A 475,952-nucleotide genomic window follows, 5' to 3' on the forward strand; every position below is an offset into this window, starting at 1 on the left:
ACATCAATACTAAATATTGATGATTGGCGGTAGAATATCAGATGACTCTGCCCGCTAGCCTAGCCCAAACAAATGAATTCACTTTTAGTACCATAATAAAAAAAATAGTTTTTTTAATTAAAAAATTATAATTATTGATTTCATCATTTAATTAAAATACAGAAGAAACGTACACACGTCAATGTTATGTTAAAATAGCTTTTTTTTAAATTGACTTGTCTGTTAAAGGACATAATTAAATAATCCAACTATGTATCTTATTACGAATGTATTATTTTTATCAATACTCATGGTACGTATTCTGAAGTAATTTCAGTATTCATATTTATACAATACATAATTAATTTTGATACGTGAATTAAAAGATTATTTTTATGAAAATTTAACATTCAATAATTCAATACCCCTATCCGATCAAGGACGTATTACGATCACGAATTGTTAATTTTATTTACTATTTTCTAATATTATTCTGTTAGGAATATTACGTATAAGTAAAAAGGAGTAGATTTTGGGTATAACATGACTACTATCATTTACTGTATATAAAACTGTAAATTAATAATAATTATTGAAAAATTACAGCAATATGAAATGAACTGCTTAAATCAATACGGAAACTTGAATAATATTGATTGGTTAAAAAAATTACTGAAACCTCAAAATAAATTTAAGGCAAAATTATTCGTTTTGAATGAATTAAGAAACGGTAAGGGATTCTATGTTACACCGGGAGATGAAATTACACCTAATACTGACAGAGAAGATGATGTCATAGATATTACTGACGCCATAGACAAATCGAAATTTTTTCGTAACAACGATGAATTATCTGTGAATGAAAATGAAGATGTCAAAACCTCCGCAGAGGTACAAACAACAGAAGTAAAAGATGCTTCTGATGATGATAACGTTAGTAAAGATCTTTTACGAGGGTCACGTGATAGAAAAAGATGTGTAAGAGCTTGCAAAGAGGTCTACTGGAGCTTGTGTGATGAATACGAATGTGGCAGATCATTGCGTAGGAAAGTTAGGCGACGCTGTCTAAGGGCATGCAGAAAAAGATTTTAAACACACTTGTTTTTATGAAAATATTAAGTCTTCTTTATAATTATGTATATATTTTTATAAAGTTGAAGTCATGTATATTTGTACTATAAGTATGTGATTTTAACGTTAAATTCTGAAAACAGAACGAATTCATTAAGATGAAGCATGATCCTTAAATAATATTTATATTCATAGTCTACTAACTATACCCGCCAGCTTCCCTGGGCAGAAATCACAGCAAAACTAAATTTATGAACTTTATTTTGTAATTATTTTTTGAGTATAAATTATAAAGGAAAAAAATCAAGAAACATATGAGTTTTAATTAAATTCTTAAAAGTTATTTCATTTGATAACCGTTGTTTTTTTTTCGAACTGTGTATTGCTGTTGGCCTATTGGCCTCTACAGCGTCACCGGGTGGGGTAGGCGAGCTAAACTACTCAAGCCTAATGTTGGGAGCCCACTGAAGGGCTCAGAATACGAGCATCCTAAGGGTGCCTCCTGTGAGGCCGGACATCGGCTTAGGATGCCGTCGTCGACTGCAGGGAGGAATGACGTGTGCATTCATCGTCGACCTCGTCGAAGAGGGACCTGGACCCGCCGGCGGGGTCGGTGTGTGTTATATGTACCGTTTTGAGTCGAGCTGTCGGCAGTGAGTCTGTCGACAGGATCGTGTAGGACGTGCTTAGGATGCCTACGGATCGGATACGTTGATAATCGTCATCTACTTCATCTTCTTGGATGATGTTCTCGATAGAGTTCAGATTGGTCATTCGTCAAGATCACAACTTCTTTTTGTTGAAACCGGAAACAAATATGATTCATGAGAATGTTTTCCTTGGTGAAATTGGATGTTCGTTTGATTGTACCTTATTTTTTAAAGCTCAAGGTTTAAATTTCTGTACTCTGCAGAAATTTCCATCACGCCGACACGATCTCTTTTATCCGGTTTCATCAAATATCGATGTTATTACATTTACAACCTTGTCCATACTTGCAAATATACGTCAAAGCATACAGAACATATTGGGACGTATGTCTCGGACTTCTAGTGTTCCAAGATGGAAGTATAAATTTTGTCCAGTATCAGCAGCTACTTTATCATTCGATATCGTATCTCGTAATTTGGATTGGCTGTATCGAATGTTGTTTAATCGTTAGTTTGATGAAACAGTTGACGACACATCAGAATATGACTAGATGGATACGAAAAAAAATCATACAACTCAGTCTCATTGATGTCACAGAGCCTGTCATGAGATTAGTTTGATACAGTCCGAGATGATATCTTCTGCACGCAGAAACAGAATTGGATAATCGGAATAAACGTCATACGATTGGTGTCTTCAGCGACACCTTGCTCGGTTTTGTCTCGCTTAGTTAATAATACAACCATACACACACACTTTAGATAATAATACAACCACCCATACACTTTAGATTATAAAACAACCACAACAACAACAGCCTGTAAATTTGCCATTGCTGGGCTAAGACCTCATCGCACGCTGTTTCGTTGCGGGTCGGTGGAATACACATGTGGCAGAATTTCTATGAAACCAGACACTTGCAGGTTTCCTCACGATGTTTTCCTTCACTGCCAAGCACGAGATGAATCATAAATACCAATTAAGCACATGAATATTCAATGGTGCTTGCCTGGGTTTGAACCCGCAGTCATCGGTGAAGATGCACGCTTTCTAACCACTCAGCTATCTCGGCTCATGGCTCGGATAACAATACATCGTTTTGTATTTCTGTATCGACAATTACACTTGCGGAGGAGCCAGGAAAACCCAGGAGACATGGGAGCATTAAAGCACCTTTTATACTCACACAATAGCGTTCTATCGACTTTGAAATCATCTATTGTTTCACATTCCACCCGAAGAAGTGAAGTAGTCACCATTGTCCATAACTGATACAACAACAACAGCTGGTAAATTTTCCACTGCTGGGCTAAGGCATCCTCTCCCTTTCGAGGAGAAGGTTTGGGCCATATTCCACGCTTTTCCAATGCGGGTTGGTGGTAGAATTTCTATGAAATTAGACACATGCAGGTTTCATCACGATGTTATCCTTCACCGCCGAGCACGAGATGAATTATAAACACTCATACATACATACATATGTTCATATATGATTTTAAACAACGGCTTACGAATGATTGCGTCATTTTGAAACAGATAATACAGAAGAAGAAATATTTGAAACATATAATTCCAAAATATACATGGTCATCACTGTCTATAGATATTGACGCCTTAAGGGAAATTCAAATTCTCTGCATCACCAATGTGCCGCCAATGTTGGGAACTAATACTTGATGATCTTTGTACATACTTTTTACCCCACAGGGCCAAATTGGCCCTGAGCCTACGGGTCAAATGGAAATGACGCGGTAGCTTAGATTTGACTTTGAGATGAGGCTTGCGGGTAGGATCAGCTCGGCAACTTTGAGGCCCGTACCCGGCTTGACCATTGGTCAATCCGGAAGACAATTCTCTCTCATACATACTCATCCTTCAAACCAACAACGATACTAAATTTTGCTGACTGGCGGTAGAATATCTGATGAGTCTACCCAGACGTTGGCACAAATCCCAACCAAATAAACGAATTCACTTTTAGTACTATAATAAAAAATTTATAATTATAGTTTTCTTAATTAAAAAAATTAATTAGTCATTTCGTCATAAAATAAAGAGAAGAAACGCACACGAGTCAATAATACTTGATTTTTAAGCACTTGATTTTTTTTTAATAGACTTGTCTGTCAAAGGACATAATTAAATAATCCAACGATGTCTCTTATCACGAATTTATTATTTTTATCAATACTCATGGTACGTATTTTGAAGTAGTTTTAGTATTAATATAGATATATCATATTTCATTTTATTTTGACACGAAAATAGAAGAAGAATATTGTAGATTGCTAACATTTAATTATTTAATTAAAAAAAATAATTAACTGTATCCAGTCGTGAACATATTACGATTACGAATTGTTTTTTTCTTAATATTATTCCTTACTGCCGGGAATATTACATTCCGATTACAAAAAGTAAAATTTCCAATGTCAAAATACCACAATTCCACTGCCTCGGATTATATTAATTGACTAGTTAAACCTGTGACTTTTCCCGCACGGATTTTTAAAACACTGGCTTCAAATTCACGATTTATTACCTATAATATTATGTTCTCCTTAATCCTATATATAAAATCTATAAATTTAATATAAAATCTCCTCTTAGCCAGTGGCGTAGCTAGGTGAGGAAGGGCCCCGGTGCATAGAAAAGGAATCAGGCCCTCGCCCCCTCCTTCTCATCCCTCTTTAACTAATAATTACCCTTTAAAATTATAGATACAAAATAAGAAATCTTGTGCGTAGGGTCGTGATTTTATAGCTACAGAAGCTTAAGGTTTAGTTAAGAGGGCCCCCTGAACTCCGGGGCCCTGGTGTACTGCACCTCCTGGCCCTACGATTGTTACGCCATTACTCTTAGCGGATTCACCAATAGGGTAAATCCGGGTATCAGGTAGAGTCCTTACTAGAAACCTACCTGCTACCCTGCCAAATTTCAAGTAGGTGTTACAGTTTCTGAGATTTCGTGATTAATCAGTGAGTGGTATTTCGGTTTCATATATATTAATGAGATTATGTTACTATGTATTTGATAGTACGCTAGAAATACATATTAGAAAAGGATCTATGTGGAATAATCGACATATAGTGTAAACAGTAAGTAACCTAGACTAGGAACTCAATCGTGGTAATTACAACATCAATGTAGATGCCTAGTCTGCCCTGAGATTGGCCAACTGTGGCCAACACCAATCTGTCTGAGCAACATTACATCAGCATGACCAACTAAGTATATGTTAAGTAATATAACTATATCTAAAACTGTAAATTGCAGATACATGACTTGAACTGTTCAAATCAATATGTAAATTTGAATAATATTGATTGGTTAAAAAAGCTACTGAAACCTCAAAATAAAGTTACGGCAAAATTATTCGTTTTGAATGAATTAAGAAACGGTAAGGGTCTCCATGTTACACCAGAAGATGAAATTACACTTAACAATGATAGAAAAGATGGTGATATCATAGATATTACTGACGCCATAGACAAATCGATTTTTTTTCGTAACAACGATGAATTATCTGTGAATGAAAGTGAAGAAGTCAAAAGCTCCGCAGAGGTACAAACAACAGAAATAAAAGATTCTTCTGATGATGATAGTGTAAATAAAGATCATTTGCGAAGGTCACGTGAAAGAGAAAAATGTATCAGAGCCTGCAAGGATGTGTACTGGGACTTGTGTGATTACTTCGTATGTGACAGTACGCTGCGTAAGAGGATTAGAAAAGGCTGCCAAAGGGCGTGCAGAAAAAGATTTTAAAACACACTTGTACTTATGAAAATATTAAATCGTCTATAGGCATGCCGAAGAAGGTCTTAAACGCAAATTGTGTTTATGAAAATATTTAATCTTTCCTTAAATATTTTCTTTAATATGAAGTTGAAATCACGTACATGTGTATTACATAAATAAATTTGTAATGTATACTGTAGACCCAGCAAATTATTAACAATATTTAATATGGTTTACAATATTTATTTTTACAGTATTCTTTTCTTTATCCATTATTTTCCGTATTTAAAGGCAGATTAACAATTCCCATGTGTTAATAATATTCTATTTCTACTTTTATTTATAAAAATGTCAAACCAAAAAGTATTCATTACATTCATATAATTCTGTATCTGAATATAGCTCAACAGCTAGAAGTTATATAAAATTTAATGATTATTTATAAATATTATATTTTAAATACTTTATAGGCTAGACAATACTTTTGTAAGTACTTATATTTAACCTATATTTTTGTACCTAAAATTTGGAAAAAGAAACGAATTCATCCACATGATGCATGATCTTCTTCGAGCAATACGTATAGCTATAGTGTTTTTCAACCACACATTACAAACACAATAAAAACAACATTTGTCATCGAAATTTGGTTAGGTATAGCCTTAAATTTACATAAATTTATTAATTGTGGGTAATGTGTTTTATTATTGACAGTTTTGGGCAATTTAAATAACAATTCTGACGACCTCCGTGGTCGAGTGGTGTGTACACCAGTTTTCAAGGGTATGCCACTCCGACGTCCCGGGTTCGATTCCCGGCCGAGTCGGTGTAGATTATCATTTAGTTTTCTATGTTATCTTGGGTCTGGGTGTTTGTGGTACCGTCGTTACTTCTGATCTTCCATAACATAAGTGCTTTAGCTACTGACATTGGGATCAGAGTAATGTATGTGATGGTATCTCATATTTATAAAAAAAAAAATTCAACATTATTCTAACATATGTGTAAACATTTTTCCTTACAAAATGAGATTTTGTCGTTTCTCACTTAACTTGATCTTACAGACCTATTTTTTCAATATTTACAACGTTTAAAAAATTTAAAAATAGAATATGTTTAAATGGAGAAAAACGTTAACGGTTTTTGTCTAAAATTAATAGAAATTGACTGGTGATAAACATATTTCAGTTTACAAGGAGGAGGGTTGATAATTATTATAAAAATTGATTACGTAATCCTTGAATATCCATTATATAAAGTTTTTGTAAAACTTTTTTCTGAAATGCGGAAGATTTTGGTCTTAACTCAGAAATAAACGATGTTTATTAGGTTATCTTATGTACATTAACATTATTGAATAATATATATTCGAGAATCAATTTATTCCCACCATAACGAGTATCTGTCAAAGTTCATGATGCCAGAATTGCCAGATTAAAAATATAATAAATCTATGATATTTTTCTTAAAGTTAAAACACGAATATAAATACAGTACTATGGGTACAAAATATTTTAAAATTATTTTTTGGTAAGGTAGCATTACGCCTGACATAAATGCGTGAGCAATGTTCCGAGTAGATAAAGTAATTCTAGAAAGCATTGCATTGTTGTGGTTCGCGGGTCAAAAATAACCAAGAACAACTCACATTCCTAATCACATGGTCTATATAGTCTATACATTTCTATCAGAGTTATAAGCCGATTTATTACAGTCCACTTTTTAATGTATTATTTCTAGAGTAGTCAGTTTTCCGGTCATGGCACAGCCCCCAAGAGTAATTACAAAATATGACATATGTATTTTTTAATTTATGAAGTAACATCAATAAACACTTTAAGACTCAATTTTCAATAACCTTTTATATTTCTATTACAAAAATAAAATGTTAAAATAAAGTCGTGATACTATTTCAATTGCATTAACACAATGAATACAAAAATGGCTATTAATTACGTATTATAATAAGTCATCAAATGTAATGATAGTCTCTTATTTAGGAGGAGTTTTGATATTGCTCCACAAATCACTGCTACTAAAAATAAAAACAAATTAAGCACATGAAAATTCAATAGAGTTTGCTCGAGTTTACACTCATTGAAATCACCGTTTTCACGGGTAACTTTAATAAAGTAAAAAGTAAGTAAAGTAACAGTCTGTAAATTTATTAGTGAGTGGTATTTTACTTCTATATATATAGTACCTACCACTAATTGCATATGTTTGTGGTGAATGAATGGTCAGTGAGCCAGACTTAAGGGTCAGTATTGGTTTCTTAAAATCACGTGGATCATTTGCCAGTTTCCTCACTAACGATAAATAGCCCATCCCAACAACAACAACAGCCCGTAAATTTCCACTGCTGGGATAAGGCCTCCTCTTCCATTAAGGAGAGGGTTTGGAACATATTCCACCACGCTGTTCCAATGCGGGTTGGTGGAATGCACATGTGGCAGAATTTCGCTGAAATTAGACACATGCAGGTTTCCTCACGATGTTTTCCTTCACCGCCGAGCACGAGATGAATTTATAAACACAAATTAAGCACATATGTATAGTGGTGCTTGCCTGGGTTTGAACCCGCAATCATCGGTTAAGATGCGCGCGTTTTAACCACTGGGCCATCTCAGCTCACTTTAACAGTAAGTTTACATTAAAAAAGGTAAGTTTAATGATTTTTTTATATGTAATTAGTATTTCAAAACATTATCTACCTAGCATGTATCCTGTTGTCTTGAATTCATTGGATCGTATACTTTTATACATTACAAAACTTGCCTTTAGCTCTTGTAGTGTGTGTAAAACAATCATATACCTAAAATAAATAACGTTTTTAAAATATGAATTTAAAAAACTATAAAAAACTTCGAATGATCGTAAAATTACAATTATAATGTTACCAGATGCAAATAAATTATAATTGAAATTCAGATAGAACGCGTCATTTTAATTCAATTGTTTTTTTTTTAATAATTCATACATATGTCGTTAATCTGCTCAACGTTTCTGATATTTTGTTTATATTTTCAGAAATTAGGTTTTGCTGAAATTTATCTACAACCAAGAGATGATTTAAATGTAAATGCTCTTGAAACGAATGGTTATTTATATTTATTGATTCGTCATGTAAGTATTAATAAATTGCTTTTTTGTTTTATTTTTGTTACAACTTACAGCATTAGTCTACACTATTGTTATGAAAGTGACTTTGTGTGCTTGTCTAATACTTTTGAATAATCTTGAACCTCAAAAAAGGGCCTTGGATTCTATTATTAAAACCTAAATATCCATCTCTACAGTTCGAAGCCGCGAGCTAAAACTATTTTGATCTGAAATAGATCAACTTAGTTTGACAGCTTATTATTAACTATAGAGCCTATTATATATATCTACTTTCAAATTAATTAATTATGTAACGATCAAAAGCCTAGAACTAATACGCTTGTCAATTTTAAGGCAGAATAATATACAGCTAGTATAAATTTAATTATATTTCATAGACTGATTTTCTTGCCGATTATCTCTTTAGAATTTACAATCCGAACTGGTTGATAGCTTTTCATATAATGTTTAATGTAATCCTGTAAAGTAAAGATGTAAAAGCGCTTTTTGTAAAACATACTTGAATAACGTACATTTTGATATAATTGGTTTAATTAATACGCACGTAATTTGCAGAAAAACCGTCTAAGAACGAAATCAATGGACATACAAGATGTACCAAATATTCCTTTGCTCATGAAAAAACAAAACGATGAAAAAACAGATGACTTGTCTATGGCTGATCTAAATTTGAGCAGTCAACAAAGGAAGATTTTAAGGAAACGTTGGACCTCTTCCTGTGAAAAGAAAGCGTCGAAACTTTGTACAAAAGCTTGTAAGACTACATTCAAAATTGTTTGCGACTCTTACAGATGCAGCAAACGTATGAAGAAAAGTTTTAAACGTGAATGCAAAACAAATTGTAAAGCTAAGTTCGTATCTTCGAAAACTGATACGGAGAGTGAGTAGCGTAAATAAAAATAATAAAAAAAAGGTTTTATTTCTTCTCGTGTATGCAAACAAATCTCTAAGTATAAAATAAAGTCGTTTCCCTTTGTCTGACCCTACCCTACATATTTTGAGGCCTTTTTTTTAATATTTAGAGTCATTCTTAATGAAACAGCAACACCAGTTGTTAAGTGCTAAGTTTATGTAACTTCTCGTACTGTATCCGGTCCATCTTATATGTATCATATCCTTATAATCCGATTTGAAATCTGTATCATATCCAATTGGATTATAAGATCTATCGAGAGCACTCTTGTTTGCAATATGCTAGGGTAAGACGTCCTACGGAGTTGGTAATGGCCATAGTCGGACGAGAAAGTCGTCACGCTGACTATAATGTAATGCTGAAAGTTTACAGCGGCTAGATCGACTCTATAAAACGAACCTAAATATAATTTCTAGATTTTAACTCTAAGATGATAATTGATCGGTGTTGCTATACTAATTAAAAAAAAAAAAACAAACCGAAACATTAAAATTTGTCTTTATTCATATAATACATTAATAAAATACAATTTGTATAATTGTGATAATAACTTGGTAATGCGATAAACACTTATAACATTTCATACAATATAATTTAAAAAAAACATGATCACATGGATACCAGTTTTACATAATATATTAATCATAAAACATTTTATGAAGAAAAATATAAACTGTCGAACAGACGACTTTGACCATACAACTTAGAATTAAAAAGTTTAAACTTATCTTGTATCTAAATGGAATATTTCTTTGATACGAGAGGCACAATTCTTTACTAGAACACATTTATAGTAAATATCTACGTGTGCATGTTTACGAATAATAGTTAAAAAATGGATTTCTTTGACTGTATGTCATCAAAAATGCCCACATAATTTTTTTTTACCACTACAAACTAATATAATTATAATATATTTTGAAAAAGATTTTAATTCTAATTTTAAATATTTTTTTTTCTTCTATTCTTATTTAATTTCGTTTTTCATTCAGGCAACTTAAAATAGTTTGCGATTGGAAGACGTTCTACCAACGTAAATATTGGTAAATTAAATTTGTATTTTGTTAATAAATATATTATTCATAATGGAATGTTATTTCCTGTCTTAATAAGGGTATATACCTAGATTAAAAATATATATTACACGGTAATACTTTTCGGACGGAACGTTGGTAAGATAACAATTTTATTCTTTATATTTTTTATCTGTACTATTTAATTTCATAATTCGAATTGTGACGCATATTCTAAATCTAAGTAAACACATTATTTTTCACAACCCAAAACAATAATTCCGCATATTAAAGAAAACAATAATTATAAGAAATTTTAAAATTTATAAGGCACATATTTCGTTTCGTAAGCAAATAATTTATATTTCTTTTCTGGCACTTACGTGATTCAAAAATCTCAATGACTAAAACTAATTTCATTATATATTTAAACTTACATTAACCCCAATGATATTGTACCTACTTCATAATATATTCATCGAAAGTTATCAATATTTTTAATCTATAATCTTCCCCCACTTGGACTTCTAGAACTGCTCTTTATAGATGTGATTGATATATTACCGGAACTACTGCTTAATCCTGGAGGCGGAGAGCGAGGTAATGAAAAATTCTTATCAGATAAATTCTCTTGGCTCAGTGACTTTTGCGTTGCAAACACCGGTATTTTAGACGAAACGAATCCTCCCAACTGTTTCTTATCTAACGTTTTAACGGGTATATTGCTAGGTTTCGCTGAAATGACAGGCTTGTCACTGGAAGCCGGTTGGTCGCTTTGTGATCGAAGCTGCATTTGGTCCAATTGGGAAAGCCGTCTGTTCTCCAAATCGGTACTAGTCACGATCGTACCCTTTGGTGATTCGTAAGTAGCTGTACGGAATTTGATGTGACTGTTCCTCGGTAAATCGAAGTCGGAATGTCGTTTCTTTGGTTCATTTGTTGTCTGACTCGTTCGTTTCCTCATGTCGGCTTGGTGTTTCGCTGAATGATATCGTTCGTTCGATATGAAATCATTCAGCAATTCCATATCAAGTTCGTAAGAGAGGACCGGTTCTTCGTACTTTTTAACAGCTGCCGGTGCTCTCTGTCTACTTGATATTTTATCTTTATTTATTTCAGATCTTTCGTTGTTCTTTTCTGTTCTTGGCGTCACCACTTGAATTTCTGTAACGTGATCTTTTTGGGATTCCGAGTCCTTTGATTCGATTTTACAAATATTTTGATCAGTGGTAATCAGTGTTGGGTTTATGGAATATCTTGTTTTTGTCACCTCAACTGTATCTTGATTAGCGGTGTTCTTGTCTTCTAAATCCTGAATTATCCTTATACCCATACGAGACAGTTCTTCGGATGATTTTTGTGCCATGAAATTGGGATCGTTCTGTAGTTTTTCCATCAACGCTTTCGCTTCTTCTTCATTCATATCAGCCGTGTTCAATATTATTGTTTCAGTTCTAGTATACGATGGTTCGGTTGTTGTAAAATGTATGTTCGGATTCTGTCTTCTGATATCTTCAAGCACTTTCTTGTCAAAGTCTTTCACATTACCCTCTTCCAGCTCTAACTCATCAACGGTACCACCTTTCATGATGCCAAAGGTTAATTGTTCAACTTGCAACGGAGCTTCGATCTTGGAGCTTACGTATTTAGTGGATACTTTTTCTACGTTCTGAGTAATAACTTTATTTCCGTAATCGTCTTCAGACACATTTACGGTGACGGTTTTCTGAACCGGTTCTTGTTTCATCGTCAGCGATACGTTGGCCGGTTCCATGTACAATGTTCTCGTTTCTTTTTGCTCGGTTCGACTCTTTGTGCCTTCAACGAGATCTGGAACCAGTCTCAAACTCGATTCACCGATCTCAATAGATTTCGTATACGAATTAGTTTTAGTATCCGAAGATACATTCTTATCATCAGTAGATATTGTAACAATATTACTGCTTTGAATTTCAGCTCGATTCTTAGACTCAGACCAATCAGATGAGGTTGTTTCTTGAGGCTTTTTGTTGTGTTTTAAGCTATTGTTGTTCGAGCCCACTCTGATGTTGCTGACGAAATCTTCGTAGTCACGGTTCTTGGGTGCGGCCGTTGATGTTTTTAAATCAAAGTTTACGATATCCGGTTGATGCATTGTTGATTTAAAGGAATCCGTTAGCGCCGGTGTTTCTTTACTAGTCGACGCTTCGTACTTTTGTGCTGTTTGATCAACATGAACGTTGAAAATTGGGTTCTTTGCTAGGAGTTTCTTCATCATTTCCGATTTCGGTCTTTCCAAGCTGTTGACATATGAACTACGGGATACTTTCATATCATCTGGAATGTTCGTATCATAGGTCATTGTGAGTTTTTCCTCGTATTTGATTGGTTTAGCTTCGGTCACTGTTTGTGATGTGTGCGATTCTTGGCTGCTTTCTAATGAACTGGAATTGTTACCGTCGGATGTTGATTTAGCAAATTCGGATACGAGTTTCAAGTGGACTTTTAAATTTTCATCCATTATTCTACGCGCGAGATGGTCAGATGTTTCCTGATCATCGCTTTCTTTAGTTGAATCTAAATTAGTTTGAGATTTACGCGTAACTATTTCCTGCGATCCATGTTTATTTGAATCCATAGAACTATTCGAACCCTTAACGATAGCGTCTTCCAAGTTACCAAATTCTGATCCTTTCTTTAGACGATTTCTTTGGAATGTATTTAGTCCTTCCATGGCGGAAGATTTGGCGATGTTCAGACTGAGTCGGGGTTCTTTTTGTTTCAATACAACTCCTTTATCTGAATCTATCATATCTGGTAACACGTCATCAGAACCAGAATCAAAGAACGTTGTCTCAACTACAGACATCGCTTTCCTTTTCTTAGGAGACAACGTACTCTCTTGGATTTCAGCATCGTCTGCGGATATATCCAAGCTCTGAGCCCTTTCTAAAGTACCAGTAGACGGTTTACTAGTTTTAGCTCTCAATTCGAATCTAGATAGATCACCAAGAGAAGCAGCTTTACGTTCACTCTCGTCTAAAATTGATGCATCATCTGAAGTAGAATGTCCCGTGTCGTTCAAAGGAGAACTGTGAATAGTTATATCACTGTTGTTTAATTCTATTGTAGTAGATCCTTTATCACTTTTGTCACTATTGTTCAAAGATACCACCGAATGAACATCTTGGTTCGATGAAAGATTAGATTTGGAATCTTCAAAGTAATTGTTAAGCGAATCGCTTTCCCTCTTAAAAGGTTTTCCAACGATATCATCAATGTCGTCTTGACTAAAGTTTATAGATTCATCGAGGCGTGACTTTGTTTTATTTACTTTTGGAGTCGAAGTGTTATATGACGTCACTGATTTGTTTGACGTAAAGGAGTCGTGTAAGAGACTTGAATGATGCTTCTCATTCTTCAAGAAGTCATGTAAGTTTTTCATTTGCTCCAGTATGCTGTCGTCACTTTTGTTCTTCTCTGGTTCTGGAGGCGAAGGCGCTTTGCCTTTAGATTTCTTCGGTTTTGGAGCTTCTTCTTTCTTGTGCTCAACTCTTTCTTTCTCTTGTACAAGATCCGCTGAACTCTTTCTGTTACTCCTTGCTGCTTTTGCTGCATCGAACATGTGCTGAGGTAGCTCTTGGGGTATGCCGTTTTCGTCTCTCTTGATTCCACTAGAATTAAGATCAGTTCTAGTGAACGATGACGACAGAGACGATGTTTCGGAGGTCTTTGACGTTTCATGGCTGACATTCACTTCGGATTCAGATGTTTTCACTCTAGCGTTCGGTATCGGTGGCGCGATTTTCTCCCTCCTCTTTGCGACGACCGGTTTCTTTTGTTCGATTTCATTTTCATGTTTGATTTGCGCAACGGGCGCTGCTCTTTGCGGCTCAGGCTTGTCAGGTTCGTCGACTGAATGTTTCTCAGGTACAACGGCGCCATTTTCGATGCTTTTCTGTTTCAATACGCCGTCATCGGGTACATTTGGTGGGAGTACTCGAATGCCGAACTTCATGCCTCGTTTGGGGTCATATTCTCTCTTCTGTACTTCCGCGTGCTCATAATGAGTGATACCATTCTCAGGTTGAATTATTTGAATATCGCTCCCAGTCGAATTCCTATTCTTGTTTCTCTCTGGCTTGTTGAAACTCGCCGGCGTGTCGGAATGCCGCGCCTTGTTCGCGAGTTTGGAATTCTTTTCGTTTTCTCGCTCTAAAGTAGTAGGCGGATCTTTTTTCTCTTTCTTATTTCTTTCCAGCGTGGTGGTTATGATTTTTTCCGTGATTATCTTTTTGATACCTCCCTTGGTATGTTTAGTTTCAAGAGTTGAATTGTTCGAATGTGATGTGATAGGTGACTGCGGGGGATGTAAGAGTTTCCCTTCTTTTTCAAGCTGTAAAGAAAAAAAAATAGTTTTAATGCATTACATTTAAAATGTAAGATTCTGTTCTTGTTTCTTTTATGTTATAGGTTGGCGTACGAGCATATGGGCCACCTGTTAGTAAGTGTGACCTCACCCATAGACAATGGCAATGTAATAAATATTAACCATTCCTTACATCTTCAATGCGCCACCAACCTTGGGAACCAAGATGTTATAACCCTTGTGCCTGTTGTTACACTGGCTCAATTGCCCTTAAAATCAGAACACAACAATACAAAGTAATGTTGTTTGGCGGTATAATATCTGATGAGTGGGTGGTACCACTAATTGTGTGTAGGTGGTACTATCAAGTAAGTTTGTTTGAATTTTCCGTTACACTATTTCATCGTATACTAAATATGCATAACACAAAGACTTATGATGTTACAGGTAAAAAATAATTAAAATATTTTACATATTAATCATTAATTTATATGCTGGTATCGTGCAGTCACAACCAAATAAAAATTTTATTCTATTGTCTAATCACTTGTGACTTTCTTCAATTGAATTCAAAACAATAACCACGCTACATTCCATAGCGTAGGCGAATTGATTGTATTCGAAACATTTGAATCATATAAAACGTCGTATCTACAAATACATGCCAGGTCATAAACAACCTAAACATACCTACATTAAGTATCAAGTTATTGTGAATTAAATTAAATCTTACACTGTTTCAAAGTTGATTCAATACGCAACAAATTTTAATAGATCTATCATTTATTGAGAAGTATAAGCTATTACAGATCAATTTGTACTGGTGATTGGGTTTATGATTTTATATAATTTGTATGGGAAATTATAAGCTGTTTGGTGTAACGCATACTTTTGTTCACTGATCGTCTATTGTTTTATTCATTTGCAAGGCATCGACGTCGTGACAAGACCTGAGTCCTGAATACAATTATTATATAAGTCGTAATAGGAGCGGCTTGCATAGTAAAAAGTTAATGTCTTAGGACCTCAAAAGCGCAATGATTAATACCATGGCATTGTATGAAAGTCTTGAGTTTGATATACCCTTGAGATATAATAAAACCTTTTTAGCACAAGCTTTACGATTTATATAACTTTCAACTTTCAAAATATATATCTGATTTTGTAATAAAACAAACAAACCAACAGCCAGTAAATTTCCCACTGCTGGGCTTAGGCCTCCTCTCCCTTTGAGGAGGCCTAAGACCAGCAGCAGGTTTGGAACACATTCCACCACTCTGTTCCAATGCGGGTTTATGGAATATACACGTGGCAGTATTTTTATGAAATTAGACACATGCAGGTTTCCTCACGTTTTCCTTACCCACCGAGCACGAAATGAATTATAAACACAAATTAAGCACACGAGTATTCAGTGGTACTTGCTTGCGTTTGACCATTGGGCCATCTCGGTACTATTATTTTAAACTATGGCAGATTCTGATTTACTATTAAGTAACGTTTAAATTTTGGCAAAAATATGAATCATGAATGCAGAAAACATTGTGTGTATTGATTCTTACCGTGTTAACGTCGCCCGTGGAACCAGCCCTCTTCATCAAGGGGTGGTGGACTCTCCAGCCTTCCCCACTGATCCGTCCGCCCTCCACGATCTCTAACTCCACAGGGTAAGGAGACGCAAGGGACAGGATAGCGACAGCGTCCTCTAGTGGCGTGCCAGTAAACTCTATTTTAATACTTTTGATTTTGTCTCCTGGAAATTAGAAAAAAAAATATTAATATTTTAACCTAAATACCTTTTTACGTATTATATTTTTTGATTATTAAGTAGATCAAATTTCTTCATATAGTTTTATTGTAACAGTAGAGAAAGAATACATCGGACAAAAAACTATGCTAAAGTTGAAACAAATAAAGACATCAGATATTCTACCGCTAAACAACAATACACAGTATTGTTGTGTTCCGGTTTGAAGGTTGAGTGAGCCAGTGTAATAGGCACAAGGGACATAGCATCTTAGGTCCCAAGGTTGGTGGCGCATTGACGATGTAAGGAATAGTTAATATTTCTTACAGCGTCGTTGTCAATGGGTGATGGTGACCACTTACAATCAAGTGGCTCATATGCTCGCCCAACCTATTCCATAAAATAAAAAAAATAAAATAAGACATCATGTAAAGCTGAAATTTGGTGCGTATCAGTCTGTACACCAACTAGATTTATACTCCGCTATTTATTCGACATCAAAATTCCAAAGATATTTCTATACTTGCCTCTTCATCGTCACATCACATTACATAACATCAAAACGTATTCGTGTATTTCCATACAAGACACATATTTAAATAATAAATAAATAAATAAGAGACAACATCACATACATTACTCTGATCCCAATGTAAGTAGCTGAAGCACTGTGGAATGGAAATCAGAAGTAACGACGGTGCCACAAACACCCAGACCCAAGTCAACATACAAAACTAATGGTAATCTATATCGACTTGGCAGGGAATCGAACCCGGGACCTCAGAGTGGCGTACCCATGAAAACCGGTGTACACACCACTCGACCATGGAGGTCGTCAATATTTAAAATATACTATGTGTTTCCATTTGAAAATCAATATTTCTTGGTGGTTACAAAATCAAATTTTCAAAATTCAAAATATATGTGATATATTATATTAAAATGATCCTTATTATAAATTAAGAGCTTATTGTAGTTAAGATTATTGTCATTTTAATAATTTAATTATAATTATTATAATTTCATACCGGGTTGTAGCTTCGCGGCAGCTGCGGGGCCGCTCCTCAGGACCGAGTGGACACACACTCCGTCACGAGCGCCACCCCCACACGTCAGACCCAGACCTGTGAAGTCTCGCGCCCATAGCTTAACGCGGCGCACACGAGCACGCTGAAAATTAAAAAAAAAAAATTGGTTGCCTGTAAACTCGGTATACGGGCGAAAGTTTTACGTGACAACGACTTTGAGTGGTAAAATAATTCTAATTGTCTGTCTCTCTCGCTCTTAGGCGGGCTAACCATGCCAGAGTGGAAGGGACGCGTGCCTCTCACTCGCTCTCGTTGTGAGCGCATAACGTGAGCGGAGAGTAACGTAGTTTCTTGAAGTGTCACCCGGCAAACCAATTTATAAGACGTTGTCACGTCAATAATACGTTAATTTATGGTAACTTACAGATATTAACATATTTTACGTTAAAATAGTGCTAGTAATTATCTATGGCAATATATTAACACGTGCGCTGAGCGAATATTTGTTTTTTTCCATTCCTGCGATACCGGGCGTTTAAGATCTTGTATGAAAACTATCATAATACCTTTACTTATTAGACCCCCTAACGTTTAAGTAACTAAAACTCGATGTCATGTGATCGAATTTTATTTCTTCAGTGCGATACGTGGTCAAGGTAAGTATACATAGCATTCTATTTTCAATAGGCAATACATATACATAACTTTCATACAATATATCAAACAGATGTTACAGACAAATCTATGTCTTTATAGCCGCATTGCAAGGGAGATACGAGGCATGAAAGACTTCGCTCCGCATTGAACGTGTTAATACATCTTTAGTATCTTGCAATCACAGGAGCTAAATAAGAGAATAGCCAAACAAACATTTGACATTCAATTGATGTATTCGTACATAAATACGTATACTGATTGGGGTTATAAAAGGAAGATGAAATCAAGTTTATAATGAAAATAATTACATATTACATAATTGGATTCATAAACGTAACGTTGGATTCAAACCAATATTATTAATTAACATAATTAATACATAGGCTACATATATACATATACATAGTATAAATGTATAAATGTAATAATAAATAAACTCAACAAATATAAAATAATTTTGATTTTATTTTGCTGTCTGTACTCTTAGTCACACGCACACTAAGATATATTGTAAGCGTCACACACACTAACAAACGATTGTAATGTTACGGAGGGGCCTTCGAGAGTGAACACATCTATAATTATATAATAAGTATGATTTGGATATTATCCATTGTGTGATAATATCACTCAGCATACATTAGAAAGTCATATTACTACAATCAGTCAATGGACTGCATACCCACTCTGTTATACTATGTTATATATCTCCATATGTCTCAGCATATATCATATTACAAAACATTGTACAGTAAAGTAACAGCCTGTAAATTACCCACTGCTGGGCTAAGGCCTCCTCTTCCATTAAGGAGAGGGTTTGGAACATATTCCACCACGCTGTTCCATTCCATTGGTGGAATGCACATGTGGCAGAATTTCGATGAAATTAGACACATGCAGGTTTCCTCACGATGTTTTCCTTCACCGCCGAGCACGAGATGAATTATAAACACAAATTAAGCACATATATATTTAGTGATGCTTGTTTGAACCCGCAATCATCGATTAAGATGCACGCCTTCTAATCACTGGGCCATCTCAGCTCTTATTGTACAATACTAGATTGCGTGTTATAATATGTTAATTTATTGGATAAATAAAAATACATCTGAGAATGAATTTCGTAAAATGTAGTACTAAATTTTCGAAGCTGCGTTCAAAAAAAAATTCCTGTTATTACATTCTAGTTGGTAGGATTTTGTGCAAGCCCATCTGGGTATGTACAGTCGGGGTAAGAAAAGGTTCGTCACCTTAAGACCTATTTTCGTGTGCTCAGTATGAGCGATAATCTGCTTTACCGAAAAAAGATGACACTGACAGACTTATTTTGACAATACAGTAGAATTTGTAATGACTAATTACGCCATTAAAAAGGTTACATGTTGCTTTAAAACTAGACGTAGTCCAAAGATGTGACACTATTTTGAACCAAGTTATCATATTATATAAGTTTAATTTTATATGCAATTGTCATAGTGCTTTAGTATCAAAAGGTCTTAACAGTTTACGACTTGATAAAGGAATGAATTTGAAAACTGACGAAGGTTTTCTTACTCGGCCTTTACCTACCCACTCATCAGATATTCTACCGCCAAATAGCAGTACATACTTAGTATTTAGATTAGGGTTATGTAGTAACTACATGAACAATGGATATAAAAACTTCATGCATGGAAAATACGTAAATAAAATCTTTATGCATAATTCAAATAGTTTCAATAACACGATATAAAAATTTAAATTAATATAAATACACATGACGTAATTGTTCTCTTATTATTTGTGTATTTATACAGTTAAATATAAAACAATAACAGTTTGTGATCTCATTTATTCTGCAGATGCAAAAAATAAGGAAGTTATTAAAGAGCTAACTTATATAAAGTATTAATGTAAATAGACGTAGCAATGTTATAAAAAATATTTAATAAAATTTTATACAAAACTATAAAAATACTAATAATAATATTAATATCATCATATGAATTTGCAGAATCAAGGGAATTTTATGAAGATTGTGACTTCAAACCAGGACCAATATGATTGTTTATTATTTGCTTAATTTGTGTTTACAGTTTAGCTTTCATTAATTATTGAAGGTATCATCGTGAGATGTCAAGTTGCTCAGTAAGTTAAAGACGGAGAGTCTTAAACTTACTGAGCGGTTACTTTGAACGGTTTCCAGGTCCCAGCAGTGGCAGCAGTATTTACCATTTCTAAAGTTAACATTATTATATTAATTCTATATGTTATAGATCATTAATTCTATATCTTTTTACTTCAAAATTCATACAATTTGTTGACACAAAAAAAAAAAAAAAAAAAAAAAAAATTACAGACGAATTGATAACCTCCTCCTTTTGGAAGTCGGTTGAAAATGAAAATTTCAATTAAATTCAATTCTTAGTTTAATGGCTTTTAATTGTGCCGACAATAATTTTCAACTATTTTCGTTTTAATATGACGTATCATTTATAGTGCTGTTGTCATTTTAGTAACAATAAATAAATAATCATAAAAAAATCGTAAAATGGAATATTTTTTACGGAACATACAGATTTCATTATGATGAACAATGTGTTAGATTAATGATTTAATTTGTTTATCATTACTTACGAGATTTATTACGTTATAATGACATCATTCACATGCCTTCTTGGTTACCTACATCCGTGTACACCGTGGTTTAATCCTTCGTTAATATTTGAGATATTTTTATACTGTGGCAATCATCAAAATTAAAACAGACTATATAAATTTTCCTGGCACATGCTTAATGTAGTTAATTTATATATTTGCTTATGTATTTATTTTACACACAAGTTTTGCTTACAATTTTTGTATTTCTAACTAGCTTTCGCTGTTGTGGAAGTCAGCCTTCCCAAATTTCAGGTACATTTTTTCTTATTATAAAAATTGTTTCTTAACATTATTTCTTATTATAAAATTTAATGAAATAATAATAATCAAAAACAGAAACAAATAATTATTTACCAATCTAAATAATGAATTAAAATTAGATACCTTTTTCTACTAATAGGGCTACATTTTAGAAGCATGTTTTTTTGTTTTATTGAATATACAATACATGCACTACAAAAACCCCACTGAATTTATCCGTATATGAAATAAACAAAAGGCAGGTACATATCAAAACTTAAAATAAACAAAACAGCGATAAAGAAAGAATAACATCGTTTAGTATAGCGTATACAGGTGTTCCATGTATTGTGTTAATTATTTTATATTTGTAAAATATACATCAAGCTTTTTTTTAATGTTTCCTACATTTATTTCCTGTTTTAAATTCAAATCAAATCAAATTAATTTTATTCAAGTAAACTTCACAATGAAGCGTTTTTGAATCGTCAACAATTAAATACTACCACCGTTTCGGAAAGCAGCTTCTAGCGAGAAGAAACGGCAAGAAACTCGCATAGTTGCTCTTTTTAAATAAACAGATTAACAATGCTGTTGTAAATGTGCAATTTACAGTAATTAGTGTCCTATGATGGAACCCGAGCCTAACTCCAGGCGTTTCTTTCTAAAAAGTACTCTTTTAATGAATAATATGATTTATTTATTAATTTAGTCTTAATTGTATGGTAGACAAAGATATCTTGTCGATATTAATTACTCCAATCCCACATACCTAATTAAATATTGACATTTAAAACCGATGTGTAGTAAAATTAAAAAGAAAAAATCATAGTGTTCATCCGTTTACACAAAGGACGCATTGATACCTTAACGGGTTCTTAGAAATATTTACGACCACTCAGTCCTTGGTTCTATTCGCGCAGACGTAATAAAAAGATAAGATACCGGCCTCATTGTTGTCAAATATATTTCTTGGTAACATAATCAGAATAGAAACTCCATAAGGTTCTTCGCTTTTAATATATATATATATATATATATATATATATATATATATATATATATATATATATATATATATACATGCCATACAAAAACATATATATATATATATACATATATAAACTTGAGCAAATAGTTTTCGATAAATCATACCAAAGTATTCGAATATTAAAATAGCCCTTTTCTACTCAATGTAATGTTTGTCTCCACTAATCTCAGGAACAGCTGGTCCGATTTTGACGGTACTTTCACTGGCAGATAACTGATATAATAGGGAGTAAATTTGACTACAATAATATATTTTTTTGTTATATTCAAAGGCGTACAAGGTCGCAGGCACAGCTAGTTTAATATAGAAATGATTACACTTGATTATTTATAGTCAAAAATCAACCAACAATTCGGAAATTAACACCTCGTATGTAAGCTACAACAATCAAGTAAAAGTTATCATGAATTTTAAAACCAGTTAGCAATTAGCGAATCAAAACAATAGCTAATCGATTCATTTAATTATTATTGCACATCAATATTGTAATTAAATTTGACATATTGATTAACAAAAGTTGTATGAAATGCAACCGGTGGCATTATCATAGACAAACTTTGGGCAGACAACCGATTTTAACGTTCACGTTCAGAGAAAAAATCTTGGAAAAAATTTCGATTCTTTGAATAATTTTATTATAATTCCATATAGATAAACATATTCTACATATATACACATGTTTATATTTATATAAGACAAGAGTCAAAGGCTGTAAACTGTTTTGTCTTTACCTAACTCACGTAAAAGAAAACAAAGTCGCTTCCCGCTATTGTACGCTTAGATCTTTTAAATTACTCAACGGAATTTAATGGGGATTCATCAATAAACTATTGAAAAGCGATTCAAGAGGAATATTTATATTTAATATATCAAATATATGCATATTATAGTAGAAAAAGAATTACAACTTTTGAAATTAGAATTTTGAGTTTTATTTATTTTTTTGTCAATGTAAATGTTCTTTCATCATCCTCCTGTCCCGATCCCAATTTTATTTGGGGTCGGCGCATGTTTTCTTCTTCCATACTTCTCTGTCAGACGTCATCTCACAAGTAACATTCTTTCTAACCATATCGTCTTTCACACAATCCATCCATCGTAACTCGTCGTCCTCTACCTCTATATCCATCCACATCCATGCTCAACAACAAACAACAACAAGCTGTAAATTCCCACTGCTGGGCTAAAGGCCTCCTCTCCCTTTGAGGAGAAGGTTTGGAACATATTCCAACACGCTGTTCCAATGCGGGTTGGTGGAATACACATGTGGCAGAATTTCTATGAAATTTGTCACATGCAGGTTTCCTCACGATGTTTTCCTTCATCGCTGAGCACGAGATGAATTATAAAGACAAATTAAGCACATGAATCAGCGTTGCTTGCCTGGGTTTGAATCGTTGCTTGCATCGGTTAACGTCCATGCTCAAGGCTAAATTTCCTATATAGACCGTTATGCTTCCCGTTTGAAACGGGAAGCTAGTTTATTTAAAAAAAGACTAGGTGTCGTACGCGGTTTCACTCGCGTTTAAGGGGTTGTTTGTTATGTACTAGGCAAAAGTAACCTATGTCCTTTCTAGGAGTTCAAATTTGCTTCATATTAAATTTCATCAAAATCGATACATTGGTTTGGTAGTAAATGAGCGACAGTTACAAAGACAGGTAGAGTTATTTTCACACTTATAATATCAAGTATACATAGATTATATAATAGAAGAAACTTTTACGCAATGCAAAGTAAATTCCTGTTTGTCATAAAAATATTTCAACTCAGCTATAATGACTAAACTATAACGATGTATTAATGATTCGATGACTAACTCGTTATTAATTTGTGTGTCGGTGACTACATTCTTTTAAAAATCGATTAAATAACCACAAGGAATATATAAACGTCAGACGAAACAGATAAGAAAGGATTGTGTAACGATTTATTTTATTTAAATAATAAATAAATAAAGATTTTTGGAAGAATGTTTGCTATGATTTTTTTTTTATGGTATAGGTTGGCGGACGAGCATATGGGCCACCTGATGGTAACTGGTCACCATCACTCATAGACAATGACGCTGTAAGAAATATTAACTATTCCTTACATCGTCAATGTGCCACCAACTTTGGGAAGTAAGATGTTATGTCCCTTGTGCCTGTAGTTACACTGGCTCACTCACCCTTTAAACCGGAACGCAACAATACTGAGTACTGTTATTTGGCGGTACAATAACTGGTGAGTGGGTGGTACCTACCCAGACGTGTTAGCACAAAGCCCTACCACCAAGTAAATGACAGATTTTTAATGACCTATAAATATTCATAAAGATAAAATAAAATATATTATGTATTAGTAAGTTAGCAATATCAAATCAAACAACACTTTTATATATTTTTATCTCTGTTCGTCCGTGTAATCTCGGTTGATCTCAATAATGTGTTATATAAATTGATTTGTTTTTCATTGATATAACTTTACGTCACAAATCTTCTGAATAAGCTAAAGAGTCAAATCAAATCAAAATAAACTATATTCAAGTAGGCTTTTACAAGCACTTTTGAATCGTCATTTTACAATTAAGTGAAGCTACCACCGGTTCGGAAAGTAGATTCTACCGAGAAGAACCGGCAAGAAACTCAGTAGTTACTCTTTTTCAACATTTAAAAAATTCAAAATCATGTTAGTTAAATACAATTATTTAAATGAATATATCCTGCGTTGAAGTCAACAGGTAGTAACTCCACGCTGTTTTATCATCTGTAAAATCTTGTTGAGAGTTTCTTGAGATCTTCAGATCAACCTACATTCAAAACCAGGATTATATTAACGTTAAATATTATTTTAAACGACGATTCTAAAGCATTGAATTCGATACATTTTGATTTGATTAATGGGTAAAATAAAAAATGTAAATATGGATGTAAACATATGTCCATCATATTTACGAATATGGAATTTACTCCTAAATTACTCCTCAAAGAGAGAGGAAGACTTATCTCAGCAGTAGGAAATTAACGTCCCGTTACTGTAGCTGTTACACTAGAACACTAAAATGTCCTCAGAGTTATTTAATGAACAATAGGTCATAGAGCGTGCATCAATGAGTGCAGCACCTCTCTCATTAAATTGTTTTGTAAACAATTTCATACGTACGTAACCATATTCTTGCAAATAAATTTCATTTCATTAAGATTTAAGCATTATTATGCCGACAGTACCAGAAAATTAAGTGTCACTTGTGAATGCACACACATAACTAAACTATTATTTTCTATACATATAGTAAACTTAGAGTGTCTATTTGTAATGTTAAAATAACGACTTTTTCTAAATGCATATGTATGTATACACGGTACATATACCGTATGCTTGTCTGTCTGTTTGTTCCAGATAACCTCTAAAACGGTTCAAACTGATAAGACTTTTTACCATGGTAATTAGCTGAGTTAATTGTAATTTAGGAGTAACGTAGGCTACCATTTTTTTTTTGTTAAATTCAATCGCGCAAGTAGTGGACCCAGGTAGTTGAAAATATAACGAAGCATATAATTATGTACATAGCATTTTGTATCATTTTTTATACATAATACACTTACCTATTATTTCCAAAAGCTATCAAGTAAATAAAAGAATATCAATTAACGAAAACGTCAATAAATCAAGAAACATCGACTGCACCGTTTGAAAGGTTTCAAACGCATCTCTAAACATATCGATAAGACAGCCAACCCTTTCGTCTGCATGCCTTCCATTTTAACTTAGAATCATGCGTTTACATTCACTCGAGCTGGCATTTCACAATATCCCGGCATAATTTCATCGCAACGAGATATATAGCAAAAACACCTAACGTCATTCCGATCACATGCCAGAGCAACACGTAGCGAATTGATCGCGACTGGCATTCTAGTATAATGTGACATTGACGTCTGACAGCCGTAATATTACAGCACTATTATTTAAAGCTTATTCATTTCTTGCATGGTTGAAGTTATACTGAATTATAGTTGTGTTCGAATTTAATGAGATCGCTAGTGCTTTGTGCAAGACGAGTAGATACCAAGTCATCATATAACCTTCAGTTCGTAAGATGAGCGAGGCAGTGACTTAGTTAACTCAGATGGCCTAATGAATCTAACAAAACAGTATGGCACAAATATGATGCCGGTAGAAAAAAAGCAAAAGGTACATAAAAGCATAAAAATGATATTTGTTTTTTTTTAATTTGTTGCCGAATAATTTACTCAAACTGTTTGTAAACGTAACATTCGAAGTAACATTCCGTCTAATTAACGTTACATTTTTTTTTTAATATTTGACAGAACTATTAAGACAGATTTGTATTAATTACGAACAAATACGTCTAGTCTAAAATTACAAGCAATTACCATCAAATTTATATTCATTACTTAACAAATAAGTCTATATTGAAATTATAAATAGTTAAAAAAAAAAAAAAAAAAGTAACAGCCTGTAAATTCCCACTGCTGGGCTAAAGGCCTCCTCTCCCTTTGAGGAGAAGGTTTGGAACATATTCCACCACGCTGTTCCAATGCGGGTTGGTGGAATACACGTGTGGCAGAATTTCTATGAAATTTGTCACATGCAGGTTTCCTCACGATGTTTTCCTTCACCGCTGAGCACGAGATGAATTATAAAGACAAATTAAGCACATGAATCAGCGGTGCTCGCCTGGGTTTGAACCCGCAATCATCGGTTAAGATACACGCGTTCTAACCTCTGGGCCATCTCAGCTCATAAACAATAAATAGTTACCATTTCGATATTTTAAATTAAAAGTGCAATTATTAATATGTTTTAAATTAATTACTATAAAATAGAATTACTAAAATATAGCAAAGGTATTGCAACATACATCCTAATATTGAGTTTTTAAATAAATATAAAAAACCTTATTACTAAAAATTATATAAAACCTCATTGGTTGTTTAATTACCTGTAAATGCGAGTCGTCTTTACACTGGTCCGGTTTGGTGAATTCTGCGTGTAAGGCGTGTGTCTTGCCACCGAGAGGAAGGGTCGGGGCTTCGTGCTGCCAATTCTTCTCCTCCTGTCTGAACCCAGGGTTATCGAAGGCGAACTCATCTTTGACTGACTCAGGGTCTGTTGTGAAGACTAGATGCTTGCCTGTTGACAACAAAAAGGGGTAGAATTATTTGTCTGGTTATATAATTAAGACTGCAGATTTTTTTTTAAATTATAGTCCTATTAATCTTAGGCCGTACGTCGAGACTGTCAATACTAACATTAGTGGTGTATTTGAACCCGTAATTATCGGTTAACATGCGTCCGTTCTAATCACTCCTACTCGGCCTCCAATAACTCTCATTTTAAAGTAAAACCCTGTATTTTGCTACACATATACATACGTTACAAATTTAACTTAAAACTTATAATTACTATTAATTTATGACAAGCGTTGAATTGCTTATGTGATAAAACATATTCGTTGTAAAGTAGAAACAGATTTGTTACACCAGCCTTAAGCAACAGGACTTGCGTAGGGGTTCCATACCCTCCACACCGTACCAAGAATGGCAGAAAATGTCATGTAATATATATGCGTACCCCCTTATGTATTTAATGTAATAATCCAGTTATCAGAATGTGCCGCCTTTATAATGAAATAACTAATAATAATAATCATGAAATTGATATTTTTAATACAAAACAAGCGACCTTTGTAAAAATTGTAAATAAATGTTTATTTTAAAAATGCAATTTGTAAATTTAAAAAATTGTAATTATTAACGATTACATTTCTTTTGTCTTTTTTGTAAATTCAAACCAAAATTGTTAATTATACCATTTATTTATTTTCTTCTTGTAAATTTAATTCGTGTAACTTCATTGAATATCAATTTTAATATTTTATTTTTGTCTTTTTTTGTTTAGTCCATGTAATTTAATTTTATTATGTTCTTGATATATCTACTGTTGTTATTTTTTAGTACTAATACATAGCTATCCCCTGTATTGGAATTTGTTAACTGTAATAATTGGCAATCCCGTCATGTTGTGCATGCACCCTTAGGGTTGTAATCTGTTCGATACTATTAATGTTTAAGAAATATTCTCTTTGTGATTGTAACCTGTTGTGTTTGCCTAAATAAATAAATGAATAAAAATAAATGTATTTTTTTTAAAAATATGAAATACATCATCTGTGAAAATTTGAAGTCTATCATAGTTCATGATATAACAGACGGATGGACCTTCCGTCTTAGTAATAGGGTCCGTTCCCTTTGGGTGTGGAGCCCTAAGAAAAAACGACTTCTCATCGGAACGTGATGATTTACGTAAACTCACATATAAGCGCATATCAACACGTTACACAAGAGATTATATTTGGATTGCCGAGTTAGAAAACGAATGTGATTTCCTTCGCACGACAGCCGACCAGCTGAGACCGTTTACAAGTAACTATTTATCTATTTAATGCTATATGAAGCTGAAGATATAATTTGGGATGGGCTATTTATAGTTAGTGAGGAAACTGGCAAATGATCCACGTGATTTTAAGAGACCAATACTGACCCTTAAGTCTGGCTCACTGACCATTCATTCACCACAAATATATATATATATATAATTTTAATAATATATATAATATATATAATTTTCTTGATTTATTAGTGAGTGGTATATATATATATGTATATATATATATATATGTATATATATATATATATATATATATATATATATATATATATATATATATATATATATATATATGTAGAAGTAAAATACCACTCACTAATAAATCAAGAAAATTTCATCCCCAAACTTAAAATTTGGCTGGATCCTTATAGGGTGTAGAAATCACCTATAATTTTACGAGACTCGATCCCAAAAAGGGTAGAATGAGGTTTGGAATGTTATTTAAATTTTGGGTAAAGCTGTTGGTTCAGTTTGTATATAATACCAGCGTACTTTGATTGACATAAAAACTAATTTTCTATTACTATATAAGAAACAAAATAATATATCATATAAAGTATGTTATTATCTAATAGTATGAACAGATATGTGTTGTTGGAATAAACAAGCAACATCTGTGTCAAGTCACACAACTTCCTTTAAAAAAAAAGGCGGGTGATTCGTAGTTGACACATTGAGATGGCGATTATAATTATTACGGTGTAATGTGATTATTGATGGTTATTTGTGTTAGACTAAATGTTCTTTTGTGGTAGATTGATTGTTATTTTAAATTAAAGATAATTATTTTAGAGGTTAGCCTACTTCCTACTTCTGGTTTTAAAAGTATATATTAAAATGAGATCTTAAGTCTAAGCGATTATTCAATGTATTATTTCTATCTTCGCATCGCATCGCATACCCGTTAGTGGAATAGCCTTAAACGGCAATCGCTAAGTGAAAGCTGATCAATGGTTTAACGATATACGTCGGTAATTAAGAAAAAAAACCGCAAATATTTATAAAGTAAACTCAGTAGTTAAAATTTAGAAAGTAAGACGGTTTTAATTGAGTTTTATTACATTCATACTTGATTTTACTAAAGACTACGCGTTGAACTTGTAATTTTACTATGTAGTTATGTGAGGGGAATGGGGGGGTGTTATGTCTTTAATATTAGTTAGGATAATAATTAATCGTATTACATTTGTATTTTTATCTTAAACTAGCAGTGCCTACGACTCCGTGCGCGTTTGAACTTAACATATTATTGTTGCAGTCTAATTTACTCCTTATTACATCAGCTATCTGCCAGTGAAAATCCCTTCAAAATCGGTCCAGTCGTTCCAGAGATTAGCCAGCACAAACAGTCAGAGACAAAAATTGTAAAAACGTTATTTTGGTATAAGTACCGTCTTTACAGTTTTTAATGATAAATAAATGAATAAATATGAGACAACATCACATACATTACTCTGATCACAATTTAAGTAGCTAAAGCACTTGTGTTATGGAAAATCAGAAGTAACGACGGTACCACAAACACCAAGACCCAAGACAACATAGAAGACTAATGATAATCTACATCGACTCGGCCGGGAATCGAATCCGAGACCTCAGAGTGGCGTACCCATGAAAAGCGGTGTACACACCTGATCCAAGTAACTGACTCTTATACAATCTAATTAATAGTCAAAACGCTCTATATTCCATACTTATACCGAAAACTTAATACCTTTTCGAAATTAGATACTAATATACATACCTACATATTAAGTGTGTTTAGTTATAATATCAATTAAATTAAATTATACATATCTTAATATAATTTCTAACGTAAGTCTGGTATCGCAACATAAGGCCTAGTTTTCACTCAGTGAAAAGATTAAGCCTAGTTCACACGTATTGTAGTTAGTAACGAAGCTTGCATAGATTGCGTTCATGTTATGAAGTTATTTTGTAATTAAATGGAATGTGAAATTATAAATATCTGCCATCGAGGTAATAGCACTTCTTTGATTATTAAAAAAAAATATTACCAACGGGTTACAGGTTTAAAACTTTATGTATGTATGTATTTAATATAGTATATATGTTAATTTATATTATATATATTTATTGTTATTTGTGTATTGTGTATTATTTTATTATGTATTTATACCGCATATAAGTAAAAAGTTACTGTACCCTTCCCATATAAGTATATCAACATTATGATCCTTTACCCAGAGGTTGCCTGAAAGAGATCGCTGCTTAGCGATAAGGACGCCTGTTGCACCTCATGCAATTACTAATATGTAACGAAAATGTTATTTTTTAGTTTTAGATTTGGGTGCAATAAAGAATAAATAAATAAATAATTCTACTGGTAATCAACCAGTAATTTAAAAATAGATTTACTTTTTTTATGATATTCAAATTCTAAATTTAAATCTGACATCAAGATTTATTTTAACAATATATACACACCCGCCCATAACAATAAATGCACATCTAACACTGTCCAGTGTTTCTCTACTATATTGTCAATTTTTTACACCTATAAACCTACCTCTTGAATCAATCTATCTATTGAAAGAAAACTCTCCAAAATCCGTTGCGTAGTTTTAAAGATCTGAGCATACATAGGGACAGACAGCGGTAAGCGACTTTGTTTTATACTATGTAATGATTATTAAAGTACGTTCTTAAAAAATAATTTGAATACTAAATTCAAATTAACGTTGAGAGCAAGAACTCCATAGTGGGGGCCTCTTTTTAATGGAGGCTCTAGGTATCTAGCTACCTACCCTTCCCTTAAAAGCCCTGCCTGCTAAGCTTTGAATATCTGAAGAAACAAGCACATATCTTTAATTCTTCTCTAAGTATTGAATAAAACAATATTAACGTACTGCTGGGCTAAGGCCTCCTCTCCCTTTTGAGAAGGTTTGGAACATATTCCACCACGCTGTTCCACTCGGGTTGCCACACACATGTGGCAGAATTTCTATGAAATTAGACACATGCTCTCCTTACGATGTTTTCTTTACCGCCGACCACAAGATGAATTATAAACACAAATTAAGCACATATATAATTATAGTGGTGCTTGCATGGATTTGAACCCGAAATCATCGGTTAAGCGCGCGTTCCAACGTACACTTAGTTTAAAAGAAACGTCAAACGTACGAAGGTTAACAAGAAGAAAAACTGGTGTCGTGAAAGTGGCACACTTGCGTTAGATCTCTATTGAAAGCAACAGTCGATGTAGGCAGGGGGACGATGATGAAATGACACGTGTCATTTGTTACGTTCATATGTATCACACTTTTTAAGTAAATCTATTATACACGCTATATTTAGATGATATTTCAACACGTTATAATTAAAACTTTATCATAAAGTCATAATATCATGAAATATATAGTAAATACTTTACCAACTGATAATGTATTTACTATATATTTTATGTATAATAAGTCTATGTTCAGATACAATTTCAATATTAATCAATATGTCTGTCCCTATGTATGCTTTCGTGTTTAAAATTACGCAACGGATATTGATGCGGTTTTTTTAATAGATAGTGTTGTTCGAGAGGCAGGTTTGATCAACATCATAATAGAGACAAAATAGTAAAGAAACACTTATAGTTTTAGGAGTTTCTAATATGATGTCATAAGAAAACAAATTCTGTAGTATATTTTGTATCACTATTGCACCCGTGGATAGCCGGTCGGGTCGCTAGTAAAACATATCTAAAAATGAACCAATACAAATTCATTTCAATCTTCCACGATCGTCCCCTGGACTATTTCAAACGTGTGAATTAACTCCGTACACTGTCATTGGTAAGCGAAACGTTTAGAAAACTATCACCATTAACGATTCAACGTTATTTATAATTAGTGATTTGTTTGCATACTAACACCTGCACTTTGCAATTATTATTATTTCCAAGCTGTGCCCGCGACTTTGCGCATTTGAATTTAATAAAATTGATTGTTGTAGCCTAAGTTACTTCTTATTGCTTCAGCGGTTTGCCAGTTAAAATCCCATCAAAATCGGTCCAGCCTTTCTAGAGATTAGACAGATAGTCAAAAATCGAAAAAAATGTTATTTTGATATAAGTACCGTATATCATATTGTGTGCATTTGGTAAAAGAGGTTATTTTAATATAACAAACAGACGCTCCAATTTTATTATATATATGTATAGATCAGCTGTACTTAGACGTCAATTAATTTGAATGTCGGTTAACTATTTAAACAAAGGATGTTTAAATCAAATAAAAATTCAAGCTTGTCTCGAGTATCTAATGTCTCAAAGTCTGACTTAACGAAAGAGGTTTTAATAAAAAAAAAAAAATATATTGCCATTAAAATGAATTGACGTCTATGATACAGCTGTCAATTAATTACTTTCTTTTTCATTTATGCGGTATATATATTTTTAGATCCAGAAGTAGGAAGTAGGCTAACCTCTAACAATTATCTTTAATTTACAATAACAATCAACCTACCACAAAGGAAAACCATTTCGTAAACAACACAAATAACCATATAATCCATATTACACAGTAATTATCATAAAGGCGATCCGAATGTGTCAGCCGCAAATCTCCCGCCATTTTTTTTTAAACGGAAGTTGTGTGACTTGACGCTGATGTTGCTTGTTTATTCCAACAATATAATCTATACTTCTATACTAATTATTATAAATGTGAAAGAAACTCTGTCTGTCTGTTAGTTGCTCTTTCACAACCAAACCGCTGAAACGAATTTGATGAAATTTGGTGTGAAGCATATGAACTCCAAAGAAGGACATAGGCTACCTATTTTGCTTGACTGAATATGCATTATGTAATATTTAGGTAATGTTTTATCGATTTATTTTTAAACGCGATAAAATTATTTACCAATTATAATGGCGAGCTCCATAACCAACCATGGTCGCCATTGATTTTCTATGCTTCTATTATTACAATATTATTGATAGCGAACACCGTCGAGTAATTATTATATATTTTTTAATTTTGTTAGTCTAATATATGTTGTCGCTACGGTTTTTGAAGTGGGCAACATTATAAAAAAAAAAACACTGGCAGGAATTTGAACACGCTCTCGGGAATACGCGGGAACCGGGAAATTTATGAAAACTGTAATTTTCATTACTGTATCTCTTTATATATTATTTGATTAATTTGAATAAAGAAGAACGTTATTAATTAATATCAAGACTTATCTTTCAACAATTAATAAACAAAAATAACTTTAGTTTAAGCGAAATATCACTTACAACTATAACGCGTATTAACATGAAATTTGACAGGCGGGTTCCCTACAGGGTGTAGACTGTAGACATACGCTATGAACGGATTACGAAACTTCACCCCTAAGGGGGTAAAACAGGAAAATAAATGTTTTATTGATTTCGCTCGGGTAAAGCTGTAGGTTCAGCAAGTATAAGGCTAAATCTTATCTTAAGTATGGTGATAGAAAAATATTGAAAATGTCACATGAAATGACTCACTTGCGATATTTCTCGGTACAAATATCACAATGCTGAGCTGATACTACCTCTCTTATAGAAGAAACAGTAAAGAGTTAAGTAAAACGACATAAGAACCAATAAGCAAACATTAAATTCAATTTTAAACTTATTAAATTATGATTCAAAATTGCTTGTATGTATATCAATACAATATTTCTTTTGATTGCCCGAATGACGTCACAATGGCTGTTCGAAATGACATTGCGATGCGTTTAAAATATAAATTGCAATGTTACTTTGAACGTCTAACTAATTTGCAAATAAATGAAGCGGTTATATTGTGTTGTTATTACAATTCAATTTTGTTAGGGAGTGCATTTTTTGTGCTGAGATTTTTACTTGGATTATTTTCATGTATTGGTTTGGGGGTAGGACCGACTCCAATGCAGTGAAGGCTAGTTAGTGCGCCATTACTTTCTCTACTCCCTGTAGTGTGACGTAATTCTACGTATTCCTATTAGGCGGTAAAAGGGGTGACTATTTACGATAATTTTAACTGCTATAATGCATTTTATGAATTTATTTAAAAAAACTATTTTCAATTAAAATCTATAAATATATTATTGCAATATTTTTTTCCACAAAAATGCCTAAAAAATAAAAATAAAAACATTATGAAACGTTTCCCACAAGATTAAACAATCAAAAAATATATGTATATATAATAGTAAACGATAAATCGAAGCCACATCTTCATCCAATAAAATAATATATTCGCAAAAACTGGTTTTAAGTGGGTATATTAAAATAATACATCACACCCTTAAAACCGATTTCGTCAACTGACACGACTCAGGAGTCAACGACCGCGTAGGCGTTTAAACCGTACGACAGCTTAAATATGAATTAAATTAAACATATAAAGATATTAAGAATCACTATATACGAATAATATATTTGCACAACAGATTATACATGTATAAATTGAAAGTAATGTAACAATAACAATAATAAATTCCCACAGCTGGGCTATTTACTCTCCTCCTCCTCTCCTTTCGAGGAGAAGGTTTGGACCATATTCCACCACGCTGTTTCAATCCTGGTGGAATACACACGTGGCAGGAATTCTATGATATTAGACACGTGCAGTATACCTCCCGATGTTTTCCTTCACCGCTGAGCACGAGATGAATTATAAACACAAAAGCAGGTCTGAACCCTCAATCATCGTTTAAGATACACGCGTTCTAACCACTGAGCTATCTCAGCAATGTAACCAAGGAGTACGAATATCGAATCTGTCAGTATTAAATGTGATTAAAATTCAAAAACCATGTTCCGTGTAATTGTTTAAACAATTAAGTCTAATATGTAAATTAAACGATCTAATTATGAAGTAAAAAATGCATAATATTAAAATTAATAACATTATTTGCCATGTTATATGTTCCTGTGTTTAGCGAGCATACAATTGTAATCACAGTCTTGTTTAAATTCAAATTAACTCAGACATATATACCGAAATCATATTCTTTTTTTAATTATGATGGAACAAACGCCAGTGATTCAGCCAGTGAGTAAATAAAGGCACCATCCACACGTCGGCACTTTGAAAGATGAAGTTATACAGACATTTTTAACTTTGCCGTTTAGTAAATTCAAATCGTTTGTAAAAAAATACATTGGTAGAAAAAGCATATTATTCGATACAAGATTTTATAGACGATAAAAAGGCGTGAAGTTAATGCCTGTTGACTTCCAAGCAGGATACATTTATTTAAATACATAATTGTATTTAACTACTTTGTATTTTTTAAATGTTAAAAAATAGTAACTACTGAATTTCTTGCCGGTTCTCCTCTGTAGAATCTACTTTCCGAACCGTTATTAGCTTCACTTAATTGTTAAATGATTTAGAAGTGCTTTTAAAAGCCCACTTGAATAAAGTTAATTTTGATTTGATTCGATTTACGCCATCAATACACTGCATTATATGGAATGTATAATATGTTATACTATTGGTTTACCTTTCACATAAAGACTTACGTTTGAATGTATAATATCTATTCAAACTCTTTCAATTGAATGTCAGTATTCCGTTTCATCGAATTTTCTGAGTTCATTTATATTTGCACACAAAGGCACTAACTACTACTTGAACCTACCGACTTTACCCGCGTTAAACTTTTACTACGAGGGGTGAATTAAAAAAGTAACCCATGCCTGGAAGTCAATCTATTTCCACATCAAATTTCATCTAAATCGGCTCAGCTTGAAGAAATAACAGTCATTTTCGCATTTATAATATTAATACAGATCTAAATAAGACCTTACTAGTCTTATTTAAAAGTAAAAAAAATGTGTTTATTTACTACGCCATATTACAGCCTCTTAAGTTATCTGTATTTCTATATTATATCATGTACTATACTTAGAAACCTTCTTCGTGAATCTATTAAAAAAAAACGCGTCAAAATCCGTTGTGTAATTTTAAAAATCTAAGAATACACAGAGAGAGACGAACGACGGTAAGCGACTTTGTTTCATATTATGTAATTATAAGGCTATAATATAAAACTTGTTGGATATAGAAATAGTATTAATTTAAAAAGCTAAATGACAATATTAACAACATAATATATAATTCTTAATGTTTAACGTTCATAAATAGGATTAACAGATAATGATACAATACTTATTCACGTTACGTCTAATGAGATTAGCAATACTATTGATTGCTGTGTCGTTTTCAAAAGAATTTAACGAAACAATCGTTTACATCGAATAACTTAAGTTGCCAGAGTAAAAATTATATATATATATATATATATATATATATATATATATATATTAATTAATCTGGCAACAATTTTTACAAAAAAAATATTTTGTAAATTTGTGTAATATTATTGTTTCAATGCAACATTATTTTGTATAAATTTGTTATGTTCGTAAAATAATGTAAATACAATATTTAGTATAATTGTAGAATTATTTTAATTCTATATTATTACGTTCTTTAATGTACTTGAGAAGTATTTCGAAGACGAAGAAACGTCTTCGGATTTATATTTGAATTGAGAAAAAAAAAAATGTTCGAATTTTAAAAATTGAATCATTTCGGTCATAAGAAATTGTAACCGCTTTTCAAGTCAAAAATAATCTTAACCGGAAAAGAGTTCAGGCTGTAACATATTAATATATTAAGCCAGAGACACGTATATATTATTACAATTGAATTGTAATTACTGACGTCCTTAATTATCTTATTATTACAGAAATGTTGAAATTAAATAATTATTAAGGATGGCGTGAAGGCTGTTTATTCCGGGTGAATACAATAATTCATATATTTCCAAATTGCTTGACTTATTTTTGAATTATATACCGGCGAGTTTAATTAAATTTTAATTCTTTACCTTATTAAAATCGGCGAAACAAAGATAAACAAACCTTATATCTGTATTTGATTATTTATATGTTACTTACAAGTTTTTGTGACAACCGATATTTAAAACGCCATTTTTCCGTAATGTCAAAAATATCGACCAATCACAACACGTCAATTCAAGGTCAAAGCTGTTTATTGGTCTTTACTATTACGATTGGAATAGTTTCTTCGATTTTTGAAAATTTGAACTAATACTGCCAAATAATATCTGCACAAAATTTAGCTAGTGTCTATACCGTTGGGTCCGTTTAGTGAAGCGTTTATATTGTCATTGCACAATCATTACAATTTCAGCGAGCTTGCAATCCGTATTCGCACCATGAAATTACATAATATTGGTCGAGAAATGGTATAATGACTTTAGCGTATCCCTCGTGCGTTTCAATGGTCTTGTGCTTTTCCAATACAATCCGATTCCTATTGAGGGCATGACGGCACACAATAGAGACCCATTAAGCTGCCATTTTTATATATACCAAGCTTCCCCGTGCCCTGGCCTAGTTGTGACCGGGGTGTGTCAAGACGCAGCCATTTATAGTACGACACAACTTAGACGTAGCATCGGCAAATTCAATAAAATCGATTCCTGCCGATTTACACAACGCCATTCGACGCTATTCGTCGCTAAAGATTCTCGCTTCAGTTCAACCTGAGAAATCAAGTGTATGTAAATCGACGTGTCAAATTGACGAATATATTAGGTCATATGATATTACAAGTTATTACGTTTGTATAAAGATCATAGTCACATAAATATTGATAATTTGGGATAGTGAACTTTATTCGTATGTGATCGGTTTTACGAATTTTGCCGATGCTACATCTAAGTTGTGTCGTACTACATGTATATAGTTAGCATTTCATAAATACCTACTTATTTATTTAAAAGGGTTTGGTCATCAAATGATAGATAAATATATTCGTTAAAAATATTGAATGATCGTTTTTAGTGATTATAGTTATGATTATGACTTTTTATTTTCAAATTCAGAATTTTTAGACGGTTAATATTGAATCGTTCTTTTTTTAAATAAACGAGCGTTTTATTGGCAATAGCTATGGTAAGGCAACGAAACTTGTTCTATTTTTAATCTGCAATGCGCGGTATTAACCAACTAAGCAGTTTAGTAAGATTTGTGCTCATTCAGCTATCATAACCGGTTGTATTGCATATCTCACGGTCGCCATCTTGTTTGACAAGGAATGCAGATAATAACACTCGTGAAAATAATTTATTATATATTGACCTTCAACCGATGTGAAATGATTTAAAGTATTATGCCATGTGCTCTCTAATCCATTTTTTTTTTATTTTAATTATGCATCTATGGTAACTGTTCTACTAAATATATTTGATAAAAAAATCAGTGTCGAAATAAGATAATACAAAGTAATTGATTTAGCAAAGAACTAAATATGTTATTTTTTTATGGAATAGATTGGCGGACGAGAATATGGGCCACCTGATGGTAACTGGTCACCATCACCCATAGACAACGACGCTGTAAGAAATATTAACTATTCATTACATCGTCAATGCGCCACCAACCTTGGGAACTAAGATGCTATGAACCTTGTGCCTGTAGTTACACTGGCTCACTCATATATACCTATAAACCGGAACACAACAATACGACGTATAGTTGTTTAGCGGTAGAATATCTGATGAGTGGGTGGTACCTACCCAGGCGTTAAATTACTAGAATTAACGCTAATAAACTTTATTGTAAACAACAAGCACAAAATGCAAACATGTAAAGGCTATAAGAGGAAATAATATTATATAAATGGCTATTTAGCCATCCCTTCCAGACAACCCAACTAATTAAAAAGCAACAAATCAAAACAATATAAAATAAAACTTTATGGACATCTTAAATCAAGTTGTCTAGAGTTATAATTAGCTTTTCTCTAATTCACACAATGTACAATTACATTTTGATGTCAATTGAGGTCCCATATTCATGACCTTTCACACATAACGTAGAATTGCTTTAAGATTAGAGAAATCTCTGCTTAGTTTATTCTATTTGTATCGTTTAGTCCGGTAAGGAGGACGTTCAACATCTTTAACTGAACTTTCTTTACATTTCACAGTTATTTAGCCGTTTTATTTATGTCTAAGTGTTGTATCATGTTTACGACAAACCGCCGTTGTGTTATGACAGATAAATAATAATTCTTAAATAACAGTTGGACTCATTTCGTTATGGCTTAAGTGTTATTGATTTAAGAAAAAAAAAACATTTTTTTCTGTTTTAATAATTCAATAATTTAATTTTATACATAAATTTTATAACTTTTATTTTTGAAGAATAATTAAAATAAAAATACTTCGTAAGTTTTTAGTCTGTGGAATAACTTTAACGTGGGTTTTTTTTCTTAGGAAAATGTAACCTTCATGGAATACGGGCGATTAAGGCAGGAGACATTTTGGTGACATTTCCTTCTAGCAAATAATATCATTTCATTCAGGGATTTGACTTTATAAAAATACAAATCTTTTTAAAGGTGTGGCTTACTTTTTTCTTTATTTAACTCCTTTATACAGCTAGTAGTAAAGTAAAGTAAAAGAGAGATATATATATAGTAGACATCTAAGCCACTTTTGAATTGTCATTTTAAGAGATTAAATTAAACGTAATATTATTTACCGTTTGGAATGTAACAACCGGAAATAGATCCAGATATAGATCGGCGATTAAATTTTATAGGTAGATTAATTATGTACAATTACATTTTATATATATACTGTAAATATTAGCTGAGATGGCCCAGTGGTTAGAACGCGTGCATCTTAACCGATGATTGCGGGTTCAAACACAGGGAAGCACCGTTGATTCATGTGCTTAATATGTCTTTATAATTCATCTCGTGCTCAGCGGTGAAGGAAAACATCGTGAGGAAACCTGCATGTGACAAATTTCAGAGAAATTCTACCACATGTGTATTCCACAAACCCGCATTGGAACAGCGTGCCGGAATAACACCAAACCTTCTTCTCAAAGGGAGAGGAGGCCTTTAGCCCAGCAGTGGGAATTTACAGGCTGTTGTTGTTGTTGTTGATCGTTTACATCCATCTCTCTTACATCCCTCCTCATACACTCCATCCGTGACTACTACGTTCCTCTTCCCCTTTATGCTGAAACCAACTGAAAATTACATAGCATAGGCAAATGAAATCCAACAATTCATTACACACACACGCACACATACACACACAGTTATAAATGTACTATCGTCATTATCAATAGTTACGTACAAATTAGTGTGAATATTATCTGTGTTGAGTAATTACGTTGAGCGAATAAGGACGTTTGTTAATATATATTCTTAAAAAGTATTTACTCACCAAGTTCGTTCGCATCTATTTAGCAATAGTTGTGCTATGTAAGATTTCACTTCGAATCTCATTGGATAAAATTTTCTTAGGTGAGTTTCGATTTTATTACAATATTCCTACACTTTTAATATGATATGATATATTTAACTTATTTTAAATAATGCTTATGTATACATAGATAAAACATCGTGAGGGAACCTGCATGTGTCTAATTTCATCGAAATTCGGCCACATGTACATTCAACCAACATGCATTGGAACAGCGTGGTGGAATATGTTCCAAACCCTCTCCTTAGTGGGAGAGGAGGCCTTAACCCAGCAGAAATTTACAGGCTGTTACTTTACTATACATAGAGGTTTGTTTTTCAAATTATACTATATAATAAAAGTAAAATATTTAAATTGTGAATTCTAGTATTTTATGCTAGAAAATAATATAAAATTATTCAAGTTTAAAAACAAGTCTACAAATAAACTTACAGATAACAATCGTTATGCTAATTTTAGTACCGTGTTAAATTTAAAAAAAATACGTAAAAGAATTTTAAAACGAATGACTAGTTTAAATATGGTATTATTTTTTCCGGTAAAATAGCGAACTATATCTAGGTAGGAAAATGTGGTTGATAGGAAGCCTTGTCTGTCTTGTCTGCATATCAGGCAGAGAAGACTAAATGGTGACAGTGAATTCAAATCATGGCCGTATTTAGGAGAGGGCAACCGGAGCAACTGCCCTGGGGCCTCCACATTAGTGGGGGCCACAGTTGCTGAAAACTGTTAACAAATATAAATATAATAATGTTATTATTTAATATTTTAAAAATTACCGATACAAGTAAATAAATCATAGCTTACTGATTGAAATAAAAAAAGTAATTAATTCATGATAATATAATTATTAGGTTGTTCACGCTTCTATTTGTCTAGGGCCCCCACTGCTTTGTGGCCCGGGGGCCTCCAGACTTTTAAATCCGGCTTGATTCAAATACAATTATATTATGGGAATGAAACCTATTGTCACGACCGTCCCAAAAAGGAATGTATTCATCCAGGGTTATTGTATGTGAGTTCCTTTATTATAACATAAATATTCTACAACAGATTTGAAAAATACGAAGTATTGCTTGAATCCGGATAACACTGGCTTAAATAATAACATATTTCATCGAAATTCTGCCACATGTGTATTCCACCAACCCGAATTGGAACAGCGTGGTGGAATATGTTCCAAACCTTTTCCTCAAAGGCAGAGGAGGCCTTTAGCCCAGCAGTGGGAATTTACAGGTTGTTGTTGTGTTGTAATTTCTGATGTCAGAATCCACGCATATCATAAAAATGACAACATTTATACCTGATTCTAAACCCTGGATTGACTCCAGGCGAACAAGGAGTTCCTTAGCCTGAATTCAACGATCAAAATCATACACAAGAAATCTATATTATAACATTATAAATGTGAAAGTAACTGTCTGTCTGTCGATCTTACACTACCAAACCGATAAGCCGAATTTGATGTTATTTGGTACGATGCAAACTCCAAGAAAGGACATAGGTTACTTTTTTGCCTGACACATGAAAAGTCCTAAAACGCAAACGAAACCGCGAGTATTGTACATAAAAGTAGTTTTTTAAAACCTCTTTTGTTCTATATAGTATTAATCAATGATATTCTAATAAACAGATATGTTATATCCATACTAAACAACAGAAAGTGTGCAGCGCCGGGGACCGTTTATTTTAGTTTATTTTTACATTTCGTTACAAGTAAAAAGGATAGCTTGAGAAAAACAATAAGTAAAAGGGATAACTAGATGTTTTAATTACGCAAAACGTATTACTACGTAAAACGAAGGCAAACGTCCCGATTAGGACGTTTTTTAGTCTTCACTTTTTGCGCGTTAATAACATATCTGTTTATTAAAACATCATTGGTATTTATATATATTTTTTTAAAAACATTAATTGCGACGTTACAATTCGTTATGGCAACATTTACAACTAAGTCGCGTCGACCTTGACACTTCACGCTTACTTGAAGTACGGTATAAACAATTCAATCAGCGTTTAATTACGTTGATTATGCAATGACTTAACGTTAGATTCAATTTTTTATCCTAAGTAATGCAATGCCGTGGAAACCACAACGGACGTAAACCAGAACCTCGAAAATGTAGTTCGAATTCTCAGGGAAGAAGGCACGAGATATTGTGGCATGCAGCGTAAGGGCAGGAAGTCGAACCTTTCGGAAGAGACTTTGGGGCTCATGAAGAAACGACGTGAAAACCCACCTGTCACTTCGTCAGAGAAACGGCAATTAAACCAAGAGATCAGCAGGCGCGTACGACACGACCTCCGGTGCTCCAATACTCTTGCAATAAAAAGAGCTATTGAGCAGAATCGGGGGTCTAAGGTGTTCGTACAATCTCTTGGAAGGAGCCACCTGACGAAGTTGACCACAGCAAGTGGAGAAGTCGTTTCTTCTAAGCCGGCAGTACTTTCGGAAGTAGAGGAATTCTACGGCCGGTTATACGCATCGCATGCATCTCGACCTGATCCCGAAAATGAGGATCCTAGAGCTACATTAACACGCCATTTCTCCGAAGACCTGCCTGAAGTCAGTATTGGCGAAATCGAGACTGCTCTTGGACAGCTTAAAAATGGAAAAGCCCCTGGAGAGGACGGCGTTACCACAGAGCTATTAAAAGCGGGAGGTAAACCGGTACTTAGGGAACTTCAGACGCTTTTTAACTCTGTCCTCTTCGAAGGGAGAACTCCGGAGGCGTGGAGTAGGAGTGTGGTCGTCCTGTTCTTCAAAAAGGGAGACAAAACCCTGCTGAAGAACTATCGTCCCATATCCCTACTGAGCCATGTCTATAAGCTGTTTTCAAGAGTGATCACGAACCGTCTTGCGCGAAGATTCGACGAATTCCAACCCCCGGAGCAGGCCGGGTTTCGGACCGGATACGGCACCATAGACCACATCCATACAGTGCGGCAGATTATACAGAAGTCCCATGAGTATAATCGGCCCCTGTGTCTTGCATTCGTGGACTATGAGAAGGCCTTTGACTCGGTTGAAATCTGGGCTGTTCTGGAGTCCCTGCAGCGTTGCCAAGTTGATTGGCGATACATCCAAGTGATGAGATGTCTCTACGAAGCTGCCACCATGTCCGTCCGAGTACAAAATCAGCAAACAAATCCCATACCATTGCATCGAGGAGTGAGACAAGGGGACGTTATTTCCCCCAAATTGTTCACTAATGCAATGGAGGATATGTTCAAGACGCTGAACTGGAAAGGACGTGGCATTAACATCAATGGCGAATACATCTCTCACTTGAGATTCGCAGACGACATCGTCATCGTGGCAGAAACGCTGCAGGACCTACAACAAATGCTGAACGAGCTGGCTGATTCTTCTATGCGTATCGGCCTACGGATGAACTTGGATAAAACCAAGGTCATGTTCAATGAACATGTTCTACCGGAACCGACTACGATACACGATACCGTTCTCGAAGTTGTTCAAAAATATGTCTACCTCGGGCAGACTCTGCGATTAGGTAGAAACAACCTTGAGGACGAGGTGAATAGAAGAATTCAGCTGGGTTGGGCAGCATTTGGGAAGTTACGTCGAATCCTAACATCGTCGATCCCACAGTGCCTTAAGACGAAAGTCTTCAATCAGTGCGTCCTACCCGTCATGACATACGGAGCCGAAACGTGGACACTCACGACAAGGCTGGTCCACCAACTTAAAGTCGCTCAGCGTGCTATGGAAAGGGCTATGCTCGGCGTTTCTTTGAGGGATCGCATCAGAAATGAGGTTATCCGTCAAAGAACCAAAGTCATCGACATAGCCCACCGGATTAGTAAGCTGAAGTGGCAGTGGGCTGGTCATATTTGTCGTAGAACCGACAACCGTTGGGGAAAACGTGTTCTAGAGTGGAGACCGCGTCTCGGCAAACGTAGTGTAGGACGTCCTCAGGCACGGTGGAGTGACGATATACGCAAGGCGGCAGGCAGGAGCTGGATGCGAGTAGCCGGAGAAAGACCACAGTGGCGTGCACTGGGAGAGGCCTATGTCCAACAGTGGACAAAAATAGGCTGTTGATGATGATGATGATGATGAAGTAATGCAAATTAACGTTATAATCTTCATTGTAAATCTTGGGATATAACTTGCCTTGACATGCCTTTACTATCAGAAATTTGTAACATTTTCGAGAGTTATATCGTTCGATTTTCAAAGTTTATATTTCCACCTCACCCCACTAATATTGTAAATGATCATAAAGCATTCAAGCGCTTCAAGCACTCGCAAGGAAGCGGTAAACGCACAATTCAAATCTCCCAAGGATCAGACAAATCCGCTGAATTCAAATTCAAGCATTTTCAGCTCTGTTGATTGATATTCAAAGTAACGAATGAATTCGCTGAGCGAACATATGCCGTATCTATACTGGGACTCAGTTCACTTACAATTTGACAGTCTATCGCAATCGAATACAAACAAAATCGTTTCCGTTCATCTGTTTTCCTACTCTACAAACACATTGATCCAATAAGCGGTTTGGTCAAATCAGTATATTATCAAGATCGTATCGTAACCGACAGGTTCCGTACTATAAGGAACCCTAATAAGATGACTTCGTTGTCCGTATATGTATGTCCGTCGATCTAGACCCTCTTTCTCAAAAAAATTCAGAGGTATATAGTTAATTTAATACCGAAATAGAGGTCAGCAATTCTTGGTGACTGTGAATCAATCCAACTTCTAAATTTGAGCTATATATTATTTACTTTTTTGCATGATGGAGCCAATGGTGCATTGTCATTCGCGTAACCGACAACTTTTACGTTATCATTAAACTAAGTTAATTTTTTAATCGTCGAAATAAATGAGTACAGTTGATAACTGATGTTAGTTTTTGCGCGGAATGATCGAAGTTTTATATTATACATTACATAATTTATTGGAATCGATCCCCTATTCCTTACATCAGCATATGAGTTGAGATGGCCCAGTGGTTAGAACGCGTGCATCTTAACCGATGATTGCGGGTTCAAACCCAGGCGAGCACCGCTGATTCATGTGCTTAATTTGTCTTTATAATTCATCTCGTGCTCTGCGGTGAAGGAAAACATCGTGAGGAAACCTGCATGTGACAAATTTCATAGAAATTCTGCCACATGTGTATTCCACCAACCCGCATTGGAACAGCGTGGTGGAATATGTTCCAAACCTTCTCCTCAAAGGGAGAGGAGGCCTTTAGCCCAGCAGTGGGAATTTACAGGCTGTTGTTGTATTCCTTACATATCTACCTACCTACCGTATCTTTTAATTATGTTTTATAAAACAAGTACATTCATATACCTTTTGTCTGCGTCCTCGTATTTCTTAGAACCTTCAATGTTATTGAATTGAAACTAACTAATAGTGACTGTGGGTAGATATAGTCGCACATGGACTGGTTTTTATATGTTGTGTATATTGATAGACAATCATCGTGGCGTAGCTATGGTAATACAGCCAATGCAGTGGCATGGAGGCTGATCCAAGGAGGCTCGACACAGGTGTTACTTTGTAAAAAAATCAGCCTGTAAAAAGTGTCATCAATTTCGGCACATACGATACAATACAGTTTCAGGTGTCTCCTGAACCAACTTTTCGTATAACCCTCAGTCTTCATTCGTTATCACAATAAGCAAAGAGGTTCCATCAGACTTTTCTTTGTATTTACGTCTACTAGGCTAGTTACGTCATCCTAGTAGTACAAAATCACATCGCACACCAAAATCATTGGCAATCTTTACATATAACTGACATTCAAATTTGGATTCATAATCCTTATTTCTTGTTATACCTCCTAGTGTAAAATGTAGTCAAATACACAACTTTATGTTATATGTTGCGACGGTCCTAGCAAAACCGGATAATAGGAATGCTAATCATAATAGTAGAAAATCAAATCGCACACCAAAATCATTGACAATCGTTACATATAAGTGACATTCAAATTTGGATTCATAATCTTAATTCCCTGTTATACCTCCGAGTATAAAATGCAGTTAAATACACAACTTTATGTTATAATCTGTGGACCAAACTCGCAAAACCGGATAATAGGAATACTAATCATAATAGTAGAAAATCAAATCGCACACCAAAATCATTGACAATCGTTACATATAAGTGACATTCAAATTTGGATTCATAATCTTAATTCCCTGTTATACCTCCGAGTATAAAATGCAGTTAAATACACAACTTTATGTTATAATCTGTGGACCAAACTCGCAAAACCGGATAATAGGAATACTAATCATAATTATTAAGCACAATGATCGTGAATTAGATTACAACTGTAAAATTATATTCTGTTACGAATTTAGTTGCGATAAAAAAAAAAAAAACTTGTCTATTACCGGTATACATTATCGCGTACACATAATTATAAAGAAATATTAAATTTCTTGTTTTCAACCGACTTCCAAAAGGAGGAGGTTATCAATTCGTCTGTATTTTTTTTTTTTTTTTTTTTTTTTTTTTTTTTTTATGTTTGTTACCTCATAACTTTTAACTGGGTGGACCGATTTTGATAATTTTTTTTTTGTTTGAAAGGTAGTGCTTCCCGTGGGGTCCCATTTTTTTTTAATTTTTTTCCGATGATGGTATCCATATGAAAACGACATAAGTCTTAAATTTGCATTATGTATATGCGCGACAAATCGGTGAATAACTGAAAATCACGTTAACCAATTTTGATAATTCTTTTTTTATTATAAAATATATACTTCAAGGGTAATTTGGTGAAAGTTTGGTAAGGTTCTGAGCACAGGATCCATGACAAAGTAACGGAACGGAAGGGAACGGAACAATTCTGAGGAGCACGTTAGCGATACTCATTCGAATCTTTTATTTATAGGTTATTTGGATATTTGAGTCACCTTCCGTGATGTGGTTATGTTTATGTAATTATCATAGTCGAATATTATAATCAACTAGCTACCCACCCCGGCTTCGCACGGGTGCAATACTGATACTAAATATACTACAGAATTTGTTTATTTACGACATCACATCGCAAACTTCTAAAATTATGAGTGTTTCTTTACTATATTGTTCATGTATTATATACACAAAACTTCCCCTTGAATCACACTATCTTTTAAAAAAAACCGCATCGAAATCCGTTGCGTAGATTTAAAGATATAGGGACAGAGAAAGCGACTTTGTTTTATACTATGTAGTGATGGAACTCCTATACGGCTCGCAGTTAGGGTGCGATATGGGGCAGAATTTCTTACTATCTTTAATCAAATTTTGTGTATGTGATGTGATGTCATATGATGTCCGAAATATAGTTGGTCTTTTTCAAAGATTTTTTGCTGAGTTCGCTTATAGCTCTTTCGAGGGATCCTTGTAGTTTACGCCGCGTGACATATTCAATCCGCATTTTCGAAAGTCTATTTTTGCTTTATTCGAAAGTTTATTTTGAAATTGTCCCCGGAGTATTTTCTGATTCATATAAACGGCACGCTTAATCTATCCATATTAGGAAAAAAATGTAAGTCTACATCAGCTTCACTTAAAATCAAAAAATAAATAAAATTTTAACAAAAAGAAAAACCGACTTCCAACAAAACACTATTTTAAAACAAATAAAAATAAACTAAAAAGTAATAAAAATAATTGCATATTTAACATATTTTTGAGAGTCCTCCTAGGTAAAATGAAATGAAAAATATTAGACTACTTAAAAGTCGATTTACGATTATATAACGTAGTTATAATTATTGCTATATTTGGAGTCGGTGTCAGCCAACCCTATACTATATCTATCAAAAAACAATACGAGAATACTTTAAGAAATATGTTTCTTACAAATTACCTTTTATACGATATCATACTGGGTCAATCAAGAGGCTCGTATCGCTTCTTTCTTTTGATTGTTGAAGCGTGTGCCCGTGGCTGACACCGGCTCCAAATATAACAATAACTATAACTACGTTATATAATCGTAAATCGACTTTTAAGTAGTCTAATATTTTTCATTTCATTTTACCTAGGAGGACTCTCAAAAATATGTTAAATATGCAATTATTTTTATTACTTTTTAGTTTATTTTTATTTGTTTTAAAATAGTGTTTTGTTGGAAGTCGGTTTTTCTTTTTGTTAAAATTTTATTTATTAACTGATAAAAAGTATTTATCTATGGATCTGTCGTCATGTCTATTGTTTCATACCAGTCTACGTGAGCGTATGTTTGCATTGTTAACAGTCGTTTTATTTCGTAAATTTATCACATTACTTTGATGTTTTGTCATTTCGCGGTATTTGATAAGAACATTCACAATAACTTTATAACTATACATACTTATAGGTCAACCTCCTTTTTTTTCGAGTCGGTTGAAGCACTAAACCTTCTCCTGAATGTAACAAATAATTTTCTGAATACCGCATCCAAATTGATTCAGCCAAACGCGAGATAATCGCGGACAAACATACCTACATACCTACATACAAACAATCGAACTGAGAACCTCCTTTTTTTGAAGTCGGTTGAAAAGATGGTTCTTATATGTAATATTGGCTGAATATTTTAGGCATGAGTCAAAAAGCAACTTACAAAATCCTTCCTACTAATATTACAAAGGTGGCCCATATGCTCGTCCGCCAACCTATACCATTAAAAAAAGATCTATTTTCGTGTGCTCAGTATAATCAACAATCTGCTTTACCGATCGAGAATGACATATTGCGTCGCAATTTAGCAAAGAGTATAATGTAAGTTTAATTTTATATGCAGTTGTCTGTTTAGTGCTTTAGTTTCAAAAGGTACTAAGAGTTTACGACTCGATAAAGGAATTAATTTGAAAACTGACGTTTCTTACTCTGGCCGCACAAAGGAGATGACAGTATCTTATCTAGATTGAGCAAGATACGCCACAGATAAATAATCAGTGTATAGTACGACACTTAAATGTAGCATCGGTAAATTCAATAAAACAGATTCCTGCCTATTTACACGACCAATAGAAATAGCTCCCTATCGCGCCATTCGACGCTATTCGTCGCTATAGATTCACGAGTCAGATCAACCTGAGAAAGCATGTGCATGTAAATCGACGAATATATTAGGTCATATGATATTGTCGGGGCGTCACGGTAGAATGCGTAAGCGATCCCGTGATGCCCCCCGTAGAGACGGAGTGGGCACCGCTGGTTTTTTAGTGGGTATTTCATAAATTTTGACGATTTGGGATAGCGTACCTAATTCGGATGTGATCGGTTTTACGAATTTCGCCGATGCTACATCTAAGTTGTGTCGTACAGACCTGAATAAACAATTAAACGTGTAACACTTGCGTACAATGGAAACAAATCCGTTGTTATTGTTCACGACACGCGAAGTCTATGAATTTTCATTACTATCCGATGAATGGGTGCTGACTTACACAGTCCAGTGATCTTATGACGTTCTTGTTGATTTAATTTGCGTTTCGTTGTTGTTTTAGGGTTTCGTACGAAAAGGAACCCTAAAAAGGATCACTTTGTTGTCTGTGTGATGCCCGTCCGTCAAAGACTCTTTCCCTCAACGTGGAGGTGTAAAGTTGAAATGATTATCGAATACAGAGGTCTGAAAGGGAATCGGAAATCTTTAAGGTCAACGGGACCTAGAATCATGGAATTTGGAAATAAGCAATACGTATAGAAAATTTGTGGTTAAGTGTGTATTTGTATGTCTGGCGGTACGGAACCACGAGTGCGCAAATGCGAATCGCACTTGCTCTGCTTTTTCTCACTTAACCTGTTTTTACAGCTTGACGAATGGATGGGTACGAAGATCTATTAACTACCCGATGGCGCTTCAAAGGATCTCAATGTTTTCAGCATGACAATTTCGTCTACTGCCAAAAACATTTTTTTTGCCAGACACATGACAACCAATCCCTAAAACGGAAGGGGGGACAACTATTATGTAATATGTGTATTAGTATGTGGCAGCTGAATATGTGTTCCAAACCTTCAACTTAGTGGTGGTGGAGGCCTTAGCCCGGCTGTGGGAAATTTACAGGCTGTTACTGTTGTACTGCACTGTTGCACAAAACCCTATCACCAAATAGGCTTTGAAGTTTAACTGTCAGTGAAGATAATTCCGTTTAGTAATTTATCAACAGCTTGCTAAACATGTCCTAATAGGCACAGCAATAAGGATACGTTAGTCGTTACATTTGTAAGCAGTTCGAAATAAAAAACAAATTCTAAAATGTTCTCGATTTAAAAACAGTTATGAATACGCATTTCATAGTCAATTTAACGTGTAGCTTCCACCGGATCGGACTGTGGATTCTAGTTATTAGAACCGGCAAGAATCGTTTCTGCATCTCTTTTTCGTAATTTCTGATAGGTCTTTATATCCAAATACTTCAAACCATTTTCATAATTTAAACAATATAATATAACCCAGTATACCTATCAATTTTGTTCAGCTGACTTAAATTTCGTTTTATATTTGACATATGTCAACAATGTATAGATTATGCAGGTCTTACCAACGCACTGAAATCTGAAGTTCTGCTCAGATAAAATAAAAAAATAAAAAACTTCTTTATAATTTTATTTTATCATGAATACACACACACATATATACGAATTTATATTGTACACAGAAACATCTTTTATTACATCTGTTGTGTGCTAGTTTTTTTTTTTTTTTAATTATTTACTCTTGCATAAAAGAAGGTCGTTGTGTGAACTTGTTTTCGTTGAGACTAAACTAAATTAACGAATGTTCTTTCCTCATTCATTTTATTTCAAGTCGTATCTAAAACAATGATTGTTTAATTACAGTCCGACATTGACAAATTGTCGGTTTCAAAGCCGTTGCCATTAAGTGATTTGCTCTTGAGAATCGAACTGACAGCTTTTTTTTTTAATTTACGTGCATGTGTCTTAAGTATAACCACTAACTGTTTTGTAAAAAATATATATATATTTGTATAAACTGTAACCTCAAAATGTTATTTGGTTTACAGTCTTTCAAAAGTCAAAGTTATAAAAGATAAATTTAATTTAGTTAGTATTACTGTATATTTCTTTATTCTTGGATAATTTGACCACGGCGGCTATTATCAATAAAGAATGTCTAAATAATGACACCGATAGCCGAGAAGTTATGTGGAAGGTGACTATCATGGTATGACCATGTTATGCGAAGGAATGAGGAGCATATTGTGAGGAAGGTCTTGAGCATGGATATGGATGGATATAGAGGTGGAGGACAACCAAAGAAATGATGGATGGATTGTGTGAAAGAAGATATGGCTAGAAATAATGTTACTTGTGAGATGACGTCCGACAGAGAAGTATGGAAGGAGAAGACATGCTGCGCCGACCCCAAATAAAATTGGGATGCCCTTATCGCCCCTTGTAGTTCAAAGCGTTAACAATAAATTTGAAATTGAAATTCGAATTATGGAATTCGAATTCTATTATGGAATAAAATTATAATTAATAAGTATCTAAATAATAAAACATTACGGCTATGAATAATGCTGTTGTCTTCTTTCCAATGTCAAATCACTAATGACAGAAAGAGAACAACAGTGTTTAATTAAACACCCGCTAAAAACATTTGTGATAAAACCTCGTGTTACATCAAAAGTTATTTAAAAATGTTTAATTAACATTTTAAATAAAATCCATTGCGCAACACATAGTTTTCCAATTCGTCATTTGTTTAACCAGGTGTTCGTAACTATTCAACCTTTAAGTGTTATACAATAAGGACTAGAATCGTTTAACAAATGTTACATATTTGAAATATTTACTATTATTTATGCCTTGATAACAAGATAGATATGATAATTTGTTTCGCGAAGAGAACGCTCTGCGTAGGTGTTTGGAATTATAAAGAAACGGTGTTCAAGGCATGGCAGTTCTATTATTAATGATCTTGAGGTCTGCGCATATATTAAGGATCCCGTTTTACATAATATATACCCTACTATGTACATAAGTTGACGGACAATCCTAAGAACTGTTGGCATATAGACAGATTATAAATTATAGGATGGGTGAACAGTTTTCGAAACATTTCAAGATATTTTAATACAGTACATAGTATAAAACAAAGTCACTTTTTCTGTCCCTATATCCCTTTGTATGCTTAAATCTAAACAACGGATTTTGATGCGGTTTTTTTAATAGATAGAGTGATCCGAGAAGAAGGTTTTGATATATATAACATTGACAAATTCTTAAAGAAATACTTATAATTTTAGAAGTTTCTTCTGTAATGTCATGTCATATGTGCGAACCTGGGGCAAGTCGCTAGTACAGGTTTTTTCTTTTTTTTTTTTTATGGCATAGGTGGCAAACGAGCAGGAGGCTCACCTGATGGAAAGTGACTACCACCGCCCATGGACATCTGCAACACCAGGGGGCTTGCAGGTGCGTTGCCGGCCTTTAAGAAAGGAGTACGCTCTTTTCTTGAAGGTTCCCATGTCGTATCGGTTCGGAAAAACCGCCGGCGAAAGCTGGTTCCACAAAGTAGTTGTGCGAGGCAGAAAATGTCTGAGAAATCGCGCTGTTGTGGATTTTCGGACATCAAGGTATAAGAGAAGCGGTAAGTTACATCAGCTAAGTACGGGGAATTGAATGATTAATCATTTCATTATTTTATTGGTTTAGTCATTATCAAAAAACCACATTCAACATCACGTTATTTTTTCCTATTCGTTGTAGAACACTCATGAGTTTAAATCCTGGATCGGACCAATGACACCTCATTGGGTACTTCTGTCAATAAATTCTCAAACTCGAAGTTGACTTTGTATACAATCCTGATTATCAAAAAGTTATTTAAAACGTTCGTCCTGCACTTGAAATGTTTCCTATGGAGACGAACTTGTCGGCACTTTGGACCATTTTTTATGCTAAAGGTTGGCGGACCAGCATATTGGCCGTAAGAAACATTAATCATTCCTATCATCTCCAATGCGCCACCAACCTTGGAAACCAAGATGTCATTTGTGCCTGTAGTCACACTGACTCACCCTTCAAACCGAAACACAACAATACTAACTACTGTTGTTTGGCGGTAGAATATCTGATGAGTGAATGGTTCCTACCTAGACAGGCTTGCACAAAGCCCTGCATCATATTTGTGCATTTGATCAATTCCTTGAAAACATTCGTCGTGGTCGTAATCGTTCTATTTCTGTCTTTGTCATCTTTAACTAAATTACAGGTGATAAAAAGAGACAAAGCTACGTTACCTCTCAAAACACACCAGTGTAATAATTGCTACACTACGTATGAGTAAACGCCATTTGCCTTGTGGTCACGTTTCTAACATCCTCAAACAATATCCAAGATCACAGATGATGTCATACAATTCTTATGGCGTACGTTACGATACTATATCCAGACATCAATGCATATTAATATGATAATCTTAAAGAAATGACTACGTAATTATAGCTTTGCCATTATCATTAGTCATGACGTACGATCAGTCTTTGAATAAAGAATTTGAAATAAAAATATAATATAAAATAAATTTATTTGATTCGATTGAAGCATTATGTATTTATTGATACTCAAAGTAATAAATACCACCAGTAGCATCTAATCAAATAAATACCTCAGAAAAAACAGAAGAAACAGCATAAGCCTCACCGTTTTTTTGTAATATTTGATAATTATTTACAATTTATCACACACATTTAACATTTAAGCTATCTATGTATTCAATATTTATAGTTTTGAAACACGAAGGTTCTTTCTTTTTTATGTATTAATGAAATAGCATGTAATAACAGTATGTTTCCAAATATGACTGTCTGGTGGCAGTAGCGCAAATCACAATAAATTTTCAGCAAACATTTATTTTTTCCAAGTAATTTTATATTGAATATATTATAACACCATTATTATCTTACATATAAAATAAATATAAACGACATAAAAGTGTAAAGTTAGTATAAATTAATAATATAATTGAAATAAATGTTTGTTATATGTTGTCGTTTTATAAGATTCATCTCAAGTTTAATCAAGGGCAATGAGGAAACCTGCCTTCATGAGATATTTTTTACGTCATCCAAATCGAGGAGCAATCGTTGTTCCAAATAATCAATTGAGCGCAATATTTCGAGCAGCAAATGCACGACTAACGTGATTTTGAAACATTATAAATTATTAAAACAATATAATTTAATTATCACTGATGGATCTAGTTTCAATCTTAAATAATCTATTCTAATATTATAAATGTGAAAGTAACTCTGTATGTCTGTTTGTCGCTGTTTTACGACCAAACCAATGTAACGAATTTTATGAAATTTACTACTAATACAGGCTACTTTTTTGCCTAACACGTGACGACCAAGCCGAGATGGTTCAGTGGTAAGAACTCGTGCATCTTAACCGATGACTTCGAGTTCAAGCCCAGGCAAGCACCACTATATATATATATATATGTGTGCTTAATTGTGTTTATAATTCATCTCGTGCTCGGCGGTGAAGGAAAACATCGTGAGGAAACCTGCATGTGTCTAATTTCATCGAAATTATGCCACATGTGCATTCCACCAACCCGCATTGGAACAGCGTGGTGGAACATATTCCAAACCCTCTCCTTAATGGGAGAGGAGGCCTTAGCCCAGCAGTGGGAAATTTACAGGCTGGTACTTTTTTTTTACGTAACGACCAAACCTCTAAAACGCAAGCGAAGCCGCAGGAGACAACTAGTTAAAAACAAACGCATCTGTATGTATGAATGCAACAGTAAAAGTGGCATTGACCTTAAAAATCAGGCTTTCTCAACCAAACGCGATAATAAAACGCAGAATGTTAAGTAAACGACAGGTAAACATTATAAAGTGTAGGCACCAACACACGACCTTGCGGCACTCCGTGACCAATCGCGCATGCGGGCCGCGTAGTAAAAACTTAAGTTCTGCCAATCACTAACAAACTCGAACCTTCGTTTATTTGATAAGTATTTACTGTTTTTTTATAACCATTTGACTCGTCACTGACGGTAATATCAAAGGTAATGTAATTGCCAATGAATTTCCAAGTTATTAAGAGACTACATAGAATATAAATTAATAGTAAAATAGTATTTTATTTACATAGTAGAAAATATACAATTACTAGTAATCGTCTACGGCTTCGCTGGCGTTTTATAGTGTTGATAGTGTTGGTTGTCGTGTGTCAATCAAATAAGTAGCCTATGTCCTTTCTTAGAGTCCAAGTTTGTTTCACACCAAATTTCATCAAATTCGGTTCAGCGGTTTGGTAGTGAAAGATCGACAGACAGACAGAATTACTTTGACATTTATAATAGTTATTTTTTTCAATGTGACTCGTTTTATCAAACGCTTTGCTCAATACTTTTAGTACGTGGTATTCGGATTCATTGTTGTTACATCTTAAATCTTCAAACGTGTTATATCTTGTAATACATATTTCTTAATTAATAACATTACATTAATATTTATGAACAAATTTAAAACAATCGTATAGAATTCTATATAAAGCATCAATCTTTAGATTTTCATAATGCACTATTTATAACGAAATAAGCTTTGAGAACAGAAATTTGAATATAAACATGATAAATTAGAATACAAATCACGACAGCACGAAATGGTGTTCAGATAATCTTCGTAGGACAAGGCATTGTATTTAAATTTCTTATCTATCTTTACATAGAGACGTTAGAGGCATTCCCTTCTAACAGACGATATGATTAAACTAAAATGAAATACATTTGTTTTGAAAGGTTCGAGCAAAAGATGAATTAATAATTTAAGTTACAAAAGGTTTTCAAAACATTTTTTTCATTACGCCTTAAACGAATACAGTATACTTAGATTGTATATGTTTTAGTCATTTGTAAGTACTATATGTGCCTTCTAAATTTTAGTTTGATATAAAACTCATTTAAAAATCAGTTGAAAGCTTAATTTATCTTATAATCTCCCTTGAACGTAAACAATATATTGATTCGTATGTTATGTTGTTTATAACCATATATAAACAAAAATAGGATGAAAATTTCTGAAACAAATGCTACCTCGTCTATTGTAAATGAAGGGACTGCTACATTTCTAACCCAAATAATTAGAAATTATGCTAGCAATGTTGCCATAATTTCATATGGTCCCAATTAATACAGTAGCCTAACAATGGCCACTTTTTTTATCAGTAAATACTCTTTTTTAAATCCTTAATGTTATTTAGTAACAGCCTGTACATTTCCATTGCTGAGATAAGGCCTCCTCTTCCATTAAGAGGGTTTGGAAAATATTCCACCACGCTGTTCCAATGCGTGTTGGGTGAATGCACATGTGGCAGAATTTCGATGTAATTAGACAGATGCAGGTTTCCTCACGATGTTTTCCTTCACCGCTGAGCACGAGATGAATTATAAACACAAATTATGCACATATATATAGTGGTGCTTGCCTGGGTTTGAACCCGAAAACATCGGTTAAGATGCACGCGTTGTAACCACTACTACTAATGTTCTTTATAAAGAAAACAACGTCTATTAAAGTATAACCTCTTTGAATGTCACTAAGTGGCTCTAAAGCGTTTCTCTTAGAAATTGTTATCGTATTATTTAAATATTGGTACAGGTGTAAGATCCACATGTGTTTTACTAACAAAGTAATTGTTCCATTGTACAACTTGATTGATGGTTTAGTAAACATCACTGATCACACATGCTATTCACTACTAGTCATGAATGTGGAGGGCATTTATGACTGCCTTTATTAAATTGTAGATCATTTATTTAAAACTTTGGTTTTACAAGCACTTTTGAGTCGTCAATTAACAATTAAGTGAAACTACCGGTTCGGAGAGTATATTCTACCGAGAAGAACCGGCAAGAGACTCAGTAGTCACTCTTTTTCAACTTTTAAGAAATACAAAGTCATGTCAGTTAATACAATTATTTAAATTAATATATCCTGCCTGGAAGTCAACAGGTATTAATTCATAAAGTTATATATAATTTATAAAGAAACAATATATTAATCTATTCTATTAGGCTAGTTTACCGTATTTTTTTTTTTTAAATATTGATTTTTAATATCAAAAGGGTCTATAAAACGTGTGTAGGTATATAAACATATTAATATTTTGCTCACGTCATAGCAACCTATGACAAAGCATATTACCAAGAATACAACAATGACTTCTGTGATAGTCTTGCATTGATTTTTAAGTAGCGACGGGCAAAGGAGAAAATTATAAGTCATAATATTATTATTTTTTTTATTGTAAATTACGGAAATATTTTAAATATATTTCAGCATCTTCTAATCTTAATTATATATGTTAAATCAAAATTAATTCGGTGATTAAAACGTTTATCAAATCTAAATATACTAAATACAACTATTAAAAGTACTTTTTAATGGTCAGTGTCATTTTCACACAGTTTTAAAGTTACCATAAGTTCTAAATATACTTAATATCGAAAGTAATCGGAAATTCAGTAATTTTTTTCTACACTATTAATTTAAATATATATTAAATTATTATTAATATACATATATGGCAACATAATTGCTCTCGATTAATCCAAGACAAACCACTATGTAAAACTAATATGCACTTAATAAAATATATGTACCAATCAAAGTGATGCTTGCACAACATATATTAAAAAATCTTGTATTTTATGATCAAAATATTTACTATCACGTTTCAAAACGTCAATTATTTTTCACAATTACGTAATACATCAACTTTTACCGCACCAGTAAATCTTGATACTCGTATAGTGTGTCGTAACTCAATTATCAAAATATTGCCGTGGTTTTTAAAACCACTCCTGCTAATTACACGTTGTAAATGAATAGTTACCGGTAATGTCGTTATTTTGTTACGTTTTCACTTCTTTTTTTAATGTTCGGCCTTCAATGGACAAGTTACGATGGGAGACTTTCTCCGTACTTTCTAGTATGGACCAAAGTAAACGAGCATAAATGGACTGTTCTATGAAAAATCATGTTACTTATATTTTTAACGACGCGCCCCGGCTTCGCGGATACAATGCTGACACTAAATACACTACAGAATCACTTACAAAGTTAAGAGTTTTTTATTCTATAGTACATTGTTTTGATCTATCTCGTAGGGTTGAGCCAGAGTTTGCCATGTAAGCGCAAAAATATGTATATATGATAATGTGAATATTACTGAAGAATCGAGATGGCCCAGTGGTTAGAACGTGTGCATCTTAACCGATGATTGCGGGTTCAAACCCAGGCAAGCACCGCTGATTCATGTGCTTAATTTGTCTTTATAATTCATCTCGTACTCAGCGGCGAAGGAAACCATCGTGAGGAACCCTGCATGTGACAAATTTCATAGAAATTTTGCCACGTGTGTATACCACCAACCCGCATTGGAACAGCGTGGTTGAATATGTTCCAAACCTTCTCCGCAAAGAGAGAGGAGGCCTTTAGCCCAGCAGTGGGAATTTACAGGCTGTTGTTGTTGAATATTAATATAGATTTACAAGGTACCGAAAACGCCCTTCGCAATTATGGGTACAAATCTCAAGAATACACCAAACGTACTAAAGTAAAAAAAAGCCCTTTATTCCCCCTTATTCTACACGTGCCAATCAGGCTATAATATATTCAGTAATATAACATTTAATTTTGAAATAATTGCGTAACTTACGCACAGTTGAAATACGATTTGTTACACTTAAAACGTAGTACGAGCACGTATTTGCTATATTCGTATTTAGCAAACGATTTTAAACCGTGACGTGAATAAATTTAGCCAAAAGTTAAGTAACAGTATAAAATGTATGTTTGTATACAATTCACATAGAATTTAAGTAAGTCTTTATATGGTCACAGGAAATGAGGTCACAATTTAATGGAACAAAGTAAATGTTTGTTATGTACATCTCGTGTAAAATGGACCTTTTATGTGTACGGATTAATTGAGAACGTATTGGATAATTGCCGTTAGTTCATGTACACATTCGTTAATAAATCTGTATATTATTTTTAAATAACCGGTTATTACAGTTTGATCTGGTTTAATGTCTTCCGAAATTGGCAACACTTTTATCACTTGAAAATTAATAACTTGGATTGGCCAAAAATTAAATAAATAATGCATTCATACGCGAGACTTTGGATACTATATCTATTCCATTTAATAAATGTAAATATATAATAGTTAATAAATATGAGACAACATCACATACATTACTCTGATCCCAATGTAAGTAGCTAAAGCACTTGTGTTATGGAAAATCGGAAGTAAAAACACCCAGACCCAGGATGTATGTTATCTTAAAACTAATAATAATCTATATTGACTCAGCCGGGAATCGATCCCGGGACCTCGGAGTAGCGTACCCATAAAAACCGGTGTACACACCACTCGTCCACGGAGGTCTTCAATGTGGTATTACGATAGCGGCTATATATACCGTGAGGAAACCTGCACATGTTAAGAAATTCAGGCAAGTATATCTCCAATAACCTGTAGTGAACGAGGTAATAACCTCCAAACGTCAACCTTATCATTCCCAATAGTGGGATACAAACAGGTTTTTGTTACCGATGCTGAATCTTTTGTAGTAGTTCTTTGACCTCATTCGCGAACGAAATATCGTAACAGTTAAATTTTTTGTTACTCTTTAATATAATGTTATTGGTTAATCATTTTATTTTGATTGTAGTTACAAAATTAGATTGATTAGTATTGATTGGTTTTATCATATAAATAAGCAAAAAGTTTATATTCGCGCGAGACAGATTATTAATCTAACGGTAAATATTTAAAATTTTACAGTGACATAATCTTTAAAAATAATTTCGTGCAAGTATAGTCCCGATAGAAACCTATCCACAATTATAAGTCGTTAAAAAATAATGATTATTTATTAATCGACAACATATATCGGAAAAATTCGAATAATCGATATTTCGATATTCAATCCATAAAATTAAATGACATGACAGTACAGGCGGCCATGTTTGGCGTTTACGGATGCGTTCAGTGTTTTCCAAAAATAATTTCGGGAAGGGTATGATAAACTCTATGGAAACATATCCAAAATTAATTATTAATAAATGTAGAAGCGTATTTGTTTAGTTTTATTTATTTTACCCGAACGCAGCCGGTATATCTGGTATTAATAAATCTTGACGGTTCCGTTAAAATTATCATTTTAAAATGAGAACATGTTCTTTAGTCTGAGAGATGTCACTAAAACATCAATGTTGTCATTCAAAAATTAAATGATGTATAGTAAGACACAAATTAGATGTAGCATCGGAAAATGCAAAGGAATGAAAATAAAACCGATTACTGCCGATTTACACAACCAATAGAAATAGCTCCCTATCGCGCCATTCGACGCTATTCGTCGCTATAGATTCACGCGTCAGAGAAAGCAAGTGCATGTAAATCGACGCGTCAAATTGACGTATATATTAGGTCATATGATATTACAAGTTATTACGTTTGTGCAAAGATCATATTCGCGTGAGATATAAATATTGATAATTTGGGATAGCGTACTTAATTCGGATGTGATCGGTTTTACGAATTTTGCCGATGCGACATCTAAGTTGTGTCGTATTATACATATTTCTTGAACGTGAGTATTTATGTAATGTGCACTAACGATAATTCTTGAATACTTTTGAATATGAGGCAATGTAATGTTTGTCACGTTTGTATGTACAAAACATAATACCTAGACTCGTATTAACCTACAAACTCGTTCAGATAATATTTACGCTCTAAATATTTTGTATCAGTTTTCTTTCTGTATATCATCATAGAACAGGTACTAGTTTGAAAGTGGGAACGGAATGCCAGACACTTTCAATCTTAGACAAGTTCTAAGCATTTATGTGATATACTTAGTAGAGTTATTCGGGTTTGATTGAACTAGCGTCACTACAAGTGAAAGGGACAAAACATCATCCCATAGTTAGTGGAGCATTGGCCATATGAAAAGGTAACATTTTTACAGCACCGATGTCTATGGATATATTAACCCATCGTGTATAATAACAGCAAGGTTGTATCGTGTCGAAGAGCAAAATCAAATCAGTGCAAATTAAAAATAATTAAGTGCAAACAAAAATAAGATAACAGCATAGCAATGTATAATTATGCTGTTACCATATTATCCGAGAAGTATTTGTTAGCAATTTGTTATATTGATTTTTTGTTTTAGTCACCAGCAGTATTATGCTACTGCATAGCTCCATAATACTATTTTAATTTTTTTGATTTGTTTAAATCGATATGAATCCGAAACAAATATTTGTCAGCAAAAGTTGCTAGAATGCCTATATTGCCTATGACTCTAACCGTCTGGCCACGGGAAATTCACCGTGAATAATCTAATAAAAACATTATGAAAGTTAAAATAAATACAGAATGAAATTGAATATGATTCATTTTCTTCCATCGTGTAATATGCCTTCTTATAATAGTGAATGAATAGGGTTCACTTGTGGTTGTGGATAATGTCCATTGTATTTGCTCCGTGAAACGCTAATCTCTATTAAAAGGAAGTCCGAAATAGGAAATAGTTACCTAGATCAGGGTAATTCTACAAACATTATGAAAGTTAAAATAAATACTACTGATCTGAGAGTTAAACGCTTAAGAATTTCAAGACATTTTCTTCCATCGTCTGAATAAGCCTTCTTCTAGTGAATGAAATAGGTTTCCCCAGTACTTGCGAACAATTTGTCACTTATACTTCCTCCGTGAAACGCTAATCCCTATTAAGAGGAAGTCCGAAGTCAGAAGGGGGGGTAATTCTACAAGCATTATGAAAGTTAAAATAAATGCTACAGATCTGAGAGTAGCATGCGAAAAAATTTCAATACGATTCATTTTCTTCGATCGTCTGAATAAGCCTTCTTGTAACAGTGCTTGCATAGGTTTCACCAGTATTTGCGGACAATTTGTCCAATGTATTTCCTCCGCGGAAGGCTAGTCTCTATTGAGATGAGTTCACGTCCGAAATAGTTCAGGGGATTAATTCTACAAACATATAACAGTTATAAGACGTTTCCAACTCGATTTCGATCCTATTCCTCACTAAAACAAAACTCACCTTGTAACTGATGAAATTTATGACCAATTCTACTCGTTTTATTCTTATTAGGATTTGATCTCCATTATATTCTGATGCAAATTCGTCTAAACAGCACTTTGGCAGTCGAATTTGGGCCACAGATAAACATATCCATTGAATATTAACATCAATGGTATACAAACTTCTTGCTAAAACATTGTTTAAAAGAACGTTGATTATACCATTATGATAATTACAAAATAAATACACGTTAATTTAAACAATCGTTGTAATTATGTACAGAGAGATATTTCATACTTAATACTATGGATTGAATGACGTCATTTCGTAACCTTAACACAATCTTAGCGTATCTGATAAACGTATAATTAATGTAAACAGCGCATCATCATGGTCAAACAAAAGTTAAAAAATAGGTATCGTGAGAACAGCAAATGGAAGGCAGTTGTTTTGGCTATATATGTATGTATGTTCTAAGCATTGCTGGATCAAAAGAATAGGAATGGGTTCTAAATATAAAATAAAAACATTGCCAGTAAAAAAAATAAAAATCTCACGATTTTTTGTACAATTATATGCAATATATCCTCTTTTGATGGAATGAGTAAGTCTATCGTATCACTAAAACGGTAAGCTGGTCACCGTTGGAATGCGGTTTCCGAACTACACACTCATTTAAAAAACATCTTTAATAAAATACCTATTACCTGGCTGTTTGTCGCTTCCCTTGAATTAAACATGTTATTTTAGGAAAAAATTAAAAAAGTGGACTACGTGCCATAATCAACCTCTTTACATCTCATATTTAAATTTGTCCAACCTGATTATGTTACTATAAATAAATTTAGCATTAATATTTCCTGGTATTATCCAGTAAGAAAAGATCTAAAGAATCTTCTAAAAAGATTCGCCGTCTTCTCCTAAAGATGATTTAAGCTCATTTATTAACATGTTTCCTTAGTACTCAAAATTATGAGTTATAATTTCAGGCGAGTCCTCATGACCTAATTAATTAATTACCGATGAATTAAGAAGGATAGGTGGTTTTTCGTATAGCCTATTCAAATGGAAGCAGGAAAAAAGTTAAACAAACCTTGCTTTATTAATTAATATAGGTATATAAATTAAGTAAGATATAGGTACCTTGCTCATAGTTTTTGTAATTGTAATGCATTCTGCCTGAATCGGAAACTTGATATAATTAAAAGTAAAGTAAAGTAACAAAATGTAAAATTCCCACTGCTGGGCTAATGGCCTCCTCTCCCATTAAGGAGCGGGCTTGGAACATATTCCACTACGCTGTTCCAATGCGGCTTGGTGGAATGCAGATGTAGCAGAATTTTTGAGATATTAGCGTAGACACACTAAGGCTTATTTACGAAATACATCCTTCAAACTTTTTAGCAACTACGTGATAAGAGAATATTGTATAGGTCAAATTAATACTTATTTTTAAGACTATTATGGTATTCTTAAAATGTCGTAAAGGAAGTAATCCATAAATTAATAGAAAATATTTAAAGTATTTTTCAATAATAAATAATACAGTTTTTCTCATTTAAATCTTTATAATATTATAAATGTGAAAGTAACTCTGTCTGTCTGTCTGTTGCTCTTTCACGATGAAACCAACGAACCGAATTTGATGAAATTTGATGTGACGCAAACTTGAAGAGTCAAGATGGCCCAGTGGTGAGAACGCGTGGATCTTAAACGATGATTGCGGGTTTGCACCCAGGCAAGCACCGCTGATTCATGTGCTTAATTTGTCTTTATAATTCATCTCGTGCTCAGCGGTGAAGGAAAACATCGTGAGGAAACCCTCATGTGACAAATTTCATAGAATTTCGCATTGGAACAGCGTGGAATATGTTCCAAAAACCTCCTTCTAAGAGAGAGGAGGCCTTTAGCCCAGCAGTGGGAATTTACAGCCTGTTGTTGTTGTTGTTGTTGTTTGTTGCCTAACACATGACAACCGGCTCCCTGTAACGCGAGCGCACCCGGTGGTGACAACTAGTAGTTATATTATATATGATCTATACTTTTAATAAATCTGTAGGGAAGTCAATTCTGTACATTAAATATTTTTACAAAATAACTATCAGGGGGTGATCAGGGGTCGATACTGATGGCAAAAATGCAATCAGTAAAATTTTTGTCTGTCTGTCTGTCTGTCCATATAACCGTTATAGAAACAAAAACTACTCGACGGATTTTAACGAAACTTGGTACAATTATTTTTCATACTCCTGAGCAGGTTATAGTATACTTTTCATCACGCTACAGTCAATAGGAGCAGAGCAGTGAAGGGAAATGGAGAAGTTAGTTCACATTTTAAGCTTCCGTCGCATGTACAATCTTAATGGTTAAAGCTACATAGAAATTGTGTATTACGGAAATGTTATCTTTAAAATTATTTAAAAAATATCCCATGACAGCCTTTGTCTATATTTTATGGTTAAATCACAATAACACGTGTCACTCCCAATAGCTTAGTAGTTCGAAGCTTTTTGATTATATTTGTCTATTCCTGCGTTTATAATACTCTCAATCATCCCAAATTAAAAAAGTTAACAGTATTAACTATTCCATAAAAAAGAAGTATAGAAATCGGTATAGAAACATCAAAGTTATACATGAAATACGCTAATAATAAAGCTATCGCCCGTGAATACTGAATCTATACTACGAGTACTATATAAATCTCTAGAGACTGCCTGTACACTTATTTTGTTATAATTCGTCATAAGTATTCTTTTTTGATTGACTGACATAATTTTTACCATTTTTGACATTTTTGTCTGCTAATCGAGAACAGATGCACCGATCTTTATAAAAATTGGTATACAGGAAAAACATGGGCTTGCACAAATGATAGGATATTACGTTATCGATGATAGGACGTTATCGATGAATAGTTTCTGAGTTTATACTCAGAAACTATTTGATCGATCATTAAGATTAAATGAATAAAGAGATTATGCTATCCCCATTGATGTAACTCGTCACCAGGTAGCGCTGAGATATAAATATATCTGCACCGTTCAACCGATATTATTTCGCATGTATTTTTTTACGGAGAAAGTGATTATTTCAACCCTATCATTAAAAATAACCAACAGATGGCCCTTACGAGAATCACGTTGCATTTCTATGCCGAGCAACCGATAAGTATAAAATATGAAACAAAAAATGCAAACATTGATCATCATTGAATCAAATAATTTATATAAATAGAAAATACCATGCCATTGAAGAAAAAAAAAGAACATCAACAATATATTATGCGCAGCGTCATCCAAAAGAGCTACGGAAACAACACACCAACAAGAAATACGTTTATAAACAAATAGAATCCGAATTTCTACTTTGAGAGTTGCCAAAACAGTTAGTCAACGTAATGATCAAATTCAGATCTTCGAAAAAGCATCTTCATTAAGAGATACTGAAAAACCTGACGAGCGAGCAAAACGACTGGATGATCAACGATTAAAATAGACTAAGTCAAAAACTAGAACCAATCTCGATAAATCCCGATGTGATCATTGGTTCAATGAATATAGTATGCCCATATTGTCACGCTATGATGTTTAAAATAAACTGCTTAGTGCTACTCCACTGGCAAAATGTATTTACCACAACTGGTTGAACCACCAGAACTTCTTCTTATCTACGTTACGGGAAATACTGAGGAGTCTGAATTTTTCCTTCTGCATATTAGAAATTACTTATTATTGCCGTAGCTCCTGAAGTCACAGTTGTAGTTGTTCGTATAGAAATTACAAAACGAGGTATTGTTATCACTAAGCGATACAAAAACAACCAAAGTGTCGCTGAAACACATCAATCGTATGACAATTATTACGATTATCCAATTATGTTTATGCAAGCAGAAGATGGATATCATCTGGGACTGTATGAAAATATTCTCACTAGGCTCTGTGACATCGAAGAGTTAGTTGTATGGATTTTTTTTGCGTATCGTAGAATGATTAAAGATAATCAATCTAACCATATTCTGAAGTGTCGTCAACTGTTTTAACAATTCATTGTTGACATGTACGCTATGGACAAGAACGAACGATTAAACTACTTTCGATACAAACAATCAAAACTCTGAGCCAAAGAGTACATTTATTTACGAGATACAATATCGAATGATAAAGTAGCTGCTGATATTGGACAAAGATCTTCGTATAGTGGAAGTCCAAGACATATGCACGAATACGCTCAGGATGCTTTGACGTACGTTCGCAAGTATTGACAAGGTTGTAAATGTAATAACATCGATATTCGACAGAATCGGATAAAAGGAAGTGTTGGTTTGAAGCAAACTTTTACAGACTATAGAAATTTAATTAAAAATTTCATCGTACCTATAGAACATCGTATAAGTTTATGGGTGTTATGACCAATCTGTAGCCTCGTGAACACCATTGAAGGAGATGAAATAGATGACGAATATTAAATATATGTTTTTTTAAGAATTTGATTAGATCTCGCATGTTTTTACCTCTTTATTTGTTTTTTTTTTTTATTATTTGTACATTGTTGATGATCAGTAATTAAGTACAAAATTAAAAAAATATTTTTTTGCGCCTAATGCCCAGCGAAGCGGGCGGGTATAGCTAGTATCAAATAAAACTATACTCAGAATAATCCGAAACTAGAAACAATCATATAGTCAGTCAACGTGTTAACATATTTCTATCCTATCTTTGAACCTTCCCACATCGATATGTTACATATTATATACATATATAGTCATATAAATCAAGTTGCGTGTATGCAATCACATGATACGGAAATAGAGATACAGATGCTTTCAAATCATTCTAGATCACTCGGTCGAGCCTAGGTAATCCAATGTTTACTGAATACGAAGAAAGCAAGTTTATTATAGAAGACACAAATGACTCGCCATTATTTGTCTCTGGATTGTAGAAATTAAAGATTTCTCTATTGCAATTTATACTTGAAACTGGTTTTAAATAACTTGTGGCCATTATATTAGAATGCAAAACTAAGGCATCATTTTAACATTAAATCTGACGGTATTTTTATTTTTCATTTCTTCATTAGGTTATGGGGAAATCGATTTTTAAAAATAGAATTTGAGTATGCTGAAATGTTGTTTTATAATTTTGTTCAAAGAGGTTTAATATCTTTTCTCTTGCTTCTGCAAACTGTAAGTGCGATTTCGTGAAATGGGACGGAAATATGTAACAGGAAGCAGAGAAAGCGCGCGTTATTTGATTTGACCAATGAGCGCGTAGCTAGAATTGGCTGTCAGATAATAGCATGTTTTTCCAAGAGGATCTAATGTTGCTTATTACCTTTTTATTACGACAAGGATTAAGTAAGTGTACTTAACTCTTTTTCTTGAATATCTTTTTTCATAGTTTCGATGCTATCCAAATAAAATACTTTGAAAAACAGAAAGCAATCATTCAAACACTAAATAAAACTTAGACTCCTGTGTTAATTTCTAATACAATTAATATTAAAATAATTCTGATAAGATTAAAAAAATAATTGTAAAACAAGTTTGCTTAATTTGAAATGGTGATTGAAATTAAAAAAATATCGTTTAGCAAAGATGTAAACAGGATAAAAGTCTTAGTCATTAAAAAAAATCAACGATATAATCGTAATCTCGTAATATAAACGGGTGTTCGTCCGCAGGTGGGGCCCGGCCGGTGGAACGGCATTCTTTAGCTGACCCACATAGCTATAACGCGCATTGGCCCTTTATGGCAAGACCTTTTTTTTCAATACATGTAAACAAATACTACTTTCAATGGAACAAATTGCTGAAAAACGAAATTTAAATTTAAAAAAAAAACTATTCTATTTTTAAAACGCATTAATTGACAAACGATTAAACAAAGTATTCATAAAATGTTTTAAATGTAATTCAACGTTAATAACTTGAAAACACCGGTTCTTGTTACCACCTAAGTTAAACAACGAGCTTGAATAAAACAACGTGACGTTTGTACAGTAACCATTTTTTTTTATTGCAGAATCTGACTTGGCTGTACGTTAACTGACTTAAGTCAAAAATGACAAGAAGAAAACACGTAACATTTTTTTACTGTGGAATCGAATTATTTGGCAGAACGTTTAAAGACCTTTGTCATCTTTTAATAGTAAAGACAAAAGCAAACAAGCAAAAGAATTCTATTGTGAACATGTTTCGAATTATTTACTATCAACATTTTAATAGATATGTATTTATAGTGGTCAGGTAAAATTTATGCATAATTTACAGAACACGTCTACCAGTGACCTTTGACAGAATCAACTAGTACCCGCCATTAATGTTCAACGATAAGAACTTGTTTTTTGAAAGTAGGGTTGCCACTTTAAAAATATAAAATACTGGCAACCCAGGGAGGGTTCGCACGGGTGCAATACTGGTGATAAATAAGCTACAGAATTTGTTTATAAACGACATCACTTTAGAAAAGCTTCTATAAGGTCAGTGTTTCTTTACTATATAGTCCATGTATTATACACAATGATCTTCCTCTAGAATCACAGTATCTATTAAATTGGGTTATTTAAAAAAAAATCGAAAAAGCTAAATCTAATTTTTTTTTTTTTATTTCTGACATATGCCATTGACAACCCTATAGAAAGCTTACTTTTATGGAGGATGTAAAAGTTTTCAACGATTTAATAACCTGTTTGTGAGACGTGGAAACGAAATAACCTTTTTTTTATAATTTGTATGCAAAATACAAATCGTACGAAGTTTTTGGATCTTCTTCAAAATAATATTACTTGTTTCAAACTGTGGGATATATTTATCAGGCACTTACAAGAAAATAAAATGTTGTATGTAAATGTTTTATGCTATAGGTAGGCAGACGGACAATAAGGGCCACCTCATATTAAGTGATCACCACCGCCCATAGATAATGGTGCTGTATTACCATTCCTTACTGGATGTAAAGATGTAAGGTGCCATCAACCTTAGGAACCAAGATGCTAAGTCCCCAAATTTAAAGTGAATTACACATATACTGCTACATATTTTTATTATATATTATTTATTATAGATAATGTATGTATTACTTTAAAATAAAAAAAAATGTCAGTGTGGGCCACGTCTCCCAAGGAGACGACAAGAGTGATTTCCAGCGAAGATCTGCTGGTGTTTAGTATAAAATATAAAACGCCAAAATGTTTACTATAGAATGTAAAAAATCACGGGCATCTGCGAGCCCGTGGATGTAGTAAATTAAATTTAAAAAAAAATTAAAGCGAAACGCTTCTTCTGTAAATACATATATATCAAATACATTCATACACATAGCCTTCAAAAGGTGTTACATCTTTTGTAATAAGTTTCATAAATATGGCTTGGTATTTTGCAGTTAGGCATTACAACAAAGACGTTTGTTCATTTAGTAGGTACATACACGTATTTTATCTTTTTTTAATGAGAATCTTTCTAAATATACATTTAAAAGTTGTATTTATATGTGAAGGATAACACTAAGTTTAAATAAGTATAGACTAGCAATCCATTTGGCATTACAGTATAGTTACCTTGATAAAATTAAATTAAATTAAAAAAAAAACAAATCCCGGGTTAAGACCATATACATTTTGATGTTGTAATAGTCTATGAATAATAACAATAAAAGTACACCATTCTTACTAGCAATTTATATGGAATTTAATAATACATCATAATAGAACTTTGTACTGCAATTATGTATATTATTATATACATATATTAATTTATTTTTATATTACTACGTTAAGAAGACACACTACTTACATGTTTCTTTTGTTTTTTTTTTATTTATTATTATTATCTGTGTGTTGATCGTGTGTAATGACACACGATCAACACGTGTAAAATTAATATTTAGCCGTATTTAAACTTTCATTATCACCTAGCTAATGACCGTCATGCCTTGGAATGCCATTTAAGTAAGCTACTAGTGACCGCCCTTGCTTCGCACGGGGACATAAGTTTTTTTTTATTTATATTTGTTTGTAGCTTTTTCCGACATGTTTAACAATTGTCGTTCTATTTCAACTTATTTACACAAAAACATTCCTTATTAATCCCTCTGTATAACTGAAAACCGCATGAAAATCCGTTGAGTAGTATTGGAGTTTATCGCGAACATACAGACAGAGAGACACGGCTGATGGACTTTGTTTTATACTATGTAGTATATCTAATAGTACGTGCGTTCGTTGTACGTTGTATAGTCTATTACAATCACAGGAGTTAAAAAAGTAAACAAATTTGACTTTGACAATTCGAATATACGTCTTGTCATTGGTAGAAGGAAGGTGTGAATAGTCCCATTGAGTGTTATATTTTAGTATATATAGTTTAGAGTACTAACAATTATTTTATTGTAACTTATTATTAACCCTTAATGTTTGTGTTGTTCTAGGTTAAGGATTAACAAGGAAATTACTACTACTATGCTAGTCTTCAAAATTTAATTGAGTTTGTTTCCTCAACTGTTCCGATCAATCTCTTTCGTGTCTTCTCCATCCTACGTGACATTGGCGAAATAATCTGTGCCCTGTTGGCACAACTAAAAGCCATTAAACCAAGAATTGAATTTAATAGAATTGGTAGAAGGAAGATATTGGTGATATCTTGAATATAGATAATCTATGGTATTGACTATGGATCCGTGACAAAATGGCTTTGAATATAGTCATAATTTTTTATAAATAAATCACTTAATAAATAAAGAAGAGCTATTAGTGAATTGTATGGAATATTAAAATTTATATTTTGTCTGTATAATTTTAAGTCTTTTCTTTGTGTTTACTATAAAAAAAAAACTTATTAAATCCGATGAAAGATAATGGAAAGTACAATATGGCTAATATACACTGATTTAATTTTTAATGATTGTCTGTGAGCAATATATTGTTTTGATACGGTATATCTTATCACGCCTTACACTCCAGACAATTAGCGCAGGACGATATAAGTTTCAGACTTCTAACGTCACCACACTTACATATTATATACATGTATGTATATATTTATTCATTATTCATTAAATTCATCCCATTATTAATTTAGAACCATTGTATCTGTAAGAAATATCTAATACTAACGACCGGCTTGGCGCGGGTACTTGATATGTATCGTTATATTAGAACTAAATTACATAAAATCACTATAAACTGTAGCCGAAATGTTTCTGCCTTATTATTATAGCTGTAAAGTTTAATCCAAATCCGTTCAGTAGTTTTTTCGCGAAAGAGTAACAACAAGCATTTATAATATTAATAGAATATTTAGAAAGATGCTTCGTTACACTAGATATCCACGATTCGTATTATTTTGTTGAATATAATTCCGCAGACATTTTTAACTTTGCCGTCTCGTAAATTCTAAACGTTTAAAAAAATACATGGGTAAAAAAGGCGTATTATTCGATACAAGATTTTAAAGATGATAAAAAGGCATGGAATGAATACCTGTTGGTTTCCAGGCAGGATACATTACACACATATAATATTGTATTTAACTTATATGATTGTTTTTTTTACATGTTGAAAAAGTAACTACTGAGTTTCTTGAACCAGTGGTAGCTTCACTTAATTGTTAAATGACGATTCAAAAGTGCTTGTAAAACCACTCTTGAATAAAGTTTATTTTGATTTTGATTTTGAAATATTATATAAGAACTATGGCAACATTAATTCCTAATAATGACTCATGTCCACGATATAAAACCTCCATAATATACACACAATAACAATAAGAAGTTATAATTTAAAAAAAGAACCACTCTACCGCCAAGCTATTATCAATACCTGGGCGTTGACGTCACCGTCCTTCGAATGCCAAAGGTTTTTTACTCACCGAAAATAATTAGGCTCTTTGTTTTTGTTTCTGGCAACATTGTTGATACATTCCTTTGAAATTGTAGCTTTTGTTTTTTTTTTTTGGTTATCTTTAAGCAAAGGTATAGGTTTAAGTTTATAAATATAGATGGTAACATTTATTTATATACTTTTTATGAAATTCAAATGTTTTTAATATAAAATATGTTTTTAAATAAGGAAAATAAACGATAATTATTTTACGTAAAGGCAAAGCGCTTCCTGCATAAATACCCGTTGTTAGAACAGCCTGTAAATTTCCTACTGCTGGGATAAGGCCTCCTCTTAAGGAGAGGGTTTGGAACATATTCTACCACGCTGTTCCAATGCGGGTTGGTGGAATGCACATGTGACAGAATTTCGATGAAATTAGACACATGCAGGTTTCCTCATGATGTTTTCACTCATGAGCACGAGTTGAATTATAAACACAAATTAAGCACTTATTATTGGTGCTTGTCTGGGTTTGAACCCGCAATCATTGGTTAAGATGCACGCGTTCCAACAACTGGGCTATCTCAGCCCGATTTAGTTATTTAAAACTATTGCATAATATCGTACACATAGCAATTTGTTTGTAAACATAGTGAAATTTATAATTATATCCCAGGGAATAGTTATAGAGAAGAGTTTTTAACAACACATAGCATGTTTGGAGAAAGATTAATTAAACAATCGTGTCTTCCTTTTCCAAATATCGATTCAATGATGTTAAATAAAGATAATTAATAACTATACTTAACAGATTAAAAACTCACTTTGTCGATTCCTCAACTTCCGACTCGGTGGTGTTGGCACATCACTAATTGACATAATACTGAATTAAAACGATTATAATAAAATTACGTAATACAAGTGTTTGACGCGAATCCTATCACAGACTGAAAATATTACCATAGATTATACTTATCGGGTTCATAAGTGATATGTTATCGATATAAGATTTTCGATAAAATTTTTATCGATATCAGCGGTATCTAAACAAATTTCATGTGTTAGTAAACAATTCATAAATAGATTGTATTTATACACATAAGTGTTTACATAGGACGATATGCCGGTTAAGTACTGGTCTTATTATTGGACTTTCAATGAGCTCCTAATCTTGTACTCCGCTAGATATTTGACTCATAAATGGTCACCACCGCGAGGAAATGGTTACTGGAGGTAATATTATTTTTGTAGCATAATACAGCTGGGCCACGTACATTAACACTAAAAATTTAATCATTTCTTAAATAGCCAAAGCCATCTTGGAAACTAAGATATTATGTTGTTACACAGACCTCCTCTTCCAAACGATACTCAACAATACTAATCTAAGTATAACATATATAACAGATATAAAATAACGTAACTAACGTACGTAACGTAACTAATAAGTTTCAAGTTTAACTTAAAGTCACAGAAAAAGTTATTTTGTCATGCTGTATGTATAGTAGGTACGACACATCTTAGATATAGCGTCGGCAAAGTTCGTAAAACCGATCACATCCGAATTAAGTACGCTATCTCACCAATACTTATTTTTTATGTGAATATAATATTTACATAAACGTAATGACTTGTATATAGTGTTCAGGTGAGTCACACGCATGGTGGTCACGAGTCACGACCCTCTGTAATGAGGAAACGACTAGGAAGAAGAATAACTTGTAATATCATATGATCTAATATATTCGTCAATTTGACATTTTGATTCACGTGCACTTGCTTTCTAGGGTTAAACTGACGCGAGAATCTATAGCGACGAATAGCGTCGAATGTCGCGATAGGGAGCTATTTCTATTGGTTGTATAAATCAGCAGTAATCGGTTTTATAAAATTAGCCCATGCTACATCTAAGTTGTGTCGTATTATACCTTTTACACCAATTCCTATATGCACTATACCTGTACACCATCTGGTACAGATGTTTTACAGCCAGTTATAATAACTGTCAATCAACTTTTTTTTTAGGTACAAGTTGGATTGCGACTCGTATATATTCAGCCAATATTTTTGTGTCATATAAATTTCGTTCCAAATATGTCAATAAATATCTTTCAACTAACTGACAACGTCTAGTAACCAATAAAGTCTGTTCCGACCGCAGAAGCCAAACAAACAACATATGAATTTGAATTTCGAACATGAATCGAAGTGACACGATGTCATTATAATTCTAAATAATTAAATTAAATAATCTATGATATTAATTATTGCTTTGCGAAAAGATGACGTTTTAAATGTCAACGTCTTTTTCTCCATCGCACTTGACATTGGCGAAATAATCTGTGCCCTCTTGTCACAAATAAATGACATATTAAAAAAAAAAGTGGATATAGGTAATTTAGTGGAATAGTGTTGTATTACAATTTACAAGTAAATACATTATAGTCAAGAACCGTTAGAAGAGCACAATACAGATAAGTTATTAGCAACTCGCATGGCATACACAAATCTCAGCTTTAGTTATCTTAATTCCTTTTCCTATTGGAATAGAATAAAGATATATTTGTGCATCATATGTCCTACGCAGTTGAAAAATTTGATTTTCCTTCACGAAAGCCGTCGTGAAACATCTCATGCTATAAAACGTAATTCTTCATTCAAAATAACTATAACAATTTTATTATCTAATTAATAAGCAGAATTATAGCGTATTATAAAATTAAAATATATTTTTGCAAAATAGTTATATTTTAAAAACAAGGTCAAGAAACTAGTTTAACGCTGACAGCATTCCATTTTAATACAATGTGATAAACAATTCTATAGATGTGAATTATATTAGCAACAAATGTAACTTCATAGGCAAACTAGTTTGAGCGCGCGTTTTTACCCGCTTTTGAATTTCCGGGACTGTTCCTGACCACTGAAAAACTTGGGCTAACAATGGAAAATCTTTCCAAATCCGTCTAATAAATCCAGGCATAACGGCGAATATCTATGCCTTTAAAATGGGGCACATTTATTACAAAACGAATATAATCTATAAATTTCAAATCTAAATTTATCAGTTTAAAACACTGTTAAATAAAAAAAAATCTGTATGCTCACATGCCAGTGAGATCATTGCATTTACGGCTGCAAATTTAAAAAAAGGACACGTTTTTTTTTGAAAGCCTGCATATTATGTTGAGTCATGAAACAATCGAATTATTAAAAAAAAATGAAACGTCAAATTTATTGTGAGCGAAATATAAAAATTGTATTTTTCAAAAAAAGAACAATTAGTTACGACTAACATTTCCCGGGCTTTTATTGGCGACAGATTACAAAACACAAGTGTCATGCCGGCAATACAGTCGAGTGCAAATTAACAGCGTTTACATAACAAAAGAAAGATGATCGCGGATATTCGAAAGTGAAAACATTGTGCACTATTAACGACGCCATATTTACATCGGATAAGCATTTCCTGTCATTGATCGATTGGAATGCATTTATCATGCTATGTTGATGTTTCTTGAAAGATAATTTAACTTTTTTTTTCTATTTTATGCTCTTGATACTACCGTATCAGCCTACGATCATTCCGCTTTTAATTATAATTATAACAAAAAATAAATTAATTAACAGCATCCTTGAATAATAATGTATAAAAATGTCACCTGAAGCAGATGCAAGAGATGAATTAAAACCGCAAATGAAAAGTCCGTAAATTCGTTCTTTCGGGTTCGATCCCACAGTCTTAGATTAAAACTCACGTCTTCTACCCACTGGGCAATAACGACTATTGAAGATTAAATCTATATTACTATTATAAATGTGAAAGTAACCGTCTGTCTGTCGCTCTTTCACGACCAACCGCTGAACCGATTTTGATGAAATTTGGAATGAAGCAAACTTGAATTGCAAGAAAAGACATTTTTTCCTAACACATGACAACCAAACGTCCTAAAACGCGATCGAAGCCGCGGGCTATTACTAGTTTAAGCATAAATGACAAAAACGAGAACATTAATATTGATAATAGATGCATTTATTGCTTTTATATGTTAGCCATTTAGATATGATAATTAGATTTCCGTTACACGTATTAATGTATCCAATTAACCTTAATATAATGAAAAAAAAAACATTCAACAGGTCACACACTGCATTCGTAACATATTACTCAATCGGTAAAAACTCATAATAAATTTACAATACAAATCAGTATACTTACACGTAATGCGTTATAAAAAATAATGAACTTGCCTTATAATGGGGCTGAACTATAAACATTAAAAAAAGTGATTTCTTTCTTTACATAACAAACGAATAAATAACATGAGTATACATATATTTTTGATTAAGTAGTAAAATAACAATTTGTTTATTATATACAATAGAAGTGTTATACTTATGTCTTCCAGTGAAAGTTCCATCAAAATTGATCCAGTATTTTCAAGAGATAAGCCGGAAAAAATAGACAGATACACAAATACAAATTTTTAACAAATGTTATTTTGGTATATTTACCGTGTATACGTTAAGATTTAGTAAAAAGCGATTATTTCAATATAACAAACATGACACTCCAATTTCATTATATGTATGGATAATCTACTAGCTAGTAGGCTACTCTATGGTAAGTTCAACTTGTTCCATTGACAAGGGACACTAAAAAGTGTAAAGCGCTTCTTGCGACAACAACATTATACGACGTAATGAATTTCTTGTTGATACAAGATAGTTATTTTGTATTAATTTTTTATCTGTGCTGGCTGGCTGTTTTGAATAATCCATTTTATTCATACCTTATACTAAGTACTATTCGAGATTAAAAAGTATCAATAACTATAAACAAATATCTTGTTAAGTATCTTATCGTTATTAATTCTCTCTAAATTATTTACTCTATATATATTTTACTAGTTAAATAATGTAGTCTTTTTTAGTGATATTATTTACGAAGCAAGCTCTACCACCAAGACTGAAACACTCGTATGAAGACGTGAGCGAAAACTAGTTACACATATGAGATTTGTTATAACTTTTTCCTTTCAATTTGTTAAATAGTCGAGATGGCCAAGTGGTTAGAACGAATGCATCTTAATGATGAATGATCTTAATGAAGGAAAACACCTCGAGGAAACCTGCATATCTCTAATTTCATAGAAATTCTGCCACTGTATTCCATCAACCGGCATTGGAACAGCGTTGTGGAATATGTTCCAAACATTTTCCTCAAAGGGAAGAGGAGGCCTTATCCCAGCAGTGAGAAATTTACAGGCTGTTGTTGCTGTTATGTTAAATGCACTTCGGTATTGTGTCGATTGAATCGAAATTATTTTGATATGAAATAAAAACATCTTCAGGTATACGAAAACATTTTAAAGAAGAGCCTCTTAATATAAGAGCAACAAACGTTGAAAAAAATTGAAAGATTACGCAATCGAATATTATAAAAATAATTTAAACATTTTATTTCCTTGTCACGTTAAATTGCATGCATGTTTTATATAATTGCGTAATGGGTAAAAAGTTAATCTCGTTGTATGCGAAGCTTCACGATTTCTCTTCGAAACAAAAAATTTAACTGAACGTACTCGTATATTATATTGAAGATTAATTTTATTACAGATCGTACTACGACACAAATTAGATGTAGCATCGGCAAAATTCGTAAAACCGATCACATCCGAATTAAGTACACTATCCCAAATTATCAATATCAAAATCAAAATCAAAGTATACTTTATTAAAGTGGGCTTTTACAAGCACTTTTGAATCGTCATTTAACAATTAAGTGAAGCTACCACCGGTTCGGAAAGTATATTCTACCGAGAAGAACCGGCAAGAAACTCAGTAGTTACTCTTTTTCACACATTTCTTTTACATTTAAAAAAATACAGTCATGTTAGTTAATTTTTAAGTTAATACAATTATTAAATTAATATATCCTGCCTGAAAGTCAACAGGTATTAATTCCACGCTTTTTTATCATCTACAAAATCTTGTATCGAATAATACGCCTTTTTCACCAATGTATTTTTTATAAACGATTATAATACATATTATGTGAATATGATCTTTATACAAACGTAATAACTTGTAATATCATACAACCTAATATATTCGTCAATTTGACACGTAGTTTAACATGCACTTGCTTTCTCGAGTTGAACTGACGCGATTATCTATAGCGACGAATATCGTCGAACGGCGCGATAGGGAGCTATTTCTATTGGTTGTGTAAATCTGCATTAATCGGTTTGACAAATTTTGCCGATGCTACATCTAAGTTGTGTCTTACTATAATTTATTATTAATGATCGCGCATTAGTTCAAATTAAACCGAAATTTATTGCTATTAAAAAATTTGGGTTAATATTTGTAAAGATATATTCATTACAATTATAATTAATTACATTGTATGTGTGCCAATTTAGATAATTAAAATATACGATATTACTTGCTACAAAGCCAATATTATTTTCTTTTTACTCTATATTTTTCAAGTATAAATACGGAGGCACGAAATATGGAGCCTAAAAATCGATTATGAATTTTAAAAACACGTTTTCGTATTTGGAATGCGTTCCAAAATCTATCGCTTAGCCCAACAGATACCATACAATCTATTCATAATTAATTTAATTTTACAATATATTTTTAACATATTATATATTAATTTAATCGCGCCAAACACCACTCTTCCTTCCGTTTGCGCAATAATCTTCAAAAGAGTTACGTTTTCACGTATTAATATTATATATATGCAATAGTTTCTCTTAAAATAGTCAAGTCATCATAAAATATTATACTTTCAATTTACACGTTCAATTTCAATATAAATACAGATTAATGGCTGATCACCAATTCACCAACACCAGATTAGTGGTTAGTTTCATCCATAAATGCACTATTAGCCATTCCTTGCACTGTCAAAGTGCTGAATACAATCAATCATTTACGATGTTTCACGACTGTCCACTGGCTCACTAAACCTTCATACTACAAACAATGCAATGTAGATGTATAACATACGTGGTACTGACGAGTATGATGTATATTTTATATTCATTAAAACAACTAACAATAGATACAATATCACATCCAAAATAAAAAAAATTAACATTTCAAAATGATCTAGGCAAAAATAGTAATTACCATGCACAATGTAATTATTAAAAATATATATTAAACTATATATTTTTTAATTATTATTAACATCTTATTAATCTGTGGTGGTATTATCTTATCATAGATCTTAGCACTTATCTTCAAGTTAATATTGGTTAGGCGTAAAACATTAGCGAAGTAGGTTATATACCTACTATGTTAGTGCCTTCGAGGCATTTACCACAGCAAACAATTAAAAAACTATGTATCTAACATAGATAAAACCTATATATGTATATGGAGATGGCCCAGTGGTTAGAACGCGTGCATATTAACCGATGATTGCGGGTTCTAACCCCGGCAAGCACCGCTGATTCATGTGCTTAATTTTTCTTTATAATTCATCTCGTGCTCAGCGGTGAAGGAAAACATCGTGAGGAAACTTTAATGTAACAAATTTCATAGAAATTCTGCCACATGTGTATTCCACCAACCCGCATTGGAACAGCGTGGTGGAATATGTTCCAAACCTTCTCCTCAAAGGGAGAGGAGGCCTTTAGCCCAGCAGTGGGAATTTACAGGCTGTTGTTGTTGTTGTATGTATATAGAGTGCGTCTTAGAGAATGTACTGTCTATTCCAAACGAATTAGGAATTTAAGTATATCATGCGATTTGCTAATAAATCATCTATAATTTACACTACTAAGAGTTTATCATTTATATATATATATATATATATATATATATATATATATATATATATATATATATATATATCTTTATTTATAATACAACACTATTTCAATTAACTACTTATTTCCACTTTCAAAATTCCGATAACAGTATCGTTTGAAACGCCATTTTTTCGCAAAACCGTCAATTTACTTTCAAATATTGTTCATTTGGCTTGTCTCCTGTTAGAATAGAGTATAATCAGCTTTAAAATTCAACTATTAACGTAACATTCATGAATTACAATGTCATATTTACTTAAAAATGTTTTCGATCTGTTAGATATAGCTGAATTTACTCATTGGATAGACCAAGCTCTGAAAATCCTGAGTTGAAATCTGTGCAAGCATCTCTGAGGTTTATAATGTACTTCTGTATATAGAACTTGATGTCGTCCTGACTGACGTGAAGCCTTCTGCCACAACCAGCCAATGCAGGATATATGTGCACAAGTGTGTGCGTCAACACAGGTGTACCTCTCTATTCTACTTTTTCAAAACGAAAGTTTTTTCCTAACAAAAAAATCTATTATATTTTTGAGTCGACCGATATTATTTACGTATAGTACGACACAAATTAGATGTAGCATCGGAAAATGCAATGGAATGAAAATGAAATCGATTACTGCCGATTTACACAACCAATAGAAATAGCTTCCCTATCGCGCCATTCGACGCTATTCGTCGCTATAGATTCGCGTCAGAGAAAGCAAGTGCTTGTAAATCGACGCGTCAAATTGACGAATATATTAGATCATATGATATTACAAGTTATAACGTTTGTGCAAAGATCATATTCGCATGAGAAATAAATATTGATAATTTGGGATAGCGTACTCAATTCGGAGGTGATCGGTTTTACGCATTTTGCCGATGCTACATCTAAGTTGTGTCGTACTATACTAGCTATCCGTCACGACTTCGTACAAATACATTTTATAATACTTAGTCACCATTCCAAATTTCTCCCTTAAAGTAGCTTACGTAATATATCGATAAACAAATGTTCCAAATTTCTGCTTTTACAAACTTTGGTAGTTCGGACTTAAGACATACTATTTTATAAACATTTAACTCACAATACACAAACATCGATATAAATAATAATGAATAAATATTTATTTTTATGCATACAACATAAATAATACTTTTCAATAAGCAAAAGCGATAATTGCACGAGAGAAATCATAGAAAGTTTTGCATTATTATTTGACGCTATCGCAAAGGTGCAAAAATATTATTAACACGTAGTTGTAAACCAGATTTTACATATAATTAATGGCAACGCAAAAACAGCCTTATTGCATTGTGACAAATCTGAAAACGGAACGAAACACGACAGGACGTATCCTTTTATGGAAAATATGCCTTACATATATCTAAATAAGGTTCGAAATTAAATACCTACAGATGTTTTAGGTATGTGGTCTCAACTACGTGTCGAAGTTTTGAATGTAATAGCTGCTTAATCCTTATGCGAGTGGTAAGTTAGTGGTCTATCTTACTGACATCATTGATTTCATATTCGATAGTAGACACAACATTGTTTAGGTAGTAAAGCCTCTAATCAACATTTACAAGACGTATCTACAGTCATTGGCTATTAGTGTTTAAAATATATATTAGGAGGTAAATATATCGTGTGAAATATTTTATGCAAAGAACGTATTGTTAAAGATAAGAATGAAGACAGATAATTAAGCGTTTTTATGCTTATTTAAGATGTTGAATATATTTATTATAAATACTCGGGTGGATAGATTTATATAAATATTCAACTTCTTATCCAAATGACTTTAGCTTATGTCATTGGTCATTAGTGGTCAGTAGTGGACGATATAGAATTCATGAAATGATCGATAATGAACCTTTTAAGATTATTCGGCAATTTTATTCCAATAATAATTTATTGAGTTTTATTTTCCTATGAATTAATACGTACGGACCATAGTATATATGTTTATTAATAATTATTATTACCTACGTTCTATGGAATGTTCAAAACGATTGAAAAAGGTCATTACCTCTTACGACATTAAAGTTTAAGCTACGTGGGTAACATCTCGACGTTTGAGCGTCCACGCCGCGGGCGTTTCGAGCAAAAAGTAGCATAATAATAACATAATAACAGACATCTTACCTTTGCGGGATTTCCAATACAATTTTCTCAAGTAATACGCTGCACCGATTAAAATAAATGCTGCTATAAAAGCACCTATCGCAGCCCCGGCTACGCTGCCCGCGCCAAAACATTCCTCTTGTGCTTGCCCGAAAACACACGGCAAAACGACCGTCACAAGAAATAACTTTAATAGAACACCCATTTTCTTTTTCCTTAAATAACACAGTGGAACATCACTATTATGGCACGAAAGTTTGACGAAAATTAAAAAAAAAAAAACAATCACATTACTAAAATTTAAACTTCGAATTTTGAAAGTTAACGATAAGTTTTAGGGGCGACAGAGGCGTGCGCCGCGTCAGCCCGCGCGGTCGACTATGGCGCATTCGTTACGTAGTGGTTCGGTGGCTTCGTGAATAGACTGTGATTGTGGGACACTCGGAGCGTGTGTGGAAAACATGTTTGGGCTTTGGTATGATGGCCGTTAAAGCGGCAGTACAAGCATAATAATTAATATCTTTATATTCAACTAGTTATAGCTTGTTGTACGTAAAACAGATTTACTATTATTTATTAATTATTTTAAATAAAGATCATTATGATACACAATCATACTGAGTGTTTTACAAATATGAATGTAATTGTGTATATATTTGAATTGATTATTAGAAATTTATGTTCAGCGTTAAATTTAAATTAATTCTTTAACGACCGTTCAAGTTTCTTTTTTAATTAATAACATCGAATCACACCAAACTGGTAGGTCACCTACCACTCCTACCAGTAAGTCATCTTCGTCCAATGGCGTTGGAATAATAATAATAAAATACTTTTATGCAACAAAAATATTTTAGTATGAATATGTACTTTACATTATTTGAGACCGAAAATGTTATATGACTTAAGTACAAATACTGAACAGTACCCCAAATTATACAAACAAATTGACCGGTTATCGTAATCGAATCGAGACGCTATAAATCAGCTGTTTTTCTATTCTACAAACATATCAATCCAGTTGTCTCTCAGTCAGTTTTGCATCGAAATAGGTCGAGATGGCCCAGTGGTTAGAACGCGTGCATCTTAACCGATAATTCCTGGTTCAAACCCAGGCAAGCACCGCTGATTCATGTGCTTAATTTGTGTTTATATTTCATCTCGTGCTCAGCGGTGAAGGAAAACATCGTGAGGAAACCTGCATGCGATAAATTTCATAGAAATTCTGTCACATGTGTATTCCACCAACCCGCATTAGAACAGCGTGGTGGAATATGTTAAAAACCTTCTCCTCAAAAGGGAGAGGAGGCCTTTAGCCCAGTAGTGGGCTGTTGTTGTTTGTTGTTGCATCGAAATAGTATCAGTCCTTATTAGCGATTAAGTTGACGTTAAATTATGTAAGGAATAGTCGATTTTGTTTGGAAATAGACTCAGTCACGTATTATTACCGCTATGAGTGGAAAGAACCGGCCCCCAGAACAATTACACCTTTTGTTAATCTGTTTAAATAGGTTTTCTTTATTTCCTCATCCTTTGTCTACGCTTAGTCTTTTATTTTTATTTAATTCCGACCTTCCGTTATGTCCATGGTCGTTTATTGTCTGTTTGTATTATTTTTTTAAAATACTTTTAGTTTATTTTAGGCCAGTATTATCGGATGAATGGGTTTTTTCATTGAGATTAGATAATATTGAGAGGAACGATATCTTTCCAGCCAAAAGAGAGTTACTTAGTATGTATTCTTATTTACTTTGAATGAACATATATATGAATATATGCCTACGTACTCAGTTATATATTTTTATTTAATTATCATGTACAAATAATGTATATATATATATATTTCATTCATTGTTTTAATATTTAACAAGATTATTTACAATATATATATATATATATATATTTTTAATTCGGAAACAACCTACGGTATGTAATTTTTTTTACTATTATAAATAATATATTTATTTTAGTGTACAGTGTCGTACTGACGAAACGCACACGATCACCTGTATATGCGCGCGCGCAGGTATCTTAAGCACACTCACACAGCCACACATCACTACACATACACATTAACATTTTGTAACTATCCACCATGTTTGTTGTGATACCATCTATATTACGTAACATGCTTTATTTAGTTTATTTATAAACTGCCTGTATGTTCTAGGAACTTTGATATAAGGCTGATTAATAAGGAGGTTGTATATTTTTTCTAGATTCTTACGATCCTCGGAGTTGATATATGCATAAAGTTTTTGCAATTCCTTCCATGGTTTTAAATTAAATTTCCGAGAAACTTCATAAATCTATATTAATTTACGTGTAATTTGTTATTCTCGCTGTACTTGAACACTATTAAGGCCTAGTGGTACTAGATACTAGATAGTAGGTACCATCGGGCTATGTAAGCTTGGTAAGGTACGATGCCCTGTGACGTAGCTCTTCTTATACTTTCCGGTAAGGCAAATGATTGCACTCCACCTGATGGTAAGTGGAAGTGCAGTCATAACCCGAAGATGACTAGTACAGTCAGCAAGATTGAGCTGCACTAGCCGCCCTCGCCATGCAGTCCGCAAGATATCTCTTTGCACGTTTGAATGCCTTCTTTCTTTCTTCTTTCCCAGGTTATAAGATGATCCGATATAGATTGACGAAACATTTGTTTATATAATGTTGTCTCATTTTACAATACTTGGTAGGACTTGGTAGTAGGTAGGTAGTTAGTGGTACTTTATGCAAGCCAATCGGGGTGAGTACCACTCACCTGATATTCCACGACTACGCAACTATACTGAGTTTTGATATTTATTTTGGTTTTGGAGGTTTAGTCAGTATCCTTATAAAATAGTTTTCCCTGTTTTATTCGATGATTCCATAACTGTAAAGTTTGGAATATTTTAAAATATAAGCATTCGCTAAGCAACGGCTTTTAGAAATTCCAACTTTAAGAGGCTAGATTGCATAAATTAGGCTCATAAGCCGACAGGCAAGTTTGAACATTCGTCATCATAATCAACCTCTTATCCATAACCCAATTTTATTTGGGGTTGGCGCAGTATATCCCCTTCGTGAGGGAAGCGCGTAACGCGTTTTTCCAGCGAGAAAAAAAAGTATATCCCCATCCATACCTTTCTGTCTGACATCATCTCACGAGTTTGAAGTTGAACATTACAATCAAAATATTCTTTATCCAAGTGGTCTCATAAAAGCACCTATGCATGGTAATGTACAGTACTTAATCAAATGTAAAGCCATCTGTTCAGAATATATCTACAATCTAGCGAAAAGTACCGACTACAATCTTAGTAGTTCTTATCCACCAAATTACACAAGAATTCCAATTAAATTTATTATTAATCCTGCATATAAATCAATGTGTATATCAATCTTCCAAATTTGTTTTTATCATCTGTGTTACATTTTACTGAGTAATCACTACATAGTATAAAACAAAGTCGCTTCCTCTGTCTGTAAAATTACCTACACAACGGATTTCGATGCAGTTTTTTTTAATCGATATAGTGTTTCGAGAGGAAGGTTTCTGTATATAATACATGGATAATATAGTAAAGAAACACTGATAATTTTAGAGGTTTGTTATGTGATGTCGTAATTTAAAAAAATCTGTCGTATATTTAGTATCAGTATTGCACCCGTGCGAAAGGTCGGGGCTGATCGCTAGTACTAGTAGTAGTAAGTCTTACTGACTATTTTTTTACATTAATAGGACCAATGACAATACTTGTGGGTTATTTCAGAGCATCTTATCAATAGTTTCGATATTACATCGTTACGTATATATGCAACTTTTATTTCTAAGTGCTTTCTATTTTTAAAACTATACATAAACCGATATATCTCACTGACCGATACATTATTCTCATTATATATTATCACTGCATTTCTAATACATTAATATTTTCTCTGTTTATTAATTGTACATAACAAAGGTCGCTTACAAATACAAATCAACCGTGTCAAGGGTATGGTAGCTCAGATGAAATAAAAAATGGACGCCATTTTGATTTTATCCAAAGAAAAAACCCACTTAGCCCTCTTAATTATTAGAATTAGAGTTACTCGTAAAACTATGTTTATCTCAGGATAAAATACAGGGCAGTAAATAGAGCGTTATTTTAGAAATAAAATTTATCTATTTTAATTTTAATGAAATCGGATTTTAGACACAAACGATGCATGATAGAAATCACAATATAATGTATGATGTATGTATGTACCTACTAATTTAATATACTAACTTTACCTGCGTCTTTTTTGGAGGTTGTAGCCCCCGCAAAATATGTAAAACATAAACATCCACCCCTCATTTTACGTTTAGTGGTGAAATATCATAAAATCCATTCTTAGCGAATTTAAACATCATAAAAACAACCTACCTATCAAATTTAAATTTGTAGATGTAATAGTTTCTAAAATGTCTGTGTGTGATTAATCAATGAGTGGTATTTCGCTTTTATAGACATTTATAGATCGACTTCTATAGAAACGGAAGTTTGTGACAATTATTCCATATTTTATTAATTGGTTCATTTATATCAATTAGTTAATATAATACAAGCATAAAAAAAGCCGAGATGGCTCAGTGGTTACAACGCATACCTAAAAAAATCGGCCCTCACAGAAAGTGATCATTTTGAATTGCAGTATCGCTGTGAGTCGCCTGCTTATACCGTTTGACAGGAAAATACCAAGTAGTTTACCTGATCATAGCGGTTAAATTAGTGTGTATGGATGTTGAATTGGCGGTTGATTTGATCAAAATATTTGTACTTTAAATTTAAAAATAGAACACTATTAAAAAAAGAAAAACATAATTTTCAATAATTCAAATTTAGAACGTGTTACAGACAACTAAAACATTGTATATTTTTTTAACAGTACTACTCCAACAACCGTTATTACAAGGTAAGAGTTTATTTTACTTACCTATTTTTTTTATTTATACATATAGAAACTCTTTTCAAAGTATATTAATGTAGAATGAGCTGAAACTTGTACGCTTAATTTTTTATGGAATTGGTTGGCGGACGAGCATATAGGCCACCTGATGGTAAGTGGTCACCATCACCCGAGACAATGAAGCTGTGAGAAATATTAACTATTCCTTACATCGTCAATGTGTCACCAACCTTGGGAACTAAGATATTATGTCCCTTGTGCCTGGAGTTACACTGGCTCACTCACCCTTAAGACCGGAACACAACAATACTGAGTGCTGTTATTTGGCGGTAGAATAACTGATGAGTGGGTGGTACCTACACAGACGGGCTTGCACAAAGCCCTACCACCACAATACAATTATTGCGGGTTCAAACAAACAGGCAAGTAGGTACTACTTAATTTTCATGTGCTTAATTTGTATTTATGTATGTCATCTCATGTTCGATGATGAAGGAAAACATCGTAACGAAAAATAACGTAATGTTAGTGGAAATAAGAGTAAAAGTGTTGTATTATAAATAAAAATATATTAACTATTAGCTGCTAGTAGTGCCAATTAAATTTCAAGCTAAGTTATTTGCAAATAGCGTAAAAAATGTAAGGTTTGTTTGTTTTTTCCTACTTCAATTGGAAGAAGATGTAAATTATGTTTTTTTGCTAACGGCCTATAATTTGAGTACCGTCAACACCACAAAGTTAAGTCTTTTTCTCATAAGGGGATTGGGAGGAGTACGTTAAGTACCATGGTCACATATAAAACAGGACGGTACATATTTTTTTTATCATTATCACATATTCTTTCTAACTTATGAAGTGAACTGAGTTACGATGATAGATAAGAAATACAAACAAAAAAATTTGGGAATACCTAAATTTAATGTTGCCAAAACTTCATTAAAATCCTATTGCAATGCCGTTATAGCGTCTGAACTACTTTTATGAAATATCCACTGAGTTGGCCATAGTGAAGAGAGTTTTTTTTTTTAATACACTTGTAATGTAACACACCTACCAACTGTTGAAACAAAAAAAAAACATTTTATTTTATATATGTTGGTAACACTTCTCAACTATTTAAAGATATTTCCCTTTAATAAAATGCACTCTATTTCTGTTAAAATAAGATTGTTATTGCATTGGAATAATACTCCATAGAAATGACGAGTGTCGGTCGACCGCTGTCACTCGTCAATAGTATAGTTGTTCCGCAGTTCGCTTACTAAAATTTATATAAATTTAGTCCATCTAAGAACATTCAGTGAGATTTATATTTATTATAAAATAGTTTATCTAGTCTATTAAGCTTAGTTTTACTCTATAACAAGCAATAATAATAGAATAATCATGGAAAACGACATCTTAGACTCGCTCAATGATTTGGGGTAAGTCAAACATAAGGTTAATATTTCTAGTAAATGTAACAAGTATTAAAGCTTTTCTGTCATTAATTTCACAGCCATACTTAGGAAAAGGTTTATTATGCTTAAAAAAGCTGAATATAATCAACTGTTATAGGTTATTTTAATAACCAAATGTCAGTGAAGCCTGGTCGCCGGTCTTCCTACTTGAATTATACTTTTAATAAATTAACGGGTAGTATAAGTTATCCAATAAGGAATTTTAGATTTAAAGTTTACAAAATAATTAATTTACTTTGTCATCAACAAACACTGAGTAAATATGGCGTAATCTTGCAAGTCGTGAAATAATATCGGTATTATTATTTTAATGATAAATTCATTATTATAACACGTATTACCATATGGCATACTTAATTTTACATGTTTTATGTATGTTTATAGTATTAAGAATGTAGGAAATCTTAAGATAGTGTAAAAATCAATATATCTCAAGGCAAGAATGTGACATGGCATTATGAAATTTACTTGTGTCAGAAAAAACTCTTCAATTTATGAAAACTTTCTTTCTTTATATAAGATCCAATTTTTAAAAGCTATGTCAGTTTTTTTTTTTTAGTAGTAAATACCTTAAACCACAAATTTGACTGACATATGTAAGTTCTATTTTCATATTTATTATTTTTTCTTTTTTTGAGGAGTTTAAGTAATGGTTCATGTTCTTCTATGAGTTATTTCTGGGAAATGATAAACAGCTCTAATATATCAAGCACAATCAACATGTATTGATTAATATATATATTTATTACATTACAACACAATTTATTACACTTAAGTAAGAAATCTATGCAACATAATTTTTTTTTGATGCATAATAAATACCACAGATTATTAAATTATTTAAAATCTCGACCTATTTATGCTTTAATTAAATGTAACAGTTTATTGTTATTTACTGCTCTTGTGGTGGCTTTATTTAGTTTAAGGGTTTGACTTGTTAGTAGCTGTGATTCGACTGTAATTATCATTTTTATCAGATCAAGATAATGAGAGAAATAATGCTATCAATTCATCAAAATGTACTTTAATTGATATATTAATGTACACACATACAAATATTATAATTCAAAGCCGATTGTGTTTTTCTATCTGTCAGTCTATCCTACACCATTTCATAGTAAAAACAAATGAACAAACAATTATACAAGTTATTTGTTAACTATGTAGTTAACTATAAAAAATATTATAAATTCATATTTTTTATAGTTATTTGCATAAGATTTAATTCACCACCACCAGAATAAAATCACTTGTTACCATTTATTTCCCTATTTCAGCTATGAAGGTCCTCTCTCAGAAGAAATTGCCTTCTCCAAAGCTCTCGATGGGGGAGCTAAGTCCCTTGAATACACTAAGCTGGTTCACATTTTAGCTGAAGAGCTCAAGAAACTATGTAATCTAGAAGAGACTGTCAATATGATGAACAATACGGATGAATCAAGTTCATTCTTACTTGAATTGAGTTCCTTTTTAAAGGAACTTGGTTGTCCATACAAGAAATTGGTAACAGGTTAGAAATTCAATTTGTACCTATAAATTACAGATCTTATCACATTTACATTTTACATGGACATAAAAATTCTAGGTACGAAATGTCACTATTAAGTGCAAATACTTACTAAAACCTTGTCTGAAGCGTGCTGCATCTTCTGATTTAAGTTTTATGTATATTGGTTTAGTAGTCTCATTTAGGCATCATAAATGTTTCACTGTTTGTAAGTATAGGTTAGTGTAGCTTATACCGCAGAGTGCCTTAAGTAGTGACCAATTAAAAATGTACTGACTAGTTGGTAAAGCTGATTTTACGCCTTGACTAGGCAAGTGACAAATTCTTGATAAAATATATATGTATATAGTGTCTTAGGAGTTGTCTGCTTCAATAGTCTCTTTAGCCTGCATATACCTACATAGTCAAAACAACCAAAATCATAATATCAGTATGACCAGTGATTATTTGTTGTTCAGTAATACTTTACTTCATTTGAGAAATTTCATGTTTGATATACTTTGACAAAGTTCCATCACATAACCATAATGATACCACATACATTTTATTCAGTATTTTTTAAGTACTGATGACAAAAACATGATACTTTTTCACAGTTACATTTTTCTAATTTCACAGGTCACATGTCTTCCCGTCTACAGAGTAAAGAGGATAAAATTCTACTCCTAGACTATTTAATATCAGAACTGATGGCAGCTAGAATGATAAGCGTGGATGGTCAGAAAGATAAGCCTAGTTCTGGAATGGAAATTGTTATGGTATTATACCTTTATTTCAATGATTTTGTAATTAAAACATAGTTAATTTAGTCACTGTAATCCTGTGAAAATGATATTTTTGAAAAATACTGTACCCTATTCCGATGGAAGTAGGAAAAAAGATCAATAAACCTTAGATTTGATTAGAATATTGACTTTTACCACCTTGGTAGTTAATCAAAGTAGGTAGGGATAGCAAAACAATGCTTAGTATTCATTTTTTTTTGGTTTTAAGCATTTTTTTTTTAATAATATGCGTGTGTGTGATAGCTGTTCCATTCACTGCATACATTCCCCAGCTCTAGATCATATGAGTGTGACGTTACATGAAGTTCAGAACTTTGCTGAAACTCTTTGGGAGAAATGTTTTAGGAAATAAACCTAATTAATTATTTATGTAATGTATTAAATTGTGTCATTTCATCATACAAGAGAAAGTTTGATATATATTTCAAACTGAAATAAACCAACTTTTATTATTATTCAAGGGGGTAAAATGATTGATAAGGATCATTAAGTTCTTTAAGGATTCATCTCAAATTGCTTTTCATGTGGTCGAGGCTGTGGGTTTGACTAATATTTGTTATAGTTTGATTTTTTTTTTAGCAAGAATCTCCAACTGCCAAGGATTTAAAAGATATATTAATTACGTTGAAATTTAACAAGCCCCCTCCAAATATAACGCCAGAGATATTATTTTCGAAGTTGGAAGCAAAACTAAAGGACACCATACAGAAAGAAGGTTTGTCATTCATATTTAATTATCTGTGTGATTTTTTTATAGTTACTATTAAGTGACCAGCTTTTGAGAAGTCTTGGGTAGAAATCAAGAGTCAAGTTAAATTGGTCATCTAAAAAATTTTTTATTTGGTTTTTGTGAAGAATTTCTTTCCCTAGTTTCAAACTTAGCAGTGCTTGAACTCCCATCACCTATAAAGCACATTAACACTCTATGACTGAACTCTCTCTATGAATAGATTGTATTTGTGTGTGTGCTATAACACTACTTAAGTAAGGGAGCGTTCAAGTGTTAAGTAATACAATTTTTGAAGATTTTTGACCCCCGCTACCCCTCTCTAAACTGTCGTTACGTAACACTCGAGTGACCATTTTTACCCTAAAGTCGCAAAAAGTTATGTCATAGTTATTATCTCTGGTATAGTTTTAATTGACTTTTCGGTAATAATAATACTAAATACAAAAGAGATTATTAGCTCACAACATCTGTGTATTTTGTTTATTTTTTAACAAATTAAAAATGTCGACCAGACTAATACAATCGAGGGATTCCCCGTAAAATGTAAATTAAAAGTGTTGCCAATTTGTGAAAACCTCCCTTCCCTTCCCCTTTATTTAAAAAAAAAAACAATGTTATATGTATATAGTGTTGTAAGAAAGACTCTCCCAACCCCTGAAACGCATCGTAACGTTTTAAAAAACATCCCCTCCCCCAAATTGCGTTACCTAATACTTGACCGCCCCCTAATCGAATGTGTTCTATTTTCCTTTTAGTATGGTTGTTCTGACTGTACAAACAACATCAGTTTTAATATAGATAAAACGAAACTTTGATGCTGTTGATGAATGCTATTAAAAGTAAAAAGTAACAGCCTGTAAATTTCCCACCGCTGGGATAAGGCCTCCTCTTCCATTAAGGAGAGTGTTTGGAACATATTCAACCACGCTGTTCCAATGCGGGTTGGTGGAATGCACATGTGGCACAATTTCGTCGAAATTTTCCTTCCTCACGATGTTTTCCTTCACCGCTGAGCATGAGATGAATTATAAACACAAATTAAGCACTATATATAGTGGTGCTTGCCTGGGTTTGAACCCGCAATCATCGGTTAAGATGCACGCGTTCTAACCACTGGGCCATCTCGGCTCTCGAATGCTTTTATTAATTATTTATATTAAAATTATTTTAGGTGATCAATTAGTAGGTAAGCCGTTATACAATAAGTCAATACCGGAAAAGGATTGGAAACAATTGGAGACATCGTTCAAGGAAATGTACGAAGAGTATAGATTGAGGAGAGAAACTCTAATTACAAGATTAGAATGCACTATACAAAGTTTCGAGGTAATTATGTCTAATATACAGTCACAGTAAGAAAACCTTTTCCTTTATCAAGTCTTAAACACTTATTACCTCTTGAATCTAAACATCAAATCATTGCGACGCAATATGTCATTCTCGATCGGTAAAGCAGATTATCACTTATACTGAGCACACGAAAATAGATCTTAAGGTGACGAGCCTTTTGTTACCCCACATGTACATTTCAATGGCAGGAGTATATGAGATAAACAAATTTTTGATATAAACATTTTATGTAATTTGCTAATAGTTCTGGTATATTATACATGAGGGAGTAGCTTGTACCAGCTTGTTTATAAAAAAGCATGACGTCAGCATTGCAGACTTTACGAATATCAGGGTTTGGCTCTTTATCCATCCTCGGAGGTATGAAATTAAACTCAGGAAATATTATTCTCTGATTTAATCCAACCTCAGTAGGTCTGATCGCTTCGACGGTTCGAACAAGTCTGTCGAATGTCGATACCGGTGCGCGCTCGGCCTTTTTATAACAAAATTGGGTGGGAGCACTATTCATTCAAAATAACACCCATTTATGGATACTAAATATCGTCAAATATCATCATATATCAGATTCTCCCACATTATGTGGGACTTGTTGATACTGAGTGCACCATAATACCAGAAATACCCACTCACTCGAAATTGTTAAAGTGTGTGCTAAAAGATATTACAAAACTAATGATTTCTTAGTTGACCGAGGAAATATGACATTTACATTATTTTATGAAACAATAATTGGAAAATATGACATTACAGAAAAACCCAGAAAAAATGTTGACATTATTATTCATATGTAAAATATATCCTATCACATCAGATATTGGACCGCCAAACAGCTAGACTTAGTATTATTGTCTTACGATTTTGATGGTGAGTCAGTGTATTTACAGGCACAAGGGACATAACATCTTAGTTCCATAGGCTGGTGGCGCATTGGTGATGTTAAGAGAGATAGTTCCTAAAACACCAGTGTCTCTAATGTCCCCAATGTCAATGGCCGGTGGTGACAACTTACCATCAGGTGGCTCATATCCTTTAACATAATGGTCATGGCCATTTTATAAGCCATTTTTATTAGAATATTGTCTATTGTAATAAAACAATATGAAGATTTTAAAACGCTTTATAATTTCAGTGGTCTGATCGTCTCAAAGCGAAGAAAGACAGCATCCAGTCAACGTACAGACCGAAGAGAGAAAATTTAAAAGTTAAACCCGATGTCAAGTTCTCAGACTTCCTAGCGGCGAGGACGGCGCTCTTACAAGTTGAGAAAACGTCGAGTGCGAGCGTTAGGAAGAATACAATGAGTGACGTCAATAAAGTTCTCATAGGAAGAGTAAGTTTTAATATTAATAATCTGTGATACAAAAATCAAAAAAAATTTTTTTTTAAATTATGGCGATGTTGACGGTACTGCAGTACTTATGTCATAGGAAAATTGTGAAGAGTAAGTTATAATAATCTGTGATACAAAAAAAAAGTATTGAAAAATTATGGCGATGTTGACGGTACTATGACAGAACTTATGTCATAGGAAAATTGAAAACCGATTGGCTTAACATAAGAAACTTGATTGCTTATTGGCAAGTGTAAGATTTGAGTTATATTGTCTTTATTCTGATTGGTCAGAATGATTATGTCAGCCAATTATCGCATCCATACATTGATAAACTTTATTAGGTTTTGATGAAATGGTCCTTTACAATCGTCCTAGGTATTTTCCAATGATAGGTCAACCAATCGTCGGATTGCCACTGTGATATACACAAGTGATACTGTGGTGGTATCTCTGTGTTTTTTAGTACATTAAATTCCATAAAGACTCAAAGAGGTTTTCAGCAAAATCATACAGTTACAGTTAGATTATTTTATGACATATTAGTATATAAATCTGTCAAAAATAAATAAATAAATAATAAATATGAGACAACATCACATACATTACTCTGATCCCAATGTAAGTAGCTGAAGCACTTGTGTTATGAAAATCAGAAGTAACGACGGTACCACTAACACCCAGACCCAAGACAACATAGAAAACTAATGGTAATCTACATCGACTCGGCCAGGAATCGAACCTGGGACCTCAGAGTGGCGTACCCATGAAAACTGGTGTACACACCACTCGACCACGGAGGTCGTCTAATAAGACAATTTTATATGATGTAATAAGACAATTTAATACATTACATAAATAATTAATACTAAGCATTGTTTTGCTATCCCTACATACTTTGATTAACTACCAAGGTGATAAAAGTCAATATTCTAATCAAATCTAAGGTTTATTGATCTTTTTTGCAACTTCCATTGAAATAGTGTACAGTGGTTTTCCAAAATATCATTTACACAGGATTACAGTGACTAAATTAACTATGTTTTGATTACAAAATCAATAAAATAAAGGTATAATACCATAACAATTTCCATTCCAGAATTAGGCTTATCTTTCTGACCATCAACACTTATCATTCTAGCTGCCATCAGTTCTGATATTAAATAGTCTAGGAGTAGAATTTTGGTGTGTACACCGGTTTTCATGGGTATGCCACCCATGAAAACCGGTGTACACACCACTCGACCATGGAGGTCGTCTTCATATAAATGTACTTAAATAACATTTTACTTTAAGGTTCCTGATAGAGGAGGTCGTCCCAATGAACAACAACCTCCTCCACCCGAAATGCCTTCCTGGCAACAGCGGTCATCGGCCCCACAGGTAACATTAATTCTTAACAAATGTAACCTCAATATATTAGTTCTTACTAGATGACATTGAACCAATGTCCCATGTCTTGCTGTAATAAGTATCTCATATGGTTGAAAATAATACTTTCTATCCTTTTAATATTACAATTTAATTTAATACATTTTCTTATGAAATTATTAGTCAGAAAAATTAGCTAGATAGTTATCAAGTGAAAAAATGGACGATGTATCCTGGACTATATAGTCCAAAATTTATAAAGAAATTATTCACTAATTGTGATTATAATGAATGTGTTTATAGTTGATGTAGATCAGTGGCAATTGTTTACATTTTGGCTGTCATAGTGTACTCAAGATTTGTAGAATTAGCAAGGGTATGCAAATGATTGTAGCGTAATCTCATTTTTGTATATTATAACTGGACGACATAAGAAATTTTTTTTTATAAAAATAGACACAGTTTCATGGATCTATCGTTAAAAAATACTGCAGCCAGTATCTCTTGCCTTTTCAAATAAAACCTGTTTATGTATGTTTTTTTATGTTATAGGTTAGCGAACAAGCATATGGGCCACCTGATGGTAAGTGGTCACCATCACCCATAGACAATGAAGCTGTAAGAAATATTAACTATTCCTTACACTTTCAATGTGCCACCAACCTTGGGAACTAAGATGTTATGTCCCTTGTGCCTGTAGTTACACTGGCTCACTCACTCTTCAAACCGGAACACAACAATACTGAGTACTGTTATTTGGCGGTAGAATAACTGATGAGTGGTTGGTACCTACGCAGACGGGCTTGCACAAAGCCCTACTAGTAATAAGACTTTATAGGATTTTTTTTTTTTATGAACATAGGCACAGTTTCATGGATCTATCGTTAAAAAATACTGGAGATAGTATCTCTTGCCATTTCAAATAAAACCAGTTAATGTATGTGATTGAATTTCCCAGCGTGGCGGTCGTGGGGGCGGTGGTGGAATGGGCGGGGGGCCCGGTGGAGAGAGGGGTCGTGGGGGCCCCGGTGGAGATAGAGGTCGTGGGGGGGGCCGCGGGGGTGGTCGCGGGGGTGACGGCCAGCAGCGCGGGGGGACGCCCCGAGGCGGTCGGGGAGGGCGGGTTCAAGGAGGATATAACCAATCTGTTGATCAGAGGTGAAAATGATTTAATTCCAGTGTCTCAAAACCACAAATAAACTATTTTGTCAGTGAATTATCACCTATCAGTGGCTGAGATCTTGATGTGATATTAATTATGGTTTGAACCACTGATTTCTAATTTACATTTGCTTATAATAATAAGAGTCGAGATGGCCCAGTGGTTAGAACGCGTGCATCTTAACCGATGATTGCGGGTTCAAACCCAGGCAAGCAGCGCTATATATATGTGTTTAGTTTGTGTTTATAATTCATCTCGTGCTCGGCGGTGAAGGAAAACATCGTGGGGAAATCTATATGTGTCTAATATCATCGAAATTCTGCCACAAGTGCATTCCACTAACCCGCATTGGAACAGCGTGGTGGAAAATGTTCCAAGCCCTCTTCTTAGTGGAAGAGGAGGCCTTATTCCCAGCAGTGGGAAATTTACAGGCTGTTACTTTATTTTACTTTTTTATAAGAATATAGATGTTACTCATGAGACGTTCCTGATGAGCTTGTCTTTTAAATTATCTCTTTCGTTTATTCATGTCGTACAGACCTCATACGAGTCCCGGAATGAATCAGAACCAACGTAACTACCAAACATACGAAGTTCCACCCGGAGGTTACAACCAGGGCTACCAGCAGAACAACTACCAGGATTACGACCAGGGTAACCAGAACCGCGGCTACAACCAGGGGCACGGCTTTAATCAGAACTACAATCAAGGTTATGACAGTAGTGGGGGTTATAACCAAGGTTATGCGAATCAAGGTGAGTTAATTATTGTGTATGGTGGTTGGACTTTGCGCAAGCCTGTTTAGTTATACAATATACAATTATTAAAAAGCATATTATTCGATACAAGATTTTGTAGATGATAAAAAAGCGTGGAGTTAATACCTGTTGACTTCCAAGCAGGATACATTAATTGAAATAATTGTATTTAATTAACATGACGTTGTATTTTTTAAATGTTAAAAAAGAGTAACTACTGAGTTTCTTGCCGGTTCTTCTCGGTAGAATCTACTTTCCGAACCGGTGGTAGCTTCACTTAATTGTAAAATGACGATTCAAAAGTGCTTATAAAAGCCTACTTGAATAAAGTTTATTTTGATTTTACAGATATACTTAGTACTGTTTAGTTATGTAGCAAACATTCTTCAGATGTTCTACTGTCAAACAGCCAAATTTAGTATTGTTGTGTTCCACTTTGGAGAGTTAGCCAGTGTAACTGTACAAGGGAAATAACATTTTAGTAATCAATGTTGGGATGCATCGGCAATGTGAGGAATGATTAATATTTCTTATAGTATCCGTGTCTGCCAGGGTGTCTACAGGTGGTGACCACTTATCAACATGTAACCTTTTTCTTGAGCGCATGCTTATATTGTAAAATAAAAAAAAAAAGATTAAACCAGAATATCATGAAAAAATTATTGCTTATAAAAATGTAAGGAGTGAAATATATTCTTTACAGAGCTGTAGTCTATGGGTGGTATTACCCGCATATTATATAAAAAAAAAGTTTCTCCCCCCCTTTTTTCCGTATTTCTAACAATACATTTGTCCACCAGGAGGGGGTTACAATAAGGGTTACCACAGCAACCAACGCTACCAGAACGAGCACGATGACCGCGACAACCGCAGGGGTGGTTACAGGGGAAGACGCTAACATTTACTCAAATTTTATAACATAAATTCTAAAACTACACATTCAACTAGATTTGAACACAGTGACATACAATTTACATACAATCACAGCGTAAAGAACTACCAGTGGCCCTTTGAAGTCTCGCGAAATTCCGCTTATGAATATTTCCGTAGGGTTGTCACATTAGTTAGTTATTTTTTTTATACTTATCATTTTATTGGTAGTAAAATGTAGGGTACTAGTACCAAATTTGAATGGTAACAATAAGTAAATATGATTTTTTTTCTTAATAACAACAATACGAAAAATTACAAAATATTGAAGCTCAACTAAATAACACAAAGTTTGTATGTGAATTTAGATTTGTACAACCCTGAAAAATAATTTCACCTGTCTAGGGGTGTCCATTGGAACACTGCTGGTAATTCTTCACACTGTGCTGTTAACATAACCGCTAGTAATCTATTAGTAACTGTCGATATTTTATACATTGTATGCGAGTTAAAATTGCGTTTATAATATTTTTTCTAAAGTTTGTTCCTAATGTATTCAAGTAGGATTCATATTACTCAATTTTCTATCGGATTTGAGTGATGAAGCCGTTTTTTTTATCGACAAACTATCGATAGATTTCCAATTTGACTAATAACTTAGTTGTCTGGTTGCTTTACGTATAAATTATAATAAATAAACTCAGTTTAACTTTGTTTGAAACTATCATTAACTGCAGTGGGAAGAAATATGAATACGTTTTGTTAATATGCGATGATTAGGTACTATAACAAATGTTAAAAAGCCTTTATTTTTTCCCTTGTCTCCTCTAAACTTCATATCTCTATGTCATTTGTGTAGTTAAAGTTGTGCAAAGATATCAGTGTGTCAGGATACTGCCTTATATATAGATTTAATGATAACGCGTTGCTTTAAATCAATATTCAATAAACCGATAGACTGCAAATTATTAGGTGTTATTTATTTAAATTAATTGCCTCGTATAGTAACCTAATTAGTCTTGTGGGTAGCTAGTGAGGCCATAGATCTCTTTGGTTCAATAAAAAATTATATTGATTGTCTGTAACACGTGTACAACTAAAATTTGTCATCGGAACAACAATTAAGAAATGACACTTTCAATGCATAGTAAAGGATACTTACATATAAAATATATCACTAAATTTAAATACATAATAATATATAATAACATTTTTGAACCTTGCAATATTGTTCACATAATATTATGTTATATAATTTTCTGTTTTTAAAACAATATTGAAGGTTTTATAATAGTACTATGAAATTTTATAATATTTACCTGTGTTCAATAATTAAATACATATACATATTTGTATAAATTTCATAAACTGTGTGTCAACAGCTAGACTGAATATTCTCATTAACATGTAATGTGTTTTGCGCTTTTTATTTAAATAAATACTTATATTAATTGTGTTATTTTTATTTTAATCTGTAATTTAACTTTTTTTTTTTTATTAACAGGAATAATGTTTATAGTACTTGTTGCAAGTATTCAAATTGGTTGTAAGGTCTTAACGCAATAATTTCAAATCGTCTAGAAAATATGTAGCATATTAGACTAAATATTTTTTACCTGTTATAGCCGAATGTTAAGATTTCATAAATAAAACGATTTTATAAAATTATTTGTATTATTGTAGAGTAGTGTTATCCCAGGACTTTTAATAAATAATGCTTAAAGTTAAAAATAATAGTTTTGTTGTACGACCTATGGTTTTTCTTCTAAACACATCAAATTTCTTTATAATTGTCATATTAAAATAATCATTTTTTCTAAATGACCTTCACTAGCAGAGAAAGCTGACGTAATACGGAGTAGGTAATTAGGTAATAATAGGTAATTTAGGCAACAATATTGTTTTTGCTAAATTCAAAAGCGCATTAAGTCGAAAAGAATAATAAACTGTCGTAGATATGTCCCGGGAATAGATATCTTAGGAAAGGCTTTGTAGCTTATTCTACTAAACCATTGCAATCAGTGCTGATTTTTATCATATTATTTTTTATGACCTACTCTATAAAAATTACGATAAAAGATATAATAATCTAAATCGAATTAGTAGCTTTTGTAACGCCACGCTATATACAAAGCCAAGCCAAGCCAAAGCCAAAGTTATGCCACGACTATTTGCAACGTCGTATCCGGTTATACATTGAGAGGAATTGAATACCCAACCATTCCTTTCCAAATAACATTCGCTGATTTATGCTACTGAGTCTGTTGCCAATGGCAACCGCACTAACAGAAAAAAAAGAGGGATGTCGCTATAGCAACGGGCAAACAATAAAAAATATAAAAGACGAATAATAAAAAACTATGTAGGTATAGCATGGTAGTTGTTATTACCTACCGCTTCACTTTCATATAGCGTAGGGCTCATGTCGAAAAATACGCCAGTGCAGATTTCTCATTGGAATATGGCAACTCTTATATGGTGGCATTTGTATTGAACTTTAACTTTTTTTTTAAATAACGTCTAACAATGGCTTGGGACTGGAATTAATGTATGTTACCTAATTTTGATTAATTTCCAGATAGTATGCAATAAACTCCATAAAAAAACGCCTCTAATGTCGCCGTTTCTTGGACGTCGACTAATTATAAAATTATTATCATATGTAGCTTATTATATATTATATTAGACTATCTGTACAAGTTTACTATAAGATTTTTTTATGATGTTATGCCAAACAGAATAAGTTATTAAAATGGACAGGTAAAATAAAATAGTTTAATATCAGATTTCAACTTGGCTCGTAAAAAAAATATTTACAAACATTTTAATTCATTTACAGGTCCTCTGTACTCCACTTATATACTTCTTCCTCCTGAGCCTTTCTCTTGCTTTGCTGGTCAAAGTATTTCTTTTCGTAACCATTAGAGCGATCTACACCATCCCACCTGTATCCTGGTCGAATATTAAAACGATTTGGTGGAAAATTGCCTTTATAAGTTGGTTTTTCTGAAAAAAAAAGCAAAAGTAATAGTTTAGATACAGACTATATGTTAAATCTGGCTCATTGTAGTTGTCGCCAGATCAAACTACTTCCAAGACAAAAAACAAAGATATTGGGATCAAACTCACTTCGGACCGGGAATAACCCTATTGAGTATATCTATAGAGTAACAAAATGCCCTAAGCATAAAAAGCCTGAAGAAATTTTGCATATAAGCCATTCGGTTGTGTGGGTTTTGCTGTCAGATTATGGGGGATCAGGTTAAAATGGACCACGCTTGTTTTTGTCCATACAATTGGGTTGTCTACTAATAACATGGCCCAAATGTCTAGTCTCTCTTACAGATGGCTATTTAGGCCAAAATCGGTCAGGACCTTTATGTAACAGGCTCGAATAATATGAGGAATAGACTAAGGAAAATATTTGGGGAAATTTTCTACCACAGGTAACACTAGTAATTATGAACTCTTACCGGGTCCCAACTCTCCTCTCTCCCTCTTCTTCTCTCTTATGTACTTCAGCATTGGGTCTCCGGCTCGTTCGACGTCACGCAGCTGACCTTCGAGGTCACGGTCGTCTTTGTACCGAGCGAGAGGCTTCGACGCTTCGTGTATGAAATCTTGGACTGCTGCTTGCTGATCTTCGATTTGTTTGATCCTATATGGTATGAATAAGTAAGATAATGTTAAGGTAACTTTCTAAGTCTTAACCAGAATAAAGGCCATGATCGTATGTTTTTAGTTCATTTAATTGTTAATTAACTTAGTGTATTCGTGTAAGCCGTCTTGACTATCAGATATTCTACCGTCAAACAGCATTTTTTTATGGTATAGGTTGGCGAACGAGCATATGGACCACCTGATGGTAAATGGTCACCATACTTTCCGAACCGGTGGTAGCTTCACTTAATAGTGAAATGACGATTCAAAAGTGGTTGTAAAAGCCTACTTGTATAAAGTTTATTTTGATTGATTGATTACCCATAGACAATGACGCTGTAAGAAATATTAACTATACCTTAAATCGTCAATGCACCACTAACCTTGGGAACTAAGATGTTATGTCCCTTGTGCCTGTAGTTACACTGAATCACTCACCCTTCAAACCGGAACACAACAATACTGAGTACTGTTGTTTGGCGGTAGAATAACTTATAAGTGGGTGGTACCTACCCAGACGGGCTTGCACAAAGCCCTACCACCGAGTGAACTGTACTGTAGTAACTGACAGAAATACCACCCTGTTTATAATCAAAATTTATAATAAAAAATACTAGATTATTTTCCAGCCTGCTATATAGTGGCGAGTATATGGATTACAGAAGTAATGTGTATACATATAATTATAACTATTTTTTTATATCTGTAAGATAATAAGAAATTGGGCTAAATTTGCCGCCCCGCTAAACATGCCGCCCTAGGCTTTAGCCTACTTAGCCTATTGGTAAATCCACCACTGGCTCTGTTACTATTACTTACATATATACAATTTGTACAGATAACAGTAAATAAGTTTATCATACCCTCTACTCCATTTCTTGTATTTCTCGTCCAACTCCTTTTGTCTCTCTGCCTTTTCCCTTTGCATCTGTCTGTCTTGGGAGGTGTCTCTTTTACCTGAAATAATAAGATTTTTATACAAACTATCTAATCCTAAAATACACAATTTTCAGGGTGTGGCGGAATATGCTCCTAACCTTCTCAAATTGAGAGTTCTTAGCCCAGCAGTGGGAAATTTATATATAATATATACAGTGTAAACTCTTTATAACGTTATCCTTTATAACGATAAACTCGTTAAAACCCATATATTGATACACTCTTTATAGCGATATAGCCATTCTCTATTAAGAAATGTGTTAGTAACTATTTATTTTCCTACTAACCCAATCTTATCTAATATTCGAAGCATAGAGTCAGCATTTTTCGCAGCTAATACAATCAGTATTATTTTTAATTAAGATGAAGAAGATAATCAAGTGGACGAAACCAATTGTTACTAAGTTGTTTAATGAAGACGATTCCACCACATACACTAGATATGAATACAATACATAAAAAGTACTGGCATAGCAAAAAACGTCACAAAAAGTATTCGGACTATATGTGTAACAATAATTTATAAGCATATTTTATCTATATCAATTTTGATTCGATCGATTTGGTTTTTGTTCACTCCATATAATGATAACTCTCCATAACGACAGAAAATGCTCAGTCCCTTGAGTTTCGTTATAACGAGTTTACACTGTATATACTTTAATGTAAAATAAAATGTAATAAGCACCTTATTTACAATAGCGGCATAAGAACTATTTTTTTTATTTAATAAATCCTGTACTCACTCTTCCTAGACACAGCTTTAGCATTTCTACCGGACATTTCATCTGTCATGTGTTTAAATACTTCTTCTTCTCTCCTTCTAAACGCTTGATTCTCTTCTTTCAATTGACCAGCATCTTGCAGGCCAGCTTTCTTGCCGTCTAAAGTTTTTTCCATTTTCTTATTCGATGGTGGAGGCTCATCATTTCTGTAATCTCTTCCACTATTCTTGTTTCTTTCTCTTCTTGGGGGCGACAAGTCGGAATCACTCTCATTTGTCCTCTCCGTCCTTCTATCTTGCCTCTGAAATTGGTCTGGCCTTCTATTCTTAGGCGACCCTCTCCTTTTATCAATGTTTTTTCTATCACTATTCTTATATTTCTCATAATTGTCTTCCTTCTTTCTTCTTCTTGGGGAGACATCTGAATCCTGCGATTTTGGTGACTGTCGTCTTGATTTCCGAGGTGGTGACAAATCTGAGTCATAATCGTTACTTCTAGGCTTGAGTGAGTTGTCAGAATTAGACTTTTGTTTGCGTATGTTTCTATTGTCTGGTGAACGAGACCTGTTTTTTGATCTATTGGGTGAAGTTTCTCGACTATTAGATCGCCTTGATATACTTTCTTGTGTATCCTCAAAATCACCCCAACGGGATGGCTTTCTTTCTCTTTTAACCTTACTGCTGCTAGATTTCCTCGGTGGAGATAATTGAGTATCATAATTTCTATTTGCTTTAGAGGATTTTTCTTTAGGTCTCTTTCGTGGGGGCGATACATCTGAGTCATCGTTCTTGTTCATCCAATTTGAGGTATGTTTTCTTCTCTGAGGGCTGCCCTCATCCCTTTGACGGTGCCTATCATTATTTTGTACTGCCTTTTTAGAATTCCTTGGTGGGGAAGGATCTGAGTCATAATTTTTATCTTTTGATTTATCTTTCCTTCGAGGTGGACTGAAATCACTATCACTGTCTCTGTTATTCTTGGAACTTTTCGTCTCATTTTTCTTAGAGTTCTTCCTTGGTGGTGAAGGATCGGAGTCATGTTTATTATCATCTTCAGAGTCGCTGTACATTTTCCCGAACACAATTTCATTTTCTTTCGCTACTTCTTTATTATCACGTTTAACTTCTTCAATTTGTAATTTACTGTTAAAGCCGTCATCCTGTAAACGAAATTTAATCATCATTTTATTAATTATTCTAAAGTGTAACAAGCAATGACACCACTTCTAATTTATGAAAAAAATATTTGAAAACAAATCAGTAGAGGGTTTTTGTTATTCACATTAAGTTGGAAACATCAAGAATGCTACAAAGATGCATTAAATAGCAAATATTTACATTAAATAACAGACCACAAGTGAGAACATTCTGAATTGCAAATAGATTTAAGCAATAGATTTTTATGACTGTTGTATTATCAAAATCAAAATAAACTTTATTCAAGTGGGCTTTTACAAGCATTTTTGAATCATCATTTGACAATTAAGTGAAGCTACCACCGGTTCGGAAAGTAGATTCTACCGAGAAGAACTGGCAAGAAACTCAGTAGATACTCTTTTTCAACATTCAAAAAATACAAAGTCATGTTAGTTAATACAATTATTTAAATTAATATATCCTGCCTGGAAGTCAACAGGTAGGATCTTTATAAGCAATAAAGTATTTTATATCTTTTATAAAAAGAGTTGCCTGCTACTGGCTACTAATACTTATTACAGTGTGTTCTTTAAGTGTCTAAAATATTTATTAATTAGATGAAATGAATTCAAATTGAACCAAGATCAAGCAACAGTTAGATATTATTACATATTTTCAAAGTTATATTTACATTCTAGGTTATGAACAAAAGTGATAACTGTTATAAATTAAAACAAATACCTGATTAATTACTCTCCACTTGGAAGATGTTTTAAAATCTTCCAATTTCCTGATTTCTTCTGGTCTCTCGTCAATGATACCGACTACCTGGGGTGCATCTTCACCCTCGTTCAATATGTCCAGCTCGTCACCACCCAACGGGCGTAACTTTGTGAGATCTATGTCGTCATGGATTATTCTAAATCTGAAAATGAATAATGCATTGGTATGATCACTAACTATTACAAAACAAAGTTTCCCCTCGTCTATCTGTCTGTTTGGATGTAATAATATCAAAAACTAAATAAGCATTTCACAACTGTTATTGTGTCTGGGTTTAGTTATAATGAAAAAGGTTAAGGTGGTATATTATTAAGGATTATAAATTTACTATAATATGATGATTGTTGAATAATTTTAATATGCTTTTAGTGGAAATAGGAAATAGTGTGGCATAAAACGATTAGTAGATGATTTCACTGATAAGAACAAAGGATATTTTATTGGTAATTTCTACTCAATTGAAATTATTACATTAAACATCACACACTAATGTTATAAATATAAACTATTATGTATATGTTGATCCTATAATGTTACAATACCTTTTTTGACTCTTATTAGCGTAAATAAACCTCAGGCAGATATGGGTTATTATATATTCATTTTAAGCATTTTGTAAAATAATTGTGACTGTATTTTTTGTTTAATTTCTTATATTTTTGTTTAGATATGTATTACAAGTCGTTGAAAAGTAATAATACCGTATATGAATAAAACATAAACAAGAAAGTTTACCCTTTTCCTTTGATAGTTTTTTTCTTTTTTTTCTTCTTTTCAGCTGATCGACCAGTTAAATATTTTTGTAAGTAAGCTTTTTGGTTTATTGCCGCAGACATTTCTCGTTTTTTCTTTTATATTGTAAAGATAAAACTAAGGAATAATCACGAAAATAACGCGTTGTGTCAATTCAACGTGACGCAAGAAATTGACTAGCATTTTGACGTTTAAAACGATGTCTCTAAAACAGAGTATAGATATTGTAGTAATATTGAACCTTTTTACTTTATATTATTTTATAACTAATGTCATTATGTCACACTAAGAACTATGTACTATTTTATGTAGAATAAAGCCATTTATACGGTGTTGTCTTATTACAAATTATTCTACATAAAATTTAAATGTATTTACAAAATGGATAAATACTTGAGACCTGATCGTTTGGAAATTGATCCCTCCAATAGTTCCGCAGCGCAACATTGGGGACATTGGAAAAGAACATTTGAGAGCTTTCTTACGGCTTCTGATTTATCTCACGTGTCAGAAAAGGTACTTACATATAAAAAACTTGATTTACTTATAAATCATATATCTTCTAATGTATATACATATATCAGCGAATGTTCGACGTATGAGACAGCAATAGCTACATTGGATAAAATATTTATAAAACCTAAAAACATTACATTAGCAAGACATGCTCTAGCAACGAGAAAACAAGGAATTGAAGAGTCGATAGACAATTACTTACAGGCATTGAAACAATTAGCAAAAGAATGTAATTTTAGAAATGTTGACGCAGAAACAAATAAAAATGATAATATACGTGATGCATTTATATCTGGAATACAATCTAATAAAATAAGACAACGTCTCCTAGAAAATTTAGACATGTCACTAGATGACGCTTACAATCAAGCTTTATCTCTAGAAATAGCAGAAATTAGTTCACAGCAGTTTAATATTAGCGTAAATGCTATTCAAAATAATAAATCTAAGAAGAATAATATTTTAGTGCGTTCAGAATCATCTCAATATGATAGTACAAAAAGTTATTCAAATGAATCTTTTAATAAACGGAAATGCTTTTTCTGCGGTGATCGCATTCATATTCGCAAAAATTGTCCGGCAATAGACGCAATCTGCCAAATGTGTGGTAAGAAAGGCCATTTTGCTAACGTTTGTCGCAGTAAAATATATAATAATGCAGCAACAACTGAACAACACGAATCATCTGCTTGCATAGTTGCTGCATCTCCAAGCTCGTTAAAAAAAGCAACCCTGCCTGCCTACATAAAGGGAATTCGAGCACACGCGTTAATTGATACTGGAAGTTCTGTGAGCTTTATTAATGAATTTTTTTTTAAGCTTTGTGGATTAAAGTGATTGCCTAGTAATCAAACTATTTCTATAGCATCGACTAATTTCACTTCACTAGTTGAAGGAAAAACTATTGTATCAGCAAAAATAGGAAATCACCAATATGAAGGCTTAAATTTATTAATTGTAAAAAACCTTTGTGCTGATTTGATTATAGGTCACGATATACTTGAAGAACATTCATTTTTGGAATTTTCTTTTGGAGGACCTAAAGAGCCGATAATAGTTTGTAACGTAGCAGAAGCATCGGTTCCTGCCGTTCCTTTATTCGCAAATATTTCTTCTGACTGTAAGCCAATAGCAATAAAGTCTCGCCGATTTAGCGAAGATGACAAACAATTTATTACTCAAGAAATTAGAAAGCTTTTAAGTGAAGGTATCATTGAAGAAAGTACTTCGCCCTGGCGAGCTCAGGTTTTAATAACAAAAAATGAAAATCATAAGAAACGTCTTGTCATAGACTATTCACAAACAATAAATAAATATACGCAATTGGATGCTTATCCGCTTCCCAATATAGAAGAAATGATTTCTCAAATATCGAAATATTCTTTCTTCAGCACAATTGATTTACAAAGTGCCTATCACCAAATACCGATACTAACTAAAGAAAAACAATATACAGCTTTCGAAGCAAATGGGAATCTCTATCAATTCCGACGTATTCCCTTTGGAGTTACTAATGGTGTTTCCAGCTTTCAAAGAACCATTGACTGGGTGTTAAAAGAAGAAAAACTCAAAGACACATTTGCGTACTTAGATGACATAACTATTTGTGGTAAGACATTAACCGAACACAATGAAAATTTAGAAACATTTTTAGCTGCAGCTAGAAAGTATGGTCTCACTATTAACAAGGACAAAAGTAAGTTCTGTCAAAAATCTATAAATATTTTAGGATATAATATTAAAGACCAAGTTATAAGACCCGATGCTGATCGCCTTCGACCTCTGACGTCTTTACCACCACCGACAGATTTACCATCGCAACGTCGGATCGTTGGAATGTTTGCACATTACAGTCGGTGGATACCTATTTTTTCTGAAAGAATTCATGCTATATCTCACAATAAAATATTTCCATTTTCTGAAGATTTAGTACAAAGATTTCAATAATTAAAAACAGACATAATTAAATCAGCTGTTTATGCAATTGATTCTAGTCTTCCACTTACTGTCGAGACCGACGCCTCTGACCATTCTATCGCTGCTGTTTTATCTCAAGATGGTCGACCTGTCGCATTCTTTTCTAAAACATTAAATCTAACAGAACAAAATCATGCAGCCATTGAAAAAGAAGCTTATGCCATAGTAGAAGCTTTAAAAAAATGGAAACATTATCTTATTGGTAAACCTTTTCGACTTATAACCGATCAAAGATCCGTATCATTTATGTTCAATAATAAATTGACAAATAAAATTAAAAACGAAAAAATACAGAGATGGCGTTTAGAACTGGCACCATTTAAGTATGATATAATTTATAGACCAGGTAAGCAAAATGACGTTGCAGATGCATTGTCACGTATTTGTTGCTCAGCTCAAGCACAACATACAAAATTGATCTCACTACATGAAGCTTTATGTCACCCTGGAGTTACAAGAATGGCTCACTGGATAAAAATAAAGAATCTACCATATACTATAGAGGAAATTAGAAATATGATAAAATCTTGTCGTGTTTGTTCAGAAATAAAGCCTAATTACGTACGGAATTCTATTCCTAGCCCAAACATAATCAAAGCTACAACTCCATTTGAAAGATTAAGTCTAGACTTTAAAGGACCAATTCCTAGTAATACAAAGAACAAATATATACTAACTATAATTGACGAATTCTCACGTTTCCCATTCGCATTTCCATGTGCCGATGTCTCGTCAAAAACTGTAATTAAATATCTAAACGAAATATTTCTTATATTCGGTATGCCATCTTTCATACATTCTGATCGTGGTACAGCATTTATGTCTTCAGATTTGAAAGAATTTATATATAATCGTGGAATTGCAACGAGTCGAACGACGCCATACAATCCTAGAGGTAATGGTCAAGTAGAACGCCTTAATGCCACTTTATGGAAAGCTGTACAATTAGCATTACGTTCTAAAAACATGCCCATTGAGAATTGGGAATTCGCTCTACCTCAAGCATTAAATTCTATTCGCTCTCTTCTTTGTACTGCTACAAATTGCACGCCACACGAAAGAATGTTTATGCACACAAGAAAATCTGCGAATGGTGTTTCTGTACCTAGTTGGTTGATAAATTCGGAGCATGCTTTAATGCGAAAATTTAATCGCACAAATAAATATCAACCACTAGTTGAAGAGGTAGAATTGCTTCACGTTAATCCTAATTATTCTCACATACGTCTATCGGATGGTTCTACTGGAACTACTGTTTCAAACCGAAACTTAGCACCTTTAGGCCAAAGTCAAAGAGAATTTAATGAATTAATTGAAAATGAAATACCGAGTTATGATGAACAAAATTCACCCAGGGATGATAATACATCAGATTCTAATTACGAATCTACAGAAGAGCAATTACCTGAAGGAAACCGCTCCACATCTGTGGAAGAGGAAACAAGTTCGCGTAGGTCAAACAGAGAGCGTAGACTGCCTACGCGATTACAAGACTATGTTTTAAATTAAAGTGTGGGTGAATGTAGTAATATTGAACTTTTTTACTTTATATTATTTTATAACTAATGTCATTATGTCACACTAAGAACTATGTACTATTTTATGTAGAATAAAGCCATTTATACGGTGTTGTCTTATTACAGATATACTTTTTATTGGTTGAATGTGAGTTGTTTTGCCAATTACTACAATAGGCTATTTGAAAATGCGAAAAATAAATCGTGAATTATTGTAATCAGTGTATATTATGAGTTTAAAAATGGTTATTTACTAACGAAACTTGAAAATAATAATTTATTTATTCAAAAATCAATAAATAAAAATGCATTTTTTCAAACGAAACGCTCCTGATTGGCCGGGCTTATGATGAAGTCACTATCTTGTAAACCTTGCTTTTCTACTATATGTACCACAGATTAAAATACAGCAAAGTGACGTCACCGACCCCATTGCAGCGCCATATTGTCCAAGTATCGTTTTCGCTCGTTACTTAAATATGGAATTTTTAATATGATATTTTCGGCAAATATGTACTAGAAATAAAAAAAATCAACTTTTACTGGGTTCCTTAACCTCTACTAAATAATATAAAATGGATTTTAAAAACCAGTCAAATAGCCTATTTTAAGTTAAGTTTTTAGGAGTAAGTAATATAGATTTAAAATAAACGAACGAACTTTATTGGCACTGAGCCTATTGTTGTAGTACCTAAAACATTTCGGACGGATAAGGACGGCTTTAACAGTAAATTACAAATTGAAGAAGTTAAACGCGATAATAAAGAAGTTGCGAAAGAAAATGAAATTGTATTCGGGAAAATGTACAGTGACTCTGAGGATGATAATAAACATGACTCCGATCCTTCACCACCAAGGAAAAACTCTGAGAAAGATGAGAAGAAAAGTTCCAAGAATAATAAAGACAGTGATAGTGATTTCAGTCCACCTCGAAGAAAAGATAAATCAAAAGATAAAAATTATGACTCTGATCCTTCCCCACCGAGGAATTCTAAAAAGGCAGTACAAAATAGTGATAGGCACCGTCAAAGGGATGAAGGTAGCCCTCGGAGAAGAAAACATACCTCAAATTGGATGAACAAGAATGATGACTCAGATGTATCGCCCCAACGAAAGAGACCTAAAGAAAAATCGTGAGTACTATTGTTTCATTAATAACTTCGAGAAATAGGAAGGATTGGGAAGACAGCATAACAGAGGTGCCCTCTGGTAGTTATATGGGCACCTCTCCAGCCCCTACTACGGTGGTGTATGGTTCTTGACACAGTGTTGGAAGACGCGGTGAGGCAGCAAAATATATCACAAGAATCATCATCAGTACGGAAAAGCGGATGAGAAGTCACAATAAAAGGAACCCAAACATCAAAGGGAAGTGAGTAGTGAGTGAACTCGTGGAAAATCGTGAGTACTATTGTTTCATTAATAACTTCGAGAAATAGTGCAGTGAGATTACCAATAAAGTGCAAATAGTAGTAAAGTTAACTCCGGATTTGTAAAATATTTCAAGATAGTTTAAGTAGTTTAGGACTTAAGAATAATTCGTTAAAAAGTGATACTACGGGGAACCTATGCCGGATTTCCACTAGACATTACATGTAAAAACACTTAGAAAAATTTAAAAAAAAAATTGGACTTAGAAAAATTTTGTCACATTATATAGGGACTTTAAGTATTTCAATTGTTAAGTGTTAGTATAAGATTATATTAAGTTAAAAATTATCTGATTTCATTGTAAAAATATATATTGATTTGGTTAAAATGGAAACATTAAGCAGAATTCAAAAAGACAGAGGTAAAATTAATTTCAAGAAGTCGCCGAAAGAGCGTCTTACAGTATCTTATGTTGAAACTCGTCTTGAGAATTTAGAGACACAATGGATTTTATTTAAAGATAGTCACTTTAAAATGCTATCTGATTTTGATCAAGAAATTTTAGAGTCTTCGGATTATTTTCAGGAAGATACATTTGATGTAACTGAGGAGGCTTATATGGAATATAAATCTATATTGAAAGATGTACTTAAAGACTTGCACATAAAAGATAAACGTAATATTGGTCTACAAATAAATAACGGAATAGGTCAAAGTAATACCGTAAGTGTGCGATTGCCTAAGATTGTAATCCCTACTTTTTCTGGGAATTATACCGAATGGACTTCTTTCCGTGATTTATTTGTTTCCTTAATACATAGTAACGCTTCCTTAGATGATGTACAAAAGTTGCATTATTTAAAGTCACATTTGTCTGGAGAAGCAGAACAACTGCTTCGTCATATACCTATAACTAGTTCAAATTATAATTTATATTGGAATCAGTTAGAAAATCGTTACAATAATAAAAGATATATAGTCAACTGTATTTTAAAGAGGTTTATGAGTCAGAAAAACATTGTGTCAGAATCATCTCAGGCGTTAAGGGAATTATTAGATAATACTAACGAATGTATGAATGCCTTGAAAAATTTAGGGATAAACATAGATAACTGGGATATTTTAAGTTTAAAATTAGATATAGAGTCTAGGAGGCAATGGGAAGCAAAGGTATGTAATTATACACAAGAATTGCCAAATATAGAGATGTATAAAGAATATTTAGAACAGAGATTCAGATCTTTAGAGTTTTGTGATAATAAAGGTTCTAAATTAGCTTATAATAAACAAGCCACTGTAAAGTCACACTATGTTTCATCAATTGTTTGCCCTTTCTGTAATGAAAATCATAAGTTATGTTTTTGTAAAAGGTTTTCTAAGGAAGATTCAGACACGCGACGTAATTTTGTCCAGTCCAAGGGTTTGTGTTTTAACTGCCTAGGATCCAATCATTCTGTTGTTTCCTGTCGCCAATCCACTCGCTGCAAGGTATGTAAAAAACGGCATCATTCTCTTTTACACCCTAAAAACGTCCAATGTAATGTTGCAAACGAGAACTCGGATGCCAAATATGTTGAACCTGCAACTTCTTTGCAAGGTGACTCAAACGTTGTTGCCTGTTTTGCGAATAGTCAAAGCCAAGTACTATTGGCCACTGCCTTAGTCAAGGTCGAGAGTAGAACAGGAGCAACTATGATACTGAGATCCTTGCTCGATCAAGGGTCTCAGGGGTCATTCATTACCGAAGCTGCGGTTCAACTGTATGGACTTACGAAAATCCCACACAAAGGTGTGATTTCAGGATTGGGAAGTGATCATAATGGATTGATAGAATCCAAGTATGTTGTTTATTTAACCATTAAGTCACTTTATTCCAATTTTATTTTGCGCGTTAAGGCTCACGTCATGCGTAATCTTACATCTTTCTTACCTGAAAGAAAGGTTTTTGCTATTGCTTCGCAAATTTTGGGAGCTGGAATCAGAAGATGACATGAATAAGAAAATACTTACTGAAGAAGAAGTAAGATGTGAAGAGATCTTTGCTGCCATGACTGGTGAAACTCCCTTTCCGAGATTCAGATCCTACTTGCAAGTACGGAAATTCAAAGGATATCGCTACTAAACGATTTTTATTATCAGAAAAAAGATTATTAAAAAATTCAAACCTAAAATCACAATATGTAAGTGTAATTAAGGAGTATCTGAATCTCGGACACATGGAGCGTGTGCCAAATGATGAAATTGACAAAAAAGATGCCGTTTATCTTCCTCACCATGCTGTAATTAGAGAGGACAAAACCACAACCAAGGTGAGGGTAGTGTTCGATGCGTCTTGTCCGGGCACTAATGGAAAATCACTGAACAGTGACTTGTTGGTTGGTCCCAATCTTCAATCGGACTTGAGACATATTATTATGTGTTGGAGAACTCATCACATATGTATCGTAGCGGACATTATTAAAATGTATCGCCAAGTTAAGGTTTATCCAGAAGATACAGACTTCCAAAGAATTATATGGCGTAACCCAGATGATCCTGAAAGCAACTTAGAACATTTAAGATTATTAACTGTAACATTCGGCACGGCTTCCGCGCCTTATTTAGCTGTAAAGGCATTACAACAAGTTGCTCTTGACGGTGGTTGTAATATGCCGTATGTTTCACATAGAGTCTTACAGGATTTCTACATGGATGATCTAATGACTGGATGCTGCGGAAGGAAGAAAAATATGCAAAGAAATGAAGATTTTACTAAAGGGAGCGGGTTTTGAAATGCAGAAATGGTGTAGTAATAATGGTGAATTATTAAAACATTTACAAAATGAAAATGTACAAACAAACTGTAATGAGGAATTTTTAGAATTAAAAACAGATGAAATAAGAAAAATACTAGGACTTACCTGGAACCGAAGATCCGACGATTTTGAGTACTCCGTGCAGCTGCCACCGTTGAATCACCCTGTAACTAAAAGAAAAGTAGTGTCAGATATTGCTCGTTTATTCGATCCGTTGGGTTGGATCGCACCAACTATAATTGTTGCTAAAATATTCATCCAAAAATTGTGGATATCTGGAATAAATTGGGATGAACCATTCCACCACAATTGTTAGATGAATGGATTTCATATAGAAATAATTTAAATTTACTTACCGGATTTCAAATTCCTAGATGGATACATACCAGAGATAATGATTCCTTGCTTGAACTTCACGGCTTCAGCGATGCTTCGAATGATGCATATGCGGCAGTTGTATACGCTCGAGTTATTAGTAAGTCAGGTGAAGTAAACGTGTTTCTCATTACGTCAAAAACGCGGGTAGCTCCAGTGAAAAAGGTCACTACTCCGCGTCTGGAGTTGTGCGGTGCTGTCCTGTTAACAAAATTGCTTTGAGAAGTAGCGGAAATTTACAATGTTTCAAAACAGAATGTTCATGCGTGGACTGATTCTACGGTTGTGCTGGCTTGGATAAATAGCCATCCAAGTAGGTGGAAATGTTTCATTGCGAATCGAACATCAGAGATTCTTAGCTATATGAATGGAACACAATGGGCATATGTAAAGTCTGCAGATAACCCAGCAGATTGTGCATCTAGAGGTGTACAAGGTTTTAATTACCCTGAGAATAATTTATGGAAGGTAGGTCCAAAATGGCTGAAAGATAAAGAAATAATTTATAAAAAGGGAGACTATTTACTAGAAACAAATTTAGAAGAAAAGATCAAGACACATCATTTAGTTACTCAGGATACATTTCATTTGTGGGAAAGATTTTCGTCGATAAATAAACTTTTGAAAATAATAGCTATTTGTAGAAGATTTTTTAAGAACTGTTTACATAATAAACCTAGATTATCTTATGGCAAAACTTTTGCTTCTGAAGAACTAACCGAAGCATTAAACATATGTATTCGTCAATGTCAAGGACAACATTTTTATTCTGAATTAGAGAGCTTAGCGAAATCAGGAACTGTAAATAATAAAACCAAACTTACCTCACTGAATCCATTTCTGGATAAAGTTGGAATTCTCCGTGTTGGTGGGCGGTTGCAGTTATCTGATATCGCAGATAATATGAAACATCCGGTTATTATTCCTCGAAAATCACCGTTAACTAATCTGTTAATAGCCGATGCCCACGATAGAACTATGCACGGCGGTCCACAAATAATGATAACTTTTTTAAGAACTAAATATTGGATTATCGATTGTAAAAATCTAACCAAATATTACGTCCGTAAATGTGTAATATGTCTCCGCAACAATGCTCGTACGTCTCATCAATTAATGGGTCAACTACCAGCAGCTAGAGTTAGTGCTTGTCGACCTTTCATTCAGAGCGGTGTTGATTTGCGTAATCACCTATCTAGCTAGGGCCTATCTCGCTACGTACTACAAAAGGTAGAGGTCATCGCTCATATAAAGGCTATATATGTTTGTTTATATGTATGGCTACCCGTGCAATTCATATAGAAGTTGTGAGTGACATGACATCTCAAGGTTTTCTTTCAGCCTTTAAACGATTTGTAGCAAGACGTGGTCATTGCACTGACCTCTGGAGTGACAATGGTACAAACTTTGTCGGTGCATCACGGGAGTTAAAACTCTCTTCACTGATGAAAAGTCCGGTATAGCAGACGAAATAGCTAATTGTCTGGCAACAAATAATACTCGTTGGCACTTTATTCCTCCACACGCTCCTAATTTCGGAGGACTTTGGGAGGCAGGAATAAAGTCAGCCAAGTATCACATGAAAAGAGTAATTGGTGATTCGACACTTACGTTTGAAGAAATTACCACCGTCTTATCTCAAATCGAAGCTTGTCTTAACTCCAGGCCATTATCCAAAGTCAGTTCTAATGCAGAGGATCCCTTTCCACTTACACCTGGACATTTTTTGATAGGCGAACCTTTAGTGCTTGTGCCAGACTCGAATTACGAAACTAGTAACATAAGTAATCTTCGACGATGGCAATTAACTCAGCGTATGGTGCAGCATTTTTGGCGCCGATGGCAACAAGAGTATTTAACTCAATTTTTCCATAGATACAAATGGGCACATCAGATTTCAGAGCCTAAAGTTGGGGATATAGTACTAGTAAAAGAGAATGATTTACCTCCAGCTAAGTGGTTATTTGGTTTAGTCGTGGATAAGCATCCTGGGGTGGACAATATTACTCGCGTAGTTAGTTTGCGTTGTAAAGGTAATATAATTAAAAGACCAACGTCAAAGCTTTGTATTCTGCCAATAACAGAATAAGGAGTTATGTTAGAATAAATTTAGTCATTTAAGTGTTTTCATTGTTTAATTTAGTGCTTTGATTTTGTTTATTGTTTTCGTTACTCATGTTTTATGGACATTCTGTCCATGGTGGGCGGAATGTTAAAGCCTCACATTTTATGTAAATATTCATAAAATAATAAATAAGTTTAAAATAAAATATAATATAAAATGTATGCAATAAAGTAGTATGTCACTAAAACAAGTCACGATTCATCCTGAATCACGCTATCGAAGTTGTGAACTGAATCTTCATATATGTCATGGGCGGTAAGCAACGGCAGCTCATTTCTGAATCGCGCAAGCGTTGTGTTCGCGGGAGAGTACATAAGGGTCGCCCTGTTTACATACTGGGCTCACAAGGATGTCTTCGTCGTTGTTTGGATTTCTATTTTGATAATTTCGATATCTTCGCTCAGCTCAGCTTGTCGAGTGCTCACGAATGCACTGGCGCTCGGGCTTGGTGTAGTATACGGATTTGTCCAATTGCGTCCAATAGCGTTTCGTTCATTCGGATTGACACGCTTCCCCTTCTGGTTTTGGCCCTCGGTCCGTTACCCGCGGCAAGCCCCGAGGACCGAGCTGGCGGGTTGTTAACGTGTGATGATACCACTACTCCGACGCTACTTTCTGTTCGGGTGAACTCCTTCTGTGTTCAATTGCATAAGCGCGTTTACCATGCCTTCGACGATACAGGCACCGCTACCGCAGCGACGTGCGACGCGCCCTCGCCCACTGCGCCGCAGGGCTTATAGTCGATCCGTCGCCGCTGCTGAGGCTGGGCTGGACGCCATAATAGCGACTGGCGAAGCCAATTTCACCGTTCGCGGTCGCAAAAAGGTCCCGGACTCTGCGCAAGGCAGCTCCTCATCGGGTGCTGGTAACGAATCCTTCGCAGTCAGCCCTCTCAAGCTCTCCTCTTCACTTTCAACGGATATGGTCTTCCTGACCGCAAAGCGTAGTGTGACACTAAATTCTTCCACGCCGGAGCCGACGTTGTCGCTGCAGACAACATCGAAACCTGCGCGCAGCTCACACATTCCCACCCCACCGCAAATCGCAGTGGAGCGTTTCTCCTCTCCTCCACGGGGATTAAAGAAACAGACGCCAATGGTACCACCTAGCATGCCACTCCTGTCTCTAGAATCTCCAGTGGAGACGAACTCCGCCACACCCGGACTGACATACGCGGCTGCAGCGGCATCCCCGGCGAGGAACACACCCGCCATGACTACAAAAACCGCAACCACGGCGGCTACCACTGCCACCTATGCTGCTTTGACCGACTCAAACGTGCCGAAGACATCTGGCCGCTATCCGCCGCTTATAGTGGAAGCACTGCCAGATTGGCCAACACACTTCCGGAAGCTAAAGAAGCTGCTCGGACATACACCAAACGGACGCCCGTTCGGGAAAGGCGTCAGGTTTATCCCAAAGTCGGACCAGGAGTTCCGGTTAATTCAACGGTACTTGACCCAGCTGGAGAATACAGTCGGAATCTCCTGGTTCTGCTACTCGCTCCCGGCAGAGAGGAGCATCAAGGTAGCAATCTGCGGCCTACCGGCAAACACCGAGCCAGCACTAGTCGAGGCAGAGCTCCGAGAGCTTGGTTATATCCCGGAGTATGTGCGGACGATTCCTGCGCGACCTGGCAGACCAGGCTGCCTCCTGTTTGCGCAACTGCAACGGACACCAGACCTCATCCCGGGAATATACGAAGTGAATGAACTTCTATGCATGCCCGGGATCACCATCGAAGCATGGCGTGGCCGTAAGGGGGCCCCTTACGGCCAATGCGCAATGCCACCGCTGTCAGCAGTTCCGGCATTCATCACATAACTGCCACAGACCTATTGCCTGTGTGCGCTGTGGAGAGAACCATGCGGCCAGGGACTGTCAGCGCCCCTTGGAGGAAACCCCGACATGCGCCAACTGTGGCGGCGCGCACACGGCAAATAACTCCTCCTGCCCAATATTCCATAAGGAAGCGAAGAACCGCCGAGTTGGAACCGTTGTACGTACCACAGCTGCGCGCGCTCCCTCAGCCCCTATCCCCTTCGCTCATGGCAGCAGCAAACCAGCCACAACAGCAACCGAGCCAAAAGCGCCGTCGTAAGCGCGCTAAGCGTACTCGACAAGATTCATGGCATGGGCCGTGCCTCCTCCAGCGCCCCCAACCTCAAAAGAGACAGTGACGGCAACATCAGTGTCGCCTAACATACCGTCAAAGCGCACCGTGGTCGCTGCCCCTGTTACGGGGACGAAGGCGAAGCGGGTGGCTCCTATGGACCCAAGACTGACCAATATCATCGGCACCCTTAATCAGGTTCTGGTGGCCATCCAGGAGCAGCGTGATCCGATTCCGCTGATCCTTAAATGCATAATGGAGCTCTGTCATGGATGAGCTCCGTATTGCATTCTGGAATGCCGACGGGCTTTCATCACAAAAAGCCCAGCTCTTTAAAACTCTGCTTGCCCAGCGTCGAGTGGACATCGGCCTGATTAGCGAGACTCACCTTAGACCAGTAGACAAGTTGAAGGTTTCCGGATACTACGTCTACCGGGAGGACCACGCCTCGCCGACCGGAACTGCTTATAGGGGTTTAGCAGTCTTGGTCCGTCGAAAGATCATTCACCAACTCCTGCCAGTACAACAACTGCAGTCGTCGTACGCCCTGGGCGTGGAGATATGCATAGATCGCCAGCCCTTCCGCGTGTTCGCCTTCTACAAGCCTCCGAATAACCGACTCGCAGTAGCTGACGTCCACACTCTGTTGAACTCGCCGCTGCCCACGGTAATTGCTGGAGACTTCAACGCGAAACACACGGCGTGGAATTCAAGCACAGTGAGTCCGGATGGCAGACGCCTCCTGGATGATGCAGACCGCCACGGCTATTATGTGTTAGGACCAGAGGTACCGACGCTCTACCCGTACTGCGCAGCCCACATGCCAGACGTCATCAACATTGCGATCACCCGCGGATTGCCCGCCGCACCGTCGATCGATGTAATGGATGACCACCTCATTTCCGACCACCAAACAGTCCTCTTAACATTGAATACCACGCCGATGACAGCAAGACCACCTTCTCCAAAACATCGCCAGGACTGGCGACTCTTCGCCGAATACCTGACTAAGCACTCGCCGTCCTACAGAGTTGAGTCACCAACGGACGTCGACCGACTTGCCTTAGACCTCCAATGTGAATCCAGAGTTGATGCTTCAACCACATGTAGACAACCCCAGCTACCCCCCTACACCAGAGCGATGTTAGAGGAGAAAAGGAAGCTACGCAGGAACTGGCAAAACCAGCGATGTCCAGCGATGAAGACGCTACTGAATGCTCTGGCTCTCAGTATCTCGGAAGCACTGGAAACTGTTGCAAACGAGTCTTGGCAAATTACCATCGAACAAGCTGGCGAAGACTGGAACGGTATCCACCGCCTTTGCCGACGTCTCTCTAGGAAGCTACCCCCGATTAGGCCCCTAATGGCCAGTGACGGTACCCTTCGTTACCGTGCTGAGGACCGAGCTGAGATTTTTGCAGATTTCCTGGAGACGCAGTTCACACCGAACCCGACCACAGATGTACAGCATGTTGAAGCCATCGAGCGACACGTAAAAGCATACCTCGAATCATCGATAGCACCAGTCGAAGACCCCGTCGTGTTTTCTCCTGGACAAATCCAACGGATGATTCGGCGAACAAAACTGCGTAAAGCGCCTGGCCCTGATCGAGTCACCAATGAAGCCCTGTGGCACTTACCCCCGCGAACAATAGCAACTCTAACGCGACTTTTTAATAGCATCCTTCGCATCGGGCACTTTCCATCATCGTGGAAACTCGGTCGAGTTATCCTCGTTCCCAAGCAGGGGAAGAACATAATGCTTCCCGGGAGCTACCGTCCCATCACGCTGCTGTCATCGACTTCGAAAGTCTTCGAGAAACTACTTCTGCTGCACATCACGCCCCACCTCCAACCACGCGACGAACAGTTCGGTTTCCGAGCCGAACACTCCACCACGCTGCAAGTCTCAAGGGTTCTGCACCATCTCGCTGTCACCTATAACAAACGAGAGCACTCCGTTGCAGTATTCCTGGATATGGAGAAAGCGTTCGACCGTGTCTGGCATTCCGGATACAAACTGTCCACATCTGCTACTCCCCGTCGAGTAGTTAAGACTGTGGCCAGCTTCCTCCAAGACAGGCGCTTTCAAGTGGCAGTTGAAGACGTACTGTCTACAGAACGTCCCATCCAAGCCGGAGTGCCCCAGGGAAGCTGCTTGTCACCCATCTGCTACAGCAGATACATGGATGACATTCCAGTTGCCAGGTGCTATCTTAGCACTGTACGTTGACGACGCCGCATTTGTAACCACGTCGTTGAATGCCTCGCACGCGGCGACCAAAATGCAGCGAGCACTAGATGCACTTCCCCCCTGGCTGGAGCGTTGGAGGCTTAAGGTCAACGTTGCAAAGACCCAGGCGCTACATATAGGGCGGTCACTAGCCCCGCGACTAATGGTGTCGCTCCAGGGAGAATCGGTCGAGTGGTCTCCGTTTGCAAAGTATCTAGGCGTGACCATCGACAAGAAGAACTAGAGGCTAGAACCCTCTTGCACCCCCTTCTGGCGTCTCACCTGCCGCTCCGTGTGAAGCTGTGCTTATATAAAACGTACGTCCGCACGCGACTCACCTACGCGGCCCCAGCGTGGTTCGCACTGACCAGCGAAGCAAGCCGCAAGTCTTTGGGGGCCCAACAGTCGCTAGCGCTGCGCACCATCACCGGAGCGCCCCGCTACGTGAGAAACGCAGTGATAGCCAAAGATCTGCATGTGGAGAGCCTAGATGACCACGTTCGCCGCCTGAGTTCTTGTATGTTCGCGAGGGCCGACGGAACGCGATCCCAGCATCTCCAGGGTATTGCGCCATACCATCGGCGACCACCGGACCCAAGAGGATTACCACGCGACCTCACTCGACCATGACCGCTTCGTCGTCGCCGGCTGACGGGCGTTCGCCGGGATCCACCGACGAACTCGACCTCGCTGCGCGACAAATGAAGCCATCACACGGACATACCACAGCGGGATCCGCCACAGGTCGGCGACTGCCAAGGCTCGATCGCCCTGTGGCGTGAACCCCACCCGGATCGAACACCATGGATTGCAATCCACCCAGTGACCCGGCTGTAGTTGCAGTCGGCGTTGCCACCACTGTAGGGGGCCATCGCCCCGACCAGTTACCCCGGGGCCTATGCGGGCCTGCGTGGATATCTATCTCATACTGGGCTTTTTCTTTCAAGTGTGAATAAAGTCAGTTCACCTTGCAACGGTTGTTTTACTGAGTGTAATCCCGTAGTTTAGGTGGCTTTTATTGGATGCGTGTCGAACACCTCTAAAGCAGATAGAGATTATGATACTTTCAAACATATTTAATACTATACAATTAAGTAGTAAGTAAGTCATAAGAGAATTAATAGGTTGGGGAAAAAGTTTCTTCGTATTTTATATGAAAATTCAAAAAGTTTTTTTTATAGTTTATTTACATTTGACTAAAGTATGTAGGTGCCATTTTGTTCCATAACTTTTTGCCATCTTGTTGGTAGTGACATGATCCCATTGCTGTAAAAATTTTGGGGCTTCTGATCGAAAAACTGCGACAGTGGTTTTGGCAGTCCTCTCGTGATGTTAACCTGACACTGCCTAAGGAATTCTGCAGAGACCGAAACAGATGAAAATCTGAAGGTGCAAGGTCAGGACTATACGGCGGATGCATTAATACCTCCCAGCCAAACTCTCGTAATTTTTGTTGAGTGGCTAAAGATGTGTGAGGTCTAGCGTTGTCATGGTGAAAAACCACACCCCTTCTGTTGATCAATTCTGGCCGCTTTCTCTCAATTCCTTGCTTCAATCTCATCAATTGTTCGCAATACAGTTCTGAATCGATGGTCCTGCCGGGCGGTAACAGCTCATAATGAATGATGCCCTTCCAATCCCACCATACACACAGCATTACCTTGTTGCGAGTTAATCCGGGTTTTGCCACAGTCTGTGAAGCTTGACCGGCCTTTGACCACGATCTTTTTCGCACGTTCTTGTCGTATGTGATCCACTTTTCATCACCAGTTATCAGCTTCTTCAAAAATGGTTCGGTTTCATTACGTCGTAATAAAGAATCACAAATGAGTACACGGTTCATTAGGTTTCTTTCAGTGACTTCATGAGGCACCCATATATCGAGCTTTTTTGTGTACCCAGCTTTATTCAAATGAGTCAAAACCGTTTTGTGGTCAATTGCCAGTTCTTCAGTTACATCGTAACTACTAATATGCCGATCTTGCTCCACTTTTTCAAAAATGGCATCAATTATGCGTATACAGGCCCCCTAGTGGATTATATGAATTATTTGAAAATATGTTGGACAATGTTTTATCGAAATTATCTGGATCTAATAAAGAAATTATAGTTTGTGGAGATTTTAATATAAATTTACTGCATAATTCAACCACAAGTATTAGATTCAGATCTTTGTTAAGTTCATATAATCTGGTAAATCTGTTCAAATCAAATCAAATCAAATCAATTTTATTCAAGTAAACTTCATAATGAAGCGTTTTTGAATCGTCAATAATCAAATACTACCACCGTTTCGGAAAGCAGCTTCTAGCGAGAAGAAACGGCAAGAAACTCGCATACTTGCTCTTTTCAAATAAACACATTTACAATGCTGTTATTGACAGTAATTAGCGTCCTATGATGGAACCCGAGCCTAACTCCAGGCGTTTCTTTCTAAAAAGTACTCTTTTAATGAATAGTATGATTTATTTATTAATTTAGTCTTAATAATATTTTTAAATTTTTAAATTCTCGTTCTTAGAGCCAACTAGAATAACAGATTCCACAGCAACTTGCATAGATAATATATTTGCTACCTACATTCCACAACACAAAATTATTATTAATAACTTAAGTTCAGATCATTGTGGACAACAAGCGTTATTTAATTTTCATGTTAAAAAAGTAAGTACTTCTGAAAAGATAATGTTTGTTCCTTTGACCACAAGTCGTATTGAGAAGTTTAGAAGTAATATTATGGCTAATCTCCCTCACCTATCTTTTAGTGACAATCCCAATGTCTTGTATAACAATTTATTCAAATTAATTAGAAACAATTTTAAATCCATATTCACTTCTAAAACAGTTAATACAAAAAACTTTTTAAAATTCAATGATTGGGCGACTATTGGAATTCATAAAAGTAGGCAACGAATGTATGAGCTTTACAATGAAAGGACATACAATCATAGTGCCACTTTTGCCAATTATGTAAGTAACTATTCAAAATTATTTAAAAAAGTGTGCTTTTTGGCAAAATCTTTAACTATAAAAAATAAAATTAAGAATGCACATGACAAGATAAAAATGACCTGGAAAATTATTAATTGTGAAACTGGTAGAGTTGGCAGTTGCAACTCCGAATTGAGCCTGAATTATAATAGTAAAGTAGTAAATAGTCAAAAGGAAGTTGCTACAGTTTTTGAAAAATTTTTTGCTGACATACCAGTTTTCACGACTAAGTTACTTATTTCTTCTCCTGATGTTGCCGAGTCATTGATGAAAGAAAATGTAAGAGCTTGCAAATCTAACTTTAATTTTACCCTTGTAAACCTCAACGACATAATACGCGCCTTTAAGTCATTAGACATCAAGAAAACGGCTGATTTATGGGGTATTTCTCTAAAGGTGATAAATTCGATTATTGATGTGATTGCACCTTATCTTGCTTTAATATTTAATAGTTGTGTCCAACGTGGTATATTTCCTGACCTGATGAAACATAGTAAAGTTATTCCAATATTTAAATCTGGTAGTTCTTCAGACCCCAACAACTATAGGCCAATTTCAATTCTACCTACCCTGAGCAAAATATTTGAGAAAATAATTCTAAACCAATTATTAGAACACTTTAACAAACATAATCTGCTTCATAGTAAACAATTTGGCTTCACGAGGGGTCGCTCGACTACAGACGCTGGTATCGAGCTTATTAAGAATATCTATGAAGCCTGGGAAGAGTCACGGGATGCCTTAGGGATTTTCTGTGACTTATCCAAATCCTTTGATTGTGTTCAACATGAGACTCTGGTCAGGAAACCACTTTATCACTATGGAATTAGAGAATGTGCGCTCGACCTTCTGACTTCCTATCTTAACAATAGAATTCAGAGGGTTGACGTTAAAGGAAAATGGTCTCCTGGGGTCTCAGTTGGTATGGGGGTCCCTCAGGGATCAATTCTTGGACCTTTTCTGTTTCTCACATATATAAATGACTTGCCCTTTCTTGTTGGGAACAAACATGATATAGTATTGTTTGCTGATGACACCTCCTTAGTTTTTAAAATTAATAGAAAACAGGTACAGTACGACGACGTAAACAATGCTATAGCTGATATAGTACATTGGTTTAGCGTAAATAATCTTAAACTAAATAATAATAAAACTAAAATTGTGAAATTTAGTACGCCAAATGTACAAAATGTAAAAGCCGATGTACTCATCAATGGGGAATCGATGGATCCAATTGATTCTGCTGAGTTTCTTGGCCTTACTGTTGATGCCAAGTTGCAATGGGGCCCCCATATTGACAGATTGGCGAGTAGACTGAGTTCTGCGGCATTCGCGGTCAAAAAAATTAGATTATGTACCGATGTTGATACGGCTCGCTTAGTATATTTCAGCTACTTTCATAGTATAATGTCATACGCTATTGTGCTGTGTGGCAATGCAGCCGCTATCCATACCATATTTGTGCTACTGAAGAGGGCTATTCGCGCAATCTACAACCTAGGAGCTAAAGAATCGTTAAGGAATAAATTTAAAGAAATCAAGATATTGACTGTTGCTTCTCAATATATATTCTCTAATGTTATGTTTGTACGAAAAAATATTAATGATTTCATGAGAAAATGTGATACTCATAACATTGGTACAAGGAACAAACACAAACTTGTTACTCCTGTTACTCGACTACATAGAGTCAGTAACGCCTTTGTGGGGCAATGTATACGGTTTTACAACAGGATCCCAGAAAGCGTTCAAAATGCCTCTGTTGCCAAATTAAAAAAAATTATTAAGGAACGCTTGTGTGCAAAAGGTTATTATACAATTAATGAGTTTATGATCGATAGCACACCTTGGGAATGATACGATCGCCTCCTGGCTATTTCATCTCATATTAAATTGTTTATTTATATAATACATAAGACAAACAAAAAAAAAAAAAACCCGCTGAGTTTCTTTCGCCGGTTCTTCTCAGGTCAGGGTATTTTTTTTTCCGAACCGGTGGTAGTGTTTCAATTGACCATCAATAAGAAAGTGTAATTGATCTATATTGAATAAAGATATTTGAGTTTTTTGAGTTTTTGAGTTTTATTTTGTCCGTAGCAGGGCGACCAGAGCGAGATGCATCTTTGATATCAAAATTTCCGGCTTGAAAACGCTTAAACCAAACTTGCGCTACTCTCACAGATACTGCATTAGGTCCATAAACATCACAAATTTTTTTCGCGGCTTGAGTTGCATTTTTACCTTTGTTATAGTAAAATTTTGAAATGTATCGAATTTCTTCTTTAGATTCACTCATTTTAACAACAACAAAAACAAATGAAAATCACACAAATTCCTAATTTGAATTTGGAAGTGCCTTCTTTAAAATTAAAACTTTTTAATGATACCAAAACCAGCCAGATACAAATGGTATAGCCAAAGAGATTTTATTACAAGTTCATACATACTATATGCGAAAAGACTTTTTCCCCAACCTAATATTATTTATTGGCACTACCATTTAAATACTAAGTTACCGTAATATTCTAATGGTGTTATGTCATAAAAAACATTATATTTAATAATATTATATATAATTAAAATTATATTTCAGAATCACAATTAGCTATCGAGACATGGTTTTAATATTTTAATTAATTTTACGACCACACAATGATTACATTGTATTCAAAGATATACCATACAGGGTTACTGGTAGTTACCAATACCGACGTATATCCGTCAGGAGGTGATAGGGGTGACTATTTGCAATAATTTTAAAATCCCCATATGCATCATCCAAAAGTGAACCATTTTTGAGTTATCATGTTTTTTAGCTTTTTTCAAAATTTGTCAAAAATGAAACTTCAAAAATTTATTTAAAAAAAAGTATCATGTAAACTCTATTTTTTTTTGTTTTATACAAACGATTAAACACTGGATATTTGTCAATATTTAAACAATAATTCTCGGTCCAAATTTAAAAATGCGAGACGGAAAACGAATTTATTTCAAAAATTTTTAGACTTTTTTTCCTCAAAAATGCCTTAAAAACTAAAAAAAATCATTATGGAACTTGGCCTGCAGATTATTTTAAAAACAACCGTTTTCTTAGCTTTTCAAAAATGTATAAAAATAAGGAAATTATTTAAAACCAATCGAAATAAAATGACCAGAAAGGACGCTGGTGGAAATTCGTAGTCGAACATGAATGAATTAGTACTAAACTCTTTCGGTCGCTCTTTAAAATTCTCACAAATATTAACTAAAAATAAAAACCATTGAAAAAAAACTTACTTACTAAACTGACATCCCTAATACAAATTTAAAATAAAATTTAGAAACATAAACAGTTCAAGAGCTAAGTTATAAAATATTCATTTTGTAATATAGCCTAAATAAAGCCGACACCGCAAAGTCAATAAATCTTTCTTGGGGCAAGGTATCGTTTCTATAATAAAATTCCACAGACATTTTTAACTTTGCCATCTCGTAAATTCAAATCGTTTTTAAAAAATACATTGGTGAAAAAGGCGTATTATTCGATACAAGATTTTGTAGATGATAAAAAAGCGTGGAATTAATACCTGTTGACTTCCAGGCAGGATATATTAATTTAATAATTGTATTAACTAACATGACTGTATTTTTTTAAATGTTGAAAAAGAGTAACTACTGAGTTTCTTGCCGGTTCTTCTCGGTAGAATCTACTTTCCGAACCGGTGGTAGCTTCACTTAATTGTTAAATGACGATTCAAAAGTGCTTGTAAAAGCCTACTTGAATAAAGTATACTTACTTTTATTTTGATTTTGAAAGAAACAATAAGCGAATCCGGGAAACTCTCTATAACAGAGCACAGCACACACAGCATGTTCTACAATTAATAATGCAGGATTCTATCCTTACTATTATCCTCACGAAGAAGTCTCTGAAAGGAAAGTTATTTTTTATAAATTTGTGCTTAGTGCTTAATACTGGTGCAACAATAATAAGTACTACCGCTTGGTAGAATATCTAATCAGTGGGTAGTACAGATGGTTTTGCACAAATCCCTATCACCAAGTTAGCAACCACCACTACAACCAGTTATGGTTATGGTTATACATGGTTGTTATGTTAAGTTAGTAATGTTAGTATGTTATGTATGTTATAAGTTAGTAATGTTGTTATGTTAAGTTAGTAATGTTCGATTTTTCTGCCCCTATGTCCCTTTGTACACTTAAATTTTTAAAACTACGCAACGGATTTTAATGCTGTTTTTTTAATAGATAGTGTGATTCGAGGAAGGTTTGTGCATATAATACATGAACAATATAGTAAAGAAACACTTATCATTTATAAGGTTGCAATGTGATGTCGTAAATAAACAAATTCTGTAATATATTTAGCATCAGTATTGCACCCGTACGAAGCCAGGGCGGGTCGCCAGTTATAGTAATAAAATAAAATATATTTTATAATTAATAAATATATATTATAGATTTAATGAATAAATAAACTTTTTTATTAAATGAACATCAATAAAATTTAAGTAATAACCTAAGTCAAGTTTCATGTTAAACAATTTCAATGTTAAATAGTTCAACTTAGATTAGTTTAAAATTTTATTTAACATTGTATGTAAAGTGAACTTGATTTTCAACCGACTTCCAAAAGGAGGAGGTTATCAATTCGTCTGTATTTTTTTTTTATGTTTGTTACCTCATAACTTTTTACTGGGTGGACCGATTTTGATAATTTTTTTTTTGTTTGAAAGGTAGTGCTACCCGTGGGGTCCCATTTTTTTTTCTGATGATGGTATCCGTATGAAAACGACATAAGTCTTAAATTTGCATTATGTATATGCGCGACAAATAGGTGAATAACTCAAAATCACGTTAACCAATTTTGATGATTCTTTTTTTATTATAAAGGATATACTTTAAGGGTAGATTGGTGAAAGTTTGGTAAGAACAATTCTGAGGAGCACGTTAGCAATACTCGGTCGATTCTTTTATTTATGGGTTACTTGGATATTTGAATCACCTTCCGGAACGTGGTTATGTTCATGTAATTGTCATAATCGAATATTATAATCAACTAGCGACCCGCCCCGACTTCTCACGGGTGCGATACTGATACTAAATATACTAAAGAATTTGTTTATTTACGACATAACATTGCAAACTTCTAAAATTGTCAGTGTTTCTTTACTATATTATTCATTTATTATATACACAAACCTTCCCCTTGAATCACACTATCTATTAAAAAAAACCGCATCAAAATCCGTTGCGTAGTTTTAAAGATATAGGGACAGAGAAAGCGACTTTGTTTTATACTATGCATTGACGGAACTCCTAAACGGCTTACAGTTAGGATGCGATTTGGGGTAGAATTTCTTTCTGTCTTTAATCAAATTTTGTGTATATGATGTGATGTCATATGATGTACGTCATAGCATACGAATAGCTGTTTTGCAAAGTTTTTTTACTGAGGTCGATTACAGCTCATTCGAGGGTGGTACCTTGTAGTTTATGCCGCATGACGTATTAAAGCCGTATTTTCGAAAGTCTATTTTTGCTTTATTCGAAAGTTTCCTTTGAAATTGTCCCTGAAGTAGTTTCTGATTCATATAAACGGCACGCTTAATCTATCCATATTAAGAAAAAAATGTTAGTCTACATCAGCTTCACTTAAAATCAAAAAATAAATAAAATTTTAACAAAAAGAAAAACCGACTTCAAACAAAACAGTATTTTAAAACAAATTAAAAAGCACTAAAAATAATAAAAATAATTGGATATTTAACATATTTTTGAGAGTCCTCCTAGGTAAAATGAAATGAAAAATATTAGACTACTTAAAAGTCGATTTACGATTATATAACGTAGTTATAGTTATTGTTATATTTGGAGCCGGTGTCAGCCAACCCTATACTATACCTAGACTCTCAAAAATATCCAATTATTTTTATTATTTTTTAGTGCTTTTTAATTTGTTTTAAAATACTGTTTTGTTTGAAGTCGGTTTTTCTTTTTGTTAAAATTTTATTTATATTATTTGGCTGACACCGGCTCCAAATATAACAATAACTATAACTACGTTATATAATCGTAAATCGACTTTTAAGTAGTCTAATATTTTTCATTTCATTTTACCTAGGAGGACTCTCAAAAATATGTTAAATATCCAATTATTTTTATTATTTTTTAGTGCTTTTTAATTTGTTTTAAAATACTGTTTTGTTTGAAGTCGGTTTTTCTTTTTGTTAAAATTTTATTTATAGAAGTATTTTTTTTTTGTTTATACAATAATTTAATCCTTTGATAATTTTATTACTTTTAAATTGAAAGTAAATAAGAGTCATAGATATTTTGAAATACTATTTATTGGCAAGAATATTTGACATCACATGGTCATTCGGTCCGGAGAAGTACGATAATAAGTGCGGTGATCATTTAACGTTGGTTGTCGTCGTCGTCTTGCTGTCTCTGCGAAAATAATAATAATACTCTATAAAACATATCGCAATTTTCGTCGAATTTTTAGTAACGTTACAAGTTTAATTAATAATTCTCATAGTACAACTCCGTGTCGGTAGATGGCGTTGAATAAATAAACAGTTTTCTGAACCGCGCAGGTTTTATATATTTGAATAATTATAAATTTGGAACTCTCTTTTTAGTATTTTAAAATCACAAATATTACAAATTTGCTATTCGCTTAAAACAATTGACTGACGTTTTATAAATAAATTATTTATGTATTGTACTGATCCGTCATACAATATTAATGGTCTAAAAACTTGCTCAAATATTTATTCTGTAGTTCGAAAAAGTTTGACCATTATACATGCAAACTAAAATAGACTTTATGCCCTTGTAATGGAGTCTAATTTGTTGTATCTATAGTGAAGGCAGTTATATATATTTTGTTATATATTATATAATTGTGTATGGAAAAAAGAAAGTTTATTTTTCTTACCAAAGATGCAGAGTTTCTGTATCCTTGCTTGTATGTCAAATCGGCCTTTAAATAATATCACAGTTTAGTAAAGGGTTTTATAAACTTGAAAACAATTTTTTTAAGGTATCACATGTCTGGCGATCCAATCAATTCAGCCATTTATACAATTTGAATACGGAACATTATAATTTATCTGATATTTACCTTCTCGCCATAGTAAGCCTGAAAAAATGAAATGCACATTAAAATATATATTACACATTTATATCGAGAATTTTTGATATAAAGCTTAATAGAAGAAAGAAAGATTATGCGTAGTACAGACGACTTTACGTGCTTTCCAAGATGTGTACAATCGTTACGTTTCTAATACTGGGATGCTACTAAGAGCGATTTTGACAGAAATAATTAAACTACGTTTTACCAGAATTTTATGGTTATATATATTTAAAATATATATTTTTTTAATATTATTCATTTTAAATTATTTCCTTACCTTGTCACCATAATACTGGGCCTGAAAATTAGAGAATGGCAATTAAAAAATATATTTTTTAATTGTAGAGAAAAGGGTTTAAAAATATTAAAGGGAGTATGTAACAGTAGTTTTCAATACAACTTAAAATTTAGTATATTTACCTTGTCACCATAGTAAGCCTGAAAAATTAAAAAATATATTAAAATATCAGCTTTATATAAATATATCGAGAATTTTTTGATTTAAAGTTTAATACAGACATGCAGGATGCTGCATATATGCATATTGATTGATGAATCAATATGCATATATCAATTGATTAGAAACAGCGAAGAGTTGCTTGACCATTTTAGCAAAGAATGAATCAATGAAAAATAAAACCAAAAAAATGTATTATGAGTCACATAAATTATTTAACAAATTAGATTACCTTGTCACCGTAGTAGGCATTCTAAAAAAGATAATTAGAAATCACATAAAATATAGGTAAAAATATGGCATGTACACATACGACATATTTAAGATATAAACTGCGTAAGCACACATTTATTTCTACGTCTCAACACTCATAATCCGATGGTGTAGCAAATGCTCACGACCGAAAAGAGATCACGTTAATAACGGCTCTACGTGCTATCCGAAGTATGGGGTCATTGTCAATTACTTAACGGGATGCTACTGAGATTGAATTAACGGATACACTTAGTTTCATTTGAAGTTGATATAAAGTATTTGCTACTTAAATACTAGCTTATGTTATTATTTAATAATATAGAAATGTTTTAGAAAATGTCGTTACCTCATTTCCATAATACTGAGCATTAAAATAAAGGATTTCGATTAAATAGATATGTATTTATGTACATATGTGGAGAATGTTTAAAATTAGTATTTTTATATAGTTGGTCACAGCTTACCTTGTCGTAGTAGTAGGGTGTCTAAACAAAATATTTCAGAATCACATATACGTTAAAAATGTTAATTATTTAATGTTTTTATCTAACCTAGCTTATATTAGAGTATATAAACACACATTTTTAATAATTTTTTAAATTGCAACGCTGAAATTATAATGTAATAGATATATTTTCAACTTCGTAGCTTCGGGATGCTATTGAGGATGTTTTTTCAGAAAAACTTAGTAACCTTTATACGCCCTAGGCGTATATATTATATATTTATATCAGTTTGTAATTTTATGTAAGTAATTTTTAATAAAAAAGTATAATTGTGATTGGTGCCGAAATACTGGTTCAATTCAATTATTCTATATCTTAATATTATTTAAAAAATATGATTAAAGTATTTTTGGGTACCTTTTCACCATAATACTGGGCCTGAAAATTAAAAAAGGTTATTATATATTGTAGGAAGTGTATAAGTAATATTTAATAATAAAAAAGTTTCAGCTAGTACATTCTACATATTATAATTTTTGAAGATATTTTAATATAGGCAGTTTTTTTTTTGCAAATTCATAAGAGTTTCATAATAAAGAATTATTGTTATAATATATTTACCTTGTCACCATAATAGGCCTGAAAATTAAAGAAATAGTATATCAATATTTGACATTTATCAGATTCATACGAATAAGTATATGTATATGTCACTAGTTTTTACTAATTACTCATTGTATTCAATTAGTTTTTGTTTACCTTGTCGCCGTAGTAGTAGGGCGCCTATGAAAAAAGATCGGTATTACATACAAAGGTATAATGTATACTATATCATGGAACACAAATAGACAATCGAAGAAAGTCGCGTTTTTAGCACCGGGATGCTACTGAGAGCGTTTTGACAGAAAAATTTAATTGCGTTTTATTGGAATTTTATGACTATAATTTTTTTTTAATATTTCTTAAATTATTTCGGTACCTTGTCACCATAATACTGGGCCTGAAAATTATAGAAAAGGATATGATATATCACAAGAACTATATAAGTAATATTCAATAATAAAATAGACACAAAAAATTGCGGTTATTACATTCTACCTAATATTATTATTTTTGAAGATATTTGAATATAGGCTGTTTTTTTATATTAGAATTTGCAAATTCATAAGAGTTTCATGTTTATATAATACAGAATTATTGTTATAATATATTTACCTTGTCACCATAATAGGCCTGAAAATTAAAGAAATAGAATATCAATATTTGCCATATATCAGATTCATACGAATAACTATATATGTCAATAGTTTTTACTAATTACTCATTGTATTGAGTTAGTTTTTGTTTACCTTGTCGCCGTAGTAGTAGGGCGCCTATAAAGAAAGATTGGTATTACATACAAAGGTATAAAATCTATGCTATATCATGGAATAGGAAAAGACAATCGAAGCAAGATCACGCGGCGATTGACGTGCTTTCCGTGATGGAATTGTGCAATAGTCGCGTTTTTAGCACCGGGATGCTACTGAGAGCGTTTGACACAAAAGTTTAATTGCGTTTTATTGGAATTTTATGACTGTAAATTTCTTTTTAATATTTCTTAAATTATTTCGGTACCTTGTCACCATAATACTGGGCCTGAAAATTAAAGATTGCGAATTTAAAAAAGGATATTCTAAATAGTATGTATAATAAGTAATTTTTTTTGAACAGATTTTTTAATACGTCTTAAATTTTGATATATTTACCTTGTCGGCATAGTAGGCCTGAAAATTAAAACAGCTTAAATTAATTACGGTGATTTGGAATCAATAATAAAAAAAATGTCTTTTGAAATTCGAATAAGCTTAAAAAAGTTTAGCCTTGTTTGTTTGTGCAGTCAGAGTAAAGGCTCGCGCAAACTATAGCCGCGGCGGGCCTCAACGAATCGCATTGCAAAATTGTGCCAAAGCATATAGCAGGCGCTATCGGGCCGCACCGCGACCCAATATCTTATAATCAGTCAGGTTTTGGCAATCTAAGAAGATGGATAGTTCTTGTTGATGATTCGGTTTCTGTTTGGTAATTCACGAACAGCACTCATTCAGCCGTCTACTTGTTGCGTCTGCTAACGCACACTGAGACGGGCCGCATTGAAACGCATAACATCGCCGCAAAAATACGCCTGGCTAGTGATGCGCCAATGCGTTGCGATGCGGCCCGTTGCGGCCAGCCTGAGGTGTGCGATAGCCCATACAAAATGTATGAAACTGATTCAGCAGAATTTCTGTTATGCGATGCGGCCCGCCTCGGTGTGCGCCTATCTTAAGGAAACCTTTATCAGTTTTCAAATTCATTCCTTTATCAAGTCTTAAGCTCTTAGTACCTTTTGAATCTAAACATCAAATCATTGCGACGCAATATGTCATACTCAATCGGTAAAACTGATTAGCACTCATACTGAGCACGCGAAAATATATCTTAAGGCGACGAACCTTTTACCCCGACTGTACAAAGGTTTTTGATGCCATTGCTTAAGTAAATTATCTCATTGATTAAACATGTTTTCTATACATTGTTAGTTTTTTCCTACAATATGTGAAATTGATATGCATATATACATATATATGAGCGAAATACCATTCACTGATTAATCAGGAAATCTCAAAAACTATAACACCAACAAACTTGACAATTGGTAGATAGGTTCCTTATAGGGTGTACATATTCACTACGAACGGATTTCACAAAACTCCATCCCTAAAGGGGTAAAACAGGGGTTCGGAGTTTGTGTTCTATAAATTTCACCCGTAAAACATAGTATGTTTTTGCTGTATCTGTGTGATTTTCTTTATTTGTATTATGTGTGCAATAAAGTTATTTATTATTATTATTATTATGTTATATATGGATGAAATATTAAAGATTTAATTGAATAATTTATATTTCAGAAGATTGTATCCGTAGTGTGGTATTAATTATATTTGATTTAGCTTACCTTGTCGCCATAATAGGGTGTCTAAAAAAATAGTTATTTTTAAGTACAAATAAATTATTATATGTTTAGAACTTATAAAGAAATTCTGTATAAATTCGATTTCCTAATTCGATATTCAACGTCATTATCGAAAATTTGAGGATTTTTGGAGTAAAATTCCAACTTACTTTTGTAAGTACATACATAATAAAAAAATCCTCAGTTCAGTGTAATGATATGCATATTTTTTGTGTTTTGCAGTTGGCCCTACTGGCCTTTACAGAATAGACATGCGCATGTAACATAATATGTCCTAAGATTGATGGCGCATTGATGTTTTAAAGTATAGTAGATGTTTAATACAGAACCAATGTCTATTGGCCACTGACCACATACATGGCCAATTTGCCAGTCAACCTGGTAATTTTCAACAGAATAAAAAATTTTAATGATGAAAAGAAGATCTTTGAGAATATTTACTAATTAGTACTTGTAGTTTTTACCTTGTCGCCATAGTACGGAGCCTAAAAAAAACGTTTTTTTAAGATGGTGTAACAGTGTTATAAGATATAGATATATTTAGATATATTTTACTAAGTGGTAGGTAGTTCAACCGTCTGTATAGATATCCCGTCTGTATTGTTTGGAAGCTGAGTGAGCCAGTGTAATTACACAACATCTAAGTTCCCAAGGTTGGATCTTGGACAATGTATGGAACCGTTCAATGTGTACGGGGTGATCACTTAAAAACAGGTGGACTAGTGGCCCATTCACCTTTATGATAAATTTTTCCTTTTTTAAAATACCAATTTTTAAAAAAAGTATGAATCACTATTAAAATGAATAACAAAATCATTTCAAATATTGTTCATAAATATTTTCCATTTGAAAAAGTAGTTTTAAAATATTTCGAAATGTTTTTTATGTTATTTCTCAACCGCTAAGAATGTTTTATTTAAATACTAAAAAGTCACTAATATATCACAATAATTTGTTTTTGACTTAACACGGCTGTGTATCGGTACACGGTAGTGTAGTACGGACATAAAAAAAAATATAAGGAAGAATAACAGATTGATTTGTTCATAAACGATTACTTAATACGAAAAAAAAAGTAATAGAAGTTTGTAATTAAGCGTACAAGTTTCAGCTCATTTTATATTAATTATACTTTGAAAAGTTTCTATATTGCTGTAATAGAAATAAAATAAACCCTTACCTTGTAATAACGGTTGTTGGCGTAGTACTGTTAAAAAAAATATACAATATTTTAGTTGTCTGTAACACGTTCTAAATTTGAATTATTGAAAATTATGTTTTTCTCTTTTTAATACTGTTCTATTTTTAAATTTAAAGTACATATATTTTGATGAAATCAACAGACAATTTAACATCCATACACACTACTTTAACCGCTATGATCAGGTAAGCTACTTGGTATTTTCCTGTCAAACGGTTTAAACGGGCGACTCACTTAGATTTAGAGACTCTTTAATTCATAATGATTACACCTTTCTTTCTGTGAGGGCCGATTTTTTTACAAACTTGATATTATACTTATAAAAAGGAAAGCTTCTCGATTATTTTTAAAGTAATGCTGCCATTTTAAAGTTATGTCAAATATTATATAAAACACTTTGATCTTTACTATTCGATATGATTGGACAAATTGGTGATGAAACACTATTTTTCAATTTCATATAAAGTAACAGCCTGTAAATTTCCCACATATTCCACCATGCAATTATGCCAATGCCGGTTGGTGGAATGCACATGTGGCAGAATTTCGATGAAATTAGACACATACAGGTTTCCTCACGATGTTTCCTTCACCGCCGAGCACGAGATGAATTATAAACACAAATTAAGTACGCTTGCCTGGGTTTGAACCCACAATCATTGGTTAAGATGCACGCGTTCTAACCACTGGGCCATCTTAGCTCATTTCACATGCGAGGTTTAAAAAGAATCACGACCATAGATACTTAAGCACTAATCATACATCCTTATTCTTTAAATCAGACTTATTTATATAAGAGAAACAAAAAAAAATAATTACATTGTTGTAGTCATGACCATAATAAGGCTAGAAAAAAAAAATCAAATTTAGCTATAGTGGTAGTATTAATATTCGCTATTGATCGAAATTCGAATATAATTTTTTTTTATCATGTTTTGAAAAAGGAACTCGTTTGTCAAACAAAGGATAAAAGGTGAACTGATATGTATTCCGAAATCAAATTAAAATATAAAACAATTTATTATAACAAGAACTTATGAATAGTGATCTTTAATTTTTTTTTCTTATTTAATGCTAGTATTGGTTCGGAATATAATATTCGGCTTGGAATTGTTATAAATAGATTATAATTAAAATCATTATCTAACTAACTGTATTAAATTTGTATTCAAAAAGAATTATTTTTAATATTCTCCATATTTTGTGAAATCTGTAACTGTACACTTTTAGATTTTCTAATTAAGATCTTTATTTAAAGCCACTTCAAATGTGTTGCAGTCTTAAAAAATATTTGTTAAATAATTTAGCGATTTTTTAACTGGTAACATTTTTTTTCAACTGTTAATGTTTATGAACCTTATAAAGATATAAGAAATAAATAATCTTACCGTATCGTAGTAATATGGCGCGTACTGGAAAAAACACACACAGATAATTAATGAAAATGTTACTTCAAATAGTTTTTATATAAATTTCATGTTTTAAATATTAATCGTTGTTACTGAATAACTTAAAAAAGGCCTTACGTATCTGAAGCCGAGGGTCTGAAAAATAAAGGTTATTTTAATATCGTTTCATACTTTACAATAAACTTCATAAAAATAGAATAATTTACATACGCCTAGATCGTAGGATTGTCCATAATACTGTAAAAAAACAATGTTACATTTTAAAATAACAGTTATAAATAAAAATATATTCTAATATAATAAGTAGATTATTTAAAATCTAAATACACTTTATGAGTAGACATCTGTATGTTTTTATGAATTGACGTTTTTAGAAATGTTTTAAAATACTATTTTAATATATTTCATTAAATATTAATAATCACTGGTAAAAGGAGGGCTGGTTCGTTCTTAACCAAAAAACTAAATTATTATGAAATATAAATAAAATATGAATGATAAACTTACAGTTCTTTCAGCACTCGGGGACTGTTGAAAGAGGTTTTATAAGTAAAAAAAAATAATTAAAAAATGTACAATTACTATGAACTATATGATTAACTTACGTATGAAACTCTCAGGGGCTATTTAATGTAAGAAAAATATATTTATAGATATTTTTATTGTGTCTATGTACATACATACTAGTATATGGTCCTTTTGTTGTAAGATCTTTGTAACAAATAGTAAAAAAAAGATAATGTATCTTTTCACTTACTCCCGCATTTAGTTGTCTCTGTTGAAAGAGATTTTTTTTTAAATTATTGATAATAATAACGTAATTATGTTATCTGTTGTCATTAGAATGAATTAATAATATATTTTTAATGTTGAAACTTTGGTGCTCATGCACTTTCTTTATTAATCTGATCGAAATCAAATCCTATAATTTAATTTTCTTTGTATTGAATTTTGAAGTTACTCTTGATTTATTACTAAATATCTCTACTATATAGTCTATTTGTAATATTAAAATAGCCCTTTTTTACTTAAATAAGAAAGTGTTCTTTCTTTCTTTCTTTTCTTTCTTTTAATGCATGTATATGTTTACACGGTACATATACCAAAATAACATTTTTTACAATTTTTGTCGGTCGGCTTGTTCCGGCCAATTTCTGGAATGGCTGAACCGATTTTGACGGTACTTCCACTGGCAGATAACGGATATAATAAGGAGAAAATTAGGTTATAATATTTTCAAACGCGTAAAAGATCGCGGGCACTGCTTGTTTTAGATAAATAATTTTTATTTATCTGTTGTAAAGAAAATTAATGTACCTTAACTCTATATTTTTTTAGAATTGGCCTCTTTTAAATTTGGAAGTTTCTTGTCGAAGAGTTCGATATATGAGTAATCTAAGCGGTAAATTAAATAATATATGTTTATATATATTGGGGAACTTACCGCAGGTGAAGCCAAAACCGCGGCAAAGCAGAATCCAAGGATGACCAGTACTTTCATGTTTGCTGTTTTCAATCACCGAACTTACTACGAATTGTACAAATAATTCCCTTGCTTTTATATTGATTAACACATACCGCGGCGAATTGTTTAAAATGGCGCCCGTGTTGATTAATTAAGTGTAAAATTTAACATGGGCGAAAATTAATTTTATCGTTTCAAAATTGTAACGTTAATTGTTGAAAGCTTGTTGTTTTTTCTTAGGAAAGTTAATGTACGATAATTAAATTTTATCTGCTGATAAATCAAAGTCAATTTATTTTTCAGTATTTGTTTCAAGCAGTGGCTTAGTCCGCATGGTTTTGTTTATAATCGAATTAAGTAGGGCGAGTTGTCGTCGCTGGAACCAGGGGGTATCCTAGTACCCTGGCAATCTCCCCTAGGTGTTGGAGGCCCGTATAGGCCGGCCGACCGTCAGGGCGTCACGGTAGCATGCGTAAGCGATCCCGTGGCGCCCGCCGAAAGATAGGGTATCACTGGTTTTTTAGTGGGTAAACCCGGTGTGCTTGGGCGCATTCGGCGTCCAGGGCTCCGGGGAATACCACCCCCCCCCACTTTCCATCACGTGGGAGAAGCGAGTAATGCGTTTTTTCTAGAAAAAAAGGGCGTGCTGTCTTGCCGTTGATAATGCAGATGGAAACCGAACGAATTTAACTTAAAAGATTAATTGAGTAATTAATTATAACAACTAATTATTTCTAATTTATAATACGTGACAATCTGTTCGATGTTAGAACAGAAAGTGAAGATCTGTAGTCTGAACAAGAATTAAATAAGATCCAATGACGCAATCGGAATCACTGGATGGTCCACACGGTATCGTAATTCTTGGTCGCGCTCGATGTTCGGGAGTAGCGACGGTGGCAACAAGTGGTAGCTTCAAGGAACGGCCGTGAATGGCTTTGAATGTGAAGTCTTAAAAGCGTAACACACAAACAGACTTTTGTATTTATAATATTAGTTAGGATACAAGAATTACACTTATCTACTGATGGTTAAATGATGACCGATACTGATTGGAAGATCTGCCAAAATAAACTTGGCTCCCTTGGTGGTAGCTGTGGGAATCCGACTGAATAATTACCTACTCACTTGAATTACTGAAAAAAAAATTTTTTTTTTTGAAACGTTTGCTCATGGCAAGCACATGTCGTGTACATTACGGCACAGTTATAATAAGTTCGATAAAGTAAAGTAGCGGAGCCAATCTGACATAGAAAAGGACCTCCTCATAAAAACTGTACTTTTGAAAAACTTTTTTTTTTTTCAAACGGCACATCATACCACATACTGAGCACACTTTAGCACGTCTATTCTTTTTTTTAAATGATTATATTTTCAAAATTTTTCTTTTTTACTTGTAAAATTGTAAAAAAAGTTTTTTTTTTTTTATTTACATCTGCACATGACAGCACATGTCGAGCACATTACACAACTATTTTAATAAATACGATAAAGTAAAGTAGCTAACCGCACTTGAAAAAAAGGACCTCCTTATAAAAAATATATTTTTTGAGTAAATTTATTTTTTCAAGCGGCACGTGCTGGGCACATTTCAGCACATTTTTTTTTAATAGAAATTCAAAAATTGCTGTGTCATCATAATGGACATATTAGTTCCTCAGGTCCGGGAAGCAGTTACGATATAAATATTGGTCTAAGGCCAGTGGTGACCACTTACCATCAGCTACATCACAACAACAACCGATGTCCTCACGATGTTTTCCTTTATCGCTGAGCAAGAGATTAATTAAATTATATAAATGATGAATGATGATGAATGAACTCTGGGCGGGTGCTCCCCAGTACCAACCAACTCCTTCCATTTGACCGTATTCAAAGCAGAGCGGCTCGAATTATGCATCAACGATCAAGCCCTTTCCTATCAGCTTGATCCCTTGGCTTTGCGTAGAGATGTTAGATCATTCTGCATCTTCTACCGAATTTTTCACGGAGAATGTTACGAGGAATCGTTCGGATTAATCCAGGCTGCTGAATTTCACCTTCGGACATATCGTCGAAATTCGAAATTCCACCTGCCACCTTGATGTCCGAAAATCCACAACAGCACGATTTTTAATCCATTTTCTACCTCGCACAACCACTCTTTGGAACCAGCTTGCGGTTTTTCGCTGGCGGTTTTTACGAACCGATACGATTTGGGAACCTTCAAAAAAAGAGCGTACTCCATTCTTAATGGCCGGCAACGCACATGCAAGCCCCCCGGTGTTAATCACATAGCTCGGCTCTCAATTGTTTTCCAAATAAACATTTTTTAGAAATATTAACCATGCTTAATATCGTCAATATGTCTCCAAGCTTGGGAACAGAGCTATTATGACACTTGTGCCTGTGGTTACACAAACTCATTGACCCTTCAAACTGGAACACAATGTATTGATATTATGGGGTGTAAAATACCTTACTACTGTAAGCCTATAAAGTATTTTAAATATAATATTTATAAATAATCATTAAATGTTATATAACTTCTAGCTGTTGAGCTATATTCAGTCACAGAATTATATAAATGTAATGAATACTTTTTGGTTTGACATTTTTATAAATAAATGTAGAAATAGAATATTATTAAATTTGACATGGGAATTGTTAATCCGCCTTTAAATACGGAAGATAATGGATGATTGTAAAGAAAACTGTAAAAATAAATATTGTAAACCATATTAAATATTGTTAATTATTTGATGTTCCTGTTTATCTGAAGCTGGATCTACACTACATAGAAGGCTATCAGTTATGGCCGTATCGCTTTCCTTTAAGTTGACAGTTGCCAGGCATTAGGATATTTGGTTACAAATTTATAATAGTTACTTTCAAATATAAATTATTTATGTACATAAGACTTATTAACATAAAGTCTTTAACAATATACAAATAAAAATAGTTTCTGTATATGTCATGACTGCGTGGAATGATGGACAAAAGGAGAAAAGCATTTCACCGTTGAATTACAATTTCGATTACTTGCGCAAAAAATGAATCGGCCCTCCTGTCACCAGTGCATTACGGTTTATTTAAATAATTAATAAAAATCAATAACATTGTCTGTTTATGTAAATGCATATAGAAAGCATTATTAAATCGTTATGTTACAACACTGATGATGTGTGTGTGTGACCGAAATCGGCCGGACGATTCGGACGTACGAGAATAACCCTTTACGAAGGATATATGAAATTGCACATCAGTATGGGCAAATATAAGTGCATGTACTATTTCGTCACTTTTATAAACCAGTGAGATGGCAAATCAAATACGATCGAAAAAAGTTAAAAACCTTTATGTGTTTTCCGACGTACACTTACAACTACCAGACTTGAACTGTTACTAAGAATTATTCGACGGAAAAATCCAATCCGACTCCGACCGGGGTTCTAGAACTTCAGGATCTGTGGCGTTACATGTAACCTCTACACAGATACAGGTATAATATTTTATTCAATGTTATAGGCGCTCTACACTCTCGCGAGAAGTTCTCGCGAGAATCTCGGTAAGAATCTCGCGCGAGAACTTGTTCTGGGTACACAAAGTTCTCCTTACAGCGTTCTCGGCTCCTTTGTCGCGCGCCAAAAAACCGACAAAAAGCAGAGATCAAGATGAGAACCATGCGAGAACCCGCGAATCGGTTCCTCATTCTCGTGTACTTCTGAGAGAGTGTAGAGCGCCCATTAACAACAACAGCCTGTAAATTCCCACCGTTGGGCTAAAGGCCTCCTCTCCCTTAGAGGAGAAGGTTTGGAACATATTCCACCACGCTGTTCCAATGCGGGTTGGTGGAATATACATGTGGCAGAATTTCTATGAAATTTGTCACATGCAGGTTTCCTCACGATGTTTTCCTTCACCGCTGAGCACGAGATGAATTATAAAGACAACTAAAGCACATGAATCAGCGGTGCTTGCTTGGGTTTTGAACCCGCATCATTGGTTAAGATGCACGCGTTCTAACCACTGGGCCATCTCGACTAGCGCGCGCCCATTAAATAAAGCTATCACCGATGTAAATACTATGAAAGATTCGAAGATAATTTGTATACCTGTTATAACTAGAAAAAACAATAGGTTTGATAATTTTTTGTATGCTTTTACAATTATCTCAGAATTCTACGTTCTATTCGACAATGTCTTAAATAAATGTAAATAATGATATAAATAAATATGAGACAACATCACATACATACATACTCTGATCCCAATTTAAGTACCTAAACACGTGTGTTATGGAAAATCAGAAGTAACGACGGTACCACAAACACTCAGACCCAGGACAACATAGAGGACTAATGATAATATACATCGACTCGGCCGGGAATCGAACCCGGGACCTCGGAGTGGCGTACCCATGAAAACCGGCGTAAACACCACTCGACCAAGGTCGCCAATGTCTTAATGGATATTATAAGAGCTTTTAAAAGAAATGATTGCCTTCAGGCCATTTCGAATACTAATATCTTAAATATGTATGTATATACCATTCTTGTATAAGGCTGAAGTACTTGAGTGGATTCTTAGATGGGTGCTATTATACCCGTGCTACGATTGGAAATAAATGAAAGCAATTGATGTAAATGTTGCCATAAAAAATAACAACAAACAATATTGATTACAATGTAACCCAAATATTTTTATTTGGGTTTGCAAGCAATTTAAGCTATCATAAGCTAAAGATTATAACTAGCAAAATTATATACGTTTTATTCTAAGTTTACAGTTTAACAGTATTTAAAATTTCACAGTGAAATATATTATATACAATTTAAAAAAGAAAATGTAGCTGATTTTCATTAGAACTTGTGATTGTTTCCGAACTGATAGTAGATTTTTTGACTTTCTAAAAGTCAGTCTATATTTTTAATTTAGACTTTCAAAATGGAGCAGGATGATATAGCGCGTCAAGTGTAAGTTGGCGTGTGGCAAAAACATGTACTAATTTTTTTGTTCATTTATATCTTATTTGTTTTATTTACCTTTATTAAGAAAACTTACCTAAAATCTATTAAGAATAAGACGTAGAGAATTATTTTTTAGGGAGATATTAGTAAAATAAACAAAATAGTGGCAAAACAAAGGGTGTTGCAGGTGCTGCCAACTTATCAAGTATAAGTTGGCGTTCCTGTGTCTTTAAAACTATACAAATATAAATATGCTAAAAGTCACTCTGCATAAAGTTAATATTGGAATACACTCGTAAACGTTAAAGATGGCCGCACGTTAAACTGTCATATTATTGAATTTTATGGATTAAATATTTCGATTATACGAACTTTACGAATATATTTTCGATTAAAAAGTAATATTGTTTTAAAGTTTTATAATTGTTCATAGGTTTCGATCAGAGATATGCATACTTTTTAATTACTCTTGAACGTTTTCTGTCTGATGATGATACTTAAGTTTCGTTTACATGTGAGGTCGACTAACCATCATCATCATCATCATCATCAGCCCGTACCCGTCCACTGCTGGACATGCTGTGCATGCATGTGCACGTCACTGTGGTCTTTCTCCGGCTACTCGCATCCAGCTCCTGCCTGCGCCTTGCGTAAATCGTCACTCCACCGTGCCTGAGGACGTCCTACACTACGTTTGCCGAGATGAGGTCTCCACTCTAAAACGCATTTTCCCCAACTCGATTCGATTAACCATTTAGGTTAAATAGATATTACATTTAAATATCAGTACGCTGTGCATACAAACTTCACCGCACGCCCATTTTTGTATATTTTATGTTCCCGCGCTTTTGCGATGTTGTCACTCGAAATGACAGATGCATAACTTCACAGATAATATATATATTTAGAACCAGAAGTGGGAAGTAGGCTAACCTCTAAAACAATTATCTTTAATTTATAATAACAATCAACCTACCACAAAAGAAAACCATTTAGTAAACAACACAAATAACCATCAATAATTCATGTTACACAGTAATTATCATAATGGCGATCTCAATGTGTCAGCCACGAATCTCCTGGCTTTTTTAAGGGAGGTTGTGTGACTTGACGCAGATGTTGCTGTTATTCCAACAATATTTAGTAAATTTGAATCTAATATTCATTTATATGATATTATAGATCCGTGTACACTAACTACTAAAATAAATGGTTGATATACAGATCATTCTCACTTATTCATAAACGTTTTTTGTCTGATGATCATATTTAAGTTTTGTTTTGAATTTTCAGATGGTTGAATTGAGTACAGTGTTGAGATATTTCTTGACATATACTATATGTATCATCATCATCATCAGCCCCTTTTTTGTCCACTGCTGGACATAGGCCTCTCCAAGTGCACGCCACTGTGGTCTCTCTCCGGCTACTCGCATCCAGCTTCTGCCTGCCGCCTTGCGTATATCGTCACTCCACCGTGCCTGAGGACGTCCTACACTACGTTTGCCGAGACGCGGTCTCCACTCTAGAACGCGTTTTCCCCAACGGTTGTCGGTTCTACGACAAATATGACCAGCCCACTGCCACTTCAGCTTACTAATCCGGTGGGCTATGTCGATGACTTTGATTCTTTGATATATATAATACTATGTGTATGGTAGTATTAAAATATGCTTAAACATAAATATAACACGAGATCATAATCTCTTAGGAAGATGCCCTATGTCTTTATTTAGAATTGTGATATCTTTGGAACAACAAAGGCATGGAAACTCTTAATCGTTTTTCAAATAAATTAAATATTTTAGGTATTATAATATAAGATTCTTTTATTTGACTATATTAACATTATTATATGTATTTTCTCGTTGGAAGTAGGATCTTATTTGTTTTAGAAGTCTCAATTGGCCTCAGGGCTGTAACCCCGGGTGTCCTCCCCTAATTGAAGCCTGATAAGTAGAATTCAATCAACTTATGTAATGGAAACTTTCTTTATCTTAATCCTAAACAGTTTCTTGCTAAGGATAACTTTGAAAAAAATTAATCCATCACCATATTATTTATAAATAAAAATTTTAACAAAAAGAAAAACCGATTTCATACAAAGCACTATTTTAAGACAACTAAATATGCACTAAAAAGTAAAAAATAATAATTGCGTATTCAACATATTTTTTAGAGTCCTCCTAAGTAAAATGAAATGAAAAATATTAGACTACTTAAAAGTCGATTTACGATTGTATAACGTAGTTATAGTTATTGATATAAAAAAACATATTTCTTGAAGCATTATAAGCGTTTTTGATAGATATACTTGATTCTTGGCTGATATATCGTTTTCACAAGCATACCATCATTAAACTGAACTAAATTAAAATGGGAAGCACTAGCTTCCAAACATAAAAAAAATTATCAAAATCGGTCCAACCAGTGAAAAGTTATGAGGTGAAAAACATATAAAAAAGAAAAAAAAAATACGGACGAATTGATAACCTCCTCCTTTTTGAAGTCGGTTGAAAACAATGTCAGTTTATATGATTTGTTGATGTATTTGAGATCGAAATTGATTAATAATAACTTATAATGAGGGGAAGGGGGAATAATAGTCATATATAAGCTGCAGTTTATCTTTTTATTATCGAATTATAATAGATATACTCAATACAAGATTTATAGATGTTCAGTATTAAATTCGTTTAACGTTAGTTTTCATCATCGTCATCCTGTTGTCTCTATAAAAAGAAACATATTTATATTAATAAGACGATTAAGCTGTAATGATTATTGAATGATGAATGAATGAATGAATGAATAAATAAAATAATGAAATAAATGAATTACTTATGCCTTCACGTTTAGAAATAAAAAAATATGGAAGTCTAATAGTGTTGCCCTTCTATTTTTTTTAGCTCTGGCAATACTAGAACTATATTTGTTTAGTTATACAGTATCATTGTCTTTGTATAACTTACACTAAGGCCATGCTAAAAAGATGCTGTTTAACTTACCAAGTATGGTTGGTACGCGTATCCTTGGTTGTAATAAGTATTCGTATATCCTTGACCCTATAAAGGAGGAAACAGTTATGTGAAGTAGTCCGTTAAATGACGGATTACTGACATTTGACATGACAGGTTACTGTATTGATGTGCGTCTATCAATTGTGATGAATGCTCATCAAACTAGTGAAATATCTTAAGTCGTTTTTTAAGAGTGGACGATTGTATGCAGTTAGTTCTATAAGAATAACATAGAATCACCAAACACTTATCGAATTATATATTTTTAAACTATTGTACTTACGTAATAGGGTGTGTTGGCCTGTAATAAAAAAAATTGTCATTAATCAAAGTCAAATTTGTTTTTTTAATAATCTCTATCTCTTAGTCAAATAATTTCACTATAGACGTTATCATTATTTACTTCATTTTAATTGATTTTATAAAGGCTATTGTGGGTTCATTCGTCTTGAACGAGGTACAATGAAACTATAAATTAATAATCAACACTTACGTCATATCCGTAGCCGTAGTTATTTCCATATGTTGGCTGTAAAAAATATACATATGAAACGAATCATTATATAACTTGAGTGTACACTTGGTAGGGGCTTATACAATACAATGCTCTTTCACATTCAATCTAGTAAAAAATTCCCATCTTCACCCATAGACAATGACGCTGTAAGAAATATTAACTATTCCTTACATCGTCAATGCGCCATCAACCTTGGGAACTAAGATGTTATGTCCCTTGTGCCTGTAGTTACACTGGCTCATTCACCCTTCAAATCGGAACACAACAATACTGAGTACTGTTATTTGACGGTAGAATAACTGATGAGTGGGTGGTCAGTACTCAGACGGCCTTGCACAAAGCCCTACCACCACGAAAGTATCAACAGAATTCTTAATAATAATTGCATCTAACCGAACCATTTACGGACAATGCTTGCGGCAATTGTTAATGTCGATGCATTCATATGTTTGTCGTATAAAGAAAAAAAAATAGTCTATTCCAATGCAAGCAGGAAAAAAGATAAACTAACTTCTTAATAACTTAGCTTTATTGTGCACTGTTGAGAGTTTATGATTAGTATATTTATAATACAACACTATTGCATTTGACCACTAATTTTAATTTTACTTCCAAGATTTCGTCGTTAAAATCGCCAATTTTTTCGGAAATCCATAGTGAATATCATAGATTAATCAAGCTCTCGACCAATGGTATAGCGTTAATGTGCTGTCAAAGAGTGGCGGATTTACCAATAGGCTAAGTAAGAGCCTATGGCGGCAGATTTAGAGGGGCGGAAAATCTGGCTTTTTTTTATCTTACAGAAATGATTATAATTAATATATGTAATACTCGTCACTACACAACCCGCTATGGGTTGCATTTATCTAGTAACTATAATAACGAGAAAAAAGCCGATATGATGAGGACGATAGAACACAGATCATAAAGTTGCTATTTCAGAATAAATGTAATTAATATAATTGGGAACTAAACTAACGTTTGAATTTCAAAATTCAGTAGGGGCTGCAAAAATTGAATAGCCTAGCGGCAAACATATAAATCTGCCACTTCTGTTAAATGTTGTTTATTTAACTTTTTCCCTGTTATGGTTGAAATAGAGTATATAATATGTAAGATGTATGTAACCACCATAAATAAAAGCTTTTAATAAAACAGGTGTCATGGGACACCCATTTGAAACGAACTTGCTTTCGCTTTGTGTTATGAATTAAATAAATAACAGACACAATGGAATAAGTTAGCAGAGTTTAAGAATAATTAAATAACAAAGAAAAAAATGTTGCCATTACAAATCCCGTCTGAACTAAATCAGATATTTAAAAAATATTTATTTAAAAGAAATACATTAATTACCTACTAATAAATGTTTGTATTCACACATAGTACACACATTTATTAGAAATCACAAAAACCTCATGATATTTGAACTCGTGTATTTTTTTTAATTCTGAGACTCTAAGACAAGAAAATATATCAATCACAGAAAAAAGTTTTTATATGGTAGTTTAAGTAATTATATTAGGGACATTGTGTGTGTGGTGAGCGTGTGAAGGTATCGTTTCTAACAGAAATGGAAAGATAAATATAGATATTTTGGTTACCTTGTAGTAACGGTTGTACTGTTGAGAGAAAAAAAAAACATTATTATATTTAATTTTATTATATATAAATTTATATTTTAATAAAATAAAATTTCGCTCCTTGTGTGTTTCTTTTATGAAAAAAACAATATTTTTTTACTTCTCGATTTGAACCAAGTCTCATCATCTCACTTACTAGCTGAATCTTACTTAAGCGAGGTTGTAGCAAACATAAATATCATATAGACAGTTCTAATAATATATAACAAATCAGAATATGAAAATTTAATATAAGCTGGATAATATTTGTTTAAGTGGTCGACGGTGACAGCGGAGGTGACAACAGACCATCAGGTGTTCCATTTGTAAATCTATATAAATTAAAATGATTTTAATTACCTTGTTGTAGTAGTCAGCGGTGTCATAATATGGCTATAAAAAATTACTAAATTTATTGAAAATAATAAAGCAGGTAATTACTCCAAATTGAGAATTAGGGGTTTCGAATTGGAAAAAAAATTATATTTCAAAACGTAGAACGAAATTGTATAAATATCAAAAAACATTTTATTTAAAAAAAATAAAAATTAAAAAAAGAAATTACAAATATATACTTTTTTGTATTTCAAAATGAAGCTGTACTAGGCATATTTAAAATTCATTAAGTGTAATTAGAAGTTGAAAGTTATATCTTACCGGTTTGTATGAGCCATGATAATATGGAGAATACTGTAAGAAAATATATGTATGAAAACACACACACACACACACACAGGAATGGTTTTATTTTTAAATCAAAATGTCATTTATTCAAGGAGGTTAATCCAAACAGTTTTGAATAGTCATGTAACAGTTTTGAAATAATTTAAACCTAACACCGATTCGAAAGCATATTCTAAAAAGAATAACCGGCAAGAAAATCAGTAGTTACTCTATTCCAGCATTTAATTACAGAGTATGTCCGTTCAGTTCAATCATTTTTTTATAATTTTGATGAAATGTTGCATTTACTTATATAATTATATATCGCTACTTATATTATATAATAATGTTATAGGTATATAAGGCTTCATATAAGTATGTATTTTGTTTTAATAGATTGTTCGTTAGGCATTATTTAAATGCCTTGTCACTTCTTAGTATAGATGTAATGTAGCATAACAAAATGTCTTACGTATCTGAAGCTTAGGCTCTGAAAAAAAAAACAAAGTCAGTATCGATTCGAAATTTTAAAAAAAATCATAAAGTAATGAAGTGTATACATACGCCCAGATCATAGGATTTTCCATAGTACTATAAAAAAAAAGAAAATTATTAATCAAATTGAAATTCTAAATTTAAATTGTAATCATTGCATAGCGGTGTTTACATAATATATTTGTCTCTTTCTGATTTGACATTTGAAATTTACTCAATGTTTTATTTTATTCACCATATTAAAAACCTTTATACTCATTAATTAATACAAACATATATACATTATATACTTATTAAATATGATAGTATGTTTATAGTACTGGTTGTTTTTTTTTAATTGTTCATCTTGATACTAAAGTAAAGTAAAGTAAAGTAACAGCCTGTAAATTTCCCACAGCTGGGATAATACCTCCTCTTCGATTAAGGAGAGGGTTTGGAACGTTTTCCACCACGCTGTTCCAATGCAGGTAGGTGAAATGCAAATGTGGCAGATTTTCAATTAAATTAGACACATGCAGGTTTTCTCACGACGCTTTCCTTCACCGATACTATGACAATGAAATTTGTCTCTTAATATTTTTTATATGGTAATTTACTTTTAATAATTAATTGTTATATTAATTATTTTCTGTATATTAACTCACAGTTCTCTGAGCTGCAGCACTGTTCTGTTGAAAAATAATAATAAAGTCACTTTGAATAATTATTATGTAATACTGTATACTTAATCTCTGGGACTCGTTAAAATAAAAATAAAATGATAAAAGGTTTTTTTTATTTATATTTCTAGATAGACTGTTAAAGTTGAGAATGTGTCAAAAAAAAATGTGCCCAAAATTTTTTACTAAGTACACACACTTTTGTGAAATTGTCTAGATATCATATAAATAATCTAAGCTATAAATTTTTTTTAAATTTATTTTCAAGTTTGTTTTATTTTTATAATTGTAATAATCAAAATTTAAAAAGATAATTTTTATCTTACTCCTTGACCAAGTTGATTTGAATGTCTCTGAAAAAAAAAATAGTATTTAGATATAGTGTTGTAAAAAAATCAGCACTACAAACTTCGCTTAGCAGACGTTTAGTCAAATAGCAACCTCTCTCATTCAGCCCTCATTGGTTTCGTGGTTTAAATTTAGAATTTCTGCTTTTTCATTCCAATTAGTTATTTCTTATAACTTATAAAGTACCTTAAATATGGGATTGATCACGTTAAATGAACATAATTATTCAAAATTGGATAGTCTATATTTCAAAATTACAACACATTAATAATTAAATTTGACGACCTCCATGGTCGAGTGGTGTGTACATAGGTTTTCATGGGTACGCCACTCTGAGGTCTCGGGCTCGATTCCCGGTCGAGTCGATGTAGATTACCATTAGTTTTCTATGTTGTCTTGGGTCTGGGTGTTGGTACCGTCGTTACTTCTGATTTCCATAACACAAGTGCTTCAGCTACTTACATTGGGATCAGAGTAATGTATGTGATGTTGTCTCATATTTAAAAAAAAAATATTTTTAATAATTAAGTTATCATGTTATTTAGCAAAAAGATAGATATAAAAGAGTATTTACTTTATCGTTGTCGACTAGCTAAAAATAAAAAAATAAATAATATATTAATGGACCAATTATTTGAGTATAATTTTAATTTATTTATTTTGACTATTAAAACTTTTTTATTGACTTACTTGTAAGCGGACACTATTTAATTGTCTTCGACCTTGCTGTAAAGCAAATTATTCGAAGATTTTAGTATTTATTTTCATTAATCAAAAGTAATATTAAAAAAAAAACGATAAGAACCTGTTGTTGATCATCATCGTCCTGCTGGTTCGGCTATAGTAATAAAAAAGTTAAAAAATTACCATAGATAAATAATATCTTTGACAGTTAAAAAAAAACCGCCAAATTTATTACTGTCATTGCGCTCTTAATAAAGTCAATTTATATCTATCTCTTTGTCAATTTCCGAATACGGATTATTGTTTTAATTATATTATCATTACATAGTATAAAACAAAGTCGCTTACCGATGTCTGTCCCTATGTATGCCTAGATCTTTAAAATTATGCAATGGATTTTGATGCGATTTTTTTAATACATAAAGTGATTAAAGAGGAAGGTTTTTTAAGTATAAAAGATGGACAATATGGTAAAGAAACACTGATAATTCTATGCGAAGCCGGGGCGGGTCTCTAGTCCTAATATAATTGTAATCTTTGCTTATGAATTATACGACAAGGCATTAAAAAAAAAAACTTACTGCAGGTAAGGCCGAGACGACTACCAAGCAAAAAGCAAAAACAACGAGAACTTTCATATTGCTTGATTTGTTTCACCAACTCACTAGTAACGATACGAAAAAAACCTAGGCTTTATATATTGTTTATTTAATCTGTGACGAATATTTCAAAATGGCGTCCGTGTTGATTAATTAACTATGAAATTTAACTTGTCGACAAATTAACGTTGATATTAAAATACTAAAGCTTATCTATAAATGTGTGAAATTTAACTTTCGTGTAGTAATTCAATTAAAAATTAATTAATTATCGAATTATATAATGTGAAGTTTAATAATTATAAAAATAGGAAAAAAGTCAAGTCGAGAATTTTCGTCCCTAGGAAAACGCAATAGGCGGTTCCCCCACGTGTATTGGGGTATGTGGGACTCACTTTGATTATTTTTTTTTTATTATGGTACAGGTTGGCGGACGAGCATATGGGCCACCTAATGGTAAGTGGTTACCATCGCCCATAGACAATGACGCTGTAAGAAATATTAACTATTCCTTACATCGTCAATGTGCCACCAACCTTGGGAACTAAGATGCTATGTCCCTAGTGCCTGTAGTTAGACTGGCTCACTCACCCTTCAAACCGGAACACAACAATACTGAGTACTGTTATTTGATTATTGATATTGTCGATTGTTACATTGGAAAACTCACTAAAAACCCGCGTTACACATACGGTGTACCCTATTCCAGTGGAACTAGGTAAAAAGATAAAAACTCTTAGATTTATGTATTTAATCTAATTTACAAAAAACTTCAGGTATATTGTGCACTATTAAGAGTTTATAATTAATACTATTAAACCATAGTGAATATCATAGATTAATCAAGCTCTCGATCAGTGATACCACTGTTTAATAAATAAATAACAGTGTATTTGGCTTTTCCTGTTTAGTTGGAATAAAATATAAATAATCTGTGCTAATATTATAAATACTAAAGTAACTCTGAATGTCTGTTTGGTACGTTTTCACAGATGGTCACTTATCACTGAATGAAAATTATGATATTGATGAATTATTTTTTGAGGCAAATCTTGAAACCTAATTATGGACAAAGATGTCTAACCCTTTAGGGATAATTTTGGGGCTAACGAGTTCTTAAAGAATTTTCATAAAAAAATTGCATTTTCAAGCAGATGATACAAGTGAGGAATAATCGGTATATTTCCTGGTCCCTTTCGGTTACGGCACCAAATCTCTAGAGGGACTAGTTAATTAGTACGTAAATACAGGCGCCCATGCTCTCATTATCCGGCTTTGGAAATCTGACGTGAAATTTCGCCTGAATGTACGCTTCGTATATAAACAGCAATATCGAACATGTCTGAAACTGATATTGTTTCACTAAACCCAAAGCAGAACTATACATCGAAAACAGGTTTACACAATGACGCTGTACGATAACATATATCACACAATATCTATAATAATTAAAAAAAAAGTTATCTAAAAAATAACATCGACTTCAAAGTGATCACTAAAAAGTATTAAAATAATTTCATTTAATTATTTGTTAATTTTTTCAAATAGCGCTGCACCTATTTCAATAAAACTTATATCTGGTGCATGATATACCAAACAATAACATAACAAAAGAAATGTTTAGTGAACCTGTACTTCTCTTCATAAAAGCTACGAAGAGGAGTATAAATCCATATATTAATGTTGAAAGAACTATTTCCTAACTCCTAGTGATTGAGGACTTACACCCTCCATCATCAGCTCAGCAGTATAACATTATGATTGCCAGAAGTAAATGCCAATATAACATGTGCCTATAAAATTTGAGGGTTCCCCTCGATTTCTCTAGCATCACATCATCAAATTTTGATATTCTCATCATGGTACCATTCCAGGAGTATCTTCTTTCTAACTAAAAAAAAAATCATCAAAATCGGTTCATAAATGGCGAAGTAATCGGCGAACAAACATAAAAAGAAATATGTAAGGGTCGAATTGAGAACACTCCTTCTTTGAAGTCGCTTAATAATTGCCCGCGGCTGCGCTCGCGTTTGAGGGTTTGGTTGTCATGCGTTAGGCAAAAAAAGTCTTTGTCCTTTCTTGAAATTCATGTTTGCTTCATACCAAATTTCATGAAATTCAGTCCATCTGTTTGGTCGTGAAAGAGCGACAGACAGACAGCCTGAGTTACTTTGACATATATAATATTAATATAGATATATAAAGATGATTTTGTTAGTATAATAAATATGTTATTAGTAAAACGTAGTATAATTGTCTTTCATTAGAGGATAGTGTCAATTAACACTAAACAGCATCAAGATTACAATAGTAACAATAAAATCAAAATCAAAATAAACTTTATTCAAGTGGGCTTTTACAAGCACTTTTGAATCGTCATTTAACAATTAAGTGAAGCTACCACCGGTTCGGAAAGTATATTCTACCGAGAAGAACCGGGAAGAAACTCAGTAGTTACTCTTTTTCAACATTTAAAAAATACAAACTCATGTTAGTTAATACAATTATTTAAATTAATATATCCAGCCTGGAAATCAACAAGTATCCTTTCAACGCTTTTTTATCATCTATAAAATCTTGTATCGAATAATATGCTTTTCTACTAATGTATTTTTTACAAACGATTTGAATTTACGAAACGGCAAAGTTAAAAATGTCTGCGGAATTGTATTATAGAAACGGATACCTTGGCCCAAGGAGGATTTATTGACTTTGCGGAGTCGGAAAATTGGCGTTATAAGCTTATCCTTACTTCTATTATGCACATACAATTATTATCACAGATTTTATCAAAGTGATCAATGTTACTGTGAATATACAAAATATTGTTATTATATATACCTATATATCTCCATTACACGGCCACAGAGTCTTCCAAATGTCGGATCAATCGAACTAACCAACCGATCGGCATCCTGTTTCTCCGACATACATATTAATAAATACGCCAGTAGAATGTATAGTATTTATTTATTGTTGGTTTTATTTTTATAAAATATTAGTGCCCTGAAGTTAACAAATCGAATTTTACAATATTTTTTAAATGTCGTTCCATGCGCGACTCTCTTTTGTTTTTTTTAATAATCCGTTTGCGCGGGAAAACATCTTGTATCATTTTATTCAGCCATACCAATGACGTTCTAAAATCGATTACACTTTTACGAAAATTTCTACTTGGTGGTAGGGCTTTGTGCAAGCCCACCTGGGTAGGTACTACCCACTCATCAAATATTCTACCGCAAAACAACAGTACGCAGTATTGTTGTATTCGGGTTTGAAGGGTGAGTGAGCCAGTAACCACAGGCACAAGGGGACATAGTATCTTAGTTCCCAAGCTTGGTGGTGCATTAATGATGTAAGAAATAGTTAATATTTCTTACAGCATTATTGTCTATGGGTGGTGGTGACCACTTACCATCAGGTGATCATACGCCGGTCCGCCAACCTATTCCTAAAAAAAAAATATGAGTTTATTGAATATATAATTATAATATAAATGTATTAGCATAAAGAAGTATTTCTAACAATATTATTCTTAAACTTATTTAATTGGATTTTTATCTTTACCATGCTTGCCAACCAATGCTTAATAACTATAGAGCATTCTATACAACGCCCTATTTTTGTTATAGCTGTCTTGTTTTATTAACAGACAATAAAAGAAAGCGTAAATGTATAATTCAATTATCTGCAAGACGACACAAGTCCTTTAAGCATAAAATTGCCCTCAAATGAATGAGAAAATTTAAATTACTCCTGACGGCGAAAGTTCAGAACGGTCTTTCCAATAATTTTTTTTTTATTATATAGCTTTCAAAGATAAGTTCTCAAGAAATGCCGAGCTGGCATAGTGGTTAAAACCCGTGCAACTTAACCGATGATTGCGGGTTCAAACCCAGGCAAGTACCAATGAGTAATCATGTGCTTAATTTGTGTTTGTAATTCATCTCGTGCTCGGCGGTAAAGGAAAAAACCTGCATGTATTCTAATTCCACAGAAATTCTGACACATGTGTATTCCACCAACCCGCATTGGATCAGCGTGGTGGAATATGTTCCGAACCATCTCCTCAAAAAGAGAGAGGCCTTAGCCCAGCAGTGGGAAATTTACAGGCTGTTGTTTTATTGTTGTTCAATTTCTATAGATAAGCTCTCAAGAAGCAATTGATAAATTTAAAACTATAAAGAATTATATTAAATAGTTAGTATATATTTATTACGTACTTTTGTAATTTCAGTATTTCGGGATAGCCAAAATAATATTATCATTCTACAACGATGCTCCAATCTCTCTATCTTTTGTTAGAATGCCCAATCATATGCTCAATCATATTTTAAATAAGAAATAGTGTTACATGCCAGTATTAAATGCTATGCCATATAAAATAATATGAATTACAATCTTACAAATTATTGATCAATTAATTACAATAATTACTAAACTATTGTATGTAATAAAGTAAATTCAATAGTAGCTATATTAATAATATGCAATAATAATGTGATATAAATTATGATATAGAATCAAATGTCATAACATCGTATTGAAGGCTAGGGTTACTCTGTAATAATATGTAATTTGTTGTCTCTGTTAGCCTTAAGGATATATTGTCTCTGGGGCTGATCATTACATAGTAAAATCATATAAAATAAAACCAATAATTAATATAAAACAAAGTCGATGTCTGTCCGTATCTTTAAAATTACGCAACAGGTTTTAATGAAGTTTTTAATAGATAGATTCTAGAGGTTTTTGTCTATAATACACGGACAATGTAGTAAACACTGATAATTTTAGATGTTTCTATCTAATTAAGTATCAGTATTGCACCCGTGCGAAGCCGAGACGGTTCGCTAGCCTTGGATAAAGAATGACCGTGACCTCATTCTTTATCCTGTGTAGTGCATTTTAATGGCTAACATGCTGGCCATTAAAATGCACTGACATCGAAACTAAATCAACACGTATAACTTCATCTATGAGTATTTCAAGCGAACTGATATATACAGTGGCTGTGCAAGATCGAATCTTAATGTGGGCAAGATACAGTTTGCGAGGCCCTTGTTTTTTTTTCTCAGAACTCTGATCCCAGTGTTATATGTTGTACTTTTTCGGGCGCGAGGCCCTTTGCACCGCGAGGCCGTGGCTGTTTGTTACCAGTGACGCTGCAAGATTGAATCTTAATTTGAGAAAGAGTTTGCGAGGCCCTTGCTTTTTTCAAATTTCGGGCGCGAGGCCCTTTGCACCGCGAGGCCGGGGCCGGTGGCCCACACCGCCCACGCCTTACGCAGCCACTAGGTATATGACTGATGGCTTTATGGTGGTCACAAGTAAGCTTTTACAAGCACTTTTGAATCCATTCTTTAGTTCTCCAATGCGCTATGAATCTAGCGAACTGTTACTTGGGAGATGTAATATCCCTTGTGTTTATAGTTACACTGGCTCACTGACTATTCAAATCGGAACACAACGGTCCCAAGTATTGCTGTTAGCGGTAGAATATCTGACGAGCTCATTTGCATGTGAACCGCAGATACACACTTTCAAATATTCATCCCCTCTTTTTGGGTTGAAATTAATAAAATACTTTACATACTTTAATGGTGTGATCGAGCATTTTAATATCATCTGACCGACGTAAGAAAAATAAAATGAAAATAAATAATAACTATCTGTGCTTCTTCATGCCTCTGTGTTCTTGCTGAATGTTTAAATTTAAGTGAAACTTCCGTCAAACGCTGTTCAGCGGTCCGGTCGTTCCAGAGATTGCCGGAACAAACAGACAGACAAACATTGTGAAAAATATTGTTTTGGTATATATACGTACCGTGATATTTTATTATTACATACAGACGCAATTTTTTTATTATATGTATAGATAATAGTTGAAACACAAATTATTATTGAGTCAATAAAGTCAATAAATCTTTTTCGGGGCATGGTGCCCGTTTCTATAATAAAATTCCGCAGACATTTTTAACTTTGCCGTTTTGTAAATTCAAATCGTTTATACAAAAATTCATTGGTAAAAAGGGCATATTATTCGATACAAGATTTTGTAGATGATAAAAAGCGTTGAAATAATACCTGTTGACTTCCAGGCAGGATATATTAATTTAAATAATTGTATTAACTAACATGACGACGATGTATTTTTTAAATGTTGAAAAAGAGTAACTACTGTGTTTCTTGCCACTTAATTGTAAAATGACGATTCAAGAGTGCTTGTAAAAGCCTACTTGAATAAAGTTTATTTTGATTTTTAATATCGCCTGATAACTGTATTAATTGACTCAATAATCGTACACCTCAATAATATCAAAGGCTTACAATACTTCATCTCGATTAAGAACAAATGGGTTCGCAAGTAAATCTTTGTTCGCAAGCGAAGATTTAAATTTCGCAAGCCACTGTCGCATTCGAGGCTTCGAGACGCTTGTCAAAACATATATATATATATATATATATTTTTTTTTTTTTTTTTTTTTTATTATGGCTTTTATTTGTGCCAAGAGGGCACAGATTATTTCGCCAATGTCACGTGCGATGGAGAAGACACGATGGAGATTGAACGGTGCGGTCGAGATTGCAGGCTTAATTTAATTTTAAGGGCACAATAGTAGTAGACTCTCTGTTAACCCATAACCTAAATGTCAAAACATAACGGCTTGCGTTGCCATGACACTTACAACTCCATTCGGGGTGACCCGCTCTTAAAAGTAAATCAGCCATCAAAAATTGCCATCTACTCAATTAATTAAATATCCAAATCAGCAACCAAAGTAACTGCGCCCCTTTATGTATATGTATTAATTTTTGTTTAAATGTTTCTATTATATTTTGCATTGTAATGTTGACATTTTATCGAGGTTGAATGAGTTATTTGAATGGTAACGTTTGGGAAGATATAGGTTAAGGGAAAGTCATAGCCCAGGGTCTATATCCAGCCAAGTTTATAGGACTTCTATAGAATGCCACTTTAACTGTATATACAATAAATTAATATGTACTTCCAGTGGGGGATTTACTAATAGACTAAGTAGGCTAGGGCGGCAGATTTAGAGGGGCGGCAGATTTAGAGGGGCGGCAAAGTTAGCCCAGATTTGTTATTATCTTATAGAAATAAAAAAGCTTATAGGCCTAATTTTATGTACACACTACGTCCGTAATCCGTATAATCCGTTGGAAAAATAATCTAGTAACTGACAGAAATATCACATAGTTTATAATCATACTATTAACAGGAAAAAGCCCGTGTAATAGGGACGATAGAACACAAATCATAAATGTTGCAAAAAACAGTAGGGGCGGCAGAAATTGAATAGCCTACTAGCCTATTAACGGCATTTTTGTAAATCCGCCACTATCTACTTCACATTATTTAAATAAGTAATAATACATATTGGACAACATTGCATACATTACTCTGATCCCAATTTAAGTTTCTAAAGCACTTTTGCTATGGCAAACCAGGAGTAACGACGCTACCATAAATACCAAGACAACATAGAAAATTAATGAACTTTTTCTACATCGACCCGGCCGGAAATCGAACCTGGGACCTCAGAGTGACCATGTAAGTCGGTGTACACACTACTTGACCACGTAGGTCGTCGAACATTATATTTTTTATCTTGTTCACTGGGTTGCATGTTCGATTATCAAAACGCTCGGCCTTGTACCCTTTCCATCAATATAAAATAACGTGAGGTCGCCTACTGTGAATTGATAGACCGCAATATCAATTATTCAAACCTACGACCATGGTATTTGCAGCCTTTTTAGCGAACTGTGTAACATGAGATTAAATTTTAGACTTTAACCAATGTTTCATTGAAAAAAATATATCTACTCCCACGTATGAGTCTATACATATAATAAAATCTGAGTGTCTGTTTGTAATATTAAAATAGCCCTTTTTCTCCTCAATGCATATGTATGTATACACGGTTAAGATACTAAAATAACATTTTTTACAATTTTTGTCTGGTCTGTTTGTTCCGGCTAATCTATGGAATGGTTGGACCGATTTTAACGGGTCTTTCACTGGCATATAACTGATATAATAAGAAGTAACATAGGATACATAAATGTATTTTTTTTGTTAAAATCCTACTTATTTCCATAGTTTGTAGGTAGTTATTTCCATACATTACCATTTAGTTAGGGCAACTGTACGTTATAAGTTGGTCGAGTTGTATAAAAATAACTATGTATGATCCAGTTCGCTATAGTTTTCGTTGAAAGTACTAACTTGGAGGTATACAGCACATTTTTATCAGAATTATTGTAATAGTATTTCAAAAGTTACGGGGGGGGGGGGGGCGCTCTAATTTTAACTTTGTATTAGTATAATTAGAGACGGGGGGATTGATCCACATGGTTTGGCAATGTTAAGGCAATTTTTGTTGTATTTAAAGATACCTTTTTAACGATACCCCACACGATGGGGTAAGTCGATTTTTTTTTCGAATTACCCTTTCGCTGTATTTAAAAACAATTATTTTTCGATAATTTTAAAAACTAATTTTTGGATAATTAGTATACATCTCTCCACCAATTTTCGTGGTAATCGGTGCAGAAACGGCGGTGAACGAGCCAGGACAGACAGACGGACATACATGACGAAACTATAAGGGTTCTTAGTAGACTACGGAACCCTAAAACGTCAAAAGAGATAATGAAATGTAATAGCGACATTTAAAATTAGTGCGGTTTTGACGTTTCTTCGCTCTGACGCGACTTCAGTCTCATTTGTGGTTGAAGCCAAACGAAAAACAATCCATTTGCATCTCGCAGAAACGAAACCTGCCTGGTGGAGCGTCATTACTTGAGTTGATTGTATTACTGATAATATTTCGTTGTAATAATTATTGGATATTGTAAAACAACCTCATACACGTGGTTTTCGCCTCAATTCTTTTCGCCTGACAAGACACGAGCGCTCGGCAGCCGCATATGGGTACCAAAAATAATGACGATGGCAAAGTGCCGTTATGTATATTTTTTATTGTATTTATTAATAATTTTGACGTTTCAAGTATACCGGGTATTTTTTTTGTGATACGTGGCAAACGAGCAGGAGGCTCACCTGATGGAAAGTGAATACCACCGCCCATGGACATCTGTAACACCAGGGGGCGAGCAGGTGCGTTGCCGGCCTTTGAGGATGGAGTAAGCTCTTTTCTTGAAGATTCCCATGTCGTATCGGTTCGGAAAAACCGCCGGCGAACGCTGGTTCCACAAAGTGGTTGTGCGAGGCAGAAAATGTCTAAGAAATCGCGCTGTTGTGGATTTTCGGACATCGAGGTGGTGCGGGTGAAACTTCGAATTTCGACGAGATATCCCAAAGTGAAATTCAAATTGTTACATTTTTAACAAGAATTTAATACAACAACAACAGCCTGTAAATTCCCACTGCTGGGCTAAAGGCCTCCTCTCCCTTTGAGGAGAAGGTTTGGAACATATTCCACCACGCTGTTCCAATGCGGGTTGGTGGAATACACATGTGGCAGAATTTCTTTGAAATTTGTCACATGCAGGTTTCCTCACGATGTTTTCCTTCACCGCTGAGCACGAGATGAATTATAAAGACAAATTAAGCACATGAATCAGCGGTGCTTGTCTGGGTTTGAACCCGCAATCATCGGTTAAGATGCACGCGTTCTAACCACTGGGCCATCTCGACTCCAAGATGAAGAATTTAATGAATGCCTGTAAATGTCATCGAAATTATTTAAATAAATTTTAAGGGAACAATTCAATAATCTTTTTAATTGTCAAAGCGTAAGAATTTCCTTATTAGACGCAATGTTAACAGAAAACCCGATTAGATTCTTGTCGATAATTCTCTCCGCTTCTTGATAAAGAGTAATGGGAAAATATTTTAAAAACATTTATATTCCATAAACGGTTTCTTTAAAGAAACGCCGCATAAAAGATCAGAATTTCAGCGAGAGAAAAATTAGGGTGCGTACAACCGCAGTTAGGGACTGCAAATTATATACTAGTTGTTGCCATTGGCTTTGTTCGCTTGGAAATTTAATATTACAGATTTAATTAAAATATTACCCTAATTTAAGACCTCTTTATATACCACATTGGTGTGTATTTCAGCCAGTATCATTATCATTACATAGTATAAAACAAAGTGGCTTACCGCTGTCTGTCCCTATGCTTAGATCTTTAAAATTACACAACGGATTTTGATGCAGTTTTTTTCAATAGATAGATTGATTCAAGAGTTTATGTGTAGTATATAATACATACACAATTCAGTAGAGAAATACTTATTATTAGAGGTTTTTAAAGTGATGTCGAGAATAAAAACATGCTTTCAATAAAAAAATCTTTTTAGTCAATGTCTTCTTAATGGGCAATTCAAAAGATATAAATAAATACAAATCAACAACCTAGAGAATCTAATCTTAGAATGTTTCAAGGTCACCCTTGAAGGTTACTAAGGACAGGTGGGAGAATCGCTTCGAATAGAAAGTAGTATCAGGATTATTATCAAAATAATTGTACAATGACATCTTAAACAAAGCAGGCAATAATAGACCTTCGTCGTATAAAAATAGAAGACAATATCGCGTACATAATATCTATAAATTAAGTGATATAGTCATTCGTACGAGTACTACGTAAATTATTACGAAAATTATTTACCAATAGTAATGTTATTATAACACACAATAATACTCCTTCGATTTATTAAAATAGAAGGCAATATCGCGTACATAATATTTATAAATTAAGTGATATAGTAATTCGTACGAGTGTAAATTATTATCAAAATTATTGACCAATAGTAATGTTATTATAGCACACAATAATAGCCCTTCGATTTATTAAAATAGAAGGCAACATCGCGTACATAATATCGATAAATTAAGTGATATAGTAATTCGTACGAGTGTAAATTATTATCAAAATTATTGACCAATAGGAATGTTATTATAACACACAATAATAGTCCTTCGATTTATTAAAATAGACGGCAATATCGCGTACATAATATCGATAAATTAAGTGATATAGTCACTCGTACGAGTGTAAATTATTATCAAAATTATTGTCCAATAGTAATGTTATTATAACACACAATAATAGTTCTTCGATATATTACAATAGAAGGCAATATCGTGTACATAATATCTATAAGTTTAGTGATGTAGTCATTCGTACGAGTGTAAATACGTACAACAATTCACGTTGATGGTAATTCATAGGTCGCTTCGAACGATCGCAGGTTGCTGGGCAACGGTTGCTAGGTCACCATACAGAGTAAATATAGCAGAGGTTGCATTATATGTGGTTGTACTGACATTGCCGTCTATATCAGGGAATTATAAGAGAATTTGTAATTGTTTCAATTTTTCATGTGATTAATTTTGTGTAGTGTAACAAATATAAAGCTTTAGATTTGAAAATTGGTGTTGAATTCAAATCAAATCAAATCAAAATATACTTTATTCAAGTAGACTTTACAAGCACTTATGAATCGTCATTTTACAACTATTTTTAGTGAAGCTACCACCGGTTCGGAAAGTATTGTTATTAAATGGCACTCCTCAATTCCCTAACAGAAAAAACATCACATCACATCATTTGGTTGGTGTTGTTATTTTTGATGTTTGTTTTTAGTATATTTAGGCTATTGATATAGCATTGTCATATTAATTTAGGTTAAAATTACAGACTGTCCGTTAGTACTTAAGCTGTTTTCGTATTTTGGAGCTATCTTTCCTTAAGATAACATTAATGATCTTTTTAGAAGAGTAAATAATTTTAGGTGTATGTTCAAGGAATTGAAGCACGACCACGAACAAGACCGTCTTAAAGAGCTATATAATGAAGCGGTTTACCTTCCCACAAGAAGTTATCACTTCGAAAAACTATTAGTCCGAATATGTTAGTCTATTCATGATAAAAATCATAGTAAGTTTTTTTATGAGGTAGATTAGCTAACGACCAATTGTGCGTCTTGATGGTGGAACCGTAACCTATAAACAATGGCGACATAAAAATATTAACCATTCCTTTCAGCGTCAATGCACCATCAACTTTGAGGATATAAAATGTTATATCCCTTGTGCCTGTCTGCCTGCCTGTGTGTATTGGCATCAATTCACCAAAGCTAGACCTAGACCGATCTGTACGAAATAATACACACTGATAATAATAATTTCACACCTAATAATGTCAATGGTTGAAGCATTGACAGAAGACAAGCAAATCAATTGACTATTTGATTGATTGATTATTTTTATTTTGTTAGTTTTCCTTCGATAGCACAATACATTTCAAAATGATAAGAAATATTATATCTCTGTGTTTTAAGTAGTCTGTATACTCGGCAGACATCACGTCGCCAAAGCGCGAATACGCTCCCAGCCTTTTCAGCGTAGAATCAATGGAGAAAGATATTTAAAAAAAAAATTAAGTCGATTTGTCTACGTCACGACTGTTCAATTGTTTATATAATTGATATTTCAAATAATGTTCGAATTTCGAATTTCGAATGTCTCGAAATGTCAAATTGTTTCTGTTTACATTTTTTAGTTTTCCTTCTTTATATATATTTTTTTTATAAATAGACAAAGATTGTAATTTTGAATGTAGGATTTGATCTTTGAAATGACTACTTCAATTTCGAAAGATCTTATACTACTATTTACAAAGAACTTTCAGGGTGGACATAAGCCATAACGTCTTTAATATAAAAAGGTTTTTCTTTGACCAATTCTGCAGCATAAGTCGACAAAAAATGGCGGACCGAACGTGTTTGTTATGAACGCTGCCTTAATGGGAAAATATATTCGAGAACGTTTTCTATAGAAAAGTTCCAGAGATTTATATAGCTGTGTATTTATTTATTACGATTAATTCAGAAATTCATATAATATGACCAAACTAAACTTGGTGGTAGGTTTTTGTGCAAGCTCGTCTGGGTAGGTTACCAGCCACTCATCAGATAGTCTAATTCCAAACAATAGTACTTGTTATTGCTGTGTTCCGGTTTGAAGGATGAATGAGCCAGATGTTATGCCCCTAGTACACGTACATTATGGGTGGTGGTGACCACTTACCATCAGGTAACATGTGCTTGTCCGCCAACGAATAGCTTAAGAAGTGCTGATAATTCTAACACATTTTACAGATAACGCGTCATCTTGATCTTGGGGTAGTTTAATGAAAAGAGTATTTTCCAAGTACATTTTAATAAAGGAAAGCTTTTCGTTATTATTTATGCTTCACGATTTCAACATAGTCATTTCAATTTTATTGTCGCATGAAATTCGGAGCTCCACAGTAAGTAGTGCTTGTAATATTTGAAAATATTTCTTTAAATTTCTTTAAAAAAAAAAACGAATATTTTTGTGTACAATAAATACTCATTTATTTTATTTATTTATTTATTTTATGGAATAGGTTGGCGGACGAGCATATGAGCCACCTGATGGTAAGTGGTAATCATCACCCATAGACAATGTCGCTGTAAGAAGTATTAACTATTCCTTACATCGTCAATACGCCACCAACCCTGGGAACTAAGATGCTATGTCCCTTGTGCCTGTAATTACACTGGCTCATTCACCCTTCAAACTGGAACACAACAATACTGCGTATTGTTGTTTAGCGGTAGAATATCTGATGAGTGGGTGGTACCCAGGCGGGCTTGCACACAAAGATCTACCACCAAGTAAACAAACTAACTAAACTAACTCTGTATTTATTTATAAATATTGAATATAATGCGACATGACATGGTGTCATGACACAAAGAGCATAAAAAAAACATCACTGGAGACTCAGAAGGTGTGAAATGCGGCGCTTAAACTGTATAAAAAAAAATACAAATCGTACGAACAGTCGTCGTCAGTTCGCGACATTAAATCAAAACAAAACCAGTCAAAAGCTTCGAAATTTGTAAAAATCTGTTGAATAAACTACTTCACTTGTAGTAATAAATATAGTAAAACGTGTGACGACAGCTGAATGTATGGGATTTTGGACTATATGTGGCCATAATAAATATAGTAAAACGGGTGAACATAGCTGAGTCCAGAATCTCGGGATTTTGGACCATATGGGGCCACTATACCAAAGAGGCTCCCTTATGTTGGACTAGTATAAAGTTATTGGTTATTTCTGTCCTTTTTTGTTTTCATGGAAAAGAGCAGGAGGCTAATCTGATGGAAAGTGACTACCACTACACATGGCCATATGCAACACCGAGCTTGCAGATGCGTTGCCGACCTTTAAGGAAGTACGCTCTTCTCTTGAAGGTTTTCAAGTCTTATCGCTTCGAAAAACCGCTGAAAGCTTCCACATTGGTTCTGTTGAAGAATTCTCTATAACAGCACGAAGCTTGGAATTTTAAAGTGTGAACACTGTAATGTTCAGACGTAAGGTCGATTTACCATTTAGATAATTATATTAAAAGATGATGTGCCGCACTCTGCGTAGCAAGTGCGACAGATATACTCGTACCTATGTAATAATTATGTTTAATGCTGCCTTTATTATTATTTTAATTTTATATGTTTTTTCCCCTTTTATTATTTATTGCATAGATTTAATATCGCTATATTATTGTTGCCGCTGTCAGTTCCGCAACAGCATTGAAAGACCACTGAAAATCAGTGTAGAAGCAATTATGTTTCTATTTTTCACTGAGTGGATCTCCTTTTGGCTAAATTACACTGCTGCACACTATTTATTGTTTAATATTATTTTAATTATTAATTTTTACTCTCAAAACTTGTTCGTTGTAGTTGTCTTTTAGTTATTATTATTTTTTCTTGTTTGATGTTTTTTAGGATATATCTTTTTTATGATGATACTTTGTTATGTTTCGTTTTTTTATGTTGTGTGAAAGTAGTGTAATTTGCTCAATAAATGTTTATTATTATTATTATATAATATGAGCTGAGATGGCCCAGTGGTTAGAAGGGGTGCTTCTTAACCGATGATTGTGGGTATAAACCCAGGCTAGCACCACTATATATATGTGCTTAATTTGTGTTTATAATTCATCTCGTGCTCGGTGGTGAAGGAAAACATCGTGAGGAAACCTGCATGTGTCTAATTTCATCGAAATTCCACATGTGCATTCTACTAACCCGCATTAAAACAGCGTGGTCGAATATGTTCCAAACCCATATGTTAATGGAAGAGGAAGCCGTATCTCAGCGATGGGAAATGTACAGGCTGTTACTTTACTTTACTATTAAAATATGAGCTCGCTGTAAACACACATTCAACGCGCGCAATTATAAAAAAAAAAATAAAAAATTAATTACGTAATCTATAAAACGCGTCCTAAATAGAAGTATCATTTAGCTTCCATGTAAGGTCCAAGATCCTATGATTACAATACTAAACACGCAATAGTAAACAATATTTACTGCGTTCAGAACTACATTATTAAAAGATATTTAAACGAACGTTAGTTATTATATTAATCTTCATTCACAGTAAACTTCATAACAGATCCTATATCATAATTAAAATACAGAGCAATATGAAGCAGAGAATTCTCATACGTAGCGTTAATAATTTTATTTGAGTCGACTCAGATATAAAACATACGACTGTATATTCGCACGCGATCGCGGCGTTTTTATACGTATAAGAATATATGTCAAATAGAGTATTCAAGAGCTTTTGTATATCACGTGAGTGCTCAGTAATCCTACTAAGTTTGTGAGGATGGATGTATGTTTGTTACTCATTCACGAAAAAACTACTGAACGGATTTGGATGAAATTTTACAGTAATATAGGTTATCATCAGAATAACATATAGGCTACAATATATAATGATTTTATGTAATTTTGTCATAATATAATGATACATATCAAATAATGGTAAGGTCGTCGTAGCTGGTATAGCTGGCTGGTAGCGGTAGCGACCAGGTGGACTGTGATGTGACCGGTACTGGTAATTAATAAAATATAATTTATATTTTTAAAATTGGAATCAAAATTTAAAATGATTCTGCTGAATTTAATAAAATAGGGCACGTTATTTCGATTCGAAAGTGCTTTTATAGGCCTACATCAATAAGCCTCGAGGCGGCGGCGTCGTGTTCCGCACGCGCGCCTCGTAGTGGAGTCCTGCGGCCGGGTGGACAGCCGCAGTGAGTGACGGGGCACGCCTGACTCTTTACATCAGACGAGCCAATACCCGTCGGAGGGGTGCGACGAATGCTTCGGCGATACCCGCCCTTCCGACACATGGGCAATTGGAGGACACGGGTTGGGTTTTAGTCAGTAGGAGTCTGACAGTACCCTTCGCTCTTCCCTCAGAGCGAAAGGGTCTCCATGATGGATTTCCCAACCATAAAAAAAAGGCCTACATCAATAAAGATTATCTAGATTTAGCTTTTTAATACTTAAATTTAATAAAATATTATTTTTAAATATAGACAAAACATTTTTTCATTCATTATCATTCGTCCATTCCTAAATGTACTATTTTTTAACCGACTTCAAAAAAAGGAGGAGGTTCTCAATTCGTCGGGGCCTTTTTTTTTTTTTTTTTTTTATTTTTTATGTATGTTACCGAATTACTCGAAGATGGCTAGGCCGATTTTGACAATTCTTTTTTTGTTTGAAAGGGCATGTTTTACAGGTGGTCCCATTGTCAGGAGATCAGGATCTGATTATGGGATCCTGGAGAAATCGAGGGAACTCCTCAAATTTTATAGGCACACCTATAGTGCTTTCGGTTTTATTCAAAGTGCCTTGGTCATATGCTCACGAAAAGTGACATTTGATGAAGTGGAACTGATGATGAAGACCACAACTAGTAATCAGAACCTATTAGTAAGTAACTATTTTACGGGCTTAGTTCTATTTCTTTAAGATAGTCGTCAAGCAATTGATGTTAGTAAACATGCCTATGATGAAGTCTAGCTGATGGTGGACTACCAGGAGAACTCCTCAATGATTAACGGCATTGCATCGGGAAAAACGGTATTGTCTAATTGGCGATGAGACAGTTAACATTAGGCTATTGTAACTTAGGTAACGCTTAATTTGAGTTGCAGTCCACATCGTATTGAAACGGCGTTGAGTTATGTTTAGAGTCGAAAGCCGAAATGTACTGAGTATAATAAAGTGAATGACAAACACTACCAATTGTAATTATAAATAACAAAACAACACTGAAAAGCTGTAAATAAATTTTTATAAATAAAAAAAAACCGCCTTCAAAAATGAACTAAAAAGAAAAAAATAATCAGTTACATCCATATCCAATTTACGATTTTTTAATCACCTTTATTTATTTATTTATTTATTTAGGGACAACCAACAGAAGTTACAACATTAGTAATTGCATAAAAGATGTTCTTAGACTAAGAATTAGTTGCACTTCCAATTACAGGTTATCACAGCATGCGTGAATAATTGAGATACAAAAAAAAGAAAGTAAATATGATTAAGTTACAAGAGACATCAAAATTATTAATTAAATATAAAATAATAATATGTACCTACTTCAATGTTAATTTTATAATAATTCAAATTTAAATAGTTGCATATCATACGTAGTCAATTGCATAAACATTAATTTATTCTAACTTAATTTAACTTAATTTAATTTAATTTGAGGTATGTCAAGCAATAGTGAATAAATGTGTCTTTAATTGGTTTTTAAATGCCCCTAGGTTGTCGTGAAATAGATCTAAGCCATTTATTTCTTTGGATAAATTATTGTAAAGTATGCTCACTCTTGGTATTGGAGAATTTTTTCCAGCTCTTGTTTTGTGTCGGAGTATTTGGAACAAGTTACAACCAAAGCGAGGGATTCTTCTCGGTACCGTGAAACAAAATTTGTTCAATATTTCTGGACAGTCGATATTATTGTTGAAAAGTTTGTGCAAAAAACACATGTTTAGATAGGATCTTCTGTTTTCAAGCGTTTGCATGTTAAAGTACTTAAGCCTTTCGCTGTAGGTATTAAAAGAGTTATTTTTGGTTTTGTACGCCAAATGCCTTACAAATCTTTTTTGTATCTTTTCGATTCTTGTTTTTTGTGTTATATTGGTTGGACACCAAACTATGGAGCAATATTCTAACTTGCTGCGAACATAGCAGTCATAAAGTCTGATTACTGTACTCGTCTTTCGAAATTCTTTGCTACAGCGTATAATAAAACCAAGACTCTTATTGGCTGATTCGACTATTTTATCGACGTGTTTATTAAAATTTAATTTCGTATCTATTGTGACACCCAAGTCTTCAATGTTCTGAACCTCCTGCAGTTCTATACCTTGTATGTAGTATTTTGAACTTATTGGTCTTAATTTGCGTGTAATTTTAATGTGTTTGCATTTATCTATATTTAAAAACATTTTGTTTGTCTTGCACCATGTATCCAAAGCATTTAAGTCATGTTGCAGAAGCAAAACATCGTTTTGTTCTTTTATGACACGTGTTAGCTTGAGATCGTCGGCGAAAAGGTAGCAGCGTGAATATTTTAATACTGTAGTAATATCATTAATAAATATATTAAAGAAGAGAGGTCCGAGATTAGATCCCTGTGGAATACCAGAGTATGCCATGACGAAGTCAGATTGGTAGCCGTTTACAACAACCCTAGAATTCCTAGCTTTGAGATAAGTTGTGCACCACATCAAAAGGGCGTCGGAGATTCCCAGTAGTTTTAATTTTTTTATCAATAGGTTGTGGTTCACTTTATCGAAGGCCTTTGAAAAATCCGTATATATAATGTCATTCTGGTGGCCCCTGTCCAGGTTTTCAGAAATATCTGTCACATACATCATGAGATTTGTATTTGTAGATCGTTTAGTAATAAATCCATGTTGCTTGTCACTTAGGTAATCTTTAGCGTAGTTGTAAATTATAGGATAAACCAGAGATTCAAATACCTTAGACAGAGTACACAAAATTGAAATAGGTCTGTAGTTTTTAATTTGTTCGAGTTTCCCTGATTTATATATTGGCACAATTCTTGCTTCCTTCCACCTTGTAGGAAATTCCCCAGACGATAAGGATTTGTTATAAATTAACATTAGTGGAAATGATAAAGTGGATGCACAATTCAAGAGAAAAAGAGGTGGAATATTGTCTGGCCCCGCAGCTTTGTTAACATCAAGTCTTTTTAGCTTTTTATAAATCTCAGTTTGTGTTAGCTTAAACGTACGTATTCCATTTTGGTTCATTTTATAAGGACAAGGATCAATACCAGTTAACGAGTCTCTCTCGTATACTGAGGAGAAATTGTATGCAAAATAATTGCAAATAGATTGGGGGTCATTAGATTTTTCGTCGCCGAGAAACATAGTTGAGGGATAAGGATTCTTGCGCTGGCGAAAATTTTTTAAATGAGTCCAAAAGTATCTAGGATTTTTTCCGATTTCATTCTCTATTTTAGTTATATAGTTGTGGTAGCACTGAGATAACAATTTTAGGCAGTCGGATCTAAGATATTCGAATTCAATTTTATCCAAGGGATTCGCATATTTTTTGAGTTTAACGTGGTATTTGTGTTTTAACTTCAATAGCTGTAAAAGTTCTTTAGAAAACCATTTAGGAGAGTCTCGTTTACTGTTTATTTTTTGGGGTACGAATTTTACTATATTTTTTTGTAATATGGCGTAAAAACGATTCAGCATGTCGTTAACATTATTACAGGTAGAAAATTCAACAAGCCATGATATTTTGTCAAGTTCATTAATAATTTTGTTATAGTCGGCCTTATAGAAGTTAAATTTATTTACATTTTTATTAATATTTTTTGTTTTTTTAGGTAATTGAATATTAATATCTAGTGGTGGGTGTAAAACATCTATTGTCTTTTTTAAAGGATTGTAACTATTCGAGACTGTAACGTCTTGACTACATAGTACTAAATCTAGAATTTTATTTTTGGAATTATATATTAGGTTATATTGGTTTAAATTGTTCAATGACATAAAATCAATTAAGGAGCTCTTGATATGACAATTGTTATAGTTGTCGGGTATAGCAAAAGAATCTTCTTTAGAAACATTCCAATAAACATCGCTTAGGTTAAAATCCCCAACAATAAGTGTGCATTCACGACTGTGACAGTAATCCTGCAAAACTTTGTTTGTATTTTTTGTGAATGCGTCCAGCAACTCACGTTTAATAGGTGGTGGTAAATATACTGCACAGATATTAATAATTACTGGCTTTAAATCTACGGTTAACCAAATATCTTCACAGTCACTTTCCCATTCAAGTATCCTTTGTGACGTGAACATCTTAGATATAGCTATTAAGACACCTCCACCTGTCTTTTTATGTTTGCTTAGGGCAGAGCTTTCGCGGTCACGTCTGTATACGATGTAATTGTCATCAAAAAGTTCCCCCGTGAATAGACTGCTATTTAACCATGTTTCAGTAAATATTATAATATCATAATTTATCGCTAGTATTTCTTGACGTACCTCATTAATACTTAACCTTAAACCTCTAACATTTTGGTAATAAATTGAAATAGAATCGAATTTTAATAGATAAATTATTATAAACATGTCTTTAATACAGTGTGTTGCATATACAAAAGGGCACTTAAATCAATGTGGACAGTGTTTCAATGTTCCTTATGAATTTGTATTCGGATGTTTCAGTTTTCCGCATGTAGATATTGCCTCCTCTGACCCAAACAAATCGGTACTTTAATTCTTTGGCTTTTAACCGTGCTGCTGCATGGAGAGATTTCTGCGTCGGAGAGAGATGCTCAACCACGTAGATTGGCTTCGGATCGCCTCGTATTCCAATATGGTTGGTATTCATTTTTTCGGAGTTGTTCTTCGCTTTTTTGTTGAAGTTAATAGATGCTGCTAGGAACTCATCCCGGATTCTTGGACTGCTAAACTTAATTAAAATAGAACGTGGCCTCGGACTGTTATTCTGAAGCTTTGCGACTCTCGTGCAGTAGTGTATATCGGACTCATTCAATTTATAGTTTGTGGTTATTGCTATTTGCTTTACAAGAGTCATCAGGTTTTCATTCTTGTGCTCAGGTACGCAGTGGATTTCTACATTCATCGAGCGTGAATGTTGTTCTATCTTTACCAGACGTGCTCCTAATTCATTCACCGATGTTTGTAAATTCTTGCACTCGGTCTCCAATGTCTGAATAACCTTTTCCTTCGCTGATATTTCCTTCTTTAAGTCTTCGTATTGTTGTTCTATGAAGTTCATCGAGTCTGTAACTTGCACCAATTGATCTAGCACTTCTTTAGTTTTAATGTTCAGTTGAGACATTATATTCGTTTTAAAGTTTTCTAAAGTATTGACTAGTTCTTCCCTAATAGCTCTGCGAACATCAGCAAGTGTCAGGGAGTGTGATTCGCCATCATTTGAATCATGTGTTTCCTGTTTTCGTCTAAGGGTGATATTATTTTGAAGTTCTTGATTATTATCTGGGAAAGATCTCACGGGTGTGCTGGTGTTATCAGTTCCAGGACGAGGTCTATTACATGATGGGCAGAGCCATGTAGATTTGAAATCTTCAGATAAATTTTTATACAGTGTAGTAGTAATAACCGTTACGCAGGTATAGTGGTACCTTTTCTTACACAGTTGGCATTTTAAGATTTCATTTGAATTTGTTAGACGGTTACAACACTCGAACTTATTTTTATTAAGTGCATTTTTTGCTTGATCGGCCATAGTTTATTTTTATAGTTGTACCGAAAAGAAAAAAAAAAAAGAAAAACAAAAAAAAAAAAAAAAACTTTATATGCATGGGTTTGATGAGGCGCGATCCGTGATCTATTACATGTGAATTCTATGCTTCATACCAAGACGCCAGCGTTCGCTGATTATGTTATGTCAAATAGTTACTCATATATTGGCTGTTATGCGAATTGATAAGAATGCCTTTTGTTTGTTGCTTTGCAATGATTTTGTTTTATTTTTACACTACCGGCACTTAAACACTAGTAAGGAAGATTGAAATTTTATAAATTTATTGCTTCATTTTAGCGGTTCGTTACTGTCTGTTATTGTTTATATGTTTTATTGCACTTCACAAAATACATGTTAGTGATTATATACAGTCACTTATTTTGTTTTGGTATCACTAGATCTTGAGTTCAATTATAAGTTTTCACTTTTATCACTAATTTATCGATAATTTGTGTAATTGAAGACGAGACAACATTTACCACAGAGTGTCCTTTTGCAATTTACACATTTAGTTAGACTATCACAACTTTTTCCACTTTTAAATAATTTAAATAGAATATTTTAGCAAGAGCAAGTGTATCCGTGACGTATGACGTGACGTATTTTTGAATACCTTTTGAAGTCGGTGCCAACAAAGTAAATAAATTCCTATATTGAAATCATTTAACTTGTATCGATAGTAAGGTTTGTCTAATGGTGTCATCTATACAATAAATAAATTTAGTTTTTGTATGTATGTATTATGTACCTATATTAGCAATGGTGGCACCGACTTTGAGAGGTGATTAAAAAATCGTAAATTGGATATGGATGTAACTGATTATTTTTTTCTTTTTAGTTCATTTTTGAAGGCGGTTTTTTTTTATTTATAAAAATTTATTAATTTTCAACGTAATTATTCAAAATTCGTATGATTCTGTGAATTATATGAACTGTACTCGCGACTTCATGCACTTTTGAATTTAACAAAATAAAATATCATTGTAGCGTACTTTACTCCTTATCGAGATGGCCTAGTGGTTAGAACGCGTGCATCTTAACCGGTGATTGCGGGTTCAAACCCAGGCAAGCACCGCTGATTCATGTGCTTAATTTAAATTCATCTCGTACTCGGCGGTGAAGGAAAACATCGTGAGGAAACCTGCATGTGACAAATTTCATAGAAATTTTGCCACATGTGTATTCCACCAACCCGCATTGGAACAGCGTGGTGGAATATGTTCCAAACCTTCTCCTCTAAGGGAGAGGAGGCCTTTAGCCCAGCAGTGGGAATTTACAGGCTGTTGTTGTTGTTGTTACTCCTTATTACATCAGCTTTCTGCCAGTGAAAGTCCCGTCAAAATGTCCCGGTCCAGCCGTTCCAGAGATTAGCCGGAACAAATAGAGAAAAGTTGAATTAATGTTATTTTGATATATGTGCCGCGTAAATATAAATGCATTTAGTAAAAGTTATTTTAATATAACAACCAGACATTCCAATTTAATTATATGTACAGAAGATAATCTGTATTAATATTATAAATGGAAAAGTAACTCTGTCTGTCGGTCGGTCTGTCTGTCACGACATTTAATTTTGCCACATGTGTATTCCACCAACCCGCATTGGAACAGCGTGGTGGAATATGTTCCAAACCTTCTCCTCTAAGGGAGAGGAGGCCTTTAGCCCAGCAGTGGGAATTTACAGGCTGTTGTTGTTGTTGTTGTTGTTACTCCTTATTACATCAGCTTTCTGCCAGTGAAAGTCCCGTCAAAATGTCCCGGTCCAGCCGTTCCAGAGATTAGCCGGAACAAATAGAGAAAAGTTGAATTAATGTTATTTTGATATATGTGCCGCGTAAATATAAATGCATTTAGTAAAAGTTATTTTAATATAACAACCAGACATTCCAATTTAATTATATGTACAGAAGATAATCTGTATTAATATTATAAATGGAAAAGTAACTCTGTCTGTCGGTCGGTCTGTCTGTCACGACTTATCCGCTTAATCGAATTTGATGAAATTTGGTATGAAGCAAACTTGAATTGCAAGAAAGGACATAGGCTACTAGGAAAGGATGTAGGAAAAGCAACACACAAAAACGCGAAGGACGCCGCGGGCGATTACTAGTAATTAATAAAAACTGTTCTATGACGAAACATTAGGTCGTAAGTTAACGTCAGACATTATATTGACAAAAACATGTTGTGTCCTGCGTCTTAGCTTGCATTTTGATTGACGTTATAAAAATAAGGGAAGGAACTGACTTCCAAAACACAGCGAAAGCTAGTTTGGAATTCAGGGCTGACATTAAATAATGTTTAAATACATTAAACAGTACAGTACAGTACATCATACAGTGTAACTACAGGTACAAGGGACATAACATCTTAGTTCCCAAGGTTGGTGGCATATTGAAGATGTAAGGAATAGTTAATATTTCTTACAGCGTCATTGTCTATGGGTGATGGTGATTAAATACCATCAGGTGGCCCATAAGATCGTCCGCCAACATACTAAAAAAAAAAAAATTGGATCCAGTAGGTGGCGCAGTTATGGGTAGTAAATAAAATTACAATTTGACCGAGACGAACTCGGCCCGAGCACGCAGTGTACACATACACTAAAAAAAATTGGTGCGTCAATCACGTGACAACTAATGGAGGGTTCCGGACTGAGAATTATTGACGTGGAATCACCCGTAGATGGTTTTAGGCTGATAGTTTTTTGAGTTCCATTGATCTCTCCCCCTTTTCATGCAATGTGAAGCGGATGAGTTACACCTAATTATATAAATACACAAACATTTAGACATGGTTGCAACTTAATACTATCATTTACACGTCATTTTAACAACAACAAAAACAACAACAGCCTGTAAATTTCCCACAGCTGGGCTACGCCTCCTCTCCCTTTGGGGAGAAAAATTGGAACATATTCCTCCAATATAAATTAGTGGAATACACATGTGGCAGAATTTCCATCAAATTAGACACATGCAGGTTTCCTCACGATGTTTTCCTTCACCGTCGAGCTCGAGGTGAATTATAAACACAAATTAAGCACATGCAAATTCAGTGGTGCTTGCCTGGGTTTGAACCCCCACTGGGTTGTTTGTGGACAAAACCACGCGTCAAAGTTAGTAGGTAATTTGTATGTGTCACATTATACTCTAACCAACGTAAAACTAAATAATTACTCATTTCTAGAAGAACATATCGTGATTCAAACAACATTAATAATATTTGCACGAAATGACACGTAAAGCGCTCGTGAAACATTTTAACATTGGAATAATAAATTATGAAAGGCAGCTATAAGTATGTTCCTTCACATTAAAAACTTTATGTATAAAATATATATTGAAATAATTTTCATACTTAATGAATTCGTGTCTTATTACAAATTATATTTGACCTCATTCCCTTGCAAACACTTTGAATTACACGTTAAAAAATTTCACTCCACTGGTGACAGGAGGGCTGGTTAGTTTTTTACCCAGAGGATCGGAATTGCGATTCAACGGGGAAATGCTGCTTTTCAGTATTCTTGCCACCATTGCCACCGTTCATGATACATACAGTGACTATTTTTAATTGTTAATTATATATAAATGTATTACTAACATAAATATCTTGATATTATTTAAGTCGAAATGGCTCAGTGGCTAAAACACGTGCATCTTAACCGATGATTGCGGATTCAAATCCAACTAAGCATCACTGAATTTTCATGTGCTTGATTTGTGTTTATAATTCAGCTTGAGCAGGAAAACATCGAGGAAACCGGGATGTTTCTAATTTAAACGAAATTCTATCACATGTGAATCCACCAAATCGCATAAGAGCAGCTTGGTGCAACATGCTCCTAACCTTTTCCTCAAAGGGAGAGGAGGCCTTATCGTAGCAGTGGGAAATTTACAGGATGTTACTGTATTGTACTCTAAACAGCTTAGAATCTTTTTCAAGAATAGGGCTCACTTATCATATAGCGGAAACTAAATAAATAATGACAATAACTAATGTTATTTGGTAGTTGAAAATAGTGCCACATTTTATACTACTACTATTTTTGACGCTGTCTTGTCCAACTCGTATACACTCCCGTGTACTCTCCTCCGTACGTTAAATTATAATTGACGTGCATTAGTATGAGTGATTACGATGTCTTAGTGTACGTGAGACGATTAGTAGAAACAAAGATTATTTTATTAAAAGGATAACTTAAAGAGGAGAGAACTCATAATGATTTTGAAAATAAACTGAAAATAGAGTAGTCTGTTTTAAAATATACTTAATTTAATAAAGTAGGCTTTCACAAGCACTTTTAAATAGTCATTTGACCACTATATTCAGTGAAACTGCCAGGGGTTCGGATAGAAAACTCCTCCGAGAAGAAGAAGGAAGAAACTCAGTAGTTACTCTTTTTCAACATTTAAAAATACATAGTCATGTTATTTATATACGTATGTATCCTGCCTGTAAGTCAATAACTATTAACTCCATGCTTTTTTTTTTCATATGTTTGATCTTTATTGAATAATATGGCTTTTTACCAATGTATTTTTTACTTAATCCAAATCGTAGCGAAGTAAGTATAGTCATATGTTTTTGGGCTGGTTGGTTTTAATCTTTACATATGTAGTATAAAACAAAGTCGCTACCGTTATCTGTCCCTATGTATGCTTAGATCTTCAAAATTACGCAACGGATTTTGATGCGGTTTTTTTTAAATAAATAGAGTGATTCAAGAGGAAGGTTTTCGTATATAATACATGGACAATATAGTAAAGAAACTCTGATAGTTTTAGAAGTTTTTATTGTGATGTCATACATTAAAAAGTCCGTAGTATATTTAGTATCAGCATTGCAGCCGCGCGAAGCCCGGGCAGGTCACTAGTATGTGTAACATCTGTCGGTACGACTGCGCTTACAAAGACCTCACATACATTCATTTCGATTTTTTTTAATCTAAAAATTGAATATCTTTTTTATGTATAAGGAAAAGCCTTCAGCTATCTGTAACAATATTATAAATGCAATTTAAATCTGGCCGTTATATCAGCACGACTGACGCACTCAACCGATCATAATGAAATTGGATATACGAGAGACTGCGATAAGGCATATAGATTGCTGGATCGAGCTGGACAGAGTTACGGGAAACAGCTAGTCAATTAAAAATCTGATCGAACATCAAATAAATACAACAGATTATTCATTGATTTTGATGTGCCATTATGACAAGTGTTCACCGCCTATAGGCATTGAAACTATAAGAAAATCTGATCATCTTCTTAACCTGTGTACCACCAATCTTGGTAACTAATATTATGGCCTTGCTCTTCCTTCAAACCGGGACAAAATACAACAAAGTTTTGTTACTAAGTATATAATGTGTGGTACCCAAGACGGGCTTGTCTGAGTCGAGGTGCATACAACGGCGTATCATAATTTCAGAGAAGGGTTGAAAAAGCTTCCAACATTTGTTCATTGATCATAATTAAATTGGAGATGCAAGTAGACTGCAATAAGGCTTGCGAAACCTAAGGTCTCCTGTCCCCTTGAGGATAAGGGAATCCATCAATTAGGGAATCCAAAAAAGCTATTCTTAATTATCAGTACAAAGTAAGTGTATAGAATATTTTGTCGATTCGCGTTAATCTGAGTAACTTTTCTGTTAACAGGGAAAAAACAAAACTTAACTCATTGTGAACATCATTGGCTTTTGGAGCGGAAAACAAAAACACATCTTGACTGTGAAAGGCTACTGGCATTGTGTCAGCTCATTTTTCTTACTCAAACTCGATCTCTTTATTCAACGTGGAATGTTGTTCTTCAAACTCGAACGACCGGGGAGGAAATAACACGCTTGTCTTGGAACAAAATGGTGATTGTTTACCATAATCGACGACCTCCAAGGTCGAGTGGTGTGTACGCCGGTTTTCATGGGTACGCCACGCTGAGGTCCCGGGTTCGATTCCCGGCCGAGTCGATGTAGATTACCATTAGTTTTCTATGTTGTCTTGGGTCTGGGTTTTTGTGGTGCCGTCGTTACTTCTGATTTCAATAACACAAGTGCTCCAGCTACTTACATTGGGATCAGAGTTATGTATGTGATGCTGTCTCATATTTGTCTCATATTTTTATAATATATATTAATATTATAAATGTTAAAGAAACTCCGTATGTCTGTCTGACTGTCGCTGTTACATGATCAAACCACATGCACATTGACGATGTAAGGAATAGTGAATATTTCTTGCAGCGTCATTGTCTATGGTGGTGACCACTTATCATCAGGTGGCCCATATGTTGGTCTGCCAACCTATACCATAAAAAACTATATAAATATACTGTAATTAAATTATATTACCGTTGTAATAATTGATCAAAATAAATTATTAATTCTCACTAATTAACAGAGAACAAATTTAATTACAGTACATTAACAAACGAGAATTAATATTTGAATTTTAATAATATTGATGTCATAAATAAGCTGCATAATATTAAACAACAATTATATCAATAATAATTATTATGGACTAGCTAAGCTCGCTGTAGTTAAAATGTTCTAACTAGAATAAATAACTAAATCTGACACGTGCCTGTGTTATCTTACGTTTGCTACACAACCCCTGTGCACTGGGCTTGTGTAGTTCGCTAATCCTTTTTCGGTGAGGTCAACATCATGCACAATGCACATGATCCTAAACCTCCACATACAGCACACACGCAAGCCACGGCCCCCAGTTCCCGGCAGCCCCGCTATTCCTCGTCATGGTGGCGACGATGGTAACGGCGGGACGGGGGGTGCTAAGAATCACCGGGCTACGGGAGGCCACCACAACCGACTGACCCTTGCGACGTACAACGGACGCACGCTACGGCTTGACTCGCATCTAGCGCAACTTGAGGTAGAACTTGGGAAAATTAGGTGGCACATATTAGGGCTATGTGAAGTCCGTAGAGAGGGAGAGGACACCGTAACCCTCGAATCAGGCCACCTAATGTACTTCCGAGAGGGTGACCAACAATCCCAAGGTGGCGTTGGGTTTCTGGTAAATAAGTCCCTAGTTGACAACGTGGTGGAAATCTCCAGTGTGTCGAACAGGGTAGCGTACCTCATTATAAAGCTCACCGAGAGGTACAGCCTCAAGGTGGTGCAAGCGTACGCACCGACCTCGACACACTCGGACGATGAAGTGGAAGAATTATTCGATGACATATCGAGGGCCCTCCACTTCACCACGAAAACCCACTACAACGTTGTCATGGGGGACTTCAACGCTAAAGTGGGAGTACAGAACTGCAGCGAATCGGTAGTAGGACCCCATGGACTTGGAAGCAGGAATCATAGGGGGCAAATGCTTGTCAACTTCCTCGAACGGGAGGGGCTCTTCTTGATGAACTCCTTCTTCAAGAAGCAGCCGCAAAGGAAGTGGACATGGCAAAGCCCCGACACTATGACGAAAAACGAGATCGACTTCATAATGACGGACAAGAGGTATATATTCAGAGACGTCTCAGTGATTAACAGGTTCAATACCGGTAGTGATCACCGACTCCTCCGAGGCTCTCTGAATATCAATTTTAAGGCCGAGCGCGCCCGTCTGATGAAGTCCACGCTCCGACCAAAGCTGCTCCAAACCATTGCGGGATCTGAAACATTCCAGTCAATCCTGGAGAACCGATTCGCTGCCGTGGAAACCACAACGGACGTAAACCAGAACCTCGAAAATGTAGTTCGAATTCTCAGGGAAGAAGGCACGAGATATTGTGGCATGCAGCGTAAGGGCAGGAAGTCGAACCTTTCAGAAGAGACTTTGGGGCTCATGAAGAAACGACGTGAAAACCCACCTGTCACTTCGTCAGAGAAACGGCAATTAAACCAAGAGATCAGCAGGCGCGTACGACACGACCTCCGGTGCTCCAATACTCTTGCAATAAAAAGAGCTATTGAGCAGAATCGGGGGTCTAAGGTGTTCGTACAATCTCTTGGAAGGAGCCACCTGACGAAGTTGACCACAGCAAGTGGAGAAGTCGTTTCTTCTAAGCCGGCAGTACTTTCGGAAGTAGAGGACTTCTACGGCCGGTTATACGCATCGCATGCATCTCGACCTGATCCCGAAAATGAGGATCCTAGAGCTACATTAACACGCCATTTCTCCGAAGACCTGCCTGAAGTCAGTATTGGCGAAATCGAAACTGCTCTTGGACAGCTTAAAAATGGAAAAGCCCCTGGAGAGGACGGCGTTACCACAGAGCTATTAAAAGCGGGAGGTAAACCGGTACTTAGGGAACTTCAGACGCTTTTTAACTCTGTCCTCTTCGAAGGGAGAACTCCGGAGGCGTGGAGTAGGAGTGTGGTCGTCCTGTTCTTCAAAAAGGGAGACAAAACCCTGCTGAAGAACTATCGTCCCATATCCCTACTGAGCCATGTCTATAAGCTGTTTTCAAGAGTGATCACGAACCGTCTTGCGCGAAGATTCGACGAATTCCAACCCCCGGAGCAGGCCGGGTTTCGGACCGGATACGGCACCATAGACCACATCCATACAGTGCGGCAGATTATACAGAAGTCCCATGAGTATAATCGGCCCCTGTGTCTTGCATTCGTGGACTATGAGAAGGCCTTTGACTCGGTTGAAATCTGGGCTGTTCTGGAGTCCCTGCAGCGTTGCCAAGTTGATTGGCGATACATCCAAGTGATGAGATGTCTCTACGAAGCTGCCACCATGTCCGTCCGAGTACATCTCGAGTGGCGAATACATCTCTCACTTGAGATTCGCAGACGACATCGTCATCGTGGCAGAAACGCTGCAGGACCTACAACAAATGCTGAACGAGCTGGCTGATTCTTCTATGCGTATCGGCCTACGGATGAACTTGGATAAAACCAAGGTCATGTTCAATGAACATGTTCTACCGGAACCGACTACGATACACGGTACCGTTCTCGAAGTTGTTCAAAAATATGTCTACCTCGGGCAGACTCTGCGATTAGGTAGAAACAACCTTGAGGACGAGGTGAATAGAAGAATTCAGCTGGGTTGGGCAGCGTTTGGGAAGTTCCGTCGAATCCTAACATCGTCGATCCCACAGTGCCTTAAGACGAAAGTCTTCAATCAGTGCGTCCTACCCGTCAAGACATACGGAGCCGAAACGTGGACACTCACGACAAGGCTGGTCCACCAACTTAAAGTCGCTCAGCGTGCTATGGAAAGGGCTATGCTCGGCGTTTCTTTGAGGGATCGCATCAGAAATGAGGTTATCCGTCAAAGAACCAAAGTCATCGACATAGCCCACTGGATTAGTAAGCTGAAGTGGCAGTGGGCTGGTCATATTTGTCGTAGAACCGACAACCGTTGGGGAAAACGTGTTCTAGAGTGGAGACCACGTCTCGGCAAACGTAGTGTAGGACGTCCTCAGGCACGGTGGAGTGACGATATACGCAAGGCGGCAGGCAGGAGCTGGATGCGAGTAGCCGGAGAAAGACCACAGTGGCGTGCACTGGGAGAGGCCTATGTCCAACAGTGGACAAAAATAGGCTGTTGATGATGATGATGATGATGCACATGATATAAGTAACATATCCATTATGATCACATCGCAATTTTTGAATTTCTATTAAAAAAAATTGTGCTGAAATGTGCCCAGTGTGTGCTATGATGTGCCGCTTGAAAAATAAATTTACTCAAAAATAATCATTTTTATGAGGAGGTCCTTTTTTCTAAGTCCAGTTAGCACCGCTACTTTACTTTATCGAATTTATTATAATTGTCCCGTAATGTGCACAACATGTGCTGTCATGTGCAGATGTAAATAAATAAAAATATTTTTTTTGCAATTTCACAAGTAAATAACAAAATTTCGAAAATATAATATTTTTTTTTTTATGTTGGTTGTCAGAGTCGAGATGGCCCAGTGGTTAGAACGCGTGCATCTTAACCGATGATTGCGGGTTCAAACCCAGGCAAGCACCGCTGATTCATGTGCTTAATTTGTCTTTATAATTCATCTCGTGCTCAGCGGTGAAGGAAAACATCGTGAGGAAACCTGCATGTGACAAATTTCATAGAAATTCTGCCAGATGTGTATTCCACCAACCCGCATTGGAACAGCGTGGTGGAATATGTTCCAAACCTTCTCCTCAAAGGGAGAGGAGGCCTTTAGCCCAGCAGTGGGAATTTACAGGCTGTTTTTGTGTTGTTGTGTTGTGTGTTGGTTGTCATGAGTTAGGCAGAAAATGTCCTTTCTTTTGAGTTTAAGTTTGCTTCAAACCAAATTTCATCAAATTCGGTTCATTGGTTTGATCATGTAACAGCGACAGTCAGACAGACAAACGGAGTTTCTTTAACATTTATAATATTAATATATATTATAAAAATATGAGACAACATCACATACATTACTCTGATCCCAATGTAAGTAGCTGGAGCACTTGTGTTATTGAAATCAGAAGTAACGACGGTACCACAAACACCCAGACCCAAGCTTGGGAACTAAGATGTTATGTCCCTTGTGCCTGTAGTTACATTGGCTCACTCACCCTTCAAACCGGAACACAACAACACTGAGTACTGTTATTTGGCGGTAGAATAACTGATGAGTGGGTGGTACCTACCCAGGCGGGCTTGCACAAAGCCCTACCACCAAGTTGGTGTATCATTGGCGATGTGAAGAACGATTTCATGAGAAAAGCGTAAACAACAACCATCAATGTCAAAAATTTACATCAAAATGAAAAGTCGCCGAAACCGTGATAGAGGTATAATATAGTTCACATTTTCGAGGTCTTCCAAGTAACGCTGCTTTTTATATGTTTTTATATATGGTTGAAATAAAACTACAGACATAAAATAATACTAGCGACCCGTCCCGGCTTCGCACCGGTGCAATGCTGATACTAAATATACTTCAGAATTTATTGGTGACATCACATTAAAATCTTCTAAAATTATCAATGTTTCTTTACTATATTGTCCATGTATAATACAAAAAAACCTTCCTCTCGAATCACTCTATCTTAAAAAACCGCATCGAATGCCGTTGCGTAATATTAAAGATCTAAGCATATATAGGGACAGACAGCTTTAAGCGACTTTGTTTCATACTATGTGGTGATACTTAGGGACATATATTGTCCCCCCCCCACCAAAAAAAGATAATTACAAACCATAAAGTATAAAAATAACACTTAAAAAGATACGGACCCAAAATGAAAGTGAGTAGATCACCTTTACAAATTGGATGTATTGATCTCTAATATATTGTTAACGATTCTTCCCGTTATGAATCACCTATTTTAAGATGTAAAGATTTGTCACGACCAGTCATTGTAATGTGAGTCAGCAAATAATACCTTACTCATCAAGATACACACATCATAGAACCTTAATAATGTATTAATATTGGACAACATTATATACGTTACTGTGATCAAAATGTAAGTAGCTAAAGCACTTGTGTTATGGAAAATCAGAAGTAGCGACGGTACCACAAACAGCCAGACCCAAGACAATGTAGAAAACCAGTGAACTTTTTCTACAACTACTCTGTCGGGAATCGAACCCGGGAAAAACGGTGTACTCACTACTCGATCAAGGAGGTCGTCAATAAATAATTTTAATGGAAGTGTTATTTTCCCGTTACAGTTTTGAATTTTTCCGAAAATTTTAGACGGTTGCTTGTTTTTTTAAACAAACCTCAGCTTAGTAGTATTTTGTTAATTTAAAAAGGCGATCGTTTTATTCTCAAGTTAGTACGTCCATGAACCAATTGTATACAAACCCTTTGCATACAAACGATTTAAAATTTTCAACTGAGGTATTTTAAATGCTTTCTGGGATTTTTTAATAAAACCGTATACATTACCCCACAAAAGAGTTGCTGACTTTGTGCATTTGCAGCGGGAGCAATTAGAAAATTATAAATTCTTTGAAGATTTATAATTCTTACCCGTTTGTAAGATCCGAGATAGCCCAGTGGTTAGAACGCGTCCATCTTAACCGATGATTGCGGTTCAAATCCAGGCAAGAACCACTGAATATTCATGTACCTAATTTGTGTTTATAATTTATCTCGCACACGGCGTTGAAGGATAACATCATGAGGAAACCTACATATGTCTAATTTCATACAAATTCTGTCACATCTGTATTCCACCAAGCCGCATTGAAACAGCGTGGTGGAATATGTTTCAAACCTTCTCCTCAAAGAAAGAGGAGGAGCTCCGTGGTCGAGTGGTAAACTCGGGTTAGATTCCTGGCCGAGTCGATTTAGAAAAAGTTCATTAGTTTTCTGTTGTCTCTGGTCTGAGTATTTATGGTACCGTCGTTATTTCTGATCATAGCTTTAGCTATTGGGATCAGAGTAATGTATGTGATGTTGTCCAAGATTAAAAAAAGAATATCGTAAGACAATACATTATGAAAGTAACTGAAACATACTAAGCGAGCGGTATCAATATTAATCAATATTCATCCATTAAATATACATTTCATTTTATGTTCAACTGCGATAAAAAAACAATGTAACAAAAACGCCATTGGATTTATCTGTACATCGATTGTTTCGTTGTCAACACATATGAAAATTAAAAGTAAACCATAACAACAAAACCATAACTGCATAGCTATCTCTAATCGCTGAATAATATTATATACTAGTTATCGCAGGCGGCTTCGGTCGGATTTGAGGGTGTTAGTTGTCAAGTATTTTGGCAAAATAGTCCACGTCCTTACCTGGAGTTTAAGTGTGCTTCACACCAATTTTCATCAAATTCGGTTCAATGGTTTGGTCGTGAAAGAGCGACAGACAGACAGTATTTTTTTGATATTTATAATATTAGTATAGAAGCAATGCACGATCAACTTGGAGGTGATCACTTGGGCCTGTATTTGCACTGGCTCACTCTCCCTTAAAACCGCATCACAAAAATACTTAGTATTGTTGTGCCAGAGCAATACATAGTATGTTTTGTGTACTTGCAAAAGCTCAACCAATAATTGTGAATTTTAGTACCTTCTACCGCCTATCTTTGTTTTTACATTATTATATTATATTAATAGAATAAGATTTTTGTCCCAGTGATTGAAGGACAATAGTTGCACTTATGGTCAAATTTATAAGCTATAGATGTAGAGATGATTAATGATGATTATTGACTATAAATTAATAAATTGTTACAATTTTAGAGATAAGTAATTTTAAAGGGTGGAAAAAACCCCTCAACTCAGGGGACCCCCTAAATTAAAATCAGAGTAGAAATAAAAATATACATCTTAGCGTCCCAAGCCAACCTGCCCGTGGTGCATCCCGCCAACCAGCAAATGAGGCTCTGGCGACCAACTGATGTCGGTAAAACCACCCACAAAATAGGCGTAGCTAAATACTACAGGCCGATGACGGGCAGCAGCGTTGCCGGTGCGAGAAGCTACATTCTGCGATCGCCAACCCGCCTGTCTTGCGTGGCAATTACGGGCCCCCCCCTATATGGACCATACACACAAGTCTACCGAAACCGATTCCGATACACGGTAGCGTACTCGAAGTTGTTCAAAAATATGTCCACCTCTGGCAGACTTTGCGATTAGGTAGAAACAACCATAAGGACGAGGTGATTGAGGAATTCAGCTAGATTGGGCAACGTTTGGGAAATTACGTCGAATCCTTACATCGTCGATCCCACAGTGCCTTAAGACGAAAGTCTTCAACCAGTGCATCCTGACATACGGAGCCGAAGCGTGGACACTCATGGCAAGGCTGGTCCACCAGCTTAAAGGTGCTCAGCTTGCTATGGAAAGGATTATGCTCGGCGTTTATCTGCGGGATTGCATCAGGAATGAGGCGATTCGTCAGAGAACCAAAGTCATCAACATAGCCCACCTGATTAGTAAGCTGAAGTGTCAGTGGGTTGTCCATATTGTTCGCAGAACCGATAACCGTTGGGTTTAACGTGTTTTAGAGTGGAGACCGCGTCTCGGCAAACGTAGTGTAGGACGTCCTCGGGCACGGTGGAGTGATAACTTACGCAAGACGGCTGGCAGGAGCTGGATGCGAGTAGCCCAAGAACGATCACAGTGGCGTGCAATTGGAGAGGCCTATGTCCAGTAGTGGACGAAAATGGGCTGATTGATTGATATTGATTGACTGAGATACAAATTCATACAGTTTCATTGTCATTATGATCTTAATGAATAATGATTATCGAATCGCCGCCATTGTGGCCGCCAGTGATTGTGTTGAGGTCGAATGTTGACCACAAGAGACGATAATCATTGGTGACCACGAATTAATTATAATTAGGAAAGTATTGTATTTTTCGTACTTTGTTGTTGTAAAGCATAAATATTGGAAAAGAGTAACAGTTTTTGAGTAGTAAGAGTTTTTGTCGAATTCACCTCCGAATCGGTTGTAGCTTCACGATAGATAAAACCATTAAAATTACGATTTAAAAGTGGTCATAATAATACTTGAATAAAGTACGTGTGTATTTTTTTTAAATTTTTGATTTTCAATAAAAAACACAAAGAATCATTTCCGAGGAGGGTTGAAAAAGCTTCCAACATTCAATTTTGATTTGTTGCTGAGTATTATTTATGTCAAAGCTCAACATTTTTTTTCTTGACAAGGTTCTGAGTCATCTTTAAAAAAAAATCGAATGAGTGAAGGACAAAGAATGGTTAATGTGGGTTATCCCTAAGAGATATATACCATCGTGTATGATACCTAACCTTCATCTGTAATCACTTTATCTATTAAAAAGACCGCAATAAATCCATTGTGTAATTGTAGATATCTAAGCATACACAGGGATAGACATACAGCGGTGAGCGAGTTTATTTTATATTATGTAATGAAGAATGACGAGTTAAAATATTTTATTTAATGTTAAAAATTGTATTATGATTTATATAGAACAAAGCACAAAATCGAAACTCAAACAGGTAGCTCGTAATTTTATAATTTAATATATCCAGCTTTGAAAACTGAAATAGCATTTATTAATTTAATGTGACAAAATCGTAACAGTATTATATTCCCCTAATTCCGTTATTTAATTAAATTCAGTTCACATAGGTAATTATTATTATTAATTTTAACTAAAATTAACGTGCAATATTCATTATGAAGTACTTAGTGTAAATCAACAACAACAACGACCTATAAATTTCCCACTGCTGGGCTAAGGCCTCCTCTCCCTTTGTGGAGAAGTTTTGGAACATATTCCACAACGCTGTTTCAATACGGATTATTGACATGTGGAAGGATTTCGATGAAATTAGGTACATGCAGGTTTCCTCACGATGTTTTCCTTCACCGCCGAGCACGAGATGAATTATAAACAAAAAATAAATCATTTAAATAAGTTCCTAATTTTTTCATTAAGGTTTATTTACATCGAGTATTAAGCGAACTGTGCCCATATAAATAATTATTTTTTATCTATCTTTTACAGAATCACAATCTTTAAAATGTAGACAAAACTATATTTATTGTTGTGTTATCAAAAAGCATCCCCAATTTTCTTGGCGGTCCGTTACGGTACAGTGGACACCCAGAACTGAGAAAAGTGCTTTTTTTTTTTCAAACTCAAACTCAAATTCCTTTATTCAATATAAAAGCATTACACTTACTTATTGATTGTCAAATAAACACTAATTGATAATACAATGGCTTTTGTGAAATGTTATGTTTAGATAATAATAATATTTATTTCATAGATATCTTCTGAGATACTTATTTCTGTATTACAGTGTGTGTCTAATGTGGAAATGTTTGTTATAAATATTACTTGGTAGGGCTTTGTGCAAGCCCGTCTGGGTAGGTATCACCCAGTCATCAGTTATTCTACCGCCAAATAACAGTACTCATCATTGTTGTGTTCCGGTTTGAAGGGTAAGAGAGCCAGTGTAAATACAGGCACAAGGGACATAACATCTTCCCAAGGTTGGTAGCACATTGACAATGTAAAGAATAATTAATATTTCTTACAGCGTCATTGTCTATGGGTGATGGGGACCACTTACCACCAAGTGGCCCATATGCTCGTCCGCCAACCTATACCATAAAAAAATCATTATTACCTATAAAAAGTTTCATTTTTTTTAATTGTATAGTAATAAGTTTGGTAATTTGTAATTGTCTTGCTTTTGTAATTTGAATTTTTATATTGTATTATTATTGCTAGTAATATGTTATTTTCCCCCTTTTTTATAACATAGTAGAAAAAACAAGTGTTAGGTTAATAGATGAAACTGTCCTTTTCTTTTCAAAACTTTTAATTGAAACAATACGCAGCTGATAATGTAATTACCTGTATTTTAAAACCTATATATGGTGTGTTTTGTAAATTGTCCTTATAAATAAATAAAGTATACAGTATACTACTGTTGATACTGGTATAGATACTTCTATATGTATATTATTGGTAAAAAAAAAGTAACAGCCTGTAAATTTCCCACTACTGGGCTAATGGCCTCCTCTCCCATTAAGGAGAGGGAACATATTCCACCACGCTGTTCCAATGCGGGTTGGTGGAATGCACATGTGGCAGAATATCAATGAAATTAGACACATGCAGGTTTCCTCACGATGTTTTCCTTCACCGCCGAGCACGAGATGAATTATAAACACAAATTAAGCACATTAATATAGTGGTGCTTGCCTGGCTTTGAACTCGAAATTATCGGTTAAGATGCCCGCGTTCTAACCACTGGGATAAAATAAATCGGCCATATTATTTCAAAGGAAACGTATAAGGCTCCAATTATTCAAGTAAAGCCTTTTCCTAGCAGTGAAATATTGCTGGTTAATTTTAGGGTACTTTGAGAATTTTTGATTTTAGTTCTTGTCATATTCTATTTAAATTTACCTTCATTGTATACATGCATAACAGAAAATAACTATCATAAGGGTATCCCGTTGCAGTCGTAAATTTGTAGTTAGAAAAAAACCCACATGACATATACTTTCAGCTTACTCTACGGGATCGCATCAGAAATGAGACGATCGGTATTTAAAGTAACGTAACAGCCTGTAAGTTTCCCTTCAGTCAGTCAGACAGTCAGTTTCGTGAACAAGACATTCGTAGATAATATCGAAATATCGAGCTCCACCGAACAAAAATAAAAAACATGCTAAATATCCCGAAATGCTAAACTTTAATAATAAAAATAAACATATTAATTTAAAAAAATATCGACATAGCTCACTGGTGTAGCATTGGGCATATTTGTCGCAGAACCGATAACCGTTGGGGAATGTGCTCTAGAGTGGAGACCGCGTCTCGGCAAATGTACTGTCACTGAACGTCTTCAGGCATGCGGAGTGACAATTTACGCAAGACGGCTGGCAGGAGCTGGATGCGAGAAGAAAGAAAGGTCTGTAAGAAAGACCAAGGTGGCGGGCATTTGGAGAGGCCTATGTCGAGCAGTGGACAAATATGGGCTTTTTTTTTATGGCATAGGTGGCAAACGAGCAGGAGGCTCACCTGATGGAAAGTGACTACCACCGCCCATGGACACCTGCAACACCAGGGGACTTGCAGGTGCGTTGCCGGCCTTCCAAAAAGCAGTACGCTCTTTTCTTGAAGGTTCCCATGTCGTATCGGTTCGGAAAAACCGCCGGCGAAAGCTGGTTCCACAAAGTGGTTGTGCGAGGCAGAAAATGTCTGAGAAGACATTACAAGGCTGATGCAGATGATGATGATGATTACATAGACTTCGTTAAAAGTAAATATTTTACTTATAAAATAACAAGTTCTACTCAACTAACTGAATGATTCATTACAGCGGAGCATAAACTATTAAAGTTAGGAACATGAAATTTCATGAGTAGGATCGTTTTATTAAGAATACACCAACTAAGGAAGCAATTTTGTAATTTCTACCCCTTAAGAGATTAAATTATGGTTGAAAGTTTGTATAAAAGTCATTTTCCAAGTCAAAAACTGATTGAGTGATCACACATCAACTCCGTACAACATCATAATAAGTTAAAAAAACCCTTCATGGTTCATCATTCAAATAGTAGGATTTATTTAGTATTTTATATAAATTATACATTTAAATCTTCCTCATGAATCGCTGAGTTCATTAGTAAAATCCATATAAAAATAATAAGTTAATTATTTAAATCGATTTTTCAGACAGATTCAGACAGATTTCGTTCAGACAGACAGACTCAGCGGAAGGACTTATTTTGTAACATATAGCGAGAATATGCAACGGTTCCTGATTCATAACGTTTATATGAATAAATAATAAATAAATATTGGACATATCATACATTACTATGATCCCAATGTAAGTAGCTAAAGCACATGTGTTGTGGAAGATCAGAAGTAACGACGGTACCACACCCAAGACAAAATAGAAAACTAATGAACTTTTTCTACATCGAACTCGGGACGTCGGAGTGGCGTACCCATGAAAATCGGTGAACACACCACTCGACCACGGAGGTCGTCAAGGTTTTCTTACATGGCAACGTTTATTTGTGTAACGAGGAATGAAACGTTTTTGTCGCAACATAATTGTAATTATCTTGTAACCTTTGTTAAGTTTTTATTAATGTTTGATACGATAAATTTATTTTACCAAGATTTCTCGCCTATTATAAATCGTTAATTATGTCTATATATATCGATCCTCAGAGATGGCGTACCAATAAAAACACTACTCGATCATCTCAGTCGTCAAAACCTCGTCGTTTAACGAGTGAAATCGCGTGAAACAGTTAGTTGAGCTAGCCTCAAGTTTAAAGAGCCGACAAACACATTCTGCGCGATTCGTTTGAAATTTTCGTCACGAACTTTGAGCTCACAACCCTTGACACAGAAGACTCGCATTCCTGGGGTCACGTGAGACTCGGTTGGGCTTCGGAGACGTTTATGAATATGAACGATGACACAGTTTGTGTGTTTCTAGATTTGGCTTAAAGATTACGTTTTAGTAAAGGGTTCATATAATTAAATTTTCATACCTTGTTTGCGGTTTAGTAAAATCATGAGGAATCATTTTATGCACTATATTTAATCCGTAGATATGTTATAAGGGTTTGGAACTTATTTCAGTTATAGAGCCAATTTTACTTGGCGTTTGATGAGTTGCTTTCACAATATATTTTTCTAGTTTGTATCAGTTTGAAAGATGAGTGAGCCGCATAATTACAAACACAAGATATTCAAAATCTTGGTTTCCAAGGTGGGTGGTGTATTGCTCTCACAATTAATTAAACGGTTAGTATTTCTTGTCAAGTCTACTGGCGATTATGACAATTATTGCTTCATCTGTCTGACATTTTTAACTTTGCCGTTTCGTAAATTCAAATCGTTTATAAAAAATACATTGGTAAAATGGGCATATTATTCGATACAAGATTTTGTAGATGATAATAAAGCGTGGATATATACGTGTTGACTTCCACGCAAGATATATTAATCGAAATGATTGTATTAACTAACATGACTTGAAAAAGAGTAACTACTGACTTTTTTGCCGGTTCTTCTCGGTAGAATCTACTTTCCGAACCGGTGATAGCTTTGTAAAAGCCCACTTGAATAAAGTTTATTTTGATTTTTGATTTTGTCTAAGTATGTGATAAAAAAAATAGAAACATAAATCGCGATTGAAAATCAAATGTTTAACTAATGGTCCACTTCGTTTTATATAAAAATAATTATATTATATGTATTTAAATGAGACCCTACGTAGTTATATAATTCCATTTCAAAATTATTTAATACACGATTTTAAAGTTGGAATTTCTGAAATTCCAATTTATGAAATAAAATTGTTCGTAACATACTATATCAAGTAGCTGATTCACAGCTTATCGTTACATCTAATAATATAAAATATGTTTTTGAAAAATAAATAACAACATAATTTCTAATATTTGCTTAAAAGCTTAACAATCTCCTTTTCGATACAAATAGATTTTTTTAAACAAATTCAAAAATATTATGTATGGCTATTTTTGACGTCGGTTAAAACCATCTAAAATAGCATCAAACCTTCCATTAAATAGACCAATCAATCAAAAACCTCTTAAATTACTCTCCAAACACAATACCACAGAGACGCGTGAATTAAAGAATTCCTGCTAACCTCTCGATGAAGGGTCCTGCCCTCCTGAGCGATCCTGCCTCAGTATTGCTCAATCCTCCGTGGAAAGCGGACGTGTTTATTAAATCGATATAAATTACCGCGCTGTGTTGTGTGTTAAAATTGGATTATTATAAAAATATTGTAAGTATTTTTTTAATTGTTCACATTATACAAATATTATCTGTGAGAGATGTATAGAAATTAATATATATATGTTTAATTTGCAACATGCTGAAATCGTTGTTCGTGTTTTTTTAGCACATTATAATATGTCCAGAAATAAATAGCTATGTTAAATTTGTGTATCGATGTCAAGATATATTTATAATATTAAATAGCGTTATATGTCATAAGATTTATTTGACATATCTTAAATAGCGAATATATAAATAATGACATACATATGTGGATACTGATAAATATTTAAGAATACAGGTTGACTTCAAACGATACTATCAAATAATATATATCCTATAAATAATATATAATATCCTATAAATCATATTTTTAATGGTTTATTTTTTTATACATAGGGTTGGTTCTTTTTTCAAATTTATATCGGATCAAACGGTACGTGTACTTTTCCGAACAAAAATGGTATTCCAAATTTAAAAATGTTATCTCAGACAAACACAAAATATGCAAATAAATTTAATTAATCCTTTTTATTGAAATAACTTACAATAACCTAATGACATACTTTTATGTTAATTGATCATTAAAATATCTTAATTCTTTCATTATAATGAGAATTAATAAAATTGAGCTGAATTTTTAAACACAAGATCAACGTTTACGCTGTAAGCAATACATATATATACATATAATAAAATTGAAGTGTCTGTTTGTAATATTAAAATGCCCACTTTCTACGAAATGCATATGCAGGTACATATAACAAAATATTTTTTTGTTACAATTTTTGTCCGCCTGTTTGTTCGCTCCGGTTAATCTCTAGAAAATCTGGACCGATTTTGACGGGACTTTCACTGGCAGATAGCTGATGTAATACGGAGTAACTTAGACTACAACAATAACTATTTTTTTATAAGTTTTGTTCCAATTGGTAGTCTAAGGGTGTTGGTCTAAACGATTCTGGTCACGGTGACAAATCTCCAGAGAGATCAGCCATGTACGAACACACAGACATTATAACGCACAAATGTGTGTGCAAACACATAATCCGATGGGAACGCTAATCTTAATAGTGCTGGTCTAATTAGTAGGTACGTAGTATATAAATAAAACACGGGCTTATTCTAAAAGGTATTTTAAATGTAACTCTTTATATTAATATCAGTACCGTATCTTGTTATTTTTGTAATATCTTTTCAGAACCAAAGAGGCTTAATGACGTAAGATTTAAGAATCGTAATGTACTATATTCAAATAGGCTTTTAGGAGTACATTTAAATCGTCTTTTTACGAACTATGTTAAAAGTAAATCTATTAAATTCGAATGTACGTCTACCGAGAAGAACTGCTAGGAAACTCAGTAGTTACTCATTTCAAACATTTGAAATGGATGATAATAATAATTCTCTAATAAAATCAAATCAAGATAATACTATAATAATTAGTTTTTGAGATTAAGTGTAATACAAACACACTTGATTAATATAGTTAACTAGCGACCCGCCTCGGCTTCGCACGCCTAAGACTGTCAGTGTCTCTCTTGTTGTGCTCGGATTATATATATAAACCCTTTCTTGAATCAATATATGTATTAAAAAAACCGCATCAAAATTCGTTGTGAAATATTAAAGATCTAAGCATACATAAGGACAGACAGTGGTGAGCGACTTTGTTTTATACTATGTCATGATGTTTTATACTATGTAAGAATATATTTAAAATGTCCTCGTACTGGTTTCGCGTAAAACATGTTTACTGTTTAAATAATTTCTCGTTTTATATTTGAACTAGCAATCCAAACTAGTTTCGTTCGGTTTGCTATTATATTGGTACAGTACAGTAACGGTCTGTAAATTTCCCACTGCAGGGCTAAGGCCTCCTCTCTCACTAAGGAAAGGGTTTGGAACACCCTCCTCCACGCTGTTCCAATGCGGGTTGGTGGAATGCACATATGGCAGAATTTCGATGAAATTAGACACATGCAGGTTTTCTTCACTATGTTTTCCTTCACCGCCGAGCACGAGATGAATTGTAATGACAAATTAAGCACATATATATATAGTGGTGCTTGCCTGGATTTGAACCCGACATTATCGGCTAAGATGCACGCGTGGTGGAAAATGTTCCAAACTCTCTTCTAAATGGAAGAGCGGGCCTTATCCCAGCAGTGGGTAATTTACAGGCTGTTACTTTACTTTAAAGAAAAGATAAAATTATTACAGTTGAACTTAAGTTATGGCGTGACCAACGGAAATAATGATTCATTATTACATACAAAGATATAGTCATAAATTCATAATGACAATATACTCCCTATGACAGCTGAGATGGGCCAATGGTTAGATATAATGAATATTGACAAATGATCGTGTTTTCAAATCCAATGTAAATTAAATGCTATAGCATTATTAACATAGCATTCTTGCCACCATTCCACGCGGTCAAGATTTATATAGTAACTAGTTTTCGTTCATATTTGTATATATTTAAGCATTTAACGTTATTAATTCTTATGATAATAAAAGAAAAAAAACTGTAAATGTCACTGTTATATGTTAATAATGCCAAAGAAATGCCAACCCTGTTCTTTAGTGAATATTATATTCGAGTCGTAAATAATTAAATGCGATTATTAATATATTATTCATTTAACGAATCGATTTAATTACGAAATACAATAATTATGCTATATAATAATGTACCTATATTTTGAACTCTTTGATTATATGTAATAAGGTTTATTGTTCTGTGCTTCTGGTTATCTGTGGGTGGTGGAATTAGGAGAGGTAAAATAAGAAGTGCATATATGTTGCGTACATATATATACATACTAGTTAGCGCCCGCGGCTTCGCTTCGCTTTTAGGGGGTTGGTTGTCATGTGTCAGACAAAAGTAGGCTATGTCCTTTCTTGAATTTCAAGTTTACTTCATACCAAATTTCATCAAATTCGGTTCAGCGGTTTGGTCGTGAAAGAGCGTCAGACAGACAGAGTGACTTTCACATATATAATATTAATATAGATGATCAGAATATTCAGTTTGGTATCAAATTATTGGCACATATGAAATATAGATTTTGCAAGTATGTTAGGGGGAGGCCTGCGATTGTTGCTTTTAGATATTAAAAGGTAGCCTATCTCCTAAGGGGTCAAATTTGCTTCATAAAATTACATCAAATTCAGTTGATTAGCCTTCATTGATGAAACTGATTTCTTACTTTCCTAATTCATAAATTTAAAACGTTCTTTAAAATAAATATTATTAATAAGGTACACAATTAACAAATGATTATAAACAAAAAGCGTGGTGTTAAAATTTTTTCTCTTTCAGATAGAATAAATTATAAATTTAATTGTATCTGATTGACATCATTTTGTGTTTTAAATGTTGGAAAATTGTAACTACGTTTTGCTGGTAGCATCGAAATCAAAATCAAAATAAACTTAATTCAAGTGGGCTTTACAAGCACTTTTGAATCGTCATTTAACAATTAAGTGAAGCTACCACCAGTTCGGAAAGTAGATTCTACCGAGAAGAACCGGCTAGAAAATCAGTAGTTACTCTTTTTCAACATTTAAAAAATACAATCATATTAGTTAAATACAATTATAAATGTATGTAACGTATCCTGCCTGGAAGTCAACAGGTATTATTTCCACGCTTTTTTATTATCTTCATCTACGTACCTGTGTATGATTAAGGTTTAATTCAATCATCTAAAATGATGATGTTTCAAAAGTGTTTTAAAAGTCTACTATAATACATGACATTGATGGCGTTTTAGGGGTTGTCCGTGAAGTGTTAGGCACAAAAAGCCTATGGAATTATATCAACAAACAACAACCAAAACAACAGCCTTATTAATAATATTTATTTTAAAGAACGTTTTAAATTTCCCACTGCTGGACCAAAGGCCTCCTCTACCTATGAGGAGAAGGTTAGGAACATATTCCACTACGCTGTTGGAAAGCGGGTTGATGGAGTAAACAAGTGGCAGAATTTCTATGAAATTATTCCTACACCGCCGGGCACGAGATGAATTATAAACACAAATTAAGCAAATAAATATTCAATGGCTTACCTGGGTTTGAACCCGCAATCATCGCTTAAGTGGCACGCGTTCCAACCACTAGGCAATCTCGAGTTCAATCAGATTTCATCATATTCAGTTCAATGATCATGAAACAGCAGCACACGAGGTTATAACTGAAAAAAAAAACCGTTAGTTTTGTGAAAAACGCGTCAATTTAACATACAAGGCGAACATTTTCCAAAACGGAAATAATGTCAATTTAACATTGACAATTTGGTGACAATCTTATGATTCTAAATTGTCGTGTAATTACAGAATAGACGTCTTATTTAAGCAAACCTGACAAGTTGAAGAATACGCAAGGGTTTGAATGTAATTAAAGAATACAATAGAATGTTCCCCATTTAATTTGTGGAATTAGTAATGAGGTTTTATTTAAAATACGCTTGTTAGTCCCCTTTGTCCCAACAATTAGTTGATACAGGAAAGAAAACTGAGTTTTTTGTTTCGTTTTTAACGTACATAATTAAACAGTGGAATGACTAATTAATCTAGATTATTTTTATCTATAGAGTTACTACAACTATGTTTAGATGAAAAATATCTTTTTCTGAAAAAAAAAATATATACAAATATTATAAATGTGAAAGTAACTTTGTCTGTCTGTCGCTGTTTCATGACCGTTGAACGGAATTTGATGGAATTTGATATTATCAGACTTTTTTGCCTATCACATGACAAAATACATCTTAAAAGGCGAGCGAAACCACTTGTATTTTCATAAAAGATCATTTGACGATAAGTGAATTCATAAATGTTTTTTTTATGGAATAGGTTGGCGGTCGAGCATATGGGCCACCTGATGGTAAGTGGTCACTATCACCCATAGACAATATTAACTATTTCTTACATCGTCAATGCGCCACCAACCTTGAGAAATAAGATGCTATGTCCTTGTGCCTGTAGTTACACTGGCTCACTCACCCTTCAAACCGGAACACAACATTACTGCGTACTGTTGTTTAGCGGTAGAATATCTGATGAGTAGGTGCTACCTACCCAGGCGGGTTTGCACAAAGCCCTACCACCAAGTATGTTTATTTTAATTAGATTCACAAAATTATATTATTAATAAAACATATTTTTTTCGATGCCTAACTTATTAGGTACTTTGTTCAAAGAAAAACAAGTAAGTAAGACTATGAAATGAAAAATTGTCCAATAACTTTAGAAACAGTTCTATGAAAATGAGATTCGTATTTGCCAAAATTTGTTCGTGTAATGAAATTTTGGTCTCTTTTTATGAAATGGCGGGAACCCTTATGTTATAAGGACTTCATAAAAAATAAGCGACGACCCAGAAATGCAATTTTCCGTTTTCTCTGCAAAAGAAATAACGAAACAACTTTCATGACATACGAGCACTCGTAGTCTTGTATTTTTTACATGATTGGGTATTTTTGGTCAACAAAATTCTACTTTGGGGTAGACCTTTGTGCAAGCTCGGGTAGGTACCACTCACTTACCAAAGATGTTTTACCACCAAGCTTCACCACCATTTTCAGTATTGTTGTTTTGCGTTTTCAAGCGTGAGTGAGTCAGTGTAACTACAAACACAGGGACATAAAATCTTAGTTCTCAAGGTTAATAGAATTTGACCAAATTGTTAACATGATTATTTTTGTCTATCGTAGAATATATGATTATGATAGCATATCTGTTTTATTGAACGTCGCAAAAATTTAGCCTGACTTGGCTTAGTTGCTGATTTGTGTAACCATTTGAGTAAAGCATTAAGGAGATTTAGAACATAACTGACTAAACTTTAACTTGTATGGTAGTTTATTACCCATATTGAGAAAAAGGTGCTCCCTTTTTCTCAATATGGGTAAATCTCTCAGTGATAAGACTTTTTTATGGCTTTTTTTTTGGTAAGAGGGCACAGATTATTTTGTTAAAGTCACGTGCGATGGAGATTGAAGTGATAAGATTATTATCAGTGTCACCTGAACGTATATTTAATGTTCCCAGTTGTTTGAAATCGTTCTAAGATTGTTTATAACATGGACTTTATGATAAATAAATTTAAAAAAAAACTAGCCAGCGCGATTCAGAATTGACTAAAAAATAAAGAGCGCCATCTAGTGATATTTTTTAACATACACTGTCAACGGTTATATTTAAAATAGGAATTTCAACATCTGTCACTGTCAAAATCAACTATATCCGTCAAGTGGCCAATTCGTTGCGTAATTGTCAAAATAATCTAGATTCTAGAAATATGGTTAATCAAAATCGAAAAACAATTGTCAAGCTGATCGATACACAATGAAGGCTGAAACAAACCTTCGCCACGGATTTATTGTTGTGTATCACGCGACTCTTCGATATTTATTATTTCCGAAACGTCGAGCTATATCGCCATGTTTGCGAGAATAAACTTGTTAGAAAAATAGAACATGTTTGCTGAGACCCATCAATGTGTAATATTAGTTTTCATTTTATTTGTATGTTGTAATATTGAGAGGCATTCAGCTTTACGAGATACGTATATATCTGGTGGACATTTAGTGTCATTGGTCAACAAATCTGTACTAATATTACATGCTAGGGACCCGCCCCGGCTTCGCACATTGCAATGCTGATACTAAATATACTACAACAACAACAACAACAGGCCTCCTCTCCTTTTGAGGAAAAGGTTTGGAACATATTCCACCACGCTGTTCCAATGCGGGCTGGTGGAATACACATGTGGCAGAATTTCTATGAAATTTGTCACATGTAGGTTTCCTCACGATGTTTTCCTTCACCGCTGAGCACGAGATGAATTATAAAGACATATTAAGCACATGAATCAGCGGTGCTTGCCTAAGTTTGAACCCGCAATCATCGGTTAAGATGCACGCTTTCTAACTACTGGGCCATCTCGACTCTGTATAGATTATACTACAGAATTCGTTTATTTACAACATCACATTACAAATATCTAAAATTATCAGTGATTCATTTCTATATTGTCCTTGTATTATATACAAAAACCTTCGTTTCGAATCACTCTATCTATTCAAAATTACATCAAAATCCGTCGCGAAATTTTAAAGTTCTAAGCATACATAGGGATAGACAGCGGTAAGCGACTTTGTGCCTGTTGCTCTTTCCCTTTTAAGACAATGAACCAAATTTGATGAAGTTGCTATGAAGCTTTATCAACAAAGAAGGACATAGGACTTTCTTATACCTAATGAGGAACATGTGTAAAGAAACTGTACAAATTTATAGAGAAACACGTTTTGCAAAAAATCTCACAAAGACCTGCTATAATCCTCCTCCTGGTAATCTTCTCCAAATTATAATAAGGATTATTAATGAAATAAAATTTACAAAATAATGTAATTAAAATTGATTGCTATTTTTCTTACGCACACTAAGACATCTTCTAAGCACGATCGTCATAATTAATCTAAAGGGAGCGTCTTCTTGAATAAAGAGATTCATAGGAGATATGATTAAGTCAATCTTAAGAATACTTAAACAGCTAGTAAAGATAGATATGTTAATAGTAAAGACGCTTGTATTTTAGCCGATTATTGTGGAGCAAAGCCGGGAAAATACCACAGCGTTATTAAGAGGTTATTAAGAACCTATTGAGAGCCTTATTGCATTATGCATAATGTATATATTTGCATACATGTTTTATGCATTAAATCAAATTCGGCCACTGTGTATTCAAAAATCAGCATTAGAGAAGTGAAATGCAAGCCTTCTTGTCATATGTGAGATTAATTAAATAGTACTACTACTTATACTCCAAAACATGTTGTGGGTAATTTTATGTGACAAAATATGCACGTTTCACCACGAGCTAATACCTATTTCGACAAAGATTTTCAGAGAAACCATTAACAAGATTTTTCAAGCTAGCTTTTGTACTGCAGAAATGGGCTATTCGTGCAATTTATAACCTGGGCCCAAAAGATTCGTTAAGATGTAAATTTAAAGAAATTAATATAATGACTGCCGTTTCTCAATTTGTTTTTGATAATGTTTTGTATGTACGCAAAAACATAAATGATTTTCCCAAAAAAAGTGACGTACATTCCATTGACATTAGGAACAAGAATAAACTTGTTACACCAAGCAGCCGATTGCACAGGATTAGTAACTCTTTTTGGGACAATGTACGTACGTTTTTACAACAGGATCCCAGAAAAAGAATCGTTAAAGAGCGTTTGTGTGCTAAAGGATATTATAACACTAATGAATTTCTAGTTGACTGCACACCTTGGGAATGAGATGATCGCCTCCAGGCTATTTCAAATAACAAAAATATATTTTTATTATTGTTAAAAATATATGTTGTATATGTAACATGACATGAAAAAAAATTTGATCCCGCTGAATTTCTTTCGTCGGTTCTTCTCAGGTTGTTTGACAATCAATAAGAAAGTGTAATCACTTAAATTTTGAATAAAGATTTTTGACTTTCACTTTGACAAGTGAAATATTTTAAATGCAATGCCAAAATGTATTAAAATAAAATAAAAATAAATAAGGCAGAAATGGCCCAGTAGAACGCGTGCATCTTAACCGATGATTGGAAGTTTAAACCCAGGCAAGCACCACTGAGTATTCATGTGCTTAATATGTGTTTATAATTCATTTCCTTATCGGCGGTGAAGGAAAACATTGTGAGGAAACCTGCATGTGTCTAATTTCATAGAAATTTTGCCACGTGTGTATTCCACCTACCCGCATTGGAATAGCGCGGTGGAATTATGTTCCAAACCGTCTCCTCAAAGGGAGAAGAGGCCTTAGCCCAGCAGTGGGGAATTTATAAGCTGCTGCTGTTGTTGTTGTTGTTGTAAGGTTGAGTAACTGAATTTTCAACGTTCCAAATAAATCAGACTCATGATTTCAAACTAAAATAAAACCAGAAATTTTGTATCTGGTCGTTTTTGCCTCATGCCAAGCTTTTATTGTGCAATAATTAATCTCTATCTCGAATTACAAGATGCGTTAAGTTGTACGGACAACTTAAATTGGATTCCAGTCAATTGACTGGAATCCAATTCTCATTAATCGAATGACTACAAAATCTGTGGGATATAGTGATCAGTTATAATATAACGATACTATGAACGGCAAACTACAAACTGTATACATAAATATGACATGAAATTTCATAAGTCTCAAGTGCTGCCCAAGTTTGCGATTCGGAAACTTGGAGATAGAATCCTCGGCTTCGATATTACAAATTTAATAAACAACACGGTATCGAGTGGAGTTGACTCGATTACATTAACATGCATGCGTTATATTATTAATCAATTCTAATATTATAAGTGCGAAAGTGACTCTATGTGACTCTCTTATATTTTTACTGGCAAACCATTGAATATGACTTTTTTATGGTATAGGTTGGTGGACGAGCATATGGGCCACCTGATGATAAGTGGTCACCATCACCCATAGACAATGACGCTGTAAGAAATATTAACTATTCCTTACATCGTCAATGTGCCACCAACCATGGGAACTAAGATTTTATGTCCCTTGTGCCTGTAGTTGTGCCTTTATATTTTATAATAAAATTCCGCAGACAATTTTAACTTTGCCGTTTCGTTAATTCGAATCGTTTGTAAAATATACATTGGTAAAAAAGGCATATTATTCGATACAAGATTTTGTAGATGATAAAAAAGGTTGGAATTAATACCTGTTGACATCCAGGCAGGATACATTACATACATATATAATTGTATTTAACTAATATGATCGTATTTTTTAAATGTTGAAAAAGAGTAACTACTGACTTTCTTGAATCTACTTTCCGAACCGGTGGTAGCTTCACTTAATTGTTAATTGACGATTCAAAAGTGCTTGTAAAAGCCTATTTGAATTAAGTTTATTTTGATTTTGATATAAAGCTAGCTTGAATCTTAAGGAAGAGCATATGCTAGTTTTTCATACTTAACACATAACGAGTAACTCCTAAAATGCAAGCAAAATCATAGTCATATTATGGGCATAGTATTAACACGTTGGCTGGGGCATCATTTTTTTATTCCTGAGGTACGGGGCATTTAAAAACTTGTATGAAAAATATCTTATCGTAGTTTTCGGTATTACAACCGGTACGCGGCTTATTAGACCCCGTAACGTTTAAGAAACTAAAACTCGATGTGATGTCAGTGCGCTACGGTAAAGAGACCCCGGATTAAGTAGGTACATCATTCAATAGGTATCATATAAATGTATTTATCACGAGATATATATTTATGACAGGAGTGCTGTTTCGTTTTTTGCCCAGAGGATCGGAATTGCGATTCAACGGGGAAATGCTGCTAGCATTCTTGTCACGATTCCACGCGGTCAAGATTTATACAGTAACTAGTTTTATTTCATATTTGTATATATTTAAGCATTTCATGTTATTAATTCTTATGTTAATACAATATTTAATATATTTATCACTTTCCAACAATATATCAAATAGACGTTACGGCCTCCGTCCGACGGAGACATTTATGTTTTTCTTAGCCGCACCGCAAGGGAGACATACGAGGCATATTAGAACTCGTTCCACATTGAACGTGTTAATGCCTGTTCCATGTTCTGTAAGACTGTAAACCACGACATACCTCATTTATTTTATTTTGCGTTACATCTCAAGTAAGTTAGTCCTAATAAATCTTCTGTAGCATTAGTTTGAAGTGTGCAGTGAAGATTATTATTATTATTTAATGTAACGGATATAGAGGGCATGACCAAAGAAACGATGAATGGATTGTGTGAAAGACGATATGGCTGGAGAGAATGTTACTTGTGATATGACGTCTGACAGAGAAGTATGGAAGAAGACATGCTGCCCCAACCGCAAGTAAAATTGAGATAAGAGCATGAGGATGGATTTTTAATGCAATGCTTAGGTGGAAACATGGACCCTTTAAACTAGAATACAGCAATATTATCTATTGCTGTTCAGTGGTAGAATATCTGATGGGTACCCAGACAGGCTTGAACAATACTTAACTTTTTGACAAAAAATCACGCTGAGTTCCCTTCTGTATTCAAAATGTATTTGCAAATTTATAGTTATTTTAAATTTAGAAAAGATAACTGGTATTCTATGCTGTATATCAGATTTCGATACTATAACTCCTTTTTATACAATTAATGACAAATGACAAATAACATACCTAACCTAACCTACCTTGTAAGCATTTGGTAGCCCTATCATGAGATAAAAGTACTCCATGTATGTCCAATGTTATTAGTTTCATAAAAAATCATTTATCATTCTAGTATCAATGTCCGACACTATTAATCTTATCTGAAATATGTTTCACACACGGCTTTCTTACATTTACAATGTATAGAGTTACCAAAAATATAGACATCTTGATAGCGAATACTAATACTTGAAAATGAGACTATTTTTTGTTAATAGACTTTATAATTATTTTGGATCATTATGCTATATGATGAGTCTATAAGTCGAGGTGGCCCAGTGGTTAGAAAGAGTACATGTTAACCGATGATTGCGGATTCAAACCCTTTCAAGCACCACTGAATTTTCATTTGCCTAATTCATGGATTGTAATTAATCTTGTGCTTGTGCAAAACATCGTGATGAAACCTGCATGTCCACCCAGTCGCATTGGAATGGCGTGATGGAACATGCTCCAAACCTTCTACTCAAATGGGCAAGAGGCCTAAGATTAGCTATGGCATACGTTCCAATAATTAGGCCATCTCATCTTGAAACCATAAGCACTAGAAAGAACTATAAGTTAATCCTTATCCTCGGAGTCAAATATCGTAAGAATTATATGTTAATGTTTTGTCTAGATTAACAAAGGTCATTGCTCCCTGATACAGTGAAGTGAAGCAATACATTAGTGGACTGTTATTTTATTTGTACCAACTATACTTCCTTTGCACTCGGAGACTACAAGACTACGGATAAAAGTTTTAAATTGATAGACAAACAAATAAAATGTAAGTCTTCATTTTTTTAACATTCGGAAGCATGATTTCAGAACGTATTAAAGACAAATGTAAAAACATTTACTTTTTTTATTGTATAGTTGGATGAAGGGGCATATGGGCCACCTGATGGTAGGTCATCACCGCCCGTAGACAAGCTCACTGTAAGAAACTTTAACCATTCCAATGCGTCACCAACCTTGGGAACTAAGATATTATGTCCCTTGTGCCTTTAATTAGACTGGCTCACTCAGCCTTCAAAACAGTGCAAAACAATACTGAGAATATTTGATAAGTAGGTGGTACCTACACAGGCGGGCTTGCACAAAGCCCTACCACCGAGTAAAATATCAGCACGAAAACCACAGCTTATATGTCGTATTAATAGTTGTTGATTCATCAATAAAAATACCGTAAATATTTCAATTGAGAATAATCTCAAATCTAACCTACCACCGAGTAAAATATCAGCACGAAAACCACAGCTTATATGTCGTATTAATAGTTGTTGATTCATCAATAAAAATACCGTAAATATTTCAATTGAGAATAATCTCAAATCTAACCTACCACCGAGTAAAATATCAGCACGAAAACCACAGCTTATATGTCGTATTAATAGTTGTTGATTCATCAATAAAAATACCGTAAATATTTCAATTGAGAATAATCTCAAATCTAACCTACCACCGAGTAAAATATCAGCACGAAAACCACAGCTTATATGTCGTATTAATAGTTGTTGATTCATCAATAAAAATACCGTAAATATTTCAATTGAGAATAATCTCAAATCTAATGCTGTTTCTCCTTGTGTTCATGTACTTCGTTTAATCAATCGGCGCCATGTTGATTACGTTTAATCTATTGTAAAATAGTCTCGTCCTTGATTTTAATTTAAACATAAAATTTATGAACAAAACTTCAAGAATTGCTTCAAGTATTTAAAACGGGATTGTTCATACATTATCTATGTCTTGTGATGTTTATACTATAATTACAACAATGTTTATGTATATTTACAGTAACATTGATCACTTTGATAAAATCAGTGATAATCATTGTATGTGTAATTGTAGTAAGGATAAGCTTATAACGCCAAGTTTTCGACCCCGCGAAGTCAATAAATCCTTCTTGTGGCAAGGTATCCGTTTCTATAATAAAATTCCGCAGATATTTTTAACTTTGCCGTTTCGTTAATACAAATCATTTGCAAAAAATACATTGGTAAAAAAAGCATATTATTCTATACAAGAGTTAATACCTGTCGACTTCCAAGCAGGATATATTAATTAAAATAATTGTATTAACTAACATGATTTTGTATTTTTTAAATGTTGAAAAAGAGTAACTACTGAGTTTCTTGCAGGTTCTTCTCGGTAGAATCTACTTTCCAAACCGGTTGTAGCTTCACTCAATTGTAAGATGACGATTCAAAAGTGCTTGTAAAAGACTACTTGAATAAAGTTTATTTTGATTTTATTTGATTGTAGATAATGCCGAAATATCGATTTCCACCAAATAAAAAACATAGCAAATATCCCGCTTTGAATACTTTTAGTAACAAAAACAACCATGTTATAAAAACTGTTTAATTGTTATGTATTTAAAATTTTAGATTTATATCTTTGTGTTCATAATGATTTTATTTAAACTTGTATTATTGAACTTCTTGTTATTTAGAAATTCGCAATAAATATGAAAAAGCAAGCAGTCAAAAAAGTTACCGTAAGTGTTTTGTCTTTGTATGTAATTAAATGTAAATTGTCGGTTAAAGTTTCTATCTAAATGTAAACATAGTAAAGTTGAAATTAATCAATGTCCCACTGTTGGGTCCTCTCCCTTTTGAGGATAAGCTTTTAAGTTCAAGATGTTAGAGCTTATTCCGCCAACTTAAAAGCTTGGTGTAACTGGTTAAATCCGGAATCTTAATAAAAATACTCCCTATTGAAAGGACGAATATATTATTCTGTAATCGAAATGAACATTCGAAATATATTTCTAACAATGCTTTTCAAAATGATTTTCACTAAACAAAAAAAAAGAGCATGAAATTTCTATAAAAAAAAATAACCTAAGCCTGCTTTCCCTCGTATTGTGTGAGACCGGACGGCGTGACATGTGACATGTGCGAAGACGCCTTTACATTGAGTTCTTTGTTCTACGTGATTAGAATTTCAATTACATTGCGTTATTTGTGGAGAAAAATAATCGAATTGACATTTTATAGGTTGTCAGGAAATCGTGTATCATACACGAACGACTTACATCAATAACTACATATATTCGCACTCTAAAAGTTCTTTGATTTATGTTATGTTGATTAAAACAAAGCTGAGGTGTCTGAGTGGTTAGTACGAGTGCATCTTAACCGATAATTGCGGGTTCGAACCCAGGTAAGCGCCACAGAATATTCATGTGCTTAATTAGTGTCTATAATTCATCTCGTGCTCGGCGGTAAAGGAAAACACCGTAAGGAAACCTACATGTGTCTAATTTCATAGAAATTCTGCCACATGTGTATTCCAGCAACCCGCATTGGAACAGCGTGGAGGAATATGTTCCAAACTTTCTTCTCAAAAGGAACAGGAGGCCTTATCTCAGCAGTGGGAAATTTATAAGCTGTTATTGTTGTTGTTGATTAAAATAATTATAATTCGAGTATCAAAAGGGCGTATTAGGGCTATTTATCAACTATTAACGTGTGGTACCTCACGAAGTAATTTATTATAGCATAACATGATTGTATAAAAAAATTAAAAACAAATAGCTCTAGTCAAAATAACGAAACAAAAATAAAATTCATACATTTTCATTGGACGCTGTAAAACGAGAAAAGAAATATAAAAAACGGTCTTATCTCTAAGAAATAAATCCCAGACAACCTTTCAGTGAAAGACATTCTTACAAATGTTATATTACAAATGCGAAAATAAGTTTGTTTCACGAAATATTGTTCATACATCAGACTTTCAAAAGGACAGAAATCTAAATTCGAAACCGGTGGTGAATTCATATTGTCTTTTTTTATGGTATAGGTTGGCGGACAAGCATATTGGCCACGTGATGGTAAGCGGTCACCATCACCCATAGACAATGAAGCTGTAAGAAATATTAACTATTCCTTACATCGTCAATGTGCCATCAAGCTTGTGAACTAAGATGTTATGTCCCTTGTGCCTGTAGTTACACTGACTGACTCACCCTTCAAACCGGAACACAACAATACTGAGTACTGTTATTTGGCGGTAGAATATCTGATGAGTGGTGGGTGGATTTTATAGATCATAAAAAAGCGTGGAGTTAATACCTGTTGACTTCCAAGCAGGATACATTAATGTAAATAATAGTATTTAATTAACATGACGTTGTATTTTTTAAATGTTAAAAAAGAGTAACTACTGAGTTTCTTGCCGGTTCTTCTCGGTAGAATCAACTTTCCGAACCGGTGGTAGCTTCACTTAATTGTAAAATGACGATTCAAAAGTGCTTATAAAAGCCTACTTGAATAAAGTTTATTTCGATTTTGATTTGATTTTTTTTACCTACCCAGACGGCTTGCACAGAGCCCTACCACGAAGAAGGGTCAAAGGTCACTAATATTTATATCAACGAGCACAGGAAACCTTCAAAACATTGATCCTTAGGATCGAATCGTGTTTTAACTGAACAAGATATATATATATATTTAATGTAATATCTTATCATCAGGTCATTTGCATTTGTATATCAAAATAAAAAAGGATAGTTGATAGATATATAAAGAGTATTATTTGAATGTTCCATCATAACCAAACAAATACAGACATTAAATACATAAAATATTTTCTCAACGTTCAATTTATTTATGTATAAGTTACCGGAAATATATGATACCCAGATAATGTACACAATTCTTAGAAAATATGTAATATACCGAGTCTACTTTGGATGTACACATATGTATATTCTCTGAATTGTATTTATGTCCTAGGAAACGTATGTAATACCGAGATGATACCAGGAAATATATACGAACTTAATAAACTGATTCTGTTTATTCCGACTCTATGTGGTCTTGTCAATCTTACCCCTGGAGTATTTATGAAACGGAATGCGAGAAGGTGCGTCCCACTCACCTTGGTTTACATCATATCATTTGTCAAAAAAAAATATATCAAAAAATCAAAATAAACTTTATTCAAGTAGGCTTTTACAAGCACTTTTGAATCGTCATTTTACAATTAAGTGAAGCTACCACCGGTTCAGAAAGTAGATTCTACCGAGAAGAACCGGCATGAAACTCAGTTGCTACTCTTTTTCAAAATTTAAAAAATACAAAGTCAAGTTAGTTAAATACAATTATTTAAATTAATATATCCTGCTTGGAAGTCAACAGGTATTAACTCCACGCTTTTTTATCATCTATAAAATCTTGTATCAAAAAATATGCCTTTTTTACCAATGTATTTTTTATAAACGATTTGCATTTACTTATTTGTTAAAAATACATTGTTAAAAAAGGCATATTATTCAGTACAATATTATGCAGACGATAAAAAAGCGTGGAATTAATACTTGTTGACTTCCAGGCAGGATATATTACAAACATATATAATTGTAATTAACTAAAGTGACTGTATTTTTAAATGATGAAAAACAGTTACTGCTTTTCTTGCCGGTTCTTCTCGGTAGAACCTACTAGGTGGTAGCTTCACTTAAAATAGTTGTTATTTGTCGATTCAAAAGTGCTTGCAAAAGCATACTTAAATAAAATATGTTTTGATTTTGATTTCTTATTATGAAAAAGTTCTTTCGTAAGCACGATGCTGTACTCGGACGCCATTTTGAAAAATGTTATACTTTTCCAATTGCTATTTCAGGAAACGAATAAATTTCCAACGAAAAGTGCATATCACAAAATAAATTATAGATTTCCTATCGATTTTACGAATTGTTATTTCCTAGAAAATAATACAAGGACAGATATTATATTTACTTTATCATACTTACTCACATATGTATATGTGATGTAAATGATAAGAACAGTTTATATTATTTACAAGTCGATCCCGCGGGTTTACCTGCGGGGTATGAAACTATATAGCATACGCAATATAACATCTCATTTTACATCCGTCCAAAAATAATAGATTACCGTAATTTACTTAATTAATTAGGGTTTAAATGGACTGTAGTGTACTAAAATTATTAATTACTATGAATCTCGGCTTTGTTTGAGTAAAATTAAACTCAATAAATATACTAACTATCGTAAGACTTGCGAAATTATAATTTAGAACACGAGCTTTCTTCTGCTAGGATGCTCCTGGAGTTCTGTTTAATAACTATTATAATAAATAATGTTAAAACAAACAGAACAAGGTAAGACAGATATATTACGACACAACTTAGATGTAGCATCGGCAAAAATCGTAAAACCGATCACATCCGAATTAAGTACGCTATCCCAAATTATCAATATTTATTTCTTATGTGAATATGATCTTTACAGAAACGTAATAACTTGTAATATCGTATATTATATATTCGTAAATTTAATACGTCGATTTACATTCACTTGCTTTTTGGGTTGAAATGTCGCGCGAATCTATAGCGACGAATAGCGTCGAATGGCGCGATAGGGAGCTGTTTCAATTGGTTGTGTAAATCAACAGTATTCGGTTTTATTGAATTGTTCAATGCTACATCCAAGTTGTGTCGTACTATACCTGTGTAGGAAAAGTCCCAAAATAAAATAAGAAAAAGTAAAACTGTAATAATAATTTGGAACGCATCCATAAACGACGAAAATGTCTGCTCGTCGAACTGTCATGTCATTGAATTTCATGGATTCAAATATCGAAATATCTCGACTATTATATTTATTATAATATTATACCATTATATGAATAGGCTATATATGGATATATGTTATCTGTTAAAAAATAAAAAATGATCTATAATTATAGATATGTTTTGACCGCGCCCATTGCATCACAAAATTATAATAATAGATAATTATTTTTAATAAATTTAATAAATCTATACTTGAAAATTTGATCAATACTACTCGAAAATCGTTTTACTATTGTAAAAAATTACTACAGATTCACAGACATACAATATTGCACGAAATAAAAATGGAGTCTTCATTTAGAAATGAGCATAAACCGAGCGAAATCTGTTTTTTTATTGAATACACTACAATGGAAGTCTTCCATTGTAGTGTATTAAGCTAGGATTATACAGCGATTGTATGCACATTTACATCAAGCCATTATAGTCTTTATGGCTATGTAACTCGTGTCAAAATTATATGCATTTAAATGTATAAGGCGACAAAATAAAATGCAACTGGATGTTACACGGAAAAATTGTAAAGATACTTCGACTTGTTTGATTTTTCAATATTGTTCCGTTCATTTTAACGAACCGGCTTTTCGCTGTCGGGCGTGAAAGTCTAGCCTATGATCTAGTACTTGTTGGATAGTTTTATTCAAGACGGAAACAGTTTTAAGATTGACTTTAAATTTGGATAAATTTGAATATCTAATCGGAAGCGTTACTTTTTAAAACACACACATACAGACTTGTCCTATATGACTGTCAACACACAGGCATAACTTTTATTAGGCAGATATCATTTGCAACGTAGGTTTATTTTAAGTCATTTTTAAACTTGACAGAAAAATTAAGAACTATGACGTGCACGTACGTACGTAAGCAGTGCTCTGTCGCGGGTTCTTGGTTGGTTTGACATAAATAATCTAGTACTAAATGCAAAAAAGACTAAATGTGTTTTGTTTTCGCTGCCAAATGTCAAATCAAATCCTTCTGCGATCACTTTGAAAAATTAAAGAATTGAGTTTGTTGAGTCGACGGTCTTTTTAGGGATAACCCTTGATTCCAACTAGAGTGGGGCACCCATTTGTATGCCCTAGCAAGGAAACTAAGTAGTGCCATTTATGCAATAAAAATATAGACTAGTTTATTTTAGTAATTTTCACAGTATCATGTCATATGGATTGTCGTTATGGAGTAATGCAGCAGATATTGAAGTTATTTTTATTCTGCAGAAAAGAGCTATTCGATCTATTTACAATATTAGCTCCAGGACATCATTACGCGAGAAATTTAAAGAAATAGGTGTATTAATGGCTTCTTCACACTATATTTATGATAATATAATGTTTATACAAAAGAATACAAAAAAGTATTCCATCAAAGCTGATATACATACTATTAATACAAGAAATAAGAATAAACTTGTAACCCCCAGTTTCCGTTTGCATACGGCAAAGAGAACGTTTTTGGGCAATGGCATAAGCATATATAATAAGATACCGGGAAATATAATCAATTTACCATTATCAAAATTTAAAAAGATTATTAAGACTGAATTAAATAATAAAATGTATTATTCATTAAAAGAGTACTTTTTGGAAAGAAACCCCTGCAGTTAAGCTCGGGTTCCATAATAGGACACTAATTACTGTAAATAACAGCACTGTAAATTTGTTTATATGAAAAGAGCAACTATGCGAGTTTCTTGCCGTTTCTTCTCGCTAGAAGCTGCTTGCCGAAACGGTGGTAGTATTTGATTATTGACGATTCAAAAACGCTTCATTGTAAAGTTTACTTGAATAAAATTGATTTGATTTTGATTTGATTTGCAATCTCTAGAAAATTTTAGGTCCCAATGGATATAATTTAATTAAATTGTAACTTATAAAAAATATGTATTACATTAAAATATTCAACGAGGAAATAAAAATAAGGTTGCTTTTATTATAAAGAAAAATAAATATGAGTTATAAATTTTTGTTAGGAATTTATTATTTTATTATATTCTTTATTGCACTAAAATATCTGTATACAATGATTGTACAGTAAACGTACAGGCAAAGGTGGACTTATCTCTAAAAGAGATTTCTTCCAGTCAACCTATGGAGGTGAGTGACGGAGTGTTGTAGCGGGCAAGATAGTGCAGACTAGTATAGAAAATATATAGAAAAATATGAAAATATAAATACATACATAAATAAAAATATAATACATAAACATACATAAAAATACAGTGCATAAAATACATATACTACGTATATTATTTATATATACTATATAAATACATATACATACATATTTACAGATCGATGTTAATTTAGTATATAAAATAAAACAGATAAGACATGGGGAGAATTAAGGTTAAGATGAAGGGTTAGCTTGTGAGAGAAAATAATGTTTCAAGCGGCTTCTAAATAACTCAATACTACCACTGTTTTGGATGGATTTCGGCAGGTTATTCCACAGTATCGGAGCTCGTACTGTAAACGATTGCAGTCGAAATTTTGTGTTACTCCTAGGCACATCAAGCATCGAAGTGATGCAAGAACGCCTGGAGCGTATGGGAGTGGGTAGGAGGTTGATCCGGGAGCTAAGGTACGAAGGAGTATGCGGGTTATTGAGTATGTTGAAAAGGACAGAAAGGATGTGCATATCTCGGCGAAATCGGATAGGGAGCCATTTAAGTTGAGAGCGGAGATGAGAAACATGGTCATACTTACGTAGGCCGAAAATGAAACGAATAGCGAGGTTTTGTAGGCGCTCTAACTTATTAAGTTGCTCCTCCGTCACATCTAGAAAGCAGGCATCGGCGTAGTCAATAATTGGGAGAAGAAGTGATTGAGCGAGCATAATTTTGGTATTAAAGGGCAGAAAATATTGGAGACGTTTGAGAGAGTGAAAAGTGTAATGAAAACGCTTACTGATATCGTTGAGGTGAGCAGTCCAAGACATGTTGCAGTCTATGATCAGGCCCAAATTTTTTACTTTGTCATGGTATGCTATTGGAACCCCAGCATACATGACACAGGGTACAGACGACCAGTCTATTTTACATCTTAATCTACTGCTACCAACAATCATGGCCTGAGATTTGTCGGGGTTAACCAATAAACCAAAGGATTTAGCCCAGGACTGAACAGCCGAAAGATCTTCATTAAGGCAATTAACAGTGTTAGACAGCTCACTCAACTCAAAATGACGATACAATTGTAAATCATCTGCATACAGATGAAAGGGAGAAGAAATAACACGCGATATATTATTAATAAAAATAGAGAAGAGCAGAGGTGAGAGAACGCCACCTTGAGGAACACCGGCAGTTAGGTTTGTCCAATCAGAGGATGAATCCTTTGTTTTTACACATTGCCGGCGCCCGAAGAGATAGGAGTGGAACCAATCAATGGTAGTTGAAGAGATGTTAACTGCTCGGAGGGCACCGAGAAGAATGTCAAAATCAACACAGTTGAAGGCACTGCTGAAGTCCAACAAGGCAATTACAGTAAGCTTGGTATTATCCATAGCATACCGTATGTCCTCACTTATTCAGCAGTGCTCCAACAGTGCTGTGGGAAGGTCGAAAGCCGGATTGGTAAGGACACAAGAGGTTGTTGATGGTGAAATAGGAATAGAGTTGCTTGTGAACCACAGACTCTAGGACTTTAGATAGGATAGGCAGTATAGATATGGGTCGGAATTGCGAAGGGGAGGAGGGATTGGAGGTTTTTGGTAACGGAATGACATAGGCATTCTTCCAAAGTGATGGAAAGACATTGCACGATAGTGAGAAATTAATAATGTGTGTAATCACAGGTGCAATATCCTCCAGCACAGGAAGAATCATGTCTAGGCTGAGATTGTCACTGCCAATGGCTTTCGTGGATATAGACCTGACATTCCTCTTTACGGTATCCTCCGAAACTGGTTCAAAAGTGAAAGGGGGTAAGTCTGGTGGGACAAGACGAGACAAATATGATAGGGTAGCTGTTTTAGTGTTATTATCTAATGTTATAGGCGGAGTGGTAAAGTGATGATTTAAAGCATTGAGATCCACGACAGTTTGACAACTATCGGTGGTTTTGCCCACACCTAAAGACCGTAAGAATCCCCAAACTTGCGCTTGAGAAAGATTCTGAAGCGTTAAGTAAATATAGCGGCGTTTAGCATCCCTACACATTCTGTTGCAGATGTTACGAAGTTTTTTGTATGCGTCAAGGTTTTCCTGCGATGGATTTTTTTTGTGATGGGCTTTTGCTCTATCGCGTTTAGCCATGGTTCTTCTGATCACCGGCGTTAACCAGGGAGCAGGCGCGTGTTTCATTCGCACTGGGCGAACAGGTGCATGGACATCATATAAACGTATCAGTTCAGCAGTCAGTGATTCAACCATGTCATCAATATTATTAGTTGACAATAGAGGCGCCCAGTCAATATTTTTTACATCCTCTCTCAAGCGTTCCAGGTCCATATGCTTAAAGTCGCGTAGAAGAAAAACCTTGCCTCTAACCTTGGGAGGTCGCACTTTGTAAGTGATGAAAATTAGATCGTGATACGAGAATGGAGAAGTCATTTGACCGTGAGAGAAAACAAAATTGGGGTTAGAGACAGTGACTAAATCAAGCTGTGTAGGCCTACTGTTTGGAAAATAATGAGTTGGAGTAGTCATGGGAAGAAGGTTTAAATTCAAAGATGACATTAGCATTTTCAAGCTTTGTGCTCTGGAGTCATTTTTCAAAAGGCATGTGTTTAAGTCACCCATGCATATAATGTGATCGTACAAGGGGACAAAATTTTCAAGAAGGCTTTCTAATGTGTTGAAATAATTTATCTTATCACTTGGACAATATAGCACTCCTAGCAAAATTTTTTTATGATGGATGACTATCTCCAAGAAAAGATACTCAAGATAGCCTGTGTATTGAGAAGGGGAACTTGACACTACACTGACAGGAATGTTGCTGCGAAGGTAAATACCAACGCCACCACCACCCTGAGCAGTGCGATCATTGCGGAATAACTGATAACCTGGAAGAGCACAACTGGTAGATGGAATAGACGGTTTCAACCAGGTTTCGGACACAAGAATTCCGTCAACCACGCCGGTACTAAAAGATGTGAGAAGATCAGAGTAGTGAGCTACTAAGCTCTGTGCGTTAATATGCACTAAGGAGAGAAGGTTAGTAGTATTATCAAATATTTTTGACAATTTCACTTCAAGTGTTTCAGAGTCTGAAATTGACGTGTTGTTGCTACTTGAAACATACAAATACGTTATTATTCATACAAATACGAAAAAAAATGTACTATGTCACACATAAAAATATTTGTATATTGCGAGCTTGTCTATCCATAAATAAATTAATTTCGGGAGACTAACCTCAAAATATCCTGCGTTCTTTCTAATGTATATTACATAAATGCAGCGTTACGGTTGAATTTGGTACTTAAATAATAAATTACGCTGCGGTGAGGACGTTTTACGGTTGCGGTAAAAATGTACACACGCGTACTCTTGACATATTTGAATGCAAATTAAATTGTAAATGTTAGGTTATACCCTTTTGGATAACGTCGTGAACAGTTTTTTTTTAATGTTTATCCTTTGAGCACAGTTAAAGGATTTAAGATGAGAGCGTAATGATTAATGTAACTTTGCTTCGTTAAGTTTGTTTTTCATTGGGGTTTCGGGGTGGCTGGGGTGACAGGGCTTATTAGACCTAGTAACGTTTAAGAAATTAAAACTCGATGTGATGTGATCGAATTTTATGGGTTAAGAAGAATATTAATTGGGTATATCATAGCATTATGTTTTCACTAAGCGTCATATATATATATATATATATGACTTTCCTATAATGTATTAGATAGACGTTATGGTCTCTGCATGACAAATAAATCTATGTTTTTCTTAGCTGCAACGCAAGGAAGACACATATGCTTAATTTGTGTTTATAATTCATTCTCTTGCTCGGCGGTGAAGGAAAACATCGTGAGGACACCTTTTTTTTTACGAGGAGGAAAGGCATTTACGCCTCCCGCCCGGCCGGGGGACTGGGACGAGTATGTGGGACTCAACCAGGGCCGGCCCCGTGCCAGGGCTGAAGGCTCTGTCCTACCCACTAAAACCATCTTCGGGTTTCCACCATGCCGCCGAGTGGTGAGGCAACGGGATCGCCCAGGCATGCAACCGCGACCCGACCAGCGGCAGCCACCGTTAGGCGGCTGAATGACTAACGTGGAGAGCGCCTCGTGCGCGCCTTCCACCTCATCCTCCATGTGCTCATGTGACGAACTGCCCCGAGTCCGCCACTGGAGGCTGGGCGTCAGCGAAGCTGACGCCCTGCGGCGAAAAAGATTTTAATCTCCGCCGCTGACCGCCGGTGTAAAACACCTGGGAGGCTCGAGTAGCGAGCCCTCCCACTATCCAACGAGGGCACTCACATGGTCCGCCCTGATGCCAAGCAGAAACGTACCAGGAGCAGCCCCGCGGCATCCCTCCCGCCAGTCTTAGCCGTGGCCGACGAGCAAGCTCAAGCCGGCCCCGTTGCCCAGGGTGCACCACGAGGAGGTGACTGACATGCACCCCATCGTGAGGAAACCTGCATGTGTCTAATTTCATCGAAATTCTGCCGCATGTGCATTCCACCAACATCCATTTTATAAAATACATCCTTACAATTTTCCAGTAATATAATCTGTGTAATTAAATTTACATGAAAATAAATAGTGCATTCACTTAAAGCGTTTTCCGTAGATAAATATTGCTTAACATTTTGTAATTCGGTCCAGTAGTTTCAGAAATATAACGAGATTTTTAATTAAAAATATATTTCAAGTAAAAGTTTTGAAAAATATGGAAAGCATGTTGTAAGATGCATTAGCACAGACCAGGTAAATTCATCAGTTATAATACTTAAATATCTCATTAAAAAGTATAAATGAAACTAAAATATAATAATACATTGGCTCAAAATATAATATTACAAAATATAATTTACTTGGTGGTAGGGCTTTGTGCAAGCTCGTTTGGGTAGGTACCACCCACTCATCAGTTATTCTACCGCCAAATAACAGTACTCAGTATTGTTGTGTTCCGGTTTGAAGGGTGAGTGGGTCAGTGTATCTACAGGCACAAGGGACATTACATCTTAGTTCCCAAGTTTGGTGGCACATTGACGATGTAACAAACAACAACAACAGCCTGTAAATTCCCACTGCTGGGGTAAAGGCCTCCTCTCCCTTTGAGGAGAAGGTTTTGGAACATATTCCACCACGCTGTTCCAATGCGGGTTGGTGGAATACACATGTGGCTGAATTTCTATGAAATTTGTCACATGCAGGTTTCCTCACGATGTTTTCCTTCACCGCCGAGCACGAGATGAATTATAAAGACAAATTAAGCACATGAATCGGCGGTGCTTACCTGGGTTTGAACCCGCAATCATCGGTTAAGATGCACGCGTTCTAACCACTGGGCCACCTCGACTCGACTGACGATGTAAGGAATTGTAATATTTCTTACAGCGTCTTTGTCTATGGGTGACCACGTACCATTAGGTGGCCCATATGGTCGTCCGCCAAATATATATATATAATACACATTTTCTATTATTAAGGCCATTGTAATGAGCTCAAATGCGATACCACTTTTATTTATCTAGTGAAGTCTGGTTCTGGTCTGGTTGGGGTAAAGCTTATGTGAGATTATTAAACACTGAAATCTGTTGTGGAGTTGACAAGGATCAGAAAGGCTACATAATAGAAATACGATAACCCTCTGTGAGCTGGTAATAAGATGGGTACTCTCCTGAGTTTGAATGATTATCCTTGAAGTTGGTTACCATGATTACAACATAATTGAAATAACAGCACACTAAATTCTGAAACAATCACTACAGTAAAAGTAGCTCATATAACTTCGATTCAAACACATAACAGGTTTTCTCTAATTATAGCTAAAAAAATCATCAATCAACTTATATATCAAACAAAAAAAAATTATTTATTTATTTATTTATTAAGGCAAACACAACAGGTTACAATCACAAAGAGAATATTTCTTAAACATTAATAGTATCGAACAGATTCTAACCCTAAGGTGCATGCACAACATGACGGGATTGCCAATTATTACAGTTAACAAATTCCAATACAGGGGATAACTATGTATTTTTTTTGTACTCAACAATAATTGGAATCTATTCATCTGTAGTAAGAGCTGAGATGACACACATAGACTTAAAATATAACATCCTCATTTTGTTCAGGAGATGAAAAATAATAAATCTTTATTTTACCTATGTGAAGTCAGGATGACTAGTTATATAAGTAGGAATTAATATAGCACCGTTAAGGACTTTAGTCTCGCAGTTCTAAATCCTGGTATTGTGTACACCCCGTGTGTCGTGAGGAAAGTCTTCCTAAACCTCTAAAGCTTGTCTAGATTAGTATAACGAAGGGATTTTAAAGTAATATTCGTTTCATTGTGTTTTATATTAAACTTAAAAATGAAACAAAGTTAATTTTAAAATGTTAGAACTATGTAGCTGTGATATTACATACATATATGTAACTAACATGAGTGTATTTTTAAATGTTGTTATGAGTTACTACTGAGTTTCTTGTTCCGGTTCTTCTCGGTAGAATCCACTTTCCGAACCGGTGGTAGCTCCACTTAATATAGTTGTGATTGAAAAGTTCTTGTAAAAGCCTACTTGAATAAAGTTTATTTTGATTTGCTTTGTCAATTTACTGGGAGGCTAAGCCTACAGGATTCAATTGACTTGAATTAGACTCCCAGTAAAATGAATTTCAGCGTACTCCTTCCTTAAAGGCCGGCAACGCACCTGCAAGCCCCCTGGTGTTGCAGATGTCCATGGGCGGTAGTAGTCACTTTACATCAGGTTAGCCTCCTGCTCGTTTGCCACCTATCTCATAAAAAAAATGACTGTTGACCTTTGAAGAACAAAGGAAATATTATTAACAACTACCGCCAACGATTTCTCAATTGATATCTTGAGTAACGTTCCGGTTGCACGCAGAAGGCACTAACTGTATCTTTAGGTCTTGCAGTCTGTTGTGTGTGTTCCAATAAACTGTGTGACTTAATGTATTATCAGGATTCTTGATAATAAGCCACCCACAGTTGAGCGACAACCTGCATTTCTACCATATGTGAAAGGACTTACAGACAGGATTGGCAACATCTTGAAGCGAGCTTCGATTAAAACCGTTTACAAGCCTCATAAGAAAGTGAGCCAGTTCTTGAGACCTATCAAGAGTAAAATTCCTTTACAAACTGCAGGAGTATATAAACTCGAATGTGAGTGTGGTTTATCTTACATAGGCCAAACAAAGAGAAGTATCGGTACCAGGGTCAAGGAACATATAGGAGATGTCAAAAATAGGCGTTCTTCAAAGTCTGCAGTCTGTGAACATGCTCTGGATAAACCTAACCATTTTATCCGATTTGATAAACCACAGATCCTCGCTAGAGAATACAGATTCATTCCTAGAATGATACGCGAGGGTATTGAAATTCAAAAAACGTCTTATAAAACTTTTAACAAAAAGAAAAACCGACTTCAAACAAAACACTATTTTAAAACAAATGAATATGCACGAAAAAGTAATAAAAATAATTGCGTATTCAACATATTTTTTAGAGTCTTCCTAAGTTAAATGAAATGAAAAATATTAGACTACTTAAAAGTCGATTAACGAGTATATCATGTAGTTATAGTTATTGGTATATTTGGATCCGGTGTCAGCCACGGTGCCCTTGCCCCAACAATCAAAAGAAAGAAGCGATACGAGCCCCTAAAAGGTAATTTGTAAAAAACATATTTGTTAAAGTATTCTCGTATTGTTTTTTGATAGATATATTGTAGGGTATTATTGGCTGACACCGACTCCAAATATAACAATAATTATAACTACATGATATAATCGTTAATCGACTTTTAAGTAGTCTAATATTTTTCATTTCATTTAACTTAGGAAGACTCTAAAAAATATGTTGAATACGCAATTATTTTTATTACTTTTTCGTGCATATTCATTTGTTTTAAAATAGTGTTTTGTTTGAAGTCGGTTTTTCTTTTTGTTAAAAGTTTTATTTATTTTTTGATTTTAAGTGAAGCTGATGTTGACTAACTATTTTTTTTTAATATGGATAGATTAAGCGTTCCGTTTATATGAGTCAGAAACTACTTCGAGGACAATTTCAAAGGAAACTTGCGAATAAAGCAAAAATAGACTTTCGAAAATGCGATTTAATACGTCACGCGGCGTAAACAACAAGGATCCCTCGAAAGAGCTGTAATCGAACTCAGCAAAAAAACTTTGAAAAAGACCAACTATATTTCGTACATCATATGACATCACATCACATATACAAAATTTGATTAAAGATAGTAAGAAATTCTGCCCCATATCGCACCCTAACTGCGAGCCGTATAGGAGTTCCATCACTACATAGTATAAAACAAAGTCGCTTTCTCTGTCCCTATATCTTTAAATCTACGCAACGGATTTTGATGCGGTTTTTTTTTAAAGATAGTGTGATTCAAGGGGAAGGTTTGTGTATATAATACATGAACAATATAGTAAAGAAACACTGATAATTTTAGAAGTTTGCGATGTGATGTCGTAAATACACAAATTCTGTAGTATATTTAGTATCAGTATTGCACCCGTGCGACGCCGGGGTGGGTAGCTAGTTGATTATAATATTCGACTATGATAATTACGTAAACATAACCACATTATGGAAGGTGACTCAAATATCCAAATAACCTATAAATAAAAGATTCGACTGAGTATCGCTAACGTGCTCCTCAGAATTGTTCCGTTCCCTTCCGTTCCGTTACTTTGTCATGGATCCTGTGCTCAGAACCTTACCAAACTTTCACCAAATTACCCTTGAAGTATATATTTTATAATAAAAAAAGAATTATCAAAATTGGTTAACGTGATTTTCAGTTATTCACCGATTTGTCGCGCATATACATAATGCAAATTTAAGACTTATGTCGTTTTCATATGGATACCATCATCGGAAAAAAATTTAAAAAAAATGGGACCCCACGGGAAGCACTACCTTTCAAACAAAAAAAAATTATCAAAATCGGTCCACCCAGTGAAAAGTTATGAGGTAACAAACATAAAAAAAAAAAAAAAAAAAAAAAAAAAAAAATACAGACGAATTGATAACCTCCTCCTTTTGGAAGTCGGTTGAAAACATCCGAACTTCAATAGAGAAGATGGTTGGAGACTTTCTAACACCTGGGATCCACTTATTAAAAATTTAAAATCCCAAATCCAACAGACTGCAAGAACTAATAGACAAATGTCATCTTAGTCTGCCCGTGACCACGAACACTGCAAAGTGCTCGAAACGTCGGGATGTTTAAAAATAATTAATATACGCGATTCATCCGTTATAATTAATTTTATTTAAAGGCTGTTGTTGTATGTACTTGAATAATCATTTTTTTATTGGAAAGTAACAGACTGTCACTTTGTACGCGAGGGTTCAGGAAAAGTCGAACTTCTTAGAACATTACTAAAATTAGTGGATCTTCCGACAAACTTCGCGTTTACTCATAAGATTAGGAAGACTGAAATGACTGTCTGAAAACTTTGATTTGTTTTTTTTTTTTTTTTTTTTTTATTTAATTGTATAGGTTACTCACCTACATTTGACGCCAAAATGATAAAACCTCTTTTGATTTTTTTTTAAATTCGAAAATATAGTCATTTGGTGTTCAGTTAGTTCAGTTTGAATGTTTACAGTTTCATTTTTCTTATACAACCGTAGCAAATAATAATGGATTATTATTAGTAATTCATTATTTGTTACATCGTAACAATTTAGAAACATGCAATCAAGAATCAACTTTTTTTTGCACATGGCTGGAGTTCTTCAAAATGAGACTCATCCTCATATCTCGTCATCATCATCATATCTCCATAATCACTGGGACAAAAATCGGCTTACGCTTTTTATATATAAGATGACTTGACGACCTCTTGGTCGAGTGGTGTGTACGCCGGTTTTCATGGGTTCTGCGAGGTCCCGGGTTCGATTCCCGACCGAGTCGATGTAGATTACCACTTGTCTTCTATGTTGTCTTTGGTCTGGGTGTTTGCACCGTCGTTACTTCTGATTTTCCATAACACGAGTGCTTCAGCTACTTACATTGGGATCAGAATAATGTATGTGATGTTGTTTAATATTAATTTCTTTATTTATATAAGATGTGCGTCTGTTTATCAAATCTTTATTTAGTAAAAGAGATCATCCCAAAATGTATAGTATATATTACCAAGTTAACAAGGGGAAAGGCTCAGCCCAACCTATGAAAAATAACCAAATCCCACGTTACTACTCATCATAATACATTATGTACAAGCTTTATGTCACTATGGAATTATTTGACGGCGAAAATTTTAATTCAACAATTAACCTAATTACGGTTCGTAGTTAATTGGGCGATGAGCGTACAGGATACGTTTTTTAAAACGGAATATATTTTATGAGATATTTTTAGGTCATTATGTAAGTAATGAACCATTATGACGATAGACTGACTGGATAAAAGCGTGAAACTTATTCTGGGAGTTCAAATCGGAACACACTTATGAAAAAAAAACGAATTTCGATTTTTTTTTGTTTACAAGTTTTGTGATATTTCTCATTGGTCGAAATTCATTACTCGAATACCCGTTCGGTAATTTTATTGAGTTTATCGCATTCCGATAGACAAATATATAAAGTAAAGTAACAGCCTGTAAATTTCCCACTGCTGAGATAAGGCCTCCTCTTCCATTAAGGAGAGGTTTTGGAACATATTCCAACACGAAATCATCGGTTAAGATGCACGCGTTCTAACCACTGGGCCATCTCAGTTCTACAAATATATGCCTATATTTTTTTATATAATATGTACTAACGGGGTGAAATGATAGTACTTGAGATCGACTTTATTTTTTATTGTAAAGGTAAAAGGAAGCATTAGTGGGACACTTGATGGTAAGTGTTACCTTGGGTAAGCCTATAGTTATATTGGCGCACCCTTCAAACCGAAACACAAAACTACTAACTACTGGTATTTTACAGTAGAATATCTAATGAAAGGGTCAGAGGGACTCGTACAAAGCCCTACAAGTACAAGCTACATTTAGACATTACACGTTCTCTTTGGCCTTTATCAGCTTGTCTGCGTTTTTTTTCTTATCGTTTTTGGCAACACCATGTATACTTCTTAAAGAAACAGACACGATCTGTCCGGAAAGTGATTGACGGCGGTCCTCTAACAAAAACTATTTAAATTCCACAGCGTAATACATCACTGTTCCTCTGGGAATTTCGTCATGATTTGATAGAGGAGATAAATTATTATACTCACAAATTTAGTAGTGTACGACTTCAAATTTCAAATAAAGAATGTTTGTTTATTATCTTCATATATTTTGGTGTGTACGAAGCGTAATTCTAAATTCGAAAAAATAAGTTTAGAACAATAAATTTGAAGAGAATGGGTACTAATTTTTTTTTAAATTAGTATGACTATGATTCAATATTATAATTCTTAAAAAGGCAATCGTATTTTCAATGTAGAAAGCAGACTTAGTATTTTATTCAGAAGGAGTAACAGGAAAATTTGATTTAATTTAATAGGATTATCGGTTTTTTTTTATAATGTATAAAATATTATTACAAACACATAAAAATAACTTGCAACAATTAAAAAATAAAATAAAAAAGAAAACTGAATTTGAAAAAAGAACAATAATTTGGACGCTTAAGAACATTAAAAACCATTTTAATATTAAGATTTAAGCCATCCTGGCAAAACAAGTCCGCTATCAAAGCGAATCGTGAAAGTTTTTACAACTTAAAACTAAAAAGGTTCAACATTACTCGAGGAAAATGTGAGCGAAAGTTTCGACAAAACTAAATCAAGATAAAACTATAAGAGAGGATTTTTGTCGCTCACTTTTTGTAACTGGCAACATTATTAAAATTACACAGAGAACAAAAAAACACCCGTCGATCTTGACAGTTTTACAATATGGCGTCGGTTTAGAAATCGAACTACTAGTAGTAGGCATATTTCTTTTTTTGTTCTTGTATAGGTTGCAGACGAGCAATTGGGCTATAGGTTGATAAGTGGTCACCACCGCCCATAGATAATTGTGCTGTAAGAAATTTTAACTATTGCTTTCATTTGCAATGTGCCACCAATCTTGGGTACAAGAATGCACCGTCCATTGAGTCTATTATTATTACCTTATCCTTCAAGCCGGAACACATCATTACTAAGTATTGTTATTAGGTGGTATCTACCCAAACGGGCCTTCAAAAAGCCTTACCACCAAGAAGGTATTATATATTATTAAACATTCATTTTTTTATCGCTTACTAAGCACCTATGGGTACGCGTATTTTAGCAATAGAATAAAAAAATATTTCTCTAGAGGTTTGAAAATGGAACGTTTAAAGTAAACGATATAGATGTTCTCATTATTACTTATTAAAATTCGCTTACTATCTATTTTTTTGAATTTATTATTTTGAAAATAAAGATATACCTTTTTGTAAATCTTAATTTTCGATAAACTGTAGGTAATTATTGGAGGTTTTCAAAGGTCATTTCGACGTTATTTCATATGATGAATAAATAAAATAAATTGTATTGAAGTTATTTCTTAATTTTTTCAAGGGGTTTTAAAAAATAAGTATTGTTATTTCTGGTGAATCTTAATATAAATTTTCTAGATTGTATTCAATATTTTACAAAACAACACTGTTTTACGTAATGTTTTAACTGGTCATTTACGACATTCTTATCGAAGTAAAAAAAAATAAACTTGATTATTATAAAGTTTGTTTTATAATAGTCAAAAATATGATATATAATTGATCTAGTTGGACCTGCGGCTTCACCAAAGCGAATTTTATAAATGTGCCTGCAGCTTAAACCGTCGCTCCATGTTTTACCCCCTCGAGGGGTGAATAATAAAATGTGGCATGTCCGTCACTGGAGACTTAAAATATCTCGAAATCGAATTACATCTAAATCGGTTCAGCGTTTTAAACATCACACACGAGAAAACATACGAAGTTTTACATTTATAATATTAGTGATTAATTACACACACACACATATACAAATAGAAGATCGTGTATAATAAACGTTCTATTTTGAAAATTTTAAAAGTGACATTCTTTCTTTTTAAATATCTTTAGGCTAAGGTTCTATTGCTGAAAGACACGTACCAATAGGCGCTTAGTACACCGGCACAGATATTTTATGTTAGAGCAAGCGCGCACTGGTGATTTTTGTCACGGGGACTTTAAAGTGTTTGTCATTCTCACGTCACGTTTCCAAAGTGAAGTGCGCTCATTAATAGAGACAGTGACAAAACATTTTCGAAATCGAAGTGTCATTTGCCACCATGGATTTCGAAGAGACGGTCATTCTCTGTGAACTCGTGAGACTCGGGAGAAAAAAAAAGCGAAGAGAATACTGGGTACTAATTTCTTCCCACGCTTTAATTTTTACATGAGTATCTGAATATTCTTTCAATTTTTTAACATAAAGAGCTGGTCTCTTTTCCACTTCTATTAACATTATCAATATCGTCTTCACGAAATTTACGTTTTGAATAGATGGTGACGCCATTTCGCGCGCGTTAAAGTCGGCAGTCAAAATGCAAATGGCGAAAGACTGACGACGAGAATGACAAATTTGTCACAAGTGCGCGCATTGCTATGAAAAAACGTTAAGACGCTGACAGTTTCGTCACGGTCTTGTACACAAATGTCACCCAATAGTCACGTCGTAACATGCGCGCAACTCCATATATATACACGGACATGACAAGAGTGAAGAAACAGTCACCATGACAAAAATCACCAGTACGCGCTAGCTCTTAATGTATATCTAATGATATATACCTACTTCTAGTAAACGTAACTTTAAAACGCGTCACATCACGTAACGCTTTTTAAAGAAATAAACGAAAATGTCACGGGATGCCCGTCAGCTGTCAATCGTTAAAATTGATGTTATAGAAAGATTTTATATTTAAAGAAAGGCAATGAATAAAAGTGGATTAAAATAAACAATACATTTTTCTTATTAATATAATAATAAATAACACAATAGTATGACTTAGATTCTTAATTATTTTATGTTTCGGATGACTGATGATTTATCTTTACCAGAATAGAACGTGTTAGAGTTATTTCTTGTTACACATTGTATAACTATAATTTATTAGAATAATTTAGTTAATAATATGTCCATTGACTATTTTTAGAATATGTTGTAATGTAATATTTTAATTGTTCACGATGAATACTGGCCGATTGTCTGATACTGGCCGGTAAGAAAGAGAATGTCAAGAAATCGAATGCGGCGGCAATGTTTGGTAATATTTATTTTATTAATTTGGAAATAATGAGAATGAAAGGCTAAATTTAGACATAAAATACGGGATGTATTGTAAAACAGGAATTAGTGGATAAAATGAATGTGAAAATAGTGCTAATAAACGAATCTGGAAGAATATCGTTGTTTAAACTCGTGACCATCCTAACAAACGTTTTTATTATGTGTGGAAAAAAGGATAGGTACATTTGGCGGGCTTTAAAAATACAACAATGCGGACATTCAAAATGGCGGTTTTTCTATAAAATATGGCGGCGGCGTCTGTATAAAATAGAGTCGGTCCGACCCCCAGGCGTAATGATAGATATTTCACATCGAAATATGACGATATCAAAAATTGCGATACTACGACACTTTAATACCGTACCGTATATTTACGTATACAACCGTGGCACATATTATATGTATATACATAAGTGGCGTTGATGGTAAGTGACCACTACCGCCCATAAACAACAGCGCTGTAAGTTTGTGCTTGTAGTTACACTGGGTCACTCAACCCTCAAACCAAAATAATACTGGGTATAGCTGTTTGTCTGGTAGAACGTTTAATGGTGGTATACCTATACAAAAGGGCTCACATAAAGCGCTACCACCAATGAAATGGTAAATATTATTAAAAATTCCATTTATAAACGGATAAAAAAATTGACTTATAATCTACTTGATAACAGCATTATAAACTACAAAACATATAATTTATACGACGACCTCCATGGTCGAGTGGTGTGTACACCGGTTTTCGGTTTCGGTTCGATTCCCGGCCAAGTTGATGTAGATTACCATTAGTTTTCTATGTTGTCTTGGGTCTGGGTGTTTGTGGTACCGACGTTACTTCTGATTTCCAAAACACAAGTGCTTCAGCTACTTACATTGGGATCAGAGTAATGTGTGTGATGTTGTCTCATATTTATTTATTTATATCTTCCTAAAGATTTCTGAATGTTCTACAGGATTAAATGTACTTAAAACTTATTACAAATTAGCTACCCTTCTCAGCTTTACGCGGGTAGAATAAGGTCTGCTGGTTTTTAAGCTGGTTTTTAAGTTACCACTTCTATCGGGCATCCCGAAACACATGTGATATTTTAACCAGTTTTCGTTAGTAGTAGACCTTTGTACAAGCCTACCTAGGTAAGTAGCATCTTTAATCAGATATTCTACCGCAAAATAGGAATACTGAGTATTATTGTGTTTCGATTTGAAGGCTATGTGAACCAGTGGTTCTACAAGTACAAGACACTATAGTTCCCAAGGTTGATGCTGAATTGGCGTTTTAGCCAGGAATAGGAATTACTAACATTCATTGCATCAAACATAAAAACATTCTAATTCAGACGTAAAACAATTTGCTAATATTTCATTCCAATCGGACGAATGGCTCAGATTAAACAAGAAACAGACATACAAAAGTTATTTATTTATGTATAGAATCGGTAAACGCTTTGTAGTAGGTAACAGACTTTATAGCTACCCCTCTTTACGTGTAACAGAGCTTTACCTTTGTTTTCAAAAGCCTTGGATAGTAAGTTACGGAGTTCGGCCTACTTTTACTTAATTCTCATAAGGCTCTGATGTGACGTGACGTCACATCTACGCAGTCGTTATGTCTACTTATTTCGTGGTGAATTTTAATGGGGCACTGAATATTGATGTTCTTGCTTTTTGTTTCTAATTTTGTCTTTTGCTTGGGAATATTAGGGATGGTATTATGGCGTACTAACTGTTATTGTAGAATACTTCTAGAAGTGTTCCTCGAATAATCTACCTTAAGCCAGTAGTGGGAAATTTACCGGCTATTAAAGAAAAACATCTTGAAAACAGATTAAAACGATTGCTTATTTTTTTTTAATCATACAAAAAGATTAACATATATTGCATTGACTATCTCATTGGTCTAGCGGCGGCGATAATAGACGTCAGAACTTGAGGCCTGGATTCAAATCCAAGCTTGACACGATCATTTTTTCGACTATTTTATCGGAAACAAATCAGTAACATCAGATCTAGAAGTTGGAAGTGTCAATATTGCACTAATTTTGGGGTGAAATACAAATGCTATTACTTGGCATACTATGATGTCTGGCTGGCAAGCATGGTTTCATTGTACTAAAGCTAAGTAAACATTGGTCTGTGCTATCTAGGAACTGCTTAGACTTATTTTGATTCCATTTTGTTTGTGTGTTATTGTTCCTCCTCAGTCGATCTGTTCGTACCATTTTATCAGATAATTTCAAAGCTATGATATTTCATTGTGCCTTTTATTGACAAACAAACAGCAATACAACGTGAACTTTTATCATTATTGTTTGGCGTAATCCACGTACACCCACGATTCGTCTGAAGCGAAGTTTTTAATCCTATTCGACCAAAATATCCCAACAACAACAACAGCCTGTAAATTCTCACTGCTGGGCTAAAGGCCTCCTCTCTCTTTGAGGAGAAGGTTTGGAACATATTCCACCACGCTGTTCCAATGCGGGTTGGTGGAATACACATGTGGCAGAATTTCTATGAATTTTGTCACATACAGGTTTCCTCACGATGTTTTCCTTCACCGCTGAGCACGAGATGAATTATAAAGACAAATTAAGCACATGAATCAGCGGTGCTTGCCTGGGATTGAACCCGCAATCATCGGTTAAGATGCACGCGTTCTAACCACTTTGCCATCTCGATATAAAATATCCCAAAATATCCCATAGTATATTTATTCATTGGTGAATATAACATTCATCTGTTAGCTGTAAACATTATTATGTCTTTGTATAAGGCTCTACTTCATTTTCCTTTAGAAATTTCTACACACAAAAAACCCTGTTCCTTTCGACGCGACGGTTCTTCTCAGATCGGAAGGTCTTTTGAAACCCTGAGGTATTTTTTATTTTGACTATTAATAAGGGTAATGCTTCTGCATTGAATAAATTAATTAGTTTAGTTTGTAAATATTACTATTTATGCAATAACGCGATATATATTCCATTATTAATGTTTTCTTTGACTTTTCTACTATGTTCATGAGTAGTAAAATATTTATTTAACGTAGAAAGACTTATATAACAAATGAAAATTGCAATTTCTTTGTACCCTCAAAGAAAAAGATAAAGAAAGAGTAAATAGATCACATGATGGTAAGTGGTCACCACCGTCTATAGATTGATGATGTTAGAAATAATAATCATTCTTTATTTCACACAGATGCACTACCAACCTTGGGAGCTTAAATCTTATTTCCCCTTGTTACACAGAGTCACTCATTATTAAAACAGAAACAACACAATACTTAGTATTGTAGCAATAGAATATCTGAGTAATCGCAAGCACATATTTTAAATATACCAAAATCGATTTTATTTTTTTGTATTGCTTCGCTACGAGTTGGAATATCGATTTTATTTCAAGCCGAACTGTACTCCCAACTAAGTTTGTGTGTTGGCTCCAGCTGTCTCCTTGGAACTCTTTTATTTTCGACGACAAGTATTTCCTTGGTCTGGGTATGCGTTATTAAAGTGGCAAGTTTCATTATAATCGATTCACTCGTTATCTCGATATACGTTCAGAAAGATGTAGATTGCATTTTTATCAAATAAAATTTTCTGATTGGTTAAATATATCGTCGTCAGCAAATATTAGTACGCTATTGGATAATGAACATAGGTCTTCCCCAAGGTACACAAAAATCTTACCAATTATAAAAATAATAACTTTACAGTATTCATACATATTTACTCCATTTAATTTATTTTAATGTGACTATAACCTTTTTGATTACATTAATGTAAATATGTAGTTTAGAATGAATTTATTTTCGGAGTGTATAAGCCAAGATGGCCTACTTATTATAATGATAATATGTAATCTTAATTTGTAACTGATCCCATGCTTGACGCTGTAGGAAAACATTGTGAGGAAACCTGCATGTGCTTAATTTCATATGAAGCAAAGTGGTGAAATATATGTGTAATAATATGTGATCTTTTAATTATTTCTCAAAAGTAGTGTAGTATTGGGATATATACAGAATGTTACTGTATTTTAGGTTACTTTTTTTTAAATTTATTAAAGTGCAATTTTTGTGTTACATTTGATGCTGATTTACTTATTTTTATAATCTATTTCATTACTATAGATTACACAATAACTTGCAATTACATTCCGATATAAGAAAATGAAGAAAATAATATAACTCTAAAGCAATTATAATTGTGAAAAATTCAAATAAAAGAACGTCCTAGCACAAAATTTAGTTCATTTTTCGAAACATTAAATGAAGCCGCATTTTTCGGTAAGCTTTTTTATTTTTCAACGCCAGTTAACGAGGTCGATCTTGGTGCATGTGTTTTTAAGTGAAATCCCTTTCAAATGAGTTCAAAGTTTTTTGTACTTCGGCATAACTTGAGCAATTTAAGAAAACTGAGTTACTTTTTATTAATTTTGAATATTTGGACTTCTTCCTTCGTTTATTCGCTGAAATATATTTTAAAGGCAGGTATTAAGGTCCCGCTCAATTAAAGTATGTTTTTATTAAGATGTATAAGTACGACACAACTTAGATGTATCATCGGTAAATTCAATGAAACCGATTACAGCCGATTTACACAACCAGTAGAAATAGCTCCCTATCGCGCCATTCGACGCTGTTCATCGCTACAGATTCTAGCCTCAGTTCAACCCGAGAAAGGAAGTGCATGTAAAACGTGTAAAATTGACGAATATATTCGGTCATATAATATTACAAGTTATTACGTTTGTATAAAGATCATATTCACATAAGAAATAAGTATTGATAATATGAGATAGCGTACTTAATTCGGATGCGATTGGTTTTATGATGCTACATCTAAGTTGTGTCGTACTATGCAATCTAGATATGTATGTTTAGTATATGTGAGTCGGACCTGCGAAGGGTTCCATACCGTTATCTATAAAATTGTCAAATATTTAATTTACTCTTTCTTAACATTTGCTTTTTGCACATCTGTGAAAATTTTATTGTATCGTTCATGAGATGCAGCAGCGTGGTGATAGATGGACAGAGCGGAAGTCTTAGTAATAGTTTCCCGTTTTACCCTTTTAAATATATTCTCATCTCTAATCATTGATTATGTTTTATATAAGTATTTTAATACTCAATCTTTTTAATTTCAACTTTCAATATATGTAGATTAACATATCAATTAATGTTTTCATTTCGTTAACATACATATATGTAGTACTATGATAGTACATGGTGAGACTAACTGTCAACAGTACAGTATTTGCCAATTTAATTAAATTTTATATAAATAAAGTAAGTTACACTTTTCTTTCAAGTTAAATAAGCGTGTAACTTAAACTAAAATCAAAAAGTGCTTACTACAAATATATACGGGATATTTACCATGTTTTTTTATTTTTATTTCTCGTGAACAAGACGAGATGGCCCAGTGGTTGGAACGCGTGCATCTTAACCGATGATTGCGAGTTCAAACCCAGACAAGCACCGCTGATTCATGTGCTTAATTTGTCTTTATTCATCTCATGCTCAGCGGTGAAGGAAAACATCGTGAGGAAACCTGCATGTGACAAATTTCATAGAAGTTCTGCCAAATGTGTATTCGACCAACCCGCATTGGAACAGCGTGGTGGAATATGTTCCAAACCTTCTCCTCAAAGGCAGAGGAGGCCTTTAGCCCAGCAGTGGGAATTTACAGGCTGTTGTTGTTGTTGTGAACAAGACATTCGTAGATAATGTCGAAATATCGAGCACCACCGAATAAGTATAAAAAAGTGATAAATATCAAGTTTTTAATAATTGTAGTCATTACAAATATTAGCATGTTAATTTAAAATATTAAAAAGAGGTTATATGTGAAAAATATCGTATTAAAAAAAAAGCAAAATTTTGTTAAATTTTGCTTTTTTTTTTTTTAATATCCGTGTAAACAAAGCAAGCATCAAAGCATCGTTGGTAGATAAAATAATAAATTATTGTTGTTATTTGTGCATAAACTGCCTTTTATCACGCTATCATACCTTCGCTCGAAGCCCTGATTAATGCTCCGCGGTAATTAAATAACTTTGTATCTAAATATAGCCACTGAAAGCGAGTAGTCTGTCTGGTGATTTTAGTTATTTTGTAGCATTTTATAATAGACTGGGTATCACCCTCTTAATAGATATTCTACCCCTAAACAGCAGTATTCACTATTGTTGTGTTCCGGTTTGAAGGGCGAGTGAGCCAGTGTAACTACAGGCACAGGGGACATAACATCTTAGTTCTCAGGGTTGATGGCGCATTGACAATGTAAGGAATGTTTAATATTTCTAACATCGCCTTTGTCTATGGGTTGTGGTTACCTCTTACCATCAGGTGTGTGGTCGTCTGCCAACATATACTATAAAAAAGGACTTTTTAATGGTATTTTCTCCCAAAATTAAACGGAAATTGACCAGGGCGTAGTGTACAAGCACGGAGTGTCTTTCACTTTGAGACAGAAAACCGTCTCGATCGAAGAAGATACTTCAAACTTAGGACATACAAGACTTTTTTTTTTGGTATTACTAAAAATCACGACAAAAACCAGCATTTTTTTTTACTTGATTGAACCTAGGACCCGTGGTATGAAGCCGTATAAGATGACCACAAGACTAACAAGAGTATTCAATTATGATGAAAATGTGAATGTTTCTTTCATAAGAACCGTCTCGCCAACTTGAGTCTGCTCTATTATAAACTTTGTCATGAAAGTCGTTAAAAGATTTTATCAAGTCTTTTTATTATTCAGACTTAAACTTTTAAGTGTACTAATGTATACATAAAAATAATTTTTATAGTATGCCGTCTGTATCCGACATAATTCATAGATTTTGTCATTATATTTCTGATGGGTCAATCTTCGTAACTAAATAATGTTTAAAGTTATTAATTTCTGGATATTTACCATGTTTTTTATTTTTGTTCGGTGGTACTCGATATTTCGACATTATCTACGAATGTCTTGTTCACGAGACTGACTGATAAATATAATAACAAATACGAGAGACATAAAAGATTAGTTAACGTTTTGAATTTAAAATAATCTTACAGTCATATTCACGTCTACCAATAAGGTTGGAAGTCTGCGTTCCTATTTTGTTTAAAAAAAGAATTCAAATTTAAATAAACATCTACTGGCCACTATTCAAAGCGGTCATGATTTGTACAATCGCTTTTTTTTCATTTTTATTCGTATAATTATAACAAAGGTCTTACATGTAATTCCTAAAAATAATAAAATAAAATACTTAGTTCGCGATGTTTTTACCAATTCCCTCAAAGTTCAGTTTTCTTTATGATCGCAATATAATACTTCAACAATATCTTGAATTGTATGGAAAATGTCTCGTTCAATACAGTACGTATGCCTCTGTGGCAAAGGTTTTTATTTTAACAAAGAGTTCGCATATACATATATTTTTTAATCTGTCATCTCTAGAGTGAATGCGCTTTGACCCACACGTATATACGTCTCCTTATATTTTTATATATATATATATTTTTTCTTTTTAAATGCAGGTGTTAATACTGTGAAGAGAGCATACTTAAGTTTTTTTTTGACGCTCTTTTGAATCATGTCTTGGTTCGTGAAAACCAAATATAATTAAATTTATACACCCTGTTGAAAATCGACGAATACTAACAACAAGCTGTTTTATGTCTTTTATCTATATTTATAAAAAACATTATGTTCTTTAAATTAATACCGTTATATACAGGATGTTTCAGAAACGGTTTTAATTTCAACCAATAACGTAGCCATAAAAATGCGTGGTCGGTTTTTCTAGTCTTTTACACAATATTGTACTGTAGATATAACCGTACTAATTAATAGTTAATACTTTAGCCATGGCCCAGTGGTTAGAACGCGTGCATCTCAACCGATCATTGCGGCTTCAAACCCAGGCATGCACCTCTATATATATGTGCTTAATTTGTGTTTACAATTCATCTCGTGCTCGGCGGTGAAGGAAAACATCGGGAGGATACCTGCATGTGTCTAATTTCATCGAAATTCTGCCGCATGTGCATTCCACCAACCCGCATTGGAACAGCGCGGTGGAATATGCTCCAAACTCTCTCCTTAATGGAAGAGGAGGCAAGGTCTACCGGGTTTACCCACTAAAAACCAGCGGTACCCGTCTTTAGGCGGGCGCCACGAAATCGCTTATGCATGCTACTGTGACGCCCTGATTGAATCCATAGCCTATACCAAACGACCAAAATATATTTGTGATACAAGTACCGTGTATACATACATATGAATTTAGTAAAAAGTGGTTATTTTAATATTACATTTTATTATATGTATATGTTTTATAGATATAAGAAGCGATTTATAACGGGCGAGAAATCTTAGTACAATAAATTCATCCTATCTCAAACATTAATAAAAACTTTAATAAATTTTACAAGAGAATTACAATTATGTTTCGACAAAAATGTTTCAATCAAATGTTACACAAATAAACGTTGCTATGTAAAAAAATCTTGACGACCTCCGTGGTCGAGTGGTGTGTACACCAGTTTTCATGGGTACGCGACTCTGAGGTTCGGGGTTCGATTCCCGGCCGAGTCAATGTAGAAAATTCATTAGTTTTCTATGTTGTCTTGGGTCTGGGTGTTTTTGGTACCGTCGTTACTTCTGATTTTCCATAACAAAAGTGCTTAAGCTACTTACATTGGGATCAGAGTAATGTATGTTATGTTGTCTCATATTATATAGTAGCGTTGTAAAAAAACCCTGCATTTATATATGATCATAGACGGAAAAGCTCAATAAAATATAACAATGGACCGACCTGGTGTTGAACCCACAACCTAGACCAAACGAGCCAGTCGCAAATTCCTTACAGGGCTAAGGTCAGCTAAGGTCCTTAGAGCCTAGAGGTGAAGCAAGAACAGTAAATAGCGAAAACTTTGCAAACAGCGTTTATTTAGATAATAGGAATCATAATCCTTTATAAATGTGTGAAACGTTTATGTGTGTATACTAATTAAGACTTAACGTGGTACAACTAATAATATAACCTCCGGCCATGTCGGATTAACATAAACAGTGCCAAAGAGTATTTTTTTACTTTTAAATGAGTTAAATAATTAAGTTTATCTTAAACATTAAAAGTAATGTGTTTTCTTCATAAAATAAATATTTAAACATTACTTTTTAAGAGTTAAACTAATTAACTTTTTAAGAGAATTTCTTAATACATCTTCTATACATATAATAAACTTGGAGTGTCTGTTTGAAAGATTAAAATAGCCTTTTTTCAGTCAATGCATATGCATGTATACACGGTACATATGCAAAAGTATTGTCTGTCTGTTTATTGCGGCTAATCTCTGGAACGGCTGGATCGATTTTGACGGGACTTTCACTGACAGATAACTGATATAATAAGGAGTAACTTAGGCTACAATAATATTTTTTGTTAAATTCAAACTCGTACAAGGTCGCGGGCACGGCTAGTAATTTATAAAATGAATATCAACAATTTTATAGGACTAATTTTGTGAAACACTGACAAAATGTACACCAATTTCAATGTAAGTTTTGTATGTAAGTTTGTTAAAACCAGCATGTAAGCTTCCTTCAACTAGAAGGATAGCAGCTCATTCACGCTTCTCCGATTTATCTGAGACAGGTTTCCTCACGATGTTTATCATAAAAACTCAGTGGTATTTGAACCTTGAAAAGTCATTGAACACGAAACCTTTGGGTAGAATAATAATCCCGTTATATATAAGCTGTGGACGCGACTTGTAAAGTGTTTGAATGTCACAAAAAGTTTTTATTGTAGCCTATATTACTCCTTATTATATCAGCTATCTACCAGTGAAAGTCCGTGCATGCCGTTCCAGAGATAAGCCGAAACAAACAGATAAATAGGCAGACAAAAATTGGTAAGTGTACCTATGTATGTTATTTTAATATTACAAACAGATACTACAATTTTATTATATCTATAGATATAATTAGCGATTTATAATAGACGAAAAATCTTGGTACAATATACAAATCCTTTCAAACATTAATATAACTAAATATGCACTAAAAAGTAATAAAAATAATTGCGTATTCAACATATTTTTTAGAGTCCCTAAGTAAAATGGAATGAAAAATATTAGACTACTTAAAAGTCGATTTACGATTATATAACGTAGTTATAGTTATTGTTATAGTTGTAGGTGATGTCCATACGGGAAGCACTACCTTTCAAACAAAAAAAATATCAAAATCGGTCCGACAAACATAAAAAAAAATCAGACGAAATGATAACCTCCTCCTTTCTGAAGTTGGTTGAAAAACCAAACAAAAGTAACAAGAGAATTATCACTTCAGATCATTTTTTAATGTGTACATAAAACAAAAAAGGTTGGTTTACTAGTATATACGTCATGCTGTGATGTCGTATTATATACCCACTTAAGTACAAAGTCGTGTACGAGATATCGATCAAACACTACCTAGGTCTCAGTTCTTCGTGATTAACTTTAACTTTGAAACGACTTTGTGTAACTATACACTTAATAATTATTACAATCTATATTAATATTATAAATTTGAAGGTAACTTTGTTTGACTGTCGGTCTTTGACGACCAAACCTATAAACCGAAATTAGTGAAATTTGTTATGAAGCAAACTTGGACTCAAAGGAAGGACAAAGGATATTTTTTTGCCTGACACATGACAACTAAACCCTAAAACGCAAGTGGAACAGCGGGCGACTATTGGAAATTAATAATAATAAAGAAATAAATATGAGACAACATCACATACATTACTCTGATCCCAATGTAAGTAGCTAAAGCACTTGTGTCATGGACAATCAGAAGTAACGACGGTACCATAAACACCCAGACCCAAGACAACATAGAAAACTAATGAACTTTTTTCTACGTCGAGTCGGCCGGAAATCGAACCCGAGACCTCGGAGTGGCGTACCCATGAAAACCGGTGGACACACCACTCGACCACGGAGGTCGTCAAAATTACATTTTGTGAATATACTAGCTACGTGTTTAATAAGAGTCAACATATTTTTTTTTGTGTAATAGGTGCGGACTGACAAGCTCTGAAGACCATCTGATAGTTAGTGGTTACCACCGCCCATAGATATTGTCGCTGTTAGAAGTTTTACCCATCCCCCACTTCGCCAATGCGCCACCAACTTTGGGAACTAAGAAGTTAATTCACTTGTGCCTTTATTGAAGGACAAGTATACACTTGCTTTCTTTGGGGCTAATATCTTATGAAGTAAGCCTCACTGGGCATAATCGGTAGTATAGTTGAGATAGGTATAGAGGTCTAACACAAAAATATCTTTAACTAAGAAGTTTTACAGCTTAAAATATGTAACCTTGAAATATAAAGCCAGCTGTTCACAATACATTTATTACTGAATTTGTTCGTAATCTCAGGTTTTAAATTGGCTATGCATTACCAATTCAAAGATTCAAATGATTTATTATTGTAAGCGATTATTAATCTCGCGCTCTTTGAAGAAAAATATCGTCAGAGGATATTTTTATTACAGTTGTGTAAATAACAAAATTGTAACGATCCTTTAGGAATACATAAATTTAAAAGATATTCTGCTCATTTTCAAATTCCTATTAATAAATTCAAATCTCATTTTATTAAAAAACATTTATATAAAATGATTACTAATTGAAATATTTAATTGATCATGCTATAGATTGTCAGTGCGCCACCGGCTTTGGGAACTAAGATGTTATTTCCCTTGTGCCTGTAGTTACCGGTTCATTAATTTAACAGACATACAGACATACTGAGTTTATTCCTGATAGTGGTTTTATAGTTTTATCTTTTATATATAGGTTGGCGGACAAACAAATGACCAACGTGATGATAAGTGGTCACCATCGCCCATAGACAATGGCGCTCACCAAAGCGCCACCAATCTTAGTAAGTAACATATTATGTTTCTCGTACCTGTTGTTACACTGACTCACTCATCCTTCAAATCGGAACACAGCAATTCTGATTACTGCTGTTTGGTGCGTTTTGGATGACCTACAGAGACGGTTAAATCAAACTGACTTTGACATTTTGAAATGGCCTTACGTCTAATGTAAGCATATAAAATTTACGATGTAATTTGCTTTTAGCGTGCAATAAATCCTTAAAATCGAAATATTCTTTATTCGAGTAAGTCCCTACACGGATCATGTTGCTGAATTGAAATGAATGTTAATCATACAAGATTGTTTGTTAACTTTGCGTGAATCTATTTGGACATCCAGGTTTCAAAGTACTCGATAATATAAATACTAAGAGATAATTTTGATAGGCATGTGTGGACGTCCTCAGGCACGGTGGAGTGACGATATACGCAAGGTGGCAGGCAGGAGCTGAATGCGAGTAGCCGAAGAAAGACACAATGGTGTGCACTTGGAGAGGCCTATGTCCAGCAGTGGACTAAAACGGGCTCATGATGTGATGATGTGATGTGATGTGTGGTGTTACACGATTCGATAGAGTATGGAGACAAGAGAAGAGAGTATAGTACGACACAAATTAGATGTAGCATCGGAAAATGCAATGGAATGAAAATAAAACCGATTACTACCGATTTACACGACCAATAGAAATAGCTCCCTATCGCGCCATTCGACGCTATTCGTCGCTATAGATTCTCGCGCCAGAGAACGCAAGTGCATGTAAGTTGACGTGTCAAATTGACGAATATATTAGGTCATATGATATTACAAGTTATTACGTTTGTGCAAATATCATATTCGCATAAGAAATAAATATTGATAATTTGGGATAGCGTACTCAATTCGGATGTGATCGGTTTTACGAATTTTGCCGATGCGACATCTAACTTGTATCGTACTATACATGAGAGTAAGTTTGAAAGTTGCGGTAAACGAGAAGCTGTGTGGAAGTCGGCTATCATGGTATGGACAATTGGCCATGTTTGCAGAGGAATGAGGATTATGTTGAGAGTTCTGGGGCATGGATGTGGTATATAGAGTAAGGGGATCATCATATATTGTAAATTGATATTATAAAAAAAAAAATTGATCCCGCTGAGTTTCTTTCGCCGGTTCTTCAGGTCTGAGGTTTTATATTCCGAACCGGTGGTAGATTTTCGACTATCAATAAGAAAGTGTGAACACTTCCATTTTGAATAAAGGATTTTGACTTTGATCAAAGAAACGATCGAGAGATTGAGTATATATACATATCGAAGACGACGATATGGTTGGAAATAATATTGCTTTTGAGATGACGTCAGACGGAGAAGCATACTTCTACACCCATAGGTGAAGATATACTGCGCCGACCCCAAGTAGAATTGACATAATGGTACCAGAATGATGCTGATAGTGACTTTTTTAGATATTATTGAATCCAAAAAATTTTGTATATATTATGTAGTTCACCTATGAAAAATCACAGCAATATATTATTTATTTTTGTAGCTATATCTTAATACAACATATAGAAATAAATTGCATGACCATTTTAAGCTGCACGAAATCACAATGTAATATTTCATGTCGTTCGTTTATGCGTGAACTTAAAAAAAGTCGAATATATATTTAAAGTTCAATGACCTAGACGCAGATGACAAGTTATTTGGCATTAAGTACACAGACGGGCGCCAAGAATGTCTTAGATGTCTTTGTAATGACATAGTTTATTTATTAATTTGGAATAATTGCATTAAATTTACATAAGGGTGGCATGTCCGTGCCGGTTTTTGAAAAACATGACGCCAGCATTGCTGACGTCACGAGTGTCAGAGTTTCGATCTTCGGTGGTATGAAATAAAACTCAGGAAATAATCCTCTCTGATTTATTCCAATATGAGACAGTCCGATCGCTCCGACGGCTCGACCAAGTCTGTCGATACCGGCGGGCGCTTGATCTTTTGTAACAAAAACAGGTGGGTAGACTTATTCACTCAACATAACAGCTGTTTACAAACACTAAAATATTTTAGACTAATTTAACATTTCAAAATTCACTAAAAATTATTAATTTAACAATCAAACAGTTTTAAATTATTATTATTATTAAAATAATCATTCCTGAACACGTGTTTTTCTTAAATTCGTGGTTTCGCGCCTACATACATAATTAATTCAAAAGATTTGAATTAGGGAACTTATTATATTTAAATTTATTTGCAAAGCTTAGCTTGATTAAGTATTTATATGCATACAGTCATCTTGTTTGTATGTGCGTCTCTCAATTCTAATGAACGACGAAAGGCTTAAGAGATGAAGAGCTTGGAGAGTGATTAAATGTTAATTTATTAATTAAATAGGATTTAATATATTATATAAATTACTGAATGTATATTAGTTTTACTAAATGGCAAAAGAATGTAAATTTTATTAAAAAATAGAAATATATAGTATGTTTTGGTAAGTGTTACTAAATGAACAAGAGTAATTTCTAATTACGCTGTTCAAATAAGATAAATCCCCTAGTACTTTTACTTGGTGTAGGGCTTTGTGCAAGCCCGCCTGGGTAGGTACCACCCACTCATCAGATATTCTACCGCTAAACAACAGTACGCAGTATTGTTGTGTTCCGGTTTGAAGGGTGAGTGAGTCAATGTAACTACACGCACATGTGACATAGCATCTTAGTTCCCAAAATTGATGGCGCATTGACGATGTAAGGAATAGATAATATTTCTTACAGCGTCATTGTCTATGGGTAATGGTGACCACTTACCATCAGGTAGCCCATATAGTCGTCCGCCAACCTATTCCATAAAGAAAAAATGTAAACTACTAATTGTCCGGCATTTTTGTTCGTGTTTTTAACTTTGGTCGTTATGTTAAATTAAAAAAGTAGCCCATGTCTTTCCCACCTACCTACCAAACTTCAAAACACATTCGTTTCAGTGATTTGACTATGAAAGCAACAAAAAGTCAGTCACACATAACGATTTCAATTCGTATTTATAGTATTAGTTTAGAATAGTGAGTTACAATTTGAATTCGATAACGTCGTATGTTTGCTGCTAAGCATATATCTGTACTTAATAATCATTAAATTAATATTTTAATATGTGTAATGTAATACTATTAATAAATAAATAAAAAAATATGATTTTCAATAGTCATCACTTGATTGATTGATTATGAGAAAAAGTGATATTCATAGCATTGGTACAAGGAACAAACACAAACTTGTTACTCCTGTTACTCGACTGCATAGAGTCAGTAACTCCTTTGAGGGGCAATTTATACGGTTTTACAACAGGATCCCAGTAAGCGTTCAAAATGCCTCTGTTGCTAAATTTAAACAAAAACTATTAAGGAACGCGTGTGTGCAAAAGGTTATTATATACAATTAATGAGTTTATGATCGATAGCACACCTTGGGAATGAAGCGATCGCCTCCTGGCTATTTCATATCATATTAAATTGTTTATATCTGAGAAAAAAAAACCCGCTGAGTTTCTTTCTTTCTTTCTTCGCCCGATCTTCTCAGGTCAGGGTATTTTCTTTTCCAAGCCGGTGGTACTGTTTCAATTGACCATCAATAAGAAAGTGTAATACTTTTATACCGAATAAAGTTATTTGAGTTTGAGTTTGATTTGAAATTACGACATCTCAAGAAGTCGTTCTACTTCAGTAAATTCAAACGAATCTAAATGCCACCACAGATTCACAACGAAACTAAATTAATACGTGTCTAGACTGATGTCTGCGCTGTACACATACTGATGCCAATTGTCCCGGGATCGATTCCAGTGGCGAGTCGAGTAACAAAAATTGTGTCTAGATTTTTGTACAAAGAAACTTTTTGCTGGATTGATTTCACTTGCAGACAATATAAAATAAATATTGGACAACATCACATACATTACTCTGATCCCAATGTAAGTAGCTAAAGAATTTGTATTATGGAAAATCAGAAGTAATGACGGTACCACAACCTAGACCCAAGACAACATAGAAAACTAATGAATTTTCTACATCGACTTAGCCGGGGATCGAACCCGGGCATCGGAGTGGCATGCCCATGAAAACCGTTGAACTTACTACTCGAACACTGAGGTCGTCAATCAACTTGTACACATTTAAGTTAAATTTATTTGACCCTGTGGTTTTTGTGAGCTAACTTTGTAACGATCGATACAAAGTTTACTTTAGGTAAGTAACAATCTGTTGTTCCACTGATAGACTAAGGCCTCTGTGGTGAGAGAGGAGATTGGGAGTTTATTGCACCACGCTGTTTGAATACGTGTTGATGGTCACGTGTTCTTCTTTACAGTCTGATATTTGTTTTCTTTTACAGATTTATACATACATATCAATGTTATTTTTAATGTTTACAAACTCTAGTGGTCTCTCTTTAATATAAAAAATGAACTTTCGATTTTATTTTGTATTATTAAAATAGTACATTATTTTCAAACACGAAACTATTATCCTAAATTTGTCTGTTAAAGTAACAATCTGTAAATTTCCCACTGCTGGGCTAATGGCCTCCTCTCCCATTTAGGAGAGGGTTTGAAAATATTCCACCACGCTGTTCCAATGCGGGTTCGTGGAATGCACATGTGGCAGAATTTCAATGAAATTAGACACATGCATGTTTCCTCACGATGTTTTCCTTCACTGCCGAGCACGAGATGAATTATAAACACAAATTAAGCACATATATAAGGTTAAGCTCTGTCTGTGCGCCTGTCTTAATAATAATATATTAAAATCTCAAAGTAAAACATTGATAAATAACTCATATTACACAACATAATATTATATAACGATAAAAAGTGCGGACTTACTAGGTGAACTTGCTCTAAGCCCTACCAACAAGCAAATTGTACATTATTTACTTAATTGTTCTTTACTCACATAAACTTAGCAATTAAAATAATTAAAGTTATATACTTACTTCTTCTTGCCTGTTTACGGTGGAATCTACTTTCTGGACCGGAGGATTTATATTTAAATTAATTTTAACATTTAATAGTGCTTTTATGTGCCCACTTCTATAAATAACTAGCGACGCGTCCCCTGTTTCCCACGAGTGCAATATTTATACTAAACATACTACAAAAATTGATTATTTACGACATCAAATTAGAAACTTCTAAAATTATCAATGATTCTTTTTTTTATATTTTCAAAATAATATTTACAAAAACCTTTCTTTTGAATCACCCTATCTATTGAAAAAAATTGCATCAAAATCCATGACGTAATTTAATATATCTAAGCATATAAATGGACAAACAGCAACTTGCAACTTGAGGCAAGGTATCCGTTTCTATAATAAAATTCCGCAGACATTTTCAACATTGCCGTTTCGTAAATTCAAATTGTTTATAAAAAATACATTGATCAAAAGGCATATTATTCGATACAAGATTAAATAGATGATAAAAAAGCGTGGAGTTAATACTTGTTGACTTCCAAGCAGGATATATTAATAGAAATAATTGTATTTAACTAACATAATTTTGTATTTTTGAAATGTAAAAAAGAGTAACTACTGAGTTTCTTGCCGGTTTGTCTCAGTAGAATCTGCTTTCCGAACCGGTGGTAGCTTCATTTAATTGTAAATGACGATTCAAAAGTGCTTGAAAAAGCCTTCTTGAATAAAGTTTATTTTGATTTGACTTACTTATAACTCAAAACTGTAATATTAAGGTTGGAATTGTTCAGATCACTCACTTTGAAAGGGACCGGTTTTTAATTGACAAAGTTTAAATCCGTCCAATACGTGACCAAAAGCCTAACAGTGTCATCCTTTTTGCGTTTTGAATATGTTGTTGAAATAGAAGTTATCAATTTATTTTAAGTGTTTCAATAAACAGAGTTTGGCGAAATATCTTATGTATTTTTTTTAATGGTATCGGTTGGCGGACGAGCATATGGGCCACCTGATGGTAAGTGGTCACCATCGCCCATAGACAATGACGCAGTAAGAAATATTAACTATTCCTTACATCGTCAATGTGCCACCAACCTTGGGAACTAAGATGTTTTGTCCCTTGTGCCTGTAGTTACACTGGCTCATTCACCCTTTTGACCGGAACACAACAATACTGAGTACTGTTATTTGGCGGTAGAATAACTGATGAGTGGGTGGTACCTACCCAGACGGGCTTGCACAAAGCCCTACCACCAAGTATAAAGGTTGATGAAGAAAGTTATTGATTTTTTTGTTGATGTTAAAAGTCGTACTAAACTCCTTTCCAAATAACATCCTCCGATCAAACCCCGACATCCCTCCCCAAAATTTAACGCGCCCTTCGCTCTCAATTAGAGATTAATATCGTATTGTCTGGTGCCCTTACCGACCCCTCTGAATGCATATTGAATATACCTAAAATATGTATACCGTCTGTTGAAACGGGCAATGACTTCATGGGTTTGAAACCAAGTGTATGAACCAAATAGGCAAATAATTGAGAAAGAAATGCTAAGAAAATAAGCATTGTTTATTCCTTTTCTGATATATAGTCTGTCAACAAATTTTTTTTTAGCAACCTGTAAAATTGGAACGAAAAGTTCGTATACAAATCATTGCTTATAAAAAATACTCATGTTTTTGTACATTATGATTTTATCCAAATATCTTATTGATAGTAATGTTATACGGACATGTGAAAGTAACCTTTTCACGTTCAAACCGTTGAGCCAATTTTGATGATTTTTCTTGTGGAAATAATTTAATTTTCCAGGTGGACATAGGCTATATTTTTTAATTAATTCGTCGAGGGGTTTAAATGGGGGGTGACGGTTTCTGTGCTATATGTACAGGCGTAGGTTCAGCGACCATTTAATGCAATGACATGTTTACCGCAAAAATGTAGAAATGTATTTTCATATTTCTTTAAATAAAAATCGACCACTAGATTGGCCAGAAATACTCCAGACATAAGCAGACGTAGCAGAAATGATTACGCGGGATATATTTTTCTTTTATTTTTTATTTAAAATGGTCTGGATGTAATTGCTTTGTTCCCGAGGTGTGTTGTTTAAGGGCGTGAACCTTTTCTGGGATCGTATTATTGCCCGTTAAGGGACTTGTTTAACCTATGTAGTCAGCTAACATAGGTAACCAGGGGCGGGTTTGAACAATTTTTCGTTTTATATTTGCCAAGCGACTCGACCCGGCTTCGCACGGGTGCAATACTGATACTTAATATGCTACAGAATTTCTTTATTTACGACATCACATATTTAATCTTTGAAATTAGGCAACTGATTATAAGCATTTTTTAAATAGAGTAATTCAAGGATAATACTGATGAGTGGGTGGTACCTACCCAGACGGGCTAATCTCTCTCAGCTAATCATCTAAAGAGTATATTGAAATGTTTAAAGATTTATTTTTGTTACAGGTACAAACCCGCCAATAATGTTAAAGTTCTAAGTGACAATCAGTTATAGGGAAGTGTAGTGTTGTGAAATAAGAGTGACTGAGTTAGTTAATACTTATCAATATGGGTTGCAATACGAGTTCAGACGCTAAGTCAACAAAGGAAGAGAAAGATGCACAGGAGAATCAAACGAACACAACCACAGGTACGTGTCAAATTAAGAGGAGATGATGGATGGATTTGTAAGATTACTTTTGTTATTTAATAGCTGTTCCCAAACTTTTTGCGTGTTCATTTGAAACTCCAATTAAAGTTTAACAAATATAATAAACACATACACAACAACATAATAATAAATAAATAAATAAATAAATATGAGACAACACGTATGTGACATTACTCTGATCCCAATGTAAGTAGCTGAAGCACTTGTGTTATGGAAATCAGACTTAACGACGGTACCACAAACACCCAGACCTAAGACAATATAGAAAACCAATGAACGGTAATCTACATCGACTCGGCCGGGAATCGAACCCGGGACCTCAGAGTGGCGTACCCATGAAAACCGGTGTACCCACCACTCGACCACGGAGGTCTAAAATTGTAATTGTCTAACATGACTGTAATTTCCCACTGCTGAGCTAAGGCTATGTCTCCCTTTTGGGAAACAGGTTGGGAGCATATCCACGTTGCTCCAGTGTGGCTTGATTCACATGTGAAAGGATTACGTTGAAATTACAACAACAACAATAGCGTGTAAATTTCCCACTGCTAGGCTAAGGCCTCATCTCCCTTTGAGGGGTTCAGGAACATATTCCACAACGCTATTCCAATGCGGGTTGGTGGAATACACGTGAGTAGAATTTTTATGAAATTAGACACATGCAGGTTTCTTCACGATGTTTTTTTTTTTTTATTTGTTTTCTTTTACCACCGAGCACAACATGAATTATATACACGAATTAAGCACATGAAAATTCAATGGTGCTTGCCTGGCTTTGAATCCACAATCACCGGTTAAAATTGATACCCAAATAGTATATATGCAGCGTTATACGTTTCTTTATCAAATTATGTACTTCAAGTATCATAATAAATTGGGAATCTTCGGAAGGGATGGCGTGTTTAAGTAAAGTCACGTTCTGTCATTCATTTTGATTGGAATCTACTTTTTTATGTGACGTCATTATCATTACGTATTATTAACGACATTCTATTTTCAAAATCAAAATGAAAAGAAGCTCAAGTGAAATCAACCACCTAAGCCAATAGCTTTGTATTGTGTTTCCAATAAAATGTTGAGTAAAGTAAAAATTAAAGTTTCCCACTGCTGTGCTCCTCTTCCATTAAGGAGAGGGTTTGGAATATATTCCACCACGCTGTTCCAATGCGGTTTGGTGGAATACACATGTGGCAGAATTTTGATGAAATTAGACACATGCAGGTTTCTTCACGATGTTTTCCTTCACCGCCGAGCACGAGATGAATTATAAACACAAATTAAGCACATATATATATAGTGGTGCTTGCCTGGGTTTGAACTCGCAATCATCGGTTGAGATATACTCGTTCTAACCACTGGGCCATCTCAGCTCAAATTTTGAGTGACCCAGTGTAATTACAGGTCATCCTTAATTCTATTATTGGTGTGAAAAGTTGCTAATACTGCACAAATTAAAGTGAATTATTGTATCTTCTTAACGTTAAGTGATCGGTAAGTTCGTCTGCCTTCCTAGAATATATATAAAAAGAGTTTTACCAGACAATAACTCTGATGGTCATTGTAGTGCTGTCTGAGGCATGGGCTGGTAATAAGTCCAAGATTTCTTGCTGATACTACAAGTCATGTCTAGAAAAAGAAAACTTTTATTTAAACACGGCCCGTATTTGAACTCAGGACCTTGAGTTAGAGTTTAGAAAGTATATGACCATTTAGACAATTTAAGGGTTCCGTACTTCTAAAGAAATAAAATCCGAATAAGATTACTTCATTGTCTGTCTGTAAGGTTACTGCTGTTCCTTAGAAAAATAAGAAAATAAAAAAATGGAACTCTTTACCAGCACACGTGTTCCACTCCTCTTATAACCTGGGTGCCTTCAAACGAGGCGTGAAGAGGCATCTTGCGGGCCGGCATGGCGAGGGTGACTAGTGCAGTTCATTCTTGCTCTGCGTACTAGTCTTCTTCGCGTTTGGATTCCATTTCCACTTATCATCAGGTGGAGTAGAGTCATATGCCTAACCGGATATTATAAAAAAAAAGAAACAGCAGTAAAAGAAAGTCTATGCAAAATCTGAACATTTAAATAATCCGGTCGCCCTAGCCCTTTTGATATAACAAACACACGCAAAATAAATAACTTATGCGTTTCCATTGATTTGAAGTGAAATGCTTTTTTATTTCTAGAAATGTAAAAGTACTTCGATAAACAAAAGTAATCGCCTTAAGAGGATATCCTTCGACAGACATATATATATTTATTTATATATATAAACTGATAATTTATATCGAACCTTTCACTATCGTATTTATAGCGGCAATGAACAGACTCGAATCAAAGCTGTCTGTGACCTTAGATGTCCTGAAAGTCGTTGCCTTATAATAAGGCGATAGCTTTTTGGACGTAGGGTTTATAAATAAAAGTTCAAACGTTGAAACTTAGGCTTTAGATAATTTATTAATAGGATTATTTATTATCACTAGATTTTTTTATGTATTTAATTTATATTAATATTAAAAATGTGAAATTTTGTTCTGTCTGTCGCTCTTTTACAAACAAATGGCTGAACCGAATTTCATGAAATTTGGTGTGAAGCAAACTTGAACTCCAAAAAAGAATATAGGCTGTATTTTGATACAATAAATACATACACATGACAACCAATACCCTATAACGCTAGCTAAATATATATATTATATAATGATAGCGTTTTAAACATTGCTTGTGAGTTCCACATATTTCAATTAAGAAGAGAGAACAGTTCATGGACGTGACGTCCCGAATAAACATTGGGCTTTGAAATCTACATCCAGTATTGTCTGTTAATTGTTTTTCTTTAAATTGTATAAAACTACTAGAGAGTCGCGATGGCCCAGTGGTAAGAACGCGTGCATCTTAAGCGATGATTGCGGGTTCAAACCCAGGCAAGCACCGCTGATTCATGTGCTTAATTTGTCTTTATAATTCATCTCGTGCTCAGCGGTGAAGGAAAACATCGTGAGGAAACCTGCATGTAACAAATCTCATAGAAATTCTGCCACATGTGAATTCCACCAACCCGCATTGGAACAGCGTGGTGGAATATGTTCCAAACCTTTTCCTCAAAGGGAGAGGAGGCCTTTAGCCCAGCAGTGGGAATTTACAGGCTGTTGTTGTTATTGTTGTTGTATAAAACTAGGAATTGCACTCGGTTCTACATGGAGTGTATATTTTACATATAACATATACCTAATAGTAGTTGCGTAGTAGTCGTGCATCGCCCGCGCATTTGGGTGTTGGGTGCCACGTGTTAGGCAAAAAAGTAGCCTATGACCATTTTTGGAGTTCAAGTTTGCTTCATACCAAATTTCATCAAATTCAGTTCAGCGGTCTGGTCGTGAAAAAGCACAGTACAGACAAACAGAGTTACTTTCACTATCTTAATATAGATTATAGTAGAATAGCAATATTATTCTGTAAATATCGTATTGTGATTCTGTAACTCGAATTGACGAGAACTTCAAACTCACTTCGATTTCATACGTCAAATTTAAAGTTGTTATCGAGTGTCCGATATAGTCGAGTGACATACGGAAAATCAATAACACCCATTCAAAACGTGTAACAGAACTAAACAAAGTTACATTAATGTCATATATCTCGATGGTAGGGCTTTGTGCAAGTCTGTTGGGTAGGTACTTCCCATTCATCAGACATATAACACACCAATATAACAGCTTGGTACCCAATGTTGGAACATTGGCTATGTAAGGAATGGTTAATACTTCCTCCAGCGTCAATGTGTGGACGAAAGTAAAAGAAAGAGAGTATCAGGTCTTCAAAGACAAATCTTAGAACCCGTTCCTCCAAGTAGAGCTCGAACTAATTAGAGGATAACTGGGTTGGTGGTAACGTTATGAAGTTTTTCTTCACCGGAGTGTACTAGAAAAATTAGAAACAAAAAATTTAATACTTAAAATAATAATTATACCTACTTTATTTCAAACTCGATCTATATAGCTATGTAGCATTTAACTTCAAAGGAACTTCCAAGCAAACTTTGATACTACGTTTAAGCTTCTTAGTTGAATTTTCAAAAATACTTTAACAACAGTGACCAAATAAGTGTTAACAAATGGCTAAGATGTCTCAGTGGTTAGAACTGAGACACTTAACCGAATATTGCATTTCGAAACCCAGACAAGCACTATTAATTGTATGTGTTAACTGACGATTATAATTCATATTGCTCCACGGTGATGGAAAATATTGAGAGAAAACGTGCTTATTACTTTATTATCATTAATTTCAATGAAATTCTGCCACACTGTTATCTACCAACCCGCATTGGAGTAACGTGGTGAAACAAGTCTTAGTCCAGCAGTGGGATACCACTACACTGATTTCCATATTTCTAATATTCAAAAATCACATGTACATCATATTTCATCCCCAATTTAACCATCTTTTCCGCTAATGGGCCATCAGATCTGCTATATTATAAATATCGTTTTTTCTTGATAATATTGTATTTAAAGTATCACACAACGCTATGGGGGTGAATTTTAGTGTAAAAACAGCAATACTTAGTATTGATGTATCGTTTGGTAGGGCGAGTGAGCCAGTGTCATCTGAATTTTTAAAGTTACTAAGTTTACTTGGTGGTAGGACTGTGCAAGCCCTCCTGGGTAGGTACCACCCACTCATCAGATATTCTACAACTAAACAACAGTACGCAGTATTGTTGTGTTCCGGTTTGAAGGGTGAGTGAGTCAGTGCAACTACAGGCACAAGGGACATAGCATCTTAGATCCCAAGGTTGGTGGTGCATTGTCGATGTAAGGAATAGTTAATATTTCTTACAGCGTCATTGTCTATGGGTGATGGTGACCGCCCAACCTATTCCATAAAAAGGCGTGTTGGTGACGTCAGGATAAAATTTTATTATTTATTAACAACGCATATATGTATGATCCAGTTACTATCAGGTGGACCGTACGCTATCCTAAATTATAAAAAAAGTTTTATTTATAACTCAACTTTGCAAAGTAAATTACCTTAGATAACTTACCTTTCGTGAAATCTTCCACCGGTCCAAGAGGCTTATCTAAGTCGGATTAAGCACACGACTTATATAATTAAGTATTTACTTAAAGTTGTAAGTTCTACAAATTCATACACATTAAAAGCGTTTTCTAGGTCTAGATATTATTTAGGGTCAAAATCATTAAAACTTTATAAATTATTATCAAATTAAATTTGAGACGAAATTTCTAAAAAAGCCTTTCTTATTGATCGTTTAATTTTATTTATGCTAAATTATACGTCAAGAAACGACCTCTGTGGTCGAATAGTGAGTACATCAAGGTCAAGGTAACACAAGGGCCCGAGTTCGATTCCCGGTCGAGTCAATGTTGAAGAAGTTTATTAGTTTTCTTTGTTGTCTTGGGTCTGTGTGCTTATAGTACCGTCGTTGCTTCTGATTTTCCATAACACAAGTGCTTTAGCTACTTACATTGGGATCAGAGTAATGTGTGTGATGTCCAATATTTTATATATGTATATTAGATGGAATCTATGTTTTTATTGTAGCAAGCCCGTTGAAACTAAGAGTTTTTATCAATTCAAACCTAAGCCCATCAGTGATCATAATTGATGCACGTTCTATGTGCATCAATTATGATCAATTATGTTCAATTTTCTCGCTCTGGACTCGTGAAGATTGTTAATCTGTGATATCTCTTACGTCTTATTAATGTTACGGAAATTTGAAAAACGAATTGTTAAGATTAAGACCCTCTTGAGACGTGTTACGGAAATTTGAAACACGAATACTTACTCCGTATCTGTAGATTAAACCGAGATGGTCCAATGGTTAGAACGCGTGCATCTTAACCGATGATTTCGGGTTCATACCCAGGCAAATACCACTGATTGTTCATGTGCTTAATTTGTATTTATAATTCATTTCGTGCTCTGCGGTGAAGGAAAATGTCGTGAGGAAAGTCTGCATGTGTTTAATTTCCCCTATCCCGCATTAATGAAGCGTGGTGAAAAATGTTCCAAACTTTCTTCTGAAAGGGAGAGGAGGCTTTAGACCAGCAGTGGGACATTTACAGGCTGTTGTTGTTGTTTGTTTGTAATACTTTTGTGTAATTAAAAAAAAAATAACCCATATTTTTAATCTGTTTTCAAGTTATTTTTCTTTAATAGCCTGTAAATTTCCCACTACTGGCTTAAGGTGATTAATCGAGGAACAGTTTTAGAAGTATTCTACAATAACAGTTGGTACGCGTGCCATAATTCCATCCCAAATGTTCCCAAGCACTCATAACCTTTTCCAAGCAAAAGATAAAATTAGAAACAAAAAGCAAGAATATCAATATTCAGTGCCCCATTAAAAGTCACCACCAAATAAGTAGAAATAACGACTGCGTAGATGTGACGTCACATCACATCAGAGCCTTATGTTGTTGTAGATTAAAGTCGAAATATCTTGTTTTGTATGAAAACGTATTCGATTGAAGTAACTTACTTGCATTCATCTAGATTAAGTGTTAGTTATTCCTGATTGATCTTTAAACAATCTATTTATCTGTTTTTAGAGGATTATTAACATTTTTTGTCTTATTAATGGTAAAGATTTACCGGTGAGTTTATAGAACCAATAACAGTATTATTACCTTCAAATAATCCTTAAAATAAAAAAGCTTATTTTTTAACCCCCGACGCAAAAACGACGGGGTGTTATAAGTTTGACGTGTCTGTGTGTGTGTGTGTGTCTGTCTGTACCACTCTAGCCGCCGAACGGATGGACCGATTTTGATTTAGTTTTTTTTGTTTGACAGTAGAAAATGTCGAGAGTGTTTTTACGTAAGTTTGATGAAAATTGTTTCAAGATGGCCGCCGCCACAAAATGACAGATTAGATATTTTTTTTAAACTCCATCAATATGGGTATCAAATGAAAGGGCTTGACTAGTAGAATACTATTAGATATGACAAATTTAAAATACAAGATGGATGTTTCTACAAAATGGTGCTTTACATTTTTTTATTACAACTTGATCAATATGGGTATCAAATGAAAGGGCTTGACTAGTGAAATACTATTAGGTATGAAAAATTTAAAATCCAAGATGGCTGCCTCTACAAAATGGCGCTTTATGGATATATTGATATCATTTGATATCCATATCCATATCCATCCATTTAGACTTATAGCGAAACTATAAGCATAAGAGGGGTGTTATAAGTTTGACGTGTCTGTCTGTCTGTCTGTGTGTCTGTCTGTCTGTGGCATCATAGCTCCCGAACGAATGAACCGTTTTCAATTTAGTTTTTTTGTATTATAGGTGTTTTACGGGCGAGTGTTCTTAGACATGTTTGATGAAAATCGGTTTAGCCGTTTAAAAGTTATGGGGGGTTAAAGTGGGGAAGAAAAACCGAATGTCTGCAAATATGCTCAATTGGGGTATCAAATGAAATGTTATGACTTGTACATCACAAAAAACATTAATTAATAATTAAATAAAATTATTAGATAAAAAAAATAATTAAGAAACAAAAAAAATTAATTAGTAACTAAAATAAAAAAGAACAAGATTGACCTTAAAATGTAATCTTAACTTATATGTTTTAAATCAACAAGAACCAACGTATTTACAACTTAACCAGATATATTATAGGGATGCTTACCTTTAAAAAGTATAAAATAAAAAATTAAATTAAAAATTTCAGAAACCCCCGCCACAAAAAACATAAGCTACCTTTAAAAAGTAAAAAATAATAAAAGAAAATTAATCCTAAAGTACCTATATGCATAAGTATGTATTAATATTAAAAAAAAAAAATTCGCGTTGGGGGACCGAGCGATATTGTACAAAATAATATTAAGTGTTATATAAAAGATGAGATAGGTAAGCATGTGACACTAATTAATTAGGTGCGGTCCCCCAACGCGAAGCTTTTTTTTTTTAATATTAATACATACTTATGCATATAGGTACTTTAGGATTAATTTTCTTTTATTATTTTTTACTTTTTAAAGGTAGCTTATGTTTTTTGTGGCGGGGGTTTCTGAAATTTTTAATTTAATTTTTTTGTATATTATAATTCTTCTATTATTAAAAGTAAATTGACTCTCCCGTATTTCTAAAACAAAGCAATTTAAGAAAAAATAACACAGCAAATAAACGAAACACTACTATTTTCTTTACATAATCGACTTGCAATATAGACACTTTCAAACAATCTATAAAATTTTCAAAACAATATATATATATATATATATATATATATATATATTATCCTACAATAACTTGAACAAAACAGTTGTAACTATATAATATGTATATACATCGTTCAAACACGGGGTGTGAGGCTTGGGGCATCTACATTTATCCCCATGCAAATAAAAATAATAAATTAATAATGCGAACGATGATTTCACGGTCTCTAAGGAATCCCCCTAATTTGTAAGTCATTGCGTTTTTTACGACTATGATTCATTTACAACTGAATAAAAATATATATAAACATTTAATATTATTAAATTTAATACTGAAAGTTTAACTAAAAGAAACATTTTTATATTAAAAGTAATAAATAAGCAGATAGTGTTTTTTTATTATATATAGGCAGTCAATCGAATGAGTTATTCGATATAAGTGGTCACAGATGTCTTGTCTATGTAGACAATGGCGCTGTAAGAAATATTAACCAATTTCTATATCGCCAATACATCCACCAGTACCAGCGTCGTATCGTACCAGCACTGGGTACTACCATGTCTTGTCCTTTGTGCCTTTAGTTACACTAGTTCACCCCCCTTTCAAACTGGGATACAACAACACTGAGCACTGCTGTTTGGGGATAGAATATCTGTAGAGTGGTTGCTACCTCAGACGGGCTACCACCAAGTCCTATTACAAAGTTTTTATTGAGATGTCTATCTGTATAAAATATTTTTTAAAAAAAATAACACCGACTTCAAAGTGATCACTAAAAACGTAATAAAATAATTTGATTTAAACACGTATTATTGAAATCGGCCGATCGTATGTAAATATTTCAACATTTTGTTTTTCACTCAAAATCGTCCGATAGTGTTATTATCTCAAAATAGAAATTAAAAATCCTTATGTAACAAATGGTTATTTATTGATTTTTTCAAATAGCGCTGAACCTATTTTAATAAAACTTATATATGGTTTTCGTGATATAATACGAAATATCGTAATTATAAATAGAATTGCGCTGTGCTAGATCTTTCAGGAATTCAACAAATATTACAATATAAGGGCCCGAGACATGCATGGCCTAGAGGCTTGGAACCCCAACATATTAGTCCAACCCTTCTCAAATATCAGATGCATTGGTTTCAGTGAAATGTACAAACCAGTGCCATCTACCGGTACTCCAAAATATATCTTAGTTGCCCAACAACACAAAAATTTAGTAGTTTTGTTTATATTCCAGTTTAACGCCATCTAGTAGTCATTTAAAACAACTTTGTTAACTTCGAACGTCAGGCTTTGAAATGTAGTTGCGTAAGTTGTCGATAGATGGCGTTGTTAGGTAAAAAAGTTTTTATTTAATTTCATTACCTTTATTATAATTAATGCATCTACTTATAAATAAAAACGTTGTACTTAAATATAATTATACTTCGCAGCTATTAGCTTACTAGCAAAGATAAAATAATATCCAATAATACTATCATTTCGATAAGTGATCTTACTTGTAATATAAGCAAAACTGTCGGCTAAAGTTGTTGTGCTTGACCATGTATTACTTTATGCTTTAATCTCTGGAATGTGCTGCCTTGTATATTATGTTGATAAAAAACTTTAATAATATTATAAACAAACAATTCAATATTCTTAAAATAACGTCTCTTAATTTACTAATACAGATAAAATAGTAGTAGTTTTTTATCTATACATATAACAAAATTGGAGTGTCTGTTTGTAATATTAAAAAAGCCCTTTTTTAATCAATGCATATGTACCTATGTATACATGTTACATACACCAAAGTAAGTTTTTTTTACAATTTTTGTCTGTGTGTCTGTTCGTTCCGGTTAATCTCTGAACGGCTGGACCAATTTTGACGGGACTTTCACTGGCAGATATCTGATATAATAACGAGTAACTTAGGCTACTATGATTTTTTGCGTTATAATGCGTACAAGGTCGCGGGAACAGTTAGTCGTAAATAAAACATTGAAAAATTACAAATGGGTATTCCATTTCGAGGTCGCCTCGCTATCTTACGCGAGGCAGTACTCGTCATGTTCCCTTTACAGAGGTCACCCTGAAGAACTAGAACAATGAATGACACTTCCATTCTTGTGAGATATTTTGAGGCCGATTTTTAATTAGTACGACCTCTTTGTATGCCACACATTCGTTTCAACGATTGAAGTGTATCTCTGATCTTATTAATAATTTAAGTTTTAAGATGATTTAATTTGGGAGTAAAAAGTATTGGTAAATTAAATGGTTTATATTTTATCTGAACTTGAATCAAAATCAAACAATTTTAATCTGTACTTAATATTATAAATGTGGATGTTACTCTGTCTGTCTGTTTTTCACTACCGAACCGCTGAATCGAATTTCATGAAATTTGGTATGAAGAAAACTTTTTTTTGTGGTATACGTTGGCGGACGAGCATATGGGCCAACTGATGGTAAGTGGTCACCATCACCCATAGCCAATGACGCTGTAAGAAATATTAACTATTCATTACTTCGTCAATGTGCCACCAACCTTGGGGGCTAAAATGTTATGTCCTTTGTGCCTGTAGTTACACTGGCTCACTCACCCTTCAAACCGGAACACAACAATACTAAGTACTGTTATTTGGCGGAAGAATAACAGATGAGTGGGTGGTACCTACCCAGACGGGCTAGCACAAAGCCCTACCATCAAGGAAAGGACTGGAACCCCAAGAAATGACGTAGGCTACTTTTTTGCCTAACTCATGACAACCAACACGTCGAAATCGCAGACGACTACTAGTATGTATATCTTTATACATATGTATGAAGTGTATACAATGGAATATAAAACTTTATTAATATAACTAGCTATTATATGCCCCGGAGGCCCGTATAGGCGTTTTTAGTAGGTAAACCCGGTGTGCTTGGGCGCATTCGGCGTCCAGGGCTCCGGGGAGTCCCACACCGATCCCCCACTTTCCATCACGTGGGGGAAGCGCGTAAAGCGTTTTTCCAGCGAGAAAAAAAAGGTATACCCGCCCGCTTCGCTGGGCATTTGCAGAAAAATAAATTTTTCATTTTGTAATTAATTACTGATCATCAACAATGTACAAATAATAAAGAAACAAATCAAGAAACATGCGAAATCTAATCAAAAAAAAATTTTCCTTTAATATTTGTCATCTATTTTATCTTCTTTAATGATGTTCTCGATAGGCTGCAGATTGGTCATAACACCTATAAACTTATTTGTCATGGTCACATCTTCTTTTTGTTGAATCCGGAAACATATGATTTATGAGAATGTTTTTTTTTGGTGTAATCTCGATGTAAATTGGATACGATGAAAATTTTAAGTTAAATTTCTATAGCCCGTAAATAATTGTATCAGACTAACACGTCCTCTTTTATCTGATTCTATCAAATATCGATGTTATTACATTTACAACCATTGAGGTTGTCAATACTTTCGAACGTACGTCAAAGCATCCTGAGCATATTTGTGCATATGTTTTGGACTTCCGCTGTACGAAGATCTTTGTCCCATATCAGCAGCCACTTTATCATTCGATATTGTATCTCGTAAATAAATGTACTCTTTGGCTCGAAGTTTTGATTGGTTGTATCGAATGCAGTTTAATCGTTCGTTCTCGACCACAGCGCCATAGTCAACAATGAAACAGTTAAAACAGTTGACAACACTTCCGAATATGGTTAGATTGATTATCTAATAATTATACGATACGCATAAAAATCCATACAACTAACTATTCGATATCACAGAGCCTGTCGTGAGATTATTTTGATACATTCCGAGATGATATCCATCTTCTGCTTGCATAAACATAATTGGATAATCGTAATAATTGTCATACGATTGATGTGTTTCAGCGACACCTTGTTTGTTTTTGTGGCGCTTAGTGATAATATTACCTCGTTTTGTAATCTGTACCGACAATTACAGCTGTGACTTCAAGAGCTATGAGAGTATTAAAACGCCTTTCATGTTTTGCATTTAATGGCGTTCTATCTGCATTGATAATGATTTTGAATCATTTGTTGTTTCACCGTCTAGAGCAGTTATAAAGTCTTTTACTAAACAGTCATAAAGCATAATCCTAAATTTAGCGATGATTTCTCGATTAGTTGTGGCACTGAACATGCATTGACGATCAATTTTTTTTTTACGTTATCCATATTTTATGTATAACTTTGTGTTTTCTATACCGATTTCTATCTTTGAAATAGATAATACTGTTAACTTTTTTTAATTTTGGATGTTTGAGAATGTTATAAACGTAGAAATAGACAAATATAATCAGAAAGCTTCGAACTACTAAGCTATTGGGAGTGACACGTGTTATTGTGAGTCAATCATAAAATATAGACATAGGCTGTCATGGGATATTTTTTATATAATTTTAAGAAGAACATTTCCGTAATACATGATTTCTGTGTAGCTTTAACCATTAAGGTTGTATACGCGACGGACGCTTAAAATATGGAGTAACTTCTCCCGTTTTCCCAACTTTCCTTTACTGATTCCCTTTACTGCTCTGCTCCTATTGTTTGTAGCGTGATGAAAAGTATACTATAACCAGCTCAGGAATATGAAAAATAATTGTACTAAGTTTCCTTAAAATCCGTTTTTGTTTCTATAACGGTTATACAGACAGACAGACAAAAATTTTACTGATTGCATTTTTACCATCAGTATCGTACCCCTGATCACCCCTTGATAGTTTTGGAAAAATATTTCATGTACAGAATTGACCTCCCTACAGATTTATTATAAGTATAGATATAATATTATCTCGACAATTATTGAAGGTGCGTCTTGGTTTGCCCGCCAGAAGTTATAATTTAAACTGATCGATCGTTAGCACTGTGCATTAGAGCAAGAGAGGAGGAGTCTGACTATCGCTGTGTGCGTAAGAGAAAGCGAAGTGAGACAGATTGGTTCCGTAACGCGTTACGTAACGAAACAGTTTACCCTTCCATAAGAAGGTAGTCACTTCAGAATTAATATTATTGGAAAAAATAACCTTCATTTTTTTGTTACTCCAGGACCTCCAGACAAATAAATCCAGCTCTGTATATCATTTCCTCAAACAAAGATATATATATGACACATATGCCATTCTGGTTTTAATTGAACTACTTTCAATTTCCTCAAGCAGTCACCTGTCAGTAACCGGATATCGCTAAGGCTGAGTTGGATACGTTTACTCAACCGATTAATTTGCGTTTACGAAAGCAATATGCGTTGGCCCAGTAGTAGGATAGACGCAGGATTGGAATTGGAATGTTGAAAATTTAATGAGAATTATAGAAGCACTCTATACTTGCATTTGGAGGCACGGGATACTCTTCCAACTTACAGTACTTGCCGAATTGATAATTTTTCGATAAAAACAACCATAATTCAGCAAGTCCAGGAACAATTCAGGCTCAGAACTGCACTTACTTAAAACTTGCAGACGCAGGGCTGTCACTGACTTGACAAAAAATCAATAATTCCCGATCAAGAGTTTGAACTCAGAATGTCGATACCTCAAAATTAGCTACTTAACTAAAGAGGCATTCTACTCTTGTGTATATAGTTATCATATTGGCCTGGATCAAAAGTAGAACGTGTAGTACTTAAGATAGGTATTGCTTTAGTTAAGTCAAGTTAAGTGACGCTTCGTGTGCTTATATGCAAATAAATTCGTATAATATCATAGAGAGCATAGTTTTCTTTGTAACTACGTTTTGGATAAACTTCTAAGTACTCAAATTAGCGTGAAACTTTAGCACGAGAATAGTTTGAATAGCTGTTATTATTCTGAGAATTTGCAAGATAAAATTTCTTATACGCTTCTAAAATGATTTATTGAAACAGTAACAGGAAGTTATTGCACATAGGCTTATCATACGTAGTGTTTTAATGGTATTAATGACAATATAATAAAAAAAGAAACAGCCTATATGTGTTCCACTGCTTTGCTAAGGCCTATTCTCTTTTTGGGAAGAAGGTGTCGAGTTTATTCCACTACACTGTACGTAATGGATACTGATGATGATATATGTGGCAAAAACATTGAAATTAAGCACGTGCAGGTTTCACGATGTTTTCTTTCACCGCTGAGCCCAAGATGAAGCTGTCATCATGGAGTGAGATACACGCATTTTATATTTTTCATTATGTGACATTCTATTTTTAAAACCACATCAATTGCATCTTTGGAGAGAGATCAGATTATATCAATATACAAACAATAACAAAAAAATATTAGAACTTTTATGAATATTTGATTTAACGATAATTAGAACATTCTTAAGCTTCATAAAACAAATATCATAAATCGATAAACACGAAACAAAAGAAAGAATCCATTTCACATTTAAATCGGAAAAATATTCGATTTAATCTCGCCGAGAACAGTTTTCAATTTTATGTAACACTGGTACGTTTTTCTAAAGCATTAAACCGGATCCAGCGCTCACGATCGGCACTAAAACGTACTCACTGCTTCCAAGTGATTGAGATGCAATAGTGCGAGCTCGCTAAGAATTGAGATGGTTTCCGCAACTCTTTGAGTGCAATTAAATTTCCTTTAACTTTCGCCTGCGTTGCATTATAGAAAGCAATTTCTGCTGCTGAAGGTATTTGTAAGTATTTATAAGTGGAAACTACTATAAATAAAATGTATAACATATATGAGACTGAGCTGTTTAAACTAAACTTAATAGCTGATCATCGAATAATATATAACATTTTGTAACACACAAGAACACACATATTTTAACGCACACATACGCGTATAATATAACATTGCTCTATTCATGTTATATAACAATAACAACAACAGCCTGTAAATTCCCACTGCTGGGCTAAAGGCCTCCTCTCCCTTTGAGGAGAAGGTTTGGAACATATTCCACCACGCTGTTCCAATGCGGGTTGGTGGAATACAATTGTGGCAGAATTTCTATGAAATTTGTCACATGCAGGTTTCCTCACGATGTTTTCCTTCACCGCTGAGCACGAGATGAATTATAAAGACAAATTAAGCACATGAATCAGCGGTTTGCCTTTTGCCATTGCCTAGGTTTGAACCCGCAATCATCGGTTAAGATGCACGCGTTCTAACCACTGGGCCATCTTGACTCTATATAACAATAAATATACTTTATTAATGGAACAATTATGGACGCTGGATGTAACTTTTCTAACTTTGTAACTCGCGATCAACAAATCTCCTACCGCCATGACATTCAACTAGTAAGGAGGGTAATATACGTCGAAATTGGATTGCTTAATGTTGCGTTTTTTTACTATATTTCTTCTATAATAATTCTTATAAGTATATCTAGTATCTATTAGGAATGAAAATAAAGGAATAAAAAGACCACGACATTAAAAACGGCGTGGTGAGTATATAAAAGTAAGCATACACGTAACAAACATAGGCTATCTAAAATCTTTCGTCCTAAAAAACCGGTAGAAACTTAACGTATTTATCGATTTAACAATTAAAACTAGCATTATAATTATTATATTGTCGGTAGGTACATAATATGATCGGTACTCACGCAAGGAAATCCGTGGTTATAAACTAGTATGTGCTAAATTTTTGTTTCTGTTTTGAGATACTAAGAAATACCTAGATATGTTAGCTCAAAGCATGAAGACAATAGAAGTGAATGCTTAATCAGTAGAATGTAAGTCATTGTGTCATTTTATGCTTTGGGATCATATGTCTTTGGAAACGATTTTGCAAAAAGGGAACAACATTCAACTAGAGCATAAACCTCTGTTCGGTCGTGTCAATTTTAATTATAATTAAATATTTTAAAACTCAAATATTATATCGTTTTTAAAAAAGTCTGTCTTGCTCCCGTAAACTTGTCTACCTACTAGATAGCCATCGACTAGTAACTGTACATGTCATTATAGTGCTCAAGTGTTTACGTAAGCACAAATACGGCAAATCCGTGAAAGGAGGTCAGCCAGAACCGAAGGTTTTATGATGTTTCTCCGAGGCATAGGTGTAAGCAGTGGTATTCTGAAATAAGTAAATAAAAAATTAATAAATAAATCTGTACAACAACAACGACAGCCTGTAAATTTCCCACTGCTGGGCTCCTTTCTCTTTGGGGAGAAGATTTGGAACATACTCCACCACGCTGTTCTAATGCGGGTTGGTGGAATACACATGTTTTCCTTCATCTCCCAACACGAGACGAATTAATACAAATTAAGCACATGAATATACAGTGGTACTTGCCTGGATTTGAACTCGCAATTATCGGTTAAGAAGAACCCGTTCTCACTGGGCTAATTTATGGACGCGACTATACCTAGCTTAATGGCTACCAGGAATACAAAATAATGAATAAATAAATAAATTTGCTGGTAAATTTATAGTTCTTGTCTTGCTATAGATTATACGAAGTTAATAGTGAAGCAATTGATATTAAAATGTTTTTTCTATCTAAAAACTTTCATTCTAATTCTCTTACAAGGTATTAGTTTGTTAGTTAATGTAAGTTTAATCTATTCATCCATAGCTTGTCCTTTACAAACGCAGAATTATCAAATCGCTATACCAGTTTATTTGTCTTTCGGTAGTTGAGTTGTTCCGATTGAATGAGCTGATTAAGATGTGACATACTCAATTAACAGACGAGTATACTTCACTTCCCTTGATACATAATACATTATTATAACATAACTTAACCCCTTCAAAACATACTGGTTACTAAGGAATTATATTGTAAATAAAAAGGTTGGATTATTTTCGACTTTTACGATTGAACAGGATTCAACAACAAAAACAACAACCTATAAATTTCCCACTGCTGGGCTAAGGCCTCCTTTCCCTTTAAGGAAAAGGCTTGAAGGATATTTTACTACTCTGCTCCAATGCGCGTTGGTGAATTCACATGTGACAGAATGTCATTGAAATTAGGCACATATAGGTTTCCTCACGATGTTTTCCTTCATCGCCGAGCACGAGATGAATTTTAAACACAAATTAAGCACATGATATTCAGTGGTGCTAGCCTGGGTTTGAACTCGCAATCATCATCATCAACTTGGTTAATATGCACGCGGTCTGACCACTGGGCCATCTCGGCTCTTTAATCTAAACAGGATTCACAAAATAGAAATTTTATTCCATTGTTTGGCAAAGTCTTTTCATGAAATGTTTTGCAATTTATTACAGTCCAGTTGCTCTAAGCTTCGTTAGATGTGTCAGTATTTCTTCGAGGCATGTAGATTTACTCTCGATGTATTCCTTCACTGAACACGAGATCAATTATATAAACACAAATCAAGTATATGAAAACTCAGTGGCGCTCACGTGCTATAAACCACTATGACATGTGACTAGAACACGCAATATAACAAATTACAACTCATTATTATAACAAATAATTCTAACTCGTTATAATTCATGTTTATTATAGAGGAATAAATTAAATTGTTGTTTTTTAAATGGCAACATTTTTTTAATTATAGAAGTTTATGTTCTCTAATATATATATATATATGAATGTATCTACATTGATATTAATAAAAGATTATTGTTAAAATGTTTAAGTAATTACTACAAATATTTATTTATGAAAAATAGAAGATACTGAAGAACAAACCCAAAACAAGCTAATCCGATATATATAGAACAAAATTAAATATAAAATTGTATTCAATAGTACGTCAAGATTACTTATGTATTTTTCATTAAATATTAAGTTTTTATATACATAAGGATGTACATAAAAACTTCTACCCGTTTGAAAACAGGATAGATAACAAGTGTTGTATAAAATATAGGCACAATATATTATACTGTCATATTCAACAAAACCTAAATCCAGTATTCAATGCAATGTAAATTTGAGCAGCGTGGACTACATAATTTGATATATCTCGTAGCATAATGCTACGACGTAGATATTTCTGTAGCAACGTAGTACTACATGAGAAACTTGTCGAAATGATGAATTATAATTTATAATGATTGTTTGTTTTCATACTAGTATGTTTTAGAGATATTTCCTAAAGCTGAATGATATAGGTTATGGAAATAGAGCGATTCGTTATCTGATAAGAGCTGAGATAGCGTGCAGTGGTAAGAACGCGTGCATCTTAACTGATGATTGCGGGTTCAAACCCAGGTAAGCACCACTATATATATGTGTTTAATTTGTGTTTATAATTCATCTCGTGCTCGCAAGTGAAGGAAAACATAGTGAGGAAACCTGCATGTGTCTAATTGCATCGAAATTCTGCCACATGTGCATTCCACCAACCCGCATTGGAACAGCGTGGTGGAATATGTTCGAAAACTATCCTTTAATGGAAGAGGAGGCCTTATCTCAGCAGTGGGAAATGTACTGGCTGTAACTTTACTTTTTTACTTTGTTCTCTGATATAAATCTACATCTATATATTATTGAAAATATAATGTAGAGAGAAGCTACGATGAATAATGCTGAAGCGTTCAAACGATGTTACTATTCGTTTCTGATACTAAATCTTTGTTACGTTTGCAGCTGAATATTGAAATTTTAGTGTAAATTATAGTACAAATCGTTTTTGTATTATGGCGATTCGTATATATGATGTTGTATTATTGTGATAATTTTACCCGGCAATAACATATACAATAAAAATATTTTGATTTGCATACAATAAATGACGTATGGTGCGCCATCTTTCTTACGTATGCTTGTCAAAATAAATGCTTATGTGATTTGGGTAGCGCACTAATGAAGAGCTGAGATGGCCCAGTGGTTAGAACGCGGGCATCTTAACCGATGATTGTGGGTTCAAACCCAGACAAGCACCACTATATATATGTGCTTAAATTGTGTTTATAATTCATCTCGTGCTCGGCGGTGAAGGTAAAGATTGTGAGGAAACCTGCTTGTGTCTAATTTTATCGAAATTCTGCCACATGTGCATTCCACCAACCCGCATTGGAACGGCGTAGTGGATTATGTTCCAACCATCTCCTTAATGGAAGAAGAGGCCTTAGCCCAGCAGTGGGTACAGGCTCTTATTTTACTTTACTTTAATAATGAAGGGTCGCGTCGATGTTAGCGAGGCGGCCATTTTGGATCGACGGTTACATTTAAATATTCCGGCGTATCACTTATGCGACGATTCAGTAATTTCGAACATTATTTTTTCTAGTAAATTCAGTTATTTATACGTGTTTGTGTAAGTGATACATTAACCATTAATATTAAAGACTAATACGTATAATTGATTTGTTAATTAAGACTTATTGCGAATAAATTTGTGAAGAATCGTTTGATAGTACTCCCACTGATCATGAATAATCCTTATATTGATAGTAAAATATTTGTATTTTTTATTAAGACCCGAATGAAAATAATAATTTATCATGCTATTTTTAGTATAAAAAAGATTAATAATATCCAATTTAAAGCTACATTATATCATGAAGCGTAATATAAAACGTACCGAGTTGTATTACCTGCGTGGGTGTATATTTAAAATGAAATGCAGTTGCGTTGTAATACCTTGTAAGCTTTTTCATTACCGTAAAGGGTATTCTGAATATGTTCGTATTATAATCTATTATCACGTTAAATTTCATCCAGTGTGGGTGTATATGGTTTGATGTATATATAAACATGTACGTATATATCATTAGTAACATTTAATGTATCATAACAAATACAAAACAATGAATAAGTAAATATATGTTACTTTCGTTAAATATATGCTTACTTATATTTTTTCGTTTTTTCCTAATAAGGTATTAATTTATAAACATAAGAATTAATATCATTAAATGCTTAAACATATAGAAATTCGCACTAAAACTAGTTACTGTATAAATCTTGATCGCGTGGAATAGTGGCATGAATGCTAGCAGTATTTCCCCGTTGAATCACAATTCCGATCCTCGGGGCAAAAAACGAACCAGCGCTCCTCTCACCAGTGGTGTTATACTTTTGATGAAGATTTTTGCACCACTACTCCAAGGGCCAAGCGTTTCGACAGCAAATGGAACAAAAAAGTAATTTGATATAATACACGAATATTTAGTTCTTTTTTTTTTGCTTCAGCATTTTCTGTAGCGGCACCGGCTCTTAACATTGAACCAATGTTAATCCATCAGGTCATCGTCATCATCACGACTAATTCCACGATGCTCCGTAAGAGCAGAAACGTCGATGGTGGCAAGACCCCTTTTTATTATGTCATTAAGAGAACCGTGGCGGAAAAGCCTACCTGAACTCCTTGGGCAACAGAGACCATGTAAACCGAAATAGTCCACCTTCTTTTCACACGGGCATCTGTGCTCAGAATACAGCGGTGTTCCCAGCCAGAGACCAATCGAAAACGTTTTTATTTATTTATTGACACTATTTTATATTTATACTCACAATATCCGGGTGCGTGGTGGTGTGTATATATGCATACTTATACCATTTATATATAAATACTAAAATAACAAAAAAAAAACACGGCAAAATCCTATTTACTATTATTACTATTTCAAGATAAAATAACAATTTCAACTCGAAACTCATTAATCAGATGCGAAATTGAATAATGATCATAAGAATTACGTTTCATAAAATTCAATTATTCATTTTCTTCTTGTTAAAGAAAAATTACTTTAATTTCCCGTTTCACTGATCAAGTTGAATTAACTTATTTGACTTTGATAAATCAATTTCAACCAGTAAAACAATTTTAAGAATTGGATCAGTAGTTCTTGAGTTTACCCCCTCCATACAAACAAACAAATTCTATCTATTTGCTATTTTTATAGAGTATCAGAGTATCGATAAAATGTAAAAACTTACTTATCTAACAAGTAAGTTAGATATCTGTAACTTATTTATTTATTTAATTATTTATTTAATATTTGGGAAACAAACAGATATAACATATAATCAAATTACATAATACAGTTTAGATATCACATTATCCAGCGAAGTTTCCACCGATTGATAAAACATATAATGCACTCAAATATTTTAACACAATAAGAAAAATAAAAAAATATTTGACAATATTAAAAGTATATAGTTAAGTTAATTTAAGAAGGTTACAAATTTTATCTTTAAATTTAATTAAAGATAAATGAAATATATCAATGTTCCCAAAATGCTTATTATATTCGCGACAAGCTCTGATTAGAAAACAGTTAGCATTATGTGATGAATGACAAGTGGGAGTATAAAAACATAGCGGTTGACGAGCGTTGGATCGTGGGCAGTTCAGAGACAGCTTTCTTAGTAGAAAAGGGGAATCAATAATATTATTAATAATTTTATATAAGAAAACTTGGTCTCTCATAGATCGGCGTTTTGAGAGAGATAATAAAGGTTCATGGGTACAATCGCTAGATTTAAAAGACAAATATTTTAAAAATTTGTTTTGGATCTTCTCAATTTCATTAATATGAATATTGTAGTGAGGATTCCATACCGTAGATGCATACTCGAGTATAGAACGGACGTAAGCGTTATAAAGCAGGTTAATAGTAGAAGTATTTTTAAATTCAGATCCTGTTCTCATTATAAATCCTAGCATGCGATAGGCTTTTGATGAAATACTTCTAATATGAGAACCAAAAGAAAGCTTGCTATCCAGAGTTACGCCTAAGTCTCTCACCTCGGTCTCCCTTGATATGTCGTTATTATTGATAGTATATTTATAAAGCAAAGTTTTACGCTTGCGAGAAAAAGAAATTATAGCACATTTGTTTATGTTAAGGTGAAGAGAATTTAATTTGCAGTATGTCTCTAACCTATTTAAGTCAGATTGTAGATCATGACAATCATCTAAAGATTTAATAGATTTGAAAATTTTTGTGTCATCAGCATATAGAAGAAAATCTGAAGACACAAATACATTATTTATGTCATTTATAAATATATTGAACAGTAAAGGACCGAGGTGAGAGCCCTGAGGAACACCTGAACTTATCGGTATAAAAGATGACAGATAACCCCTAATAGAGACAGCCTGACTACGGTTGCGAAGATATGAATCCAACCATCTGAGCAGGTCGCCGTGTATACCGAAACCTTCAAGTTTGTAAATAAGTATATTGTGAGACACTTTATCGAAGGCTTTACAGTAATCGGTATACACGACATCCACCTGATGTCCTTGATCCATGGAATTAGAAACCCGGTGCAAAAATTCACATAAGTTTGTTTCCGTTGACCTTTTATTGATGAAACCATGTTGCTCATTTATTAAGTAGGGACGTATAATGGGGAATATTGTGTCGTAAATTATTTTCTCAAACAACTTCGCAATGCAGCAAAGTTTGGATATGGGCCTATAATTTTTTATATCATGTTTGTTACCGGATTTTAAAATAGGTACAATGTAAGATTTTTTCCATAAAGTTGGTAAACATCCGGTATGGAGAGACATGTTAAATAATAAAAATATCGGTAACGCTAATGCATTGCGAAATTGTTTAAGAAAACAGGGAGGTAAAGCATCAGGGCCGGTACCCTTACGTGTATCGAGGTACTTACTTGTAGAGAACTCTCTACCAGAAAGTTAGAGATATCTAATAATCTTTACTTATTGGTAGAGCTTTGTACAAGATAATCTGAATACGTTAAAATCTACTCATCATATATTCTAACAAAAAACGGTAATACTAGTAACGGTAATATTATATTGCATAAAAGGTAAATCTGTGACGAAACTAAATTGACCCAATTGTTGCTACAGCGTAGTCTCTACGACGTAGATCGTCTACGTAATGTATGTAGAACAGAAGTGGCGTAGACACAAGAACAAGTGAAAATTAACAGAAGATTTTGGTGTTTATAATGAACTAGTAGTCAACCGCGGCTTCGTTAGCATTTTATGGTGTTCGTTATCATGAGCTAGGCAAAACGATAGCCTGATGTCCCTTCTTGGAGTTCGAGTTTGCTTCATACCGAATTTCATCAAATTCGATTCAATTGTTTCAAATTCAAATTCATTCAATTGTTGATACAGATTTTGTCCGGAGCTAAAGCAAAACATCGTGAGGAAACTTACACGTGCGAATGAAAATTCTACCCAATGTTTAAAAGCAGTGTGTCGTGCTGGAATAAACTGCAAACCTCAAGAGGAGACCCTTTTCCTCAGCAGGGGTATATTTACATTACTTGTACTTTAACATATATCGTCAGTGGAAGGATAGAAATGCTAAAGCACCAAAATGGTAGTTTTGGAAATGTAGGTTTAAAGTCAAGTTAGTAAAACTCATTTTCCAAAAGCATCATATTGCTCTAAGGATTTTTCTTTCCGCTGACGATAAAGTATAAAATCTTTAAAAAAATTCTATGAAGTAGAACTGTAGTGATTTTTTGTATGTGTCATGATTGTCGTAAATCGAAAAAAAATAACACATTTAAAACTTTCGAAAATAATTCAGTAAATAGACAAAATTTTATATCATATTATGTACTCTATGGCCCAAGTCTATTATCTAACTTGAAGTTATACGCTTAAGTTGTACGAAAGTTTCATATCAAGTTATAGTTACTTAGTTTGGATAGTAAATGGTAAGTACATTAAACAAAGGTAATCCTTAAAACGCGTTTCTCAAATGAAATAATGTTATGAAAAGAAGATAATACTCGTATTCGACCTTCCTTTATTTTTCCCTTAAGGTTGCGATTGTTTTCAATATATAATGCTTCAATCTGTAGATCAAAAGAATGGCTAGGAACTTTTTATCCCCCCCCCCCCCCAAACTAGATAATATTTGACTGTAAATATTGGTGACTTTGTGCCAACCCATCTGGGTTCCAACCACTCATCAAATATTCTACTGCATCAATACATATGTACATAGTATGGTCGTGTTCTAGTTTGAACGGTGAGATGAGTACCAGGTTATCTGTAGACATGGGACATAACATTAGATTCCAAGGTTGGTTATGCATTGGTTTGAGGACTGTGGTAGTATATCAACCATTCGAGCGACTTATTATATGAGGTCAACCATCAGCCAAATAGACCAATCATCTGAAGAAGTGGACTTGAATGTGGAATATTGGCGTACATTAAGAGAGACTTATGTCCAACATTGGATTGCTATTGGTTGATGGTGATGATAAAGTAAATGAGGTATAGCATAACATATAATACGATAAAGAATTTACTATGAAAATCCTCCAATTTTATATCAGATATAAATTTTCCCAGTGCTTAAGTTTAGAATATACAATCAACACGCTGAGTAAATATCTTAACGAAGCTGTCTCAAGAGAGTTGTTCTATTTGACATTTAAGCAAATATGTTAACGATACGATCGAGAATTGATCGGAATCACCGGCTTAATTGGCTTTCTGATACGGGATCTATCACCGTCAACTTTTAACTCTTGATAATCTTGTAGAACGTCTTAAGGCACGGTGGAGTGACGATTTAAGCAAGACGGCAGGCAGGAACTGGAGAAAGACCACAGTGGCTTGCATTTGGAGAGGCCAATGTTCAGCAGTGGACAAAAATGAGCTGCTCATGATGATGATCAATCTTGACAGAAAAGTTTAGTACGATGTTTTGGCCAAAATTAGAGTCCAGAATTTCGGGACAGTCTTTATAAGCTGGCCAATCGCCTAAAACTTCTAGAGTAAGAGTAACCAGCATTATAACTCTATAAATAGAAATACGTGAATTTTACCCGAATATTCAAATACAGAACAACTTTCAAAAACATATTGTTCTGTGTTCAAAATTCGTGTTCTATTTTTTAATTTCTAAATTTATATTTTCGTCCTTCCATTTCGGTTGCCCTTCGCTCTACGCGGTTTTACGCGTAGCTGTAAATAAAAGTACCGCGAGGGATTTTGCACTTCGTCGTCCGTCGAAAAATATTTGGAGTAATATATTTTCCGACTCGCTCGTATAAAAAGTTTCAAATCATTCCGTTTATCAAGACAGAGTAGCTCTAAGCCAGTTGCCATATTACGCGTTGCCAGTATATTTATAAAATTAAACATTTGCCGTTTTAACCTACAAAATATAATGTAAGCGAATATCATTAACCTAATTAAGCGAAACAGCGCTTAAAGCAAGCTGAAATGTGCTTTAAACGATAATCTACTGTTGACATAATTTCAACTTCCTTATAATTAAATAGAAATATTTTAATTAATTTTGAATGGCATTTTATGTAACAGGTCCAAAATGTTGAGCAAGTTTCAGACTTCTGATGAAATAAGAAACTCAGATGTTTTTCTTCCCAAGTGTATAAAATGCGGATACGATCTTAATTTATTTATTGTATCAAAACTTGTTCGGTATAAATTTCATTTAGAAGTAATTCCAACGATACGCAATCTGTCCCTTCCTTTTGAATATTAAAAAACGTTTTCGAATTTTCTATATTATTCGCCTCAAGAAAGCGACTCAGAATTTAGCCGATGAAGTCCCATCGAATCTTCAATTTAATCAACATACTTAGTTAATTATATAAATTATAAGTTATTTAATGGAAATCAACGAATATCCTCTACTTAATACGCCATTATAGTAACCATTTTATTTTTGTTGCTTTTTGTCATAATATATAGATTTATATCCATGAAAAATTAAATCTATCGACAGAATAATATTATAGACACCAACACATTTTCTCAAGAAGGCTATATTAAGTATGTCAAGTAGGAAACATAGTGTTGTAACTTTATCTTTAATTCTTATGTTTGTACAATAATTATCGCTGATTGTATATGAAATTTAACGCTAGAATTTATACTTTTATTACATAAGACGCTATAGAATAATGAATTGTTTATTTAATACTATATAAAACTGGTTGTAGGGCTTTGTGCTAGCCCGTCTGGGTTGGTACCACCCACTTATCAGTTATTCTACCGCCAAATAACGGTACTCAGTATTATTGTGTTCCGGTTTGAAGGGTGAGTGAGCCTGTGTAACTACAGGCACAAGGGATATAACACCTTAGTTCCTAAGGTTGGTGGCACTTTGACGATGTAAGGAATATTTAACATTTCTTATAGCGTCATTGTCTATGGGTGATGGTGACCCCTTACCATCAGGTGGCCTATATACTCGTCCGCGAACCAATACCATAAAAAAAAACCCTGATTACCCCTTTAGGTCTGGAGTTTCTTAAAATTTATTCTTAGCAGATATCTACACCCCATAAGGAACCTGTCAACTTTGAAGTTTGTGGGTGTTGTAGTTGCTGGGATTCCCTTGATTAATCAGTGGGTAATATTTTGCTTGTACATATATAGATTGAAAACAAAATACATACATATATAAGTAGGAACTCTGGGAGAAACGGAGAAAGTTTTGTATGACCCCTAATAAATTTTAATAGTATTATTATGAACCCAGAGGAATTAAACTGAGCGTTCTAGAACCTTAACTTTTTCTATTAAAATCATTTTTTTTTAATATATTGTCTGTTCCAATCGTAAGTGGAATAAAAATAAACAAACCTTAAATTTAAGTATGACACGCAATTTGCTAATAACTCATCTATATTACGTACTAATTACAGTTCTAGACTAATATATTTATTTGGTGGCAAGGCTTTGTGCAAGCCCGTCTGGGTAGGTACCACCTACTCATCAGTTATTCTACCGCCAAATAACAGTACGCAGCATTGTTGTGTTCCGGTTTGAAGGGTGAGTGAGCCAGTGTAACTACAGGCACAAGGGATATAACGTCTTAGTTCCCAATGTTGATGGCACATTGACGATGTAAGGAATAGTTAATATTTCATTCAGCATCATTGTCTATGGGTGATTGTGACCACTTACCATCAGGTAGCCCATAGGCTCGTCCGCCAACATATACCACAAAAAATATCATTATTTATAAAATAACACTATACCACTGAACTACTTATATCCACTTATTTTACTTCGTATAGCAGTTTTGCTAACGTTCGAAACACATTTTTCCCAAACCATAATTAATATTTCTTCTTATTTCTCTCTTCTTATTTCTCAAGAAGGCTATATTAAGTATGTCAAGTAGGAAACATAGTGTTGTAACTTTATCTTTAATTCTTATGTTTGTACAATAATTATCGCTGATTGTATATGAAATTTAACGCTAGAATTTATACTTTTATTACATAAGACGCTATAGAATAATGAATTGTTTATTTAATACTATATAAAACTGGTTGTAGGGCTTTGTGCTAGCCCGTCTGGGTTGGTACCACCCACTTATCAGTTATTCTACCGCCAAATAACGGTACTCAGTATTATTGTGTTCCGGTTTGAAGGGTGAGTGAGCCTGTGTAACTACAGGCACAAGGGATATAACACCTTAGTTCCTAAGGTTGGTGGCACTTTGACGATGTAAGGAATATTTAACATTTCTTATAGCGTCATTGTCTATGGGTGATGGTGACCCCTTACCATCAGGTGGCCTATATACTCGTCCGCGAACCAATACCATAAAAAAAAACCCTGATTACCCCTTTAGGTCTGGAGTTTCTTAAAATTTATTCTTAGCAGATATCTACACCCCATAAGGAACCTGTCAACTTTGAAGTTTGTGGGTGTTGTAGTTGCTGGGATTCCCTTGATTAATCAGTGGGTAATATTTTGCTTGTACATATATAGATTGAAAACAAAATACATACATATATAAGTAGGAACTCTGGGAGAAACGGAGAAAGTTTTGTATGACCCCTAATAAATTTTAATAGTATTATTATGAACCCAGAGGAATTAAACTGAGCGTTCTAGAACCTTAACTTTTTCTATTAAAATCATTTTTTTTTAATATATTGTCTGTTCCAATCGTAAGTGGAATAAAAATAAACAAACCTTAAATTTAAGTATGACACGCAATTTGCTAATAACTCATCTATATTACGTACTAATTACAGTTCTAGACTAATATATTTATTTGGTGGCAAGGCTTTGTGCAAGCCCGTCTGGGTAGGTACCACCTACTCATCAGTTATTCTACCGCCAAATAACAGTACGCAGCATTGTTGTGTTCCGGTTTGAAGGGTGAGTGAGCCAGTGTAACTACAGGCACAAGGGATATAACGTCTTAGTTCCCAATGTTGATGGCACATTGACGATGTAAGGAATAGTTAATATTTCATTCAGCATCATTGTCTATGGGTGATTGTGACCACTTACCATCAGGTAGCCCATAGGCTCGTCCGCCAACATATACCACAAAAAATATCATTATTTATAAAATAACACTATACCACTGAACTACTTATATCCACTTATTTTACTTCGTATAGCAGTTTTGCTAACGTTCGAAACACATTTTTCCCAAACCATAATTAATATCATAGATTAATTAAGCTTGACGTCATGATCGCGTCAATTCCATGTTACATGTGGCTTGTTTGGATTTCTTGTGGTTGGCATATATTATAGATATGTTGTTAACAAAAATATTATAGACTGCAAGCGATGGCTATGGAACACGTAAGTCGGAAACTATAAAAACTTGTCGTGATATAAAATTATCCTTTACGTGTGTACCACTGAATTCCAGTACTGATTTTGATGATACTTTGTGTGATCAAGGGGTCAATTTTCCAAATCTAAACGGGATTCAAACAAGTAAACTTTAACAAGTAACAATTTAAATTTATAAGAAATATTTATATATATGTAATATAATGTGCAAAATATGAGCAATACATTTATTTTGTTCCATAACATATTATTCTTATATGTTATGGAAATATTAAGTTATCTCAAATGTGTTAAACAATTGGCGCTTCCTAATCTGTTTAACGAAAACATTATCAAATTACTGGCGTTTACAGCCAGCGATCATGTTCCCTTTTCTTTAATACTGTACACCCGTCCTGTCAAGTTTATTCATTTATTTATTTAGATTCAGGATTTCTGCGTTAATTAAACCAAGCTGACAGTGATACATTGTTTTATTACTTGAAGCTGGATTTATTACCTTTGGTTATAAAAATAAATTAATTATATTTAACTCATTGACGAGATATGTTTATGATATTTAACTGAAATTACGAAAAAAAATAATACAGAACTTAATATAGATGTGAAAGTAGCTCTGTGTGTCTGTCTGCTTGCCTCTTTCACGACAAAACCGCTGAACCGAATTTAATAAAATTTGGAATGAAGCAAGCTTGAACTCTAAGAAAGGATATAGGCTAATTTTTTAAGGGCAGCCGCGGGTGATTACTAGTAAAAAATAAAACTAAATAAGACATTTGCTGTCGAAACGCTTGGCCCTTGGAGTAGTGGGACAAAAAGCTTCATCAAAAGTATAACACCTCGCCTCATTGCCTCCACTGGTGACAGGAGGGCTGGTTCGTTTTTTGCCCAGAGGATCGGAATTGCGATTCAACGGGGAAATGCTGCTAGCATTCTTGCTACCATTCCACGCGGTCAAGATTTATATAGTAACTAGTTTTAGTGCGTATTTGTATATATTTAAGCATTTAAAGTTATTAATTCTTATGTTCATAAAAATTTCCAAAATAAGACAAGAGAAGTTCGGATGACATCTTTTTTATTAAATGAGGATCAATTTCATTCGTACGTATTGTATGTACGTTTCACAGTTTTCACTTTAAATTTAAACTATTTACATGACAAGCATGATTTTAGTGCTCTCCTCTCTTATATTTGGATAGGAACTCATATCATATCTGTTGATTGTACTGTAATTGTTTGTAAATACAGTATATACGAGGATGTAAACCAGTGGGAAATCCAGGACACGATACACGCTGTATTCGACCAATACAAATTAGTTATTGCACTTCAATTAACAAGACATATATACATGAAATAGGTTCACAATAAATGGTCCGTTGATGGTATTATAGACCTACATGCTTTAGATTTAGATCTTATCAAAAAAATCTATCAATGCAAAAGTTATATATTATTGTTGACCCTGAGTTTAATTTCACCTGCGACCGTTAGTCCGTCAGCGTGAAGCTAGTGGGTTGAAAGTATTAAATATGGCGCTTCGCTACGCTGAGCAACATAACCAGACTTCAATATGCCGAGCAACACCACAAGATAAAATTTGTTTCATTGATCACGGACGGGCAAATAGGTTACCTGATGGTAATTAATCACCCATAGGCAACTTTGGAAACTATGATGTTGTATACCTTGGGCCTGTTACACTGCCTCTCTTCCCCTCGAACTTAGAAAGCGTGACCATCATCATCACCATCACCATCGTGGTTCTTGTAGATTACAAATCAGCAGACCTTAAGATTCTGGGTTTGGTATTCATATTTTGCGTTTTTTTTTGTCCATTAATCCTCAGAAGCAGTCCGAGTTTTAAAGTAACGCCGAAATCAATTCAGCGTTGGGAACACAGAAAAACCCCATAAATGGCGATCACTAACGAGATTCTGGATCATAATCTAAATGTAGTGATAGATAATCGGCAATGTTACCTTTATCATCCTCCTGCCCTTATCACAATTTTATTTGGGGTCGGCGCAACATGTCTTTTCCTTTCATTCTTCTCTGTCGGACGTCATCTCACGAGTAACATTCTTTCTAACCATATCGTTACCAATGTTACCAAAATTGACAATTCCATAGAAAGCTTTTGACCAGCGCCTAAACTCCCTGCAACCGTGTACCTTTAATATTACGAGACTTGGGGAATTGAGAGAAAACCTATATTTGTGCAGAAACTAGAATCCTAATGTTATTTATAAAAAAAAAAATTCGCAAATATTATTACAAGAACATCTTCTGTCTGATATTCTTAATCCCGATGTATATTAATCCAGGGTCTGCCTTCAGACCAATGATGACGTGTACTGTGTAAGTGTACTCCTCTTTAACGTCATCATCACAGTTTTTGTATCATCATTATCGTAAATTAATTTGTTCGTATAATCAATCAACATACCCAACAAAAAAGTTAGAACGGTTCGTTAAAGTCTCAAAAACATGCAACATACTAAATTCAAACATAAATAACTAAATAAGACGAATACTACAGATAAATTACAAAAGAAATACTTCTTTCATTTATCAACTTGTGTCACTTACTGTTCATATATCGCCTCAGCCATGTACCTTGAAACACGAAAACCATTTTAAATCTTATTACATACGTAATAAGGGCTAGTATACCACATAAAACAAACTTGTACCTGGTGGCCAAAGTACAACGACAGCCTACATAGGATTCCATCACTAAACACATTGTGAATAAAGCCTAAAATACTCTAAGCAAATAAAAGACATTCCTGGTCCGCAGCACAAAGCAAAATACGCCCACGCGATTGTAATCCTTAATAGCATTTCATAGAGACTATTATACTTTGATGACCTATTGAGTCCAGCAATTACATGATACACCTATTACAACCGTATAGTAAGAAATAGGAACTTCGTTCTTAGTTGACTAGGCTTAAGGCATATCTTCCCATGAAGGCTTTTTTTACTGGTGTGTGAGCTACCGTATATGCTACCCTTTTCCCGCGCGGCGTACGTCATAGTCTCCGCGTTCTCCGTGCAGTACAGACGTACCAACCATTACGACCACGCCACCCAAGACGGTGGCAAAACGCGGGTACTTTAAAAAGTTAAAGTGGATTTATTCAGGAAATATTTGAAGATAGTCGAGGAGCGATTTTTCCCGGGTAAGTCTCTTAGATATGATATGCATTTAAATTTAGAACACATTCCACGTTTCAACAATATTTTTTAAAATAAATTTATTTAAATCGACTCTCATTTTGTATGAGAAATATACTTTTATATTATTAATTAATTCAAACAAATTGGATACCATTCGAAATTCAAAAATACATAGAGAATATCATTCACGAAATTCAAACCGAAAAATTTAATTCCCAGACAATAGCATAACACGATTTATACTTTTTTTTAATTAAAACAAAGGCAAAGCACGTTCAGATGTGGGCCGAGAGTAATTAGGTTAGAAATAATTAACCAGGGGGATAAAATTATATTTATATTACACCTGCAGGGGGTGTAGACTATTCTTGATGAGGTTAGGGTTGGCTTGATTCTATAAACGTAGTTGTTTCTATGTAACCTTTTATACATATTGCATTTAAACATTTAATCGTTCCATATTCAAAAAAAAAACATCTTTTGTTTTTTTTAACTCCTATTTGACTAATATATTAATATAAGACAAAATGCAATTAAACAGGTATATTTTGGCTACATTGTCGTTTCTATTTTATGGTCTACTAGTAGTCGCCCGCGTCTTTGTTCGCGTTTAAGGGTGTTGATTGTCATGTGTTAGGCAAAAAAGTAGCCTATGTCCTTTTTTGGAATTCAAGTTTACTTAATATCAAATTTCATCAAATTCGGTTCAGCGGTTTGGTCAGACAGACAGAGTTACTTTGTCATTTATAATATTAATATAGGTAATGAATTAGAATGACACTAGTTGAGGTAATGATGGGGTCCATGTTTTAAGCAATGGTGCTAAGGCATATGGCAGGTAAATTTTGTCTCAAGTAGTTATTTTGTCCAAAAATGTGAACACATCGGCCATTCTTAAGTAAGGCAAATATGCTGAACATATTTAAGTGTACAAGTGATTGCACAAAACCTTGTATACTTATTATAACAGTCTTATTATTAAATAGTACAACTTATTCGACATCACCAAAAAAAGTTTCCAAAAAAACGTTTTCGTTTCTTCCGAAGAATCGAACTAGACTGTAGTTCGATATGTTCCAAATTTAAATGTGTTTCATCAAATTTAAATTTGACATTGGAATGTTTGTTGATATTCTTGCCAGACCAACATCTAAAGAGTCTCTATAGCATTGTTCAAATTCATAAGTCACATTTGATTAGTTTATTTATAGATTAGATATATATTAGAATTAATGTAATTAGGTTACGATGGGGCATGTACATTAGTATAAAAGTCCCTAAATAAAATAAAGAAAAAAAAAAAATGTGTTACAAAAAAACGCAATTTGTTTCTATTCACCTGACCTGATTGAACCCAGCACTGCGAAATCCACAGCCTTATAATACTTGAACAATGAAACAACATTATTACACACCCTGTACTTAATAAGGAGTTGTAAGAGTATTTTCTGGTCTAACTGGCCTAAATGGGTTTTTGGTTAAGATATCGCCAATTGTTATATAACCTAGTAAAGGCTATGGTGTGAACAGATTTTTGAACGATAATGAAACACTTGTTTTAATATCAGTCGAAAAATAAACCAACGTGAAATCATGGGTTTTAAGAGAAAAACATCTTTCCAAGACAGAAAAAAGGACGGTCTAAAACCTTCTTATTGATTAAGATAATGAAGAAAGTTTCATATATGTAATGCTTAAATTATTATTATATTTCATTTTACTTTCTCTTAAAAGATCTAAAGCGTGGACGGATAAAAGAAATTCGACACAACGATGTATTTGACCTGAAAGTTCTCCTCTAAAGATCTGTAAGGGAAGGGAGAATTGTTAACAGACAGGCTAGCGAATCTAATAACTCATGTATCAAAACCAATTGAGGTTCTAAGTGGTCCGTTCATAGACGACCTTAACGCCTTTTAAACGTCGAGCAAAAAGGATATCTAAACTTATAGTACAAAGAGGTTGAAATTGCTTGTTCGTAAGTAGGACGTAAAATGCGTAAGCAATGACCCAATTTAAAAAAAAATCTCGTAAAAATCTACATTATTCCCGAGTGCTATAGGGTATAAATTATTTTTATGTCATATAATTTTCTTTTTTATTTTGCATCCGTAAAGGAGGATGGGGGGGGGGTGTAAAAAGGCAAGGGAATAGATACAGTCAATATTTAAAACACTAAAGTGTGATATACTGATTTAAACAATTAATTCCGGCATAAATCGTATCCCCATTTTACCTAACTGACGGGTGAATTAAAAAAATCTATATCCTTTCCTAGGACTAAAACTATTGCCATGAAAAATTTCATCCAAACCGGTTCAGCAGTTTGAGTGTCAGTAACTATATAATATATATAACTATAATAAGTTAATTTCGCATTTATAATATTGTAGATAAATCACTCTGCATCTATACACATAATAAAATTGGTGTATCTGTGTAATATATTATTAAAGTATGCACTTTCTACTAAATGCATATGTATGTATTCACGGTACATATACCAAAATAACATTTTTTACAATTTTTGTCAGTAATTCCTGGAACGTCGAGAGAGATTTTGACTGGACTTTCAAAAACACAAAGATAATATACTGAGTAACATCGGCTAAAACAATGACTTGATTTTTTAAACAGCTAGCTGTTTTGTAAAAAATAAATCGTCGAAAGAAATAGAATTAAATTGTTAAACAACGGAATCGTTTGTGGATCGGTTTTGGGGGGATCAATTAATTAAGAGATTGTAACGCTTAATAGGTATGAAGAGTTAAAGCATTCCTATCGCCAGGTCGACATGGCTGAATACAATAAGGAACAGTTCAACTCGTGTAGAATTCCAAAGTAATAACATACTGCAGTCTAAAAAGCGAATAACATCAGCTTTTTTTGTTATATTTGTTACAGGTAATAACTAAGTTATTTTTTTTAGTTTGGGTATAACCAAGAAACTCCGCTGATAGATATCTTTTAAAAACCAGTGCGTTGGAATTTCTCTTGTGCAAATTTTCGTTTGCGTTGAAAATCGAAACATTAGTTAATTCGTTAGTATTAGTTTATATACTATAGATTGTACGATTTAATTGTTCACGTATCATTAATACTGTTGAAGAGAAACCATGTATATATTTTTGGAAATATTTCTGGTACATTTGATACAATTCCATTTGAAGACGATACCATTTAAAAAAAATTTTTTTAATGAAAAAGAACGCTTGGAAGCAAATTCACTTATAATATGGAAGTTTAACAAAATATATACATTAACAGATTGATAGATACACTATATTAATGTATTAATTATTTTTATTACTAATAAAATTGAAGTCTGAAATAATGGAATTTATAAAAGATAAAGAATATCCAGAACAGTTACATATATATAAAAAAAATCCTACCATCGGTATTTCTTTACAAACAATAATAACAAACCAACTAAACCTCTTTAGTGCGTTGACATTTGATCATGAATTTTCCTCAGTAACATTTTCAGGAGACATATTAATTACAGGAGTCGTTTTCCAACATATGTCAATGTTTACACAATATTCTTAGTCAATCTATTGTATTGTAATGAAATTGGCTGTCTCATTGGTTAGATAAGGCGGCAGGTCTGAAAGTTCGTGAGTTCATTATAGGTTCTAGAACATTCTGGAACATCCTAGCCGCCCTTGGCTAGAACACTCTCCGATTGTATCGTTTTTTTCGTCCTTATAAATTATGTGAGTGTGTGTATCTGTGTTTGCACACACACTTGTGAGTTTAGAATCAAAATATACTTTATTAAGTATCAGCGAAGCTACTACCGACTATTATTATTACTTAATGTAGAGATGCAGAGCAGAACCGGCAATAAACTTAGTAGTTACTCTTTTTCAACATTTAGAAATGTAATTTCAGTTAAATTCAATTATATATATACTATGATGTCCAGCATAGTTGGCGTATATCTTGAGATTGCTGCCGTAGGCTAAATTTGTCAGGACGACATCAACATACTATAATCTATACATATAAAATAACACGTCTTGACTGACTGATTTATCATCGCCGAGTTGAGTAAACACTAAGAAAGGAATTTTGAAAATTCTATCCCTAAGAGAGAGAAATAGGGGTTGAACGTATGTATGGAAGTGCTTTATTTTTGAAGTTAGAAGCATGAAACTTTTTTTTCGGCGTACTTATCTAAAACGACTGGATACGTTTTAAAGCGTCTCTGAATATTCTAAAGCGGTGAAATACACAATTTTTTCATTAATTTGTAAACATATATAATTTCCACGGGCAAACTCGCGGACAACAGCTAGTGATAATAGACAGTAACTGTCGTAATAAACATGATTTGATTTCATAAACTGCTTTAATTAATATTAGATTGACGCGGACAGTTATGTTATATTAAGTGGAAGAGCTTAACGATGTTGTCCTCGTCTCTCGAATGTCAAATCAAATGTATTAGAAAGAGAAAAGTATATATTTAGATGCATCTATCAAATTTATACTTAGACAGTATTCTTATTTTGTTTTACTTATTACTTATATACTAGCGACCCGCCCCTGTAATTTAGAAACCTAAAATAATCAGTATTTATTTACTATATTGTCCATGTATTATATACAAAAACCTTCCTTTCGAATCACTTTATCTACTAAATAAATAAAAATTTAACAAAAAGCAAAACCAACTTCAATATTTTAAAATAAATGAATATGCACTAAAAAGTAGTAAAAATAATTGCGTATTCAAAATCTTTTTTAGAGTCCTCCTAAGTAAAATGAAATGAAAAACACTAGACTACTTAAAAGTCGATTTACGATTATATAATGTAGTTATAATTATTTGTATATTTAGAGTCAGCGTCGATTCACCCAGTGAAAAGTTATGAGGTAAACAATATAAAAAGAAAAACGAATTGATAACCTCCTTTTTGAAGTCGGTTGAAAAACCGCCTCAAACTCCGTTGCGTAATATTAAAGATCTAAGCAAACATAGTTACATACAGCGGTAAGCGACTTTGTCTTATACTATGTAATGATAATGATATGATCAGCTGACCACCCGATAGAATAGTCTCCTTGTTTGGAAGTAACTGGTACACCAGTAAATATAACCCACTTAAACCGCCAATACCTTATCCCGTGAGCTAAGTATATGTTTATTAGAGATAACATCTTAAGTCGAAATAAAGCAATACATGATACTGGTGATGGAATTATTTATAAGTAAGAATTGTTGCCCACCACGTCCCTGCATAAGTATCTATCAGCCGCCCCAGATTGACATGGGTACTGTTTAATTGTAAAGCAAATATAATATGATATGTATTTTATTTCCTATATCACTCAGAAATAATATGGCTTTCTATCAATGGATACATTTTGAGAGTTGGATCTCTAGTTTCACAGGTTATATCTTACAAACAAACAATAATATGAAACTTTTACTCGGTGTTAGGGCTTTGTACAACCCCGCCTGGATAGGTACCACCCACTCATCAGATATTCTACCGCTTAAAAACAGTACGCAGTATTGTTGTGTTCCGGTTTGAAGAACGAGTGAGCCAGTGTAACTACAGGCACAAGGGACATAGCATCTTACTTCCCAAGGTTGGTGGCACATTGACGATGTAAGGAATAGTTAATATTTCTTACAGCGTCAATGTCTATGGGTGATGGTGACCACATACCATCATGCTCGTCCGCCAACCTATTTCGTAAAAAAAAAAACTTATTTTATGGTATATAATTTAACAAAAAAAGTAATTGTTGTAGCCTAAGTTACTCCTCATTACATCAGCTTTCTGGTAGGGAAAGTCCCAGGAATATGAGTGCGCACGTTCCAGAAATAAGTCGAAACAAACAGCCAGACAGATAAATAATTGTAGAAAATGTTGCTTTGGTATGTACCGTGTACAAACAGACACTCCAATTTTATTATATGTATTAACAAACTCAGAATTCTTGTATTTTACTGTTTAAAATGCTTCTACATAAAATAGATATTTTAAAGCTATTTATCAACCGCTGTCTAATGTATTAATCTAAAAACTGTTTTAACAATTCGTTTAAATATAAGTTAATATTAAATATAACAACAATGACAAGTATATAAAATGGCGTCATATATTCCCCTACTCCATACCTTTTTGTGACAATGAATTTTAATAATAAATAAACACTCCACGCCCTTTTCCGTATCTTTTGAGTAGGGTCATTACCGTGTATAGTAAATTCTGAGGTGGGTACAGAAATACGTACCATATAAAACAAAACGAATGTGATAAGCTTAACACAAATTTCCATTCGTTTTCTCATTAAAACCTTCATAAACTACTCGAGTATATGTATTTGATTTGATTTATAAATATTATAATAAATACATTGGTAAAAAGGCATATTATTAATACCTGTTGACTTTCAAGCAGGATATATTAATTTAAACAATTGTATTAACTAACACGACTTTGTATTTTTTAAATGTTATAAATGTAGAATCTACTTTCCGAACCTGTGGTAGCTTCACTTAATTGTAAAATGACGATTCAAAAGTGCCTGTAAAAGCCTACTTGAATAAAGTTGATTTTGATTTTGATTTTTGATTTTATATATGAATACGGTTTTTGATTTGACTATTTATTAAAATTAAAAGGCAAATCAATTATAAGTATAAAGGTTACAGATTTTAAATGGACCGTGTAAATAGATTACTTTTCAATTCGTTTGGTGCTTTGAAGGTGAAATCAATTAAAAGTAAGACTATTGTACTGATTATAATATTCATTGTATTATGTTGAAAAGTGATTTGTAAAATTAAATATACTCTGGTGATGTATCTTTTATTTTATTGAAAAAAGAGTAAATGTTATCACAAATGGCGATTAGTTTTGTAATGCATAACGTAAGAATCATTAAACCAATGTACAGTCAGAGTAAGAAAACCATCGTCAGTTTTCAAATTAATTCCTATATCAAGTTTTAAACTCTTAGTACCTTTTGAATCTAAACATCAAATCATTGTGACGCAATATGTTATTCTCGATCGGTAAAGCAGATTATCGCTCATACTGAGCACACGAAAATAGATCTTAAGGTGACGAACCTTTTCTTATCCCGGCTTATACTATATCAGAAAACGTAGAGCAATAATTATAACGCCAGTATCATTGTGTTTCGGTTTGAAGGGTGAGTCAGTAACTACAGGCCCAAGTGACATAATATCTAAATTCCCAAGGTTGGCGTCGTATCGCCAATGCGCCACCAACCTTGGGTTATTACTTATGCCATCATTGTCTATGGTGGTGACTTACCCATCAGGTTGACCATGACCTCGTCTGCCTATACCATAACAAACGGAGTATGGAGTTTCGGACGCTTTGATTTGAACTATTAACGTGTCAAGTGAATTATTAGTTCCTGTATTGTATCTGTGTTATTATTATTAATAATATAGAGAAGAAAAAAATTTTTGGTTTATATGTATATTTAATATCCGTAACTGATTCCAACAATGTATTACTGGCAGAAAACTATATTATTTTTGAGTGACATAGGGTATTAACTATATTTCTATCACAACATTTTCGTTGCATGTCTTTTACATGCACATGTCATGACGCTAGTTATGTATATAGAAAATCAGCTGTGTAACGACCAATTTCCCGTCGAAAAAAGTTTAACAAAAGTCCAGAAAATAAAAAGAAAATTCCATTATAGTGTCATGGCAATATCGACAACTACTTCAGTGGTTTAACGTCATTGGCACTCAGAAAAATAATTATTAATATATTAAAACAGAACAAGTACATGATGTAAATTTTTATAACAATGCCATACAAAGAATGCTTCAAAAAATTTTCCTTTTGTCTCAAGCGATAAATGAAAAAACAACTCCATAAAAAATTCAACATAATTCGCGTTAGGGTTGAACATCCCTTCTTCATTATAAATGAAAATGTAATTCAATTTTGTCATGCTAAAATGACTTCTATATTCATCGTATTAAGGTCTAATGTTAAGTAAATTAAGGCTTTGTTACAATTGTTTTAGCTTCATTAGGTGGTGTCCATCAAAGTTTTGGTTCGTTTTACTTCATTGTTCGAAATTTGAAATTAGTATTCGAAAATATATTTACATTGTTTACTTATCAAATAATTACATGCATTGTATATATATGTACATACATCACTATCACTACATAGTATAAAACAAAGTCGCTTTCTCTGTCCCTATGTCCCTTAGTATGATTAAATCTTTAAAACTACGCAACGGATTTTGATTAAGATTTTTTTAATAGATAGAATGATTCCAGAGGAAGGTTTTTGTACGTATACATATGCAATACAATGAATGAAGAATACATGAACAATATAATAAAGAAACCCTGATAATTTTAGAAGTTTCTAATGTGATGTCGTAAAAAAAGATCTGTAGTATATTTAGTACCAGTATTGCACCCGTGCGAAACCTGTTGGCAGAAACTCGAAACTCACTGCAAATAACGAGCGTGAAAAGTGAGAGTGTAGTCGAAATTGACAACAAAAATTATTAAATTTATTTTACACACATATCCAAATTTCACGTGAATTTCGAGGTGATTGTTCACAGAATCGCACCGCCGTTAAGTAATATCAAGTATCGTTAAACTAAACGGTAATTAATTTATTACATAACATATGTTGACATCAGTCTTAGTATAATCTGTGCCGGTAGTGGATACAGAGTTTGTCTCTATTCAATTCAAGTGACATATGTTCTTGTATATATGTAGTATTCATGGAAGCTTATATGTATACGATTAATGATTACTTGGATTATAAATTGACTGACGTTATTACTCAGTAGTAGGTGTGCTAGTCCGTTTGGGTAGGTCTTACTCTTCAGATATTATACCTACAATCAGCAGTAACGAGTATAGTTCTGTTCCCTTTTACAGGATAAGTGAAGTATGTACCCAAGGTTGGTGGCACATTGAAAAAATACAACGTGATTCAGCAGCAATCGCAAAAAAATAATTTATGACATTAATCGTTCAGAATCAAAAAGATTATTGAAAGTAGTAAATCGAATAAAAATCGATTTTAACTCGATTAATAATAAAACATTTTTCGTGTCAAACTCTAATTAAAAAAAAATCTTACAAGATTCTTCTCACAGATTGAACTTTAATTGAATCTTTTATGAAATTCTCATTCAATTATTGGGTTCAAAAAGAATGATTTAAAACAGCTGATAAGTTACTTTAAATACCCTCGTGGCCTGAATCTGCTTGAAAATACTCAAACATTTTCTTGACCTAAAAAAACTTCGTAAGCTGACTCCTGATATAAATCGTTAGGGCATCGCCGTATTTCCTAATAGGATTACGATCGTACGACGTACGCGTCGTAGGTAATATTTAACGGTGATACGGCATGCTTACGTTTCACAGGATATATGGCTTTACATAGCTTGACATAGCGCTGTTTATTTCTGAACATTAATTAGAAGATATACCAATTACCATCTTGTAAGTGTTTATGCAGGGATGTTATGGAATTTTGTAACTGTAACAAAAACAATCGCATACAACAACAACAAAAGCCTGTAAATTTTACCATTGCTGGGCTAAGGCCTCCTCCCCTTTGAGGAGAAGGTTTGGAACATATTCCACTACGCTGTTCCAGTGCGAGTTGGAATATCTATCTAAATTAATATTATAAATGCGAAAGTAACTCTGTCTATCTGACTGTGTGTCGTTCTTTCATGACAAAACCAATGAATCGATTTGATGAAATTTGGTAGGACGCAAATCTGGACTACGAAGAAGGGCATAGCCTACGTATTTTGCATAACACATGACAACCAACCCAATAAAACGCAAGCGAAGCGACAGTGAATACAAGTAGTATTATACAGTAGACTTACAGGTTCTTTATGATTATCATATTTTCATGTATGAGAACAATTCTGACGATTCCAAAAATATATAAACTTTAATGATGTTTATCCTTAAAACAGGTTATTTAACTAGCCTAGCTAGGATAGTCAGTACTTGATATGTGTATCTTTTGATGACTATGTTATAATATATTGAGACTTTTGTCGTAGTTCAAACATGTAAAAAAATATATAGTTGTATTTTCATGCAGGATATATTATATTTTGAATTTATTTTATTTGTTTTTAATGGTGATTTTTTATCGCTGTACAGTGAACATCCAGCCTTAAAATAAACAAGCTCGCCAAACCTACTGACACTCCAATAAACAGGTAACGCGGCAATTTGTTTATTACAGTGAATTTAGATATTAATTCCGTGTAAATTGGATTTGTAATGTATATAAGCGTGATATAGGCTAGTTATGTGCTCAGTAGTGTTAATCCCATTGATTGATTTTTACCGTGAATAGACTACTTATATATGATTTGATTGGATTTATATGCTATGGTTTTTGTCCGCGGATTTGTCTTCAAGTAATAAAAAAGGGGTTATGTCTTTTACTATGTGTTTTGGGTTAAGCTAGTATCTTACTAAGTTTTATAAAATTACTATAGACTATATTAAAAATAAACTTATAGCTTGTTGTGTTTTATATGTCTTACTAGTTTGCCCAAAGTGTAGGAGAGAGGGAGGTCTTGGTTTCAGGGTTTAGATATTACGCTCTTACCCGACCAGCAACATTTTTTGGACATTATTTGTAATTTTTTTCTGAACATTTAAGGATGGACCTCGTTAAAATGAAATAATTATATATATGCCTTATATCTTATGTGCAGCGGTCGTCCCATAATCACTGAGATAAATCAGCTTACGCCATTAGTATATAAGATAAAATGTTACTAGAATATGTGAACAAGGCGAACCGTTTATAGCCGTGCATCTTCTTGAGTGAAGTTATCTGCAAGTGTCAAAATTCTGACATATGTGCACCAATCGATATTAGTTCAGCGTATATTCGAGTTGTAGTATTCGAGATATCCATGTTATAAATGTTTATGTTAGTTTAGTATCTTTATATTAATAAATTGATTAATGTAATCACAATTTCAATTTTCGGATTGCAATGTGATGTATAATATATTAATATGTTTAAACACATAAATCAATGCAGCGCTTTAAAGCGCGTTTTGTATCAATATAAAAAATCTTTCTCTTGAGGCTTAGTGAAGATTAACCATAAAGTTCCTTCCGGCGGAAATTAATCCCGAGTAATGATAAAATATTCATTTAACGAAGATCTTAATATTTAGTTAGAACTATCTTAATTAATTATTAATTGCGTTCGATTATAAAATGTTTACTTTTAAACACCCATTTTCTTTATATAAATAATAATAAACTTTTTTGTAAAAAATAATAATCAGGCACAGTACTATATAACCTGAAATAGAAAACTGTTTTTCAGGAAATTTCCCGGAAATGAATGTAGTGCTTTGGGTATAAATATAATAATAATAATATTAAATGAATGTGTGCAAGAGCTTGTGTATATGTGTGTGTTGTAGTTTTGCTATTTTTCAACATATAAAGTCAATTTAGTAAAACATCTCTAATATTATGGTTGGATAGATTTTCTATTGGTCAGTTATTGTAGAGTCTAGTTTTTTGTGGTCTTTTTTGCGATGAGAAACTCTTTGTTGTAACATAAAGCTAACAACAGTTCGTATTATGGTCTTTTACGAGATTAACCGGCACACAAATTAGAAGGTAACATAATCCCTTGTTTTTATAATTCTTTAACACCTAGTTAGTTTAATAGCTGCAAAGTCCTGTAAGGAATTCAAATTAGTCCTGCTATGCTTTTCTGTTTGAAATTGGGACGAACACGAAATCGATCATGATTTCATTTCTTAAATACTCATTACATAAAATTTTTTATTTTTTTATTTTAAACACATAAAAAATACACCCACATGTTACCTTGATTTACAATGAAATTAACAGCCTGTAAATTTCCCATTGCTGGACTAAAGCCTCCGCCCCTTTGAGTAAAAGGTTTGGAGCTCATTCCACTCCGCTGCTCCTCTACTGGTTGGTGCACATATATAGGATTTCATTGGAATTAGACTCATGTAGGTTTCCTAACGTTGTTTTCCTGCGTCACGCTGGAGATGAATTATAAACAAAAAATAAGCACATGAACATTAAGTAGAATTAGCCATGCCACGTGTTTTAACCACTGGCTCATGGTTCCCATAAAAATCATTAATAATTTTCGACTGGATTATAAATAGAAATATCATGCGTGGTTGTTAACAACCCTTCAAACTCGTTTGTGTTTGACGAATAAATTATTAATGAAAAGCGAACCGCTATCAATATTTAATAATGTTCACAAAGTAGTGTGCGGCGTGTTGATGTGATAAAGGGTATAAATAATACCGGAAGTTTAATACGTAATTATTTGTTAATTTGTATCAAAGTGAACGTGAGGCTTGACTTGCTTCTTGCTTGAGACACGTTGATTAATTGCATATGAATCAATCTGAATGGCTATTGGTCGATTGCAGCTGATGCAGCAATAGATAACCAATCAGAATTCAGCATCTATCCAAGTTTTATAGTCCAATTAAAATTTTATCATCATCATCATCATCATCCTTTCCCTTATCCTAATTTTATTCGAGGTTGGTGCAGCGTATATGTTTCTTCCATACTTCTCTGATATCATCACACAAGTAACATTTTTTCCAGCCATATTGTCTTTCAGACAATCCATCCATCGTTTCTTTAATCGCTTTTATATAACCTTTATATAACATGGCCATATCATTAAATCCAGATTTCACATAACTTCAAGGCAATCGATGATTAACTTTTTAATTGACATATAACGTTAAATGTACGTCGTACTTAAAGTAAGTAAAATGTTAAGTAATAGGCAGTATGGGACATGCCCATTATGATAAAGCTAAAATTTCCTCTTCTTTCGAGTATATTCTCGAAATTTTAGAGCTAATGTCACCACGCTCCAATGCTGATGGCAGAGTTTCATTGAAATTAGTCACATGCAGATACGATGTTTTCGTTCACCGGCACGAGATGAATTATAAACACAACTTAAAAACATGAAAATTCAGTGCTTGCTTTGGTTTTGCACGCTATTATCTTTTTAACCACTGAACCAGCTCAGCATATTATACTGGGATATTTTTACCAGATGACATATTTATATACTTTTATTTTATTATATAAAGCGAAACAGCGAACCACAAAAAAAAACATATAACAAAACAATTAACGTATTATACGATTGAATAAAATTATATGCCAAGAATATATCAAATTAAAATGTTCTACGATGAAATACGCTGAGGTTTCGCTGGCAAAATGCCAGAAAAAGCCATGAAAAGTCACTCAATTCGGACTGGCAACGTTATAAACTTTTCGCTTGTGAAATTTTTAAGCCTATTTTTTGGCTACGTTGCAGTGTTGTTTTAATAACAATGAAAGCCATTATGAGTAAGCCCTTTGCATTATCGTTATAAGTCGCCGCTTGAATATACGTTGTTAAGGAAGCATTTCGAATCATTATTATCATTACATAGTATAAAACAAAGTCGCTAACCGCTGTCTGTGCCTATAAATGCTTGAATTTTTAAAAATCGATTCGAGATGAAGGTTTTTGTACAGACAATATAGTAAAAAAAACACTGATAATTTTAGAAGTTTCTAATGTCGTATCGTAAATAAAAAAGGAAGAAGAAAATAAAGGAAGTATAACATCGATTAGTACAGCGTATACAGGTGTTCCATGTATTCTGTTAATTATTTTATATTTGCAAAATATACATACATACATACATACTTTTTTTTAATGTTCTTTACATTTATTTCCTGTGTTATATTGTGTGTAATAATATATGTACATTTGAATTGTATGTGCCTGTTTGTAATATAAAGAAATTCATTAGTATGTTTAGTATCAGCATTTCACCCGTGCGAAGCCAGGGCGGGTCACTAGATTATGATAACCGTGATATTACTAATAGTTGAGCTAAGAGAGAGCTGATCTAAATATTAACTCATTGCAGTATCTTTGTGTCCTGGTTTGAATTGTAAGTGAGCTTACCTACATAGCGCATATAACATCTTAGTCTGCTGAGTTTCTTTCGCCAGTTCTTTTCAGGTCTGGATGTTGCCTTTTCCGAACGGTGATAGTTGTTTATTTGACTATCAATGAATAAGTGTAATAATTTCATATTAAATAAAGGAATTAGAGTTTGAGTTTGAGTTCCCTAGTTAAAACTTGTAAATATTTTTACAGCGACGAATTCTTTGGGCGGGGGAAATGATTTACCTGTGATGATGGCTAATTTGCCCGACATTTGATTTAGGAATAAGTAACACTATTCAGAAGTATGAAGAAATTCATACTTCTGAATAATGTTACTTTTAAAACCATCGAAACCTGTAAAACCTATTTTGAAACCAGAAAGGGTAAATCTAATGTACTATAGCGTATTATCTTGTATTAGCTTAAGCCTTACACGGGTATAATAGGGTTTTACATAATACATATTGAAAGGCAAGCATATTAAACAAATTTCTTGATGTTCTCGGGCTACAGTCTTTGTTGGAAGTTTCAGTATGTTTTTATGAGATGACAAACATACAAAGTACCACTTTTATTTATTTATATATGTAATTATATACATGACAGATTATGTCATTAGTAGTCAACCGTAGCTTCTCTTGAGTTCTAAGTGTTAGACGTAAGGCGTTAGACATCAAAATAAGCCTATATCCTTTCTTGAGATTAAGATTGCTATACAAAATTTCATCAAAATCTGTTCAGTGGTTTGGTTTTGATACAGTGACCGATACACAGATAGATTCGTAAAGACAATATTAGTAAATATTTAAAAAAAAAACTCTATAACCATGTCGAAGTTACCTTATTTATCTCAAGTTTGACGACAGTCGTCTCTTTTATTAAGGAATTTCTTCTGTAAACAGGCAGCCATCCTGCCCGTTATCCTAGATAAAACTTTGCTCATTATCCGACAATAACAATGAAAGTACACAACAATGAATGAACCAAAAGATTTACTTTTACAGAAACTACTTCAAACTTATAAGTATATAAGTAGGGCCGTTTATTTGTTTCTTTATTAATACTAAATCATTACCCATCGTAATGAAATACATGTAAATACGTATTAGGCTGAGATGGCCCAGTGGTTAGAACGCGTGCATCTTAATTCTTAACCGATGAATGCGGGTTCAAACCCAGGTAAGCACCACTATATATATGTGCTTTATTTGTGTTTATAATTCATCTCGTGCTTGGCAGTAGAAAACATCGTGAGGAAACCTGCATGTGTCTAATTTCATCGGAATTCTGCCACTTGAGCATTCCACCAATCCGCATTGAAACAGCGTGGTGGAATATGTCCAAACCCTCTCCTTAATGGAAGAGGAGGCGTTTTCTTAGAAGTGGGAAATATACAAGCTTTTACTTTACTTTACTTAATTTTTAGGTATAAGGAAAAAGGTATCATCTGATTTTTAAATATAATAATAAATTGAAGTGCCTGTTTGTATTATAAAAAAACCAGCTTTTTCTAATTGCATATATGTATACACAGTTCATATACCAAAATGGCGGCTAATTTCTGGAACGCCAGATTTTGACGGGACTTTCATCGGCAAATATTAAATGTATTTAAAGTATGGTGTTAATTCAAAACAGCTCTATCGCGTTGTGTTTTTACATGGTCAAATAAAGTTTAGAGTCATTAGTTATAAGTATGTAATAAATTCAAATTTACTCCTGTCTGATAATCAAGTTACCAAATACATTTTATATGTACAGGCCTTAAATATACTATATGTATATATTACGTATAACAATATTAATCAATCATAGCGCTAATTTAAACAATTTCCACGTATTCCTTTTGTTTAATAATGTCAAAAGTAGGTTTATATAGAAAATGTTTTCGAAGATAAATTACCCGTTAAAAGAGGAATTTTATCGCGTAAATGTAACGTGAATCAAAGTTTACGAACGAAAATAGCAAGTCACCAAACGTTTTAGTAAATTATCTGTAAACAAAAAGGCTAATGGGCTCAGCTTGGGTGAATTTAACCTTCAGTACGGAGGCGTTATTTTGCGAACGTAGGTCACTTGTGGTCTATACCAGACCCTTAAAAGAATTATTATGTAATTTTACTATGTTTACATTTATATTTATTATAAATTAATGTTTTTTAAAAAATTAGAGGATTCGTTGACACGTTGTTTTCATTGTATGTTATGTTTTAAAATGCAGTCTATATTTTATTTCCTTTCATGTAATACATATAAAATAATTACCTTACTAAAACATAAAATAACTTGTATTACCAGGTAACCAGCGACCTAGAACAATATAGGTCAAAAATCAAGCCTTGTGAAACACCCAAAAATATGCAAATCACTAAAAAAAGTATATTTACTATTTTAATATAAAATATAATTTAGTGCAATTTAAAATAAATCGGTCTTCTATTCCGTAATAATTAAATTTTATTTAAATATATTTAATGAAGGACTCAATGAAATGCTTCTGAAAAATCACATGCTATGTGCGCATCTTATGTTCTCGTAAACACTCGCTTTCAACTATGGCAGTGTGTAGATTGTAATGAGTTTGCTATTTGCATTAGACTATCACATTCCTCACGAAATACAAATGTACCAAACATTACCCAAATGTCTTGCAGTAAATGTTACCACCATCAAAAACACATTTCGCCCAGTACTTCTCAAGGATCTATTTTCCTACGTTGAAGTGGTATGATATATTTATTTGTGAACTAGCTGCCGCCGTGACTTCGCGCGTTTGATTTTAATATAAAGTCCTTTTTTAGTTCGCAGATTTTACTATACCTTATTTATTCTGAATTAGGTAATTTTAGTGATTTGGTATTTGGATATTTCAGTGAGACTTTACTCCTTATAAAATCAGCTATCTGCCAATGAAATTCACGTCAAAGTTGGTCCAACCGTTCCAAAGATTAGTCGAAACGAAAAATAAAAAAAATATTTTATTTTGGTACATGTACCGTTATATTTATAGTAAAAAGGGGTTATTTTAATATTACAAACAGATCCTCCAATTTTATTATATGTATAGATATTCGTAAGCAAAAGTCGTTGTCAGTAAATCGTATTGTATGTTTTTGTATTAATAAGGCCGCCTGTGTTTGACATTTGACAAACTATTGTACTGAGAAAATATGATATGAAGGCAGCTTTTATTATGTGACTGAATGTGTACATGATAACGATTTAAGCGTTTATGATGACATGACATTCGATATTCAAATTAATTTCGAATTTCGAATGTCGATGAAATGATGAACTTGGTGAGATTCGTATTTATGAATACAGTAAAGGGAATTTTGCATTCGAATTTTAATGGTCTTAAGTTCTGATTACAGCGGTTGAAAGCCTTAAGAATTTTCAATACAAGTTCTGTAATAAGGGTAAATTATTGCAATATTTTATGGCCTAGGGAGAGAGTTTGACAAGAAAGAACAAAATATATGAAATGAAAATTTAATTTGATTTTTTTATTTTATTTTGTATTAGTATTTTAGTACCATAATCAAACAATGAAAATCAAAACATACTTTATTCAACTAGACTTTTACAAACAATTTTGAATCATCATTTAACAATTAAGTGAAGCTACCGGTTCGGAAAGTAGATTCTACCGAGAAGAAGAGCAAGAAACTCAGTAGTTACTATTTTTCAACATTTAAAAATACAGTCATGTTAGTTAATTACAATTATATATGCATGTAATTTATCCTGCCTGGAAGTCAACAAGTATTAATTTCACGCTTTTAATCGTCTGCATAATCTTGTATTGAATAATATGCCTTCGTTACCAATGTATTTTTTTACAAATGATTTAAATTTATGAAACGGGAAAGTTTATTTATTTTGTGTTATTGATTGTGTCGCAGTTATTAATCTCACTGGTGATTTTTTGCTTCACATTTGAATAGTATGCAAATTTCTTGATTGCTGGACTAGTCCAGTTTTGAGTGTATCTTTTACGTGTTGTATGTGATGGAAAATGCAGTGTCCATATATTCTGAAATTCCATTGGTTTAATTTTTGAATACGAGATGCCTCAGTGGTCAGAACGCGCGCATCTTAACCAATGATTGCGGATTAAAACCCAGGCAAGCACCACTAAATATTCATGTGTTTTACATTACACAACACAAATTAATTGTGTTTATAATTTGTCTCATGCTCGTCGGTGAAGAAACATCGTAAAAAAACCTGCATGTGTCTAATTTCATAAAAAATCTGCCACTTGTGTATTCCACCTACACGAATAGGAACAGCGTGTTTGAATATGTTCCAAAACATTCTCCTCAAAGGTAGGTAATAAGGCTTGGTTCAACAGTGGGAAAATTTACAGGCTATATATTGTTGTTGTACTTTTTAAAATATTATATCAAGAAAAATATGTTCTTTATTATATAAAATATGTCCTGGAATAAGTAAGTTCCACGTAAATTTGACGATATTTCTGAACTTTGTAATAACTCAAGTGGCTCCGTATTCGCCTTCGCAGAAATATTCACATTTGATCATTTCTTTACTGAATTCGCTTTAATCTGGTGACTCCCTTCCATCTCAAAGAGCGTTTCGAATTTCTATGGCAGACTTATAAGCGGACTCTTCAGTTGAAAATGTAATTCTCGCTATGCCTTCCTTCTTCTTTCTTTCAGTCCTTTAGTGTCGAAAATTTTCGAATTTGGAATTCATTATAATTGGGAACAGCGCGCTCAATTAGTAACGGTTTTTTTAAATATTGTTATCGATTTTTTTAAGTGGTTTAAAATTACTAAAACAGTAGTCGAGAAAAAGGAAACTACGTTACTCAATTTTTTCTATACTACATAAATGCCATAATATATTGTAATTAAAAGAGCTGTATTTCATCCTTTTAAAGATAATATTAGATTATATAACGCCCATAATTTATAATATATTATTTTAAAACATAATTCATTTTAAATATAGATGTAATTGACGACCTCCGTGGTCGAGTGGTGTGTACACCGGTTTTCATGTATGCTACTCCGAGGTACCGGTTTTGATTCCCGGCCGAGTCAATGTAGATTATCATTAGTTGTCTATGTTGTCTTGGGTCTGGGTGTTTGTGGAACCGTCATTAATTCTGATTTTCCACAACACAAGTGCTTTAGCTACCTACATTGGGATCAGAGTAATGTATGTGATGTTGTCTCATATTTATTTATAATATAGATAGAGATATATAATTATTACAAAAACCACCATCATCATGATACAACCCTTTTAATTGAAGACGGCGTAGAAGGTACAACTCGTTCTATAACAAGGCCTGTGCATTTTTATATATATTAAGGACGATTTGAACGAAATGACAGTTATCTAACTAATAATAAGTATGATATTTGGTCGAACTACTTCTGCTATAACACGGAATATATTTTAATAGCACACAGGTTCTTGAATTGACGTTTTTATTAAGATAACTCGTATAAAACTCATAATTCTTTTGGAGGGCTATCTTTCATAACAAAATTCAAGTTGAATCTCCAAGCTACTTTATTGTAAATTTAATTTGTTGACAGTAAAACATTAATTATTAATAAATCCTTCTTGGGGCAAGGTATCCGTTTCTATAATAAAATTCCGCAGATATTTTTAACTTTGCCTTTTCGTACATTCAAATCGTTTGTAAAAATACATTGGTAGAAAAAGCATATTATTCGATACAAGATTTTATAGATGATAAAAAAGCGTGGAGTTAATACCTGTTGGCTTCCAAACAGGATATATTAATTTAAATAATTATATTTAACTGAAATGACTTTGTATTTTTTAAATGTTAAAAAGAGTAACTACTGAATTTCTTGCCGGTTCTTCTTGTTAGAATCTACTTTCCAATCCGGTGGTAGCTTCACTTAATTGTAAAATGACGATTCAAAAGTGCTTGTAAAAGCCTACTTGAATAAAGATTATTTTGATTTGATTATTTTGGGATGGCTCAATGCTAGATGTTAATAGTGATCCGCAGTGAAGTCAGATCCTTCTTTCAAGTAAAAAGAAGCTATCGATCCGTTGAAGTCTTAGCATATATTATGGGGTAGATAATAACAATAATCTGTTAAAACGAAGCCGCGGAGGAACTAGTATATTAAAAATCATAAAAAGCCTTCTTTGGTTTATTCCTTTAGTAGGTTAAATAATAACATTACATGTTTACCGTTGAAAGGAAATTGAAAATGGAATATATGAATAGAATAACCTTTTGTTACGGTAATATAAAGAGAAAATAAAGGATCTCAACGAAGCTTCCTTTATGCTGGTATGGAATTTTTGAATATACAGGACTGCAATGTAATTTAATATAATGTGTACCTTAAATATTGTGCAATACAAATGATTTCTTGAACATAGAAATAGCATGTATATAGAAAGGTAATATTTTTTTTATGGTATAGTTTGGTGGACGAGCATATAGGCCACTTGATGGTAAGTGGTCACCATCACCCATAGACAATGAAGCTGTAAGAAATATTAACTATTCCTTACATCGTCAATGTGCCACCAACCTTGGGAACTAAGATATTATGTCCCTTGTGTCTGTAGTAACACTGGCTCACTCATCCTTCAAACCGGACCACAACAATACTGAGTACTGATATTTGGCGGTAGAATAAATGATGAGTGGGTGGTACCTACCCAGACGGGCTTGCACAAAGTCCTACCACCAAGTAAATACTTTGACAATTCATAAATACAGATCGTTAATTTTTTGTACGAGTATTGTTTATACAATACTTTTAATAATATTTTTCGGTCAGGACATATTATATACTAGTGACTCGCTCCGGATTTTTCTGGTTTCTTTACTATATTGTTCATGCATTATATACAAAATTATTTATAATAGATAATAGAAGATAGCCATAATTATTGCCTTGTAGTCAGGATATATTGTATAAATTTAATTTTATCACTTCAAAAAGGAGGAGGATTCGATTTACGATTATATAATGTAGTTATAATTATTGCTATATTTGGAATCGGTGTCAGCCAACCCTATACTATACCTATCAAAAAACAATACGAGAATACTATAAGAAATGTTTCTTATAAATTACCTTTTATACGATATTATACTGGGTCAATCAAGAGGCTCGTATAGCTTCTTTCTTTTGATTGTTGAAGCGTGTGCCTGTGGCTGACACCGGCTCCAAATATAACAATAACTATAACTACGTTATATAATCGTAAATCGACTTTTAAGTAGTCTAATATTTTTCATTTCATTTTACCTAGGAGGACTCTCAAAAATATGTTAAATATGCAATTATTTTTATAACTTTTTTGTGCATTTTAATTTGTTTTATAATACTGTTTTGTTTGAAGTCGGTTTTTCTTTTTGTTAAAATTTTATTTATTTAACTGACATAACATTTAGTTTCTTGCAGTTTCTTCTCAGTGAAATCTACATTCGGAACCAATTGTGTTTTATATTATACTATAACTTGACAGTCAAAATTACGTCATAAAGCCTACTTCAATAAGGTATAATTTCATTTAAATTGTGTCCATCCCGACTTCGTATGAGGGAAAAAAGAATTAAAGTTATTTGACTGTTATGCGTAGAATCCGATTGTAACATTAACTAGAAGATGCAAACTAAATCTTTTGAAATTTTCTCACATACACAAAACTCAAAGTCTATCTAGGAAAACTTTAGTCATAGAAACAAATACAAAAGACTTTTATGCTTAAAGATATTATACTAAAAGATACATAATAGAATGGAGGAGACTAATGCACATAAGCCCTTTCTAAATATAAACATGCAGCCTAAGGTATGATATAAGAAAGCCTTTGTACTGCAAAGGTTTTATTGCTTCCAGCGATCTCTTGCAGACAATCTCGTATGAGAAGATTTTTAAATAAAAATAATGTTTTTACATATTATTATATTTCTGACGAAATGTTTTCAGATGATTTTTGATTTTATCGATTTATGTTTAGATTTGAACTTGTCATCGAATTATTTAACAAGCGATTTATTTTTGGGCTTTTTTCAGGATCAAATTTTTTTTAACGACTAGTATTGATTACTTTGGCGTAATTTTTAGCAATAGATGTTTGAATTAAATAATATAAATAAATTCGGTTCGTAAATTTATACGATGTATTTGATCTCTTTTCATTTTTCATACGTCATCATTTTGTAAGCCAATTTTTGTTTATTTTTGGTTACTTTAAAAGTAAAAAGCTTTTTGTTTTGATTTGAATTCCATCGGTAAGTCAATATTTGAACGATAAATTAAGCATACGTTAAATCATTTATACGGAACAACTGTGATTCGTATCTAAAGTGCTGTTTGAGTAATGGCAGTGACGTCACGAATTACTCTTTTCCTACATACATATGTATAGAAAGAACACCCTTATTTATTTTAATTCAGAATTCTTGTCTTCCGTTTTTTATTTTAACGTTTCTTTTATTATGAAAGAAATTAATTTGGAAAACTCCTTCTATTATATTCATTAGACATTGGTTATTAATTAAAGTATACTTCTCTATTCTGAGCAAACGATTCTGAATTCATATAATCAAGGAAGTCATATAATCTATATAAAGTGGACGACCTCCGTGGACGAGTGGTGTGTGCACCGGTTTTCATGGGTACGCAACTCTCCCGGGTTCGATTTCCGGCCGAGTTGGTTAAGATTATCATTATTTTTCTATTTTGTCTTGTGGTACCGTCGTTACTTCTGATTTTCCACAACACAAGTGATTTAGCTACTTACATTGGGATCAGAGTAATGTGATGTTGTCTCATATTTATTATTTATTATTATTAAAATTCTGATGATTTTAAATCGTTGAAAAAATAATTATATGATCCCATATTCATGTAGCGTGGTGAAATACGCTCGAAGTCTTGAACTTAAGAAGTGAGTATGCTTTATTCATTAGTTAACCACAGCAAAAATTAAAAATTTAGGATAAAAGTTTATTTATAAGGTAAGCATCCGCAAAATAATCTTTGCAAATGCGAATGACTTTGTATGAAATTTTCCTAGAAAAAGTCGTTAACTAGTATTTTGTTTGTAAAAAATCTCTAAAACTAGATAAATAAACAAAATGTTATAGTTAGTTAAAAATCCCATTGATTAAACCAGGCAATATAAATTTAGTCAGACCTTGAACGAGACAAATAAAGTCAGATAAATGAATCGATTTTAAATTACCATTTAAATGAAACCAATCGATGTTTTCGAAATCGATTGACATCGCACGTGTTCAAACGAATCGAAACGTGTAAATGGAAGCTACAAATCAATGAATCTGTCGTGATTTATCAAACAATAGCGTGTATTTGAATCGTGAAAGCCGGCCATGTTATCGATGGGCTTATTTCGTAATTTTACGGTAACATGGTTTGACATATGCTTATCAAACCTGGCCGTATATTCTCTTACTTTTTTCTTCTATTTCCAACTAGTTCTAGATGGCCCAGTGGTTAGTACATCTTAATCAATGATTGCGAGTTCAAACCCAGGCAAGCACCACTGGATATTCATGTGCTTAATTTGTGTATATAATTCATCTACAATCAAACATCGTGAGGAAACCTGCATGTGTCTAATTTCATAGAGATCCTACTACATTCCACGAAACCGCATTGGAACAGCGAAATGAATATGTTTCAAAACTTCTTCCAACGCCTCACCCTCTGGACTAAAGCCTAACAGTGGGAAATTTACAGGCTGTTGTTGTTCCTACCGCGGTTTCACTTTTGTTTAGTAAGGTATGTTCTTTTCCGTACAGACCCCTGACAACCTTTATGCATAATTTTGTAATGATCGGTTGACTTATCACATAAGCAAACTCCAATTTAAATTATTAGTTAAGATTAGTCAGGCTAATTGCTTGTATAGTTTCCATTCTAAAATGATTTAGAATCATGTGGAATGAACACCTTCGTTTTCAACCGACTTCAAAAAGGAGGTTTACTTTTGTTACCTCATAATATACATATACTATATACATATAGATATACTATAGGTTTTCTTGTTTTCTTGTATTCATTCAGTATTCATTCAACGACTCAAAAAAATATGCTGAATACGCAATTATTTTTATTTCTTTTTAGTGCATATTTATTTGTTTTAAAATAGCGTTTCGTTTGAAGTCGGTTTTTCTTTTTCTTAAAATTGTTATTTATATAAAACTAATGCATAAAATATATATAGCTTAATCATACTTATATCCTTATATAAAATGACAACCTTCCTGAGAACTTAATAATACAGCCACAACGGATTTGATAACGTACTTTACATATTATCCAACTATAGTCCTAACTGTAAACTGTTTTATATTGTAAAATGATATTATATATATATATATATATATATATATATATATAAAAAATCAGCTGAGTTTCTTTCGCCGGTTCTTCTCAGGTCTGAGGTATTACATTCCGAACCGGTGGTAAATTTTCGACTATCAATAAGAAAATATAAACACTTCCATTTTGAATAAAGGTTTTTGAGTTTGAATTTGTACTTTCTCCATTACCAGTTAGCATCATGTGGAGTGCAGGTAACATACCTAATCAGAGAATATAAAACAACTAACCTATTCAATGGATTACCTTGTAAGCGATCGTCATCACCATAAAAATAGACAAATATTCAACATACCTAACATCACTGAAGTACCATTGATCTTGTGAAGTAATATCCTGTGTCTTACGTCTTTAGAGTCGAGATGGCCCAGTGGTTAGAACGCGTGTATTTTAACCAATGATTGCGGGTTCAAACCTAGGCAAGCACCGCTGATTAATGTGCTTAATTTGTCTTTATAATTCATCTCGTGCACAGCGGTGCAGGAAAACATCGTAAGGAAACCTGCATGTGACAAATTTCATAGAAATACTGTCACATGTGTATTACACCAACCCGCATTGGAACAGCGTGGTGGAATATGTTCCAAGCCTTCTCCTCAAAGGGAGAGGAGGCCTTTAGCCCAGTATTAATTGGAATTTACAGGCTGTTGTTGTTGTTGTTGCTGTTGTATGTCTTTAGCTGAGCTGACTGTCTTTTCAAGTAAATAATACTAAACATTTCTGTTTGCCATATAATATATGACGATTGCCTTTGACTTTGATTTTAGACGACATCAATTACGCCTATTCCACTTCTGGGAATATCTATAGGGATAGCTCTAATACGAGTTCTTGTATTAAGTTCTCCTTGATTGTTTTTAGAGATCTTCAATCTTGGCAACAGATACCAAAAGTCGTAAGATGCCAAAAGAATCAGAACTGATTTTGCCATTAAATTTTATTCCGGTTCTTATTAAATATGAAAAAGAATCCTAGTTTAAATTACCATCGCATGTAGAACTAAATATGATTACGCATTCAGCATGTTCTTCACTTAACGCAATCACTTTCATGCAAATATCTGGTTAAACGTCATAGACATACGAGTGAATATCGTATATCCGTTCGTAATATCGATTATATGGGTACATAACAAGGTTTCCAATAAAAATGCTACAAATCACGTTTGATTTGCAACCAGTACTCACGTGGTCGAGAACCGGTTATAACCGGTTTTGACCAGTAATCTACTTTTATATAGCAATAATTCGTTTTGCTCCTCATTTATTTTATTTTCAAATTAATTGATGGTACAACCGATGGAAACATTGGCACCACAGCAAATATATCATCATTTCGTACAGCACCAAATCAACAACCAATATTAGAACTGTTCATTGTGACTGCTCTACGCCTAAGATTTGGACACATTCTATTAAATAAATTTCGCCATATGATGAGAAAATCTCTCAACGATTATTGTTCTCTTAGTGGGATATTGGAAGACGTCTACCATATTTTAATGGAATGTGTTCGGAACGAAAATAAGCGACGTCAATTTTTTAGCAGTATACTATTCTACATGAATGTTGGCGAGTGTAATAGCATTTTATCAGTTCCTGAATCAAACTCTGCAAAACAATTGTATAAGATAGTTTACCAAGCTTTGATAGAACGACCATAAACTTATTACCAAGAAATGTATATACACCGTTTGTGTACTAACAGAGCGACATAGTCGCTTTAGCTCTTAAAATAAAGAAAAAAAAAATATTAGAACTGTTGCTACACTAGCCCAAACTGGAACGCAATAATATGAAGTATCGCAATTCAGCCGTAGAATATATGACGATGACACCACCAAGAGTGGTTCTTACAAAGTCCTACTAAGTAATTTCTCTTAGTAAGGGTTTTCAAAATTATAACAGCTGTATAATAACGCTCAGTGTACACAAGCTTTAAGATTCCTGTCATTCCAACCCCATCTCAAATTTCCCCCTCTGTTTATTTATTAACGTAATTACGTTTTCTTTTTCCTTTAATGTTGTCATGTTATTACGGTAATTGCTGTGACATTTATTCCAACAGCCTTTCTTTGGTTGCCAGTAATGTTTTCAACGTTTCAAGTTTTTATTTGGATACTAGCTGCCCGCCCTGACTTCTATCTGATAACCTTCATATATATTAATATTATAAATATGAGAGTAATTGTCTGTCTGTCGCACTTTCACAAATAAACCAATGAACCGAATTGGTTGAAATTTGGAATGAAGCAAACTTGAACTTCAATGAAGGATATAGGCTACGTTTTTTTGCCTAGCACATGAACGCAACCTACTAACACGCTAGCGAAGCCGCGGGCGACAACTGATACAACAAAAGTGAGGAAGAGTTACCTTCTAATTTCACCACTAAAGTTGAAATTTCCTAAATGTGCAGATGGAAACAGGTGCAACCCTCAAAGTTGAAATTTCTTAAACATGCGGATGGAAAGGGTTACATGAGAGGTATGAACGGTATGCTTCAGCTAAATTTCGCCCAAGCGTAGCTGTTGATTCAGCTAATGTTGTTTTATTAATAGCTACGTTACACCCACTTACAAATTACTTATTTTAATTTTTAATTTATTTATTTTACGTTACGTACTCTTAATGTGATAGCAGACAGGGTGGATTTGTTTTGTTACAGCCTGAGTGATTCCACATCAATATTTATATATTTGCTACTTGGAACATATCCTGTTCTAGCGACCCGCCCCGGCTTCTTAAAATATCGGTGTTTCATTACTATATTGTCCATGTATTATATACAAAAATCTTCCTCTTGAAACACTCCATCTATTAAAAAAATCACATCAAAATCCGTTGCATAGTATTAAAGATCTAAGGTTACATATATAGGGACAGAGAAAGCGACTTTGTTTTATACTATGTAGTGACAACACAGGTAGTCATATTTTAAATATATTTTTAACGTGCTGTAATATCGAATTGGGACCACTTCCCGTATATGTGTATAGTTTTGCATTATACATAAAAAAAATAAAATTTTGTGTATCAGCGTGCTAAGAACATGTGCTTGCTTCCATCCTTCCCATCACATTTCGATTCAAGCAGACCCTGAACCATTGTCAGTGTGAAATCAGCCGGAAGATCAAAGCACTTGGACCCTTTGTGAATCCTGAGAAATTTAACCAACATTACTTATCGTAACAATTTGTCAGATACGAAACGAAGATTACCGCGTTACTTGTCGGGTCTTTTCGGGTATCTTCGGTAAAAAATTCTTATATGAAACGATCTTTAAGTAATGATAAATAAAAATTTTAACAAAAAGAAAAACCGACTTCAAACAAAACACTACTTTAAAACAAATAAAAATGCACTAAAAAGTAATAAAAATAATTGCATATTTTTTAGAGTCCCTCCTAGGTAAAATGAAATGAAAAATATTAGACTACTTAAAAGTCGATTTACGATTATATAACGTAGTTATAGTTATTGTTATATTCATATATGCAACATCGCACATTACTCTGATCCCAATGTGAGTAGCTAAAGCAGTTGTGTTATGGAAAATCAGAAGTAACGACGGTACCACAAACACCCAGACCCAAGACAACATCGAAAACTAATGAACTTTACTACATCGACTCTAACGGGAACCGAAACCGGGACCTCGGAGCGGCGAACCCATGAAAACCGATAAACACACTACTCTACCGAAGTTTTTTAAATGCTGTTATAAATTTAATTTTGTTTTCCGTATACAGCAAAGTCAACAGAAAGGTATGTTATTTCAGATGGCTATGACGAAATGAAACCAACATATAATAGCTGTACTATATACTATGTTATTGATTAAAAAGCTTTCATTAAGGACAAAGTAAACTTTCATATAAAAAAAACATCACATTTATTATTAATACGAACCGGGAAAGCTCTATCAAAAGTACGTTTTTTTTATTATTGAATAAAGTTACAAATTGATTAATTAGTGATTCCCTTTGTGATGTTAATTGTTAATTATTAAGCTTGAATTATTAATTAATCAACTGGAAAGTGTTCAGGTTCAGGATCAACCGATTAAAGTAATTTCAGAGGATCACGGAATGAGATCTTGCCGGTTCTTCTCAGTAGAATTTGCATTCCGAACTGGTGAAAGTTCTTGTATATTTTGACTTTATGTTTATTGAGATACATATGTTTATCTATACTAATATTATAAACGCTAAAGTATTTCTGTTTATTACCTCTGCACGATTTCACCACTTAGCCGATTTATATGATATTTGCTATGAAGATTACTTAGTGGTATTACTTGGTGGTAGGGCTTTGTGCTAGCCCGCCTGTGTAGGTACCACCCACTCATCAGTTATTCTTCCGTCAAATAACAGTACTCAGTATTGTTGTGTTCCAGTTTGAAGGGTGAGTGAGCCAGTGTAACTACAGGCACAAGGGACGTAACATCTTAGTGCCCAAGGATGGTGACACATTGACGATGTAAGGAATAGTTAATGTTTCTTGCAACGTCATTGTCCATGGGTAATGGTGACCACTTACCATCAGGTGCCTATATGCTCGTCCGCCAACCTATTCCATAAAACAAACAAACATTTTAATTTACTTTATTTTTTTTTTAATTTACAGAGAGTAAAATTACGGGGGAAAGTTTGTGCTATAGATAAAGTTTTAAAAAAATTTCTTTAATTAAGTCGAGGTTCAGTTAAAAATATATAGATATATAAAAAATATATAAAAATCGGTAGGTAACTCTGTCTATCTGACTTGATAAAATTTGGCATAAAACTTGAATATCGAGAAAGAAAAAGGGTTATTTTAAACGCATAAACTTATTCACCTATACCTATACATATGCCTATACATTATTATATAATATTTTTTAAAAAAAAAAGAAACTAGTATTTTCTGGAATCCTTTTTTAGGTAGTATACGTTCGCTTACATAATATATGTTTTACTTCAAAGAAGGTTTCTTGGCAAGGATTTAAATTTGGGAATACGCGTAGATTTGAAGATTTTAAAGTGTCTGTCGTTAAGCTGACGCGTCGAGGCGGCACGTAGCGAATATTTAGCAGCTGAATTTTTTAGTCTGTTGGAATATATTTGTAAAAGAAGATAAATTACAGACTATTTTTTTAAAGTTATATAAAGTATAGAGTAAAAATTTCATAATATTTTGTTGAAGAATGTGTTTTAATTATTTTAACACATAAGTTTTGTTTATTATTTTATTATTTTGTAAGTCAGTTCCTCTTCAGGTAATCGTTACTTGAAATATTAAACAATAAAAACAAAAGCCGAAAGTAAATCTATTTTTATAACAATAGATATACCGAGTTACTTTCATAATTATTATATTAAATATAGATAAATGCGTCAATACGTTGTGAACGTACAAATGGCCCACCTGATATACACTTAAGAAAATAACTATTACTTACATCACCCATGCACCACCAACATGGGGACCGAAAATCGTAGCATATAATATGATGACTGGTAGCTACCCAGGTTTGCACAAAACCTACCGTCGAGTAAAATATAATTTATTAACTCGTTTTCCTTAAATTCTACTTAAGATTAAAAATAAATACAATTAAAGAAATTAATCCAACGTTTTATGATACTGAAACAAATTAAAGATAAGGCCGATCCTCTTGTTGTTTAAGAGCCGCTGTTTGGTTTGACTTAATTTATAATTTTCATTTAAGCACTTTCACCTTTCAAGTAATTTAATAAATGGCGTTTATAATTATTGTAATGTAATTAACTGAGTAAAACATAAACGTTTTAGGTTTCCGTACACAAAGGGTACAACGAAACCTGTTCCTAAGACTTCGCGGTCCGTCCGTTTGTCCGTCTATCCCTCTGTCACCAGGATGTATCTCATGAACCGTGATAATACGACAGTTTAAATTCCACAGATGTTGTTTTTCTGTTGCCGCTATAATAACAAATATTAAAACCATAATAAAGTAAGTTATATTTTGTGAAGGTGCCTTTTCATACATAACGGTACGGAACCCTTCGTTTGTGAGTCCTACTTGCACTTGACCGGTTTTATTTACTCTCACGAATTTATGTCTCTGATAGACACTTAAATATGTATCTTCACCTGTGTGTGCATATCTGTTATTTTGATGGAAAACACCATGAGAAAACTCCTGTCTGAATTAATTCTTTCATATGAGTTTTCATCAACCATGGAATGTTCCAAGCGTTCTTAACTAATTCAATTCATGCATATATGATGGCTTCATATACGACCTTTTTCGTTTAAAATCGATACTTGAGGTGAAGCTGAAGATTCCCTCCGATGTCGTTAAATTCTTGCGCATCGAAGAGTTTCATCAGAATCAGCTTCAGTTTGGAGGCTATACTTCTATCAGACACCGAGCGCATTAAGTATCACCTTTGTGCAAGCCCGCCTGGGTAGGTACCACCCACTCATCAGATATTCTACCGCTAAACAATAAATAATAAATTTAATACGCAGTATTGTTGTGTTCCGATTTAAAGGGTGAGTGAGCCATTGTAACTACAGGCACAAGGGACATAGCATCTTAGTTCCCAAGGTTGGTGGCACATTGACGATGTAAGGAATAGTTAATATTTCTTACAGCGTCATTGTCTATGGGTTATGATGACCACTTACTATCAGGTGGCTCATATGCTCGTCCACCAACCTATTCCATTAAATAAAAAATAAATAAAAATAAATACCTATATATAATTTCAACATGAATAAAATAAGGTTATGATTATATTTTCGACCCAGCAACGAGCATTTAATTGTTGCCCTTGGCTTCGCTTACATTGTAGGGTTTGGGCACTAAAAGTAGCCCGTGGCCTTCTTTAAAATATGATTTTCCTTCATCGCAAATTTCATCAAATTCAGTTCATTAGATTCACTGTTAAAAGATAACACGTAGACAGACATACTGAGTTTATTTCTGATAATTAATTTTTATTTTTTTTTATGGTATAGGTAGCACGAGCAAATGACCGACCAATGTTTTATGGAATAGGTTGGCGGACGAGCATATAGGCCACCTGATGGTAAGTGGTCACCACTACTCGTAGACAATGGTGCTGTAAGAAATGTTAATCATTCCTTACTTGACCAATGCACCAGCAACCATGGGAACACCTCATATTATGTCCCTTGTGCCTGAATTTACATCATCGTTCTAACCAGAATAAATCAATACTAAGTTCTGCTGTTTACAACAACAACAACAACAGCCTGTAAATTCCCCCTGCTGGGCTAAAGTACTCCTCTCCCTTTGAGGAGAAGGTTTGGAACATATTCCACCGCGCTGTTCCAATGCGGGTTGGTGGAATACACATGTGACAGAATTTCTATGAAATTTGTCACATGTAGGTTCCCTCACGATGTTTTCCTTCACCGCTGAGCACGAGATGAGTTATAAAGACAAATTAAGCACATGAATCAGCGGTGCTTGCCTGGGTTTGAACCCGCGATCATCGGTTAAGATGCACGCGTTCTAACCATTGGGCCAACTCTGCTGTTTGGCGGTAGAATATCTGATGAATGGGTAGTAATGTGGCCATATAGAGTCGTCATATACCAAAGACGAATTCTCATAGGAATATTATCGCAGTGAGAACGAGTTTCATAAATATATAAGTGTGCATATACGTATGTAATAAAAAGCGTATGAATACATATGTGTGTGTAAGTTTTTTCCCTGTATTTTTATTCAGCTTTACTTGACGAACTCGTTTAACTTTTAATTGTACGTATAATAGCTTGACCCGGGTTAACTTATATTTGAATAATAGTAAAACTTCAGCGTTTATTCAGAGACGCGAGGGGAGCTCGAGGCTTTTACGAATAAAATTGAACGTGTCAGAACTTGTTGGTTATTTTTAAGGTGTTCGGTTGTTATAGTTTATTTATAAATACAAATTATAGTTATAGTATTCTTTGAAAAGATTTATTGAACAGCTCTACATTGAAATTTCAATTTTCATCTTAAGCAATTTGTGTTTTTGCATTCTTTTTAATATGGTTGTAAAAATTGATTTGATGGTAAGTGGTCACCACCATCTTTAGACAATGGCATTGATATTGAAGACGAAGCATTTATGTCCCATTTGCCTGTAATTACACTGGCTCAGACCTATTAATTATTGATGTTTTGTGCTAGCTAGCCACCCGCCCCGGCTTCGCACATATATATCCATCACTCATTAGAAGAGCGTGCTGGAAAAATATTTTCTAACCTTATATTTAACCAAATACCTGTTATACCGTATAATCTACTCAAGTCATTGACTTGGTGGTAGAGCTGTGTGTATACCCACCTGGGTACCACCTTTCTCTTACGCATATAGCAGCGGAAGCCAGGCTCTTCCTCTCTCACTCTAACACTAACCACAGCGATAGCCGTATTTCGAACAGCGAACAGTTTAAGCTATCACCTTTGTTGGGAATACGTATTTTTTATGATAACAACTATAATTACCTATTATGGGCGTGACTATAAATCTATGCATACGAACGGACAGATTTCATATTATAGGGTTTTTATTTTTAACCGAGTTCTAAAAAAAGGTTTCCATGAATTTCTTGTAAACTAGAATTCGTATTGAGATGATAATTTTTAATTTAAGATAGGTATCTTTCAATTTTGCGGAACATTATAAGTTGCATTAAAATCGATCTAATAGTTGCATAGATATATTTGTTTATTTTATTTCACGAGCTGTTTCTAATTTTGAAGTCAGTTTAATTGTTTCTAATTTATTCACGGGTATTAAACTTAAAAAAAATTGTAACAAATAAATGCTTTATTATAGGGATATAAACGAAAGCCATAAATCTTCTGAAAGATCTTCTACGTGTTCCGACTGTAATGTCACCTTGACGTCAGCTTTATACGGCTAAATTTAAAAGTATGGTTTTATATTTTCTTTGCCAGTTCTGAATATGAAATGAGAGTATTCTAATGATCTCTTTTACGTAACATCTTAGTAGGTGATGCTATTTTTAAGAGATAAATGTTTTGATAAGTGGACGGTCAAATGTGCCACTTGGTATGGTAAGTGGTCACTATCACCCATTGAGAATAACGCTGTAAGAAATATCAACCATCCCTCACATCGCCAGTTTGCAATCATGGTAGCAAAGATATTGAGGCCCCTCTACCAATAGTTACACTGGCTAAATCACCCTTTAAACTGGAACTCAACAATACCATATATTACTCTTTGGCATTACAATATATGTATAATTATTTGGTGGTACCTACCCAGACAGTCTTTCAAATAATCTTCCCATTCTACCTTCAGTTTCCAAAACTATGTTCAAATTTACTTTTCCAATTAAAACACTGATTGCTGATTGGCTACTTATAGCGTCATTAGCTGCTATCGACCAATGAAAATGCAGATTATATTTAAATATAGGTATGAAGAATCGGGTCAAAGTAGGTCGTTTTTTTCAACATTTTACGATAATTGAGCGTATCGAGTGTCTCATTTGCTTCTCACTTAATACCTTTCTTGTTCGTTAGTTCTAATTACTTCACGAGGTGATAACACATGAAGTATGAAGTGAAAATCGAGTTACGTAAAACATTTTTGGTAACAGCTGTGATCTTAGGATATAATATAATAATAATAATAACAGATTCTAAATTTTCCACTGCTGGTCAAAAGCGTCCTCTCCCTTTGAGATGTGAGTTAGGAGCATATTCCACCACGCTGCTCCAATGCGGGTCGTATACACAAGTGGCAGAATTTCGTTGAAATTAGACAATTCTTCACCGCCGAGCTCGAGATGAATTATGAATACAAATTAAGCACATGAATACGAGTATTCAGTGGTGCTTGCCTGGGTTTGAACCCACATTCATTTCATCGGTTAATATGCACGCGTTCTAACCACTGAATAACTTATAATATAATGAAACTGAATTATTAAGGAAGCAGAATTAACTATGGGTAACCCTTTAGTTGCCCACAGTTGGACAATATATTTTAATTTGGTATGAGAAATCAAGATATTCTCTTCGTTATAAGTCAAGAAAATTGCGCCAATTCTATAACATAGCAAAAAGCATGCCTCTCTTGTTTAAAAACTTATTGCTACAGCGTTTAATTAAATCTGAGAGAGTTTAACTCATACGGCCCTCACTTACTCAACAATCAAATTAAGATTACATAAAAGCAATCTTGAAACGTAAAAACTCATGCAAAATCGATTTGAAAAAAAAAAAAACAAAAGCAGAGCGAAATATTCGAACGTCAGTGTGGAAAGTAATTTACGTGCAAAACTGTTACAAAGCAGTTTGTTAAAACTCGATGGAATAACAATGGCTACCTGAAATAGCCCGCATTTTAAGGGTGTTTGCGGTTTTTTAAATGCATTGCTGTAATCTTGACCTGTTTTGTTAATCGATTTCGTTTACACGATGATTTTTGGTGATGCCTTAGAACTGGTTTTATGAAAATTACAATATTTTTTATTGATTTTAATTGAAAAGGTTTTGACAAAATTTTTGGAATTAAATTTCATTGATTGAGATTGACGAGCAATTGGACCATCTCATGGTAAGTGGTGACCAGCGCCCATACATACAACAATGACACACCAACCTTTGCAACTAAGATGTTATGTCTCTCGAGCCTGTACATACACTGGCTCACTCAAGCTTCAAACGGCAACACAATAATACTGAGTGTGCGTACCAACTAAATGGGCTGAAATTAGGTGAAGCTGGTAATATTAAATGAAAATATGAAAAGTAAAATATGTGTTTATGAAGGCGTAATATTATATCAAAGATTTGTTCAAATAGTTAAATATTCTGTCAAGAAATTGTGAATATATGAAAATTACTTCATAAGAACATGCTATTTATAAACATATAAAATACACTTTAAGGCTTCGATAATAAGCGATATATTTGCACACACGTGTTTTGCGTTAGTACGTACTGAAGTTTCCATAATAAATGACATTTTAACGACTTCAACATTCAATTACAGACGGCTGTGGAAAACGACGCTCTCATTTCATCATTACTATAATTAAACAATTTGCTTTGAAACGCTATTAACTGACGGTGTATGATAAAGGTATATTACAATAATAAATAATAACTAGTAGAACTCGTAAATATTTTTGTAGTCCTTTATTGAAGTCTCTTGAATGTACTACTAAAAAGGTAGTATGTAAAATTATTGTGATTAATACCTCTTTTGAAATTGTGTTCTATTTTTAGTTGACTTCTAAAAGAAGCAGGTTATCAGATCGATATGTATGTATAATAATCCATTTCTTCCTTCATCCAAGTCTTCTAAGCACGTGTGAACAATTTCATAACTATTTGTTTGTATATCTGTTTGTTTGTTTATCCACGAATTTCTAGAGAGAGAACAGTGTAAGTTTCATTAAAATCGGTGGAGTAGTTTAATAGATATATTTTTTTATCTTTACTTCACTAGCTGTTTCTAATTTTGAAGTTGGTTTATTTTTTATAAAATATCTTTTGAAATTATTTTTAGAGCATTGAAAGGCTCTTGAAATAAGCTTACTATAAGACTTTTAGATGGGATTATATCAGAGGGCGTGCGTGGGTATTGTGAAAAATAAGGCAGCATTTCCACTATCGTATATGGTTATTAATCTCTAAAAACATTAGGCGTGATTTTACTGCGCTGTTCTTGGACTGGTAGTATTACAACTTTCACTACGCAACTGAATTGAAAACACCTTGATCAATCCGTGCCTAGACTCTGTTCACATCGCTGGGTGGCGCCTGAGTTTTGCTTTCGACGATAGAACATATAACACGCCTTACAACGACCATACTTATGTATATACGCTATGCTTAGATTAAGATTTAAAGATTATTTATTCCCATAAAGACAATTAAATTGACGATAGAACATAACTGAAATAATAAATACAAACAATTAACAGATATTCGTTGTCGTTGTATACTTGTATTTTTATTAACGAATATCTATATATTATATAGACATGATAATGAATGCCCAGTATCTTAGTCAACCTGAAGATGAACGGATAAAATTTAATAATAATAATAAATAACAAATTAAACACATATACTTATATATAACAACGAGGGAAAGTATTTGATATACAGTTAGAATAGAATCTAAAGTAAGTCGATAGGCCTCGATGTAATTGAAGCAAATCGATCAGATTCTTGACGTAACACAAACACGTATCAGCTGCAACTTCACTGAATTAGCAAAACCAAATCGCATGACTAATCGCAGAAGCAATTTTACCCGTATCGCTCATAAAAATTCACTTTAATTACTGAATAGTATAAATATAAACTTAGTTTAGAGAATGAAATATACATTTCTCATGACAAATTTATTATGAAACTTGGCACATTCACTACATAAAGAACTACATTATCAAATCTAAACATTCTCTATTGATAGGCTCATAAAAGTGTTTTGAATCATCATTTTAGAGATTCGGAAAGTAGGTTGTTCTTAATAAAACCGGCCATTAGTTATTGTATTCCACCTAACAGTAATTAATAAATTACAGAAAGTATGTTGACTTTAACTTGACCACACTTTTTTAACTGAAGTATGTTTTTTTATGATATGAGCTTAAATGTTTTCTTATTAGTTAAAAAAAATTATAATCTCAAATTGCTCTTGCGATATTCGTATATGTGAAAATTGTTACAATGGTTGTGTTAGGTGACGAATGAAAGAACTATTGATCCAGGAAACTCAAATTTTATTTTGAACAATGCCTTACATATCGTAACAAAATAAAGGCAACTATAGCGCGATTTAAAATCCTACTAATGCCATCTATTAATGACAACTAATAAAAATAATTTGATTAACATAAATATGAGCAGGTTGCTAAAGGGTTAAAGTTCAATCAACTTACGATACTAACATTACAGCCAGTATAGCAAAGATAAGTTACGCTATAGAAACTTGAAACAAAGCTATGTAGTATCGAGACAAAAAGCCCGTGAGCAGAGCAGAGCTAATTGTAGGCAAGCAAAACCACAACGTCGACAGGGCGACTGAACGCTTGTATAGAGGCAGGATGACTTACTCTCAATAACGTACATTTGCAAAACTAATGAGCAGCTCGAGTTAGCTCTGACTAAGTTTAGTTGCTCATTTCAATGCAAAGAAAATGAAGACACATTCAGGTTTTATTTTTTACTTTTACGTTAGATTGAAATCTGAATCTATATTAATATTATAAATGTGAAAGTAAATCTGTCTGTCTGTCTGACGCTCTTTCACGGATAGACCGTTGAACCGAATTTGATGGAACTTGGTATGAAACGTGCTGTATTAACTCTGAGATCAGACATAAGGAGACATATTCACATTTCACTTGACTTTTGAACCCAAGACTTCAAGCTATATAACCAATCATTCTTTCATTAGCCAATTGTAAAATTATGATATAAATTTCAAAAATCATTTTATAAAGATTCTGTTCAAACAAGTTAACCTGTATTAAAATGTCGCACAAGGAAAATTTTCATACGTAGCACGGCTCAACACGGCTTAATACCAATAGCAGTTTATCAGAGTAATCTCTGCAACGCTGTAAGCGGCTATGTAGGCTGAACAATGGCGCTGCAAACGCTTCACAAAGTCCCAGATTCAAGCGTAAACATTTGCTTTATATTTAGGAGCCGAGCACACGAAACTATTACTTATAAATAATGTTAGCGAGTTATTGTGTGCCTTCCAAACTATTATTACGTGTGTTATCTTGATTATAGTTTACTTTTTAAATTAATATAAAACTTATTTATTATCCAGTCAAATTGAAATATTATTAGTGCGTGTATGTGCTTCTTTTTTCATAAACAATATATTTAATTAACGACTTCAAAAATAACAACGCTATCAAAAAGCAACACAGAACGTACCTGAATACTCAGGTCGACTACAAAATGAAATTTATTACTTATTAAAAACTATAAAAAATGCTTTTTAGCGTTTGAAATTTTATTTTTATTTTTCTAGTGGGCAAATTCAGTACTACAGTCATTAGATAATTGTTATCTGGAAATAAAAATGCACCCATTAAATTGACAAAATATTAAATACGAGGAAAGTAAATATTTAAAAATGTTATATTTTTATACTATACTGGCTGTGCCCGTGACCTTATATGCCTTTGAATATAACAAAAGAAAATATTATTGTAGCCTCACTTCCTATTATATTAGTCATCTGCCAGTGAAAGTACCGTCAAAATCTATCCAGAGATTAGCTGGAACAAACAGACAGACAGACGGACCAAAAAAAATTGTAAAAAAATGTTATTTTGGTATATGTACCGTGTATGAATCCATATGCAACGAATAAATAAGGCTATTTTAATATTACATACAGACACTCCAATTTTATTATATGTATAAGTGTGTCTAGGCCTTAAGAAAAGAGCTTACTTACAGCTAACACAGTTACCGGCTTTATATAAACCGTTTCTTTGCAGGAGAACCTTTTTGTGCTTTGTTACTGAGAATTATTTTGTAAAAGAAATTGTTTTATTATTTTTCAGTAGAATAAAACTTGCGATAATATCTGCGATGGTAACCAGGTTAATCATAAATATGTTATGTGACGCAGAGGTCAAAGAATGATAAGGAAAATTTTAATCAAAGATTCTAGAATGAGTGTTTCTACTTTCAACTGTTTTGGCTCTTCTTGGACTAACATCGATTGCTGAGTTAAATATAAGCCGAACGAGTTAGGATGTATTCATCTAGCCACAGTATTTGATGTTTAGTTTCTTAATTGGGTTCTAAAAACAATTTTCACTTTCAATTATTTTCACTATTCGACCACGGAGGTCTTAAAAATTGTAAAATAAAGTAACAGCCTGTAAATTTCCCACTGCTGGGCTAAGGCCCCCTCTCCCATTAAGCAGAGGGTTTGGAACATATTCCACCACGCTGTTCCAATACGGGTTGGTGAAATGTGTGTGGCAGAATTTCAATAAAATTAGACACATGCAGGTTTCCTCACGATGTTTTCCTTAATCACATACATGTATAATGTATATTTATATAGTGGTGCTTGCCTGGGTTTTAAACCGATGCACGCGTTCTAACCACTGGGCCATCTCAGCTCATAAAAAATGTTTGGTTACAATTGATTATCTTACATCGTCTTATGTTGACTGACTTCCCTAATTTGTATCGTAATAATAAAGTTTGACATGTTTATAGACACCACTGTGTTCTCAGTGGAGCTATTCTGTAACAATAAACTACACATTCATTGCAGAAAGTGTTCACGAATGTGAAATGTCAGAATATGATTTACGATATTGACCATAATACCAGGAAACATATATCAAAATGTTGTATCTACCGTAAGTTAATTGTCACAGGTGATATACGACGTGAATTCGTCTCTCAGTGGCTTTCATACTTTTATATGAATTGCCTGGATTCTCGGTTTCGATTCGATATCCAGTTTATTAGGTATTTTATATCAGACTGAGTATATAATATTATTTGAAGGATAATCTAACACAACAAATATAAAAAATATATATTTTATACAAGGAACAAAATATTACATATTTATTCGAGTAGGCAATGAGCTGAGATTGTGCATTATCCGATGATTGCGGGATCAAAACCGAGCAAGGACTGCTGAATACTCATGATTTTAATTTGTGTTTATAATTTCTAATGTACTCAGAGTCTCGTGAGAAAATTTGTTTCTAATTTGAACGAAATTATGACTACTTACAGAGCACAGTTATATTGAATGCTTTCAATTCTTTACGCGTTACGTACTTTATAAATACTAACATATTACGTTCAGCAATCATAAAAAAAAACTATCTCTACATCAAAAAGACTTGACAAGATTGAATTAAAAAATGCATTCATATGTGTACCGCATCTCTGTGTTACATCTTTCAGCATCCTTGCATTTAATTTGATATGGAGAACACAGCATAATTTAATTTACCTACCATTGGAAGAATAAAGTAATTTACTGCTTTCTTGTTTCTTTTTATAGATATATAAATTATTTTTATAGTGTTAAAATATAACAATAAGTACTATATTTTTAAAGGATTTTCTTTCTCAGGGCTTTGGTATTAAAAGTAGTCTATGTCGTTTCTTAGATTTTTGAACTTTATGAAGCATTCGTTATGCCGATTCTCATTCAGTTTCAGTTACTCAGCAGTTAAAGAATAGTAAAAACAAATAAACAGAGTAAATTTTGCATTTAAGATATTATTACAGATAATATAATTTCCAAAATATTGTATAATGGCTGTATACATAATACGAGTGACATTTTATATTCTATTTTCAAATTAATTTCAAAACAAGATAATGTCTCGTTCGAGAAGATTGAACGAGCAAGATTACATTCAGATGAAATATATTTAGTATAGCTACGACGCGATGCTACGCTCTCAGAATACCAATGATCAATAAAAGTGATCACGAACCAATTGGTCAATTCCGATCTGTTTATTCACTGTAAATAAAAATAAACCTTATTACAAAAATATAAGGATCAATTTTCATTAAATAAATCCACTGTTTTGTTTTGTGTAAACGTAATTTGTAGGTCTATTTATTTTTTAATTAAAATCAAATATCATAAATACACAAAGGATCAAAATGAAATATTTATATTATTAATTATCATAAATCAGAAATAAGGCTGATGTTTACATAGTCTATTTTCACACATAGACATATTGTAAACACAAACAAATCACAGTAAAAGTGTCTGACTGACTGTGGTCTGACACGGTCGACCTCATTTCAGCATCTGGAGTGCTACGATATGTACCGTTGCTATAAATAATAAATATACATTTATTTGACTTCCTTATTGGTGTAGTGGTTAGATGTACGATCAAAAGTTATTGGATTTTCTAACGAATGAATCTATATATTTTTTGGTAACATTTACAAAACAGTTAATGTAAAATAAGGGAAATCTTAAATATAAGTATTTCGAACTCGTCTTGCAACTAAAATAATTAGAACAATTAACGCTTAACATTTTAATCAAGAAAACGCGAACATAAACTACGAAAATATAAGTCACTGGTTTTAGCAATGTAACAGAATTGCTATTCGCTACGGCGTAGCATTGTGCTACGTGAGAGGTCTACGAATGAGTTTCAACACTTTCTGTATTCATTATGCTTGCTGAGCAAACGAATCGCTTGTTTAGTTTTTGAAGGCGAATTTTCAAAAACGTTTGAATAAATTATTTGATTACATTGTATATTTAGTTGGTTACCAGTAGTTTATTGTATTTTTTTGTAGTAGTTTTCATAAAAGAGTTATGCCATACAACAACAACAACAATAGCCTGTAAATTGCCCACTACTGGGCTAAGGCCTCCTCTCCCTTTGAGGAGAAGGTTTGGAATATATTTCATCAAGCTGTTCCAATGCGTGTTGGGGAACACACATGTGGCTGAATTTCTATGTAATTAGACACATGCAGGTTTCCTCACAATGTTTCCTTCACCACCGAGCTCGAGATGAATTACAAACACATATGAATATTCAGCGGTGCTTGCCTGGATTTTAACCCGCAATCATCGGTTAAGATGCACGTGTTCTAACCACGGAACCATCTCGCCTTCTGGGTTATGCCATACAATTGATAAAATATTAAATCATTTTATATTTAATGATGGATAAGGAACAATACATCGATATATGATCTACAGAACTGTATTAAATTTGAAGACTGTTTTCTCATTAAGAAGCCCAATTTAAACTCTCTTCTGCATTACAAAACCCTAACATATAAGCCTCTTTAATGAGAAAGGTAAAAGGTCGGTATGAGATAGGTAGGTAAGGTAAATAACAAAACGTTTAAATTGATATTGCAAAGAGCAGCCTATGTATACAATTTTAATTATCTATAAAGCAGGCATGTTTTCCTTACGATGTTACCGTTCATTGACGGACGTGCAATTATAAACACAAATTATGTACATCCAAGCTCTGAAGTGCCTGTCTGAAATTTACTTACGGTGCACCATGTTTCGTATATGAAACGATATTAATAATGAAGTATTTCTTCGTAATTTATACCTATAATAGCGAACCAACCTGTCTTGGTACGGGTGCAATACTGATACTAAATATTCTACAGACATTGTGTATTTACAACACCATATTAGAAACATCTAATGTTATCAGTGTGTCCTTACTATATTGTCCATTTATTATTTCCAAAAACCTTCCCCTTAAATCACTTTATCTATTTAAAAAACCTGCATCAAAACCAGTTGCGTAATTTTAAAGATCCAAGCATGTATAGGGACAGACAGCGATAAGCGACTTTATACTATATAATGATTTTATGTATATGTATCTGTAGTAGGTATATTTTATTTTAATTCGCAGATACAATCGTACTACTTGACTTTACTTGATATTAAGGCTGTGTGCAAACTCTGTTAGGTAGGTTACTTCAACTCATCATAACCTATCTGTATCATAAAAAAAATCAAATATGGGATAAGTAAATCTATCTTAACTTGAAGTTACAATTTTTAAACTCTTAAAGGAACACTATATTACTATTACATGGTGGTAGGGCTTTGTGCAAGCCCGCCTGGGTAGGTACCACCCACTCATCAGATATTCTACCGCTAAACAACAGTACGCAGTATTGTTGAGTTCCGGTTTGAAGGGTGAGTAAGCCAGTATAACTACAAGCACAAGGGACATAGCATCTTACTTCCCAAGCTTGGTGGCGCATTGACGATGTAAGGAATAGTTAATATTTCTTGCAGCTATGCTTGTCCGCCAACCTATACCATAAAAAATGTATCTATTACAATCATTCTATTATTCAAAATATATCCTTTTAAAAAAAGAAATCATGAACATGTTTAATTTGAATTGACTTATCTCATTAACTGTTGGCGAAGTTGACTTAACTAGAGACGGCGACATTCATTAGCTTATGTCAAATTAAATACTTAAGCACTGCTTTCGTAGCTGCTGTTATTATTTATAAGAAGCTGAGTTACGAGCTTCCGCTTTCCGTTTTTCGTGAATTAACAAACTAAATTTATCTGTAATCGGTACAATAGAAGATTATATAAAGACTAGCTGTGCCCGCGACCTTGTACGCTTTTGAATTTACCAAAAAAATAAATATTATTGTAGCCTAATTTACTCCTTATTATATCAGTTATCTTCCTGTGAAAGTCCCGTCAAAATCGGTGCAGCTATTCCAGAGATTAGCCCAAACAAACAAAAAGACAAAAATTGTAAAAAATTGGTATTGGTATATTAACCGTGTTTATATACATATGCATTGAGTAAAAAGGATATTTTAATATTACAAACTGACAGTTCAATTTTATTATATGTATAGAAGATGTGTGCGTGAGAGAGAAAGAGATAGATAGAGAAGAGATAAGACGATCCAATGGTTAGAGCAAGTGAATCTTGATTGAAGATTGATCGAACCAGTGTACCGTTGTAATTTATCCTGTGACCTTGTTTCAACAGAGTACATATGTAGTGGAACAGCAAAATCTTCAAGGATTTTCCTCGAGAAACGAAAATATAATAACTTTTTTACAATGTGTAATTATTGTATTCTTTTTTTATGGTATAGGTTGGCGGACGAGCATATGGGCCACCTGATGGTAAGTGGTATCCCATACACAATGACGCTGTAAGATATATTAACTATTCCTTACATCGTCAATGTGCCACCAACCTTGGGAACTAAGATATTATGTCCCTTGTGCCCTTTAGTTACTGGCTCACTCATCCTAAAAACCGGAACACAACAATACTGAGTACTGTTGTTTGGCGGTAGAATAACTGATGAGTGGGTGGTACCTACCCAGACGGGCTTGCACAAAGCCCTACCACCAAGTTATTATTTAGTTTTATATTAAACCTTTTTTTATTATCTATAATTATAAAAAGTGTTTATTTATCATTAAAGAATATTCGACTTGAAAACTCACGTGTAACAAAAAGACCAGTACAAACTAAAAATAGAAAATGAACCAAGTAAATAAATGCAAATTAAAGTTTTCTTTCCTTGCTTTGAAGAAAAATAAAATGTATTCTATTGTGATGTTTACAAAGTCGAAAATCGCTTGGAAGTTAAACCAAGTAAAGGTAATCCAAGATCGTACGGAATACATTAGCTTCTATTTGAGACTTTGACAAAGAGAATAAATATTTGCCAGTGGAACTTTCATTACTCCTTGAACACACTAAAACTTGGGACGTGTTCATGTATGGTAACAAAGATTTTCCCAATTGTATGAAGTAACTATCTAAAATAACTAGTTGTCAAACAATGCTTCGCTTGCGCTTAGGTTAGTCAGTCAGGAGATTGGAATAAAAAGTAATGACATTAGGGTTAAATTTTGTTACAAAAAAATTATAGTATTCTGTTCAGTGGTTTCATTATGAAAACGTAACTGATAGGAATACAGCCAGAGTTATGAGTATAGACCAGTATAGATTCTTTGAAATTTTTACACTTTGAATTAAAGTTAAATTGGATGCAATATTCATTGAATTATATTATAATTTGTAAATGTTAATTAGCAGCTTGTTACCGCTTTGCCTCCAAGGTTCTCATTGAAAAGAAGATTAACAGCTAATTCTACTACGTTGCTGGAATCCGGGTTAATGGGTGCACATGGCACCGAGTTTCATGAGAAAATACACACACAAGTTTCTCTTACCGTTAATAATGTGCAAGAAAAATCAGCAGTGTTTGTCAAAGTTTAAACCCGCAATCATCTATAAAGATAGAAGTTCTAACTATTGCGCCATCTCGGTTTTCTAATGTATATATTACTTACATTGAAAGCAGATATTATGTTCGGCTTCAGTTATACTATACGGTTACATTCTCACGGGTCGAATCATGATTATAAAATAATATAAATATTAAATAAATATTTAGGTATATGTTTGTTGTTAATGCGTTTTCAAAAAATACAATTTATATATAGCGTGCATCCCAAATGGTTCTTGGGGTGTAATATAAAATTATTTGAAGTTAGACTTCTTTATACCGTTATGTAAAAGTGATAAAAGTGACTATTCATGATACGCGAGAACAGGATTACACTTAAATTACATGACGAAGTTGCTCGCTAAGCTGCTAATTAGGTATTAAACCGCGCGAAATAGACAACTTCACACCTTTATTTACAGCGTTTATTCTATTATAAATTTTAATTTTGAATGTTCAGAACTTTGAATTTATTAGTATTGTATTAATGGTCGAAAGGACGCAATACGTTTAATATAATAAATGTTCCATTATTAATAAATATATAATTATTATGAAACTATTTTAATAACGCAGAAGTAGAACTTCTTTCACGTAATTAAGTATACGGGCAGTAATATAATAATAACTGTATAATCTTTAACTAAAAAACCTTTTTTTTTTTGGGATTGGTATACTTACATTAACGCGTATTAAATAAGCTATGAAACAGACTGTTCCATTGGTATCGGTAACTTAATGAGTTTATTCCTATTACTTATAAGACTAGGTTTTCCATATATTTATTTATTGGTTGGACTTAGTGCTAGTTCGTTTGAATAGCTTACTCATCATATATTCCATCGCGAAACAGTAATCCGTAGTTTTATTGTGTTACGTTTTGAAGACTGATTCAGCCAGTTCTCAAGGTTAGTGGCACATTCATCATCATCATCAACAGCCTCTTTTCGTCCACTGCTGGACATATGCCTCTCCAATAGCACGCCACTGTGATCGATCTTCGGCTACTCGCACCCAGCTCCTGCCAGCCTTTGGTGTGATGTTTATGAGTAGAGGAGATCACTTAGCATAAGTAGGTTACTTATATAAAACAATAAATATATCCAAACGTATAAAATCAAATAACATGTATTTGCATAAAATATGTATTCTGATAATAATAAAACGAAATTATAGCATTTACGAAAAAATGGAAAATGTAACAAAAGCCTTCAAAATACTCAGTCATAACGAGCACTTTGAGGGGTGGCGTAATTTTCTTTATTTAAGTGTTTATGGTAATAAATGGAGGCCTTTGTTCTTTCTTAGACGGTAATTGAATACGTTAATAGCGCAATGGTATACGTAGCGATGTAAAAAGTCCCAGGTTCGATCTTGACCACATAGGCTATGGTTGTCCCCACTCCTAGCCCAAGCTCTTGGCTTAATTGGAAGGGTAAATATAAATATAAGTATTTTTATTTAATGCGGAAAAAAAATTGTATCAAATTTATTTTATGACCATACATTTTTCTGTTGACGGTACTATTGATTTCTCTTTGAACAATCGAATCGTCTGCCTTTATTGAGACAATATCTCTATTGGAATCTTTGTATTTCAATGTTATCCCTTGAGTATTCTTTCAAGTTACAAACGATCTTGTAGAACACGATTAAGATTGGCAAAGGAGCCACCTGATGCCAGCCAGATAGCGTTATCGAGTGTTACAAATATTATTAACCGTAATAACTAAGATGTAAATTGTATATGTAATTAAACGAGTCTATTTATCCGTTAAACTAACGAATATAAGATGGCTCTGCTAAGTTGCTGTTTATTGTCAGGGGCTGTCGTGTTAAGATGAATGAAAGGGGCTCGTACTGTCGAAGATCCTTTTTTTCTCTTAGTTAGACCTCACATTCTTGAAGAATACGAGATTATTTGTGGGATATGATAATGATAATAGCTCGCTACACTAGCCAACTTTTTAACACGTTTCTGCGAGAAAGGATTAAAAGCACACTACGAATAAGTATCAACGCTTTATATATGCACTAAGTTAAAAAATTGTATACATAATCCTATAAACATTAGGTTCCAAGACATATTATCTACATTGTCTGTGACTAATTGAGTATAGAAATTGTTAAAATAAAATGAACCTAAACAAAAAGCAAAATGACATCTGGACCTTACATTTACTCATATAGTTTTAAATATATAATTATTGGTGTCATGGGGGTGGGAAAGTCATGTCTTTTACATCAATTTACAGAGAAAAATATTACGGCTGATTGTCATCACACAATTGGTGTAGAATTTGGAACTCGAATAATTGAAGTTGCTGGTCAAAAAATAAAGCTAGGTACAGATTTTGGATACAGCTGGAAGGAAAGTTTCAGAGCAGTAACACGTTCTTTTTATTCAATTTCAAATTCAGAACAGATTATTAATAATGTTAGATAAAAAGTGCTTTTACAAATACAAATCGTGTAATAAATATCCCATCGCTTAGGCCTTAAGGAGAAGGTACTCACAACATTGTTGTTAATAACAATTCCGGTTTCGCTTAAGTAATTTATGGAGGAATGATGGGACGACCATTTGTCGTAGCGCGGAAGCCTTCTAAGCCAGTGACGTCACGGGTTTTCATTACAAACTTAACTTCATTGAAATCTACGTTAGCGCCCGTGTTTGCGAAGCGAGAGGTTAGGTATATATCCTTTTTGTATCATAGGTATATGGTACCTATATATAATATGTATGTGGGTATATTAGTGTGAGTGTAAGTTCCAAAGTATCAAATTATAACCCGGTAGCTTTTACTTTACTATAATCCTGTAAAATTAAGTTTATAAAATACCTGTGCTCTTCCTCTTAAATAAAGTATATTATATTTTGATTGTGTAGTGGGAATTTTAGTTTTGGTAACCCTAATATAGGTATATACACATACACATATAAATCATAGATTAGATTAAAAATCTCATCTTGTATAGAATGAGCGGTCTAGGTCCCGACTAAAATTTAGCCTTTATTATATAATTATTTATATTATATTATATGAGATTTAAATATAGTTAAACAAAAAAAAGAAATAAAAAATATACAATATATATAAATAAATTAATTTACGATTGGAAGAATACCTTATAATAAACAGCGAATATTCACCGTTGCCCGATATAAAGTTGATGAAATAAAAAAAGAATAAAATTCAAAATTGGAATTCAATTCTGGTTTTCTTTTGTTTAAATTTTTATTTCACTAAAATTTATATCTATTTATATGCAACTATAAAATGTACTGTTGTTTTGTCTTGTATAATATATATACTGATTACTTATTCTCCATAGTATTTTGCGGTAGAATATCTGATTACCCAGAGTGGCTTGTACTTGTACCCAAGTATTGAATGAGGATATATTACTTTTTACTAAACGACCAACCCAAAAACGCAAGCGAAGACGAGGGCTATTACTAGTAGTTTATATTTAAATGTGACTTCGCGTTGTGTAGAGCAAGTACGTGTCTTAGAATAACTTTGTAAAACCTCGCCCTAATTTTTCCCCTCATTACGTTATCAGAAGTTCACACGTTACTATGATTGTTATTGCAATTTCAACTCTAACGCATAGCTATAACGTTCATAATACAGTGAAATATTTTTGAAATTTCAAAATTACTAAAATATTTCATATGATCTTTATTACAAGGGCTTAAGAGCTGTTTTTAAATACATGACATAGTATTCGATATTTAAATATTTTTCTTTTGGGTATAATTATTTTGATTGCAGTATTTTGTTGTTTTTTCTTGAAAGTACCTGAAGTAGTTTGTTTGATAAAGATAGATTTTTACGTCATACATTTCTTTAGAAACGATTTTTTTTAATCGATGTGGACAAGGTATCGATTAGTCAACCCTATGCGTTATATAGAATTACGGTACCAAGTTTAAGTACAGCTTTAAAATATAACTTTGAGTACTTATTAATCCCTTTGATTAATTACTTGTTTATTGGATATAAAAATGACCTTTCATTTCTGCTTTTATATCTTGATTTATAATTTTCAAACAACTTGCGATCGAAATATAGATTCTACAAAGTAGAACCAACAGGAAACCCAGTACAAAACACATTCTCAAATCAAATACTCAATAGCCTGTAAATAGTCAAACTTGATAAATAATTTTTTATACATATATATGTAATATACATACATATGATATGAACTATTTACGTGATGGTGATTCATAATCAAAATCAAATAAACTTTCTTCAAGTAGGCTTTTACAAGCACTTTTGAATCGTCTTGTTACAATTAAATGAAGCTACCACCGGTTCGGAAAGTAGATTCTACCGAGAAGAACCGGCAAGAAACTCAGTAGACTGAAGGTACAGGGATCAGGAAATCTATGTTATTTGCTGTATTGACACTATATACGTATGTATGTATATATGTATGTATATTTAGTTTAAAATTTATAAAATTAAACAAGATTAAAATTGATAATCTTTACAATTATTATCAATTATAATAGTTTCGAAATGTACGTGTAATAATATTTCCACGATTTAATAGAACATGGTTCTAAAATAATGTCACAGCCGAATATTGGACGACCATTCTGATAAGCGATGTCACCTTTGGGAAATACGCGAGCCAAACTAAATTATATTTGTAATAAATGATATGAATTATATGACAAATGTGTTTAGGACGAGAGGGGTGTTATGTTCTTATAAGATCATATAAATAATGTATATTTCGGTTTACTTGTTGGTTCATATATAGAACATATACCCATAAGAACAGCTTGTAAATTCCCACTGCTGAGATAAAGCGAAAGTAAGCCAAAGGCCTTTGAAGAGAATGTTAGAAGAATATTCCACTACGTTGCTCCAATGCAGGTTGGTGGATTCACAGGTGGCAGAATTTTGTTGAAATAAGACACATATATGTCTTTCCTCACGATGTTTTCCTTCACCACCGAGCTCGGGATGAATTATAAACACAAATTGAGCATATGAAAATTCAGTGGTGCTGCCTGGGTTTGAACTCGCAATCATCGGTTAAGATACACGCTTTCTAACCACTGTGTCACCTATGTATAGATTCCATTAATAAATTCCTAACTGATCAAAATCACAGATATTTGAGAAGAAATATTACTGGGGGTATTTACTATTTATTAACGCATAAGATCACACAAAGATGATTTTTTTCTGTATTTATGGTTATGCGTTCCTTTGTTACTGTTGATCAATTGGCATAACTAATTTGACCGAGTGGCGATCAATACCGATTGCAATACCGTTGCTCTGCACAAAAAATAATCATGCCTACTGTTTAATAATTGAGAAAGAAAATTTAAAAAAATAATCTTGTGTAGCTGCTAAATTATAATAGTATTGTTGTTGACTAATCAACATAGATAGTCAACTGATTTAATAATTTCCCCTAAGCCCTGATTTACTACTAGCAAATGAACTAACAATTTCTGCCTAATGTAGTATAGTAGATGATTAACACTTGTCGGTGTGATAAATTACTGTCAATGGCGTCGTAATGCATTAAATGTGACAGTAATTTCACACTCGCAAACCAATTTAATTCAAATAGTTGCTTTTTGAACAATACAATCATTTTGTATTCATGATTGTCAGGCCAATGGAAAATGGGTAAATTTTTTCCAAATGTTTATTTGGAAAGAATTAATATATTAAATAAAATAACGTATCTTGTATGTATTTATTTACATTATCTGTACAATAATCTTTGTGCGTCCTTCTCGTGAAAACCATGTCTAGTTTGAAGAGTGAGACAGTGTTACTTCAGGAACATAACAGTTTAGTTACCAATGTGGGTGATGAATTTTCAATGTAGGGAATGCTTAATAGTTCTTACATCGCCAATGTATATTAGCTGAGATGTACCAGTGGTTAGAACGCGTTCATCTTAACCGATGATTTCGGGTTCAGACCCAGGCAAGCACCACTATACATATGTGCTTAATTTGTGTTTTGAATTCATCTCGTGCTCGTCGGTGAAGAAAAACATCTTGAGGAAACCTGCATGTGTCTATTTTTTTAAATAAGCCCAGTAGTGGGAAATTAACGGGCTATTACTGTTACTGTTACGATGTCTATGAGCGTGGGTGACCGGTCATCAAAAGTTATTAGTTAGGCATATTTGGTTGTAACGCAGATCAAAGATTAGAAAATGTCAATAATTTCTTTTATCTTTCTTCCAGACAATTTTATTTCAACGAATTTCGTCTAAACTTACCAGTAACCTAATCGATGTGTAACAATAAACCTTGCCAAGAAAAATGGCGTCTAAAAATCCGTGAACTTTTCTTGAAGACATAAAATAGGTTAGCTACCTTTTAGATGGTTCGTAATCGGAAATTGAAACAAATCAACATTAACTCGAAAATCGCGTGATGAGCCTTAATAACTCAGATTCGAAACGAGTTCTGAGCAATCGACTTAAGGATTGGTTCTAATAACTTAAGTTTTTAGGTTTTGAGCTCAAGAAAATCGACCTTTTTTATAACAAAATAGCGTGATCATTTAGTTCTAGTCATAGAGTATAGGGGCGTTCCTCAACTTTCTGACAGCATTAATTAGCTGATCTATCTACATTCAAATTGCCTTGATTGCGCTGCTTTGATGGTAATGAGTATTTGGATGTTGAATATACGACCTGTTTGGTAGGTCAACACCTCTTTTGGAAATATTAACCATTTCTTACATTGTGAATATGCCACTAATATTCGGTATAATTTTTTTATGTCTCTTTCCTCTGAAGAAATACTGGTTTATTTATACTTGATATAGGAATAAGTAAATAATAATAAGTTTTTCTCATGTCAAGTACTGTTTCATTTCACCATAAATAAGTAAATGCAATGCTTCTAAATTCAATAAAGGAATTTGAGTTTGATGTTGAGTACTAAGTAATGGTGTTTGTCTGTTGAATATTTGATGACTGGGTGTGATATCTCGGTGTCCTTGGAAAAGGCCCTACAACTAAGTTAACCATTAATCCTGACGGTAAAGAATCTCTTTAAGTTTCAAGCATCAATAGCACAATGATTTAAGAACCGCCTAGCGATGTAAAAAGTTTCAGGATCTATCCTGACCCCTCGGGATATTGTCGTCCGCATTCTTAACACGAGTTTTTAACTTAAATGGAGGGGTGAAGGAATATATTTCCTTGTAAGGTCATTGCTACTACTATTCTCATAAAAATGTCACTAAAAATACACATATATATATCTAAAATAATATAGAAAGTATACCGCACTTTTTTTTACAGAACTATCGACCCGCCCCAGATTCGTACGGGTGCAATGCTGATAGAAAATATACTACAGTTTATTTGTTTCTTTACTATGTTCATTTATTATATACAAAAACCTTCTTCTCAAATCTAATAAAAAAATCGCATCAAAATCCGTTGCGTAATTTGAAAGATCTAAGCATACATAGGGACAGATAGCGGTAAGTGATTTTGAAAAATAAGAAATAAAAACGACTATGACAAATCCTTCTTAAACTTTGTATCAAGAATAACGAGGTCTATGTACGTCTTAGTCTGAATAAGGACTGCCTCACAAAGTTAGTGGCGAAGTGCATCAAAGAGACTCTGTCTACATTTTTAATAACTCGTTGAAACAACTTGTCTCATGTTGACTTGAGTCATCTACATCGGCATCTGCACTCGAGTGACCCTGTTCTAGTCTGAAATACTTGAAGTTCTTAATACATAATATAATTTTAATCGACTACAAGGGGAAGTGGAAGAGTTGTTTTATTCTTGCAATCATACCCAAAAGTGACAAATTTTGTTAGTTTTTCTAAATTTTCATATAAATTGGGTAGCACTCGTGATCCTGCTCGTGAGATTGAGAGAATGAGAGAAAGCCTTAGCCAAACTGTGGGATACTCTGGTGCTATTAGTTACACTCTTTACGTCAATCTTTGCAGAGTAATATCGATCTTAATCTTAATCCAAGCAACAAAGAGTTTGCACATGCTTCATTTGTGTTTATCATGGATGTCGAGTTTGAAATATACAGCAAAACGACGTGAATAAAGTATTTGTCCGATGGAATACTGCCACTTGTGTACCAATTAAAAATGTTGCAATGAGGTAGAATAAGCCCTATTTTTTCTCAAGTGCCCATTTCTAAGTTCAAGACATTCACACAGGTTGTTACTTACAAGAAACAATAATCTGATTAACATAATTTGAGATAAAATATATTATTATGTTTTATAGTTTATAAAGTAGGTATATACAGGTGTATATTATAAAGTAGGCATATACAGAGTGTATATACCTACTTTATAAACATATAGGGTGAGTCTTCAAAAAATAGGTAAGTAATTCAAGTACGCTATTTATTATATGAACTTTTGAAATGTTTGAATTTACATGATTGAATTATACTTAGACTATCAACAATAGTAAAATTATGTAAATAGTCTCTTAAGTCATTAAATGTCACTGTTTTTCAGTAAAATCGTTCTAATATATCATTTTAGTGTTTTAAGTTAATACTAATGTCAAAAAATTTGGCAAAAGTCTTACTGTGACTTATTTAGCAAATATAATGTAATATGTTATAATAAATGTCACCTTACTACGGCCATTGTTTTTGGAACAATTTCAGTTCTGAATTCGAATGTGGCATACATTCGAATTTACGTACGCTTTACTCGTAGTGCTTCTTCAATTTTGGCAACTCTTCAAAATTTCCATTCCGCTGATTGCTGTTCCGAAAATGTTTCTTTTGTAACGTCCTGCATATTTTAAATGTCTTTTGTTTTCGTTAAATGTTAAATTATTTTGTAATAAGGTCAAATTAGAAATTGGCCTATATTTTCGTTATTGGATAATTAATTTATAAAATTTAATTATTTAATGGGCACTTATATGGAAATTAAGTTGAGTTATTATTCAATAGCATTAGTACTCTTATATAACCTACAATATCTTCAAAGAGTGGATGTTTAAATTATTTTATATAAATATAATTTTGCGTTGATATGTAATCTTTACTCTTAAACGTGTGAGACTAAGAAATATTTACGAAGGTTTTTTTTTTAACATAAAGTGTTGATTTTCAAATCTTGCTGTCTATCTTCGAAATTTTATTCTTCTCTGTATTCGAATTTGGCACCTTATTTATCGCTCCAAATTTATCACTGAAGAAACATACATAGCCTTGCACCCTCGCATATAAACCTAAGGTTTTTTAACGAAGAAGCGTCATTAAATGACAAAGAGATTGAGTCCAATAAACATAAAGCTAAAAACTATATGACTTGGTATAAACTCGCCGTTATAACACCATCCTAACGTGACTTTACAACCGACCGTTACAGACTTTGACCTCGTTCCGTCTAAAATAAACGTTGTATGTATAAATTTAATGTCACACCTAGAAGATCATTATTTTGTGGTACCACAGTTTAATGAAGATCTTGATTTTCCTCGATAGATATACCGATCAGCAAAAATAATTACTTGTTAACCAAGGAGATGCTAAAGTAAAAAAGTAAAGTAAAGTAAGAGCCTGTAAATTTCCCACTGCTGGCCTCCTCTCGCACTAAGGAGCGGGTTTGGCCACGATGTTTCAATGCGGGTTGATGAAGTGCACAAGTGGCAGAATTTCGATGAAATTAGACACACGCAGGTTTCCTCGTGATGTTTTCCTTCGTGCCGAGCATGAGATGAATAATAAACACAATTAGGCACATACATACAGTGGTGCTTGCCTGGGTTTGAACCCGCAATCATCGGTTAAGATGCACGCGTTCTAATCACTGGGCCAACTCGACTCTATCAAACAAAATTAACATAAAACTCAGGTTTGAACCCATAATCTAACATCAATGTCAGAATTATCTGTCATAATAATATTATGAACACTTACATAAACACAATCCGCTTAAAACGAAAGTATTATTAGCATAAAGGCAAGAGAAACAAGTAACTTAAAATCTAGCTTGTTAGCTTAGAAATATACGTAGTAGGGATTTTGTATCTAAGCGCAATTTCCTAGTTGCTACGGCCGTATTACCTAAACTTTATTCTAAACTAAAGCGATTTAGGGAATTTGGCAGAGTTTCCGGTTTAAAGGTCTGCACCGGTATAATTACATATCCATAAGAGAACTTCGAATTTAATAGTTGGCTGCATTGTTAATCGTAAATAATAAAATATTTGAAGATCAGATTGGATAAGCAGATAATGAAGCAATAAAAAAGAACTAAATATTCGTGTATTATATCGAATTACTTTTTTGTTCCATTTGCTGTCGAAACACTTGGCCCTTGGAGTAATGGTGCAAAAAGCTTCATCAAAAGTATAACACCTCGCCTCATTGCCACCACTGGTGACAGGAGGGCTGGTTCGTTTTTTGCTCAGAGGATCGGAATTGCTATTCTTGTGTCTTGTGTCTTGTAAATTTTATATTTATTTAGCCATATATCGCATTCTGATATTTCAACCTTGTGTTCTGCGATGAGTTTCGAGTTTATTGTTACAGAATATCCTAACATAACCGAAAACAGAGAGAATTAAACATACATTAATCACATGAAAACTCAAAGCTATTTTCCTCAAACTACTGGGTTATCCGAGATATTTCTCCAACGATATCCAGCATGGCTTTATGGCTTATTTATAACTTTAATTAAAATCTGTCATATTTCTAATTACTTTATCGACAGATACCCTATTCCTACCACAAGACAAGCAAGGACTTATTGAATGGAACCACAGGCGGTTACTTTAGATTTAACGTTTAATATAGAATAGATTAGAATCTCGTTTTACGTCACTCGTTCTATTTTAATCTATAATGGAATTCAGCTTAAAAATAGAGTATTATCACAACAATAACAGCTTGAAAATTTCCGACTGCTGGAGACTGGTTGAGGAGAAGGTTCGGAACATTTTCCACCACGCTGTTCCAATGCGGATTGGTGGAATACAAATATGGCTGAATTTCTATGAAATTCGGTACATGCAGGTTACCTCACGATGTTTTCCTTGACCACCGAGCTCGAGATGAATTATAAACACAAATTAAGCATGAATATTCAGTGGTCCTTGTCTGGGTTTGAGCCCGCAATCATCGGTTAAGATGCACGTGTTCTAACCACTGGGGCATCTCAGCTCTGAGTATATTGAGTATTATTAATGTATATATAAAAAAAGTATATTATTATAGTAGTATAGCAGGCTTACCTTCAACATGGTCCATATGTATACGTTTTTAGATATACGTGATATATGTGAGTTAATATCTCGTAAATACATAAAATTAACTTAATACATAAAATTAAAAATTTACTCATAATTTCTATGATCCATTCATTATAATAATAAGTTTTATTTGCCCGAATCGGGATCGAATCCGGGACTAATAATCTCAGCGGTTGTATCAATTAAAACTACACCACGACAATCATTATGAGGAACTTTTGGATAAAACAATGAACATACGTTGAATTGAAATTACTTTCTGTAATGTTCCTAACCAAAGTTTACAACTACATCGGAAGTTGGAAACTGCCATTACGACAAATATTAATTAATTCCAATTGTGTTGTATCACATGAAGAATAGTTATATTATAATATTGTGTAGTCGTTTGGCAGTATTGCCAATGGAATTGGACTGGCGAATTTGGCAATGTTATATGTAAAGAAGGATCGTTACTGTATGTCAAGAAAGTCCAATCTTGGCAATCAGGGACCATTGATCAAACACTTCTGGCAATGCTAAGAACTTTTGGACAAATAAGAAATCACATTATAAATGTATCGTAGTTATTTATGTATGACGTCACAAGATAGTTACGATATTGTTTATGACTGTCTTAGTTATAAGCTGTAGCTAAATAATTAAGTATTGGACAACATCACATGCATTACTCTGATCCCAATGTAAGTAGCGAAAGCACTTGTGTTATGGAAAATCAGAAGTAACGACGGTACCATAAATGCTCAGACCCAGGACGATATAGAAAACTTATGAATTTTTTTTATATCGACTCGTCTGGGAATCGAACACGGGACCTAAACAACAGGGTCTACAAACTCGCCGGATGTTAATATCCCACTAGGCTGATCTCCTCTCATTTTGAGGAGATGCATTGAATACATTCCACCACGGTATTCCAATGAAGATTAGTAGACACATTTGACTTTCATCCGAATCTAGTAGGTTATCTTACGATGTTTTCTTACATCACTAAGCAAGAGATGAAATATAAACCCAAATTTAAAACATGAATTTCGTTTTGTGATTGCTTGGGTTGCAATCTGTAATCGACAATATGTTCGACAACAACTTTTTTAATTAGAAGAAAGAAAGAAAAGAAAGCAATTATTTTATTTTATATTAATTGTTATCTCGACTGTATTAAAACTAAATTATTTAGTACTAAAATTAAAATATTTATTTGCGGTTAAATACTTAATTTATGTAAATGTTGATGCGACCGCATATTACTGGTGAATTCAGCAAGATAATACAAATGAGGTTGTAATAAATTTCCGGTAAATTTTTCCAACGGAAAAGAATAAATCTTTCACAGAGATAAATCTCTTTCTTTTAAACGCGGCGTAGTCTAGAATTTTCCAGCAATCGCAACTTAAAAATTCTTTTAGACAAATAAATCTAGAAATGTCAAGTAATAAATACGGGATTACACGATGTTTTATTCAAATGATTGATGTTTAAAATATATTTAAGTATTTAAGGCGTCTAGGGAGGAGTGAAGATTTGTTTATAAATATTTAAATTAGAATTAAAATGGCCGAACAATTTTCTGCTTATTTCGAATTTAAATAAGAAACGAAGGAACATTTTTAAAGTGAAAGTTTTTTTCTTAAACATTTAGTTCTATATCTTGAATATTTTAAACATACTTGTACCCAACGAATATTAGAAGACACTTCTTTTTTTTTAATAATGGATAATCAACCTTCTTGGTTAATATAAAACAGATGTAGTTTTTAGTCTGTCAATAATTTGTTCAACATTCGCTATTATTTTACGAGTTGCATATTATGATTTTTGAATGCTTTCAGACAATATTTTCTCTTGGAAGTTTTAAGTACTTAATTTATTCATCATCATCAGTCCACTGCTGTCCACTGTTGAACATAGGCCTCTCCCAGAGCGCGCCACGTTGCTCGGTCCTCTGCGTCCCTCATCCAGCTTCTACTGGCTTTATTTAATTTATTCATATTTCAGTTAATCGTATTAGTAGATTGTTGGAATAAACTTGCCACTCCAGTGGTTGGCTTTTGTCCATTAGCATGACATTTCACGATTAGTACTCTGCATAATGTTTACGTCATTTTGTTTATTATTTGGGCCGAGATGGCCCAGTGGTTAGAACGTGTGCATCGTAACCGATGATTGCGGGTTCAAACCCAGGCAATCGGCTCGTCGGTGAAGGAAAATATCGTGAGGAAATGCATGTGTCTAATTTCATAGAAATTTCCTCATGTGTATTCCACTAAACCGGATTGTAACAGCGTGGAATATGTTCCAAACCTTCTCTTCAAAGGAAGAGTAGACCTTAGTCCAGCAGTGTGGAATTTACAGGCTGTTGTTTGTGTTGTTGTTGTTTCCTTATTATTATAACATATAATTTCAAACACTTCTATGATCACTAAGAATAAGCTGCGTCATATCTCAAGCTAATCCTGTAATACGCGATGATTGATTAAGATGATAATAGAAACATATACACACTTTTTTGTAATCATCCATCAATATACATCATACTTGAGGCCGGTACAAGATATTAAACGATATAGGCTGTACAAAATAGTTTCTATAATATTAAACATATTTTTCCGCTTGCGGCTTCACCCTCCTTTGCTACCTCACACCAAAAATAACATAGTATTTAACTTATAGCTAAGGTTTCCTTTACTTAAGAATTGCTGGTTGGTTTCTGCTCATGTAACAGAATGTCATCCAATATAGGTAGGTTTTCTCGCTTTGATAACCAGTGAGAGATACGATATTAACACCATTTTTCGTTTTTTTTTTGGGAATCACAGAAGAGACAATGACAGTTTTAAATTGAATTGAATTTGTTTTTTAATATTGGACAACTTCACACACTCTGATTCCAAAGTAAGTAGTTGAAGCACTCGTGAAAATCAGAAGTAACGACAAACCTCCACACCCAAGACAACATAGAAAACTAATTAATTATCTACATCGTCTCGGCCGGGAATCGAACTCGAGACCTCGGAGTCGCGTACCCATGAAAACCGGTGTACACACCACTCGAATACGGAGGTCGTCGTATTTAATTCCATTAAAATAAATCATATTGTGATTAGACATCGAAATGTTAAGATATTACATTAATAAACATTAAAAAATAATAAGTATTACACAAATAAAGCAAAGATTTACATAACAAAATGTTTCCTTAAATCATTATAGCGAAATCTACTTGGCCTAATTAAGCTCGTAAAATGTAATCTAGAGCCAAAAGTAGTCTTTAAAATGGAATCCATTTTTCCTTTGAATTCAACGTCTTCATGACAACGCTTTTATGCCTCATGCATTTCATTTACTAAAATGGGTATTTTTTCAAGCCGAGAAAATACAATCCGTAAAAGGTTTTTTTTTGTGCACTTGAGTGGCAAGCTTTGAAACTTTTGATGTGAGATGTATACGACTTTGTTTGTTTTAAAAATTGACGCGAAAAGTACTACTTTATGAACCTGAGAGCCTATTATTTTCGGCTATTATCATTACGATAAGTTGAAAAGACACCTCATATAGCCATATGATACATCATCATTTCATTACATAGTATAAATAATGTACCGCTGTCTGTCTCTATGTATGCATACAACAAAAACAAATCTTCTCCTCTCTCTTTGAGGAGAAGGTTTGGAACATATTCTACCACGCTGTTCCAATGCGGGTTGGTGTAATAACATGTGGCAGAATTTCTTTGAAATTTGTCACATGCAGGTTTCCTCACGATGTTTTCCTTCACCGCTGAGTACGAGATGAATTATAAAGACAAATTAAGCACATGAATCCGCAATCATCGGTTAAGATGCACGCTTTCTAACCATTGGGCCATCTTGACTCTCGACTCTATGTATGCATAGATCTTTCAAATTACGCAACGGATTTTTTTTTTAATAGATACAGTGATTCGAAAGGAAGATTTTTGTCTATAATACAAGGACAATTAAGTAAAGGAACAATAAAAGGATCTGTAATATATTTCGTAATAACATTGTACACGTGCGAAGCCTGGGCGGGTCGCTAGTTAAATATAATTATTACTGTATTAAAAGGACGCAAGCATCAAAATATAGTATCCCGATTAATCAGTTTCCGTCATTTCACAAATGAGATACTTAATTAAGTTTTATAGAATAGCACAGTATGTACTATTATTAGTTTTGCTAACTGTTCTATTTATCTAAATAATCTAATTTTAAAGTTTATTAATTATCTCACTATAGGAAGTTATTAGTATTATATAGATAAGTGTGGTATTTTTCATAAAATGGTGAATTGTATTTCCACATTACTTTATGTCCGTTGTTGTAATTTCGAGTTATACGTATTTTAATGTCTTCCAAATTTAAAATGAAATGTTTCGGAATTGTTAATACGATATATGTACTTACATTTTTTACTTGGTGGTAGGGCTTTGTGCAAGCCCGTCTGGGTAAGTACCACCCATTCATCATCAGTTATTCTACCGCCAAACAACAGTACTCGGTATTGTTGTGTTCCGGTTTGAAGGATGAGTGAGCCAGTGTAACTACAGGCACAAGGGACATAATATCTTAGTTCCCAAGGTTGGTGGCGAATTGACGATTTAAGGAATACTTAATATTTCTTACAGCGTCATTGTCTATGGGTAATGGTGACCACTTACCATCAGGTGGCCCATATACTCGTCCGTCAATCTATACCATAAAAAAAAAGAAAAAAAACAAGAACATTCTTACAAGAATACTAGAAATGCTAGAAGATCTTATGGTTCACAACAAATGAAAAAATCTAACCTCAGAACTATTTCAAACATAAGCTGTACAAATTATTAATGATTGTCATTTGTTTCACAGAGGAGAAACAAAAAGAACCTGCAGGGGAGTGCAACGACTCAGAAGCAGAGGCTGCGACGAAGATCCAGGCGGCGTTCCGGGGTCACCAGACGAGGAAGTCCATAAGTATGAAGGCGAACAAGCCGAACCAGGAACCGGAGCCGGAACCAACGAAGTCTGAGCTCGAGGCTGAGTTCCGAGCTGATGATAAAGGTTAGTCTTCATTTTAGTAAAAAAAAAAAAAATATTCCAACAAAATATTAAACCGACTTCAAAATAAGAAATACTTAGCGAACTCAAAATAAAGGAGTATATAATCTATGACACTATTCGAGATTTTATGGAAGTTTACACTGTTTCATATGTTGAAGTATACTTAACTCAAATTGAATGTGATCTTCTCAATGACTTTTGATTTTCGAGAAATTCGTGGACAAAAATACAAACTACACTTACGAATTTAAGCGCAAACGATAATCTCGATGCGTATTTTAGTTTTTGAGAAATTCGTTGACAAAGATATACTTACGAAATTATGACATGTGTTTGTAAGCCTAAATGGATCGTACTCAAATATAATTCAATTCTAACAATGTTACATATCTGATAACCTTCATCTTTTAGAAGTCGGTCAGCCAACTCTATGCCACTAAGTACAGACAGGGTAAGAAAACCTTTGTCAGTTTTCAAATTAATTCCGTTATCAAGTCTTAAACTCTTATTACCTTTTGAATCTAAACATCAAATCATTGCGACGCGATATGTCATTCTCGATCGGTAAAGCAGATTATCGCTCATACAGAGCACACGAAAATAGATCTTAAGGTGACGAACCTTTTTTACCCGACTGTACAAGAACACAGGTCTTTACTTGTCATTAGCGTGATGTTTGGCGAGTGTCAGACGTAAGTGTCACATGTACCGAGATAATAAAGTTGGAATGTTTGTTTTTGTTCTTTTGTAGACACTTCACAGTTCACACGTACACTTGCGACACTCACTCGACACTCGTGCGACACTTGTGCGACACTCTACCTAGATATATAAATAATCTAAATAGTGATGTAGATGATAATCTTATTTCAATATACGGTCCTGGCTCACCACTGGGCCATCTCAGCTCATACATATTAGTAGGGATACTTCGAACGAGATATAGCTTACACCTGACCCCTCTTAAAAATAAATGGATATGACATACCCATCTGTTATTCTAAAAAAAAACAATGATTTATATTCCAATGTAAACACTCAGTGAATCTCTAAAATATCAGATATCTGCAACTTATAATTAACAATGGTTTAATAATAAAACTGTTTGTTAAATTTTGTTTTTACAAAGCAATATGAAGCTATCAATCTTGAGTTCGATTAGTACATCTGTAAGATCAACTTTAATCTCTGATTATCGAAATAATATCAATTTAATTTAAAACAATACCGTCTTGACTTTTCTCGCAACTTAAAAGAAATGTATTAATGTTAATATTTCACATCTGTAATCAAATAGGTATATATTAGGTAACAAGGCTCAATAACAGAAGGAATGCCAATGACAAGAGCCCTTGTTATTGTGTCATTAAGATTACCGTAGCGGAAAACCCTATCTGAATTCCTTAGACAAGAAATACCGAGTAAGACGTTGTTCCTAAGAATATATCAAAATGTTTTTTTATTTAAAAAAAAAAACCTCTTGAAACATGTTTTATGGTTATTTAAATCATTACATAGTATAAAACAAAGTTGCTTACTGCTTTCTGTCTATGTATGCTTAGATGTTTAAAATTGTGCAACGGATTTTGTTGCGGTTTTTAAAAATAGAGTGATTCGAGAGAAAGTTGTTTGTGTGTAATACATTGACAAAATAGTAAAGAAACACTGATCATTTTGGAAGTTTCTAATGTGATGTCGTAAATAAACAAGTTCTGTAGTATATTTAGTATATGTATAGCACCCGTGTGAAGCCGGGGCGGATTGCCCTTTACTTATAAATTTTAATAAATTTGCTTGTTTTCCCACCCCAGTTTTGTTTTATTCGAAATAAACGATTTATTTTTAAATAAAGAATAAATTTTACGTCTTCAAATATTTTGAAATTTGATGTTAAATTTATTCTAACTTATCCCTTATGTATTTGAATGTAAATAAATTTACATAAATATATTCATATTACATTCTACTATATAAACAAACGTTTCTTATAATTTAACTTGTAGGAATACTTGTTTTGCCCCAGTGGAGATACGCAATGCGGTAACTGGCCTGAATATTTTATCAATTTTCTTTGAACTACAAATAAGTTTGTATTACGACTTCATCCTACTGGCAAGGCTGATTGTGTAACTGTAGTCCAAGTCTTAAATAATATAATTTAAAGTAAAACAAAGTCATTGAAACTACACCTTTACATATAATTGTAACTAAGCTGCGTCTACATTAAATAACTTTTGGAATATATTATTTTAATAATTATAACTTACGATCTACATTACGATATTTAGTTGAAGTCCTTTATAAGAATTTTAGTTATTACAGTGATTTTAGTCAACATATAGGAGACATATTACATATCTAATCCTTTTGCTTGGTAGGGCTTGGTTGACTTCCAAGCAGGATATTTTAATTTAAATAATTTGACTTTGTATTTTATAAATGTTAAAAAAGAGTAACTACTGAGTTTGTTGCCGGTTCTTCTCGGTAGATTCTACTTTCCGAACCGTTGGTAGCTTCACTTAATTGTAAAATGACGATTCAAAAATGCTTGTAAAAGCCTATTTGAATGGTGTTTATTTTGATTTAATTTGATTTGCTAGCTATTCTCGGTATGTTCCATCAACTCATCATATAGTTTAATGCCAAAAAGCAATATCCAGTACTAGGTGTCACCAGCTCGCGTTTTAGGGTGTTGGTTGTCACGTGTTGGGCATAAATGTAGCCATGTCCATACTTGAAGTTTAAGTTTCCATCACGCCAAATTTGAAAGAGCGACAGACAAAGTTATTTTCATATTTATAATATTAATACAGATTGTGTGTACCGGTTTGAAGGGTGATACAACTAGGGTATTATGTCCAAGGGATATAACATCTTAGCTTCCATTTTTGATGATGGTGCATTGGCTATGTAAAAAATTATTAATATTTTTTTGCATTAGTGTCTTTGTGGTGGTGACCACTTACCATCAGATGGCACATTTGCTGTCCACCTACGGATACCATAAAAATATAATAAAATTTATTAATCCCTATTTTAATGTTAATGTCGTTGTTATATTATTCTTTGTAAGATATAAAATTAGGCGTGAAACCGTTTTTTACATTTCATTAATAGCCTGTAAATTCCCCATTGCTGGGCTAAAGCCTCCCCTCCCTTTGAGGAGAAGGTTTAGTGCATATTACACCACGTTGCCTCAATGTGGATTGGTGGATACACATGATGCAGAATTTCTATGAAATTCGTCGCATGCTGGTTTCCTCGAGCACGAGATGAATTATAACACAAATTAAGCACATGAAAATTCAGTGGAGCTTGCCTGGTTTTGAACCCACGATCGGCTAATATGCACGCGTTCCAACCACTGGGCCATCTCGGCTCGTGAAACCGTGTCAGTTACTAATAGATGACGAGTTCATTTTATTTTATAACTTTTTCAGATAACTGGCTTCCAGAGACGTATGATTAATTTAATTCCAAGCGTGTTGTGTTTCGAAACAATTTAAATGGAAAAACGGGAAATGAAACCAAATCTGAACATAAATGAAAGGCACGTTTTAATTTGCATTTACATTTTTTTTCTATTTTTAAATCTTTGCAATTGATTAATCTTTGAATAAAAATGTAAAATTTAATTCTTGATAAATGAATTGGAACGATTGTATTTAAAGTCGATACTAGGAATTTCGTGTATTAAGAGGGAAATTTTAAATAAAATTATAATTGAACAGAGTTCTAAAATAGCATAAAATTTAGTAGTAATCATCATCAATCTAAGTCTTAAAAGTTCTTATATATATTAAACAAATATCTGAAATGGTGTCGAACTTCTTATATTTTTTAATATGTGGCAATCTTGACTTTATGAATAGGCACTTAATGATACGCTTATAAAATGCAGTTATATTAAAAATATGCTTAATTATGCTTATTGCTTTTCTGTTTCAATTCATTCTTGGTGCCCATAAAATTATTATAGTCAAAAGTAAAAACAATTGAACAACGCCGTGTTCCATATTGTTTTAAATAGAATATTACAAATACTCTATTTAATCTAATATTAATATTTACCCCTCTAATTACTACGACTTTTGATATCGCTATGCGTCCTATCATTGCATTATTGACGCTTCACATCCTCTCTTTTTATCGATATTAGAGATCAACTCACAATACGCGCCCCTCGACGATAAACTATATACTTTCATTAGTGTTAGTAATTAGTTTGACAAAAAAAGACCCTGCCGAGTTTCTTTTGCCGGTTCTTCATTAGGTCTGGCTGTTTCCATATCCGAACATTTTTAACTCTGCCGTTTCGTAAATTTAAATCGTTTGTAAAAAATACATTGTTAAAAAAAGCATATTATTCGATACAAGACTTTATAGATGATAAAAAAGCGTGGAGTTACTACCTGTTGACTTCCAAGCAGGATATATTAATTTAAATAATTCTATAAAATAACATGACTTTGTATTTTTAAATGTTGAAATAGAGTAACTACTGAGTTTCTTTCCGGTCCTCCTCGGTAGAATCAATTTTCCGAACCGGTGGTAGCTTCACTTAATTGTAAAATCAAGATTCAGAAGTGCTTGTAAAAGCCTACTTGAATAAAGTTTATTTTGTTTTTTTTTTTTTTATTTTGAACCGATGGTAGTGTTTCTTTGACTGTGAATAAGTATAATGCTTCCATATTGAATAAAGGAATTTGAGTTTGAGTTTGATGCTCATGTACGAAATCTTAGTGTTTGTGACTAACATAACAGTAGAGACAGCAAAACAATACAAAGTAGACAATAATAATTGATGCAATGAAATGATAGTTGATTATGAAGGGACGCGTCTGTGTGAGTGAAATTAGAAAATGTCTATACATCTTGGCATTTGATTTAACATGCATAAGATGCTTCTCTAAAAGGGATATGTTTCAAATACATTTTATATCAATGACGTCATCATATTTCTTATCAGTTTAGTAGTCAACAGACTACGTTGAGTTGAAACTTTGCATTGAATATTGCAATAACAAAACTAATGACCCGCCGTTTGTTCCAGAGAATTTGCTTAACTATCGATGAATTTAACAAGTTTATAAATTATGGACCAACGGGAGCGAGGCCAAGCTCTGGAATAGCTTCAATATTAATATCGTAGACACAGAGATAAATTGTGTTGGACGTTACGCAATTGGGCCCTTAGGTCTTAAATAAATGTTTTTATTTGTAGGATAAATAGAGGTTAGGTTTTTATCACAACGAGGCAAAAAGAAACGAGGTTGTAACAGTAAAATATTCTATACATATCTAACTAGTAATGACTGAAATTATTAAATGTACTGTCTGAGATTTACCTTCTAAGATATGGCAATCTATAGCAGTTTTTTACCATGTGCGACCCCTCTTTACAGTTTTCGCCGGCGGCTTTTTCGAACTGATACAACTTGGCAACGTTCAAGAAAAGAACCTTTTTTTTAAGGGCGCCAACGCACCTGCTAACCCCTCGGTCTTGCTAAAGTTCATGGGCGGTTCTTTGCACATATGCCATTAAAAATGTACGATTTGATCGATCGATATATTGTTGAATCGCAGTTGTATGTCAACAAAAATCTGAACATTCAAAGCGTTTCTGAATTACAGATATTTGTTTACCTTTTTTAATAGAAACAATTAAAATATATATTAATTAAAATTCAATTGTTCCTCTTTTGTTAGAAGAAATCAGAGAGGCCAATCCATTGATCAATTACCAAAAACATTATCTACATCTGTTTCTTCTTTGGGCTCTCAAAAGATTCAAATTGCCATTTAAGATAATAGTGTGTCTCCGCCTTATTTTACTTTAGCGCTGGTTTTTCTTTTGCAGTGTCGTTTATTTATTAACAGCGCTTCAGCAAGCCGAGCCTTTTAAATATTTACGCTGGGAAGTAATGCTGCGCTTGGACAGGAAATATTCAGAGTGAAATTGGATTATCTTGGTTTTATATGTATATTTAAATAGTTTTAATATACATACCTAGTTTCTTATATACATTTTTAACGTAGCTACGCCAGCTTCGTACAGGTGCAGTACTGATACTAAATATACTACAGAATTTGTTTATTTACGACATCATATTAGAAACTTCCGAAATGATCAGTGTTTCTTTGCTATATCGTCCGTGTATTACAAACAAAAAACTTCCTCTCGAATCACTGTATCTATTAAAAAAACTACACCAAATTCAATCAAAATCCGTTGAGTAATTTTAAAGATCTAAGCGTATATAGAACGTTATCCAATTTTTGTATAAGCTCCTAACTCAAGATTATTCTTTAATTTTATCCTGTAATTTTCTTAGTCAGATAATTTAGTCTTTATTACAATACGTTCAGCGAAAAACTGATTGATTTGTATAGAAACTGATCATGATGTAGTATTCAACACTGGTCATATATTCTACCAAAAGCAATACATAGTATTGTGCCAATGTGTAATGTTGGTGACAGCTATCCATCACGAGTCCCATTTGCCAGTTACCAAAAAAAATACATAAATGTCTACTAAATATAGATTGTCTTTCTTATTATAGAGATCCCAAATTTATGGTACAATTTCTTATAATAAGTGCTTATTTTGGGTATAATAAAGTAACAACTATTTAGAAAATAAAAAACCAGTAAAAAAAATGTTTATTCAGCTTATTTCGTCTAAACAGTAACGGTTGGAGCTTTCTTTTATGTGCAGCAGGGCACCTGTGCCAGAAGACACCGCTCTCCCATATCAATATCTTACATAAGCATATATTATAAGCGTGTGTTTGTGTGTGTATGTGTGTGTTGTATCATACATATGTTTGTACTATATAGATATATAGTAGATATAACAACAAAATTTGCTAACATTCAGATTATGTAGCCTATGTCTATGAATTCAAATAGTTTTCAATATTATTGTATGGATTTGTGACTACGTATAAAAACACAAATCCCGAGCCTATATATCAAAGCCTAGTTTCAGTCGATAAAGCGATTCCGTTCATATTGGATTTACCAGACCTATTTTAGAGTATAGATGGCAAATAGGAGGTTGATCTGATGGAAGTGACCTGCTTTTAGATGCAGGTCAGCCAGTATATCGAATTATGAAAACAGGAGAATAGAGGCACTAATGTAGACCCGTGCACTTGTGAATATACCTTTATATGTATGTCTACTGATAGTCGAGAATGGCGCTGACATAAATGGGTCAGGAGAATATCATCATTGACTTGTAGGGAAAAACTCTACGTTTACAACGAATTTAAAATAGCCTGAAAGTTCTCTTAGATTCAAGTAGGGTTGGGCTGATGAGAATTAATATTAATTGCTGATATTATTTTATTATGATTGTAAATAAAATTCGAGATTATTGTTTTAAATTTTAAATAAGTAAGTAGTAGTAAGTTTTACGGGTAGCGTTTAGTAGCGTGAGTTGATAAAGGGTTAGAGATTGTTCCCGTATTATGGTTTCCATCTGGATATCTTACGACTGAGATCCTATTGTATAATGTATGAGTTTGATTATTTAAAAAAATGCTATTAGTAATTTAAGGATTTTTTATGTAAAATTGCTATCGATGTTTTATTATTATATAATGAGACATTTTCGAGAATTTTAATGCCAATTACAACTCAATTTAAATTTAATTTTAAATTTAAAAATACTTTATTTTACACCACAAACAAAAAAAATAATGCTCTAAAGAAAAAAAAATATAAACATTTATTCATGTAAATTAAATTATTATTTATTTGAATTTTCGTAGCTTTAAAGGTAGGTAGGTAGATTTAAGGAATTTAAATGTTATACTTTCTAATTGGTATTATGTATCAGCTACTCATTAGTTATTTATACATTTTTTTGGTTTTTTTTTTAAATCAAAGGAGTGACGCGCCACTTGGTAGTAGGGCTTTCGCAAGCCCGTTTGGTTAGGTATCATCCAGTCATCAAATAACCAACTTACTACAACTTACAATGGGCGGACTTATGGCTAATTAGCCATCAGTTCCAATCAACCCATATAACCGTTTACCTTATAAATTTACTTATTCTTTCGTCAATGTATCACATGTTTTAACAGTAAAAGCCTATAAATAATGCAACGATGAGCTAAATCATACACTCCGTTTGAGGATTAAGTAAGGAGATCTTCTATACTAAACGACAAACTAGTTTTTAGTAATCATCATCATCATAATTTCAGCCGAAGGAAGTCCACTGCTGGACATAGGCCTCCACCAAACTTTTAGTAATACCTAACTCTAAGTCATAAGTTTTATATACGATATATGTACATAAAACTTATAAAGAAAGATGGATTGCCTCTGGGCGAAGATTTTAGTGTATATATAATTAAATAAGCAGACAAGACAAGCGTGTATTTCTTAACTTTGTACTTATATATTGAACTAGCGACTCGCCCACATATGAGCACAACTTCTAAATATAGAAAATGAGATATGTTTATTTGATGATATTTATGTACTAGTTTACAATCATTATAATTACATAGTATATAAACTAACATTACTGTGTATTTTTTACTACTGAGTTGCTTGGCGGTTCTTCTCGTTAGAATCTACTTTTCGAATCGGCGGTAGCTTCACTTAATTGTAAAATGACGATTCAAAAGTGTTCGTAAGAGCCTACTTGAATAAAGTTTATTTTGATATTTTTGAAAAAATAGAAACAAAGTCACTTAACGATATCTGTCTGGCCCTATATATGCTTAAGTATTCAAAATTACACAATTTGATGCTTTTAATGGATAGAGTTATTCAATAGGAAGGTTTATATGTATAAAATATGCAGAATAAAGTAGTGATGTCGTAAATAAACATTTTTTTTACTTACACGGTGAGTGCTATTTGAACCCTACAAGATACATCAAAATAATGTACTACAGTACTGTACACCGCGATGGTATATGTTTATCTCTTAGGGATAACCCACAATAACCATTTGTTTTTCCTTAACATTTTATGAGAAATAATGGCTCATTTTCGAAGCGATTAAGCAATACAGCATTAATCTTTCTTCAACAAAGCGTTAAATGTATAGTGTGTATTTCTTATATGTCAATATGGCCTTTACATCATGTTATTTAAATGAATATTTTCGAAGATATTACAGAAACACAGCGATTCGTATTGTTTATTGACAAAAGCTATGAATTTTGTATATAATAATATTATGTTGTATATTTAGTATCAATATTGTATCAGTGCGCAGTCGAGGTCGCTAGTTACCTGTAAATTATATTTATATTATAAATGCGAAAGTTTGTGAGGATGGATGTATATAGGTACATGTTATTACTCTTTCATGAAAAAACTGCTTAACGGATTTGGATGAAGTGATACAGCAATGTAGATCATACATTAGAATAACGCATAGGCATACAATTTATAATGATTTTATGTAATGTGGTCATAATATAACGATATATAAAGTACCCGTTCGAAGCCGGGCGGATCGCTAGTATATTAATTGAAGAGTACGAAATCTTTCCTTATGTGAAATAATTACCAATTTTTTTTATGAGATAGGTGGCAAACATGAAGGAGGCTCACCTGATGGAAAGTGACTACCACCGCCCTTGGACATCTGCAGTACCAGGGGGCTAGCAGGTGCGTTGCCGGCCTTTAAAAAAAGAGTACGCTCTTTTCTTGGAGGTTCTAATGTCGCATCGGTTCGGAAAAACCGGTTTTTTCAAAGTGGTTGTGCAAGGCAGAAAATGTCTAAGAAATCGCGCTGTTGTGGATTTTCGGACATCAAGGTGGTGCGGGTGAAACTTAGAATTTTGATGAGATGTCCGAAGGTGAAATTCAGCAGCTGGGACTAATCCGAGCAATTCCTCGGAACAGTCCCCGTGAAAAATTCGATAGAAGATGCAGAGTGATCCGACATCTCTACGCAAAGCCAAAGGATCAAGGAGATCGGAAAGGGCTTGATCGTCGATAACTCGAGCCGCTCTACGTTGGATGCGGTGAAATGGAAGGAGCTGGTACTAGGGAGCACCCGTCCAGTGGTGAGAGCAGTACTCCATGTGAGGAATTTGTACCTTGTAAAGCTGTGGAGATACGACAAGTGGTGTTTTTTTAGCGGTTAACGCGCAAGCTTGCGTCTTTTTGGGGTTGAAATGTACTAAATTTAGCCGGCCCCAGTTCGAGACTTCATTTAACGAAGACTCGATTTCAGACAGAAGTTTGTTCCGGTTTTCTTCGACGTTTTCGTAAATATAATATATAAATATTAGCGCTGCCGGTGTATAAGGTGTCAACGGTACTGTCGTCTGCATAGCAATAAATGTTCCCGATTTGCAACAAATCATTCATATGCAGAAGAAACAGGGTGATAGAACGCAGCCTTGTGGAACATCAGCATTGACGAATTTTAAGTCAGAGCCTGCACCGTCGACAACGAACTTGATATTCCGATCTGCCAAAAAGCTGGTAATCCAATTACATAATTTCCCGGGAAGCCCATAGGAAGGAAGCTTCGAAAGAAGCGCTTTGTGCCACATGCGATCGAAGGCCTTCGCTATGTCCAAGCTGGCTGCTAATGCCTCACTTCTTCTCAACTACTTCAGTCCATCTATAAGTAAGGTAAACTAGAAGATCACCGGCCGACGGAAACCGTACTGGCGGTCGCTAATCAGCTGGTTCTCCTCTAGATACCGCAGGAGCTGGCAGTTAATAAGGGAATCCATTACCTTGGAGAGCAAGGAGGCGATGGCTATAGGCCTATAGTTGGACGGATCTGATCGGTTGCCTTTTTTAGGGATTGGATGCAACAAAGCTGTCTTCCACGAGTTCGGGACGACGCCTAATGTGTAAGATTGCCGGAAAAGACGCGTTAAGACCGGTGCCAACTCGGGAGCACATGTCCATAGCACGATTGGAGGGATGCCATCCAATGTCCAAAGAAAGAAGTGTTTTACTAATTGCACTTTGCCGGAATTTAACCTCCGGCATCGTGGTATCATACTGCGGAATTGTTGGTGGAGACTTTCCTCGGTCATCCAGAATCGAGTTCGATGCTAAGAGAGAGCCTAATAGATCAGCTTTCTCTTTCGCGGTATGGTCCAACGACTCACCGTCCCTGTGCAGCGATGGAAAATAAGGCTGACAGATATTTCGTAAGACAGCCTTAGCGAGAGAACAGAATACTCGTGTCCCTGAAGGGAGGCACCAGTCTCTCGCCAATTCTGCCAATGTACTCCGTCTTCGCCCTAGCAAGCTCAGGCAGTGTACGTCCTGAGCATGGATGCCCAGAGAGGGATTCTCCACCGTTGTCGCTGATGGTACCCTCCTGGGGTAATTGAACCAAATTCTGCATAACCATCAAGTTTGAGGGGGTAACGCGGTAGCATAGCTACCACTTTACGCTCATTTTAAGTGAGAGAGTGGTACTTCCCCGGTGTGGCGGCCCATTCGGCTGTAACCGAAGGTATACAGCGTGGCACTACCACTAAAGATAGTATAGACGATGTTACTAATATACTCTACTTTCCATAGTTGAAACAATTTTTATAATAGGTTGAGTAGTTTCAGAGTCGAGCGATCAAATCTTCCTTTGTATAATATAAGTATAGACAAACATTTTGAGAGACACTAAAAGATAAACGAAAAATCACAACGAATCTTTTACAAGTTCTGTTTTCATATAAATAAAATTGTTTAAAGTTTTCGCGTTGGAGGTATGCCAAGTGGAAGGTTTCCGCACGATGTATTTTATTTACATTAACATTGATACGAAAGCGTATTTAAACTTGACACGTAAGATTTCCTAGTCAAGTTGAAATGTACATACCTATTTAATTCAACAGGGTTACTGTTACTAACGTGATTTTATCAAATCTGTGAATTTGTACTACAGATTTAGAATTGCTAGATTCCTACCCTGAGACATCTGACCAAGCGTGCTCGAAATTTGTACATTGCGCACTATTATTAGTATTACCTACTTGTAAATTGTTTTTTTTATGGTATAGCGTGGCGGACGAGCATATGGGCCACCTGATGGTAAGTGGTCACCATTACCCATAGACAATGACACTGTAAGAAATATTAACTATTCCTTACTTCGTCAATGTGCCACCAACCTTGGGAACTAAGGTGTTATGCCCTTTGTGCCTGTAGTTAAGTTACACTGGCTCACTCACCCATCAAACCGGAACACAATAGTACTGAGTACTGTTATTTGGCGGCAGAATAACTGATGAGTGGGTGATACCTACCCAGACGGGCTTGCACAAAGCCCTACCACCAAGTAAATAATGAAAAATAATTATGATGTTAATTTTAGAAAAGGGCGTACTCATTTCTTAAAGGCCGGCAACGCACCTGCAGGCCCTACGGTGTTGCAGATACCCATGGGCGGGGTAGTCACTTTCCATCATGTTAACCTGCTGCATTTTTGCCAGCAGCGTTTGCAAACGACACTAGCAAAAAATAATAATACGTCGGCGCTGCAAGACATGTTAATCATTCCTTATATGGCCAATGCACCAACCTTGGAAACTAATATTTGATGTTAGCTCACCCCTGAAACCAGAATACAACAATATTAAGTTGAATTTGGTTATTTGATGACTGGATGTTACCTAACCAAACAGGCTTTCTAAAGACATATTACCAAGTAACCTGTCACTTCTTTGAGTTAAAAAAACCCAACATAATATATAAATAACTTCTCAGTAGCTGATACATAGTACCAATTAGAAGGTATAACAATTTAAACTCCTTTAATTAGCTATGTAAATTCAAATAAATAATAAAGTTACATAATAACAAAAATGGCGGCTGATACATTTTAATGGTATTCCTACTACTTAATTTGTAAGTACCAGGGTCGCAGAACACTTGAGGATACTTGTGACATCCTTAACAATGGTATTCGTTAGAACCTTGGGACTTTGGAGAGTCTCGATTGCTTTTAAAAGGTACGGTCTATTCACGTTCGATAAGGGCTTTCGATCGTTACATTTTAATATAAATACTTGAATTGGTTATTATTTATTACGTGGAGTCTTTGTGTTTGTTTACTTTGTTCATGGTTCTTAGAAAAATTACAAATATTCCTATATAAATAATCAAGTTAAGTTTAAAAATTAAATACTCGCTCCGAAACAGAGCTGAGATGGCCCAGTGGTTAGAACGCGTGCATCTAATTTCATCGAAATTCTGCCACACGTGCATTCCACCAACCCGCACTGGAATAGCGTGGTGGAATATGTTCCAAGCCCTCTCCTTAATAGAAGAGGAGGCCTTATCTCAGCAGTAGGAAATTTACAGGCTGTCACTTTCAACAGAGCTAATACCTCCTATATTTTTTGATGACTAAATTTGGAGCTGAAACCACCATTACTTTCCAGTGGTGTGTTCTGTTTTTAATCTTTTGTATAGATCAGAAGAAAAAATATACATTTAAATTAATACTTTTTTTTTTAATATTCAAGTTGCAATTTTGACTTATATTTAAAAACTTGTTCGCCTTTGCATTATGCAATATGAGTTAAAATTACTGCAAATAGTCATGTACATTACTTCCTTACGGGAATACGTGCAATTACCAATAACCATGTATATAGCACGCACAAATACACACACTTAATTTTACAATGGTTCTGCAAATGTAAGCAAGAAATATTACCATTATTTTGCGTGTAACTGTTAGTATTCCAATTTCGTTTGGCAAAACCAAATGCCAAGTTTCAAATGCCAAGAATATCAACAGCCAAAGAAAACGAAATCCATTTTATATGTTTCTGTATACATATATAGCATAATAAAACATACAGCTTGCAATTTACACTGTCTACTTTTCACATGCGATTTATTTCCACCACGATAGTTTGTATTTCTTAACAACCCATTTTGTGTGCAATAGCGCAGCAAAAATCAGACAAATGTTTATCGTATATTAGTTCTTATGTTCTGTGTGTTAGAGTGTATTGTTAAGTGATACTTCATGTGATATATTACATTATGCTTTTGTATCTATTGTTGTAGTATTAGTATTCGTTTGAAATATGTGGTGTCGATGGACTTGTTATATGAGATAGTAAAGTTATCGTAGTTCGCTGTTTATTGCGTTTTTAGTTTATTTATTTTTTAATTTATATGCTTCTATTTCTTCATTGGTTATCAAATTTATTTTTTACATCATTGTTGTTGACTTGTTGGGTTTTGTGTAATCCCGTCTGGGATACTACCCACTCATTATAATTATATTCCACTGCCAATCAGCAATATGCAGTATTGGTATTCGTTGTGTTTCGGTTTAAGGGGTGAATAGTAGTGACTTCTTCCCATTAGCTAGTCCTTTTGCCCGACTGCCTACCGATTCCAAAAATTAAAAAAAGAGCATGTTCATGTCTCACGATTGAAGGGTTCTGTGTCATTATATAGATAATGATACGGTTTTTAAAGAAAAACAGCAAAAAAATCATAATTACCTATATGGAATTGACATATGGATTATTCACTTTTTTAAGAATAAATTAATAGAATCTGTTAAAATTTAAACTACACAACTTTCTACAAGGGTTTAACAGATACCAGTTGATAGACGTTCGAACACCGGATTCTTGGCAATAGGATCCCGATTCACCCTTTCTGATCGGAACCCTAAAAGTAAAGAGATACATGCATACAGCTTAATACTGTACACTAGATGTATTTACCAAACATTTATATCCTAACATATAACTCATTTGGTAAATGTGGCTTACGTTTCTCGTCAACATGACTTTTGTAACAGCCTGTAAATTACCCACTGCTAAGGGCTAACGCCTCCTCTTCTATTAAGGAGAGGGTTTGGAACGTATTTCACCACGCTATTGCACCAATGCAGGTTGGTGGAATGCACCTGTAGCAGAATTTGCGATGAAATTAGACTACACCGCCAAGCTCGAGATCAATTATAAACACAAATTAAGCACATATATATATATATATATATATATATATATATATATATATATATATATATATATATAGTGGTGCATGCCTGGGCTTGAACCCGAAATCATCGGTTAAGATGCAGGCATTATAACCACTGGGCCATCTCAGCGACATGACTTTTGGCGACATCTCACATAATCATCGTAATATTTCAGTCAATTCACACAAAACCCTAATGAATTGCAAACCTAATCTTCCTCATAAATTACTGCGTCTTTCCGTGAAGGCCCTACGAGTCCGGTACTTAATAATAATAATACCAACATATGTATCGCACGCCGAGGGACAATTACAGTAAACACATGAATTAATACTAGCTGTGCCCGCGCCCTTGCACGCGTTTGAATTTAACAAAAAAAAATATTGTAGACTATGTTACTCCTTATTATATCAGTTATCTATCTAGCTAGTGAAAGTCCAGAGATTCGCCGAAACAAACAGACAAACAGACAGAATTTGTAAAAAATGTTATTTTGGTATTATGTACCGTGTAAAAAGGACTATTTTAATATTACAAATAGACACTCCAATTTTATTATATGTGTAGATATGATGTTGGAAAAGGCGGCTTTATCGGTTAACGCGATCTATTTTTTGAGTTCCTCGCTTTCAGACAGAATTACAAATATATTTGGAGAGGTGGGTTTCTTCTTCCAATGATTTTTTTTTAAATTTCGAATTAGAATTTGTAGTTTTCCACGCAAGATAAGTAATAATTCAATTTCATTATTAATAATCTATGTAACTGTGTCGGAAAAAGTAACTACTAGTATCTTATCTGTACAATCTTTTCCGAACCAGTGGTTTTAAATTCAAATCAACAATTGAAGGGTGCTCTCGTATCATGTTGTTACAAAAATATTTTCTTTTTTTTTTAATTTTTATGTCCATCAATTTATTATCTTTGCCTGTTTACGGTACTGCACAGCATGGTTGCCTGGTAACGTGTCGGGCGGGAATGATAGCATCCGATACGGCGCGCAGTTTGTGAAAATACCGGATATATCGTAATATCCGCCTCCCCGCCATCTCTTGATTGTATTTCACACGGCTTTCTATTGCCGTGAATTCATTTGTACGGTTTCCTTGTAATACTCCGCGGAGTGTTTTGTATGTTATCTGTTTTAAATATATAAAATAATATGCGTGAGATGGCCCAGTGGTTAGAACGCGTGCATCTTAACCGATGATTGGTTCAAACCCAGTCAAGCACTACTATATATATGTACTTAATTTTTGCTTATAATTCATCTCGTGCTCGGCGGTGAAGGAAAACATCGAGAGGAAACCTGCATGTGTCTTATTTCATCTAAATTCTGCCACATGTGCATTCCACCAACCCGCATTGGAACAGCGTGGTGGAATATGTTCCAAACCCTCTCCTTAATGGAAGAGGAGGCTTTATCTCAGCAGTGGGAAATGTACAGGCTGTTACTTTACTTTTTATGCGTCAGTTCTTTCATATACTAATAAAATCATATCATCTATATCAATATTATAAATGTGAAAGTAACTTTGTCTGTCTGTCGCTCTTTCACGACCAAACCACTGAAACGAATTTGATGAAATTTCGTATGAAGCAAATTTGAACTTCAAAAAAGGACATTGGGTACTTTTTTGCCTAACACATGACAACCAAACGCCTAAAACGCGAGTGACGCGGCGGGTACAACTAATCTTATCATAAAAGGCGATTTTTGTCCCAGTGATTATGAGACGATAGCTGCATATAAAATTTGGTTATGGTTTCACCTCATCTTCAGCCGTGGACGTGCAGAAAAATGAAGATGACTCACGATTACAATTTAAAAAAATATTATGATTTAACAAGGAATTAATTGAAGGAAGGAATTGAAAGAAAATCAGAAAAAAATGAATGGCCGGTAAGAGACAGAGAGAGTGAGAGGGGGGGGGATAGAGAAGTATAAGATTTTAAAATTAATATAGTCATTTTTATTATTACAGTTATTTAATACTTCCCTTGTTTTTTTAAGTTGGTTTAGCTCGATATTTCGACATTATTTACAAATGTCTTGTTCACGAGACTCCATCCACTTAAAAGAAAAAAACATGGTAAGTAAATATCCCGCATTGAATAACTGTAATAAACGTAAAGTACTTCGATATTTAAAAAAAACTACAATTTAAAGGGAACTAATACATATGTAATATAAAAACTGAAAAACATTAAGAAAATTTCATTCAGAAGGCACCTTTCGAATTTGACTCGCCAGCTCCTAATACCGCCTAAGTTCGTTTTATATACTGCACGACACAATTTAGATGTAGCGTCAGCAAATTCAATAAAACCGATTACTGCTTACACAACCAATAGAAATAGCTCCCAATCGCGCCATTCGTCGCTATTAGTCGCTGTAGATTTTCGCGTCAGTTCAATCCGAGAAAACAAGTGCATGTAAATCGACGTGTCAAATTGACGAATATATTGGATCTTATGATATTACAAGTTATAACGTTAGTGTAAATATCATATTTACATAAGAAATAAATATTGATAATTTTAGATAGCGTACTCAATTCAGATGTGATCGGTTTTACGAATTTTGCCGATGCTACATTTAAGTTGTGTCGTACTATATCAGTAAATGCCTTAAGTTAAGATATAAGAGTGTACGTACTCTGTACACCGATCACGTCCCCTTGTCGCCGAAGAGAATTATTGGCTGGCTTTTGGCAAAATATCAAAGTGAATTCTCAACGGTCGGAGATAATGGCCAGTCGAAGGAGTTTTTATTGCATTTTATAGTAAAGAATACATAGCTTTAATGGAATAAGACAGCAACCGTTCTGTGAGAGCTATAACGGTCTTCTCATATAATCTGTTCTGTCTTCGCGGGGTTGAAATGAGGATACTATCGTGAAAAATATTTCACAAATTATTTGTATGTATTTAAAAAATATTTTAATTAAAAAAAAAATGTTTTAAAATATTAAGCAGTGCCGAAGAATTAATAAAAGTGTGAAATATCTATCTGATCGAAAATTAAAAAAAAAACAATATGTTAACAATAATTCCAGAATATGCAGTGCGTTTCGGAAAAGATTTTAGTGTATTATACATAGTAATAAGGCTTTGTACAAACTTGTCTGAATAAGTACCAACCTCTTATCATATATTATGCTACCGTCATAAATCAATATTTAGTATTTTTGTGTTTGAATTGAAGGGTGAGTGAGCCAGTATAAGAACAGCTCAAGGGACATAACGACTTAGTTCCCAAAATTGGTGGTGCATTGGTTATATAACCACGTTCTACGTGTGCCAAAAAATTACTGTACACAACGCCTGCCTGGATTTGCTTGTAGTTTAAAATTTTATTTTATTGTTTCATAAAACAGGGTAATTAATTTAATTACTAAAAGAGGCAGATAATCTCCCTCCTCTCCCTTTGAGGAAAAGTTTTGGAACATATTCGACCACGCTGTTCGAATTCGGGTTAGTGGAATACACATGTGGCAGAATTTCTATGAAACTAGACACACGACTGAAAGATGAATTTTAAACACAAATTAGGCACATGAATATTTAGTGGTGCTTGTCTGGTTCTGGACCCGCAATCATCGGTTAAGATACACGCGTTCTAACATGAGTCTTAAAATTTAATTAAAATCTTGAATTATTTCACACCCAACAAAGAATAGTCCACCCAACAAACAATAGTAGAAACCGAGATGGCCCAGTGGTTAGAACTCGTGCATCTTAACCGATGATTTCGGGTTCAAACCCAGGCAAGCACCACTGTATATATGTGCTTAATTTGTGTTTATAATTCCTCTCGTTTTCAGCGGTGAAGGAAAACATCGTGAGGAAACCTGCATGTGTCTAATTTCATTGAAATTCTGACACATGTGCATTCCACCAACCCGCATTATAACAGCGTGGTGGAATATGTTCCAAGCCCTCTCCTAAATGAGAGAGGAGGCCATTAGCCCAGTAGTGGGAAATTTACAGACTGTTACTTTACTTTTTTTTTTACTTTAAAGAATAGTTGAGGTAGAGGAACTCTTGGTTCATAGCTATTAACCGGTGAAATTTCATCTGCATTAATTGTGTTTATAATTCATCTCGTTACCGAGGGGGGAATAGCGGGACAGATGAAAGGATCTTCATCCGCTTGAGTTATATTTCCGTATAATCCGTTTCAGTTCACGCTGTAGGCAACATGACGGATAAATTTTAAATTCAGAACACGAACGAGTAATCATGTATTACTAGTCGGTAGCTCGCGATACTTCGCGTTTATTCAACAGATTTTTTATATTGTTTTTTTTTTTTTTGTTATATATGTACAGCGGCCAGTAATTTTTTTTCCGCTCTCTTAAATTAATTCTTTGTTAAATGGAAATGCTTTTTAATTTTATCCACAAAATAAGTCCATAACCGATCTTCTGCGTGCAGTCGATTTTCATCCGAATGTTTGTGTTCTCGTAACCACTCAGAGAAAAATCAGCTTGCGCCATTAATATATAAGATTGGTCTTTAGTTGATTGATTAATATTGGTTCTTCTTGTTGTAATTATTTATGCCAAGAAAGTGGTAGTTTAACATTTTATATAATTGCGATTCAAAATACTTGTGTACCTGAATAAAGTATTGTGTTATTGTGCTTGCATATGATATCAAGTAACGTTATTTTTGCAAACCTGGACGTAAGTAAAAATTTTCATGTGCAGATATTTGTGTCCCGCCAAAAGGCGAATGCATTTTAACAGCAATCTGACAGCTTGACGTAAGTTGGGAATGTGTCATTTTTTTGTGTAATAATAACGGCCTTACTTATAAACGTATAGTTAAATAATGATATATATTTATCTCTCTCTCTTTTATTGGTAATACTCAGTTAGCTTTGCTCGTCTGTCAAACCATATTACAAAAAAAAAAATTAAAAATAGACCGTGATCGATTTGATTTTGTTTACTGAGCCGCTACTTAAATGAACGCTCTTAAACATGCTTACCCTTAACAATATATATACTATGCTACTTATTCCATCCAACAAATTGTAAAAAATAAATAAAGAAGGGTCTATAAATTGCGTGCTCGTAAATTTGAATTATGGCTTTAATAAAATGTTTATTATCTTTAATAAATTAAATTAAATGTGTTTTTTTATAGCTGCTATTCTGTAAGAATTTACTTTAAGCTTCACTCGAGAACCGTTGAAAACCGACTTACGGTATTACCGTCATTATGCGATTTGTTATAAATATACTTTAAGTTATATAATTACTAGAGGAAAACCCTTTACTTGGGTAAAAAACAACTAAACAACTTTAAATATACTAACAACCGTACACTGCATGAAATGATTATTTGGAACACACTTTCTGAACGCACCCGTAAACGTCAAACATGGCCGCCCGTTGAAATGTCATGTCATTGAATCGAGATATAGTACGACACAAATTAGATGTAGCATCGGAAAATGGAATGGAATGAAAATAAAACTGATTACTGTCGATTTACACAACCAATAGAAATAGCTCACTATCTCGTCATTCGACGCTATTCGTCGCTATAGATTCACGCGTCAGAGAAAGCAAGTGCATGTAAAACGACGAATATATGGTCATATGATATTACAAGTTATTACGTTTGTGCAAAGATCATATTCGCATGAGAAATAAATATTGATAATTTGGGATAGCGTACTCAATTCGGATGTGATCGGTTTTACGAATTTTGCTGATGCGACATCTTAGTTGTGTCGTACTATATTTCGATATTAAATATGTATTTAATGTCGGAGTATCTCGGATCAATGAATTTTATGGAGATATGTACTAAAAATCATTATTTTATAACGATCTATAATAATGAATAGGTTTCGATCGGGTCTATCCTGCACGAATTATTAATATAGATTATTATAGTCAATGTCATATGATATTTGCTAATATTCTTCATTTTACGGTTAGTTTCAAATTTCACATTAACAGCCTGTAATTTAACCATTGCTGGGCTAAGGCCTCTTCTCCTTTTGAGGAGAAGGTTTGGAGCATATTCCGCCGCTCTTGAGTATGCGGGTTGGTGGATAGAGATGTGGCCAAATTTCGTTAAAACTAGGCAAACACATGTTTCCTCGTGGTGTTTTCCTTCACTGCCGTGCACGAATTGAATTATAAATACAAATTAAGCAAATGAAAATTCGGTACTTGTCCGAGTTTGAACCCGCAATCATCGGTTAAGACGCACGCGTTTGACCTCTCCGCGTCCTAGTTACACAATAATTATTTTATGTATTCACATAAGGCTATTAGCGAGTTCTTTGTACAATGTTACATAACTCAATAATGAATTCATCCAGGCATACACGCGGTTGTGTATCTCGGTAACAGGCATACACCTAGGGGCGGTATTGCGGTCAACGAACTCCCACCTAGGTTGGAATTTCCTAGCTAGGCTGAAATATAAATGCCTTTTTTGTTTATTCGTACATTCCATTTTAATTAATCCACCTGGAAATAGTATATGAAATAAATACTATACCGTACTAAATTATTTTACAATAACAGATAGCTTTCAGATTTTTTTAAAAATAATCTGCATACATTTTCTATTTCTTCAGAACACGATCGCACAATTATAATAGCATCGCTTAGACTACTAAATATCCAGACGTAAATTAAATTGTTCTTAAAAAAGCGTTAAGAACACATACATAACATGTATGTATTTTCGATGCACACATATGTGTATCACACACACACACCAATCTTTCAATGATATAAAATGTTCAACAATAACAAACAACAACAACAGCCTGCCTGCAAATTACTCACAGCTGGGCTAAGACCTCCTCTCCCTTTTAGGAGAAGGTTTAGAACGCATTCCACCACGCTGTTTAATTTTTAATGTGGGTTGATGAAATACACATATTATTAAAATTTGACACATGCAGGTTTCCTCACAATGTTTTCCTTCACCGCCGAGAACGAGATTAATTATAAACACAAATTAAGCATATGATAATTCAGTGGTACTTGCCTAGTTTTGAACGCACAATCGTTGGTTAACATGCATTCTAACCACTGGGCTATCTCGCATAAAATGTTCACACATATAAAATTAAATGATACATTTTATATATATGTATAATGTATATGCTGTAAGAGTAACGCTAAGTCTTCGATAAATTCAATTTAGTCCACTCGGCGAGAAAATTTTTACAGCCAGTGTGCACGCGACTCTAAACGAATATAGTGTGGAATGGGTTTAATGTTACTTCTATTCTTTGATTGTTACCCTTCATGCTTTTGCTTTGAAGATATGATATAAAATAATCATTGTGTAGTAATAATATCATAGTGAGCTGAGATGGCCCAGAGGTTAGAACACGTACATCTTAACTGATGATTGCGGGTTCAAACTTAGACAAGCACCGCTGATTCATGTGCTTAATTTGACTTTATAACTCATCTCGTGCTCGTCGGTGAAGGAAAACATCGTAAGGAAACCTGCATGTGTCTAATTTCATCGAAATTCTGCCACATGTGTATCCCACCAACCCGCATTGGAACAGCGTGGTAAAATATTTTCCATACCTTCTCCTCAAAGAGAGAGGAGGCCTTTAGCCCAGCAGTGGGAATTTACAGGCTGTTGTTGTTGTTGTTGAGTGCATTTAGTGGAAATGAGAATCAAACATTATCATTATATACACTGATACATAATCTCCCACTGTTAAGTCTCTCATATAGAGGTTTTGTACTGCTCCCATCAGCTGTTCCGGTGCGGCTTGTTGGATGCGCATATAGCAGAAATTTATTTAAATAAGACATACGCAGGTTTCTTCACGGTGTATTGCTTCAACACTGAGACAATATGAGTATCATAACGTTATAAACAAATTACTTTTAAAGACAAAAATAAAATATATCACCATTTATAACAGCAAATAAACTTCAGGAAGGTCTCCTAGTAATATATGATAAATATTTGTAAAATAAAGAACATAATATTAGGAACACTTTCAAAGATCAACAACAACAACAGCCTGTAAATTCCCACTGCTGGGCTAAAGGCCTCCTCTCCCTTTTGAGGAGAAGGTTTGGAACATAATCACCACGCTGTTCCAATGCGGGTTGGTGGAATACACATGTGGCAGAATTTCTATGAAATTTGTCACATGCAGGTTTCCTCACGATGTTTTCCTTCACCGCTGAGCACGAGATGAATTATGAAGACAAATTAAGCACACGAATCAGCGGTGCTTGCCTGGGTTTCAACCCGCAATCATCGGTTAAGATCCACGCGTTCTAACCACTGGGCCATCTCGACTCACTGGGCCATCTCGACTCTATGAAACAAAATGAACATAAAACTCAGGTTTGAAACCATAATCTAACATTCTAACCACGTTGTAACCACTGGGCCATCTCGACAGGGCCATTACAAAGATCATTTTAACAGTTTTAATTTAATGCGAATTTAAAAGCCATTGGAAGTGTAAGATTTATGTACAAATCATTCCTGATGCTGACGGTAACAAGATTTCCAACATAATTTCCCATTTAATATTGTTTTCTCGGTGAAAAATGAACCCGCCATCTTGACACTAATGGAGGCATAACGGGTTGTCGAATACTTACATTCAATAAAGCTATTATTCAAAAGTTCCAACTGTTAATGGCAGATTGATATCATCTTATATATTACTTGGAAGTGAATGGTACAACTATTGAGGTATACCATTCAGCTACGAACTATAGGTGGACAGGTAATATGTTCTTTATTTTGTTTTTTTTTTAATAAAATTTTTATAGCTATATAGGTAGCTTCACATAATTGTAAAATGACGATTCAAAAGTGCTTATAAAAGCCTACTTGAATAAAGTTCATTTTGATTTTGATAGTATATAAGACAAGTATATAAGACACCGTCTTTTCATTTGAGATTGCTGATGATTGAATCTTAAAAATAATTAATTTAACAATGCGGAAAAAAGTATTTATTTTGTTAATACTAAAACACTAACATTTGTTTTGTATATACGATGCTGTTATGTATATGTCTTTAACATAGATACAATTAATATAACTCAGGAGTAATCAACTAAGAAACAAGTGATGTTAGTTTCATTTCAATATATCAATATTTCAAACGAGATACCTTCGGCAGGCTTCTATGAACAAAAAAAATGTATGTATTCGCCTTTTGTTCTCTTTGTAAATAATACACGAATAGAAATTCGTTAAGCCAATTCTATTACGGTCAGTTAAAAAGAGGATCGGACACGGAATTGCGAACTAGTCAAAGTCAAAGATTGAAAAGATTTAGTTCGGAACAATACACGCATGTCACTCGATGGACGAGGATGGATTCATTCATTCATTCATCGTCGCTGGAGGATTTAAAAATTTAAATTGGAACGACTATTTTCTAAATGCGTTCTATTTTTAAATTTGACATCTTTTTCTTTTTTGACTTATAGTACGACACAAATTAGATTTAGATTAAACCGAATACTGTCGTTTTACACAACCAATAGAAATAGCTCCCTATCGCGCCATTCAACGCTATTCGTCGCTATAGATTTTCGCGTCAGTTCGACCCGAGAAAGCAGATCGACGTGTCAAAATGACCAATATATTAGATCATATTCACAAAAGAAATAAATATTGATAATTTGGAATGGCGAACTTAATTCGGATATGATCGGTTTTACTTTTGCTCATACTACATCTAAGTTGTGTCATATGAGCAAATTTACAACTCAATAGAAGAAGTATAAGTCACTCTTCATACGATTTGTGATATGTAGCTTCATTTAAAGGGATACGCTTTCTAATATCACATGATATAATATTAATATTCTACATACTACTTAGTTTATATAATCAAACTATATGAATCCATATTTCAAACAAATATATTATTTCTTTTCATATATAACAATTTCCACTTACATATTGCCAATCGCTTTAACTTATAATTAACGTACTCTTTGAGGGTACTTTTAAAATTAGTTATAATTTTTAATTAAGTATAGTCAACTATTCAGCGAAACTTAAGCAAGCAAGTTTGCGCCACATCGTTAGGGCCGTCTTTGAGATGAGCTATCAAACTTATTGAATACTTGTAGTACTAGTACTAGTAGTATTACATCAGTAGTGCAGTAGTACATAGAAAAGTTGAGAACACGTCGAATAAATTAGTGCCCAATTGTTATAACCGACAATTGAGGGTTCAAACCGAAACAAGCACGACTGAATTTCCATGTCCTTAATTTGTGTTTATAATCGTAAGCAAACCTGAATGTGTCTAATTTCAATGAAATTCTGCCACATGTGAATCCCAAAAACCCGCGTTCTAGGAGAGCGGTGGAATGTGGTCCAAAACCTCAAAGGAAGAGGAGGCCTTAGTCCAGCACAGGGTAATTTACAGGTTGTATATTTTGTATGAAAGCACTATGACGTTTGGCTATGATAATTAAAGTTGGTTCCTTCAGTTCTTTCGTCTTAATAAATCTAGATATATAAATAACCTACGTATAAAACAATTTTAAATTAGTTTAAGAAATGTTTTCCTTAATGGAGCGAGCTGAAAATGATTAATATTATTACTTTCGTTTCGTTTAAAAGCGTTGATAGTTCAATGAACTCTACGGAACGATTCTAGCACAAAAGCTTTGTTGAAGAGGAAAATATTCACAAAAAATATATTTGACAAAATGTATGTATTTCATTTTTATTTCCGCTAAGAAATCCTTAAAAAGAAAAGCAAAAAACTCGGTTACATTGTTAGTGAATTATTAAGATCAATTTATAATTTACTATTAGATGATAAAAAAGTTTGGAATTAATACCTGTTGACTTCCACGCCGGATGTGTTAATTTATATAATTGTATTAACTAACATGACTTTATATTTTTTAAATGTTGAAAAAGAGTAAGTACTGAGTTTCTTGTTGGTTCTTCTCGGTAGAATCTACTTTCCGAACCGGTGGTAGTTCTTCACTTAATTGCTAAATATGCTAATAAGGAACTTGTAAAATTACCTGCTTTTATTTAATACATTTTCCATGTATAATACACGAAAACTTTTCTCTCGAATCACTCTATCTATTAAACAAACTGCGTCTAAATTCGTTGGGTAATTTTAAAAATCTAAGCATACATAGGGACAGACAGCGGTAAGTGTATTTGTTTTATACTATGTAATTATAATGATTGTTGACTAACCATATAGATGAACCTGCGGCTTTACTAGTGCGAAATTTATAACACAAACACAAATTTCCCAACTTAAGGAATCAATCTGCTCTATTAAAAATTTGTAGACGTTATAGTTTTTTGAGATTTCATGATTAATCAGTGAGTTATATATCGCTTATATACATATAGAGTTTTAAAAACGTATCTTACAATTTATTTTGATGGCTTCACGTGGTTTCACTCGTTAAGCCTTCCGCCACCCCGTTGGTTCGTAGCATGGTGTAATTACTTTTTTCGTGATGTAATTATTTCCTTTCGAAAGTATGTTCACAGACGTGTTATATATGACGCCATATATGACGTTCTGACGCATCTTGTTTTAATTGGTATGTTTTAATTATCGTCATCTATACAGATAATAAAATTGAAATGTTTATTTGTAATATTAAAATTACCGCATATATAAAGCATATGTATGTAGACACCACCAAAATAACATTTTTCACATTTTTGTCTTTTCGTTTCGGCTATATTGATTTTGAGGGGACTTTTACTGGTAGATAGCTGATGTAATAAGAAACTTAGGCTATTTTTATTTTAGAAATATATCAGTCAGTTTAATTTAAACGAAATAAAATACTAACATAAAACAAAAAAAAACATCTTTATAATATTCGTATAGGTTAAAAGTTCATATGGTTGAAAATCCATTTTACCAAAAGGAATATTAGATAATGAGCATTCATATACTCATCATAACTGAGTAACAGTTAATGCCCCTACAATTTTATAAAGTAAATGCATTTTAATTAATGATTTTAAATTTCAACGTTTGTTAAAACTATAAAACACTTTGAGTCTTTTTAAATATTTACAGTCGCCCCTATCGTTTCATGTTTGACCCACTAGCATGAATCCACTAGCGTAAAATACACCGCAATCTTATTAATTTGTCATGGCGTGCAGTACGCCATGACAAATTAATAAGATAAAAAGATATAATAAATAAGAAGATATAATATGCGGATATTTTGGTCTAAACAAGAGAATTGTGTTGTGTTGGTTTATGAAAATGTACTGATACTAGCCACCCGTGACGGCTTCGCACATAGCCATCAGTCTTTTTTTTTATATTTTTACCTTTATTTATATTTTATAGTTGCTTCTTGTCGTCATGTAACAATTGTAATTATATTTTAACTCATTAACACAAAAACCTTAATAAATTATATACCTAAACCTCCCTTATGAATCCCTGTAGTAGTGAAAACCGCATTAAATTTATATACAGACAGATAATATATATATATATATACAGACAGACAGACGCGGCCGGGGTTTGTTTATTAATATGTAGTGATAGCGTGACGTTTAGTAATAATTCATTAATGTTTTTATACAAGTTTTAAACATCTTATTAATGATTCGTGCAATTTTTAAACTTGGTTAACTAACGTAAACCTCATAGTCAATTAAAATAATTTGCATTTAGTAATTACAAAAGTGAAATATATTATGCAAAGCGGGTTTAATTTAGGTTAAAAAGTGTTTTTAAGCAACCTTAAATATGGCTACTGGTGTAGCTTATTTGAAACACGATTTTTACAATTTTTTCACATTAAAAACAGAAGATTATATGAACCTGTAAAGAAATACAAAACGTATACATTTCTTCGAAAAAAGAAAAAATATTAATACTCAATACGCTTTTTTTTTTGTACTAAATACATTTATTAATATAAGAGTTAATAACATTAAATGCTATATAAATATGAACTAAAACTAGTTACTGTATAAATATTGACCGCGTGGAATGGCAGCAAGAATGCTAGCAGCATTTCCCCGTTGAATTGCAATTCCGATCCTCTGGGCAAAAAAACGAACCACTCCTGTCACCAGTGGAGGCAATGAGGCGAGGTGTTATACTTTTGGTGAAGCTTTTTAATACCACTTATTTAAAACCACTAAGACATTGATCGGCTTCGTTAAAAAGATTACTCAACTTAATTCAAAACATTAAAACATTTCCCCGTCCTTACTTAGTTTACGCTATTGTGATTAATTTGAAATCGTCGTTTTAATAGTAGATCTTATCAACCCAATGTAAAGCTACAAGTGTCGCGTAACAGAACGACAATAGCGCAATGATTTAAAGGCTGCCTACAACTTGAAGGTTTGATTCTAACATTTGTGCTAGTCACAATAACTCCTAAAACAATCTTCAAGCTAAATAGTAAATATGAATATTAGTCATTCTTTATTAATAGGCTTTGTTACAATACTTTAAGGATTTTATATTCTAATTTCCTCTGAAATTATTGGTGAAATTGTTGTTTTTTCCAATGGTAAAACTGAGTTGTGTTAAGTTGACGATGGAACCCACTCATTATTTATTTTATGTAAATTATTATTAATTATTATCAAACTCTGCATTGGTTTGTTACAAAAGGATAAGTTAGCCAGTTTAATTATTTATTTATTTATTAAATAGTGGACACCAAACCATTTGTTACAGTTAATCGATAAGTAATAATATATACAACACTCAAAAGTTAGGATAATCCTGACCTTAAGCGACCATAGAATATTGTATTAATATCTTGAATATTCTATGGGTGCTCCATAGAATATTCAAGATCACATCTTAGATGGTTGACGATGGTTGGTTGGTATTGACGATGTTATGTGTAGTTTCTACTTTTAATGATCAGTTATTAAGAGATAAACCATTTTCTTATTTTTATAAGACGGCAAGCAGAGTACCTATTTAACTTACCTCTACCTGCATTCATAAATTAAATTAAATTAAATAAAAAATTAAAAAGAAAATCAGCAGTAACTAATCCATTCAAAACTTAAATGAAAATAAAGGAAACTTTTGCAAGGAATGTTCATTAGAAGCATTAAATTCATTTCTATGTCAGTTGAGAAATAAAGTTCTAAGATACAATTCTAAGCGGTATAATAATCCATTTATTTATAGTATCCCGGGATTACGTCCCGAACAAAATGCTGAAAAATAAATTATTAATTCTCCGCAATGCCATCGCGATCCCGGGCGAGCTGTCGTCAAAAATAAAATAAATTTTTAAAACGAAAAATGGTGCCGCTACTCTCTCTTGTCGGGTGTAATGAAAAATTTTTATGGGTGTGTTTTTTTATTGCTCTGGAAAGTGAGAAATTAACGTTAGCTGTTAGTTTCGCTATTTCTTCAACGTGTTATGAGTTGGTTTTAAAATGTTTTTATAACGGACAAATTCATTTCTTTGAATGAAACATATAGGCAACTTAGAGGCATCTATTGCTATTTATATATTTTAAATTTTTCTTTAACTTCTGTGCACACCCTAATGACTACTCCCCTACACTATTCTGGGTTGGCTGGCAGAAAATGCTGCTATAGCGTTAAGTCCGCCCTTTGTACATGTTTTATTTGTGCAATAAAGAATAATAAAAAAAACATATAAGAGTATACCAGTATGTTATAAATTATACTCCCAGTTACCTAGTGTATCTGTGACAAAAAATATCAAACTTGGGAAAATAAATACAAGAAAGGTTAACCCAAAGAATAACAAAGTCCAATGACATAAAATTTGAAAAAAATGTTTTTTAGCAAGCTTAGATTTGAATCTTCAAGAAAAGGTTCTTCCTTCCTTAAAGGCCGGCAACGCGCCTGCAAGCCCCGCGGTGTTGCAGATGTCCATGGGCGGTGGTAATCACTTTCCATCAGATGAGCCTCCTGCTCGTTTGCCCCCAATCATTAAGACTTTTTTATGTTATAAAAAAGTCTTAATGATCAAAAATTTATAGTTAATAACATTTAATGCTTAAATATATACAAATATGAACTAAAACTAGTTACTATACAAATCTTGACCGCGTGCAATGGTGACAAGAATGCTAGCAGCATTTCCCCGTTGAATCGCAATTCCGATCCTCTGGGCAAAAAACGAACCAGCCCTCCTGTCACCAGCGATCATGTCATTTACCATCACAACTATTCGTTAATAATGTTGAGTAAAACACATAAGTCATAATTATTCACATTATAGAAATATGAATATATAAGAACCTATTAAAAAGCATAAATTATGACCATTATCATAACGTGTTTGTGCATGTAATATCGTGTGGAACTCTTGTTCCAAAAGTGGTTAAAATCAGACAAGCATTGAACAAACCCAACTACCAACTAACTCGAATAGTTCCTAACTTTCTGTTGTTTAGCTTGTCATGTTACATATAATATACTAGAACGTTTTATAAGCTGTAACACAATTTATACCTTTATATATTTAAATATAGCCATTTTCATAGTCATAATCGTTTGAGGTGGTATGGACATACCAGGCGCAGAAATAGGACTATACATACTATATATCTAAAACAGGGATGTGCTCATCAGTGTAGAGGGAGGGAGGGGAAAAAAATGGGGTATTCGTTTCTCGTGTAGAATTCCACAATTATTTTTATTATTTTTAAGTTGGCCTAGGATCATTTTTAAATATTATGTAAAAAAACCATTTGCAATATATTTATGTAATAGGTTATTATCTCGTTTAAATTAGATTATATAATTGTAAATATCAAAATTTCTACTCTGTGTCATTTTAATAATAAAATAATGATTTATGACGTCCTATCAAGGCATTCCGGTAAAGTAGAAAAGACGATATCTTCTGGCACGGATATCAGGATTCGTTCCAGCAAAGTTTAACAAAGTCAAACGAAAGCCTTTGAAATAAAGCGTTTACCTTTCGCGAATCGCTCGCAGCCTTTTATTTTCTGTCGATCTATTTTAGGACTAACGCTTCAGTGACGGCATCGTTGAGGGCGCACTGAATTATTAAATCATCTGCAACTTCATTGGATATATTCGAGGTTCGGTTCTTTGTTTCACAGATACGGCACGTCCATTGATTGGGCGTCCATAAATTTCGAAGCCGTCCTTATTAGGAGTAATTTTAGGTATGGTACTTTACTGATATAACATAAGTTTAACATGCAAAATAACTGTTATAATACGAGTGCAATATTGAAGTCATCTCATCAGTCATCAAATCTTGATTAAACATTACTATTATTATTAACACTGGCTTAAAGACTATAAATAAATATTGGTAGATAATTATGCAAGCTACCTGGGAAGGTACCACTAAGTAGATATTCTACCGCAAAACAGTAGTGTACTTGTGATACGATTTGAAGGGTGAGTAAGCCTGAGTATCTAGTGGCATGAGAGATGTAACATCTTAGTTCCCAAGGTTGGTGTTATATTGGTGATGTAAGTGATGGAGATTAATATTTCCTTCAGCGCCAATGTTTCCAGACATAAGTCGGTACTTACCATCAGTTGGCCTATCTGGACGCCAACCACCAGTTCCAACTATCAAACAATTCGAACCTAATGATTTCTCGTTTTAATCGCCAAAATCTAAAGTGAAGATAAATACAGTTCATGCGGGTATTAAATTCCTTATCGATAAAGATATTGACTCATAATTAGTACACAATGAGGATGAAAGAAGAAGGATAATCCAGGGATAAAAACGGTCTAGTTCGTATCATCAAAGTCTATTCCAAGCCATTGATAATTTTATGCAGTGCTTGCTTGAATTTCTTGGACAGAATTTCATGTTTTTAATCCGATGGAATTTTCTCGATTAATCTTATCATCCACTAAACAGCTCTACTGGATGAAAATAGAGACGACGTCGAAAATGTAGATATGCCATTCCATTAATAATATAGAATGTTAGTAACAAGCTTATCTGATTGCAAGTAACGTTAACACACATTGATCTTGGTCACGTCGATATATCCAATAATATTATTGGACTAGGAGATACATGAGTGTATAAAAGTCTTCCATTTTCCGCTGACCTTTTCTAGTGCAATGCCTTTCAGTGTATTAAATTTGTACCTTATCTAAATTGCGTTAGTCCGAAAATAAAATGTATAAGATAACATTTTGCTTCTCGTAATCCTTTCGTGATTGTGAAGTCGACGACATCTATGCCCAAGTATCTAAAAAGGATTATTTTTGTGGGAACTTTTTCAGAATGGTACACTTCTGTTATTAGATGTTTGTTATTGTTGCGCATTGTTACAGTTTATCATAAAACAAAAAAATCTAACTGAACTTCTTCGTTAGGAAAGTACACGATTGGTAATATGATGACCCAATTTTGGAAAACTTGGGACGTCTATTCTTAATAGTGATTTTGTCTAAAATAATAATTGTTTGTTTGTCGTTCTTTCACGGCCAAACAAATTAAGAGAATTTGATGAAATTTGGTATGAGGTCTTGAACTTGAAAGTCCAAGGAACATTTTTTTATCAAACACATGACAACCAATCCTCTAAAACGCGAACGAAGCCGCTGGCGACAACTAGTAATATAGATTTCATTAATAGAATCTTTATACTCAAACGAAATACTATTAATAATACGAAAAATAAATCTAATTCAATATCCTGTATTGAGGATATTCTGTCCTCTCTCCGAAAGTATAAATAATCGGAAAACATCAAGAATATCGCCCAGGGAATTACGACATTTATTATGAACAAGATTCATATGAAAAATGAAGTATTACTTAACTTCATTCATTTGTTTGCTATACATGAGCAATCTATCATACGAGTTCACGTCTAATCCTGGCTGTCAGTTATTTAGAGGATTTCATGAATATAGCTGAATGGATGGACGAATGGAGCGAATGAATTTGAATGAGCGAAAATTACACTCGCTAATTACAATATAGGCGAACGTGTTTTGTTTAATAATTAATTAATATTAGCTATGATAATACTGTTGGGTTATTTGATGCATCAAAATAATGTTTCATATATATTGTGTTATAAGTCAAGGATTAATTTCTAGTTATGAACTGAAAAGCAAGTTGTGTCGTATTACTAAGGGTTAAAAAAAGGTTTTATTGTCATCGCATCCCTTTTTTATATATCTTTATTGTATCTATGCCTCACTATCAGGAATTACTAATATTATCATTTAACGTTAATTCAGTTTGAAGCTCTTTATATAAGTTGGAAACATAATAGCGTAAGGATAGGATCGCTATAAATAACGCTAGCGGCTATTTACATTGAGCTAATAGTAACTACAGTCACAAGGGACATAACATCTTAGGTCCCAAGGTTGGTGGCACATTGACGATGTAAGGAATAGTTAATATTTCTTACAGCGTCATTGTCTATGGGTGATGGTTACCACGTACCATTAGGTGGCCTATATGCTAGTCCGCCAACCTATACCATAAACAAAAACAAAAAGCTATTGATGTTTAATATATTTATTTCATAAGGTTGCAATACATGTATCAAGATGAGACCTATATTAGACCTATATTAGTGAAATGAAAAAAAAAAAGTATCTTCAAGTAATAACACCAGTTACTTGAGTATTCAGGTACAATAAAATGTCAAGTATATTTCGACAAGGCTCATAAAAACACTGGAACATGATATTATAAGTGCAGAAGCGAGGGAAATTGCCTTTTTTCCAACAATATTGGTAATTTAATCGAAAATATTATAAAAACAAAGTGAGGTAAACATCGTTTGTATTTTATATTAATATTTTAATGAAATAACGAACTCGGAGTTATTAAATTTCGATTGAAAATTAATTTTATCTTCCGATAAAAACTCGTTCACGTGAGAACGTGCGGTTTGGCGTGACACTTAATATAATAACGTTGGACACGCTAATTGTGATTGTGAAAAGTTTCTATATTCCTATATTTGGTTAAAGGAGTTTACGTTGTGAATTTTTATTAAACGTATGTCTGCACGCAACTTACAAAATATGCTGTTCTTAGCTGTTCCATTAAGACAGATATTTCGATTCTCCTTCGGAATTGCTGTATTACCTTGGCTTCAGTGCCGAGATGGATAGATGGATAACTGCTGTTTCAAACCCAGGCAAGCACCACTGAAGACACATGTGCTTAATTTGTGTTTATCATTCATCTCGTGTTTGGCGGTAAAGGAAAACTTCCTGAGGAAACTTGCATGTGTCTAATTTCATAGAAATTCTGCCACACGGTGTATTCCACCAATCCGCATTGAACATTACAGCGTGCTGTAATATGTCCCAAACTTTCTCCTTAAAGGGAGAGGAGGCCTTAGCCCAGCAATATATTAAACGTACAGGCTTGTTGTTGGAGGTACAGCTTTGTGCAAGCTCGTCAGTTTAGGTATCACCCACTCTACAGGCTGATGTTATTACCTTTGCTATAACCCTTATGATTACCACACATGAGACATGACATCTTAGTTTCCAAGGTTGTCAGCGCATCGATGGAATGAGATATTTCTCAATGTCAATGGTTATGGATAATCGTGACCACTGAACATCACGCCCATTTACCCGTTCGACTATTTTATAAAAAAATATCATTTAACTTGGCAATCAGTTCACCTCGCAGCACAGCTACGCACGAGTGTGCAATCAAATGCTAAAAATAGAAAAGCATTCGATACTATTAACAGAATAACACTGAACAAGAGCGTTCGGATAATTTCCAATGCATTTTCAGATGTACAATTTTACGCGGGAAGCTAGTAGCTGCCCGCGGCTTCGCTCTAGTATTGGTTGTCAGGTTTTAGGCAAAAAAGTAACCTTATATGTGTCCTTTCTTGAAGTATCTTAAATATGGATATATATTTTGGGGGATAAAATAAGGGATCATAGATCCAATCTTTAATTTCAGTTTAATCAGTCGAAAATCTAAGAAGATTTATACAAACTTTCATCCCCTATTTTATCCCCTTAGGGGTGGTAATTATCAAAATCCTTTCTTAGCGGATGCCGACGTCATAACATCTAACTGCTTGCCAAATTTCGGGCCAATCCGTCCAGTGGTCTGGGCTGTGCGTTGATAGACCAATATGTCAGTCAGTTACTTTATGTTATATTTGTTTAGATTAAAGAAGTCAGTCAGTCACCTTTGAGTTATCTATATTTAGATTAAAGAGAAGTTTTTAAAGGTCTTAATGATGACCCAATTTCTTGACAAGATATTTTGAAGACTGGTACTCAATAAACAATTGGCAGGTTTTTATCAGACACGAAAATTATATTACTGTCTCGTGCTGATACCAAACAGTACAGCTTTAAATATTCCATTAGACTCAATCCTCCTGACCAAATTTATTAACATAAGAATTAACAACATTAAATGCTTAAATATATATATACAAATACGAACTAAAACTAGTTACTGTATAAATCTTGACCGCGTGGAATGGTGGCAATAATGCTAGCAGCATTTCCCCGTTGAATCGAAATTCCGATCCTCTGGGCAAAAAATGAACCAGCCCTCCTGTCACCAGTGGAGGCAATGAGGCGAGGTGTTATACTTTGGATGAAGCTTTTTGCACCACTACTCCAAGGGCCAAGCGTTATTGACCTGACCAAATTAAATTAACATGACATGACATATTCAATTAACCAACGTTTCAATTTTAGTCCAACATTGGTTTGTTCATTTACTAAAATCCACTTTCGTGTATTCGTGCTATTTCCGATTCGACATCAGAACGTCAGTTGACAGCACGTTTTAATCATACCTGAATGCAACTGGTTTTGATGTGGTCAATAATTCAAAATTCAACTCGAAATAGCGAATGCCTCGGGGAAAACAATTGCAGCGAAGTTAGTTTTACGTTCTTGTATATGGTCTGTCTGTTGGGAAATGAGATGCTGATGTCCGAAGCAAGTATGGCTTGTATATTAAGTTTTTATTTTGCTTTTAGTATGTATTTAACAATTGTCTGACGATCTCCATGGTCGAGTGGTGTGTACACTGGTTTTCATGGATACGCCACTCTGAGGTCTCGGGTTCGATTCCCGGTCGAATCGATGTAGATTACAATTAGTTTTCTACGTTGTCTTGGGTCTGGGTGTTTATGGTACCGTCGTTACTTCTGACTTTCCATAACACAAGTGCTTCAGCTACTTACATTGGGATCAGAGTAATGTATGTGATGTTGTCTCATATATTTATTTTATTTTTATTTTTTATCTTCTATACAGTTATTACATACATATATGAGACATATTTTTGTGTTTCACACATTTTTGTGTTCACGAAAAAAGGTGCTAAATAAATATATATAAAACTTATACCAGAAGACGACGACCTCAGTGGTCGAAAAGTGTGTACACCGGTTTTGATGGATACACCACTTCCCGTCCCGGTCGAGTCGATGTAGAAAAAGTTCATTAGTTTTCTATGTTGTCTCGGGTCTGGGTGTTTGTGGTACCATCGTTACTTCCGATTTTCCGTAACACAAGTGCTTTAGCTACTTAAATTGGGATCAGAGTAATGTATGTGACGTAGGCCAATATTTATTAAAATCTTTCAAAGGTTTTATTGGGCATGTAAGAAAATATTATATACATAAGCAGTTCACCTATTTTAAATTGACTCTATAGATTATTTCCAAATTACAGTAAGTACATGTTCCCTGCAATATACTATAAAGTTGTATGCTCTATGTATATTGTATAATTTATGGAACACTTTGATGATATTAGTTCAAAATATCCGCAGAGGAATAGAGAGGAAGAGGAAGACGCTTATCTCAGCAATGAGATTTTTCAGTCAGTTTCTCTCAATTTAAGCAATAGATCTTATCAAAATAAATAAAAAAAGACAAATGTTGGTGATTGAATTGAGTGGGTGTTGAAAGAATACATGACAAATAAATATGGAGTGATTAAGAGATGTATCAACACTTATACAGGATAGAGTTGTCTGCACATTGTTATCTATAGTCTCGGGGCCTTTATTGTGTCTGGGTGAAATTGATGTGGGTATCCTATAGTAATTAATTGATAAAACAAAATTTTAACGGGAACGTGTCTGACCATAAATTTTTGCTTAAAAAGATTAATCGTCGATTTATTTTTATCTATGGAAGTAATAAAAACATCAATTATCGTAAATTAAACTAATAGGGTTAAAGTGTACCAATACTGTGCCCATTATGATGAAATTTAATTTATAGTTTAACTTATATGAATGTTATCGTCTATATTTCAGTGTTTTAGTTCTGAATAGACGAAGGATTTAAAAGACTAATTACTTTGTTTTTTAACGATTCTTCTCAGTTAAATCTACTTTATGTACTGGTTGCAAATTTCCATTCAATTTCACCCTGTTACATAATGATGAAAGAAGTACATAAGAACCAACTGTATTTATAATTTTTATTCATATACCTATTTTTTTTTAATCTTAAGCGCGTGGAGTGCCATTCTTTCATATTATAAATTCTGAAAAAGAAACATACAAGTGTTTGGAGACACAATTTTTCTAATAATAAAAAATAAATATAATAAGAAAACCTAAACCAACAATCATTAAACTATACAAAAAGATGCACCGCGCTTTGGAGAACGTTTAAGTATCTGGGGGTACGGCAGTGCCCCAGCCAAGTCTCGAGCAAATCGGGCACGACCGTACCATCTTTTCTCGAAGCGATTCGCGGATGTTTCGCTACCCCCTCCCCCTATATCTTAGTCACTAAAATTATAATATAAAGAAAACTATTGATACAATTACTAAATGTTGATTTATAACTACAAAATAATTTGAATAGGACTTGACTTCTATGAGATCTCAAAACTTTTCAAGATGGAAAGACTGCATCGAGAGACTTGGCATTTTTTTACATTTAATGTTTTTTTGTGGGATACGTTTATATACAACGTAGGTATTTGTCATAGCTTGTATTATTGTATGGGTAGCTGCTCTTCACTGATTCAATCTTTAATTTAAAAAAATATCAATATCTACTTATTTCATCGATACCAATTTATGCGAAATCAATTTCCGTTAACGACTTAGGAATCCATTAAAAGTAATTCTGTTTCGGTATAAGCAAACAGTGTCTTAAAGTTTTCACAGCAATTTTTCATTCTACCCCTTTTATTTAGGGCAATTAATAATTCGAACTTCGTATAATACGCCTAAATACAAAGGTTTACAATTCTGAGGAAAATGTTTCAAATTTTTAAGCATTTAATTTTAGAAGGGAAATCTCGTGAGGTTTCTGCTGCTGTGGAAGAAATTATTAAATATACAGCATGCTTATTTTCTTTACAGTTGTTCAATAAGCTTCAATGGATGATCAATGAGATGGCCCAGTGGTTAGAATGCGTGCATCTTAACCGATGATTGTGGGTTCATACCCAGACAAGCACCACTGAATATTCATGTGCTTAATTTGTGTTTATAATTCGTCTCGTACTCAGCGGTGAATGAAACATCGTGTGGAAACCTGCATGTGTCAAATTTCATAGAAATTCTGCCACATTTGTATTCCACTAACCCACATTGGAACAGCGTGCTGAAATATGTACTAAAACTTCTTTCCAGGCTATTGTTGTTCATTTTAGGTATAAATTAATGATCTATAGGTGTTCTACAATACGACAAAGGCCTCTTCCTAAGAGTTTAATAACCATAAAATTCAACTTTCATAATAATTCTTATATCTGCAAGTAATATAATCCTTGAACAAGGGCAAATATGACGCAATGATTGACATTCGGTTTTGAAACTTATCTCAAAGGCATTTAGGATGTTTTTGATTGACGCTTTACCAAGGCTGTAGATTATATAGGTAATTGAATCGATGACAGATCCAATTCAGGCTTTGAATCCTCGATAACAGTATGTAGATAAGTAAAGCCTGTGAATTTGAAACTGTCTGTACGTCTAAGTATATTTCATCGTCACAACATTATATATACACCTTTATCTATATGATGCGGTCGCCTGTTTTGTTTTTAATATATTAAATAGGCTTCCTAATCATTATCGGCCGGAAGAACTCAACTGTTAGATATGGTTTAACCCCAATTTAACAAATTGTCCTAACCTTGACCAGCCCGGACACTAGAACATCAAGTGGGCTACCTGATGTTCAGTAATCACCACCCAAATAGACTTCCAAGACCTTGAGAACTAACATGTTATACTTTTGGGCCTGTTGTGACATTGGCTCACTAACCTTTCAACCGGAACACAACAATGCTGAGTAATACTAATTGATGGTATAATATCTGATAAGTGGGTGGTATTTACTAAGATGGGCTTGCACAAAGCTCTACCGAGTAAATTTGCGATATTGCATCACAAATACCTTTTTCTCGAATCTGTAAGGACATCTTTCGTCACAAATAAACAAAAAAGTTGCGAAAATTAGGAATTCTGTAAGAATATTTTCCAATCTCACTGTAGAACACGATCATAAAGGTTACTTAAAGGTAATCTTTATGTACACGTATAGTACGACACAATTTAGATGTAGCATGAGCAAATTCATCAAAACCGATTACCGCCGATTTACACAAGCAGTAGAAATAGCCTACTATACCCTATCGCGCCATTCGACGCTATTCGTCGCTATAGATTCTCGCGTCAGGTAAACCCAACAAAGAAAATCGACGTGACATATTGTCGAATATATTAGGTCATATGATATTACAAGTTACTATATAATTTATCATTTGACCCGATTACAGCATATTAGGATTGAAAACAAAGTCAGTTGTAATACTTTTAATCTTTCATCCACTCAACTACGTAAACACTTCAGTTTTTATTTGAATAATGCATCAAATTCATAACATATCGCTGTTAAAATCGGTATCAATCACTAGAAACGTGATTACTCGACTAAATAAAAAAGTAGTGCAAACATGGCTTTTTTATGGTTTAATATCCCTAAACACGAACTCGATAATCGCTTGTTTACAGTTCTTTATTATTTAGTCGAGTAATGCGATAAATTCATGCGAACTGATTTACTAAATCCATAACTGTTTCATTACTTACAACAAACAACAACAACAACAGCCTGTAAATTTCCTACTGCTGGGCTAAGGCCCCCTCTCTTTTTGAGGAGAAGGTTTATAACATATTCCACCTCGATGTTCCAATGCGGGTTGGTGGAATGCACTTGTGGCAGAATTTCGAAGAAATTAGACACATGCAGGTTTCCTCACGATATTTTCCTTCGCCGCCGAGCACGAGATGAATTATAAACACAAATTAAGCACATATATATATATACATATATACATAGTGATGCTTGCCTGGCTTTCAACCCGCAAATATCGGCTAAGATGCACGCGTTCTAACCACTTAGCCATCTGAGCCATTTCATTGCTTAATTGTAAACAATTCAAAAACAAACTCGGCTAAAAATGCGGAAACATCGTTTTAAACATCAATTTGTATATAAATGAGTTTTTTGCGGTTCGTGAAATTCGAGCAAATATAGGCGAGGGTTAACGACCTTTGTGATTTACCGGATTCGCCCTAGTTTAGAGGGTGTGCCCGCGCGGGTTCGGCGTCGTTCCGAAATCTAAACTGGCCGTTTTATCGCCACCGGTCATTTCATTACGGTGATGACGTTGAACATGGAACGTACATTTAAATTCAAAAATAGAATATGTTCGATTTCGATTTTTAAAATCATAACGATGTCACATTTTGTACAAATGACACGTCATTTCTGTTACGAGAGGGTAGAATTATAAAGCATTTCAAACGTCACTCCTTTGAAACTCTGTCCGAGTCTGTCGCTCTTTCACAGCCAAACCGATGAACCGATTTAGATGAAATTTGGTACGAAGCAAACTTGAACTCTGAGAAAGGACATATGCTTCTTTTTTTCCTGACATATGATAATCAACGCCCTAAACGCGTAAAACGCGAGCGAAGCCGCGGGCGACTACTAGTTCTTTCATGAAATACTAGTGAAAAATGTCGAATAATTTTTGCTTGGTGATGGGATTTAGTGCATTTTAATTAAATCAATTTCTATACTATATATAATTATTTAAACTTATTTTTATATGCAAAACAAAAAAGACCGTTGTGTTATTTCGTTTGAAGCCAATCCACGTTAGAAAAGCAGGTCACGCTTGGCATAAATCTACATTGTCATCGGAAGTAAACATGTCGAATCAAATCAAAATCAAACCAAAGCAAAATAGCAAAATAGTCTTTATTCATATATATAGCAATAGCAAAATAGTCTTTATTCATATATAATAAAAGCCTCCTAAATTAAGCCTAAATTAATCCTCATGTTAAAGTAATTATGTAAAGTTATCAACCAATCCTTAAGATAAGAGGAAGCTTATAAGATTAGACCTAAATAAACATTTTAAGTTTAATACATACAATGAGTAAATAAATTAGTATTATAATTAATTGTACAAATCGTTAAATTCCCTTTTTCGAAATACACATGACTAATTCACTACGATAATAAAACTAGCAAATGAGAGATGAACTGACATCGTAATTTAAAGAGCTTATAATTAAATTAAATTAATACCTCAGTTTTAAAAATCAATTATTATATACTTAAAAAAATCAATATAGCTTAAGTTAATTCGTATTATATGAGTTATCTGCTTGTGAAAGTACCGTCAAAGTCGGTCCAGCCGTTCCAGAGATTAGCCGGAACAAACAAACAGACAGACAGACCGACAAAAATTATAAAAAATATTATTTTGGTATATGTACCGTATATAAATACATATGCATTGAGTAAAAAAGAATTATTTTAATATTACAAACAGACACTCCAATTTTATTATATGTGTAGAAGATGTATATATGTGTGTGTGTATAGTACATGTGTGTGCTTTCCATACCGATTTACAGTAGCTATTAAACATTGCACCATTTCTTAACATTCGAGAATTTCCAACATAATTACCTAAACTTCCTCAGTTATACTACCAAACCTTTCAAAGATTAAGAAATACAGAAAATGTTTTTAAATTATTTCAATTATTCAACGCCATACAATTTTAACTTTAAACCGATTTCATTTCCCATTTCAATAAAACTATTTTAACTGATTTAACTTTGGAGATAAATCCGTCGAGCTGTCGAAATAACAAAACTCTAACTGGATATTCAAATCTGTAAATGCTCGAAATAAAACTAATTTACATTTATACGCAATACAAGTTTTTGGATTTTCAATCAATTAAAAAGATCGATATTGCAACGTGGCGGAACATGCCTCCATTATAATTGGGGGGGGGGGCCTAGACAAAATTATGTAATTAAAGTAAAGTAAAAAATTAAAGTATCAGCCTGTAAATTTCACACATTTTCACATTCACAACACAAATGTAATAGACGTGAAATCAAATATTTATATTAAGCGATTATTTTATTTCGATTTTTCTATGAAAACATTTATGAAGTCGAAATTTTTATGAAATCACAACGGAATGCTGAAAACATTGAATTTCTATTCCTCATTTTTATTTGAATTCGAGCGAATTGAACCAAAAAACGTACGAGAGAATGAATCGCGCGCAAACACAAACGCTTCTATTTTTATTCGGCGTGTTGATTTTAGTTAGGCCCGCTGCGAACATATTAATATGGATTTCACTAGCCGTCTCGGGTACATAAACATATATGATATATATTATAATATGGTAATGTAACTCTGTATGTTGCCTCTTTATTAAACTGCTGAAACAATTCAGTTGAAATTTGGTTTGGAGTTTTAGTCCCCGAAAACACAGTTTAGTAAAATTTCTTAAGTTATGATTATCTAACTTATTATAATGTTTTTTTGAGTTTTTGACTAAAAAAGCTACAAATAAAAAGGACTTAGTGTTTATTAATTTTAAATATTAACTCAATTAATTAAAACTAGAGAGTCTGACACGAAACTTCGAATTCAATCAAAAGATTTTTAGGAAAATCGAAACATACTCGCATATTTTAATATCTAACAGTACCTTTATATAAGTTCAACTACTATTAGAGCTTTCCGAAAAAAAAAACTTTCATTTTGTTTAGGTTTTTATTGCATTCATAGCGTCGCTCTCTAATCTACCAGTAAATTGTTCAAAAGAAATTATAATTAAAGTGCCATCAAGAATCTTCTTCAATTTTTTGTACATCTACAACTAAAGCTCTTCAAAATGAGAACAAAATCGAATCCGAATGGCAATTGCTTACGCTATTAATATTTAAGATCATTACAAAATAAGCCTCATTAAATACAAGATAAACAGAAAACTATCTTTCAAATTATATCTTATATCGTACTTGGTAGTAGGGCTTTGTGCAAGCCCGCCTGGGTAGGTACCACCCACTCATCAGTTATTCTACCGCCAAATAACAGTACTCAGTATTGTTGTGTTCCGGTTTGAAGGGTAAGTGAGCCAGTGTAACTACAGGCACAAGGGACATAGCATCTTAGTTCCCAAGATTGATGGCGCATTGACGATGGAAGGAATAGTTAATATTTCTTACAGCTTCATTGTCTATGGGTGATGGGGACCACTTAACATCAGGTGGCCCATATGCTCGTCCGCCAACCTATACCATAAAAAGATATATACAGTCAACAAACAAACTCCACAGTGTTGAGGATATTACGAGGTGATGTCAACTCGGAAGACCGCTTGCAAAGTAATATCCTGTACTCTCCAATGCGAAATACTCTTTGACTTCAATATTTATGCACGTAAGGACCAAACATAGAAAATATAGTAAGCTAGTTGTCGTTCGTGGCGTTGAAAGTAGCCTATGTCCTTCTTTGATTTGATTTTGATTTTATAGATGATAAAAAAGCGTAGAGTTAATACCTATTGACTTCGAAGCAGGATATAATAATTTAAATAATTGTATTAGCTATCATGACTTTGTATTTTTTTAATGTTGAAAAAGAGTAACTACTGAGTTTCTTGCTAGTTCTTCTCGGTAGAATCCACTTTCCGAACCGGTGGTAGCTTCACTTAATTGTAAAATGACGATTCAAAAGTGCTTGTAAAAGTCTACTTGAATAAAGTTTATTTTGGTTTTGATTTTGGAGTTCAAATTTGCTTCATATTAAATTTCGTCAAATTAGGTTCAGTGGTTTGGATCTTAATGAGCGACAATCAGACAGACAAACAGAGTTACTTTAACATTTATAATGTTAGTATAAATTGGTCTACTCACGACTTCACCTCGAAACTGCTCCAATTTTCTATCGTTCTTTATCAGTAGTATGTAGTATCAATAGCAAATTTACAGGAATTTGATGAAACTTGGTACAAAGCTATCTTAAATCCCAAAGGTCATAAGTTCCTGTGGTTACGGTATACGTTAAAACTTACTAGTTCTGATTTGCGGCTTCGCTCATATTTTTGGGTCAGGTGTTAGATACAAAAATGTACATCCTTTAGCCGAGTAAACAAGCAACATACTGACATACAAAATAATTACTCAGGAGTAATACAACATAACGACATACAGAGTAAATAACTTAGGAGTATAAAGGAGGCACATGGCATTGGACCCCTTAAAAAATTTAAAAATATGGAGCACTTTCAAGATGAAGGCGTGCTTCGACAAATTTACCGAAAATATTTAAAAGAACTTGAGATGAGAAAACATTGTTTATACTAATATTATGAATGGGAAAGTTTACAGAGTAGTGTTTGTCTGTTGCTCTTTACTGAAGGATGTACTTTTTATATCTAACCTGACCTATAAAACGATCGAAGCCGCAAGTGAGAGCTATTATCATATAGTGTAACGTACTATAAAGCCACAGCAACTTGTGACCTTTGGGATTCAAGATTGCCTCGTATCAAATTTCATCAAATTCCAATAGTTTGGCTATAAAATCGGAACAACCAAAGTTACTTACACGTATAAATATTAATATAGATAACAACAACATTTAATCAAAAAAGTCATGTCAAAACATAAAAACTATAAATAGATATAGATAGATAATAAGAAGACTATTATATCCTCTTACATAGTATAGTATGACACAAATTAGATGTAGCATGCGCAAATTCAATAAAACCGATTACTGACATTTTACACAACCGATAGAAATAGCTCTCTATCGCGCCATTCGACGCTATTCGTCGCTATAGATTCTCGCGTCAGTTCAACCCGAGAAAACAAGTGCATGTAAATCGACGAGTCAAATTGACGAATATATCAGGTCATAAGATATTACAAGCTATAACGTTGGTATAAAGATATTCACATAAGAAATAAATATTGATAATTTGTGATAGCGTACTTAATTCGGATGTGTTCGGTTTTACGAATTTTGCCGACGCTACATCTAAGTTGTATCGTATCTAAAATGTTACAAGCTATGATAATATATTTTACCTACATTCCAGTTAGTTGAAGGCTTGTTGCTTATTTAATCATGCCGCTTCAATGCACCCGCATTGTGGAAACACACGGGGCAGAATTTCAGCCAACATACTCGTAAACATACAGCCAACATACAAGTATCTTAGTTTCCTTACGTCTTCGTGTACAACGGATATTTCCTTCAGGGAATTAAATTATAAACATAAATTGAGAAAATGCAGCGCTTTTATGCAAGCTTGAACTCTAGGAATATTAATATAGTGTTTACTATACGAGCAGAACAGACTACGCGTTGCTATGGCAACGTTATTTATTAAATTATATTGTATGACTAGCAATGCGCGCGGCTTTTTTCTCGTTTATATTTAACAATTCCTGTATTACACGCGTTTGCATACAGACATTGGAACGTGACTTTATTGTTATTTTATATATAGGATCGGGGGCGGTATTAGACGGATCGTCAGAAGGTCGGGCTCCCATTTTAAGAAATAACAATTAATTTAAATAACAACAGATTTATTATTTACAATAATTACAGTAATGGTCTTAAAATAATTTATACACAATCAAAAAAAAGCAAACAGATAAGCCAGAGATATACAGCGAAAGCAATATGCCGAAGGGAAGCGTAACCGCGTACAAGCGGACAAGTACAGCTAACTAAATAGCGTAGTAAAGGCAGTCAAGCCTGAGGGGTAAACCGACGGTTTTGTCGGGAGCTAGAGCTCTTGCTTGAGTCGATCCTTGAAATCGACTGAAGACTATTTTTTTTTTTTTTTTCGAAATGTGTATTGCTGTTGGCCCTATTGGCCTCTACAGCGTCATGGACTGAAGAACCAGCCAGTAGCCAGTGAACACGGTATTTATACCCTAGCCCCTACTCCCAACAACTCTGTCCATGGCGCGAAACGCTAGCCACGTGTTTACCAAAATGAAAATACAAACTAATTAAATCTGCTATTATGACTTTTAGTCATAAAATATTCCAATATGAATTATCGTTAATCAAGAACAGTCAATTTGGAGTTATTTCTATGTGATACAAATTAAATAATCGTTTATAATGTTTCGTAACGCTATTAACAATTACCGAAATCGAAACTAGTCGTCATAAGTCAATCGCAGGTAGCTAGTAAATCATACCAGATATAATTAGGAATTGTCGTAAAGGTTTGCATTAAAAATCTAGCTAATTGTAATTATCATTGAGTAAACAACAAATCAATTAAGTCATGTTGGGTACTTTTATCTTTGCGTTGATGTGACGACTGATTCCGACATATATATAAGTCTAAAATAAAAGTATCCAAAGTTACTCCATATTACATCAGCTATCTTCGAGTGAAAGTCTCGTCAAAATCGATCCAGTGATAAGCCGGAACAAACAGACAGACAGATAGACAAAAATTGTAAAAATGTAATTTTGGTAAACTTTCCGAGTATACATATACATTTAGTAAAGAGCGGTTATTTTAGTACTACAAACATACATTGCAACTTTATTATATCTATATATGTGAATATAAGAGTACAGTCATTATATATGTACATATGGAAGTGCAAATCAACCGAGAAGTTTGATGTTTGAAGCTTGTAGAGAGGCTTAGCAAAGCTTAACTTGAAACTGACGACCTGTGAATCGTGATACTAAGATTAAGATAGATTACTTTTTGTTGCTTCATTTCCGTTCTACATGTTTTTTTTTATGGTATAGGTTGGCGGACGAGCATATGGGCCACCTGATGGTAAGTGGTCACCATCACCCATAGACAATGACGCTGTATATTAACTATCCTTACATCGTCAATGTGCCACCGGCCTTGGGAACTAAGATGTTATGTCCCTTGTGCCTGTAGTTACACTGGCTCACTCACCCTTTAAACAGGAACACAACAATACTGAGAACCGTTATTTGGCGGTAGAATAACTGATGAGTGGGTGGTACCTACCCATACGGGCTTGCACAAAGCCCTACCACCAAGTAATATATGTTTTTAAACCTACAGATGATAATCCAAAAATTTGCCTTATAAGTTAATTTACATTTCTTGGCCATTTTAGGGTTCCGAACCTAAAGGGGGAGGGCCCCCTTTGGGCTTATTACTAATTCTCCGTGGTCCGTCCATCTATCTGTCAGTCTGTGACTAGGCTGTATTTCATGAATCATGATACTTGACAAAAAATACTTAAAATCAGAAGAAAATAAATTCTTAAAATAGCCTCTTCATAGTACGGAATCCTTCGAGAGTTCTTCTCGCACTTGGCCGGTTTTTTTCAAATGTAATTATTGGACCGTTCCTGACCGGATTAAGACCTAAGTTGAAACACGGTGAATATAATAATGCTCAAGTTAATATATTCAGTAAAAAACGAATTTATTTTATAGAAGATCACCGAATAATAGACCAACGAATCTGTTATATATAATATATAGTCAATATACATATATAAATTATATGTCATATTAAAGGTTATTATAATAATTTTAGCTTAAACACTGTTTCTCGTACATATAAACCCAAAACATGGCTATTGTATATTATACTGGCTAGCCTCTCTGGACTTTTAACGGATAAAATATTTATCAAGTTAAGACCCATTTTTTCGCTAAAGGTTGAAACTTCCTCAAATCTTTTCTTAACAGATGTCTACTTTAAAAAACGAACGAATTTGTTCCAAATTCAAATTTTTAAGGCACGATAATTTTATATATATTTAATCAAACTCAAATCAATGCACATATAAACACAGGTAATGTAGTTATGTTGCAGGAATTTCATAATGAACTTTAAATATCAAAGGACGCTTTGAGGCAGGTAACCTTTGTGTTACTCGATGCCAGCACTAACGAAACTAAGTGCATCCCTCGTCTGAAATCGCCCGGTTCAGATTCGATCGAATCGATTTATTTATAATAATTATTTTAAATATAGAACATTTAAATATTTCTTGAGATTAAAGTAAACCTATAGTATTCTTTACCTTTATTTATTATAATGATAAATAGTACTTTTAAAACAAAAGAGAATCTAATTAAAAAGAAAAATTCTTAAAAACTTGTTCGCGTCAGAATCAACTACATAATTGAATTAAATGATTTTTAACCGTAAAGTAAAAGTAAAGTATCCGACTAATATCTCATTAAGTCAACCACGCTGAAGCACTACGCCACGTGAAGGTTTCCTGACGACATTTGTTTCACGTCTTGTAATCACTAGGACACAGGTCATTAGTATTTTACATAACTGTTTTATTTATTTATAACATACTAACATATAATTATAGTAATACGAGAATTTTTGACACAAATACATACTCTCAAACAAACACAAAATAGTGGAAGATGAGAACACTATGTTTTTAGGCTATCATATTATTTTTATAAATAATATTTTGTCAATGAAAATTGACAGATTAAAAAAATATATTTTTTAATAATTAATATATAGATACTAGTCATAGATACAGATAATAATAATTTATTTAATGTTTTCTTTCTTTAAAATATTATATTTGTTTATATGATTATTAAACGTCAAAATTACTTTAAAAACATTAGTACTCAGACATTTATAAATGATCCATCCAACTAATCATAAAATGTATATATATACATTGAGGGTTGAGAGTCTGGAGACCAGATGAACAAGATCCAGCATCTTTAGGCACCAGTTTCCTTAAATATATACCTAGGTAACAAGACTTACTTTTTTACTCTATGGAGAAATAAATAAATTCATTCATTTTTCATAAAAGCCATGTCGTAAGGAGCTGAGATGGCCCAGTGGTTAGAACGCGTGCATCTTAACCGATGATTGCGGGTTCAAACCCAGGCAAGCACCACTATATATATGTGCTTAATTGTGTTTATAATTCATCTCGTGCTCGGCGGTGAAGGAAAACATCGAAGTATCATACATATAATTAAGGTTACTACTAATCATAAGGTACACTACTAATCCAAGTTCAAAATCAACATTAATTTACTGTTTGAAATTATTTTTCGTTTGTCTTTAGGGGTGGGATTAGTTATATTTAACATGGGTTTTTTAGTTTTTAAAGTGCCAAACCCATAACTTAAGCACTTTATATGCTTGTTGAAGAAATCAATTGATTAAAAGGCAAAAATATTCGTCATGTGTCATTTCTATACATTTTGGTATCTAAAAAAAAGATATTTTTATTTTATGGAATAGATTGGCGCCTGGCGGACGAGCCTATGGACCACCTGATGGTAAGTGGTCACCATCAACCATAGTCAATGACGCTGTAAGAAATATTAACTATTCCTTATATCGTCAATGCGCCACCAATCTTGGGAAATAAAATGCTATGTCTCTTATGCCTGTAGTTACACTGGCTCACTCACCCTTCAAACCTAAACACAACAATACTGCGTACTATTGTTTAGCGGTAGAATATCTGATTAGTGGGTGGTACCTATCCAGGCGGGCTTGCCCAAAACCCTACCACCAAGTAAAGTCTAGGTACTATTTCTATAGTTAAGTACGTCATTCTATGAAACAATTAATACTAAAATTATTTACTTTATTATTGTTTTAGCGAGACTAACGTACATTTATTTTAGTGAGAATGGTGATTAAACTATATTCCTACAGACATAAAGTGCCCATTACATTAGCATAAAATCGCGATACAAAGTGTTTTTGTAAAAGTTTCGTAGTTTAAAAGTTTATGGTGGCAGTTAAACAACACACTTCTATCCCCACTTAAAATGAGACGCACGACTCGCAACTTAGGTATTGATCGTTGGCACGTGGTCTGTTCCTACTCATCCGATTTCTCTTTTCAAAATCATCCTCAATTATATAATTTGGAGGAATTACATTGATTTTTCTGTATTGCAACCCACACCTAAATAATTTATATTAAGTATAAGTACTATTGTTTTAAAATTAAAAATGCTGATTACAGCACTTTTGAATCAATAGTGAAATACTCATACTATAGATTTTTTTTCTTTTGCTTAACTTTTGCTTAACAGCCATACTCCTTTCGAATTACTCTGTGTATTAAAATAAATCGCGCCAAAATTCTCTGCGTAATTTTAAAGATCTAAGCATACATAGGGACAGACAGTGGTTATCGACTTTTTTATACTATGTAATGATAATGATGTTCGGAATTATTGGATACGTTTTTAATTTTATCTTATTTGATATAAATAAAACCCATTTCATAATTTCATAGAAATAAAAAAAAATATCTCAATACAGTTAATAATATATTATATCATTTAAACTAAATTAAAAAACAAATAGAATAAATTAAAGTTGAACGCAAATGTCGTGACGATATCGTGTAAACGGGTCATTTCAGCTCCTTTGTTTAGCCACAGATATTTTCGGCGTAGCTGGTCAATAATATTGACTGGCTTATATTTGTCAGCTTCGGTATCTTGATAGAGCTGTATTTAGATGGTCAATGTTTGTATATTAGTGTTTATGGTCAACCTTAAAATATTACATTTATACTAATATTTTCTGTATATACTATTCAAATAGTAATTTATATTATACAACAACAACAACAACAGCCTGAGAATTCCCCACTGCTGGGCTAAGGTCTCCTCTCCTTTTGAGAAGAACGTTTGGAACATATTCTATCGCGCTGTTCCAATGCGGGTAGGTGAAATACAAATTTCTGTGAAATTAGACACATGTTTCCTCACGATGTTATTCTTCACCGCCGAGCACGAGATGAATTATAAACACAAAACAGTATATGATTCTAATCAAAATAAGTGTTTTTATAAGAACTTTTGGATTGTTTTGCAGGAATCTATCACCGGTTCCCAATGAAGATTGAACAGATAAAAACAAATATATTTCGCTTGTAAAACAACAAATACGAATTGTACAATAGAAGATTAGATATAGCTCGCGGCTTGTACCGCCTTTTAGAGGTACTTGTCTTGTTAACTTCCAGACAAAATATATTCCATACATATACAATTGTATTTAAATAACATGACTTTGTATTTCTAAATGTTGAAAAAGACTAATGAGTTTCTTGACGGTTCTTTTCGGTGTAATCTACATTCCGAATCGGTGGTAGCATGTGAAAGTAACTCTGTCTGTATCTCTGATGTCGCTTTTAACGCCAAACCCGCTGAACCGAATTTGATGAAATTTGGTATGAATCCAACTTGAAGAAAGGAAAGACATAGGCTACCTTTTGCCTAACATATGACAGCCAACGCCCAAAATGGCGAGCGGAGCCCCGAGCGACTACTTGTATGAGTATATGTTTGACGCGCCGTATTAATTAATTATTTACTATCATAACATTTAAGTATATTGATTGAAAATGAACACGTCTATCTGCTATAGAATCGTATACTTGCCCCAGAAACGATTTATTGACTTTGTGATGTCGGAAGCGGAAACTTCGTGAGAAACCCGCCATATGTCGTGAGAAAGCCTGACATATGTATATTAAATAACCCGATTGGAACAGCTTATTGGAAGAAACTCCAGAGGCATTATTAACAGAAACTCTTCGCCATCTGAAACATTTACGTTATTTTTTCGTAATTTTTTAGTTGATTCTCTATTAATCATGTACTGTAATTTTGCCACGGCTGTGCTAAAGCCTCCTCTACCTTTGAAAAGAAGATTAAGAGCATATTCCAGCACGCTACTCTAATTCGGTTTGGTGGATTCAAATGTCGCAGACAGTACAGTAACAGTCTGTAAATTTCCCACTGCTGGGCTAAAGCCTCTTCTCCCTTTAAGGTGCGGGTTAGGAAATTGTTCCACCACGCTGCTCCAATGTATCCTACATTGGTTGATAGCACACATGTGGCATTTTGATTTCGTTATTCAATTAGGTTGAAATTGGTTACATATAGGTTTCCTTCACTGCCGAGCATGAGATGAATTCTAAAACCAAATTAAGCACATGAAAATTGCTCGACTTATGTCGCAACGGCTGATGCCCTGAATTCAACCCGCAATCATGAGTTAAGATGGACGCGTTCTAACCACTGGGCTATCTTATCTCTATTTTAATTGATTTTTTTAATTTAATTTTAAAACAAACATTCTCAACATTTATGATAAAAGTGAAAACATTTTGTTAAATATCAATCTCCGAAGGCAGGTTATTGTTTTAAGGAATTCCTTGAATTTTTGTATTCGAAATATGTGAATTAGTCCTCTCTTTATAAATAAAAGTCAGTTATGGCATTTTTGAAATTCCTCACCCAAAGAGAAAACTCGGGGGACGGAACTTTAAAAGGCGACATTTTTATAATTTGAAACGTACTAATGTTATACCAAATACCATGTCTCTTCGGACCTTATTCCTTCAAGATGGATTCTGAGATGTTCGATGAGGACAGTTCAGGTACACTGCTAGTCAATTAAATGAAACAATTGTCACCTTGTATTTTGTACTCTGTACAATTGTAACTTGTACAATTAAAATAGAATATTTTCATCCTGAAGATTATCATCAGGACGCTTCATTCATCCAAGTAGAATATTTGAATTATTTACTTGGTTGGCTTGTACAGGTATCTCTGGATATATACTACCCAGTTGTGTAATTTTACAATAAAATATTTTTAAACGTTTCTGGAATACTCTTGTAAAAATTTAACAAAAAGAAAAACCGACTTCAAGCAAAACACTATTTTAAAACAAATGAATATGCACGAAAAAGTAATAAAAATAATTTCATATTTAACATATTTTTGAGAGTCCGGCTAGGTAAAATGAAATGAAAAATATTAGACTACTTAAAAGTCGATTTACGATTATATAACGTAGTTATAGTTATTGTTATATTTGGAGCCGGTACCAGCCACGGGCACGCGCTTCAACAATCAAAAGAAAGAAGCGATACGAGCCTCTTGATTGACCCAGTATAATATCGTATAAAAGGTAATTTGTAAGAAACATATTTCTTAAAGTATTCTCGTATTGTTTTTTGATAGATATAGTATAGGGTTGGCTGACACCGACTCCAAATATAGCAATAATTATAACTACATTATATAATCGTAAATCGACTTTTAAGTAGTCTAATATTTTTCATTTCATTTTACCTAGCCAGACTCTCAAAAATATGTTAAATATGAAATTATTTTTATTACTTTTTCGTGCATATTCATTTGTTTTCAAATAGTGTTTTGTTTGAAGTCGGTTTTTCTTGTTGTTAAATTTTTTATTTATTTTTTGATTTTAAGTGAAGCTGATGTTGACTAACTAATTTTTTTTAATATGGATAGATTAAGCGTTCCGTTTATATGAGTTAGAAACTACTTCGAGGACAATTTCAAAGGAAACTTGCGAATAAAGCAAAAATAGAATTTCGAAAATGCGGATTTAATACGTCACGCGGCGTAAACTACAAGGATCCCTCGAAAGAGCTGTAATCGAACTCAGCAAAAAAACTTTGAAAAAGACCAACTATATTTCGTACATCATATAACATCACATACACAAAATTTGATTAAAGATAGTAAGAAATTCTGCCCCATATCGCAACCTAACTGCGAGCCGTATAGGAGTTCCATCACTACATAGTAAAAAACAAAGTCGCTTTCTCTGTCCCTATATCTTTAAATCTACGCAACGGATTTTGATGTGGTTTTTTTTAAAAGATAGTGTGATTCAAGGGGAAGGTTTGTGTATATAATACATGAACAATATAGTAAAGAAACACTGATAATTTTAGAAGTTTGCGATGTGATGTCGTAAATAAACAAATTCTGTAGTATATTTAGTATCAGTATTGCACCCGTGCGAAGCCGGGGTGGGTAGCTAGTTGATTATAATATTCGACTATGATAATTACATAAACATAACCACATTACGGAAGGTGACTCAAATATCCAAATAACCTATAAATAAAAGATTCGACCGAGTATCGCTAACGTGCTCCTCAGAATTGTTCCGTTCTCTTCCGTTCCGTTACTTTGTCATGGATCATGTGCTCAGAACCTTACCAAACTTTCACCAAATTACCCTTGAAGTATATATTTTATAATAAAAAAAGAATTATCAAAATTGGTTAACGTTAACGTTCACCTATTTGTCGCGCATATACATAATGCAAATTTAAGACTTATGTCGTTTTCATATGGATACCATCATCGGAAAAAAATTAAAAAAAAAATGGGACCCCACGGGAAGCACTACCTTTCAAACAAAAAAAAATTATCAAAATCGGTCCACCCAGTGAAAAGTTATGAGGTAACAAACATAAAAAAAAAAAAAAAATTACAGACGAATTGATAACCTCCTCCTTTTAGAAGTCGGTTGAAAACGTATACATTGCCCGTAAAAGAGTTACTAGCTCTGTGCAATCGGTTACTTGGAAATACAAGTTTCCCCTTATTCCTAGTATTCATAGTATTATACATGTATATATCTAGTAACAATATAAAAGAGCCATAAAAAACAAGTATATAACGAAAGGGAAATCAAAAAGGATACTGTAACTCAATTTAAAAAACCCTTTCTTTGATTTTCTACGAAAACTATTTCTTTATAGACATTGATATAATCAAATATTTTTATTTTAAATATGTTTGTGCAAACCCAAAGCTCTACCACGAAGTGATTCACTATACCGCTTATAAATCTCTGTATATCATATAAACTATGTGTATATATATTTATATCTATTGTGTATTGAAAATTTATTGTATCAGAAAAGTTGCAACAAATAAATAAATAAATATTGGACAACATCACATACATTACTCTGATCCCAATGTAAGTAGCTAAAGCACTTGTGTTATTGAAAATCAGAAGTAGCGAAGGACAAACACCAAGACCCAAGACAACATAGAAAACTAATGAATTTTCTATATCGACTGGGCCGGGAATCGAACCCGGCTCCTCGTAGTGGCGAAACCATGAAAACCGGTGTACACACCGCTCGACCACGGAGGTCGTCAAATAAATTTTGGGAATCTTATATATTAAAGATATAATAGGATTGCCCCAGTGATTATGGGACGATAGCTGCGCGTAGAAGATCGGTTACGGTCTTATTTTGTAACGCTACAACCATAGATGTACAGAAAATTAAAGAGAATTGTTAATTGCAATTTACTAAATTGTTACGAAAAAAAGTTACTGGCTAGAGAGCGGCTTTATGGTTGTACAAAAAAAAAACAAACAAATATAATACCTGCAAACAGCTACATCAGCTTGCAATGAAATTAAATCAAAAGAAAACCTATCATAGGTTTCGAAATTTGTAAAAATCTGTTGTATAGACGCGTAGTTTCACGTGCTATCCACTAGTATTATTTATTACTCGAAAATTATTATTAATAATACACATCGTTATATACGTGGGTTGGATACTGATTAACACGTGTGTACGATATATTTTCATAAATGTCACTGGTTCAAGCGTGTGTTGGGGGCTTAATTGTAACATTCATGACCTTTTATATATTGATAGTAATGTCATATATATAACACGTGATCCTTAGTTCACGAGTAGACGAGCTAGAGCTTATATGAGCTTAATTTGTGTTGATGTTTTATTTGACGATCTCCGTGGTCGAGTGGTGACGGTTTTCATGGGTACGCCGCTCTGAGGTTCCGGGTTTGATTCCCGGCCAAATCGATGTAGATTATCATTAGTTTTCTATGTTGTCTTGTGTCTGGGTGTTTGTGGTACCGTCGTTACTTCTGATTTACGTAACACAAGTGATTTAGCTACTTACATTGGGATCAGAGTAATGTATGTGATATTGTCTCATATTTAAAAAAAATGGAAGTTCCCAGCTTTCTGATGATACTGACACAGGTGCATCTATCGATCTACATTAGTGACCCATCCCTTGTGAAGTAAGCTACAAAACTTTTTAAAAGGAAAAGTCCTGCCCAGAAGTTTCCACTTTAGTGGGAGTTCTGGGCTAAATGTTAACTTTGCATAAATTTATTTCAAATAAGATTGAAGAGATCGGAGAACGTTGCTGTCTCGGAACGCCCGTCAAAATCGAAACGACGAAATTGCGTCTTATTGAAACTTATATGTATGTCAACGTAACTCTGTCTGTCTGTTCTATTTTAACGTATTTAATGAAATTTGGTAACCAATCCCTGAAACGCGAGTGAAGCCTCGAACGAAACCTGATAATTTATATTTAAAGAATATCAATTATTAAATGCATAATAAAAATGAATACAACTTAGATTTTCTTCACTAAAATAAATGTATTATTCACATTATAATAATAATAATAGGTATATAACAATTATGGTATGGCTTTGTGCAAGGTAACTTGGTGGTAGGGCTTTGTGTAAGCCCGCCGGGGTAGGTAATACCCACTCATCAGATATTCTACCGCTAAACAACATTACGCAGTATTGTTGTGTTCCGGTTTGAAGAGTGAGTGAGCCAGTGTAACTACAGGCACAAGGGACATAGCATCTTAGTTCCCAGGTGGCCCGTATACTTGTCCGCCAACTTATTCCATAAAAAAAAAAACAAACGAATGATTTTATAGTATACTCAACATTGCCTAGAAATCAAAATGAACTTTATTCGAGGAAGCTTTTACAAGCACTTTTGAATCATTTAATAAATTATATTAAGTGAAGCACCTGTTTGGTATGTAGATTCTACCGCGGAGAACCGGCAAGTAACTTAGTATTTTTTAATATTTAAAAATTCAAAGTCATGTTATATGTGTATGTAATATATTCTGCCTGTGTATATCTATATAATCTCGTATCGTATAATATTCCTTCTTTACCAATGCATATTTTACTAATGATGTTCGATCTTATTATTATTTATAAGTATTTTTATTTATAAGTATTTTTATTTATAAGTATTTTTATTTATAAGTATTTTTATTTATAAGTATTTTTATTTATAAGTATTTTTATTTATAAGTATTTTTATTTATAAGTATTTTTATTTATAATTATATAATACACAATTCAAGTCTAGATAAAAGCGCAACAATAAAACACTAAATATCTTCCACGATTTCATTACACGAACTCTTTTGCGCAACTAAGCTACCAATCGTTCGTAAAGGACCAATCAAGAAGTATTAATACTTCAGACCTTGAAAGAAGGCTTTATTCGGAGCGAGTAATTTACCGATCGATTCGCCCTAGCGTGTCTTAGGGAGTAAGGTATGGTCTACTTCGAGGAATGTAAATTAAGTTTAGGTCTACGGTGTTATTTAAATGCTTAAATGAAATTGTTTTGAGATTCAATTTATAAAATATTTTAAAGAGGCATTTGTGGATTGTTAACAATAAATTTGATTGGTACGAACCCTTTACGGTTTGTTGCTAAAATTTTCAAGGGTTTTATTTTAATAATTATTTAATAATAATGATAAGCATTTATTTCAGATTATTAATCAATTTACAAATAAAACAAATACAAACAAAACAATGAACGTGTTAGTTTTAAAAATAAATGTATAAAATTAAAATTTGAATTCGTGTTACATTTAATTAATTTAGAAATAATTTAAAACTAACCAATTAAAAAAAAAGACAAAACAAATAACAAAGAATTACATTTTATTTAATTGGTTTCGCCAGTAAGTATATCAATTATGAGTTTATTAAACATTGATTAATAAGGCCTATCATGGATTAATATAGATGATAAAATTGTTTTGAGTAAAACGACTTATCCATAACAAAATCAAAATAAACTTAATTCGAGTGGGCTTTTACAAGCACTTTTGAATCGTCATTTAACAATTAAGTGAGGCTACCATCGGTTCAGAAAGTAGATTCTACCGAGAAGAACCCGGAAGAGACTCAGTAGTCACTCTTTTTCAACATTTTAGTTAATACAATTATTTAAATTAATATTGGAAGTCAACAGGTATTAATTCCACGCTTTTTATCATCTACAAAATCTTATATCAAATAAAATGCCCTTTTTACCAATGTATTTTTTATAAACCATTTGTATTTACGAAACGGCAAAGTTAAAAATATTTCTAACTCAACTTATATAGTTACAGTAAAGCCTCTCCCTTCGAGAAATTGGTTAGAGCATATTCCACAACGCTGCACCAATGTGCGTTGTTGGATACACAAGTGGGAGAATTTCTTTTAAATTAGACACATGCAGGTTTCCTCTCGATATTTTCTTTCGACGAACTCGAGATAAATACAAACCAAGCAAACAAATCAGTGGTGCTTGATATGAACCCCAATCATCGTTCAAAATGTATGTGCTCTAACAACTGGGCCATCTCGGCTCATTAGATATATAAACGACAATTATTGCTTTACGAGTAGAAACAAAACACAATAAAATGTATCGATAAAACTGAACGCTTCTGAACAATAAATATTGATAATTTAGCTTTATTTTAGTGTTTCATATTGAATGAAACAATGTGACTTCCGGGCATTATTAATAATGTCTATTGTATATTATTATTGAACTTAAATAATACACACAATAAACAGGAGGTGTGTTTGGATAGCCAGTTGGAAAGAAGTTACTTCCGCTATAGAAATTACTAGCGACCTACCCCGGCATCACTTCACTTCACTTCAATGATATGACCTCACATTAGAAACTTTCAAGATGTTACCAGTGATTCTTTACTAAATTTTCCATGTATTATTAATAAAAATATTTTTCTCGAATCACTCTATCTATTTAAAAAATCGCATCAAAATCCGTTGCGTAGTTTTAAAGATTTAAGCTTACATAGTGATATAGGGACAGAGAAAGCGACTTTGTTTTATACAACGTAGTGATGTACTAATTTACAGCTTTTGAGAATATCTAAATGACAATAAGAAAAAATACGTTATAATATTTTTATATAAAATCGTATATGAGAAAAAGAGATAGACAGACAGACAAGAGAAAGAGATGAACAGACATGCTGCAACCTACGTTTAGAACTTTATACAATCGTGAGGATTTCCACCAGTTCACTTTACTGTAAGCCGTAAAGTAAGTCGTTCCAAAAATTCTATAATACGTATTTTAAGTAAATTTTCTAAAAATATCTAAATAAATAAGTTAACACATACAACTTTTAGAGGAACTTACTTAATATTAATTATCCGTTAAATAGAATTACGTTTTTAACTCAGCGATAAACAGACAAAAACAGAAAACCAGGGAAACCTAAATCTGCCTCAATAGTATTTTAATAAAACCTTTTTTCATAGTCAAAATAGCAACCAACATCAATAGCAATCAAGAAACAAAATCTTGTATTTAAAAACGATAGTTCGCCTTACATTGAATTATTTCGCAACGGAATTTAACTTCACTTGTATTAGTGGTCACCCATAGGAACACTTCACTTTGAGACATTAGCGTGTGCTTCCAACCGAGTGAGCCGTTGTCTCTCGTGTCTGTAATTTGATTGCACCAAACGGTTGACTACAATACACTTGTGGCAATTAATATTTACTTTAATATACACTTCTTTATCTCGACGTATTATTTAGTTATGTAACAGTCGATGGCCCAGTGGTTAGAACGAGGGCATCTTAACCGATTATTTCGGCTTCAAACCCAGGCAAGCACAAGGAATATTCATGTGTTTAATTTGTGTTTATAACTCATCTCGAGCTCGGTGAAGGAAAACATCGTGAGGAAACCTGCATGGGTCTAATTTCATATGTTAATGTTACCACAATTCTAATGTATTATTAGTACCTTCAGTTTGATTTAAAATTAATTAAACCGAATTAAATGTTTTAAACTTACGATACAAAATATATTATTTAATTATTACGATATCTAAAGTTAACAAATTACCAAAAACTACTAACGAATATAAAGCTGATATAAAACTACATAGCCCCCATTTCCGATGACAATGGAACGCCTGTAAGATTACCAGAAGTTGGAACAGGGAAGTCGGTCAAAAAGTTTGTTTGAAAGATAAAGCCGGGTATATTCTAGTTTTCAAACCATAACGACACAATAGTGACTGTTTCTTTTGAAGCTCTTTTTGTCTTTTCAAAAAAAGAACACGTACGAAATATTAGTTCTTAAAATAAAACCGTTATTTGAATTACATGATTGCTTAGAAAGGAATGTTATGGTTTCAACGTTTATTCTTGTTTGTATGTATCTTCTTTATTCCTTTATTTATATTAAATTCCATAATGAATTAATATTTATAGGGTCTCGATCGAATCTAAGTTAAATATGTATGTCGAAGCATCAAAAAGTTTGTATAGGATTTTTTTATTTTATTGTGCATGCTGTTGACGTCAGAATGACATAGAAGACATGACGAAAAATGACTTATATTGTGAATATAATCATGTCTAATAACGAGTATATGCCTAACTCCTCATTATACAAAATATTTAGCTAAACTGGTTTTAATTTATATAAAACCCATATGAATGCGGTATGGTTCCAATTTTAACGTTGATTTTAGAAGTGTTAACATTAACACATTAATAATAATAATCTAAATGAAGAAGCCATTTAAATTGTACATTGTGTAGTATATATAATGATTTGTATGTCACTCTTTAAATTGTAAGGATATCTTTATTGGACAATTAACGTTTTTTAAACAGGAGATATGATCGCGTTATAAAGGTTTTTAATACGGTTTGCGAAATTGCTTAACGTTAATGGTTATCGTTCCGTTTCTAACGGTCGCATCGTAAAGTTATATCGCTTATAAACTTTCGTATTAAATAGTCAAATACAAAGAATTATTCGAATCGGATTGAAAGTTCCCAAGAAGTCAACCAGCAAACTCTCAACTGATTAAATTTTAGAATCATATCGTCACTTTGAAATTTCTCCTAAAAACCTCATTTTTCAAAAGTATCACGATTTTTTTATGGAATAGGTTGGCGGACGAGTATATGGTCCACCTGATGGTATGTGGTCACCATCACCCATAGACAATGACGCTGTAAGAAATATAAACTATTCCTTACATCGTCAATGCGCCACCAACCTTGAGAACTAAGATGCTATGTCCCTTGTGCCTGTAGTTATTTTATTTTATTTTATTTTATCCTTAAAATGGACGATATAGATTCAGGAGTTGCTACATGTCTTGAATGTCCTATTTCGGACGGCCTCGAGTAGAGGGAGTAGAAGAGCAGGCATGTATGAGAACGATATGAGAACCACCTTCGCCTCTTAAAGGAAGTAGCCTCGTAACTCATACGAGCAGAGCAAAGCATGGGAGGGAGATGCGATCTTTACCTTGTAAAAACGCTTGTTTATAAGGGGTAGGAATTACACAATATGGTTCCTAAATAATCCTAGTGTAACTTTCTGAAGGTTTTTAGTTGAGAATAAAAGGGAGAGGACTCTAGGATTGTAGGTTGAAACCTATAGCCATAAATGCTGACATTGTAACAAATATATGTATATATCACCTTGTGTACTGACAGTGTGCTGATCCAAGAACTTTTGTACCACGACCTGTCTCGTGATTTGTTGGAAAAAATATTTTAAGAAATGGTGAAAGTCAAATCAAATGACCCGCCTTGCTCCGATTGAGTACTACCACTAAATTTGCGCAAACATTTGTATTAAACTTACCTTATATGTGGAAGAAATTACGTAAAATGTCTGGCATTTGTTGAATGTGTGCAAATCTACCCGGAATGTTGGCAAGGATGGCAGTGGCATTACTCACTCGAAACGCAATGCAGATTCTATGTGAACTCGAGCCAATTCTTCAATGAGGTTTGATGCTATAGTTTTTGTGAAAGACCTGCACTGTATCAGTTATTCTCTTGGATGTCACCTTATTTTATCGACATTTCTTTGTCTATGTCTTAAGCTTTATCTGATCTGTGGTGTGTATAACCATCGTTAAACAAACAAAATAGTTTTGGTGGGCGTGTTTAATTAGAAGGGGATATAAGCACCAGTTTATACTTTATGGTATTCCATAGTCTAAAAGAAGGTCACGTACAAAAAGATGAATATTACCTTACCAAAAATATAGGTACCAAAGTATTATCGCCACTGCGCAAAAAAAAAGAAAATTTAATTTAAATAATTATTTAAACAAATTGTAGTAAATAATTATTTAAATTTAATTTATGTTGATACAAGCAATTCGAATATAATTTAATTAACAAAAAATAAGGTTAAAATTTACTTGAAATTTGCACCAACTAAAATAATTTATTTCGTGTGATTTGTTATAGTGAAATTCTGACTTATCTTTGTGTGCTCCAATACTAACGTGTTACTGATGTTATTATTGTTTGTACGAAACACGCTTACATTATTTAAGTTTTAAATCAAACTATATGACACCTGAAATAGGTACAATTATTTCGAACATACGATCGGAATACGAAATATTATGTCCGTAGATAGGGTCGATGCTTAATATCGACAGCTGTCGTTAAAACTCGTCCTTTTTCAAGGTCGAGTTGAGATTTGTCAAAACTGTTTTCATTTTAGGTCTCCACTGGCCTTTTCCGGCTTCCGGAATTCTAATAGTTATCTGTAATCTAACTACCTAACTAAGGTGTTCGTATTATTATTTTATAATTCATATCATAATGTTTATTTTAAGTGCCCATGCGCCATCTGATCTGGTCCATAGTTATCGGTGAATTAGGAAATATTGATCATTACAACCTAACCTAACTTCACAAATTTTGGGAAATAAAATGTCTCCCAAAATAATATGCCCCGTGCGGCTCTTATTACACCAGCTTACTTACTTTTCAAATCAGACCACAGCAATGTTATGTTGTTTGAATAGGTGCTGCCTACCCAGACGGGTATGCTAAGCCTTGTCACCAAATTAATTATCTGAGTATTTGTAACAAGTTAAGCTGAGTTCCCATATTGTTTTCAAAATTCCTTAAAAGTATCGCCTAATTATTAAAAATTGGTTCAGTTAAATTATCATGCACACTCCAAGAAAGCAGTCATTATCTAAATTTTCAATTAAATTGATATTACACGATTTCAAAATTAAGTCTTCTCCCCACATCTATAAGACTGAATTTTCAATAAGGATATTTCAGTCTTCTATCTTTTGAATTGAAGATTGGAATTTTCAATGGACTGCCTTTCCTTAAACTTAAATCTGAGGAATAATAAAAGCGCATATCGTAAGAAAACTTTGCCGTTGAAGCTCTCTTTAAATATACACTCCAGACTTTTCATAAAAAGACCAGTTATAACTTAGCTTACTGAGAAAAATATATATGCCCATTGTAGCCAACTTAAAAGCAATCTTAATTGATATTTCTTGTGACAGACAGACATCTGATGATGATTTATTAGACGCTCCAGCTTATCCCTTGAAATTATTCCAGCGTACCATAAGTTAACTAAGTCTTGTAAATTATCTTGTTTTTGCCACCAGAGGCATAACATCTCAACTCATAATATTACAATTGTCTAATTGTCTAATAATAGTTACTTTCCATTGGAACAGCGTGGTGGTATATGTTTCAAACCCTCTCCTTAATGGAAGAGGAGGACTTATCCCAGCTGTGGGAAATTTACAGGCTGTTACTTTACTTTACTTTAATACTTACAGTGACAATTTTAATGATTGTATTCAATTAAGGATTGAGTGTTACCAACAGGTGACACATTTACCAGTCCCCTACATCGTACCGATTTTAATTGCTATTATATGGCGTTCAAACTAATTAGTTGGAATTAGCCAACCGTAAATTGTGTGTTAGCTGGATTTAGTTAAATTTGTCTTAATTTATTTGAGTAAGACCCCACTACTTACTATCTACCTATTTTTATCATAAAACTAGCTACCCGCCCCGGCTTTTCATTGTTGCAATGCTGATACCAAATATACTACAGAGTGTTCACAGCGTTCACCGTTTTTCAGTCTCAACTATATTGTATATATACTATCTAATATTAATTTAAATAATTGTATTCAACTAACATAACTTTGTATTTTTTAAATATTAAAAAAGAGTAACTACGGAGTTTCTTGCCGGTTCTTCTCGGTAGAATCTACTTTCCGAACCGGTGGTAGCTTCACTTAATTGTAAAATGACGATTCAAAAGTACTTGTAAAAGCCTACTTGAATAAAGTTTATTTTGATTTGATATAAACATTTCCCTTGAATTAATCTATCGATTAAAAAAGCACGTTTCATAATCAGTTGCGTCATTTTAAAGATCTAAGCATATGTAGAGACGGACAGCGTTAAGCGACTTCGTTTTCAACCGACTTCCAAAAGGAGGAGGTTATCAATTCGTCTGTATTTTTTTTTTTTTTTTTTTTTTTTTTTTTTTTTTTTTTTTTTTATGTTTGTTACCACATAACTTTTTACTGGGTGGACCGATTTTGATAATTTTTTTTTTGTTTGAAAGGTAGTGCTTCCCGTGGGGTCCCATTTTTTTTATTTTTTTTTCCGATGATGGAATCCATGTGAAAACGACATAAGTCTTAAATTTGCATTATGTATATGCGCGACAAATAGGTGAATAACTGAAAATCACGTTAACCAATTTTGATAATTCTTTTTTTATTATAAAATATATACTTCAAGGGTAATTTGGTGAAAATTTGGTAAGGTTCTGAGAACAGGATCCATGACAAAGTAACGGAACGGAAGGGAACGGAACAATTCTGAGGAGTACGTTAGCGATTCTCGGTCGAATCTTTTATTTATAGGTTATTTGGATATTTGAGTCACCTTCCGTAATGTGGTTATGTTTATTTAATTATCATAGTCGAATATTATAATCAACTAGCTACCCACCCCGGCTTCGCACGGGTGCAATACTGATACTAAATATACTACAGAATTTGTTTATATACGACATCACATCGCAAACTTCTAAAATTATCAGTGTTTCTTTACTATATTGTTCATGTATTATATACACAAACCTTCCCCTTGAATTACACTATCTTTTAAAAAAAACCGCATCAAAATCCGTTGCGTAGATTTAAAGATATAGGGACAGAGAAAGCGACTTTGTTTTATACTATGTAGTGATGGAACTCCTATACGGCTCGCAGTTAGGGTGCGATATGGGGCAGAATTTCTTACTATCTTTAATCAAATTTTGTGTATGTGATGTGATGTCATATGATGTACGAAATATAGTTGGTCTTTTTCAAAGTTTTTTTGCTGAGTTCGATTACAGCTCTTTCGAGGGATCCTTGTAGTTTACGCCGCGTGACGTATTAAATCCGCATTTTCGAAAGTCTATTTTTGCTTTATTCGCAAGTTTCCTTTGAAATTGTCCTCGAAGTAGTTTCTGACTCATATAAACGGAACGCTTAATCTATCCATATTAAAAAAAAATAGTTAGTCAACATCAGCTTCACTTAAAATCAAAAAATAAATAAAATTTTAACAAAAAGAAAAACCGACTTCAAACAAAACACTATTTTGAAACAAATAAAAATGTACTAAAAAGTAATAAAAATAATTTAATATTTAACATATTTTTGAGAGTCCTCCTAGGTAAAATGAAATGAAAAATATTAGACTACTTAAAAGTCGATTTACGATTATATAATGTAGTTATAATTATTGCTATATTTGGAGTCGGTGTCAGCCAACCCTATACTATATCTATCAAAAAACAATACGAGAATACTTTAAGAAATATGTTTCTTACAAATTACCTTTTATACGATATTATACTGGGTCAATCAAGAGGCTCGTATCGCTTCTTTCTTTTGATTGTTGAATCGTGTACCCGTGGCTGACACCGGCTCCAAATATAACAATAACTATAACTACATTATATAATCGTAAATCGACTTTTAAGTAGTCTAATATTTTTCATTTCATTTTACCTAGGAGGACTCTCAAAAATATGTTAAATATTAAATTATTTTTATTACTTTTTAGTACATTTTTATTTGTTTCAAAATAGTGTTTTGTTTGAAGTCGGTTTTTCTTTTTGTTAAAATTTTATTTATGTACTCTGTAATGATAATGATATTTGTGATTTTGATGGTGGTAGGATTTTGTGCAAGTGCGTCTGATCATCCTATACCAATACACAAGAAAGAACTTTACCTCAACCGAACCTTTAAACAGCAAAACTATTTTTATGTTCCAATTTAATGTATGAGTAAGTCATTGTAGAGTCAGTAAGTTTACAAAGGACATATCACCCTTCGCTCCCAAGGTTAGTGAGGTATTGACATTATAGATAATATAGGGCGCTGATGTCCACATACTATCAAATAGAAAATTTCCCTGAATGCTTTACTATAAAAATTGATTGAAACCTTATCTAACTAAAAAAAAAATAAAGTATGCTTATCTATATTGTGAAGATTCTATATTCGAATATCTTTGATATTTATGTAAGGGAAAAATGGATTGCAACCTTATCTAACTAAAAAATAAAAAACGATGAGCATATTTTGAAGATTCTAAATTCGAATATCTTTGATATTTAATGGAAGAAAAAAATCGTTATTTCCAATGAAATTCTTTCAACAGATCGAAAGCAGGTCACACAGACGGTAGACTTTAATTGACTTGAACATAAGTTTGAGCGTTTTGTAATTTATTTTCTGTTCTCGAAACTTCGTATGTAGGAACTCGACCTGACTTTACAAGAATAAAGACTCCTTTATAATAGCACTTTTTTATTTTTTATTTAACTAACGGTTTTGCATAAAGGATCATACTAGTATATTTTTTTTTAATTTTTATACTAAAGATCTATTGTCTCTAATAGTTTTTAAAATATTTTTACTTTTTATTTATATTCTTTTTCTTGTTTTTTTTTTCGACATGCTTAACAATTGTAGTTCTATTTCAACTTATTTACATAATAACTTTAGTAAATTATAAACTTAAATATTTCTTATGAATCCTTCTATCTAATAGTGAAAACCGTATGAAAATCTGTTCAGTAGTTTTGGAGTTTATCGCAAATATACAGACAGACGCGCCAGGGTTTTTTGTTTTATAATATGTAGTGATAAATAATTAATAATATAATCATACCTCCATTACACATTTAAATAAAAAGCTGCTTACAAGTATATAACATACAATTTAAGATACTTTTGGGATATTTGTTTAAACCATTTTGGTAGCTTTGTTTGTCTTGGTGGATGAGCGGGGTACCCAACAACAGTGTTTATCAAGTCATGCTTTAGTAGAAAAGTTACAACACGCATAATATAATATATACTATAATTCTTACGTAAATTTACTTATAGAACGCTGTATAATGTCTGTAGTGTACGCAGATCTGTAATAATATAAAAAATATTATTGGACTTATATTGTATATGGTTATATATATTATCTGTGTATTTATGTATCTGTCCCCTCGAGTGACACACAGCGCGGAGAGCGAGGGAATATAAAATATATGATTTGGGCGCGGGTGAAGACGGTGTGTGAGCACGGCGAGTGGATATTTAAATGTAATATATATTTATATGTAACTTGTAAAACGATCTTACAATTATATATGTGAACATTACAATGTCTAAACCGAATATTTCGAAAATCAGTCCAAAAACAATACAATAGAAACAATATACGTACACCTTTATATTTAACGTAGATTGAATCTATACTTGATAAGGGTAAATAAAACATACCCCACCCCTTGAAGGGGAACTGGGTTATGTGGGTTTTTTACCCCCTATCGACAAATATTCGGAGGGACGGCCGCGTCCGTTGCTCCACTGCCCCTCCCGTAGGTAGGTTTTCTTTTCAGGGGAATAAGGGAGATGGATTTAACGGCATTGTCATTTCCAGCAAAAGGGACAAAATACAGAAATTAAAAAGTTAAATCATAACCTAACGTATGTATTTATATGTATGTGTATAGTCTAAAGAAATTAACTCAAAGGTTTGATGGTATTGGTAACGTTGTATACAACCTCTTTTTTGACCTAAACTCTTTATTGACAAAATTTTTGAGAAAATTTATACGTTAAAAACTTTACTATGGAATGTAACATAGAAATTTCTAGTAATTGCCTGCTTTTCGATTAAGGGATTGTTTGTCAGGTGTTACGTTTATAAAGTAGCATTTGTCCTGCCTCGTGGGTTAAGTTGACTTTACTTTAGATTCCATTAAATTCGGTACATTGTTTTGGTAATGATAGATAACAACAACAGCCACAGACAAACAGACTTTTACATTTATAGTATAAGTATAGATTGAGGCTAACCATCGCATTTATAATATAAATTGAGTCTAACCAAAACTCATTATAATCAGTTGTTTTTTAGTTTAGAAGTTAAAAGTACTAATGAACAGACTAACCACATCCAATCCAAAAGTCATAGTTTCACGTCAGTCGGAGAATTATTGAATATTAATTAAATATTCAAATATCTTTACATAGTATAAAACAAAGTCACTTTTTCTGTCCCTATATCCCTATGTATGCTAAAATCTTCAAAACTAAAAAAGGAAAGTAAAGTAAAGTAAAGTAACAGCCTGTAAATTTCCCACTGCTGAGATAAGGCCTCCTCTTCCATTAAGGAGAGGGTTTTTGGAACATATTCCACCACGCTGTTCCAATGCGGATTGGTGGAATTCACATGTGGCAGAATATCGATGAAATTAGACACATGCAGGTTTCCTCACGATGTTTTCCTTCACCGCCGAGCACGAGATGAAACACAATTAAGCACATATATATATAGTGGTGCTTGCCTGGGTTTGAACCCGCAATCATCGGTTAAGATGCACGCGTTCTAACCACTGGGCCATCAGCTTAATAATCATCATCAGACTCATCACAATATATACTCAACACATCAGACATCACAATCATCAGCTTAAAAAAGTAATTGATTTTAATGCGGTTTTCTTTAGTAGATAGAGTGATTCGAGAAGAAGGTTTTTATATATAATACATGGACAATTTAGTAAAGAAACAGTGATAATTTTAGAAGTTTCTACTGTGACGTCATATCATTGCACCCGTGCGAAGCCGGGGCGGATTGCTAGTTAAATACTAAAAAGAAAACAGTTTTCCTTATTAATTTTTATATTCACGTATAAAATGCAATGATATCAACTTCTGTTTCAAGTAACGTTAATAAAGAAAAGTTTTTTAATATCAAAGCCTCAAAGCACTCCACGCCCCCTAATTCCTACGCAAAAGTTATGAGTGAAATGTGTACGGAAATAACATATTTTGACGTAAAAAAATTATATTTGCTGTTATAAGTAATGAAATAGAAGTTATATCATACGGATTTTAATTCAGACTGACTGAAAGTTTAGTGTTCTTTTTTCAAATTTTGAATTCCTTGTGACAGAAAGAGGAGTTGCCATATAATAAACTATTTCAAAAATATTATTAAGAACTACAGTTTCGCTTTTTATTTACAAAATTATTATCTATAAAGTTGGACAATTAAAACTAAAACTGTACATAAAATAAATAATTATTATACATTAAAATACTACTTGTGTCACATTACAAGAAAAAAAACAATACAAAGAATGGCTAACTATTCCTACATTTCATCGCGTATCGTACGTGATATTGGCAGAATATTTTAGGCTCAACGACCGTATATACGATAAAAAAAAGTTTTAGTTTTAGTGTCTGTACAAACGGTTCTGGATGGAAAACACTTATAACAATCCAACGACAGTTTTAAAATGGCATTCGAAAATGGAACATCGACAATTCTAATTTTCGATTATCGAATTTAAATACAATAAAATCTCGTAATTACGACGATGACGTCAGCGGACTTGAAGTTTAGCACTGTCATGCATAGACCATTAACAGTCGATAATGTAACAATTACGGTTTGTTATATGACCTATTTCATCGTATAACTGGTATACTTTGAAGAAGTTCGAGGCGTTTCCACGACTCTGGTTTTTTTGTCGAAGATAATAAGTACTCTATTCATGTGTCAAAAAAAAAAAAAACAACTTTTAACTCAACCTAACAAAAATATTTTACCAGTTGTGACATTATTATTATTTTTTTTTTTTATAAGAAATAATCGGATTCGAGTCACAAAAAAAAACCAAATCAGTTTAGATCACTCGTATTAATGACGTCGGATGAAATTAGTTTGGAAAATCAGTACGTTCAACACGTACAAGTAAATACAACAATTTGTTAATGTATGGTAATTAATTGTAAAGCCTAGTAATTTTAATACATGTAAGCATTTATAATTTCTAAACGAGGTTCAAGTGGTTTTAATTTAATTAACACTAGCGTTCGTTCGATCGAAAAAAATAACGTTCTATTTTTAAAAAAATTTTGGCCACCATAATACGGTTGACAACTTTTTACTCTTTGCTATTGAAATATAGATTAAAAAAAATAACACTTGTGTGACGTCATCTTTGAGAAGCCATATTGTGATTGAAAAACAACATTGTGATATCAAATCGTCTGAGAATTACGCTCAAATTTTCATACTATATGAAAAAAAATGTATGAAATTATTACTCATGTCATGATTTTTTAAATATACTTATATAATTTAAATTGAAATAATAATATTTAGTACGGATTTAATTTTTAAATACGTTTTTATTTGAAATAACATTTATTAGTATAATTATTGATTCGGTTATCGACACCGTATTGTGGGACTCCCGCCACTTCCTCTCATGGCGTGGTGCGGCGAGCTGGTACTGCCTGGCACGAGAAAAACAAAAGGCGGTGGATTTTGAACGGGCAGGGAGAAGAAAGCTAGATTCGTAGATGGTAAAAGGATATAATTATATACAATAATCGGTTAAATAATATATGTATCGATTGGAAGATTAATATAGTGACATAAATAAATTATGTGAGTAGTTTTATTACACTTATGATAATTTTTTTTTTTATTAAATATTGCTAGGTTTATGAAAGTATGGCTTGTTATGTATGCACTGATGAATCTAATAAAGGCGTCTAAGATGCACAGCTCCATAATGGAAGTCTCCATATGCTCTCAGTAGCTTGAAGAGCAATCGACCTAGTTTTCAGATGAACTTTTACTTAGACATTCATGGATATTTGATATATTTTTTTAATAACCTATACATATAATTAAATTGGAGTGTCCGTTTGTAATATTAAAATAGCCATTTTTTACTCAATGTCTTTATCTTTGTCTGTCTGTCTGTCTGTTTGTTCCGGCTAATCTCTGGAACGCCTGGAACGATTTTGACAGGACTTTCACAGCAGATAACTGATATAACAGGGAGTTACATCGGCAACAATCATTTTTTTTGGTTATATTTGAAGGCGTACAAGGTCGCGGGCACAGATAGTCAAGTATATATAATAGTCTTGGACGATTGCAATACTCATTTGGTGACTTATTTTTCTACCGCCAAACAACAGTACTCAGTATTGTTATGTTCCGGTTTGAATGGTGAGTGAACCAGTGTACCTACAAGGGACATAACATCTTAGTTCCCAAGGTTGTTGACGCATTGGCGATGCAAGGAATTGTTAATATTTCAGTGCCATTGTCCATGGGTAGTGGTCACCACTTACCATAAAAATTGAGTTTCAATTCATAACAGTATTATAAGAAAACGAGTATCTCGGAATCTGAAATCTCGTTAAAAAATCTCTAAACTGTCTTTCCTCTAAAAGGTGTATTGGTGGTACCTTGAAAGGACGTTTATGTAATGATATGTTAAATGAAAAAAAACTTTTTCTCTTTTTATTATTCTGACAATTACGCTCAACTTTACTTTCTATATGAAAAAAAGTATAAAATTATTACTTCTAAAAAAACATTTGAGTATTAAATATTGCGTAATAATTAAGTATTAAGATATCTTTAATCTAAAAGAAGAGTTAGTGGTCCATTGACATTGCGTTTATATTCATAACATGTTTAATAAAACATTTTTTTCCTTTTTTTATTATTAAAACTAACAAAATAAAAAATAGGCTTGTATTCTTAAGCGTAAAACTCTTCGATCAAATCCGCCCTTGTTGAGTCACAAGTTATTTATAACCTAAACTTCTATTAAAACTACGTAAATCCCTACTTAAACCACAAAATATTCTGCCTTACAATACAAAAGGCGACAAGAAAGGTCCCAAGTAAATATCTGAATATTTTACGACACCAGAGTTCCTCGTATGAGGCTTTTGTGTGGCAATAGTGTTACCGCAAAATTGTGGTTTGAAGTGCTTTGATATACTTATATTTTAAGTGAAAATATGTGTTTTGTAGAGCCGAGATAGCCCAGTGGTTAGAAACGAATGATCACAGGTTCAAATCAAAGTAAGCACTACATTTTCAAGTGCTTAATTTGTGTTTATAATTCATCTCAAAACAAGTAAGGCATTGGTATATTATAGTTTTGTAAATGCTTACTTGAACAAATTATATTTTTCCATAATGTCAATGACCTTTTGACAGAACGGCGAAATCGAATATTAAAGATATGTTACTCGTAGGAAGGAAAACATCACTTTGCAACAAATACATATACGAATTCTTGTGCAAAGTTTTAAAATGAAATCATTTTTTGTTTCAAAATGACGCCGAAAGATTTTACGTGATTTCAATACGTTTTTAATTAAGCGGGGAATCAATGTATTGTTAAATAAGGTCCAATACTATAAAAACCGCTTGACGCTATATTACGATGGTCATATCAAATGGTTGATCGGCCTTGAAGTGGATATGCTGTGATATATAATATATATAGCGCAAAGTTACGTTGTTTATGGTAGAATCTTACAAAAAAAATATAATTTTCACATTGTCGATCACTGCTGACGTAGGAACATTTTTTATAGTATAGTTAAGTGGCTGAGCATATAGGCCACCTGATGGTCAGCACCTACGCTACGCTCATCACCGGCTGTAGACAATGACAATGTTAAAATTTTCAACCATTCCTTAAAACGACAATTCGCCACTGACCTTGGGAACTAAGTTCTTAAGTCCCTTATTCATCTTTTATATACATTTTTATATGTATATGTATATATGTGTAGAGCAGAGATGGTCCAGTGGTTAGAACGCGTGCATCTTAACCGATGATTTCGGGTATAAACCCAGGCCAGCACCACTATATATATGTGCTTAATTTGTGTTTATAAATCATCTCGTGCTCGGCGGTGAAAAAATACATCGTGAGGAAACCTACGTGTGTCTAATTTCATAGAAATTCTGCCACATGTGCATTACACCAACCCGCATTGGAACAGCGTAGTGGAATATGTTCCAAATCCTCTCGTTAATAGGAGAGGAGGCCTTAACCCAGCAGTGGGAAATTGACGGGCTGCTACTTTACGTGTATATAATATACTAATTGATTCATTGACCTAGGTTAGTACAGTTCCAATGTTTAAATAACTGAAAAGAAACTTGTTCTAAGTAAATGTACGTTTTAAAGTAAAAGAAAATTTAATTTCACGATTTCAGAACAACTTGAGACTTGACTTAATTATTTGCAGAAGTTTTCTGTTCTAGTTACCAGATTCCATTCTGTTCCATTGTGTAATGTATTCTACATTTTACTTCAACACCCGAGTCAAAAAGAGAGAGACAGCTATACGTACGTGTGTTCATTTATACATTTTTTGCTCATGAACCAATTTTAATGTTGTTCTAACCTTCACGACAATTTCGTATTAGACCATGTTTAATTTATATTTGAAGCATGACTTCAGGCATTTTATGAAAAAAATGTGACAGTTTCTTTTACGCTCAAAAGGCTCCACACGAAGAAAAACCTCTATCAATAAATGAATGTACATTATTTTCATAGAATCTTTTTCATTAATTTGCCGTGCCTATTATGTTACCTGCAAACTATCCATCAGCCTTATCGAAACTTGTCGGCTTTTCAGTAAATCCGAAAAAGTTCAATTCATCTAAAAAGGCAAAAAGCGAAAGAACCACCTTTTCATTCTACGACATACATTACAATGATAAATGGTGCCTTCCGTGCCACTTGCCTGAACACAAAGAATATTCAACCATATTCAATTGCTAATAAGATTTATTTAGCTATAGCTTGTAATTTGTTAAGTAGGTACAAGCTGGTGAGTTATGGTCAAGATTTGTATTGTCTAGTCATTTTATAACGTGGTGCATTATATTTTATACACTGATATAAAAAACGAACACGTTTTTTGCTGCTGATAAATTCAAATGAACTGATAACGCCAAACACTGACAGTTAGAAAATGTCTTCTATTTATATGAACTGACAATCTTTTTAAGAAAATCAATCAAATGAGATCTAAGGTATTAAAAATACAATTCAATAATTGAAAAAAAAACAAGTTATATGTTCCCTAGATTTGAAGAAAAGTCAGGAAAAAAATTTTTAATGTTGAATAAAATCCTTCTCCACTTTTGAAGAGAAGGCTTTGAAAATTTTTGTTTTCTGATTTAGTAGCGTAGTGAAATATCACTTAAATCACAAAAGAAGAACCAAATCATATCAAATCTTAGCGCCACTTTGCTTTGAACCCGAAATGATCGATTGACTTGTTCTTTCCAATTCCATCTCAGCTTCACTGGGTCAATCAGATATTCAAATTATTTTATACGTCTATTATACGGTTAGATAATATTAGTACTTCACGAAAATGTATTAGTAGAAGAAATTCCCTGACAAATTCCACAGCTGGATTCGCTCCTGACAAATCTGAAATACTGAAAGGGGTTTGGAATTCGAAGTAATCAGTCCCACGTCAGATCGGATTACGTCATGTTCAAGACTCCACCTGAGAAACGTTTGATGAATTAAAGCACAGGACGTTTTTGTGAGAGATATCTACACTATTGTATAGACATTTGATTGCGATCTCAAAAGGTTTGTGACGTGGATGGATTAAAAGACGTTCGTATTTGTTGGGCGCCATGATGATAACAGATGGAACAGTATTGACATATGGGCGAACGAAAAATTGTTTGGTAACAAGTACTTTATAATAGAACAGATGATTGATGGAATAAAAATCATAGCCAAAAATGAACCAATTTACGCCATTGTTTGTAGCTTAATTCCAAAAAGACAAATGAGTCATGAATATGCATTAGAGTTTATTGTAAATATTATGAAATATGTCCATTTGTATTTGGCTTAAATTTAGCAAAGGTTTTCATACTCTAAATTCAAGTGAATTTCTCCTAGTTGAAATTCATAACAAGTCTTATTAATCAACTCGATGTAGTTTCTGACGTTCTGATGGATTGACGTCATTTATTACTCTAACTTTGGGGGAGAAGTAGAACTGAAAGTTAGAACACTTATACAACTATAACTATTCCATTTAAAAGTATAACTGCTTGTTGTGGGATTTCGGACATTTGCATCTAGGTAGGCACCGTCTACTGATTCCATAATATTATTATAAAATCAAACAGCAGCACCAGAATCAGCTCTAGGATCATAATAGGTGCCGAAATTGATGTCGCATTGATGAAGGGATACTTAATATTCCTTGAAATGTCTACTCGTATCTTCGGTGGTGGGTCCTCATTATCAATTTACTCATTTTAAATGATATATATAATAATATCCGTGGAAAGGTTTCGGTATTCTTATTCAGACGGTACATTTAAATCTTGTATAAATAAAGGACCCGCAATTTTTATCACATTAGATCAATTCAGAATAAGGCTCTATCTACCCCTCTACTAAGCCGTCTGACCTCTGCATCTAATTAAGCTTTAACGTGGATATAAACTTCAGCTGGCCCGTAAATATTCGCAAGGCCTTTAAATTTACATATTAACCTAAACATTTACCTTACAAACCTTAAATTTATGGCTTAGAATATTTTTGCTTATTTCAAAAAAAAATTAAGTAAGCTTTCCGTCGCTAGATGGCGTTAAATGTATTTTAAATCTCGCTATTGCTTTTTAATTTTAAATATTGAAGTATCAACAAAAATGAAACGATTGAGAAACCAGAACCCTGTAGCTTTTTGTAAGGATAGATTACAGTTCCGAAAAATTGTTGAGCAGTACAGAACATGTTCAAAGGTATACTGTGTTGGATTGATTTCACGGACGTCTTATAAATGTAACAGACTTAAGCATGTGTGTGTTTATATTAAATATATTTCCAAAATATCTATCGTGTACTTTATATGTGTGCGTGTTGTTAACATGTGTATGTGTGTCCGCGTGATCATAAACACTATCACTAACATTGTTTTATTAAAAGACTTCAAATAATGTGTGTAATAAAATTATTTATGACTGTTGCATCTTTATTTTATTACCAAATAATTTTGGTCAATGGTCTTCATTGAAGTTAATTAAATTGATATATTGCTTCTTCCTGGGAAAGCACGGTTAATTATAATTGTCAAATTTTGTTATATAATGATAAATAAAGATACTGATATCTCATTCATTAGTTGTTATTAGTTAATAAAACGTACATGAAACACTCACATTCACACTCCATTGAGTCTTGCCATTGAAAAATTTAACGTCTGATTTTTATTTGTTACAGAATTATGCAATGCAGCAACCAAGATCCAGGCTTCGTTCCGAGGCCATCAGGCCCGCAAGCAGACTCAAGTAGAGACCAAGACCAAGGAACAACAAGATAAGGTACTTTATACTTGAATATTAACCTCAAATATTTTTCTCCGGAATGTCTTAACAACACCATATCATTATATTGACATTGTATACTCCCATGACTTAGAAAGCATAAAAATCTGAAGCCATACTAAGTCTTAACATTTTCTAATCGTATTGAATTGCAGTATTATCATATTTCCAAAGGAAATAGAGGATTCACTAGTTTGAGAACATTTCAGTATAATTATTATCCTACACAGTTGAATAGTCTTTGCGGTTACCACTAATGGCAATAATTTTAGTGCAATTATATTAATGGCGTAATTGATGTGGACAGTTATGTACAGTTTTGAAGATAAGAGATTTCTTATGTTGGCTTCCTAAAACTTTTCTCATCAATTTTCCTCTAAATGATCCTTTCAGTAGTTCGTACTATAACATCAACTTTCTGTCCAATACTGCTACAAATATCTTATCTATCATCCGTCTTACGTTACGTTCTTGGAGTATTTTTTAAATGTGGTACGAGGCAAGCTTGTACTGGGTAATTGCTACTTTTTACTAAAATCTGAAATCAACTGGATGCGAGTAGCCGAAGATCGATTAGAGTGGCGAGCTATTGGAGAAGCCTTTTTCCAGCAGTGGACGAAAAAAGGCTGTTGATAATGATGATGATGACATCTAAAACCTACCACAATTAGTAGTTACATATTCAGATGCAATCAATGCAATTCTTCGATGTAATTGTTAAAATTTGATATTATCAAAGAACCAATTTTAACATATAGCCTATATTTTAGTGAACAGCTCATTCATAGATCAGTATCAAGTGAAGTAGGTCAGAAATATTAATTAATACGAGCAATGTTTAGGATATGGTCATCTCATTCAACGTCCAACTGACTACTACCTATTAAGAATGATTTTGGTATAACGTTTTAGTTCTTTAAAGAGATTTTCTTTAAAATGAATATCTTCGTCTATTACATAATGTATGTTTATTGATCTTGTCTATACATTTTTCATCACCTTCAAATATTCGTAATGTGTCATCGTATAAAGTTTGCACATTAAAATTGTTTGAAGAGTACTTTTAACATCAGTTTTGTTGGATAAGTTACCATTTGTTGAGAATATTGTTATTAACGTTATAAAATCCAATGTTTATTATGCCATATACTGGTTTTATCGATCTTGTTCAGCGAGTTGCTGATCATGAGTTTAATATCCAATTTATCCAACAGTGAGCTATTTTTTTCTGATGAGAAATTACTAGTCGGGGTTTCGAAGTGTATCCAAACAGTGATTACACTCCTATGTTTCTGGAAACACTTTTTCCAGTTGTGTTGGATTAAATGTCCTATCTGATTACGAGAGTTGTGACCTACAGAAACATACATTTGTGCGCTATAATTTTTCCAGCGCAGTCAGCTTGTCTCCCTTGAGAGTAAACGTATTAGTTTCAATGTCCTTTTGGACATAATTATCATGATTATTATCAACACAGTGGGTTGAAATATACCTAAAATAAATTCTGTAAAAATACTCGCCTAAATATTATTGTGTAGGGAGAAAATTTTTCAAGGTGTGATCGTCATGTCGTGTGTCTCTGGTATGTGTAATAATAGATATCGCTCGCTTTATTCTCGTCTAAAGGGTTGATTGTAAGGTAGAAGAAATTAATCTTTTTTTTTCTTAAAGTAAAAACCATTTGAGGTTAAGTTTTATACCAAATTTCATCATAGTACCAAGCAGCAACATAGTTACTTTCCCATTTATATTAGCAAAGATGATTAATACGTATCTATACTAATTAGTGTCTACATTGATACTTCCATAACATAGAATAGTTTTAATTTTTATTTAATTAACAATAAATAGACAAGTGAAAAGATGGAACAGCTAAGATCACTTCTATTACAGAATAAATACTCGATACCGTTTATAAAAGATACAAGCCTTTAATCTTGAAGAAAGTGGTCATTTTAAAAACTTAATTCGCGTCTAAGCCCTAATGGCGCTTTAGTTCCAGATATTAGTATGTTGGTTGTCTGTTATGGGTGTGGTCGTATTACAGAGTTGTCGTAAATATAAAATAATATTAAAGATATTTTTTTGTTTTTATAAATATGTGTCTACAGTTTATTTATTTTTTGGATTTAGCAAGGATGTGGTTGAAAACCGTAATGAAAATGAAAACCGATAAAAACACATAATACTTTATAAAAAAAATATTTAAGCACATGCCTTTCGTTTAATGCTTTTACACCAAATTAATGAGTGAAATTTGTAACATTTGGTACCCTTTAAAGTAAAAGATACAAAAAATCGAATAGGTTCTAAAGAAATCAATAATAAAAAAAAATGTGTGTTAGCAAGAAGATCAACACGTCATCAAATTTAACACCTCATCAAATTGCCACCACGACAAAAGGATCCCGGTTATTTATCGCAGAGAATCGGAATTGCGGTATCATGTGGAAATACTGCGAGCATTACACCGCTGTTATAAATGATCATGATTTATTGTTTTTAATTTTGATCTCTATACATATTCAATTAAGGTTTTGATTTCCTTAATTGATATTAATGACAAGCTACCCAGGCAGTAACTTTTTCTGCTCCCTGAAATTATTTCTTTATTAAATCATAATAATTTAGTAAATTTATATACATTTAAGCTAAAGTGTGCGGCTCAGAATCTTTCCATAACTGATCATCAAAGTGCAGCCAGCTATTGCCCCATAATGAGACAAAATTCTGCTTACGCTATTCTCATATATGAGAATGAGGGTCGATTTATTTTTGTTATATTAAAATTATAACAATTTCTAATCAGAGAAACTAGAAAAAACTGGATTTAACTGGATTTTTGCTTAAAGCAAACAATATCCATACCCATCGATCTGACAAAACAAAATTAGCTTCTAACGACACATACCTTTGCTTGTATTACAAAAAAACCTTTATAAGTATATATCTCATATATAAAGCTGAAGATAGAGCTGACTTATCTCTGGATCTATATAATTTATTAAGAATAAAATATAGATTATATAACATAGCGCTACGACACACAAGGGACGGAGCAGCGTCGTTGGATGCTGGAAGCCGTGTGAAACAGTAAATCTTTGGTATAAAACTGAAGGGTATATAAGGTTAAGGGCATTAATAGTTATCTACGAGAAAGATTTGGCAAAATATTTTTTTTTTCCCCAGATATTATCTGATTTCACACGTATTACATTAATGGCTGACAAGTACCCAAACATATTACCTAATCCAGCTAACCGAATAAAAAATTTGTATATATACATGCTGGCCATGCCGAGATGGCCCAGTGGTTAAAATGCATCTTAACCGATGATTTCTGGTTCAAACCCAAGCAAGCACCACTATATATTGTGCTTAATTTGTGTTTATAATTCATCTCGTGCTCGGCGGTGAAGGAAAACATCGTGAGGAAACCTGTATGTGTTAGGTTTCAAAGAAATTCTGCCACATGTTATTCCACCTACTTGCATTTGAACAGCGTGGTGGAATATGTTCCAAATCTTCTCCTCAAAGGGAGGTGTCCACCTTAGCCCAGCAGTGGGAAATTTACAGGCTGTTGTTGTTGTTGCTGTAAATGATAACCAATAAATGAGAGGCAAGACGTACCCATTTCACAGTACAACTCGTACTGTTCCTGTGTAACTGTTATGTGATCCTCAGCGGGCGATATGATCGCACTGCTCAAATCCGGATTTACGTCACGACCGTTCGGATATAGATAACTAGAAAAAAAAGTTTGTATGATAAAAAAAATACAGAAAAAGAAGTTGAGGCGGTATCAATAGCGATGGAAAAATGTCGCAGTTTCGATCCTGACCACATACTGTTTTCCTTAATAGCACAAGACCACAAGCTATAGACGAAATTAGAGGCTAAATAGTAGGCTTAACATTTCCTTCAAATGAGATATTGCTACTATTCTAGATGTTATTTAAAAAAATCGTAATAATCTCACACAGTGAAATCAATTAATAAAATCCTACTTTACCCCAAATTTACAAAACTAACGAAATCAAATATTTACTCAGTATTTTTTTTTATTTTAAAAGTAAATAATTCAATTTCAATGTAATATTATTATACACATAATCCTATTAAACGGTTTTGAAACAATTAGAATTTCATAGATGTATGTAATCGCAATTTATTTTCATCAACAAAAAGATATCTTTCTTTCATTAAATGTAAATTCACACACGATACATACATGTTCGCACGCACACACGCATCCACGCACGCACGCACACATACACGCACGCACGCACACATACACGCACACACAGATAGCTATAAAGCAATAATTGGACTCACAATCCTTCTCTATAACCGTCCAATAGCGCCTGCACTAAACTCTTGTTCTGCGGTATAGTCTGTAATATTTCACCATCGACTGTGACGTAGCCGATAGCCCACTGGCCGAGCCGTGTACAGGACAATCTGAAAAAATATATATACATTTTCAACTCTATGTATTACACGTTAAGGTTCATTTTGAACAATGACTGAAAAGAGGTTTCAATTATATTCTTTTATTAGTTCAGTTTTTTTTGTAGCTTAGCAAAGCAGTGAGAAATTTACAGACTTGTGGTGGTGGTTGGTATATATATATATATATATATATATATATATAGGTCAGCGAGTGATTTTTTTTAAAAGCCTGAATGGCAAATGAATCTCTTCAATCACCTACACAAACATTAGCGCTGTAAGAAATAAATGTACCACTAACCTTGGAAAATAAGACATTACGGCCCTGCCTGCTCATATAACTACATATGGGCTCGGTCACCTTTCAATTTTGGCGGTAGAATATACGTAGAGTTATGGCTGGTAGACTAAACGGAATTGCACTAACCACCAAACACGTAGTTAATATTTATAACAACATTATTCAACGGTACTTCCGTTTTTTCAAATTTAGAACGCGACGTATTTTGTAATTCAAAAAGAGCTCGTACCCTACAAACTGATTGCAATTCCACTTAAATAAAGCTAGATGGCAGTCACAGAAGATGAAATTATAATAAACTTCCTGAATATTTAAAATAAAAATTGTAAATTCTATTTATGAATAAAAAGGTTTTATATCGTTCCACTTTTCATTATGTTAACATAATGTTATCAACTCATAGAAGTAAAAAGTAAAACTAGTACTGTCATTATTTGGAAGTGACAAAGTTACGTCGTTCTTTATGTCTGGTATACTGATTTTTTTTTAATTTCAAAATTTGCGCTTAGTAAAAAATATTGATTCTAAATTCAAAAATTCATACTTCTATTTATTTCGAGTAGGAATTAATTTTAATCGTATAAACCTGTTAATTATTGTTTTGAGAGATAAATTTAACGTTGGACTGAAATATTAATCATACGCTACAAATGTGCTACGAAAAAAGACTCGTAAGAGAAACGTCAAACTTGCAGAATTTTAAAACAACGAGTACGACAAGCAAATAAAAACTCATTAAAAATGCTTTCGAAAATTACTATAAAGGATTCGTTTGTGAAAAATTCGAGCTAATTTTAAATTCATTTCGAGCTCGTATTTTTAAAGCAACGCGACAAACTGACAGCTACGAGCTATAATAACTCGAGTCTGTGAGAATAGATTTATAATATTTTACGTTGTAGGATCTTTTAAACCAGATAATAAAAAAAGTTTACTTAAATTTTACTGGCCTTTGCTGTACGTGATACATCGTTTGCAGTTGTTTTATCTGCAAACTTATTACTCTGTATATAGTTTCAATCATTCAACCATTGAACTGCCATTTTAATAAGCTATCTTGATAGGGCCGACTGAAGTGAAGGAACGAGGAGATGTAGATTACAAAATAGAAGGAACTCATCCTACTATTTTGTAATCTACATCTCCTGGTTCTATACATTGACGACCTCCGTGGTCGAGTAGTGTACACCGGTTTTCATGGTACGCCACTCCGAGGTCCCGGGTTTGATTCCCAGGTCTGGGTGTTTGTGGTACCGTCGTTACTTCGGATTTTCCATAACACAAGTGCCTTACCTACTTACATTGGGATCAGAGTAATGTATGTGATGTTGTCCAATATTTATTTGTTTATTACATTACTTTATACTGAAGTTCTTTTAAGGCTTCGTCAATAGTGATAAAACCGCAACTACAGCGGATTATTTCTATTTTCTATAAATAAAACAGTGTACGTGACGTGAGCGGATTGGTTGTGACACTGCTGTCACAATTGTGTTTATTTTTTTCTGAACGATGTCAGCCATTTGTACCGGACATGTAGTTCAGAAGAAATTGTGCACACACAATAGTATTTTATCTTCTCCCTCCCTCATTATCTGGTGGACAGGAAATTCTAATGACGGGAAATAGTGTAGTCATAGGAGCAAAGGCTTTACGTGCTTTCCAAGGCACGGGACAAAATATAACATTCCATAATTTGGGCTGTTTTTGAAATTGCATGAGAACGTTTGAGCACAATTATTTTCTACCAATAATTTTTCCTTTATATTTAAAAATTTAAGAAGAAATTCACCAAAAATAAAGATTTTTGTCTGTTTTTATTTTTGTTCCGTACTTTATTCAGTTCATAAGAACTTTAAATCATCATATTATACGTGTATCTCGTGCTTAGCGATGAAGGAAAACATCGTGAGGAAACCTGCATGTGACAAATTTCATAGAAATTCTGCCACATGTGTATTCCACCAACCCGCATTGGAACAGCGTGGTGGAATATGTTCCAAACCTTCTCCTCAAAGGGAGAGGAGGCTTTAACCCAGCAGTGGGAATTTACGGCCTGTTGTTGTTGTTGTTGTTGTTATTGTTATCGTTATCCTGCTTAGAAGTCAACATAATGGAAATATTTTTCTAATGATATAGATTTCCATTAGACATTGATAAATCATTGTTAAAAACTGTTAGCGCTGTTGTACTGCCATATCGCAATACGGTTTACTATTTAGTGCAGCGAATTGCGGTTTACACGCGGCTGCGTTGCGGTTTTTATACGTATGTATATATGAGTATATCCAGCGCTGGTTTGGTCGTATTGTCATATACGTGAAGCTATGTTATGTAGACTGTCAAGTATAAGTTGGCGTTCCTGTGGCAGCTGCTACACCTTTGTTTTGCCACTTTTTTGTTTATTTTACCAATATCTCCCTAGAAAATAATTCTCTACGTCTCATTTTTAATAGATTTTGGGTAAGTATTCTTAATAATAAAACAAATAAGATATTAAATGAACATTAAATATTAGTACATGTTTTTGCTAAAGCAGTAAAACTATTTTTGACAGGAAAAAGTTTTTAGTGTAAAAAATACAAGTATTTTATCTGTCACCGGAAGATCACAAAATTCGTTAGATTCCAATCTGTCTCGTCAGATTGAAAACTGTCGAAATATTGTGAACCGGAAATATGTAATTTAAAGCATTATTTTTCGCTATATTGTAACATATACAAAGCTATAAAATACTTCGTAATCTTACAAAGTTAATCTACAACAAGCTATAACCAAAAAAATATCCCACATATCCTTTTCTATTTTTTTTTTTTACTATTTCCAACCGACACGGATTCATTCGTAGGCGGTTTAAATGTATTTTTTTTTTATTTTGCTAACCTCCCCTTTTATATTTATTACTCGGCACAGTCGGTGGGTCCTAAAAAAATTATAACATTCAATATTCAAGGCTAGCTCAATCAATCATGAAATTTTCCTTAGAATTTGATAGGGGTAAAGTAAGGATAAGGTAAATTAACTTAATCATTAAGTTCCCCCTCCCTTCCTTTTCGAGAAGGTAAAGCCAGCACAAACTACTATACTATACATACTTAGTTACTGCTATAACTAAAATGAAATAATATTTGTTGATACTTACCATTTGCTTATAAAGGGATGCCTTGTAAATGAAAATCGCTGACCTCACCCTGAGCCCTCAGGCTATTGACCTACAAGCATGACACTCGGCTGAAAGGGAAATGCGAGTTAACAATTATTTTTAATAAGTGTTGCCACTAATTAAAAATATTTGAAAGCTTTTGAGATCGTTGATTGGCTTGAAGTTAAATTAAATATAGAACGATATTATAATTACTTATCTCTAGTCTGATATAAGATATCTCTTATTCAACCCTCCAAGATAACACATACATATTTATTGAGTAAAAATGTATTTTGTTTAACCAAAGACATAATATGATGTATATACCTTAATGGCCTGAGATAGCCTAGTGGTTAGAACAGGTGCATCTTAACCAATGATTGCGGATTCAAACTCAATCACCAATATATATTGTGTTTATAATTCATCTCGTGCTCGGCAGTGAAGGAAAACATCGCGAGACAACCTGCCACATGTTCTTTACTTTTTTACTTAACATACCTTAATTATTTGATGACAACTATAATATATGACAATTATTAAACCTTGTATTCAATTTAAATGCTCACTTTACTTATATATTTTTCTATGTTCTAATAATATTAATAAAACAATATAATAGTATCTATTTTCAGGACAAACCACAGCATATATGTAATGGGTTAGCTTACTAATTAACTTGATAAATAAAGTTTAAAAATTAAATTGATCGTCATTATATGATAGTATATTTAGGGAAAATTTGTTTACTAATAACTTTAAATTGAATCATGAATATTACCAGGTGCTTTTATGGAAATCCAATTATGATTCAATTTTATCACATCAAGTTTTTATTCTTTAATTAAATATATTTTTTTCTTTCACAGGAAGACATAGAGAAGATTGATCTGGCAGATCCAGATCTCAACAAAGCCGCTACTAAGATCCAAGCCTCGTTCCGAGGTCACAAAGTGCGTAAAGACACCACCAACTAGGGTGGCCATGCATTCTTCTCATTACAGGATAATCCTTTGTATGTATGCCCTTGAAAACGGACGTATAGAATCATTCCATTTATAAATAATTTAATAAAACATATTGCACTTTAAGAATTTTAACACTTATTATGTTTATATTTTAATATTCTTAGAATCCACTGCCAGTTGTTTCTCGACATACATACAATCGATGGTAAAGATATCGTTAATTTTTAACGATATATATGTACTCATAAATGCTATGTCAATTGTCTACCAAAAATAAAAGAATGTTAACCTTTTTTTCCGACGATTATCAGAAGTAGTCAATTGACGTGTAAAATGATTACGGATATGTAGAGAAGATGAGAATTGAATTAATAATAATTATATTAAAATTGTAATAATTATTATGTAGGTAACTGTCCCATTTTTTCTATATCGATTAGTGGTCAACCTACTTCATGAAAATAAAAATTAAATTGTAATTATGTTCGTATATTTGACAGCTTGTAATCTCATTTACCAAAGATTTTTGTTTAAGTTTTTTCGTAATAATTTATTTTAGTGTAGTTCTAAGATACGTAGTTTAGACATTATCGCTGATGCTTAATATTATTAATTAATTAACAATATTATTTATTACATTCCGTGTTATTTCTCAAACGTTTCAATGCAAAAAAAAATATGTGAAAATTCGCCATTTTTTCGTGTAAATTGCCGTTATTTAAGAATTATATTGAATCAAATATATTATTCGCCTACATTAAAATGTGTTTTATTTTATTTTACAAATAATCTTTAAAAATAAACCTTAACCGAGATGGTTCAGTGATAAGAACAAACGAATCTTAACCGAATAATACTGTTTCAACACCAACTCTGACTAATCTATACATATTATAATAAAATTTGAGTGTCTGTTTGTAATATTAAAATAGCCCCTTTTTACTCAATGTAAATGTAATACAATAAACGGTACATATGTATAACAAAATCACATTTTTTACAACATTTGTCGGTCTGTCTGTCTGTTTGTTTCTGCTAGTCTCTGGAACAGCTGCACCGATTTTGACAGAAATTTCACTGACAGATAACCGATATAATAGGGAGTAACTTAAGCTAAAATAATATTTCTTTTTTGTTAAATTCAAACGCGTACAAGTTCGAGGCCACAGCTAGTTTCTAATATATCAGACGATTCTGTAAGGATTAATAATTTCTATCTCAAAAAACATTGAGGCAACTTACCTGCTTCGTATAGCTTCGTTCGCCCTGGGTGAACTGAGGTGAACTATTTCAGTTCAAATGGCCATTAAATCTCACAAATCAGTTAATCTCTCAACGAACAATGTATTGCTTCTTACGTTTTAAGGGCGAATGACATTACAGGCACAATGAACAGCTTAGGCCCCTAAGACTTTACCCACAACCCAAAGGCTCATACTGTTAACAATGACATCCAATAGAAGAGGGTACCACTTATCATCTACATAGTCAAACCATTTCATAGTTTACCACAAAATATTTCATGGAGTTTGGAAATACTGTAAAAATATCTATCCCAAGAATTTTATTGTTGAAATAAAAAGAGAGCAATACAAATTAATGGTAGCCATTTTTCCATCATGGCGGAAAATTCGAAAAGAACTCCACTCAGAATTGGAAACTGATAAAAACAAGAAAACAAACCAACTTTGAATATGATAATGGTTTATCATGATAATAATAATCGTTACGTAAAATCGAGTTTCCGAGTTGACACGAATAACAATGACGGAGCCCGAAGTATAACTTTGTTTTTGTTGACGATTATTATCCGGCCTTTGATGTGGGCTTAGGAAGATTTGACCTACATAATTGTGTCGCATAATAGATATTCCGGTCGAGCTCATAGCTTAAATCAAGCAAGATATATTTCATTATTAGGTTCGAAGGTTTCGTTTATTTTAATTTTATTACATAAAGATAATTTAATAGATATAATTTATTTTGTTATTAATTTCAGACATAGAATATCAAATGTCCTTATCAAATTATTTAACAAAAACAATATAAATAGAATAAAGGTCAAATAAGCTACACTAAAACTGTTTTAATTTTTTCCAATTATTTTCTTTTTGTTTTATTATAACTTGACGTTATTTAGTAAATTTGTATATGTCAGATTTGTTTATGAAAGTGAGTTGATCAGTACAAAAAAAAAATCAATTAATAAGCTGATACATTTAAACCGACTAACGTAAAAGCTTTCAAATTCAAGTAATTCAAAATCAAGTAATTTAAATTTTAAATTTATTTCGAATCTTTGTTTTGTGAGGTATTATTTCAACCCTTATCAACGTCAGGAAGCAACTCTCTCATCCGTTAGATCTATTCCCAATGCCATCCATCGAGATAAATTTAATCCAATTATATTAATCTGTGCAGTAAATACCAATATTATAAAATATAAGCCGAGGTGGCCCAGTGGTTAAAATGTGCTTAATTTAAATAAATGAATGAAAACATCGTGAGTACACCTTCATTTGTCTAATTTCGTAGAAATTCTGGCACATGTGTATTTCGCCAATACGTATTGGAAACAGCGTGGTGGAATATGTTCCAATCCTTCTCAAAAGGAGAGGAAGCCCTAGCCCGGCAGTGGAAAATTTACAGGCTGTTCTTGTTGTTATTGTTGTTGAGGAAATATATCTGACTGACTGTTACATTTTCACGGTTAATTACACTTACGAATTTGGTATGAAGCAAATTTGGGTCAAGTTTCTAGGAAGGAAATAGGACTTTCCACGTCAAAAAACCTATTGACAAGTCGTGTGCAGTATCATTGACAGTATGAACGTAGGCAATGTTTCATATTAAATATGTACATATAGACATTTAATTGCCAATATCAGGGTTATTTATGTGAGTGCGCGTATATAGAAACGATTATTCAGAAAATCGTAAATATTTAATTAAACGAATCAATTACACTGTTAAATTGACAAAAGTCATCAATATCGATTCATTGCTATATACACACCATACTCTAAATAAAATATTTTTTCTAAAAACTAACACCGACTTCAAAGTGATCACTAAAAAGTAATAAAATAATTTGATTTAAACTACTTTAATTTGATTTAACCATATACTAATGTTGAAAGAACTATCTGGTTACTCCTAGTAATTGAGGACTTAGCTTTCATCATCAGCTCAGCAGTATAATATTATAATTGCCAAATGCAAATACCAAGATAACTTCAGAAAATATGTAAAACACGGTACATGCCTATAAAATTTGAGGGTACCCCTCGATTTCTTCAAGGTCACATCATCAAACTCTGATATCCTCATCATGGTACCATTCCAGGAGTATCTTCTTTTTAACAAAAAAAAAAAAAATCATCAAAATCGGTTCATAAATGGCGAAGTAATCGGCGAACAAACTTAAAAATATATATATACCGGTCGAATTGAGAACACTCCTTTTTTTGAAGTCGCTTAACAAAATATGTCCAAAATAAAACTCCATATCCTTCAACGCTCAAAAGAATAATCTAGTCAATATATCAATAATCTTTTATTGTTTATAAAGAATATAAAAAAAATTATATCATTAAATAAAAGTCAGATTACAATATAAATATATAAATCACCGAATCTACAAAATAATAAATAAAATGTCGGATATAAGCGTTTCGTCGTATACGGGAAACCTTGAATGTAACCGTCGATCCAAGATGGCCGCCCCGCTTTGACGCGACGCTTCATTAGACTGCAGCCCAAATCCCATTGATACTCTTTTCCTACAAGTATCAATAAACAGCGTACCATGCGCCCTCATACATATTATTTTTGTGTCAAACTCATGGCGCCGCTTACTGTTAAGTGAACAGGCAGAAATCGACTCATAAGGAATATCTTCTATTAACATAAGAATTAATAACATTAAGTGTAAGTCATATATACAAATATAAATTAACAATAATTACTGCATAAATCTTGACCGCGTGGAATGGTGGCGAGAATGCTAGCAGCATTTCCCCGTTGAATCGCAATTCGGATCATCTGGGCAAAAATAAACCAGTTCTCCAGTCACCAGTGGAGTCAATAAGACGAAGTTATATTATACTTATTCTAGAGTGGAGGCCGCGTTTCGGCAAACGTAGTGTAGGACGTCCTCGGGCAAGGTGGAGTGACGGCTGGCAGGAGCTGGATGCGAGTAGCCCAAGAACGATCTCAGTGGCGTGCAATTGGAGAGGCCTATGTCCAGCAGTGGACGGAATTGGGCTGATTGATTGATATTATACTTTTAATTAAGCTTTTTGTACCACTTCACCAAGGGCCAAGCGTTTCGACGACAAATGGAACAAATAAGTAATTTTACATAAGACATGAATATTTAGATAAATTTTTTTTCTTCAGCTTTTTCCGCAGCGTAAATCTTCTATTACATAGTGTGTTCAACTTATTTTTTATTATCGTTTTAATATTAACTACAATTAATTTTTTCACTAATTATTATACTTAAAATGTGTTAAATGATTTTATTGTGTATGTTATTTTATTCGGGAGCAACTTTGAACCAACAACTGGTGTTCCACGATATTTCTTTTTAAATAAAAATATTAGAAATCCGCTCTCATATAAACTTTCCCTTCCTCGTAATTTGGGGTTGGAATTCAATGATAAATGTAAAATGATCAGCTGTATTTTATTACATAATCGAATACCCTGACACAGGAAGGATGTATTGACAATCGGATGAAAGATTTATGAGTCAGTCAGAAATACAAACAAAACATTAGCTTATAGGTAATTGATGATGTGTTGGAATATTTATGGTGTTTTTTACATGTGGTGGAGCTTTGCGCAAGGCAGTCTGGGTAGGTACCAACCATTCATCATAATCTAACAGTAAATTTCCCACTGCTGGGCTAAGGCTTCTCCCGTTAAGGAAAGGGGTTTTGGAAAATATTCCACCACGCTGTGCCAATGAGTTGGTGGAATACACATGTGGCAGAATTTCGATTAAATTAGATTCATGCAGATATATTTTCTCACGATGTTTTCCTTCACCGCCAAGCATAATATGAAATATAAACATAAATTAAGCACATATATACAGCGGTGCTTGCCTGGATTTGAACCCGAAATCATCGTTTAAGATGCACACGTTTGAACCACTAGCAGTAATAATAATGATTATTATAAATATAGAAAAATGAATGAATGAGTTCCAGCTCGAAAGGTAAAGCCAGTGTAAAATATAGGTACAAGGGACATTAAATTTTTTACACAGCTCAGGTTATTTGATAAAATTCCATACGGGGCAAATGTCTTGTCTCAATTCTCTGGTAAAATTTTCTTTTCTTCTATTTTGAAAGCATACCAATATTCTTAGATCATAATATTCTGATGTAAACGTTTATCATTCAGATAATAATCATAAAAGAAATTGTCTGATCCATATCTACGTTTTGTTATTTCAAGGATATAAAAAGGGTTGTTTCGAATCTTTTTTCATGTTCATTTGTCATGTCTGTATTTGCATAACTTCTGATAGAAGTACTGGGTATTGATCCCCTTTGGTTAGACCTATCTAGTTTGATCCAGTTACAAGTTAGAAGATCTTCGAAGCAATTTGTTGTGAGCTTTTTTATCTGTTTGTTTATTTTATCTTAAGTTCAACGAAACTTTTACGTCACGTACATTCAGATAAATGTGAATGTTATAGTCTTATCAGAACGGCCAAGACGGATTTAGATTAATGACTTTATTTTTAAATGTTGACAAAGAGTAACTATGACATAATATAATATAATAGTACTCAGTATTGTTGTGTTCTGGTTTGAAGGTTGAGTGAGCCAGTGTAACTACAGGCACAAGGGACATAACATCTTAGTTCCCAAGGTTGGTGGCACATTGATGATGTAAGGAATAGTTACTTAATATTTCTTACAGTTGTCTATGGGTGATAATGTCCACTTACCATCAAGTGGCCTATGTGCTCATCCGCCAACCAATACCATAAAAAAAAACTACTACGTGTTAAAGGCCTACTTGAATAACGTATATTATGATTTTGTTTTTTTGATTATACTTAACACAGAATAAATCTTGGTATTAATTACTATTAATTACTTTGAAGGTTTTCAGTAACTTAGTGCTAGGTATTTTAAGATTATAAGACTTTGTAGATCGATAGGTTTAGGTCTTCTTAGGAGTTCTGAGTGAAAGCCTGGTGATATCAACAAGCGGTTTCAAAGTCTTTTAAATTAATGTCATAATTTTACTTCCAGTTAACACTGCTTTAGAATTATAGACTATTAATAATTTGATAAGGAAATACTTCAGGAGAACAGGCTATATATTATTCGATACAAGATTTTATAGATGATAAAAAATCGTCGAGTTAATACCTGTTGACTTCCAAGCCGGATATATTAATTTAAATAATTATATTTACCCAACATGATTTTGTATTTTTTAAATGTTAAAAAAGAGTAACTACTGAGTTTCTTGCCGGTTCTTCTCGGTAGAATCTACTTTCCGAACCAGTGACAGCTTCACTTAATTGTAAAATGACGATTCTAAAGTGTTTGCAAAAGCCTACTTGAATAAAGTTTATTTTGATTTGATTTATATACCTGGTAATATAATTGATGCTGTAAATAATTATTATCCTAATAATGAAACCAATAAAATTATATATTCACTTGAAATAAGAAAAACCGATCCCACAAATTTATTATAAACGTTTTGCTAGTATCATCAACATGTAAATAAGAGTTAATTTTGTTTCATATACATAAACAAAAGACTTCTTTTCTATATATACACATAATATGAATGCCATCAATGTTCTAAGATCTATAATCCCACAAGTAAAGCCCTGTTATTTCTCGAGCACTCCAATGAAAAACGATAGAAAAAATATATCACAAAAATGGGTATAACATCAAAGTAGGCCAAAGTTTGTAAAAAGGGAGACAAATTTCCCGAGTCGTTTGAATATTGATATCTTAACAGATGTCGACATGTTCCTCTCAAATTTTCTCTTCGCCACCCTTTTTTTATACCGCTCACTGTCTTATTTGAAAATAGCAGCCAAAATATAGGTAGATTTTATTATGAAAACAGATTTTTGGTATGAAGTTTATGAAAGTTTTGATATTTTTTTTTTGTATTTAATTTAATAAAATTAGCAAAACATATTTCAATATGTGAGAAAGTTAGGAAAAAACTTCACATTCTACTGTTGAAATCTATATTTTCTATAAATATAATAAATTTAGAGTATCTTTTTGTAATATTAAAATAATCGTTACTTTGGTACATACCATACCAAAACAACATTTTTTTTACAATTTTTGTATATCTGTCTGTTTGTTCCGGCTCATCTTTGGGCCGACTGGATCGATTTTTATGGGACTTTCAGTAGTAGATACTTTTAATGAGTTAATACTTATTAAAAGTATCTACTACCTATTTATATAAGTATTCGTAGTTTAAAACTTGCGAATTTAACAATAACTTTTTTGTTAAATTTAAATGCACAGACAGTCGCGGGCGAAGCTAGTATAAAAGTATAGTAAATCAAAATACAAAAATTGATTAATCAAGAAATCTAAGAAACTATAACCTATAAATTTAAATATTGGTAGGTTCTCTATAGGGTGTAGGCCACTGCATCCGCTATTTTTACCGGATTTTACGAAAGTCCCCCTAAAGGGGTAAAACAATGTTTGAAAATTTGTGTGAAGTTGTTATCTATACAATAATAAATAAGACGTATTTTGTTCACAAACTGAAAACTACTAACATGAGTAAAAACTCATGCAATTATCTTAAAAAGAGCACCTAAGAATTATTTTTTTAAACAATAAACCTATTTTCAAGGTCACGAGGGATATGAATTCCCCTAGAGTTGGCAGTAAGTTAACAAAATTGCGTCAGTCCCAAGTGCGGATTTACAATCATTTCAGGCCAATATTCTCACTGGCATACCTGTTATTTTAAATCCCAGTAAATGAACGGAATAATATTCTCGCCTAAAATTTATCCAAATTTCCCATTTTGCTAAATCTTCTTAGATTAATAATAATTAATAATAATACTAATTAGACAATATTACATACATTACTCTGATCCCAATGTAAGCTAAAGCACTTGTGTTATGGAAAATCAGGAGTAACGAAGGTATCACAAGCACCCAGACCCAAGACAATATAGAAAACTAATGACCTTTATATACATCGAGTTCGGAAATCGCAAACGGGACCTCAGAGTGGCGTGCCCATGAAAACCGGTTTACCCACTACTTGACCACGGAGGTCGTCGAGGAACAAAGCTATGATAAATAATGTTTTGAATATTTGTATAAACCTTGGCTTGATTGTGAGCTGAGATGGCCCAGTGGTTAGAACACATGCATCTTAACCGATGATTACGGGTTCAAATCCAGGCAAGCACCACTATATATATATATATGTGTTTAATTTGTGTGTCTAATTTCTTCGAAATTCTGCCACATGTGCATTCCACCAACCCGCATTGGAACAGCGAGGTGGAATGTGTTCCAAACCCTTTCCTTAATGGAAGAGGAGACCTTATACCAGCAGTGGGAAATTTACAGGCTCTTACTTTACTTTTTTTTTGGATTGATTGATGTATGTCTGGAAAAAATATGTACGTCAAAAGAAATTCAGTCAATTATAATTTCACAAAAGTTCCCGATAGAGAAGCTGCTTGTCACAAAGGATATAATCCATTAAAGTTTGTATCGGTTTCCTGTCTTGGTTTTGTGATTTATCACAACATCTATTTTAAGAGGAAGATAGTCCTCTCAACTTGGAGCGTTAGATTATATTTTATTTATATTTGGAAAGAAGACCTTTTACCCGGCTTACGTTAGAAAGAACTGGCAGAAATTAATGGTCTGGAAAAAAAAGTACAGAATAAATACTAAGATAAAAAATAAATACAATTATTAGGAAATTGAAATCAATTCATATTTAAATATACGTATATGCACTTACATATGGAATTATTGTTTATTTGACCTGTCATGAAATATCAGTATATTTATGTGTACGATTTCTACCGTGGCACCAGTGCTGCAGAAACATTGCTGCAGGCACATATTTTCCTTCATATATTCTAAAATAAAATGACGGATAATAAACTTGATTTACATCTAAATTATTGGCGATCGCCATATTGGTTTTAGTAAGTCAGTCAGTACGAACGTTTAATGGTAGTCCTATCCCAAGAGCAAGAGACCAAGTGCCTCACTCGACACAACAGATATTGACAGACACACCATTCAAAATTTTCCATCAATCAGCTGTGTAACAAAATGGATCTGATGACGTTATATTTTCTTTATGTCTTATTTATTATGCATGTGCTTATAATTCATCTCATCTCGGCGGTGAAGGAAAACATTGTGGGGAAACCTGCATGTGTCTAATTTCATCGAAATTGTGCCACATGTGCATTCCACCAACCCGCATTGGAACAGCGTGGTGGAATATCCAAATGTTCCAAACCCTCTCCTTAATGGAAGAGGAAGCCTTATCGCAGCAGTGAGAAATTTACAGGCTCTTACTTTATATATATTAATCTTCCTTAAAATTTGTCTATTTATTAAAAAACAAATCAAAATCCATTACCAGATCTAAAGATGTAAGCATATAAGCATACATAGACAGCGAAAAGCGACTTTGCTTTATACTATGTAAAGATAATCCAATTAATTTTGTCTTAAGATATATTTGTATAAGGTTATCATTATTGCGCGATGGACGAGTGAGGCCTGTGCCTCGCGTGTTTAATTACAGATGGTCGGAAGGGGATGGCGGCTGTGATGATCTCGTAACGCGTTAGCGAGGATTGCAACAAGACGAAATTACATTTTCGTATCTTGTTGAGAACTTCTGAACCACAACTAAGCATCACGCAGGTACCGCTGGTATTTTATTTTGGTATGATCTTTTAGATTTATACATTAACAACTTATTTATTTTTATCTTGAATTATAGTTTTATTATAAGTCCTTCATTATTTGAATGTTTTCAATTAATTAATCTCAAAAGTAGTTAATTTAATTACGTATATGTGCCTATTTTTACATGCATATTGCATAATTAAAAAACTAATTCAATATGTAATACTTATTTTTCTTTATTTTTAATGAATATTCTATCTGTTCCTACTATAAAGTAAAAACCTGTCGCATTACGGCTCTATCTCAAAACTTTTTTCTATCATTCCTTACCCCTTTTGGACCCCTTAAAAATGAAAAAGTAATAATATCGTTGTAATTAAAATTAATTGTCACGACACACAAACACACACACACACACACTTAAATCCAAACAAACACAAGCACACACACACACAGTCACTCAGTTACTCGGTCAGACACTACGTAACATTACTTTTTGTTTATAAAACAGATTGTCGCTTATACTGAGCACTCGAAAATAAAACTTAAGGTGACGAACCTTTTCTTACCCCGACTGTACTTGTAAGTGTTTAATCTCTGTTGGAAATCCTTAATAATATAACCTTTAGTGAAATTAAATTCATTCCAAATGAGTTTCCCACAATACATTTTATTTATTGGCTGATCACTAATATGTCCGTTCACTAAGATATATGTAAAAACATTAGTTGTCGATTGAGTATCAGTTCTGATTATAAAAAAAAAAAACAATAATTTCATGTAAATAAATATATTCTTTTAATTTAATATTTATTTAAATTAATAAATTCATCAATCATTCTATACATGTGTTGTACAAAAGGATAAAATTCTACAATAGCGGAGAACAGCAAGGTTATCAACGTAACGACACGGCTCACAGCGCGCACCAGATCCAGCTTGGTGGTCAAAGGCAGCGACTTCCTCAACGATCTACCATCGTAGAGAGCGTCCTTTGGTGCTGTTACCTGGAAAATATCCGTTAATCATAACTGGTAATCGAATCAAGCTGTTGAAACACTTGGCTCTTGGAGTAGTGGTGCAAAAACCTTCATTAAAAGCATAACATCTCGCCTTATTGCCTCCACTGATGGCAAGAGCTGGTTCGTTTTTAGCCCAGAGGATCTAAATTGCGATTCAACGGGGAATGCTGCTAGCATTCTTACCACCATTCCACGCGGTCAAGATTTATACAGTAACATTTTTTTAAATTCATTTATACTTATTGAAATTAGATGAAATGAATCATTTATTGAAAAACAAATAGTACAATTTAAATCCTACCTGAAAAACTACGCCCGACTCAATATTAGACGGTAAATTTCCTACATAAGTTTTCGGGCACGGCTGTAAATAGCACATATTCAATACGATACTATGTATATAATATATTCAACATTTGTAGTATTATATATTATTCTTTTGTATGAGTAAAAAAACTGGCCAAGTGTGAGTCTGAATCGCACATGAAGGGTTCTGTATCATTAAATAAATACGCCAAAAAAATTTGCCTTTCTAGATAAAAAAAATCATTGTGTTTAAACTCTGATTCATTGTTAAGATGTCATATGTATCATATCATCGAAGCTCACTGGGTTTGCAGGAGAAAGGCCCTTACGGCTTTATATTATGGATAAGGAAGTTTCATAATTTAACAAAATATTGTGAGGTAATTTGATTTTATTAAAGATAATTTTATTGAGATATCCGAAATTAAATTTTTCCCACTGGTTAGAGTTGCTGAATCAACAAAATTGGAAAATTCTTATGTTCTGCACACTATCTTGTTCAACCAGCTATTTAATTAATGGGTTTTATTGGTTTTATAACCAATAAATTATAACCAATGTAAAGACGGAGTTGTTTATGACCTTACCTTATCAGTTTGACCCGCGTTATCATCCTTTACGTCAGCGTGGATAGCTGGAGCATGATTTGTGACGATGTTCAACGCGCCTCCTGAGTCACGTTTGTATCTGGATAACTGGACAATTAAATTAAATTTAAAATTTGGTCTGGTAGAACGTGGATGAAAAGAGCCGACGACTACTACGGTCAGCAGTGGCCAGGCTGATCATGATGATAATAAAAGGTTTCGTCTCCTCGTTTGTTGAAGACAGAAAGAAAAGAAGCAGACAGAAAGCAGGTAATAAAAGGTTTTTGGAATTGGAATTTGAATATTTTGAAACTATTTTTTAGGCATATAGTTTTATAGTTAGGCATTCGGAGAAATGAGCCACCCACTCGCGTTTTAGATTGGTCAGCAGGCTTTAGCCAAAACTTTAAAACAGTAGCCTATAAATTATAAATTTCATCTGTTCGGTGAGACTGACATAACTATTTTGGCATTTAATATAAATTTACATAGATAATATATTTTATTGTAAATTAAGTACCTATTTGTTATTCAATAGTAATTGTAATAAAATTTACCATTAAATTTACTAGAATTCAAAATAGCTTCAAATAATACTACGAGGAATATATTTAAATAAAATTATCCATAGCGAGAATATATTTACGAAATGTTCAAAGTATTCTCAAACGAGCCCTTGGAAAATAATACAGTTGGCTGTATTATCATAAATTTCTTCAATTGTAGCCTTCAAGGTCGCGTATTGAGGTCGATCCTTTTCTGAACCTTTTTGTTTCAAGGACATACAACCATCATAAATTATTGAAAAATCGAACGCCTAATAGGTCAAGTAGCTGACTAACAAGATCATAGATCCCTTGGGAACGAGTTGGGGTAGTAATAGGTTAGTTAGTGTATGTCTAGTCTCCTCATAGAGTATAGTGTTCCCGTGCTGCGGAAAGCCTGTAGAGTCTGAAACCTTTCTGGTCGTATCAGACTTTCCTTGACATCAGATAGTGATAGTAAGGAAACAGAGAGTCTACTTGGGTTTTCCTACTATATATGAAGTGTTAAGAAGGTTTGGCAATTGGATAAGATCATACCTATCAAATTTTCAGTTAATTTGATCACGAGCCGAAATGACCCCGTTAGAACCCGTGCATCTTAACCTACGATTATTATAGGTTCAAGCACAGTCAAACACCACTGAATTTTCAAATGCTTAATTTGTGTTTATAAATCATCTCTCGGTGAAGGAACACATCGTGAGAAAACCTGTATAATTTCATCGAAATTCTGGTACATTTGTTCCAATCCGCATTCGAGCAGCGTGGTGGAATTTGCTGCAAGGCTTCTTCAAAGAGGTTTTAGCCCAGCAGTGGGACTAACAGCAGTGGGTGTAACGTTAATAACTGACAAACTGTTAATGTTGTAGTTTGTTGTTTGATCACTTTTTATACTTTGTTCTTCAATCAATAGAAGCAGATTTATTAGCTTGTATTGCCCGTCAAACAAAATTAATGAAGATATGCTCAACTCAATCACAATTTCGATAAATACATTCTATCCCCTGCGTGCTATATTTATGTACTGTAACGTGTTCCGGCCGGTGTCCGTTAAAAATGGATGCCGGGGCCGAAATCGGTCAGGAGGACATCATTATCGACCAAAGAAATGCTTGTTTGTGACTTTACCGTTTGTTTTAACAAACGGATGGACAAGTTTGTTCTTGGTGACATAGTTATTTGTACATATTTCAATGTTTTTAGAAACAATTGATTGTTATTTTTGACAATAAATTCTAAATTATTTGGTTACGAATATTTAGAAAGCACTATCATTTATGATTAAGCTTTATTTACAATATTCAACAAAAACAAGCAGTACATAGCAAAAGAAAAGAGCAGTAAAGTATCTCGATCCTATGTCTTCGGAAAGTTACTCCCCTTTTAAAGAGTAATTGAAGGTAAATTTACCAATGGAGTTATCACTGTCGTTGGTGAACAGATATATATGTTTTCCAAATTCTAATCACAAAATGATCATGAAAATTAAATGTTGATTTCTCGAGTTTGAACGGGCAATCTTTTGTTCAGATTTACGTCTTCCTTAAGGAATATATTTATTCATATATATTTATTCAAGTATATAAAGTTCACTTAAAACATATGTACTTACAATTCCATTGTGCTGTGTAGCAACTTTATAAGTTAATAAAATGACAAAAAGTAATGTTATTTTCATGTTCAATTTATAACATTTCTAAAAATATTATGCTATGTCGAAATTTCTATTTTAACTTCGACGATAAAATATATATAAGTAATAACTTTTAAAGTATGAAATATAACTTCATGACATAAAAAATAAATTAAGTTAAGTCGCACGTTAAACTGAAATAAAGGTTATAAAGGCTTGGGAAAATGTTAAAATTTATCTCTCTTCTTGTATTTTTTGTCATAGTCCAGGGACACAATGGTGTAAGTACATGATACATTAATTACAAAAAGAAATTAAAACAGTTTTTCTTTCGATTTCTCTCTTAATTATTTTAAGTATAAATTACTAGTAGTCGATCGCGGTTTCGCTCACGTTTTAGGGTGTTAGTTATCATGTGTTAAGAAAAAAAAGTAGCCTATGTCCTTTCTTGGATTTCGAGTTTGCTTCACACTAAATTTTATCAAATTCGATTCAGCGGTTTGGTCATGAAACAGCGACAGACGGACAGACATACATAGTTATTTTCACATTTATAATATTAATATTTATTACATCAGACTTATATACCAGTTAAATAAAGGCATATACGTCTCTTTAGATCCATAACAAAATAAAGATACTCTTTAAAATAATATCGCTCTGAATTTAAACTTTTCCCATCCTGTATGTTTGCCGTTCCATTACATAATAAGATCAAACGAATTGAACAGAGCGTACTCTCGATCTTTTCCATCTGTTTTCACATTTGTACTCGTACTTCTAAATGCATCAAGCATAAAGTTCTTTAAGTATTCGTAAACGTAATGAAGGTTTTATGAAATAAAACAAACCAAAAGCGTTTTTTGTAAAATTGGCAAAGTTATTGACAGCCTGGATCAGCATATTTGATAGTTTTCCTAGTGTAAAAAGTGATAAACCTTAAAATTTGTCGAGATAATCGGCATTTAAGTTAAGTCTATAGTATATACGTCTGCCTCGTTGACTAGTAGCTTCGTATGCCATAGGTTGGCCACAGATCCTGAGGGAGTCTTAGTTGAAGTCCACTCATCGGATAGTCGAATAGATAGTTTGAGTGAATGAGCCAGTATAACGACTGGTATGTGAGTTCCCAAGGTTGGTCGCCCTTTGGTAATCTAAAGAAGTGTTATAAGTGGCCTATTTGTTTGACCGTCTTATATTGTAAAGACAGAAATAATAACAATAATACATGCTCAGCTACTTTTCAGCTATAAAATGATCTCTTACAAAAAAACGTGACACTGTGCTACAAACATTTCGTGAGAAAATCCCTAGTTAAGTAGAGTCGTAACAGTGTATATGCGGTACTTAAGCGCTAACAACAATTTACTTAGGTAACGACAGTTTTATGAGAGATAGTTTAGTTTTCTTGTGAAAGAATTCTTAAAATTTATTTCGTTGATAATATTTTTTCAAAGCAAATGGATACTGCTTATTATGTAACTGCCTCGTCAATCTAGTGTTCTGGGTTTTTATCCTGAGTCAGGTCACATGACCTTCAAAGTTTAAATTTTAAGATTTGCCATTGCATCTGTCCTACGTCTGCCTGAAGCTGCAGTTTTAATAACTGCGGTGCTAATTCTGAAACAAACACAATTTGAAACATTTCCTCTATATGCAGTGGAAGAGTATATGGAACTAGCCACCTTCCTCTATTCATTCCTATTCTGTGCCATTCGTAGGCATGTATTTGCACTAGATCCTGTAGATGGAATCTACCGGTGCTCTTACTCTACCTCTCCTCTCCTCCACGTGGCAACCATTGTAAGATTTTCCTGGCTGTCCTATAGTCTAGCTACATGGCCAAAGAAATGCATAAGTACGCGTCGAGTAGTAATAGTGGAGAGACGTTTCTTAATACTCACTAAAAATACTAACGCTACCCGATCCGTCTCGAGGGTATCACCGGATTTCTTATGCATACTATCGTGGCGATCTTATACTAGTGTATATGTGCCCACATATACACTAGTATAAGATCAAAACTAAAGAGATTCATGGGGTAAAGAGCAGCCCAGCCTACTAAAAGGAAAGATTACGTGAATATTAACGAAACAGTATAGAAAAAGAGGTTATATATAAACACCTTCATATTCATATTTATATTAAATATCCACAGATATATACGTCATAGATACAAGAACACGTTATTAAATGGAAAAGACGATAATATTTGATATAAATGTTGGTAAAAATAGACGCAACAAATTGGACTGTCTACACTACAAATACGAACCACCCACTTGACACCCTTATATTTTACCACCCTTTAATATACCCTTGTAACATTTATCCTCCCTTTACACATTATTTAGTACAAAATAAGTATTTTTTTTCTTTCTTTGATCTTTGCCTACTTGTCCGAATATGCGAGAATGTACTACACCAAATAAAAAAAAACTTTTTGTACGGCCTATGTAAGAAAGAGGTTTTATATCGATTTTTTTTTGTTTACTTAGAAAATTCAAAATGATGCGGATATCCAAACGGCCCTGATGCCACAGGAATTGAACCCAGCGTTTAATCCTGATAAGGTAAATATACATTGAAACAAATGACATTTTATCTTGGACGGTTAATACCTGTCAATATTTCACAGAAGATAAATGGACCTATCTAATTTAGTCACATTTTGTTATTATAGACCTGTCCACGCGCAAAGGCTTTTTGTCTTTATTTTTACATGAATTACCTCACGCACACTAAGATTAATCGACATGAGCATCACTCATACTAAAGCAAAGCTATAATTTAACATGGAGTGTGCGTCTTTGTAGGGAACAGTAGTGTTAGAACTAGCGCGCACTGGTAACTTTTGTCACGGTGACTGTTTCGTCACTCTTATCAAGTCCGTGAATATGAACAGATGCAGACACAAATGTCACGTCGTAATGTGCGCCCACCTCCATACATATTCATGGACTCGACAAGAGTGACGAAACAGTCACCGTGACAAAAGTTACCAGTGCGCGCTAGTTCTTACTCTTTATGAACCCTTTATCAATGTCTTTTAATTTTATAATTATTTAGATAACGATAAATAATATTATTTAGATAACGTCTACAGATCTATATAATATGCCAATATATTGTGTTATTTGCTTCACATTATTCGACCGCATAACCACAATGGTTTCTACCTAGGAGATTCATCTGACTGTCTTCCACATTGATACTTGCTCATAACTTAATTGCGATGACACAACAACAGCCTGTAAATTTCCCATATATGTGGCAGAATTGCTAGGAAAACAATCATGCAGGTTTCCTCACGATGTTTTCCTTTACCGCCGAGCTTGACATGAATTATAAATATAAATTAAGAACATGAATATTCAGTGGTGCTTGCCTAGGTTTGAACCCACAATCATCGCGTTTTAACCACTGGCCATCTCGGCACAAGGGCACAGATCATAGCAAACATAGTTTACAAAACGTGTATACTATTTTTCCTTTATGTATGATATTTTAGGTTTAAAATATCTTGTAAATTTTGATACAAAAATAAGAATTCAAATTCAACAGCCCATTATCAATTTTGTGTCTGTCCAAATCAAATTTATTTTAAATTAAACACTTCCACTTCCAAACGTTCCGGAAAAGTAAATATCCTTACCTGAAAAGAACAGGGGAATAAAACTCAGCGGGTCTTTTTTAATTTTATTATCACGAATTTTCAATATGAAAAGAAATGTATACGTATATATATTTATAGGACCATTTCATCATTCATTAATGTTGTTGTTTCAGGTTATATTATTAATATTGGTTTGTATTATAATAAGGTTTCATTGAGATATACAATGATCCAGTGTTTTTGACGACTTCCATGGTCGAGTAGTGTGTACACCAGTTTTCATGGGTACGCCTCTCCGAGATCCCGGGTTCGATTCCCAGCTAAATCGATGTAGAAGAGTTCATTAGTTGTCTATGTTGTCTGGGGTCTGGGCGTTTGTACTACCGTCGTTACTTCTGATTTTTCATAACACAAGTGCTGTAGCTACTTACATTGAGATCAGAGTAATGTATGTGATGTTGTCCGATACTAATAGTCTTCTAGTATAATTCTTAATAGTCGCTTGGGAATATTTTTCCCATAAAGTTTACTGTAACTCGTATATTGTTTATAACTAATCAAGCTATCAATAGACACCTCACTGAGACAAATTTGCATAAAGAAAAATAGTAAAACATTACTTGCAATTTGTTATATGTTTAAATCAAGGCTGTTTCAGGATTCCCCATGGAAAGCCATCATACCAATAAGACACAGACGCGACATCGAACCCGAATCAAGTCTTGGAAAATTTAAAACGTACAGTCGGGTTGTGACTTGCGTCGTGCTGGCAATATCGGCGATCATAGAAATCGTTGTATATTTCATTGAAATGTATTCTATGTAAAAATATATTGTAAATAAAAATATCGTATACTTACTTTAATCTGTGGTCGATTGTTACCTTACTTAGTTACAACTTAGTTCACCTGAATGACACCAGGTGGCGTTACTTGATCAACAAGTGCGCGGGAACCGCTGCCATATTCCCTCAATCACAAAACTGATATGCGCGTGTACAATACCATCCTTTTTTTCTCACTGGAAAAAACGCATTACGCGCTTCCCCCATGAAGTAGGGGGGGGGGTTATGTGGAGCTCGTCAGTGCCCAGGACGCCGAGTATTCCCCGGGTCACTGGAATACCCCACGCCACGGCACCACCCCACCATATAGGGCCACGCCACACACTCAGCCACTCTCTTTTCTCCCTCTCCCTTCACTATCTTACCTGATTAGACGTCACACTCACCGCGACCTAATTAGTTTAAGCGCAGGTGCCACGGCTTTATCTGTTATACAAGGCACGTTAAAATTCTCCAATATTTTAGTTTACAGGCTATTTTATCACCCGATCATTTTTAATCAGTCACGACTGAAATGATGCTACTCTATAAGCTAATCATTGACAACTTTTATAATCAGGTATCACTAGAAAAATCACAGTACCTTAAATACCTCCTGGAAATCTACCGATGTAGCAGCTCACATACACATGTATGTAAGCCACTAGATCCAAAAGGAAGTATGTTAACATTATCTTTAGTCATAGCGAAATCGAGTTAAAATTTCAAATAAACAGCTCTAGTTTTCATGTTTCCAAATCTCATTATATGAACGTACCGTGGCGAAGTTGCATTAAAGTATGGAATCTGATTACGTATTTGATTGTACTAGCTAGATCTTTCAATTTCGCATGGTCAATATTAAGATTCAAAGTAAATTAAAATTGGGCTCAAGTTAGACCAAGTCGACAGGATCCTTGATATCATCGATACGTACTCCAAGTCCTGCTCACCTGAATGGCTGACCACGGCGATTGGTAGATAAAGTGAATTCCTGCAATTTCTGCAAAGCCACAAAATTTGCAGATGACCTTTCAAAAAAATTGCAAGAATAAGCTGATTTCACAAAATGTTAAGCGGAAAAGCGCTTAAAAGTCATGCTGTTGTAGATTTCAAGACACCAGGGTAGTGTAAATGAAACTTAGAATCTTCGTGCAATGTCAGTAGGTAATTAGGTGAGGATTGAGACAAAATTCGGTAGAAGATGGAGAACGATTTTATCTCATCGCCAAACAAAGGATCGAGACAGGATCTTCCTGACGTAACCTTATTTTATAGATAGATTTCACTGTAACAAAAAAGCAATTTTTTTTAAATTTAATTTCAAGAATGTATTGCTCTTTATTAAAACAAATAACATATTAAATATTTTATATAGATAAATCTAGCGTTCTAATATTATATACTTTTTAATTCGAATCAGTAATTAAATAAAACAATATACCGACATAAATAAAAGCGTGAAAAAATACGCGAGTGTGTTAACGTTAATATATTTTATAAAAAAATTAATAGAAAAAGTGTCCGAAATATATTATCATGTCTTTAGTGTATACAAAAAATGAAAATTGATCTAAAATTGATCCCCATGGAACGCCCATTTCTAATACAGACCAAAACAATTTTTCCCATTTATGGAAACTGTTGAGTTCCCTGAATGCTTCATATAAATACTTTTTCAAAACATAATACATACGAGTATAACTAATTATAACGTAGCATAACTTTTAAAAATCCTTCAAAACTTTGATTACACTTTACTGTTATTAGGGATTACTTTTATTTCTATTCAAAAAACGGTAACTTTACCCATTTCAAGATATTAGTGATAACTTTACTGCTTTGCACAAAAGGGTATTAAGATCATTGTTATAATTATAAGATCGGATCAGCGTTCATTATATGTGTGTCGATTAACTTCTATTGTAAAGTTACTTGAATCCAAACCGTTTCTCTTATTGATCCAGACAAATAGTATATATGGTATAACAAATTCTTTGGTTCTATGTTGCAGACCCAATTCTGCATTTAAAATGTTTTGTGTTTTTCTATCAAAAAATATTGCCTGCGTGCCTGTTATATAAAAAAAGAGAATATTTAAACATCATTTAAACCTTAACTACAATGTAAAACGTAATGTTCAGTTTAAAAAAAATGAGTAATTATATTTACTACACGAGTTTTATTAAAATATTTATAATCAGCAGCCCTGTAATAATTCCAGCACCAATAATTAACAGGGCGTCACATCGATTATTGGAACAGGCGTTAATAATCAACCATCACTAGAACTACAGTCACGGTGGATTATTTGCTCTATAAAAGTATCGGCTGATGTCGTAACAACATCACCGGCGACATAATGAGATTCTTGGTGCTACTCTCTGTGCTCTTTGCACTCATATGTGCGGCAATGGTAAGCGTTTTATAACATATCAAATATTTCATAAAAACTTCTTTTTTATTCTGGACCAGATAATCTGGAAATACTATTATACTAAAATGATTCTCTCTGACAAATATATGTTATAATTACTACTTATTTTATTATAATAATTAGCCAATAAGAGCGATTTTAATGCTAGTGTAATCTACATTCGGAACTAGCAGTAACTGAAATTTTTACAATTTTTGATGACCTCCATGGTCGAGTATTATGTACACCGGTTTTCATGAGTACGCCACGCCAAGATCCCGGGTTCGATTCCCGGCCAAGTCGATGTAGAAATAAATCATTAATTTTCTGTTTTCTTGGGTCTTCTATGGTGTTTATGGTACTGTCGTTACCTCTAATTTTAGAGTGCTTTAGCTGCTTATATTAGGATTAGAGTAATGTATGTGATGTCCAATAATTAGTGTTATAGGTTGTAAGTCTCTGTGAGACTTGGTGGTAGGGCTTTGTGCATGCCCGCCTGGGTAGGTACCACCCACTCATAAGTTATTCTACCGCCAAATAACAGTACTCAGTATTGTTGTGTTCCGGTTTGAAGGGTGAGTGAGCCAGTGTAACTACAGGCACAAGGGACATAACATCTTAGTTCCCTAGGTTGGTGGCGCATTGATGATGTAAGGAAAAGTTAATATTTCGTACAACGTCATTGTCTATGGGTGATGGTGACCACTTACCATCAGGTGGCCCATATGCTCGTCCGCCGACCTATATCATAAAAAAAAGTACAAAAGGACATATGTTACTTCCCAAAGTTGGTCTCGCATTATCAATATAAGTAAGGAATACTGAACATTCCTTATAATGCCTATGTTGAGTGACTACTTACCTTTAAGTGGCCAATTTGCGATGCCTACCTAATTAAAAAGTCTTTGATCTGTGCCGAAAATTGCCAAACCGTTAAAAAAGACTCCGGATATCTTTAGAGGTTTCCCTTGCGTAAAAAGGGAAGTATGCAAATTAGGCTTTATTAATTATACGAATATTGCTATATATGGCTATATTTATAATTTTTTACATCTCAAAAGGCCTATCATCGTCATAATTATCATTCCTTAATATAACACAAAGTTGCTTGCCGATCTCTGTCCATATGTATGCTTAGATATTTAAAATTACGCAACGAATTTTGATGCATTTTTTTAGTACATAAAAGAGAGGATGGTTTTTTTATGTAATATCGACAATATAGTAAAGAAAGTAAAAATATCTAGTATACTTAGTATCAGCATCGCACCTGTGCGATGTCGATATAAAATAAACATAAAAAATGAAACCTTTGCAAATGTAGATCATTAAATTTGATTAGATTTTATATGTCAATAATTTTTAACAAACAGATAATAATTAATATTATGGTGGACTGTCTAGTAAAACAACCAACCTACTTTTGTTAGAGATACCACTGTTTTCTACGCTATTCTTCCATCTCAACCTTCTCTTGGAGGAGAGATGAGAAATTTCCCCAGGAATGGGACACCTGTTTTTATTTGTTTTTTAGCCGAGTTTGCCAAGTGTTATATAGTCTATATGTGTATATAGCCTTTTAGGACACATTAATTATCATTGTTTTGTTTTTTTTTTTAGATTCTGTTAGTAGTTGTAATAATTTAATATGTTTTATTATTTTAGCTGATTTTTTTTCTACTTTTTATTCTTTTTATTGTGTCTCGTGTCGTAATAAACACTACTTTCTTTCTCTCTTTCTTTAATTAGTTTTATAAACACTCACATACATCTCGTGCTCGGTGGTGAAGGAAAACATCGTTAGCCTGCACGCGACTAATTTCAGAGAAATTATGCCACATGTGTATCCATCCATATGTCCCTAACCTTCTCCTCAAAGGAGCCTTAACTCAGCAGTGAGAATTTACAGTCTGTTACCATTAACAGTTCGTAACTGTTAATTAATTTACTGAATGTTCCAGGGTGAATTGGACGATCGAAGAGGACCTGACTACACTGCGAAATACGCCGAACTCGCCTCTCCCCTCCCAGCCCATGTGAACGTTGAAGAATTGATTTCTTCTCTCCGAGCAGCCAGCAACTTACACTAACAACAATTAATTATCAACTCACTTTTAATGACCACATTCAACATCAAAATGAAGTAGAAATTACTTCAAATAATCAAGATCTGAGTTTGATAAAATTAATTGTAGGCCAATTATCTCACAACCGCTAATATATCCCACTAATTATTAATTATGTCAAGTAAATAAATCTACTACTATATTTTATATGAAAGTAATAAAGCGTGCTATTATCTGATATTGTTATTTTATTTTCATTAATCTATCACGAATATTTCTAGATAATAATTACAGGTTTTGTACAATTGTATATTAAGTACATGTAATATATCTGATAAGGCCTCCTCTTCCATTAAGGAGAGGGTTTGGAACATATTCCACCACGCTGTTCCAATGCGGGTCGGTGGAATGCACATGTGGCAGAATTTCGGTGAAATTAGACACATGCAGGTTTCCTCACGATGTTTTCCTTCACCGCCGAGCACGAGACGAATTATAAACACAAATTAAGCACATATACATAGTGGTGCTTGCCTGGATTTGAAGCCGCAATCATCGGTTAAGATGCACGCGTTCTAACCACTGGGCCATCTCAGGGTCCTTGGAGTAGTAGTGCAAAAAGCTTTATTAAAAGTATAACACCTCCCCTTATTGCCTCAACTGGTGACCGGAGGGCTGGTCCGTTTTTAACCCAGGGGATCGGAATTGCGATTCAACGGGGAAATGCTGATAACATTATTGATACCATTCTACGCAATATATTGCGTATATACCATTATTCCATATTACATAACAAAGTCACTTACCGCTGTCAGTTTGTCCCTGTGTATGCTTTGATCTTTAAAATAACACAAACTATTTGATGCGGTTTTCGATTTTATTATTATATAGAGTAATTAAAGAGGAAGGTTTATATGAATAAAACATGGACAATATAGTAGAGAAACACTAATCATATAAGAGGTTTCTAATGCGATGTCGTAAATAAACACTTTTTTGTGCGATAACATTGCAAAGCTAGCTGCACCCTACTCCATAGATCAAAATAATGTACTACAGAATCCTACACCGTTATTGTATATGTTTATCTCTTAGGGACAATCGACAGTAACCATGTTTTATCCTTTACTCTGAACGAGAAATAGTGGCTTATATTCGAAGCGATTTTAAGCAATACAGCATTAATCCTTAGTTAATAACCTTAAATACATTGTGCATTTCATATAGATTAATATGGCCTTTTACAGTATTTAATTTATATAAAAAATCGAAGGTATTATAGATTTACAATGCGTTTTTTATTGTTTGAAAAAAGGTTTAACCTATGTGTATAACGTGAGAAGCCAGATCGGGTCGCTAATCTGTATAGATTAGGTACTCATTTTCCCCCATGGCTTTGCAGACACAGTATTATTTCCTTCCTTGGGATTTAATATTGTTTTATACAAAAATTAATCAAATTCGCCTTAGAGCTGTGAAAGCGATACAGACAGACGGGCATTGCTTTTACATTTATAATATTAGTGACTTTAATGCCATACTGCATCTGCTTTTTTCCTATATAGCGCAACTGGATATACTTGATTCTATAATTTTTTTATTGCACACACATTTTTTATTTATATCCGAAACGAATTATATAGTCTATTGCTCAATATTGGCAGTAAAGCATGGTGATAGTATAACATAGCATATTAATGAAATAAACTCGTTCCAACATATGTGTAAATAAAGGTGTTAACCTATAGGTATCTGGCTAATTTTCACACTAATTCTAGATGACTGGGTAAGGAAATAATTGTCTAACAAGGACTAGACCTTCACTGGACGAGATTCCATTCGCAAGAGTCTACGTCAGGACCACTGTACATACACTATCTTCAATTTCTACGATATCAATTAAAAATATTTAGAGTCAGTTATAATGAAATTAAAGACACTCGCTTACTTATTTGTATATATTGACACAGATTGGTTTATATATTAATAACAAAATATTGGACAACATCACATACATTACTCTGATCCCAATGAAGTAGATAAAGCACTTGCGTTATGGAAAATCAAAAGTAAACAATGGTAATACAAACACCCAGACTCAAGACAACATAGAAAGCTAATGAACTTTATCCACATCGACTCAGCGTGTTCAGTGTACACACTACTCAACCCTCTGTCGTCAATTCTATAAAACAATATTATTGGATGGGTTTACGCGATTGAGAAAATGGAAAGGTCTTCTTTCCTTTGTGGAGAAGGTTTGGTATTTATTTCAGCACTCTGCTCAAATACGGTTTAGTAGGTACACATATGGCAGAGTTTCGTCTAAATTAGGTTTCCTCGCGATGTTTTCCTTCACCAGCGAGGACGAGATGAATTATAAACACAAATTAAGCGCATGAAAATTGAGTAGTGCTTGAACCTATATTGTTTTAAGTACGGTTAATGCACTCTAAGGTTCTACGTTAAAATATAAACGTACATATAGCAATGAAACATTAATTGCAAGAAACAAACCGATAAAAATGACCTGAAAATGACCAATGAAAACTAAAAAATAATAAATTTAATTATTCACTTAAATAATAAATGTTATATTAACAAGCACCAGTTGTGTACCACTTATACTCATGAGTAAGCTTCGTATTGCCAGTGGCTTAGATATCGTAGGGCAGTGCAGTGCACCAGGGCCCCGGAGTCCAGGGGGCCCTCTAAACTAAACCTTAAGCCTCTGAAGCTAGAAAACACGACTCTGAGCACAAGATTTGGTAACTATAATTTTAAAGGGTAATTATTAGTTAAAGAGGAATGGGAAAGAGAGGGTGAGGGCCCGACTCTTTCCTATGCCCTTCCTCATCTAGCTATGCCACTGAGCATTGCTGTTATATGTGGCGATGGAATACCTGACGAGTAGGTGATACATACCCGAGCTTAGTCCTACCACAAGTAAAAAAAAATTAAATAATTAAAATGTTGTTGTTTATTGCAAAGCGCAGAATTTGATTAGCACGCAATTGTAGACGTAGGATGAGGGTTAACGGAACCGAATAAAATATATTTAATATAACATACTAATAATATTATTCAATTTTGAATAACAGAACCGAACTGTATTTTATAAAAAAATAGGCGTACCAACATCTGATATTGTTGTTATCTTACACAAAAGCTTTGCTTCTTTCAACCTACCGTGGGGATCCTAAATCGTAAATGCAGATTGTCAACAGAGTCTAATCTCCGCAGAATGAGAATTTAGATAGAATCTAAATTCTCATTCTGCGTGCAGCAGCAGCATCTTGAGGTTTTTAGCCTTGACAGATTGATTGATCTTGACACAGTAATTTCATCGTCAATCTGCCATGGTCTTTCGTTGATGGTGGCGAGACAGTCTGAAATTAACATCATTAACTTTACGAAGGCAGCGATCATATAGAAGCTAGTGAATTTCCATCAGCTTAATTACCGGTGCGAAAACATACACAATACTTTAACCTTGTCTTGGATGTATTGGAAATCGTCTATAACCAAAATCCTCAACCGTGTTATGCTTACTTATATAATGTCCGATTTAAAAATACCGATGTACCATACATCCTTTTTCAAATAAGTGGAAATTAATAGATCGCGTTAGCAGCTCCATCATATTATAATACAAGTGAAGCATCAATAATTCTATTATTGAAAAGGGCATCACATCGATTATTATTGGAACAGGAATTATAATGAACCGATCACAAGGTCTGCACAGCCACGGTGGATTATATGCCCTATATAAGTATAGGAGACAATGTATCGATATCATTAACACTGACAACAGAATGAGATTTTTTGTGCTTTTTTCTATGCTCTTTGCACTCTTGTGTACAACAATGGTAAGTTTTTAGTGTTTTTAAATGAGTTTAAAAGTTGCTGGATTGACCAGAAAATTTGGTTGTACGAGAATATCAGCTGTAGATATTTTTACATTTGGTCAAGTATTTTAGGATTCTTAAATAGATAGATAATAGTTGGTATTCGTGTATTAATATTTACAAATTTAATCATAAATTGAGTTTATTTTTTTACATTTGGATTTTGCTTGTAATATTTGGTATGGAAATATTATGAGGATTAGAATAGGAGATTATAAGATTATTCTGTTTTTATAAACCCAGGGATCCAGTCTGTAAAAAATATCCTACTTGAAATAATAATTTTATATGCTTTAATTTTGAAATGATTCAAATTTTTATTTATTTATTATTTTCCATATACATTCATTATATTGCAATTTAAAGGATAATTCGATTTAAGGGTTCGTGAAAGAGTGAAAACTTCCCTTTTCTCATCTCATCTCATATTAGTCCCCAAGATTGGTGATGCAAATGATGATTAAGATTCTTACAGTGCCAATGTTAATGGACTATGGTCACTTACCATAAGGTTGTCAGACATCCTGTTATATACAAAAAGAATAAGCACGTATTATACACTTTAGAGCTGAGATGGCCCAGCGGTTAGAACGCGTGCATCTTAACCGATGATTGCGGGTTCAAACCCAGGCAAGCACCACTATATTATATATGTGCTTAATTTGTGTTTATAATTCATCTCGTGCTCGGCTGTGAAGGAAAACATCGCGAGGAAACCTGAAATGTGTCTAATTTCATCGAAATTCTGCCACATGTGCATTTCACCAACCCACATTGGAACAGCATGGTGGAATAAGTTGGCAACCCTCTCCTTAATGGAAGGGGAGGTCTTATCCCAGCAGTGGGATATTTCCAGGCTGTTACTTTATTATACATTTTTAAATCTTTCAGGGTGAAGAGGACTTTCGTAAAAAACTTGGCTACCCCGTGAGGTACAACCGACTTGCTTCCCACCTCCCACCACAAGTTCCTGTGCAAGATTTACTTGCGGCTCTTGAAGCAGCAAGCCGCTTACATTAATAACAACTAAACTAATATATTAATTCAAATTATAACAATCTTTCGATAAAATCAATTGAAGACCAAATGTCGTGCAACAAGATGAATTCCACACATAAAAATGTATATGTCTAATAATTGAGACTGATCTTATTTTTTTCATAACAGTAATAAAGTATGTCTTATTCAATTGTTTTTTATTTTTATTTATCTTAAACGATAATGTCGGTAATAAGGTTTCCTTTTTTGAATGATCACCAATAGATCTCGCGACGTGGTGGTGGTGGTCACTGGGTCCCATGATCACATGTATGGGTAGTTCTACAAATTATGGAAGAATTAAGGAAGAAAACTACTTCGAGCTACATCAATAATTTATTATAATAGAATTCAGCTGCGCTAGTAATAATGATTTGGTGCAGATAACATCCAAGAAACAAGTGTTATGTAGATAACAGTTCAATGCAAGGTCACTTGTTTAGAGATGGCGATATCTTTATAATTTCATATTTATTTAATTCAAACAACAATTATACTGAAAAGTCGATTAGTCTCTTTATTGAATATCTATTATTTTCTATTATATTATAAAATGAAATGAATGAAATGAATGAAATGAATGAAATTGAATTGAGAATGATTTAAAAATAATGCATTTTTATATAAGAAACATCTATACATAAATATAAATACTCATAACTATTGTTTTGTATTCTCTCATAAATAATCAACTTCAAAAATACTTTCATTCAATAAAACGAATGTTGTTGTTATTTATGTTTTTTCCATTACTGGGTATATTCAAAAAGATAATTAAAATTATTAACTCGTTACGTAAATAAAATAAAAAGCTCTTTAATGTAAATAAAAAGCTTTATATACATATAATTGTATTTTAGAAAAAATGAAACAATTAATGAAAGTAATTATTAGGTATTTATTTTAAATAAATTAAACTTTATTTTCACAATGATTCTTGGATTAAGATTGATAGATGTAGTGTCACACTGAAAAATGCAGCATTGATATAGTCGTAGTAGTATCTAAGTTTGTATTTCTTGTATGGAACTGTAATCACAAACAATATTATTTATTAAAACATTTACAAACATATAAAATAATCATGGTCATGGAATCAATTGAATCTAATAATTTTAATATAATTGGATCCATATATATAATTACATTTAGAAATAACTACAATAAGTATAATATATTGAAATACAAACATAATTAGGATATTATCAAAATATGAAAATCATTTACGTATGAATTGAAATGTAAACCTCTTAGTTTCAAATTAAACTTTATAAACATATAATTAAAACAATAATTTAAATATAGATGTGTTCGCAAATTCATTTTACTTTTTTATAGTTTTCTTAAATATGTATGAGTGTGTCAACGTAAAATTGTAAGGATAATTAAATTAACAATACTTGTAGGTTAGTTACAGTTTAATTCAAATTCCATATTATTAAAAACAATATTCACTGTTTATATATTTTTTTTAAATTTATAATCTTTATTACAATCTTACGGTCCATTCAATTATTGCGTATTGTTTATTTAATCTATATATATAAAAATAAGTTGCTGTTCGTTAGTCTCGCTAAAACTCCAAGACGGCTGGATCGATTTGGCTAATTTTGGTCTTGAATTATTGGTAGAAGTTCAGGGAAGGTTTAGAAGGTGAGAAAGTATGATAAAAATGCTAGGAATATAATAAAAAAAACATCTTTGTTTGTCCTTAGAAACAGATTTATTAGAGAATTACCATTGATTTTCTATGATTATCGATGTTAGACAATAAAACATTGATGTTTTAAAATTGATTTTGCATTATTTATAACATCGCTAAGTGTATTTTTCGAATCCATTTCTACAAAAATAAGTCGCATTTTTCGATGTCACTTTATAACTCAAGAACGGGCTCACCTATCCAAACTAAATTTTCAGGGTTTGTTTGGACTATTCAGTAGATGGTTTATGTGAAGTTTGCTTAAAATCGGTCTAGTGGTTCTTCATTTATCACATTTTTTGTAACACATGAATTCAATAAATGGCGGGTCATTTTGTTATTGTAGATTTTTCAGACGAGGAATTGTGCTGTTAAATTAAAAGTAAGTATTAATTAAAAAATGAGTACACTCATCCACCAGTTTCAATGGGTAATACGTCTTATTTCAATTTATTATTTAAAAGTGCAGTGTTTGCATTTATTTACAGAATAAAGTTACTGCCATGAATTTTTATTCGTATCGATTGATGGTTCGTCCACAAGCACAAAATTATATCTCGAGATGTGGTAAACTGTATCATCAGTACATCGTTGATACGTATGCTAAAATAGAAACCGAACGTTTTAATTTTTTTTCGTTTCAACCGAGCAAAATTAAGATCCGAAGAATATATTCAATTGCAAGATGCGATAGCGAATGATGCTAATGCAAATGACATCGGGCGATTGACTATATTGCCATCTTCGTTTATTGGTTGCCCACGGCATATGAGCGAATATGCACAAGACGCAATTTCTTATGTACGAAAAATAGTTGACCGGATCTATTCATTACAGTTACATGTAATCCGCAGTAAGATAATATTAAAACAATTTATTTGAAGAACAGTCGACAACTGACCGTCATGACATTACAGCACGTGTTTTTCGGCAAAAATTTAAAGCACTTATAAAAATAATATATATTTGGAGAGGTGCGTTGCCATATGTACTACATACATTAAATGTCAAAAAAGGGGATTTCCGCATGCACATGTATTAATTTGGCTGGTACATAAAATTACTCCGGATCAAATCGATGACGTTATATCAACTGAAATTCCCGATGAAACTCTTGATCCAGAGTTATTTCACGTTGTCGTTAAAAATATGATACAAGGTGTATGCGGTGAGCTACATATGAGTTCGTTACATCTATTTTTCGATTTTAATAATTTCTTCCACTCGCAAAAAAAATACCGATGTTATCGATTAACATCGATGTTTAGAGCTCCACAAACATCAAGTATCAATGTTCGGTATTGATCATTATCAACGCCATAATCATGCTTTTGTAACATGGATCATCCCTACTTTGTCAAACATATGATGTTGTCCCCGTTATGCAGAAATCAAATTGAAAGAATAGTTATATCTTTATAAGTACATGTTTAGGAGGGACAAAAATAACCTTAATTTTAACTAACTTCAATTGTGTACTATCTATCAGATCAATTTTATGTACATATGTTCAAGATGCTGAACTGGAAAGGACGTGGCATCATCATCGATGGCGAATACATCTCTCACTTGAGATTCGCAGACGACATCGTCATCGAGGCAGAAATGCTGCAGGACCTACAAAAAATGCTGAACGAGCTTGCTGATTCTTCTATGCGCATCGGCCTACGGATAAACTTGGATAAAACCAAGATCATGTTCAATGAACCGTCCTCGAAGTTGTTTAAAGATATGTATGTCTACCTCGGGCAGACTTTGCGATTAGGTAGAAACAACTTTGAGGACGAGGTGAATAGAAGAATTCAGCTGGGGTGGGCAGTGTTTGGGAAGTTACATCGAATCTTTACATTGTCGATCCCACAGTATCTTAAGACGAAAGTCTTCAACCATTGCGTCCTACCCGTCATGACATATGAGCCGAAACGCTCACTCACTCACTCACTCACACTCACGACAAGGCTGGTCCACCAGTTTAAAGTCGCTCAGCTGACTATGGAAAGGGTTATGCTCTGCGTTTCTCTGAGGGATCGCATCAGAAATGAGGTGATCCGTCAAAAAATCAAAGTCATCGACATAACCCACCGGAGTAAGCTGAAGTGGCAGTGAGCTGGCCATATTTGTCGTAGAACCGATAACCGTTGGGGGGAACGTATTTTAGAGTGGAGACCGGAGATAGACACGGAGGAGTGACGATTTACGCAAGGAGACAGGCAGGAGCTGAATGTCCGAACGGGCTGATGATGATGATGTTATAAGTGTGCGCATGCGCTCACTTACCCGCGCACACTTTACCCAGAAAGCCAAATATCAAACAAATGACGGCCAATTCCCAAACGCTCAACATAACCTCTAATCACACTTTACAATCGAAAGAAGTATTTATATGTGATAAACGAAAGAGTAATTTTATCGTAATTACAGAACAGGTTGAGACGTATCAGTGTTTTCTAAAACACTAAAAAGTTGAAAGTAAATCAACGAAAATACTTTTTTAGCAATTACTGACAAACAACACATAGTGCGGCGCGCAGGCATGTCGCAACTAATTCACCATTTAGGCCCCACTGATTGGTCGAAACAAACCCTTCGCCTCCCGCACCTTATTCCGGAGATACAGGCAGTGTGCTCGCTTACCCACTGCATTCGGTTACCCCCTACGACTATATACACCATAATAAAACTTAACCACCTATATTTTATCTGCGTTGTATTTAGTAAAATTATATTGATTGGTATTGTAAATGAGTTTCAAATTAAAACTTATGGTATAGCCAGTTTATACTAAATGGTTTTGCAAATTTTATGTTGTAAGGACTTAATCATAGCAACATGGCAATTTATCACGCAACCTCATGATTCCTGTGTCATTGAAAATATAGAAAAATTATTGACAGTGTCGTTTTTAATGTAAGTATCAGTTGTTTATTGTTACAGTTCATATCACCCGTTTCGCTGCGTGCAATGGTTTTTTATTCACATCACATTTGGACCAATTTAAGCATTTTGATTATGGCAGTACGAAGTTTGCCGGGTCAGCTAGTGTAATAATAAGTTTATATTTAAGTATGTCTTGATGAATTTTATAATAATTTTAAATTCCGATAGTTTAATATTTAAGCCAGTCACAACTCAAAGTTATTTTATCTCTTTTCAATACTACTATAAAATTTAAAAATTAACACATTCATAGATTTTTTTTAAATGAACATTGTCAAATAAGATAACATAACCTCTAACAATTATGTTGTAGTAAACAGATATGATATTAACGCGCAAATAGTGAAGACTAGAAAACGTCCAAATTGATAATAATTGACAATAAATGAAATACATCATAATTACGTAGTAATACGTTTTGCGTAATTAAAATATCTAGTTATCCCTTTTACTTATTGTTTTTATCAAGCTATCCTTTTTACTTCTAACGAAATGTAAAAATAAATTAAAATAAACGGTCCCCGGCGCGGCACACTTTTTTCTGTTGTTTGGTATGGGTATAACATATCTGTTTATTAGAATATCATTGACCTCTAAACTTTCAAATGAAATGTCAAAAACAAATACAATAAAAATGGCGGAATATATTATTCTCACCTTTTTTAGAATCTGTAAGTGAGACCGAAATATAAATAGTGGAGTATATTTCTAATAGCGCGACGATTGTCATAGTTTTACGCAATCTTTTATACGACAATCTGGTCAATCTCTTATCGCTTCTTTCCTTTGATTGTTGAGGCGCATGCCCGTGGCTGACACCGACTCCAAATATATATATATAATATAAAAATAATAACTACATTATAATAATTATAATCATAAATCGACTTTTAAGTAGTGTAATATTTTTAATTTCATTTTACTTGGAGTACTCTAAGAAATATTTTGAATACGTAATCATTATTTTTTTAATTTTTAGCGCATATTAATTTGTTTCGAAATAGTTTTGTTTGAAGTCGGTTTTTCTTTTTTTTTTTAAGTGAAGCTGATGTACACTAGCTATTTCTTTTTAAGAATAACGGCATTGTAAACAGTATAAAACTACTTCGAGGACAATTTCAAAAGAGACTTGCCAATAAAAATAAAAATTTAAAAAGCTAGTCACCTTCACAGCTACGGAAATCTATATTTAATTATTAACTATTCAAAAACGGTTCATTACGAAGTTTACTTGAATAAAATTGATTTGATTTGATTTGAAATAGTCTTATTTTAATATTCCTGGCTAGCTCTTTAATAATATATTTTATTATAATAATTCAAGCATCAATAACTAAGAGAGCGTCACATCGATTATTCGAAACAGGTATTTTAAATGAACCAATCACAAGTACGAGCACGCTAAATTACTTGTTCTATAAAAGTATGGAGAGATTGATATGGATCATTGGCAACAAAATGAGATTCTTGATGCTATTTTGTATGTTCTTTACAACCCTGTGCTCGGCCGTGCTAAGCGTTTTCGATACCATAACATCGTTGTTTTGGTATGTACAGTAGGAGTAAGAAAAGGTTCGTCACCTTAAGATATATTTTCGTGTGCTCAGTATGAAAGATAATCTGCTTTACCAATTGAGAATGACATATTGCGTCGCAATGATTTGATGTTTAGATTCAAAAGGTACTAAGATTTAAAGACTTGATGAGGGAATGAATTTGAAAACTGACGAAGGTTTTCTTACTCTGATTGTTCTTGACAATGTTTAATTAGATCAGAAATCTTTGTTACAGTATTGCAATAAATACTTTAATTTATATTCATGCTTAAAATAATAAACGAAGGTTATTATAATATAGAAGGTAATATTTTCGATAAAAAGGCATCTTTCCCCTTTAAAGGTTTAGTCAATTTTATTGACTTTTATATGGGATGTAGAAATCTTTACTAATATTATTATAAGTGTAAACGTAGCCCTGTATATATGTATGTTACGATTACATTGTTATACCACTGAATCGAATTTGATGTGATTTCGTATGAAGCAAGTTTGATCTTCAAAGATGGACTAAGACTGTTCTTTTAAAAGTATGTGCCAATTTTTATTGACAGTGACGACCACTTACCATCATATTGCATATTTGCCAGTCCATCTGCCATAATAATTATTATTACATAGTATAAAACAAAGTCGCTTACCGCTTTCTGTCCCTATGCATGCTTAGACCATTGAACTATAAGATTCAAGAGGAAAGGTTTTGTATATAATATATGGACAATATAGTAAAGAAACACTGATCATTTTAGAAGTTTTTAATCTGACGTCGTAAATAAAAAAAATCTGTAGTATATTTAGTATCAGTATTATTATACTCGTGTGAAGCGGGGGCTGGTTCCTAGTAATGTATGCGTTATTTTGTTTTTATCTTTCAGGGTAATGTTGACCGGCTAAAAGGGCTTGGCTTGAGGAACCACGACTGATTTGCTGCCCATCTCCCACCTAATGTTAAAGTCCAAGACTTACTTACTTACTCAACTCTTGCAGCAGTTGGCCGCTTACATCCACTACGAGTTAACTATTAACTCCAACAAATTTGAATTACCTGACATACGACTTCAAGGTATAACTATATCGACTCTGATCTTATCAAATTATATTGGAAACCAAATGTTTTGTAACGACACGGATAACCTTCTAACAGTTATATAATAAAAAATATATACTTAAAAATGGTATCATATTTGAATTTATCATTAAATATATTTAATAAAAAAATAATAAAGCGTCTTTATCTGATATTGTCTTTTATTTTTGTCTAACTAACATGAAATCATCAGTATATCTAGCGGTGCGGGTCATTGCACTGGCATGTATCACCACATCGCTTATCTATTTTAAGGTTGTATGTGTGCCAACACTTCGATTCTTTGACCTCTTTCTAATCAGCTTGGTGGAATATGTTCCAAACCTTGTCCTCAATGGGAGAGGAAGGATTAGCATAGCAGTGGGAAATTAACAGTCGCCATTTTAGAGATTATATTTGTAACTTATGATATAACAAATAGTTAAACTTAATTTTTCTTTGTTACACCCAAAAAAAATCAACCCCCTTACCCACGATTTACAAACTTTAGTGTAATCCATCTGGCTCAGAGTCATCAATGTGGAGTCATCAGATATATCTGCAGTTAAACAGACTCTCCGTTGCATCTACCCCCCATTTCCATTTTCTACGTGCTTTTACGAGAATGACAAACGATACTGGTGACAAGACTGGTTGTGGTGTGGACAGAAGTTAAAGTCGAGATTTGCGTGAATAAAGGATATAATTTTTTGATGCCTTGTATAGTGGTATATAGTTACAAAACGCGTCATTGCAGAATTTTCTGGTAATGTAGGTCATTTACAATTTCACAAGTAACTCAACATCTCTGCTGGAATACGTAGTTATGAAGTAGGAGCAAGTTGGGAAGTAGGAATGGTGTCCCCAACGATATGTTGGGGACACCATTCCTACTTCCCGGTCGATTTATTACGATATGTCACACCAGCAGTCCAAGTCAGTACTTAGTCTTATCGGCGAAATTAATAATCGTTTGGAGGAAACATCTGTCGTTCATGTTCGCATGGGTGCTTCTCCTTAGTCTGGCACTATCTGTTAGTTGTGACAATAAATGTTTTAAGATCCAAAGCATGTGCCTCAAATGACCAATTCATATACTGCTTCATTCTAGGTCCATGTTTCCTCAAAATTCGCATGAGTAGGTCTTCGGCATCTACTACTTTATGGAGTTCGACGGGAAATGGGCAGGTCTCCTCTACCTTCTTAATAACGCCATTCTTAATTTCTGGATATATATTAAACTTTCAGAATGAGCGATCAGAGTTATAAGCCTTTCAATAAGTTTTTTAAGATTTTTTGTTATGTTAAAAATCATACCTATAAATTACGTATGTAATTTCGTTTTTTTTGGCTACTACTGTAACACTCGCAATAAAAATTTACAATATAAATAAACAATAAATATTCAAATATAAAGGTTTGAAGTGGTCGATTTCAAGAAACTTGCCACCTTACAGACAGTTTAGAGAGCAACTACACCGTGTAGCTTTCTCCTATATTATTTTTTTATATTTTTTCAAATTTATTATACTGATCGACTGGGCAATTTCATCAAATGATTAAAACGAAGTCGTATTTTGTAAGCACGTTGGATTTAATAAGACAAAAAGTGGGTAGAGATACGTCCACATTTGGATGGTCTACCTGTTTTCAGGCACGTGCTAAAGTCGAGAATTATAATTCGGTTTCTGTAATTTAATTAATTTAATTTTCTGCCTGTCCCCGTATCTCTGACACAACCTATATAAATTTGAAACTCCAAGCTGACTGCAAGTTGTGGTCAAGGAATAAGTTATATCTATCTACTAATATCATTCCCCATCAACTACTTACAATAAGTAAGAAAGAACCCTTTTCAGCCCGAGTGGGTACCACTAACACGGTGCCTCTAACCAGAGTAAGAACAAAAAGGTCTTCCATGACACAGTCAGGTCGATTTTTCACATGGACGTAGCATCGATAGATGCAGCAGCATATCCTGAGGAAGCTGAGTTTGTCGCTAACGTTAACTCAATCTGGCGCGGTTGGTGACGAAAATTCGTCATTAACTTAAGAGCTTCGTCTTTGCGAAAGCAGCCATTATTGGTATCACGGTTCCCGATACCAGACCATACAAAATGCTCGTTTTCTAAATATTCTTATTTCAATAATGCTCTAAAATCTATATTAATATATTATAAATAATTGAAGCATCAAAAATTTTTAAGAAGGCGCCAAATCGATTATTATAGGGAGAGGCGTCAATAATGAACTGATTACAATAAATAATAAAGCCACGGTTCGTTACCTGTTCTATAAAAGTGTGGTCAGACATCGTAACGGCATCATTAACCGCAAAATGAGATTCTTGGTGCTATTTTCTATGCTCTTCGCGCTCCTGTGCGCCGCAGTGGTAAGAGATTTTGATATCTAAATTTATATTATAAATGTGAAAGTAACTCAGTCTATCTCAATGTCTGTTGCTCTTTCACGACCAGACCGGTGAAATGAATTTGATAAAAGTTGGTGTGGACTTGAACTTCCAGAGAAACGTAGGCTACTTATTGTCTAACACATGAAAACATCATGACAACGGGCAACTACTAGTATTATATATTTTTAAATAAGTTTGATTATTGGTAAGAATATTCAGCTGTAAATAATTTCCCATTGCGTAAAAGTAAAGTAAACAAGCAAAGTACCAGCCTGTACATTTCCCACAGCCTCCTCCATAAGGCCTCCTCCTCCATTAAAGAGAGGGTTTGGATCATATTCCACCACGCTGTTCCAATGCGGGTTGGTGGAATGCACATGTGGCAGAATTTCGATGAAATTAGACACATGCAGGTTTCCTTACGATGTTTTCCTTCACGGCCGAGCACGAGATGAATTGTAAACACAAATTAATATATATAGTGGTGCTTGCCTGGGTTTGAACATGCAATCATCGGTTAAAATGCACGCGTTCTAACCAATGGGCCATCTCCATTGCGTATCATTAATATTCTCCATTGCGTAATGGAGAACATTAATGATCATTTAAAAATATGGACTTGTAATAACGTTTTCAATTCTTTCAGGGTGAAATCGAATACTCTGCAAAATACGCAAGACTTGTTTCCCAACTCCCGCCCAATGTCAACGTCCGCAATTTGGTTCGAGCTCTCCATGCAGCCAGATACCCACATTACCGCTAGCTATCCTTCAAAATGAAGTAAATACGACTTCACATTATAAAGATCTGATTTTGTAAATTCCTAACAATAGACCGATTATCTTGCACCAGCACATATATCCCACTAATGTATATTTATATTCACTTATCGGAAGTAACGTTTTATAAAAATGCAATAAAGAGTGCTATTATCTGATATTGTGTTCTTTTTTATGTTAGTATGTTTTTATTATTAATGCGATCCTGGATACTTTCGTATTAACGTCATCGCAGCAAAAAATCATGCTTAGGGGTGGCGAAAGATGGCAAAACCATGCAAACCCTCAGTCTGTGTAGAGTCGGGACAAGATGGAGAGTAGAGTCAACGCTTGGATGGAATTCCTCGTTCGGTTTTGGTTAAATTATACACGTCATATAAGCTTGGAGTCACTTTTCATTAATTTTCATAATATAGGGTGCATAAATTTAATTTTATATTTTTGACTAGCAGTGCCCACTTTCGATTTTATAAAAAAGGCCTTTGTTCAGTTCGCAGATTTAGTTCTGTATATCACGAATCGAGACATCCGACGTGATAACGGAGTGCTGACATGCGCAACGTGACTTTATTTTATTTCATATTTAATTATAAAATAAATGTTGCCAAATTTACTTCATATTACATCAGCTGAAAGTGAATGTCCCATCAAAATTTGTCCAGCTGTTCCAGAGATTCAAATCAAATCAAATTAAAATAAAGTTTATTCAAGTAGGCTTTACAAGCACTTTTGAATCGTCATTTTACAATTAAGTGAAGCTACCACCAGTTCGGAAAGTAAATTCTACCGAGAAGAACCGGCAAGAAACTAAGTAATTACTTTTTTAACATTTAAAAAATACAAAGTCGTGTTAGTTAAATACACTTATTGAAATTAATATATCCTGCATGGAAGTCAACAGGTATTAACTCCACGCTTTTTTATCATCTATAAAATCTTGTATCGAATAATATGCTTTTTCTATCAATGTATTTTTTACAAACGATTTGAATTTACAAAACGGCAAAGTTAAAAATGTCTGCGGAATTTAATTATAGAAACGGGTACCTTGCCCCAAGAAGGATTTATTCACTTTGCGGAGTCAAAAACTTGGCGTTATAAGCTTATCCTTAGTGCACATACAGTGATGATCACTGATTTTATCCAAGTGATCAATGTTACTGTGAATATGTATAATTTTGTTGTAAATATATTGCGGTGCAACAGTTAGTATTCCTACTTTGTTAAAAACATCCCGAAGAGAATCTCTAGCTCCAAAATTGTAAATAAACCGGATTGCTCTCTTTTCAACCGACTTCAAAAAGGAGGAGGTTATCAATTCGTCATTGTTTTTTTTTTATGTTTGTTACCTCATAACTTTTCACTGGGGGACCGATTTTGATATTTTTTTTTGTTTGAAAGGTAGTGCTTCCCGTGGGGTCCCATTTTAATTTTATTTTTTTCCGATGATGGTATCCGTATGAAAACGACATAAGTCTTAAATTTGCATAATTTATATGCGCGACAAATTGGTGAATAACTGAAAATCACGTTAACCAATTTTGATAGTTCTTTTTTTATTATAAAATATATAGTTCAAGGGTAGTTTTGTGAAAGTTCGGTAAGGTTCTGAGCATAGGATCCATGACAAAGTAACAGAACGGAAGGGAACGGAACAATTCTGAGGAGCACGTTAGCGATACTATCGAATCTTTTATTTATAGGTTATTTGGATATTTGAGTCACCTTCCGTAATGTTGTTATGTTTATGTAATTATCATAGTCGAATATTATAATCAACTAGCTACCCACCCCGGCTTCGCACGGGTGCAATACTGATACTAAATATACTACAGAATTTGTTTATTTTCGACATCACATCGCAAACTTCTAAAATTATCAGTGTTTTTTTACTATATTGTTCATGTATTATATACACAAACCTTCCCCTTGAATCACACTATCTATATAAAAAAACCGCATCAAAATCCGTTGCGTAGATTTAAAATGAGGATTCTAGAGTTACATTAACATGCCATTTTTCAGAAGACCTGCCTGAAGTCAGTGTTGGCGAGATCGAGATTGCTCTTAAACGACCTCCATGGTCGAGTGGTGTGTACACCGGTTTTCATGGGTACGCCACTCTGAGGTCCCGGGTTCGATTCCTGGCCGAGTCGATGTAGATTACCATTAGTTTTCTATGTTGTCTTGGGTCTGGGTGTTTGTGGTACCTTCGTTACTTCTGATTTCCATAACACAAGTGCTTCAGCTACTTACATTGGAATCAGAGTAATGTATGTGATGTTGTCTCATATTTATTCATTTATTTATTTTTTATTTATTAGACAGCTTAAAAATGGAAAAGCCCCTGGAGAGGACGGTATTACCACAGAGTTATTAAAAGCAGGAGGTAATCAGGTACTCAAGGAACTCCAAAACCTTTTTAATTCTGTCCTCTTCGAAGGGAGAACTCTAGAGGCGTGCAGTAGGAGTGTGGTCGTCCTATTCTTCAAAAAGGGAGACAAAACCCTTTTGAAGAACTATCGTCCTATATCCCTACTGAGTCACGTCTATAAGTTGTTCTCAAGAGTGATCACGAACCGTCTTGCGCGAAGATTCGACGAATTCCAACCCCCGAAACAGGCCGGGTTTCGGACCGGATACGCCACCATAGAACACATCCACACAGTGCGGCAGATTATACAGAAGTCCCATGAGTATAATCGGCCCCTGTGTCTTGCATTCGTGGACTAGGAGAAGGCCTTTGACTCGGTTGAAATCTGGGCTGTTCTGGAGTCCCTGCAGCGTTGCCAAGTTGATTGGCGATACATCCAAGTGATGAGATGTCTCTATGAAGCTGCCACCATGTCCGTCCGAGCAAAAGCATACAGAATCAGCAAACAAATCCCATACCATTGCATCGAGGTGTGAGACAAGCGGACGTTATTCCCCCAAATTGTTCACTAATGCAATGGAGGATATGTTCAAGACGCTGAACTGGAAAGAACGTGCCATCAACATCAATGGCGAATACATCTCTCGCTTGAGATTCGCAGACGACATCGTCATCGTGGCAGAAACGCTCTAGGACCTACAACATGAAGGATGAACTTGGATAAAACCAAGGTCATGTTCAATGAACATGTTCTACCGGAACCGATTGCGATACACGATACCGTCCTCGAAGTTGTTCAAAAATATGTCTACCTTGGGATTACGATTTGGTAGACACAACCTTGAGGACGAGGTGAATAGAAGAATTCAGCTGGGTTGGGCAGCGTTTGGAAAATTATGTCGAATCTTTACATCGTCGATCCCACAGTGCCTTAAGACGAAAGTCCTCAACCAGTGCGTCCTACCCGCCATGACATACGGAGCCGAAACGTGGACACTCACGGCAAGGCTGGTCCACCAGTTTAAAGTCGCTCAGCGTGTAATGGAAAGGGCTATGCTCGGCGTTTCTGCGGGATCGCATCAGAAATGAGGCGATCCGCCAGAGAACTAAAGTCATCGACATAGCGGACCGGATTAGTAAGCTGAAGTGGCAGAGGGCTGGCCATATTTGTCGCAGAACCGATAACCGTTGTGGGAAACGTGTTCTAGAGTGGAGACCGCGTCTCGGCAATGGATGCGAGTAGCCCAAGAACGATCTCAGTGGCGTGCAATTGAAGAGGCCTATGTCCAGCAGTGGACGGAAATGGGCTGATGGAGTATGGCGAGTATGGGTTTCGGTGAGTGCACAATCCCATAGGTCAGACATGGCCTATATAAATTTGAAACTCCATTAAGTTGGGGTTAGGGGAGAACTTCTTTCTTTCTACTACTCTCATTACCCATCCACGTTGCAGCCCAAGTGGACCACCACGGTGCCTCTAACCAGTGAGGCAGAGAAAGCACAAAAAGATCTTTCAGGATACAGTCAGGTCGCTTTCCTAATCCGCTATTCAGATGCAGTACAGACATATGGATCGTGAATCTTCGTGCAATGATTAATAATGTTCATCTAGAGGAAGGCGAGTTTGTCGCTCATTTGACATGGGAGTTTCTGACGAGAATTTGTCATCAACTTAAGAGTTTTGACTTCTTTGCGAAGGCAGCCATTATTGATATCTCGGGTCCCGATACCAGAGTATACAAAATGCTCTGTAGCTAAACCGCTAACTCCTCCGATTTATTGATAAAGTCATACTTTAAATCTCAAAAGACTTATGAGTCATCTCTAGAATGAGCGTCACATAGCAACCAGCTTCTAAACGCAATTTCACCGCGAACATATTATTGGGATATTTAACTCAGATCAAGTGGTTTTATAGGAGTGCACAGCTATTTTAGGCATCTACTCTTCTGACTTAAGTGCGTTCAAACCCTCCTCCTCAGGCTCGGTGGTATTAATCTACAGCGTGACCTTAATCGATGGTCGCTGCGATCTCTCACCAACGCCATTTAGCTGACTCCGTCATCATGTTGCAATCTGAATAGCAGCACAATGTAATATATGCACATTTTCTAAATAGTCTTATTTCAATAATGTTCTATATAATATATTATAAATAATTGAAGCATCAAAAATTTTTAAGAAGGAATCAAATCGATTATCCTTTGTACAGGCGCCAATAATGAACTGATTACAATAACTACGAAGCTACGCTTCGTTACCTGTTCTATAAAAGTGTGGTCAGATATCGTAACGATATCATTAACCGCAAAATGAGATTCTTGGTGCTATTTTCTGTGCTCTTTGCGCTCCTGTGCGCCGCAGTGGTAAGAGATTTTGATATCTATATTAATATTATAAATCGTCATAATCGTAGAATAGTGACGGATGCGACAATGGACAAATTTTACAGGGCAGACATTTGAAATATTTTTTTGTAGTTTTTTTGCCATAACTTTTTATTGCAAAACCTGTTTCGTTGAAATTTGGCATACATGTAATTGAAAGGATTTTTTTTCAATGGAGTAAAGAAATAATGAAATAGATGACTAGTTTCATAGAAAAATCACATGCTTCGTTTTACTACAGAGTTAACGCAGTCGAACAGTACCCAACGTTGTTCTCTGTAGAGTTGTTTTTGGTAGAGTGACGTTACGGTTATGTTCTATCCATTTAAGAAAAAAAAGTTAACGCATGTCTTTATTTAATAATATTCTTTTAAAATTTTTTTTAGTAAGGTCCTTGATATTAACAGACCTTTCTAAGTTGTAATCTTTATTCATCAAAAAATAATAATTTGACTAAAAAACCTATATTAAGTGTTATTATCTCACAATAATTCTTATAGCTATAATCAGGTTATGCAACGTAATATATTAAAACTATTTACAAAATTTAAAAAAAAAAACTTACAAATAATTAGCTTACAAACCACTGAAACCAAGCAGTGAATATATAGAAGAAAAAACTAGAAAAGAGTTGCAAAAACAGTTACTCTGATTCATTGTTGCACAGTAGCAGTACTACTTTCAAAATTAAAGCACCCATGCGTTATTTTTTTAAGATGGTATTTTACTTGGATTTAAAGCATACTCAAGAAAGACTTGTAAGGTATATTTATAGTATTGGAATGGGATCCTCATAAACTATACATAAGGTCTAAGTATTGTAATTTCCATTTGAAGGACAAGCATGTTGTTACTATGAGATCTATCGACACAAAATTCTCATTCTCGTAACTATATTTATTTCTTTATTTTTGACCCAATTCTTATTTTTTATCCCTCCACGTTACAAGTCATAATCCTCTAATTTTTCTACTCTATATCTTCTTTATTGTATCTGGCCTGCACAATTATTTTATCGGAAGCGAAATTCCATAACACTCGATACAAACTTTTTTATGAAATCAAAAACAAATGACTACTTCGTTAAAGAAAAAATTAAGATATTAACAGTTGCTTATAATATATATTTTGTAATTTTATGTATGTATGGAAAAATATTAATGATGAATAACAATTAATATACGATTATTAGATTGTTTTAAACAAAAATAAGTAAAATTAAAAAAATACTTTTTTCAAACGAAAAAAGACGGAGTAATGTGACATTACCAATACGACTTTTACTTGGTGGTAGGGCTTTGTGCAAGCCCGTCTGGGTAGGTACCACCCACTCATCAGTTATTCTACCGCCAAATAACAACAACAACAACAGCCTGTAAATTCCCACTGCTAGGCTAAAGGCCTCCTCACTCTTTGAGGAGAAGGTTTGGAACATATTCCACCACGCTGTTCCAATGCGGGTTGGTGGAACACACGTGTGGCAGAATTTCTATGAAATTTGTCACATGCAGGTTTCCTCACCATGTTTCCTTCACCTCTGAGCACCAGATGAATTATAAAGACAAATTAAGCACATGAAACAGCGGTGCTTGCCTGGGTTTGAACCCGCAATCATCGGTTAAGATGCACGCGTTCTAACCACTAAGCCATCTCAACTCCGCCAAATAACAGTACTCAGTATTGTTGTGCTCCGGTTTGAAGGGTGAGTGAGCCACAACTCACACCACACTACAGGCACAAGGGATGTAACATCTTAGTTTAGTTAGTTTAGTGACGCATTGATGATGTAAGGAATAGTTAATATTTCTTACAGCTTCATTGTCTATGGGTGATGATTACCACTTACCATCAGGTGGCCCATATGCTCGCCCACCAACCTATACCATAAAAAAATACGACACTTAGAAACAAAAGCTAATGCGTAGAATATCGACGGTTATTATTATTATTCAATATCGAGTATTTAGAAAAGCGGAGTACAGTTATTTACTTCTTCAAGAGACTTAACCATTTCATTTCACTTTTACCTAACTCATTTTTAAGGTAAATAAATAAAAACTAGTTTATTTTAACACTTCATAGAAGGCTGAAGCATCTTCACAACCGATATGTTTATTATGTCTGTAATTATAACAAACAATGAAGAAGGGAAGGATCCTCAGGAAACTCTCGCACATAATACAAAGACGCACAGATACATAATATGTACAGTAAGAGTAAGAAAACCTTCGTCAGTTTTCTAATTCATTCCTTTATCAAGCCTTAAACTCTTAGTACATTTTGTAAGTAAAGCTAAACCGAGAACTGCACATAAAATTCAACTTAAATAGTATGATAACTTGGTTCAAAATGGTGCAACATCTTTGGACTACGACTAGTTTTATGTCAACTTGAAATCTTTTTAATGCGTAATTAGACATTTCATATTTTAATTAGATATGATATCTTCTATTGAACTGTCAAAATATGTCTCTCAGTATCATATTTGCTTGATCGGTAAAGCAGGTTATCGCTCATTCTGAGCACACGAAAATAGATCTTAAGGTAACGAACCTTTTCTTACCCTGACTGTACATGCGTCATTTTCCTGTGAACGCTTTTCAAATCGGACAGTACACCGACTATATTAGTCAAAAATATTGACTTTTTTTTAATTTTTTAATGTGGATATAACATTTTGACGCGGTAAATCCAAATTTAGCAAAAAGTGATTTTTGCATTTTTTGCAAAACCGTCACTATACTACGATCATGGCGAAATGTAAAAATAACTAAGTCTATCTCGATGTCTGTTTCTCTTTTTGTGACCTAATAACTGAACCGAATTTGATGAAATTTGGTGTAAACTTGAACCTTAAGAAAGGACATAGGCTATTTTTTGCCTCACACATGACAACCAATACCCTTAAACGCGAGAAAAGCCGCGGGCGACTACTAGTATTAAAAAAAATTGGACTTATAATTACGTTTTCAATTCTTTCAGGGTGAAATCGAATACTCTGCGAAATACGCAAGACTTGTTTCCCAACTCCCGCCCAATGTCAACGTCCGAAATTTGGTTCGAGCTCTCTATGCAGCCAGATACCCACATCACCGCTAGCTGTCCTTCAAAATGAAGTAAATACAACTTCAGATTATAAAGATCATATTTTGTAAATTCCTAACAATAGACCGATTATCTTGCACCAGGACATATATCCCACTAATGTATATTTATGTTCACTTATCGAAACTAACGTTTTATATAAATGTAATAAAGAGTCCTATTATCTGATATTGTGTTTTTTTAACGTTATAATTAAACATTACGTTATTATTATTAATGCATTTCTGGGTACCTTCGTATGAACGTTATCGCAGCAAAAAATCATGCATAGGAGTGAGGAACGATGGAAAAACCATGCAGACCCCCAGTCTACGTAGAGTCAGGGCAAACTGGAGAAGAGTACACACCAGGATGGAATTCTCTGTACACGCACAAGCGCAAAAGTCTCCGAGAACCATTATCGGTTTTGGTAAAAATATACACATAATATTGGAGTCAGTTTTCGATTTTCATTAAGGAATAAGGATGTATAATTTTAATTTTATATTAAGACTGGCTATGCCTCACGTCACAGTTTGATGAAGAAAATTCGTCATCAACTTAAGACTAACTTCGCTTTCTTTGCGGAGGCAGCCCTTATTAGTATCTCGGTTCCCTATATCCAAGCATACAAAATGTTCTGAAGCAAAACCGTTACTTAATTCAATTTATTAATGGAGTCATACTTTAAATGTCTGGAGTAATGGGTCATCTCTAGAATAAGCACCGCGTAGCAACTGACTTCTATACCATATTATTGATATATTTAACTAAGACCTAGAATCGAGTAGTTTTTTAGGGGACCAGAACTATTTTAGGCATC

At 33.7% G+C, this 475,952-nt stretch overlaps 8 protein-coding genes and 4 long non-coding RNA genes across 54 annotated transcripts; 6 read left to right on the top strand and 6 right to left on the bottom strand.

Annotated features, from left to right (window-relative positions):
• Positions 1 to 9,957: 9,957 nt before the first annotated feature.
• Positions 9,958 to 83,240, bottom strand: LOC124540841 (serine-rich adhesin for platelets-like). Of its 2 annotated transcripts, none has more exons than XM_047118567.1 (5): positions 82,827 to 83,240; positions 27,146 to 27,336; positions 17,612 to 17,753; positions 16,399 to 16,589; positions 9,958 to 14,863 (listed from the first exon to the last, which is right to left on the bottom strand). In XM_047118567.1, exons 1-5 carry the CDS (start codon positions 83,008 to 83,010, stop codon positions 10,991 to 10,993), a joined length of 4,581 nt encoding a protein of 1,526 aa, XP_046974523.1. In that variant the 5' UTR covers positions 83,011 to 83,240; the 3' UTR covers positions 9,958 to 10,990. The 2 variants fall into 2 exon arrangements, with proteins under 2 accessions (XP_046974523.1, XP_046974524.1); XM_047118568.1 differs by lacking the exon at positions 82,827 to 83,240 and adding an exon at positions 73,679 to 73,797.
• A 5,698-nt stretch (positions 83,241 to 88,938) lies between these two features.
• On the top strand, positions 88,939 to 100,507 carry LOC124540734 (protein FAM98A). The gene is made up of 10 exons (XM_047118422.1): positions 88,939 to 89,152; positions 90,466 to 90,698; positions 91,314 to 91,453; positions 92,060 to 92,195; positions 93,382 to 93,536; positions 94,693 to 94,893; positions 96,190 to 96,276; positions 97,223 to 97,422; positions 97,965 to 98,182; positions 98,986 to 100,507. Exons 1-10 carry the CDS (start codon positions 89,115 to 89,117, stop codon positions 99,081 to 99,083), a joined length of 1,506 nt encoding a protein of 501 aa, XP_046974378.1. The 5' UTR covers positions 88,939 to 89,114; the 3' UTR covers positions 99,084 to 100,507.
• A 1,309-nt stretch (positions 100,508 to 101,816) lies between these two features.
• LOC124540774 (BUD13 homolog) lies at positions 101,817 to 107,227 on the bottom strand. Its single transcript, XM_047118483.1, has 6 exons — positions 107,034 to 107,227; positions 106,257 to 106,440; positions 104,401 to 105,538; positions 103,579 to 103,672; positions 102,529 to 102,713; positions 101,817 to 102,061 (listed from the first exon to the last, which is right to left on the bottom strand). The coding sequence occupies exons 1-6, from the start codon at positions 107,132 to 107,134 to the stop codon at positions 101,889 to 101,891; spliced, it is 1,875 nt and encodes a 624-aa protein (XP_046974439.1). The 5' UTR covers positions 107,135 to 107,227; the 3' UTR covers positions 101,817 to 101,888.
• Positions 107,228 to 131,396: 24,169 nt separating this feature from the next.
• LOC124540844 (TATA-binding protein-associated factor 2N-like) lies at positions 131,397 to 140,507 on the bottom strand. Of its 40 annotated transcripts, XM_047118570.1 has the most exons (27): positions 140,419 to 140,506; positions 139,732 to 139,749; positions 139,580 to 139,597; positions 139,482 to 139,502; positions 139,185 to 139,211; positions 139,092 to 139,109; positions 138,954 to 138,977; positions 138,385 to 138,411; positions 137,545 to 137,571; positions 136,829 to 136,849; positions 136,347 to 136,367; positions 135,118 to 135,135; positions 134,987 to 135,007; positions 134,719 to 134,742; positions 134,585 to 134,602; positions 134,349 to 134,369; positions 134,129 to 134,152; positions 133,991 to 134,008; positions 133,787 to 133,807; positions 133,388 to 133,408; positions 133,270 to 133,284; positions 132,901 to 132,921; positions 132,632 to 132,649; positions 132,489 to 132,509; positions 132,197 to 132,214; positions 132,011 to 132,055; positions 131,397 to 131,517 (listed from the first exon to the last, which is right to left on the bottom strand). In XM_047118570.1, the coding sequence occupies exons 1-27, from the start codon at positions 140,473 to 140,475 to the stop codon at positions 131,485 to 131,487; spliced, it is 636 nt and encodes a 211-aa protein (XP_046974526.1). In that variant the 5' UTR covers positions 140,476 to 140,506; the 3' UTR covers positions 131,397 to 131,484. The 40 variants fall into 40 exon arrangements, with proteins under 40 accessions (XP_046974526.1, XP_046974528.1, XP_046974533.1 ...); XM_047118572.1 differs by lacking the exon at positions 139,580 to 139,597 and having other exon boundaries at positions 140,419 to 140,507; XM_047118577.1 differs by lacking the exon at positions 136,347 to 136,367.
• A 7,494-nt stretch (positions 140,508 to 148,001) lies between these two features.
• On the bottom strand, positions 148,002 to 154,097 carry LOC124540780. Of its 3 annotated transcripts, XM_047118492.1 has the most exons (15): positions 153,978 to 154,096; positions 153,518 to 153,550; positions 153,403 to 153,438; positions 153,287 to 153,304; positions 152,691 to 152,717; positions 152,350 to 152,373; positions 151,775 to 151,801; positions 151,683 to 151,700; positions 151,205 to 151,237; positions 150,908 to 150,940; positions 150,530 to 150,547; positions 148,902 to 148,937; positions 148,692 to 148,709; positions 148,397 to 148,453; positions 148,002 to 148,120 (listed from the first exon to the last, which is right to left on the bottom strand). In XM_047118492.1, the coding sequence occupies exons 1-15, from the start codon at positions 154,032 to 154,034 to the stop codon at positions 148,091 to 148,093; spliced, it is 465 nt and encodes a 154-aa protein (XP_046974448.1). In that variant the 5' UTR covers positions 154,035 to 154,096; the 3' UTR covers positions 148,002 to 148,090. The 3 variants fall into 3 exon arrangements, with proteins under 3 accessions (XP_046974448.1, XP_046974449.1, XP_046974450.1); XM_047118493.1 differs by lacking the exon at positions 153,287 to 153,304 and having other exon boundaries at positions 153,978 to 154,097; XM_047118494.1 differs by lacking the exons at positions 153,287 to 153,304; positions 153,403 to 153,438; positions 153,518 to 153,550 and having other exon boundaries at positions 153,978 to 154,061.
• Positions 154,098 to 174,568: 20,471 nt separating this feature from the next.
• LOC124540660 lies at positions 174,569 to 175,267 on the bottom strand. Its single transcript, XM_047118327.1, has one exon. It carries the CDS (start codon positions 175,265 to 175,267, stop codon positions 174,569 to 174,571), a length of 699 nt encoding a protein of 232 aa, XP_046974283.1.
• A 20,580-nt stretch (positions 175,268 to 195,847) lies between these two features.
• On the top strand, positions 195,848 to 429,663 carry LOC124540617 (neuromodulin). Its single transcript, XM_047118285.1, has 5 exons — positions 195,848 to 195,933; positions 249,617 to 249,800; positions 343,030 to 343,221; positions 419,971 to 420,071; positions 428,842 to 429,663. Exons 2-5 carry the CDS (start codon positions 249,719 to 249,721, stop codon positions 428,947 to 428,949), a joined length of 483 nt encoding a protein of 160 aa, XP_046974241.1. The 5' UTR covers positions 195,848 to 195,933; positions 249,617 to 249,718; the 3' UTR covers positions 428,950 to 429,663.
• Positions 429,664 to 439,652: 9,989 nt separating this feature from the next.
• On the bottom strand, positions 439,653 to 443,074 carry LOC124540618. Its single transcript, XM_047118286.1, has 3 exons — positions 442,941 to 443,074; positions 440,784 to 440,891; positions 439,653 to 439,875 (listed from the first exon to the last, which is right to left on the bottom strand). The coding sequence occupies exons 1-3, from the start codon at positions 443,004 to 443,006 to the stop codon at positions 439,672 to 439,674; spliced, it is 378 nt and encodes a 125-aa protein (XP_046974242.1). The 5' UTR covers positions 443,007 to 443,074; the 3' UTR covers positions 439,653 to 439,671.
• Positions 443,075 to 443,097: 23 nt separating this feature from the next.
• LOC124540622 lies at positions 443,098 to 447,436 on the top strand. The gene is made up of 3 exons (XR_006967154.1): positions 443,098 to 443,242; positions 445,460 to 445,534; positions 447,236 to 447,436. It is a non-coding gene; the product is annotated as an uncharacterized LOC124540622 (long non-coding RNA).
• A 2,193-nt stretch (positions 447,437 to 449,629) lies between these two features.
• On the top strand, positions 449,630 to 452,120 carry LOC124540619. Its single transcript, XR_006967151.1, has 2 exons — positions 449,630 to 449,816; positions 451,778 to 452,120. It is a non-coding gene; the product is annotated as an uncharacterized LOC124540619 (long non-coding RNA).
• A 3,567-nt stretch (positions 452,121 to 455,687) lies between these two features.
• Positions 455,688 to 456,982, top strand: LOC124540623. The gene is made up of 2 exons (XR_006967155.1): positions 455,688 to 455,754; positions 456,685 to 456,982. It is a non-coding gene; the product is annotated as an uncharacterized LOC124540623 (long non-coding RNA).
• A 9,409-nt stretch (positions 456,983 to 466,391) lies between these two features.
• LOC124540620 lies at positions 466,392 to 467,442 on the top strand. The gene is made up of 2 exons (XR_006967152.1): positions 466,392 to 466,484; positions 467,152 to 467,442. It is a non-coding gene; the product is annotated as an uncharacterized LOC124540620 (long non-coding RNA).
• The last annotated feature ends 8,510 nt before the right edge of the window (positions 467,443 to 475,952 follow it).

The sequence above is a fragment of the Vanessa cardui genome, chromosome 26 (genome assembly GCF_905220365.1).
Source record: "Vanessa cardui chromosome 26, ilVanCard2.1, whole genome shotgun sequence".
Taxonomy (NCBI): domain Eukaryota; kingdom Metazoa; phylum Arthropoda; class Insecta; order Lepidoptera; family Nymphalidae; genus Vanessa; species Vanessa cardui.

What these genes read in the sequence shown, in the direction of transcription:
- LOC124540841 (XM_047118567.1), bottom strand. Translation starts at nt 83,010, where the DNA reads ATGGGTGTTCTATTAAAGTTATTTCTTGTGACGGTCGTTTTGCCGTGT. An exon ending in GTATTGGAAATCCCGCAAAG is followed by an intron (nt 27,337 to 82,826) that starts GTAAGATGTCTG and finishes TGTTGTCAACAG; the next exon opens with GCAAGCATCTAGTCTTCACA. An exon ending in TGCCGCGAAGCTACAACCCG is followed by an intron (nt 16,590 to 17,611) that starts GTATGAAATTAT and finishes TCTAATTTCCAG; the next exon opens with GAGACAAAATCAAAAGTATT.
- LOC124540734 (XM_047118422.1), top strand. Translation starts at nt 89,115, where the DNA reads ATGGAAAACGACATCTTAGACTCGCTCAATGATTTGGG. An exon ending in GCACTATACAAAGTTTCGAG is followed by an intron (nt 93,537 to 94,692) that starts GTAATTATGTCT and finishes TTATAATTTCAG; the next exon opens with TGGTCTGATCGTCTCAAAGC. An exon ending in AGCGGTCATCGGCCCCACAG is followed by an intron (nt 96,277 to 97,222) that starts GTAACATTAATT and finishes TGAATTTCCCAG; the next exon opens with CGTGGCGGTCGTGGGGGCGG.
- LOC124540618 (XM_047118286.1), bottom strand. Translation starts at nt 443,006, where the DNA reads ATGAAAATAACATTACTTTTTGTCATTTTATTAACTTATAAAGTTGCT. An exon ending in CTACACAGCACAATGGAATT is followed by an intron (nt 440,892 to 442,940) that starts GTAAGTACATAT and finishes TTAATTGTCCAG; the next exon opens with TTATCCAGATACAAACGTGA. An exon ending in ACGCGGGTCAAACTGATAAG is followed by an intron (nt 439,876 to 440,783) that starts GTAAGGTCATAA and finishes GATATTTTCCAG; the next exon opens with GTAACAGCACCAAAGGACGC.
- LOC124540617 (XM_047118285.1), top strand. Translation starts at nt 249,719, where the DNA reads ATGGGTTGCAATACGAGTTCAGACGCTAAGTCAACAAAGGAAGAGAAA. An exon ending in TCAAACGAACACAACCACAG is followed by an intron (nt 249,801 to 343,029) that starts GTACGTGTCAAA and finishes TTTGTTTCACAG; the next exon opens with AGGAGAAACAAAAAGAACCT. An exon ending in CCAAGGAACAACAAGATAAG is followed by an intron (nt 420,072 to 428,841) that starts GTACTTTATACT and finishes TTTCTTTCACAG; the next exon opens with GAAGACATAGAGAAGATTGA.
- LOC124540774 (XM_047118483.1), bottom strand. Translation starts at nt 107,134, where the DNA reads ATGTCTGCGGCAATAAACCAAAAAGCTTACTTACAAAAATATTTAACT. An exon ending in TACAAGAAATGGAGTAGAGG is followed by an intron (nt 102,714 to 103,578) that starts GTATGATAAACT and finishes CATACCATATAG; the next exon opens with GATCAAACAAATCGAAGATC. An exon ending in GAGAGGAGAGTTGGGACCCG is followed by an intron (nt 102,062 to 102,528) that starts GTAAGAGTTCAT and finishes TTTTTTTTTCAG; the next exon opens with AAAAACCAACTTATAAAGGC.
- LOC124540660 (XM_047118327.1), bottom strand. Translation starts at nt 175,267, where the DNA reads ATGTCTCAACTGAACATTAAAACTAAAGAAGTGCTAGATCAATTGGTG.
- LOC124540844 (XM_047118570.1), bottom strand. Translation starts at nt 140,475, where the DNA reads ATGAAAGTACTGGTCATCCTTGGATTCTGCTTTGCCGCGGTTTTGGCT. An exon ending in CTCCGTACTATGGCGACAAG is followed by an intron (nt 136,368 to 136,828) that starts GTAAAAACTACA and finishes CTATTTTTTTAG; the next exon opens with ACACCCTATTATGGCGACAA. An exon ending in ACAGAAACTCTGCATCTTTG is followed by an intron (nt 131,518 to 132,010) that starts GTAAGAAAAATA and finishes TTATTTTCGCAG; the next exon opens with AGACAGCAAGACGACGACGA.
- LOC124540780 (XM_047118492.1), bottom strand. Translation starts at nt 154,034, where the DNA reads ATGAAAGTTCTCGTTGTTTTTGCTTTTTGCTTGGTAGTCGTCTCGGCC. An exon ending in TCGTCTCGGCCTTACCTGCA is followed by an intron (nt 153,551 to 153,977) that starts GTAAGTTTTTTT and finishes TTATTACTATAG; the next exon opens with CCGAACCAGCAGGACGATGA. An exon ending in GTGCTGCAGCTCAGAGAACT is followed by an intron (nt 151,802 to 152,349) that starts GTGAGTTAATAT and finishes TTTTTTTTATAG; the next exon opens with TACTATGGAAAATCCTATGA.